General features: G+C 42.9%; 1 protein-coding gene and 2 long non-coding RNA genes across 6 annotated transcripts; 2 read left to right on the top strand and 1 right to left on the bottom strand.

Annotated features, from left to right (window-relative positions):
* Window positions 1-44,492: 44,492 nt before the first annotated feature.
* LOC143822760 (uncharacterized) lies at window positions 44,493-59,943 on the top strand. Of its 2 annotated transcripts, XR_013226254.1 has the most exons (5): window positions 44,493-44,591; window positions 51,906-52,029; window positions 58,356-58,402; window positions 58,907-58,971; window positions 59,655-59,943. It is a non-coding gene; the product is annotated as an uncharacterized LOC143822760 (long non-coding RNA). The 2 variants fall into 2 exon arrangements; XR_013226255.1 differs by lacking the exon at window positions 51,906-52,029.
* Window positions 59,944-105,245: 45,302 nt separating this feature from the next.
* AFF2 (ALF transcription elongation factor 2) lies at window positions 105,246-522,756 on the bottom strand. 3 transcript variants are annotated; one of them, XM_077308979.1, is made up of 21 exons: window positions 522,501-522,756; window positions 413,966-414,086; window positions 403,740-404,630; window positions 292,322-292,366; window positions 274,901-274,993; window positions 270,365-270,401; window positions 266,627-266,678; window positions 225,399-225,450; window positions 210,366-210,403; window positions 166,357-166,519; window positions 162,999-164,021; window positions 158,874-158,998; window positions 149,277-149,487; window positions 146,850-146,986; window positions 144,978-145,041; window positions 141,517-141,653; window positions 135,945-136,016; window positions 133,757-133,850; window positions 130,684-130,733; window positions 122,448-122,662; window positions 105,246-118,414 (listed from the first exon to the last, which is right to left on the bottom strand). In XM_077308979.1, the coding sequence occupies exons 1-21, from the start codon at window positions 522,545-522,547 to the stop codon at window positions 118,293-118,295; spliced, it is 3,789 nt and encodes a 1,262-aa protein (XP_077165094.1). In that variant the 5' UTR covers window positions 522,548-522,756; the 3' UTR covers window positions 105,246-118,292. The 3 variants fall into 3 exon arrangements, with proteins under 3 accessions (XP_077165094.1, XP_077165096.1, XP_077165095.1); XM_077308981.1 differs by lacking the exon at window positions 522,501-522,756 and adding an exon at window positions 420,168-420,292; XM_077308980.1 differs by lacking the exon at window positions 522,501-522,756 and adding an exon at window positions 420,155-420,285.
* On the top strand, window positions 349,123-423,780 carry LOC143823086 (uncharacterized). The gene is made up of 3 exons (XR_013226377.1): window positions 349,123-349,404; window positions 422,048-422,123; window positions 423,474-423,780. It is a non-coding gene; the product is annotated as an uncharacterized LOC143823086 (long non-coding RNA).
* Window positions 522,757-550,104: the final 27,348 nt, after the last annotated feature.

Here is a 550,104-nt window from a genome sequence, read left to right as displayed (position 1 = left end):
CCCTGGGAGTGGGGGGAGCTCCAAGATGCTAGGCAAGACAGGGGCTGGGTCAAGCACCCCACGCCTGGGCACAAGAGAAAGTGTGTGTGTGTGGGGGGGGTTGCATAAATTCAAATTTGTAGGGGTCTACAAATTAGCGACTGCTATAGAGGTAATACACATAGTGATGTTAATATTAGTAGACTCCTACAAATTTGAATTTATGCAACCAGTTTGGGATTGAATTATATACCCATGTATGTAATATATGTGCAATGTGTTATGTGCAATATTTTGCATTGTAGAAGTAAAGGTAAAGGTATCCCCTGTGCAAGCACCGAGTCATGTCTGACCCTTGGGGTGACACCCTCTAGCGTTTTCATGGCAGACTCAATACAGGGTGGTTTGCCAGTGCCGGCTCATGCATAACACTTTAAAAAAGGGATATGCAACGTCAGTGTTCAAGGCAAAATTTCTGAGTGGCCATGTGTTTATATTTCTCCACAGACTGCTCCCCCAGTTACCAAAAATTTGCTGTGTGTTTGTTTCTCTGAGGGCTGCCCCTCTTCTCTGGTCTGACTAATGTTCTGTGTATATCAGCCCATAAACAAATACAAACTGTGTAAGCGATGCCATTAATTGGAGTTTTATGCTTCCGGAAGGCTGAGCAGCCACGACTGGCCTTGTCAAAATCCAGGCCTAATGGTGGATTGTTTACTGAAGAGGAAGCAGGGGCTGTTATGACTCCATTAATAACTCCAGAGTGCTCTCACGTAATGCACATTCAGTTCAACCCTTCGTGGGTTCACTCGGAAAGAAGTCAGACTAAGTCCAGTGTGACCTACTCCTCAAAGATTGTTATTAATGAGGACTATTTGCATTAGGAATTAACCAGCTCTTCTGAGGACTTTACGTATCCTGAAATTGACTGGAAGCCGCAGCATGGGTACCAGCCTACCTTTTGAGGATGAGTCTGTCCGTTTTCACTAGTCTCAGAGGAGACTTGGGTGTTAGACAATGTGGTGTAGTGGTTATATCATGATGGGGAAGATCTGGATTTAAATCCCTGTTCATCCATAATACTCATCTTTAGCCTGTCACCGTCTCTCAGCCTATCTTACTTCACTGGGTGTTGTCAGTCTACTTGAACTCCTTAGAGCAGGGGTAGTCAACCCGTGGTCCTCCAGATGCCCATGGACTACAATCCCCATGAGCCCCTGCCAGCATTTGCTCATGGGAATTGTAGTCCATGGACATCTGGAGGATCACAGGTTGACTACCCCTGCCTTAGAAGAAGGGCAGGATATGAAGGTAATTTCACTGAAGCTTTACACCACTTATCTTCATAATCAGAATCTTATTTGGAAAAGAATATGAAGGAGAGTAATTGTCCACCAGAGGACAGCAGCAGTTCAGCTAACAATGCAGTTCAGAGGATCAGTTTCAGAATCACCAGTTCTGTTGGTAAACAACGTAGAACACTAACATTATTTAGAGCCATACATTCATGGGTTGGTAAACTGTAGTTTCTCTCAACAGCAGATGTCCCTTTCCCTGTTAAAGTGGGCTTGTAATTTACGATGTGCCTGGGCACCAGGGGTGAATCAATATTTCAGTCAGGTGACTAGAATAGGAAACGTCTTTAAATGTGTAAAGTAACGGCTTCTCTCTTTACTTGTCTTCCAAGCCATTGGTGCATCACTAATGTTGATAATATAGAAGACATAAATATGTGGGGAAAATGGATTAGCCAAAATTCTTATGGTCCAGAAAACTGCATGGGCTGATTGGAAGGCTAATTTTAAGGGGAGTACAAAAGCTCAATTTGTTACATGTGATGGTTTGCTTCATTTTTAAAGTCAGTGTCAGGAAAAGGTAATACAGGGGAAAGGAGTATATCCGGGGGTGGGGGGATGGAAGGGAGATGATGGTAGGGCGCAAATAGCATTCGGTTCTTCTTTGAAAAATGTAGATACTTTGACTCCATGTCTAATGGTTCTGCAGCAGATGCACGCAGCCATCTCACTTTTATCTGAAACTTCCATATTGCCTCTTGTTTCCTTCATAGTCAAAATAAATCTGTAGGCATCTTGGTTACATATTCTGAGAGCTTCGGTGCAGAGAGGCCATTCAGATAAACATGCTTTTAGTGAGAGAGAGAGAGAGAGAGAGAGAGAGAGAGAGAGAGAGAGATCTTTGTCTCAGCGCCATGGTTATTTTCAATGCAACCTTTGATAAGAGCATCTGGAACAGGTTCGCTGTATAATAAAAAGCTAAGGGCTAGGTGGGCAGAGAGTGGGCGTGGCCAGTCCAATCTTTGGACAAATCAGAAGGCACGAAGTGCCTTCCAACTAGTCCAAATTACAGGCTGGTCCTGACACCCTGGACTTGGGACCAATAGGGAGGCAACACAGCCCATGCCCCTACCCGGCCAGGGGCAATCTGGCAACATTGCTGCCAGTCTACCCCTGACCACCGCAGGGAGAGGAGGTCAGTAGGGCTGCCAAGGGGGGTGAGAACAGAGGCTTGGACAGGCTGCCCCAGGGCTGTCCTAACTGTCACATCCAGCAACTTCCCTCACTTTGCCTCAGATCACTGACAGAGCTGGCAGGTGACTGATGAGTACACTCCCCGCCCCCTCCCTTCAGGCCTGCTGTGGAGCCTCTGACAGCTCCTGACTAAGGGGAGGGAGGCGTTTCCGAGATCAATGCAGGGGAGTCTGTGGGCGTACCTGTGCTTTCCTTTTGAGGAGGAAATTTTCTCCGAGAGTATTCTTGCCTTGCCATTATTCTGCTGCTCTTCTCAGGCCTAACATTTGTCTAGTACTAATCCTCCACCCTCAATAATTCAAAAAGTGGAAGAAAATATGTGGAACACTGACTTTCCTAGAGTGTCATTCAGAAGGGATACCAAATTTATCAAGTCTTCGCCTTGTCCTCCATGCTGCTCTAGAAACGTCTCTAATGTCTATGGTAGATGCCATAGATGGCTGGCCCAGGGCTGGCAACTAGGTGGTGGGAGTGGTCCCTTTGCTTTCTATCCGTGTACACCAGCATCAGGTCCTTTCAAGAAGTGGCAACAAAACGGCTAATGACCCATTGTGCAGGGTTCCACAAGCCACTAGAGCTGGGATTCCCAACCAGGGGTGAGCAGGCCTCTGGGGGTCTGCAGGAGCTCCAGAGGGGTCTGTGGCCTTTCCCTTCCTGCCTTAATGGACTCAGCCACAAGCTACAAAACTCTGTTTCCATTGCGCTCCCTGTCTCTACCCAAGCATGAGGGGCAAAGCCTGCAAACCTACTCCTGCCTTAAACCACCTCTTGCCTCTCCCCTCTCCTCGGCATTCCTTGAGCCTACCTGTTAACATGGGTGGTAATGTCACTTCTGCAGAGGCATGGCAGGTAGCCATGGCCAGATGACATCACTTCTGGGATTCTTTGAAGCCGGAAAACTTATTTCAGGGGCTCCTCCATGTCAAAAGGTTGGAAAAGGCTGCACTAAAGGGTCCTGGCCTATAGGCAGAAGACCTGCTCTAGTCTGACTTGCAGTTTCCTACAGCCAGATGCTTCAGAAAACCTGCAAGCATGGGCATGATGCCCAAAGCCTGCCTTTGTAGTCTCCCAAAGTGATATTCAGTGGTACATTATTTCTGATCACAGAGGTTCCATTTGGCTCTTCTTGAATTTTTCTGACACTTTTCTGATGGAGATAAACTTAAAATAAGGTTGCATCCATCATGGTATCTCTGAAGCAACAGAGTTTAGAGCAGTGGTTCTCAACCTTCCTAATGCCACGACCCTTTAATACAGTTCCTCATGTTGTGGTGACTCCCAACCAAAAAATTATGAAAGTGTTCTTTCACAGAAATTAAACTGAAACTGTCCAATGGCGTGAAGATCCATTGCTCATGATTGCATATAAATTGGGGTTTTTCTGGGACTTCTCATTTCAGTTCTGCCTCTTGTCCCAACATGCATGGGCACCTGCAGTAGGAATAGCAACAGTGATGCCCCCCAGGCCAAGCTGCTCGCCCTGCTGTGACCCTTATGAAACCCCCAAAGGTTTCCCAACCCCCAGGTTGGGAACCATTGATCAATAGGTTACTTATGTATCTTATCTGTCCTGAATCTACTGTCCATTAATTACACTGAGGGCCACCGAGTTCTGTGGAAGATCACCAGCTCCTGAACTGGCTCTCTAAGGCTGCCTGGCCTCAGAAAACTTGGGAGGAAATGTGTCCTTAAGCATATCCAGCCTTTTTTCAGGAAGCTCCAAACTTTGCCATGTTGCCAGCACAACAACCCTGAGAAGCAGGAATAGGCATGGAGATCACAATTGCTGCAGGGAGATCACAATCCCTTGGTGGGGATTTGAACCAAATCAGTTAGAGCTCTTGTTTTATTTCAGGTCTCTCTGATTGCCACATGTATGCCAGTTCATGCAACAAACTTGCAGGGGGTGGCCAGGAAAACCAGAGGGTTAAATAAGCCTTCTGCTAGAAAAATGCACAAAGTCCTTCAGGAAAGGGCTTTATTTTGATGCTGCTTCCTGCATTTCAGGGCTTGTGCATAGCCAACTCCGATTGAAGTACCTTTGTTTTTATAACATGAACACTGTTTCATACCACTCTACATTTCCCCCAACAGAAACACCAAAAATGTGTCTACAAAGTCAAGAACTAGAGAATGGCAGTGTTTCAAGGCTGCCCCTTCCTGGAGGGATGGGATGTGTCAAAATGGTCTCCATTAACAAGCAGGAGAGCGCACCAAGCACAATAAAAACAGATGAATTGAGGAGAGCAGGAGGGAAGGAGAGACGCATAATGCAAAGCCAGCATTGTAAAATAAATGAGATGCCACTGCTGACCCTCTTTCGCTAGACGGCTCGGCAACAGCTGGAGCAAAAGGCATCTGTCTGCATCAGCAGAATTTGCTACCTGTCTGGAGCAGCCACCCAGGAGGAAGCAGGAAAAAGCAAAGTCAACAAACAGCCTTCAGTTAATAAACCAATGTGCGAACAATATTAATACCAATATTCATACCCAGATCTCTTCAAAGATCTCTTCACAGTATTTGAGATGTAGTGGCCAAAACCATATTTCCCCTTTCTTACTCTTTTTTAAAATTTAAATGTCTCCCAGGGATCTTGGAACAGGTAGAACAAGAAGGAAGGATGGGGGTTTAGAGTTCTAGCATGCTTGTGGTTTGCAAACCAAACATGGAGTTTGATGCTCCCCCTGCTGCTCTCACTGGCCTGACAAACTAAAGTGCAGCTTCTTTTCAACTCAGTGCTCGGCCTGCAAAGTTAGTCACTATGAATTGATAGTGCTCTGTGACTAGACAATCCAAATCCATGGTATTAATTCTGCAGCTCATGGGGAGCCTCAACCAAAAGAGCCTGATGGGTGGGCCCAGCAACAAATTACGAGAGCCCTAGTGTCACCATGGACAACACCAGGTCCAGACGAAGTCCTGAAGATGGCACATCTGCATGGACATTTAATTCCCCCAGGATTAAAAGCCTGGGAAACTGCAAAGCCCAGGTGGCCACCGCCTCCAGCAGGCCTGGCAGGGAATCTGGCAGAGCATTGGGTGGACGGTATACCAACCAGATGGCCAAGCTCTCGACTGAGTCCCATCCAATGCTGACACACTCAATTGATCTCAGGCGCTGGGAGAGCTCTGTAGGAGAAAGCCTCCCGAACCACAATTGCCACACACACACCCCTACTACAGGTCCAGAATTGGTGGGGGACGGAGAATCCTTGGGGGCCCAGTTCTTTCAAGGTGACGGTCTCGCCGTTTCTCACCCAGATCTCGGTTGAGTAAGCAAGGTCGGCCCCAGACACTACAAAAGAACTGTTGCAGAGTCGAGGCCTTGTTGTTGATCGACCTTGCATTGCACAGGACCAACCTTGGATCCACCGTAGGCTCCACCCTCGCATGCCTGGGGATGGGACGGAGGTTAGAAGGGCAGCAAGCATGACCAACTCCTGTGCTCTCTGACCTTCTCTTGTCCAACCTCCTCCCCCAACTATATCGCCCCTGGCCTACTATCGTCTGTATCCCGGCCCCCCTTATGCTCCCCCCGAGTGGCAGCTCCTCCTCACCCATATTCAACTCAGAGGGAGAAAAAAAACCCTCTAACTACACTCTCCACCTAGTGCCTAACTATTCCCTAGCCAGCTGCACTACTTACCCACCCAACCCTCTTCCTCCCTATCCTCTCCCACCCTATAACACTCCCACCCACTAACCAACCCCCTCCCTAACCAGATCCTATCAGCTAGTAGTAATATATCGCTGGTCGCTGAAGGGCAAGGCCAGATGCCGCCTCTCGGAGTACTCACAGCCTGCTCTCCCGCCAGCTCAAGCTGCAGGTACCCAAACTAACTACCCCTCTCCACTCTGTGTGACTCACTCACATTCCCTCCCTCCCTCCCTTTCTCCACACCAAGCCCAGACCAGAAGTTGAATGAAAGCATATCTGCTCTCCAGCAAAAAGTTTTCTGCTGCCACTAGGGGGCACAAGAGGCACAGTTCAGCTGTCTCTGCTGATCTTCTTTGCAAGAGCACAGTTCTGTCCTCACCCAATGCTCTTCCTCTGGGTAAGCCGCTAGCAGGTGGAGCAGGAGCCCTGGCCTCTTGCTGGGGTGGTTGCAACTTGACAGTACTTAGAGAAGGGGACAAGGAAGTTACCTTCCACTAGCACTCAGGTCAGCAACCTGTGGCTCCAGAGCCAAATGCGGTTCAGTCCAGCAGGGGTAGTCAACCTGTGGTCCTCCAGATGTTCATGGACTACAGTTCTCATGAGCCCCTGCCAGCAAACGCTGGCAGGGGCTCATGGGAATTGTAGTCCATGAACATCTGGAGGACCACAGGTTGACTACCCCTGCAGTACAGTATATTGGGGAGGCTCATGGGAAGATAGAATAACCACTGTGTAAAGGGAATGGCAGGCAAAGATTTTTATGGGACTAGACTCAAGGTATTCTTGTGGAAAGGGAAACAATAGAAAAGGACAATTGCCAGGAACTCAAGTGTGACCCACATATTGATTTATGCCACTGCCCCAAAACAGAGTATCTTCATTTCTTATGGTGAGATTTTGTGCATGCCACTTCCTAATAAAGAACTTAAAATAACTGGGGAGCTGAAACGTTAATGATAATTAATCATTATATTGGTTATCGGGCATGTTAAGTCTCACATTTTCAGTTATGTAGACAGGCTTTCTCATATGGCTCTGATCTCTTTGAATGTTGATGTCCTTTTGGCTTTTTAATTATAAAAGGCTGCTGACTTACTCTCTTAGGAAGGATCGAGGCCACAGATCGGGTCTTTCCCTCCTGTTCTCTCCTGTCTCACAAAGGGAAGGCTGCCTTTGGCAGAATGTGGCTTGTTCTATGAGGGGCCGGCTGGCCTTTCAGCATGGCCTTGTTAAAAGCCTGATGATTTCCCCTCCTGAAACCGAAGCTCAGTTTGTGAGAGAAACAAAGCTTTCTCAGATTCCTTTGAAAACAGGAAAGATCTCTCTGTCTCGCTCTTCCTCCTTCATCTCATTTCATATTTGGCTGCTCTTGCCCTGGGGCTTGCCTCTGATGCTGCCCTCATTACCACGGTTCTTTTCCTTCAGTCATTGTCAAGCTGGGCTACCTCCACGTCCTCCTATGGAGTCAAAAGCACATTTCCTCTTGATGGTCTCAGCCAGGGAAGCTGTGGCAAATTTGGATAGCTCAACAAATTGGCTAATTAAAATGAGGAGTATTAATCACATTTCCCATAAGGTTTGTCTTGATCTCTGTTGCTGTTCTTGCCTTGCAGGTGAGATCCTCAGTGCTGAAGCGATATAATCCTGGGGAAGACAATTGGGACCATTTCCACCACCAGGAATTTTCTTTTGTATAAAACAGCCATTGAAATGAATGGGAAACATGCAAGAGCACTGCTCCTTTTCATGGCAATAAGACATACGCAGGGTTAACATCTATCTCTTTGTCTTACATTTTTATTCTGTCCTGCCTTTGATTGGTAGAGAAGGGCCCTGCAATGAATTGCAGGAGATAAATAGCTAGAAATTCCATCATTGCCCACCCAAACCCACACATCCTTTTCAAGGATTCTATAAGCTCTCGTGGACTCAAACAGTCTAATTTTCCTTTTCCTTAGCTGAGTCTCAACTGATCTCAATCTGCTGTGCTCCTGAAGCCTATTCAGGCCTCCTCAGCCTATTATTGCAGGAAGCTAGGTTAATTTACAATGCAGAAAACCTGCTTTTCTATTGAGATGTTTTAAAGGTTTTAATGTTTCTAAATGTTTTAATGTTTAATCATTGCCGTTGTTATTATTGCACACCATTCTGAGCCATTTCTTTTGCTGCGAAAGTTGGACCATAAGGAAGGCCGAGCGTCAAAGAATCGAGGCTTTTGAACTCTGGTGCTGGAGAAGACTCTTGTGAGTCCCTTGGACCGCAAGGCGAACAAACCGGTCAGTCCTAAAGGAGATCAGCCCTGACTGCTCCTTAGAAGGCCAGATCCTGAAGATGAAACTCAAATACTTTGGCCACCTCATGAGAAGGAAGGACTCCCTCGAGAAGAGCCTAATGCTGGGAGCGATTGAGGGCAAAAGAAGAGGGGGACGACAGAGAATGAGATGGCTGGATGGAGTCACTGAAGCAGTTGGTGTGAGCTTAAATGGACTCCGGGGAATGGTAGTGGACAGGTAGGCTTGGAGGATCATTGTCCATGGAGTCGTGATGGGTTGGACATTACTTTGCACCTAACAACCACAACTGAGCCATTTTTGAAGGGCAGCATACGCATGCATGCATGCATGCATGCATGCATACGCGCGCGTGCGCGCACACACACACACACATACATACATGCAAGGTCCTAGCTATTCTATTACTGGATATGTGAAAACCAGCCCCCCAACATTCCATGCCATTCCCTCAACATTTCATTGCACTCTAGGGATGGAGGGGTGTTGCGGTTAGAGCAGCTAGGATTGGGGGTGCTCCCAGATTCCAGGTCTTACTGCTAGGGTACCAGCTACCCCGCTTCCACTGTGCCTGGACCCAGATCTTGCTGAGAACTCCTTGTCTGTGCTGAATGTTGTGACTGCTATTTGTATTGGATTGTTACTGCCCCAACATGTCAGTGAGGGACAGTATATAAATGCATGAATACAATACATTAAAAAACCTGCTTTTAGGCACCTGTGGAGTCATTGCTGGCTGAAAAGAGATGAAAGAAAATAAATGAGTGATTCTACTGGAGGTGAGGGGGAAAGCCTGATTCTTCCTCTTTTCCAAGAAAAGTAGGTTGACCACTAGTGGAGTTCAGCTCCCATCTACAATGATCTCAACACACCTTTGCTTTCATACGTATAAGTGCATGGCAACGATGCGGTAGAAAAATATAGAATGATGTTTATTATTTATTTATTAGTCATATTTATAGACTACCCCCCATCGGGCTAGCTGTCTCAAGGCGGCTCACATCACATCAATCCATTCAAAAAGGAGACACAATAGGAACCCCTGGCAAGCTGGTCTACTTGGGTTACCTCTCTGGCAGTGAGAGTCCCAGCAACAGTCATACCTTCTCTCTTGAGCCCTTTTCTGCCTTACCACTGTCACAATGGCCATTTCCCGGGCTTGTAACAAATTAGCAGCAAATTAAATTAAACCAGCATTGTGGCCAGGCGAGACTGGTGCCTCCCTTCATATTGATGAACCCTTGGTGCTGTTCACTGAATGCGAGGGATTAGTCCTCACCGTTTGAATACTTTCCGCGTATTTCATTCCCCACACTATAAATTAGTTTGATCTCCTGCCAAGGGAATCGTTTCCCTTTGCTCAAGCTCCTCTCAAATATTTCACAGTAAGACGGATGTGATCCTGCATGCAGAGGGATTCTTCATTACAAGGAGCTGTGGGAGACACAAGCCCCGCTGGAACCTTGTTTCAGAAACAAAATCAAGGGCAAGGATGAGAAAGACAAACAGATTAGCTGATTGAACTGGATGGTCTAATCATTTTCTCATGGCTGCCTTTCGTTTCTCTTGCCTGTAATAGGATTAGTGTACATTCGAGCTATTGATCATGGGGGAAGTTTGGAGAGAATGATGGCCATGCAATGGCTGTGCTTAAAATGCTTTTTGAAAATGTGATCACTTCATTCTTCTAAATGGGCTGCGGGAGTCCTTGTCCATCTCTTCTGACTTATGAGTAACCCCAATTTGCAAAGGAAGACCCTTTGTATTATATATTGCCGTCTTTCTCATTCCCTTCACTCTCCGTTTTTAACTCTTCCTTTTCATTCTGTCTCCTGTAGTCTTTCTCCTTCTCTCTGAACGTCCCAAATCCAGCTTTAGTCAGGGGCTAAACCTCACACTGAATGACGGGTGGCCCCAGACTGGGATTCACTTACAGTATTTGCTGGCGTATAAGACTACTTCCCCCCCCTGAAAAACATGCCTCCAAGTGGAGGGGGGGGGTCGTCCTATACGCCAGGTGCACTTCAGTTGGGATAGACAGAGCTGCCCATAGTGGCCCATAGAACTGTAATGAAATGAAATATAGACTCTATTTTGAGTGGAAATGTTGGGGGGTCGTCTTATACGCCGGCAAATACGGTAATTTTCATCAAATAACTCTTCCGGCCCATTTCATCGAGCTCATAGAAGCATAGAGGCTATTTACACGTAGACATCTCTTTTTCTAAACGTACCTTTCTGGAAACAGTGTAATAGCAAAACTGGAGGCCCACATTTTGAGACTTGGTTGAGGGCCACGACCTGTCACTGATTTTGGCAGGATAGTGTGAACAAATATATGGAAGTGTCATTGACATAAAATTGTGACCCACTGGGCCAAGTAAGCCATGCAAAATGAGTTTGGACAATGATTTGGATTAACAGTAGTCCTATTGTAATTTACGGTGCAATCCTATGCATAGTTACTTCAGTCTACGTCTATTGATTTCAATGTGCTTAGATTGGAGTAATTCAGAACTGGACTGCACTCTTAGGGGCTTTGTATCTACTCTTTCGGGAGAGTAAAACTTATCATAAAACTTATCAATGGATCCGTTACCCCCCACCCCCTTATCAATTTACCTGAGGGTCCGATTACTCTTTTACACTGTTAGTTTCTCTTTAAATCAGTACCAATTTGTGTTCCCCTTGGATTCAGGTGAGAGACTGTTACATGGGCCACTACCCATCCACCGCAGACTGGCATCCCTTATCACTATCCCCAGGCACAAGGTAGGATCAGCCCCCTATAACCTCAGGTCACAAATTTCCTTTAATTATTGGGCTCCCACAGCCACAAAGTGCAGTCAGTTTCCAGGCTACAGAAACGCTGTCCGATGCCATCTTGGTCCCTCGTCCGTCACCCTGAATCATTTACCTGGAGCTCCGGAACTCTGCTCCACCCAGAAGACAAGTAGATATAACCCTCAATCAACTCTTAGTATAGGACATTTTCCCATCCCCATAAGTCTTTTCCTTGCATGCCAGTGGCTAGGAATGTATATTTCTGTGCTAGAGTGCGCACGTGTGGTCTTTTGTCTAATTAGTGTGTGTTAATAAAATCCTTCCTTGTTTAGATCGTTGTCTGCCTCGGTTCTGTCTCAGTGATGTAATCACCTGGTAAACTGGGCAATGCAAGATCTCCCGTTATGCCACGTTGCCTCTTGGTGGCTCTACCAGCTAATTCCCCACAACTAAATTTAGACACATGTCCTTACAGACACACATTTGGCGTAAGAAGACCCCACCTAAAACAGATATAAACAACTCCAAAAAACATTGCTAAATTGCATAAAAGAATTTTTTTCAATATTAATAGGACACATTTGAAACTCCAGTGACATTTTGAGAACACAACTAGGATAAGTCATGCCTCCCAAACTTCAGCAAAGTTGCTTCGGAGGGGAACTGTGTGGGTCTGAAGGAGAAGAGTCTAGTCCAGTAGCACCACAGAGGCCAACAAGAGTTTGGGGATATAAACTTTCAAGAGTGACCTCTTGAAGTAATTTTGACTTTTAAAAGTTTATACTCCCCAAGGTTTGTTGCTTTGTGAAGCGCTGCTGGACTCAAATCTAGCAAAGTTGGTGTAACAGAACTATATCTTGTGACACAACAAGTTAATACATAATCCACAACATGCACCCCTCTTTCACCTGAGGTTCAGATATTCTGTGATTAACACCACGATTACAATTAGGGCTTTACAAGTAGAAAGAGGAACTTCTTGCATTTCTTGCCTAGTGGCAGAACCACCTATAATGGAAAGCAGGTTTACAACGGCAGTGGATAAAAAAGGTTTTCATAAATGAAAGTAAAGGGCTTGAAGATTTTTTTTCTCCTGCCACGTTCCTTCTATTTGAGACTCTGCTTGTGTTTCTATTCTCTATCTTCTGGAGCATTTCCGGTTCTTATCTAGTCAATTAAAGTTGTTTTTTTTTCTGTTGGTTAATTTAAAAAGTCATATTTTTTTCCTGCTTAGTGGGGGAATCCTTGACTGTATGTTGCTGTTGTGTGCCCTGGTTTGGTGTTTTTCTGTTTGGTATAGGGATCTGCTGCTTCAGTATTAGATACAGGTAAATGGAACCTCCAAGTACAGAGGTAGCCTGTGGAAGACTAGATGATGGAGAAAGACAACAGGTGATCCTCACCTCTTCATACCTAATTTATGATGGCAAAGAAGAAAGAGGGAAGAGATTGCAGGATTAGATGGGTCCTTGGCCTGATCCAGCAATGTCACTGTGTTTCTTTTCAGCAGGAAGGAGCAAGCATGGAGAATTGTTCCCTGGAATGGCACTACCTATCTTGGACCATAGAGGGGTCCTCAGGCACACAGAGAATGCACAGTAAGCCTGTGAAAAGGAAAATGTACATTATTTACTTATTTGTTTCATTTAATCTCCACCTTTTCACAGAGGAAGGCAACAGCAAACCACCTCAGCTCTTCCTATAATGCCCCATGGAGTGTGTTGCTATGATTTAGTTGTGCCTGGGCATTCTTCTTTCTTGTTAATGGGGACTCAAAGTTGCTTACATCAATTGCCTCCCCTTCATTTTATCATCACAACAACCCTGTGAGGTAACTTTGGTTTAAGATTAGCCCAAAATCAGACTTCCATGGCCGAGCAGAGATTTGAACCTGGGTCTTCTACATCCTAGCCCAACACTCTAACCCCTGTATTACTCTGGCTCTTTTACGAATTGTAACACTTAGGAATTGTGCCTTTCTTAGTTCTATGCTTGAAGACAGGCCAGGTGCAGTACTCAGATCTGTTCACTAGAGGACACTAAGATATCAAAGAACCTTTACTGTACCCTTCCCCAGATAAGAGAATACTAGCTTCATTTATGCCCTTCAGTTTATATGACAGTCAGTAAGAAGAATACGAGCATCATCTACTGTCACATTCATTCATGGAACATGCTGCCCCAAATGCCAGCAACATACTCTGAAGGAAGTCTGAATTTTTATTATTATGAGTGCCGCTACTGACAAGAAGGCCTAGAGGAAACTGCATTTTAGTGACTGTAAAACAATTGCTATTCATTATAGAAACACTGGGCGTGTTCAAGCTCAAATCAAAGAACTTCGACATCCCATGGATTTCAGTGGGGCTGTACAGCAAACACTTATATCTCTACCATAGATATCAGAGACATTTTTTAAAATGCCAAATGAGTGCTGTTTCAAAGCCATAGAAAGCAAAACAAATTGTAGTTGGTCATTATAATAAAAAGATTTAGGCTCATGAAGAATCCTGGGGTGCAGAAAAGAGGGAATTCTTCCCTTTCAGGAGCCTACAAGGTCCCAGAGACATGAGAAGGTCACTTTCCCCATTTTCTACCAACCCCTTAACTGTCTTTCAACATTCAGTTGTTGTTAAAACACAATCTGTTCTCATCAAGCTCTTGCTATTGAAGTTCATTTTCAGAGCCATATTTTCCTACCCAAATCCTCCAGATGCATAAAAACATCTCTGGGGTGGGGTGGTGTCTAATTTGGCATTCAAGAGAAAACAATGCAGATTACAGAGGAAGGCTTACGTTTTGCTGCTCTTCCCTGTACCATTTATTTGTTTACTAAACTTTATTTACATCCTGCCCTTTTCTGCCAGCAAGGACCCATTCTCCTCCCTTCCATTTTATCTTTACAACAACCTTGTGAGGCATATCAGGTCAAAGGTCATCCTGCAAGATTCGGTGGCAGACTGGAGATTAGAACCGGGGTCTCCCAGATTCTAGCCTCATGCTGTAAATACTAAGCTGTGCTGGCTCTCAGGGGAAAGAATCCCTATTTAAAAATGAGCACACAATGGAGAAAAGATCTAGTCAGTCCATTGGAATGCCATGGTAGTTTCCTATCAACAGGGCATTATAGGCGCAGTCACTTTAATCAGTGCAGCCCCCCCCTCTGCAGTCTGAACAGTCCAGTACTCTGTCACCTTATACATCTTGTTCTGTCTCAGACTTCTTGGGACTCTTGGCCATGGATCACAGTTGAAAAGGGGCAGAAGAAGCTACATGTTTAAAGCTTCCAGGTCACAACAGCAGCCTTTTCTTGGTAACTAGTGGCCAAACTCATGGAAGATGGGAGCAGGTCTAAGTCACCATTGCTATCACTTGAAAAGTAAGAACACCCTTGACCCCTTTGGAGCAACTTCTTAAAAGCCACCCAAAGGGAGATATATGACATGATAAGGAGATGACCTCAACAGGTGTGACACCTACACCCCATTCAAGGGATATAGTTGGAATATAACACCTATATGTTTCTCATCACATGCCTGTAAATCCAGAAGAGAAGACCACTTGTTTTTGTGTCCCATTTTTTTACTACCCAGAGAGTCTCAAAGCAGCTTACAGTTACCTGTCCTTCCTCTCCCCAAAGCCATGCACATGGCGGCGAGGGTTTGGGAATTAACCCCCCTGAAAAGATCAAAAGAAATAACACAAAAAGTTACTAATGGAATCAATGAAGACCTATTAACAATGGTACAAGATAGAAAAATAATAGAAAAAGTTAAAAAATTCAAGGATAGTGAGCAAGAACTAATTAAGAAATTTCACGAGGTTTCTGGAATGTATCATAGCTACTGCTTGTCAAAAATCCAGTTCACCAGCCTTGTCTGTACCCTAGCTCAGCCATAACACACTCCTCACTGAATCTACAGGTCTGGTGGATCCTGCTAAACGAAGTTTAACTGTGCAGCTATGTTGATTACATCGAAGAGAGCTTGCCTGTGAAGCTGAATCGCTGGAGAGTTGGCCTTGCTCCTATTATCACGAGATCTCTATAGAATTATTTTATTAATGTTTACGGCCTGTGAAAATTGGTGCTTTGCCAGAAAAAAAGGCAAAAGGGGAAAGTCTCCCTGTAATAATTTTCATGCATCTGGCATCATCATTATAAATATTTGATGGTGTAAACAATAAATAGCTCTTTGTGGAAATATCCTTCCTCCCCCTTGGCTGGAAGGCGACTGCATTCTTTTTTGCATTTTCTTCTTCTCCTTTTTTTTAATGCATAAGACAAATGCATATCCCTGTTGGTGACTTAGAGACCTGGAAAATAAAGTACCAGAATTAAGATACTGTTAAATAAATCATTTCAGAAAAAAGAGGTAGGGGTGGGGCCTCCTTATCTACTGGACCGAAACCATTCCCATGTATTCTCAACAATAAAAAAGACTGAAGTGTGAGTTATTTAAACTTTTGTCGTGCCCTCCTAGACACAAGGTGATCAAAATAATAAAATAAAACAAAATAAATGCAAAATTATAATCACTGAGTCCAACTTGATGACCATTTATTTCTAAAGTGGCAGCTCTTGAACATAATGACCAAGTGGTCATAGAGAGCTCATGTCACTCTTGCTCTGGCATTTCCAATGGCCAGGTGTTGTTAGGGCTAGGTGCATACCTATAAAGAGGTCAACTGCTGGACCAAGGTAGCCATCATTTTGTGCAAAGAAAGCTGATTTCTGCACTCTATTTTGCATAGATTTTCTGATATTCATAGGGAGGGGAAAGGTGGAAGTCATTTTTCATGCCAGTCCTGAAAGAGATGTGTCATGTCTTTTTCTTTCTTTGTTTTGTTTTGTTTCACTGGACAATGCTTGCATACTTTCAAGACTATCTTCAGAACCATGAGAGCTAGGAACTTCATTTTAAAGCCCTCCCTGTTCTACCGTTGCCTCCTTACTGCCTTTTCTTCAGATACTTTCTGTCACCCAGATTCACTTCTAATCAGAGCCCTGCTGCAGGAAAATTGATGACAGACTGAAGCAGAGTGTTTAACCCAACATATTGATGTGTTCCCTTTATGCTTTAAATTGGGCCCCCATCTCCCACTTTATAACTCTGTCTACAAGTTGCAGCATACAATCTGTGTACAGTGTACACTTGTCTTTTCTTTTTATGGGCATTAAGTAATGTTCATGTTACATTTATCACACCTACAGCTGAACATGTCACTTAATCCTCATATTTATCCAGGTGCTAATCCCTGGCTTCATTTGTAAAGTGATTGTGAATTGACTTACAAACAGAAGTACATGCAGGATCTGCATAATTCAGTGTAACGTGAGAGCAGGGCTTGTGTGAAGTGGGGCAAAGCTCTGCTGGCTAATTCAGCACTTATAAAATCTCAAGGAGTTTGAGTTCAAAGTAGCTGACAAAGTGCTTCCATTCCTATTCCTGTCATATTTTTTGAGCACATAGAGCTGCCTTTTACCAAAACATTGGGCCATCTAGCCCAGTATCATATACTCAGGTGGGCAGTGGTTTCCAGTGTCTCAGACAGGTCTTTATTTGGTACCTATTATGATTGTGGGCTCAGCAAGACACAGATGCAGTTTCTTCAGATCTAGCAGCTCTTTATTCAACACCAACACCAAGTAGAACATTGAATAGCCACACAGGAACACATGGAACTTATATACATTTGAGCTGGCCAGCCAAGGAACTTGATTGGCCCTTAACAGAGTGGTCTGATTGGTCTACAACAGAGTTCTAATACAAGCCTAATACAAGTCACTCATTGGTCATGTTAGGACCCTTCATTTTCATACTGCAACTCCTGAGCAGATTGTCTGCAAACACCAGAATAAAGGTCTTCTGGCCTTTCTCTAAGAATGTCCACTTTTCATTTCATACTGCAAGGGCAGATAGAGAGGTTCTCTCAGTGGATCTTCTTCTAGATATAAAGCAAAAATCTGCAATTCTTATAGAAGTATTGGTTCAGGTGGAATCGGTTGGTCAAGCATGGGATCAGATGATATCTGAGTGTCAATCTCTGCAAGACATTCTTTTAACATCATTGGTTTGTTTTAAATTTAAACATGATGCTTTTATTGACACGTGGCAACCACTTACTGGGCCCATCGCATGTGGAAAAAATCATCAGAATAAATAAATAAAAGGTAATTTCCAACTTTTCTTCCAACAGTCCAGTATCCTGGCTGTAAAGGAACAAGGGGTGGGAATTTGCAGAACAGAGCAGGTTTGCTGGAAGTAAATTTGTCCCTCTTGCTTTTTTGGCCTACTGGAATCCATTATTTTCTCCAGTTATGTGTGTGTAATAAACTATTGACATCTGGGCCTCTGAAAAAGGCATTTATAAAGAGAGGGCCCACATGCATCTACCCCCCAATAAAGAACATTTTGCTAGTTCAAAAGAAAATAGATGCAATGTGAGTTACTTGTCTCACCAGGATCACACCTCTGACAAGTGCCTTTCATTCAAAACACATTTTTCAGATGATTTTTCTAGTTTCCTCCAGTACATTAAAAGAAATCTAAAACAAAGGCAACATTTTCTATTTAAAGAAAAGACACTGCTTTTTGTAAACTGGATATTTTAGTTTCTACCTCAGTGCCTCATACATATTTTCATTCCAAAGATATTTATCATATTTTTCTTCGGTTTCAAAAATGGAAGTTGATTTTTCTTTTTCAGGTTGCCATCTGCTTGCGCTTGCTAACAGTCTCAGAGAGTAAGAGGCCATCTGTTAATACTTTCCCAGAAAGCTTTTTATAGAGCAGTGAAGTGGCACATTAAAAAAAAATGTTATAATGACTTTGAAGAGCTTCGGTAGGAATACAAGTACAGGCATATATTTTATAACCACTAGGGACACAATTTAGCATAGCGACTAAGAATGGACCATTGGGTTTTTGTCATGGTGATTTTATCATAACCCTTGGTGGTTGATGCTGCCTTCTAGTCGGTCAGGCCATAAGTCCATCACTATTAGCTCTGGCTGATGGTAGCTTTCCAAGGTCTCAGTAAAGACCTTGGCCTGTTCTGCCACCTCAGATTTTTTTAACAGGAAAGTTGAGAATTGAATCTGGGATTTTCAGCACACGAAGTATTCCGCTACTGAGCTATGGATTCATTCTCATGCAAAGTGATAACATATGCAATGGTGGTACCATTAGCTCCTGTGTATGTCCATTAGCATAGATAGCTATTGAAAGACTGCTACAGCCATGTATATAGTTGGGAGTGGGACTAGTCTTCTTGGTGGGATTATACTCACAATTGGAATTCTAGAATTGAGGGGTACAATCTATTCAGAAGGGACAGACAAGTAAAGAAGGGGGGAGGTGTAGCAATATATGTTAAGAATCTTTATGCTTGTGAAGAAATACAGGTATCTGAGCATGAAAGTTCAGTTGGGGGTATTTGGGTAAATATAAACAGAGTAGGAAAGGAGAATGGAATTATTGTGGGGGTCTGCTATAGACCACCAAGCCAGTCAGAGGATTCGGATGAAATACTCCAAGGCCAAATTACGCAATTCTCATAGAGGGGAGAAACAATGGTCATGGGCGACTTCAATTACCCAGATATCTGTTGGAAGACCAAATCTGCTAAAAATACAAACTCCATTAATTTCTTAACTTGTCTTGCTGACAGCTTCATTTCCCAGAAAGTAGAGAGGGGAACCAGGGGCTCTGCTATTTTAGACTTGATTCTCATCAACAGGGAAGAACTGGTAGATGAGGTGGAAGTAGTGGACACACTTGGTAGTAGTGACAATGTGATTTTGGAATTTTTAGTTGTGAGAAAGAGAAAACCTTTACGTAGTCAGACGTATAGACTGGACTTCAGGAAAGCTGATTTTAACACATTTAAAGGCATATTGGGTAGAGTCCTGTGGTCAGAAAGACTTAAAGATACAGGAGTCCAAGAGGAGTGGGAGTTTCTTAAAGGTGAAATACCAAAGGCTCAATCACAAACAATTCCCTTGAGAAGAAAACATGGAAGGACCCTAAGGAAGCCAAGGTGGCTCCAAGGGGGGAAAAGGAGTCCTTTAGGAAATGGAATTAAGGTCTTATTACCAAGAATTAGTATAAACAAATAACCAATAATTGTAGGGAGAGTGTTAGAAAAGCTAAAGCTCAGTAGGAGCTTTAGGCTGAATTCCCCCCCCCCCCCGCATCTCATTACAATGTCTTGGAATTGCACCCTTATTTTTAGTTGCTTAATTATACTAAGGTAGGGCTGTGGGGATCACAAAGTGGTTAAATTCACTTGGCAAGTCTTTGGATATCTCATTATGATCCTCATTTAGTGCTTTTAATGGCCTTACTTTTTAAAAAAAGGATTGCATCCTTGGGAAAAGCTTTATTATGCATGGCAGACAGTCCCCCAACTTTACAGAAGTTCCTTCCAGTCAAGACAGATATCAAAAGGATGAAATAACCTTATATCTGTGTTTTGAATCCGTACTTCTCAAGAGGACTTTCAAAGATCTTACATTTCCTTTGGCTAGTGAAGCTAGACTTTGATGTGACCCTGTCTGAGACAAGTCCTAAGCATGTTTAGCTGCATGTGTAGTTGTAGTTGCATTTGTTCATATGCATCTCATGGCATTCCCGCCTAACAGCCGCTATTAACAAGATTGCTCCTTGGCACCCTCTCTGCCTTCACCTCGAACAGGCTACTTGGTACTCCCTGGAGCTTTGGGAGAGAAAGAAGGAAGTGAGATGGCTAGAGCAGATGTGGAGGAAGACTCATGATGAGGTGGCTAGGACATCTAATTGCACGCTTATGAAGGCGTATGAGAATGTGGTTAAAACGGTGAAACAGTACCTGTACGCCATGGAAATTGCATCCACAAGCTCTCAAGCCAGGTTCGATTCTGCGCTCCCCCACATGCAGCCAGCTGGGTGACCTTGGGCTCACCATGGTGCTGATAAAACTGTTCTGACCAAGCAGTGGTATCAGGGCTCTCTCAGCCTCACCCACCCCACAGGGTGTCTGTTGTGGGGAGAGGAAAGGGAAGGGGATTGTAAGACACTTTGAGACTCCTTCGGGTAGAGAAAAGCAGCATATAAATACCAACTCTTCTTCTTCTTCTTCTTCTTCTTCTTCTTCTTCTTCTTCTTCTTCTTCTTCTTCTTCTTCTTCTTCTTCTTCTTCTTTCTTCTTCTTCTTCTTCTTCTATACAATGATTTATATACTGCCCCTCTCTGACTCACTATCTTGGGGCAGTGAACAACAAATTAAACCCACATCACAGTAAAACAGTAAAATTGTATTAACAATAAATAGTATCAATAGAACTTTTAAAGCAGTGAATTAAAAGAGCTATCAGCATCAGTACTTGCTAATTTCCTTACACCAATGGAAGTTCTAGCATGGATGTCAAGAGGAGGTAAGAGTTGGCGGGGTGAGGGAGCAGACAAGAGGGGAAGCCTGATTATTTGGTGGGGGATAACAAACTACGAGTCTAGGCTCAGCCTAAACTAGGAGCCAGTGGGGAAAGCAGTTAGAGAGTCAGACTCAGATTTTGTTCTGCAGGAGAGCAGGCATTGTACTTTCCTCAACAGTACCCCGGTTTCTACCCATGGCTCCAGCTAGCACATGCAAATCTCCCTCAATGGATCAAGGTGAAAGATAATCTTGACTATCTTTTGTTCAACCCACTAGAGTGTGCCGTGTGGTCCTCCATCTGCAAAACTAAAAAGTCAGAAAGACAGAATGAGAATAATTCTTCTATTTTAGATCTTTCAGAGTCTTAGCAAAAACAATCCAGAAGACAGAATTACACCTTCCTTCTAATAATGAGTATTGTACCTGAAACAGTCACTTGCAAAAGAGAAATTGCTGAAAAGATTTCCCTTCCCTTTGATAATTGAAGGCATTTAGTGTCCCTTTAAACATAAAAGTTTAAATAACAGGTGATCCTCAACCTGTCTCAACATTCTTAGTTCAACAGAGTCTTTCTGATGACAGCTAGTAATTAATTAACAATGAACGGTGTTCTTCAGGCTGTCATGGTGATTGGCAGTATCATCTACTGGAAAGTGAAAGATTTGTTAATGTGGCAGACAGCAGTCTGGGAAACATTAATGCTCCACAATTCCCACAGCCTTTCAGCTAAATCCTTGACGTGACAGTTTGCATTGCTTTAGATGGAGGAGAGGAGGGCAGCAACCTCTGTCGGCAGAAGCACTTCTTCACCACAGACTTAAGCATGATGCAAACAAATGAAAAGAAATGCTGGGTTCTTGAGCCAGTTTGGTGCAGTGGTTAGGAATGCGGACTTCTAATCTGGCATGCCGGGTTCAATTCTGCACTCCGCCACATGCAGCCAGCTGGGTGACCTTGGGCTTTCCACAGCACTGATAAAACTGTTTTGACTGAGCAGGCATATCAGGACTCTCTCAGCCTCACCCACCTCACAGGGTGTCTGTTGTGGGGAAAGGAAAGAGAAGGTGACTGTAAGCCGCTTTGAACCTCCTTCAGGTAGAGAAAAACGCCATATAAGAACCAACTCTTCTTCATCTTCTTCTTGAAAGGGGAAGATTCTGTAAGCCTATTGTACCAAATAGTTAGCAGTAGTGCTGGCTCTTCTATTTGTTTCTGGACTGTACTCAATACGCTGCTTTTTATTTTGTTGTTGTTAAAGTATGCTGTTTTTCTTCTGTTTGTCCATACAGGTTTAGATACCACCTTTCTGTCATTGCAGTCAAAGTAGTTTAAAATTCAAAATAATACCAACAATAAGATACACATTGTGCGAAAGGACAAGGAGAAAGGGAGAGGAAAATAATTGAATTCAGGCACCAATTCATTTGAACAAAGTCCTTAAACTGATTTGCAGTACAATCCTAACCAGAGTTACCCGAAAGTGTGCTCAGGATTGCATTGTTGGCCTTGCTTAGCTTGGGGTTATCTTTCTGCCATTTCACAGTGCTGGAGATCAAGGCAGTGCACCGTTTTAGTAACATAACCTTTGCACTTGTTTCAGATTGTTGTGTCACATAAAAGTTATTCCTGGTAGCTCACCCACCATTATGCACCTCTTCTGGCAATGGGAAGTGCTTTCAAGGGACAGCTTACTTAAGGTGACCTTGTGGGGTTTTCTAGGAAAGAGATGAACAGAGGTGGTTTGCCATTGATTGTTTCTGAGTAGAAACACTGAACTTCTTTGGAGGTCTGCCATCCAAAGACTACCCATCCGAGGACAGAATGGCCCTGCTTATGCAGACATTCATAGCAACTTATTGAATCACTCCTTAAAAAGTTGCCAGAACATCATGATGTAGATCGAGCAAAGAGGCTGCTAAGTGATGAGTCCCCCCAGGTGACAACTCAGCTATGTTTTGTGCCACCGTCACAAAAATCCGATGCTCTAAAGTAGCATAATTTTAAGTTCTATTTTATGATCTGTTTTAAATTGTATTATATTAAATGGCCATATTCTTTTGGTCTTTTAGGTATAACTTGGTCTGAACGACTGTAATAAAGTTTGAACAGGCCTAGAGTTCGCTTCCTTGGTGCAATGCGATCAAACCAGCCTGGGACATTCCAGTGAGAGCTGGACCTCTTCTACACTGAGAAGCTAAAAAAAATGTCAGTGGCATGGCTGACAACAAGAAGCAGATTCCTTTTAAAAAACAAATAAAACTGAGAAAGACCAAGAAGTCTGAGGATTATTATTTGTCCACTTCAATTGGCATTTGTAAGAGTTTCTGATATCCATGTTCATATACTGAGATAGTTGCATAAGCCACTGTAAGCCATCCATTACTTGGGAATTAACCATACAGAAGTACTCTGATCCCTGGGAAGAAGCCTTCTTGCCTTAGGTATTACTGGGGTTACAACTTCATTTCAAGCAGCACTATTGCTTTTACTCCAAAGGCTTAGACAAACAAAGCATAAAAATGTCATTGTCTACAGTGTTCCTCTATAGTTGGCTAGGGGGCAGATCCAGTAGGGAAAAGAAGCAACAAGGAACCACACTATGAATGACAGGCACACAAGGAGAGAGTCTGCATTAAGCACTCAGATGTTCATAACATTCAAGCTATTTTTTCTAATCTTGAGTTAGTTTTTAACGGGATGAGGAAGGTTCATAGAATCATAGAATAATAGAGTTGGAAGGCACCTCATGGGTCATCTAGTCCAACCCCCTGCATTATGCAGGACACTCACATCCCAATCGCTCATCTACTGTAACCTGCCACCCCTTTGCCTTCACAGAATCAGCCTCTCCGTCAGATGGCTATCTAGCCTCTGTTTAAAAATTTCCAAAGATGGAGAACGAACCAGCACCCGAGGAAGCCTGTTCCACTGAGAAACTGCTCTAACTGTCAGGAACTTCTTCCGGATGTTTAGATGGAATTTCTTTTGAATTAATTTCATCCCATTCGTTCTGGTCTGTCCCTCTGGGGCAAGAGAGAAGAATTCTGCTCCATCCTACATATGGCACCTTTTTAAATACTTGAAGATGGTTGTCAGATCCCCTCTCAGTCGTCTCCTCTCTAGGCTAAACAGATCAAGCTCCCCCAACCTTCCTTCACACAATAATATTGTGTTAACACAAACAATAGTTAACACAACCTTCCTTCACACAATAATATTGTGTTAACACAAACAATAGTTAACACAACAATATCAGTTACTAAAGGGCTGGTTTCAATCTGCTTCTGGTAGGATGTTAATTTCAGCACTCTGGTTAGCTCTCAGGCACTGGTTGCAGAATTAACTGCCTCAGCTCTTCAAAGGGCCAAACGATGTGCGATGTTGGATCTATAGCAGGGGTAGTCAAACTGCGGCCCTCCAGATGTCCATGGACTACAATTCCCAGAAGCCTGCTGGCAGGGGCTTCTGGGATTTGTAGTCCATGGACATCTGGAGGGCCGCAGTTTGACTACCCCTGATCTATAGTATTGTACTGAAGTGTAAATAGCAGACAGAGGGGAAGGGCAATTGAAATTAGGGCCCTAGCAGCCCCTGACTGAGGTGAGGGAGGTGTTTCCAAGAGTAACGCAGAGGAGTCTGTGGGCATGGGTGTGCTTTCCTTTGGGGGGGGGGAGCTTTCCAATTCTGCCAAACAGTTGGCTGACAGGGAGGCCACAGCCGAGCAGCTCTCTGTAGATTTGAGGCATACCACACAGAGTTGTTGTGCAGATGAAACTGAATGCGGAGGTTCTTTTGCCTTGTGTTTCATCTGCACAACAACCCTATGTAGTAGGCCTTAAATCTGCAGAGAATCGCACAGAAGAAATACACATGGCTTGGATGTTTCTTCCCTCCAGCAGTGAGGCCGACCAGAGCAGTATTTTAAGTGAGAAAGGGCTTTTCTGTCAGCCAGTGTTTTGGCAGAAGGGGAAAGCTTTCCCCACCCCTCTCAAAAGGAAAGCACTACCTGAACAGACTCCTCTGTGTTGCTCTCGGAAAAGCCTTCCTCACCTCAGTCAGGAACTGTTAGAGATGCCTTCACAGCAGGCCTGGAGGGAGGGGGGAGGGAGGGAGGGAGTGCACGCACCAGCCACCAGCCAGCTCTGTCAGTGGTCTGAGGAAAAGTGAAGGAAGTTGTTGGATGTGACAGTTAGGCCTGTGCAGCCCTTTTTGCCTGGGGAGCTGATCTTTATACTCTGGAGATTAGCTGTAATTCCAAGAGCTGTCCAGGCCCCACCTGGAGGTTGGATACCCCTGGTTTGGAAATATTTCTGGAGGTTTGGAGGTGTGACTTCAAAATAATCCAATACCACAAAGTAGCCATTTTTGCCTGTAGAGCTGATCATTCATTCATTCATTCATTCATTCATTCATTCATTCATTCATTCATTCATTCATTCATTCATTCATTCATTCATTTATGTTTTTATACCGCCCTTCCCTACGGCTCTGGGTGGTTTACATAAAACATTTTAGAACATTTACATAGACCATTATAATCTAGAGATGAGCAGCGATCTAGAGATGGTGGTAGAGGCTTGCAGACTGCGGTTGGGGTTGAGTGGTGTGGGTGTGTCCCTCCTGGGCTATGGGCTTTAGCCAGCCCTTACCAACAACTGTTTGTATTCTGCGGAAGAACTAAATAAAGAATATTTTCAGGCAGAAACTGAAAATAGTGAACAAGTAAATGGTTGGAGAGACATGGGCACTGAAGTGACCTTTTTCAAGATTGGCCTGGTAAATAAAAAACAGGACTTGCCAGGAAGGTCTTATGAACTCAAAGGCATAAGTGGCCCAAAATTTCGAGTGGAGTTAGCGTTACTGGAAAGTAGACAGTGAGACTTTCGGGGAAATTAGATCCACTTTTATTAGGCAACAACTTGGCCTTGTGGACAACAACAGGGACTGCAGTTGCCAGCAGTAGGCCTCAGGCTTCAGAAGGGCAGATATCACCAGCCAAGCAACCATGGGGAGAGGAAGGGAAGGCAATTGTAAAGTGCTTTGAGACACCTGTGGCCTGCTGGGTGACTGTGGGCCATTCCTAGTTCTCTCAGACCTCTCACAGCCCCACATCTCTCACAGGTGATCTATTGTGGGGAGACAAAGGGAAAAGATGTTTGTAAACTGTTTTGAGACTCCTTTGGGTAGTAAACAACAGGGGACAAAAATCCAGCTCTTCTTCTTCTAGGGAGCAACCTCAAACGAAGCATGTGGGCACATATTTTATCAACAGTAATAAATGGAGACAGAAGGAGCAGGGCAGACACCAGTGTACTGTGACTTCCCCATGTGAAATAGGGCAGTGGTACATTTTTGTATCTGTGGCCTAATTCACACAAGAAGGGAAATGATGTTGAATGCAGAATTGGGAGGAATTGGTTGCCATGTAATCTCCCCCTAAGAAGAGTCTCCAGTCTGATTTTCCCTTCACATATCTGAAGACATGGCTCTGGAAAGCTCATCTGTAACCACTATGTCGCAATTCCCAAAAGGCAGTCCTCTCCCACACTCAACTAACATTCCAAACCACAGGTTCTTGACACCCATGCCCTAATTTGTCACTATGCCACCACAACCTCCCACACAACACACACATTCAAGTCCATGCCCTTACAGACTGGACAACTCCTCTCCTTTCTCTTCCCACCACCAATCTCTAGTGTCCATTGTATTCCTGGATACAACAGGCTTTGCCCCTAGTAAATAAATATAAATGAATATTATTTTTTAAAAATGTAGAAGATGCATTCACATATATCAACTTTATTGTGCCCTTAAATCTAAAACCTCTGGTATTTTCTATGGATCCTGAGACTTCATTGTACTGATTTCCTGCTACCTTTCTCAGTGCAGAACTATGTAGTCATGGCCCGACAGTTCACCAACAGCCAATCTGGTCTTCAGGAGCTAATAGTTCTGATGGGAAGTGATTCAGATTTATACCTTCTTCATTTCTTAATGGGCTGTTATTTGGTAAGGAAGGAGCAATCCTTCTTGATTTTATAGGATGTGCAGGCTATTCTACCCTTTCCAAAAGGGAGAGTTTTGGATCCAGCCACATAGGTATGTTCCCTTGAAGTTGCCCACCTGTGGGGAATCTTTAATTAATATGCAAAAGACTCTGGAAGTCAGTGCAGTGGAGAGAGACCCAATTTGAAACTCTGAGGGTGTCTTACATTGATTACTGTAAATCTTTTTAAACCCAATGTACACTACTCTCTAAGATGTGTTTGTCCAACTGGGTTGTAAGAAGACGGATCAGAAGGGTAGTAGTAGTAGTAGTAGTAGTAGTGGTAGTAGAAGTAGTAGTAGTAGTAGTAGTAGTAGTAGTAGTAGTAGTTGTTGTTGTTGTTAAATGGGAGGTTTAGACTGACAGTGCTTTGATATTCATAGGGTGAACATGTGATGACAGTTTCACCTCTTGGTTTCTAACAATACAATACAATACCTTTATTGGCATAAAGCAGATAAGCAGGATAAACAAAGTTAGTCAGGATACGTCAGACAGTTTAAATTTAAACTGGTTTCTATGTTGTTCAGAGGATTTTAAAATACACAGTACTTAATATAATTCTTAATACCAGTAACCACTACAGCAACTTCGGCTTGCAAGTATAATCATCATAATTAGCTTCAACTTTAGCTGAATAATAGTTAGATAGTTGGATAGCAATTTTCATTGGTAAGGGCTAGGTTTCAGGGGAGGGCAGAGAGCTGAAGACACAGAAACACAGAAACATGTGGCTAGTGTATGGAGAAATTATTTGTCTGCGTTGACACTGGATGACAGGAATGTTTTCTCTCACCCATTATGCATGGCGGCAGCCCCACTGGGCTGCCGCCGTTCAATTGCAGTGGGGCAAAAAGCCCCACCACCCCCCTATTATGCATGGGGGAGGATCTCCCACGGCGCATGCCAGCTGCTCCGGCCCAATAGCCCCGCACATGCATCGCAGGGCCGGAAACGCCGGGAGCACTCAGAAGCTGCTGCAGCAGCGTTGGGGGGATTGGGGGCTCTCCCACCATGGTGGGGTGGGGGGGACACCCCTGTCAGCTCTGTGGGACCACAGAGCTGTCAGGGGCGAGAGGCCGCCCTGCAGGGACGCTGTATGCACAGGGCTAGCTCTCACCTGCACCCTCGGCAGACCCAGGAATGCAGAAGATTCCACGTTTCCTTAACAGGGGGCTTTTGAGGGCCTGGGCTTGGCAGCGCCAGGGATGACGGTGACATCGAGCATAATCGGGAATTTTCCCCGAAGCCCTGTCACTTCCAGTCCGGGCATTCTGCTGCGTGTATAATGGGTCTCTGGGGTGATGAACTGATTCAAAAGTGCAGGTAATCACTTGATCTCTCTTTCTTGGCTAATGTGCACTTTCTGTCAGTCCCCCTGAATGAACACATCTCATTGTGCTACGCAGCAATTATGCTGATTCCACCATGGAGTCCCTACCAGGTAAGGGTTGGAAGTGTTCCACATTGTAATTTGATTATTCATTGAAACACACCAATAGGCACATTCGTTTATTTTGAGCAATATCCTGAATCCACCACCTCTGGACTTAATTAATTGGCACATTTATCTTATATGTACCTGTAAGGGGGGGGGGCATCCTTTGTATACTTTCCTGCCTTTCCATCCCTGACTCGTGTAGCCTTGAGTGTGCAGTCTTTCAGTGTTATTCTTCGGCACAGGAAGTCATATATCAATTCACGCAATCAATGCAATTGCAGCAGAACATGGAAAAAGCAAAGCAAAGCAAAGCGAAACCAGAAACAGGACTCCAGGAGGGCGGCCTGATAGCTGTAAGCACATACTGATTGACGGTGGCAATATCCTTGAAGCTGTTGCATCCTGTCTCCAATCTACAAGAGCTCCTGGTATGCGTATACATTACAGATTTTATTACCGTATTAAGGGAAACTAGCATGTTGATGCCCATGACTTCAGATTGAAAGATAAATAAAGGTCCCTTGCTGTTGAAATTTAGAGAGGCTTTGGACATTTGGAGATGCGGGGTGGGGGAACAGGAAGCACATGTGACACTCACTTCCTGTTTCCATATTTCCCCATAATACCCAAACAGAACATTTTCCATCTACCTTCAGGATGAGATGGACCAACTGTTCAGACATAAGATTCTATTACTTCTCACTATAAATAAACATGGAAAATGTCATATTTGGATGTTACAGAAACAGAAAGTGTGGAGCACTTGGAATTCCTGCTCTTATTATATATCTAAAAAACTGGTAGCAGTTCTCTCAAAATACTAGAACCATAGATTCATAGAGTTGGAAAGGAACTCCTGGGTCAGCTAGTCCAACCCCCTGCACTATGCAGCACACTCACAACCCTATCACTCATCCATGCTAACCTGCCACTCCCTTGAACCTTCACAGAATCAGCTTCTCCCTCAGATGGCTAATCAGCCTCTATTTAAAACTTTCCACAGATGGAGAACCCACAACCTCCTGAGGAAGGTTCTCAAGCCTATCAAGATCATCCTGTATTCTGATTCTGTCTTCTGTTGTGTTTACTACCCCTTCCATTTTAATATCATCTGTGAATTTAATGTATCCCCTCTAATTCCTCATCAAAATCATTTATAAATATGTTGAACAACAAAGGCCCCAGGACAGATCCCTGGGGAACTCCACTTGTCACTCTTCTCTAAGAGGATGCTGAACCATTTACAAGTAGCCTTTGGGTACGATCTGTCAACCAGTTACCGATCCACATGGAAGAATTAGGATTCATACTGCATTTTACCAGCTTGTCAATAAGAATATCATGTGGAACCTTATCAAAGGCTTTACTGAAATCCAGATAAACTATGTCTACAACATTCCCCTGATCCCACAAGGTAGTCACTTTCTCAAAAAAAGAGATAAGGTTGGTCTGACATTACTTGTTCTTGTGAAAGCCGTGCTGAGTCTTAGAAATCAAAGCACTCTGTTCCAACTGCTCAAGGACCGAGTGTTTGATGATTTGTTCCAAAATTTTGCCAGCTATAGATGTCAAGCTGACGGGTCGATAGTTATCTGGATCCTCCTTTTTCCCTTTCTTGAAGATGGGAACAACATTTGCCTGCCTCCAATCATCTGGCATCTCACCTGTTCTCCAAGAAGTGTTAAAAAGAATTGACAGAGGCTCAGAGATTACATCTGCAAGTTTTTGGATGCAGTTCATCTGGCTCAGAAGACTTTGTTTCATTTAAAGAAACTAGGTGTTTATGGACTGCCCCCACAGTGATCCTGTGGCCACCATTCCTATCCCCCCTGTTTTATTATGTTTTTGCCACATGGAGCACTATTTCCCTCACAAGAGAAGACTGAGGAGAAATAGGAGTTAAGCAGTTCAGTCCTCTCTTCATCATTGGTTATAATTTCACTTTCTTGTCCTCGCAGTATTCCTACGGTGTCCATATTCTTTTTCATACTTGAAATATAATTAAAGAACCCTTTTTTGCTATGTTTAGCATTTCTTGCTAAAGCTCATACTGAGCTTTAGCTTTTCTAACACTCTCCCTACAATTATTGGTTATTTGTTTATACTAATTATTGGTTATTTGTTTATACTAATTCCCTCTGGGAATTCAGCCAGAGGGAAATATCTATTAAATATTTATTGTACGCGCAGCCTCCTTAGCAGCCAGGGAGACCAAGAAATGTTCCTCTGAAGTGAAACTGTTAAAAATGGAAGCCAGGCAAGGTCCTTGATTCTGGACCTACTATTATTTTTGGCCTGAGGGCCCTTTCACTGTTCAGCATCAACAAAAAGCATAGCAGAGACTGGAGGAGGAAAATAAATTGAGTGAAAGGAAGACAAAAATACATGAATACACTGGTGAAAGTTGAATGAGAAGACAACTTTGCAGCTAATAAACACAAAGTACAGAGACAAAAAGCATGCACCTCTGTGGGACACGGCAGGCTGGTTCTCACATCACCTGGGCACATAGGCAAGGTGGGATTCAGTCTTGAAGCTGTGCACACCGTTCCTAATTGTAATGAGAAATGAACCAATGAGTGGTGGATGCAAAAAGGGTAGGAATATTGCAGCTTAGAGGTATAATCCTGGGTTGTCAGTGAAAGTGAATCCATGCACCATCTCTGTTCTTTCTAGCAATTCCTCTGTTCTCTCCTACAAGGTGAGAGTGGAAGAGGCAGTTCTTGGGCATTTTCAGTAGTGGCCCCAGTCCAGTGGGAAAGATTGCCAGTTGAACTGAGATCTACATAGTCTGCTTCAGAAGAACTCATCAATTTTTTTTCTCACTTTTTTGTTTTAACTGAATTTTATTAATGGTTTTGAATCAGTAGGCTGGAGTTGTAAACTTAATTAATGCTCCAGTTGGTTTTTAGTAATGTCCAGCCTGCTCATATTTCAGGATGCTTCACACACACATTATGGGAGCAGAAATTAATCTTGGGTGTACACTCTCTTTCCCATGACATAGAGGGCCAGTATCAAGCACCAACATGTCGGGGCATCTTCTAAAGCCCACAGCCCTGCAGGAGGACTACCATTTACTAGAGACATTAATAGCAGTCTCATTTTTCATGTTGGCAGGCAACCCGATAGACTAGAGTGTGATTCCTTCAGGTTTGCCAGCATCAACAAGATTTCAATGATCATGCAAGGGTCACCTTCTGCTCTTTCTAACAACGTGTGGTTAGTGCAAGCTCAAAGCGACTAATATAAAAAGTGCAAGAAAAAAGCAACAAAACTCATTGGTACAGACATAGAAGAGATAATAATGCCCAAGGAAGAATAAAAAATTGTAGAAGTAATAGATCTAAACAATAGACAGCCATCTGATTTTAGGGAGAATCTTGCAAATTCAGATTAACAAAACATCTTTTTTATTATTATAATTTTTTTTTATTTTTATATAGATATATAGAAAAAGAAAAGACTCCAATGATGGGGGAAAAAACAATTTCAGCAGGTTAATTGCCAATTTCCTGGTTAATTAACCTGCTGAAATTGTTTTTTTCCCATCATCAGAGTCAATGCTGAATTTAGGCACCCTCTTTGGGAGCCCCTAGGATTGGACTCGTTGGTCCAATCTTCTTGAAAATTACAGGGGAGTCAGGGAAGTCCCTCCCTGAGCTCCTTTAGAGGTTTCAGGGGTGCAACTTACACCCCTCCCTCCAGCACCTGGGAAAGGCGAGGGAAGGATTTCCAATGCAAGTCAATGGCTCCAAATCAATTCAGATCAATCCGAATCAATTTGGACGAACCTGAATCGGTCCGAATTGGCTGAATCCGAAACCGAATTGAACCGAATCAGGCCCCCCTTGCACAACCCTAGTCTGAAGCAGCAGAATGAAGTTTGAGTATAGTATCACTTTTAAGACTAACAAAATCTTACCAGTGCTTGCTCACAAAACTTTATATCTTGAATAAAACTTTGTTGGTTTTAAAGGTGCTGCTGGACTCACACTTTGTTACACGAGCTAGACATTGATTCTAAGGGACTCTAGTTAAAAATACCAGTGTATGTTTGTAGTGCTGCTATGCCCCAGAAAAAGTGTATTCAATCTACCAGCCATCTTCTGTAGGAATCCTTTCTGATCCTAGATTAACAAATACTGAAATTAGATCTAACTAGAGAAGGGATTATTCATTGTTGGGTTTAAGTGGCAAAGAGGTCAGATTTATGCGTAAACTATTTTCACCTCCAGCCATAATTACTTAACTTAAGGGAGTAAAACATGGTTTGTTAGCAAGGTGGGTGACCATCTTGAGGTACTAAATTGCATCTTTAATTGTATAATGGGCTTGCTGCTAGACTCACACTGGTTCATTAGTACACAGCTTCAGCTAGGATTTTCCAGGTAAAGTTCAGATATTTCTGCATTAACCAAATGAGATTGTTCCCTTTCCCTCCCTTCATTTAAAACTACACAGTTTGAAACCGTGGTTTGAGTTTAACAGCAGCAGTTTCCATTTGCTTTGGAAGCTAGGAATCTCAGTTCATCTATAGTTCAAGCACTAATGACTCTTTATACTCAATTATGCACTATAACCCATTTGGGAATGTCTGGTTTCCTAATGACATTTCCTGTCCACCCAAACTATTCTGTGTTACAATGGCAGTCAAGACATACTTTACTTTTAAAACTCAGGGACAAAAAATGTCTAGACATCAAAGTACAGGCAGGATACTGGAGTTATATTTTGTTGTACACATCTCACAGCCTTATATTTATTTAGTATTGTACTTATATATTGCCACTCCCAGCCAGCCAGCTCAATGTGGTTCACATCAGAGTAAGAAATACAATTTAAAACCAGAAAACAAACCCTCCATCCCCACCCCACCATCAAGCCCCTGTCCTGAAATGCAATGGCTGTCCATGCCATCTCCTGCCTTGAGAAGGGGTGATTCAAAGGAAAGATACAATTGATGTTCCACCACTGAACCAAATGCCTGGTGGAAGAGCTCCGTTTTACAGGTCCTCCAGAACTTTGACAGGCCCATCAGGGCCCTTAGCTCTCCCAGGAGCCCATTCCACCAGGTTGGGGCCAGGACCAAAAAGGCCCTGGCCCTGACCCAGGCCAGGCACAGGTCTCTTTGGCCAGGGACCACCAGCCTAGGGAGACAGAAGGTTCCTCAGGTACGCTGGATCCAGACCCTGGATGTCTTAAAGGTCAGAACCAAAACCTTAAACTTGTTCCAGAATACAACTGGCAAACATTGCAGCTGCCGCTGCACACGCTGGATAGCATTCTATATGGTGTTCTTGTGAGAATACTCACAACCACATTTAGTACCAGCTGCAACTTACAGATCGAGGATAATGGCAGGCCAGTTTAGAGTGAGTTACAGAAGTCTAGTTTGAAGGTGACCATTGCATAGATCACTGTGGCCTGGCGTTCTGGGACCAGGTAGGGCACTAGTTGCCTCACTTGGCACAGGTGGAAAAACTCCATTTGGCTATCCTTGTGACCTGAGCCTCCATGGAATAAGAGGCATCAAAGGTCACCCCTAAATTCCTGGCTGAGGGTGCAAACTCCAACTATACCCCATCCAGGCTAGGGAGATGTGCTTCCTGCTCTGGACCTTTCCTCCCCAGCCACAGGACCTCCATCTTGGAAGGGTTGAGTTTCAGGTGGCTCTGTTTGAGCCAGACCTTCACTGCTTCTAAACAACTGGCAAATGTATAGGAGGGGGGGGGGGTCAGGCTTGCCATTCATTAGGAGATAGAGCTGGGTGTTATTGGCATATTGATGACAACCCAGCCCCAAACTCCAGAATAGCTGGGCCAGTGGGTGCATATAGAATAATGTGGTGAGAATAAAACGGTGAGAGCAGGATTTCAAATTCCCCAGAGCCTGTCATCTGGCCAGGTATTAGCAGGAAAAAGAAACAGAAAAGAGAAAGGCAGAAGAAATTTAGGCACATGATGGTAAAGTAGTCTGCCTAGTTCACAATCTTCTGAAGAGGTATTGCAGACTTAGACATACTTAGAGGAATTTAATGATGATTGGTGCAAACAAGATTTCAAGCTGCACCAAAGCTCTAGGGAAGAAGCAGCATTTAATTAATTAAGAACTCAGAGTCTTTCAGTTTGAAAATATACATGCTGGCGGTTCATCAAGGCTACTTACAATTTTACTTAGTCCTGGAGTGACACTTACATGGACTTGGTAGGAAAAGGGGCCAATCATTTCAGACACTGAAACATCACCTTGTTTATTAACGGTAATGTGGCCTTCTCCATGTGTGAGGACCAGGGCAATTTTTGGTCCTGGCCCCTACCTAGTGGAATGAGCTCCCTGAAGAGCTGCGGGTCCTGTCGGAGCTCTCCCAAGTTCCGCAGGGCCTGCAAAACGGAGCTCTTCCACCAAGCATTTGTCTGAGGCCAGGTAGCAGTCCCAGGGATTAAGATCAGGTTCCCCTCTCCCCTTAGGGTCTGGGCCAGTATTAGATTGGCCTGACTCAACAAGTCCCCAGTGACAACATCCCAAACTCCATTGGCCATCTTTGGTCCACCCACTGGGCTTGTGTGGGATATAAATTAAATTGTACTTTGCCATTTGCTTGGGCTGAGTTTTAGAATGTTTTTAATGGGTTTAATGGGAGTTTCATTTTATTATATGGATGGTATACTAAAAATTGTAAACTGCTGTGAGCCAGCTTTGGGAGCGGCAGTCATACAAATCCAATGATGAATAAATAAATATAAATAAATTACCCCCTTGAAAAAAGGGCAGGAGGAATGGTGATCAAAACCTAACACCCCCTCCTCCAAATGCTGCACACATCTTGCTCTCTAGAAGTACATTATTTCTCACCATCTCACCATTTTTACCAAGTTCAAAAATGCAGAGCAGCTCCTTGCTACAGCTGAGACGGTTCCACTGCTGTGCCTTTAATGGAGTGAAGAGACTGCAGTAAGAATGCAATGCTGCTCAGTAAATTTAATGACTTTATGAAGATAAATGTTTCCTTTCCGGAGCTCCTTCTTGTCAGAATACATTTAAGGCCACCATTCCTTTGAGAAAGACATTCCTGTAGCACTTTGCTGCGTATTAGCATGTTTTTTTCCCCTCCCTGCATGAAATTGCACTTCAAGCAAGAAATAGTAATGCTTTTGCATTCCCTTGTACATTTTTATTACTACCAATGAATAGGAGTAAATTAACTATTACAGCTAACATTATTCACAGGGATCAGATTCCTAATTCATTTTGCACGGAACAATAAATAACCAATATCAATAAGAATGCCCTTAATTTCCCAAAGATTCCTTAGTGTAGCAAGGATGGAACAAGTTGCCTTCATAAAGAGAATGTAAGTACGCAGCACTGGACAATTACTCCTCATTCTGCGGATCCATTGGTGGACAATGGCTGCAATCTTGTAAATCCGTCTTGTGAAACCAGGTCTTCTGTAGCTTACTGTTGACAGCATCGTCCAGAGCTCACAAAATGGACTAAGAAGAAAAGCTAGAGAGGTATTAAACCAGAAATATCTCCATCCTACAAATGCTCCTCATCTGGAGACATCATGTCACATATTAAAAGATTTATCTATATATTTATTATGTATCTATTTAGATTGTATACTGCCAACCTACAAGGGCTAGTTTACATCATGACAATAAAACATAGTGTTAAAAATTCAAAAGCTAAATCCTAGGTGGGCGGAGAGTGGGTGGGGCCAGTCTGATCTTTGGGCACAAAGTGCCTTCAGACTGGTCCAAATATCGGACTGGTCCCGCCCCCCTCCCTGGACTTGGGACCAATAGGGAGGTGACACAGCCCAGTCTCCCTGCCCAGGTAGGGGCAATCTGGTGACATTGCTGCCCATTGGCCCCTGACCACCGCAGGGAGAGGAGGCTGGTAGGGCTGCTGGGGGGGGGGGATGAGAATGGAGGCTTGGACAGGCTGCACCAGCTCTTTTTGTCCCATGGCTGTCCTGTCACATCTAGCAACTTCCCTTACTTTGCCTCAGACCACTGACAGAGCTGGCGGATGGCTGGTGAGTGCGCTCCTCCCACTCCCTGCTGTGAAGAAGCCTCTGACAGCCCCTGACTGAGGGGAAGGAGCATTTCCAAGATCAATGCAGAGGAGTCTGTGGATGGACTTGTGCTTTCCTTTGGGGGGAGGAAGCTTTCCCCTTTTGCCAAAGAGTTGGCTGATAGGGAGGCCACAGAAAAACCCCTCACTTAAAATAATGCTGTTGCTAGCCTGTCATAAACCCCTAGTTCTCACCCCCTTTTGAGATTTGCTTGATTGCCTTATGCTCCTGGCTCTCCTGCTGAGTTGTGGCACCTTCCCAGGCCCACTCGAGAGCGCCCCTCCCATCGCCTGCATATCAAAAGCTCATCCTGCTCTTACTCTCTTATCTCAAGGCTGTTCTCAATGGGAGCTCAGTCTAAATACCAAAGGACCGATTGGGCTGTTTTGGCACTTTGTAGATCAGAGGAAACTGTATTGCTCTTTCTGTGTGAATCAATGTGAATCAATACTGCCCCTATGCCCTCCCTTACCTAGCTAAGGTATATATGCTTTGCAACCACCTTGCCCAGAGTCTCTGTCAAGATTCCTGTCTAAGATTCCTGTGGTATATCCATTGCTGAAAAAAACATCTCTAGATCCTCCAGAGCCTAATAACTATTGACCCGTCTCGCACTTAGTGTTTCTGGGGAAGATGGTAGAAAGGGCTGTTGCCTGGAAGAAGCTTCAGTCCTAGACCCATCCCAGTCAGGTTTCCGGCCTGGCCGTGGGGTAGAGACAGCGCTAGTAGCCATGATGGATGACCTTCGTCGCCATTTGGACCAAGGCGGGTCGACACTGCTGATATTACTAGACCTCTCTGCAGCGTTCGACACAGTTGATCATGAGCTTCTAGCTCGCCGCCTCATCGATGCCGGCATACGACGGACAACCCTTCAGTGGCTGATCTCCTTCCTCCAGGATTGTAGACAGAGGGTTGCAATAGGAGAGAGAACATCAGACCGCTGATAACTTACCTGCGGAGTCCCATAAGGAGCGGTCCTCTCTCCTATCCTATTCAACATCTTCATGCGCCCTCTCACACAACTGGTGCGGAAATTTGGGCTGCATTGTCATCAGTATGCAGATGACACCCAGCTCTTCCTTCTGATGGATGGCCATCCTGACTCTCTCCCGGAAGCATTAGCCAGCTGCCTGGAAGCAGTGACAAGATGGTTCAAGCAGTCGTCTGAAGCTCAACCCTTCTTTAAAAAAGAAAACAAGCCCTGTCTCCAGGAGAAGGGAGAGGGAGTTGGATATGAGGGCAGGACATTGGAGGTGGAGATAGTGCTTCTTGACATCCATACCTTTCTTTGGCTGGTGAGCTGCTGGTTGCTTTCCAATAGATAGTGTTACATAGGTTACTGAAACTACTTTTTGGGGATTCACCAACTAGTGCTTTAAAATGGAGGATGTAGCTGGTCGTTTACTGCCCAGACATTGCATGTTGGCGACGTCATATAGAGGGGCTGGAATATAAGGACAACAAAAGGTATTTTAAACAGGTGTGGAAACCCCTTGTTTTTCTTTACAGTATGTCTTGTTTCCACTTTCTGCCTTTCTCCTCTTCCTAACCATTGCATATTAAACCATTTCCTTTGGTCTGACAAGCAGAAAAGGCAAAGAAAGAAAAGGCATAAGCCCATTATGTTTCACGATGGTGATAATTTCCTGGTAAAATCCCTGCTTCAGCATTGCAACATCCTGTCATCTTTTAGTACAAAGGAGATTATTTGTGAATTGAGAACAATTAAACTGCAATGTAGAGCACAAAAGGCAATATGGTGATGGATCAGATCCGTCCTTTCTTCCAGTCAGTGTTGTTTTTGACAAAATGAGGCATTTGTGAAGAAGCAAAGTGGTGCATTGCAGTTTAATATCCATCACTGAAATCTGAAAACATTTTAAAAGATGACCTTTTAAAAGGCTTAGAGAACATCAATTAAAATTGCAAATGTAGTCAACAAGGCCAGACATCCTCTCTGTCTTGAGTGTCCTCTTGCCTTTTCTGAAGGCACAGTGATTCTGCAGCTTTGACAGATGGATCTTTCCTTGCAAATTCCAGAGCCCTATCTCCTTTACAATTTAAACCGGTTTGCCAGACATGCCTCCTCAACCACAGGGAACCCTTGAGTACTGCTGTTTTGCAAAGGAGGTAACTGGGATCTTTGACAAGAGATTCTGAACACCCACAACAAACTACAATCTCCAGGATTCTTTGGGTGGCATAGCCATGATAAACCAGTGTGAAGCAGATAGTGTCCCAGCTTGCCATATTAGGAAGTGCTAGAATTCAGTCTCCTTTCAAAAGCAGATTCTTTTCCCAGTTTCAGTTGAGTTTGAGTACTGCTAGAAGTCAGTTCAGTTCAAGGTTTACTCCTGATGTTCTTTTTATGATTACAATAAACATACCAATTGGTTTTAGGGTTCCTAACACGAACTTAGCAAATACTGGGAGATTTTTTGGAGTTGACTGGAGAGGACAGAGTTTGGGAGAATTTAATGTCCCATCTGGGAGATGCTCTAGGCTGTATCTTTTAGTCTCTATAGCTTTCAGCATAGAGATTAGGGGAAGTTCCTAGAGTGTAACTATGTGGAGGGTATCTTTTCTCCCACTCTTCAGTTCCTTGAGAGTGTGAAATTGGGGCTTAGAGCTAGTAACCCCCTCCATAGGGCTAGTAAACAAGGGACTTCTTTGTGGATGCCTTTTCATGATATCTAACCACATCCTTGTAAAACTGACTTGGGGACTGAGCTGAAACCAGTTGCTTACTCAGTTTCAGTTTGGGTTTTACTTACCATAAACAAATGCTCTGCTGAAGACCGTGGATTAGAGACACAGGAGCAACCATCTGAATGGCAACTTGGTCCACATACAAGTTCTGAATTCATCTATTTATTTATTGAAAACATTTACATCCCACTTTTCTATCCTGAAAGATTCCTGTTGTGTGGATTGGGTTAAAAGAAGTTAAAAAGCAGCAACAATCCATACAATTCAATATTTAACTACAAACTAATTAGAATGTCATTAAGACTTAAAACCAACAGGCTCCAGTGCATTTAAAAATTAGCTAGCACCATAAACCAGAAACATCAGCTCCATAATTTAGCAGTAGAAAAACTAAGCCTGAAATGATGCCTTGTAAAGGACAGGAATGTTGAAATACAGTTGTACATTGACCTTCCTTGCATGGCCATCAATCGATACAAAAACCTGAGGCAAGCATTTCTAATGATGCCTGGTTCAAGACACTTTAACATCTTACTGTCACTTCCCACAAATTCACCAGTGCTCTGCTTTCTCTAGATTTTCTCAAAGCATTTCCATTGCTAGAGTACAGCCCCAAATCTAGGTTGCACTCAGTAGTTTTGCCCATGGCAAATTAGATCAAGCATTGCTCCATTCTCCTCTGCCTGAGTCAGTGTGGTATATAGAGGTCAGATTAAGATCCCTCCTCTGCCACAGAGGTTCAATGGGTGACCTTGGGCCAGTCACTATCTCACCCTTATCTACCTCACAGAGTTGTTTTTGGAAGATGTTGTAAGGTATTTTGGGTTCCCATTAGGAAGAAAAGGGATCTACATGTATCTAAATCAATAAATTTGGGTTTGCAATATCGGACAGGGATGTGTGAAAGACTCGTGTTAAAATGTATTCAAAATGCAACTGCAAAAAGCAAAAAGGGTCTGGTGATTTCGGTTTCAAGTGCCTGTTTATTGTAACACTTAGTATGGCCTCAAGAGTTCAGGGCTGATTATGGACCTCTGAAACTACATGAATGTAACAACCAGTTCTAATGAGGAATTACAGTAGAGGATGGAAATTATTAAACTATGCTGGCATTTAGTGACAGTGATAGTGTGAACTAGTGATAGTATAAACACCATTCTGTTGGCAAATGATATTGACATCCCTGTTGTATGTATTAGGAAGAACAAAGCTTTGCAAAATGTTAGCATCTGTCAGGGCAACATAAACAGTTACAAGCAAATTTAACAGAGTGATTATGAAATAATGAAAGGTGCCCCTGTACATTAATATAACATAGTACCTGGTTTATAGACTCAAAAATGTTTTACATAATTCAGCTATGAAAGCAAACAAAGATTTCACCCCCCCCCCAGAAAATTTTAAATATTGTATGAAATACAAATTCAGAGAAATGGAGATTGTTATTACAACTGACCTTGATCAGGTTTTTATTATGTCGGGTGTGGGGGGAAGGAGAAAGAAACAGTTCTGAAGATACGGAGTTGTCGTGGGATTAGACCACATCTACAGCAATATGTTGCCATGGCAACAAATCAAACACCATTTCCTGTGATTGCCGATGTCAGCTTCCAAACCCATGAACTTAGCATTGAATAATTATAAAGAAATATAGTCATATTGCACAAGGAGTGAAAGAGGGCAACAACAAATTGATCTGGATACAGTGACTGGATTTCAAATGCCAATTAACCCCATCAGCGAGATGGCTTAACACCTGTGTTGGTGGCGACAGGTAGATATGGGCTTTGGAGATTGAAGGCTAAACAAAAAAACAATGTTAGATCTAGCCTTTTTAAAAGGGAGGAAGAGTCGTTGGAGGCATCAGAAGTGTAAAAATTATACAGACAACCATCCCTAGGAATTCAGAGTTGTGTTGATTATACCTTGAAATGCTCACCCAAATTTTATAGCTGCCTATTGTGAACTCATTTCAATGATCATAGCCCCAATCTTGGGGTTTTCCATCCTACTAGGCATAGACTGGCTAGACACCCACAAACCGGGCATAGAAAATGTTGTCATTTGTCCATAAGAATCTTGCACCCCATTTTTGCTTCTCTGAACTGAGAGAAAAGATGCAGACAATGGTGGCGGGGGTGGCAGTGGAATAGGGGAACCACCCTGCCCAGCTGAATCTCTGTTTGTGGGCGATGGGACTACACACAGATGAAGTAGCAGAGATTTCCTTGCCCTACCGGGATTTGGCAGAAGTCTTTTCAGAGGAAGAGTGCAACCATCTCCCCCCCACACACACACCAGACCATGGAATGTGACATAGATCTAGTTCCAGGACCAACCCTCCCCAAGGCTAAGTTGTACAACATGAGCCCTTTGGAACTAGCAGAACTCCAGAAATTTCTTGACAAAAATCCGGAGCATGCCTTCATCTGCCCTGCCACCTCACCCATGGCAGTGCCAATTTTTGTTCGCTAAGAAAAAAGATGGCACCCTAAGACTGTGTACTGATTACTGGGCCATCAATGTCCAAGCTAATGCCTACCCCCTGCCTGTCATCAAAGACTTGTGGTGGAAGGGAAGATTTTTAGCAAATTTGACCTGTGCGATGCATACTACTGGGTTAGGCTTACTGAAGGAGATGAGTGGAAGACTGCACCTAATACCCCCCTGGGACAATTTGAGTATCTTGTGATACCATTTGGGTTAAGCGGCTCACCTGGAATATTCATGAACATGTTGTATTACCTGTTGTATCGGGTGGTGGTGGTGGTTTAACTTGATTACATGTTGATTTATAATGAAAATGAGGAGCACATCCCTCTGGTCTGCGAGTTCCTAAAGAGATTCAGGGACCACAAACTGTATGTGAAACTGTCAAAGTGTGAGTTCCATCAACCAAGTATTGATTATCTAAGGTAAAGAGTTTTGGCAAAAGGGATCCAAATGGATCTGGCCAAGGTGAAGGACATGGTGACTTGGCTAGCCCCCCACATGCATTGGCAACTACAATCATTCTTAGGATTCACAAATTTCTATAGTACCTATGTACTCCCAGGTAGCCGTTCCCTTGATCGACCTTCTAAAAACCAAGGGGAGGGGGGAGGCAGCAAAAAAGCCAGGTTCAGTCCTGGCCGGGACTGAGTGAGGCAGAGGATGTGAACGCTTCAGTTCTGGTAAAGAAATTTCACTCTTTGTATCCCAATAAACCCCATCCTGACTGTGGCAGGGAGGAATTGGGCAGGGCAGGGCAGGCCTTAGGGGTAGCTGGATGTCATATCTGCCCTCATGTTTTCCACAGGGGAGATGAATTAGAGGTTAACAGATAATAGTCCCCCCTCTCTGCTGCGAAGTTCCTGACATTCCTTCCAAACTTTCTCCCCTCACTTCCTGTCACAAGGTTTTATGGCCCAGAGAGGCCCTTTTCTCCCAATGTGAGAATTTGCTCTTACCTCCCCATGCCCTTGGTCTTCCTAGTAGGTGCTGGAAATTTACTGCCCAAAACAACAGGTAGGGCAGACTAAATATCTCCTAGGATTCAAGCCTTTTAGATCAAAAGACTTTCCTATGTGAACCCATCTTCCCACCTAAACTGCCTCCCTATATAAAAACCCAAGGGGGCTACCATTCTTTGTCTCTGTCCATACTCCCTGCACTTGCCATGCTTGTCCTGTTTCACCTTATGGGACCCTTCAATAAAGGCTGACATCTTAGCACCACATGTGTTTGGAGCAGCTTTGTAGAAGGGGGTCTCTTCTGGTCGAGTGGACCAGCCCACGGTTCGTGACATAGTGTTAAATACCTAAAACCAAAGACTAGGCAGAAAAGATATTACAACTGGATCTCAGTGGATGGTGTCAGGAGTTCCTCACTAGAAAAGAGACTCCATCTGAGTCCCATCACCATGAAGGTTCTGTCTTACATTTCAGACCTCCTGGAGGCAGTGACCCACAAAACAGGGCTCCACTTGATGATCTCATTATGATTGTATTTACCTCCTCGGCTACTTTTGCTCTGTTTTACCTGTTAGTACTGGGGCGATTCAAGTGCCATCTAAAGCTAGTGATATTCATTAAAGACAATTACCTTCTCCAGACAGATTTTTCAGTCAATTGTTGAAATGCTTTGGGAGAGCTCTCTTAGAAAAAGAATCTTCTAATGAGGAAGCAGCACAGACCGTTCTTTTACATCTGCTCACTGCATTTCCACAATACAATCAATGACTATGCCTAGTTTGAACTATGACACAATACTGCATCAACTCAAATAAAAAGCTGCATGTGAAGAAGAATGAAATGGTGTGATTTCTACTCCCCCCTCCGGTTGCTTGTACTAAACAAGAAGAAACAGTCCCCTTGTCACACTTAAAAGCCATGTTTATGTGATTCTCAGTAATGGCGCAATGACTGTTATATCGCACAGATAAATATCAGAAAGGAGGAGATGAACATCTGAACTGTCCATATGAGAGTAATAAAGTAATGCAAATCTCCTGAAAAGTAACGATTAAGAGCTTTATTATTTAATGGTCAGGGCTTAACATCCCCCAGGCACTGTGTCTGCCATTGGTCCCTTTGTGGTATCTTAAAGATCCTTTTATGAAATCATGTACAACAAAAAAGTGCCAGGGGAGGAGAAGCTTGTCTTTTTAAAAAACAAAATTGATAATATCCTCGCATGCTGCATTACATCACAATGTTCAAGATCCCTTGCAAACCACACACATATTTCTGAACATCAGCTATAAAATTCAGTGTCATATGACTCAGGAAATGAGCTTAGTCTAGTCACTTCATCTTTGCCTAAGCTGCCTCACAGGGTTGTTGTTGGAAACATGTGAGATATGAAGTGTGGGAGGGGAGCAGATTTGTACACTTGTACAAAGATCATGATAAACATGAGATTGAAAATAAATGTTTAAACTAAATATGGATGCACAGTAAAAAAAAAAATACCTCGGTATACTGCTCAATCTCATACCACTGTGAGATAGAGCAGGCCATAGTTTATTTTTTTTAATTATTAGTTTCAAATATTTTTATGACCTCATGTGCTGACTTCAGTTGAATTCCTCCTCCTCAGTAAAGTTAATGGTCATGCAAGACTATGTACCTGGCAACTGACAATGGAGACAAGAGGCCCTCTCATGCCCCCACTGCCACCTCCCATCTCCCAGGGGTTGCCAGAGCAACAAGAGCTGGCATCTGAGTTAGCTCTGGCTGAAGAAACAGGGGATTCTGACAGGGACACTGGGGAGGGCTGCTCAAGTCAGCCAGGCCCAGCATATGAGAGATTGTGGACACTGCCACAGCAGGAGTCTGAATCAGATTCAGATGAATCGCCCGAGCGACTCAGACGAAGCCATAGGGTGGGGTTGGCAGAACGTCGAAGATACCAGAGGCTGCAGGCACGCTGCCAGAATAGATGGGGTCCAGCTGGGTTAGCTCCGGGGAGGATGGGTGAGTCATCCCCCAGGTGCAGCTAATTAGCTGGGCTGCATTTAGGAAGACAGAAATGGCTCTTTGGCGTGGATGCAATCTATGCAAGTACCCTCCGGACTGGCTCTGCTCCTGTGAATGTCTGATTGATCTCGGGCTCAACTGACCTCTGGCTTCGCTCCTGACTACGGCATTGGTAAAGTGAACTGGCTTTGTTTGACTATTGGATTCTCTGGACTTTGACCTTGGGACTGCTCGACTATTCTTTGGCTTGCTCTGCACTGACTTGTTTAACTCTCGATGATTCGGACTGAACTCTGACTCTGCTCCAGCTGGGCTTGCTGCCCAGGCTTCTCCAATAAAGCTGCTACTGGGTGTGGCCAGCAAGGGCAGTATAGGCCCCTTCAAACCCCATAGAGGTGGTGGGGTGGTGTTTAAGGAAATGATTACAGTTTTCTAACTGATTGTTCAGTTATTGGAAATTGACTTTTGGTCTGTTCTCTCTTTCTGTATTTAGAAATGCCGTTATATATAACTTTTCACCCACAATGAAATGGTGTAAAGAGTGCCTTTCAGATATGTTAAGAAATTATGTTTTGACTAAGAATCTAGGTCACTGTGACTTCACATCCTTGATGGAACAATATCTGATACCAGCAGGTGCAAAAAAGTAGGGTTGTTTAGAAAATATTACTTGTTTTTCTAAGTTTGAAGTGGTAAGTGTTGATCCAGTGACCCCATGCCACGTCAGGGGCTCCAGGACTGGTCTGGAGACTTTGGAGTGGTCCTGGAGATGACTGAAGGGGTGGAATTATTGCATTTGTCCAGGCATCTGAGCCAACCCTATAAGTTAGACATGAGGTAGATATATAAAACCCTAGGTAACTCCCTATTTTTTGCACAAGAGCTTTGAACACTTAGTTCCCCTGTGACTGCTCTTTGCTTTGCTGCAGCTAAAGAAAAAGCATAAATGTTATTGGGTGATGTTACACTAGGCCAGCGTTTCTCAACCTTACTGGTGCCACGACCCTAATTTTGGTGGCAGCAACAGCGTGCCTGCACAGGTGGTTGTGCGCACAGGCGGGTGGCGCATGTGCACACACGTGCTCAGGTGCACAACAATTGAGGCAGCGTGGAGACGTCCAGTACCATGGCTCTGCCACCTCTGCCTGCCTCTGCTGGCCACCGGCTGCCGCCTCCACCCACTTATGCCACCACCCGCCTCCGCCCACCTACACACGCTGCCCACCTTATTTTAAATTAATCATATTTCACCATTTGCACTGGGCACTGGGTTGCAGCTATGGCAGAGCTGCTAATTGTGCTTAAGTGTGAAGAGAGTAGTTAGCAACAGGTATGAGCTATCTTCTGCAGCCTAACAGCTAAGCAGGGAGATGGGAAAGACAGGACTTGGGGCAGGTTACGTTGCCTCCAGACTACTTGGTAGACAGGTAAATGAGTATCTATGGAAGGCTGTTTACAAAGGTGGCTGGAGAGGTCTCCCATCAAAACTCTATCAGCTGCAAGAAAAAGAGAGGGAGCTACTGTGAGTTACCAGTGCACTCTTGTCTTTTTCAAAAGAAGTAGTGCAGGCTAATCTTCCCAGCATTTGCAGGCACTAGAGTGAATTGTGGGTCCCCTGAACTATAATGTAAAAGCTGTCAGTTATGCAATGCCATTTCCCTTTGCCACTATTTATTTTTAAAGTCTTGTGAAAAGGATCCTAAAGGCCATTTAAAGACTTATAACACAATCTCCATAAGAGCCTCTTGTGGCGCAGAGTGGTAAGGCAGCTGTCTGAAAGCTTTGCCCGTGAGGCTGGGAGTTTGATCCCAGCAGCTGGCTCAAGGTTGACTCAGCCTTCCATCCTTCCGGGGTCGGTAAAATGAGTACCCAGCTTGCTGGGGGGTAAACGGTAATGACTGGGGAAGGCACTGGCAAACCACCCCGTATTGAGTCTGCCATGAAAACGCTGGAGGGCATCACCCTGAGGGTCAGACATGACCCGGTGCTTGCACAGGGGATACCTTTACCTTTACCTTTTAACAAAATCTCCCTATAAATAGCTAATCAGGCCCTGCTTTTGCATAGAAATAAAGTTGCAGTAGTTGCTGGGAAAGGCAGATCCCTGGTGAGAGAGCTTTGGGAAGGAAATAACAGCCCTGGCTGCAGTATCACGCTTCCATCAACAGATGGGGCTACCCTCTCTTTTAAAGGGCTCCAAACAAAACTGAAGCATCTGTCTGGCTCTCTTGAGGTCCTCCAAGTTCCCTGCACACTTCAAGACTGGATGTCAAAAACATTGCAGTCCCTGCAGATTGTTCAAAACCCCTCCTTCTGTGCAAGGGGAAGATTTTGCAGGCGCACAAACAATGCTGAGCTATAGCTCTGATCACAGCACCATAAAATTGTGAAGTATAAATGAACTACAAGCCCTTTACTTTATAAGAGCCAGTTTGGTGTAGCGGTTAGGAGTGCGGACTTCTAATCTGGCATGCCAGGTTCGATTCTGCACTCCCCCACATGCAGCCAGCTGGGTGACCTTGGGTTTGCCACGGCACTGATAACACTTTTCTGACCAAGCAGTAATATCAGGGCTCTCTCAGCCTCACCCACCCCACAGGGTGTCTGTTGTGGGGAGAGGAATGGGAAGGCGGCTGTAAGCCACTTTGAGCCTCCTTCGGGTAGGGAAAAGTGGCATATAAGAACCAGCTCTTCTTCTTCTAAAAAAAAGATTCCCAGCAACTGGCCTTGACAAAGGGCATCCAGTTCTGGTGCTTCACTGAGGAATGCAAAAGCTTTAATGTATCAAAATAAAAAAGGCCCCCACCCCCCACCTCATGCAGGTTTGTTGTCTAATCAAGAGAGAATGGCAAAGGTTATAAGCCTACCACAGCTTTTGATGCTCTTGCAAAGACTAATAATCCTTTTGGAAAGATAATTATCCAACACCTCCTCATTTCTGTCAGAAAGACAGGAGAAACCAGTAGTGAGTTGCTATTGTAAAATTATGTTAACCACTCGAATGTGTTAAACAATGCATAAATCTATTATACATTTATTTATTCTGAGACATCTATGCCACTCCCTTGTGAATGGACATCTCAGGGCAGCGTTATTAATTATTTTTATAGTGTGCTGTCATGTTACAGGACAGAATGAAAACAGGTCTTTGCCCTGAGGAGCTTGCAACCTGAAAATCAGCACATATCATGAAGATATGAGACACATTTATCCCAGTCAGCTAAACAAAGCTTCAATCAAGTAAGGTTGCCAGGGAAATACCTGGAGATTTGTGGGGTGGGGTCTGAGGAGGTTGAGGTCTGGAAAGGGGAGGGACTTGAATGGGAGTATAATGCCATAGATTGTGGCCATTTTCTCCAGATGAACTGATCTCTGTTGCCTGGAGTTCAGTTAACATAGTGGGATATCTCCAGTCATTACCTGGAGGTTAGCAACCCTATGCCCAAGCCATAATAGCAAAGGTGGGTTCCAAAAAGATATTAGAAGGGAGTGAGGGAGACAGAATCATGCAGAAGGTTTAAGAGGTACTTTTGAGCATAAGAGAAAACAAGGGAGAAGAGGCAGAGTCATTTGGGAAAGGAGACCTTGGATGACCTCTCAGCTAGATAGAAAAACAATTTTGAGAAATAAAACACTCCACTAAAATGCAAGCTTTATTTCATTATTTATTTAGAAAATGTGTATGCTGCTTCTCCAGGGAGCTATACAACCCCCATCACTACTTCATAAGCATTAAGGTCAGAGGGGCTTATAAAAAATAGTTGACTTATTATCTGGCAACATGCAACGACTTGTTAAAACCTAGTAGCTGCTTTATCTTCTTTCACAGTCCCCTCCCCCAAATAAATTATCACATAGGGTTTGCAAAAGGTTTTCCCCTCCAGCCAGTCATTTTGGAAGGGAAAAGTGACAAAGCAGCCTTCTTCCCTCTCTTCTGTCAGTGGAGGTATACTGATGGAAGAAGCAGAAAGGTTAATTTCATCCCCTCCCCTTCCTTTCTGCATTCTCAGCACCCAGATGGCTCTTAGTCCACATGAGTCCTGTCATCCCAGAATAAACTTTCTCAGGGTTTGAAATAACTATGGGGAAGTTGTGACCATTAACACCGTCTGCTGATAGGCTACCAGCTCCAACCCACTATTCTCTAGGTGGGCTCAGTGCAGAAGATGGGAGATTCCATTCCAACCCTTTCTTACCAGTACTCTATACCAGGGGTAGTCAACCTGTGGTGCTCCAGATGTCCATGGACTACAATTCCCACGAGCCCCTGCCAGCATTTGCTGACTACCCCTGCTCTATACTAATCTGTACTGGGTTAATGATGGGAGTACTTTAACATGTTTAGACATTGTCTACAATAATTTGAAAGCTTTATGTGCTAGCATCTCTCGTCACTTCCTTGGAAATGGCAAGACATACTCACTAGATTCCCATCAATTGCAACAAAAATGTATCCTTTTTGTAATTTTTTTGCAGTGATAAGAAGAAGAAGAAGAAGAAGAGTTGGTTCTTATATGCCGCTTTTCCCTACCCAAAGGAGGCTCAAAGCGGCTTACAGTCGCCTTCCCATTCCTCTCCCCACAACAGACACCCTGTAGGGTGGGTGAGGCTGAGAGAGCCCTGATATCACTGCCCGGTCAGAACAGTTTTATCAGTGCTGTGGCGAGCCCAAGGTCACTCAGCTGGTTGCATGTGGGGGAGTGCAGAATCGAACCTGGCATGCCAGATTAGATGTCCGCACTCCTAACCACTACACCAAACTGGCTCTCCATAAGCATATACAGTGATAAGACTTCAGAGAAGCCTTGTTATACATGTAGACTGTAAGAATTCTCCTCACGTCCAACTTGGTAACAAGTCTGCAAGATGTACTAAATATGAGGAGACTTTTTGCTCTATGAGATATTTGGGGAGAGATACCTGGTCAGAGTTTGGGGAGGAAAGGGACCTCAGCGGGTTCCACTGTCCAAAGCAGCCATTTTCTCAAGAGGAACTGATCTCTGTAATCTGGAGATCAGTTTTAATTCCTGGAGATGTCTAGCCTTGATCCCAGCCTTGAGCTATGAGGTTCAAGCCTTGGACTCCCTGACAGGCAAATTATACAGTGTTCTCTGGAGTCTGTCTTTTTATCATCATCGTCAGCAACATGGGCAGCATGCCTTAAGCGAGCAACTTTCCCCATATAATTGTGCTTTAAGACAGCTCTTGCAGCATGTACCTTTTGACATCTCAACTGTAATATTCAAGCCCACAGGGGGAGCCCCTGCTGGAGACAGAAGACAGATGGATTGTTCTGAATAGACTCCTGAACCTCCCTGGGACAGGCAGTATGATGTTAACGACTGCACCACAGTAACATGTAAAACATACCTTTATGTGGCTCAGTGTAAACAGCACTCAACATTATGATGTAAATTAGAAATCAGCTAGATGCGAAGTGTGAATGGAAATAGAGCAGGACACATAAGGAAGCACAAACTTGGTGAAAGGAAATAAGAATTCGCTTACCTTTCAGTGGCACATGTCAAATTCGGCACAGCGGATCATGAAAAGATCCAAGCGGTGATGTTCAAACTGTTAGGTTCTGCCAGCTGGAGATGATGATGATGTTAGACTCAAGGGAGAGGGGGCTTCATATGCTTAGATTCGAAGAGAGTGGAAATAGCATCGCTGTGCTACCGATTCCTTGAAGTCACAGCTGGCCCAGTCACAGATGGAGAGGGAGCATGCAGAAATTCCACAGCTGCCTATTCCAAATGGGAAAATGTCTTGGAAATAGAATAATTGCTTATTCTGGCTGGAGGAAGACACCAGGACCTTTGAAAAACATATGATGGTTCCCCACAGCCTCCTTTGGGAGGCTGTGGGGAACCATTATATATTTTTCACCATGGAAAACTTAGTAACGATCCTGGTGTCTTCCTCCAGCCATCGCTGATAACTTTAGATGAGAAGGAAGGGTATTACTTCACCAAAGGTCGTCCTCTTCCTCTCCTTCATTGGTTGCCCATAACTATGGCATTGTCCTTGGTCTAGTCCAGAGGACTTTTAATGGCTTGCACTTGTGACATACCCACCTGCACAGCTCTCTCCTTCTTCCAGTCATACTTCAAGCCTTCATCAGGATGTCCCTGTCATGGCAGCTGATTTGCTCTTGTTCTCTTTGCCTAGCCATGTCCTAATGTGTTTACTGGACAGTGGAAAGACCAAGGCTCCTAGTTTTCCTGTCTCCATATTGCCAGTAATCCGAGATCCCTGACAGTACTTTGCTGCTTTACCGCACTGCCCACTGGCTCTCCTTGTATGTATGGAATCTTTCCCTTTGCCAAATCCCACTCTAGGCTCTGGAGTCTGGACAGGCAGTTTAGCAGCTTGTTCATATCGAGAAATGAACAAAGGGCTTCCTCACAGCCAGTCTTCTTGGAATTCTCACAGCCCCACTGATGTCACAAAATGCCTGTTGTGGGGAGAGGAAGGGGAGGTGATTGTAAGCTGCTATGAGACTCCTCCGTGTAGAGAACTGGCTCTTCTTCCTGATATCTATTGGCTTTTCAGCATTATAAACACAGTTGCAAAGGGGAGGAAGTGAAGAAACAGTCTACTTTTGACTATTTAATGTGCTATATAATGGTGGCTGAAGCCCATACTAGAGTATCTGACCTCTGTGCAGAAAGTTCCAGGTTCAATGCCTGTCATCACCAGTTAAAAGGGCCAGATGTGAAAGACATCTCCTTGATACTCTAGAGCAGGGGTAGTCAACCTGTGGTCATCCAGATGTTCATGGACTACAATTCCCAATGCTGGCAGGGGCTCATGGGAATTGTAGTCCATGAACATCTGAAGGACCACAGGTTGACTACCCCTGCTCTGGAGAGGTTCTGCCAGTTGAAGTGGGCAATATCAACTTATATAGAACAATTGATCAATGTGTCCAAAAGGCAACTTCATGTTTTCCAAAGAGATGAAAGGCAGGATTTTAATTTGCCCAGGGTAGTGTACTGATGACTAGTTGGTCAGAACTTAGAAGAGGGTTGGCTGTGGTTTGTAGTTGGATGGGAGACGACCAAGGAAAGTGGTGGTTTAATGCGGAGGAAGGCAATGGCAAACCCCTTTGGTCATCTCTTGCCTTGAAAACTTCATGAGGGGTTGCTGTAAGTTAGTTGTGACTTGATAGCACCGTTGTTATTATTATTAAAAAAGAAACAACTCTTGGGTCAATCTTGCATCCACCCAGGCTTCTCCTCATTTTCATTTTACTTGCTGTTAAATTCCAGTTTCTTTGTTGTTGTTTTTCCAGATCCTCATGTGTTTTCCATGTGCACCCTCTAGTAGGCAATTTGACATCAGACAGCTTTATTTCCATTTATCTCCATGTAGATGATTTTAAACCACTATCATCTTCATCTATATCAGCAGGCAACTGTAGGAAATGAGAGCTAAAGCAAAAGATATATCATGTCAGTTTCTCTATTCTCCTTTTTCCCAGGGATGGCTCTACTTGGTGACCATTTTTGACTTTTGATTGATACCATCAATGTCACTGACAGAATGGAATCCTCAATCAAATCTGAATTCTCCTCTCAGTCAAAGCTGTGTACTTTTTGACTGATGTAAGGAAGATCAACCATATGATCTTGGTTTATTATGTACATTTATATACATCTGTAACAGCTTGCACTGTTAAATATAAAAGACTAAGGAGTAGGTGGGTGGAGAGTGGGTGGAGACTGTCCAGACTTTGGGCCAATCAGGATGTGCGCAGTCCTCACCCCCTAACAGCCCCATCCAGGAGTGCTCTGGCGAACTTGCCACCATTGTGCTCCTGGCTACCCCAGCCCAGTGGTGAGTGTGACAGGGAGGGATAGCTACCCTTCCCCCTTGGGCCGGGAAGTGTGAGGGGGAGGGGGGTGGCTTTCCGGCCCAACAGGAGGCATGGGGGGTGAGGTGGATGGCTTATCTCTTTCCTTTCTACTTCTTCCTACATCTCTTCTATATCTCTGTCTTTCTGTCTCTCTCTTTCTTCCTCCCTTTCTATCCCTCTAACCCTTTCTGTCACTCTTCTACTTTTCCTAACTATCTCTCTGTGTATTTTTCTCCCTTTTTCTTCCCCCTTCTACCTCTACTTCTCTCCCTCGCTTAATTTCTGTCTCTTACATTCTCCCTCTTTCTATATAATTCTCTCTGTCTTCTTCTCACTCTCTTACTCTCTATATTTCTCTGCCCTTTCTGTCTCTCTTCCTTAATTTCTTCCCTTCTGCCTGTATTTCTGGCTCCCACTCCTTTCCCTTTCCCTTTCTCTTTTCTTTCCTTTCTCTTTCTTTCTTTTCCCCTATCCTCTTCCTCTCTATATATTTGTATCTCTCTATCTTCATCACTCCCTTCCTTTCTAATTACCCCCTCCCCATTCTAATGCCATTATATCAGCTCCAATGGGCTTTAATTCTAGTAATATTATATACCGTATATACTTGCATATAAGCCTACCCGGATATAAGGCAAGGTACCTAATTTTACCACAAAATCTGGGCAAACATTGACTCATATATAAGCCAAAGGTGGGAAATGCAGCAGTTACTGGTAAATTTAAATTAATTGATGCACCAGTAGGTTAAATGTTTTTGAATATTTATTTCAAAGAAAAATAGTAATCTAGCACTGTTTACAAGCAGGCAAGCGTTATTAGAGTCCAGGTCAACACCTAGATATTTGATTTTGGAATCACTTAATTGGGACCAAAAATGTAACCAGAATATTTGATGGTGAACCATCAGTTTTTGATTACAAAGACAAATTGGGTGGGGTAGCATTTTATTCATATGTAAAATTTATTTCATCCAGTTTTAAAACCTGAGTTCTCAAGGCTTCGAGAGATATTTGAAAACCATTGGCTTTTGGTCCTTGTCCAATGCTATTTGTAGAGTTTCATTCTTGGCCTCTGTTGTTCCAGTTTCTTCTTCCATTTCGTTCTTGAATATTAATCTCTGTGGTAAAGCTTCCTGAAATATCATTTTAAAAGAAATGCTAAGTACACTTGCCAAATTTCCCTTATCTCAGACAACACAAACTGAAATCAGTCACCCTTGTAGCAGTTACCCCTTTGGGATAACCCTCCTACCTAAAGCCATTCTCCTCATCAGCCTTATGAAAAATGCAGTCACCTTTGCTGTATTTCATTTTGCCCAATCTATCTCTTAACACCCGCATGACTTCACAGTTTCAAGCAAGGGAAAATGTGTGTATCTAATATCCTAGACCTCAAATCACCTCTCATTCATCTGCAGTGGCACAAGTTTTGATCTGTGTGTAAAATGTTAGATGTGAAAAATCCTCAGCTCACGACTCAACTTCCTTTTACAAGACACAAGCATATCTCTTTCCCATTTACTATTTGCAGTCTCTTTGGAATTCAGGCGAATACTATCAGAAATAATCCAACCAGGCAAGGGAATTGCAATTAATGGTCAAACACATACGGTGAATCAGTTTGCTGAGGATAAAAGCATTCGAGATGAACAGCCCAAAACCTGCAATCATACAACTTTATAAGGGTAAACAGTAATGTTTTAGACCTTCAAATTAATCAAGGTAAATCAGATCTGCTATGTTTTAGCGTGCAGTGATTGGGGAAATGGTAACTGAATACTGCACATCTATTATGCAAACTGTGGTGTTTTCTTCTGGGGCAAAAAAGCTTCTTCTGCTGCAGGAGGCTTCTCCTGTGTCTCTCAGGAAAAGTTTCCTTGCCCTGACAGAAATCAGCAGAATGGCTCCATGGGATTCAACTAGGGTTGACAATCCCAATGGGGGTGAGGGATCCCCTGCCCCCAGCTCCCATTCCCCCCCCCTCTGCGTGAAGAGAATAAATAAATAAATAAATAAATATATATATATATATATATATATATATATATATATATATATATATATATATATATATATATATATATATATATATATATATATATATATATATATATATATATATATATATATATATATATATATATACACACACACACATATACATACATACATACATACACACACACACACACACACACACACATATGGCTGTTGAGCTGACAACGTGATGTCACTTACAGAGAAAACCCAGAAGCAAAACCATAGAGTTTATTCCTGGAGCGGTATTATAAGATTTCCAGGTTTTCCTGAAAAGTGACACCATAGTGTTGCTTGAGCCTCAGTGTCCTGCCTCCCCAAGCAGAAAATCCATCTCATCTGTGGATGGCCTGAGCCACCCATTTAACTATTATACAACAATAATAACCTGAATAGAACGTGCTTGGCTATAGACATCTGTGGGTTCTTTGAGTAAGGATGTGTGATACAAACAAATACAAGAATTGGAGCTCATGACAAACCTAACGTGCCCATTAAAATTATCTGGAGGCCTGGTACAAGCAGACACTTCTAAAATAAAATGGTACATATTGATTGTGTCTGAAAATTAAGAACCTTGCATCATTCGACCTTGTTCATGCTATAGATTCTTTCAGTTCAATTGGGTACATATGTCCTGATTTCACTCTCATGTTTGTTAGTCATAATGTATGACTTTTTATTATATTTCATTTCATTTTGATATAATGCCATTGCACATCTATGTGTTTCCCCCATTCTTTTCACACTCGTGAACTGAAACAGATTCTTAAAAAAACGAACAGACTGTTAGCATTAAGCCCTGCCAATTAAAATTTTCTTTCACCAATTAAAATTGCGCATCTGCCGATTAATCAATTAAAGTTTTAAGCTGGTTAAATCAATTAAAGTTTATGGCCTTCATTCAAATACCCCCCTCTCATTTGTCAAGAATTGTCACAGACTTGCTACTTCTTCCCTCCCCCTTGAGGCATGACATACTTTGTGATAATAATCCCTATCCTGTGTGATGAGACCGTGTGGTAAAACTTTAAAATAACTTTTTAGCAGATGAGGCTGTCTGCATCTCTGCATGAGTTACTGTTCTGACATCTCTCTTCAGAAGGCAGGCTTAGAACTGCGATAAATTTAAAGACACAAGGGATAGGATCTTCAGGGGATGGGTTGTTCATTTGTCTTCCATACTTCAAAAGCAAAAAAACAAACAAACCTCCTTTGTATATAAAGATGAAGTATGCTTCCAATTTCAATTGAGAGAAAAGTGTCCCTGAAAGACAGGAGTGGAAACTCCAGGTGTGTGATCTCACCATAAAAGCAGTACAGGGGTGGATGGGCACGGATCTTGTTTAAGATTATGACACTAGGGAAGGGGCAGAGGTTAAACTGCTAGAGCAGCGGTCCCCAAACTTTTTGCGGTTGAGGACCGCCTCCGGGGATGGGGGAGAGACGGCGGCCCAGGCACCACGCATGTGCGGCAGCTACGTGGAAACGTGCATGTGCAGAGTTAGCTCTGCGCATGCGTGTTTGTGTCCACTGGTGTGCCGGCGGACGCGCCTGCCTCTTCCCCCCCTCTAGCAGCAAGAAGCTAGCCAGGCCACGAGCGAAGCGGCTGTTTTGGTGGCCAGTTCAGCAGCCGCTTCACTCGCAGCCTGCAAGATTCTCGCTGCGGTGGGGGAGAGAGGCAGGCGCGGTTCCTGGCGGCCCGGTACCGGGCCGCAGACTAGGGGTTGATGACCTCCGTGCTGGAGCATTCTCTTTGCAAGCAGAAAGTCCCAGATTCAATCCTTCAATGTGTTCTCCTGTCAAAGGGATAAAGGAGTTACAGATATGAAAGACTCTAAGAGCCTGACGAGCAGCAGCACCAGCCAGTTGGGATGAGTAATACTGATCTTGATGGACCAATGATCTGAATCAGTATAAGGCAACTTCACATGTGCTCATTTTTGACCAGGGAAATGATCTAGGGAGAGATATGCTCTTCCTTTCTCCCCACCATGGCCCTGATCCAAGTTGCTTCCCGTGCAGCTGCTTTTTAGGTATGCATTACACATCTGGAGTTTCAGTCACAGAACTCCAGCCTCATGTGTCGTTCGACCCTCAGTTATCAGGATATCTGGGAAACACTCCTTTGTGAAGACCCCAATTCCACTTGCCAAGTAAGGAACATTAACCAGGCAAACCATCAAGGCCTAATAGAACAATTGCCGTCCTCCTCAGAGGAGACTTCTCAGTGCTTCAATTCTCCCAGGAGTGACTCCATTGTTAATTCAGCCCTGAAGTGAACATACAGAAACTTTAAATTGCTAATATATTTCACAGTGCACAGCACGGAAAGGCTGACAGAACCTCAAGGTATTCTCCAACTGCTTCTGATGCACTGAAGCAAAGCCTTTTTCCACATTCCTCCTTTAAACATATTATGGATGCAAAGTATCAGCATTTCTTAAATGCAAGCGGCAGCCTTACGACACAAGGAAATTTCAAACTAGTCTTTTCAGGGCTGGGAACACATAAAATTGCTTCTTGAAGCCTGCCCAGGAACTCAGACTTAATTTATACAGTATTGAAAACATTAAAAGCATAAATCAGTTCAATTTTTTAAAGTCCCTGTACGATATTTTCAGAATGGCCAAGTTCCTTTATTTTCATATGGACTCCCTCCAAAATTCTGCCAGCACTCCTGGAAATCTTAATAACTTTGGAGAAAGAACAGGTTTTCTGCCAAGGCTCAGATTACTCTTTTCCCCCTTCCTTCCCAGCAGACAAGCCTCTGATAAACATGCAGGATAGAGGTCGGGAAATTACTTCATTTCTTGGTGTCCTTATCAATTACCAACATCTAGACGCCCAGTGTTTCTGCCAGCAACACCCCATTGCTCTCTCACTTACAACGTCTAGTGCTCTTAAAAGCATCCCCCCTCAACACTGTGTTTTTGGTCACTGAGACAAAAGCAAAGGAAAGGGTGAACATATAAGTGAAAATATTCAAGGGGTTGGCTTTCAACCCATTTGTTCCCCATTAGGAACTGTGCCGGCACTCCACAGCTGTGCTACCTTGGCCCTGATTCTGTGCATGTGAGTGGCCCCAAATGCCCCACCCTTGGATGACCTCCAGCACAGCTTAGGATAAGGGGGAAGATTTAGAGATTTGGATCTGTTCTTGAGTTGGCTTTAGAACTGAAGACTCTCCCAACTGGTTAAATTTCCACGTCATCTAATTGGTGTCTGATTTAAACACGATGCTGGCGGGACAAAAGACTTCACATGTACCCAACAGGTTTTTTTTTTTAAGAGGGTCTTCATCTGCTGCTCATGCAAAGCTCGTGAGCTCATGCTGCTCATCCCTAGCATCCCACAGCATGGCTAATAGTACACTTTGAAGGAGATTATGGGTGCTTGTCCTACAGTGCCCATATCTGGTGTCTGCATGTGCAAATATGGGAGAAGGGGCTAGTGTGAGTCATTGCTAAGAGCAACAAATGTTTCCAGAAGCAGTAATGGATATATTCAGAAGCTAAGGGTATATCCCTTTGCCCAATTTATCTCACTTTCATGATTTTCTTCCAAGGCTTGTCATGGATTTTGGCAAAACAGATTCAACTCTTCCCTTCCAAGGGAAGACTTTTCACTAAGGCTGAGCCAAATCCTTTCCACATTTGATTTCTGAGTCAAAAGTGAGGCGGCCATTACTTTGGAAACAAAATTTTTACAATAATGTTGCACTATGTTTCATATGTTGCACTAATGTTTCATATAAGCTTCTTCCTTATGAATGAGTCCTATTCAATCAGGACTCAGTGGTTAGGGTGTCAGAGTAGTGTTGGGCTAGGATCTGGATGATATCTGACTGGATCTCTGTTCTGCCATGGGGGGCAGGGGCTCCTGGGAATAGTAGTCCATGGATGTCTGGAGGGCCGCAGTTTGACTACCCCTGCTCTAGAGCTTTTTTAAAAATTGAAACCTACACGTGGCAATGCATACTGGTTGTTATGCATCCTTCAATAAAATTGACATATATTACTCTTATGTGTCACAGAATGCAATTCAGGAATCAAGAAAAGAAGATCTGTTGCCTGACCTGTGGTAAGTACTCCATACACCTTCTTACTTCTGTAAGATGATCCGTATGAATATGCATGGGTTTTTCACAGCCCATTGAAAGTGTTAACCTATATAGAAGAACTGGTTTTTGCACCCTTTTTTCACTACTCAAAAGAGTCTCAAAGTAGCTTACAATCACCCCCCCCCTTCCTCTTCCCATAATTGGCACCCTGTGAGGTAGGTGGAACTGAGGGAGCTCTGAGAGAACTGCTCTGCAATAACAGCTCTAAGAGAACTGACTGGCTCAGGGTCACCCAGCTGGCTGGATGTGGAGGAGTAGAGAATCAAACCCAGTTCTCGAGATTAGAGGCCACTGGTCTTAACCACTACACCAAGCTGGCTCTGTACTGGAACAGATGACAGAGACCACTGTTTGCAGTTTTAGAAAACATACAGCACATAATTTGTTCAACAGTGAAAAAAAAGAGCAGCTCTATGTTCCCCCTCTCTGTTACTGTTTTTGAAAGAGCACCTTTCACCTTTCAGAGTATCCAATTCAGCCATGAGGCCCACATGATCAGTTACCAGTGACTTCCTTTGGCGTCAAAAAGGTAGGATTTCCCCATAGGTGTTTAGGGCTCTTCACTGCTGAATGGCTTTTTACAAGGCTGTTATTAACATTACACATTTCATGGGTGACTGAAGTCACTCAATCCCCTCCATTGATGTTTTACAACGGGGGCCTATTATTAATAGCCTAGTAAAATAATACACAGCCTATAGTTATCTTAATTCAATAGCCAGTAATAGATCAGCCTCCAGAAAGACAGTTTAGAGTCCATGTGGGTTTCCAGAGGGCTTTGGAATGCACCATGCGGGGTACTGAATGTGGTTGCAATATAAGCAAGAATGCAGCCTTGTATATAACAAAATGGAAAACTATTTTCCCACTCTATATAAAGTCCAACTATATAAAGTATAAATCAAAGAATACCTGGGATCTTAGTTGGGTGCGGATCCAAAAGCAAAAGTCTGTTTTTGTTGCATGGAATAATACTCATTCAGATGACTCAAAAGTACTAAGAGGCAAATAAATACCCTTACAAATCATGATAAAACTTTTTTACAAGTAATATTCAAACTCTGTGGCAACCTTTTCCTTTTCTCCCTTCACCACTCTGAAAATCATTATTTAGCACAGTACGTTATAGCTGCAGAATGTCATGAGTGTATTCAATATCTTTTATGTGCTTTACAAGGTTATTAGAGAATTTATTTTCTCTTTCCCTTACAGATCGGAAGGGTGAGCAGTGATATATGAGCGTTCCTATTTTATTTATTCTCCAAACTGTTCCAGATGTGATCCCATCATTTATCCAATGACACATTGAACCTGCTGCATGACCTTTAGGGTGACCTCTTTACAACATTTGCCTTTATGCACTTAAAGTTATAGCAGCTTACCACGGGCTGGGTTTTGCTGAGAGACGAGAGAATTGATTTCTTCCCCCAACATCTTTTTGCCTACGTCTCTTAAAAATAATAAAATGGGAATTCCCCAGTTGCAGTACGAAAACCAAACCCAGGTGGAAATCTAACTCTTGGTGGTATCCTTTACTGCTTGAAATATCCTCCAAATATTAGCCCGCAGACCATTGCATTGACTTCATACTCCTGGAATGCGACATCTCCAATTGGATGCATTTAGCAAGCAATTAGCGGCCATGATGAAGCACGTCCGCCATTAATGCCGTGGAGGGTGTCCAATGAAGAGCAACGATGGGCAGCTCTGTGATGGGCAGAGGAGGAGGGGCCGTGGGCCTATTGAAGGCTCCACATGCTCCTGCATGGCCTCCCCATGCCATTTGCCACCTAAACAATGTGCTGTTTGGGCCGCAGGTAAGATCAGGCCGAGAGGTTGGGTGTAGCAAGAGTGGGGGAGGCTGATTTGAGCGGTCCGCTTCTTGCAGTGCTTGGTGTCTGGCCGGCTGTAGGGGGATACCCCCCCCCAAAGAAAACAGAAAAGAATGGAGAACGGTGCACAGCGATGACTACTTGGCATGGCACGGCAGCCAAGGAAGCAGGCAGGAGGGACGGGCTTCCCTGGCCTGCAGGACTCACCCAGGTGGCACTCCACCCACGGGGGCTAGGGATGGGATCATCAACAGGCCAGTGTGTTGCAGGCATGTGCAGCCTGGTCCGCTGCAGACCCTGGCGCCCAGGGACATGGGATGGGCAACGAGCCGCAAGAAAGCGATGCACCGCCTGGGGGCCATTCAGCGCAGCAGGCGGGGGAAGTGTTTTGAGGGGGAGGGGGAGAAAGCTAGCAAAATTTCAATCTCTTCTTTCCTCTCAACTCCCACAGTGAGGCCTGTACCCCCATACACATAGAAAAAAGTTCCAGAATAAACATGGTTTGGAAAATTTTAATATTGGCTGCAAAGTTTTGACCTCCCTTGAAAAAGTAGAACCTAGCTTTGACAGAACTGCTTGGTGAGAACAACTCTGTCAGGACTGTGAACAGTCCAAGGTTATCCAACAAGGTTGCATGTTCCTCTGAAAAAATAGCCTTCATCAGGGGAACAATCTACTACAGATTAGTGGTTACAGCAGGGGTTTTTAACCATTTTGACTCTGCAGTCACCTGTGGAATTTAGTCATAGTGTGAAAGGGTCGTTCTTCCCCCAAAGGGGTCCCGACCCGCAGGTTCTACATTAAGCATGCTTTGAGGGTTGTCATAAGCAGCCTTCGGCAGGGGCTGAAAAGATGAGCTTCAATAACTCTTGCTGTTAGGAGTGGCTGTTGGCTTTTCCTTTGAAGTCTTTCATTTCTTTCCCTCTCATTTAATCAGGCACTGAAACCCTGGACCGATTCTTCTCTGAGAATTCTAACAGGTGGCCATCCCAGCAAATAAACCCGCATAATAGAAAGTGTTAGGCAGCCATCATGCCAGGTGTCATGACCGATTCTGCCTTGGCTCCAGTCCCCTCCCTCCTCCCTATTGTGTTCAAGAAATCATCTTTCATTTTCCTCTTTCGTACAACAAGCTCCTTGCCAGGCATGACAACTTTTTGAAATTCAGTTCAGCCTCTGCCCTTGCAGGGAATGAACAGACTGACAGATGAAGCAGAAAGCTGAAAAGGAGGTGGGGGAGGAGAAAGAAACAAATGAACACCCAAGGAAAGAAATAACTCATGATAAACACTGCAGCAAATAAACTCTCAAAAGAAAACCTGCACGGTCTTTAGAGAAAGCCCGATCCTTTCAATAGTACCAATATAATAAGAAAGTCCCAAGGGAACATAAGAAGAACCCTGCTACATCAGACCAAGGTTCCATCTACACCAGCATCCTGGATGTAAAACCAGATGCTCCTGGAAAGACTACAAGTCAGAAAAATAACAGTCTTTCCCAATTGTTTCTCCAATAATGTTGGTAACCGAGACAGTGTTTTTCCATCTCTCCCAAGCATGGCTACTAACAGCCTACCTGTCTCTGGAGCACCTGGCCATTGTGATCCATGCAGCGGTCACGTCTAGGTTAGACTTTTGCAACTTGTTCTACATGGGCCTACCCTTGTTGTTGACCCGGAAATTACAGTTGGTACAGAATGCAGCTGTATGGGTGCTCACTACGGCATCTTGTAGGGCCCATGTCCAGCCTTTGCTGAGGCAGCTGCATTGGATACCAGTCTGTTTCTGGATTATGTTCAATGTTCTGGTTTTGACCTTCAGGGCTATACGCAGATTGGTCCCTACATACCTGAGAGACTACTTACCTCCTTATGCCCCCCACAGGGCACTTCGCTCTGTGGGTATGAATCTGCTGATGGTCTTGGGGCCCCAGGAAGCATGCCTAGCCTCAACCAGGGCCAGGGCTTTTTCTGTCCTGGAATGAGTTCACTGAAGAGCTGCAAGGCCTGCTAGATGGAGCTCTTCTGCCAGGTGTTTGGTTGAGGTTGTGTGGTGGTCCCAGGGTTTAAGATCGGGCCCACCTCCCAAGTTCCTGTGCACAGTATTAGACTGTACCCAAGCCATCGGGTGATCTACCCCCTGTTAATACCATCTTCAACATTGACAACTGGCCCGATATCTAGACTGACTCTGGTGGTTCACTGTGGAGAAAAGAATTCAATTTAGTTTAATTTAATTTAATTTTTACCACCGTCTATAGAGTTATGGAGTCATAGTTTTAGCTGTGGGAGTTGTTCTTAGGTTTTTCTGGTTATTGTTATGGTTTTATAGAATTGGATATTGTGTGTTATGTGACTGTGAACTACCGCAAGCCAGTTTGCTGGGAGTGGCATTATATAAATCCAATCAATCAATCAATACATTTGAAAATCTTTTGTGGGTTTGCATCTACAAAGTTGATAACACTCAGCATCATGTAAGTGGGTGCATACTCAACAACAACTGGATAGCTGGGCTCCATGGGAACTGTAGTCTTCTCAGTCTCAGTTTGGGGAGCTTCAAAAAGCCTGGCAAGAAGAACAGATGGAGGAAGCTGTGGCCTATTTATTTAAAGAGTTGTCTCATGTACAGATGGGCATGAACCAGGAAAACATGGTTAGGTTTGTGGTTTGTAGTGTGTGTGAAGTTCACAAACCAAATACTGTCATGAACTTTTTGATGCTAGATGAACTGGTTCCATTCATGAGGTTTGTAATGTGGTAGAACACTTCTCACCATGCTAGAGACACTAAACTCGCAGGGCATCTCCAGCTGACTCTCCTCTACTTGCTCTCCAAGTTTGGTGATGATTGGATTTATGGGGTCCACGTTATGTCCTTCCCAAAGATGATGTCTCCAGGGAAGAGTTTTCTGAGGAAATGAGACACAGGTTCAGGAGTGTATAGAATGCACCATGTACAAATCAGACACACCAAACATGCAGCGGATCTCTGGCTGACACTCCCCTACTTGCCTTACAAGCTAGGTGAGGATTAGATTTACATGGTCCAAGTTAAGGCCCTCCTAAAGAAAGTGCCCCCATCCTCCACTGTTTCCAGGGGGGAAATAGCAAAAAAAAAAAAAAAAAACGAGCAAGAGAAATAGAAATTTATCAGAACATAATCAAAGTCCCTGAGCATTATGGAATGTTCTTGCTGGGGGCCCTTCCATGAACATCACTTTGAAAACTACAAAGCAGTCAAAATTCATGACCAAGTTTACTTCGTGAGCTGTCTTAGGCTCATCCCTTTTCCCCTGCAGCAAATTACTCCCCCCCCCCCAATGGAAAGAGGATGTCTGTATTTTGGTAAGTGGGGACTTGCAGGAAGTGGGGACTTGCAAGAAATGGGTACCAGTGGGCGACAGACACACATGATTTTTATGCTGATTTTCTGCAGCTTTAAAGCATGTGATGGGTCATGTTTGCCATTTCCCTTCTCATGCCTTCTGAAAACATCACAAATCTTTGCAGGCCTTTAGTTCAGCTCCTGCATGACCTTCTTCTGGGAAATGACTTGCTGCTTGAGTGGTGGCATATCAAATCCTGGAGGCAGGCACTGAGAAGGTGAGGTTGGTTCCCTTTTGGAAGATAGGGGCAATTGCCTATTGTTACCGTTTTCTAGGTAGTCTGAACAATCTGATCTCCCCAGTGTTGTTGTTATTTATGTTGTGTTGTAAATTGTTACTTGATTGTTGTGATGTTGTCTTGAAACTTGTATAGTGTTATAGATTATTATAATGTTCCATGTAAAATTACATAATGTTCCATGTAAAGAACCCAGAGCTGTAAAGAATGGGTGGTATGAAAATTCAAATAAATAAACAAACAAACAAACAAACAAATTTATACAGAATACTTGTCCACCCACATCTGCTTGGGGAACCTGAGCTCAGAGAGAGCATACCACCTTTTCTTGGCTGACATGACATGCAAATCCTCCTGGATGCAATAAGTGTCTGGTTTTGCTTCATGAGGGTGGGTCCACGATGATACCTTCTCCTTATTATCTTTATCTTCTTGAAAGTGTCTGTATCATCCCTCATCTTCTGAAGAGTTGCACAGGCACAACCTATGAGAAGGAACAACTGTGCGAACAAGGCACCAAGGAGATTCTCCATTGCAGAGTAGATCAGAGATCAGCCACCACAACGAGGGAGACAAAGGAGGGAAGGTGTGCTTCCTGAAAGCTTTATTCAGGTGTTCTGTGGGTGTGTCCTGTGGGCATGAGAATTCAGCAAAAGTTGTGGGATGCAAGGAAAATTTATTAAAATTAATTGTTCCACCAACCTATGCATCTATGAATAATCAGGTATTCATTTCAATGAATAATTCATATATTTTTTTAAAAAATTATTTATGGCGAACCACAGGGGTTTTAAGCCCATGAGCCATGCTTTGAGTTAATTGGTTGTCAAGAGTGATTGACAGGAACTGGCAGGGATAAGCACTACAAGCTTGAAGCGTGTTGCTCACTCCTTGGGCTTAAATGGAAGCGAGTGAAGAACTCTAGTAGCGAAAGGCAAAAGAAGAAAACAGTGAGAGGCCTGTCAAGTGTGAAATGACAGTGACATGCTACAAAATATCGCGCTGAACCATGCAGTGCTAATCACATAACTTTTGCCATTGTGCAGAATGAACCTCAGAAATACCAGTAGAATATCAGTATGTGCTAATTGTTACTGACCAATTAATCACTCACAGATGTTTATTTGTTTTGTTTTTTGAGAAATTGGATTTGACTAAGCAGTCAAAGAGAAACATATTCTGAAATTAAAGTTTATTGTTAAAATGTTTTGAGAACCCATTGCTCAGCTTCAGGTGACTGTGGATTCCTGACAGCATGAGTCGTGTATTAGGTTCTGAAGAGGAAGAAGAGTTGGTTTTTATATACTACTTTTCTCTACCAAAAGGAGTCTCAAAGTGGCTTATAATTGCCTTCCCTTTCCTCTCCCCTCAACAGACACCCTGTGAGGTAGGTGAGGCTGAGAGAGCCTTGATATCACTGCTTGGTCTGAACAGCTTTATCAGTGCTATGGTGAGCCCAAGGTCACCCAGCTGGCTGCATGTGGAGGTGGAGTAGGGAATCAAACTCAGCTTGCCAGATTAGAAGTCTGCGCTCCCAGCCACTACACCAAGCTGTGATACAGACTTAACCATTGTAGCATATTAGCATGTTGTTAACTTGTTTATAATTTTTTCTTGCCTTCTCCCTAACGTGACCCTAACAAAATCAATGATGAAATAAGTACTCATAAATCAATACACAATCGAAATCAAAACAGGCCTTCAGTTTAACAAAAGGATTTCTCTTTTTTTAAAGCCCATAAATGGTAGCAAGGCAGCCAAGGTGCTGACCTCTGCCATAAATCAGTTCTGGAAGACTGGGAGGCATTCCTGAGAATGCCTGGGGGTATTCTGTGGCTGTTCTAACTAATCTGGGTTCTGGCATCACAGGGAGCTGCTGGACAGAAGTGTGTGAGAGATAGATAGAAGAAAGTACCATTATTTTGCAACCGAAATGTGTTGACTTTGTAGGTTCTCCAAAACAAGAGATGAATGGAGGAGGGGGGGGTCATTGCCCATCTTTGTGTAGTGACTCTGGAATTTTTGGTCTTCCACACATATCCTAACCAGGGCTGACTCCTCTTCACTTCTGAGATCTGATGAGATAGGGCTACACTGGGCTATTCAGTTCAGAGAAGTGTAGCTTTTGCAACTGATAGTCAACCAGGCCAGCCCTTCCTCTCACCCACCCCCCACCCAAAACCTAGTATTTATATTTTCATATGCCCTTCCTGTTCAGGAAAGCAATTCACAACAGTGAGTATTCACCTTTTGGACTGTTACAGATGGCTGTAGCATTCACGTCTCTGCCACATCACCATTGCAGTCCAGTGAGCATTCCTTGATCCTGCTGTCTTTTAACCCAGTGGCTTTTTTGGGAAGAACACCTTAGTAAGAAGATCAATGATGGTGAGCAAGCATGCCTGAAAAACCACTTGCTGGTTTTGTCTCAAGCCTTACAAAGCACAGTCATAAGCCTCTGTGGAAAGACCCAATGTGCTGCATCTGTTCAGTCCATTTATCTAGGAAATCTGAAGGGACATTGGGGGTAGCAGGATTGTAGCAGCAGACTCTATTCCAAAGTCCGCATTGGTCTTGCTTGAGGACAACTGTAGGCACACAGGGATTTCTCAAAAAATTCTGGGACCCAGATTTTTCCTCTGAATGTGCATAGACTGCCCCCTAACCTTGGCACATCGGCTCACCCTAGATCTAATAGGTTTACAGCCCAGTAGAAACCAAGTCTGTGATCTGCAAAATGCTCCAAATGTGCTGGTAAGTGTAAGGATTCTGCGAAAGACCCCTAGAGGTTCCTTGGCAGACAAATCAATAAGAAAAGGTTTCTTTCGGAGTAAAAAGTGTGAATGTTGGTGCTCTGACCTTGCAGAAGCTAGAAGCTTTGTAACACAGCCAGCATTTTGTCTCAAGTATTTCTCCATAAATAGTCCAATCTTCCTGCTACAATGTCACAGGATTGCTATCCTCTGTCTGGAGAACAACTGTGGTTCATTAGTCCCATAAATCCAGGAGGGAGGAAGCCTTTTGGGAAGTCATGGAACAGCCTATATACACACAGCAGTAGGAGCACCTGCAAATTAGCAAGCCTGTGCGTTCCTAAGCGATTTTTGCATCTGTTGAAGGGAATTACGATAAAGAGCAATGACTGCATTAAGCATAAACCAAGGCAAAAAAAAGAAATCACTTCCAGGTTTCCTTTTAGATTATACTTTAAGCAGCAAAACTGAAGTGAGAATTCCTGGCAGCCTCCAATTAGTTCCCCTTCAGCCAAGATTGTCCTCATCTTAAGAGTGTCTTCATGACAGTTTATTTATGTTTTAGAATATTTAAAAACCTACACTGGCCATTGACTGATTTCCCCAAGGAGGCTAACAAACACATATAAGAACAGCACAAACCATAAAGCAATAAAAAGCTAAAGCGTTAAAATAATTAAGACATGGCAATTAAAACAGGCAGCAGTAAAATTATGAAAAAAATACACATTATTTTAACAGCGAAGTACTGTTCAAAGATGTGGTGGGAATTCACCACAGTTTTAGATTATTAGAAAGCAACCCTTAAAGAAGTAAATAACATTTTGCGTGCCCAATGACTTGCTTTAGGATGCTTAGGGCTAGTCCTGCATTGAGCAGGGGGTTGGAGTAGATGGCCTGTATGGCCCCTTCCAACTCTATGATTCTATGATTCTTAAAAAACACATAAGAAACTACCACATGTCACCAGTGGAGAAAGATTTTACAACCTGGATATTACATCAAAGAGTACTAATATTGGGTTTGTACTTCAGGAACTTAGAGCTTAGGGAACACAGGTTTGCACCTAATTTAATTAGTCTTAACATTTTGCAATACACAGTATTTTGTATTGATTTTAAAGCTATATTAGTGGTAATGTTGTAATCCAGATTTTATTGTATTTTATTGCATGTCTGATTTTTAAAATATTGTGGCTGTTTGATCTGGTCAATGACCGTAATAACCTGATTGATTGATGACTGATTCATTGATTGATTGAAGAGCTCATTGATTGAAGGCTCATAGACTATAAGGCAGGGGTAGTCAACCTGTGGTCCTCCAGATGTCCATGGACTACAGTTCCCATGAGCCCCTGCCAACATTTGCTCATGGGAATTCTAGTTCATGGACATCTGGAGGACCACAGGTTGACTACCCCTGCTATAAGGGACAACTTATTGGCTAGCAAGGAAAAGACTCAGGTGGATGAGTCACATGGCTGTGGCCTAAGAACAACAAAGGACTACCAGCTCATATTTCAGCCAGAGCATCACGTCTGCAATATTGAGCACCAGAAGGCAGCCAGTAGCAAGAACTCCTTCATTCAGGACAAGAAGAGGCAAAGGTCTGCCAGAATGGGCAAATGGCCAGCAGTAACAGAAACCCATGGACATGAGAAAGAAGTATCCATTTTTAGTGAGGTATCCTGTGTGGCTCTTCCAAGTAACCAACATTCACCTTGGCACAGGAGAGCAGCCATGACCAAGTGTTGTCGAAACAACCAGGAGAATTCAAAACAAAGGAACAAAGTTAATGGATCAATTCTGAACACTCACAGCTCCAAAAATCAATATCCTATCCTATTTTAGCAGGGGCAGTGGACAGAAATTTGTAGTATGTGGCCAATTTCTTTTATCCTTGCTTAGTTTGTTGCTCTTATAAAAAATGTTTGTGTCTTTTCTTCTATTTTTTTTTTCATTTTGAACTAGCTCTGACTGGTCTCTGTGAAACACAAATTTCTGAATGATCACAATTTCCAACAGAGAAAAGGGGGGGGGGGAAAGCAGTTTGGATCCCTCTCTCATCTGAAGAAGAGTTGGTTCTTATATGCCACTTTTCTCTACTCAAAGGAGTCTCAAAGTGGCTTACATTCGCCTTCCCTTCCTCTCCCCACAACAGACACCCTGTGAGGGAGGTGTGGCTGAGAGAGCCCTGATATTACTGCTTGGTCAGAACAGCTTTATCAGTGCTGTGGTGACCCCAAGGTCACCCAGCTGGCTGCATGTGGGGAGCGCAGAATCAAACCCTGGAGCAAGTATGTGTTCCCACATACCTGCAAGAGTCCAACTGTTACTAGATTTTCTAAAAAAAATCTAGTAATACCCAAGTGAGGTTGAGGTGGTATTTGAACTCAGATCTTTCTAAGCCATAATCCAACACACTATCCCATACATAGATTATGATACAGATTTTACAAGGCCCTGGTAAAGATGGCTTGACAAATACATGCAACACCATTGTCTCCCAGTTCTACCAGGTCCTTTGGTGCTGTGTAGCAACCAGCCCATGAACGTGTTTACATGCAAGCATGCGGTCCTGCCACAGTGATTTATTGCCAGTGAGGCTGAGATCCAAGCCTGTACATTTTTATAAGCATTCTTGAATTATGTGCTGAGTCACTGTGCTGGATTAAAAAAAAAACTCTCAGAGAAGATTTAAGCACCTACAGTTTCCAAGCCTCAGAAATGTTGCTCTAATATGCCTGTTTGATGCTTTACAGATTGCAAGTTCAAATCCATTAATCAGGAGATGTCTAATGAATTTGACAGGGGCTTCCTACATTAAGGGAAAGGGGGGGGGACCAGGAAACAGCAAGCCTAGTTATGTAGTAGGAGGAGAATTTAATGAGCAAATAAGTGACCTTTGTATTGAAGACAGATAAAGATTTCATGCCAGATTTGGCATAATACACACTTCAAATTAATGGACTATTTATTAAGGGCTTCCTCTTTTTGATCCTTCCTGGAATGAGGGACCTGCTTATATTATAAGCATCAGATTAGCAAGGATGACGGTTGGAAGGCGGCCATCGTCCTGTTCATGGCAAAGCAGGGATGGCGCATCAGAAGGAACAATGAATCAGGTAATAATTAGTGTGTGAATCTATATGGGGGGGGGGGCACTGGAGAAAGCTGCTACTGTCCAACGGTTGTGATTCATGTTCCAGGATTCTTCACTCCCCTGAATGTTACTGAATGACAAACAGGGAAATGCTTGTAAGCCATCCTTTGTACCTGTCATTCAAACCTGCACATTCTTAATTTGAAAAGGAGGATCAACATGTCGTATTTGACATGGACCATAACAGCAGGGAGAGCAACCTCTCTGAGCATTCCTCCAGAAGTGTGCCTAATGAAACAGCAGTCAACCAGCTCCAGGCTTGAACATCCAGGGATAAGTGAATGGTTCCTGTTTCTTTCTTTTTTTTAAAATAATATCTCTTTCTGTTTTGATCTATGGTTTCCCTTCTTTGCTTATCTCTGTCGTTTCACAGATTTTACTTGCATTTTGTACCTGGGCATGTGATTTTTGCTGCCAACATATGCATGAGAAACATTGTTTGCACAGACAATGCATAACACTGATTTATTCATGTACAAGTAACACTGGAAAAATTCATACATTTCCCAGGAATGATTCAGTGTGAGAAAAGAGAAAGCAGCATGAAAATAAGGAATCCACAAAGTCAATTTGTACAAGGAGGAACAGAAAACAGAGTGAGGATTTTTAGGTCAAAACCGAAAGGATGAGAACTTCAAAATCCCCCCTTTCTGAGTTTACACAACGCAGCCACAATGATAAAGCCAAGCAGGTTAATTGGTTTGAATCAGAGACCTCCTGGGAATTTCATATAAGCCTTAAATGGCTGGAAGGAAGAATCTGAATATCAATGTTACCAAATAATGGAGCACATTTAAAAAATATTTATTTACTTAATTTATAGGACATTATTTCCCCCAATGGGGAACATTTTCTCCTAAGGTTAGGCCAGGGATTCCCATCCCAGGGCCTGTAGACCCCCAGGAGTCCACGGCCTTCCCCCCTGCCTTAATGGACTTGACCACAAGCTACAGACCCAGCTGCTTCCATTGCTCCCCTCTCCCCCCTCCTGAGCATGAATGAATTTTCTCATAGTTTCTACATCTGGGAGGAGGTGGATCCTGCATGCCTACTCCTGCTTTAAACCAGCTCCTATCTCACCCCTGAGTCTTCCTCAAGTCTGCCTGTTAATGGGGCAGTGACATGTTACTTTCAAGGGAGTGATGGGAGTTGAAGAGGGATGGGAGTTTCTTAAAAGTGAAATATTAAAGGCACAATCACAAACCATTCCCTTGAGAAGGAAAAAAAAATAAGTTGGGGGATGGGGAGGACGAAAGTTCCAGTCCACAAGAGAACTGCTGTGTTATGATTGGTGGCTTGCTGTGATTGACAAGCCAAGGAACGAGGGAGAAGTTTGGATTGTTTTCCCTTGCAGCCTTGGCAGGAGGCAAAAAGCCTTGATGGGGCTAGGGGAAAAATGTGGGAGGGGTCTCCCCATGAGGAGCCTGCAAACATGAGATTTACCATCCCACTTTTGCCAGCAGGAAGCCACTCGTATTATACCCTTCCATGTAGAAACGGCGATAAAGTCAGCATGGCTTTCTCAAGAACAAATCATGTCAGACTAACTTTATCTCTTTTTCTGAGAAAATTACTATCTTGCAGGATCAGGGGAATGCTGTGGGTGTAGTTTATCTCAATCTCAGTAAAGCTTTTGATAAGGTTTCACATTATGCTTGTTGACAAGTTGGTAAAATGTGGTATGGATCCTGTTACTGTTAGGTCATCAATAACTGGTTGACAGACTGCACCCAAAGGTTGCTTTGTAAATGGTTAATCATCCTCTTGGAGAGGAGTGACAAATGGAGTGCCCCAGGGACCTGTCATGTTGTTCACCATATTCATAAACAATTTGGATGAAGGAATACAGAGTGTAGCAAACCCAACAGAAGACAGAATCAGGATACAGGATGATCTTGGCAGCCTGGAAAACTGGGCTAAAATGAATTTCAATAATGAAAAGGGCTGTCATATAAAGGATGGAGCAGAATTGTTTTCTGTTGCCTGAGAGGATCATACCTGAACCAATCAGATGAAATTAATTCAAAAGAATTTGTAGCTAAACATCTGGAAGAAATTCCTGACAGAGCAGCTCCTCAGTGGAGAAGGCTTCCTTGGGAGGTAGTGGGTTCTCCTTCCTTGGAAGTTTTAAAACAAAGGCTAGATAGCCATCTGACAGAAAGGCAGATTAAGCAGATTGTAAATTGCTGAGCAGAAAGGATTGGGTCCATGCTTGGTTCTTGTGACCCTTTCTTCCATGCCCAGGGAAATGCTGATCACCAATCCAGGCCAGCATCCAGCTTCCTGGTGTTTTTGAAAACTTCTTAGGCAAGGGACAAAGACAAGAGGATCTAGGACATCATGCAACAGCCTCACCTTAACTCAGTTATACATTTTGTGCAAACAAATTCTCTTTTGACTGTCCTGAAATTATGGTGCTATCACTTTCATGTGGTGGTGGCCCAATTCTATTGTTATAAGAGGACAACATTCCCCTTTTGTCTGCTTTCTTTACACCATCTTTTAGCTCTATCACATCCTCCTGTATTTAATGTAATGCAATACACTAAGACAAATGCAAAGAATGCATTTCAAACAGAAACACCCTATGGCAACAACTGACAACAGGCAGAACAGGAAACAAATCCTGGCCACGCTTCTATGTCTGGGAGTTTTTTGTGCTCCTCCAGCAGCTCTGCTACTTATGAAACCATAAAAAGGTCCATGTTTACACAGCAGTTAAAGGGGAGAGGGAAATCTGTTTCAAAGGTTCCTCAAACTGCAATGCACAAAGCAGAATCATGCACTCTGTACTCTGTACTCTGATTTTACATAATTTATTCCATAGTTGTACATGTGTTTTATTCTGCAGCTGCTTGTCATTGGAATAAGGTGACCAGATTGTCCCACTTTTGGAGGGACATCTGGGGGCACTTGGCAAATTGTACTTATGTTGAAATGTAAATATATACATGCCCTCCCCCCAGTCAATGATGTCCTGCTTTACCAATGTTAAAATCTGGTCACCTTACATTGGAAGGACCTGGCACTGAAGTGCCAACCTCAGAATTCTGGGCATCTTTAGCAACTTCTCTGTGATTTCATCAAGTACTATTTCCCAGTACCCCCCTGCAAACCTGGGGGCTTAAATGCTGGCTTTGAAAAATAAACATGGAGGTTCTCAGGGAACAGAAATCTGCACCCTGCAATTTCCCTGCATGCCCATGGTACTAGGAGCATAAATGGCCTTTGATGTAAAACTGAGCTTACAACAAGGAAGAGCTTTTGGGGGGGGCACCTTATTTTGTCTTATTTTGAACTGGGAAGTATCAGGGGTTCAGGTGGACCCAGAACTCATTGCCTGGGCCCTGGATGTCCAGTAGTTTGGGAGTAGCTATGGTGAATACTAGTGGGTATGCTGCTGAAGCTTGATTTTTGCACCCATCAAATGTCCATGACTTGCTATCCATGATGTAATATCAAAAGCTCTGGATCAGCAACTAAGACTACAGTCATAAGGACACTTTCCTAGAAAACTCACCCACAGAATAACATGTCTTACTTCTGAATAGATTTGCCATGTTCCCTAACATTACCAGACAGATATTCTGCAGATGGTCTGGAATTTTGCCTTGATCCCAAAAGCAAGCAGCTTTCAAATTCCATACCCACAGACACTACTTTATCTATAATTTTATTTATAATTAACAATTTTTCTACCCTGCCATGAGGTTTCTTTAATTTCTCCGGTTGGCTTGCATCTAGAAAATAGATAATAAAACAAACACAAATAAAATATCCAGCAAAACCTATACCCTTCCAAAGTAAAACCATTTCTCCTCTTTTTTATAAGCCAGATAGGGCAGATGGTATCCTTCTGAGGGAGGATTTGGCCCATTGGCAGTGAGTTTCAGTATATCCCTGAAATAGTGATTTGTGAAGAATTCACATTTCAAGTCCTTTAGAATGGCAAGTTTGTCCTGAAAAGTGGGGCTCTCTATTAAGGACATGCTGGTGATTACTGACAAACTGAGGGGATACTGAGCTATTCTCACAAAAATCAGGGCAGCTGGCAACCTTTGCTGAGCCATAGATTGAAACCATCTCTTCACTAATTGCATTGTGTAGCAAGGAGTTCAGCTGTCCGTGCCCAATCCAGTAATGCCTCCTTCGAAAAATGATATTTCCATCTACCTTTATCGCTCCATTTACAAGCCACAGATCTGTGTACAAAAGCTTTCCTTCAGCAGAGTCCTGCACCTTATAAAAAAGGAGCAGAGCTGGTTTGCAAATGGGTTTATAGCACTCTGAATTTCCCTGGAGGAGCCATCTCCTTCCTCTTGGCCAGACACAGCACCTTGAAACGGCTGCCAACTTTTTAAAGAGTTCCTTTTTGGCTATATTCTTCTTTTCATAGCAGCACTTGTGGCTCCAGACCAGGTTCATAAGGAACAAAGTGTAAAATTAATCAATGGATTGATGCACTATTTAGAATAAAAACATTCTGGGCTCTGGCTCAGTTTTCTGCCCTTCCAGCCAAATGAATGCATGAGCCTGTATGAAATGGAATTTAGTTTGTTACTTTGCTGCCTGTTGATTTTTCTCTAATTCATTTTCCTCCTTGTCTCTTATTAAGTCTCCCTCTGTCTAGCTATTCTTAACCCTCTGGTTCCACGGCAGTGCAGAGATTGTCCAGGACTTTGACAAGCTGCTGTGGCCAAGGTTAGCAAAAATACTGATATATATATATATATCAATCCTAAGAGCATTATGTAAGAGATGGCCCACTATTAGCCTATGAGTGTGACAATAACCTACAAGTTTTTTCATTGTTCAGAGAAGCGGACACATAAGCCTACCTCAGAAGCTTTTCTAGGAGACAAGGAGCATCAGCTGATCTGCTTCAGTCTATCAGTGCAATTAGGATGCCTTGGCTAAAGCAACTGGGCTCCCAGCAGTTTCCCCTTTGACCAGTGGTAGCACAAAACCCAGAGAACAGCTGTAACAACTCTGCTCAGAACCCAATTCAGGCATACTCGATGGGACTTACTCCTTCATACGTTTTCTTTAAATTACACTGTTAAGTTCTGTAGCTGCCATTCTGCTGGCCACAGTTCAAGCCCACTTGCCAACTGCATTTCTAACCTGCCACCCCCCTTGAACCTTCACAGAATCAGGCTCTCTGTCAAATGGCTATTCAGCCTCTGTTTAAAAATTTCCAAAGAAGGAGAACCCACAACCTCCTGAGGAAGCCTGTTCCAGTGAGAAACTGCTCTGTCAGGAGCTTCTTCCGGATGTTTAGATGGAATTTCTTTTGAATTAATTTCATCCCATTGGTTCTGGTCCATCCCCCTGAGCAAGAGAGAACAACTCTGCTCCATCCTCTTTATAAGGCAGCCTTTTAAATACTTGAAGATGGTTATTAGATCCACTCTCAGTCGTCTCCTCCCCAAGCTAAACAGACCGAGCTCCCCCAACCTTTCCTTGTATGTCTTGGTCTCCAAACCCCTCACCATCTTGGTTGCCCTCCTCTGGACACGCTCCAGCTTGTCTACATCCCTCTTCAATTGTGGTACCCAAAACTGAACACAGTAGTCCAAGTGAGGCCTAACCAGAGCAGAGTAAAGCGGTACCATCACCTCCCGTGATCTGGACACGATACTCTGATACAGCCCAAAATCCCATTTGCCTTTTTAGCCACTGAGTCACACTGCTGACTCATGTTCAATCATAGAATCATAGAATCATAGAGTTGGAAGGGGCCATACAGGCCATCTAGTCCAACCCCCTGCTCAACGCAGGAGTACCAACCCCCTGCTCAACGCAATGTATGGTCTACTACGACTTCTAGATCCTTTTCGCACAAACTACTACCAAGACAAGTCTCCCCCATCCTATATTGGTGTATATGTAAATGCAGAACTTTACATTTATCCCTAATGAATTTCATTTTATTCAGTTTAGCCCACTTATCGAGCCTATCAAAATCATCCTTTATACTGATTCTGTCGTCTGTTGTTTGCTACCCCTCCTAGTTTAGTATTGTCTGTAAATTTAATAAGTACCTTTAATTCCTCATCCAAATAATTTATAAATATGTAGAACAACACAGGCCCCAGGACAGATCCTCGGGGAACTCCACTTGTCACTCTTCTCCAAGAGGATGATTACCATAAACAAGTACCCTTTGGGTACAATCTGTCAACCAATTATTGATTAACCTGACAGTTTCTCAACAAGAATATCACATGGAACCTTATCAAAAGCTTTACTGAAATCCAGATAAACAATGTCCACAGCATTTCCCTGATCCAGCAAGGCAGTCACTTTTTTGAAAAAACAGATGTTTATCTGGCATGATTTGTGCCTGCGAAAGCCTTGCTGAATCTTAGAAATCACATCTCTCTGTTCCAGCTGCTCAAGGACCAAGTGCTTGGTGTTTTTTTCAAAAATTATGCCAGCTACAGATATCAAGCTGACGGTTCAGTAGTTACCCAGATCCTCCTTTTTCTCTTTCTTGAAGATGGGGACAACATTTGCCTGCCTCCAATCATCTGGTACCTCACGTGTTCTCCAAGAAGTGTCAAAAATAATGGACAGAGGTTCAGAGTTGTGAAATACCCGTAGACAGAACTGGGAGCAGAACTGGGAGTGGGTGGGATTTGGAATGGGAAGGGACCTCCAATGGAGTATAATGCTATGGGGCCCACTCTTCAAAGCAGCCAGGGTTCTCTGTCACCTGGAGATGAACTGTAAACCCAGGGGATCCCAGGCCCTACCTGGGAACTGGCATCCCAAGTTGTTTCCATTATTTTAATGATGGGGCAATATGGGAAGGATCCGAATTGCAGGAGTTCATAGTAGGGTTGTGCAGTTCAGCCGTTGAAGCACCGTGCTGCGGAGGGGGGGGGAAGGCATGGGCACCGGCATGCCGGGCAATGCACACACACAAGTGCAGAGCTCTGTGCCTGCGTGTGTGCATCGCCTGGTGCGCCAATGCCCCCCCCCCCCCCGTGTTGCACTCTGGCTGTTACTGGCAGGAATGGCCACTTTGGTGGCCTGATCACACAACCCTAGTTCCTGGCTACTGAACATGGCAGTGGAAGGGCCCTCAAGACAGTTTATCCATAATGTTGAGCACTGTGCTATGTTTACTGACCACAAACTAATGTGCAGACTCTGACACTTTGCAGAATTGGACCCTACTCTCCTCAATAAAAATGCAAAATAATTCAGGGAGAATATGGCACCTGCCTACTCAAATGTGCAGAAACCAATGCATATGGTAGCATCTATGACTCCTCTTAGCTGTAGTTCATTAGGAAATCATATTTTAATTCTTGTTTAATTACAATTCAATTATTCCCATTTATTACACGTAATCCTAATTGAGGTAAAAAGAAGGGCTGTATTGGAAATTAATGAAAATGCTACCAAGGCTCATTTGGAAATCACACAATAATTCCAATTTAATTATATTGCAATTACCTCCACTTATTATAAAGGGAAGTATGAGAACAGTTTAGGTCCTTGCAGAAAATTCTTTCTTTGGAATGACTAAAGGCAGCTTGATTTTTTTTTTTATTAGCTACCCCGGTGCTTCAGTTTTAGTTTTCATACTAAAGCGCATTAGAATAACAACGAACCATTGCATGGATCGGCAGAGCCCAACTGCAAGAAACTAGAAACAAATGGAATCCCCAAATTTTGCAAAGATAACTCCTGGCAAATTCGATAATATTCCCTAAATAAATGACATTTTCAGGGGTTCTTCACTACATTTGGCATCTTCAGTTACTTCCTGATGACTGCCCCACCCCAACATTGTGATGTGTTTTTCAACCACTGGAATGGAAGGATTGGTTTGGAGTTCCCATTGGGTCTGTCAAAGATCCAGTTTTCTACCCACTACCCAAACCAAATGACACTCTAGACAGTTTTGTGCAACTCTTTCCCTGTCTCTGTCTGTATATATAAATGTGTGTGTGTCTAGACACGTCAAAAAGAGAAAATAGTTAGATAATTAATTCCCCATGTTTTATTCTCTATTTCTCAACATCAGATAACTGTTCATCACTGAACTGAATATTCAGGAGTTTTAAAAGATGCCTATTATTTAGAAGAAGGCAGGTGCACAGAATGGAAAAAAAATCATAATTGCTACCTTTCTGCAAGACTTCTGATGCTTAATCTGTGATGTTTGAAAGAATAAGCTTTTTATCTCCCATGCTATGATTATAGGGGACTTTACTCTCTGCCTCCTACAGAATCCATTGTTGATGGATACTCAACCTGGGATATCAATGAAAGTTTCTTTGGCTTCCTGGAAATTTGAATTAGGATTATGCCTGATTTCCTTCAGAAGGAATGTTTGTTGTGAGGGCTGCCATTAATATTAATCACTGCTATGCTACAAAGTCACAAATGACTGCAGAAACAGAAGAGAGTACAGCCTTACCATACCTGAGGGCTGCAATCATTAACTTTTGTTGTTTTAATGAGAAAAGTTAAGCAAGAAAACATTATGCAGTTTCTGAAGCAACAGGGCATTTTCTGTGGCTTACAAACAGTGCCATGGCATACGATTTCTGTACCCAACTCAGATGTACACATAAACACATGAAGTTTCCTTAGTCCATCAGTCTATTGGCCCATCAAGGTAAGTATTCTTCTCTGACTGGCAGTAGCTCTTCCGGCTCTTTCATGTCACCTACTACCTGATCCTTTCAACTGGAGATGCCAGAGATTGAACCTGACACTTTCAGTTTGCTAAACAGATCCCCTTCCACTGAGCTATAAAGGTATCCCCTTGTGCAAGCACCAAGTCATGTCTGACCCTTGGGGTGATGCCCTCTAGTGTTTTATAGCCACTGAGCTATAGTCTACCCCTATATATGTATAGGTACATTTAGGTAACAGGTGAATATGTTCAACTTCTCTCTAATCTGCATCTGTGGGTTATAATATTCAGTACAGAATCAAATTAAAACATACTGACTGTAATAAGGAAGGGAAAAGATATAACTGAATGCTAGCACCCATTTTAGGATAATTCTTTGCTCACAGAAGACTAGGGGTCAAGAGAAGGGCTACGAACTTCTCCTTGACATACTGGTGTGAGCTGAGCACATCCTTTTCACATTACTTTGGGCTTTCTTGGCACATGTGGATCAAAAAGGAGCAGGAGAAGGAATCACTTTGGGAGAGTAGAGTGCAGTTCTCTTGCTTTCTACTTCCTGCAGTTCTTCTGGGCTCTTTTCCTTTTGGCAAACTGGATATCCATCTAACACCCCCTCCCCAAATGATAGCTGGTCCCTTAGCCAGAGTAGGCACCATAACCCCTAAAGCAGGGGTAGTCAAACTGCGGCCCTCCAGATGTCCACAGACTACAATTCCCAGCATTCGCTGGCAGGGGCTCCTGGGAATTGTAGTCTGTGGACATCTGGAGGGCCGCAGTTTGATTACCCCTGCCCTAAAGGTTGCCCTGACCCCTAAAGTTTGACCAGGAGGAGCATTTGAATTTGCAACTCCCCCTTCCCATGCACACGTCAGAGTGGCACTTTGGCCCTGCGAGGAGCCCTTAGACTCAGCCCTGTGAAGATCAGCAGGATGGAAACCAGAGCCAAGTGCTTATTTGGGGAAGATACAAAAGCAAAGAAGTCTTCATTCCCTTTTGGAGAAAAGGACACAGAATGCCAGAACTGGGAAATATGACAAGAAACTGGGGCGTGAGGAAGAGAGAGAGTGGGAGGGTTTGTAAAGAGAAAAAATATGTTAGAACATAAAGTTAATTAATAATTACATGTGTAAAGAAACAGTTGTTATTTTACACTGAGTTTATAAGTAAGCTATAATTTGAGTTTAAGCTAATGGCAACACAGTAGTTATTATTACTATTATTGATTTGGTTAATTTAATATCAAATTATAGTCCTTGTTAGTTTTTTTCTCTCTCAGTCTTTTGAGAAAGATGTCATTTTACAGGTATGTTTAATAGGGTTCCTGGTGTGTGCATGTGTGTTTAATTACTGTACTCATTGTTTCACCTCATTGCTGCAAAAAGAAAAAAAAGAAACTTCCACTAACAAAATACTTCAGAACTAAAAAGACGCCAAATCCCCATGGATATGCAGCATGAGAGGGGGAGGTCAGAGATTGTACCCACTGACTCAAAAACCTGACTTGCTGATTGGCTCTTTGTATTTTGTGCTGAATTCAGGGGTGGCCAGCAGCCATGATCACGGTTTTACTTATGTACATTGAATATTCTCAGTTTTTAGTATCTTGTCAATGCTGTGTCAGCCACAGGTTTCCCATCACTACCTTGGCTAATAGAGATTTTGAGGGTGGTGGATGGAAATGCACTGGAGAGACCAATCCATGAAGTTGTCTTTGCTTCATATCTTCTTCCTCTATTTTCCTATCTTGCTTCTAAGAGCATCTAAAGAGCATTTTAGTGAATCAGTCCACTGAACGGGGAAAGGGGGACAGACGGGATTTTCACTGGGGGCAACAAATTTAGACAGGATAAAAAGTTGGCAGGGGAGGGGCTAGGGCTTTCTAAAAGTGGTTCAAATCCCATAATACACCAAGGGCCATTCCGCACAACTCTAAAGTAGCGTAATCGTTACCTTTTGAAGACGCTACATTTTTTACATTCTTCATGATGTCGTACACAAACCGCAAACTCCCTCCAGCACTCCCGCCACATGCCTTCCTTTGTAGTGCTACTTGGGGAATCACAAAAAGTGGATTCCTCCCTCCCCCAAAAAAGCTCTTTCCGGCTGAGAGCAACCTGCAACACAACCTCAAAAGACACGTACATTCTCAAAATAGCAGTAGAAGAATTCACTAATTGTCCTGCTTTTGCTCCCACTTTCCAGCTGCAAAAGCTGCTGGCATGAGAGATTAATTCAGAAGGCTAAATTCAGATTTTCAATGTGCTGCTAGATAAGATAAGGAAGCATATTGTACACAACGATGCAAGCAACTGGAAGAGGAGTGTACTAGAGGCCACACCAGAAGCTTCTTTGCTCAGGTGAAACAAGGCCAGAGCACCTTCACTGCTCATAAAGTGACCATCAAAGACAAGAATGGAAAAGACTTGACTAACCAAACCAACATCAAGGATTGATAGTGACAATATGCAGAAGAATTATATGCAAACATCATGGTGCCTCAGTCACCAGCCTAAAACACCCGACATGAATTGGAACTGTCTATAATGGAAGAAGAAGTGCTCTGGGCTCTGAAACAGCTCCCAAATAATAAGGCTCCTGGCATAGATAACATTCTGGAGGAACTACTCAGATCTGTTCCACCAGCAGCAATCACAGCATTATGACAAAAAGTCTGGGAAACAGGCACATGGCCGATAGGCTGGAAAAGGTCTGTTTTTATCCCATTGTTAAAGAAAGGTGATGCTCACATCTGCTCAAACTAACGATCTATAGCCCTGATCTCCCATGCAAGTAAAATCTTATTGAAGATCATCCAGAACCGTCGGAAATAAACCATTGATGCTCAGTCACCAGATGTCCAGGCTGGTTTTCGACATGGTTGTAGCACCTAAGACCATATTGAAAATTTGTGCTGGATTCTTGAATAAACACATGAATATCAAAAGGCCACCTATCTGTGCTTTATTGATTATTCTAAAGCATTTAACTGTGTTGATCACAAGAACCTATGGGATAGAATCATAGAATAATAGAGTTGGAAGGTACCTCATGTGACATCTAGTCCAACCCCCTGCACTATGCAGGACACTCACATCCCAATCGCTCATCTACTGTAACCTGCCACCCCTTTGCCTTCACAGAATCAGCCTCTCCGTCAGATGGCTACCCAGCCTCTGTTTAAAAATTTCCAAAGATGGAGAACCCACCACCTCCTGATACTCCATTTGATACAACTCAAAATCCCATTTGCCATTTTAGCCACTGAGTCACACTGCTTACTCATGTTCAATGTATGGTCTACCAAGACTTCTAGATCCTTTTCGCACATGCTATTGCCAAGACAAGTCTCCCCCATCTTATATTGGTGTATTTGGTTTTTCCTACCTAAATGCAGAACTTTACATTTGTCCCTATTGAACTTCATTTTATTCAGTTCAGCCCACTTAACCCACCTCATCAGTTCATTGTACACCAACCAGGAGGCCACAGTACGGACAATATATGGAGACACTGATTGGTTCAAGGTCAGCCATAGAGTGAGACAAGGGTGTATCTTATCACCCTTTCTTTTTAACCGTTATACAGAGGTAATTATGCGGAAGCTTAATCTGGAAGAATCTACGATTGGAGTCAAAATTGGAGGTTATAACATCAATAATCTCCACTGTGCAGATGATACAACACTCCTTGCTGAATTGGAGCATGATCTGAAGACCCTGATAAAGAGACTAAAAGAAAATGAAAAGATGGGACTATACCTAAATATCAAAAAGACCAAGATCATGACAACTACTGGCAGTAGTGAAGGTTTGTCGCTTTAAACTGTAGCACTAGAGGATGCCGCTGACATCTCCCTTTTTTAGCTTTCGAAAATGACACCTGGTGGGGGAAAGATTTTGATCAGTAAAATGACTCAGAGGAAGAAAAGAGTTATCCTCTGCTACCTCTGTTGTAGCCACCAGATTGACACTTCTTTTTCATATTGACCGTTTATGCACTGGAGATTTGATGCTGGGCTGCAGGCTGGAGTTTAAGTCATGGCAGGTTGCCCCACCTCTTCCTTCACCCACATGGGGGAGCATTTGGCCTGGTGCACCTCATCCAACCCCTGTGCTTCTGATAGGGGGGGGTGGGGCAGTGAAGTTCCCAGTGCGTAAATGGTCTTTGTCAGAAAAAAGAAAATGCTTGTGACCCAATCATGGATGTCCCATGAATTAGAATGTGGGCCCTTAGCAGTGCTGAACTTAAACATCCCCTCCTTGCCTGCCTCCCAACCACAGCTTTCTGTGTTCAGTGGGACTGCATACGACTGTAGTTTTATTTTTAAATAGGAAAGTCCTTTGGAATATAGAAGTCTTGAATATTAGAGGGAAGAATGTTGTCCACATATAAATAATGAGTACGAGTCATAATTGGTCTCTTGGAGGAAACTTGTCTTGTGAAGACTGATTCTGTGAACTTAAGAGACCTACTTCAATCAAGGCATATGCTGATGAAGGAAGAAAATCTTTTGGCAGGGATACAACAGGGTTACAGCCTCAACGTCAAAATAGATAAGGTGATTATTTTAAGGTAAAGATGCAAAGGAATTGTTTTGTGTTGTACAAAGAGATTGCGAGCTGTCAAATTGCTCAGTACTCAAGCTATAGAAATCCAATTCTGGTATTTAGTGAAATAATTTCTGAAAAGCCTGCAAAAAAACTTTATCTGACTTCTTGAAAAAGGTGAGTTTGTGTGTTATCAGCATAATTTAGCATCTTCAAGTCTCCAAGAAGCTGGTTGCTTGCTCAACGCTAGCAAAGAAAGGAAATATTCAAGCGCTTGACATCTGGCGTGGTGGTGGTGGCTATGGTGTTCTTAGTTTCTTCGGAGCTTTGACTTGCGTTCAGGAAGGCTGAGCAGCCAGCTTTCCGTCCTTCCTGTCCCATGCATGAAGGCTGGCCAGGGAGGTTTATCTTGCAGAGGTGGGAGAAAGTGCACCTGCCCACATTTTTTATTCTACACAAGGAGACCCTTCCGTGGAATCTGGCCACTTCATTGAAGCCTAGGGGAACAGAAGACTGTTTCACTGCAATTTAATTTAATTTGCTCACTTGCATGGCAACATCAGGGAGATAAAGAACGCAAACATTTCTCCCTGATGCTCATGAATCAGTCGCAATCTGTAATAAACCCTGGGGCTGCCTGCTCTTTAAACTGGTTGCTCTAGTTGTATCTCTAATAGCACTTTGTTCTGCAACAATTATCAGGTGATGTTATTTAGCTCCACATGGAATGCTTCAACTGCTCAGACTACACCTCTGTTAAAGGCACAGGACATTTCCCCTGGCCAGTCAATGTTAATCAAGCACTAAATGATCCCCAAAGCCACTTTTTTCTCTCCCTATAATTATTTGATTTTAATCCTACCTTTCCTCTAAGGATCTCTAGGTAGCATGAAGAGTTCCCCCCCCCCTCCATGCTATCCTCAGAATAAACCTATGAGGAAGGTTAGGCTAAGAGGACCTGACTTGCCCCAAAACATGGAGTGAACTTCCATTGGATTTCATGGCAAAACAGGGGTATGAATCCAGGCTCCCTGATTGTAGTCCAGTAAAAAGGTAAAGGTATCTTCTGTGCAATCACCGGGTCATGTCTGACCCTTGGGGTGACGCCCTCTAGCGTTTTCATGGCAGACTCAATATGGGGTGGTTTGTGAGTGCCTTCCCCAGTCATTACCGTTTACCCTCCAGCAAGCTGGGTACTCATTTTACTGACCTCGGAAGGATGGAAGGCTGAGTCAACCTTGAGCCGGCTGTTGAGATTGAACTCCCAGCCTAATGGACAGAGCTTTCAGACTGAATGTCTGCTGCCTTACCCCTCTGCGCCACAAGAGGCTCTTTGCCACAAGAGGCTCTTTGTATTCCAGTAGTATAACCATTAAGCCATACTGGCAACCTGGACATCAGACAGTGGCCTTTCAATCTCCTTAGTAAACAAGAAATGTATACCTTTTCCAGATCATTTATTCCATGGTCTTAATTCTCTCTTTCCCAGTATTTTGCTATCGTTACTGTGAAACTGTAATATAAAGATGCTCACGTATTTGTGTGGTGAACACTCTGTGTTAGATCCATTACTGTGTCTTCTTAACTGTGAATTTAAAAAGAATCTCATTCAATGATCCTGGATAGCCCTTGATGGTCTGACTTAAAGCATCTTCATAGGCTTTCTGTTCTGGCCTGAAGCATTCTGGGTGATCTTGGGTCTACCTCCCAATCTTACCTACCTTACAGGGAAACCTGAGAATTATTCAAGAGTCAAAATGGGTATTATACACCAAGAAATTCATCATGGAATGGATCCTAGGATTTGTTAAGTATGGCAGGACCCCCTGCCTCACAGACTGGCATACTGTCTTCTACAGCCAGTGTCACCCCTCAAAATTCTAGGCTTAAGCCAAAGCCAGGACAGTGTTAAAGTCTGCCAAGCCAAGTCAGACTCCATCTTGAAGAGCCACAGGTTCAGCCACAGGTTCAAAAAGGCAGCTTCTGCCCGACATAGGTATTGCCTGACTCAAATATTGCTCGCCTCCTAACCCCCCACCCCATTGTATTGCTGATCCAGTGGCCTGGCTAAAACCTGTTTGCTCAGGGGATCATAGGCAAGCCTCTTTGTCTTGCACATGACTCATGCTTGGCCCCTCTTCAAGGGGAAATCTCTTCCTCCAAACCCGCCAGCTAGACCTATTGAGACATGATGGCTCCCTTTTCATAGGCCCATTAATGCCTTTGTCTAAGCCCATCTCCGGACTGGCCAGGACATTGCAAAACATCCTGCTCCCTGGAAAATTCCATCACGTAGCCCTCTCCCTAAAAACATATATAAACTGTGGCTATACACAGCTACTCTGAGTGTTTTTCAACTCAAGATCCTTCAGAACCTCCCTTCATGCTGGCTTGTGTCGCTGATCTCTGACTCTCTACAGCAGGGGTAGTCAAACTGCGGCCCTCCAGATGTCCATGGACTACAATTCCCAGGAGCCCTTGCCAGCATTCGCCAGCGAATGCTGGCAAGGGCTCCTGGGAATTGTAGTCCATGGACATCTGGAGGGCCGCAGTTTGACTACCCCTGCTCTACAGCAACGGTAATTATACTGAACCCTCTTCTCACACTCTAATCTTCCCTAACCACCTGAGTGCTAGTGTGCTAAATATATTTTATTATTTTCTTTCTAATAAAGACTGTTACTATTTTTACAATATGCCTGTTGTCTGCCTTGAGTTCTTAAGGGTGCGATTGCCTCGTAAAACATTGGCAAATGATTCATTACGCTATGTTATAAACCTCTTGCTATGCTTATTCCCCATTGCTGAATATACATGTGTCATAGGATACATGGGTATGCATTTCTAGTAACAAAATGGTTAGTGGGGTTTTGTACACTGAGGAAGGCTTGGCAATGCCTCCCTGTTGTAGCCCCCCATCCTCTCCGGAAGACTGGGAAGGGTATCCTTTGACAGAGCACAGTACTGTGTACATGGGCAGCAACTGGAAAAGAGGGCCAGGAACGATCAGGGACTCTTCCCTAAGCTTGCAGAAATGCCTTTCTGCTTTTGTGCAGGATGCAAGCAAATGCTGTATAAACAATTTCTTCAGAATATCTGGAGACACGTGATAAAGTATATTGTGGAGAAATTTGACTCTCCTGGATAGATTTGGATAATTTGAAATTGAATAATTAAACATTTGTTTCCATGATGTGTACCACCAGATCTTAATATTATATGTGTTTATGTATTTAGAAAAGGAATTAAAAAACAAAACAAGGAAATATGCATTAGTTTCCCCTCTGAATGTAAGTCAGTTCTTATTAGCCAAACTGTTGATTCCTGATGGGTTCTATTTATGTTGTTTTCTCTTCTGGCAGTTCCGGTGATTTGTATGAAATAGAAGGTTTGGACAGGATTGCCAACAATATGTGGATGACACCCAGCTCTTCCTCCTGATGGATGACCACCATGACTCTTCCCCAGAATACTTAGCCAGATGCCTGGAAGCAGTGACAAAGTGGCTCAAAGCAGAGTCGTCTGAAGCTCAACCCTTCAAAAACTGAGGTCCCGTGGCTTGGTAGGAAGGGACCGAGTGAGGAAACCTGAATGGAGTATTACTAGCAGTGGCCTGCTCTGCCAGAAACAGATCCTCAATGACTCCCTCTCCATGGAGGCACAGGTCACGAAAGTAGCATGGCAGGCTATCTACCACCTATGCCAAGCCAAACTACTAGCGCACTACTTGGCACCAGAACACTTAGCCACAGTGATCCATGTGATGGTCACCTCTAGACTGGACTTCTGCGACTCGCTCTACACAGGCCGACCCTTATCCTTGACCCAGAAACTACAATTGGTGCAGAATGCTGTGGTCAGGATTCTCACTAATACACCATGGAGATCTCACAACCAGCCGGTACTGCAACAACTCAGCTGGCACTCAACGGAATTCTGGATTAGGCTTAAGGTTTTGGTACTTAGCTTCAAGACCATATGCAGTCAGGGCCCAGTGTACCTGAGAGACTGTCTCTCTGCCTATACCTCCAAAAGACCACTACACTTTGCCACTGCCAACTGGCTAATGATCCCTGACCCCAAAGAAGCATGTTGGACCTCAACAAGATCCAGAGCCTTTTCTGTCCTAGCCCCTACCTGGTGGATCAAGCTCCCTGAAGAGATCAGGGCCCTGGTCAAACTCCCACAATTCCGCAGGGCCTGCAAAAGAGAGGTCCTTCACCAGGCATTTGATTGAGGCTAATCTGACCCAACAATATCCATGGATCCCCCCTCCAGAAACACCCCCCCCCCCATGACATGAATGAATCTCACCTCCCTTGGGGTTCTGTTAAAATCGTTGTTGCAATCAAAAGCTTTGTTCTATTGCAAGGGGTAGTCAAACTGCGGCCCTCCAGATGTCCATGGACTACAATTCCCAGGAGCCCTTGCCAGCATTCGCTGGCATTCGCTGGCAGGGGCTCCTGGGAATTGTAGTCCATAGACATCTGGAGGGCCACAGTTTGACTACCCCTGTCCTATTGTTCCACTTGTAATATTCTATTAATTTTATAGCCAGTGTTGAAACTGTGGCTGATATGCTATGTTATGAGTGTTATATCTATGATGTTCTATGTAATACCCCTCAAGACATTCCATGTAAACTGCACTGAGCCATATGGGAGGGTAGTATAAAAATCTAAGGGATGAATGGTAGGTCTTTTCAGAAAACTCATAAATAATCAATATGGGCAAGACATCTTTATTTTAAGATGCTGTTTATGTATTGCAGCCACTGTGTTATATATACCGGGGTACAGAATACATTGGCTTGCTTAACTGTATTGGGGTTGCCAACTTCTCAACCAGCTTCTGCAGCTGTGCCTTTAAGAATGGCTTGTTGCGCCCACTTTGAGGCAATAATGCTTATGGTACTATGAAAAGGTTCCCCTGCTGGGGTCTGCAGATCAAGCTGTTGGTTAAAAGCAGTAAGAGCAAGCCAACCCATTAGCAACCTGAAAAGGTCAGTTTGACACACCCCAGCCCAGGGCCTATTCTGCACACAATAGATAATGCACTTTCAATGCACTTTAGAGGTAGATTTTCCTGGTCCGCACAGAAAAATCCAGCTGCCAAAGCACATTGAAAGTGCATTATCCTATGTGTGCAGAATGGGCCCGGGGAATTGTCCCAAAATATCAGAACGGTGCCTTAATGGCCTCTGCAATTTCCATATCCTCTTTATGACAACACAACAGTGAACCTTTTGCAGAGACGAGCTATTTCAGATGGTAATTTGGCTGCCTGTTCCCTATGCATACTGTGATGCTAATTTAATATGTAACAAGAACTTAAAAGCTTATCAATAATGAAACACAGTTCTCTATCAGTGTTGGCTCTGGCAAAGAAACTTTGCAACCCAGCTTGTCTCTGATGACAGACTTATATTTATTTTAAAATACAGAGCTGAAACATTATCTGCCTCTGGGTTGCCACTTTGGGGACCAAAACATGGGATGGTGGGGGAGGACAGAATGTATGATATTCATTTGGAAACCATATTCATCGTTGATAAAGAATGACAAAATTTGGGAGATTGTTTACTGAGATACAGGGCATACCATCCTTGTTTCCTAGACATTTATTTGTTTACTTGCTTTATACTTTGCCTTTCCCTTTAATGGGAATCTAAAGTGGCTTACATCATTCTCCTCCACAACAGACCTGTGAGGTTGGTTAAGCTTGAGAGTGGCCCAAAGTCATCTGTTGAGCTTTCATAGTACAGTAGGGGTTGAACCCAGGTATCCCAGATCCTAGACGGACACTCTTACCCCCATGCTACACTGGTTTAAATTTTGCTTAGAACTTTTAATTGGGATTTGCCTAGCTTCTTGCATCAAAGAAGACCATATTTTTTGGAAATAAAAATGAGAGGAGATATTTACATTATTGTAGGAATTATGCAGAATGTGCAATTTCTTCACCTAGAGAATTTTGGAAGTTTTAGGGGGGTTTGGTGTCGGCAAGGGATTAGTTAACAAAAGGGTTAGATAATATAAAAAAATCCTGTCCCAATACTGAGCTACATTTTCCAAGATTCTCTGGGGAAAAGGTAGGTAAACATATGCTATGGCCAATAAATCAAGAACCGCAAGTTGAAGCATTCAGAATCACAGTCTCCAGATATGAAAACTATGGCAATATTCTAAGACACCTTCATGTGTTCCCATTAGATGAATGCATTGTTCTCCAGAGCTCAGGATCCTTCACCAGATATGGTTGGCTGAGCCTGCTGGCAATGGATCAGTCTAATTCAGAGGCAAACAGCATAGCCCTAGTCTGGACTGCAGTCAGGCTCAACACAGCAACAATAGTTCCAAAGGCTAGAGGAAGAAGGCTTAGTCACAGGCAGGCAGCCAAGCCAGAGGACTCCTAATTGTAAACTGGCAAGGGTTCAAAGCACTAACAGGCCAAGAAGCTGACAGGGCAGCCCTAGAGTCTTCCTTAATAAACAAATTGTAAGAGCTGAGGAGTCACTTCAGAGTCAGAGTTTATATAGTCCCAGCCCTGTTCTCGCTGGTTCTTGCAATCTGCTGGTTCTTGCAATCTTGTCCCATTATGGCTGGTATATGTGTGTATTGTTATTTTTGTATTGGTTTTTATTGGGGCTTCATTATTTATTTATTTATTCATTCATTTATTCATTCATTCATTTATTTATTTGATTTCTATACTGCCGCTTGCTATAGCCTCTCAGTGATTAACACATAAAATTCTAAAACAATAAAACCCCAATAAAATCCCCACTAAAATAACAATCAGGATGGCGACCATAATCTCTCGTAATCCCTCCTTGTTCAGGGTGGGGCACTCAATCTAATCTAATGTAATGAGAGCCGGGGCCGAGATATTTTATATGTTGTGACTCACCTCAAGCCACCGGGGAGAGGTGAGTAATAAATCTAAATAATAATAATAATAATAATAATAATAATAATAATAATAATAATAATAATAATAATAATAATAATAATAATAATTCCACATTTGGCATTCCAGCCTGCAGAGGGCTATGCTGGCTGTTGCTGTTCATCTCTCTCCCCTGCCTTTTGTCTCAAGTCAGCCATCCATTTGCATTACAGTTGTTTGAGATCCTCCCCATTGCACTTGCAGCTGGCAGGAATTCCTGTCCTTTTCATCTCCCAGAGCTCAGCTCTGATGTCATTTCAAAAATGTTCAGCTCACTCTTGGGGATAAGTGGAGTGTCTTTTGGTTGATTCGTTCCTCTGGACAAGCTGCGGTACTGTCGGTCATACTCAAAGTGATGGTTCACTTTTATCATTCACTGACTGAGGTACTTCTGGCTCATCGCCTTTGTACTCAGCCATATCCCCCCCCCCCCATGTTAATTCATCTGGATTGTTCCTGTGGGAGTTTAAGTCTGGAGATTTATTCTTCTAAGTGTTAGTAAAGCACATGATGCCATCATAGGGAACTAGGTGTGTTTTCAAAGCTATTTCCTCTTGGTTCAGATGAAATATCTTCTCTTTGAGATTACTTCTGTGATCAATTCAGATCTGAGAGTCTTTGTTTTCTACACCATTTTCTGTTTTCTCATGTTCAAAATTGTCCCCTTCAATGTTACGTATTTCTCCAGCATTCTTTGGACATTGTTTTGGCAAGTTATATAACATATTACTGGTATAAAAAGTCATAAAAGAAACAAACAGGTTGGGAACATCGGCAGAACAAAAAACCTTCTGACAACACCAAAGCAAAAAGCAACAAAAGGGGGAATATTTCTACGTCTCTGCAGGGGAGCGAGGAGCCCAGTGGGGACCACAGAGATTCCAGTCTGGTCTCCAACAAGAACTTAATTTCAGTTCTGTTGTCCTGCTCTGAGATACAACTGAAAGCACTTTAGGTGGTTCTTCCCCAGCATCTTCAGCAACCCAGATACTACATGGGTCTTTCCACCATAGATCTCAGCTGCTCATTCTTGTGCGTGAGCAAAACTGAGGGCAAGGGAAATAAGATGACTTGTAATCACTTCACTGCTTGATTTCTAATTTGTTCACAGATGGAGAGCTTCATACTCAAGCTCCACAAAAGAAAAGCTTGCTTTGTTTTGTTTAAATGGGAACAAAATTATTTTATGCACACATATTTTTACAACATGCCTTGGCAGTTTGTACACTGGAGAAAGTCCAAGCCCAGAATGAAGCTCTGAGGTATCTTCCTACCTGCCCTCTCTACAGAAAAGAGCATCCAAATAGAGGCACTTCCTCCTGTAGCAATTGCTTTCTTGCCTGGCTGTGTTTTGATCTTGGCCGGAGTCAAGCAGCTTTGCTTTCTAGTTTTTCCTTTCAAGTTTGCCAGCTGAATCCTCATTCTGGTGGGGTGGGTATCTGAGTGTTCAAATGTTCTAAAGGCAAATATTTTGTGTTATTATGCTGTTGCTTGGAAATGGTGGTTTGTGGGTGGGAAAGCATATTACAGTGCTCAGGCAACACTGTACCACTCTGTATAGGTCTCTGTCACATGTCATGATATCTCGTCGCAAGAGTCAGGCACCACAGACTAGAACTGGAAGCTGAGGAGCTTGGCTTGACAATAGGCTTACCATTTATCCACTGATAATGGGCAAACCCTTGTTCCTGCCATTACCCTCAACGATTTGATGAATGAGAAAAATAATAGGAGGGTCGCATTGATAGTGATATTCTAAGAATTTCCACAAAGATCATAGAGCTTTGAGAGATGCCTCCCCCACCGCCCAGAAGTGATGTTGCACACCCCACTCCACCTGGATGTCACATCTTCCATGATGCTCTAGGAATTTCTCCAGTTACTATGGTTTTTACCACAGACTTTGGGGGAATGCCTAGAGTGTCATAGAGGATGTGACATCATGTCCCCTAGAACTTCACTCACCCTAGGCACAATGTATTGGGAGTTGGTGGTGCTGAGCTAATGAACAATGTGAACTAAATAAGTTGCAATTTTTGTGCATATTAGCAAGGACCATACCATTATGACAAATGAGATCCTGATCTGAGGAAGGCTTCACTTCCTATGATTTTCTTCCTTCTATGATCAAATAACTTTGGCAGTATTTTGAAATACAAAAACCTTCAGACCTTGATTAGCAGCTGTAAAAGCGGGACATTCTTTCAATCTGCCTTCCATCCTTTCATCTCTGAAAAATCATTCTGCCTTCAGTCTTACTGATGTCTTTTCTCTCCATTTGACTAGTAATCCATCACTCTATCTCCATTTCCCATCTTATCCAAGATGTTTTCTGTGCCCTAAAATGTACCAAGATTCATTTGTAGCTTCCCAAAATTGTGCAGCAGCTTTACTAACCGGAACAACATGCACTACGCAGATATACTTTAATAGCTCGTCAATTTCTCACAGCAAATCATTACTAATAAATATGCTCCTAATAGAACACCCTTGGCACCTTAAAAGGAACTTATCTGCATCCCGCAGAGCAACAACATGCATTGACTGCATCCTTTCTCATCACTACTTGTTATCGTGACTGAGTGCTTGCCTACTGGCAATTTTGTTTTCCATAATTCTGTAACTAATCAATGCCCACCCACAGAACGAAAAGCAAACACCTCTGCTGTTGTTTTGTACAAAACTATCATATCTTGTGGCACAGAGTGGTAAGGCAGCAGAAATGCTGTCTGAAGCTGTCTGCCCATGAGGCTGAGAACTCAATGTTAACTCAGCCTTCCATCCTTCCGAGGTGGGTAAAATGAGTACCCAGCTTGCTGCTGGGGGGTAAAATGGTAATGACTGAGGGAGGCACTGGCAAGGCTAGCCTGTATTGAGTCTGCCATGAAAACGCTGGAGGGCATCACCCCAAAGGTCAGACATGACTCGGTGCTTGCACAGGGCATACCTTTAACTTTATCATATAACTTCCTTGTAACAACCAGGGTCACACTTATATCTCCTAACATCAAGAAGGAATCCATAGGCCCTAGAACATTATTCCTCAATAAGCAGAGTTGCCAACCTTGTGAATCCTAAGAGTTCTTCAGGGACAGAGCCCGGAGACAGAGAGATATCACTGACTTTGGATTGTCACTATCAGTTGATCACTCAGAAGTGGCCTTGCAAACCCTGATACATTCTAGGCGTTCCCTGAATTTCTGTAGCTATATTAATAGAGATTTAGGAAAATTCCTGGAGTGCCATGGTGGGGCATTTTACAATTTTACTCTTGCTGCTCAATTACAATCATAGAATATAGAGTTGGAAGGGACCTCATGGGTTATCTAGTACAAACCCCTGCACTATGCAGGACACTCACAACCCTATTGCTCATCCACTGTAACCTGCCACCCCCTTAAACCTCCAAAGAGTCAGCCTCCCCGTCAGATGGCTATCCAACCTCTGTTTAAGTATTTCCAGAGATGGAGAACCCACCACCTCCCAAGGAAGCCTGTACAACTGAGAAACCTCTATAACTGTCAGGAACTTCTATTGAATTAGTTTCATCCCATTGGTTCTGGTCCATTCCTCTGGGGCAAGAGAGAACAACTCTGCTCCATCCTCTATATGGCAGCCTTTTAAATACATGAAGATGGTTATCAAATCCTCTCTCAGTCGTCTCCTCTCCCGGCTAAACAGACCAAGCTCCCCCAATCTTTCCTCATATGTCTTGGTCTCCAAACCCCTCACCATCTTTGTTGCCCTCCTCTGGACACGCTCCAGTTTGTCAGCATCCCTCTTCAACTGGGGTGCCCAAACTGAACACAGTACTCCAAGTGAGGCTGAACCAGAGGAGAGTAAAGTGATACCATCATCTCCCGTGATCTGGACATGATACTCTGTTTGATACAGCCCAAAATCCCATTTGCCTTTTTAGCCTATGAGTCATACTGTTGACTCATGTTCAATGTATGGTCTACTAAGACTCCTAGTACCTTTTTGCACATGCTACTGCCAAGACAAGTCTCCCCAATCCTGGACAACAGCTGTTAGATTCTATTCCTGCTGACCAGGCAAGATGAAATTATAGTTGGCATGGCCAGTCCAGAGGCTTCATATTGCCTGTCATTCACAGGGCCGGGTCTATAGTCCTCTCCTGCCTTGTTACTTAAACAAGGCTCTGAGCTCAACAGCAACTGATTAGTAAGGTTACCAGTGTTGAAGGAATGGGACAGACTTACAACTATGGTTGGGAACTACGGTGTCCAAAGCAGTCATTCCCACCCAAAGCAGCCAGCGCTGCGCCACAGGGCGGGGGAGGCACTGGCACACAGGCTGGCACACATGCACAGGTGTGTGCGCTGACCAGTGCGTCAGCACCAGTGCCCGCGCTCCCCCCCCCATGCCGCTAGCTGCTTTGGGTGGGAACGGCCACTTCAGATGCCAAAGTGCCCAAGCCTACTTACAACTTATTTGATGCTTCTCCTCATTCAATGGAGCAGTAGGAGGGAAGTGGTGGGAGGTCACAAACCCGACCAACCATGATTGGTTTTGTCACAGAGATTTTTGAAATTCCTAGAGTGTCAGGACTTCATTTCCTTTCCAAAACAGGAAGTCTCTGAAGTCCCCTCCCCCCCGTGCTCCCAGGGATCGCCAGCCAAAGACATGCAACCCTACTTTGGCATGATACCACAAAATATTCTATCACCTGACATGATATGACATCTCTGTTGAGCTTGTTCTCTTCCCCAAATCTAGGCATCCTTCCAGATCTCCAGGGATTTTCCATGCCATACTTGGCAACTTCATTGATTAAGTTAAGCTTTATCCTTAGGCTAGGCCTTGTCCATGCCCGAGAGTTCTTATTACTGGCATTTAGTAGATGGTCCTGATCCAACTGGACTGTAACTAAAGACAGGGCCTCCTAAGGGGTTGAGCTTCATCTCTGGAAAGCCCTCCCCTACTGGCATGGCTGTTCTTATCCTTAAAGTGCATATTAAAATGATTTTAATTGTCTGGGCAGTTTCTTTAATGCTGCTGATCATTTTGTGACCTTTGGTCCTGCTGGTTTCTTTGATATTGCTCTATATGGATTTTTTAAAAATGTTGTCCCGTTTCTTCATGACTTACTACTCTCCACATCCCTGAGTCAGATACACTGACCTTTGTTCCACATCACTAGGAAGGCTGGTGAACAGCCGTGGAAGGTAGACATTTTTCTTTACATGCTGTAAGGTATATGGGTGTGCATGGGTCAGGGGTTGGAGAGCCTGAACATAGCTGAGAGGCACATCACCAGAGCAGTAATAACCTCTTCAACACTGCTGTTGAAGATGGAGGCAAAGACAGAAGTCCTAAAAGATAAATCACTGAAGAGAAGGACATATTTTTCCCTTTTGTTACAACAAGACCTTTGTCTTGTTAAAACTTGGCATTATCGCAGATCTCTGAAATGCTTAACATCCACTTGGGAATTAATCTGAATTTTTCATGTAGTGGCTGTTGTGAACCATAATGAGCTCTTTAACAGTGTAAATAAAAAGATCTAAAGATTCAATAAACTATCGTGCTACAAAATGACAATCACTTTGGCCAAGAGGGGTTCGGTGTTCGAAAGCATCTCGCAGCTGGAGACAAATGATTCTGGATAACATTGTAAATAACCTCTAAGCCGCCCCCTAATTAAACGGATGCTTCCTTTTCTCCTGGGCATTGAATATATGAAGCAATTAAGAAAGAGATTATTTCTTCTCGTGGAGACCTCTGCCACCCCTTCTTAAAGAGGAGAAGGAATGGGGTGGGGGGGGAGGGGGAGTCTAGAGGGATTTCCACAACGGAGACCAAAGTGATGTGTTGGGTCTACAATAATGAAGCATTGCAGCTTTAAGCAAATTTTGCACCTGTAACCTGGAGAAATATAGCTGTAGCACTTGAAAAATTACTTCAATGCTGCAGAGTGCCATGAAAATTTATCTTGGAGATGATTTTATTGCATGGTTACCCCAGCCAATTAAATCAATAAATCTTGACTGTCAGGGAGGTTGGCCCAGTGCCAGGATGAAATGAAATGCATGGAATCGGTAAATAAAAGGTTTCTGACAACTCATTCCAGGAATTATTTTGCAGCAGTCTTTAACTTGCTGATTTTTATTCCCCCCCAGTTTGGTGTAGTGAGAGCCAGTTTGGTATAGTGTTTAGCAATGCGGACTTCTAATCTGGCATGCCAGGTTCGATTCTGCACTCCTGCACAGGCAGCCAGCTGGGTGACCTTGGGCTCACCACGGCACTGATAAAGCTGTTCTGACCGAACAGGAATATCAGGGCTCTCTCAGCCTCACCTACCCCACAGGGTGTCCTGTTGTGGGGAGAGAAAAGGAAAGGCAACTGTAAGCCGCTTTGAGACTCCTTCAGGTAGAGAAAATATAAGAACCAATCCTCCTCCTCCTCCTCCTCCTAAAATACAAGTTGCTTCTGTCTCTGGCATTTTTCGGTATTCTTTCAGAAGAATATTGTGTTAACAAACACAGAGGAACTCATTAAAAAGAAAGAACAGGAAACAGGAATCTTCAGGCTAATACATTACTCACCTACAAATTCAGGATAAATTCAGATGGGTAGACATGTTGATATCTGAAGAAGTGTTTGTGCACATGAAAAGTTATACCCAGAATAAAACATTGTTTTTAAAGGTACCACTGGATTCAAATGCAAGATCAGAGGTACTGGGGAGGGTGACAGGTTGCCTTCCTCACTGTGGGAAAGCCAAAGTTTGTGAGATGGTTTAGAAGCCAGGAAAACACAGTGCTGTTAGAATCTCCAGAGGTCCCAAATGTATTTATTTGGCATGGAGTTTTATAGCAACATATCAGGGCTTACTTTGAGTCCAGCAGTATTTTTAAGATCAATAAAATTGTTATTACTGCAGGAAGCCATGCCTGAGTTTCAATCACATGGCTCTTCAGAGCAGAATCTTCCCTGACATCTAATGGGGCAGAAACTAGAGCGGAGAAGGTACTTCTCTGTTGCAAGGACTATGTGTGTTAGATTTATACCTGGCCTGGACAATCCTGAAGCATCATACTGCCTGCCAATCACAGGGCCACTGTTAAAAATCCCTGCATAAAGAGAGCATTCAGACTGGACCAGATATAGTGAGATAATTCAATTTATTTGTCTCTGACAAAACATATACTCTCACAATCCTTTTTAGTAATGATGGCTCTTTCCTTCAGAACAAGAACCTACTACGCACTCAAGAGGCCTTGTGTTAGCATAAAGTACGGTTTACTGCAGAATGGGTCCAAGGGAGCCAACTGTCATGTTCTGAAGGCAATTCTCCCAACAATGGCAAACTCAGAGTCCTGGTTAGAAATTCAGTAGTTTATTTATGAGACTACAAATGGCTACATAGGATGCTTCAGTTCCAAAGCTAGGGATACACAGAAGTTAGAAAAAGATATAGGGCTGGATGCCTCCCTTCCTCTGTGCCCACATCCCAGGATCATACAGGAAGCATCCCTTATCATCTTGACACTTGGAGGCAGAAAAATATAGCCGTAGTTCACAGCAGGAAGTCAAATACACTGAGAGCCTTGGAAGCCTGGGAAACAGGGAGGGGGCAGGAGGCAGAAGTGACTGTCCCAAGAGGATCCTGGGAATCTGGTCAAGTGAGCCATGGCACGAATTAGAGGTGAGCATGACATCCTGCCACCTCAATCCCAACTTTCCCTCCTTCCACCAGTCAAAGCAGATGTGCTGCCCTAGCAGGCACAGGCAGGGTCAGTCCAGATCAATGCACTCTTGGCCGGTAAACCAAGTTCAAAGTGCATACCAGAAAGCAGAGTCAAGAGTCCAGTTCAGGTCTTATCAGGAGCTGTAGCAGACAAATCTCAAGGGAAAGCCAAAGGGAAGTCAATAAACAAGCCAAGGTCACAGCCAGAGGAGCAGAGTTAGAGTCAAAGCAATTCCACAATACCTAATCCTAGTCCAAGAAGCCATATCAAAGGTCACCAAGCCAGGAAGCAGTCAGGCAGAGCTTCGCTGAAGCACAGGCAGGTCAGTAACTGGGTCAAGGCAATGTGTAGGCTTGTGCACAGCTTGCATCCACACTGAGAGCAGTCTCTGCTTTGCTTAAGTGCAGCCTGAGCTAAAGAGTTAAGTGGCTGCACCTGGTAGCTCAGTTGCTGTCTGTTAAGTCAGCCCCAGCTGGGCTCCAGCTGGCTTCATATCTTGCTCTGAGCCTGGCATTTTGACGGTGTGCTGTTAAATCAGTTATTCTGCAATCCCCCCAGAGCTCTGGGGACCATAAGGAAGTGAAAGGAAGTGAAAGTTGGACCATAAGGAAAGCCAAGCGTCAAAGAATAGTTCAGCAGTGGAATAGGCTGCCTAAGGAGGTGGTGAGCTCCCCCTCACTGGCAGTCTTCAAGCAAAGATTGGATACACGCTTTTCTTGGATGCTTTAGGATGCTTTGGGCTGATCCTGCATTGAGCAGGGGGTTGGACTAGATGGCCTGTATGGGCCCTTCCAACTCTATGATTCTATGGTTCTATGAGGCTTTTGAACTCTGGTGCTGGAGAAGACTCTTGTGAGTCCCTTGGACTGCAAGGCGAACAAACCTGTTAGTCCTAGAGGAGATCAGCCCTGACTGCCCCTTAGAAGGCCAGATCCTGAAGATGAAACTCAAATACTTTGGCCACCTCATGAGAAGGAAGGACTCCCTGGAGAAGAGCCTAATGCTGGGAGTGACTGAGGGCAAAAGAAGAAGGGGATGACAGAGAATGAGGTGGCTGGATGGAGTCAACTGAAGCAATCAATGTGAGCTTAAATGGACTCTGGAGAATGGTAGAGGATAGGAAGGCCTGGAGGATCATTGTCCATGGGGTCACGATGGGTCCAACACGACTTTGCAACTAACAACAACGTAACATTTTATTTGTTCATTTACTTTTCAATGTATTGCCCTCCACTCCCTGGAGAATCACAGAGTGTTACAATCATCCAATAAAAGCCCCAATAAAATTCCCTTAAAAACTGATATAAACAGATTACTTACATAAAAATGACAAGACACGGAGGTAAACTCGTCCCAGTTCTAACAATACCCAATATTATCTTTGGGGGGGGGGAAGAGAACACAGATGGAATTCACTACCGCTGCTTCTATAGGAGGGGCCCCGATCTACCTGGCTGCCCAGCCTCCGCTGTAGACCTGGCGGAAGAGCTCTGTTGTGCAAGCCCTGCAGAACACAGGAAGCCCCTGCAGGGCCCTCAGCTCCTCTGGGACTTCATTCCACCAGGTGTGGGCCAGGACTGAAAAGACCCTGGCCCTGGTCAAGGCCAGGTGCACTTCCCCGGTGCCGGGAATGATGTAATATTGATACTAATTGTACTTTTTGAATTTAGGAGACAACCACTGAGGAAGGGCATTTGAAAACAGCTAAATATCTAGAAACCATTTTGGCTGGTCTCTTTTACAAAAATAAAATTTGTAACACCAATTTTACAATATAACATTGGATAGGTTTCTTTGTCTGTTAGTACTCAATATTGAATAATCCTCATTTCACGTTGTAATTGTACTTTTATGGGGGGCATTCAGCATGGATGAGAAGGCCATTCATCTTGTTGGTCGTTTAAAACAGCAAAGGTACCGTTAGAGAATCTGGTTGATTAGCTGTCTTTTGCTGTTGCTTTTGGTATGGTAGATGGAACGTAATCCCTGGAATCTTCAGAAACTCTATGGCAGGGGTAGTCAAACTGCGGCCCTCCAGATGTCCATGGACTACAATTCCCAGGAGCCCCTGCCAGCATTTGCTGGCAGGGGCTCGTGGGAATTGTAGTCCATGGACATCTGGAGGGCCGCAGTTTGACTACCCCTGCTCTATGGCTTTGCACAAGCGGACCCAGATGCTGTGAGCAGAATGCAGTGTCTACCACCTCTGCTCTGTTGTGCTGCAGGAGGTGGAACAAAGCATCAGTCAGGAAATTGATCTTCCCAGGCAAGTGATTGAGAATTAAATCGAAGCACAAGAATTCACATCTTGAATATCTGCTTATGTCCTCCCTCATAAATGTACAGTCAAGACTCCCCCACCCCCGAACACACCATCTTGCCTGGTCAACTTGGGAGCAAAGACTCTCCAACTCAGAAGCTCTCTGAAGTGAAATCACTCTGTATAGCAAGAGAGAGAGAGAGACCTAAATAACTGTATCCTGCAATCATTCTGTCTGTTCAACTGTATGGTGGGACTGGGAAAATACCTGTCTGGGCCCTGGAGTGCCACTACCTGATTCAGTAGATGGGAATGATCACAAAGAACTAGTAAATCAGTACAAGGCAATTTCCTGTGTTCAGAGTTGCTGGCCCTGAGGATTAGGAGCCACTGTGAAGCCTTGATTATGTTGCTATGCAAACAAGTCTTGATATTGAAAAAGGGACATGCCGAACAATGGTGTATGCCCCCTGCTTGCAGCTTAGAAATAACAGGTGCCATTGGCAAAGGCTGGCATCCAGCTCCTTTTGCAACAGACTCTCGGCTCATCCAGAGGACTTTAACTGTGATTTCCACCCTCATACCACTGATTTGCACTCCTGGCAAAACCCATTCAGCTTTCTAAAACATTTGTTGGCAAGCAACTTCCCTTTGCAGATAACTCCCTGTCAGCCCATCAAGAACACACGGGGTGATTACTGTAAAATTAATGGGTTGCAGCTCGGTAAGATCCTTTTTATTGAGTCCTTGCTTGACAGGCAGAGAATGCAGCATTGGCAGAGAGCTGGGGCAGCGTCTCCTCTTTCAAACAATGATGGGGAGGGTGGAAATTCACATAGGAACTTGGCTTATGCCTGGATCTGCATGTTACTCAGCCCAGTGAAGGTGCGATTTAGCCATTTAGGTGTATGTAGGATTAACAAATAATATTATAAGCAAAACAGTTGTCATTATAATGGAGAATTAGTAGGGTCAGAGGGATATGCTTAAGAGTCTCTGGAAAAGGTGAAGCATCTCTGCTAAGGATAACTGTGTATTTCTCATTCCTGTTATTTTTGTGCCAAATATTCCTGTTTAAATTGTGCTACTCCGTCTTACGTGTCTGTTAGTAAATGAAGCACAGCAGAATAATGCAGCACAGACACACATGTGCTTAACTTCTAAGAAAAAGTTTACTTCAAAACTAAGGAAAGGGTTACATGGAAAGTAAGCTACAATAGTCAAACTCATTTTTATGGTCCTGATCTGCTCCGTCTTACGTACTTGCAGAATAGCATGAACTATCTCCAAGATATTGATTAGTCAATAGTTAAAAGGTTATCCAAATAAGAATAAAACCTCCCCTCTTTTGTGGGAAGAATGCACTCTATACCTCATTGGTTCCTTATTATATACTAGACATTAAGCCTGCTGTACCCAAAATACAGTGGGCGCTAGTGGGGTGAGTGGATGGATGGGCGGAAGGAAGGAAGGACGGACGGACACGGAGGAAGACAGACAGACATGGAGGAAGACAGAAATGGAGGAAGACAGAAAGAGAGCAAGGAAGAGGGAGAGAAAGAGGCAGAGAGAGAGAGGCAGATAGGAGTGAGAGAGAAATTGAGGGAGGAAGGAAGGAAGGAAGGAAGGAAGGAAGGAAGGAAGGAAGGAAGGAAGGTAGGAAGGAAGGGACTGGTGGAGCTGGGGTGTGTGCGTGTGTGGAAGAGAGCATCAGACAGGATGGTGGTCTGCGGACCAAAGAGAACGGGAAAGCTGCATGGAGGTAGGAACATCTAATGAGAATTATGCTATTTGCATTGTAGGTGGGGTGCTGCCACCTTTGCTTGGCAGGGAATGGAGGGAAGAGCGTGCGAACGGGGGTGTTTGCAGGTGTGTTGTATGCTAGGGGGTTCCAGGTGGTGAATCCACTTTTTAGGAGTACCCCTTTCATGGCTTAAATTGCCGGATATAGTGAGCCAGCCAGTGGAGGTAGATGACATTGTTTGGAGGGGCTGGAATATGCTGTCTACCTTCGGCGGATAACATGCTACATTCCCCGTGTGCAGAAATGCCCTGTGATTTCCAATAGAGAAGCAGTGGGAAGGCCCAGTTGACTGAGGGGTTTTCCATGGTTGTCTCTATTTCTGAATTTCCTTTGTATTGGTCTCTGGAAGTTGACATAAAATTTGCACCTACCTCTCCAAGCATGTTGTCTCCGAACTTCATTACTAAGAATTGGTTTTACATCATGCCCTTCACATTTCCTTCAGAGGTGCTGGCGGCTGGTCCTGTATCCCACACTATTTTTGGAAGCATGGGCGGCTAACCTTGTTTTTTTGTTTGCTCATATCGCCAACCTCCCTCCTCCTTCCTTTCTTCCCTCTCCTTTGGGTAAAGTGCCCGAGCACTCCCCTTCTCCATATGCTGTGTGGCTCATTCTCCCCACTGTCATGACCCCCTAGTTCCTGACCCATAGTTCTCACCTCCTTATTAGATTTGCTTGATTGCCTTGTGCTCCCGGATCTCCTGCTGACTTGTGGCACCTTCCCAGGCTCGCTCAAGAGCGCTCCTCCCATCTCTGCCTGCATTTCAAAGGCTCCTCTGGTTTTTGCCTTCTTATCTCAAGGCTGTTCTTGCTCAATCTAAATACTAGCTGGCTGACTTGACTGTTTGGTACCATATAGATCAAAAGAAAACTGTATTGCTCTTTCTGTGTGAATCAATGTTCCTGCCTAATGCTGCCCCTGGGCCCCCCCTCTCCTAGCTAAGGTATATATGCTGTGCTCCCCCTTGCCCAATGTCTCTGCCAAGATTCCTGTCTGCGAGCATATGCAAGGTGTAGGTCCTGAATTCTGATTCTTCCAATACAGACTTTTACTTAAAGCTTCATCCTGAAGCCCGAGAGTGATGTCTGTGGTGTGAATCTGTTGGGCCCCAACTGCTTGGTTCCTGACACCCGCCACCAAAGCCTTATCCGGAACAATGTTAAATTAAAAGACAGCTTGGGAAGAATGGTGCCTGCTTGTACCTTTGTTTTAAGTGTGCTACTTCAGGCAAGCATCCTGTGTCATCAATTCCCCTCCCTTCCCCCCATAGAGTGCAAAGACTGTGGGATCCAGGCAGGGTTGGGGGGAAAGCGGAGGGAGTTGCAGGGGGTTTGGGCAGGGAATCAGTGGGTGTGAAAAGATTGGGCTTCTTCCTCTCTCTGAAGGTGTCTCTTTTAGAAACCACATTTCCCCAGCACCATTTTACAGCAGACAAATGACAGCAGGATTTAAAGAGGAAGAGGCTGACTCCGTAATTGTGCTTTAAGCGACAGTTTCCCCAGGAAAAAATAAACAACCTGACCAGGTCTCAGCCACAGTAACAGCACAGGATTATTTGTTTCTAAAGCATAATCATTCCTAGTTCTGTTGAGTGTGCAAGTGTACAACTCCCTCAAATTTACCTGCTAGAGGTGCATGACTTTTGAAAGCTACCTCCTTGTGAATTTGAACCATGGGAATTAATGGACTATTTTTGACTAATGTTATTTCAGTTATTGTGTTATTTGAGTGGACATTTTCCAGCCTGCTGTGACTATTGCTTGAGTTGTTTGGTGGCACTAACAAAGCAACAAAACACAAGGCTAATGCGAGCCATTCATCATTCATTCGCAAGTATCTCCGAAGACCTCACGGTCAATTACCCATCTGCATATTCAGAGAATGACAGAAACGGATGAATCTAAGCCACTTCTCTTCCTTTCTTCACATGTAGCTTTAAAAAACAATTGTGATCACATTTTGTAAATAGTTAATGGCCAGACATCTCTTAGCAGGCCTGGGTTCTAATCCTAGCACCTCCCGAACAGGTTTTAGTTTCTGGGAATAAACAACCTTCTGTGGCTGAACTTTGCATGCAGAGATTCCAGGGTTGAGCCTTGGCATCTCCTATTGAAATAAACCTACTTGGAACCAAGAGAAGTTAGAAGAGATTGGTTTGGTATAAGGCATAGATTCTTGTCCTGAACTGCTCTAAGTTCTAGGGACAAATGCACAAGATGGAAAAAGACCTTCAGCTATATCCAAAGGAGGTGGGGTTTTTTTGGTCCAATTGGGTTCTAGAACTACTATGGTTGTAGTGGTTAGTGATAGACCCAAGTTCAAATTCCTATTCTGTCATGGAAAGATTGCTGGGTGACCTTGGGCTAGTCACGCACTTGTACGCCTAACCTTCCTTACAGGGTGACTGCGAGAATAAAATGGAGGAGTGAGCCATATAAGCTACTTTGGTATGCTACTGAGGAGGAAGGAAGGAAAGAAGGAAGGAAGGAAGGAAGGAAGGAAGGAAGGAAGGAAGGAAGGAAGGAAGGAAGGAAGGAAGGAAGGAAGGAAGGAAGGAAGGATCAAGATGGTACAGTGCAAAGGCAAATCATTGTGATTCAGATCCTGCTCTGGTTTAAAATATTTTATGCCTTTAAAAAGTCCACTTTGGGTTCCTATAATGAAGAAAAGTGGGGTAATAAATTGCTCAAACACATACATACATTTTTTTTTCTGTTTGAAAGAGCAGCCATAGAAAGTGATGATGGTCTTAAACAAGCTATGTCTGCCCACACATGTCCCTGAATCATTCAGGCTTTGCTCTTGCAAGGGGAGTCCTAGCAAGAGTGTCCTAGGATGGAGGCTGCCAGCTCCCAGTTGGGAAGCTGCGGGAGATTAGAGTCCACCCTAAGAAGCTGCCGTTTCCTCCAAGGGAACAGATTTCTCTAGTCTGGAGATAGTTGTAATTCCAGATCTCCAGGCTACCTTGGACAGAAAGACAGCTAAATTTCTAAATTAACGAATGCCTAAAAGAACAAAGAATTTCTCCACCCTGAGCAAAATGAAATACAAACTGGCCAGTGAGTGACAGAATGGCCAATGATATGGGCTGGATCCGGACAACATGGGCAACATTTTCCACCAATTCCCTTTCCTGCTGCAATGACTATCCCAATGTCATTCCTCAGTGTTTCTCACCCCCTAGGACAGGGGTAGTCAAACTGGGGCCCTCCAGATGTCCATGTACTACAACTCCCAGAAGCCCCTGCCAGCGAATGCTGGCAGGGGCTTCTGGGAATTGTAGTCCATGGACATCTGGAGGGCCGCAGTTTGACTACCCCTGCCCTAGGAGAACAATTTTGTGGAGATCAATGGGCTACAGTGGGAGTAGAGAAGCAGGCAGGGAAATTCCACTGCCGACAACAATAGTCTGGAGCCAATCATGTACGACAAAGAAATCGAGACTTTAACTACAGAGGCTTGGAGATGCACACAAAGCAACATCAGAAATGTACAAAATAATGTACATTTTCATAAAAATTTTATTTTCCTTTTTTTTAAATAATTCAATGCACTGGCAGTATAATTAATCCCTCTATGAGAGACACAAATGTACCAGTTCAACAAATATTATTTTATACAGAGACAATTGTGTTTAAAAACAACAAACAACACTAAAAATGTTTGTACAGAGTATTACTTAAAAAACAGAACATGTAAACAAAAAATGCATAATTGTGCAACACATTGGAAATACAAAGAAAACAGGCAAGATACATACATTTTTTTTACATAGGAGAAAGAAAGTAACCAAACCGTTAGAACTATACAACATTGCAGTAATTGCTTGACATTTTAAGAGTTACTGTACCTTGATCTGTACAAAAAACATCTTAACTTATACTTAAAACTTTTACAAGGATAACATGCTTTGTTCCAAACAAAAGACACATGGAGTTGCAAAGATTATGGAGCTGATGTTTTTCACACACAAATAGTGGCTGTTTGGCTGGATCACAAGCTAAAAGGAATAGCCATTTCCCTCTCCATCTGGTCAATTATCTTCTAATTTCAGTGGAAAACAAATCTGAATTTGCTTGGCTAGAGGACCACGAGGCCATGGTGATGTTGCTTTTCTTTCCAATAACCAGAATACAGAATACACAATCAATCCAGATGGCTCTGAATGGACTTCTACATATATATGCACATAAAAACAAAACAATGCATCCAAACTCTTTGTTTTTGGCAATCATGGAAAACAAGTGCAAAATTCTCTCATGGAGCTACAGACATCCCAGTCACCCCAAAGGAAAAACAGGGCTGTTCAAAAGAACAAATGTTCTTTTAGGTCACCTTTATTGTTCCATTCCTCGACCCAATTTAAAACATAGTGGCATTCATATCACTGGCTGCTTCACAATGAACTGATCCTCCCACAAAACCAGCCATGTGAAATTATCCTTCAATCTCCACATAAGACCATGTAAAATAACCTTCAGCCAGCATTAACATGTAGTACAGTCCTCTTGTGTGCCTCCATCTTGCTTAGAGATTATGAGGAACCATTTCAGGGACACTATCAAACCAGCCCCTCCCTGACATCGGTGTTGAGATTATGTAGGTCCTGTTCTGGTGTTCATTCAAGATACAAATGAAAGTATTGGGGGAGGGACCCATCATGACCTCCATGCATTCAACTGTCCTATGTGCACAGAGCATCAATTGTTCAGTGCAAATATCCAAATGTATGTAGGCTCTCACAGATATGAACACTGGACCAATTGAAGGTATAGACTGGACACATGTCCATAAAATGAGTGTGACACTTGTAAATAAATCAATGGGTGGTGGTTGTGGGGAATAAACAGGCATAGCCTGTTCCATCCAAATATACCCTTATTCATTTACATTTCTGAGGACACCTAAACAGAGCTATAGAAGCATGAGAAGCTTATATCACACCAACATCCACACTTCTGCACTGGTCATAAGAAGTTCTGTAGAAAAAAGTTTGACATAGGGCAAAACAACTGGACACATGAAGCTGACTTATACTGTGTCAATTATTGTTTATTTGGAGTGGCAGCAGCTCTGTCATACAGTCTCCCCCCCCCCCCCGCCCCAAGTCTTAGGAGAACTGTCCCATTAAAAGAGTTTTATTGAGTTTTAACAAGTTGAACAGTTTGCTTAGACAGTGGAAATGCTGGACAGCTGATTCAGTGGTCATTGAAAACCCACCTTCCACTCTGACAGCTCTTAGGAACAAGAGCCATTACTTTCTCTGCTCGGGGAGACTATGACCAAGTGAGTGGAACTAGATTAGCTACTTTTACTGAGATTCAATTGGATGCTCAAAAACAAGGTGATCAAAGGGCAATGATCTTTTTTTTAGCTCTTCAAAACAAACCACTACAGAGATGTTTCATGGCAGTTCGCTTTAGCAGAGGTCACACAAGAATCTCTGGAGTTTCAAAAAAAAAAAGATGGGGCCATTTCACAGGGCACAAGTTTTATTTATGTATTAAATCAGGAATCAAGGGAATTAAAGCAAAGAAGAAACTAACAAGGCCTTCCCAGATTGAATTTAGGCTTTGCATTATTATCAGTGCTTCTGTAATTCTCTAGATTTGTAACTGGGACCACTGAATTCTTCCCCTAGTTATCTGTTTCATTTTGATAGAAAGAGACCTAAGCTCAAATCACCACATCTGGTGACTGTATTGTGCTACACCCAGGTCATTTGATTTGCCTAGGATACCTGACCTTATACCTTCCTAAGCCTGTGGGAGAACCAACTTCTGAGGCTTGCGTTTGAGCCTCCATACCTTCCTTCTGCTAGTTGCCTGCTGGTTGCTTTTCGGTTGCTAGCGCTTTTTAAGGTGGTGAATCCACTTTTTGGGATTCCCAGAGAAGCACTTTAAAATGGAGGATGAAGCGAGCAATCAGTGGGCTAGATGCTGGATGTGGGTGACATAATGTGAAGGGGCCAGAATAATCAGTTTGCATTTGACTGGCATGATGCTACATTTAAAGAGTATGGAAATCCCCCAAGTGTCTCTCCTTGTGAGAAATAGTCAATCACCATCTATTCCAAAAAATTAATATCATGTCAAAAACGCAATGGGTTGAAGTCCTGCTGCTCCCCCCAATAAGTAAGTAATCATTCTGTGATAAAACATGAAATGATTGGGAAATGTCTGAATATACCATCAGAGACATTTCTTAAATCATATCTTTTATATTTTCAGTTCAAAATTCAGCAATATGCAAGCATTGGAGTTCCATAGCTTTTGAGCTTCATAGTTATTCAGCAAATAAATAGTTTCCATGAACATTCTTCTGTAAATTCCAAAGCTTGCAAACATCAGACCAATAAAAGCAGGCCCTTGAAAATACTATGCAGGCAATTGATTTAGATGGTTTGATTGTGAATTGGAGTCCCAAATAAAAGCCATAATTTCCCAGTCTGGATATAACAAACTAGGGAGAAAGTGAATCAGAGAGGAAGAATCTGAGGGCCGTTCTGCACAGAAAAAAAAAGCCTCATGCCAGTGCAATGGCGTAAAGCTAAAAAAAACTCGCCCCTGGGAATTCCTCACCTGCTGGCTCCTCTGATGCCGTCTCGCGCTTCCTGCCCTTTTGCACGCCTGCTTGAAATGGCGGAAGTGGGGAATGAGCTATACACGCTCCTCTCATCTGCCTGTCAATCAAGACAGGCAACCAATCACCTTTCTCCCTCTCTTAAAGGGACCTCCATGCCAGCTAATTATTTTTAAAATGAGACTTGTTTATAGATGCATAGGGCTCCTTTTATTGAAAGCCCTCTTGCAATCTTGAGGCTTTTAAAAACCTTGAAGCTTAAAAAAAATTGGGGGGGCAATTTTTTGGGGGGTGGGGGTGGGGAAGAGGCATGCTTTATGGGCAAACTGGTGGGGAATTTTTTTTTTTGTGCTCTGCCTCGGTGATTGTGCACCTATTTGTTGCTCCAGGCAGTTTTTTTCAAAAAAAGAAAGCCTCGTTTTGGGTAAAGAGAGAGGGAGGCGGGCTCAAGGGAGGAAACTGGAGCTAGAAATCTTGCTACTTCGGACACTTTGGTAATGCACGTGTCTTTTGCCATGTGGCTTGCTGGCTGCTCTCCTCCTTATTGTGCTACATGGCATGGGGAATCCAGTTTATGCAATTCCCCTGCAGCTGCTTAAAATGGAGGATGTTGCTTGAGGTTTGCTACTGGAATGCAGGATGTTCACAACATCATGCAAAATACCAAAAATATGGCATTTACAAAAAGTAAGGATTTCACTATTTTTATCGGGTATAGAATTCCTCTGAGGTTCTTTTGTGCAGCACTAAATCATGATTTTTTGTTATGTCTGAAGCAAGTCTATGTGCTGTCTCCCTGTTTGTCTTGATTGAAATTAAATAGACTGCTGTATTTGTTTGCATTTGAGAAAGGGTGTTTTGACTCTCAAACCTTGCTGATCTTTAAGGTGCTACTGGACTCAAATCTTGTTCTTCCACTGCAGACAACACAGCTAATATTGTGTCATGACAAGTTGCTGGTCTCTGACCCATTTGAAGTACTTCCTTTGGAAATACATAATTATTTCCTTCCATGATATACCCAAATTCATTGACAAGGTCTTTAGAAAAAACATTTTGTACACTAATAAAGTTTGAGACATTTGCCTTCAAGCGGCAAAAAGGGGGACTGTGCTCTTCAGAACTCCGTCCCCTCCGAGGAATATATTGGTAAAGTTTTGGGGCCAGGGCCATATGTGGTGACTGATTTACTCTTTCACAATTGACAGAAAGTGCCATTTATCCACTAGAAAAAGGCATTGGGGTGAAATCTCCTTGGTTTAATGGAGCAATAATTCAAAAGAGTAACCTTGGTCAATATGCCCAATGAAGTTTGCAGGAAAGTGAAAAGAAACTTGTCCTAGGGTCAGAGTGGATGGCAGCCAGAGTTTTCCCCCCCAGCAATGTCCTTGACTCTTGTACATGACCTGCAGAAATGGAGAACAAACTTTTCTGCCGCAGCAAGGAGATAAAGGCTTAATTCAGATCCCATGCCAAACCGTGGTTCGTCCTCACTGTAGATGAAACCACAGCCAGTAAAAAGTTTGGCCACTGCAGTGAATTTGCACTGCCAAAAGTTCCCTTGGGGAGCCACAGTTTGAGAAGCTAAGCAACTAACTGCACAAAGTGGCATCTGCTCATAGAACTAGTAACCACCAATAGCTTCCTAATGGGCTTGCGGTAGTGCCTGCTCCAGAGATTAGGTCTGATGAAGATTAATTTCTCTGCCTCAGTGTTAAACTGACAGACTCCAAATATGAATTTGCACAGAACCGAGTGGCTAAGCTAGAAGAGAGCATCTTTATAGTTACATAGTATATATGGCCTGTTGTAATGCAGAAGTATTGCCTTGGTCACCACTCCTCCAGCACTAGACAGCATTTGCTATGTGCTGCATTTGCTATGTGCTGCATCAAAAGCCTGCAGTAACAACTCTCCCCATTCCAAAACATAGAAGCAGGGGTAAGAAACGTCACAGAGCTTACTCTGCTATGGCTTTACCTAGTTCCATGGCTCAACTCTGATTCGAATCTACTCCTACAGTCTCTCTCCACTTCCCTGAAAACACCAGTCATTTACTATACAAAGAAAGAGAACAGTCTTATAAGCATACTAGCAAGAAAGCCCATTGCAAGCAAGAATGCAATGGGCGCTAGGACCCAGGGGACACCGGGAGGTGAAGATCTCTGTCTCTGTCTCTGTCTCTCTTTCCCTCTCGCTGCGTGTTTCGGTGTGCCTCGCAGCACGGGGCAGAGCAGGTAATTAGAGCTGGTTTGTAGAGGGAAGGAAGGCTGGCGTGCAGTTTGGGGCAGCTGTCTCTCTCAGTCTCTTTCTCCCTCCGTTGCAGCAGGGGTGGCTCTCTCTGTGTCTTTGTCAGCAGCTTGGGGCAGCTCTCTCTGTCTCTCTCTCTGCCTCCCTCGCAGCAGGAGCAATAGGAGAGAATCAGGGCTCGTGTTCAGTCTGGCAGGGCTCTGTGTTCCTGTCTCTGGCGTGTCTGAGAGGAATGTGGCTAGCGTCCAGGGAGGGAGGGTGAGAGGTGTAGAGGCAGGGCTAATCAGGATGCAGCCAGCAACTGATTAGCCCTATTCCAACTTGGACAGCCAGACACGTTCCACCACCGAAGCTGTTTCACAAATATATAGAGGAACCATGGATAAGGATGGTCTGAATGAGTCATGTGTGCACCAACACACCAAGCCCTAGTGTAATCTGTTTTTTTTTTTAAGGGAAAGAGAACACAAAAAATAATAAGCCAGGTTTCCCTTCTTTTACCAACTCCTGATTATTTATCATTCAAAAGAATTTTGCATATGATGATCAGGGAAATAGGAAAACAACTAATTTCTGAAACCCTGACAGTGTTATATGGAGGACTAGTGGATTACCAAAGTGTTTCTTTGAATTATAGATGTATCTGGGATCGTCTAGAGTCATTTCCATATAATATATAAATAGCGTTACGCCAACGTAATGGTATAGCACTAAATATTATCGCGCTTCAGGCCATTCCTCACCTTCTTGGCATTTCGCTGTAGTCTGCCGCCTTTTTGTGCTTCTTACACTCCGCAAGCACTGCTGGAAATGGCCGAAGAGAGCAATGTGGTTTATATGTGACTCTCTTCCACCTGTCTATCAAGCCAGGTAGCCAATCCCCTTTTTCCTTCTTTTAAAGGTCCCGCAATGCCCTCCATTTTTAAAAAAATTAACAGTTCTCCATTGAAATGCCTAAGCATCTAATCATAGCTGCATAGTGCATTTTATAACACCACCCCTTATGGAATCACAATTCTTGAATTGTTTAAAAAATTAATCTCATTCCTGATTGGGGGAGGGACTGTAGAGATGCATGCATTGTGTGACAACTTTGGGGGGAAATTTCTTTTTGGCTTTGCCTGCACACTTGTACACTTATTTGTTGCTCCAGGCCGTTTGCTTTAAAAAAAATCCCGTCCCATGGAGAAGGGAGATGGAGGCGAGTGTGAGGGTAGGACATTGGATGCAGAGATAGCACTTCTTTGCCTCCATACATTTCTTTAGGGTGTAGTGTGCTGGTTGTCTGCTGGGGGAAAGCGCTTTTAGTTTGGGGAATCCACTTTATGCGATTCCCCAACTAGCGCTTGAAAATGGCGGATGTAGTAAGCAGTATGCTGGCCAGATGTGGGAGGTTGGCGATGTCATGAGGAGTGTCCGAAATATAGCCTCTTCACAAGGTAATTTCATTATATTTATCGCGTACAGAAAAGCCCTAGATTTTGAAGGACTCTGTAGGTTTGGGGGCAGGCTCCTAAACAGCAATCCAAGATTCTGAAAAGAGCCCAAACATGTCAGTACCATATTGAGGGCTTGATTCATGCTTGAATATTTATAGCACCTGATGACTGCAACGTCAAGCAATGACTGGGTTTTGTGAGTAGTCAATGCAAATGTAAATTCACAATTTAATGATCATATTGCTCCAGGCACAGTGTCTTTCCATGCAGTCAGTTTACATGCTCGGTAGTGATAGGCAAGCTCTGTCCCATGTCACATTGGAATCTGTTCAGAAATGCTCAGAAATTTATTTAGTTACTGCATTTATACCCTGCCCTTCCCCGAACACTCAAGGCAGCTTACAAAAGGATTAAAATACACGTGTTTAAAATTTTAAGATTTATAATATAAAATTAAAATGTCATCGGAGCGTGATCTGAAGACCCTGATAAAAAGACTAAAAGAAGAAAGTGAAAAGATGGGACTATACCAAAATATCAAAAAGACCAAGATCATGACAACTACTGGCAGTAGCACCAAAGTCATGATTGACAACGAAAACATTGAATGTACTGATGATTTCATCTTTCCTGGCTCTATGATCAATCAAAGTGGAAATCAAACAACAAATAACACTGGGCTGGAACGCAATGTTAGGCATGAACCGAATATGGAAGAATAAGGATATCAGCCTTAATACAAAGTGCCAGCTAGTCAACACCATTGTCTTCCCCATAACAATCTATGGATGAGAAAGCTGGACTCTGAAGAAGGAAGACAGGAGGAGAATAGATGCTTTCTAATTATGGTGTTGGAGACGAATGCTGCGAATACCATGGACAGCCAAAGTTACCAACAAGATAGATTTAGAGAGGAGAAAACCAACTACGTCATTAGAAGGGAAGATATTGCAGCAAAAGCTCACTTACTTTGGACACATTATGTGATCAAACTCGCTAGAAAATGGTCAGTGGCAAAAGGAAACGTGGTTGCCAAAGGATCCGCTGGCTCGACACGATCAAAGCCGATACAGGGACGGCCATGAACCAACTGAAAGAAGCAGTCAGAGACAGGGGCGCATGGCGAAGACTTTCCTATAGAATCATTGAGGGTTGGACACGACTGAACGGATGACTTCATCATCAATCAATATAAAATAACATTTAGTATCTTTCTGAGTTTTTCTCAAGAATATTTGTCAAAATGAATGAGAGAAATGCCCTTCCTTCCCATGGGGGAGTGGGGAGCCCTAAATAAAGCAGTAGGTGTAATTGGTTGTGGAGCTCATTAAAGACAGGAGATGCCTTCTTCCAGGTGTAATTTAGGACCCTAAGCATGCTGTAGCACTGCCAGTTTCTCCTTCCTTCTCTCAAGGAGTTCTTGTTCTTTGGGACGAAAGGAGTGTCAAAACTCATAAAGGTATTTTATACCCAGTTGAGCCACCATGGTATAGTGGTTAGAGCAAGGGAGACCCAGGTTCAGGCCATGACTCTGCCATTGAAGCTCACTGAGTAACCATGGGCAGGCACCTATGCTCAGACTTTCAGAGTAACTGTGAGGATAAAACAGAGAACTATATAAGCCTTTTCCTTTGGGTCCCCAACGGGGAGAAAAGCAGAGTATATATGAAGTAAATGAATAAACGCATTGGGCCACCTAGCTCAGAATCACAAGTGCCACGGATTCATGAAAAGTCTTTCTTAGCCCTTCTATCTGCTGATATTTTATGGGAGAGACTGGGAGTTGCAGCTGTGGAAACATGAGCTGGAGCACTAAGCTAAAGCCCCTTTCCCATAGAGCAGGTGTAGTCAACCTGTGGTCCTCCAGATGTCCATGGACTACAGTTCCCATGAGCCAGGCAGAGAAAGGTCTTCAGGCAGAGAAAGGTCTTCCCCAGAGATGTTCTACTTGCAAAACAGGTGTTCTGCTACTGAGCTTGAACACTGAATTTTCCTGGTCCCTAATATCCAGCTGATTGGCATCAGAAGAACTATCTATAGTGAAATCCAGTGATGAGCATGCACATGAGAGGCAGACCAAAGTCTTGAGCTGCGCACCTCCCACTCCCACCCCAAAAAGAAGGAAGGAAGGAAGGAAGGAAGGAAGGAAGGAAGGAAGGAAGGAAGAAAGGAAGAAAGGAAGAAAGGAAGAAAGGAAGAAAGGAAGAAAGGAAGAAAGGAAGAAAGACAGGCTCCATTAATCTGCCTAGGTACCCAATATGAGAAAGCATGCTAAATGTGGGAAAAGGCATCCATTTAGTGCATGTTACATGGAAGAAAACACCCTGCAATCCTGCTGAGTGGTTACTGATAATGCTTTGGAAAAAAAAAATGGTTGTCACTTAAGATAGTATTTCACTCTGCAAATATCGTTTGCCAAATACATAGTAGTTTAGGATTTCCACTTGCATTAGACTAACAAGGTAGAACAATGTACTTAACTAGATCCAACAGGCAACTGTACACTAACTGGCATGGCTGAAAAGGGGGTGGGAAAACTTTGGTTACTACAACCCCTATCTGTACTGCAATCATAATACTAAAAAAGGTCTTTTATGTTCAGGAAAAAAAAATCTCCTTTATACCTACAAATTGGTCTTGTGCTGAATCTGTGATTCCAAGTCAGATCAGAACAAGTAAGTTAGGGTGGCTAATAAATGCCAGATTACCTGGCTCTCATCAAGAGATCCACAAGTGTAGAAGTTCTCAAGAGCTCCACATAATCAGCAGCGGCAGAACAGGATTCCTTCTCTCTCCAGTATAAGGGGGTAGGGTCACAGAGAGGAGTGGGGAAGAACAGAGACAAATCTGTGGATCAGGGTCAAGAGCAGACAAGAAAGCTACCCCTGAAAGCTGACTTCTGCACATAGAATACTCCTCTCTAGCTCTGGGTGGTTCTGCTCTTGTAGCAGACTGGACTAATGTTATGATTACTGCGGTATGCATTTCCCATTTGGGAGATATTCCTACAATTTTCTTGTGCCAGGAATTCCTCTGGGATGCAAACTGCTCAACAAACATCAACAAACTATCTTTTTAAGTATGCAAGGGAAATTAAAAAAAAAATCACAATAAGTTTGAAATATTAAAAATGCTCTTGTTGCACAGATGCAAGACTTGAGTTCAAATCCTAGCAGTGTGAACCTTTGAAATGCTCGTTACCAAGCAGTAGAGGATACAGGATTATATAAGAGAACGTAACTACAATTAACCTTCCTCTGAATTGTTATCAACTACATATGGAACATTATTCCAGAGATGCAACACAGAATGGTATATACATTGTCATGAAATTAGCTTTTTCCAAGTAAAATATACAGTTAAATTGTTAAGTCACAAGGACAGTGCAGCAAAATGGTATAAAGTTTATTAATCAGGACAACAAATTAATGTGTTTTTAAACCCTGTGCTATTTGTTGTAAAATGGATGCAGCCTATATTCAGTGAATTAAAACAAACAAACAAACAAAAAAGAGGCAGGATGTTGATGTGTTTTGTTCTGGTCCAAAATGGTATAGGATATCTTGGTCCCCCAAAAATGAGAAATATGAATGGGGAATAGAGGCTGGCAGCCAAAGAGTGTCCTGAGGACATTGAGGCTTTCCTGCCCGCTCATTACTGCTACAGTAGTAAGCTTTAACCTGCCCCACGTAGCTGTAGTGGAAAGGAGTCAGTGGCAATCAGGTATATCTTCCCTTGCACAAAGGAACATACCTTCTATTCATGTTCAGCACACTCTGGTTCCAAGCTATCGAAAACAGGGCAGAAGTCTGTGAGGACACCAAGTCCCCCATCTGGAAGCCCTTCCCTTATTCTTGAAAGATGGGAACTTTTTTCTTTGGTGAAGGAAATGCACTCTGCTTAGGGATACTTTCCCTTGATATTGCTTCCATTGCTTTAGGCTGGTGCCCTTATGTTGGAAACTGATGATGGGACTGAGCATCGGGGAGATGGAGCATATAAACCTCTTTATATGAATTTCAACAGCGGTCAACTAGAGGGGCCATACAACTTTGCACAAGTAGGGTTTTTTCCCTCCCGGGTTGGGCTAGGAGTGCAGGAACAGAGCACCTGAGAAATGAGCATTGCAGTCTCACGGAGCTCCGTATCTGATATGCAGCTATGGAAGCTCTATGCAAGCATCTCTTACTGCTCAGAGTACTGGACTGCACTGCTCCACTGGTGTCCTAAAGCAGTGGTCCCCAACCTTTTTATCACCGGGTGCCGGTCAACGCTTGACAATTTTACTGAAGCCCGGGGGGGGGGGTAGTCTTTTGCCAAGAGACGTCACCACCACTGCCTGAGCCCCTGCTCCACTTGCTTTCCCACTGCCGCCCCTGAATTCCCACCACCTGCTGGGGGGTGCTGCCAGCAGCAGCTGTGCAGTGCCATGCCGAGGGGGAGTCCCAGCCATGGCGGCCTCTAGAGAGCACCAAAGGTGAGCCAGCGGCAGAGTGGCAGGGCAGACCCCGAGGCAGCAGCCGGGGAGGAGGACAAGGAGGAGCCGTGGCCCAGTACCGACTGATCTACGGACTGGTACTGGTCCCCGGCCCGGGGGTTGGGGACCACTGTAAAGCAGTGGTCCCCAACCTTTTTATCACCGGAGACCACTCAACACTGGGGACCACTCGCCGGGGACCACTCAACGCCTTTTACTGAGGCCCGGTGGGGGGGGGTAGTTTACTCCTCTACTCTCAACCACTGCCCTAACGCTCTCTGATCGCTATGGTAATGTTTAAACATCCCTTCAAAATAAGATACAGACACGCCACAACAATGAAGTGTGTTGTAAATGGCCGGGGGGGGGGGGGAGAAGGCATCCTTCGGGGCCCACCTCCAATTAGTCGAAGGACCACATGTGGTCCACGGCCCACAGGTTGGGGATCGCTACTGTAAAGGATTCCTTGGCAAAGGTGTGCACATGGTAGCACCCCAAACAGAGTAGCATTCAACCAGGACCTATCCCAAGAGCAACTGCATACCAAAGAAATATAGCCCTAGTGAGTGCAGGAAACTAGTCATGAAGGCTACACAGGGAATGGAGTAGAGTGCTCCCATATATACTTGTGGATATGCCTGAGAGGGAAAGAGGAGGGAGGCTGAGTGCTACTGATGCCATCCTGATGCACATGAGCTCTATTGTTATGTATTGCCTTTATATTCGGCTCACTGTAGGGACAGACCCAAGTTTGCTTAGCTACAGTAAAGTTGCTGCAACATATGCTTTCAGACCACAGCCTGGAGGCACACCGTGATGAAATTCCCAGAGGTTCCTTCAGGACATGTCCATATGGATCCATGATAGTCATGTGGTAGAGACCATCTAGGGCAGAAGTATCAGGCACATCTAGACCAGAAGCCACAGATCCAGCTCTTTCCAGAGTTATGGAAATAGGCCCTAAAGCTGGGGTGGCCAAACAGTGGCTTTCCAGAGGTCAATGCACTATAGTTCTCAAGAGCCACTCCATAGTTCATGGAAATCTGGAGAGCCACGGTTTGGCCACCCCTGCCCTAAAACAAGGCAAGCCAGGAGCTTTTGTGTTCAAAATACGATGGCACAGATTGACAGGGTGCTGCAGAAATATTATACCGGTGTGCTAAAGCTGTAAGTCAAATCAACAGAACAGAACCACAAAATTCCATTGCTTAGAAATTGATATATAATCTCCCATAGCTCTTGTGCTATATAGGTAGAGCTATAACTGCACAAGATGTTCAATGTGTTGGTTTTCAGGGACGGAGTTTCTAAAATCTTAGCAATGACTTGCATCAAACTGTGGTGCAGTGAATTACATGGCAATTTCCAACCAGACAGATTGAACTTCTAATTATTTGTTTTCCAAGGGCACTTGTCATAATTACCCTCCAAGATTTAAGACATTTTGCTCAATAATCCATATCTGCAATACTGCTGGGAATCTACTGTTCCATAAAACACATTATGGAAGGCAAGAATGGCAGGATCCAGGAGATACAAGGTAAAGAAGAGAGTCCAAAACTGATTAAACACATACCCCACTTCTGGAGCCATATTTTTTTTTCATTTATGATGAGTTCCACGTCTGACAGAGGTGAATAATTTCTTTCTTTTTTGTTTTGTTTTAAGGAGGTCAAGAAAGCAATAAAAATTAAGCTCTATGAGAACCATTTCAGAAAAGACTGGTGTTCCACCTGTGATCACCTGTGCACTGGCAGAAGTAACAGGATGGAGCTGCGATGAACAGGATGGTAGTCACTACAACAAGTGTGCTTCAAGGCGAAGCCAATGGAGTCCTTGCCGAACATAATGGACCAAGTTGGTCATACTGCTGTGTTGGGTTAAGGGACCCATCACGGAGTCCAGGTCTATGAAGAACTCTGCAAAATGAGAAGAGAGGTCATTTTCTGCCACTTTTGGAAAATTGTATATGAAAAAAACCCAATTTCCAAGCATAGCAACATGAACAATGCCCTGCTTTAATTTATTAGTTTTCCACTCTTAAAAATACAAAGAACAGTTGGCTTTTTATATCCTGCTTTTAATTACTGAAGGAGTCCTGAAGTGGCTTACAGTTACATTCCTTTCTTCTCTCTACCACAGACACCCTCTGAAGTAGGTGGGCCTGAGAGAGCTCTGAGAGAAACTGTGACTGGCCCAAGGTCACCCAGCTGGTTGCTGTTGAGGAGGACTGTGGAATCCAAACTGGTTCTCCAGACTGGAGCCTTTCACACTTAACCACTATACTACATTGGGTCTTGTGGTGGGTTTAAAAGTGTCTCCAAATATCATAATCTAAAGGTGTTGCTAAAATTTCTCATAAAACACAGCATATAGGATGATTTGGGCAGGGGGACACAGTACAATCCAGCATGCATTGACTTCGAAATAAATACCATTGATTTCAAAGGTTAGGATAATGTACTCAAAAACTTGTTTCCCACATGAAAAACATAAGAACATGTTGAGAGTGGATTACAAGATAAAAATAGGCATCTTTTAAATCAATAATGATGAACCAACAATCATCAATCATCAATCAATATTCAATAATTGTACAACTGAAGGAATGGATGCCATTCAAAATTTTGAAACATGAAGATTTAAACAAATATTCTGAGGTCTAAAATGGGTCTAACTGCCCCATCTTTCTTATCTACTAGGAACATCCAAGATAAGAAACACTCAGATGCCTGAGATGTCATGACCTCCTCTATGATGTCCTTGTCAATGAAGGAAGCCAAAGCCTGTGCAAGACCCGAAGGTGATTCATTGGATTCCCTTAAAGGAATAGAGCAATGGGGAACAGACTTAAATTCTAACCTGTAATCAAACCTAATTACGGACAAAACTCAAGTAATGGCCTCCCAGGCTGTTGAAACTGAGCCAGCCTGCACGAGATGGTTGCTGAAGGTGGATACAATGACACCTCGTGAGAGTAAGAATACAAACTTGCATCCCTGGGGCTTGCAAAGTTGTCAGTCCACTCCTTCAAATATCCCAGAGCCCACATCTAAGGGATGTCAAGGCTATCACATAGGGGGTTGGGGCTGAGACTATGGAACCCTGGCTGTTTGTTCAGGTCTGGACTCAATGCAAAGCCTGGCCATGTGGTAAGCCAGTATTTCCCTCCCTGTCAGAGATAGAAACAGGTGGAGATCTCAGACCCAGGGATCCTAATTCTGTCAGGTGAATCAATAATTGGTTGACAGATTGTACCCAAAGGGTACTTGTTTATGATAAGCATCCTCTTGGTGAAGAGTGACAAGTGGAGTTCCCCGGGGATCTGTCCTGGGGCTTGTGTTGTTCTACATATTTATAAATGATTTGGATGAGGGATTAGAGGGGATACTTATTAAATTTGCAGATGATACTAAACTGGGAGGGGTAGCAAACACAACTGAAGAAAGCAACAGAATACAGGATGATCTTGATAGGCTCGAGAAGTAGGCTAAACTGAATAAAATGAAGTTCAATAGGGACAAATGTAAAGTTCTGCATTTAGGTAGGAAAAACTAAATACACCAATATAAGATGGAGGAGACTTGTCTTGGCAGTAGCATGTGCGAAAAGGATCTAGGAGTCATACATTGAACATGAGTCAGCAGTGTGACTCAGTGGCTAAAAAGGCAAATGGGATTTTGGGCTGTATCAAATGGAGTATCATGTCCAGATCACGGGAGGTGATGGTACCGCTTTACTCTGCTCTGGTTCGGCCTCACTTGGAGTACTGGGTTCAGTTTTGGGCACCCCAGTTGAAGAGGGATGTTGACAAACTGGAACATGTCCAGAGGAGGGCAACAAAGATGGCGAGGGGTTTGGAGACCAAGACATAAGAAGAAAGGTTGGGGGAGCTTGGTCTGTTTAGCCTAGAGAGGAGACAACTGAGAGGGGATCTGATAACCATCTTCAAGTATTTAAAAGGGTGCCATAAGGAGGATGGAGCAGAATTGTTCTCTCTTGCTCCAGAGGGACAGACTAGAATGAATGGGATGAAATTAATTCAACAGAAATTCCATCTAAATATCTGGAAGAAGTTCCTGACAGAGCCTTTTCTCAGTGGAACAGACTTCCTCAGGAGGTGGTGGGTTCTCCATCTATGGAAATTTTTAAACAGAGGCTGGATAGCCATCTGACAGAGAGGCTGATTTTGTGAAGGCAAAGGGGTGGCAGGTTGCAGTAGATGAGTGATTGGAATGCGAGTGTCCTGCATAGTGCAGGGGGTTGGACTAGATGACCCATGAGGCCCCTTCCAACTCTATGATTCTATGATTCTACCCTCTCACTCCTCTTAGCAAATGGTGGGATGATCCTTCAGTGCAAGAAGCCCTTCTTCCTCTTCGATCAGCTGAGCAGCAAGGTAGGATAGAACCCTTTTTTATTCAATTAACAGTGGGTCCCACCTGAGTGGCTTAGGGTTCCAAGAGAATGGAGCCTGAAATGGTTTTCTAAAGGGACAAGCTGAACATCATTTCACCCTGTACAACTGATGAGCCTGTCTTTGGCATTTAGGTCTAAGTGTGGATGACTGCAAGAGAAGCTGCATGACTGACTCACGGAAACACAAACCAACGTTAGCACTTTTTATGGCCCCATCACAATCCTTGTTTCTTCCCTTCCTTGGCCAACGCTTTCAATAGACTAAAGGATGGGAAAGCTTGACTAACTATATTCTTATGGCGATGGCTACTGATCCATACTTTTCTCACCAAATCCAAACTTTAGTTACACAACTTCAACCCTGTTCAAATGACTGTCAGTCAGTGATGCTATTTTCTTTTTCAAGTCATCTTGCAGTAAAGAGTTGGTAATAGTTTGAATCCACGGGATGAATCATGGACTCATGGCAAACTGAAGGTCAGGATTTTCAGCAGCTTTGTCACTGCAAGCCTCTCAACATGAAAGCCAGAATATAATTTCAACAAGAATGTGATAGGCAGGTGGATAGAAATTGACTTACAAGGCAAGTAAAGACTGGAAAAAGCCCCCAATCCACTTGTCATGCAAAGTCTAAACTGTGAAATTCCCTTTCTCAATGATAGCTTCTTTGTGGCTGATTACCCACACTACATCCACCTTGTTTCCACTGCCTCATTTGCAGGATGATTTCATTTCTTTAAATAATTAAATTTTTCAATATTGAAAGAATTTTGTGGCACCTTGAAGACTAAGAAATTGTGACTTTCCTAGAAGGGGAGGGAGCTTGAATTTTGTTTGGCCATTCCTTGTATGAATTTTACATTTGTGCCCATCCATAAATAATACTGATTTTGTTATTTCATACTTCAAAAAAGGGCAAGGAGATAAAATGTATATAGGTAGGATTAGCAAACAGGGGTATTCTTCTAGATTTCCTTACAAACTATGAAGTCTAGCCGGACCCTTTTATTAAAACCAAAACCCCCCGAGACCTGGGTGACCTTACTTGGGACCACCCATTTCATCAAATAATATAGCAAGCAATAAGGTTGCAAATCAGGAAGAAAACATAAAGCAGTGGTGGATTAGTTCCTGCAAAATAAAAACACCTTCCTTCAATATGCCCCGATCCATCCCGCCCCACGGCAAAGTGCCGCAAAGCCAACCAGGGCATTTCTTGCCTCCTTTGAGATATCATAGGACAGGAAGGCCAGGCCCTGTTGGCCCCTGCAGTGGGCTAAGGGAACTCAGAAGAATCTGTGTTCCCTGTGTTCCCTTAGTGTCTGGAGCCTGATTCATGCCAGGCCCAGGAGAGTGGCAGCCTGGTGGAAATGTCATGTAGAAGCGGAGATTTGCTCCTATGTGACTGCCCTCTTGGCCTTTTCTGGCAGTGTGGAATCGGCCAAGACTGGAGGTCTCATTCCTAAACTGTAATCCGACAGTTAGCTATTCAATTTTTCAATCCTTGGAATACAGGAAGCGTGAAAGGCACACCTTTGTTCTCTTTCGTCAGCTTGTCGGCCATGTCCCAGTGCTCATAGCTCCTCAAGACATTGTTGGTGACGTTGACGTGGCTGGCAGCCATGTGGTGAATGCGCTGGGGAATGGTGATGCTCCCTGCAGAGGAGGACCCTGCAGTGCCTGTGGCAGTTCCGAGAGAACTGACGGGTGATGGGCTCAAGGACATAGGGGAGGGTGTTTCTGTGCTCCTGGCGAAAGGGAAAAAAAGGGTCAGATTCAATGTTAGGCCCTCAGTCATTTGGTCATGAATCCGGTGTGCCACCTCTCCAGATCTGTCCAAGGCAGCTCACAATAAAACAAGTCTCTAAAAGACATCATGCAATAAAACAAAAACGGCAATTAAAAAAGCCAAGGCATCAAATCACATAAAATAATTGCTCCTGGAATTAAAACTCAATTCCAGATTATAAAGATCAGCTCTGTAGGCAAATATGAATGCTTTGGAGGGTGAACTGTGAGGCATTGTACCATTTTGAAGTCCCACCTCCAAACCTCCAGGAATATTCCCCCCTCAAAACGAAAGCATAAGTGACCGCAGACTGTGTTGCTCTCAGAAACACCTTCCTCAGTTAGGAGCTGTTAGAGGTTTCCTTCTCAGTAGGCCTGAAGGGAGGGGGGAGTTAGCTGCCAGGGGAGGCTAACTCACTGGGCAATGGACTCCTACAAACCGAAAGAACTGTGAGGTGAAAGGCCTTTGAGGAGATGGCCAGGGGCAGGACATGGATGCTGACTGGGTGGCTGCTGGACGGACAGCCAATCAGGCTGGAGGAGGACATAGCTAGGAGCCACACAGGTTACCTGATTGGCCAGTAAACAATGAGGCCCAACTCTTCCTAGGACGCCTTTCCATCTTTATTATAATGCTATTGGTTACAGATTAAAACAGTTTTTCTCCTTCCGGTAAGAAGTGGTAGGGACCTCAAGCAGGTTTCCCAGTGCTCTTCCCAGAAATCTTTGGGGATAGTCATGACAGTTGAACTAAGGGTAAAGCCAATGTACGGTTGCAGAGCTTCCTATGCTTCAGTGCTTTCAGCGAAGCATAGAATTTGCTGTAATCTGCTTCCTCACATGATCGCTGCTTCATCAGACTGAATGCAGCTGAATACACAAAGCTGCTTCCACTTAGTACTCTCTGACTGGCAGCTGTTCTCCAGAGTTGCAGGCAGGGCTCTTTCCGGAGAGAGAACTTTGATAACTGAAAATGATAATTAAAAAGCCCTCTTCAGATTTTCTATTCTCCCTCTGAATGTCATCTGCAGACTGCTAAATTAAAAAGAATCCAGGAATGTGAACTTCTAAAGTCCCCAAGATCCCCAGTGGAGGCCCACAAAGAGCCCTGAGGCTGTAGCTAATTTGCATATTTTATTAACATCATTACAATGTTTGACAATTAATCTGCTAGATATTGTGACAAGTTCAGTTCTGTCAGCTGGACTCCCCCCCCCCACCCACAGTGCACCAAATATTTTTGGTCTAATATTAAAAATGATGATCCTTTTTTAGGCAGTTGTGAGACTAAGCAGTAAAAAAATGGAAGAAAAACGTACACGCCAAAGGACTGTTCAAATGATCTGAACACCGCCCGTGGCGCCACGGGCGCCACGGACTAAATAAAAGAGTAAGGCGTTCTGGGGCGGGATGTGTCCGGGATGAGGAAGGGTCCGGATTGGACCCTTCCTCATGACAGACAATCGGAGGGAACAATCGGCAGGCGCGAAGCGCCTGCCGATTGCTCCCTCTGATTCCCAGCCCCAGCAACTGCGAGCCGCGCACAGCGCGGCTCGCAGTTGCTCCTGGCCTGACGCCCGAGGGAACCCACGCAGGCCGCAGCCCCCGCGCACCACCCCCTCGCCCCCAACTTACAATGGTCTCCGCCGTCCTCGCAGCCGCTCCCGGTTCCAGGAAGAAACAGTCCACCAGCGGCCCTGCCAGCAAGCGGCCCGATGTGCGGGCGCGGCTCGCGGGCGCGGCTCGGGCGCGGCTCGCGGGCGCGGCCCGGGCGCGGCTCGCGGGCGCGGCTCGCGGGCGCGCCTCGCGGGCGCGCCTCGCGGGCGCGCCTCGCGGGCGCGGCCCGGGCGCGGCTCGCGGGCGCGGCCCGGGCGCGGCTCGCGGGCGCGGCCCGGGCGCGGCTCGCGGGCGCGGCCCGGGCGCGGCCCGTGCCGGTCCCCAGCCTCAGAAAGGTTGGGGACCACTACTTAGGCAGAGAGCCGCCGCCCGACAAGGTCAGTTTCTAGCGCCCGCTGTATTCGGCATACAGCGGGCTTAATTACTAGTTAACAATAATGTTGTAAGTAGAATCCACTGTATCTGTGATTGGTACAGAACAATATAATTCAGACAGCTAAGGGAACAGGTATGGGGAATACTGGGTCTCTCTCCTCCACCTCTTTTCTCTTGATGAGTCCAGTCAATCAGTTATTCCTGACTTTGCAGTCTACCTAGTTCTCCAGTATACCTGATCACATAAACTACACATTGTTTGTCTCACCCTAGCTAGTGCCAGAGAAGAATTGCTTCTGCTAACTGGGTCCAAATCAGGAGGCCTTTGTTGTCCTGGCTAGCAGTTACAGGTCCAATCCATGTCTGATTATTTTGATCCTGGATTAAGAATACTGGTTGTCAGTAGGATCGTCCATCTCTAGGACCGTTTACGCACTGGAGGTTTCATTCCAGGCTGCAGTCTGGAGTTTTCATCGTGGCAGGTTGCCCTACCTCCTCCTGCACCCACACGGGGGAGCATTTGGCCTGGTGCACCTCATCCGCCCCCGATTTGTGATGTTGCATGGGAGCTGGGGCAGTGAAGTTCCCAGTGCATAAACAGTCTAGGTGGGGCCTGTGGATCTCCCAGGATTATAGCTCATCTTCAGATTGCAGAGAGCAGTTTACCTGGGGAAAAGGCAACTTTGAACATTGTACTCCACTGAAGTCCTAGGCCCCCCTCCAAATCCCATCCTCAGACCACCCCTGAATCTCCAGGAATCTCCCAACCTGCATTTGGTAACTCCAGTTGCCAAGAAAGCACATACTAGAGTTGGATGTTTTCAATGTAAAAAGGATTAGGTCCAAGGTTGGAAATAAATAATTACCATGCCCTGAGTGAGGTGAGGAAGAAGAGGAGACATACAAGCCTTAATATTCCCCCCTCCCGCTTGTTTGTGTCATAAAAAGCCATGCTTTACCATACATGAACCATGCAAATGAGAAACAGGAATTGCTAAATGTTGTTTGTTTATTTGGAATGAATCATTTTACCTGGAATGGTATTTGTGTTCAAGTTACCAGCAGAAATCTGTCTGTCAAAATCACAACCCATTCATAAAGGGTTCTCATAGCTGTAACAGTTTTGCTAATGGCTGCTTGGGAAATATTCAGTCTATATTATTGGCCTATCCCCCAAGCATCTGATGTGAAGAGCTGTGACAGTCTGCTACACAGCACAATCCTCCCCCCCCCCCTTCCAGTATACACGGCATCCTATGGAAAACTCTATGTGAAAGAGTACAAGGAGAGATGTATGCAAACAATGGAATTAAAAAAAATATTTCTATAGAGCACTTGAAGAACTGCTGCTAAGATTTGCTTCTGTCTGGTGGCAGTTTATCTGGGCAGTCTTTTAGAAGAAGCTGTGCTTTAAGTTACCTGCTTGTTGCAAAGCTAATGCTCACATATAGATTTCCTTTCAATTCTAACGTCAGCAATTAGGAAGCACCTGCTGACTAGGACAGCTCTGTGGAACAGCCTGCTGCGGTCGTGCATATTTAAGGAAAAGTCAATGAAATCTTTTTCTTTGACAACAAGGGTCTTTTCTGCATGTGTAGGATAATGCACTTTCAGTGTACTTTTGCAGCTGGATATTTCTGTGCAGAACAGGAAAATCTATTTCTAAAGTGCATTGAAAGTACATTAACTAATGAGTGCCTAATGGGACAAAGGTTTCACAAACCCATATCAGCACTTGACCCATACCAGTCTGGCTTCCATCTTGGCCACGGGGTGGAGATGGTGTTGGTCGCCTTGACGAATGACCTCTGTTACCAGCTGGATTGAGGCGGCTTTGCTGTGTTGGTTCTATTAGATCTGTCAGCCGCATTTGATGTGGTTGACCTTGAACTGCTAGCAAGCCGCCTTGCCGGGATGGGGATAAGGGGTATGTAAGATGACTTATATCTGTACTGTAAATATATTGGTTTTAAACCCCTTGGCTTGCCACTGGGAATCCTGGAATTTGTACGTTGATGCAGGTAACTAGAAATCTGTAGCCCTCCTGATCATAATGACAATGCCTTCATCACAAGGTCTGCTGGTGGTGCCCATCCAGCCCAAAGGTGCCCTGACTGGGATAGCCCAAGCAAACAAGATCTTGTCAGTTCTTGGAAGCAGGACTGACTCTGATGAAAAATTGGATGGGAGATCAGCAATATACACATTGAGACAATGGCAAATCACTTGCAAACATTTCCTGCCTGGCTGCTAGACAATCCTAGGACCTCCTGGCTATACTACACTCATGCAATACGGTAAATAAATAAATAAGCCCACAGGTGGCTTGACTGTTCTCAAGGAGGGCAGCAGCTTGGACCTGTCTGGTGGAACTCTCTGCTCAATAACATCTAAGTCCCGTAGATCTTTTTAGACTGCACAGAGCCTGTAAGATAGAGCTTTTCTGCCAGGTTCTCTGTTAAGGATGGCTGAGCTCAGTTTTCTACCACCTATTAGCAGTGCCTGTTTTTGACAGCAGTCTGGGATGTTGGTTACAGGGGGCCAAACTATCATGTTTCTGATCCCTGTAGTCCAAACATGTTACGGTTCTATCATCCTATGAAAATCTACAGATTGATTGTGGGAGAAATATGAAATCAGGCTTGGCAATGCAGTGTTCCGGAAATTCTTCACAATAACCTTGTACTGTAGATAAGAAGAAAAAGAAGAAGAAGAGTTGGTTCTTATATGCCGCTTTTCCCTACCCGAAGGAGGCTCAAAGCGGCTTACAGTCGCCTTCCCATTCCTCTCCCCACAACAGACACCCTGTGGGGTGGGTGAGGCTGAGAGAGCCCTGATATCACTGCCCGGTCAGAACAGTTTTATCAGTGCCGTGGCAAGCCCAACGTCACCCAGCTGGCTGCATGTGGGGGAGCGCAGAATCGAACCTGGCATGCCAGATTAGAAGTCCGCACTCCTAACCACTACACCAAACTGGCTCTCTAAACATGGGAAAATGACTTGCACATGGTCATGCAGTAAGTTTCATGATTAAACAGGAATAGGAACACTCAAGCCCCAAACCCAAGACCTTAGTTGTTTGCCACAGTATCTTTTTACGTGCCCCACTATATCTAGCCAGCAACACAGAAATCTGCAATATTTGTTCCTCTTGCTCAAAATTAGCACTTGCCCAGAGAAAGCCTGTGCAACTCGTGTTGCACTAAGCCAAACACAGACATCCCCTAACCCAGACATGTGCCATGTATTTCAGGATTATTCTTCCTGTTTTCATAGTCCTAGGAGCAGCTAAAGAAAGTAAACCACTCCTGATCTCAATAACCCCATCATTTAGTAAGCAACCCCTGATCTTGATAGCTCCATCTATCTTGATAGCGCTGTCAGATCTCAGAAGCAAATCAGGTATTTGGATAGGAGGCCAGTCTAATATTTGGATGGGAGACCTCCAAGGAATGCTAGCAGTGGCAAACCACATCTGAAGTCTCTTGCATTAAGAACCCTAAGGAGCTGCCGTAAGTCAGTTGAGCCTTGATGTTACTTTCCACCATCAGTAAGCTACTACAGATGGCTGCTTGGCCATAGGGAGCATGGCTAGTCACGTGTTCCAAAGACCTGTTCCAAGGTAAATGAATGTGAAGCATGTGCGGAGAGTGTAGGGGAAAAGCACATGTGCATGCATGGCTGACTAACGCTCATTTTTTATTCCAGATTTGAGATGGGGATGTTTTAGCATTAACCGAAGGCCTTGCATAATTGGTTGACTAAGTGCCTTCATGTTATTCACTACGATTACGCCTCCAGTTTCATTAAACAGCACTTACCATATATCAATGAAATATTCATTGGTCTTTCATTACTGAACAAATCATTGAAAAAAATCATTGCCCTGGAGATTAACTGTACTTTGGCATCCTGGAATGACACTGTACTTTCTATCCAATTAACAGCTATTTTTATGGCCCTTGTATGGCTTCAATCAATCCACATGAACCTTTCATTCCATCCTGTATGGCAAAGTATCACTTGTAGATTACCGCACGGTAATGCAATAGTTTATTATATGTGTATGTGTGATATATTATATTATATCCAAAAACTTCCCTCACATCCAAAAACTTCCCTCACTTTGCCTCAGACCACTGACAGCTGGAAGGTGGCTGGTGAGTGCTCTCCCTACCCCCTCCCTTCAGGCCTTCTGTGAAGGAGCCTCTGACAGCCCCTGACTGAGGGGAGGGAGGCGTTTCTGAGGGCAACACAGAAGAGTCTGTGGGCATTTTTGTGCTTTCCTTTGGGGGGGGGAGGAAGCTTTCCACTTCTGCCAAACAGGGAAGCCACAGAAAAGCCCCTTCTCACTTAAAATACTGCTCTGGCTGGCCTCGCTGCTGGAGGGAAGACACAGCCAAGCCATGTAAATTTCTTCTTTGTGACTCTGCAGATTTGAGGCCTACTGCACAGGTTTGTTGTGCAGACGAAACTAGATGCTGTTGTGAAGGTTCTTTTGTCTCCTGTTTCATCTGGACAACAACGCTGTGCAATAGGCCTCAAGTCTTTCAACTCAACAACCTGTATGGGAGGCTTTAAATGTTTCTTCTCTGCAACAACCCTGTCCAAAGCAGCCCTTTCTGCCTGGAGAGCTGATCTTTATAGTCTGCAGATAAGCTGTAATTCCAGGAGCTCTCCAGGCCCCACCTGGAGGTTGGCTAACCCTGGGTTGAAAATATTCCTGGAGATTTGGAGGTGAGCAAAATCATACAATGTCTCAGAGTCCAGCCTTCGAAGGAACCATTTTTGCCTGCAGAGCTGATCATTATAATCTAGAGATGAGCAGCTATCTAGATACTATGGTAGAGGCAGACTGCAGTACAGAAGGAGTGGTGCGGGTGTGTCCCTCCTGGGCTATGAGCTATGGGCAGCCCTTACCAGCAACTGTTTGTATTCTGGAGCACAGACAGACAGACCAGCATCAGTCCTGTGAGTCTGGAAAATGCAAGAAGAACTAAATAAAGAATATTTACAGCCTGAAACTATAAACAGTGAACAAGTAAATGGCTGGAGAGACATGGGAACTCAAGTGACTTTTTTCAAGCTTTGCCTGGTAAATAAAAAACCAGCACAAAAAACCTGACTAAGGTCAACACTGCTGTGCACAGAGAGACCTCCTCTTAGTGTTGCCAGGTTCCATGTGAGGCTCTCTAATCCACCTCCCTCACGGGGATTCTGCTATGGGGAGAGGAAGGGAAGGTGATTGGAAACTGCTTTGAGACACCTGAGGCCTTCTGGGTCACTGCGGCCCATTCCCAGTTCTCTCAGACCTCTCACAGCCCCACATCCCTCACAGGTTGTCTATTGTGTGGAGATGAAGGGAAAAGGTGTTTGTAAACCGCTTTGAGACTCCTTTTGGTAGTAAACAGCAGGGTACAAAAATTCAGCTTTTCTTCTTCTAAGGAGCAACCATGAAAGAAGCATGTGGGCACATAGCACACAGAAGGAGCAGGGCAGTCACCTGTGTACTGTGACTACTCTATGTGGATTAGGGCAGGGGGACATTGCAGTGTCTGTGGCCTAATTCACACAAGAAGGGAAATGACACAGAACTGGGAGGGTTGCCATGTAATCTCCCCTAAGAAGAGTCTCCAGTCTGATTTTTCCATTCACATATCTGAAGACATGGCTCTGGAAAGCTCATCTGTAATCACTATGCCACGGTTCCCAAATGTCAGTCCTCTCCCACACTCAACGAACATTCCAAACCACAGGGTTTTGACACGCATCTCTCCATATCCATGCCCTCATTTGTCACAATGCCACCACAATCTCACATACAACACACACATTCAACCCCATGTCTTTACAGACTGGACAACTCCTCCCCTTTCTCTTCCCACCACCAAGCTCTAATGCCTATTGTATTCCTGGATACAACGGGCTTTGCCCCTAGTATATATATAATCACCACATAAGCCATTAACTCATTTCAATGAATACTCACTTTCCATTGCCTCCCCAAGGTGAAGGGGCCTGTGAAACCTTCGAAGAATTCTGTAAGAGGAACCAAGATTAGGAAAAAAGAGAGCAAGCAGTCTTTGTTCACTCAGCAGCAGACACAAAGGTAGATTTTAAATTGCATTAATATTGATTACCGCAAGACATGGAAGGCACTTGGTATTTCAATAGCAAAGCAGAACATTTTATTTATAGAACTATCTCAGCATAATAATCCCTTTTAAGCTAAAAAGGAGCAAAAAACCTGGCTGGATAATTACTGGGCTCTAACCATTGGTACAGAATTCAATGAAAGGCACAATATACCAGAACTCCAGCATAAATCAGACACCTTTCATGAAAAAGTGGTTTAATTATCCTTATCTGAAATTCCTTCTGCAATGTGTGCTTTCACCTTGTGTGGGGATTGGCAAACTTTTAATCAGAACACAAAAACTTGCATATAAGAACTGGAAACAAGGGGGAATGGTATTTCATAGCAGATGATTCCTGGGAAACTTGCACAATGGGTCATGGAAGAACTTGCTGAGGTGGCCAAGCTTGGACTTACAGGGATGTCCAGACTGCATTTAAAAGATTTATATCCCAGCTGTCAGCATAAAGGTCTCAGGCGCAGCTAACAACAACTTTATTTATTTATTCTTAATGATATGATGCTATAAGGTGTGACTGGTTGATTTTGCTACAGGAGATGAACATGGCTACCACTCCAGAATGATTATATCTGTAATGTCTAAGAACACGACGTTTTGATGCACCACCCACTTCTAAACATATTGGTTTGAATCCAGTCAGGTTTTCCACTTGTGTAAAGGGAATGATAGGTCCCTTTCCCAGGCTATAGTGAGGAACATGGGACCTGCATGGACAAAATCCATTAGGCATGTAAGGTGGGGAATGGAGTAAGGTTGCATGGAAAAGCTGCCTGGATCCCACCCACTTGCAAAAGAAGTCCATGAGACTTTCCCACAATATAAAATGCAATAATCCAGTACCAGTGAACACTGAACAACATTTAATATTTTAAAATCTATAATACTTGATCATATATAGCATTATTGAACAACAGACAGAGAGCCAGCATGGTGTAAGGCTCAACCAGGTTTTCAAGACGGCCCTGAAAGGGTTTCCTGAATGAGTAGGACTTAATTTTTAATATTTAAAAAAAATTGCTAAACATTTAGAAGAAGAAGAAGAAGAGTTGGTTCTTATATGCCGCTTTTCCCTACCCAAAGGAGGCTCAAAGCGGCTTACAGTCGCCTTCCCATTCCTCTCCCCACAACAGACACCCTGTGGGGTGGGTGAGGATGAGAGAGCCCTGATATCACTGCCCGGTCAGAACAGTTTTATCAGTGCCGTGGCGAGCCCAAGGTCACCCAGCTGGTTGCATGTGGGGGAGCGCAGAATCGAACCTGGCATGCCAGATTACAAGTCTGCACTCCTAACCACTACACCAAACTGGCCATATATGGTCATGTCAACCCATCCTCCCCTCCCAAAATGGCCAATAATGGGCCTGGAGGGGGTGAGAAAGGGAGGGGCCTTGGGTGGACATGTACACAGCTATGCTTCCCAACCATATTCTACTTGATCACACCTCTTCTGGGGTTTCTCAAAGCCTGAAGAATGTTTCGGGGGTTTCTCAATGGTAAAAAAGTTGAGAAAGGCTGATAGAAGGGTTAAGAGCAGCAGACTCTAAACTGGAGAACAAGCTTTGATTTCTCACTCCTCCAAATGTAGCCAGCTGGGTGACTTTGAGCCAGTCACAGTTCCCTTAGAAGCTCTCTCAGCCTACCTTCCTCACAAGGTATGGGGCAAGGTAGGGAAATGTGTTTGTTAGATGCTTTGGGATTCCTTCAGGTAGTGAAAAGCGACGCATAAGAAACCTAGGCCCATTCTGCACAACGGAAAAATTAACGTGATTGTCGCTGCATGGGCCAGTGTGACATTTTGTAGCATCCTACCTTCATTTTACACTAGGGAGCCCTCCTGCTTTTCTCTCCAAAATCGTAGCATTTGGAGTGTTCGTCACCTACTTCCTAGGAGTAAGGAAAATGCTACGAGCTTCCAGCATCTTCCCTAGCTTGCACCCGTCAATCACTCCTGACAACCAATCACCTTGCAGCATGGTTCTTTAAACCTCCACGGCTCACCACAAACTCTTTAAAAAAAAGAATTATGCGATGAAACGAGAATCCGTTTATTCACACATGCATTGGTTGGGACATGTTTTTAAACCATCTTGCAGCCACACAAATGCCTATTTGTTGCTTCAGCCATTTTTTTAAAAAGACAGCAAAACCCCACTCCCAGAAATTAAGGGGCGGAAGCAAGAGTGGGACATCTCCTCACGTGACGACTACTGTCCTTGCCTCCTGACTTCTTCCTTGGCTGGCTGCTTGTGGCAGCTGGCAGGATTTCCCCAGGGGAATCCACGTTTTGGGATTACCCTGGTCTTGCTGCAAATCAGAAGACATAGTGACAGCAGGGATGGGAGGAGGTGGGAGGTTGATGACACTGTTTAAAACCACACAAAAGAAGTGTCTGTGGAAGGTAAGAGACTCGCTGTTTTTTCATTGTGCGGAATGCCCCCTAGTTCTTCTTATATTGCTTGGCCACACTTTTTATATTATGTGTAGAGCGAAACACAAATTTGCCATCAGGACTCCTCTCCCAGCTCACCTTCCTCCTCCCTTCTGACTCTTGTAACCTGCCTGCAAGACAGTCCTGGCCCACAGTCTGAGATCCACTAGTGTAACATAAGATAAACTTCAACAGGCACACCTAACAGGTCTCCATACATAGGGCAGTGTGGCATGTTCATAGCAGTCATGGGGGTCAGTTGATTATGCCAACCTTACTGTGTGGCTGAATGTTACAAGTGGCCAGCTCCCTGTGATGACAATCATTCTGCCAAGGTTGGCAAAGGATCATCACTGTGAAAAGTCAATCTGGAGGCTTAGAAGGCTGCCTATAGTAGCTGGGTGATGTCTTGGGGGGGGAGTATATGGAGGGGAACAGACATCATTCTACATTAAAAGAAAAAAGATGACGGTCACCTTAAAGTATTCCATCAATGACCTTGAGTACTTCATAGCATGGTCTTTCTTTAGTTTAAACATTCTCAGGTAGAGAAGAGATAAGCATCGGTAGCTGTGGGAATTTGGAAAAACATAATTACATTTGTTCAGCTTATTAATGAAACTGCAAATTCTAGCCATGGTCCAACCAGAGTCAAGCAACTTTTGGGGTTGGTGCAACTGTCAGTCCATGCTGTCTCATGATGCCATCCAAGCAGTTACATTCTAAGTCCTTTAAAGTCAATGGCATGACTCTATTTAGGGTTGCACTAATAGCCAGTATTAATTTCCAGCAGCTAATTAGCAATTAATTCTCAGCTGCCAAAAGAGATGGGAAATGGGATGTAGAACCCCCACTTTTTGACTGTGGTCCCTCCTCTACTGACTTGGCTAAGCAGCACATTGACTTGAGTGTTGCTTTAGTTTTCATTTACCTTTGAATTCCAAACAGCTTCAAAGCCATTGTTAAGCCATCAAATGTCACCCCTACATCTACTGTAAGTTTTGGTGATTTCTGCAATGAAGTCTTCACAGTCTGCTTAATCTTTTCATGGAAATCAGGAGCATTACCATGCATAACCTAGGCTGAATCATATCATATTCTTGAGTCATTATAGCATCAATATACTGGAATCTAGAAATGCTGTTAAAATGTCAGTCTTAAGATTAGGACAGCTGAATCAGACCTAAAGCTCGTTAAATTTTCCTTATCTCCCCTTTCTGCCAGAAAGAAACTCAAGGCTGTAAACTACCAAAACTTTTAAAAAAAATTGAATAATTAGAATTAGAATAATAGACCTAGTTCAAAACTAATATGACATTCTAGGACCAAACCAAAAAAGCTATTAAAAAGAAATAGTTAACCATTATCTGTACATGAGATTAAAACCACAGGTTAAAAAAGTAGATTCCACTTGCTACTTGGAAGCTCCTCTTTGTCTATTTTTAAATAATGAACAAGCCATGACTTTTAGCCTATGGCTCCTGAGACAGCTAACAACAAAAATTATGCAATACAAAAATAATCAGTTAAAAAACCTTTAGTCAGAGCAACACTACAGCAACCTAAAAAAGATTAGAACTCCCTAACAACAAAACCAGCACAGAATATTCTATTCCCCCCCCCCAAAAATGGGAAAAAAACCCACCCATCAACAACCCAGTGTGAGTGTTCTGTTAATCTGGAGTGTGGTGGTCGTGGTGGGAACTCTATACCACCCAAATCTGTTAAAAATGAGATAAGAATTCTTAAGCCATTGGAAACTTTTTATTAGGGGCGGCACTAAATGTTTTGGCCACACTGTCTTAATTCAAAATTTTTGAATTCTGATATGGGTTCTCCCTACTCAGGATGACATCATGGTCATCTTTTCCTTTCAACTGTACTATCAACATTTGATAGAAACATGCAGCTACCTATAGATACTCTAACAATTTTGTCTCTCCCCCCCCCCAATGAACTTGGGCTGCCCACAATTAAAATATGTGAAAGAAAAGGCTCCTGACAACCAGGTACAAAACAAAAGGAAACCAAAATGGATGCAAGTGTGGAGTTAGTGCAGGCACCCAGTTAATTTGTTTATGGAGCGGGTTCCAGAGCTGGGGTAAGATAAAGGTAAAGGTATCCCCTGTGCAAGCACCGAGTCATGTCCGACCCTTGGGGTGACGCCCTCTAGCGTTTTCATGGCAGACTCAATACGGGGTGGTTTGCCAGTGCCTTCCCCAGTCATTACCGTTTACCCCCCAGCAAGCTGGATACTCATTTTACCGACCTCGGAAGGCTGGAAGGCTGAGTCAACCTTGAGCCGGCTGCTGGGATTGAACTCCCAGCCACATGGGCAGAGCTTTCAGACTGCATGTCTGCTGCCTTACCACTCTGCACCACAAGAGGCTCTTAGAGCACAGAAAACGTTAGCCACTTGCCTAACTGGTTCATACAGAAGCAAAAAATCCCGAAGACACCTTTATTCCTATATTCTTCACTTCCCCTTTTAAAGACTGCAAATTGTTAGCTAGTTTTTAAATTTTCTATATAAATGAAGGGGGCAATTAACATTGTGTTGGTCATGAAAGGTATCCATTGGTTATCTTTTACTATACTCATAGCAAAACAAACCATCTCAGGTAAAGGTGTTTTAAAGAATCAGACATTCGCAAGGTGCCTCACCATAAAACTGCTAGCTTCTTGTCTCCTTCTGTAGCAGAAGAGCCCGTGAAGTTCTTGAGCCTCATTGCATACCTTTAAAGAGAGATTGGGGAAAGGAACACTGAGCATTTTAAATGATGCTTTGAAGAAAATGAGTGGGAAATAATTCCTCTCACTTGTATCACCTTAGAGACCAACAAGGTTTTCAAAGAACAGGATTTTGAGAACCAAAGGTTGTCTTTGCAAAAATTGCCAGAGGTGGTTTGCCTTTGCCTGCTTCTGGGTAGCAACCCTGGACTTTCTTGGTGGTCTCCAAATACTGTGGCTTGGTGGCAGAGCACCTGCCAGGCATGCAGAAGGTCCCAGATTCAATCCATGCCAACTGATGTTAAAGGAGCTCCAGGGGCAAAAGTGGAGAAGGGCCTCTCTTTGCCCAAGACCCTAAAAAGATCCTGCCAGTTCTGAGCTAAAAGAATTAATGTTATGAGTTAGGAGGAGGAGGCAGGAACATATATTCACCATTTAAAGCCCATATATTTAAATTGCTTGTATATTTTAAGGACAATTTAGGCCAGGCGGTCTTCTACAACAGGGGTAGTCAACCTGTGGTCCTCCAGATGTTCATGGACTACAATTACCATGAACCCCTGCCAGCAAACACTTACAGGGGCTCATGGGAATTGTAGTCCATGAACATCTGGAGGACCACAGGTTGACTACCTCTGCTCTACAAAGGTGTCCACGAGTGCTATGGTGCCTGGAAATACCTTTTCTGGTGCCTGTCAAGTGTTTTAGGAATTGGGTGGGGACAGGTAGGGTTTTGGCCAAGCAAAGCTCTGATTGACTTTTGGAGATTTGTTAGGCTGTCCTTATTTTAAAAATGTTTATTTGACCGCACTGGAGCCACAGCACAAGAATCTACGCTGTGCTGCGTTACTGAAGTTAAGCTGCAGCAGCTATTTTGTGGCTGGCTCCATCTTCTAAAGAAGCCACTTTTTTTGGTGCACCCACTGTGCCGTGTCAACATTCTAAGTGTGACTTCAGGCTGAAAAAAGTTGGGGACCCCTGCCTTATGCGTTCTTACACCAAGTTGGATCACTGGCCCATTAACCTTTGTAGAGGAGCCTGTCAGCTCTCAGACTGATCTTTCCCAGCTTAGAAACCTGAGATCTGTTTTGATCAGAGATGCCAGGAACTGGACCTGACCTCTTCTGCATGCATAGCAAATACTCTTCCTGTGAGCTACCGAATCTGTTCTATGCAACTGCTCCTGAATGATTAAAGTTGAATCATTCCCCCTTCCCTCCAATGAAGGGGTGTGCCTCTTAACCCACATTCCATGCATTTAGCCTCCTGAAAATTAAACCAACACATAAAAGCCATTGTTCTGAGCCTTAATACAATTTCACAGGTACTTGTGTTAGAATAAGTAATAGAGTTCAGTGTTGCATAAGAAAGTTTTAAGGTGTTCGGGCAGTCTCATTTACATGGGGGTAATGGAGTGCAGGCGAAGGGCACTGTTTTTACCACGTCACAGTGCAGTTGGCCCTGTCCTTTTCATTATTATGCAGTTTATAGATAAGTCCCCTTTAGTTAAAAGCCTGCTTCTCTCTCATCTGCATTATGATTGCTCCCTTCATACCTAGTGGGTCAGACCAAATAACAAAGATTTGCATCCTTTGAGGATGTGCGATCTTAGACACGAGAGGATTTAAAGATACAATTAGTCTAAACCACTTTGGCAGTCATATTTCTGGTATCCTGAGTTGTGATGAGTTGCTTGTTTTCACGAATCAATTTTATTTGCATGCGTCCAACCCTTTGGGATAACACTAACCGAATGGATAAAAACAAAGATCTGCAGGAGATATTAACACTACTTCCTAATGTTGTTTATTCCAGTTTGGAAAACATGACATATAAAGTACGATCAGGACCAGGGCTGGAACAGATGTGTCAATTCTCATGCAATCCTAAATGGACTTGCGTCTTTTAAACCCTGCTGAAGTCAGTGGTCTGACAAGGGTGTAAGTCTGCTTAGGACTGCATTGATATTGACCACCATTGTGTAGGGCTCTTTGTACCTACATGGCACTCTATGTCTTTACACCAGTGCTTTCATCCTTCACTCTCCATTTTTTTTTGGCTTAACCTTGTTAGTCTTCATCCCCTTCTGAAACTAGGAGGCCTTTGGTGTTGCACATGATCATTGTACTGCGCTGCAAACCTCTTTGCAGTCTCTTCTTTCAGTTTAAACCAGAGCTGCATGCAAATACACAATCTAAAATATTTACAAGGCATATTATTTCCCTGAAGATAACAGCTTCTTTTCAAATCCGGTACATTTCTGCTATGTAAACAAATGCTCATTCATAATGCAAAGCATGTAGTATCTCCTGACTGATGTTTCTTGGTAGTCTCATGCATTGCAGCCTTTCACACTCAAAATCTATGTTGCTAAAAGAATATCCCAAAGAAACTGGGGTGTGCATATTTTCATCCATTGATTCTATATGCTTAGAGTAGAGGATACCTATGTGAGCACTTCCCAGCTGCCCTATCAAGTGATTATGTGCATGTGTGAATGAGCCATTGCTGATATAATGACAAAACATTTATCATCTAAAAGCCCAACAGATTTCAATAATGTCAAATCATACATTGCATGTCATTAAGTATTTGGCTGCAGAAAATTCCTGTAATATACTTGCATTTGTGGAGAAGGCCCCAATCACTGTATACCTGTGTTTGGATCTTATACACTGTTTCTGCACATACTTCAATTGTGGAAGTAGTCCTCTGCTATGAAGCCTATTCCTCTCGTTCTCTAGGCACTTTGCAGCTCATTAAAAGATCTTGATGCTGTGTGTTTAATAGTGCCTATTGCCTGAAGAATGCTCCCTTGGCAGTGGAGGTTTGACTCTGATATGGACAATGCAAGAACCAAAGAAATGAATACATAGGATCCAAGCCCTGGTGACTAACAGTTCAATGTGTAGATGGACTAACATCTGTGGAAGCCACTACATTTGGTGTGATGATGGAAGTTCCAGCTGTGGCATCATTTCTATGACAGCTTATTCATACATACAACTCATGAACTAATATTGAAATTGTTTAGTGACTAATCTGTTTCAGTATCTGTTTATCTACTGATAATTGTGTAAAGTGATTCTACTGAAACACAAAGAATTTGAGGTTATGAGAAAGGTCTAGCTGTGGTGGCCCATCCACATAGGGAAGCCATTACCTGATACTGTAGCTGACAAGTGGTGAACATGCAGGTGTAAATCAGGTCCCAGTATGATTTGATTTTACATACCTGTGTAGTAACATTACTGTCACTTTGTTGACCTTAAATTTTTACAGTTGCTAGTACTTGTTCCCTATTGATCATGGGAAATACTTTCGTATACATCACTACAAATATTCCTAAGTTATTTATAAAATAATACAAGCAATTTACCATAACATAACACAACAACAGCACATTAAAAAATAGCCACAGTCTTGTAAAACCTATAATTTAAAATATTACAAATAGAAATGGTTGGTAGACCAGAACTATTTTAGCTTGATGTAGTATCAAGTTGTATTATCAAGTATATACAGATTTCAGCAGATGAGCATCTCTTGGTAATTTCAGAGAGATGGCATTACTATCAACTTGAGGCCACCAGAGTAAACTGAGTTAGTATTTATGTAGATGTAGATAGATGTGGGCTGATCCTGGATTTGGGCTGATCCTGCGTTGAGCAGGGGGTTGGGGATGCTTTGGGCTGATCCTGCGTTGAGCAGGGGATTGGACTAGATGGCCTGTATGGCCCCTTCCAACTCTATGATTCTAGATTCTATGTTGATGTAGATCCTCTTAAACTGTTTTTATCTGCTCAATGAGGACTCAAAGTGGCTCAGAATGTAGAATGAAACCCTATAACAACACCCTTACCACATGTTACATTGATCTTAGAGCAGGAAACTTTACTTTTCTGTCTGTCCGTCAATCTACCTATTGAGGTAGGCACTGAGACTCCTATTTAATATTTCCTTTATTTGAGAAGTTACAACACTAACTATTGGACCAGAACCATCTCAGTGGTTACCATAATATTATGTATATTATGTATATTCTTGTCCTTCCCTCCACTGGTTTCGGTGCCTATGTAAGGCCTTTGCATAAGCAGAAGGAAATAATCTGAAGTCAACTGGAGTTACCTGTGCACAATTTATACCAGCAGCTTGTGCTATTCTACTATTTCGACTACTTCCACCTTATTTTTAAAATAGATTACATTGCACATATTTTAAATAATATTGTGTGAGTCACTTAGGGCATTTATGAAAACATGAGATTATATAAACACACGCATGTATGGATAAATGATGACACTCTTTAGCCATCATATTGCTACTTTTTATCCAGGGCTGCCCATATTAAGTGAGCACTGATCCAGGACAGATTTGATTAATAACTCATAGCTTCTTTATACCTCACTCTTATTTACCAATATTTAAAAATCAACTGAGTTTCACAGTCAATAGATCTATCTTTGCACCTGTCAAGTTGAATTTAGTTGAAGACTACTGTTTATATCCACTGCAAAAAAGGTTTTTATGTGTCATCTTAAAATCAGAAGGACAAAATATGAACATCTGATATCAAATACTCCTCCCAGTGCATATACTGACTATTCTCACAGGGTCTCAATGACCAATTCATGAGTCTGAGGATGTTGGAACTGTTAAGGTACTGCCATAATGATCTAACATCTATACATAGCCCATGTTGTTCCAATTACAGGAAAGATTTAAGGTTTGTGCCATCTAATGCAGGTTCTTGAAATGTGTTAGATAGTTAGGCTAGTTTCTTTGTTTAACTGCTGCTTGATATCAGAGGTGTTGCCTGTAGATTAAATAATTGATATTAAATAAAACCTCATATTTTTTTTAAAGGGATGGTTACTTGTGTATATCAACCCTGGAAACCCACATGGTTCAGCCTTGGACTCCTTGACAATGGCAGTCTGAATTTCTAAGTAACACTTAGAAAATTTCCCTCTTGTGTGTCCAAAACACAAGCTGAATTTACTTCAATGTGGACATACATGTGCAAAATGTGTGCTTGCAAGCTCCAGCCTCACCCGCCAAATTTCATTGTGGAATAATTTTTCTACTGCTAAATTATAAACCCCTGGAAAACAGCTTTCATAACCAAGATTCCAGTGGACTCCCTTTAATGTCTGAAATGATAAAACTAGCCCTTTCAAAAGACAAGTGTCGTGGCCAAATGGAGAACGACTATGCTTTCCTTCTACATACTACATTTCAATTTTAATTTTATGAATATTGCAAATTATATAACATACACATTATAACCTCCAACGGGACTCATTTATAAGAGCAGTGTCCATCAATTATAAATTTTCCATGACATTAATAAAATGGAAAGAAGAACTAATTATGATGACTTCTGAGACGAAAGATGCCTTGGACTAATCATTAATGAGGTCGAAATGATACTTTAAAAAAACGCAGCGAGTTCTAATTATGAGTGAAATGAGATTATGAAAATGATCACAGCAAAGACATTAACCTGATGAGTTCCACAGTCTCTGAGTACATGGTGTACGGAGATTTTGCCTCTAATGGATCGCGCTCCATAGCATTCCCGCACTCAATGAACGAAAGGGCAGCATCAGCATAATTCACAGCTTTGCCAAACTTTTCCAGCTGAAAAGAGAAAGAAGGATGTGCCAGATTTCATTTAATGGTCAACATAAAGGCAGATTGACTCAGGACCATGTCTTTATCAAACTCTCCTCTTGCAATTGTTGATGTGGATAGGCATCTATATGAGCATACTCCCTGTGACGCTTACTGTGGAAAGGTCTTAAAAGGAGGTATAAAGAGCTTTCTGCTGCATTCTTGAATCCAGAATAAAAATGTCTTTAAGCCTGGTTGACATGTCTGACTTTTTCTGTATTGTACTACCCCTCCTTTGGAACACTAGCTGTGCTAAGATCCCTTTTGCTAAAAGAGACTGCAGTGATCTTTAGTAGATGAATGATAACAAATTGCAGCCAAATCCAGAAAAGCAACAGTGAGGTTGAGGAAGGCCTTGTCTAATGGCAAGGATAGGGTTAAGAACTAGGTCAACTAAAGGGTACACCTTCTAATGAAGGGTAGATGGGAGGCTTGCTGTGGTTATTCAAGGCTGCCAACAAGCTGTTGTTAAGCAGTGCCTGTCTTGGCATTCCAGTCAGAATGCAGGGGATGTTAAACGACATGTGACAGGAAAGAAGTGTCTGCAGGCACCAACAGGATGTGAGATGCCCTTTTGCATTAGTGCTGCATGAGAAGCAGTCTGAATTCTGCCAGGCACAGACAGAGGCAACAAGATGGCTCATTGATATGCTGAGTGATTTAGGAAGGGTGGACACAGCAGTGTTGAATGGAGTGGACTGACACAGCATGAGGAGGCTGTCATAAGCCTGCACCTGTAACCATTTGCTAGCAGAGAGTAGGCTGGTTCCCATGCAGATGCCTTTAAAAGTCAGTCAGTCACTGGAGTTATTGTTGGCTTGCTTCTGTGAGCCTTCTCAACCAATGGAGTCAGCTTGGGCCCCTTTCTTGAAGCAGGCCCATCGACAGGAATGAATGTTCAGCAACAAGCAGTGGAAGCATTGCAAATCCAGAGCAGAAGCGTTAGGTGGATTAAATGGATCAAGGGAGAATAGAAAAAGCCAGACACACCCATGCCTGACCCATGGTGCCAGTCTGACTAAGAAGACACTACTGGAATTAGTCTGGCCTTATGGCTGCCCCAGTAGGTGCTTCCCACTGCTGCTCAGCTGGATGATGGGGAATAAAGTGGTGGAAATAAGGGGATGACCTGCATTGGTGGTATGCCCCCCCCTTGGTTGTTGGGTCTTGCTTTGCAACCTTAATTTCATTACAGCATACTAGTGTTTAAGTGGAATGAGAAACTGGTGGGCAGAATTTGGTAGACTCAGTATGATGGGTCTGACAAGTCCCCAGAAAGAGGGAAATGACACCAAAAGCCTGGAGGTCTTGCCCCTATGTATTCTGTCAGACTCTCTTATTCATGCATTTATTCATTTTATTAAGTGTGTTTATTTAGCTTTAGCGGGAATTAACAATATATTAAAGGCAATAAGACAAAACAATACATCAGTGAAGATCCAGCTAGCAATAAGACAGGTGCCTGTTTCAGAAACATGACTAAGTTTAAACGCTAAAAGGTTCAGTGAACAGAAGAAGCTTCACTTGGAGCCTGAATTATGATTATGATGGAGATACCTGGCTATGCTGGAGGAGGCAGTGCCATAACCAGGATGGCCCCACAGAAAAGGCCTTTGATAAACACCTGCCTAACCTGATGGTGAGGGACCCTGACCAATGGCCTTGACAAGTGATGTTAAAGATAGCAAATAGTTCTAGAGAGACCTGAGTAATTTGTGGGACAGTGTCAGTACTTTGAACTGTACTTAAAAATACACTGGAAACCTGTTCTGCTTCCCACCCTCAAGTACTTCACAATTTCCTCCCTTAATCCAGCAGTGGTTTCTTTTCCACTACCTCATCTTTACATCTCTCTACATTGTCTCTTGCTGTCTTTCCTCCTTGACCTGTACACTTTCTTGGAAGAGGTATCTCCCTTTTTACTATGCTGTCAAATAAATAAAAAATAATAAAAAATAAAAAATAATAAAAAATAATAAAAAATAAAAATAAAAAACTTAATTGCATTTAGAGTAAGTTGGCACTAAATATTAACATCAGTTTGGTTGGGGCTTAGGTCATATATGACTGTCAGTCAGCAACTACTGTGAAGTTTTGAGTCTATGCCTGGGTTTGATCTTTATGAAGCTCTGCTGGCATATCCTAATATGGCCCCAAATTAAAGTCCACAGTAGGGCTATGCACAAAAAGACTTGCAGATCCAAGTAAACAGCTTGCAAAGTAAATTAGAAGAGGAATAAACCTGTACCGCCCAGCTGGAATTTCTCTCTGCTTAGGCTTCCTGTTTACCCACCAGGGGCAGGGAATTACTAACTCTCGTCTCCAATTTCTTGGTTTCCAGGACACTGAGAAATTGAGGAGTGAAAGTAAAAAAATGGCCCCCACCTATGGTAAAGATCAGAGAGAGTAGGAGTAGATAATCACCTGGAACACTATCTTCCACATGCAACCCCCCTCCCCCACAGCTCCCAGAATTTGCTAAGCCAATTTTGGGAGCCCTATTTCCACCATGCCTATCAGAATGATAAACTGGTTTATAACATCTTCCAATTTAGAACCTTCTAACTGTTGCTACTTATACAAAAGACAAGCCTGAGCACAATTGAATTAGGCAAGCAGATTAGAAGTGGTCCTCTTTGGTTTATCATTATATTTTTGCAAGATGAACTTCACTGCTAACCTGGGCTGATTCCGCATTTATTTTGTTTATTCTGTTATAGATCCTTCTGAATTCAGATCAGTTTGAACTTGGGTCTTCCTCTACCCCCCCTCCATTCTGCACTCGATTGTAGAACCTCAGAATGGGGGGGGGGCAAGCGTTGCAGGAGCCTCTTTTCTTTCTTTTCTTGAACTAGGGGTGTGTGTGGAAAACACTGGAGACAGCAGAGGAGGGGGGAGAAAACCAAGAGGCCTCTGCTGAGAGAAGTTAGGGCTTCTTGAGCACAATCATTTTAAGGGAAGCCTTGTAATGGGAACTGGGAAGACTTTGAACTGATGCCCTGGCCAACTAGGGAAGATTTCTTTGTTACAGCTTTGGAAGTGGGAGGCACGAGGCAGAGTTAATTCAGTTTTTGAAATATTGAGGCTTATATCTACTCCAGGATATCGCGGGGGAAAGGTAGGGTCACGACGAATTAATCATGCTTTTTGCAGAGCGTAAATTTGAAGTACCCAAAATCAAAATGCAAATCAAATTCAGTATAGACAGCAGGGATTTATTCGAGCTGGCAGTAGGTAAAAATCCCTGCGCAGACTACACCTAGGTCATTAAGGAAAGCCACAAACACTTACCAGGGCATCTGCTTTGTGCTTTAGCTTCTTGGCCTCTTGCATGTAGTAATCTGCATTGTGGAGCCTAACCAAATGAGGACAGTAAGAAAAGCAATCAGCTGTATTGACCAAAACTTCACCAGTTTTCATTTCAAACCAAAGTTTTCCTTTCTGGTTTGTAGTTAACCCTTCAGCTCCTGTTTAGGTATTTTATTCCAGATGTAAATGCTGAGTCATGGCTAAGGAAAACAAACCATGGGTCAGCGCTATCCCTGCGGAGGCCCAGTGGTTGTCAAAAAAGCTGATAAAAAGCGCTGACTGGTTTCCAGGACAAACTGACCCCATTTATTTTTGTTTCCCTTCTGTCTTATCAGTGAAAAGCAGCAGGATGCAAAGTTGTGATTGATGAGCTGGCTGCAAAACGGCCAACAGTGGAAACCAGAAGCCCAAAGGGGCCTATTAAGCTTTGCTGAACAGAAGGAAAAGAGAAACCATTCAGAGTGATTAACCAGAACAAGCTTCCATTAGAAAAGCTAAAATCCAAAATAGAAAAAAATATGTATGTTTTCTGTGGGGGAGATGGAATTAGTCAGCATTATCCATCCACAAAAGAAGTTTACTTAATCATAAATAATGCAAAATGCTGCTTTCACTAGCAACGGAGCCCCAGTTTTCCGAGATGACAGTCAATCTGGAATCATACATACCTGAGTGGTCAGTTCTTTGTGGAAAAGGGAACAATGACAAGGTCATTGTTATAATCCTTAACACCACCAGCAGAAAGGTTGAGAAAAACATCTGTTGTGGAAAGAACTGCCTCCAGTCTGAGTAATGCTGGGCAAGACAGATTAATGGAACTGGGATCCATACTTTGAGTGGCAGACATAACTGCTGGTGGCACAAAGTGATATAAACTGCCACCGGATTACTGCAGTGTGCATACAGTTTTAAAGTACCTGCACACATGTGCCTCGGAACACAACCTCTACATGAGTGTCTAAAGATGTGTATCAGTCACATGGAATACGCAGGCATCCCATGTCTGACTCACTATAAAAGTGTCGGACTACCTCTTAAAGAACTAGAACTTGTCTGACATACCAGCAGTTTCATAAATACCGTTTGCTATTTGATCGGGAGAGAAAGTAACAGAGTTAACCTGCTTCATGCACATATGGGCATGGAGTTACCTCTCAGGAGCGTGCTCCAATTTTACCCAATCTCATCCATTATCAGACAGTTATTTCTCAATTTTATGAAACTTTTCCATCCGCCCACCCAAATACTATAAATTGTGAGCACCTAACAGAAGTTGACAGGCACTTCATTTGGGACAGACAAAAGGAAGTCCATTTTAACATAGCGTATTTTTATGGGATTCTCTGCTACAAGAGAATTCTCTGCTATATCTTTCATTCTTGGAGAATAGATCTATAGCCAGCTATTAGCCATGATGGCTAGACAGATCCTCCATGCTCAGAGCCTGTATACCATGGAACAGTGATTGCTAGAAAACAACAGGAGATGAAGGACTCCATGCCCATATATGGCCCTTCCAGAACATCTGAGCGGCCACTGGGGGAAACAGGATGCTGGAGTAGATGGACTTCTAGCCAGACCCCTAGGGCTACCCATACATTCTTATGTTCTTAATATTTTGCTCTTACCAATATTTTCTAATGATACCTTTACTTGCCCTCTGCAAAGGCAAACCTTTCTAAAATTTTGAAAAAAAATGACTTATGTAAGTATAAGCATACTCTTTAATATGCACAATGCGGCAAAAGATTCTTCCCCCCCCCCTTAGAGAATTTGCATGCCCCTGTAATCAAAGGTCTATGAATTTAAAGCCTGAGCCAGAGATGACTGCAAGGCTTTGCTCTCTCTACCTACATATCATCAAATGAGATTTTAGGTCTTCTTGGCTCAGCATCCCCATTGGCGAAGGCAGGTGCTGTAGACCAGATATCATTGTCTAGATGGCTGGAGTCAAGCAGAGGGTTTGTGGGCCTGCTGTGGGAGTCTTCCTCCTGTGGGAAAGCAATTTTAATTAGCAGCTTTGGCTTGCATGCTAATAATATCTTCGCATGTCACGTAATGCAAGTCGGTGTGCCTTGAAATTAAAATCCAAGCCCATATTTTGCATCTTGTGGACTTCATGTCACAAGTCAAGTTCAGCAGATTAATTAAGCACCACAGCTACAGATTGCTCACGCACACACAGCATCATTAACACCCACTTCCGAAAAGGTGTAATGTCAGCATGGGTGCCTTGTAGCATCGCTTGCTTATTAAAACATAAGAAGATGAACTGCAAACAAGAAGCCACAATATCCAATGGAGCTGGATTTAAACCATGGGACTGTCACTGAAAATAATTCAACATCCCTCCCCCCTTTAAATCACATAAGTTCAATCCCATATTAATTCTATTAGATTGTTACATGGTTGATTGGGTTGATCAAATAGAGGTGTAGTTATACAGACACGATGATCAGAGGAAAATGACTTGTTTTCATTCTGCAAATCACACGATGTGGATATACTCTAGAATGGCACAATTTGTGTGACCCACTAAATAGGGCTGCCAGCAATCCTGGAGAGAGAAAATGTCCAGTCTTTTTAATTGTGGCTAAATGTGTGGAAATGGGCAGCTGAAGCTTTTCATGGCACAGAGGGAAACAGAAATCCATTAAGTTTATATTAACGGGACAGGAGAGTTTCCCCCCCTCCAGGTCTGTTGGTAACTCTATTACAAAGCTTAACGCAGCCCATCAACGTTCTAGTTTTTACGGCTTGCTTGAGATTGTGGGAAGCGCATGAATCAATAGCAAAGCATCTGCTTTACAGGTAGATTATTCCTGGGAAAAACTGTAGCTCACCGGTAGAGCACTTTCTGGGCAATCAGAAAGATCCCTGTTCAATTCCTGTCAGCTTCAGCTAAAAGAATCAGGTGGTAGGAGTTGTTAAAGACCTCTCCCTGAGATACTGGAGAGTTGCTGGCAGCCTGACAATATTGACCTTGAGGGGCCAAGGGTCTGATTCAGTAGAAAACAGATTAGTAAACATATCACCACACAATCTCAGAATGGCATTAACATCTTTATAATTTGAAACAATACCATCAGCATGCTTTCTGGGCGCTATTCTCAAAAAAACCAGAATCCCCGGCCAGTCTGGCCTGGAGAAAATTCACCTCCTGACCCCAAGGTGGCAATCAGCATTTCCCTGGGCATGCAAGAAAGGGCCACAAAAGCCAAGCTCAAGCACAATCCTGTCTGCCCACTGATTTACAATCTGCCTAAGTTCACAGAATCAGCATTTCTGTCAGATGGCTATCTAGCCTCTTCTTTAAAACTTCCAAAGAAGAAGAACCCATCACCTCCCGAGGAAGCCTGTTCCACTGAGGAACCGCTCTGTTCCAGATGCTTAGCCAGATGCTGTTCCAGATGCTTAGCCAAAAATTCTTTTGAATTATTTCTGGTCTGACCCACTGGGGCAACAGAAAACAACTCTCCAGACTCCTCACCATTTTCTGGTGAGCCCTTCTCTGGACATGCTCCAGTTTGTCTACATCCTTTTTCAATTGTGGTGCCCAATACTGAACATGGTACTCTAAGTGAGGTATAACCAGAGCAGAGTAAAGCGGTGCCATCACCTTGTGTGATCTGGACACTATACTTCTTTTGATACAGTCCCAAATCCCATTTGCCTTTTTAGCCACCAAGTCACACTTCTTCTTCAATTGCAGTTCTGTTCTTAGTGTTCTATTAATATACCCAACTGCTTGTTAAAATGAACTCAAGTGTTTTGATCTTGGGAGGTGGAGATTCTTCCCAGGTCCATCTCACCTTATATTATTTTCCTTCTCCTCTGAGTAAAGTTACTGAAAAAGCACAGTCAAGCTCACTAGAGAAGCTGAAAATCAGTGTCTGGTAGAATGGTTCTTTGGTATCCTACCTGAATCTCCCCCCCCCCCCCCAATGGTCTTGTTATTCTATAAACCATAATTCTATAAACCAGGAGATGGAACGAGCTATCGATTCTTTGTGTATTGTGGAATGGATTTAAGCCTAGCGGTAAAGCCGAGATAACTCAACACCGGGGGTGGTGGTGGGGAGGTCTGGATAAGGAGAGGGGTGAAGACTCTCTGAAAGATTCCATGGGCATCACCAATGATTTGTTGAGCACTCAGCATAGTGCATGGCCTAAGTTCAGGTAGGCAGATCACTACAGCCTGATGCTTCACTCACCACCCAGAAGTGCCTTATGTCAGCACATGCTCTGAGTTTCTTTCTAATAACTTTCAGGGTTACTTACACAGGTTCCCTTTGGGTTGGAAGAGGATTTGTTCTCATATTTCCTGTGTTTGGAGCAGATGTTGGCCTGCAAGGGATTTACCAGGTTGTTCTCTTGGCTGAAGGAGCCACTGTCATTCCGTCTGGGTGCCGTGTCATCTAGCAAAGGTGATAATGGTGGGGGCAGCAGCTTCTCTTCTCTCTTCTTGGTGGCCTTCTTAACTGAGTTGTTGCTGACAAGGAGGAAAAAAGAAGGTGCATTCATTACCGCTCGAACTCATCTGTGCAAAGATGCGCTTCCAGGTAAGTCATACGTGACCTGGGTCTGCTGCATTAAGAAGACTGTGAAGTTTGTTTTTAAGGATGTGTAGCATGTGGCATCGCTACTCTGCCCGTGTGTGTGTTCTTCATAATTCATAAGGCATTCGCTTGAGGCCGACCGACTTGGAACACCCGCTGGTCCCCCCCCAGACGCCCGCCCATGACTCTCCCAATGTTACTGTTGTTATTTATATTATAAATGTGGTTTTGTAATCTTTTGATGCTTTATTGAAAGTTGTTTTGATGTTATAGTCTGTATAATGTTCCATGTAAGTTATATAATGTTCAATGTAAACCGCCCAGAGCTGCAAAGAAATGGGCGGTATAGAAATATAAATAAATACAGAAATACACAAATAAATAAATAAATAAATAAATAAATAAATAAATAAATAAATAAATAAATAAATAAATAAATAAATAAATAAATAAGTAAGTAAGTAAGTAAGTAAGTAAGTAAGTAAGTAAATAAATAAATAAATAAATAAATAAATAAATAAATAAATAAATAAAATTGAACCACTCCAGTGAAAGCTCTGAAACTGACTGCTAATGCTATAAACTGCCAAAAGGCCAAGATAGCGTTTCCTCTGAAAAGATAGGCAGACTTGATGCCAATCTTGGCACCCTTCAACAATGGCTGAACTCCCATTGGTGTCCTGTTGTAAGTGCCTGCAAGATTCCTTTAGGTATTTCCAATACTTGCAACAAAAGCTTTATATGGATCAACAACCTGTGCCAATCCCCTACCCTTTCTGAAGCACAAAGAGCCTTCTCTGTGTGAAGGGAATTGAAATACCAGTGGTGAGAAGCGCTGGGCAGTCACAGGAAATAACGTTTCCCTTTTGGAGAGCCCTGTGAAAGCTCCTTACCAAGCTTTTCCTGTTTTGCTGATCCTTCCTGCTTCGCACAGGTAAAAGGTTTTCTATTGCAAAGTGGTGAAGAGGTAGGGAGGTCTAGCATGTGGTCGATGCAGCAGTAAAACACATTGTGAGTTTGGTCTGAATTTTAAAGACACTAAGACTCAACTGCAATAGGCTGAAGATTTGTGAAGTTGAGGGACTGTCCTGAACTCCACCAGCTGGGACTTTATTAGTTATTAAGAAGATATTTACAGCTTATTTTTCTGTGTGGCTTAAGGTGGCTTACAGTTCCAAGATTAATTAACAAAACTCTATCGACTTCTTTGACATCTATGGATTCCCAAGGCAATTCTAGAACCTTAAAGCCAATTAAAAGCACTCACAAATAAAATAGGCTTACAATGACTGCTAAAGAGTTCTAAAGACAGTGCTCCTATCATGTTCTCAGGGCGCCTTTTCCACAAGGCAGGATCCACTATAGAGGAGGAATGGGCTGCAGCAGAGGCCAACCAACGGGAAGAGAATTAGAAAGTGGAAGAAGACAGCAATTAGCTCATGAAGAGTCCCAGTTGTTCACATGTGTGGGGCCTGGACGTTAAGGAGTTTAAAGTTGATAACCACTGCCTTGAATTAAACTTAGTCCCCATTGAAGAAGACTCTTCACAAGCTAATTGCTTCCTACTGTAGTGGAAGGATCAAACTTGGCTTGTTCTGCTGCTGCTAAAGGCTTCCCAGGTTGAGTTGGCTCCAGTTTACTGAGCTACAAACTCAATGAGTTCCCCACTAGAGTGACTTCCATGGATCCTCAGTCCTAATGTTCCTCCTTATCACCTAAGATCTTGAATTGCATCAGGAAGAGTATAGGTTGAAGATCACACTAGATCTAAAGTCTGGCCATTAAAGAAATCCATGAACCAAGCAGATGTCTGATGTGTGCAGGACATGAATATTCCTATCTTGACTACAGGCCAGACCTTTTGCTGCCTCTGTGTGGAATTGGCCTCAGGATCCCTCTGCTTTTTCTGGGCAGAAGACACACCCCCAAGGTGACCCTGGGAAGGAAAAAAGTCTCTTCTATCAGCTTCGACAAGCAACAGAGCTGCTCCCTTCGGAGCACCACTGTCATGTAACTTGGTGCTGGGTGTCCTTGGAAAACATATTTAAAAAAAATGTTTAAGCCTCTGCTGTCCCCCCCCCCCCCCCAAGCCAAATAGATCCACCTGGCTCCTTAACATCTTAATTGGCCATGGATTTTTAAAAAATACTTTAGTTACTGTCTTAGTCCAGTCAATGAAGATTACTTGAATTTTAATCTTTCCTCAGACAACTAATATTGCATTCTACAGCCATTTACTTTTCGTAATTATTGACTCAAATTTTCAATAGCAAATTAAGTCAACAAGAATTTATGTTACCCTCTTAGTCAATTTAAGTCAGTGTCAGGCATTTATAGATTTACAATACCTCAAGGCAGCAAATCAAAGAGGGACAAGCAAAGCAAAGCGGCTTGATTTCTCGATCGGGGAAAATTCAATTGCTTACCTGGTGGTCTGCTGCATCATCCCACCAGTTTTAATGGTAATGGCGTCCATTTCAGTTACAGTATAATAGCAGCCATTATCAAATAAAAAACATGGATGTCAAATGGGCGTTTTATTACCATTCTCCCTAATATGACACGTCTGTCTGTCTGTCTGCCTGTCGGTCACAAACCCAAAATCTTTCAATGAAGCTTTGTTACTTTTTATCATATTAGGCAATTTGGGAAATAATGAAAATTGCAGCACTTATAGATACAAAAGGACAAATACCATCCTGAGACGCGATTCTAGTACCACAAATGCTCTCTATCTCTCAATACGTTTATCGGGTGACACCAACTTTATTTCTAAGACGATATGCCAATTTTTACATAGACACTATATTCTAGATTGTGCCAATCGGGTATTTAAGCTATCTCACCTTTCTTCCAAAGAAAGAGCTGTTGTACGTACTTTGGCAACCACAGTTATATGCGTAATTTAAATTCTAAGTAGGCGCTATTAACTATTTCTTCAAGACAGTATGGAAGAAACACTTTAGGACTGCTTGTTAAATGATACTACTGTCATTCCATTAATTCATCCGGGAATCTTATCCCAGAACATCTGAATTCAGGAATAAATCACTCAGCATACTTCCATGGCAGAGTGGGGATAAAAAACCTGCATCTTTCAGATCCTACTTCAATCTTCCAAGCATGATATTGATGAGCAGAACCATACAGGAAGGGTTCAAATACTCCCCTTTTGGGATGTAAAGTCAACAACCCTCCCCTGATGCTTCCTTCCCTAAATAAGAGTATTTAATTAAAGGTAAAGGTAAAGGTATCCCCTGTGCAATCACTGGGTCATGTCTGACCCTTGGGGTGACGTCCTCCAGTGTTTTCATGGCAGACTCAATACGGGGTGGTTTGCCAGTGCCTTCCCCAGTCATTACCATTTACCCCCCAGCAAGCTGGGTACTCATTTTACCGACCTCGGAAGGATGGAAGGCTGAGTCAACCTTGAGCCGGCTGCTGGGATCGAACTCCCAACCTCATGGGCAGACAGCTTCAGACAGCATGTTGCTGCCTTACTACTCTGCGCCACAAGAGGCTCTGTAGTATTTAATTAGGACCAGGTAGAACTAGATTTGGACCAGATCCCATTCAGCCTTGAAGTTCACTGAGTGTCCTTGGGGTAGTCGCTCTGTCAGTCCCACCAACCTCCCATTCTGTGTCAATACAATGGAAGAAGGAACACCTAAGCACGCCACACTAAGTGCTTTGGAACAACAAGGAGAACAATATCAACACTAAAACCGTGGCAGCTAGGAGAATTGGCAGCTCTAAAGAAGATATAGTGAAATATTTTTATCCTTTTAGCAATTGCTATTTTTGGTTTGAAAAAAATTATGAGACAAGATTCAGCACAGTCCCAATTATATAACCTCAATGAAGTCACTAGCAATTACTTAAATTGTTTCTTTGCTCCGGGCTTTTATAGACTGGCTAGGCTTTTTGGTTTTACCTTTCCAGAAATTTGTATGATTTGCGTTTGATTGCACACTCCCCAGGTATCACTTAAATTCTTAAACAACTGGATTGGGTTAAGCATGAACTCATAGGGTATTAATAGCAATCCGTAATGTGATCATGGTCTCAATTAAACATAACAGATAAGAAAGTTGATTTTTTTTTTTTTTGCTTGGCAACTGGAAGCATCTGGGACCAGGGGAAAGGAAAACTAGCATAGGGGAAATAACTATTGATGAACACAATTATATTTTAACAGAGGATACCAATGGCTGCAGAGCCCTAAGGAATTAAATTAATGACCTAGAAAACAAGCTCAAATTAAGAAACATCAGGTTGGGGGTAGATCCCCAGTGCTTGATGAAAGAAAGAAAGAAAGATTTTTAGTAGATTTTGTTAAAGGATAAACTTATAGTATTTCAAGGGATGACACACTGGAAATTTCCATCATACTTTGTAAATTCATTTAACCCCACACAAACTAACTGTCCCATTTTCACACTTGAGAAACAGAGGATTTAACCAGGGTAAATCTGGATTGATTAATTAATTTGCATTACGAGGATTTAGTAATTATAGAATGATAAAAGAGATTAGTAACTGCACAGTTTTGGTTCACAATGAATTATAAAGCCATCTATTACATGTTAATTTCCAGATTACTTAAATGTAAATATTGCTGCTGGAATCAAGAGTCCAGAAGAATTGGTGATTTCTCAGTTCACAAGAGCATCAGTCCTTTCAAATCTAGAAAGGGATAGATCTGGGGGATCCCTTATGGATGATGTCTATAGAAATAAGTAGTAATAAGAATTAGCTACTTGAGGGGAAAAGGGGGGAAACCTGGAAAGGAGGCACACTGGGTTTTGAGCCATTTTATGTTATTTGTAATTCATCCTTATCCATGGTTCCTCTTAATATTTGTGAAATTGGCCGGGGGTTGGAAAGAGGCTCGGGTGTCCGCGTTGGAATAGGGCCAATCAGGGCACGGCCAAAGCTGGCCGCACCCTGATTGGCCCGCCCCTACAGCTCCTGCCCTCCCTCGCTGGCCGCTTGCTCCTTGACTCACACTCCACTAACAAAGGTCCACAGACTCCAGCGGCCACGACCACCAGCCTGCCCAGCGCTCTGCACCAGTCTAAAAGGTTACAAATGGGGGTGAGGAAGACTGTGGCCACTCCACCGCTGCGACGTCCTGGAGCAGCTGTGGTTGGTATGGCACCCACCTTTGGCTGCAACCAGGACCGTGGCTGCCTGGCTGGCCCTTATGTTGGTTTCCTGGCCTTATCCTCTGCAGAGAGCTCCCTGGCGCCCTCTGCTCCTCAAAGACGCGCTTCTGCAACCGTCGTCCTTGCCCTTGCCGTCTTGCTTGCGCTGCCTCACTCATGCAGCCACTTTGCCCCACACTCCGCTGTCAGACATGGCTGCAGACATCTGCAAGGGCCATGGGGCCTGCCCTGCCCTGCCTTGTCTTGTACGGAGGGTCCCTTAGGGGCTCTTGGTGCTGACAGCACCGCTACCTCCTCCTTGCTCCCATCTGTCTGCCTGCTGCGCTCGGTGGCTGGTGAGAGCACTCGCAAAAAATATGGCAACAGACGGAGAACATGAACAGCTCCCAAACCACCTTGCCTCCCTCTGCCACACTCCTCCGGGTTACCATACATAGCAGGGAAGGGGGGGGGACATAGCTGCACTGTCCACCCACTACCAAATGAGCCTCCCTCTGCCACATTCTGCTGGCCTACCGCGCATAACGGCATTGGGGGGGGAATGGCTGCCACCTCCCCTACTTCCAACGCCTCACGGCTCTCTCCTTGTTGCCACTCTGGTCTCTGTAGGGGGCCGGCCACAGCACGGGGAATACTTGCACCCTCCCCCCGTGGCCACCAGCGCACTGCTGGTGGGGCCTGCCACTAAAACTTGTATTTTTCATACAATGGGCTTATCTGTTAGTTTTAATATAAAATCAGAGAGGAGATTTATTTTCAGCAATGGCCAGGCAGATGCAGCTGAGAACATGATAATAGCAGGGAATGGAGGCAAGAACTCTTCCATTCACATTTCCAGCAGCAACTAGTCTTTCAAGCAAACTTCCTGTATACATTGTGGTTCCACTTAGCTTACCATGGTTAACAGTGCCATCTTAATTTTGGAATAAGAAAGTGTGCAGTGTGCAGAATACAGTGTGCAGAATGGAGCAGAATATAAAGGGTGTCCTGCAGGGGGCATCAGTGGAGAGGGATATTTAGCATAGATAGGATAGGAACTTCCCAATGATTTTCAAGTTATCTCCTCCAGTGTCATGATTGGATCAACAGGAGACTTCCTGCTTGTTTGAGTACACTTTTTCCTGCTTGCCTCCAGAACAGTTATTGATCAGAAGACTACCGACAACAGTTAGACTGTAGGTCTCTCTCTCTCTATATATATAGTTTATCTTCTTAATAAAAAGTACTTTATTCTTGAAGCAGCTTGGTGCCCTACTCTCTATGCATATTAAAACTCTGCCGACACTTAAGCAGTTCCCTCAGTCTAAGTCTACTGTCTTCAACGGAAGGAAAGGTACAACTCTGGCTATGACTGCACTTCATGTTTAAGATTCTGAGAAAAAAAATCTGTCTAGTATTCCATCATCTTATCCTGTGGCCAGTTTTGTATGTTATTCATTCAGTGGCAAAGCACATGCTTTGCATGTGACTTATTCTAGGTTTATTCCTTAGCATCTCCAAGGAAAAAGTAACAGATGTGGCGGGGGGGGGCTGTCACCACATCACAGTAGAGGACTGAGTTATATGGACCAAAGTTCTGACTCAGCATTAGGTAGCTGCTTAAGTTCGTACTATTCTACTACCAATTAATTTCACTGGATATCTCTACAACCTCCTAGTGGTCCCTGGTCCCAAAGAAACCTGCTTGACCTCAACCAGGGCCAGAGCTTTCTCCATTCTGGCCCCCACCTGGTGGAATGAGCTCTCAGAGATCAGGGCCCTGATGGAACCCAAACAGTTCCGCAGGGCCTGAAAAAGGGAGCTCCTCCACCAGGCATTTGGTTGAGGTTGACCTGGACCATCGCTTCCAATTGGCCCTCAGCCCCCCCCCTCGCCTCCTATTATGACTGCCACTAATCTGCCTAACGCTCTGGGTCCCAGTAAGAGTTGAGCTGAGGCTCCTTTGCAGTTCTATTGTATTATTATTGCTGTTATCATGTTGGGGTTATTGTTGCTGTACTGTTATTGCAAACTTAAATGGACTCCAGGGAATGGTAGAGGACAGGAAGGCCTGGAGGATCATTGTCCATGGGGTCGCGATTGGTCGGACACGACTTCGCACATAACAACAACAACAACTGTTATTGCTGTTGTCACATGTGTTACCTCATGTTATCTGTACCTGTTTCCTGTTCCCTGTAAACCGCCCTGAGCCTTCGAGGGAGGGTGGTATATAAATATAAATAAATAAACAAACAAATAAATAAAATGCTCTAGCCACATACATAGCGTTCCTTTTCTTTAGGAAAATTTACCAAGAAATTATTAGTCCCTTGCTGGAAAGGTTCCCAGGATATTCCAGTAAAGCCAGGCTCGAATACCTTTTTTTGGATAAGAATAATCTGATTTCACATCAGGTAGCTAGATTTTGTGTGAGGGTTCACAGTGTCTGGAAATCACATTTGGCAGCAGAGGCCTATTAAATTATAAATATTCATTGAAAGTCTAACTAAAAATACTGTAGACTTTGCATTTCTTTTACGTTTTTATTCAAATTTTAAGACCTAAATACTATGCCAGAAGTATATCTTCTTATATCTATATTTGTATTGCTGGTCAATGACTGTAGTAAACTGATTGACTGATTACCATCTGTTTCTTTAACTGACCCCAGTATCTCCAGCAGGCAGATAATTGATCACAGCCATGATACAAGCAAACAAAGTGAGTTTCCAGCTGGCAATGGCAAATAACAGTTTATTCCAATTGTGCAAAACTAAAATTTGCCACTGATTGCCAGATTGGCCATTTCAGATGATCTAGCTATTTCTTTCGGAATCTCACTGTCCAATAGGAAGGGGAAAAAGGATATTCATCAGAATGTACATTTCTGAATATGTGAAGAAGAGTTGGTTTTATACCCTGCTTTTCACTTCCCAAAGAAGTCTCAAAGCGGCTTGCAATCGCCTTTCCTTCCTCTCCTCACAACAGACACCCTGTGAGGTAGGTGGGGCTGAGAGAGCTCTATCAGAACTGCTTAGTCACAACAGCACTATCAGGGTAGTGATGAGCCCAGGGTGACCAGGCTGGCTCCATGTGGAGCAGACAATCAAACCCCGCTTGCCAGATTAGAAGCCACCACTTTTAATCACTACACCACACTGGCACTGCAGTGCAAGGTGCACTGGCACATCTGCAGGGTGCAACCACGTGGAGGACACAGTCCCACTGGGATTGCTGGTGCTGCGTTACAAATGCTGCTAACCATGGGAAGGGAGAGTTTGTGTAGCCATTTCCTTCATGCAGTTGTCCTGCCAGATGGCCAAGCAATGGCACCAGGTGGGGTCAGATGCGTGCGCCCACATGGGCCTGTCATCTGTAATGGAATACTAATCCATACCAAAGGCAGGAGCTAAAAGCCTAAAAGAGGGGTAGTCCACCTGTGGTCCTCCAGATGTCCATGGACATCAATTCCCATGAGCCCCTGCCAGCGTTTGCTGGCAGGGGCTCATGGGAATTGAAGTCCATGGACATCTGGAGGACCACAGGTGGACTACCCCTGGCCTAAAAAGAGCTCATCACAGAACAATGGCAGGTAGTACCTTCAGGATATCAAATTCTAACTGCATGCCTCTTGGGAACAACATCCATGTTAACTTACAGCTTCCATTAATCCACCAAGTACCTTTTCTCTATGAAACTCAGAACACTATATTCATTTAGAAAATAACTATGCTGTCCTTCTAGAGAACATTCAAGGCAGCATACATGGTCTTCTCTTCCTCATTTTATCCTTACAACAACCATGCAAGAGAATGGTTGGTCCAACAGAAAGACTGCATAAAACACTATGTGGGGTTATTTGCAGAACTCTTGTAGATTCCTATAGAGATGAGAACCCAACCAGCTATGAATGGATTCTGTGGGATTTAAATGGCCCTTCTCTTAATGTTCTGATTGGAATGACAAATGTTTACCTGTATGAAGTACCTGTTACTGATAAAGCACAGAAATCATATTTTATTTATTTAAAAAGTCCACCGTGGCTGCAAAAGGGCTGTGTGACTCATAAAGGGACTATAATGTCTCTTTGACTACAGGGAGCCTCTCTGCAGCATGTCATTTTGAAGAGTCCCATTATTGATCATTTTAATATCCAGGAGATAACTTACTCTTTTGAGTTGGCTAGTCTGTGATTGGGTATTGGAGAGATGCAGGGCGGAAGCAGACAAGACATAGACGATTCCTCCAGGCGTTGCTTCTTGTTTTCTCCAAATGCGTCCAAATTCTCAGACGGCTTCAACAACAACAGACACCAGAAAATTATGGCTTTAAAAACCCCGTGTCTCATCTCACTAGCTTTCCCTGCCATTGCAGATGATTAAAGAAAAAAACAATCACAGTGTATGTCCCTCCAAGTAATTGCAGCCTGGGTTGAGCCAAAATTAGCCAGGCAGATTCAGCTGCGTTTTTGTTTAGTTTGACGAGGATTTCTGTTTTTGAACATGGTTTCCCAGTACCTCTCCTGAGTAGTTCTATCATACCGGGCCTGCAGTTCAGCAGTAAATGTTCTATGTTGCTTTGGACCATGGCCTGGAGAGGCAATGAACTGATCACAGAATTGCTCGTTCCCACGCTAGCCTTGACTTAGTGTCTGCTCCCTGGTTTACTGTCACAGCCATTGTGATTGCAATGGCACCTACAGCAGCTATGCAGCCTCTTTGCTCCCCTGTTCCATCCCTTGACTCAGATGGGACTCAGATAGGCTTTTTTTTTTAAAGCAGCAGGCAAAAAGGACTCAGTGGTAGTGGTACATAATGGGGAGGAGATGCTGATGGATGTGGGCAGAGAGGTGTGGAAATCTGCAGCTTCTCATGCATGTTCTCCCCAAACCTGCTATGAGGGTGTTTCAGACTGTTATCAAAGCAGGTTTGGGAAACTGCGGAGCAGAGCTGGGGAAAACCTGGCAGACGTCTTGCAGAAGGCCCAACAAATGCCACAGCAGCATGTGCGTGTTGGGCAGTGGGCAATGCAGCATGAGTAGACGCCATCACTAGGGATTCTACTGACATTCTCATCAGCCCAGCCTGGTTCTCTGAAACAGGGTGGAAAGACATGTAATTTGTTTAACAAAACAAAATAGAATCCCAGGGGCTGTTTTTTAAATGGCTAGCACGTAATGTAGGAGGGAGGAAGCTACTGAACTCCCTTCCGTCATGCTTTTTCTTGATGAAAATCACCTCCTCTCCCCTGTCTTACCTATCACGGGGGAAAATAAGTGTGCCCATAATCCTGCACAAGTGGGAGGGGGAGGCCAAAAGGCTCTTTGGGGTGATGAATTCTGCTGGAGAATTAAAAAGAGGGAAAGGAGTAATCAGTCCCCTTCCCTGGCCTCAGTCCCCCCCCCCCCCTTCAACTTGCAGTTCCTGCAGCTGCATTCTCTTTAAAAACATCAGGAAAAATAATCAGAGAATTACACCTAACATGTAATTTTGCTCTAGGAAGGATGACTGGCAGATTCTTCCAGTTCCATTATTAGCACAGGGGCTACATCTGCATTCGGGCTGGATTCACTACCTTGTCTCTGGCATTAAAGTTAGCATTTGTAGCCCACAAGTGGCACCAATGGCATATGTTGCATTTGCTGAGATTGATAACATCCTCTTCTTCATTAAAAACATCTTGAAACCATTTTTACTCTGACCAGAAGTAGAAGCAAAGCCATTTCCCATTCAAGAAGTCCCAGTCTGACACAGCAAATATTCATTTTTATATAAATCCTATGTTCCCTTTTTTAAAAAACACATTTAATTTGAAGCATGCTGTCATATTCCATGATAGGATCCCCATGGGCATAAATAACATAAAGCACATAATAAAGCATTGTCTCTTTACAGGAAGCTGTTGCAAAAAGTGGATGCGAAGTTACTGAATAGCATTTTGATAAATCATATTTGTTTATGGAACAAAACCCACATTTCCCAATGTACATTAAAAGGCAGAAATCAGTAACTGCAACAAGCACAGTCTGTTGACTTTAATGGAGGCATGCCTGTTTAAGTCTGCAGTAAATCTGGACCATGCTCCAGGTAGTAAAAACAGGCCATCTAACAAAGATGTCGTAACAATCTCAACCCAAGAAGGGTACTACACAACCCCCTCTCTTTCATTATGCTCCCCTCCAACCTCCCAAATTTCACTCCAAACAAGTTCATAAACCTGGAAAAATGTCCAGTTATTCTAGACCGGGGGTCTCGGCACTGGTCCGTTGCCAGCCACGCCACCCTTCCCCCCCTCCTGCAGCGAGAAGCTTGCCGGGCCTTGAGCGAATCGGCTGCTTCGGCAGCTGATTCGCTTGCGGCCCGGCAAGCTTCTTGCTGTGGGGGGGGGGGAGAGGGAGACATGGCCACTGGCATGCCCGCAGCCCCGTGCATACGTGTTTGCGCAGAGCTGCCACACATGTGTGTTTGCGGCCCGCCGGCAGAAGCAAACGCGCATGCGAGGCAACTCCGTGCATGCAAGTTTGCACAGAACCGCCGCCCATGCATGGCTTCCGAGCCGCCGTCTCCCCCCACCCCTGCAGGCGATCCCCAGCGTTACAAAGGTTTGGGGCCACTGTTCTAGACTATAGATTCTGTGCATGAAAAGGGAGACCACTGCCTATACTTGTCATCACAGTCATTTTATAAGGCTGCTACTACTCATGCTAAATGTTCTTCACTGAGTGAACTATATAGTGTGAGGACTGTGAACCCCTGATTGTTGTGGCCTAGTTGTGATGCTGGATATCTTTGAACATGTATTGGGAAGCAGAAGTGGCAAAAAAGGGAAACTTGGACAATTATTGTATCTCAAATGTTCTTTCTGTTTCTGAAATGCATACTAATTATCTTTAGCAAACACAGAACAAAGAATCACAATCTAAAATCTTTCTGTATGCTTTTTTACTGGTATTAAAATTTCTGGCCTTACAATTTAGACAGCATAAGGTAAAGGTAAAGGTATCCCCTGTGCAAGCACCGAGTCATGTCTGACCCTTAGGATGACGCCCTCTAGCGTTTTCATGGCAGACTCAATAAGGGGTGGTTTGCCAGTGCCTTCCCCAGTCATTACCGTTTACCCCCCAGCAAGCTGGGTACTCATTTTACTGACCTTGGAAGGATGGAAGGCTGAGTCAACCTTGAGCCGGCTGCTGCTGGGATCGAACTCCCAGCCTCATGGGCAAAGCTTTCAGATGGCTGCCTTACCACTCTGCTCCATAAGAGGCTCTTTTGACAGCATAGCCTTACCCAAATAAACTGAATTAAAATGGGTAGCATTTACTCTTGCAGCTGAAAGAGTTTAGAGTATGTGGGAGTCATTAATCTGTTTTCAAAGGAGCTCACCACCAGAGTCTGAGTCACCTCCTAACTGGAAACAGTGATTCATGCACAGATGCAGTGGATAGTGGCCTATGAAAATGGTTAAGCTCTCATCAGGCTCAAAGCAGGATCTACAAATACACAATTTTTGCTTTGTTTTTTGGATGTAAGCTTTCCCTTTCTCATTCCTGGTGTTTTGATTCATTTGTTGCCTTTATGGCTTTTTTTTTTTGGGTATCATTTAGAACAGGGGTAGTCAAACTGCGGCCCTCCAGATGTCCATGGACTACAATTCCCAGGAGCCCCTGCCACCATTCGCTGGCAGGGGCTCCTGGGAATTGTAGTCCATGGACATCTGGAGGGCCACAGTTTGACTACCCCTGATTTAGAAGTTCTCTACCATTTATATCCATCCTGAGTTTTAAAAAGGTGTTAATTTCAATGGGGAAAACTAGTATGAAGGAGTAGAAAATGCCAACCAAAGGCTCACTGGTTCGATTCACACAAAGGAGAAGCGGAAATGAAACAAGGAGTTCCATGTCAAAATGCTTGAGTTAAAAAAAAATTCAGCAGCATCCCTCTCCTTGAGGCAGAGATGCAGCAGAATTAGCTGCTCCTAGTGATCTAATAGGGAAAAAGACAACAATCTTCAGAAAACAATAGGCAGCCTGCTCAGTTGGTGGCATCCCTGGATGGAAAGGATTCTTCCATTTTGTAAAGAATTTCTCTCACAGCATACAAGCCTTTCCCTTCCGCATAATAGCCCCAGCATGGTTTGGGAATTACTGATTCACTTCCATCCGTGTATATCTTTCCTCTATAGGAAGAGTTTTCCAGAAGCAGACTAAAAAGGCCAAGCAAGCAAACCTGACATCCTTGCTTTCCTGAGAGATAACAACCAAACAGTTCCCCATCCTCTACAAAAAGATGGATTACCTTGTGCTTCCTTTTTGATTTAGTGGACGTTTTTTCTGCAGCTGGTGTCGGGGATTCTCGGGACTGTCGCCTGTGCCTTGTATTAACCTCCCGGGACTCCACTTTCCCCGGTGTGCTCTCAAAGGGGTCTTGTCCAGGGATCCGAGAGAGTAAACTCAGGTCTATTTTCACCCAAAGGTATTTGACCTCTTCAAACTCTTTGAGTGGGGAAAGAGGTTCACTCTGCACAATTGGGATAGGTGAGAAAAGCTGCTCCTCTAAATCATTAATGTTTTGGTCAATGGAGATATTGCTACTGTTGCTCGTCAAGCTACTTACGCTGAGGATGTTACTGCTGGAGTCCTTGGCTTTAACACTATTATCAGGGCCACTGGAGGCCTGCAAGCTTTTGGCCTGTAGGCCCTCTTCCTGGTCAGTGTTTGAATCAGAGGTGGACGAATCTGTTTCCACAAATTCTCGTGATTTGGGAACAGTTTTGCTGGGGCCTCTGTACTTCTTCTTCTCAGGAACAGGCCCCACACTTGTCCTTGGTTCTTTCCTAGGAGCGGTCTTCCCAGTGGTTACCTTAGTGCGAACTTTTGGCTGTTCTTGGGACTCTTGTGTTTCCTTCTCTTTGGGTGTGCTGCTAGTATTATTTGGTTTGGACCAATTGTACTCTTCGGCGCTGGAAGTCCTTTCTACTTTTTTGGGTTGTTTTTTCCCGGTAGTCCTTTGGGAGAGGGGTTCATTGTGAGCTGGTGATTTCTGCTTTGAACTTTTTGTTTCTACTGGAGCTTTCTGGGCAACCCGGGGTTTGGCTTTCTCACGGATAGGACTACGCAGTGCCCTGTCTTTGGACTCAGCCAGGGCCAGGCTGCTGCTCAGCTTCCCTTTGTTCTGTCCTTCAAGCAGCGGGTTGCTCTGAGATTGTGAGCTGTTCTCACTGTGGCTCTCATGCTGGTTGCTGATGATGGTCTTGTTGTGGGGGTTGACTTTGTTCAACCATTTATCCAGCTGCCATTTGTTAGCGGAAGGGGGTTCAGGCTGCAGGAGGAGAAACGACAAACAAACAACCCTTTAAAAATTAAATGAATATTGTACTCCCAACACTTACTTCTGCTTCGCTCAAACAATGGCCACTGCTTACCACACTGCACTATGGATGGATGAGCGAACTTAAAAAAAATATTTTCTCCAAGGTCTTTATATACCAGTGAAAAAGAAGGAATGCTAAGAAATTACATATTGATTTTAGAACTCAAATAACAATGGAATGGGGTACATCATTCTGAAACCTGCATGGGCTTGATCCCATACACTTGAATGAATATCTCCTTCCACGTGTCCCCCTCTGCTAATCCTTATAAACATGATGGCCAAACCCCTGTTTTTTCCTACAAATTTTATACACTGGGGAAGAGCAGGGTTTTTGCAGTGATGGTCACCATACCATGGAACTGCCTACTGTTCAGCTAGCAATCCCTTTGTCTTCTTTTAGACATAAGGCACAAGCCCCTTTTTTTTGTATCAAAACACTTTACAAGAGGCACTTTTGATTGTTTAATATAATTTTATTGTAACTGTAGTTTTACTTTGGAGATTTCAAGAGATTTCTGCAATATATAACAATAAAGTGTTATTAACTCTGCAATTATATATTGTGACAATAAAGCCAATGCTCTGTTATTGTAGTGATGGGGGTAGTGGGAAAGACGGGATATAAATACATTTAATGTACATGTAATAAATACATTTATGCTTCAAGCTGCCTCAAATGCACTGCAGAGAATGCAAGACATAAACGTTATGAATAAATGGATAAATAAATAATCACACCAAAGCATGATCAATAATGATTGCCATTTCACTGCATGGTAATCCATAAAATCTTTCTTCACTAACTCTCATGTAATAGGCTGAGATTATTATCCAAGTAGCAATTTCCCAAATTCTATAAACCACGCTTGAGTTGAATAATATGAAGCAGTCCTAAACAAATGCTTTAAGAGGACAAGAGCATTGGTACCTAAATCTGTATGGATTCAAAAATATTGTCTTGAGAGATGGGATAATTGTTGGTGATACAACAAAATGTCTACAGCTGCTTGTACGTCCACTGCAAAACATTCCACAATGCAACTGTTGGTAGATTTTTGTTTCAAATAATGTGGAACAAATAACTGGCAGTATGATCCCTAAATATCTGTTCCAGATATTGAATAGATATTTATGAGATGCCCAGAATAATTAAATGCAGTGCTCCACTGGGCACTGACTGTGAATCAAGAAGGTCATCTTGTGGTAGAAGAAACAGTCAGGAAGTGATGCTCTGTATAAAAATAACCACGAGAAGTCCAGCAACCTTCTGTCTGGAATGGCGAACATAAATAATGTTTACATGAACGTAGGGTTGCCAACTGTTGAAATAAAAAATGGGCCAGGTTCTTAAAGTCCTAGGACGTAGTGAAGGGGATAGAGTCCAGTGGCCTTGGAAAAAGAACCCGTAATAAAAACATTTCTATTCACCCAAAGGGAGCAGCTAAAAGAAATACTGCCTAGGGAACAAAAACAGCCTTGCCCCTGTTTTTTCTGGCACCTGGAATGAATGACAACACTGGTCAGACTATATTTCCTCCCCAGCCACCACCCACCCCCTGCCTCTCTGATCAATTCGTAAGCAAGCGGACTGCATTACTTCTTCAAAAACTCTCAAGTTCTGCATTTCAAATAAGCAGGGAGATATTCCATTGCAAAACCAATGCTAACTGGTTGGCGTCAGAGAAGAGATAGTATTGAAAGTGTTTTTAGCAAGCCAGATGACTCTTCCATCTAACTCAGCACTGTGTGCTCTGACTAGCAGCTGCCTTCCAGGCACTAATGCACTGGGAAACCAATAAGGCAATACAAAATATCCAAATTGGACTTATACAGAGTCGTCTCTCTTCAGTTTCAGTTATTATTTAATTCTTATTTCATACAAGTCCTGACGCGTTTCGCCTTAGAGCTTTTTCAAGGGACGGTTTTTATATTTAAGGACCAACTTCAACTTATTAAGAAATCTCTTGACAGAGTATAAGGTCATACAGTAGCTAAACGTAGCTAGTGGCGTTGTGACGACTCTGTATAAGTCCAATTTGGATATTTTTTATTGCCTTATTGGTTTCCCAGTGCGTCTGTACTATTCTATATTTGTCTCTTCACTGGGACCCACCCCTCCCAATTCATTCATTTTTGCTTCCAGGCACTAAGGCAGAGAATGATTTTTCAATACCAGTTTGAGATCTTTCACATGGAGAAGGTGAGGACTGAACTTGGCAGCTTCTGCATTAAAAGCCAGAGTCCTCCCCCTAAGGAGAAGGCAAAATCCCTTTGGCTTTACCTCTGGAGTTCCACTGCGTGACTCTTCATTGCATTCACTGTCACTGGAGCTGGTTTCACTGTCTGAATCCGATTCTGAGCTGCTCTCAGATTCACTGGAGCTCCCTGAGCCTCCGCTGGAATGTACTAAGACAGTGTTATGTGTTGTCGTCAATGGGAGGCCACTGTACAGGAGAGAAACAAATCTCTGTTAAGTCTATGTGTTCACCTGACTTGGTCTTCAGTAACTTAACTACATTTTAATCCACAATTTTAGACAGATTCTCAATCAGTGGTGACAGCACAATGGTCTTCTCTTTGTGAATGGGCTACATTATGACGAGTACCCGGGGAAGGGACCAATTCACCTCTGCCATGCATACTCATTTGTCCTTTCAGCCTGTAACTTGTGGGCAAAATGTGGTCTCTACAACAACATTACCTAACCCACTGTGTCCCTTCCAAAATTTTAATCAGAGATTTGCTTGTAGCTTCGCTTATACAGAAAGGAAACCTATTTTCACATTGCCAAAGTGGGAGACAGGACTGGCTTTATAAACTGGTTTGGGTTTTGCATGAAATGTCTTGGGCCAGGCAATATGTGAGTGAATGCACTACATACCTGTAGAACCATTATTGCTAGGTGCAAGCAATTTATAGAGCTTGACCATCTACAAGAAAGGTCTATTTGGGTGACCAAATTCATTCAGGGAACAGAGTAGATCATGAGAATAGAGCAGTTGGCAATTGTGTTCTGTGGCCTACAAAATATATAAAAAGTGTGAAGGTGGCAATAAGTGGAAGTAAGAGAGGGAATGTGTTAATCCCAGATTTGTGCATAAGAGGCCCTGATGAAGGGCCTATTCTCACGTTGACAAGGTTGCTGTTTCCTCAAGGCTCTGTCTTATACTCCTCTTGAAAGGTCTGTATATGAACACTCTAGTGGGCTGAGTTTATGGTGTGGGAGCAGCTGTGGTTCACTGGCAAGAGCATCTGCTTGACACACGGAAAGTCCTAGGTTTATTTATTTATTTAGGTAACAAATAAGCCCCATAGTAGAACCCCAATAAAAACCCATTAAAACCCTTCCCATGCCACCAACTCACTCTACATACCACCCTCACCTCAGGAGAAAATGGGGGGGGTAGATCTTCCCCACTCAGGGAGGGGCCCAGATCTAACTGTCCTGGCCTCAACTGAAGACTTAGTGATTTACAGGTCCTGCATAACTGAGGAAGTTTTATCAGGGCCCACAGTTCTCCCAGGAGCTCATTCCACCAGTCTGGGGCCAAGATGGAAAAGGCCCTGGCCCTGGCTGAAGCCAGGCAAACCTCCCTTGGGCCAGGGAGCTCCAGGAGATTTGCACCTGCTGAGTAAAGTGCCCTGTGGGAGGCATAGGGAAGTGGTCCCTCAGATATGTGGGGCCTAGACCATAAATGGCCTATCCTCAGGTCTACCAAGTCCGAGTCTCAAAATAACTTTTACCCTATTTTAGAATGCTTGTCCTCAACCTTGGCTTGTTCTAAAAGTTTAGGCTACTATATGGAAATCCTTGATTATGTTTTCCTGAGAAATCCATTTCAAAGAAACAGAGAACGCATCAGTTCAGAAGGTCTGAGGACATGGAAGGTCTGGTTTCAGTCTTGTTGGTGCTTTTTTTGGGGGGGGGGGAGGGGAAAAACAGGGGTTATGAGAAAATGGACCAAGAAGATGTAAATTATTGTCACATCCAAACCAGTTAGTGTGTGGCTTGCAGAAACAAATAACTATCATTTAAATAATTTACCAATTGAAATGCACCATCTTCATTTTATTTTTGGCCGTCACATTTATAATTTATGTTCAAATGAAGGACATTAGGCAGCTGTAATATCTGAGTGTAAACACATTAAAATAAATTTTAACAAAGACTATGGGTTATTTCCCCCTCCTTCAGGTTGTACACACAAAAAGCTATGGACACATTACAATTTTCTTGAGATGCCCGGGGGATACTTTATTTGGAGCTATTTTTCACTCATGTTTTTGCTAACTCGACACCAAAATGAAGCTCCTTGGAATCTCCTTTTCAAACTGAAGCCCATCTTCTATTCAGCCCTCCCCTGCAAGCCACTGCTATTTATAGAATAAAAACATGGTTTAAATAACTGGGTTTCTAAAGCAATAGTTTTATCGCTTGCTGAAATAGCTCCCTATTGACTTCTAGGCTCCATTCAAGGTGCAGGTGATAATCTATCAAGTCCCAAATGGCCTAAACTCCGTATATCTAAAAAATGGCCCTGCGTAAACCATCTCTGCATCAAGTAAAAATTGCAAGGGCATGCCAGAGATGTACTATTTTTGGCCGAGAGGAAATATTTTCTCTTGGAGACTCCCCAAAACTAGTGTTCAAATCTTCTGAAAGGAGCATAACATTTTAATTCAAACTACCTTTTGGTGACTAGGGATTAGAAGGGATGGAGTTACACCATAAAATATTGTGACCTGAACTTTTGGTGTCCTGTTAAATAACAGGCAAACAAATGATGGTGATTCCATTAGCCTCTAGCCACTCATCAGTACACCAGTAAGTGGATGTATCAAGGGAAAGAGGGCGAAGGGACCCTGGGCGGGAAAGGAGCAGGGCCACCACGTCTTTGACGCGGAGTCCCTGCTCCTTTCCCCTGTGTGAAGGGAGCCTGGGCGGGAAACGAACAGAAAAGCCACGTCTTCAACGCAGCCTCCCTGCTCCTTTCCCAAGGGTGAGGGTAAGGCGACCAGAGGACTTACCCACGGGGAAGGCAGCTTCCTCGGTGTGGCAACTCCCCGGCCGGCCCAGCCGACCAGCCAATGGGGAGCCGCACAATTGGTTGCTTGGCCCTCGAGTGACGCTCGGATGCGGCTCCTGATTGGGCCCTCCAAGTTTTTATCATGGACTCGGCCCGCCCTCTCTCCTCCCCTTTACCTCTTAGCGCTTTATTAATACCGCTCCACAGGAGCAGTTTAAAGATCATGCAAGTGACAGTCATTTGTGGGATCCTGAGGCTGTGTGTGCGCTCCCTCTTGTGCTGTGAAAATGTGAATGTGCAAAGGAGGGAGGCATCCAAGAGCTCCTTGATGAGTGTTTAACCAGCTTGCCAGATTCCTGAAAACTGAACAATCAGCTCTTGGAAACTGGTATGAGCTGGCTCCAGCATACCATTGGATGAAGATGAGATCAAAACAATAGACCCAGCATAGTCTTAATTCTTTTCTGGTGACAACACCAGGGACCCTATGACAAAACATTCTGCTAGACTTGCTTCAGGTTGCCAGCTGGGCTGCAATAATTATTTCCTGTTCACATAAAATAAAATACAATCAAGTAATATTTGACTTTCTTCTTGGGTGGCAAAATTATGACTTTGGCTGCATCGTGACATTTCATGCTAAAGACCTTACGGCCACCCAACAAAATCCTTCAAATCAGAGGCTCCCTCTTTTTTTATGTCACTTAGCTCACAAGCTAGAGAACAGCTCTGTCACACACTATGCAAAGATGAGAAATAGCATTTTCCCCTCAACATCACGCAGAATGAAAGATAAAGAACTGCTTGCAAGCAGATAAATGGGTGACTGATGGAGAAGAAAGGAGGTATATACAGAGAATGTTCACAGAGAATAGGGTGGAGTGGTGGGAAATCTTCATTTTGAAGATAAATTGAAATGGAGAGATTACAGGCCTTTTAGGAGGGGAAAATCTATCATTCAAAGGAAAGTACAGGTTGAACTGAACTTTCCCCTGGAGGCAATTTTCAGCCATATGCTTGAAAATGATTTCCTATGAAGATCAAGGGTTCAAATATTATCTGACAGAAGTGCTACTTTATCTTTCTCATATATATGGGAGTCAGGAAGGGTCTATAAAGGGGAGAGACGACAGGTCAGTAACAGAACACACAGCATCCAAGAACATCCCAGGTATGCTACAAGGATGCTGGTGTTTTGTTTTGTTTTTTTAAGCCAATGGAAGATGTTAATGAACTGAGGTCTTTGGCACCTTGACTCTTAGTTGATTTGGCACACAGAAATATTCCTCTACCAGCCATACTCAGAAAGACCTACTATATTCAACTGCAATGGCTCTCTGTTGGAGCATTAGAATAAGTTATTCGAAAGCATGAAGTCACAGGAGTTCCTATGTAACAGAAATATCTCATACAACTTGTGATTTTCTATGGGTCTCTTTTTCAGGTATTACATGCACATACCATTTGCATTTAAAATCATTTCCAGAGGTTTAAACCTCTGTCCCGTTTCTGAAAGAAAGGCCCTGTCCAGACCTAATTCAAAATTCTGGTTGACTTAAACTAACTATAACAAGAGTGATGGTCTGAATATAGGTCACTGTGCTAAATATGACTAGCTGGGGGCCAAACTTCAGAGTAGAGTCTGCTTTGCCAGGCCCAACTTGCTGTCCCTGCAGTCACAAAGCAGTTGGGAGGGAAAGCCATTTTTAAAGTCCCCAGGCACCCAACTTGGCTAGGCATGATGGCACAGGAGGAAGAGGGGCTCCTGTCTTCTCCACTGCGCCATTTTCCTGAGACAAGACAACTAGAAAAGGGGAATAATTTGTGTGTCGTTGGAGCTGCACATGTACTTAAAATGTACAGAAGCACAATATATGGAACTGCAAACCATCTGTACTGCTTAAACAGTGTGCAAGCTAAGATGGCAGCCACTGGGCCCAGCTTTGATGCTGTTTGGTACATAAGTGAGGGTGTAGGTGACTCTTCTTAAAGAGCTTCTTAAAGAGATTGTTAGAATACTGGACTGGGAGACCCAGTTTCAAATCTCCATTCTGCCATGAAAGTCTGCCAGGTGACCATGAGCCAGTCATTTTTTAATCAGCCTAACCTACCTCACAGGGCTGTTGTTATAAAGATAAAACGGAAGATGGGGGAATGAAATTGTAAGCTGCTTTTAGTACTCTTTAGAGAGAAAAGCAGAGAATAACAAAATTTTCAGAATTCAAAGTTCAAATGCAGTTTCTTACTATGAAACTTGTAGAGTAGCCAAAGTAAAACAAACTCATGGCCAAAGTAGGCTCTTTGCTTCCACACAGGGCTGTTGGAATGGTAAATTAGATGGTAAATAGATACGCTTCTTGGAGGGCAGGTGGGATGGATGAAAAAAGAAACATCTTCAGTAATGTAATCTTATTCCCCACCACAGGTTGGGCAATTCAAAAGCTGGCAAGGGAAGGGTGGAATATAATAATAATAATAATAATTAAATAACAACAACAACAACAACTCTTACTTTTGAGTATTTACTCTCTTTCCTGCCTGCCTTTCTAGATAGCATATTTTATTAAACATTTTTTCACATTATATTTTATGGCTCTCAGAAAGCCTGCTACACTACAGAAAAAGGTAGCAGCACAGTCAGGAATCAGTCTCATTTATAATAGCACGAAACAGAATACACAGCAAGGCTGATTCCGCATGAGGGGAAAAGGCTGGACAACCACTCATATGGCTGCAAGGGTAATCCCCACTTCAACAGGAGACTGCTAACAGCCCGGAGAGCCATGGCCTGGCTCAGTTTAGGGCTCCAGGGACCCCACATTAAGGGAGCACAGATATTTTGTGAGTTCTCTTTGCTGCTATGGGCACCATCGGCAACCATGCCAGGCCAGGCCCCTGTGAACGTGGAAGGCCCAGTTCCTCCCTGCCTATGACGTGACAGTAGGGGCAAAAAAATACGCAGTGCTTTGTGGCTCCGCAAGGCCGAGTGGGGCATTTTTTTTAATTTGCAGAAAGGTGGAATTCCATTGTAATGCAATACTACCGTCCTGCAAATAACCGCCTGCCAGCCCCCCATGCAGTGAAAACTTGCCATCCCAGTTGTGTCATCGGGACTCAGAAAGCCAGGGCAAACAGGGTCTGCCGCCAAAATCTGTCTCCCGTGGAGGCACATGAAGCAGCCGAGTATGCTGCTAACTGCAATGCAGCAGTGGCCTGGAGCGGTGCCTCCAATACGGAATCGGCCCAGAGAGTTTTCTCCCAACAACTGTGTAATGAAGTCAACAAATACAAGTCACCACCCCCATCTCGCAATAAAGTAAATTCACAATGAATAAAACCATTTCCCAGCAGTTTCAAGTTTAACTCTTTTCTTCTTGTTCTTAATAGGTCCCAGAAGATCTGCAGGAACAAACTAGACAATGTCAACAGGTTGACCAGGTCCGGATCTTGGTGACACCTACAATATGGTGAGCTGAGGTATTCTTGTTTCCCCTCCACACCTGGTTGTGTCAGTGGGTCGGACTCAGGGAAGTTTTCACATCTAGTTTGGCCTTCAGTGGGCTAAAGCTTGAATAACTCTGCATAGGACTGAGCTGTAAATGCTGCAGTGTCAATAGTTATACTATCATTAAAGCAGCTGGGTAGAGATTTGTTAAAAATTAGCTGTAATAACAGATGAACTGTCTCCCAGCATCTATCTAGCATGGAATCCTGTTCCACATGATGAATCCACCATTAAGAAGTTCAGGTTCGTTTCAACTCATGGTGGAGAGAAATCCAAATTATCCACAATGCCATAGAATTCTTTCAAAATACTGTGTCATGTCTAAAATTTTATACAGTCTGAATAACATATCCAAACACATTATCTAATTAACCACTCTATACAAAGTTAGTTAAATATTTATCCAATGAACTCAAGGCCTATCTTTTTAGTCTTGTCCCATCTTCAAGCACTGGTCGTGTGTGTGTGTGTGTCCTCCCTGTCTGGACCAGCTTACAGGGATGCCCCTCCCAGCAAGCTGCCAAGGCACCTTATAGATATCTAAGTCTATACAAAGTTCACTCTCTATTTCTAATGGCAGAATGTTTTACAAGAGGGAAAGCCCCAATGGTCACTCCATCACACAAGGTAACCAAGTAGAAGCCTACACATGGTAATAATATAACAATAACTTTAATTTTGTAGCCCACCTTGCCCTGTAGGTTCAGAGCAGGTAATATCACAATTAGATAGAACATTCAAATCAAATAAATTATAACAATAAAATCAATTTAATACATTAGGTTTACAAATTAATTTAGGTTAAAAGGTTGTCTCTTCATTATAGTTAAAAGAAGACAACTCCCCCTTGTTGTTGACTTGCAGCCCTATATTTGTAGGTATACTGCCTCTAAACACGCCAATCCATTCAGTTGTCATGGGCAGCAGCCATGATGGATCTATCCTCTATCCATTCATAGCTCTTTTTAAAACCTTGCTAAGCTCACATAACTCTGTGTACTTAGAAGGGTAGAACTCAGTCTAGGACTGCATGGTCATCGTCAACGACAGTCACCATGTCCTGTAGCAGTGAGTTTCATGAGTCCACCACCCCATTATATTATACAAAAATTCACATACTGCACTGCTTTAAAAAAGCACGCAAGTAAATGCTGTTGTGATGGACAAATCTTGCGTATCTCACACTGACCACTAAAAGGCCAGGTGGCACTCCCCAAGGGATCTGGCTTCGGTTGCAGACCTTACATTATGCTCTTTTGTTTTCAGAGCTGAACACCATTGCTGATCTCAGCAAACATTTAACAAATACCAGCAGCAATCCCCACCCTCCCCATGTAATTTAAAGAAATAAATGATTGACTTCTATTATCAAGTCGCCACTTTTACTTCATGTATTTCCTTAAGTTAGAGATTCATTTTCCAAATGTCTCTTAAATGATTGCAGAGATTTTGTGTGCATGGCTTATTTTTCTGCACCATAAATGAAGAATGAATGTGCAATTTACGCATTGCTTGTTTCCCCAGCTCGCTGCTGAAACTGTTATTACATTATTTTCAACACATCATTTCCTTTTAATATTTTAATAAACCACTTTAAAGGTGAAACAGAATAGTTGCAACAAAGATAATGCACTCAACTAATCTCCAGGATAAACGTAGTCAAATCTGAGTATCGTAAATATACTCAGCAATCACAAACACCACTTAGACAAGAGTTATCAACTGATTAAGAAAATTTTACCTTTGGCTTACTTTGTATAAAACCAGCTCTGAAAGCCAGGTTAGATATCATATGGACTCTTTTGCAAGATCTGGCTATCAATAATGGGGTGGCCCTACCTGGGACAAGGACTGTGGAAATCATTATCACATAATGCCATAATGTTATGTGCAATTTCCCCAGAAAGATTGGAGGCCTGAAGCTGTAAGGAGAAGCCCTCTCCCCTCAAAAGCACTACTTTGTTTGAAAACTATCTATTAACATTTTAGGAATTCTGCTGCTATTTGTATCCTGATGCCTTCCATCTGAATGCAAAGACTTCTGTGAGGAACAGAGGATCTTCCAAGACAGCACAGGTGTAAGTTGGTGCTTCTTCATGGGACTGCCTGGACAGAAGTCAGTAAGACTGAGGCTCTGGTCTGCCCAAATACAACAGGCCTGAATTGTTATTGGTTGCTGTTAGATGTGTTGAATATTGTTCCAAAGATGATATATGTTGAAGTTGGTTTATAGTTATTTTCATAAATGCAAGTGTCACAAGGTGGGATCACACTGTCATAGATGTGAACTCTCTCCTTTTTGAAATAAAAAGCAATTATTTTTTATATTGTTGTTTAAACTGAATAGGTTACATAAGCAAGAATTTATCTGTTCCATTTTCATTTTATTCAAGCTGGATCTCTTAAAATATAAGGAAATAAAAAAACTATGTGTGGGATTTTAATGGTCCTGGCATCATTGAGAAACTTAAGTTTTTCAAACTTTTAAAATATGGACTAGGGGTTAACATTTGGTTCAAACTACATGTTACACCTCCCCTTAAGAAAGAGACAACCTTCACATCCTAAGCAACTTCATAGGTGCCTCATTAATCTTTTATGCAACTTTTTATGGACCCTTATGATTGTAGCACTTACTTTCTCTCCTTTCTTGCATCTTTATTCCTAACTAGGATAGGCCAAACCCTTTAGGATCCAATGCTTTCATAACCTTGGTTTCCTTTGCCTTTCACAAGGTTGTCCCTTCCCATTTGGTTTAATAGGACCTGGGGAGCTTCTGGAATTACAGTTGATCTACAGACAACAGGGCCTCACTGGAGTGTGAACTCTTTGGCTGTATAACCTGTTGAGGTCCCTTCCCTCCCCAGTCTCTACCTCAAAAATGTCCAGTGGTTTCTCACCCCCGTTTGGCCCACCCTGCCTCCCACACACTCAGACTTCAAACTGGAAGGTCATAGTGACATTTGCCTTTCTATCTTTATTTGCTTCTGTATAAAGTTGTAAGTTTATTGGTAGATGTGTGCCACATTTTGCCTTCCTAAACTATGTACAACACAGTTGCATTCTGGGAATTTCATCATGACACAGAGGGAAGAAGTAGGCATTTATGTGCATTCATGTTTTATGTACAAGAAGTGTTGGATTATGACCTCAAAGATCTAGGCTCAAAGTCTGAAAAGGTTGCCCTGATAATTTCTGGGGTCAGTCATTATTTTGCTTGGGGATTGTGACAATATGATGGGAAGGGTTCCAGAAGCTCCCTGGAAGAAGGGTAGGATAGAAGAAAAGGGTTAAGAAGTAATTGTTGCCTGGAGAGCAATCAGATATCATCTATGCCAAGAGCTTGCTGTGAGGCCTTAAGCAAACCACTCTTTCTTGGCCTCAGTCCCACCATCTGCAACATGGGGAATATAATTCTTTTGACAGGACTGTTGTAACGGTAATGATGAGAACTGTACTTTGAATAAATGCTAGCTATTATTATAATGCTCATCACTGATTGTTAACAATAACAAAAAATATGTGTGCAAACCTGAAGTTGTTTAATTTTTTGCCATGTGGTAATTAGCGGCTGCGAGTAACCGCGGCTGCCATTGACATCGTGGTTGGTGCCCCAAAAAAGTGTCCCTATTCCGGGGGGATGCTCTTCACCTCTCGGAATGGGAGTGGGATTTATGGTTGTTTGACATTAGGGCAGCTTGACGGCTAGCCTCCACTCTCTTCATGGTTGTTGAACATTAGGGCGGGGTTGTTGCAGTTATTCTTTTGAGGGTTGGCGGGAACGGGGTCTGCAGGTCCCCATTCAGTGGTGGGTTATGTCCGGTAAAAAGCCTGTTGGCAGGGAGTCCCATCTACACATCCAACTCCCTGAGGCTGGGGGCCTCCCTAACAAGACCAGCTGCTAAGTGGGCATGGCCTACCTGGCTGGGGGCTTGACGGCTGATAGGTCAGGCTCTTTATTACCAGGCATTGGGCCAATCCTCCTTTGTGGGTTGAAATAAAAGGCTGCAGCCATTTCTACGCCAAAACAATGAGTCACATTTTTATTGGGCTAGTCGCCACCGGCTAGTCAACTGCAGGCTGTCATCTGTATCAGCACAGCTTTGTCGCAGATCCAGCATTACTACCCTCTTGTAATTTTTTTGGTATATTGTTACCTGCTGTCAAGAACTCTTTGCAAAAATGCACATTGTGTGACTCATCTAAATCCTCTGTATGACTCATTTATTTGGGATAAAGCTCCTGAGGAGTTTTAACTTTAAAAAGAAAGGGGGAGAAGGAAATGAAACACTGGCACTACATTATAATAACTTGTTCCAATGGCATGAATAATTATCAAGGGCATATAAGGCAAAAGTGTAAATCAAAGAGATTTCAACAAGTTGCTGTGCCTTAACTATGCTTTCAAATGACGAATAACAACTTCGCTCTAACCTTCAACATGGAACAGGCATAGTTCTTACTATGGATTTCAGCACTCCGCTATTAAGTGCAGAAGCAGCAGGGGAAAGGCACTGATTTGTAGGACATATTTTAGGAAAATTACCCGTTTCCTTCCCTTTGTGCTGTTTTGTCCTACGGCTTTGCCCAGGTGGAAGTCACATAGGGATAAATCAAACCATCCTCCAAGGCAGAGATCCCCAAAGTAGTGACTGTGGGGTGTTCCTGCTGACATCATTCTCAGTGTTTGCCAAGTGTACTATTATGCATAACCTTGATTTCTGACATTTTGTGGTTGGCTTTGTCTCCTGCATAAGCCATTGTCTGATTGACTCCACAGTATCTGATAAAAGCAAGTACATTTTATCTATGTCTATCAGTCCATTGTACTCCACAAGAAAACTTTCCCAAACTTCCCGAAGTGTGCACTTATGCAATGCCTTGGGATTACGAAGCCCTCCCTACTACTGCATCCCCACAAGTTCTTGCTTGGATAGGCCACGGGAAGGCAGAACTAGGAGCAGAGAGGGGACTGCTGGGCCTGTGTCTTAGCCTAGTCACATTCCTAGGGACATCACTGGCAATAGAGGTTTAGACTGCAACTGAGTCGAACCAAGTCATTCTTGAAAACAATTTATTTCGCTCATCCCTGGAGTGACATAGGATTGGGGGAGGCGGGTTACATATGACTACAAAGAAATTTTTGCTTGGTGATCCGATTTGGGAAGGTACTTTATTTTTTGCCGTTTACTCATAGCAGTTTATTAATTTGTTGGTTCGATGGTTTTTATAAGCTCCAATTCAGCCCAGAACTCCCTGCAGTATTGTATTTTATGCCAGTATGGGAAATGAAATAGAAGGATGATACAATTATGAGTTGCAGGATAGGCAAGGAAATATGGTAAGTATGCCAACCCGCCTGAAAGCTGCTCGGCAAAATGGTTGTAATATAGTAGGCAGTGTGAAAACGTAAAACAGAATCTGTAATGACAACACAGATTAGCCATTTGCTCTCTAACCTTATTTACAGAAGCAATCAGAGGTATTCAGGTCGAGTTAATGACCCTGTCTCCAATTAATTCAATTGTCTACAAACAACAGTGAAGCAGTGGCTGTATCAGGGACAATTGCAGAGGGAATACGCAGGACTCCATTAAAAGTGACAATAATAATGCATTTATTACTCAGAGGGGGGGAAATGTACCCAGCATTACCGTGTCATAAATTCCCAATGTTAAATTATACTCCATGCTTAAACAGAAATTCAATTAGTGTCATAATAATAAATAGAACAATGATAAAAAAGAAAGGAAGAAAGCTAAGCAGAAAAAGAAAAAAAAGAGTGAGAGAGAGAGAGAGAGAGAGAGAGAGAGAGAGAGAGAGAGAGAGAGAGAGTGTCACTGTGCCAAAAAATCCTCGGACGAAAAATTTGGCTGCTTAGTTACAAGCAGTTGGCGGCTTTGGCGGTTTCTCCTGTGCAGTTCTGCTCTTTTGAATCTGCGCCAACTTCTCCCTCCCTCCCCACACATTTTATGAACAAGTTGCAAAATGAAATCTGAAGCTTTTGAATCCAATTATGAAAGGCACATCGGAATCTATCATTGGTTTAAAAGCCCCTTCTTTACTGCAGCGCTTGGATTTGTATAGCAATTGAGGTAAGCCCAGGTGCTGTTCATTATGGGCCATTGTGTACCATCCGAATACTGGGAACGACAGAATTAGGATGGTTTAAAACTCTGTGTGAATAACAAATAAGCATGATTTGGAGGTTGTTTATACAAGCCTGGACATAGCTCATCTGGGGCTCCTAAGACACCTGCTTACCCTTTTGGAAACCAAAACACTCTCATTGAGGATTGGCCTGGTTTTTTTTCTTCCAAAGATATTTTTTCCCCTGCAGAAGCAATACATTCCCACCCTCCCCTCAGGCTGTTATCAATAGCAAAACTACCAACAAAAGAAAAAAAACCAAGGATATAACAATTATCCAGTATAACAGGAAAATCTGAAAACTTTCAATCCATGTTTTTGCTTTGAGAGGATTTAGGTGCAAGCTGCCTTCAGAGCAAAAAAAGGAACTGCCTTTCATTCAAGTTGTTATTTCTGACTCAGAGGCAACTCTAGATGTAGAGAATCATATTGAAAAATGTATTCCTTTCTCCACCAACTTTCCTTTACTTTTGCAAATTTGAAGGGGGCCACAGACTGAAAAATGTGAGAAGGGGAACCCAAAGGGTTTCTGGCGAGAGGGGCTGAGTTCTGAACCAATGGAATACCCTTGTTGCCACATATGACATCATTAATTGCCTGAAAGTTCAACATTCATCAAGGGAAAGAAAAAGAAATAATGTAATCCATTCCTTTGTGTGTGCTCAAATTAATGCATTCACAGAGACTTGTCTTGGCAGTGGCATGTGCGAAAAGGATCTAGGAGTCTTAGTGGACCATACATGGAACATGAGTCACAGTGTGACTCAGTGGCTAAAAAGGCAAATGGGATTTTGGGTAGTATCAAATGGAGTATTGTGTCCAGATCATGGGAGGTGATGGTACCGCTTTACTCTGCTCTGGTTCAGCCTCAGGTGTTCAGTTTTGGGCACCCCAGTTGAAGAGGGATGTAGACAAACTGGAGCGTGTCCAGAAGAGGGCAGCAAAGATGGTGAGGGATTTACAGACCAAGGCGTATGAGGAAAGGTTTGGGGGAGCTTAGTCTGTTTAGCCTGGAGAGAAGATGACTGAGAGGGGAGCTGATAGCCATCTTCAAGCATTTAAAATGCTGACATATAAAGGATGGAGCAGAGTTGTTCTCTCTTGCCCCAGAGAGACGGACCAGAACCAATGGGATGAAATTCATGCAAAAGAAATTCTGTCTAAACATCCAGAAGAAGTTCCTGACAGAGCGATTTCTCAGTGGAACAGGCTTCCTTCGTTGGTGGTGGAAATTTTAAAACAAAGGCAAGTTAGCAATCTGATAGAGAGGCTGATTCTGTGAAGGCTCAAGGGGTGGCAGGCTACAGCAGATGAGAAATAGGGTTGTGAGTATTCTGTATTGTATAGAAGGTTGGACTAGATGACCCATGAGGTCCTTTCGAAATCTGTTATTCTATGATTCTAAGGGGGGGGGGGGGATGAATGCACATGTTTCTTGCAGTTGAATGTTCTAGAAATCTGTCTCATGTACATACAAAGACAAGGTATGTTGAGTATAGTTAGTTCACTCTTACAGTAGGCCTTTTTTAGCCTTGCTTATTTCATAAGTGGCCAGCCTACTGCAGGGTGACCTGGAAAGTAAGAACTGTTCCTTAAAGGGCTGTGTCCCAAAAAAGATTGATAATGGCTGATGTATGCAACTCTGAGCTTCTTAGGGGAACAGTAGGATAAAAATTAAATGGATAGCTTAAGCATTTGTAACTAGCGTGAGCTGCCTCCCAACCTCAGGGCAGGGACCTTTTAGCCTACACTGGGCTTTCTCAGCAGAGGTTTCATAAAACGAAGGATTTCCCTGATTGGATGAGAATTAAATATTTTAAAATATATTTTTAAAAATATATCACATGATATGACCATATATCAGGGGTAGTCAAACTGCGGCCCTCCAGATGTTTGGGGACTGCAATTTCCATGAGAATTGTAGTCCATATGGTTATATTGACCCACCCTCCTACCCCCCCAGTGGCAAATGATGGGCCTAGAGGAGGAGAAAGGGAAGGGGCCCCAGTCATAAAATGTCTTGCTGATTGAGGCTCATCACATGTGGTAGAGACTGGCATCCAGGGTAATCTCAATCTTAACGTTGTTGGGGGATGACAGGGGGCAATGGAGCAGCAGATGCCAGTCTCAGCCCAGCGGAGTAGACTGCTGGGCTATTTCTTGCATGGGGGGAGGGGGCTGATAGAGCATTCTGGTGACATGTGACTTCCAGGGGGGTGGCAGGGAGGTGTGGCCTGCTGACATCACTTCTGGGCTTTATCAAAGCCTGAAGAATGTTTCAGGGGTTTCTCAGTGATAAAAGGGTTGGCCTACACATTGATTACGTAATATTAAACTACAGCTCTAACAGCCATGTGTGCCCCTAAGGAAAATAGTTACAACTAGAATGGAGGTTTGTGCAACTGCACAAAATTCAAAATTCAAAATGGTAGAAAAATATTTTATGAAACCTTAAGTGATGTAATTGTTTTGGCGCCACACTGAAGAGCTTGTCCTCGGCCACAAATTCTCCTTCCAAAATTCCGCCTGACGTACCCCCTCTTCTAATAAGAACTGTAATAGCAACAATAATCTCAAACAACAGTACATCTTATTATTTAAAGCTATTTTCAACTAGATGGAATGTACAGTCTTACCCAACATGACAATCACAATTAAAGCCAATAAAAACGGAAATCAGCCCAAGTTTAAGCTTCTGCACGTTGTACGTTTAATAAAACTAATATTGCTTGACAGGACTGCATGGAAGGGAGAGTGGACTCTCCCTCCTTCCACATCATTATCACAGTCAGAGAAAGGTAAAACACTGCATGAATATAAATAAATTGAAAAGGCTCATAGACAATATTCTACTGTGGGCCTCATTTGCACTTTAAAAAAGATGCCCTACAGACCCTATGTACTTTTAAGATTCATCTGAAAGATACATGAAGAAGTCTTCCAGTCAAAAAATGTACATATTTAATGGAATTAGATCTCTAGGCTAGAAAAATGTCAGACGAAAAGGATTAATATTAAAGTCAATGCAGGGCGCACCTTTCTAGTGCTTTCTTGCTTTGATAAATATCTTTTGGGATGTCATTTGCTAGAAAGTCATGATTTAATGAAACACAAAAGCAAACCCCTGCAGTATATAACACAGTCAGTTTTCCACAGAAGTGACTTGATGTTTCCATATCTGGCACTTGTCTTGTTTTGCCAGTCAGAGACATTTGCCTTTTCTGCTGCACCCCACCTCAAATGCAAATGTAGAGATTTGGGTGAGGTGTGTGGGCAGAGAGTATAATGAGGGCCAACTGAACCTAGGTCAAACTCCCCGTTCAGCTACAAAGTATTCGGTCAACCACTCTCAGCCAAAACTACCTTGCAGGGCTGTTAGAATCATAGAATAATAGAGTTGGAAGGGACCTCATGGGTCATCTAGTCCAACCCCCTGCACTATGCAGGACACTCACATCCCAATCATTCATCTACTGTAACATGCCACCCCTTCACAGAATCAACCTCTCCGTCAGATGGCTATCTAGCCTCTGTTTAAAAATTTCCAAAGATGGAGAACTCACCACCTCCCGAGGAAGCCTGTTCCACTGAGAAACCGCTCTAACTGTCAGGAACTTCTTCCGGATATTTAGATGGAACTTCTTTTGAATTAATTTCATTCCATTCATTCTGGTCTGTCCCTCTGGGGCAAGAGAGAACAAATCTTCTCCATCCTCCATATGGCACCCTTTTAAATACTTGAAGATGGTTATCATATCTCCTCTCAGTTGTCTCCTTTCTAGGCTAAACAGACCAAGCTCCCCCAACAATTTTTCATACATCATGGTCTCCAAACCCCTCACCATCTTTGTTGCCCTCCTCTGGACATGTTCCAGTTTGTCAACATCCCTCTTCAACTGGGGTGCTCAAAACTGAACACAGTACTCCAAGTGAGGATGAACCAGAGCAGAGTAAAGCGGTACCATCACCCGTGATCTGGACAGCCCAAAATCCCATTTGCCTTTTTGGCCACTGAATCACACTGCTGACTCATGTTCAATGTATGGTCTACTAAGACTCCTAGATCCTTTTTGCACATGCTACTGCCAAGACAAGTCTCTCCCATCTTATATTGGTATATTTGGATTTTCGTACCTAAATGCAGAACTTTACATTTGTCCCTATTGAACCGTATTTTATTCAGTTTAGCCCACTTCTCGAGCCTATCAAGATCATCCTGCATTCTGTTGCTGTCTTCAGTTGTGTTTGCTACCCTTCCCAGTTTAGTATCACCTACAAATTTAATAAGTATCCCCTCTAATCCCTCATCCAAATCATTTATAAATATGGTGAACATATTTATAAATGATTCTTTCATCAGTGACAAGTCCTTATATATATTAATAGTATAATACTGGCCACAGGCTCACATAGCTATGGGGATACCGGTCTGTATTGACACATTCCCCTTAGTGAATCTCACTGAAAATGGACATTACCTGGATTCCGTTTTGACAGAAGTCCTAAAGAATAAAGTAACAAGGAAAACCACAAAAATAGGACATTTTTCTTTCTTTTATAAATATGTTTATCACATTGCCAGTGGATAGGTCTGTTGTTCTCTGTTTGGTTTAAGACTAAAACTCCAGCCTGCAGCTCAGCATGAAACCTCCAGTGCATAAAGACTCCTTCGGGTAGAGAAAGGCAGCATATAAGAAACAACTCCTCTGCTGTTGCTCTGCTGATCAGACCCAGATCCTTTGCCAAATCTACAGATATGGCCATTAAAAATAATCACATTTGGGGTTTGTGAGTTAGAAAGCATAGCAACAACATGCTCCTTGATTCCACTACCTTTTTTCTAGCATTACTGACACAAAAAAAAGAAAGGTGAAGCCATCTGGCAGTGTTCCCTAGTATATCAAAGCACATTAGCTTCCCTTATCCATAACACACTGTGGCAGTGTCCTTCCCATGGCACAACTACTTCGGTGTCGCAAAAGGGCAAAGCCACGTCAAGTATGCAGCCACTTGCTATGCTGTGACCTTAAAAGAATTCCACAATATCAATTCTCCTAATGGTATTAAAGCAGGCAGGATTACTTTTCATCTGTCCGTAGCAAACTGATTGAGTGTAACATAGCCAGAATTTCATTTCCTAGATATTTATTAAAGCAGTGCTGCTCTTTGAAGAGAAATAGTAGCAGAAGAGGAATCCGGAACTATTTTATTGATTACTTTTAAAAAAAAACTAGAAAACTCACTTCGTATTGGCCCCAAATCAACCATTAATCATAAATATTCTTTTTAAAAGATGTCCAGATGTAATCTAACTGGGGGCATCAATCATTGGCTAGATTAACCAGCCCAAAGAGTAGTTTGATATATTATTGAAAAATGGATATATAAGTGATGGATAATGATCATGCTAGATAAATGGAGCCTCCATGTGCTCAAGCAGTATGTCACAGAAGACTTTCAGGCCTTATTTTGTGAGTATACAAAGCAACCAACTGGCCTTTTTTTTTTGGGGGGGGGAGGTGGTGAGATAAATCTGGGTCTGATCCTGCAAGACATTTCTTCTGTTATTATTTCTACTTTTCCGTGTTCTTATGCACTGTCTGAAGCAGAATTCATACACCAATGCCACAGTGTGGAGCCTGAACACCATACAGTGCTATTGCTGAGGCATCTCCCTGTAGATACTACAATGCAGATAAAGTTTAGATGCTTCTTCATAACATCTGAACCTTGCAGATCTGTCTGTTCAGAAGAATGACTTCATTTGTCCATGCAGAACTTCAAAATGCAGCTAGAGGACTGTATGTTTCTCCCATGTAAAAAAATAATTGCATGTAGAAAATTAGCACATATATCTAGGGGCTGAGCCCGTTGCATTCAGGAATATAATAGGCCCTAGATTGGGGGTGGTGGTGGAAGAATTTTGCGGATGACCTCCCCCTCCCCCCAGGACCTGGAAAGGCTGCAGGCTGGAGGTCCCCAGGCAGGGAACTCAACAGCAGGGGCTGCTCTCACACAGCAGGGATCTGCAGCCTCTGAGACTCGGAGGGAAGTGGGAGGAGGAGGGGGTGGTCAGGGGTGGGGGACAGAAGGCGATTGGCTGGCTGCTGGACAGACAAGCAAGCCGGTTGGAGGAGGAGGCACTCAGGGGTGGAACAGCCGCCCTGAGTGGGTGATAAGTGCTGAGTGGCACTTAAGCCATGAGACATGCTCCTCCTCCAAGGCCTTACCAAAAATATAATAACAAGTGAGAAACTGACAGACCTTGTTAGAAGTATGTACAAAACGGATCTAGGATCTTAGTAGACCATGCACTGAACATGAATCAGCAGTGTGACTTGGTGGCTAAAAAGGCAAATGGGTTTGGGGGCTGTATCAAAGGAAGTATAGTGTCCAATGACAGAGTTGTTTGGGGGGTTTTGTGTATGTGGTAAGTTTACATAGGGCACAATGTATTTAGAATTAAGATTTGAGTGAAAATCTCTGATCGGAATGAAGCTCAGATGGCATTTTAGGCACCATTAACAGCCTAACCAGCCTCCTAGGGTCCTTGTTGATATTAAATGGGACTGCATGCATGCTGTCCAACAGAAATATGATGAATGAACAAAGCATCAAATCTTCATTCATAAAGACAGGTTGGTAAATATTGCTAAATATTCCAAATGCCATTTTAAGATTCTTGCTAACTAATACCGTTGGCCCAACACCTTATTGTTTGATAACAAATGACCTGGTGAAGTGCTAATTGTCCCGGAGGTACTTTATTGACTTTCAATAACTGGAGTTTCTTCAGCTGCTCTGATTATAGTTATCACATGCTAGTTGAGGAATGCAAGATGGCATGAGTTCCTACCTTTAACAAGTTTTAAATCCTGGCAGAATTGTCAGCAACAGCCATAACCACAAATTGGTTTGCAATTTCCCCCTCTCTCTCCCTTCCTGGCTAGTCCTGCATAGTTACATGATGAACCTTGCTTCAAACAAACTGCTTCTGACTTTTATGATTCTTTTGTGATCTAAATGGCTATCTCGTAAGTTATTCCATTGAAGTAGCTTCTGTTTTCCTCTTCCCTCAATTGCTTTTCAGTGTGAAATAGAATTCTGAAGATTTCTGGGGACCGTTTCACACACTTACTGTATTGATTTGCTAAACCCTGATGAAAGGTTTCTGCTTAATATACAGTCTGCTAGAGGAACAGAGGAGAAAGCTTTTTAAAACACACACACAGATCCAGTACTTTCTATAAGCCAATCTCACTGCCAGTGGCTGTTGCCTTTGGAGTGGGTTACTTTTAATGCAGTACTAGTGTGGGGACTTGCAATATCATCACTATGAACTAGAATCATAAAATCACAGAATCATAGAGTTGGAAGGGGCCACACAGGCCATCTAGTCCAACCCCCTGCTCAACGCAGGATCAGCCCATAGCATCCTAAAGCATCCAAGAAAAGTGTGTATCCAACCTTTGTTTGAAGACTGCCAGTGAGGGGGAGCTCACCACCTCCTTAGGCAGCCTAAAAGGTAAAGGTAAAGGTATCCCCTCGGTGCAAGCACCGGGTTATGTCTGACCCTTGGGGTGACGCCCTCTAGCGTTTTCATGGCAGACTCAATACGGGGTGATTTGCCAATGCCTTCCCCAGTCATTACCGTTTACCCCCCAACAAGCTGGATACTCATTTTACCGACCTCGGAAGGGTGGAAGGCTGAGTCAACCTTGAGCCGGCTGCTGGGATCGAACTCCCAACCTCATGGGTAGAGATTTCAGACAGCATGTCGCTGCCTTACCACTCTGCACCACAAGAGGCTGATTTTCCTGTGGCTATGTAGCTCCAAAAAGGAGTAAGTAGCTGGTATTACTGTATATCTAGATTTTGCAGGAGAGAGGGTACTCGCTCTGTATCTTGATGCTTTTCAATATTTTATTTATTTATTAGATTTTTATACCACCCTCCCGTACGGCTCAAGGCGGTTCACATAAAACAATGCAGGGGTAATACATAGAACAGTCTAAACAAATAACAGTCATAAATAACGTATCAACAATAATTTAACAGTGGCTTTAAATAAACAATAACTTAGACAAGCCCCCAGAAAGGTCAGGCTGCTTCAGGTCATGGGGGGGGGGGGAGTCTGAGGGGGAAACAGCAGATGTTGTTCGGTAGGTTGGCCTCAAAGCAAATGGACTGAATCAGAATACAGGATAGGCTCAAGAACTGGTCTAAACTAAATAAACTGAAGTTCAATAGGGACAAATGTAAAGTTCTGCATTTTAGTAGGGAAAACCATTTACACCGATATAGGATGGGGAGACATGAGTCAGCAGTGTGCCTCAGTAGCTAAAAAGGCAAATGGTATTTTGGGCTGTATCAAATGGAGTATCCTGTCCAGATCATGCAGGGTGATGGTACCACTTTACTCTTTAAGGAAAGATTAGCCCCCAAGTCTCCTTTTTTTTATTGTGTGACCACAATAAGGGCTGAAATATATCTGGAATTTATTTTGAGAGAATTAAAACCCTGAGAGTTGTAATCTATAGATGAATCTGTAACTTACAAAGTGTTAAATATTCAAAAACTACTGTCTGAATTCTGAAAACCAAGTGCTCATATTTCTTATCAGTGTATCAGTATAATACTTTTATATGGCTTGCTTTATTTAGCTCTGTGTGGGAGGAATTTGGAACATTTGCCAGGATGCTGATGTGATCATCTATGACAGCGAGTGAAGTCTAGACAAATTGTTTGTTGATACTAAATGAATGAAGAAATTTCCTGAGCAATATCTGGTCCCTGTTGGCCATAGGATGCTGGAGTAAATGGACCTTTGCACTGATCCATGCTTATTTTTGTGTGTGGATAAAACAACTATTAATAGCTGTTAATCTTGGTTACATAATGGGATCTCCAATTACCTCTCAATTGTAGATTCTGGGGACAAAGAACTGAGGAGAGCAGCTGCCTTCATAGCTCTCTCTGTTTCTGTGCCTCCCAAGCAGGGATGCCAGCCTGGGGATCCCCTGGAATTACATCTTATCTCTAGACTACAGAGATCAGTTCCCCTGGAGAAATGGATGCTTTGAAGGATTGACATTGCACCCTACTGAAGCCTCTGTCCTTCCCAGGTGCACCACTCCCAAATCGCCAGGACTTTCCCAACCTGAATCTGGTAACCCATTTCCCCATTTTCTGCTGGTGGTCAGGGGAAACCTGGCAACCTTCTTTCCAAGTCTGTCTGGTATAGTCACTGCTGGAAACAGGAGATATAGATATGGATTAGCTATAATGGCATACAATTCAAATAAACATGATGATGATGATGTTATCCGTTCAGTCGTGACTGACCCTCAGCGATTCTATAGGAAAGTCTTCACCATGCACCCCTGTCTCTGACTGCTTCTTTTAGTTGGTTCATGGTCATCCCTGTATTGACTTTGAGCGTGTCAAGCCAGTGGATCCTTTGGCGGGCGTGCTCCAAAGGGGCGGGGAAGCGTTCCCCGGCAGCCTCCCTCCCCCCACCCCCTGAAGGCTGGCAGGGCAGTCTTCGTGGGGCAGCTCTGGGGGGATTCAGCTGTGGACAGCAGGGCTGAGGCAGCTTGGTGCGGCAGAAGGAGGCAAACTCTAGGCGGGGTGTGCGGGGTGTGCGTGCCTCCCGCCTGTTCTGAATGGCAGAGGTGCCATTTGGAAGGCAAAACTGGCACCTCCGCTTGTCAGTCCGGGGGCAAGGGCCCAATCCGGGTTGATTATATTCTTTCTGTGCTGTTATAGTAGTGATTTAACCCAAGGTATTTAAAGTTGCTGACTTGTTCAATGGATTTGCCTCCAACAGTCCAAAGTTGGGATTTTTCTTTATATCTTGGTGATTAAATTTATATCTAGCTGATTATTACTACAGTAATCAAGAAAAACCCATACATAATGTAGCAGATGGATATGGGACCTAGAAATTAATACTGTGTCATCTGCATACAGGAACACTGGAGTAGGCCTTTTCCCAAGGATTGGAGAGTGCCTATTGATTTTTGGAATAAAGTCTGGAAGAGAGAGATTAAACAAGTGGGTGGCAGAGTTGGAAACAGGATGCTATATCACATGGAACCCTTGTTGATCCAGCTGTGCTCTTATCATTTTTTTTAATGTGGCCATATAAGAGCATTTGGGATTCCTCTGTCTTCAAACAGTAAAACTCTGATCATAAGCCATGGCAAAGAGCAAATGCTTTCAACTCCTTCTTAAAAAAAAAACTCTCATGATAATAGTTCTGTAGACACCTTCTACTGCTCTGTCAACACCTACGATTCTGAATCTGCCTTACACAGCCAACCTTACACAGTCTGCCTTACACAGTCTGTCTGGCCCAGTCCGGTCAACTCTGATTTGCAACAGCTCCTCAGAATCTCTGGCAGAGGCCCTTTTTCTGCACCAGCTATCTTTTTCAGTGGAGATGCTACGGACTGAGCCAGGTGGGACCTTCATGTTCGGTACCAAACAGCTACAGTGTGTCCAATATTCCAGCTTGTTAGACAAGGAAAACCACATAATGGAACAAATAAAATCTGAATAAATAATCTCTTAATTTTGAGTTTAACTGAAATTTTAATATTTTAATATATTGCCACAAGGCATTTATGTTAAAGTTCATAGCATGAAAGATAACCCAAAAATACACAGTTCAGGTAAAGCAAAACAAGACAAACAAAACAAATCAAACAGACCAACTTAGAAAACCCTTCCTCAGTTTTGTAAATGACCTAGATTGTTTTTTTTGACCACTCACCATTAATGATATGAATGTCAATGCATACGCATTGTGGCAATATACAAGACAATAAAAATTTACGTAGAGAGTATTTATATAGACTTTATTTGTGCCATTATGACCTATTATGCACAGTGGCTGCTATGCCGAGAAACCGCACTGTTCTTGCGGTAGGGCAGAATGCCCCACTATTCCCCGTGTATGCATGGGGACAGGGCTCCCCAGTGTACACTGACAACCTGGCCTGGAAGCTGACCTCAGGGGCAGTGGCGAGGGGGGGAGGTGCCAGGCCCCCACTGCACGCAATGGCAGGGGCATTTGGTGTCCCTACAGGGACACCATTGGTTGGGGCTGGGCGGACAAAAAGGCATGGCGCTGGTGATAATGCACAGCACTGGCCCGCCCCGCCCCGCCCCTGGTGGTACCCACAATATCCCGGGAATGTGGACGTTTCCGCATTCCGATACCGCAGGCCTTCCGTGGCTCTGGAAAATGACAAAAATGAAAAACAAAAAAGAAAAAAAATGAAAAACAACTGGGCTGTAATCCTGAATGAAGGACCAGAGTGTCGAGAAGATAGTGCTTCAACCTTTTCCAGGCTATTTTTCTGCTTAAAATCACCACTCAAACATTTTTTTCTCCTTTGGGGCGAAAAAGATTGAAGAACAAGTGCTCCTTGCTTCACACAGGCAACAATCCTGTACTACATGGGGAAGATGAGAAGAGGGAGGGGTTGTGGCTCAGTGGCAGAGCATCTGTTTGGCATGCAGAAGACCCCAGGTTCATGCCATGGCATTTAGAGTTAAAAGTGTTGGTAGAGTTTGAGTATGCAAAGGAGAAAACATCAGGCTGCCTAAAGAATACAATAGTTTTATTTATGAAGAGAAACAACTATGTATAGCAAGAGGAGAGAAGAGACCTAACTAAATGTTCCAACTGTCTGCAATCATTCCTCTTTTCAATTGCTGTTCTGAAGGCAAGCGGAGAGGGAGCATGCCGATAGGTGAATGGAGACTTCCATTGAGCCAGTCAGGACACAGGAGGAGTATATCTGAAAATCAGCAGTAAGTTTCTACTCTAATCATGCTAAACATGCATATCCTCCAATGTCCCCTGCAGGATACTCGCTGTCTTCTGCTCAGTGATGTACACTGCAAAACTTGCATTTTCCAACAAAAAGGACCAGGTAGGAGGTAAACTGAAAACCTCAGTCTGATTGCTTCTGCCAGTCTGGGTAGATAATACTGACCTTGATGGATTCATTATAAGGCACATATGTGGGCATGTGGCTCCAGGATATGGCCTGGGCCAAAGGATTCAATTTGGATAAATGGAGTCATCCCTCTTGGCTCTTCACTGCATTCATGCAGGGTCCTCGCCAGTTTAAAATTGGCAGCGTAGCCTTCAGGCTGAGAAAAGTTCTCAACCCCCTGGTTCGGGCAAGGACACGAGAGGAAGCCTGGGCAATCTGAAGCGCTGAAAGGCTTGTTTTTCTATGGGTATTCTGGACAAACTTGAAGCATACAATAAAGCCACTTTTAAACTCTGGCATCCAGATCAAAAGCTTGGAAAATCTTTAAAAGCAACATGACCATCTGTGTGTTCCTGCAGCTGCCAAATGCTTAACTGTGGTCCCTTCCCTTCTAATTTCAGTTTCAGGATGGATTAATGGTCACCTTTCCTCCAGAATAAATAAATGTGAGAAGTCAGTTTTCCTTCCCTCTGAATCTATTCCCTAGATTTTCACCTCTTGAATGAGCACATTAATTCAGGAATGAGTTCAGTGGTGATCCCATTTGATGGAGAGGGACTGCCTGGATATGCCAATTTTCTTCCTCATATTGAAAGCCCTTGAAATTGTTTTTTTCCCCTTAAGTGAGAGAATTCTAAAGTGCAAACAGCCTATATAAATCTTAAAAGCTAAAGAGCTTTGCTACACCTTCCTTGATTTATACGCACCCTGCATGAGGAAATGCATGTTGATATTTTATCCACCCTTGTCATTCGTCACAGCGTGTATTCATCTGCTTATTTCCTGAGAGAGTAGCTTTAGGTGCATATTTAGACTTTTCACCTTGCTAATTTATGCCAGCTGATGTTTAAATTACCAACTAGAAGAGAGCTGAAAAAGCAGATGTTTATATAGTTATTGGCAGCAAAACGTGGATCTTACCTACAAGGTATTAATGCCCACAAAGAGCAGCTCTCCCAGATTTGTACCTACTATAGCTTCAAGCTTTGGCAGAGTTCTCTTCAGGAATCCAATGGTAGGTGTAAAATTTGCTAGTTTTATCATTATCCTTATCCATGGTTCCTCTATATATTTGTAAAACAGCCTGGGGGGTGGAATGTGTCTGGGTGTCTGAGCTGGAATAGGGCCAATCATGGTGCAGCCAGAAACGCTGGCTGCACCCTGATTGGCCCTGCCCCTACAGCTCCCGCCCTCCTTCCCTTGACACTAGCCACATTCCTCTCAGACACGCCAGAGACAGAGAGAGACACACAGAGCCCTGCCAGACTGAACACGAGCCCTCATTCCCTCCTATTGCTCCTCCTGCAAGGGAGGCAGAGAGAGACACAGCGAGAGCTGTCCCAAGCTGCTGACCAGCCCTGCTTCCCTCCTAAGAATGAGCCCTAATTACCTGCTATGGCTCCTGCTGCCATGGAGAGAGAGACACAGAGAGAGCCGCCCCTGCTGTGACGGAGGGAGATAGAAACAGAGACAGAAAGCTGCCCCAAGCTACACACCAGCCCTCTTTCCCTCCTACAAACCAGCCCTGATTACCTGCTATGCCTCCTGCTACGAGGCACACTGAGAGATACACAGCTAGAGGGAGAGAAAGAGACACAGAGAAAGATCTGCACCTGGGTCCTAGCAGTCACTGCATTCCTGGTTGCAATGTGTGTATATTGGTTGCAATGTGTGTATAGTGTGTGTGTGTGTGTGTGTGTGTGTGTGTGTGTATGCAGGCCAGCCTAATGATGCCCTCTGTTGGTATATGGCATGTGGTTTATTAGAGCCCCACAAGCCTTAACTGTGGCTTATCAGGGAAAACAGTGGCCTGCTAGAGAGGGGGCAAGTTCTACTTTAATGTAGACTATAACTATGTGCAAGTCATTTCAATGAGAAAATATCACTAGATATGACAACCATCACACACAGAATCAGATCCTATGTATATTTACTGAGAAGTATATTTTCCTGAATTTGATGGGGCTTATCCCAGGTAAATTGAGTCTTATTCAGACTCAAGGCCAAAAGTAGAGGACAGGATTATTAAAAGGATGAAAAGAAATCCCAGAGAAGCTATTCTGTTCGTTTTAAACGGGTAAAAACAAAGTTGAAATTTGCCTATGACAGTTAACCCAAGATTTTATACAGGAAAAGTATTTTGACTTCTTTGAGCCAACACATTTGTAGTTTGCTGCAATGAAATTTTAATTTTGTGCTCTAATGAACACAAATCGATCCGTACTCTGTGTTGGCAAACCTTATGATGGCTGCATAATTGAGAGAACTCAGTTGTGCTAAAAGAAATACCCACAAAATTGTAGCCAAGTGCCAAGAGATTAAAATATAGCATGGAAGGCCGTTGCAGAAAGCCATACCAACCGCCACGGTTGGTTATCAGGAGGCGTTCTGAGCTCTCATGTAGAAGTTTGCTGTCATTCTTTTTTCCATTTTCAGTAATTGCATACAGTTGATGGTTAGGAAGAGAGCTCATCATTTTTTTCCTTCCAAAAAGCAATATTTAAGATATTATTGTAGCTGCTGTGGTGTGCTTAGAGGGGAAGATATTTACACCTTTCTGGTCTACTCTCTCATAAATGTAATTGCATTTGCTTCATTGTGAAACCTCCATTTTAGCAGAGAAGTGATAAACACCTGCACATGTCTGGAGTCAGGAAATACCTTCCTTTTCTCTGGATGAAGCCTATGACACAAGTGGTATTGCTGGTAAACTGTAGATTCCACAAAGCATTATGGGCATGGCACTTGCTTAGTGTGGGATCAGCTCACACAGCCAGTGGTCTCTGGATAAAACCCACTCTGGGAGCATTTAGGACTGCTGCAGGCAGAAGCTTATGAAAGTGACAATCACATTCATCAGACTTCAAATTTAGGCAAATTGTGAGTGGGTGGGCAGGAAGGGATGTGCCAATGTTTGTCTCTTGTGGCCCTCCCTTGCATACCCAGGGAATTGCTGATCGCCACTGTGGAATGATAGGTGAATTTCCTTCAGGCTAGGTTGGTTTCTGGAAATTTTTGGTGGTTGGTCAGGATCACTTGGGCATGAAATTGGGGTCATTGTGGGTTGGCAAGTCGTTGTGAGTTCCTACAATGTGCAGTGGGTTGGACTAGATGATCCTGGAGGTACCTTCCAACTCTATGATTCTAACCCTTAGAAGTGGTGCGATCGTGTAGAATACGGTAGGGAAGCATAGCTGTGTACACACCCACCTGGGGCTTCTTCCCTTCCCACTCCTTCTAGGCCCATCACTGGACGCTCTGGGAGGGTGTATGTGGGTCAACATGACCATAAACGGTCATACCACCTGACAAATATTTAACAATTTTTTTTTAAATCATTATCTCCTACCCTTTTGGGAAACCCTTCCAGGGCTGTCAAGCAAGCTTTCTCATTTCGTCTTTGCAATTATAATTAAAATATCTCTGATATCCCCCACCATGGTCCAGGTTCTAGATGTGCCTCTTCAATGGTCCTCTGCAGCTACTAACCAAAGAGCTGGAGTGGCACTACTGGGAGTTGTATTATCACCTTGGCTTAGGGTCTTATCTGACTGGTTGGCTTAGGGTCTTGCCTGAATGAATGGCTACTCTGGATTCTAACAAATGGGTTTAATGGGATACAGAAAGCCAGCTCTGTATCAGTGATGGGCATTTGCCACTAGTGAGGGATCTGTGTTTCTTGCTTCTATCAATTGTGCCTCATCTTGTCTTATGCTGTTATATAAATATCCTTATTTTTTTTTAGGAAGGATGTCTATCCTGTTTTGAGTTTGCAGTGCAGCTCCTTGGGCATAGTTGAGCTACGTGTCCCCCAGAGCTATCAAATACACCTGTTCAGTACAACAGGAACAACAGAGCCACTAAGAAGCAAATACTGTCAATCATTCAGTTCATTGATTAACTGACAGCTTCTGTCACATTAATAGACGGATCAACTGGCTGAAAGAAATATTGAGATTTCTCATTACAGAAACTAGTTTGAGCTTAATCAATGCATGTACATACATTTGACAACCTGTACTGATGCCTATAAGGCTTCTTGTGGCGTAGGGTGGTAAGGCAGCTGACATGCTGACCATGAGACTGAGAGTTCGATTCCAGCAGCCGGCTCAAGGTTGATTCAACCTTCCAAGGTCGGTAAATTGAGTACCCAGCTTGCTGGGGGGTAAACGGTAATGACTGGGGAAGGGAATGGCAAACCATCCTGTATTTGGTGTGCCAAGAAAACACTAGAGGGCATCACCCCAAGGGGCAGACATGACTTGGTGCTTGCACAGGGGACACCTTTACCTTTACTGATGCCTATAAAGGCTTATTCCAAGAGAAAACACCAATGCCATGGTCCAGCATTAGATGTCAGCATCTATAGTTCATACTAAGACATCCAGATGCACATCAAAATGCTTGCTTGGTATTCTTGAAATTTGTCTAATTCATTTAATTAAAACACATTACTCTACTTTCCTCAATGTTTTAGCTCAGATTGCAAATTGAATTAAAAAGATTCATCATACAAAAAATAAAGTAACTCAATAAAACTAACTAGCAGCAGTAAAAGTACCAGCAGTGTAATTAAAATACCAGCAGTTTTAGTTTTCAAAAGCAGCTTGAAAAAAAAAACATATCCAGAAGGCAATCCAAACCAAAGTCAACATATTACAACAGAAATGTAGCCCAAAACAGGAATAGAATGTAATTCAAGACAAATCTAGTTCCTCAAAAGTTGGACAAACACCTGACGTTTGTATGTATGTATTGATAGTTTTGTGATATGTGAATAGACAAGATGTTTATATAAGATCATCTCATGAAGCAATTCTTGGAAAAGAAATTTCACAAATGTTTGTGCTGAACACTTAATAATAAATAATTCAAAGTAATCTTTTTTTTTTTTTTTTTTTTTTTTTTTTTACTGCTTCCCCTTTTTCATAAAAATAGCAATGTAGGATACAGTATATGTTGTTAATACAGAGAATAATAAGATTTCCAGGTTTAGATTAAATGCTTAACATTAAACATAGAACAATATAAGCTTTCAGTCTTCTATAGCTTCTCCTTATCCTTGGTTCTGATACATCTACAAAACAATTTATGCTTGACCCATTCTAAGAACCATCCTGACAGATATATTTTCGGATTTAAGTTGAAAGCTTAACATTAAACATTTTCTACAAGTCAGTGTAGGCTTTAGTCCTAGGACAATACCCTAATAGAAGAAAGAAAAAATAAGGGGGGGGAACCCCATTTTACATTTTCAGCACTAATGATTATATTACCTATATGCCTACAAAAGAAAAGAGACAAAAAAAAAAACAAGAGAGAAAGAGACACTGCTTCCCCTTTTTCATAAAAATGGAAATATAGAATACAGTATAACATTAAACATAAAACAATATGAGCTTTCGGTCTTCTTAAGGGGGTCTCATCTCGAGGCTTGCTACATCTTGTCGTTCCCGTAAAATTATATTCTGTCCCATTGGCCTTTGGCGTAGAAAGTGCAGTTGTACTCTTTCCCGCAGAATATGCATCGATAAATCTTGAGGCCGTTGCACCTCCTGGACTCCAGTATCAATACAATTTTCCCCCCAGAGAGATCCTTTAAATCGGTTACTTTCACTGCAGATCCATATTTCTTTTGATTGATTTTTGTACACTGTTGCTTTGAGATGGCTGTATGTCTTTTTAAAAAGGGTGTCCTTATCTGGGCTGCAGAACTCCGGCATCCCATTTTCCGTCTCCAGAATTTCAGATTTCTCTTCTACTGTTGGTTTTCCACCTTGTTTAGAGCTGTCATCAGCCACTGTTATTGATCCATTATTCCTGTTAAAGACGTCTTCCTTGGCATCTTGGATCTCCTTGAAGATATGAATTTCAGATTTCTCTTCTGCTGTTGGTTTTCCACCTTGTTTAAAGCTGTCATCAGTCACTGTTATTGATCCATCATTCCTATTGAAGACTTCTTCCTTGCCATCTTGGATCTCCTTGGAGATATTTTTGATCAATCCATCTAAAAATACTTTGTAATCTTGGGTTTGTATCTCTATTAGATGAGCCAATCTTTTTAACATAGACATGATTTTGACTTTAAAAAAAACCGGCCCCAAACAATTTTACAAGTGGCCAGTAGAGGTCCTCTGTTTTATCCTCTAATGTTCCGGCACAGGCATGTGACGTATTGAAGGCAGAGATTCTCGTGCTGGCACAGAGTTCTCGTGAGATTTTCCCATTCACAGCTTATCTTATCTTCGAAAACCAAAACAATTACAATAAGAGCTTTTGCCAATTAATTCGAGTTGATTTGAGTCCTCCTTCTGCTTAGTTAGGAGAATTAGCCTGCCTCTTAACGAGGTGGCTTCAGGCAGAGCAGAGTAAGAGGAGGGGGGAAACAAAGGGCTTTGATGCAGGAAGAGAGACGGAGAAAAAAAAAAGCGAGAGATACTTGCAGTAAATGATGTTTTGGAACTCAGCCGATGTCCTCCCCTCAGTTCAAAGCGTTCATTTGTGGTAAATCATCATGTAGGGTTGAAGCAGATACTTTAAGATTAAAGAAAGAAAAGAAAGTCCGAGGTAGAAAATGGCAGTCGTCCTCTGGACCTGGAACGCTGACAGCCTATAATCCAGGGAGATATACTCCCTAAAGGATTGGAGACGGCCCCAAGAACTTCCTGGGTAGAAAGGTGAGGTGGGGTTTGCGTACCCCTCCTCTTTTCTGCCAATTGCTTGCACAATTGACCCCTGTCAGGCTTCAGAGATAGCAGAGCAGATGCCCTGCCACCCTCTCAGGACGACATCTTTAGCCACACCCGTAAATAATTCAAAGTAATCTTAATAATAATAATAACAACAAACCTTCATTGTCATATAGTGGAACCAAGGTCTACATCCGCAACCACGTGGGGGGTCCCCACTGGATTCCGGCTATGATTCTACAGAAAACCAGACCGGTGTCATATGAAGTACAGACCGAGGATGGAAACCTGCTACATCGCCACACTGACCAGTTGTGGGACCACCTTCCTGCCCTCAACACGGCCCCCCCTCAACTCACCAACGCAGCAGCCAAACCTGATGACAGCGAGCCAGATGACAGCCCCATTGTCAGGTGCCCCTGTCCCCCCCCTCCTTTCTGTTTTTTTCCTTTTCAGGGCAGGCTCTGCTTGCCCCTTGTAGAGGTGTCAAAAACATTGTTGCACTGATCACTGCCTTCCCCCCTCCCCCCGGGTCACTCTGATCTCCACCTTCCTTTTCCCTCTCCGGGCAGTGGGATCCGGTGCTCCCCTTGAAATGTAAAAGCAGGAGCTTTGCTGGCTCCAACAGTCTCACAACCCGCTGACTTCAAAAACTTTCTGGAAATGGTCACTTCTGGCACTCCTGTTGAACGGGGGGGGGGGAGAAGGGTCTTGTCACGCCCCCGCTGCCTCCTCCTGTCTCACAGGAGTTGCCAGGGCAACTGGAGCCAGCAGCTGAGTCAGCTCTGACAGAAGAGACAGGGATCTCTGAGAGTGCAGTCGGGGAAGGCAGCATGAGTCGGCCAGGCACTGCACAAGAGGCATCTTGGGTGATGAGGGATTCTAGCTCTGAATCAGACGATTTCCCGAGTGATACAGACAGAGCAGAAGGGTGGGGCTAGCAGGACGCTGAAGAAGCCAGAGGCTGCAGGCAAGCTGTCAACATAGATGGGGCCCAGCTGGAATCACTCCTGGGGAGTGAGTGAGTCATTCCCCAGGTGCAGCTAATTAGCTGGGCTGCATTTAGGAGAAGCAGCAGCAGCCTTCAGTGTGGATGCAATTTATGCAGCTACCCTCTGGACTGGTTTGAACTCCTGCAATCTTCTGGCTCCTTTTGGCCCCTGGCATCAGTTTGACTACGCTTCTGGTACATTGAACTGGCTATCTGTGGCTTCCCTTGGCTCCTCTGACTCCCAGCATCGGTTTTGATGACACATTTGGTAAAGTGGACTGGCTTTGTTTGAATACCTGCTATCTGGACTTTGACCTTGGCTCTGTTTTGACTTTTCTTTGTCTTGCCTTGCCCTGCACTGTGCTTGTTTAATTCCTAACAACGCGGACTGGACTCTGACTTTGCTCGGGCTAGGCTTTGCAGGCAATCGGATTGCTCTGCTTAGGGCCAATCGGATTGCTTTGCTTAGGGCCAATCAGAGGCAGCAGTGGACTGTCTGAAAGGTATAAAAGTGCATGAATTTGCCTGTTTTCTCTGTTCAGTATTTGGAGTTTGTTTCTGGAGTTGCTAAATAAAAAGACCTGCTCTGAAAAATTGGAGTCTGTGTTCACTGAACCCACAGATTTAATAGTAGATTTAGCTTCTAATCATTTAATTTTACCCCCAAGCCCCCCAATGTCACTGATGCCTATTACGGATGACATTGCATTAATTTGTGGTGTTCTTACAGTTTGTAAGGGTTTTTTGGGGGGAGAGAGGTACATCCTAAAATCAGGTCACACAGTCAGAAAAGACAAAAAAATGGGGAAAGCAACATCTAGATGTAGTCCCTGCTCTGCCAGAGACCAAAGGCACCCTGTTCGACAATAAGCATTCTTTCCTCTTGACATGCAACAGTACTCCCTGTGCAGTACTCCCTGGTCTGAATATAGGTCCCTTAGATAATACATGACACTGTCAAGATAGCCCACTCCCATAATTAAAAAGCTTGCCAACCAGCAAGACCTGATGGGTGAGCCAATACTTGAATAAACATTACATCAGTAAGTTGAAAATTAAATGACTCAACAGGACCTTGACATGCGACAGGGAGGGGAAAACCCACAGCTACAATAAGGTGACCAGATTGTTGTCCCACTTTTGGAGGGACATCTGGGGGTACCTGACAAATTGTACTTATGTTGAAATTAATATATATATATTACCAAGCACCCCCCACTTTCCGGGATTTTCCCAATGGAGCCGGCAACACTACTCCCGCATCCCTGTCTGGTGTCTGGAGAACCTGGCAACCCTTGATTACGCATGTACAGTTGGGGTTCTTCCATCCGGACTTTGATGGTGACTGTCAGACGACCGGAGTGAAAGAACTAACAGAGCTTCAATCCAGATTGGAAGCGTGGCATGGTGCAAGACAAGGCTTACCTTGCCCCCCAGCCTGAAGTGGCCTTGGGGGCTACGTAGATCCCTAGGACTCATGTCTCTTGTTTGCTCTGTTAGCTGCCTTACATCACACCATTTAATGTAAAACAATCTGGTATGACCCACCTGCCCATATGTTTGTGACTTTCCTGATATTATAAATAGTATTAATAGGAGAAAAAATGAAAATGCTGTCATCAGGAAGCTGAGTTAGATTACTGAACTCTTATCTGACAAGTTCTGAGAGGGGGAAAATAAAAACAACTCAGAAGTAAATGTTCCAAATATGGCTGTTCTTCTATCCTGCCAGAAGGGTTGCTAATGAATTTGTTGCATGAATGCTCAGACAGATTGGGAAGTATAGCTATGCTGGCCAGACCAACATGGCTCTGGCACCAAAAAGCCTATTTGTACCCATACAATGTTTTCTCTAGAGTATGTTTCTCATCCAGAGGTGATTTTCCAATAAAATCAGCCTCAATTATTGCAAGCACAGGACTAGCCCTAGAGGGAGGATAAGAGGCAATTCAATTGTTGGAAATGCTGCATGAAGCAAAATTAACCTTGCAGCGCTATTATCCTCTGAAACATTTAGCTACTTTCTCCTCTTTCTTCCATATTAATTGACCCTAAACGGAAAGAAAAATTACATGCATTTTTATCTTCATTTATGTAAAAAAATCACAAGTTGCTTAACATTTTCATGCATCTTTTTTTTAAAGACATAATTTGAAATTGCCTTTCCATTATATATATATATATATATACTAGAATTAAGGTCTGTTGTAGCTGATACATTGGGCACTAGCGGGGGGGAGGGGGGAAATAGCAAAGAGAGAGGGAGGTAGAAAGAAAGTGATTAAGATAGTGAGAGCTTGGCATTGGGAAAAGAAAGGGGAGGGGTGGTCCAGTTTGTAAGGGCATGGGGTTGAATATGTGTGTTTTGTGGGGGGTTGTGGTGGCATGGTGACAAATGAGGGCATGGGTGTGTACAGATGGGTGTCAAGAAGCTGTGGTTTGGAATGTTCATTGAGTGTGGGAAAGGATTGACCTTTGGGAATTGTGACATAGTGGTTACAGGTGAGGTTTCTAGAGCCATATCTTTGGATATGTGAAGGGAAAATCAGACTGGAGACTCTTCTTAGAGGGAGATTACATGGCAACCAATTCCTCCCAGTTCTGCATCCAACGTCATTTCCTTTCTTGTGTGAATTAGGCCACAGACACCAAAATGTCCCCCAGCCCTAATCCACATGGGATAGTCACAGTACACAGGTGTCCGCCCTGCCCCTTCTGTCTCTATTTTTTTTACTGTTGATAAAATGTTATGGAGGGGTTACTGTATAGGATTGTATCCCACTGAGGCTTAGGGATGCCAGCCTCCAGGTAGGGTCTGCTCATCTCCAGGCAGTTAGGCTGAAGGGAAAGCTCTCTCCCCTCACATGCATCCCTTCAAAAGGAATGCACGTGGCCTCAGACTCTTCTTGGTTGCTTGGGTGGGTGATCTTTGCCCTTTTGAAGCTTGAGGACTACTGCTGGCAATTGCAGTTCCTGTTGTTGTCTGAAAGGCCAAGTCATTGCCTAATAAGAGTGGATCACTTAGTTTCCTCCAAAGTCTTATTGTCTACTTCCCTGTAAAGCTAACTCCACTTGAAATTGTGGGCCACTTATACAAGGGCTGGAGGCAGCGTGGCAGAGAAGAGAAGGCGGAGTAAGCCAGATGTCCTTCCTCCTTCTTTCCATGCATGTGGGCGAGAGGGAGCTAAGGCCGACATGCATCCCAAGAAAGCAGCCATATTCCCCAGGCAAAACCAGACAAAAGGATTACAAAGATAAAAATAATTTTATGGTTGGGGGTCACCAAACATGAGGAACTTTATTAAAATGTTGCAGCATTAGGAAGGTAGAGAACCACTGCTCTGGATTATAATTATAATGATCAGCTCTGCAGGCAGAAATGGCTACTTTGAAGGCCAGACTCTGAGGCACTGTACCATTTTGAAGTCCCATCCCCAAACTTCCAGGAATATTTCTAACCCAGGGGTAGCCAACATACAGGTAGAGCCTAGAGTGAAAGTCACTCAAAGTGAAATTTAAGGTGACCATCTGTCCGGCCTTGGGCAGGACTGTCCTGCTTTGGGGGCACTTGCCCCATGTCCCGTGGCAATTCCCGTCTGTCTTGCAGTGTTCTCATATTTAAATAATTAAAAATAATTAATTAAGTTTTTTTTTGCCGCGCGGCAGGCAGCTGAATAGGCAGCCCAGGCTCAGGTGGCCTCTGCGCAGGTTCCCTGGCTCCGGGGCGAGGCTTCCTGGCCAGGTTTGTTTCCGCCTGCTTGGGCAGCCTTCCTGCCTCCAGACCTTGCCACCTCCCGGGCCGCCGCCACCCTAACGCCAGTCACAGAGGGAAGGGGGAGGGGGAGGCCCGTCTGCCACTGCCGCTGCCCTTCTAAGAGTCGGGGAGGGAGGGAGGGAGGGCCTGCCTGCCGCCACAGTGGCGCGTCCTGCCTTGTGACCACAGATTTCTGGTCACCTTATTTAAATTAGAACTTGCCTGCCACAGGCTGCACATATATTAATACCCAGTGGGGTAAGCATAGGGCTAATTTTCCTGTTTAGATTCTGCTAACAATGACTGCTTTCCTAAAAAATGAAATTTGCTTTATGGAGGTTATGTCTAAGGCTGATAAAAATGCACCTCCTAAAATATGCTGAGATGATAAATCCCCAAAATAAAGGCAAAGGAGAAAGTTATCATTTTATGCCTAAAGTAGTACATCTGTAAGCAGCCGTGTTGAGTCCGGACTAAATAAGAAAGAATAGAGAGATTTAAAGAGACAATCAAGCACAAATAAAGCCACATGGGGATAAGCTGAATTGTAGGAGCTTTGCTAAAGTCAAAATTTACATTTAAAAAAAAACAGTACTGGGGGATTAGAATGATAAAATCAAAAAGGTTTCGTTCATATGTTTCTTGGCAAGCAGTTTACAAAACCCCAAGTCTTATAATTCCTTCCCACCTTTAACAGGTCAGAGTAATAGAATCATTTTTGGATTTTGCAAGTGACCTCAAAGAAACAAAGGCATGTTGAAAGTGGTAATTCATTCTCGTGAATCATGTGGCTTGCTGAGTATGTGTGGCTGTGGATATGTGCACATAGGGAGAAGTAACTATTTTCAGGACAGAACTACTGAATATCCAACATGCAGACCTGCTCCCCAGATTGTAGCCCTGTCTCTAGTTCCTTTCTAACCTCCTGTAATAGGTAGTCCAGAACCCTCAACATGGTGTCCATGGGCACCATGGCACCTATCAACTATTCTCCTGATGCCCACCAAATGTTTTTGGGAAAGTTGGTGGGTCCAGGCTTTTGATTGGTCACTGACGATTTGATTGGCTGAGTAGACTTTTAAAGATGCTGCTTTGGCAGCAACCGCCACCACAGCAGAAGGATCTTCACCATGTGATTAATGGTCAGCTGTGTCAGCCATTTTCTGGCTGGCTTCATCTCTTGTAGCAGCTGTTTTGAGGCAGCCATTTTGCTGGCCACACTTTAGCAGAATTTCAAAAGTACCTGCAGGCTCGAAAAGGTTGGGGACCCCTGATGTAGCCAGTTTACCACCATGTTTCCCCATCAACATGATAAATGGCTTGGGACCAGGGAACCTCTTTCTCCCGCAATGCCTACCTGACTACTCACATTGTGAGTTCAGGTAGTGATCAGCAGAGAAACTAAGGCCTTACTTCACATATTCACCATATGCCTAGTTTTCTCAGTTTAAGGCACCAAGTAAAATAATATTTTCATGTTTTTTTTTAATTTGGGTTTTTTCCTTGTGCAAGGAGAGTAGTCTGTTTTAGTGGTTTCATTATGGTTTGTTTCATCATGCTCTTGTGGTTATCAATGATTATACTGATTTTTTAGTTTTTAACTACTGTTGATGTTATTCCATTGTTGGGTTTGTATTTACTGTTCTCTGATGATTGGGAGGAGAGGGCAGATTATAAAATCCCTTAAATGCCAGTGAAATTCTCTGTAGAGTTACTCCAGTCTGACTCTACTTTTAAGAGGATTGCACTGCAAAACACACCAGCATGAGCCAATTAATTGGAATAGATACAAGGAAATATCCAGCGTAATGACGTAAGAACACAATGTCAATTGTACTACACATTACAGAAATGAAGGAGTAACTTAGAATCATAGAATCATAGAGTTGGAAAGGACCTCATGGGTCATCTAGTCCAACCCCTTGCACTATGCAGGACACTCACATCCCAATCACTCATCTACTGTAACCTGCTACCCCTTTGCCTTCAAAGAATCAGCCTCTCTGTCAGATGGCTATCGAGCCTCTGTTTAAAATTATATAGGAATATAAAGTGACACGTGTAATTAAAAAGATTAAAAAAATCCCTGGTGACCACATGGATTTGAAAGTGATGTCACTTTTAAGGGGAGGCTACAATACTTGCATCCACCCTTAATCAGATGAATCCACAACATCACACAGGAAATCTGTTCACTGCTGAAAGCTTCTGATATACATAAAGACTGATACTTTGACTTTCTGTGCAGGCCTGAATCATAGAATCATAGAGTTGGGACCTCCTGGGTCATCTAGTCCCAACACGTACTAGGCAGGACACTCACAACCCTATCACTCATCCACTCTAACCCACCACCCCCTTGAATCTTCACAGAATAAGCCTCTCCGTCAGATGGCTATCCAGCCTCTGTTTAAAAACTTCCAAAGATGGAGAACCCACCACCTCCTGAGGAAGCCTGTTCCACTAAGAAAACCGCTCTGATTGTCAGGAACTTCTTCCGGATATTTAGATGGAAATTCTTTTGAATTAATTTCATCCCATTGGTTCTGGACTGTCCCTGTGGGGCAAGAGGGAACAAGTCCATTCCATCCTCCACACGGCACTCTTTTAAATACTTGATGGTTATCAGGTTCCCTCTCATGATATGGAACTTGATATGGAACTACGATTTTCAGAAGCATCCCCATGTTTTCTATAATTACTTTCATCCTCACCATCTGAAAGCCTTATCCTTGTTTTTTTCTTTTCTTCTGTTGCTCAATTCTGGTTTGTTTGTTTATATTTATATACTGCCCTCCCCAAAGGCTCAGGGCGGTTTACAGGAAACAGGAAAAGGATACAGATAACATGTGGTAACAACATGTGATAACAGCAATAACATAATAACAACACTAAACTTAACATGAAAACAATAATAACATTAGAGAACGATGGAACTGCAAAAGAGCCTCAGCTCCACTCTTACTGGGACCCAGTGGGTTAGGCGGATTAGTAGCAGTAATAGTAGCACTAATAGTAGGAGTGGGGGGGGGGGGGTTAGAGGCCCACTGGAAGCAATGGTTTGGGTTGACCTCAACCAAATGCCTGGCGGAGGAGCTCCCTTTTGCAGGCCCTGCAGAACTGTTTAGGTTCTGTCAGGGCCCTGATCTCTTCTGGGAGCTCGTTCCACCAGCTGAGGGCCAGAATGGAGAAAGCTCTGGCCCTGATTGAGGTCAAGCGATCTTAAACCAGCAAGCTGCTCCTGCTGCCCACTACATGATAAAATGATTTGAAAAACTTTAACGAAGTTATGTTGGCCGCCAAGAACAAGGGGAAGCAGTATTGTACTGATTATTGACAATTTGTGTTCTTCCGCTGGGAATCTTATAGTATAAAGATGGTTTTGCCCAGTCATGAGCATTCAGTGATCTAATGCAGTGGTCCCCAACCTTTTTCAGGCTGGGGACCTGGGGGAGGGGGAGACGGAGGTGCGGGTGCGGCGCACTGGTGCCCACAAACCAGCAAGCACGCCTCCCTCCCCTCCCGCAGTGTGGCGCAGCACTTGCTGCGCCGGAAGCTCACTGTAAGGGGGGAGGTACAGGCACCTCTTGCCTTGCTGTGGTGAGAGATGGCCGATCGCTCCTGGCGCAGTGAGCACATGCCATGGGGGGGGGATAGGGCCGCAGCGCCTCCCTACCCCCCCCCCTGCCGCGGGCCAGTACCAAGGCCTCCATGGCCCAGTACCGGGCCACAGCCCAGTGGTTGGGGAGCACCGATCTACTGTATTTATTTACTGGCCAGAATAAGGAAAAGGCAACATGATTGTTGTGTTTGGCAACAGCCTTGTGTCTGTCACAGCATCCAGTGCTGTCCTTAAAAGAAAAGTTATTTTCACTCTGAACTTTTTTTTTACCATTGCATGTGCACACACCCACAAAGGAAGGCAGGCCTGTCATTTTAGAGCACTAAGTGCTCTTTGGCTGGCTGAAGCAGATAACAGAAGCTGCTTATTCATCTCGACTGGTTCCATAGGGATATGAAGACCTATTTATATTTAACAAGAGATTTTAAATAGAAATGTCTATTAACTGAATCATTCTGGTTCCCTGCCCTTTGAGATACTGAATCATTCAGAAAAGTTGCCACCTTTTCATAGCCTCCTAAGGTACTGACTTTTGCAAGCAAGGATCTTACAAGGGTGAGGCATGCTTGAAGTGGACTACATTATTGGATCCCAAACTGGATCAATCCTTTTCATATGTACAGCATTCAGAAACAGCAGTCCTCTAAATGGCAACTTAAGGGGTTATCTGAAGGTAACAGAAATTACAAGTCAATCCCCGTGGTCTATGTCGCCCAGTATGTTGACATAACAATGTTAACCTGATGAAGGTCAGAAACATTGATAATTGTGGTGTCATTTATGATACTTCAGCTTTAAAGAACTTCCATTTCATAAATGCAAAACATCCTGCTTTTGATCTGAGACTCAACCCTCCCATGCTAAACGATCTCTTTAACACTGAATGAAATTTGATTCTAGTCGACAGCCACAATGTCAGCAAAGTGTAAAGACAAAGAAAATTTTTACACTAATGACAACTGAGAACCTTTCTTTCATCCCCCCCCCCTTTCATACTGTAGCAGATGTCAACTGCAGTTACATTCAATTCAACTTATTAGTGCGTGGCTTTTAGCCAAAAGCCATTCACATTTGCAGAAGTGTGCTATCACATATGTCTTAATAACAGAATCATGTTTTTAAAAATGTATGTGATAAGTCGCATATGCTCAGGAGAATCTGCCCGTCTTTCACTTGTGGTGACAAACAGGAGATCCTAAACTTTGTTGAAGAACATTAACAGGGCAGATCTTCCATGTCATTTGAAACCACAACAAAAGTGACAGCATTCAACTCCCCCTTCTTCTAAAAAAGCCTTCCTTGACTACCAAGGACAGTTGCCTCTTTTTCAACCTCTATTTACTGCCAGTACTCTAACAGCATTTAACTCCATACCCAACATCAATGATAATCCTTCTGAGGTTATAAAAAAATACATATTTTTTAAAATGTTTTATGTGATTTTAATGTTTTATTGTGAACTGCTTTAGATGTCCTGGCGAACGGCGGTATACAAGTTTAAATAATAAACAAACAAACATCTACTCTCTTGCCACCCTTGTATTCAGGTTTTTTGTGCCCACAGAGATCACCAAGGAACTCCTGAGGAGGATTCTGGAAAACATGGTCTAGGTTTTACACTTGGTTCTGGTGAGATATTGCCGGTTAAGCCTCGTGGCGTGAACTGAGGCTATGGCATAAAACACACACTGTCCTTTCTTTACGTGGAACCACCCATGTGGATTATGACGCCTTAGTCCAGGGGTAGTCAAACTGCGGCCCTCCAGATGTCCATGGACTACAATTCCCATGAGCCCCTGCCCGCATTTGCGTGTACCTGGAGTATTGCACACAGTACTCCAGGTACACACAGTACTCAATCAAAGAGAAGGCAAGAACAGGATGATCGACAGATGGCACTCTCTTAATTTTGGAGGACACACAAACATATGATCCCACAGTGCTTTCTTACTATCTGGTTTGGAGCAATTGAGGAAGTAAAAATATCACGTTGATACCACGCACCAGGAATATCTACACAAATTGCATAAAACTAAGGGGAACAGCACAAAAGTCCACGTAAACTTCCTGGAGGGTTGAATCCCACTCAAAGTAGCAGGTTGCCTCAACTCTAACTCCAATAAAAGACCGTGAAGAAGGTTACACACAAAGTGGATCGGGACAGGGAGAGATGCTTATGGCTCCTGCTAGAAACAACTTCATTAAGGAGGCTTACCTTGCACTCTGCAGACCAACTTTAAAGGCAAACTTCAAGTTTGTCCAGGTGGGTAAACTAATACAATGTATAAAAATCCTGAACAGAATGTAATTAATATGCCTAATTTAAACCCATGGGAGGGAACTGAAGCAAAATCCATGAGCATATTCCAAAAGAACTCTAACTGAAAAGCAACAGGGTATATAAATTATACATGAACTTGGGGAGATCTGGTTGACCAGCTGCCTAATTCTTTTTTTCTTAAAGCAGCTTCATCTGTGTAACCATTTTCTGACTCTAGATGCAAAGATAGCATCCACAATCAAACACCAATCCTTATCATTGTTCTCTTAATATTTGTGAAAAGCCAATGTGAGCGGAATGCTGTCTGGGACCACATCTGGAGTCTGCGCAGCACGGGCCAAACCGGACCGGATTGGGCTGGCCCTTGGAGCACCCGCCTCCAGAGGCTGACCGTGACATGCTCTGGCTCCTTCGGCCCCGGGCCCTGCCTGGAAGCCGGGGACGCTGCTCCTGCCCCGCCTCACCTTCGAACAAGGCCACCTCACGCCACCATCGAAGACCCCCTACCTCTGTGGCTTTCGCCCACCTGCCAGGACTCCTCCCGCCTCACCCCAGACCGAATGGCTGTGCACCTGTTAGCCCACCAGCTTGTGGGGAGAGCAGATTCCACGGTGGTGTCCGGGGCCACGAGCGCAACACCCGCCCACCATGCCACCCACTGTGCCCCAGCCCATGCCGCCACAGGGCCGGCAGCCCAGCAACCACAGGAAGGAGGATGCCCGCCCTTGTCACAGGTGTTTTTTATTCCTGGATCGCTTTTACATATGTGTAAACAAGCAATCTGATCTAAACATGCCACTGAGTGTAATCCTCCTCAAGCGCATTTCTGTTACATGCCCATAGTGCTTATTTTGTTAAAAAGATAAGGTGCCGGTATTCATATATAAGGCTGCAGTTTTCCACTAATTCCCCCCTTGGGAGGCCGCCCAAGCGTACCAGGATCCCCATACTGGATCTTACGATGCTGGTGGCATTAAAACAAAATCACATGGACATGATACTCCTATGATGTTGAGTACTGACAGTGCAAGCAGAGTTTCTTCAGGAGGAATCAGGCAGGAAACTCCAGGAGGTGAACAATTATGGTCATGCAATATCCAACAATGTGTGGATCCAGCTATGGCAGTAGTCTTGTTCTTCTTTCTCTGAATGAATTCCTCCAGAAGTATGCCTAAAGGAATTCTAGTCATGCATTTATATTTCATGCTGGCACCTCCCATTCCTCCACATTCTTATTCAAAACCTACCTTTATTGCATGAAGATTTTAGTTTAAATGCTCAGTGTCTGCCTCCCAAAACTGAAACATGACCCGAACACTCATGTTCTCATGCTTCCTCAGTATCTTGCATTGCCTTCCCCTCTTGATCCGTCTTTCCCTCTATTGACCGTTTATGCACTGGGAACTTCATTGCCCCAGCTTCCATGCAAGAACACAAATCAGGGGCGGATGAGGTGCACCGGGCCAAATGCTCCCTCATGTGGGTACAGGAAGAGGTGGGGCAACCTGCCATGACTAAAACTCCAGCCTGCAGCCTGGCATGAAACCTCCAGGACGTAAACGGTCATTGATATGCAATTGTAAGCTCCTTAAGGAAAGGACCCGCCTTTTTGACTTACTCTGCCCAGCAGAAATGCCAACTACATTTATGGTGCCACATTTATAGCAACAACACACCAGGCCACAACAAGCTGGAAAGAAGTAACCAAAAGCCACATGAGATGTGTTCGAAGCAGGGGTCTTGCAGATTGCTTTAATCTCATGGCAGAGATCTCTGAAGGTGCATGGATGCTTTCTTCAATATGCATACGTATTCTGCACTAACAGGCTAGTAAGACCTTGGCACTCTGGCGCAAAATATTCCTGTGTGTCTCACATCCTATCTGTTATTTCCCCTCTGTCAGACCTTCACAGGGATTGCAATTAGAAAACATAATCTTTTTAGCATGGGCACTCTCCCCCTGAAGGCTAGAAGAACTCTGCTCTGAATATGATTATAATACCATTTAGCAGCTATTCATAGATGCCACATATTAATTTATGTAAACCAGGGACAACTTGGGGCATTCAGTCTTCAGGGAGTCATGAAAAATCGAAAGCCTGTCCTTGCTGATCAGGGACTTTTGAAAATGGCTGCAAATACAGAGCAGCCTGAGTCCTGAATTCTGTTTTTATTGCTCCGGCACAGGCCTCTTTTTTAATTGCCCAATTTGCTGGAAGTTCATTCATTTTTTTTTCCAGTGGATATTCAAATAACTTACTTTACAGGAATGTTTCGAGGCTTTGTCTTCTCCGCAGCCTGTAAAGGAAGAAAGGGAAGCAAAAGAGTTGTTAGCTGACCTTAGCAAATGTGACCTTTCACAGAAAATGCCAGATTGGGGGGAAGGGGAGAGCCAGAATGCTGTATTTCTGAGAACTGAAAATGAGCACAACAATACGGGCTTCCGTAATTAAGTAGAACATACAGCAGGAGAAGCAACAGTTTATCCATTTTAATGGGTATGTGCTGATGTTTAAAAAAATATTTGTAATACCACTGAATGTCAGAGAGAAAAACAATGGCCGTCTTCAAGCAAAGGTTGGATATACACTTTTCTTGGATGCTTTAGGATGCTTTGGGCTGATCCTGCGTTGACTAGATGGCCTGTATGGCCCCTTCCAACTCTATGATTCTATGATTCAATAAAGATATGAAATAAACAGTTGGATGATAATCACAAAACTTGTCTATGGCCTCTATTTCATGTGCATCTACCCACATGAAGTTGCTATTGTGGAGTGTGGTCCAATATATGAACACCATGATCACATTAAGAGGACCTATTGTGTAAATCAGCCTTTTTCAACTTTTTTACCATTGAGAAAAAAGTAACTGTTTAACCATTTTTCAAGCTTCAAGAAATCTCAGAAGTGGCGCAATCATGCAGAGTATGGTTGGGAAGCGTAGGTGTGTACATGCCTACCCAGGGCCCCTCCCCTCCCCACCCCTCCTGGCCCATCATTGGCTATTTTGGGAGGAGGGGCAGATCAACATGACCATATATAGTCATATCACCTGGCTGAGTTATTTGTATTGTTCTTCTTTGATGTAAACTGCCCTGAGCCTTCAGGGAGGGTGGTATATAAATATAATAAATAAATAAATGTTTAACTATATATACACACACACACACACATATACATATATACAAAAATTAATTCCTACCCATTCAGGAAACCCTTCCAGGGCCATCAAGAAACCACAGGGTTTCATAGAAAGTGGGTAACAAGTGGGATTTAGTGTAAATGTTTGTTATTTTGTCTCTTTTTAATTGTGTATGCACAAGCCAGAGAGCTTGAGTGATTCTATTTTGCCTTAGAATTCCCAGCAATTTCTATAGTGTCATGAGGTCATATCCAGGTTTCCTCAGAAGTGACATCATGACATCATTGGTTTAATTTTTTAAAAGACATCAATGGTTTGGAAATTCAGAGAAACAAGACTTTAACGTTTTTTTCTCGACGTTTTAATCGTTATTGTAAAGTTTATTTTCATGGTTTTACTTTCCATAATGGTATAAGCTCAAGATAAAGTTTCACGATTCAACCAGACAACTTCATTCCCAATTACTGCTGTGTCTGAGATATTAATTTTAACTTGGCTGTTGTCAGTCCTTGACAGCAGCATCAGGAAAACTACATCTATAATGGCAGAACAGACTCTGCCTCTGAAGTCATTTTTATTAGCCAGCAACAGAAAAGGGCAAGGGATGACCAAATGTTCAGATCAATTTCCTCTTGTGAAACCTTTGAGAAAACACACTCTTCTAAATGAGCAACTATCCAGGCCTCTCGGCCTGCACCATCTCAGATACAGAACCTGGTTCCAGTTTATTGCTGTACCCATTGATCTGTATACAGTCCATTTATCATTCATGAAAAGAGCCGGTGATCTTCACAGTATATTAGAAGAAACAACTCAGATCATCTGTCAGTGGCCCTCTTATTTCTGTTTCCCTCTCCGCAGGGATTTTATCTCCTTCCATTCTTCTTGAATTAAAATGTTGCTAAGCAACACAGCTGGGGGCACGGATGGCAGAATGTCTAGAGTCTATAAAGCTGTTTAAGCTGCTGGATATTTCAATGGTGAGGGCTTCCGTATATATCGTTTATATACATACTTCGCTGGCATAAGCTGAAGCAAGCACATGCGGCTTCTGAATTCTCTGCCCCATGTCAATTGATCTTGATGCCTTTCCGTATGTTTGCATGTTTCTGGATTCTTTCTTCGCCTGAAATGCTCTGTCAGCAGGGATGGCAAAAACACCATCAGAAAGAAAAAGGAAGATAATAGGACACGTGCCGGTGGAATCCTGCACCATTCGTTGAAGACTGTCCTTTTGCTCTCTAGTAGGGTTGCCAGCTCTGCGTTGGGAAATAAACTCTGGGGGTGGGATTTGAGGTGAGAAGGGGCCTCAATAGAGAAAAATGCCATAGGGTCCACTGTCCAAAGCAGCCGTTTTCGCCAGGACAACTGACCTCTGTTGCCTGGAGATGAGCTGTAAACCCAGGGGATACCTACCCCTAGTCAGTGCAGAAAAAGAAGAGCCAGGATGGCAGAATTAGCAGGCCTAATAACATCTGTGCCATCAGCAGATGTTCACCAAATCTATTCCCTCCACCCAAACCTATCTACATGATTATATAGCCCTTTGTGTTGAATGTAGCAACACAGAAGTCAAGGCAGGCTACCCAAAAGGCTAAGTAACAGGACCAAGAGATGACTGGTTGAAGAATGGGGAAAAGGTAGGATTTGGGGAGGTAAGGGACCTCAGCAGGATGCATTTTCCCCAAGGGAATTGATCTTGGTTATCTGGAGATCAGCTATGATAGCTAACCAGGTGCCACCTAGAGCTCAGAAAACCTACTGGTATAAAAAGATAAAAGGTTTCACCCAGAAAAGTCATCATGACATCAGTGACACTGTGGTTTATCTCCTGCTATTGTACTGCAAGAGGTTGGCAAATCCTACCTGTCAAAATTAAGGCTCACATTCCATAATTTGGTAGGCATTTTGCTAATAAGTGGTTTATTTCCTGTTGTTCCTTCTGTTTTCTTTGTTGTAATTTATGTATGGATAACAATGGCTTCCTGCAATCTTTGCTTTCTCCTCTTCCAATCACAAATTGATTTCTTATGATGGCTTTCTCATTCTTTGGCAGAGATCTTTGCATATTTACTTACTTACTTACATTTATATACTGTCCACCCTGAAGGCACAGGGCAGTTTACATGGAACTGAGAACTATACAAGAAACCATACATATAAATAACTATAACATTAATATTACTAACTGATAATAACAGGGTAACGGTACAACATTAAACAGTAATAATACAAACAGGTCCAGGAGCAGAATGCCTTGATGATTTTCTGGGGGGGGGGCAGGGGCCCTTTAGATGTTGGTTGTGCCTGGTCTCAACCAAATGCCTGGTGGGAGAGCTCCCTTTTGCAGGCCCTGTGGAACTGTTTTAGCTCCATCAAGGCCCTGAACTCTTATGGGAGCTTGTTCCACCAGGTGGGGGCCAGGACAGAGAAGGCTTTGGCCCTGGTCGAGGCCAGGCGGGCTTCTTTAGGGCCAGGGATCATTAGCCGCTTGGTGGCAATAGAGTGTAGAGCTCTTTGAGGGGGCAAAGGCAAGGAGGTAGTCCCTCAGGTACACTGGGCCCTGACCACGTATGGCCTTGAAGGTAATTACTAGAACCTTTAGATTTTGTATTATACTGTGCAATGAAGTAGGATTTGTTTGGATCCTTTGGGTTCTGAAGTTGAGCTATGAGGATGGTAGGAGGTAAGGAAGAAGAGTTGGTTCTTATATGCTGCTTTTTTCTACCCGAAGGAGTCTCAAAGCAGCTTATATTCACCTTCCCTTTACTCTCCCCACAACAGACCCCGTGAGCTAGGTGCAGCTGAGAGAGCCCTGATATTAGTGCTTGGTCTGAACAGCTTTGAAGAAGAAGAGTTGGTTCTTATATGCCGCTTTTCTCTACCCAAAGTAGTGTCAAAGTGGCTTACAATTGCCTTCTCTTTCCTCTCCCCACAACAGACACCCTGCGAGGGAGGTAAGGCCCTTTTTATCATTGGCATCCTTTCTACTTCAGGAACCTTGCTGCGTTCAATTTTCAAAGTCAGTGAAAACCTTGTTGTTCCAGAAGATCTTTGTCTTACTGGTTAGCACTGCTGCCAGGAAAATAAAATGTTTTAAAAATGAAGAGCTTTATTGTGATGGAAGGTTCTGTGGCATAGATACTACTTTGTGCAGCCCATGATGTGGGTTCTAGTCTAGTCGCTAAAGATTACCTAATGAAAGTCAGTACATTTAGATTCCAGGGTGCATATGCTCTTTTATGCACCCTGTGGACAGCATGAACCGCAATAAAATTTAGTCTTTTGAGCTGCCATAGGAATCTCCCCCCATTTTGCAACTAAAAATTATGTACCCATCCCTTTGACATTTATTAGCAAGGATGGTTTATTTTAAGAAGGTTCCTCCACCCCATTTTCATGTTTTGAGTTAATTTTACATGTTTTCACTATTGGTTGTTAGTGGACTTAAGAGCCCTAGAAGATGCTTAGTGACATGACCATTATTCAGTTAATAAATAACTAGTTGTGTGGCCTTCCACCTACAATGAGGAACACAGAAATCAAAGCAAGATTGGGAAAAGATTCACTTTATACTTTAATGCAGAAATCTGTTGCAAGAAAACATAGCATGTGCAGAAGGTCTATCAATTAGGACTAGTTATTTTTTTCTGATTAGGAAGAACACATTATTTTTCTCCCTCTCTCTTTTGTAGCTAGGATTCTTTGAAATATGTATCTTCTCTATAATGTCATTATAAGAAAATACTATCTCCAAATTACTTTTCTTTTCCTCCCTGGGATGGTTAGCTATTGACTCAAATTGTCTGTGTTGAGTAGTTCGCTCTGCTTTGATAATTAACTTTTGATCATTACTGACTTTAATGGCTCTAGTCTAATATTGTCATAGGCATCCTGCTCAATTACTTTAGTACTCATCACCTTTAATCTTTGAACAAAATGATCTCACTGAACCTCCATCAGCCTGACAACAGAGTTAATAATTTCTGTTTCTCATCTTCATGGACTAAGTTTGATTTCTTTAAGACGTGATGTGAACTTCTGATTATTAATTTAAAGGATTTCAGAAACCTTCCTCCTTTTTTCCTCCTTAATGAGATATTTGTGCAATCTATGACAGTGTAGGCTCTACAAATATATTTTTAAAAATCTTAACAATTGTGCTGTGTTAGGGATTTTAGATAGGAACGTATGGCAGAACAGTTAGAGTGTCATCCTAACCAGAGCTACCCCCTTCTAAGTTGGGGTTGCCTTTCTGAGGGTGGTAACCAGGAGGATACGCACCTGTGGGTAAGGACCTCTCTATTGATGGCATGACAGCACTTCTTCTAATATATTTGCATTGCTGATAAAGCTGTAGCATTCAGTCAAATTGATTAGAGACTGGGGCATATGCAACAGCATGGTAGCACCTGAAATGCATCTAAATGATAGCAGGTAGAACTGGGGTGGGTGTAGGTGTCAAACCCAAGTAGGAGACCTGACCTCATACGTCATTCAAGTACTGGATTTAGGAGTGTATAACTTTGTTCAGGATTGCACAGTCAGTGGCCTAGTTCTCATGGCTGCAAGGCATATGAAGTTGAGAAATTTGCAACCAGACCTTTGTTGTGCTATTTAGCCTCAATAATCAGAATCATGGTTCTGATATGAGCCCCTCCCACAAACAACCTTTTGAGATTAAATTACCCACCAGAGGATTTGATCATGGATCCCCAGCATCACTTGTAGTAGAGATTAGTTCTCACTGAGGTAGAGGGATTGAAGGATTAAACAAGCACAAAATCTCCCTCTTTATAAAGAACTGCCGTGTACTAGAAAACTGTTCAAGCCTAGACTTCTCCTTGACTTGTTAGTTTTCTATGTACTGAAATCTTTTTGTATTTCCTATCTGTGCATAGGAAGGTGGGAGAATATGAGCTGCAGCTAGAAGCCATAGAGTCCAGACACAAATTTACCATCCCAGTGGAAACTAGACCTAAGTGGGAGCTCCCACTGTGGAGGACAGGAGCATAATGGAAACAGCCTAAAGTGTACCCTTGGGACATTAAGAGGGTTACATCATGCATCTACCATAAATTTTTGAGTTGGAAAATGTACATTAAGATAATTAAAGGTAATTGGAAAACGTAAAGCAGATTGATGCAGACAGTTTGGCCACTTTATTTTATAATATCCCTATGATTTTATTTGCACAGTTATGTCCCAGTAACATAGAGATGATTGAAATATCACAGGTATCCACATCTTAACTAGATGACATTTTGTTGCTGTGGTCAAAAGCTTCAGTGTAGCACCCTAGAGACTCAAGTTCTAACCCCCGTCCAGCTATTAAACGTACAGGGTAACCTCAGGCCAATAATTCTTTCAGACTTGCCTATCTCATAGGATAATTGTAAGGAGATGTAGTAGGGCTATGAGCCGCTCTGAGATCCATGGAGAAAGGGTAGAATAAAAATGGGACATATTTGCCACTGTTAAGACATTTTTACACATCAGAAGGTATGTGGGTTTGTATGTGCATCACTGCGAGTTGTTCAACACAAAAGTCTTTTTTGATTTTCCTTCCCACCTTTGGATAAGTCACATAACGTGCACTTTAGAGAGAACAAAAGAGATGTCCAACTGGATTAGACCAATGTGCCATCCAGATCAGCATCCAGCTTCACCAAGTAGCCAACAATTGGATATTAAAGGGCCAACAAACAAGGCTCACAGCTGCCTTTGATGCCACCTCCTAAGCACTGCTATTCAAAGTTTTATTACCTTTGGATTTTTCCTTCCTTCCTTTGCTGAGGTAGGGGTCTTGAAGGATAAAACAAGCACAACATTTCCCTCTTTATAAAAAAACTGTGATGTACTCGGAAACAGTTCAAGTCTTGACTTGTTAGTTTCCTTCCTTCCTTCCTTCCTTCCTTCCTTCCTTCCTTCCATCACTATAGCTAGTAACTATTGGTGGACCCATCATTCATAAATCTGCTATTCTAGCAGTCATCGCTACATCCACTATCAGAACAGGTTACTGGGGGGAGGGGGGTGATATCCTTGGCTACCATCCCAGCTGGTTTCTGAAGACCACTGTGTTGGTGAACCACATAGGTGTACTTCCTGCTCAGGTACAAACAGAGGCCTTATACGTGGTCCCATATTCAATTGCTGGCATTTCCAGTTCCAAGGATCAGAAATAGCAGATGTTAGAAGACATCTCTACTGAGACTCTGGACAGCCACTGCCAGTCAGATTAGATAACACCAGCTAGATTGCTACGAGACAGCGGATGGCAGTACCAGCCACTGGTCTGTAACTGAGCTTCATTCCCCTTCACTAGTATGATCTTATTATCTTTGTCTTCATTGTTCTTCTAAATTCCCCCCCTCCCGCCAGTGGGGAGAGGACTTCCTGAGTTAGGAATTAAAGTGACCAATCATTGTTAATTATTTATTCATAATTAATGACATTTATATTAATATTAAGAAACCATTGCTGGATCCATGGGACTTCGCCCAGTCTCGAATCTTGAGTTGCTGGGTAAGGTTGTTGCAAGATGCAGCTGCTACTGGCTGTGGGGGTGGTTTTTGCCACTAGGATTTAATGGGAATATTTTAATGGGGATATTGTGTGTTTTATGTGGGGGTTTTATCATTAAGTCGCCATGAGGTGGCTTTCTGTGAATGGTGGGAAATAAATACAACAATAATATTAATTAATGTAATTAATTAAATATATATACTGCCCTCCCCTGAGGCTCAGGCGGTTCACATGAAACATAAGGAAGAAGAACAATACATGAAATTCAGTAGTTATGCCAAATGGCATAACAATAATAATAGTAGCAATAAACTGAAAAAATAATATTCTGACACAATCTAAGAGACCCATGGTTGGTCAGTTCAGGCATATGGAATTATGGGAGGGAAGTTCAGGAGCCGATTGGATATTGTTAGTTTCAGTTGACCTCAACCAAATGCCTGGCAGAGGAGCTCCCTTTTGCAGGCCCTGCAAAACTGTTTTAGTTCTGATCTCCTTTGGGAGCTTGTTCCACCAAGTGGGGGCCAGGACAGAGAAGGCTCTGGCCCTGGTTGAAGTTAAGCAGGCTTTCCTGGGGTCAGGGATCACTAGCCAGTTGGAGGTGGATTCTGACCCTGTGCACAGAGGTCTTTGAGGGGTTTAGGCAGAGAGGCAGTCCCTCAGGTACACTGGGCCCAGACCGTGTACGGTCAGTACCAAAACACTCTTCAGATACTCACTTAGAAAAAACGCGATACTCACATTACAGTCACAGTTAACCCCATGGAAATTATTTCACTTTGTCCTTACAACTATCTTTTGAGATAAACATATCTGAGTATATGTGTGTGCATATGTCTGTGTGTGACTAGTCAAGCCCAGCCCAAACAATGGCTTCCATAGCTGATCAGAATTTGAACCCAGATCTCCTCAGTACAAGTCCAAAGCCCCATGGCAACTAATGTAGTATACCAACTTTCACAATGCTAATATTAGGTTCTTCATAGCTAAAGCAACAAGAAACTGACCTCTGCAACTTTGAGGTCCAGGGAAACTGGTACATTTTTGCAATGATTCTAAGTTGCTATGGCTAACTTGATGTGTTGTCTCCTGAGGGGCTGTGCCGGGACAATATTCTGCCTTTTGCTAATTTCTTGTGACATGAAGCTGGCAATTTTACATTTGGAAGTCTGAGTGTCATAGTTTAGGTCAGCCTTACCCTGAGGATGGTACAAAGGCTGGTTACTGAAAGGCTGCATTTGCAGTGATGGGTCTCATTTCCCGAATGCATAGCAGCACACCAGCGATATTTCTGGGTTCACGTTCTTCTTCCAGAAGGCAAATAGCACAGTTAGTCTAATTGGGATGACTTTTCTAGCTTATTTTGCAACCGGCACATGGCGAGCTTCAATCCATGGCTAAGCAATTACCAACACCTATGTTATAGTTAATCAGAGGAATTACTGGATCAAACAAAGGCCCATTAATACAAAGGTTTTATCTAGTTGGATGCCCCTATGTTGGAGCATGTCAAGTCACAGTCAAATTATGGTGACCTCACAGGGTTTCCAAGACAAGAGATGAACAGAAGTAGCTTGTCATTGCCTGCCTCTGCATAGCAACCTGGGATTTCCTTGTTGATCTCCCATCTAAGTACTGAGCAGGGCTGGTTTTGCTTAGTGTCCAAGTTCCTATGAGATAGGGCTGGCCTGGGCTATCCAGGGTCAGGGCCAGATATCTCTAGAAGCTCATAAACAGGCACAAAACTGATGGCTTTCCTCGGCTGTTTCTCCAGAGCATCCCAAGTTGAGAGGTAGGCTGCCTCTGTTCATGGAGATGTTAATGGCCATGCTCCTGTATAGAGCCAGCTTGCTGTAGTAATTGAAGTGCCAAGGTTTGAACTCTCACTTTGCCATGAAAAGTGCAATCTAGCCACAGTGTTCCATTCCAGTGTTGTTGCAAGGTAGGAGCAGTGTGATAAGACAGGGCAAGCAGGACTAACAGGAGCCATGAATCGAGGAGGCCAAGCCAAGCGTCCATCACTGGCAGAAAGTGGAGAGCGGCTGGTGGCAGGAGAGATGCTCCTCTTCTACCTCACTCCAGCTCCCATTACAAGCCCTGGCCAACTATCAGTCAGGAGGGGGCATTACTGGACAGCCCCACGGGAACCTGCATTCCATTTCCACTGGAGGCATAGCAGGAGGAGGGGCAGAGGTGGGTGGGGTGCCAGGGGCCCAGACACCAACTAGATTGCTACGTGCTTGTCAGCTGCCATAGCATTTTGGCCAGGGGTGTGCTGCCACCTGGTTAAGTGTGCAGCCTGTTCCATGGCTATCATGGTGGCCCCCCTCCCCCAGAACATGCTTCAGGTGGGTCCCAATATATCTAAACAGATGGTGCATGGCGTCTATGTGTATCTGGGAGCCTGCTGCTCGCACCCATGGCTGCTGGGTTCAGAAGGGAAAGACACTCTGTCCAGTATACCTCGGTTCTGTCATAGTAGTCCCAGGGGAGGTATGACGGTTGGGGACTGGGAGCTTTGTTTACCTGTTCACATATGACTGCCCTTTGGGATCCTGGAGGAGGGCCTGATGTACCTGTGTGGGCTGAAATTTGGGAGAAGTCAGCCACAAAATGTGGACTGTTCGCATAGTGTATTCCCTCCAAGTGCTCACCCAGTGGTGGTAGGTGTCATGTCTTTGTTGTGTCCTCCACCTGGGTGCATGTGCATTTGCTATAAGTCTACCCATCAGGGAGCTGTCAGACAGCATACCATACTGTGCACCCACCTATGGAATTCTGGGGTGACTTCCTGAAACCATTTGTAGTGCAGAAGTTGTATGTGTGTGTAATTGGGTCCCAAGGAAGGGCACAGCTGGAATGGGAGAGTGTGCTGTTTGGGTGTGCAGTTCAATGGTATCCTGAGCTGCTTGTGGTTCTATGGGCCTGGCCACAGCTGAGGTAGAAAGAGTGGATTTGAAGTCAGTGTCCTGTCAATGGACAACACATTTTTCCCAACACAAATTTGCTCCTGCTCAGTGTGGAGAGCAGGATGTCATGCCTCCTGGAATGGCCCTATCTATGCCAGGGTTGGGGTCAACTGGACCTCTATTCTGTTTCAGCTCCTCTCTTAGGATTGCTCTGTTAGATGCTATACCTGGAGACGCCAGAGACTGAACAAGGGAGGAGATATGGTTCAGCAGTTAAGGCATGCATCAAGTCCCAGGTTCAATCCCTGGCATCTCGACGTAAAAGGAACAGGTGAAAGACCTCCTCTTGAGACCCTGAAGAATCCCTCCCAGTCTGCATGGACCAATGACCTTGATGGACCAATGATCTTATTTGGTGTAAGGCAGCTTCATGTTTCCCTGTGTACACAGCACCCAAAGTTTAACACAGTTATTAAGTGATAGCATATCCTTTGCATCACTTCTATGAGACAGCATGTTCATATTTAAGATGTTAATATGTGTTTGAATATAACTTTGGATGCTTTTGCTTCACAAACCATCTTTCATTTTCAGATACGGAAGGCATCCAAAACCATGTAGGATCATTAGTAAATTGAATAAATTGAACAATAATAGTAGTACTTTAAGCTTCTCATGTCCTCATTTCCTCTATGATTCAAAGTTTCAAAGGCCAACATTCAGAGATCTTTTCTTTCCAAGGATTCTTTATCCCCAAGCAAAGCGGCATCCATGTTAGAAATCATCTGTGGGTTTAAGCATGAGCCTTTCTTGATAAGCAACAGGTAAGTCATTCTGACTTCCAGGAGGAGCCTTGATGCAAGGCGACATCCCAGAGGTGGGAGGGAGAGAATCTTCACATTTGCGCTCTCCACAACTGGAGAGTATATTTGTGTTCCCATTATTATTGTGTTGAGGAGAGCCCACATGGGTTAAAATCCCTTTTGCCTTGCTGAGAGACATATCAGAAAGGCCTGCTTCTGCCCTCTCTTTGCTTGCAACTGCTGCCCTTAGATTCTCCTTTATGATGAAGGTCTTCTTTATCTTGGTCCTCAGGGAATCTGTAGCAGCCCCTCATCTCTCTCTTTCTCTCAATCAATGAATAACTCTCCAGTGAAGAAAGGGCAAAAGCAAAAGATAACAGCAGCAACAGTGCTGAGAGAGAGAGAAAGGGGGTGGGGGGAAGAGAGATGCAAGGCATTGCTGCCCTTATTAAGCAAGGCTCAAGTGTAGACTTCGCATGCAGGACTGAGTAGTTTAAAAGCAATTAATTGTATTACAATCCATTATAAAGAGACACAAGGGCAGTAAATGCAGCTCTGCTGACTGTCTGTGTTTCTCCTGATTTCTTGTCTCTTTCACCTACAGTTTTTTCTTCGAAGTAAAGAGATGATTGTCAAAGGTGCACAATCTCTGGTGCACAATTACTTCAGAATTCAACTATGATTGTAAGACTGTCAGTTTTATCAGTGGATCAGATACGCTGATCAACTTAATTCTATTTAATTCATTGTTGGTGGAAGGGGCAATATGAAACAGTGAGGGCAAATCTTAACCAATAAAGGTTCAAGGGAGAGGGCAGATGTATTCATTTGTGAGGTTGTTTTCTTTTTGCCGTTTCAATGGCCTATTATGCACGGCCGCTGAAACGGTGGCATGGAGAATGAGGAGGAGGAAGAAGCGAAGCAAACCGATTATGCACGGGATGAAACACAACGGCGGCAAAACCCAGAGTATCCAATTATGCACGCAGATACTCCGGAGCCGCTTCTGGTTGCGCCCTGGTCCCAGGAAGCTCCACTTTCTTCCGCATCTCGCTAATGAGGCTTTTTCGGCGGCATAAGTTGACTCTGCACCCGGTTGCCGCCTGCAGCGTGCATAATTGGTGATTTTAGCCGCTGCCATTCCACCCCGAATGCAGACTTTCCACTCCGTGCATAATGGGCCAATGTGATAGGGAACAAAACAAGAAAATATTTTAAAATGCCCATTTCTTACATTTCTTATAAGTTTCCTTTTTCTGTGTTGGTTATCTCCTATTCAAACTGCTAAATCTTAGTCTATCCTTTTTGTGGTAATTACTAGAGCTGTTCCCCAACTGTTGCCTAAAAAGATATTTCAAGGTAAATTTAGAGGCTGGACTAAACATCTGATGAATTTGAAACAGAGATTTGAAAAGACAGGCAAAAAAATTATCGGGAGAATCTTATGCATCACATCTCTATTAGTGGCCAAAAGTAATTATTCACTTCAGACGATTAAAGGGGGAAAAAAGACTCAAAACCTAATTCACCTATATTTTTCTTTGAAAAATATTTTAACCAGCAGCTCTTTATTTTTTTATGGGGACATCATTCTGGCAAGACTACAGTGAAACTCAAAGGTGGATAAACAGTTTACATTCAAATACTTTATCTAAGTTATTGGTAGCTGGGCTCTTCCTAATCCATCTGATTTTTCTATAACTTTGACAAGATGACCTTGGTCTCCATATTTGTGTGTGTGTGTGTGTGTGTGTGTTTGCAGTATTGATGTCATTACTGAGAAATGGCTCCTCAGCTTTTCGGCTGATAACAAAATAAATAGAAACAGTGGGGTTTTCTCAGACAGGTAAAGGAGTTGTTCAGAATCCAGCTTTAAAACAGAGAAGTCAGAGGGAGAAAGAGATGGATGGGAAAAGTAGGACTGTTGTTAAAGCAGGTTTGGGAACCATATCTGTTTACAACAGCCCCGTCTTAGCTTCTGAATTAGCACATTTTTAAATGGAGGTATCTACAAAAGAGACAGGCTATTCTAGCTTGAAGTTGGATATAAGTGCTTTACACTTTCTGCTGTAATGTAAGGAGGCAAAATCCAGCCTAAGGCTTTAGTGCCTCTGAGCAATTAAGCAATTCGTTTTGCCTACAATTATCAAATACAAACATGGCGCAGGAAGAAATACTCAATGAAGAATTATAGCTAGCTTAAGAAGAAGGATTAAGCTAGAGGTGGCTATGTAGCACAAGGTTATCTGAGATCCACACATGTAAACATGAAATCATTTAAGCAAAAGCAGGAAGGGAGAGAGGGAGAGAGAGATCCATTTCAACAATTTGTTCTGCCAAAAAGGGGTTTAAATACATAAAGTAAGAAAATGAGTCAAGTGTCTGGTATCACAGTTGCTGTGGTCCAAAATACACAACATTCCAGCAATGTGCTTTAAATTAAGGACACACATTTTAAAGGGTAAGAGGGATATTCCTCTGGCAAAATGCAGAACACAGACAAAGGGGCTGGACAAAATTAATAAACAACAAGGACTTAAAAATACACGATCCTGCTATAGTTCATTGGTATACTGAGCACAAAGCAAATTGGGAATGATCATAATTGCTTGAAAGAACCAGAGTGCCAGTTTATTTTCATCTCAGGTCTGTACATTGCAAGGGGAAATGGTGAATTTGGCCTCTACAAGGCTTTGGGTTAAATATGAAGTTGGAATTAAATTGCCCAAAATCAAAACGGAAATCACATTCTGTGTAGACGGCAGGGATTGAATCATCCTAGGATTGGAATAAAAGCTCCGTGCAGTTTACACCTAGGACTGAGGTATGGGTGAGGGTGTTCCTGTTATACTGCAGCTCAGTACCCAATTTTCCATCTCTTTAGAGACTTCTGAAACTAATTCAGTGAATTGTGGACAAAAAGGAGGCAATAAGAGAACTACACTCAAGTCATGTCTCAGTAAAGCAGCCTACTCCATTTGGTAGGAATTACAGAAAAACTCAACAAAATAAGAAAAATGGGAGTTAGGAAGGGCAGAATGAAATTAGCCACTTGGACTGTTTACGCATTGAGAACTTTGCTGCCCCAGCTCCCGTGCAGGAGCACAGATCAGGGGCGGATGAGGTACACCGGGCCAAATGCTCCCCTATGTGGGTGCAGGAAGAGGCGGGACAACCTGCCACGACTAAAACTCCAGCCTGCAGCCCGGCATGAAACATCCATTACACAAATGGTCTTGGAGTACTTTCATTGGGATAAAACTAGAGCACCTGTAATGAAGGATGAATCATAACCTCATGAGAAGGTTGAATTATTAGTCCCACACCTGAAATGTCATCATAAGTACTGGAAGGGCAAGAATGGATTGCTGTAGATATTAGAAAAGCTATGGGATACGTGGAACTGACCTTGCAGATTATTTTGAATGTTTAATTGGTGCATTGTACATCTGGAAACAATCTTGAGCAGTTCTTCTTAGAAGTAAGCCCAGCTTTATTCAACAAAGACTAGATTCAGGAAAATGTTCCTGTGATTGCTGCTGTCCATTTCCTGGTGTGCAGCAGCTGCACATATTGTACTAAACATCTCATTAATTTTCTAGTTTCTTTCAAGCCCTTTATGACCTGGTTCCCATATACATAAAGGGTCACATTTTCTTATATGAACCCATGTGCCAGCACACATCCTTTCAGTGGTGATCCGATCTGTCATGATTGCCTCACCTTGGCAAAGTCCGATGCCTTCTCGATCATATCGAAAGAGATGCCGAAGAACTGAAGGATCTCTTTCAGAAGCCCCTTTTAGACTGATTATATTTTAAGATTCCATCTGTGGGTACTGGCAATTTTTATTGGACATTTTAAAAGGCTTCTTAATCTATGAGGAGCAAAGATGTCAAAAAACATTACCTGCTCATTATCATCTTCATCACTGCTGAGTTTCAGATCATCTTCAAGCATTCTTTGAAAAGAAAAAAAAGAGAGAAAGAATAGTTACGTGAAATGAATCCGTTTTAAGGTTAATTTGGCTCCCCGTATTTGAAAGCAGATCTGGGACCTGTAAAGAGGATAATTTCAATAGGCAAACTTTACCGATTCACAAAATTAATTTATATACAACTACGCTGAATATGAAGGATGAGGTGGAAAAAGATGAACGGATGAGAATCTACTTATGATATTTGTCTATCATCAACTCAAATGTAGGATATTGATATATGAGATAATGCTACAATTCTCACATGATAACAACAACAGTCCAACAATGAAAGCCTTAAATCACCTACCAAAGGCTCTTACTACCTGAACACAGAGTCTTATCACCTAATAGCTGTCAGAGATCATTCTTAACTTTTATATTGGGGGCACGGCAGAAACGTGCAGTAATAATGCCTTAGTTCCAGATAATACCTCTAGGCTTTTTTCATTGCCTCATACAATATCAGATGATTCCATTAGTTCACATTCATTTAGCTCAGAATCTGATTCATTTACCTCAGAATTTTCTGTCCTGTTTGGCATTGACCCTCAGACAGAGAAGGGTTTATCCCAATACCTGCTACCTTTACCTGGAGATTTCAGGGATTGAATGAGGGTCCTTCTGTGTGCCAAGCACAAGCTCTGTCACTTACTATGGGTCTTCCCTTTGATACAGTTTGCTAGGAGTAATGCCCCAAGAAGACTGATGAGCCACATTCTCATTAAAAAGTTGTTGTGATCAATAAATAATGTGAAAGTGTAGCCAAGAAGTAACATACACATTAGGATACCGAAAGAAGATGTATCAGTTTCAAAATACTATGGCAAACTGGAAGCCATACCAATTAATTCTGGCACAATCTTTAATGTAAAGGTAAAGGTATCCCCTGTGCAAGCACTGAGTCATGTCTGACCCTTGGGGTGACGCCCTCCAGCGTTTTCATGGCAGACTCAATACAGGGTGGTTTGCCAGTGCCTTCCCCAGTCATTACTGTTTACCCCCCAGCAAGCTGGGTACTCATTTGACTGACCTTGGAAGGATGGAAGGCTGAGTCAACCTTGATCCGGCTGCTGGGATTGAACTCCCAGCCTCATGGGCAAAGCTTTCAGACTGCATGTCCGCTGCCTTACCACTCTGTGCCACAAGAGGCTATTCTTTAATGGGGTATAGCTTATTGAATGAAATACATGAAATGGCTTGGAAATTCAAAGTTAAATATCTGTAGATACAATGGTGACAAATAATAACCAGTTTCAGTAAGTAAGTCTGAGAAACATCAAGAGTTGCCATTTCACGATCCCCTTGTAGTCAAGAAGCGAAGAGGTTAGAATCCAGGGACGGAGGACGGGAGCTGTAGGGGCAGGGCCAATCAGGGACAGACGGACACGTTCCACCCCCCAGGCTGTTTCACAAATATATAGAGGAACCATGGATAAGGATATACTGCCATCCCCAGATAAATCGTCAGACTGGGTCAGCTGATGCTTCCTGACTCCTATAAAAGAGTCCACGTCATGTTTCTAGGTTTCAGCAAGACTTGCTCTCCACAGCTTGTACCATTTTTGAAATATTCTACCTTTCACTGTCAGGCGTATGGCCAACATTGGCTTGGTCTTAAACCCTCCCATCAATGCTAGGTCAGCATTGTATTAAGAAAACCATTAATAATGTTTAAAGAGAGATCAAAATTTGTTAATGAGTTCTAACTTAGCAACCTCACGATTTAGTCTCCATTCCGTTTTTTTTTCTTTCCTATTTAAGGATTTGACACTTAAGGATTTGACAGTTAAGGCCAAGCATAAAATGAAAAGTGCCACTGTTTCTGAATGCTGTCGGTTTGATATTCCTTTTAAATTATAATCATTTCAAAATATGCACAGTGGACATCCATAAGCTATGGCTGTTCTAATCCCTCCCCCCCCCACACACACTTTATATCTCCCATCTTACTTTTAAGAAATGCAAGAAAGACGGTTCACTGGTTTGTAAGTCATCTGTCTTTTACTGACCTCTGTTGTTGGGTAGCTCAGCTGTTACAAAATATCTAGACCTGAAACTACTGATCATTAACCTTTTAATCAGTGACAGATGCCTCTGTCAAGCATGAACCCGTAAATGTGCAACTGAGATCAGAGATCTTTTTCTTCTAAAACTAGAAACCTTCAGCAAATATTAATCTTTAACAGTTTGGATTCCGGTGACGAATGGGAGCTGGGCTGCGTGTTTATCTAACTGCCATCTATATTTCTACTGTGGCATTAGTTGCCTCTGATCTTCCGGACAACAGATTGCCTGAACCTCTATTTACCCTTTCTTGCTATCGGTGTGGTACACTGCATTATTCTCAAGGGGCAAACACCTTTAAGATTTAGTTACAAAAATAGCACCCGAACAATCAGGCTTATGGCCAACATTGGCTTAAACCCTCTTAAACCCTCCCATCTTAAACCCTCCCATCAAAACTTCATCTCTTTTAAATCAGTAAAACCTAGAAAGGAAAGTTTTAAACAATATATTTCTGGGTTGATTTTTTAAAAGAATATAAAGATCTATGGGGGAAAATTATTCGTTTTGTTTTTAATCGAGACTGAAGGGTTTCCTTTCCCTCTGTTCAACACATGCTATTTTGTTCTCTTCTGTGTTAAACAACCATGTTTGACCCATTCTGGTAGAAATAAACAGAGAGGATAAAGGAAAGTGGAGATCAGACAAATGGAAAAAAACAAAACAAAGAGGGATGGCTAAACCAAACACAGAAACTTACATTAAGCATAGTCCTCTCAAGGAACTAATTAGGGACTGGAGGGAAATGCTCTGCAGTAAGCAAAGGACAAGTTTATTAAGTACTAAAACTATCATAGGAAAATAAAAGGAAGCAAAAGGAAGAATTGCTGGAGCTGTTTTCTGCGGGTGATTCCACACTAGCGGAGCCACTCCAGGCCACCCCCAGTTGCGTTGCAGCATTTCGGCAGTGGACCCAGTCTGCCCCGGATGTATACGTCCTGAAAGACGCAGCTGAGATGGAATGGTTTGCCACACAAGGGGGCAGCGGAAGGAGGGGTCTGTTTGCAGGAAGGTGGGATTGCAGGAGAACGCAATTCCACTTTAATGCAAAAAAAAAAAAATGCCCCATTTGGCCCCGCAATGGTGGAGCTGGCTCTTCCATATCCACATGGGCCTCTGCCAGGCTAGGTCCTGTTGGTCCCTGGAATTCCTAAGGGAAAATGGAAAATATCCATGTCACCTTAAAGTGGGGCAATGGGCGATTAATGTGCGCTGGGCCCAGGAGAGGCCCACCCTGGCGGCAACATCATGTGCAAGCGGGGATTATCCTTTTTGCCATATGACTGCCCTCCTGGCCTTTTCTGACCTTGCGGAATCAATCTAAGTGTGCAGGGTTTATAGCACCCTTTCATTAGAGATGTTTTTAAGACAGAGAGAGTAAATAGATACAGAACTTCCTTATGCCTTTTTTCCATCCAAGGATATCATTCTGTCTTTTTTCTCTAGCCACTGCTGTTAAATGATGGGTACACTGTGTCCTTTGGCCCCTCAATACATTGGTTAAACAACCACACAACCATAGGACTGTGGAGGCAGGTGGAATAAGATGTCGTCAGCTATGCCTTTATAGAAGTCTGAACCATTTGCCAATGACCCAAGAGGCAGAAGTGGTGGAGTGATCCTCTGTCAACCTTTCACACCTGACAGAGTTTGTAGAATTCTGGGCTTGGACTATGTCAAATCCTCCTGAAGAGAGTAAAAGGGACAGAATGTTTGAAGCCACAATGCCATATACAACTACCAGAGTGGGTGAAGTGCTTAGACTGGGGACACCTGAACTGAAATCTTTACACAATCCATAAAGTTAACTGGGTAACAGACCTTGGGCCTTTTACTGTCTCAAATACTATCAGCCCTCTCTAGATTGCTAGGAGGATAAAATAAGCTCCCACTCTAAGCTCCTTGGAGAAAGATGAAAATATTATTATTAGAGAACCTATTTCAAATGTATTGTTCTGAATTATGTAACATTGGCTGGCTAGAGAGGCAATTTGAGTTACCATGCAAAGGGCTAATGGGATACAGATGTATTTCACAAAAATATCCGACACGCTGAAACTGTATTTTTAAACCATTTATCAGACAGAATTATATGTATGCATATGTTTTATGTATGAAACCTTCTAACCATTAATTTCCTTAAGGAATATTATAATGGAAGGGGGTGGAGAGTCAAGGGAACTTGAAACAAATGGTAAAGCAATCCTATGGAGGAAGAAGAGACTTTGTTTTAAAACATTCCCCCTATAAATCTTGAAATCTGATAGTCACTCATTGGACAAAATGTGTAAGTCATTTTCAGAATGTTTCCCCTTGAGATTTTTCCAAGAGATTTTTCCATTCTCTCTCTCTCTCTCTCTCTCTCTCTCTCTCTCTCTCTCTCTCTCTCTCTCAGGCTTTCTCAACCAAGGTTTCATGAAACCCTGGGGTTTCTTGAGGGTCCTGGAAGGGTTTCCTGAATGGGTGGGAATTAATTTTTATATATTTAAAAAATTACTAAACATTATTGATATGACCATATATGGTCATGTCAACTTGCTCTCCCCCCCTTTCAAAATGGCCAAAGATTGACCTGGAGAGAGTGGAAAGGAGAGGTGACCCAGGTGGGCATATACACAGTTGTGCTTCCCAACCATATTCTGCACCAACATGCCATTTCTGGGGTTTCTTGAAGCCTGAGGAATGTTTCAGGGGTTTCTCAATGGGAAAAAAGTTGAAAGGCTGCTCTCCAACTTTTTATATGCATCAAGCGTCATTTTGTCTGTTATTCACAATCACTTCTTCAACAATTATGTTACTGCATTTGATTAATCTTGCCTTTTTTATTTTTCGTTTGCTCTTCCTGACTATCCATGTATTAGTTATATGGTGGATTAAACACTCCAATCTTGCAAAATCTAGGTCTACCAACCTCCAGGTGAGGCCTGGAGACCTCTCAGAATTCCAACTGGCCACCAAATTACAGAGTGGTTAAGAGTGCTAGCTTCTAATCTGGCAAGCTGTGTTTGATTCCTCATTCCTTCATATGCAGCCAGCTGGGTGACCTTTGGCTTGTCACAGCCCTAATACCGCTGTTTGATGGAGCAGTCCTGTCAGAGCTCTCTCAAGCTCACCTACCTCATGGAGTGTCTGTTGTGAGGAGAGGAAGAGAAGGCGATTCTAAGCCACCGTGAGACTCCTTTGGGCAAGGAAAAGTAGGGTACATAAACCAACTCTTCTTTGATTTCACTGTCTGAAGAAGTGTGCATGCACACAAAAGCTCACATGGGCTTGAATAAAACTTTGTTGGACTTAAAGATGCAATTAGACTCAAACTGTGAGTCCTTTCTTGCCACCAATATGACAGAGTCAGAAATCTTTATATGCAAGTACCATATAAAAGATGAGGACTGGAATTACTACTTCGTACATTTAATTGAGCCTCTTGTGGCGCAAGAGCCTCTTGTGGCGCAGAGTGGTAAGGCAGCTGTCTGAAAGCTTTGCCCATGAGGCTGGGAGTTCAATCCCAGCAGCCGGCTCAAGGTTGACTCAGCCTTCCATCCTTCCGAGGTCGGTAAAATGAGCACCCAGCTTGGTGGGGGTAAACGGTAATGACTGGGGAAGGCACTGGCAAACCACCCCGTATTGAGTCTGCCATGAAAACGCTAGAGGGCATCACCCCAAGGGTCAGACATGACCCAGTGCTTGCACAGGGGATACCTTTACCTTTACCTTTACATTTAATTGAAAACATATATTTGTACAGAGGTTTCTTTATACAATTCAGTGAAAACTGAGTTCAAAAAAAGAATGGTCAACTGAAGGAACCAAGACTGTAAAGCGTTTTCTGGCAGGAGCTCATGGGAATTGTAGTCCATGGACATCTGGGGGGCCACAGTTTGACTACCCCTGCTGTAAAGGATGAACAGAGCCTGGCAGTAGTAACCCAAGGAATGGTGCAAGGGAGACTCAGATTTGGATCCCCAAGAAGCTATGAAACTGTACCTAACTAAGAGCCAGTCATTGTCTCAACTCAACCTGTCTCATGGGGTGGTTGAAAGATAAAATCGAAGAGTGGAGAAGTACATATGATGCACTAAGCACCTTAGAGTAAGGGCAGGATCTAGACTGTGAGAAAGATTTGTGAGACAATAAATTAAACACGTTTCCCATGCTCATCTAGCTGTATGCTGGTTTTAGGAGTGAACTGTTCACATTTAAGTAGCTGTGCTCATGGAAGAAAGGATGTTCACTCAAGTCAAAAGCTGTAGGATCAGATGGAATTTAAGCAAAACTATTCCAACAAATTTTCCAGAAGAGACCTCTCTCCAAACCTATACTCAGGTGGGCTGGCACCCATGCTTCAGAAAGCACAATCTCCTCTTGTTTGAGCTTCTTTTTCCCAAATGATGCAGGGGAGGGGAATCTAGTGTTACTAAGAAACACTCCATTTTGTATTGTCACACTCAATCTGCCTTAAGCACCATATCAATAATTAGTGTAATTACAGCTGGTAAGAGGAAACTAACCCCTGTGGTTATCTTTTAGGTAACTCACAATCAGAAAGTGCACTTCATTACTCATCTCTCCCTCTCATCTCCTAATTTCAAAAAGATAAGGCTAAATAAATTATTTTAGCAAGAGAATGTCTTTATCTAGAAAGCCATTAATTTTCACGTGTAAAGAAAATCTTTTAAGCAATTCAGATATTAAGTCTTTACTAAGCAAGTGGGAGCTACTGTCCTTTGAGATGGTATTCTTTGATTTTGATTACAGTAAAGAAAAGAAAGAAAGAAAAGGAAGACCAGTATTATTCAAAAGAACATTTTTAGAATGACACAACAGCATTTCTGTCTTACAGTAAATCCCTGCTGTTCACTGGCTCTCAGTGGGATCCACAAGTTCCATACTGACCATCTAGTGAGAGATATATCAGTAAATGTTAATTATCATTTGAAAACAATTAACTGCATTCTGCAGTGTGGGTAGGGAAAAGGTACAACCACTTTCAGGCTCTCATGAAAATCACACAGCATTATTAGCATCCAGACATGAAAGCTAAAATTCGCCAAATTCAGTACATCCTCTGCAACTTGCATATTCAGGAAAATTGGCATCTGAGATACATCTCAGAAGATGGCCTGTGATCTATCCGTGCAGATGATGCATACTGGAAGTTCACCAGACTACATATATAAGGAGAAAGTAAATTTAACAATGGGGCATTTTATTGATGCAAACTGTTTAATAAACTCGGGTAGAGGGACCTATCAAGATTTGCCTGAAGGGGTATATTAAACTTGTTCTACAATGAGAGAACAGCAGCCATCTATAAAAGGTGACAGTATGTTGCTTTTCATTTTGTTTTATAACATTATTTAGCATGAGGAATTAATAACTGCCTGCTCCACTGCTGGGCGTGGAGGAGTCTGAGACTAAAATAATACATCCTAGAATAAATTGCAATATTAACTCCCCTGCCCACCAATGCTCAGGAGACAAAGACCTGTTTGGGATCTGGCAGGTTCTAAGTCCAGAAAAAATGACCTTAAACAGTCCAGCTTGTCTGGTGTGCCAGTGTCTTGTCAGTGGCTGAAACATATCCAGGAATCAAAGGTAAAATGCAGAGCTTTCTTCTATAGCCTTTTTTCCTAGCAACTATTTATATGGCCAAGGCAAGGGTAGGGCATGCTAATAAGAGACATCCCCTCTAATACTGTCAAAAATTGATAATTTAGTAATTTTAATTTAATAATTTAAATTTATTTTATTTATTTGATTTATATGCTGCCCTCCTGGGGACCAGCTCTAAAATTTGTATTTAGAGGTTTCTCATAATCTGAGGTTCTAACTTGTAGTTTGAGCATAAATCCAGCTCTATGCATGATCTAAGAAGAGACAAGGCTGGCTTCAAGAAAAAGGACTGATGTAATCAGATTGCACGTCAAAGCTGTTTATTATGCCTTGATGTGCCAGAGAGAGACATCTTTTCTTCACCAGGCATCAAACTCACCAAGAATTAATTTAATCTCAAAATAAAATCTTCCAGCTAAACAGCACTTCAGGATAGTGTCACAGATCATCCCATCCTTAGGCTGTCAGGACTGCTACTGTAGTTGATAAAGTGGAATGGCATTCACAATTTGTTTGTGTCCCGGTGTCACTGATTGGCTCTGCAAAGTAACCAGAGTCTTCTGAATTTTGGATATGGTCTAAGAAAGAAACATGACAAAAGTCTTCAGCATTTGCTGAAATGGGAAAATGAAAAAAAAGCAGTTATTCTAATGAAAGTTCCTACAACTGGGTTTCTCAACCAGGGTTTTGTGAAACTCTAATGTTTCCTGGCGACCCTTGAAGGGTTTCTTGAATGCTTTGGAGTTAATTAATTAATATATATATATATATACTAAACATTGTTAAACATTTATATATGGTCATGTCAACCTGCCTCCCCCAAATGACCAATGATAGACCTGGAGGGGGGAGGGGGAGGGGCTCTAGGTTAGTGTGCACACAACTATGCTTCCCAACCATATTCTACACAGTCGCACCACTTCTGGGTTTTTTAAAAGCCTTAAGAATGTTCCAGGAGTTTCTCAACAATAAAATAATCGAGAAAAGCTGTCCTACAATCATATGTTCATCTTTTAGAAAGTCTGGATGAGAAAAGTATTCCAACTCGAAAAAAAAAAATCTATGTATCTAACTCTGAACATGGATTTAAAATGTTGATCATAAAATCCTTACAAGGATGCCAGCAACAAACAGAGGGGACATTTACAGGAAAATCCAAAAAGTGTGTGATTATGTGGGGGGAGTTTATAAATTGGAGACATAATGTATGCTTTATACACACACTGTTAAAAAAAAAAAACGAGAACTTGCAAGATCACAGTTGGAACTAGGTTTGTGAGATTCGGCCGCTTCGGCAGCCGTTCCCTCCGGGCACAGCCAGCGCCACGCCGCAGGTTGGGGGGAGGGCGGTGCTGGCAGCGGCGTGCCAGTGGGTGCAACCACGCAGGTGCGGAATTCCACGCGGTAAATAAATCATGTCCTGCTGACTAGGTCAAAGGTGGTAGCTCTTTCTTCAAAGTTCCTCAAACAACATTGGTTTTGAAGAGAGTATCTGGTCCCACCCTCTTGTGGTTATCAGGGGGTTCCCCCCTTTGATTTCTCTTCCTTTTTGTTGTTTTTAATCGACCACTCATCAGGGCTGAATTGCCTTGTAAGTGTCAGCAGAGCGCTCATTTGACAGAGATAGCTGCTATTGTTAACAGGAGCCTTCACTTCAATCCATTTAACTTCCCTCAGTTTGACAGCTTCACAATAGCTACCTTCCATCCATAGAAAACTATGATTTAGTGGAAAGGAAATGTGGGACAACAGTCTGATCTGTCACTCAGTCTCTTGTGAGTTCTCTTGGCATAACATTCATCCACAAAGCTGCAAGGATAAAATAATGAATAGAAACAAGATGGCCGTTAAGACAGGCATGCTCTGGACGAATCTAAGAAAGTGAGGAATGCAGTTCACATTATTAGCAAATAGCTTATAATGTGGAAATGAAATAGCTACTTTTATCTCTCCCCCACATTTTCATTTTTAAAAAATCTTATCTTCAAGACAAAAATTCTTTTATTTATTCACCTCATAATTGTTCCACAATTGATCTACGACAACTCCTAGTGGAAGCTGTAAGTCACAAGTAAATTAAACCTTTCGTTGTGATACTCATATCTCTTTTTCTATACACGATGACATGAAAAGGTATTGATAAATTAAAAAGCTGTATTTCTTCCCTTGTGGACAATTAAAACCCTCCAAATTACACTTGACTAGGCATAAAATCTCACTACAAATCTCAATGAGTTTTGTAGACAAGGCAGTATGGATTTAAATACTAATTTAGGAATCTGTTCCTTAGAAGGAAGACGAGGGATTCAGTGTGGATTTTTTTACTTTATTGATACATGGGAAGAAATCTAAGTAAATTAACTCTACTGAGCATTTAGCTGCCAAATTATTTTGATTTAAGCTGAGTTCTGACCTCATCACAATTTTTTTTTAAACCTAGAAGTAAACCTCATCAAAACTTTTATGCATGTAGAATGCAGAGGAATACTTCAGGATCTGGCACAGTTTCATTTAGTCTACCAACCAGATTCCCGTATTGTTTTATCAACTTCCTTCAGGCAGAAAACAAGGCATGAAACCAGTAACCATTCCTTGGTGTTGTACCTTAGACTGACTTAAACATAGAGAGATTCAAATATCCAGATAATCATGATCTGAGAGCCAGTGTGCTGCAGTAGTTACAGTGTCAAGATTTGGGAGACCCTCCTCTGTCATGGGAACTTGCTGGGTGACCTTAGATAGGTCACTCTCTTTGTCTGAGCCTAATCTATCTCATAAGGTTGTTGGAAAGATAAAACAAAGGAGGAGAGAACAATGTTACTGTATTTTTTGTCCCTTTCATGGCTGCAGAGGCTTCTCCTACCATAGAAGCCAGTTGGACTCTGCCCCACGGGAAACCACTGACAAAGGTATAGTACACCATCCAACACGGCATGAACGGCCGCAGCTGGAAGCCACAAGAAGCAAAGCAAATTCAGCAAAATATTAGGCCTGATTAAACCTGTTAATTTCACCATCTTGACCATGTCTAAATCTGTGTTGGATTAGGATCAATAACTTTGAATCCTGAACTGCAGATCATTGTGTACATATGATTGCACTTACGGAAAGGCACTGGGCAGAGGATTCCCAGATGGTATCTATAACTCTGTTTTCTCAAGCAGGTAAAAATTTCATGTTGCTTTGTAAGGCAAATTTTGGGATTATGGCTTCTAACAGTTCATTAATGGATGCCATTGTAGGTGAGGGCACAGTAGCATTTTTTTGCAGCAGCTTTCTTGTTATATGTCCCTCAGTCCCTCAGTGGGATTTACAGTAAACTATCTTGAGCAAGGTGGATAGGTGGGGTAGTATATAAAGAAATAAAAATGGACAGTTGCCACTATACGGATGCGGGCAGGCCTACAAGGGAGAAGTCATGAAACCAGAAGGACAAGAAGGATTAGCTTCTGGGCATGGTTCCAGCTTCTGGCCTTAAAAGAAGTAGTGTACAGAAAACTGGGGGGATCTGGTGGAGGATAACCTGGCAAGGTGGGATGAGGTGATAGCAAGGGAGCCAGTTCACAAAGACAGAAAAATCAGGCTGAATTTTCCCTGCAAAGAAAATTCAGCCTCTGCAAAGGTGGTATGGATACATTGTTTTGGCTCATGGCAATAAAGAGGGTTTTGTTGTCACAATCTTCTCTGGAATATTTTTGTAGCCACCATGGAAACTCATCCTTCCCTAAGCTTGATTTGGGCTACACATTCCCTACATGTCTCCACAGTACAACTGGCACCACACGCAATCTTTCCATGGTTGCTGGTGTCCAGTAGTCTTTGGAGAACATTACATGCACACATAAGCTCAATGCAGTGCATTAGTACAGAAATCAAGGGCAGTTGTTAGATTTTGAGATGTCCAATTCAGAAACCATCTATGTAAGGTTGGCAACCTCCATGTCACAAAGACCAGGGCTGATTCTGCACTTACTTTGTTTATTCCATTGTGGATCCTGCTGAATTCAGATCGATTTGAACTCGGGTCTTCCTCTATCCTCCCCACCCCCTATTGAAATAGATAAGTGTTCTGCACGTGACTAGGGAAGCTCAGAAGGGGGGGGGGAGCGAAGCACAGCAGGAGCATCTTTCTTTTCTTGAAGGGGGGTGGGGTGGGAAAGAGAGGACTGGAGATAGCAGAGGAGGGGGAATGAATTCAAGAGGCAAATCTCTGCTGAGAGAAGTTAGGGCTTCTGGAGCCTCTGCTGAGAGAAGTTAGGGCTTCCCCTTTAAGAAAAACCTTGCAGCCTGGGAACGAGGAACCCTTTGAACTGATGCCCTGGCCAATCAGGGCTTTTCTACAGCATTGGAGGCTCGAGACAACTAGTTCGTTCGGGAAAAGCAGAAAGCTGCACCTTTACTCATGCAGATTTTTCAAATATTGAGGGTTATAGCCACTCCAGGATATCACGGGGGAAAGGTAGGGTCACTCTGGATCAATCCTGCTTGTTGCAGAGGGAAAATTTAAATTACCCCAAATCAAAATGGAAATTGCATTTAGTGCAGGGACTGAATCGACCTGGGATTGGAATAAAAGCTCTGTGCAGATTCAGCCCAGTTCTCATTACGAAAATGGCCACTTTGGAGGGTGGACTCTGAGACATTATATTCCACTGAGGTACCTCTCCTTTCTCCAAATCACCCCCTTCACAGGTTCCACCCTCATGCCTCCAGGAATTTCTCCACCCACAGTTGGTAACCTTACATCCCTGTATTCCAAATTCTTAGAGTCTACTTCAGACTTCCAGAGGCTATTGGCAACACACCCATCATTAAATAAGAAGCAGCTTGTCAAGCAATATTATAGTTAATGGTGTCTAAACCTAATAGAATCCTCACTTTGTTTAGAGTCCCCCCCCACCTTCCTTCTTCTTAAAATGTTTTACATTAGAAACGACGGAATTACATGAAAAGCTTCTATAGTTTATAGGGAAGGAAAAAGCCTCAGTTTTCAGGGGCAGCTAACACAAAGCTTTATCTGATTTATTCAGCAATCTATATAAATCTGCTTTTATGTTTTATTTGATTCCAGCCATTAGCCTGTGCTAGGAAGTAATTCTAAAATATACATCATATCAGCAATTCAGCATACTACACCACATTAATCTACATAAATCTATACCTGTTTGCAGGGCCTCGTTGCCAGCTAGCCTCACTGCATAGCAAAGAGGGAAAAAGATTACAGTAATTCTGCTTGTGGGTTTTCTAGGAAAGTCAAGCCCCCCTGCCCCCCCCCCCAATCACTGGCAGGAATACAAATGGTCTAAGCTTAAAAAATGTTATGTTTAAATTAACTGTATCATCATTAACATGGTTTTATGTTTTCAATTTCAGAACGAGAAATTGCATATTACGACGAGTATTTCCTCTGTGTGATTGATTTCAGGTTAGAGACTTGGAACGGGAAATCATTTGGAACAGAACGCACAGTTTAGAAACTTTGCGCCTGACAAAAGCAAAGTCTATCATGTTAACAAAAAAAGCAAGAATGGGGGAGGAGAGGAGTGAGTTCATTCCCCTTTGAAAAGCTGGAGTTCAGCTGTTTGGGTAGAAAAAAATATTTCTTTGAATGCTAGAAACTCCCTGGGATGGCCTCTAACCAAGTGACCGGGATAGAACTTCTCAATTTATTCAAATCCTATATCCACTTATTGAAATCTGGTGTTGGCGGGAGCTGTTGCATGGCATGCAGAAGGAATCCCAGGTTCAGCCCCAAGCATTTCTATTTAAAAGGAAGTGGTGGTGGAGAGTGCTGTCAAGTCACAGATGATTTATGGTGACCCCATAGGGTTTTCAAGGCAAAACAGAGGTGGTTTGTCATTGCCTCTCTGCATGGCAACCCTGGGCTTCCTTGGTGGTCTCATGCACAAGCACTTATCAGGGCAGAACCCTTAATTTCCAAGTGCTGATGAGATTGGACTACTCTGGATAATCTAGATCAGGAAGTATCTTATGGAAGTATCTTATGTGATATACTTTGACTTGCCACGAACAGCTGCTGCCAGACACAGTAGACAATTCTGAAGGTTGAAGGAGCAATGGTCTGATTCAGGCTATGCCCATTTCAATTACATTCAACAATTCAACAATAAGCCTATATTTCTGCTTGCAGACTATAGACCTGTGCTTAGTTTTAAGGAATTAAGATTAGGGATCATCAATTGGGACTCTTGTGATAAATCTGGCCTACTGAAGCAAGGCACCACTTGGCCTTCCAGTTGCCAACTCAGGGACAAAAGAAAAGTAAAAGGTACATTGTGGAGTTGTGAGCAGGGCAGAAGAAGTTGGGACCGTGGCATTCTCCAATTAACCTTCTATGAAATGTCATTGTTAATAACTAATTTCCATTTACTTTGATGAAGATCAGGGTCAGTGTCCAGAGAACTGCGCTGCTAGGTCAGCCCAAGGAGACTGTTAGTCCCACAAGATCTGGATTGTTGAGTTGAGCAACAGACTTCCTATTTGTTCCCCTGCCTTAACTTGCAGGCACGTTTGGTAGTCTTGGTGCTTCCTTATGAGGGAACTAGATGAATTCAGTGAGGATAGCTTTCCTGTCTCTGGACTGCTGTTTTTGTCTCCTAATGTTTATATACTTGGGTGTGTTGAGAATGGAATCTTTCATTGATACTATTACATATTTAGTGGACAGCACAGGTTTTGAGGATAAGAAGTACTGCTCTAACTACTAAGAAAGCACTGCCTTTGATACCACCTTGGCAACCCATCTGTATAGTTTTCATTTGCTTATACAACATGATTGGTTCCCATTGCTCTCCTTCTGTCTGGTGGACTGATGTGCTGTTTTGTTTTGTTTTGCCACCAAGTTGCAGAAAACGTATGGCTATTCTGTAGGGTTTTCAAGACTGGGGACGTTCAGATGTAGGGTTGCCCCTCTGGATTGGGAAATACCCAAGGATCGGGTTTTTTGGGGTGGTGAGCCTGAGGAGGGTGGGGTTTGGGGAGGGACCTCAGCAAGATATAATGCCATAGAGACCCATTATGCACGGGGGTTTTAGCGCACATTCGGGGTGGAATGGCGGCGAATAAAATCACCGATAATGCAGGTGCCGGCCGCAACCGGCTGCAGCTTCGGTGCATGCCGCTGAAAAAGCCGCGTCAGTGAAACGCGGAAGAAAGTGCAGCTTCCGGGTGACCGGGGCGCAACCAGAAGCGGCGCCCGGATCGCCGCGTGCATAATCGGTTACTCTGGGGTTTGCCGCCGTTGCGCCCCGCCCCGTGCATAACCGGTGTGCGTCGCGTCTTCCCCCTCTGCGTTTTCCATGTGACCCGAAATCGCCGTTTCGGCGGCCGTGCATAATGGGCCAGAGTCAGATCGCCCTCAAAAGCAGCCATTTTCTCCAGTGTAACTGATCTCTGTTGTCTGGAGATAAACTGTAACCGTGGGACATCTCCAGGACTGTTTACGCACTGGAGGTTTCATGCTGAGCTGCAGGCTAGAGTTTTTGTCGTGGCAGGTTGCCCCACCTCTTCCTGTACCCACACGGGGGAGCTTTTGGCCTGGTGTGCCTCATCCTTCCCCACTTTGCATGGGAGCTGGGGTAGTGAAGTTCCCAGTGCATAAACGGTCCAGGTGCCACCTTGAGGCTGGCAGCCCTAGTTCACAGGTAGTTCTCTACTCTTTGTCTCTGAGCAGTAACTCTGGACTTCCTTAGAGGTCTCCCATACAAGTACTAAACAGATAGAGCGGTTTCTCAGTGGAACAGGCTTCCTTGGGAGGTGGTGGATTATCCATCTTTGGAAATTTTAAAACAGAGGCTGGATAGCCATCTGACAGAGAGGCTGATTCTGTGAAGGCTCAAGGGGGTGGCAGGTTACAGTGTATGAGCGATAGGGTTGTGAGTGTCCTGCATAGTGCAGGGGATTGGACTAGATGACCCATGAAGTACCTTCCAACTCTATTATTCTATGATTCTAGGGCTGACCCTGCTTAGCTTCTGAAAGCATATGAGATCAGACTAGCCTCAGCTATCCAGGTCAGGGCAGGTGTCTAATAGTGTAGAGAAATTTGGAAGCATGGACCAGTCCTCTATTTCTGCTTCAGCTAAATTCATATAAGGGGGAAGAGCTTTAAATCATCCTTATAGGAACGGATGTTCACACTGTTCCTTCCCCTGCCTTTGGTGCTCTGGGATGACAACAGTTTTTTCCTCTTTTGCCTTTAACGCCTTCTTCCAACAAATGCATATACAGCAGGGGCAGCCTGAGCCTGCAGAGAGAAATGTCCCTATGTATCTTTACCAGTGATGACAGGCAATAAGCTAGAAAGCTTTCTTTACTTGTGTGCTGGACTGGGGGTGGGGGAGCTGAACTTGGACTTGTACTTTCCTCTGATGGTTTACAGGCATTTTTATAGCTGCCATTTCATTGGGGGGGAAAAGGCTTCTATCATTATTTTCTGGGCAGTATTTCAACCTCAGGTGACAAAGGTTCATAGAACAGTCAGTTAATCAACCAGTTACTGGGAGAATAAAGGAACCTGGCAGCCATTTCCCATTTTCGGTATAACCAGAAAAACCAAAGGGAGGCTAATTGATGGAAAGTTCCAGTAGATGTTCAACCATTGCTAAGGACACCTTTAAATGTAACCCTTGGGGAAGTTTAGATCCAAGGAAGTTTTTCTTTAGGAGGCCCTGAAAAACTTCATTGATCTCTTTGGTGGTAAGAAAGTGTCATGCCCACCCTGGCTGTGCCTCCAGCTCAGCCACCAGAGAGCGCTCAGGAGGCTGCAGCTGACCTTGATGTGCTACCTAGACCAAGTACTCTCCCAGAGCTGCCTGGAGATCCGGTCATTAATCCCCCGGATGACAGCCTGAGACCAGGCTGAGACCCAGCCCTACATACCAAGTTATATAATCCCTGTGTATTGGGACAAGACCAGAAGGCCAGGCAAAGACTCCCGTGAGTCCTGGACACTCACCAGAGTGGCAGCAACAATGACACTTGACAGCTGTCAGAAGATTGACATGCTTGTAAGCTCGCTGTCAAGGTAGATGGGGCACAGCTGCAGCTCTTTCCTCTAATGAGGATGAGGTTTAGCTACAAGCCCTGTGGCTGAGGGCTGTGGGCTGCTCCAGACTGCTCTGTGTATTTCAGGAGGACTTTGAGGCAAGGTCCTTTGTGGGTTCAATACATGCATTTCCCTGCCCGTCTTCCCAGGCAACTCCTTTTCCAATATAATGAAGCTCTGCTCCTCTATCTCCTGATACCTGACTTCGGCTTATTGCTATGCTCCTGGTTCCAGATCCTTAGCTTGACTTCTGACTGCATTACCAGTTCCAGACCCTTGGCTAGGCTCCCAACCATGCCCCAGCTCCTGACTCTTGGCTTGACTCCTAGCTCCGTTCCTGGCTTCTGATTCCAGTTTGTCCTTTGACTGTTTCCCTGACACTTGACCCCAGCTCAGCTTGACTCTGCTCTCCACCTTGCCTGCTGTGTAATCTGTCTCCCTTGGCTCCCAACCTCCTGGACTGGACTCTGGTCTCTGTCTTGCCCTCAGTCTTGGCACAACTACTCAGCCAAGTTGATAGAGATTAAAAGATTTCTAGGCAATAGAGCCACATCTGTAGAACTTGCAGCCCATGTTATTACTATTGTTATTATTTAATTACTTTTGAGTGGTTTTATGTCTTACCCAGAGCCTCGTGTGGTAAGGCAGCAGACATGCAGACTGAAGCTCTGCCCATGAGGCTGGGAGTTCGATCCCAGCAGCCGGATCAAGGTTGACTCAGCCTTCCATCCTTCCGAGGTCGATAAAATAAGTACCAAGCTTGCTGGGGGTAAACGGTAATGACTGGGGAAGGCACTGGCAAACCACCCCCGTATTGAGTCTGCCATGAAAACGCTAGAGGGCGTCACCCCAAGGGTCAGACATGACCCGGTGCTTGCACAGGGATACCTTTACCTTTATGTCTTACCTAGCTGAGGGTTTGCCAAGACAGCAAACAATCAAAAAAATATTAAAATAAGCTTGAAAATGCATATCTTAAAATGGTTAACAACAGCAATTAACCAAAATACATAGCCAGGAAGGAAGGTCAATGTGGACATCTCCCCCTCCCATTTCAGACAATAAATCAAATGATCTACCTTAGGATGGTCTCCTGCCTTTAGTGAAAGTCCTTTTAATACGAAAACGTACTTTGTATTTTGGGGTTGGCTTTGGTATTTTTATGATGCTCTGTTTTGGACTTAATTTATCTGTACTGAGTAACAGCCATGACAGACTAGCTTGATCTTGTCATGAGCTTGGAAGCTAAGCAGGGTTGAACCTTGCCAGTACTTGGATGGGAGACCACCAAAGGAAGACGGGGGTTGTTAGAGGAAGGCAATGGCAAATTACCACTGCTAATCTCTTGCCTTGAAAACCCCAATATGGGGTTGCCATTAAGGTGGATGTGACTTGATGGCTTTCTTTACATTAACATTATGCATCACTTTTTAATTTTGGCATGTTGCTTTACAACTATTGCCAGGAAGTTGAGCAAGAAATGAGGAGGAGGACAAGGACAATGTGCTGCCGACCTCATCTGTACTCACTACAGATTTCATAGTACCCAGTCAAATCTCCTCCTCACATCAAGCCACTGGGAGACTGGTTCATCAGTTTATCTTAAGAGTTCCTATCTAAGGAGAGATATAGTTCGGTGGCAGGGCACATAATTTGCAATTAGAAGGTTGCAGGTTCAATCCTTGGCTTCTCTAGTTGAAAGCTGTTAGGTGGTAGGAAATATCTGGACAGTAGCTCCCAGTAAAGTAAAAGGTAAAGGTAAAGGTATCCCCTGTGCAAGCACTGAGTCATGTCTGACCCTTGGGGTGACGCCCTCTAGCTTTTTCATGGCAGACTCAATATGGGGTGGTTTACCCCATATTGGTTTACCCCGTATTCCCCAGTCATTACCGTTTACCCCCCAGCAAGCTGGGTATTCATTTTACCGACCTCAGAAGGATGGAAGGCTGAGTCAACCTTGAGCTGGCTGCTGGAATCAAACTCCCAGCCTCATGGGCAGAGCTTTCAGACTGCATGTCTGCTGCCTTACCACTTTGCGCCACAAGAGGCTCTTCCCAGTAAAGTAGCTAAGCCCAATGCTCTGACTTGATATGAGATAGCTTTATGTAGCCAATGGTACTCAATTTCATGTTTAGGTCTCAACTAGATGCTCACAGTTAATGAAAAAATCTAGTCATCAAACCATGGCAACTGCAAGCCCCTTTTTTCAAAATACAGAAACTGTCATTTCATTGAGCCCTGACCTAAACGACCCAGGTTAGCCCAATCTTGGAAGCTAAGCAGAGTGAGGCCACCAAGAAAGTCTGCTATGCAGAGACAGGCCACGGCAAACCCTCTCTGAATACCACTCTCACTTGAATATTCTATGGGGTTGTGATGTCATCTGCAACTTGATGGCCAATATATTTTAAAAATCGTCGCACATCAGGAGTCACTAAGAAACGCCGGGTTCACAAGATAATCTTGATTTAAACCCCAATTGTGTTGTTAGGAAAGGGGCATCTCTGAAATCAGTGGGCCTCACCTTTATGCAAAAATGGAAACTACACTAATATTCTTCAAAGTGAAATGAATGCAAACTCTAGATAATCACCCCTGGAGAGATGTGAGACCCCGCACTTAAAGATTAACAAAATGGTTTGTGATTTTCAGACTGAGTAATTATCTACGGGAAGAGGCTGTACTGCCTGACTTTCTGCACCATCAGACATGGCAATTCTACTCCCCTTCCAACATCTCAAATAATGGGATTGCGATTTTCTATTAACAATTACAGCAGGATCTAATAAAAGAAACATTTCAAGTAACCATCTGCATTCTACAAACTAAGTACAGTGTGTTCCAATCTACCCAGAAGACAGTATTGCCAGTATTAGAATTCAGTATTGTCTTTTAGCCTCACTGCAGGGACACAAAGAATGACTATAATGAACTGTGCAATTAAGCACAGCTTAAACTAGGAGGGACTGTAGAGAACAGAAGTCCTTTAGGAAGTCAAAAGTTACAAAGTTTGTGGGAACCGTCAGTCAATCAACGCAGAATGATAAATACAATCCTGTGATTCTGTGTGTGGCAAGCAGAGATGGGTCCATTGCCTGAATTCCCCCACATCTGCAATGGTTTGGACTCTTCAAACTCCAAATTATTTATATTCTGGAAGATTGCATGGAGAAGTGGGGGACAATGGTTTCACAAATGCAAATCCCCCCTTCCCGTACCTTGAGGGGTCCTAGGTTGTGTCTCCCAATATCAGATCCCAAGGACAAACAAAAACAGTGAAAAGATATCCTCTGTGGGGAGGGTTGCCAATCTCCAGTTGGGACCAGGGGATATCCCCAGTTTAAAGCCTCTCCTCTATTTTAGGCTTAAAAAACCCGGAGGACTTACCAGGTATGTGGAGGAAGCAACAAAGAAGTAAACATGACATTCCTGCATCACTGGGAAGCAATGTAGGGAGGTCGGTGATATTGGCGGTGATGCTCTGTTTTCTTGGGCAAAACTCAATGGTAAGAAGCTAATTCTACCTTGGAGGTTTGGCCAACAAGTTATCCCCAATGTGCCATGTAACTTCTGGGTAATGGAAGGTGTCAAGAACTTAAGAGAAATCACCCCAGCAGAAAGTTACTTGAATAACAACATGTGGAGTTGGGTGTGACCTTCAGACCAGTCCGAAATTCCGGATCAGCTGGGCCAGAGGGTTCGTGAAGATGTTGAAAAGAGTGGGGGAGAACACCGATGACTGAGGAACTCCAAAACGGAGCTGATAGGGGTGTGACACCTCATTCCCACTGCAATTCTCTGGGTCTAGTTTTGGAGGAAGGAGCGTAACCAGCAAAAAGCTGTACCTGTACCCCCATACCAGCAAGACGGTGGGCCAATAACTCATAGTCAACCACATCAAAGGTGGCCGACATTATGAGAATGGCCAATCTGCCCCTATCCAGCTGACACCAGAGATCATCCATCAGGGTAACCAATGCCGTCTCCACCCTGTGGCCAGGACAGAAGCCAGACTGATATGTATCAAGGACTGAAGTTTCATTCAAGAATGCCAGGAGATGGTCCCCAGCAGCCCTCTTAACTCCCTTATCCAGAAACACCAAATACAAGAATAGGCAGTAGCTGGTGGGGTTTCAGGGATCCAGTGAAGATTTTTTAAGGAGAGGGCAAACCACTGCACCCTTCAGCAGTGCAGGGAACTCCTCAGATGACAGGAAGAGATTAACGATATCCCTGAGCAGACCTCCTATCCGCTGGCCACCCCAAGATAGGCAGGGATCAAGGGAGCATGTGGATTCCCGCCATCTCCATGGCCTGGGGGGGGGGGGTTGAGTTAGAGGCTCCAAACTTTCAGGGGAGCTCCGGGAGCCTCTTCTCTGACTTCCCCCCAAGTGTCAAGAAGATTGGACCAGGGGGTCCAATTCTAGGGGCTCTCCATCCTCTCCCCATTATATCCAATGGTGAGAAAAACACCATTGGAATTAATGGACCCATTATGTCCTATTGTTTTCTCACCATAGGATATAATGGAGCAGATGGGGGCACCCACTTTGGGAGCCCCTAGAATTGTACACCCTGGTCCAATCTTTTTGAAACTTGGGGGTCACTCAGAAAAGAGTCTCCTGAAGATACCCTGAAATATTTGAGCCTTTAACTTTAACACTTCCCCCACCAGGACACCAGAAAGGGAGAAACCTGAAAATCCCCATTATACTCAAAGACGCCATTGACTATAATGGGCTCTGAAGCTCCACCTCGGTTTCTCCCAAGCCCGAGCCAGACCAAGTCAAGTTCTCTGAGCACGAGACAGATTGAGGCAGCTCCCTCTGAGCCCGAGGCAGGCTGGATATAAAGGTAAGTGCACAAGCCTAGTCATGGCGGAGTGACAAGGCCGTATCCACAAAACAGCTTGCTAATGCCTCAAAGCCAAAATCAAATCTACTAACATTTTGGTACTCCTCCTCGAGGGTGGTAAGAGTCCAAACTACCCTAAATAATTGTGCCAGGCAAGAACTAGTGGCAAAGAAGTCCCGTTTTGCTGCTTTAACTGCCGTCTCATATGCCCTCATAAGCGCACAATAAGATGTTCTTGCCTCCTTGTCAAGATTTCTGCCAAACTTTTTCAGTTGTCTCTATGGCTGCCATCAGGAGGGACTGCCAATTCTCTACCAGCACGCCAACAAGTTGCCAGGAGGCATCAGTTCCCATGGTGCTTTCTAGAAACCAATTGGGTCCATGAGTCTCTGCAGGCGGGCCAAAATACGCCCCTTACCCAAACAGGGAAGAGGTGGTATCCTGAGCTGGGCCCACAGGGCATAGTAGTCTGACAATGATATAGCTGATGCCACTTCCACAACCACCTCTATTAATAAACTGCTACCTAGACTCTATGGAGAATGTCCATCCTCTGAAACTGCCATTTTCTTTAGAGGAACTAGTTTCTGTAGTCCGGAGACCAGTTGCAATTCTGAGAGAACTCCAGGCTCCAAAAGGAGATTGGTAACTGTAACTGCGGGTTAGTTATTGACTAGTATTAACGTCTGGTACCAGCAATGGAAAGACTTGTCGTGTAAGCAATATAAACAGTCAACAACTTCTATTTACACTTACTATTTTTTAAATAGCCCTCACTTCCTTTTATCTCTTTGAATTAAATATGTCTCATCAGACAGTAGCTCCTTAGCAGAGTTACAAAGAAAAAGGGGGCAGAATTATTGATCCAATAGATTAAAATGGCTCCTTTCGAGCCATCTTCATCAATCTTAAATGCATGTTCAATGAGCTTTAATCTGCAAATTTGTCACAATTGGAAGTCATTATGCTGTAATAGATTTATTGTGTTTGTTTTGTGGTTTTTTAAATATGATGCATGAACTCTATTTTCTTTATTGCATGCTCAGTCTTTTTTTATTTGAAGCAAAAAATCTTAATGAAAGGCAAAAATTATTGCTCATAATCAAACAACAGTATATCACAATTATTAGTTAACAAAGAGCAAGAATACAATTCTATATTGTTAAGCTGCTGACTATGCAAATAATTGAAACTTATTTGGGAACAGAGTGGAATCTGAATAACTTGTGATGTAGACAGAGCATTTGCCTAACCAGAGATCTGGTTTTAAAAAAAGAAAACGAAACAAAGCATCAGGAATGCCAGTAAAACAGTTAAATGGGGAGCACATAATGAATGCCTTGGGGGGGGGGGCAACTTCAAGTGCTCGCCACAGCACTGATAAAACTGTTCTGACCGAGCAGTGATATCAGGGCTCTCTCAGCTTCACCCACCTCACAGGGTGTCTGTTGTGGGGGGAAGGCGACTGTAAGCCGCTTTGAGTCTCCTTCGGGTAGGGAAAAACGGCATGTAAGAACCAACTCTTCTCCAACTCTTCTTCTATAAACTGAGAGATATTTGCGAGCTATTTCACAGATAGGTCTCGCATCTCTGCCCTTCCCCCAACCACTGATACAGTAAAGCGGGGGTCATCAACCCCCGGGCCGTGGCCCGGCCAGGTACATAGCTGTACACAGCTATGCTTCCCAGCCATATTCTGCAAAGTCATGTCATTTCTGGTGTTTCTCAAGGCCTGAAGAATGTTACAGGGGTTTCTCAGTGGTAAAGAAGTTGAGAAAGGCTGGGCTAAGAGATAGTGTCTATTATCAGGTCATCTTCAGGGCTTAGTGTGGGTTTGAGCACAGGTCCTTCCCACAGTTGCCCAACAATAACCACCACATAAAGGCTGGATTTCCAATCTGGATCCCCCACACATTAAATATTACTGTGGGCAAGCTTGCAAGATGATGACAGAGACCTTAGGCTACCTGGCATGACCCTCAAAGGGCTACCTTTGCATAGAGTGCTATGCTACATGAAGCAACTGTATCAGATTATTCATTCTGTTCTACAGGTGGGGAATGGATACAAGTTTTAGCCAGACCAATCTGTTTTTATAGACCTTTTTTTAGTGAGCTGTGAATTCTTCGTTAAATGCCTCCATTTCCAAGGATAAAAAGGGATTAGTCCACTGGGCATAAAGCACAATAAGCTCAGACAAAAACAAATATTTTTTAACAGTTCAGATCGCCTTTATGATGCTAGTCTCTTAACTTGGTGCTTATGGAGTTAGGAAATGGTACCTTGGTGGTTTATCTTTCATAGTTTGCTCTATAATGTGTTTACAAAGTCACTGTTACAGCTATACGCTTATATATTTTGATAAACAGCCCATGCCACAGTAGTGTGTCTTCAGAGAGTCTGTTCTTGGTTTTTTATAAAGAAACCTTATTTGAATGTTTATTTAGCTTCATCCTTGACACAGAACTGCTCAAAGGCATCAACTCCCACAGCTTGTAGGCAAACATTACAGAATTAAATGGGAAGGGAGGGGAATTGTGACTTTCATAGAAACATAATTAACCAATTTTATTTCTTATTAAAACAGGAAGTTGGTTTTCAGTCAGTCCATCGGTTTCATTTCCATTTATATTTCTGGCAACTGTTTTAAGTTTTGCTTTTTGTTGTTGGTTTTGAAGATCTAGACCCTTAATTAATTTGCACCTGAAGTGAACGATAAATAATCTCCTCTCCATGGCTTTTTTGAAGAAGCCATAATATGGAAAGGCAACTGTAAGCCGCTTCGAGCCTCCTTCAGGTAGGGAAAAGTGGCATATAAGAACCAACTCTTCTTCTTCTTCAACATATTATACACATGCTTCTGCCATTCCTGTTTCCTGGCAAGGGTGTTTCCTCTTGCAACAGGTCAGGAGATGATCCATCCATGGTGGTGACTCCACTTTGCCTCTCCCTAAGCCACCCTAAGGTGCTGCCAATTAACTATCAGCCCTAAGGAAGGGTCAGTGGTTAGCATGTCTGCTTGGTATACAGAAGGTGCCAGATACCACAGACATTACTGACCTTGATAATCAAGAGTCTATCAATAAGGCAGCTTCTGGTGTGTCATGAGTGAGTGACAGCAGAGTGTTAAAGAGAAGTTCCTCCCTAGAGTCTGCCTGCTTTCCATGGTTGCCTCTAGTTAGGGAGAGGGAAATCTATTTATATGGACAGCAAAAGAACAATTTATTTATTTAGATTTTTATACCACCCTTCCATACGGCTCACGGCGGTATACATAAAACGTCATGGGATAATTACATGGAACATCATAACAATCATAACATAACACATAACGTATCAACTAGGATATTTCAACAGAACATTGTTCAACTAAGATAGAGATAGATATAGAAGCCTTTATTGGCACAATGAGCACTACAAAGTAATAAAATTAAAAATCAAGCAGTTACTCAGTTTTGTTAAAAACAAGGAATTAATTCTAAAAACCTTGCCAAACAATGCTGCAATACGAGCGATTTGAACAGGATCCTTGCTATCAAGTAATTTATTAACTATTACAGTTTCATCACAATGGAATTGAAAGAAGGACAGAATGTCAGATATCACATAGCGGTACAAAGAGAACTTGGGGCAATACAAAATAATATGAGGAAGAAGATCAGGGACCGTACAACCATGAAAACATAATCTCTCAGCTAAATTAATATGGTTAAACCTCCCTAAGAGAACGTTAGAAGGGAAAGAGTTCAGCCGAGGAAGCATGAAAGCTTTCCTGTTGGAGTAAGCTTAAATAATGGTATGGTAGGGGGAGATAACTTTCTATAACGGGATAATATTCCATACACGGGGAGAGCAAGATGGAGATGTAAATGACAGCAAGGATTGATATTCAATGTCCTCGAGTCTCCTTACTATGAACTTGTATATACTTTTCTCCTCAAGATCCATCAAAGAGTGTAAGTCTCAGCCCAATGAGAGGAGCTTATCATAAAGTCTATGAGAGCAATTGGAATTGTGGGGATTGCTTAACAGGGCAGCCAAAAGGTTAATTGACTGAGCCCTAAAATGAAAACTGATGCAGTACCTAAGGGTAAAAGACCAGGCTCTGGTTTCAAGACACTGTTGGCCTAGTTCAGCAATTAGCCACATTCCTAGGGACTTGAAATAATGATCTGAGAAAGGACACATGAAGCGCTTCTAGGTCGTGATTAAATGCTTCGATCCAGATTGGTATCCTGTAAAGCAGCTGTGGGACCATTTTGGCCATCTTCAGCACTGCATTGATGTCATGATTGCCCTTTTGAAAATAAAATTTTGTTAACAGAGCCAACAGACCTTTCGTACCACTCCTAACTTTCCACTTGTGCATTAGCCATTTGTTGTTAAAATTTATACCTAGGTATTTGAAGTGATAGACCTGTTCAGTGTTGTTTCCACCAATTCCCCAAGAATATTAATAATGCCTTTTTTGGGGGGGGGGGGGAAACATTATTTTGGTCTTTTCAAAGTTAATTTTTTAGATTATTTTCCAGACAGTACTCAGTAAATTTGTTGAGATAACGCTTAAGACCAATTCTTGGTCTGGATAATAACACTGTCATCGGCACACAGAAGTAGGGGGTAGGTCTTGACCCTAACATAGGCAGATGACCTTTCACCTCCTCAAGGTATGCAGGGAGATTGTGTAGGTTAAATAACTGAGGTGCCAAAATACAGCCCTGCTGATCTTTATAGGTATTTTGTTTGTTAGATTACCCTGATGGGAAAATTTTATTTGACAAGAGTTATTGGAGTGCAAACTCTTTAGCAAAAATAGGAGGTGAGGGTCAATATTGAGATTGGCAAGTTAGCTCCATAGAGATGATCTAAGGATAGCATCAAACGCCATCTTCAAATCTATGAATGCTACAAATAATTTGCCTCTTGGTGGCTCTATATACTGATCACATAGGAAAGACAGAAAAGTGCAATGGTCTGGTGTTGAACAACCTTTTTTAAAGCCAATTTGCTCAGGCAAATGTTCTTGCTATAATGTTCTTACTAAATACCCAATTAGATAATTTCATGGACAGATGTTTACTATAGAGTTTACCAATTATAGAAAGTAAACTAATGGGGCAGTAATTCCCAGGCTGGTCAACTTCCCCTTTTTTCTAAATTGGCAGAATGATGGAATTTAACCACAATTCCGGGATTTGGCCAGTAAGGTCAGTTGAAGAAAATACCTTTGCCAGAATAGGGGTCCACCAGTTCAACAAAGGTTGATTGAACCAACAACCATCTGCTGGGCCCCACAGACCCCCCCCCCTTTCCTCAACTGAATCATGAACTGACCACCCTTTCAGGTTATAGTTAATACATTAACATTGCTATGTGTCCTCACCCAAACCTCTTAGAGGGCCCACATTACCATGATCCTTTAGCAGCTGTACTGGCTACCAAATTGAATATAAATCGAATATTGGATCATGTTTAAGGTGCTGGTATTCACCTTCGTGGCCATACATGGTCAGGGTTCGGCATACTTCAAGGACTATCTGTTTGCCTATACTCCCAAAAGAGCAACATGCTCTACCCATTCCAACAATCTGATGATTCCTGGCCCCAAGGAAGTAAACCTAGCATCGACTAGAGCCAGAGCTGTTTCATCCATGGCCCTAAGCTGGTGGGAAAGCTCCTTAATGAAATCAAGGCTTTGCCAGAACTTGAACAATTCCATGGGGCCAGCAAAATGGAGCTCTTCCGCTGGACTTTCAAGTGAAGGCCAACAATGATCACCTGCCTACATCCTGATCATCCAATAATGTCCCTGACACAAATTGCATATAGTGCCTGCCAGCCCTATACTTTGCTGTTACTACCCTTCCCAAGGTTCTCATCTGTCCGCGAATTAGAATGCCAGGCTGGCACTATATGCAATGGAAATAGGCATGCTGAAAGGTAGAGAGAGCTGGTGTGATGCTCCCAGATAATTTAAGAGAGTCTAACCAGCCATATCAGCAGTTAAGGAACTAGGTAGCAGATGCTGGCAAAGCTTTTCTGTATGTTTCCAATCTGAACATATGTATGGATAGAATACTCACAAAGGCACTTTTGCTCATGTTGCACCATGACTGAGGCTAATACAGGTCCTGAGAAATGTTAAGGCTATAATGGCAAGTGTGAACATCTTTCATACATGTAAGGAAAATCAATGTGTTTATACATAGTAGAGATATTTTCCTTTATCATTACTTACTTTTCTGGTGCTTTCTCTCTTGTTCATTTTACAAACTGCCTCTGTCTCTTTAAATGACACAAACAACACCTCCTCCAGCTAATGACATCATAATAATTTCAACAGATGACACCTGACAGCGACCTGTCTCCTCTTAAAACAGGCTGGTGATTTGTCCAAGCTTAAGTGTATATCATGACTTTCATTTATTTATTTGTCTAACAGTATAGGTGGAACCAAGTTATAAAGGCCACAGTGTATATATGAAGTCCTTAAGAGCTGGCAGGGGAGGGGCCATGGCTCAATGGCGGAGCACATACTTGGCATGCAGAAGATCCCAGGTTCTACTTCTGGCATCTCGTTATGAACCTCCCAGTGGTTTGGAGAATCTTGGTATCTCTCAACATTTTAACTATATTTAAAAGCAACCACCAGGATACTTGCACTGGATCAGTAATATGGAATGGATAAACTTTCCTTTTTTTTCTTCCTACAAGACCCATAGCCCTTGACCCAAATCACCTCCTCCTGTATATGCCTTTAAATGAAATAAACTATATTGAGAGAGGGAGTCACAGATGTCACAGATCTCGCTGTGCTCTTAGGGCTAGTATTAGCCATGCCGTATCTCCCTCCCATATCCTAAGATCAATTTTGAATGCCTTCCTGCTAATTTTCAGAGCAGCTTTTCATGCAGCGTGGGGGAGAGAGGCTGCTGTTTCATAAAAAAAATAAGTCTAAATTGCATTTTGGTTCCATGTCTGGTTTCACTGCTCTTTGGGGCTTGCCTATCTGTCTGCTGGATTTACTGAAATCTGTCCTCCTTGCTTTCTTCTTCCTCTCTCCCACCCAAGTATATTTTGTGGCACTGGATGGGTGACCCACTTAAGATTTGGAGCAGTGGCAGTCTTAGTGATTCTGAAGCCCTGGAAAAAGTCCTGAATCTCTGTCATCCTACCACTGCCTCTGCCCTGGTTGGAGCAGGGAAGGGGTGGCCCTCACTGATACTGCCAGACTGAGCAGATATGAGGGGCAGTAGGAGTCTGTTTTTCTTTTCCTTCCTCCTTTGAGAGGATGGTAGAACTATGGGTCTCCTCCTAGCAAGGAGCCTGGGGTGGCAGCCCCTCTTGCCCACTGGCTAAGAAAGCCCCAGATCTGGAGACAACCTGGTTCTAGGCAATGATCCATCTGCTGAAGACCCACCAATCAGACTACTACAAATGTTAAGCTGGAATCCATCTTCACTGCCTCAGCTTGGCTCATTGCCACCTCATCTCATCCTCATTGAATACATAAATTGGATGGAGGATAATTTGATTTTCATGCTGCAGAGAGCTCTTTCTCTTGAACCACAGCAGGTTTATTCACTTTAAAACAAACCTTTCTAAGATACAATCTTTTGTTCTTCTACTTCTTGCTCTCTTTAAGTAAAAAAAAGGGGAAAGCAGATTATTTCAATTAAGGACCTGTCTTTGACAATTGTAAGCAATCTTTTTTTCAGAGTAGCCGTTGCAGTTTTAAGTTTCTTTTTGGCATTTCTGTCAGGATCTAATTTTCAAGGCATAGTTGCCATGGTAGCCACTTGGAATTTTAATCTAGTACTAAAGGTCAAAACAGGTCATCAATTTTGGTTGCTCTTCAGTATTAGAATAAAGACACACACATACACATACAAAATAACCTCCAAAGAATCCACAGGGGAGCTGCCAAGATTCTAAACTATATGATATATATAAACCTTACATTTGGTCTGGTACTATTAAAATCAACACTAAATCAAACGTAGGAAACCCTAGCTCATATTTTCTCTCTGCCTATCTCCCTCCTTGGAGAGATATTTCTCTTAAACAGAATGAAGTTGGTAGACTAGTCTTCTGGAAATACTACAGAAGTCAGACATGGCATCAGTTTACAAAGAGAGTTCAGGTGTAGCCAAATGAAGACCTTCAGCATCTGCAGCACAACTTGGGAGTCCAGTGGATATCTCAGCTTTTCATGCTATACACTTAATAATGGAAAAAAACAATGACTCCATTGTTATCTTTCATCAATGACTTGAGTGACTTTCTGTTCCTGGTTTGTAGGCCGAGAAAAAAAAAAAGCCTTATCAGATAGCTTGCAGACGCTAGGCGACACTATTTGAACATGAATATATTTGTCAAAATCTTAATAAATTGCCTCTCCCAAAATAGATTAAGTCCAATGGGCTATGCAGTATATAGAATCAAAATCAAAATAATAATCCCAATATGCAGAATAGACAAAACAACCTGTCAAAGCAACAAAAACTTTACCATTCACCTAAAAGCTCTCTTTATTTATTTATTTATTTATTTATTTATTTATTTATTTATTTATTTATTTATTTATTTATTTGTGAGCAGTGTTGGAAGGGCCACAATTGATGCTGGCTGAAGCTCTCAGGGCAGATGCCATTCTCCTGGGCAAGGTCAGGTTTTACATCTTGTCAAAAGAATAGTGGATACAAAATCATCATGAACTGAAATGGGTCAAGATGCACTCATTGGCTTCCTAATTCACTTGTCTGAGAAGACTAGCACACCATGCTTGCCTCAGTTCAGGATTCCATCAATGCTCAGTGAACTGGTTGATGTACTGACATAACATGTGGACTTTTATGCAGAAGTGATGTTGATGTGGCACGTGACTTCGTGTCTTTCCCTTGCTCTGCCTCCGATAACAGCCTGGCCATCCTAGCATTCACAATGGCAAGCAAATGATCACAGGAATTTACGGATTTGGTCTTTGTCAGTCCTATAAGATCCGTTTCTATATCTTTGTTTTCCCAGCAGGGCCATCTGTTCTTTAAAGCATCAATTAGGCCTGAGATGCTCGTGTAAATTATTCAGCACTTGATTATGAAAATATAACAAAATTAAATTCTTCTTGTCATGGAATCTTTTAAAGTAATTTATAAATACATCTCAAACAGCCCATTTGTCAGACTGGGCTAGCAGATATTTTATTGTGTCATAAAGGTTAAAATGCATGTGAGCTATTTGAATAATGAAAACAAATTAAAAGGCTCATTTGGAAATTATTTTGAAGAATGGCAGGGATACACCAATCTTAATTATTTGACTGTATTAAATATAATATAAATTGTTTATTGTGATGCTTGCACTGAATGTTTGCTATGAACATTTTCTTTGCCAACAGAATGCTTGCCAAGGAACTGAGATGTTCTTTGTAGTTCCTGCTGCCTTTCTGAATGCTCATCTTTTTTGAAACCTAGAGTCATAGAATAATAGAGTTGGAAGGGACCTCATGGGAAAGTTTATATGCATTTTGCATCACATACAAATGTAAAGCATTTGCAAAAAAGCATGATGCTTGGGTAGTTGAAAAGGGAACTCACATGCCAGCTAAATCTCAGCGTTTAATATTCCTTGTAAGCTTCCAGATTACACAACCACATTTTGACTTGAATGTTCTAAACAGCAATATTGATTGTTGTCACATTACCGAATATGAAAAGCTCGCAGCAAAAACCCTCTTGACTCCTGATTGCTCTTCATAAAGCGCTCCTGCTGATTCATTTCAAAGAATGAATTACCTTTAATTCATAGCACAGCGAAGTTGCCAAATTTTGTTTTGTCTGCTCCCAGGTGGCTTCCTTTTGACATGGCAGAGAAGTTCCAAACAGATAAGATGAAACACTCTTTGAGAGTACAGAGATATCAAAACCTGCATTTCTATTTTCAAAGACCTCCATCAAGTAGAATCCTTGGGCTTAGGAGTCTAGTGGCAATTATCATTGAAAACTCCCGCTTTCTAATGAGAGACCCTGTGCCATAAAAACAAGCTCAATAATGGTCCTTTGCTCATTTTGTAGCTCTTTAAAGACACCCTTCTGATTTGGGCTTTGTTAGTGTTGACGTAGCTGTCAGGTAGTGATGCTGGAGGAAGGAAACTACTGACACAAGTGGAGGGAAATGTTTTTACTCTGCCGTGGCAGCTTGCCAGGGCAACCCTGGAACAATCACACTCTCTCAACCCAACTTACTTTACAGGCTATATGTAAGATTCAGGTGGGTAGCCGTGTTGGTCTGAAGTAGCAGAACAAAAATGTGATTATTCAAGGTTTATTTATTCAAGGTTTGAGCTTTCGTGTGCATGCACACTTCCTCATACAATGGAACAGAGATCATAAGAGTACAGATATAAGGAGAGAGTAATATGTGAGGAAAATATAGGATATAAGAGAACAGTAGGCTACCCCAAACTCCCAGGAAGGGAGGGCAAGATAAAACTGTCCTATAGAGATAGGTAGGTAGGTAGACAGACAACACAAACAGATGCATAGTAGTCAAAATCTCTGCCCTAGTCTCTGAGTGCTTTAGGCTAGCCCAGGGGTTCACAACCAGGAATCCCTGGAGCCTTTAAGAGCTCCTTAGCCTTTCCCTTATATCCTGCCTTAACAAAAACCAAAGGACCCTTGGGTTCTGGATCAAGCTAGAAGATTCTGTAAGGAGCCAAAGGGCAAGAGCTGGAGGATCAAGCTGAAGGATTCAGTGAAGTACAGGACTATTTGACAAGTATTTTGGATGGATCAAAGTGGCATGATGACTGAAGGAGCTGAGGTAGTGAAATGTTCTGTCTGCAACATGATTGTCTTCTTACCACAGGGGGATGGCTTTTACATATTCAGAAAGTGTAAATTAGTGGCTCTGCTGGAGGAGGTGGTATGGGGATTAGAGGAAAAGCACTCTTGAGAGAGCAAGTGCAGGAGGAGGGAAAGTTATCAAAACAAACACAGGAGCACCAAACACAGGAGGGTAGTAAATGGAAGACTGTTATACATAGGAGTAGAAGAATAAGGAGAAGCTCCGTCCCATTGATGCTAAGCAATCGTTTTGAGGATCTGCCTGAAGATGTTGATTCACGAACACAGGAGCATTAGCAATTCCCCACGAAGAGCAAGCCCCTCCGAAGACCAAGAAACAAGTCACAGGCCCCCACAGGTAAGAGTTCCAGGACTTCTCCCCCACAGACCCCACAAAGCCCAAGAAACACTTCACAGGCCCCCACAGGTGAGAGTTCTAGGATTTCTCCCAAGGGTAGAAAGAAATGGGGACTGGTAATTGGGGATTCCCTGCTGAGAGGCATAGAGGCTGAAGCGTATAGACCAGAGGTTGTCTCGAGAGGTCTGCTGCCTACCTGGTGCACACATCAAGGATGTCACGGAATGGCTGGACAGGCTTATCAAGCCAACAGATCATCACCCCTTCCTTCTCATCCATGCAGGAACAAATAATACTCCTCAGCACAGCATGGAACGTATTAAGAAAGACTTTGTGGATCCGCGGGAAAAGGTAAAAGACCTGGGAGCATAAGTTGTGTTTTCATCAGTCCTTCTTGTAAGTGGTCGTGGCTTAGGAAGGCAGAGAGAAATCACGCAAGTAAGTGACTGGCTATGTCACTGGTGTCATCGGGAAAGGTTTGGATTTCTGGATCATGGTCAACAATGTCAATATGAGGGGCTACTATCAGAAGATGGTGTGCATCTCACAAGGGATGGAAAAAGTATTTTGGGGAGAACCCTTGCAAACCTGGTGAAGAGGGCTTTAAACTAAATCCAAAGGGGGAGCGAGATGTAAATTCAGAACCTGGTGTGATGGCAAGAACTGAAGATGGGAAGATTGCAAAGCTTCAGGGAATGGCCTAGAAGCAGGGAACTACTAATTTGCAAGGAAGTTCAAAAGCCAAAACCATGGGGCACACAAAGGATGGATTACGATGTCTCCACACTAATGCACAGAGTATGGGAAACAAGCGGGAGGAACTCGTAGTCCTAGTAGAGGAAGGGAACTATGACCTAATAGGAATCACAGAAACATGGTGGGATAAGACAATTGGAATGCTAGAATTGAGGGGTACAATCTATTCAAAAGGGACAGAAAAGTAAAGAAGAGGGGAGGTATAGCAATATATGATAAGAATCTTTATACTTGTGAAGAAATACAGATGCCTGAACATGAAAGTTCAGTTGAGTGTATTTTGGTAAATATAAAAGGAGAAGAAAAGAAGAATGGTATTATTGTGGGGGTCTGCTATAGACCACCAAGCCAATCAGAGGCCTTGGATGAGATACCCCTGGCCAAATTACACAATTCTCAAAGAGGAGGGAAACAGTGGTCATGGGTGACTTCAATTATCCGGATATCTGTGGGAAGACCAACTCTGCTAAAAATACAAACTCCAGCTTCATTTCCCAGAAAGTAGAGAAGGGAACCATGGGTTCTGCTACTTTAGACTTGATTTTTGTCAATAAGGAAGAACTGGTGGATGAGGTGGAAGTGGTGGGCACACTTGGTAGTAGTGACCATGTGATTTTGGAATTTTCAATTGTGGGAAAGAGAAAACCTTTATGTAGACGGACGTATAAACTGGACGTCAGGATAGCAGATTTTAACAGATTTAAAGGTATGTTGGGTAGAGTCCAGTGGTCAGAAAGACATGGGAGTAAGAGAGCTGGGAGTTTCTTAAAAGTGAAATACTGAAGTCTCAATCACAAACTATTCCCTTGAGAAGATGGAAGGAGCCTAAAGAAGCCAAGGTGGCTCCATAAGCAGTTGTCAAACAATTTGAGGAATAAATTTAGGAAATGAAAGGAAGGTCTTATTACCAAGGATGAGTATAAACAAATAACAATAATTGTAGGGAGAATGTTAGAAAAGCTAAAGCTCAGTATGAGCTTAGGCTACTAAGAAGTGCTAAATATAGCAAAAAAGGCTTCTTTAGTTATATTTCAAGCAAGAAAAAGAGTAGGGACGTGGTAGGACCACTGTGAGGATAAGAAAGTGAAATTTTAACAGATGATGAAGAGAGGATGAACTCCTTCACTCCTATTTATCCTCAGTCTTCTCTTGTGAGCGATGCAGTGCTTAATGTGGTGGAAACTTAACACAACAGGGGGGATGGAAATAGAGGCCAAGTATCACTGTGGGGGAAGTCCACAAACACCCAGTTTATTTAAATGAAACAAAGTCTTCTGGGCCAGATGAATTGCATCCAGGAGTACTAAATGAACTTGCAGATGTCATCTCTGAAGCTCTGTCCATTCTTGAAAAATGCTGGGCTAGCCTAACCGTATCAGATGAGAGAAGCTAAGCAGGATTGGTCCTGGTTAATACTTGGATGGAAAACCACTTAGGTAGTCTAGAGTTGCTATGCAGAGGCAAACTAGGGCAATCCACCTTTGTCCCTGGCTTTGAATTTGATTGGCCATGATTTGATTCCACTTTCTACCATCAGTCAAAATCACTGCATACTTGGCTCCTCAAGAATCTGTATCTATCAACCGCTCAAAAATGCCTCCTTTTTGGGTGAAGGATGTCCATTCTTTTGACATTGATTATGCTGATTTACACAACCGGTAGATGTGGTTTAGCTTTTACTGCCTTACATGGCAGGCAGGAAATTGTATTTAAAATGCATCCTGCCCACTGAAAAATAGCAGACGTGCCTGGAAGACAGATGCCAACTTTCTTTCCTGACATGATAGCTTTAGGCATAGAGTGGCTTTGAAACCCCCCCCCCCATGATACCTATTTAAGGAAGGGCTGTACCACATTATACCAATGACTCTGTAACTCAGATAAATGTTAGGCTGACAAGGCTTGAAGAATAATATTGTGCGTTACCTAGAACTGTTTGTGCAGGCCCTGTTTGAGCTACCCAGCACTGTGTGTGCTTCTGCCTGCTTTGGGTAGAAAAGAAAGTCTGTGTATGAAAATGATCCTTGCCATTGTAGGTAATATAAAGGGACTGGATTGGGTGGATGTAGAATATAGCCTAAAAACTTGGACCTTTTCTTTGCTCAGTCAATTTAACAGCCTTTTGCCTGGGGTGCAGTTCCATCCCTCACCTCCAGCAATTCGGCTCCTGGGTTGGTGAAAACATACTTCAGGCTTGGATTTGGGTACAGCTGCTCACAGACCTGACCTTGTCCTGACAGCTCCCCAAAGCATCATAGAAACCAAGGCATCATTTTTATGTTTCTCTGTTTCAACATATTGTTGTTTGCAGCAGTAGATGTTGTTTAGTAGCATCCTTAAGCTTATGAGCGGAACCTTTTAATAATGCGTTAAGAGGCTATTTGATGGCAAGGAAAGGATGACATTATGACTTCTAACATCCATTCTTTCATCCCAGCCGGGCTTTTAAGGGAAATCCTTAAGAGTGCTCAGCAGTACAACAGGCAGTGCAAGATGTATTTAGTTTAAAAGGTCTTGGAGAGCTTCCAAGGGGCCCTGGGCCAAGCCTTTACAACCAAACTGAAGAAAAAGCAAACTGTTTTGAGGGTTAATGTGCTCTCCATAACAACTGCAAAATGCCAGAGTGCAAAGCTGTTGGCTATCCCTGGTTATCCTCTTGGTTATCCTTGAGCTCACCTCTTCTAATTCAAGGCAGAGTCACATAGAATGACCAGGAGAATATCCCATGAGTGAATCATGTTTGAAAAGAGTGGTATAAATATACTGCAAGACAGGCAGCTCATGTACATAGGCAAGAGCATGACAGATAATACTGTAACCTGGGAGGACCAAATTTTATAAATGAGAAGCACAACCAAGCAGAGTTGGAGACAGGATTGTTTAAAATGACAAATCACAGCAGTCCTACACTCAAGAGACTGGATGTTGTCACGTGGGCTTGTGTGTCAGTATTAACAATGACACTTAGATATTAGGGATGGTCCAGGTAAAGTTCTGATTAATTAAATGGGAAAAAGATGAGCATGTGCTTAATTCCTGATGTTTCAAATAAAAGGTGCTTCACTTTGGCTGGAACATACTGCTTTTTTATTATTTGGTAGTGGTAGTAGTAATGTCAGTGGTCATAGTAGAGTGCTAAAAGCAGTAGAAGCGTGGTAGTAGCAGCATAACAACAATTGTAGTGTGGCTATAGAAGTTCAACTAGGAGAGTAGTAGTGAACAGAAGTAGTGTCATAAACAGCAGAGTGGCATTAGTAGTGGAATGGTAACTTAAATAGTAGCATTTGTAGTATTTGGAATGCTTAAGGCAAAGTACTTTCAAGTTCCATTGTTTTGAATGGGCTTAGAGAATGATATGAGAGCATCTAATGTTACAGCATCTTTGAAACTAAAAGGATGTGAACTAAGTCAATGTCTTGATGGGAGAGTACTAGCATCCTCACAATAGTACTCTGAGCTTTCTTTCTTTTAAAAAAGGAAGGTCACAGCATTATTATAATGAATAATGGGAAAGACATAAGCTTCTGACAAGACATTATTATACAAAGGGGATATGCCTTCTAAAGCTCAGGTATGATGTCAAATTCCATTGACTACAAGTGGAAAACCCCACATGCAGATTGGATTTCAGCAGCCTTCCCAAGCAAGCCATTCAATCTGAGTGGATGGAAGCACACAATATGATCAGATGACTCATGCTGACCGAAGTGGACAAGTTGCTAAAGACAGCGAAAGCAACCACTTGCCCTCTAGACCCATGGCCATCATGGCTACTAAAAACATCTGATATAAGAGTAGTGGCCCCCCTTAGGGAGATAATCAACCTCTCCCTTTCAACAGGAGAATTCCCAGGGGGACTAAAAGAGGCAGTGATTGGCCCGCTACTCAAAAAAACATCTCTAGACCCACAACAACCGTCCAACTTCTGCCCTGTCTCGCACTTAGCGTTTCTGGGAAAGATGCTTGAAAAGGCTGTTGCGGACCAACTAACAGCATACTCGGTCCTAGACCCTTCTCAGTCAGGTTTCTGGCCTGGCCATGGGGTAGAGACAGTGTTAGTCGTCGTGATGGACGACCTCTGTCACCAGTTGGATTGGGGCGGGTCAGCGCTTCTTATACTACTAGACCTCCCAGCAGCGTTCAACACAATTGACCATGAACTTCTTGCTCACCGCGTTGCCGATGCCAGGATCAGAGGGACTGCCCTTCAGTGGCTGATCCCCTTCCTCCAGGATCGCAGACAGAGGGTAGTGCTAGGAGAGAACACATCAAGCCGCAATCTGGGCCCAGTGTACCTAAGGGATTGCCTCTCTGCCTACAACCCTCAAAGAACCTTACGCTCCACCAGCTCCAACTTCTGGGTGATCCCTGGCCCCAGGGAAGCCCGCTTGAGTTACTGTTCTCCCCAATGTTCTATTGTTCATAATGTTATAGTTACTATTGTGTTATTATATACTGAGTTATTTGTACAATTATCTCTGTTTGATGTAAACTGCCCTGAGCCTTCGGGGAGGGCGGTATACAAATGTAATAAATAAATAAATATACAGAAACACACACACATTCAGAGCCTCTTCACAGATGGTGCCTCAACTGTGTATTTGTTGAGAAAATAGAAAAGCAACGACTATGGCTTAGCTGATCTTCATTTGGAAACTAAAAATAAAAGTAACTTTATATTGCAGCTTTGATCCGTCATGTGTAAAATCCATCACCTTTAATAAAATGGCTGCTCATTCCTCACAGGATTTTGATTGATAGCGCTGGAACCTTAGATCAAGCAGCAGAACGGAGAGAGGCTGGCTTATAAAATGTATTCTCCATGTCTTTGGGTTTTATATTAGACTTCCTACAGAGAGCTTAGGTCCCATTAAATGCACTGTATACCACTGAGCTCAGAAACACCACCACTCCTCACCCAAGGCAGCATATAACTATGCACCAGGACTGATGTGCCTTGGTTACAAGCTGCCAATCAGTACATCCAAAAAACGGTATTAAAAAAAAACACATTTAAGGATGAGCCAATGGTCCCAGATGCCTTTCCTTTGCAGCATGATGTGTTTTTGTCGGTTTTCCTCTCTACATTTTGCTCATGCTTTTATTTGTAGCATTTGTATTGTGTACACACATTCTGCAGATCTCTTGTATTGTGTACATACATTCTGCAGATTGTGTTCACAATGTATACATACAGTAGTTTTGTTCACAAATTGCAGCAGACACTTGCACAATTAATGTACCGTGTCCATGATTTTTCTTGACAATTGCTTTGCGTAATCTTCATGTTACATTTGACACTTATAAATGAATGTATGATCGAAAGCACACATTTATCCAGGTACGGTCCACATTTTTCATTTGTAATTGGAGGCATGTTGGCTCTATCTCTCAAACAGATATATACATACATTCACTGTAACATGTGAACAATGGTGATATATTGATGCTCAAATAAATATTGAAAAATGTGTACATTGTATTGGGAGAATTCAAACTCTCTTGGTTTGATTTCCACCTGGGAGGTATGGCATCTAAAGAGGATTTTCTGGCCAATACAACAAGGATGAGAAACTGGAAATCAGCACTAATGCACTTAAAGGGGAAAAAACATCTTCAGAATTATACTGTCAGGATAATTCTGCAATTTACTCTATTGCAGGAATATACATTGATATGTTGGCATAACTTTGGTACGCCTACACGGCAACTTTCTGTGCCCCCTTGACAGGTTGACATCATCTCCATAAAGGCAGACAATGAGAAGTGTCACATGATTCCCTGCTGGCTGAACAATCCTCAGATTCCCTCCACGCCAACCTCCCCCCCCCCCCCCACAAAAACCGCAGCCAATGCCAGAAAATCAGTGCTGTTATAGAAAAATAAAACAACGGGAGCTGTTTTATTGCACTCCTATCAAAAGGCATTAATGAAGATAGCCTGTGCCTACCTGCCTGTACCCAGAGTCACTAAACATTCTATTGCCAGAAGCAAGAGATGATTGACATGGTAAGTCTGGGCTTCTGTTTTCCCCTGCTGACACACTGAAGCATTCTCAAATACAATGTGGTTTAAGTTTCTCTTGCTAAATAGAACCTAATAGACAACTGTGAGAGAGGAAAGAAGAATGTTGCCCTGCAGGCAGTCCCAGCAGGGGAAAATGCCTCTACAGCTTCTGTAGCAGGAAGGAGGAGGTGGAAGAATTGCTCCATTATGATAGAATCATAGAATAATAGAGTTGGAAGGGACCTCATGGGTCATCTAGTCCAACCCCCTGCACTATGCAGGACACTCACATCCCAATCGCTCATCTACTGTAACCTGCCACCCCTTTGCTTTCACAGAATCAGCCTCTCTGTCAGATGGCTACCTAGCCTCTGTTTAAAAATTTCCAAAGATGGAGAACCCACCACCTCCCGAGGAAGCCTATTCCACTAAGTAACCGCTCTGTCAAGAACTTCTTCCGGATGTTTAGATGGAATTTCTTTTGAATTAATTTCATCCCATTCATTCTGGTCTGTCCCTCTGGGGCAAGAGAGAACAATTCTGCTCCATCATCCATATGGTACCCTTTTAAATACTTGAAGATGGTTATCAGATCCCCCTAGTAGTCTCCTTTCTAGGCTAAACAGACCAAGCTCCCCCAATCTTTCTTCATACGTCTTGGTCTCCAAACCCTTCACCATCTTTGTTGCCTTCCTCTGGACACGCTCCAGTTTGTCAACATCCCTCTTCAACTGGGGTGCCCAAAACTGAACACGGCATTCCAAGTGAGGCTAAACCAGAGCAGAGTAAAGCGGTACCATCACCTCCCATGATCTGGACACAATACTCTATTTGATACTGCCCAAAATTCCATTTGCCTTTTTAGCCACCGAGTCACACTGTGACTCATGTTCCATGTATGGTCTACTAAGACTCCTAGATCCTTTTCGCATATACTACTGCCAAGACAAGTCTAACAGCATACTCAGTCCTAGACTCTTCTCAGTCAGGTTTCTGGCCTGGCCATGGGGTAGAGACAGTGCTAGTCGTCCTGATGGACGACCTCTGTCACCAGTTGGATCGGGGCGGGTCAGCGCTGCTTATATTACTAGACCTCCCAGCACCGAACCAGAACAGAGTACAGCAGTAGAATCACCTCCCGTGATCTAGACACAATACTCTTAGCCTTTGTAATGGAATTCTCCAGCTCTAGTTAACTTCTCCCAAAAGGAGTGTAACTTCACTTTCTCAACCATTAAGAGCTTGAATCTGCCTATTCTCCAGAGCTGAGGGAAATGGTAGCCCAATAAAACTCTTCTCCTATCTGCCAACTGACTGGGAGGAGGGAAGTCCAGAGAAGTGACTCATACAGAGAAACAACAAGCAGCCTACTCTGTTTTACAACCATACACAATGTAGACGGAGTGAAATTACTTGCATCCAAGAGATGTCAATTGGACATAGCCAACAAAGAATGAAGACATGGTGGGCAACCTCTTTTGAAATATATATTTTGGACCATAAGAATATTTATCTCTCCGAGTACATATTTTTGGAACTATAACCCAAGATCTTAACATAATCAGAAAGTTGCACACTGGAAGAAAGATGACTTACGATTTCTGTGGCACTGATTTGGTTGCAATTTTGCCAGCTGGTTCACTCCATTCTGCAAAGAAAAGCATCACTTTGAAATAACTGCCACTGGATTTTGCTGTTAAGTGCTACTCCATCTAATTGTAAACAGGGTTTCACTTACCTGTAACCATTGTTCATTGAGTTCTTGTGCGCAGACACATATTGAGGCTGCATAAGCGCAAGGCCGGCCATGCAAATCTTTTCTAGCTTTAGCCCTATAGGAGGTGCTACCATTCCGTCATGGTCCGCATGGGTGCGGTTTCCCGCCGGAACGCACATGTGACCTAGACGGAGTGCCCCCTCTTTCCTCAGTTCCAAGCCGCCACCGCAAGCCTAGGCTGGAACTTCACAGCCAAGACCCCAAGACAAAGGCTCATAACGGGGACAGAGGGAGAGACTGTGTGTCTGCACACAAGACCTCAATGAACAACGGTTACAGGTAAGTGAAACCCTCTTTTCATTGTCTGTCTTGTTGTGCAGCCCCACACTGGGACCTTCATGAGCTAATACCTGAGGATGGCGGGATGAGCCCTTAGGAGAATAAGGACCATAACACTACTCTGCCAAATTCCAAATCCCTCCTGTCTTGGAGGTGGATGGCATAATGCTTTGCAAATGTATCTTCCCTTGCCCAGGTAGCTACATGGCAGATGTCCACCATCAGAACCTTTCTGTGGAATGCAGCCGATGAACCCATGGCCCGGAGGGAGGGAGCTCATACACTAAGGGGCAAGGAACCTTTGCAGCCAAATAGGCCAACCTGATGGCCAAAACCATCCACCTAGCCCGCGTATTAGGAGAGACCTTATTACCCTTATTGGGACCCCAGTAACATACAAATAAAGAATTTGACTTTCTAAATTCCATTGTCCTACTCAAATATATATGATGGTGACGTTGGGTATCCTTCTGAGGGTACTGTTGTTGCCCCTTGGAACAGGGAGGTTGATGTCTCAAGGGGTACTGCTTAAAAGGACATGAAGGATATGGTTGATTGTACTGGTGAGAGAGGAGGAGGACAGAATTGGGGTGCCTGGAAACGTTGGCGGTAGAAGGTCGGTTTGTATTGGATGGATGGAGGAGGAGGGAAGGAGCTGAGGGATCGACTCTTTTTCATTGAGTTAAGGAAATCATCTGTAGCAGCAGCAAAAGGGTGTCCTTTTCAAATGGCAGGTCTTGCTCCTTGCATCAAGGGGTAAAGAAGTTCCCCGCAGCGGCAGAGGGTAATCATTGTGGCCATGGCCTGGGCAGCCACCTCTGCTGAATGTTGACCTACACTAATTGCCTGCTTGGATGTCCTCAGGGCTTCAGTCTGCAGTATCTTGGCTAGGCCTTTGTCCTCAGTAGGAAGAATATCCAGGTATCTGGAGATACCTTCCTATAGCAACATCTGATATCCTGCACTGATGGCCTAATAATTAGCTATGCGGAAAGACAAGGCTTCAGATGAATAGGCCTTGCAGCCTAGTCCATCCAGTTTGTGGCTTTCCCTATCCAGGGGCGTGGCATGCCGATCAGAACACTTCTTGATTTGGATATCCCGCAGGACAGAGGAGGTAGATGTAGGGTGGGTGGAGAAGAAGGATGCAGAATCCGTCTTTACCTTATAAAAGGAATCAAGCTTCCTGGGGATGGGGGAGGCCGAAGCTGGCTTCTTCCATATTGGGATGGTGAGATCCTCAAAACCCTCTTGGATTGGAAGGGAGATAGAGCTGGGGGGTTGAAGAATATAAGTGGCTGAGGACCTTGTCCTTAGAGCATCTCCTTTGTATGGCCAAGGTTCTGACATCTCTTCGACAGATTCTCACCCTAAGGTGAGTGAAAGTGATAATCCCTGACGTTGGCATCTGGGGAGGGATCTGAAGCGGTAATAGAACGTGGAGGTTGGAAGAGTGTGCCTTCTTCCATTTCAATCTCGTGGCCTTGGAGGTGGTATTCCTCAAAACCAAAGGACACAGGTGGACTACCCTCGTAGGGCCAGTACCATTGACCCATGCAGATGGGGGACAGATCGTACAAAGCTTGTGAGGCTGAGTACCAAACCATTGGAGCCAAACATAGTTGCAGTGGGCCCAACGGAACTGGAGATGGAGTTTTCTGCATCAACAGAACCGTAGACAGACCAATGGAGGTTGAGTAATTGTAGCTGAACAGGAAGCCTGAATGGGAGGATGCTCATGGAATAGAACGGTAGAAGTAGACGGAGCCATAGATTGAGCAGCTGTTCCATTCTGCTATCACAATCAACCCCATGGTATAAAATAATTTTTTAAATCCCACTCTGGAGCATCATATTTAGTAAACATAACAACACATAATCTTAGAATAGCCTTAACATCTTTGCAGTTTGAAATGATGCCATCAGCCATGCTCTCTGGGCGTTATCTCCAAATACCAAACAGTCCAATGCCTGTGTATATGTGGAAATTCATCTGTTGAGGACCTGCCCCACTATGTTTTGGCTTGTTCCCTGTACTCCAAACCCAGGAGCAAATTCCTTGTCAAGTTATTACCGAACTCATACCCCATTATTGATTCTGAGAAAATCACCTATCTGTTATCAGATGTTGACCCCTATAATTCATATAGAGTGGCACTTTTTGCTCTGGCCGCCAGGAAGTTCCAAGCCAAAGCATTTTTACAGGAATCTCCACCTTGATACACCATTTTTTTCTTATTCCAACTCAGTAGCCCATGTTTACAATTTTATGTACACAATATTGGAGAAATATTATTTTATTTGTATGTCTACCATATTGTTTTGATTATGCTTTGTATAGCATTTGGCTATATACAATAAATGTTTTCGTTTCATATCGTATCGTATCGCAGCTGTTCCATAATCCAAATGAGACGAATTGTAGCTGTGTTTAGTCTTTCTCATCTTCTTGATATGAGGCTTTGAAGATGGAGCCAGAGTGGCTGGAACTGTAATGGCCTCCGATGTTGCGGGAGCCAGGGACAGTACAGACGGAACCAACAGAACCATCTTATGTTTCTCCACCCAACTTATAACCATGGTAGGAATGGATCTAGTGGAACGAACCAACCAGGGGTAAGGGTGGGAGCAGAGGAAGGCTTGGGTGCCGGCTTGGATCCTTCAGGGCTTTCCCCCAAAGCGCTGCCTTCAGTCTGGCAGAGTGATCTGACCTGGCCTTCAGGGTGAAGTGTTGGCAGATCTTACATGTGCCAATATTATGATTCTCGCTGAGGCAAAGGAGACTGAAGTCATGATCATCCGTTTGCGGGATCTTCACTCTGCAATTAGAACACTTCTTAAAAATTGCCTTTGAAGCCATGTCAAAGAAACAGGAGCTAACCAGAGAGCGACTGTTCTTCGCGGTGGCAAAAAAGGAACTGAGGGAAGAGGGGGTGCTCCGTCTAGGTCACATGTCCATTCTGGTGGGAAATTGCATGCATACGCACCGTGATGGAATGGTAGCACCCCCTATAGGGCTAAAGCTAGAAAAGACTTCTGTGGTCGCCCTGCACTTGCAACAGTTCCAATGTGGGGCTCCAGAAGAAGACAATGAAAGTGATATTATGATGTCCCTCTAAACAGAATATTATATGGTATGCAGAATAATATTAAAAACCCTAACAAATCATAGCTGTTATCTACTTCAGCAGCAAGGAAATGAATTTTTCAACCCTTATTGAATTATCCTTAATGGAGGGGGTATCTGATGGTTTAGGCTACAGACAATGAAGACTTACTTTGTACATTATATCCTGAGGTCAGATTCTGTGTATCCTGCAAAGAAAACAAACAAAATGTCAACATTATTTAAGGAGAAAGATCCATATTTATTTATTTGATTAATAGTACAAGGGCTACATCAACAAAGACAGATAATTCATAGAAGCCTGTACTTTCCCACCAACATTAGCATCATAACATACACTCATTTGGACAAAAAAGAAACCTGTTCATATCTAGGTCCAGATCACATGAATGTCATGGAAAAAGGCAATTTGCTATGCAAATACTCAACACCGATCTCATCTTATTTATTATATTTATATACCGCCCTCCCTGGAGGCTCAGGGCAGTTTACATAAAATGTAGAAAAAATACAAGAAACCATCCATAACATATAGATAACCATAGCATAAATGCTATTAACTGATCATTGTAACAATGGTAACAGTGCAACAGATCCAGGAGCAGAACACATTGATAGATTTCTGAGAGGGGGGGAGCAAGGGCCCTGCAGATCTTGTTGGTCACTCAGTCTCAACCGAATGCTTGGTGGAAGAGCTCCCTTTTACAGGCCCTGCGGAACTGTTTTAGCTCCGTCAGGGCCCTGATCTCCTCCGGGGGCCAGGACAAAGAAAGCTCTGGCATCTTGTTTGAATGTGCTTTCCACGAGCATCAGTTCCTGCTCTACCATGATTTGCACATGTCAAATCAGATTGCTTACGTGCCAATGTGGTGCAACAGTTAGACTGGCGGTTGGATGTAAAGTCAAGTTGCAACTGACACATGGCAATTCCATGCGGTTTTTAAGGGAAGAGCGGAAAAGGAGATTTGCAATTGCTTGTCTCTGCACAGCAAACCTGGGATTTTTTGGCAGTCTCTCATCCAAGCACTAGCCAGGGCCAACTCTGCTTAGCTTCCAAGATGATCTGGTGAGATCAGACTAGCCAGGGCTATCCAGATCAGAGCAGAGAGTTGGACTAAAGCCCGGGGATTCCAAGTTTAAATCCCAACTCTCCTATGGGAGCTCACTGGGAAACCTTGGGCAAGGTCTTCTCTCTCAGCCTCACTTAGTTCACAGGGTAATGATAGCAGTAAAATGGAGGAGTTGGGAGAATCATGTTTGCTCCCTGGAGGAAAGATGGCATTAAAATGTACTAAAGAAATAACAATTTTGATTCCATGCTTCCTCCAAAATGCACATGGTAGCATTCATGTATGTCTTTGCTTTTGTTTTAACCTCATAAATCCTCTAGCTCTGTGCGCATGATAGGAAACACAGTCTGTGCATTGCACATGCTTGATGTTTCTGATGTCACAGTCAATGCACATGCAGCTGAACATGCGATTTAAACCCCAGAAAAATCCAAGTACTGGTCCCCAGTTACATTTGTAGGTTGAAAGCATGTTGGCTCTTTCGTACAAACAGATGTATACATGTACAGGCAGGATATTTGTGTGAGCATTGTAATCTGTAAACAGGGCTCTTGTGGGGGTAGGTTAGGCAGAGAGAGAGAGGGAGGGAGAGGGAGGCTTGAACTGAATAGGGATTTGCATCCAGGTTTGCCAGGTTCGCCAACCTAAACAGTTCCACAGGGCCTGCAAAAGGGAGCTCCTCCGCCAGGCATTTGGTTGAGGTCGACCAAACCACCGCTTCCAGTTGGCCCCCAAGATCCCCCTTACGACCAACACTAATCGGTTTTACCCACTGGGTCCAGTAAGAGTTGAGCTGAGGCTCTTGCAATCTCTATTTTATGGTATTATTGTTATGATGATCTTGTTAAATTATGATTGTTATAATATTACTGCTGTTACTGTTACCTTGTTACCATGCGTTAACTGTATTCTTCCCTGTTTTCTGTAAACCGCCCTGAGCCCTCGGGGAGGGCGGTATATAAATATAATAATAAATAATAATTAATTAATTAAATAAATAAATAACCACTGCAGCACATTGATTCTCATGGGCCAGCAGATGTGCTAAGCACACTTAAATGAGATGGGAATCAGACGGAATGCTTAGGTAAAAGGTAAAGGTAAAGGTATCCCCTGTGCAAGCACCGAGTCATGTCTGACCCTTGGGGTGACGCCCTCTAGCGTTTTCATGGCAGACTCAATACGGGGTGGTTTGCCAGTGCCTTCCCCAGTCATGACCGTTTACCCCCCAACAGCAAGCTGGGTACTCATTTTACCGACCTCGGAAGGATGGAAGGCTGAGTCAACCTTGAGCCGGCTGCTGGGATCGAACTCCCAACCTCATGAGCAAAGCTTTCAGGCGGCTGCCTTACCACTCTGCGCCACAAGAGGCTCATCGCCACAAGAGGCTCATGAGATGGGAATCAGACGGAATGCTTAGGTATGTATAGGCTTTACTGGGGGTGAACGTGTGAAAGAACACAAGCTTTAGGCTTGTGAATAACTCACCCACCACACAGAGAATGGTGATCTGTGCTAACATGCACCAGTGCCTACATATTTGATTATGAGGGAGTCAAATGATTCTTTTTAAAAACAAAAGCAAACGACCCAGTTCTATGGCTCAATTCTGTTCTATAAAGTGTCAGAACTATAGGATGCTGAAATGATTAAGACCTCTGCGGTTCCTCCTTCTGGAGCATGATTAGTTCCTAATGTTCTGTCATGCTGCTAGTCAATCCCTTGCTAAGCAAATCATGCTGTAACAGTAAACATGGCACTTTAATTCTGAGTGTCAAAGGGAAAAATAAATTGCAGAATGACCGTTCTCCTTTTCGACTGCATTATTACACTTCTGGTGGGAACGTTTAATTTAAAGAGATCTATAACAATGTCTGTCTTGTGCCCACATTTCCAAAAGCCATGCTCCAAAGCAATCATTACTGCTTCTAAAAACTGTTTTGTAAAGAAAAATGAGTAACACAATCCAGTCCAAGAAAAGCTATTGGGAATCCTATTCCTTCCTAAAGAAGAGAAGTACACATTTAATATTTTTCCTTTTAATATATTAATCTGAAGTGATTCTTGGTCTCCCTCAGAAAGAAAGACACAGAGGGATTATGCATAGGATGCTTTGGGCTGATCCTGCATTGAGCAGGGGGTTGGACTAGATGGCCTGTATTGCCCCTTCCAACTCTATGATTCTATGATTCTATGATTCTATGGGCCGTGAAAGTTGGGCCAGTGCCTGCATGGCAGCAGGGCTGATTCCCATTTACACATGATGCTGGCACTGTCCATGCCCCCAGCTGTCCGTCCGGGGTGGAGTGTGAGTGCCAGGGGATTTTTCCCCTTGTTTGTACGTGGGATGCAGCGTGGCATGTTGCCCTGCCGCTAGGAATCCAGGGCAACCCAGGGTAGCTGCCGCCATGCATAATTTGCACATGTCAAATCAGATTGCTTACGCGCCAATGTGGTGCAGCAGTTAGACTGGCGGTTGGGTGTAGTGGTTAGGAGTGGGGCGAGCCGGGTTCGATTCTGTGCTCCCCCAACATGCAGCCAGCTGGGTGACCTTGGGCTCGCCACGGCACTGATAAAACTGTTCTGACCGAGCAGTGATATCAGGGCTCTCTCAGCCTTACCCACCCCACAGGGTGTCTGTTGTGGGGAGAGGAAAGGGAAGGCGACTGTCAGCCGCTTTGAGCCTCCTTTGGGTAGGGAAAAGTGGCATATAAGAACCAGCTCTTCTTCTTCTTCTTCTTCTTCTTCTTCTTCTTCTTCTTCTTCTTCTTCTTCTTCTTCTTCTTCTTCTTCTTCTTCTTCTTCTTCTTCTTCTTCTTCTTCTTCTTCTTCTTCTTCTTCTTCTTCTTCTTCTTCTTCTTCTTCTTCTTCTTCTTCTTCTTCTTCTTCTTCTTAATTGGTCGCAGAGAGCAATCCTAAAAAGGTCTACTCAGGTATATATGGGGTAAACTGCAGGGGGGGGTAAAGATGCTTCAGTGTCACCTGGTCAATCCTACCCTGGCTCCAAGCAGTTACATAGGCACTCTTCACTTGTCTTCTCCTGTACACCAAAGTGTTCTGAGAAATGCTGCCCATCACACTTGTTGACATGAGGGCTTAAGGTATTATGTCTAACATCAAGAATGTTCACTCCCCTGGTACTTAGGTTGATCAGCCCATAACCTCTGTTCATGTGACCTTTCTCCAGCCTATGATCTAGCTGCTTTCAGATCCAATTAAATTAGTAACAAACGTGTACCAATGCTGTGTTAGTTAGGGCCTTACCTGACTACCCCGACCAGCTTTATTTAATTATCCCCCCCCCTTATGCTATGAAGGAGAATCTCTGACGATCAGTTAGAGACAGCCCTAGGGAGGGTGGGTGGATGAGCAGCTCAAATGGGGGACATGGTTTTAAATCACTCTCTTATTTACCCACTGGCAGGGAAACACGAGACTGTACGCACTGCCCTAAAAAACAGGATGTGATCAAATAATGGCTGCCAATAGGTATGAACATGAACCGCACAGACACAGCTGGCTCAGGGCTAGTGAATTCAATCCCAGTATTTCATTTACCAAGAGCAATGGGTGGGTTTGGTGGCATACAACTAATATCAAGGATGCCCATAGCATACCTGCACTTTGTTCGGAATGGAAAATTTATTCTGTTCTGCCTTCCCAGGTGTGTGTATGGCAGTGAGAGGTGGAGGCCAGGAATGGGTCATCTCCTAGCAAGAAAAAAAAAACACCAGGAATGTAGTTTGCATTACATACACCAATCCATGTTTTCATTAACTTTGTTAACAATTTAATGAGTATTCAGAAAGACATTCGTTTATGTCTCTAGTGATACACTGCAATATTTTCCAGTTGCTGCTTTAAAAAACTAGTTTTTTAATAAAAGATTATTTTGTGATACAGAGAACACAAAGATTTAAAAAGACACAGCTATTTTGCATGAGAGGAAAGCATGGCAGTGTCAGCTTACTTAAAAGTAACACGGATTTCATGTCTAGTCTGATGAAAAGCCAACTCTTATCAAAATGTATCTTCTGAACTGGAGATGAGTGCTTCTATTAAAACCTTATTTGAAAAATTACAAAGCAACTCACAAATTGAATGAGACAAATAGAATAAATGTACAGATTTTATAGTATTTTTGGGAAGAGCAATGAGTCAGTGGTAGAATATCTGTCTGGCATGCAGAAGATCCCAGATTGAATCCCAGGCATCTCCATTTAAATTTTCTGGTAATGGAACAGGCTTCCTTGGAAGGTGGTAGAAGTTTTAATGAGTTTTTAAGACGTTTTTAGAAGTTTTTTTAGAAGTTTTAAGGAGAGGCTAGATAGCCACCTTACAGAAATGCTGATACTATGAATTTAGACAGATTGTAAATGGCTGGGCAGAAGAGTTTGTGTCCATGTTTGGCTTCCTGTGGCCCGGGGAGACGCCAATTACCACCTCAGGGTTGGGAGGCAAATTTCCTCCAGGCCAGACAGGCCAGGGATTCTGGTTTATTTGGGGGGTTGGGGGGGTCATCATCTGGACATGGAACTGGGGTCACTGTGGGTGGGCAGCTTGTTGTGAATTTCCTGCATTCTGCAGGGGGTTGGACTAGATGACCCAGTAGGTATCATCCATCTCTATGATTCTATGATTTGTGATCACAAAGACCTCTGCCTGAGACCCCAGAGAGCTGCTGCTGGAATGAGTAGACCAGGGGTAGTCAAACTGCGGCCCTCCAGACGTCCAGATGCAAATGCTGGCAGGGGCTCATGGGAATTGTAGTCCATGGACATCTGGAGGACCACAGGTTAACTACCCTTGGAGTAGACAATACTGATTTTGATGGACCAGGGGTCTGATTCAGTATAAGGCAGCTTCATGTGTTTATTCTCTGTCCCGAATTAAGACAAGATTCAAATAATTTCAAACAAAGAGATGTTTCCTCATAAGAATACAGAAAACGTTTTTCTATTTTCAATGATTTTAACAGATGTCAGGAGAACGGTTTAACAGACAAGTGGAGTTTCTCAAAGGCATGTTGAAAAACACCCATTCTTTATATTCAGCCTACAAGGACTTGTCCCAACAGGGAAGCTATGAATACAGCAGTAAACAATACACACAATTTATTTCAACTTATTTTTTATCAAAGCAACATCATCCAAAGGTGATTTTACAAGAATGGAAAACTACAATATTATGAATCATCTACTACCTTGCCCCATCACAGGCAATCAGTGGCATGTACTGCTGTCACAATGGTCTTCAGTTTTCAATAGCACAAGAAGTTGCCTTGCAGTAGCAAAGCACCGTATAACACCTTGCGCAATAGCTCACCTTGGCTGTGGCTCACCTTGGCCCATCCTCAAGCTGTAACAAATTGTCACCTTGACTAGCAGTTATTGTGCTCACAGGAAGTGTAAAGATCTTTCCATTGCCCTCTTATGGTTGAATGTGCAGGTGTGTGCCGGGCATAGCCTTGGAATAACAGGTGGGTTTACATGCTTACAGCTCCTAATCACTCTTGGCATGGCATAACCAACACAGGTCACTTTGCACACAGAATCTCCATGACTTGCCACCCTTCACCAAAGGCAGAATCATGTATTAAATCCATATGTATCTCTGAAGGACCCCAAGGGGAAGAACCCACCCAACAAATCCCAGACAATTTCTCTGCCCCACTCCAATTGTTTTTTTTGACATCTGAATTTATTGGATGTTTTGACACTCATTCTAGTTTAAACAATTGGTGGATACAGCCCATTAATCTTCATGTATCCCTGAAGTTCTTTTGAAGGGCTCTGTAGAGCCTGTAGATTCTCAGACACCACAAGTTTTCAAAAACAAAGCCTCCCAGTCCTCATAGTTGTTGAAATTAGTTTGATATACACTGTTGAAAGTTGTTAATTAATTGTGAACAAACAAAAAGATGACAACTCAAATGATTTGAAATGATAAATTAACCCCCTCCCTAAATGACCCAAGACTTTAATATGTAAGCATAACTACTTCAGAATAATGTATATTAGGAGCAAGTAGAGTATGACATTTAATACCAAGTGGCCAAGTAATGTCCTTCAGTGACATATGAAAATGTTACCATACGTCTCTTAGTCGTAATGCAGTGCTGAGCAGAATGCTCACCTTTGTTCTCAGCCTACGACACTGTATCTCATGTACATTTTGGGGAAGTCAGCAGAAAACAATAGAAGTTTTAAATTTGATTTTAATTGGGGTGGTGTGGGGAAGAAGAATAATTCAATTTCCAAATGTGAAAGCTTTTAGAAATTCTTTGGGTGTAATAAGAGCGTACAAACAACATGTATTAGGGCGGGATTATCAGAAGCAGGTCCACAAATCATCAGGATTTAATGTCAATTGGCTTGGACTTTAAAACAATTCCAAAATTGCCTTCACTGATGGATGCGACGTAGACTTGCTTTGTTCCTTACTTTTCATGTTTTAAATGGGCAGTTCTCTACATAAGAGATCTTGGGGTGGTGAGCATTCAATACTTTTGTATTTCTTACGTACAAGCAGCACTTTAAAGAATGTTGTATTAAAACAATGATGGCCAAGCTCTTTGGTATATGTATGAAAACAAAACAATATAGCCTACACTTATTTAGGAAGGACGTAGATAAAATTGAAATCAAGAAGGACGTAGATAAAATTGAAAGGGTACAGAGGAGAGTGACGAGGATGATCTGGGGCCAAGGGACCAAGCCCTATGAAGATAGGTTGAGGGACTTGGGAATGTTCAGCCTGGAGTAAAGAAGGTTGAGAGGGGACATGATAGCCCTCTTTAAGTGTTTGAAAGGTTGTCACTTGGAGGAGGGCAGGCCCGCCTTCCTCAATCCCAGCGTTCCCCCCACATCTACGGATGACCACAGTGGGGACATCGATATATTAAAACACTACACTCCTAATTGATGATTCAGCAGCACAACTCATGCCAAAGTCTAATATAGAATGAAAAAAGAAAAGTTAATTCTTTTAAGAAGTTACTAATAGTAACATATAATTTCATCTCTGCAAATCCAAAACCTTGGCAAGGTTCCTTGGAGTAAACAAAACAACTGTTCTTTGGAAGCTGTTTAGCACTGGCGATTGTTTGAGGGATGTGTGATAATTTGTTCCATCTGTCTAAGGAAGAATAAACAAGGAAACAAATAAACAAACAACTCCCCGACTTTATACTGATGGTTTTCTGTTTTATAAAAGAACGAACCATCCCCCAAACTTGGAATTTGCCCCGAGAAAAGAGCATAATTATAATTTACAGTTTTAAGACAGGACTGTAAATAGCCAAAGGTTTCAGCAAGGTCCATTTCCATTTCCAGATGCAATCAATTCCAGTTTCAATGGCCAAAATACAACTGTCCCCCTTAACACAAACAGGAGACGCAATGTTTCAAATGTGTGTGGGGAATCAGTATACTGACATATACTTCTGGATTGCATTGTACCCAGAGATCCTTACTTGTGTTGTACATATTTCATTGTTTTGTTTGTTTGTTCAGAAAATTGATATCCGAAAACAGCATAAAAATCTTCCACATGAAGTCTGACTTAAATAAAATAAAAATGTATTTAAATTAAATTGAATGCAGGCCGGATGGAAAAAAAATGTACCTGTGTGACTTTGCACACAAACAGCATCTTACCTACACTGGAGCTTCAGCCTCCATGCATGAAACATGAAAAAGGGAAGGTTGGGCTATAAGAATAAAGGTAGATTTAATTTGCCTTTTGGTACTGTCCATAGAGTTTTGCAATGTATGGCTGTGAACGTTGGACCATAAGGAAGGCCAAGTGTCAAAGGATTGAGGCTTTTGAACTCTGGTGCTGGAGAAGACTCTTGCGAGTCCCTTGGACTGCAAGGCGAACAAACAGTCAGTCCTAGAGGAGATCAACCCTGACTGCTTCTTAGAAGGCCAGATCCTGAAGATGAAATTCAAATACTTTGGCCACCTCATGAGAAGGAAGGACTCCCTGGAGAAGAGCCTAATGCTGGGAGCGATCGAGGGCAAAAGAAGAAGGGGACAACAGAGAATGAGGTGGCTGGATGGGGTCACTGAAGCAGTAGGTGCAAACTTAAATGGACTCTGGGGAATGGTAGAGGACAGGAAGGCCTGGAGGATCATTGTCCATGGGGTTGCCATGGGTCGGACACGACATTGCACCTAACAACAACAGATTTAATTTAATAAATTTGATGTACACTGTGCCTTGAGGTTGCATGCTACCATTACAAATTCATTATGACTGTTTCCACACCAGAGGTTTTGTGCTGGGCTGCAGGTTGGAGTTTGAGTCAGGGCAGGTTGCCCCGCCTCTTCCTGCTCCCAAATGGGGGCTGGGGTAGTGAAGTTCCCAATGCAAAAACAATATCTGTGAGACCATAGCAGAGATTGTGGGCTCATGTGATACCCCACATCTACTCCCTGCCATCTTATCTTTAATATCCAGCCTGATATCCTTGAAGTCATACTTAGCAGATTTTCTCCCTCCAGCTCTGGCAGCATTGCTAGCCACTAAAAAATAGGAGATAGAAAATTCATGGATCCTTCCTCAAGTTAACTGAGCACAATAAAGTATGAAACTCAGGTCCAGTTTACACATGCAACCTTTACATGCTGTATCTCAGTTACTGTGCTTGAACATAAAAACCTATACTTTGAATAAACTTCTTTTTATTTTTTTGGATTTATATACCGCTGCTAGCCAACAGGTCTCACGGTGGTTCACAGTAAAATATTAAAATTACAATAAAAACCCATAATCCCCATTTTACAAAAATACAAACAACGATGGCATTCTAGCTATTAACTTCTGTTTGTGCCACCAAACTCAAACTTTGTTCAGCCTTTACACATATAATCTGAGATGGAAAAAAAGTTGAGGCATGAGAATGAAGTTCACTCCGCATTGCATGACTCTTCCAGATGCAGAGAGCTCATTGTTCCAAAATGTCTTTGTCTACTGCTTCAGAAGGTGCATTAGGACATTTACTTCTCATGGGCTAGTTTGTTTTCTTACATGCAGGGAGCAATTGGAGGAAGTACATTCTACAATTTCAGGATCCTACAATGAGTTTCTGCTGCAGGGATAAACCATTCAACACATGGTAGGTAGAAAGTATCCCTTCAGATTGCCCATGGAGGACACTCCATTTTTAATGCTTCCCCGCATTCCAAAAAACATATAATTTCACTGTAAGGGATAACTAAAAAAAAGATAAAGAAAAGATGTATAGGAGGTTATAAATTAATGTATGGGACAAAGAAAGCAGGTTTCCCATAATATCAGAGCTGAAGGGCACCAGTGAAGTTGATGGGCAGTCGATTCAGAACAGACCACAGAAAAGTGTACTTCCCTCAAAGAGTCATTCACTTGAGGAGTTCACTGCTATAGGATGAAATGATACCTTTAAAAGACGATTAGTCAAATTCCCAGTGGCTATTAGTAGCAAACCCTGAGCTCGATAGCGCGGGCTAGCCTGATCTCCTCCAATCTTGGAAGTTAAGCACGATCAGTCCTGGCTAGTATATCGATGGGAGACCTTCAAGGAATGCTAGGGTTGTGATGCAGAGGTAGGCAAGGGCAAACCACCACTGAATGTTGCCTTGAAAACCCTGCAGAGTCACCATAAGTCAGTTGTGGCCAGACAGCACTTTCCCACACCATTAGTAACAAAGGCCAAATGGAAAGTCCCATGTTCAGAGGGAGTAACCCTCTGGATATCAGTGCTGGGGGAGGTTTGGGGCCCTGCTCACAGTTCTTTCTAAAATATATATATTACAATACTATTTTTGCGTTCTATGCGTTCTATGAAACTTTTTGTTGCTCCATATAGGCCAAATTTTTTAATCAAGAGCCAACCCGGTAAATGGTGTCCTGCTTTACCAAAGTTAAAATCTGGTCACCTTATTCTAGAGGCATGTGGTTAGAAACAGGATTCCGGACTAGATAAACCATTTCTGTTCAGCCAGAGTTTCTCTTTTGTTCTTATTAATTTCTGTCAGTTTTACCAAGGGGACAAAGACTAGACTGCATTAACAGAGCCTGTCTGTGGAATTAGTCCCAAAACCACTTAGTTCTACTTGATGCACTAAGCTGCCAAACCACTGCAGCCAGCGTCTAATCTGCATCTTTGCAAAATGCTCAAAATGAGCCAACCAAATCCTAAAGGATTTAAATGCATCAGCCCCAGCCAGTAGCACATTAGCACTCAATTTAGAATATAGGAGGATTCAAAATCTGAATTCTCCATTTACTCTTGGTTTACTTCTGAGTTATTTTGTATAAGCCATGATTGTCTTTCATTAAATTGGGATACTAAATTATAGCTTCAGGCCATTAAAGTGACATGCAGGACTGTACTGTAACAAAGAAAGCTTTTGCAACAACTTCTATTTATTTATCAGTATTGAAAATCCTGCCAAGTGTCTCTGTTTTGCAAGCCATATAAATTGCAAACAGAAAATAAACAGCTGTCCCCTACTTTTTCGAATGTTGCTTCATGGTATTCCTTTGAACAAACTGTGAATTGGATATGTGAAATAACTGTCGACCTCCAGTTACCATGGACAGAGGATTTTTATGATGTATCCATCAGGGCAATGGTCCCCAACCCCCAGGCTGGGGACCGGTACCGGTCCGTAGATCAGTCGGTACTGGGCCGCGGCTCCTCCTCATCCTCCTCAGGGGCTGCCCTGCCACTCTGCCGCTGGCTCACCTTTGGTGCTCTCCAGCGGCCGCCATACCTGGGGCTCCCCCTGGGTGTGGCACTGTGCAGCTGCTGCTGGCAGCGCCTTCCAGCGGGTGGCGGGAAGTCAGGGGCACTGGTGGGAAAGCAAGTGGAACCAGCGGGAAAGCAAGGGGCTCAGGTGGCAGCGATGTCCCTCAGCAAAAGACTACTTCCCTGGGCCTCAGTAAAATTGTCATGCGTTGACCGGTCCCCGGTGATAAAAAGGTTGGAGACCACTGCATCAGGGGATGCAACCTCTTATCAACCGCTCCTGCAAAAGGACTCAGTGTGCTTTGAATCCAGGGCTAACACAGTATTTTTGCTGCTATTTGCATAACGGTTCAAAATGGGCGGGACCCTTGGAATAGATCAATGGTTTTCAAATTGAATTCTGGGCGTTCTTAGAAGCATTTCTGCAAGATACCTTGCCCAATACTACAATTGACACTGTGAAGTCCCAAAGCAGCCAATTGAGTGTTTTCCACATTACTAAAGTGATTCTGTGGCACAAAAAGCCTTGGTCAGCATTCTAAGTGAAGTAAAAGTGCACTCCAGAACATTCCTGGAACCCTCTGCATTGTGCAAGTTCTTTGGCAAAAGTTTAAGGGTTCCTAAAGCCAACACATTGCTATGGAAAGGGTCTTAAAAGAAAGAAATTTGAAAAACTGCTGCATCATATCCACATTCCATATACCCGTTGGGAAATGTCAAAAGTGAAGTGCAGAGTGGAACCTTACAGGTTCTTTAAATGCAACCCTGCCACTTTCTCAGCAGTGTTTCAAAACTCCAGAGTAAATAAGAGGATGTTTTAGCGAGGGTACTGCTTATAATGAATCATGATTAAAGACAGAAATTAAGAAAACACCTTGGTGATCATCTCTCTATTTTCTTAAATGCTATGTCTTATACAGAGAGAATGAAGCACAGAGAGAATGAAGCACAAAATATTACGGTGCAGGAACCCAGGATTTTATGAGTGGTTGTGACTTCAAAAAATGGAGCGTAATTATTACTTGGGCACGGATTGTCTTTGTTGCCTCCGGCTGGTCATCAAACAATGGCAAGCAGTTCATTAGCAACAGTTTATCAGGGGGTCACACAGAAGAGCTGGACTGACGCCCATGTAAAGACCACCCAGGAGAACAATGATTATCACGCTAGTTAGCCATAAACAGCCAATGTTATGCATAACTCCAGCAAGTGTCAAGCAGTGACAATTACCAGTTATCAAAGAAAGAAGAACTGGAGTAAACCAGCCAAAGAATAGTTTCTTCCCCCTCCCCTCCCCTCGTACAACATGCAATTTATTATCATGTTCCAGCAATTACCAAAGGGAGTTGTTGATCTCGCTTTACTGGAGAGATACAAAGGCTAGCCTTGCTAACATGGCATTCTCCTTTTTACAAGGATCACTCGTATTCTAAGCAAGACACTCAAAATGACAACTCTGCTTGCAAAAGGAGACAAAATGATGCATTTAGCAAAATCCCTCCTCCCCAGCCACGGTCTTTTCAAAGAGGCATGCTAGTCAGTCTAATGGCTTCTGAGGACTGCTCTTGCTTTTCAAACATGATGGCTTCCTTGTAGTTTCCAGTTATCACATTAAGAAAAATGGTAATGAGGGGATCGTGACAACTTTTTTCTTTGGGAAAACAACAAAGGTGGAATTGCTCAGGCACAGAAATAGGAAAGAATGATCACTGTTTCTGTGGAGAAAGGCCTCCAGTGAGCAACTCGACTGCCTCTCTACTGTCTTGTTACTTGAAAGCCGGAGAAAAGAGAAAGAGCAGACAGCTCCGTGACTACATCTGAGCCCCACACCTGAGATTCCAGTGCTCTACATGGATCTCCCCTCTGGGCTGCTTGCAATATCACATTCCCCAACTCTTAGGGCCTCTTTGCAAATTGCCTTTTTAGGAGTGCGCTGAAGATGCTTTCAGCATACACCTTAAAGCATAAACCAAAAGTACAAAAAAAATCAGGGGTGGAAAAAAATGAGAAAGAAAGACGTAAACAAATCTCCCCATCATTGTTTCTTTGGTTATCTGAACATGGAAGTTTCAGTCCTCTGGCCTTCCCCATCTGGCCTGAAATGTTTTCCTAAGTATTCTGCCCCTGAACAGAATCTGAATATATTTTTTTACTTAATTGTTCCAAGTGACATTTCACTGTGGTGAAGCAGAATCTTTCACATTTACGGAAGAAGGAATTTTGGGCTGTATTAAAAGTATAGTACCCAGATCATAGAATCATAGAATCATAGAGTTGGAAGGGGCCATACAGGCCATCTAGTCCAACCCCCTGCTCATGAGGGGTGATGTGACCACTTTACCTTGCTCTCCTTAGACTTCACGGAGTATTGTGTTCAGTTTTGCGTATCACAACAGAAGAAAGATGTAGAGAAACGAGCGTGTCCAGAGGAGGGCAACAAAGTTGGTGGGGGGTTTGGAGACCAAGTTGCATGAGGAAAGGTTGAGGGAGTATGGCTTGTTTAGCCTGGAGAGAAGACAACTAAGAGGCGATATGATAACCATCTTCAAATACTTGAAGGGCTGTCATATGGAGAGGAGTTGTTCTCTCTTGCCCCAGAGAGTCAGACTAGAACCAATGGATTGAAATTAAAGCAAAAGAATTTTTGGCTAAACATCCAGAAGATTACATTCAAGTGGGTAGCCACCCGGAGTATTGGCCACCATGCATAATGGGTCAGAGAGAGACAGTGGAAGGAAGGAAGGAAGGAAGGAAGGAAGGAAGGAAGGAAGGAAGGAAGGAAGGAAGGAAGGACTGTAATAAAGTTTGAACTGAACTGAATTCCACAGGGCCTGTAAAAGGAAGCTCTTTCACCAGGCATTCAACTGAGGTTAATCTGACCTAAAAAATCTAATGGTTCTCAAGTCAGACCCTTCATAATCTCAATGATTCTAACCTTACTAGGAATTTTGTTAAAGTTGTTCTATTGAAAAGTGTTCAATTAATTAATTATGGTAATCTATTAAACTTATATTTACAGTTAGAATTGTTACTGATAAGTTGTGTGGCGACTGTTATATACTGTATGTTCCATGTAAGCCGTCCTGGGCCTTATGGGAGGGTGGTATAAAAATCTAAGAAAATAAAAAAAATAAATATAAAGACCTGGAAGCAGAGGCTTCTAGATCTTGTATATTTCTTAGAATCATAGAATCATAGAGTTTGAAAGGACCTCATTGGTCATCTAGGCCAACCCCCTCCACTATGCAGGCCACTCACAACCCTATCGCTCATCCACTCTAACCCGCCACCCCCTAAAGCCTTCACAAAATCAGCCTCTCTGTCAGATGGCTATCTAGCCTCTGTTTTAAAATTTCTAAAGATGGAGAACTCACCACCTCCCAAGGAAGCCTGTTCCACTGAGAAACCGCTCTAACTGTCAGGAACTTCTTCCGGATGTTGACATGGAATTTCTTTTGAATTAATTTCATCCCATTTGTTCTGGTCCGTCCCTCCGGGGCAAGAGAGAACAACTCCTTTCCATCCTCTATATCAGTGTTCCCCAACTAGTGGCAGAGTGGCAGGGCAGCCCCCAAGGCAGCAGCTGGGGAGGAGAACGAGGAGGAGCTGCGGCCCAGTACCAACTGATCCACGGACCGGTACCATTCCCGGACCGGGGGCTGGGGACCACTGCTCTATATGGCAGCCTTTTAAATACTTGAAGATGGTTATCAAATCCCTTCTCAGTGTTCTCACAAAACTTAAAGACTGAACACTCTGAATGGGTAGAAAATCTTGCTAGAAAATCCATGGTTTAGGTTGAGTCTGCAGATTAAACAGAGTGGTTAGCTGCTGTCGAAACAGTAACCTGGGGCCACATCTCTCTCCAGTAATTTTATAAGGAGCACAAGATCATGACATGTTTCCAGACCTACCTAGAGCTGCAAGCAAGTGGAGCAGGAAAAAACTGGAAACCTCACATCACGTGTTATATAATACTTTATCATTTTGGTTGGCAGTGGCTATGTGATCTTAGTGTATGATCTATATGCCAGGATAAAACTACATGTGATGCTAGAGTTCTGCAATTAAAACCCCAGACGCATAACTTGCCCCTTGAAAGCAAGATTTTTGACTGGGGATGGAGGAGTTGATATGGATCACAGCCATAGCACTAAAGATTTTTTTTGAAAACCTATCCCCCAGCATTCTTGCAAGATCAGAAATTAATCCCTGGGATGCTTTGAGCCTAGAAGAAGGTGATGCTCAAAGAAAAACTTGTCTTCCATTGGAGCTTAAAGGAGGGCAGGAAGGGGCATTGCATTGCAAGGGGACATTTACCGGACCGGAATGAGGACTTAAACAACAGAGATATTATTTGGTAAAAATCTGGCTACAGCTTTTATTGTCTTGCAAAGGAGCTTGGGTGCCGCATGGACACATCCAGCCATCTTGGCGCCAGCAGGCTGCAAGGAAGCCTTTCAAAGTGGCATGTCCGTGGCACAAGGCAATGCACATGTCTGGACCCCATGAGCCTACAGGCCTGCTTGTCACCCGCGAGGTGGCAGGTGAGTTGGGAATCATGTGAGCATCAGCCTCTCCTAGGTTCCCCTGCCACCCAGAGATGCGAGCCAGGTGCCTCTCCTCCAAACAGGGGATGGTCCAGTGACTCCACACGGATAATGTAACAACACATACAAAAAGGGGAATATGCAACCATGGTACAAATACTGAGAACATAACAATAACAATAACAATAACAATAAACGGTGGGTGGATGAGGAGCAATGCAGAGATCAGATATGAAAGAGGCTGAGAATGAGCTTGCACCCCAATTTAAAGGGCCATGTGTCCCAGCCCTTCAGCCTGCCTCCCATCCCATCAGCCAATCACAGCCAGTTAGGTGCATGGGGCCAGCGGTGCACAATTCGTTCTGTGGCAACAGGCTGCACACCATCCTTTTCCAGTCTCATGTCCCCTGATGCTGCAATCTGCTGCAATCTGGCTTTCTGTTGAGGAGATGGTGTGGGAGAAGAGAATCTTCCAATCCTTCTACAAGCAAGGTGTAGTGGTTAGTAACAGCAGCTTCTAATCTGGAGAACTGAGATTGATTCCCCATTCCTCCTCCATATGCAGCCAGCTGGGTGACCTTGGACTAGTCACAGTTTTCAGAGCTCTCCCAGCCCAACCTACTACACAGGTTGTCTGTTTTGGGAGAAGAAAAGTTCACAATTGTAAGCCACTGAAACTCCTTTGAGTAGTGGAAATCGGGGTTTTAAAAGCAGTTCTTATTCTGCCGAGTCCATAGATCTGCTCTTATAGCCTTTCTTTAGGGCCTCAAAAAAAAAAAAAAAAACACACACACACACACACATAGAATTTTGGCACCATAGAAAGCTTGGTCCCAAGCATGGTGCAAACTACATAAATATAAAGAAAATATGTTCACAGCAGTAATAAAATAAAGTGGGAATCTATATCCATGCAGACACACATTCACCCTACTTTCCTTCCCTAGCAAACAGAGGAGCTGAAACATTCTTGCTGTGCAATTTACTAGCCCTTTACATCTCAATTTCCACTGCTGATTTGTCTAACATATTGGAGATATCAAAAATATTGCCAGGCAAATGAAGTCAGGCCAGATTTATGATGGCTCACCAAGAACTCCTAACACAATCCTGATGCTGCACTATCTTTACGCTTGGCATCATCATCATCTATGCACCTGTAAAAATGATTAGTCTTTCCCGCAGAATATAAATTTACTGGGACAGATTCCATCGTATTCCGTGCCTAATTTGTGCACAGCTGGCAACACACGGCATATGTAAAGTAGGGCAATGTGGCCAAAAGGTAATTTCCTTGTGTCAAGCGATCCTCTTCCAGCACAGCAATTGCCAAGCGAGAGAAGGCTGAGGTTATCTACAGTTTGCTGCCCAGGAAGGAGGGAAGTTTAAAGTGACAGAGAATGCTTTCTTGTAGAGAAGGAGAGGGTTAAAAACGTTTCTTATGGTTTGGATTCTCCTTCTCAGACCCAATGTGATATAGTGGTTAGGATTAGGATCTACCATGGAAATTTGCTGGTGACCTTGGGCAACACACAAAGAGTTGTTGTGAAAATCAAGGAGATGAGGACAATGTAAGCTGCTTTGGGTTCCCACCGGAGTGAAAGGCAGGCTGTAAAAGAATTAAAACAATCACAAATCCTTGCCACAGTTTTCCCTAATATTTGGGAAATGGCCCTGTGGGTGGTGCGCTGCCCGGGACACGTCCAGTGTCTGGCCACTGCTTCCACGGACACACCCAGCACAGCCAGGCACAACTGCACTAGGCTGGCCCTTGTGGCGCCCGCTTCCTGAAACCACCTGTACGCTGCACAGCCCACGTCACCACCAGACACTGCCTGGCCACCGCCACTCCTCCACTGGCCTGCCTCCCCCCCCCTTCAAGAAAAGAAAGAAAGAGGCTCCAGCTGTGCTTGGCTCCCCCGCCTTCTGAGCTTCCCTAACCATTTGCAGAACACTTTTCTATTTCAGTTGGGGGGGGGGAGATAGCTGAAGACCAGAGTTCAAATCAATCTGAATTCCGCAGGATCCACAATGGAATAAACAAAGTAAGTGCAGATTCAGCCTAGGTGTCCAGAAAGGCTGCTGTCCACCTCAGACTCTGGAGAACAGCAGCTAGTCAGTGCAGAAAATGTTTAGCTGGATGGAGCTGAAGATTCATAATGTCATAAGGCAGTTTCCCGGAGCACAATGGAGGTGTGGTTATTAATGACCATGGCTGCCAGCTTTGGATGATTTCCAGTCCAGAGAGGATAACCAGTTTCTCTTGGTCTCTCTAATTTCCTGTTTCCATTACACTCTGGAGTGCCAAAGAGAGAATGTGGGATTAGAGTTTGTTCAAGGACTATCATCCAAAGAAGATCCACCCTTGGATTACTCCCACACAGCTGTGGGCTCTAGGCTGAGCTAAGCAAATTGAAGTAGTGTGGGACAAGTAGGAGATGCCCCTTGTTGCTGTGTTGCCTACAATTGGGAGCTGAATCCTCAGCTGTACTGATGTCCTTCTTATTGTATCACTCCGTGGAGTTGCTTGGGTGGCTTGGCCAGAGACCTGGATCTCCACAAGATGGGACTGTGCAGATGGAAGCAAGTTTGGTTTTGCAAAAGCTGACAGATCCCCTGAGGCAAGACACAGGTTTAGTCCTAACCTGAATGGTGTCCCTCAATGGTGCCTCCTGAGTTTCTTCTACTTAATCAAAGGGCAAAAGGAAAGTACCACACCTGGGAACCCTATTCCACAGAAAAGTGCCTCCATGTGCAGAGTACATGGAGATATGCTGCATCACCCTGGAAAGGTCCTTGTTTTATGAATATGCTCTCTCCGCAGAACTTCATACATCATGACAATCATAGAATCATAGAGTTGGAAGGGATCTCCTGGGTCACCTGGTCCAACCCTCTGCACTATATAGGCCACTCACAACCCTATTGCTCATCCACTGTAACCTGCCATAGAATCAGCCTCTCCATCAGACGGCTATCCAGCCTCTGTTTAAAAATTTCCGAAGATGGAGAACCCACCACCTCCCGAGGAAGCCTGTTCTACTGGAGAAACCACTAACTGTCAGGAACTTCTTCCAGATGTTTAGATGGAATTTCTTTTGAATTAATTTCATCTCATTGGCTCTGGTCCATCCCTTCGGGGCAAGAGAGAACAACTCTGCTCCATCATCCATATGGCAGCCTTTTAAATACCTGAAGATGGTTATCAGATCCCCTCTCAGTCATCTCCTCTCCAGGCCCCAGAGCACACCCACGCCCTCCCTGGGCCTCTGGGTGTGCTCGCCGCCGGGGGGGGGGGGCTTTCAAAGCCCATTCTTATGAACGGGCTTTGAGTCTAGTAAATAAATGCAAAAAGCAAATAAATAAAGGCATCCATCAAAACATACATCCACTGCATCTTGCTCTCATGCATGATAGCACCAGGGTCAAACAGAACATCCATACATTGTAAAGCAGGTAAATGAGGGCAAGGAAGAGTTTGAAACGGCATGGCGATGAGCTGTGAAGAAACATTTGCCAGGAGGCTTGTAGAAGATCTCAGAAGGCTTTGGCCTCAAGGGTTGCTATAGGCCAGTACAAACCATGTGCTAAAACATGACCCCCTATGAAAGCTTCCCAAGTTAGACTTTCAACCAGAAAGCAATCCTGTTCCTATCATTCCTGTCCCTTGCCACAATCCTGCCCTGGTTCTCCTTCACTTCAGCCCTGCCTGATTTGGTCTTGTTTTGCTCCCAAGACTTTGCCTCCTAACTGAGCAGGAACTTGGTCTTATGACATCTGCTGAAAAGTGGATTTTGACTGCAGAGTGCTGGGACAGAGACAACTGCAGGCTATCGCTCAACCTAACCTGGAGCCCTCACATGCAGGATACAGCAGTAGCTCCTCCATATGATGTGTGCTGACCTGCAAACTTTGTTTAACCCTTTGGAGTCCTGCTGGTACAGGGGAGCTCATGGGCTCTCTGGGTGAGCAAGGATGCCCTGGAGTTGAAAGGCAACTCCCACACAAGCTGGGCAAACTTCTGAAAGGACAGCAACTCCAAAGTCATGTCAGAGCCAACTGCACATAAGGGACGCACAGGGCTTAATGTTAATGTTTACTTACTCAGCTATTGAAAAGTGGCTATTCTTATTCATTCTTGAGTAAGCAAACTGCTTGGTTGCTAAATGACTGATATTTGACATCACATCCTTCCCAAGATGTTGTCACATTTGACAGATTCCCATGATTTACTCAACCGGGTAGAGCTTTGCTCTTCACTCAGCCTATGACATAAATCAAAGCATTTGAAATTCAGATCATACCCTCATCCTCTCACCACAAAAATATGCTTGTGGGCTTCTGAACACTCTAGACACTGTGCCAATAATCCAAATGCAGCCTTTTGGTCTGACACTGTTTATCTGCATCTGTCTGTCTGTCCCAAAATTTGCAGGGTGGCATAGAGGGTGGAAACAGTGGGATAAACCTGTTAGGAAGCTAATTTTTTGCTTGGTGCACTAGACTCCTCAGTTGCGGCTGGCACTTATTAAATCTATTAGTAGGGATTTTTGCCCTCCTAAACACCAGAAAAGTAACCCTGCACATAACTTACTCAGTCAAGGGTATATCCACCTGTTAATTAATTTACATATTCTCCAAGGTCGTGAGATTGAATCTAGCCATCAGAAGCAGAGAGGAGAGAATAAATTACAGATTTCTTGTTCATTTAACTCCAATCATTTAATTCTAATTATGCACAGGTTTGGTTTTGCTTTTAATTAATATCATACCTGCCCAACTATTTGTTCAAAAGTACAGAATGCAGGTTCCTAAGGCATGAACATCTATGGAGTTTCTCAGGGCTGAGGAGGACAACAAAGATGGTGAGGGGTTTGGAGACCAAGGCGTATGAGGAAAGACTGGGGGACCATGGTCTGTTTAGCCTGGAGAGGAGATGACTGAGAGGGGATCTGATAGCCATCTTCAAGTATTTAAAAGGGTGCCATATAGAGGATGGAGCAGAGATGTTCTCTCTTGCCCTGGAGGGACACACCAGATCCAATGGTATGAAATTAATTCAGAAGAAATTTCATCTAAACACTGATAGAGTGGTTTCTCAGTGGAACAGGCTTCCTCAGGAGGTGGTGGGTTCTCCACCTTTGGAAATTTTTAAACAGAGGCTGGATAGTCATCTGACGGAGAGGCTTATTCTGTGAAGATTCAAGGGGGTGGTGGGTTAGAGTGCATGAGCGATAGGGTTGTGAGTGTCCTGCCTAGTACTAGTGACTAGATGACCCAGGTGGTCCCTTCCAACTCTATGATTCTAATGTCCTCAGGACTGCACAGGAAGTCAAAGTATCAGTCTTTATGTATATTAAAAGCTTTCAGCAGTGAACAGATTTCCTGTGTGATGTTGTCGATGCATCTGATTAAGGACGGATGCAAGTATTGTCGCTTCCACCTGGAAGTGACATCACTTTCAAATCCATGTGATCACCAGGGATTTTTAAATCTTTTAAATTACGTGAGTCACTTTATATTCCTACATTGTTGCATAGTTCTGAATCCAATGACCATGTTCCACTAAGTAATACCATTCATAAGTTGTAATGCCCATATTGTATGTTAATGTCACCCTTTGTCTATAGAATTTAGGACAAGGCACATATTATTCCCCGGCCAATTTTGTTTTTGGGCCTGAGAGTTTCTGTTCCAGGATTTGAAGTTTAATACAGTGTACCAGGTTCTGAAAAGGAAACATTTCAACTTACCCGCAATATTTCCTCCACACAGTTGGAATCATTAGGAAGGTTAACCTATAGGGGAAAAACATAATTCAGTCATAAATTAAACAAACTTTGAATTACTTACAAAGGAGGTCACACTACTAGGTCATATTTAGGCACTGGACACATCCAATGACCATGATATGTCATTCTCACGCTTTTCAAGATATTTTCAAAATTAATCTCATAAGCCACCAATATATTAATGCAATAAGGCTTCCTTCACTATGAAATATAAGTTTCATATTTGTAATTTCAAACCTTCCTTTGTAACAAAGGAACATTCTATCCCCCCAAGAGGTGGTGCCACTATAGTAAAAAGATTAGACTAAAAACAATTGCACAGAGACCTGTTCCTTGGCCTAGAAATGGAAATTAAGGATCTATATATAGAATCATAGAATCATAGAGTTGGAAGGGACCTCATGGGTCGTCTAGTCCAACCCCCTGCACTATGCAGGACACCCACATTCCCAATCGCTCATCTACTGGAACGTGCCACCACTTTGCCTTCACGGAATCAGCCTCTCTGTCAGATGGCTATGTAGCCTCCATTAAAAAATTCCAAAGATGGAGTACCCACCACCTCCCGAAGAAGCCTATTCCATTGAGAAACAGCTCTAACTGTCGGGAACTACTTCCGGATGTTTAGATGGAATTTCTTTTGAATTAATTTAATCCCATTGGTTCTGGTCCCCCCCTGGGGCAAGAGAGAACAATTCCACTCCATCATCCACATGGCACCCTTTTAAATACTTGAAGATGGTTATCAGATCCCCTCTCAGCCATCTCCTCTCTAGGCTAAACAGACCAAGCTCCCCCTACATTTCTTCATATGTCTCGGTCTTCAAACCCCTCACCATCTTTGTTGCCCTCCTCTGGACACGTTCCAGTTTGTCAGCATCCCTCTTCAACTGGGGTGCCCAAAACTGAACACAGTACTCCAAGTGAGGCCGAACAAGACCAGAGTAAAGCGGTACCATCACCTCCCATGATCTGGACACGATACTCCGTTTGATACAGCCCAAATTCCCATTTGCCTTTTTAGCCACTGAGTCACACTCCTGATTCATGTTCAATGGGTGGTCTACGAAGACTCCTAGATCCTTTTCACACATGCTACTATATATACGATCTAGATATATGATCTATATATCTTCTGGATGGGTCACTGTTAGAGTATGTCTAAGCTGCAGTAAGGCACAGAGGTTTAAATTATAGATTCTGGTAAGAGAAGAAGAGCTGGTTTTTTTATAGCCCACTTATCACAACATGAAGATGTCCCAAACAGCTCACAAACACATTTTCTTTCTCCTTACAACAGACATCCTGTGAGATAGGTTGGGCTCAGAAAGCTATGAGAGAAATCTCTTAGAGCTAAGAGAACTGTGGCAAGGTCACCCAGCTAGCTCCATCTGGAAGAGTGGAAAATCCAACCCAACTGGATTAGAGTCAGCCACTCTTTAACCACTATACCATTCTGCAACTTGACTACTGTGGCAGCCTGCTAGTACTCATACAAGCAGTGCTACTGTGACAGCCAGCCAAAGGGGTGATTCTACAGTTTCCAAGACAGCAAAGATTAGATGACCAATAAGGTCTCATCTGGCTCCAAAGATGCTGATTTGAGCCTAGCTACTAATTTTGAACCTTGTTGTTTAGAAACAGACAATAGTGCTTCTCCACATGTATCTCCATCCAATGTGCTCAGTTGCTGGTAGAACCATCCTGAATCCCTTTACCGGAGCTGCTTTCTTCCCACTGAAGGGAATGGGCTTAGAAGGGGGTAACTCTGCTTAAAGGTAAAGGTAAAGGTATCCCCTGTGCAAGCACCGGGTAATGTCTGACCCTTGGGGTGACGCCCTCTAGCGTTTTCATGACAGACTCAATACGGGGTGGTTTGCCATTCCCTTCCCCAGTCATTGCCGTTTACCCCCCAGCAAGCTGGGTACTCATTTTACCGATCTCAGAAGGATGGAAGGCTGAGTCAACCTTGAGCTGCCTGCTGGGATCGAACTCCCAACTTCATGAGCAGAGCTTCAGACTGCATGTCTGCTGCCTTACCACTCTGCACCACAAGAGGCTCTAACTCTGCTTAGGAGTATGCTATTAATAGATCACTGCCAAATTTAGACTTTTATTTTGGAGAGAAGGAAGAAACCATATTATAATGGACAGTTGTGTGTATGGAAGAGGGCTGCGAGTCTACAGGTTGGACCTGAGGATTCCCCAGAATAGCTTATCTCCAGACTACAGAGATCATTTCCCTTGGAGAAAGTGGATGCCTTGGAGGGTAGACTCTAAAGCATTGTACTGCATTGAGGTCACTGCCTTCCCAATGGTTCCACCAATATTCCGAAGTTTCTCTGCTTGGATCTGGCAACCTTCCCTGCCCTTCCCCCCCCCCATCACCCACTGCAGGGAGGACCTGGTAACACCAGCAAGGAGAATGTATTAATTGCCATTAATTGAGGCTGAAAAATAAGGTGAAAAAGTACTTTGGCAACAATCTAGAACTCAAATGCCAAAGAAGACTAGATTTCAACTGTCTTTTTAATTGCCTCCCCCTTGGTAACAATTCTAATTAAGCTACTTTTATCTATCGATGTCAAGAGACATGGCTAAAAGTATTCACCATTGTAGTCTGTGGCCTTCCCTGATTCGGAAACCTGTCATATCTGCATGTGCTTAAACATCAAGCTTCTTAAACTGCTCACTAAAATGCAAAGAAATAAAGGGACCCTAAAATAACTCACTGCTATTTGATTTATAAATTACATTAATTAAATCCTGCATTTCCAGCAGTGTACAACTCAAGAACTACCGAAAGATCTAATTAAGGAAAAGTGGAAAGGGTTTTAAAAACGACAACAACCTAGTAGACACACTTGCAGACGCACACACACTAGCGGAGTGGTACCACAGAAGTAACTGTTTAGCCTCAAATTAATGAGGCGCTCTGCAAAGCAAGAATGTCCATAAATCCCTAATGAGGATTTTAAACACATTAAAACTTCCTAATACAAAGTGTTTGCCTTTGTTTTTATCCAATAACAAATAAGCCAATAATTTTATGCCTCTAAATGACACTATTAACTGTCATGGCATGTTTTATTTGACAATCACTTCATTCAAATACAGTAAAAACCAATTAATCTGCCTGCTGTGAAGTGTTTCTTGATGGCTTTTACATGGAGCCCCCCCCCCTCAAAAAAGAAATGTAAATAGGAGGTCAATGGGGGTGCCTGGTTCTACTTTAAAAGACATGGCAATAAGATATAGATTTTCTATTCAGTTTGCATTTCAAATAGACAGAAAGATAACCTCTAATTTCTGGGAGGTCATCATCAATCACATTGTGTCATCCAATTTAGCAAAGAGTTTCAGAATAATCATTTTACAATGAGGGGAATGGTCAAATATTTAAGATGTGATCATTGGACAAGGACATCTTGGTTCCCTCATTAAACTGTGGCTGGGAGATGGGCTTGCCAACCTCCAGGTAGGGTGTGGAGACATTATCAGACTTCAGAGATCAATTCCCCTAGAGCAGTGGTCCCCAACCTTTTTATCACCAGGGACCGGTAAACGCTTGACAATTTTACTGAGGCACGGGGGAGGGTAGTCTTTTGCTGAGGCATTTCGATTCTGCCTGAGCCCCTGCTCCACTTGATTTCCCGCCGGTGCCCCTGAGTTCCCGCCGCCCACTAGGGGGCACTGCCAGCAGCAGTTGTGCAGTGCCACGCCGAGGGGGAACCCCAGCAATGGCGGCCGCTGGAGAGCATCAAAGGTGAGCCGGTGACAGAGTCGCAAGGCAGACTCCGAGGCAGCAGCTGGAGAGGAGGATGAGGAGGAGCCGCGGCCCGGTACCGACTGATCCACGGACCGGTACCGGTCACCGGACCGGGGGTTGGGGACCACTGCCCTAGAGAACATAGCATTTTTGGCAGGCAGATTCTATGGAATTCTCCTGATGAAATCCTTCTCCTCCCCACCCCTGCTCACACTCCCCAGGCTGCACTCCCAAATCTGCAGAAACTTTCCAACCAAGAGTCAGCAGCCCTACTGGAAGTTCAGTTCTCTGCCTTGAGCTGGAACAATCTTTGTTTGTTTGGATTCTTATTTCTCCCCACTCCTGGAACCAGTATGTGGCAGATTACAAATAGCCCATAAGTTACAAATACCCCCCCCAAATAAAACCCCATTAAAATCAAAACAAGCACATAAAATTTCAAGCATTGCAATAAAATTTCCCCCTCCCCCTGCTAGCGCCCATTTTATCAGCTACAATGGGTTCTAATTAGAGTAAATAAATAATAAATAAATGTGGCATAACTGCTTCTCAAAACGGGTGGGTATTTGATATTTCTCTCTCTGCCCCAGCCTCAACCATAAATCTGGTGGAAGAGCTCCATCTTGCAGGCCCTGCGGAAGACAGAAAGATCCCTCAGGGCCCACAGCTCTTCCAGGAGCTCACTCCACCAAGTGGGGGCCAGGACTGAGAAGGCCCTGATGCTGGTTGAGGTCAGTTGAGCTTCTTTGAGGTCAGGAATGACCAGCAAGTTGGTACCCAAAGAGTGCAAATCTCTACTGGGGGCATAGGGTGACAGGCAGCCTGTCATGAACCCCAATCCCTGACCCGAGTTTCACCCATGTTACATGGGAGTCTCCAATGCTGATGCCATAAAACCATAAATCGCCTTTTGGTCCCTATCCTCCCTTTGCATATGAAAGCATCTGCCGTTAGAACGTGTTATCTCATCCTTCTCTCACTGACCTTGCTATAGTTTGTGAAGTCTCAACACTTGTAGCTTTTCTAGATCAAAGCAGGCACCTGATGGCCATGCTGAGAACCAGTGTACTTTCCTGCCTTTGCACCCCTCATCCCCCCTTCCCTATTTGGTCTCCTGTATTAATACCCATTGGGGGGCTATTGATCCTTTGTCTCTGTCAAGAAGTTTGTTCACTGAACTCTGCCTGTAGATGCCTTTGTATTAGTCTTTTGAATAAAGCTTCCTTTTGGATTTCACTAACCCTATGGTCTCGAGGACTGGCTTTGCATGGCCTTGACTAAGGTGTCTTCTGCCTGGTTCCTGATACAGTCTCTCAGACTGTGAAAGGCCTTAAAGTTCTAAACCGAAACCTTGAACTGGATCAGGGCAGAAACTGGAAACCAATGCAGCTGCCTCAGCACAGGCTGGATATGGGCTCTCCCAGGTGATCCAGCTGCAATTTCCAGATCAAGGACAAGGGAGGCCCATGTAGAGTGAGTTACAGAAATCTATTCTGGAGGTGACTATCACATAGATCACTGTGGGCAGGTGTTCGGAGGACAGGTAGGGCACTAGTAGCTATCACTGGCTAAGGTGGAAAAACACTGGTGGGCTACACTCTTGACCTGTGCCTCCAAAGTAAGCAAGGCATCTAAGGTCACTCCCAAGTTCCTAGCCTGGGGCACGATAGTAAGTTGCTTTCCGGACAAGCTGAGTAAAAGAAGTTCTGCCCTTCTATTCCCTGGCTACAGAACCTCCATCTTGGAGGGTTTGAGTTTCAGATGACTCTACTCAAGACACTCAACCATGGCTTCCAAACATCTGGCAGATGGTTCTGGGGGAAGTCCAGGCAACCATGAGGAGATAGAGCTGGGTATCATTGGCATATTGATGACAACCCATCCCGAAGCTCCATTCCAGCTTGGCCAGAAGGCACATGAAGATTTTAAAGTGTGTGGGGGAGAGCAGAGTGCCCTGTGGAATTTCACAAGGGAGTTGAACAAAAGAACTCATTCCCCACAGCCACCATCTGGGTCCGGTTATGGAGAAAGGAGCAAACCCAGTGGAGAGCTGTGCTTCTTATCCACATCCTGGTGAGGCAGAGGGCCAGTAGCTCATGGTCGACCACACCAAACCTGGCCAACAGATCTAACAGGCTGACCTACCCCAATCCAGCTGGCGATGGAGATCATCCATCAGGGTGACCAGTAGCGTCTCCACCACAAGGCCAGGATGAAAGACAGACTGATATGGATGGAGAGCCAAAGTTTCCTCCAAGCCAGGAGCTGGTCTGCCACAGCCCTTTCAACTACCTTGCCCAGGAATGCCAGATGCAAAACTGAGCAGTAGCTTGCTGGGTCCTGCAGACCAACAATGGTTTCTTCAAGATCCATAAGTCTCCATGGGCGGGCAAAAATACACCCTGCAGAGAGAAACAGACCTATCCAATGGCAGTACAATAAATATATTCATAAAAGAAAGAAAAGTGTCCTTTTTTTGTAGTTTTCCTTATCTCTTTATTCTGTAGGACTTCTGTCAAAATGGAATCCAGGTAATATCCGTTTTCAGTGAGATTCTTTCATCAGTGACAAGTCCTCTGAGTCTTCAGTATTTTTATCAATTTTATAAGTATTGAGAATTTAAACATATAATAATAATAATAATAATAATAATAATAATAATAATAATAATAATAATAATATAATACTGGCCACAGGCTCACATGGGCCAGGAAAGCATTCTACCCAAGGTTCTAATAAGTTTTCCCTTTCCCCATAGGCAGGTTGTAGGGTGGGTTCACTCTCAGCAGCCAGGCTGTCTGCTGTGCACATTTCTCCGAGCCTGTGCTGCAGCAGGACCTGAGAGTACTACAGTCAATAAAGCTGTGGCCTAATTCTCTCCATTACAGTGTGTCTGTTTTGATACCATGGATTTGTCCACATTCCAGCCACAACGGAATGCTTATCCTGTCCTTCTTGGTTATGAGCTTTGATAACTTCCTACTTTCTGAAAACACAGGAGTATAAGGTTGGTGCCATAAATATTTTTTAAAGGTGCCCCATCCACCACCTTCTACTACACCTCCCACGTACTACAATGCTCTTCTCCCAGAGTAGAAATGAAACAGTGATGTTATCATGGCTGATGATTTTGTCACTTTGAATGAGGAACAGGGACAGCATCTAACATGCCTTTATTTATTTGAAATATTCATATCCCACCTTATTTCCTTACAACATCTCACAGCAAAACCAGTTACAAGGATGCAAAAGACATAAATAAATACCGGAGCCCATTAACAGAATGAAAACAACGAAGCAATTAAAAACCCACAGCTAAATCTGCTGAAACCCTTTGTCCACTCCCAGATGCCATCTGAAATAGCATAGGTCTTAGACAACTGCTTAAAAGAACCCTGTGAAGTTGCCTTCTGTTGCCCCCTGGTTGGACATTGAAGGGAACTGGACTTCCCCTAGGGGAACTCCATGACCTAGTTGTTGCTGTACTACAAGGACAAGGCTTTCTGAGGGATGGAGCTGACAGGTAGAAGTGTTTACTTGACAGGAGGTCCCTGGCATTTCAGTTAAAGAGATCTCAAAAGGAGACCTTAGCAAGCTGCTCTTGCCTGTCAAGTTCTGGTCTACAATTGCCTGATGATGCATGACATCTTCAAATGTTCCTAAGACACTGTTATTCAAGGAGAAAGTTTCTGTTGAGTAGGTTTGCCAGTTTCCAGATGGGGTCTGGAGATCCTCTAGAATTACAGTGAATCTCTAGATGACAGAGGTCATCATGCCTGAAAAAAAAAGGCTGTTTTGGAGGGTGGACTTTTATAGCATTATAACCTTACTAAAGTCCCTCTCTTCTTCAAATGCCATCCATCAATGGCTCTACACCCCAAATATTCAGTAAATTCCAAACCTGTAATTGGCAACCCTATGTAAGGTGCTGCAGTGTCACGTTGTATCCGTGGTTCATCTATATATTTGTGAAATGGCGCTGTGGGAGGAGCGTGGCCGCTATGCCCACCTACCTCACACTGTGCCTATTATGGGGAGAGGAAGGAAAGACAATTTTAAACTGCTTAGAGACAACTGAGGCCTGCTGGGTGCCTGTGGGCCATTCCCAGGTCTAACAAAGCTCTCAGCCCCACTTCCCGGACAGGATGACTGTTATGAGAGGAAGGGAAAGTGATTTTAAACTGCTTAGAGACAACTGAGGCCCGCTGGGTGACTGTGGGCTCTGTGGGCCCAGTTCTATCTGAGCTCTCATCCCCACTTCCCTGACAGGGTGACTGTTATGGGGAGAGGAAGCACATGCTACTACCAAGATAAGTCTCCCCCTTCTTATATTGGTGTATTTGGTTTTTCCTACCTAAATGCAGAACTTTACATTTGTCCCTATTGAACTTCATTTTATTCAGTTTAGCCCACTTCCTGAGCTTATCAAGATCATCCTGTATTCTGTTGCTGTCTTCAGTTGTGTTTGTTACCCCTCCCAGTTTAGCACTGTCTGCAAATTTAATAAGTATCCCCTCTAATCCCTCATACAAATCATTTATAAATTTGTTGAACAACACAGGCCCCACTTTGAGACTGTGAACAGATTACAGGGCCATCAATGCAGTGTCCCACACCAAGTCATAATCCCTTCCACTCATCAAAGACAAAGTTGGGAGGTGTGAAAATCTTCACAAAATTAGAACTGCACAGTGCCTACTATTGGATCAGGATCACAGAGGGGGAAGAGTGGAAAACAGTGTTTAACACCTGCATGGGAGAGTTTGAGTATCTCGTGATGCTGTTCGGGTTAAGGGGCTTGCTGGAAATATTCATGAATGTTATTAATTAGATATTGCATGACCTGTTGTACTGGGAGGTATCTTGATGACATGTTGATTTACAATGCAAATGAGGAGGAACATATCCCCCTGGTCTATGAGGTCCTAAAGAGGCTCAACAACCACAAAGTGTATGCTAAGCTGCCCAAATGTAAATTCCATCAGACTAGTATTGATTATCTGGGATATAGGGTCTTGGCCAAAGGGATCCAGATGGACCTGGCCACAGTATATGATGTGCTCACTTGGCCCAGCCCCGCATGTGGCTCCAATTACAATCATTCCTTGGATTCCTCAATTTCTACAAGGACTTCTTACCAACATTCTCCCCCTGACAGATTTATTAAAAACAAAAGGGAAAGGGGGGAAGGAGAAAAAGCCAGGCTCTGGCCTGGCCTGGAAAGATTGTTGCACTCAGGCTTTAGAGAAACTCAAGAGGCTGTTTACTACTGAGCCAGTGCTCGCCCACCCCAGCATGAACTGCCACTTAATTGTGCAAGTAGATGCCTTGAACTCAGCTGTGGGTGGAGTTTTACTCCAAAAGGGGTAGGGGGGGGAGGTTGCACCCATGTACATACCTGTCCCACAAACTCACTCCAACCGAAAAGAACTGGGTGATTTGAGGAAAAGTGGCAGCCGTTGTGAAAATAGCCCTTAAGATGTGGCGGCACTTCTTGGAGGGTTCTAAGGAGCCCTTCCAAGTGTGGGCCAACCTGAAAAATCTGAAGGTGCTACAGTGATCCCGTAAACTAAACGCGAAACAAATGAGATGGGCCGAATTATTTCCTGATTCAATTCTGCTCAGCAGCAGACCAGGGGGGCCAATCAAGCGGCACGAGTCTTGTGTCACTTGGGAGGGTTTACTTAGGAGGAAGCACCCTTGGGCTTGTATGGCTCCATTTTCTGGTCTCTGAAGCCTGAAAGGTTGTGCAGTACAGTTCCTGGTGGCTGTACCAACTTATATATTTTCGCATAAACTGTAGAGTGCCAGTGAGTCATGATGATTTCTCATGCTTTGCAATACAGCAGGCATCACACCACAATGCCCAACATGCAGAAAAGCCCTACAATAATATAACAATAGTAATGATGCTTGCTTGATAATGGGAATTTTACATTTGGCGTTTATTGTGGGGGTTTTTTTAAAGGATATGAATGTGTTGTTACCTGACTTTGTGCATTGCCTCATGTGAGTTTATATGGAAAGGCTAAGTCCAAATTCACTACACATATGCCATTGTAAAAATCGGAGTTCCAATCCTGAGGATAGGGAAGGTGGGTCAGAAAGTCCTTTGATACATATATTTCAAGTACAAAACTGTCAAGGGCCATCATGGCATCATCTCTCTCTCTTATTTTTAATGGCTTGATATGAGTTTGTACCCCTTTGCCGATGTGTGATTATTCCTGGTCTAACCAAAGATGACAAGCGACTATTTCCGAAATCTACTGAAGAGTGCCAAGTTTTTTTTTTTTTTGGCACAGACAAGGCATGTTCACCAGACCTGCGACTGTGACAAATCTAAGATCGTAAAAGCTTTTTGCAACTCCATTAGAAAGCTTTCCAACTGTTGGACTAACCAGAGACAGATTGGTTTTTAAGTGGAAATCCCCATTTATATCAAAAAAGGCTTCAGCTGGCAGCAGCTTTCCTTTTGCTGGAAAACTTTGAAAAATAGCCTGCAAAATGCAAACCAGTTGTTCAAGAGAAGTCCCGGCGCTGCTGAAGATTATTAAAAAGACAAGGATATGGTTTCTGTTCTCTCACTGCAGCTTAAATTAACAGTTGAACCAGCTGCTTGAAACTCTTCTGATGGGGAAATCAATTAGATAATTAATCTTATACAAAGGCCCATCATCCTTTTGATGGAGATATCAACCAATTATGATATCCAGCATGAGCAACTCTGGCGGGGGTGGGGGGCAGTTTGGCATCTTTGTCAGAGACATTAGGATTTCAACCGGGAATTTCAAGGGCTAAGGCTAGGAGGCAGCCCAAGGAGCTACTATGAACTGTGTATAATCAGGCCTCTGTACCATGCCCAGGAATGGAACAGAATGTTATTTATTAATATATGTATTGATTTTTTATTGATTTTACATTTATATTTACAGTAAATAAACGCCTGTGCGTTTGCACCCGCGCATCCCCCCCCTTTGCATTTGCACTCGCACCTCCCACCAGCGCCCACTCCTGCCTCTCCCCCCCCCCCGGTCCCTTGGCCTCCCTCTCCCCCCCGGTCCCCAGCCCGAAAAAGGCTGGGGACCACTGCCATAGAGCATCACTTTTCTCCAGGGGGACTGATGTCTGTAGTCTGGAGTTGAGCTGTAATTCCAGGGGATCCCCAGATCTAATCTGGAGGTTGGCATCCCTACCACACAGGATTCTCGTGAAAAAGAATATATTTCTCTTGTATTCCATCTTTCTGACAGCAGGACCTGACTTGAAGCAGAACCTAACAAAGATCAGACAAGATTAGGCTAGCCTGGGCTATCCAAGCAGGGGGAAATTGCTCTAGGTTTTCCAACATGCCTTTGGAAAGACCATGGGAAAACATGGGAGAACCTGGAGCTCTCCGGGGGCTGAGTTTGTGACTTTCCATTGACATTTTTTGCAGAGGCTGGCTTTCCCCACCTTTTGGACTTCTTGATAGAACATTCTTCATTTCCCATTAAGCCACAAGGTGGCATCTGGGCTACCATGAAGACAAGCACAATGGCACAAAATTATATTGCTAACCCATTATAATGAATTTGCAGTTGTAGGATAGATTGGGCCCAAAAGGCTTAACCTGATTGTTATGGGAGATATACCATGATAAACTATGTTCGGACAATCCAGACCTTTGAGAGCCAGCTTGTAGTGGTTAAGAGCAGCGGATTCCCCACTCCTCCACATATAGCCAGTTGGGTGACCTTGGGCGAGTCACAATTCTCTTAGGGCTATTTGTACAGAAAAGATCTGCTAGAATTCTCTCAGCCTCACCTACTTGACAGGGTGTCTGTTGTGAGTACAGGAAGGGAGGGTGATTATAAGCTGCTTTGAGACTCTCGGTAGTAAAAAGTGGGGCATAAAACAAACTCTTATTCAGAAATTCAGAAGATGCTGAGGAAGATGGTACAGCATGTATAACATTCCAGGATCTTAGCATGTCGATTAGTGCTGTGTTTGTGTCACACATCCTTGGAATGCATTCCTGATTCTGGAACTCACATAAAACCAGAAGCTTCAACCAAAAGTTTGTGCATGGGAGAACCAGAAAGGGATATTCCTGAATAGAATCCCCTTGGGTGTATATTAACCCAGTAGGAGAGCCAGTTCAATGTGCAGTATCCTTGATCTTCACTGAGGTTGGTCTTGTACGAATCTACTGAATCAGGGTCATCACTGCAGGACCCCTATTCTTTCTCTATTGCTCTGGCCAAGCCCTATTCTTGGAAATACCTTAGAATCAGGATTGCAGCATGATGAAAACATCTGTCTCTTGGGAGAATTAATAGCCAAGTGGAATTTATATTTCCATTCATATCATCAGCAATCCAAATGTGTAAATCTGTATCACCACCATAAATCTAACCCCCATATTTTGATTATGGGGACCTAACTAAGCATATCTAGCATTCCATTCTATGTTTGACTTCTTCTCTAATCTCTTTAATTAATGTCCACATGTAGTCAAGGAAAAAATTAACTGGGCATCTAAATTAAAACAAAATGCACTTTAAAAGATGATACCAAAAGATATCAGAATATTTTGAATGCGTTTTTCATTTCTACATGAATAATCTAATCCTGATTTAGATATAGATATATAGATATATGCCTAACATTACCTGTCACTGCTTCATTTGTGACCTTTTTCATCTGTCAAAACAGACAGATTTTTATCCAGCAAGATTCAACCCAAATCCTCAAAAGGTGCTGTGCCAGAACGTTAATCCATTCTGCTAGACAGTCATTCAAATTATAATTCAAAGTTCAACTTCCTTTAGCATTTCCTGCTGAAATATCTTTGGCATCCCAGGGCAGAAAGTCGAAATCTGGTTTCAAACAGAGACGATATCTAGCACTTTCTATAAATGTTGGCTGTGAAGATTCCTTATAGTCAAAGAGATCGCCAGATGCCGGCTCCCATTAATTTCCTTTCCTTGACTGCTGCTCACTTTGAGAAGCCTTTCTTTTACCTTAGGATGTTGACCTGCTGCTGGACCCCATCAAGAACAGACAAGAAGAGACACTGATATATTAGGCAGCTGGAGATACTTCAGGGAAATTCCCTATAGCAGTCTTGGCAGACTCTTCTATTTCCATTTATTTTGACTGATGCCATAAACAGAAAAATCAAAATTTGTTGGGAAACCACAGACCTGGAATCTGTTCAGCCTCTAACCACGACAGATGTAAACTGCCCAATGTACACTAACCGGGTCAATAGGTTTGCAAAGGTGTCTAGCCAACAGTTACCTATGTTTGTTTACAGACCGAAATCCTCTACACATGTCCCCTCCATGTGCTTGCTGAATGTGTGGAAAGGGAGCATGGGAACAAGTGTGATGGCCCCACTGCTGCCTTGCTGTCTGGATGGTGTAGTGTTCACATGTAAGCTTCATCCCCTTGATTGGGGATCCTGCTTTTCAAATGCTGCTGATACTTCCTCCATGCATTCATATCACTCTGACAAACCAGTGATCATATAGATGTGGGGCCAACAATCTCATGTCTACTCTCCCTCCCCCTCATGGAAGGGCCATGCATAGAAGGTTTCAGCCAATTTCTTAAGAGCTTCCCTACCATGGTAGCTGTAGGAGGAGCCAACTTACTGTAAAGCAGGGTAGTCAACCTGTGGTCCTCCAGATGTCCATGGACTACAATTCCCGTGAGCCCCTGCCAGCAAATGCTGGAAGGGGCTCATGGGAACTGTAGTCCATGGACATCTGGAGGACCACAGGCTGACTACCACTGCTGTAAAGGACTAGGTGAGAAAAAATTTCAATCTTGTTCCATGCTAACAGAAGTTTTACAGAAATTTATAGGGGTGTGTGGGAGGGGGGTGGAATCTTTCTTTTTTGTTTTAACGATTTGATTATTCTAAAGAGAAACTAGATATTATTTTTTATAAATGAAGCAGAAAAGAATGGGGAATCTTCAGTTCATGACTCAATGTCTGACAGTCAGGCTGATTCCAAAATACCAGAAAAGATATCATACAAAAGATACAGGAATCAGGAGATCTTAGGTTTAGATGAAAGAAGGGCAAGTACCAATGGGTGCATCCTATCCCCTGATAGATTTATTTTGGAGTGTATATACACTTAGAAGCACCCATCACTTCCTGAACCTAGGAAGCCAGCTGCAAATTAAATCCAGCCAAATACTAGAGAGAGAAACACTGACAACAAGTGGAACATTATATCTGTTGACATCGATCTACCAGATCTTGCTTTCCTTTCTCCCTGGAGCTAAACTACAGGGGAATTTACATGGAGCTATTTACTAATCTTAATACAAAAGGTAGAATCCCCTTCTACATTGCAACGGGGTCTTGTCTTTCTGTTTCAATATTGTCTTTGCACGGTTTTCTTCTCCCTTATCTGAAGAGTATAAAAATGATTTAATGGCTGTTTTTCACTTCAGAATGAAACAAAACCCACCCTGAGCTCGTTGGTGTTACAGATAGAGAAAATGATTGTCATTCTATATTCTGGCCTTACTATGGCAGAAAGATTTAATTTCTCCTTCTTTGTACATTATTTGTACATTATTGGGAAGGAAGGAAGGAAGGAAGGAAGGAAGGAAGGAAGGAAGGAAGAAGGAAGGAAGGAAGGAAGGAAGGAAGGAAGGAAGGAAGGAAGGAAGGAAGGAAGGAAGGAAGGAAGGAAGGAAGAAGGAAGGGCAAGTTAGTTTTTAAAAAGCAAAAAAGAGTAGAGAATAAGATGGGATAGAGGAACATGAGTTAATCTTTAATAGGCTGAAAGGAAGGAAATATGCCAAGTTCCGAAAGCCAGACAAGCAAAAATTCTGGCTTTGTGCTTCCTTCTCAGCTGATGAGGCTCCAAGACTTCATTCCATGTGCCATAGAACAGTGACATATGCATATGATCCCATCCACACATTAGAATACAAGCCATTTTTTTAACATCCCTTGGAATTCTTCTTTTTTTTAAGGTTGTAAACAGACAGCACAAAAGTACTCCGAAACCAACATATCCACATTGTTCGTTGGAAGATAAAGGAAAATCTACAAATTACAACTATTTTGAATGGTGCTGGGATCTAAAAGTAAACATGAATAAATCCCACTAGGTGAAATGTTTATGTGTTTTCTGCCAAGTAAATTTTTTCTTGCCTAGAAGTAAAAGCCCCCTGCTGGGGAGGAGACCAGAATTTCCTGGCATATGGCTGCTGTAAACAGATGGTGCTATAAACAGACTGGTGCTAAGCAGCTGATTAGCAGCTTGTAGGATAGTGTACATCTGGGGAAGGATAGGCCTAGAGGTGTTTGGAACACTTTTTTGATAGAGTGGAACTAAGTCATGAGGAGGTCATTCTCACTGCCATGAAGTTTTCTGGATGACCTTGGGCCAGTCATGCATGCTCAGCCTAGCCTACATTGCAGGGTTGCTGAGAGAATAAAATGAGGAAGGATGTATGCCTACAAGTTCCTTGAAGGATATACAGGAAAGTAGGCAGATCATTCACTGGAACCCTTCACAAAGTTTCTCAAAAAGCTATGTATTGACAAGATAATGGAAAGAATACACTGAAACATCTCAGTAGGAGCTTCCGCGGAGTTGGGAAAAATCACTTCAAATGCTTTGCACTGTCATTCTAAAGTATACTGAAGGACAAAATACAGAACAGGACTCCCTTCTTGACCTCATCAGACAAACAGGGCTCTATAAGAAAAGGCTATCAAGGTATCATGGCAGCATGGAGAATTTTGAATAAATACAGGATGATCTTGATAGGCTCAAGAAGTGGGCTAAGCTGAATTAAATTAAATTCAAAAGAGACAAATGTAAAGTTCTGCATTTAGGTAGGAAAATCCATAAACACCAATATAGGATGAGGGAGATATGTCTTGGCAGAAGTATGTGCAAAAAGGACCTAGGAGTCATAGTAGACCGTACATTGAACATGAGTCAGCAGTGTGACTCAGTGGCTAAAAAGGCAAATGGGATTTGGGGCTGTATTAAACAGAGTATCATGTCCAGATCACGGGAGGTGATGGTACCGCTTTACTCTGCTCTGGTTTGGCCTCACTTGGAGTACTGTATTCAGTTTTGACCACCCCAGTTGAAAATGGAGGTAGACAAACTGGAGCATATCCAGAGGAGGGTAACAAAGATGGTGAGGGGTTTGGAGACCAAGATGTATAAGGAAAGATTAAGGGAGCTTGGTCTGTTTAGCCTGGAGAGAAGAGGACTGAGAGGGGATCTGATAGCCATTTTCAAGTATTTAAAAGACTGCCACACAGAGGATGGAGTAGAGTTGTTCTTTCTTGTCCCAGAGGGATGGACCAGATCCAATGGGATGAAAATAATTCAAAAGAAATTTCATCTAAACATCTGGAAGAAGTTCCTGACAGAGCGGTTTCTCAGTGGAACAGGTTTCCTCGGGAGGTAGTGGGTTCTCCACCTTGGGCATTTTTACTATCTGAAGGTTCAAGGGGGTGGCAGGTTACAGTGGATGAGCGATAGGGTTGTGAGTGTCCTGCTTAATGCAGGGGGTTGGACTAGATGACCCAGGAGATCCCTTCCAACTCTATTATTCTATGATTCTATAAATCCAATATTAAAAAGGGGCTAATGAAATTATACTCAAAGATTTCAATTTCTATTAAAATGAGTAAGTCTAAGTGAAATTTACAAACACAGAGACCTTTTTTGGGACAGAACATGGTGTTCAGACAGGGGGAGTTTCATGGGTGTCCAGCTCTGGGTTGCGAAATACTTGGAAATTTTGAGGATGGAGATGGGAGTGGGTGGGAATTGGGGCAGGGAAGGACCTCATAGTTGTATAATCTATGGAGTCCACCCTCCAAAGCAGCCACTTTCTCTAGGGTAACTGATCTCTTTAGTCTGGAGAGGACCTGTAATTCTAGGGGAGTAATATCCCCAGGAGTATCACAAATACCTCCTTGCTTATTCCTTCCATACTCTGTTCAGTGACTTTTTGTGCAGCAGTATCCAACCCCAACAATAGTATTAGCACTGCTAAACTGCAATAATGTGCACTTTTCTCTGACATAATCCAAGCCAATCAGAGGTCATATAGGCAATACAGAACATCACCATACATCCAATCAGATTTGGTCTATATCAGGGGTAGTCAACCTGTGGTCCTCCAGATGTTCATGGACTACAATTCCTATGAGTCCCTGCCAGCAAATATTGGCAGGGGCTCATGGGAATTGTAGTCCATGGATATCTGGAGGACCACAGGTCAATTACCCCTGGTCTATATGATACTATTGCAAAGTCAAATCTGAGTTATAGAGATGAAGCATTCCATTTGGAGTTTGCTGAACTAGAGTAAGGATGTGGCCCTTGCACTGAATGGTTGGACACTTTGACCCAATTCACAGCTCTTCTTCCCCCCAACAATCACTGAAACAATGTGCATGCACATGTTTTCAGGGTATAAAGTTTTTCATGAAACACAGCCCCTGGCTTCATCAGAGCCCTACTAGAAACCCCAATTCCACACAGCACTTATGGCCTTCTCTTTGTTTTCATCAGGGACTTTCCCTGATAAACCCATGTGGGAAACCCAGGGACACGTCTGCTGCGCTTAGAACACATAAGAGACGTGGCAATATATGAGCTGGCCACGCCTTTCAATAGGGGGTAAGAAATTATGCCGTTAAACAACGCTATCCCCAAGAAAGAGTGAGGATAAACACAATACTGCAGCGACATGTAAACTAGCCACTTTCTCCCTTATGTTTTTCTAAGTAAGAGTGGAGTTGTTTAGTCCTGGAGGAGCCCCCGCTCTACTCGCATTGCAGCAATAGCCTCCAGTGCTGAGCATACTGCAGGAAGCCACAGCGAACAGCTCAGGAGATGAAACAAAGAAAAACCCTAATTACCATGCAAAGCACAGCGTCTCTCAGATGTGATGGGAAACGTGGCCAGTCCTGGGGAAATTTCAAAATATGACCACCCAAGCGTAACAGAGAAGAATGGCAAAAACAAGGCAAAAGGCGACAAAGAAGGCGAGCAATCTGATCTTAGGAGAGGGTGCATTTAAACAAATATCTCACCGTGCTATTTTGCTTCCCCCCTTCCCTGTTCAGAAATACATAGATCTGTGCTAATAAGGCTGGACGGGATGCATGTCTCAGTGCATAAGAGAAAGTTGAGGAGAGAATAAAACATAACACATCATTCTGGAAACAAAATACATGGTTTTTGTTTTCATCCAACTAAGTCATTCAACATTATTTTTGTGCCAAACTATTCAATATCACTGCATATCAAAGGCACACAATATGCTTTTTCTCCCTAGAAAAGGAGACAATGAACTGGGATTCCAAGATGCTCTCTGTGTTGAGAATGTGTCTGATTTATTAACAATAGTCCAGCTTTTCCTACAGTCATTTCTGGAGGATTGCAGGAGCAAACTGGATTCAAATTAACAGAGGTCTGACAATTAGAGGACTGTAGTCCACTGGCTGCAGTCCAGGGAGGAGAGAAGGGGGAGAAAGTCTTTCTGGTTGCAGATTTCTATGCTGGATGGGGACACATATGGACAGAAAGAATGCTGGAGCTGGTCACTTTTCTACCCATACCACAAAACAAAACAAGATCTGTTGGAATGGCAGCGTCATAAAGATGGGAGCTCAGTTTGTTCTCGGTTACTGTTTGCATTGGAATTGATGGCAGGTGTCTCCTGCTGTTGAGTCTCTGAGGTGCTACTGGGTTGACAAAACCCCATGAGCTAGCCTTGATGCTGGAGGCACATCCAGACACAAAACATGTGGACAGTTCAAGTCTCTGTGCAGGCTTGGATAAGGATTCCCATTTCCCATCTGATTTGCAAGGTGGATGCCAACTAGCTAACCATAGCCCCTGAAGAGTGCTGCCCTCTGCCAATGCCAACCAGATGGTGTTCCTGGTCCTCAAGATATATGTTTGGTCTCAACCAGTCCTGGACCTTGCCTGATGGAACGAGCTCCTGGAAGAGCTGCAGGCCCTTCAGGAGCTCATTCAGTTCTGAAAGTCCTGCAAGATGGAGTGTTTCTGCTAGAAATTTGGTTGGGGTCAATGAACCACAGAGTAACATTGAACTTGGCCCCCTCCTATAAGAGTCCCCCCCCCGAATGGAAGAAGTATGCACCTTCCTGCTCAATGTGCAGGCAACACTCAACTCTACATTCAGGTGAGCTGCTGATTAGACTCACCACGGGAGATTTGCCAGATGCCTGGAAGCAGTGACAGTCTGGCTCAAGCAGAGTTGCCTGACACTCAATCGTCAAAGATTTGTGGCTGGGTAGGAAGGGACCAGGAAAGGAAGTGTGCCTGCCTACCCTAGATGGGGTGCAGCTTATGGCCATTAGGAATTTGAGTGTCATGCCCATACCCCCTTTTTAGCAAATGTATTTATTCTTCCCAGCAGGTGGGGTTTGTTAAGCATTCCTTCTGATCCAAATTCAGTAAAGTCTCTGAGGTTTCCATCACAGATTTTTAAATCTGCTTTCAACCTTGAGACTAACTGCGTACGACTAAGCCAATCTACAGTCTTGCCTTCTTGCTTTACTTCTTACCAGTCTTATATTGATCCTGACACGTCCACCAGATATTGATATTTTTTAAAATCTATTTCTTTTGTGATGACCCGTCAATATAAGCTTCTGATGGAAATCTTAGGGGAGAAGTATTAGGGCTGATCCTTGCTCCATATTTTTTAATATATCTTTAAAGGACTGCTTCTTAACATATGGTGGTCTTGCCGTGCTTGCAACTTCTCACGTGACCAAAGTAGGTTATGCAACCCAGACCCAATTTCTACTTTTTCTATATTTAAGAATCTTCTTCCATCCAACTGGAAATCCACACAAGTCCTGCTACTTGGTAATACAATGTAATATTAGGAACATTTAAGCCCCCCTCCCTTCTTCAGTCATCCTGCAGGATCTTACATCCCATTCTAGATCTTTTATAATTCCAAATAAACTTATTCAACTGTCTTAGCCATTTTTGCAATTCCTTATCCCTTAATTCAATGGAGAAAAAAAACAGTGATTATTTATGTCCATCTCCAGAATGGATGCTGTACAATAACACCTGCTCAGCATTTCATTTCAGAGGACCTGGCAAATTTTGTTCATGTGGCTCTGTAGAATGGGCTTTGCTTTTCTCGTTGCTCTTGCTTCCACACTGCAGAAATTTTATTTATAATCTTCCAAACACAAGCTTCCATCTTGCCTGTGGAGTCATCCCTCCTTCCTCTTTGTCATCTGCATTCTCTGTTGCCAAGAGGCAATCATGCCTCCAGGCAAAGATTTAGGAAATATGTAGCTCTCTACAGCCTTCTCTATGCAGAGAATATGCCTCTTTGTGCAGCCACCTCTACCAAATATTTAGTCAAAGGAACATGTCATCACTGCAGGATACTGTTGATTTTAATTACAGTATTATTGGTGCATTTCCCTAGCAGGGTTTCTTTTGTCACTACTTTTCTGATACTACGCAAAATCTTGTATGGTAGCTTGGAGGGCAAGGCCACAAATCTTTGGAGTACATTGCAAACTTTGAGGTAACCTACCATTATTTTCCACCAGTGAAAGGATCAAAGAGAAGAGGCGTGTGATTTTGGATGGTTCAACCAACTGCTTCAGACCTTGACTTTGCCCTTGCTCCATGTTCATGATAGTCCCATAGCTATGGAAATGTCAGAGGGCTCAATTAGATGCAAAGGAATGGAGAGGCAGGAAAGTCCATGAGGGTCATGCTGTTTGTGGGTCACTGGCTGCAAAACACTTACTTCTCCATTTCTCAGGTAGTACGTACAAGTTGCATAAGTACTTGCTACTCTCCAACTTCTGTCTCAAGTAGTTTGAGAGAAAGGCCAGTTAATAAAGCATGGTGCAGTGGTTAAGAGTAGGGTTGTGCGCAGCGGTGTCTGAATCGGCCATTCCAGGCTGACACAGCAAGTGCCACATCCCGGGGGAACAGGGGTGGCATGGGCGCCGGTGCACAACTCGTGAGGTACAGGAAAACAAAAAAATGGGATATCTACAAACCACTCAGGTAATAGTGTAACCATATTCCCAGGTGCACATACGAGAGAATGCAGCTGAACTTTTGCAAGCTATCAAGCTAATTGCTACACGGCTGGTTGTATTTTTTAAACATCACTTGCAGGTCTTTAGTTCTAGATTCAAGCCATGTGAAGATAAAGGAGCAAGATGTATTACTCTTGTATGCTCGGTGATCTCATCCTTTAAGTCGTGCTGAAAATATGCACTCCGCATTACCAGGCTTATCGCTCTCGTTCAATGAGATTAAACTTGTAAATCTCTGATATCTTTCTGCTTTGATTCTGGAGCACTCCAACATGGAGTTTATAGGAAAATAAAAAATAGAATCTTTTGAAACAAGAGAACTGGTGTACAGTAAAACCTGTAAAACATGTAAAAGCAGGCTCCCATATGATAACCCATTCTTCAGAACCAAGGCAGCAGATACAATATGCAAACCCTAACAATGTAGGAAGACCTGCACAGTGTGCATTCAATTCCCTTTGTATCCAGACTAGGGTTGCCAGTTCCAGATTTGGAAATATCTTGGGGTGGAGGCTGAAGAGGGCTGGGTTTAGGGAGTAGAGGGACTTCAATGGCATATAATGCCATAGAGTCCACATCTCAAAGTGACCATTTTCTGCAGATGAACGGATTTCTGTCACCTAGAGATCAACTGTAATGCCAGGAGCTCTCCAGCCATCTTATGGAGGTTGGCAATTCTAATCAGACTGGTATCAATGCAGTGTTAGATTTTAGGAGTCACAGGAAGCAAACAACAAAGGTTTTGTTTGGGTGAAAGAAAAAAAATCTGTCGAAATCTCAAGGGGAACAAAAAGAATTTTGATCTAGATACTGAAATATGGGACCGTGTACTAGATGGCCCAGGGAAGTCCTACCTGATCAGATTGTAGAAGCTAAGCAGGGTAGGCCTTGCTTATACACAGATGAGAAACTGCCAAGGAAGTCCATGGTTGTTATATGGAAACCACCTCTGTTCATCTCTTGCATTGAAAACTGTGCAGAGTTGCCTTAAATTGGCTGAAACCTGACAGCATTTTCCAGCACCACTAACATGTGGGGAGAAGGCAGTACATCTTTTTAGTAGTGCATGGTTTCTCTGGAATTGCTTTGTTTCTAAATACTGTTTGCTAGCCACTACAGCTGGCCAGCTTGATGTAGTAGTGGCCAACTTGGTATAGTGGTTAGGAGTGCAAGCAAGGTTTGATTCCTGGCAAGCCAGGTTTGATCTGGCAAGCCAGGTTTGATTCCTCACTCCCCTACAGCTGGGTGACCTTGAGCTTGACAGAGCACTGATAAAGCTGTTCTGACCAAGCAGTGATATCAGGGTTCTCTCAGCCTCACCTACCTCACAGGGTGTCTGTTGTGGGGAGAGGAAAGGGAAGGCAATTGTAAGCTGCTTTGAGACTCCTTTGGGGAGAGAAAAGCGGCATATAAGAACCAACTCTTCTTTTTCTTCTAGGAGAGGCCAAGCAGATTTCTTTGGGTAGGGAATTCCGGTTTGAGCACTGCAATTAAAAAGGCACTGTCTCATATGTTCACTAAATGTAACTTAGATAATGAAGGCACATGCAATAGAGTTTTTGATTAAAAGTCTATGTAGGTCAAAGCTAGCATTTGGACTTGGGTCCAGGAACTAGTGTAGATATTGTAACACTGGCATATCATCCTTCAATAAGTATGCTAGTAGCACAATAAAAAGTCCAGTAGCATCTTTAAGACCAACAAAGATTTATTCAAGGCGTGAGCTTTCGATTGCAAGCACTCTTCGTCAGGATTTCTAATTAATTGTGCTTTCTCAACCTCTTCCAAAGGGGAACAGTATGTGGAACATTACACAGTCGTCTAGATTAGAATCAGCAGAGCATGACTTTCCATGGTTGGGACTTTCATCTTCCCAGAAATGTTAATTGCTAAGATGAACTTTTGGCCACAGCAACCAGCTGAACTTCTAAGAGCAATGGTAGGTCCAATAGACCTCGCAGTCAGTGAAACTTGGGCTTAAAGGAGACTGCAAACCCATCAAGCACATATAAAGGACACATTCTGGGATCAAACAGATTCTTGACAACATTTCAAAAGATTCACCAAATCTCAGCTTTTCCCCCCTGAAAATATTTCTACCGTAGCTATTTTTGCTCTGAAAACACAAAGCAGGAAGAATTTGGCACAGCTATCAATAAAAGAGAGACCTGCAACTAAAAAAAAGTGGAAGTGGATTGTCCTAAATCAGCGGTTCTCGACCTTCCTATTGCTGGGACCCTATAGCGGTTCTCGACCTTCCTATTGCTGGGACCCTACAGTTCCTCATGTTGTGGTGACCCCCAACCATAAAATTATCCAAGTGCCCCTTCACAGAAATTAAACCGAAACTGACCAATGGCGTGAAGATCCATTGCTCATGATTGTATATAAATTGGTTTTTCCCCAGGGTTTCTCAGTTCAGTTCGGCCTCTTGTCCTACCATGCTGATCTCGCTCTTTTCCACTGCTCCAGACAGACAAATGTTCTATTCCCCCTCCCCCGCCAAGCTGCTCGCCCTACTGTGACCCCTCTGAAAGTGTTGATCAACCTCCAAAGGGGTCCCAACCCCCAGGTTGAGAACCACTGTCCTAAATAGTTCGGGCCATGAGTGTAGCAGCACATAACCAAATTTCAGCTGTGTCTTGCACGCCTCTGTCCTTAGAGGTCAGTTATTATCATTTTATCAGTATCATGCTGTTGTTTCTTTGTTCACCAGGAAGACCAAGTCAATTATTTTCCAGAGCAACCATTTGAACCAAGCTAATTCTAGCAAATGAGAAGCTAAGAGAGAGAGGGGGGGGGGGCTTGTTTCACATGACAAACAGGCAGAGAAGGCTGAAGCCGGGATCGCTCTTAATGATTTCCCTTTATTTAGAGCTAAAAACATTAATTCCTCACCTTTGTCTTTGTTTCCAAGATAGATGAGATGCATGATGAACCCTGAGAGCCTTTGAAATGAGAGCACTCAAAAGAGATCTTTTTTCTCTCCAAGAGTAATATCTGAGAAAACTATTATTTTGGAGTAAGACTGCATTCTCCCCCCACACCCTTTCAATACCATCCTTTACTGTTCAATTGCACGAAAAATTACCTAACCTGTTGGAATGGATTTCTTGACCCACGTACTGTTACATTAAAGGGTATAATTTAATGCAATCTAACTAAATTAGCATCAATTAGAAGGATAAATTAAAGAGCATGTCACTAATACATTTTATGCTAAACATATTTCCTGATCATAAACTCACTCATAATGAAATAAGAGTGTTTTAAAACATTGTTGGAAGTTCTAAATATGAATGTATAAAATTAAGGAGCGAGCTCTATCCGTAGACGCCTTTCAGGATTGCATTGTGGCAGAAAAGGATGAATAATGCAGTGTTCAAGCAACAAGTCTATACTGCATTTAAACAGGCTTTTGGGGGTGTAACTAAAGAGCCCACAAGTGAAGCTGACGATCACATCTCAAGATACAGGATTGGCAGAGATGATAGAATAGAAGAATTCAATGCAACGCTTCCTTAGAAATTTATCAGCAATTCCTCAATAAAATTTGTTTGCTCGTACATTCAGATGCAGAAACATGTGGCTTCCTGCAGCATGTGTGAGATGACACTGAAGTCTAAGAAGCTTTATGTGCTCTACAACAAGGGTAGTCAACCTGTGGCCTTCCAGATGTTCATGGACTACAATTGTACCCCTGCTCTACAACACTTTCTAGATCCCTTCCTAGAACGCTCTGCAGCTCACAATGTCTCCTAGGCAGACAATCTAGTGGGGAAAGGGTCTCCTGAAGATCCTTGAAAGCCACAGGATTAGAAGGACGGAAGGCTGTTATAAGGTTTTCAGACATAACTTGTGAGTTCTTTAACCGAAGATACAAAATAGTGATGCAGTAGCCATGTATCCACTACATTAGCACTAACTGTTAAAGCAGGCTCTCATCTTAACAAGACTTTTAGATGGGTTTGCAAACCTTGGTTAACATGGAACGTGATTAACATTGGCCATGCCAGTCTCCAGGTGCTACCTGGAGATCCCACAAAATTACAGCTCATCACTAGCCAACAGAGATCAGTTCTGTTGGAGAAAATGGAAACTTTGAAGGGTGGAATCTATGGCATTGTACCCCACTGAGGTGCCTGTCCTCCCCAGGCTCTACCCCCAAACTTCTAGGAGTTTCTCAATTTGGAACTGGTGACCATACTAATCCTATTTAAAGTAAACAAAGAAAAAGGAAATAGAATTTGCACTGGAAGAATTAATTCCTAACATTGGTTCCTAGTTTGCAAAGAATGATTTGCATGGGAACCAGTCTGTTCCAGACCATGAATTACTTACTGTGTATAAATTAGAACTCTCGAATTACTGAATATTAGTCTTTATTCATTTGGGGGCTGGGCTCACATTATAAAAGAAAGATCAGATGCCATGCCTTTCTGTTTCAAATTGTTTACCGGTTTGAAGCTTAAAGTTTGAGAATGTTATTAATTAGATGACTGCTTTAGAGACAAGAAGAATTTGGTTGAAAGCCCACTTCTCCAACTCTAATTGGGGGGGGGACCTAAACACATTAGAGATACCTTATTTTGGCTGACTGAAAAAGCCAAAAAAACCTCCATCAGTTTGGTTCATTAACCTATAACTGTACAAAGGCAGGAGTCAATTACATTGCCACATCAGGTGTGTGTAAAGATAATTACGCTGCAAAGAAGATGTAAGGATGTCCATAAAGGCAGTGAAATGTGACCTATTAAATCAAGCTGAAGCCTATTATGGGTCAAAAAACACATTTGTGGGGCCAATAACCTCATGGCTCTGGGCAATCTACCGTGAATGCAGCATGCGTCTTTTTCAGATAAACTTGAAATCTCTCCTTTCTATCCCTGTTTCAAAGCTCTTGCTAGATAATGGGTATTCACACTATAACTTGCACGTTCCTCTTTCTACCAGCCTGTATCTCCACTAGTTGCCTACAGTTTTCCACAGCATAATTTGAGACACTTGCCTGGGCTTTAAATATCACTGCAGGTCTGGTTTCTGGTTTACCACATTTAGCATCATATTCTTTAAGAGTGATAAAAAAAAACATACAATTTTTTTAAATTAAAATATTTAGAAGTCTACTTTTCTTCCAGACAACCAAAAACAAGGTCACATAATGAAAGTAAAAATGTGTTCAAAAAACAATAGATTTTTAAAAAGCAATACATATTAAAACAACTAACAAAAGACAATCAACAGAAACTCAATAACACATTTAATAGTACAGTTCTTTCAGTCTTAGCCTATGAGCTTCAGTGGACTCAGGTGCAGGATCTTCATAGGAATGCACTGCTAGAAAGCCGTCATATCAAGGAGCTCCAAAGCCCCTTGTGGCAGGCCCCCTATGCTTTTCCCCATACTAAGGTAAAAAATTTACCACTATGGATTGCATGAGGCACACTACATATGTGAATGCTATTTGGGGAAAGGGAGAAAAAATATATCTGGGAGAAAGTGGGAACCTTCCATCTGAATGCTAAGATTTATTTATTTAATTAATTAATTATTTATTCATATGCCGCCTTCCCCGAAGGCTCAGGGTGGTTTACAAGAAACAGGAAAAAGATACAGATAACATATGGTAACAACATGTGATAACAGCAACCTTAACAAGATAACAATCATAACATTAGAGAATGATGGAACTGCAAAAGAGGCTCAGCTCAACTCTTGTTGGGACCCAGTGGGTTAGGTGGATTAGTAGCAGTCATAGTAGGAGGGGGGCCTTGGGGGCCATTTGGAAGCAATGGTTTGGGTCGACCGTGTGGAGGAGCTCCCTTTTGCAGGCACTATGGAACTGTTTAGGAACTGTTTTCCACAAACAAGTGTCTTTCACAGTCCTAAGCAGAGGTTTGGTGAGAGCCAGTTTGGTGTAGTAGTTAGGAGTGAGGACTTCTAATCTGGCATGCCAGGTTCGATTCTGCACTCCCCCACATGCAGCCAGCTTGGTGACCTTGGGCTCGCCACTGCACTGATAAAACTGTTCTGACCGGGCAGTGATATCAGCGCTCTCTCAGCCTCACCCACCCCACAGGGTGTCTGTTGTGGGGAGAGGAATGGGAAGGCGACTGTAAGCCACTTTGAGCCTCCTTCGGGTAGGGAAAAGCGGCATATAAGAACCAACTCCTCTTCTTCTTCTATATCATTTAAAAACCATTGTTTTAAATAAACTAAAGAGTTTGTAACTGTTTAGGATGGCATTATCAATCACCTAGCCTCCTCCCCTGCATTCTGCAAAGGTCAAAATCTCGGGCCCAAGGTATATTTATTAAGTTACAGTTCTTAACCTTTTCAATGTTTCATGTCTCCCACAAAACCCTTTCTATTAATGTGATGGATTGCAAGATGAACACTACTAGATGAAACAGAAACATCTACAGCTGATATGATCTCACTGATTTCCTATGCTCATTTATCCGAGGGAAAATTTTGAAGAAATCTCCCTTTTTGGAGGGCAGATGGAATTCTACATCTGCCCCTTATAAAGCCATGCCCTAGCCCACAGGGACTCTTATGATAAGTAAGAGATGTGTCAGCTCATTCTAAAATCTATTAACATAGGAGTCTTTAATTTGATAGGCAAAACACTGTAGCAGAGTTTGATCTAATGTTGCCTTAAGAGAGACAATCAGAGTTTCCGGAAATTAAATTAACCTAACTGATATTGTTTCTGTGCTGCAGGTTACAAAAGAGGAAACCTGAACTCCAGTGTTCTTTCCAGTGCAGTGCACCCAGGATCCACACAGGAATGCTGTCTTTTAAAGGTGACTATTATTGAGCTAGCCATATGATGCACTGCATATATATAGCTCCTAAGAAATTACTGGATGCAAAATTTCTATTGGACTTACCAAAGAGAGTCCTTCTCCCCTGGAGTACGGAGAACATCTGGAGGGATGGGTTTATCTACCTTTTCTATTTTCTATTCTTATCTTTTAAGATGTTTTAATTCCTGGTTTTAATGGATGTTTCTGTATCATGCTGGTCTATGACCGTAATAAAACTAACTGAACGGATGGGTTTTCCCTTCAGCTTCTCAGGGAGGCAGGGGTTAATTAAAACATCCTCCCTCACTTCCTGTCCTATGTGCATTGTCTCATTCCCCAATCTGGATACTCAAAAAGCCATAGAGTAGAATAACTTAAACTAGAATTTATTAACCTTACAGTTTAATTATCTTAATTTGCAAACTTTTTTGTTCTAGAATGAACAGGAAGGAAACAGGAAATCTGCTGCATTTTGCTAGGCTCACCTCTGTCTCGATACCTGAATAGTGTTTCATGTTCCAGAATCAAATTGGGAGGGCCAGATGCCCTCTGTACTCCAGGAGAAAAGGACCCTCTTTGGTAAGTCCAATGGTCGTTCTCTCCCTGGATCAGAGGACATCTACAAGGAGGGGCCCTTCTAGAGCCTGACATACCTGAGTGGGTTCTTTAGACTGGTTCCAAGACATGTTACCAGACTCGGCTGTCAAAGGCAGTGTTAGCTAAACTGTATTGATCAATAATAGCCATGTTGCCACTTTACAGACTTCTAGAACTGATGCTCTGTTTATGAAAGCTGCATTAGTAGATTCACTACAAATGGAATGTGCAGTGATCCCAGTAGGTATTGACAAAGTAAACAATTTGTATGTCTCAGTCAGGTAGATTCTCAGATTTCTAGTAATCATTGCCTTGGACATCTTCTGTCTCATGTTTGGAGGAGTTACGGAAAAGAAAAAAAGTTCAGATCTTCTTATGCTTTCTGTGAAAATTAAGCTTTAAGAGTTCTGAGAACCTCTAATTGTCCCATTCTCGTTCTGTAGGATGTTTTGGATCCAGGCAGACTGATGGAAGAATGATTTCTAGTGATCTGTGGAGTATGGTGTCTATCTTAGGTCTGATAGTTGGTAGCACCAACTTGTCCTTGTGAAACACACATAAGTCTGATCTTTTGGATAAGACTTCCAATTCGGACATGCATTTTTTTTAATGTAGTGGCTAAGAGAAATATCACTTTTATACCCAAGTATAAAAGTATTTTATACCTTGGGAAATACTCCTGTTCTTGGAGAACTTTTCTTCTTTTGAACTCTCAGAACAGAAAATCCAACCATTAACATGTCCACAAACTCAGGACCCTTACCTAGACTTTGATGCAAGCCTGGCTGCAAATCCTCCACTGACTCATTGTCTTTTACATGGAATTGCATAAATGCATTCCTAAACAGGGTACATTTTGTTTTCTTATTAAAATAGGATGTTCCCACGAGAGATGCTCTTTAAATCATAGTTTGTGTGGTCCTCTGTGATGCAATTTGTCTTGACTAAATTTGTTTTTCTTTAAACAGGTAATAAACACAGAACAGATATACCCCCATCGGTATATCTTTTAATCGACTGCAGTCATTTAACCTAGACCCTTTAACCAGATTAATAATAGAAAACATGTCATAACAATTTCTTACCCCTGAATGAATTATCATTATTGTTTTGGCATTGAAAATCCTCTTGGTTACCTCAAATTACCCTTCTTTTCAACAGTGCACAATACATGAATCATTTCCATAATGGTACTTGGTAGTAAAAATCACATCCCAGTGCAATAGAACCATTTGACAAGCTCTATTCTGACAGCAATCTAAGCTATCGTATTGGTATATTCCCAATGACCCTCAGCATCAGTTTTCTTTCTTCTTCTTCTTTTGTTGTTGTTATAAAAGTGGCAAGAGCATATCTATATGTGCATGAATATTTTCATATCTCAGTTCTTTTCTTAACCATTAGCATTATGCAAAATTTGCCTTAAGACATGTTAGGGATGATCTTGGACAGGGGTAGTCAACCTGCAGCCCTCCAGATGTCCATGGACTACAATTCCCAGAAGCCCCTGCCAGCATTCGCTGGCAGGGGCTTCTGGGAATTGTAGTCCATGGACATCTGGAGGGCCGCAGTTTGACTACCCCTGATCTTGGATTTCTCATCCTGTTTTGACTTAAACATAACATTCCATTTTTTTTTGCTTTTACGCATCAAACCCACAACTGATTTTGTGCAATGTTCTGCTTTCCTTACACCAATAATTTTTTTCTGTAGGATGTACACGTTTTTATGTTTAGTGTACTCATAAATCAGAATTTTATATGATGCATTATATGTAAATGATATGATATATTAATAAGTACTGTACAAATTGCATGTACAACATGGATACACAACACAAAACCACCAGAGAAAGCAGAGAACTGAAACTGATGATAAAATATAAAGGAAAATAGCAACAAAATGAAGAACACCAACTCCTAAAAGAGATGCTACATGGAACAACTTCTATTCATTCTGCTCTAAATATACAGTAATCCAATAACACAGTTTGGACTGAAATAGAAGCTTTATAATTGCATTTAAAGAGGATACATAATGAAATGCTTTGTTTTTCCCCTCAAGCTTGTCCATCAACATTTTGCTACCTCTTGTACAATGTTGCAAACCTCCGTCCATAGTTCTTCAGGCACTCTGTCTATCAGATCTAATTCCTTAAATCTATTTGTCACCTCTACTGTATATTTGTTAGGGATATGATTTAGTTCATACCTGAGTGGCCTAGTACTTTTCCCTACTTTCTTCAATTTAAGCCTAAATTTTGCAACAAGAAGCTGATGATCTGAACCACAATCGGCTCCTGGTCTTGTTTTTACTGACTGTATAGAACTTCTCCATCTTTGGCTGCAGAGCACATAGTCAATCTGATTTCTGTGTTGACCATCTGGTGTTGTCCATGTGTAGAGTCGTCTCTTGGGTTGTTGGGAAAGAGTGTTTGCTATGACCATTGTATTCTCTTGACAAAATTCTACCAGCCTGCGCCCTGCTTCATTTTGTACTCCAAGGCCAAACTTGCCTGTTATTGCCCTTAGAGAACCTTAATAAACATGCAGGTATACTTTTTGGAGGGTCCTTACTGTAGTTAAGAAGCAGCAATAACCCCTCATTCCCCAATCTCAACTGTTTCTGCAGATACTAGGAAAGTTCTGAACTTGTATGCACCATTCATCAGAAATTTTATGGATTTTGTTTTGATCCATTGGGCAGTTCAAGCGGGACCTGGATTTGATTATGAAATCCAATGCCATACTTAGTGAAAATCATCCTTAGTGAAAATAAAATAACTTCTCTCTCCAACTATTTAGCTACTGTGTTTTGATAGCAAAGTAGCATTCATCAAAGGTGGTATGTTGTAATGCTAATTCTGGTTATAACAAACGTCACAATTCACATGATTTCCAATTTATGTAAGGAATTATCATTATCTATATTTCTCATTTCAGTTTTGGCTAAGACTTTGCACTCACGGATGCATATGCAAATGCTCCTGTCAGATAAAGACTAATTTGATTTACTTCCTCTTTGTTCTTATGACATATTCTATTTCCGCTGTCTAAGCAAGTTTCACTTTTAAACCACATCTGTGCTGTGTCATAACAACAACAAAAAGACTTAGGATGCTGAAAAATGGAAAGCACAGGGCTTTTGCTAGGCCTGTCAAATGACAGCAAGCACTTGGCTGGCTCCAAATGAATTAACATTTTAGCCTACAGATTACACAACTGCCCCAAGCATATTAAAGTAGTGAACTTTTGGAAAATGAAGTGAGCAGGCAAAACCAGTTGCGTTAATTGATCCCTTTGCTCCATGGGCGGAATGACCTTTCTGTGCCTTGAATCTGGGCAAAATGCAAATTTTGGATGATATTACTGTCATAGGCTGATTAACTGTTTCATTGGGTAAGTGAAAGCAAATTATTCACAAGGCAAACAGAGTAACTCTCAACCTTCCCAGACACCCAGTTATTTAGATTGAGATGATGGGATGGATCTAGACAGCTTCTTCTTCAGTGTCTCCTAATTTCCCTCTTTACTATAACTCCCATTCTACTTGCCTTCTGTCTATGTAGGTCCACTGATCACCTGTCCAGCATAGTCTTTTTGATGGCCATTTGTTCCATTTTTCGCTCATCACTGAAGAAACTAGTTGACTCCATTGATTTGTCAATAGGACTAAAGAATTAGTTAGCATCCGTCATTTAAAACAGAGTAACTTATATAGCTATACAACCCAAACACAGCCTCAACTGCAACCTTTGGTTCTCCCTCTCATCAGAAGATCCTGTTAGGATCTAACCAGCACTTTACCCTACTGTATTTCTATTTGTTTCCTATTTGTTTCCAGGTTCAATTCAAAGTGCTGTTTTTTAACCAGTAAAGGTCTTCATTGATTTGGGTCCAAAGTATGCAAAGGATTCTTTCCACCCATATGAACCTCTTCCAAGTTCCAAGGAGTTTGTGGTACAGCTTTTTCAGCTACTGTACCTAAATTATAAGGCTCCTGTCCCAAGAGGTATTATTAAAACCATCTTTCCAAGCCATATGAGATAACAATCTAAAACCTCAACTGATAAAAAGTGCCTTTGAAGGTAACTGTTTGCTGCCTAAAGGTGTTAATGCTGTTAGATCATTTTAGTGCTGCATGATTTGATTGTTATGGTTGACTAATTAGCCCTGCCGCTCCCCAGGTCTGCCCCGGATGTTTGTCTCCACATGGAGGCAGCTGCGGCTGGAAGGTTCCACCATGCTTTGTATTGGGTGGCTGGCTGGGTGTTTTATTTTCATGAAAGTGGGATTGCATGACAACCTTCATGAACATTTTAAAAAATGCCCTGGTTGGCCCCACAGAGTGCCACAGAGCCAAGTGGAGCATTGTCACTTCCGGGACATGATAGGAGAGGGAGGAGCTTCTGAAGGAAATTCACCTCCTGACCCCAAAGTGATGATTGGCATTTCCTTGGATATGCAAGAAAGGACCACAAGAGCCAAGCTCAGGCACATCCCTTCCTGTCCACCTGCCTAAGTTCTCACAACCAGCATGTCTGTCAGATGGCTATGTAGCCTCTGCATAAAAACTTGCAAAGAATCTGGACATGGCTAGAGGAACAAGCTAAGGGGCAAGAGCCAAAGGGCTCTTGGACTTTTTGGCCTAGCCTTTGGCTCATAGCTAGTGCCTTTGGAGTAACCTCCTAAAATCTTGGATCAGCCCATGACATAGCTTGTTGTTCTGTTTGCTGATTATTTATACTGGTGTTGTGCATTGCTTTGGGTCCCTCTGAAAGTGTGATACATATATTCTAAGCAGGTAAATATGAGCTGACCAGACTATATAATAAACTAATTCTTTCACTTCATCAAGTTTTAAACATTTCCTGATTCTATAAACATTCTGGTCTTCTGAGCATTCACTCTATACAACTGACAGACCTGCTTGCCAAAAAGGAAGAGAGAGAGAGAAACGAGTAAGATTTCTACAATATTCTTGTGATCTCAGTTCATTGGTTCTGGAAACACATAATGACCTCCAGTAGCCTTTCTGGGGAAGAATCTGGCCCAGGGAGGCAGAAATCAAACTATGTTGCAGAACCTGTCACCTCTCATCAACTTGTGATTTAGAATAACCTGCGCAGGGACAGCCCTGTTGTGCTTTGTATGAAGCAGGGTGACAGTAGCCAGAGTTTGGAGGTCACTGGCTTAAATCTGATCTAATCCACCATGTCAGTCCAAAGGCCGCTATCGGGGCACGTTCAGCAAATGGAAACATCCCTTTGAAGTTTCAAATCATCATTAACCATAGGCAAAGAATACAGCTGCATCCCTCCCCCTCTTTTTAAAAACAACTTGAGATAATTGGCTAAGTACACTGAGGTTGGAATTGACTGGAACTCTGTCTAATGTGCATACAGATCAGAATTCTTTTGACAACAACAAATTAGATGGCAATTAATAAACGTTAGTCATCATGATGATCAGATTAACCGGTCAGTCGGGGAAGTGATCCTTTCAATTAATTTGTGTGCATGTAACAATAAGCAGGGCACTTTGCTCACCAGCAGCCAAGGACGTGCATCAAAGCAGGAAAAGCCAAGCTCGGTATTTAGCCCAGGGCACAAGGACAGATGGGCAGCAATGCTAGATCAGACCAAAAGATCTAACTAGTCCACTAATACATTTCCAGTGATCTAGCTAGCTTGATGTTTCCTGGAAGCCCAGGCTTGTCTGCATCCATCACCTGGGATTTAGAGGGACTGCCTCTGAACATGGATGTTCCATTTAGATGTCACAGCTAATCACGTATGATACAACAGGGATCTCCGCCCCCTTTAAAAATAGTGAAAAACTTAACTTTTGTTTTTGTTATATTCCGGCCCCTCCATATGACGTCGCCAACATGCAGCATTTGGACAGTAAACAGCTGGCTACATCCTCCATTTTAAAGCACTAGGTGAATCCCAAAAAGTGGATTCACCAACATATGTAGCTCTAGCTACAAGAGAGTAACCAGCCAGCCACCAGCAAAAAAAGTGTAGCGAAGAAGCGCTATCTCCACCTCCGATGTCCCACCCTCACACCCGCCTCCCTCTCCCTTCTCCCGGGGATGGGAGTTTTTTTTTTTTTTTTAAGTGAAATGCCTGGAACAACAAATAGGCATTCAATCATGCAGGCAAAGGCAAAAAAAAAAATTCCCTCAAAGTTGTAGTACAAAGCATGCCTCCCCCCCAAATAAGGAACAAGATTCATTTTTAAAAGAAGCAAGACTTGTGATTCCATAAGGGGTGGTAATAAAGAAGAACTGTGCACCTATGTTTAGATGCATAGTTGTTTCGACTGAGAAGTATTGAATTTTTAATTAAAAAAATTAGCAGTTCAGTGTGAGGGTCACAAGGATCTCTGCTATACAGTCATGAGGCCACGATGTGGCTGAGATAGTCAAAGTTAAAGCATCATCCCTCCAAAGCCGCGAACAATAGTCTGGCTGAGTAGATTGTCATGGAAATCCTCACAGCATCCCGATGCAGGTGAGTCAGACCTCTTCCCTGGCCCAGCAGCAGAATGGCCTGAGTGGCAGGGTGGGGAAGGCAGCCAGGGAAGCTCTCAGCCATGCTACCCACCACTGCACTCCTGGCAGGCACACCTCACTCAGTTTCCGGGACCCTCAGCACTGCAGAGCAGCACTTAGCTTTTTAAAAACGTTGTAAAGGAGCTTTTGTGCTGCATGGGAGGGGATGCTCAGCTGCAAAAAGATGGTGATGGAAGATAATTGGGAGTTTATGCCATGTGACATTGATTGACAAGCCAAGACAAAAAAAAAACTAGTGGGAATTCTGGACTTCCAGTCCATTGGCTACCTTGTGCGGAAGCACAAATCCGGGGCAAGACGGGGTGAAGCGGGCCAAAGGATCCCTGTGTGATTGTGGGAAGAATCAGGCCAATGAGTCCTACGCCAAAAAAACAAGCAACAGCACAAGAGAACAGTTTGTTTCTATCCACTTCCCCTTAGTAATCAGAATTTTTCTAGGTGATAGTAGAGTTATACCCTTGTAAACCCACTGAGTTCAGTAGATTTAGAAGTTGTAACTTGGCTTAGCTCTTTTCCCTTTCTTCTCCTAGTCAGCCAGATCAAAAAGTGCATACAAGGGAGAAAAGGTTCACCCCCAACCACAACAGCAGCTGTGAACCACAGGACAATGGCGGCTGGATAGTGCTCATGTTTAGTCATGAATAAGCATAACAGCATCAATTCTGCTACCAACAGCACCAAATTATGTTATTGGCAAAGCATAAATAGACCTATTTCTCTAACGCATGCAATTTGTTCCAGGTTGTTGTAATTGTTACTGATAGATTGTGATGTTCGGTTGAAAATTGTATAATTTTATAGATTATTATAATGTTCCATGTAAATTTATGCAGTGTCCCATGTAAACCACCCAGAGCCATAAAGAATGGGTGGTATAAAAATCCAAATAAATAAATAAATAAATAAATAAATAAATAAATAAATAAACAAATAAATAAATAAATAAATAAATAAATACATACATACATACATACATACATACATACATACATACATACATACATACATACATACTTTTTAAGGAACCTAAAAGGTTGAACAGCAGAATATCTTATATATCAAAATGCAAATATTTATTATAATCCATATGCACATATAAACTATTAAAACATCTATACGATCCAATGTGCATGTGGTAAAACTGTACATTGGATGTACAACCCAGGCCATCAGAACAAGAATATGTGAGCACTGCAGCAACATCAAGCAGATGACAGTGCCCCTGGTGAGGCACTTCACAGTATCTGGCCACACAGACACGGATTTTAAATTCTGGGCGATAGAACATGTTCAGGTTCCAGCTGGCAATGTTTCAAGACTACACAGAAAAAGAGAATTACCCTGGATTCATAAACTGAACAGCATTTCTCCACATGGTTTAATTGAGGAGATTGACTGGATGGCTGTTTTTTTGTTTTCTTTTAAACACTGAACTGTTTGTTGTCTCTTCTGTGGTCATTTTCCAATCCTGCAAGGGAGAAGCCGTGTTGGTCTGAAGCAGCAGAACAAATGTAGAGTCCCGTGGCACCTTTAAGATCAATAAATTTTTATTCAAGGTATGAGCTTTTGTGTCCATGCATACTTCCTCAGATACAATATGTATCTTTTCCTTGAGGAAAAGATTGTTGATTTTAAAGGTGCAATTGGACTCTAAATTTGTTCTGTTAGTTGATGTGATAGAAAGGTGGCGTTCTGGGGAAAGCTTTTTCTTTTTTTATATAAGAATTTTTATTTTTATGAAAATACACAGAAAAGAAGAAAAAAAGATTTTGGTTACATTGTATATCCATCCCTCGACCTCTCACAGTCCCCTTCCCCTGTTTTTTAAATTGCTCCAAGCTTCATTTGGCAAGATAATCCAAGTAGAAGCTCCAATGCTCCTGGAATACTTCCCTTTGGTTTTTTGATGACTATGGTGGGGTCTCAAGCCCTGGCCTGCTGCTCCTTGTTGATTTCATTGTGGTACTTCTTGCTGCAATTGAACCAGGACAGATCCTTTAGACTAAGAGTGTGCCTTTTCTTGAGTTTGTTGGAGAGTTTTGATGATTTTCCTTCCTGATGGCAAGATTACTTACAAAGCAAATGGAATCTTCCAAAAATATCTTATATTTTGACCAATAAGAATTTGATGTAAGAAGTGGGATTGTGCTGTCTTACATAGGATATCAACAGGTAGACCTTGAAATACCAGAATTTCTTGGCTGTTGAGCTGCAATGGGTCAGAACAATTTTTCTCCAGCAAAGTTTTCTTAAGAGTTTACTGTCAAAGCAAACAAATATGTCTCTTGGTTAATTCCTGCATGCTGCTGCTTTAGAGTAAACTCTGTAGAGCTTATCAATGCATATATCCTTGTCCAGGAGATATTTTTCAAGAGATGTAATGAGTTCTTGCCACAAATCTTGTTTTCCGTAACTTTCAGGGGCCCCTTTTATACTCACATTTCTGACCCTGACTTCAGTTTCCAGGGCCTCAAACTTCTCTTCTGTTGTCATTTTCCTATCCTGCAAATCTAGCTCTACTCGGTCAATTTTATTTTTTTGTTCTCCCAACTATTTAGTATTATCCTCTATCATAGCTTTCTGCCCATCAATCCTGTCTGAGAGCTCTTTCTTACAATCTTGAATTTCCTTCCAGATTTTGTTGACCTGCTGCTTTTGTAGCACCTCAGCAAATGCTCTTTACTTTGCTTTTCTAAAAGCTGGGCTATCTGTGTCATATCCAGAGTTTCGTCTTCAGATTCCTCTTTTTCCAACTCTACTTCTTTATCCTTATTTTTATATTTTTTGTCCTCATCAAAAAGGCCATATCCTTCTTTCATTTCCAAAAAGCAATTAAATCTTCAGTTAGTTTCTTCTTTGGTGACCTGGTCAATTTGGGAAGAGTTCTGGATTTTCCTGACATCAACCTAAAATTGTTTTATCATCAAAGCTCTGAGGCCAGTTACAATAAGCAGTTAAAGTAATAAAGTAATGAAGTAATACTGAACAAAGCATTTCAAACCCTGAACTACCCATAAATACTAGTGCAATTAATCTGTATCTTAGTTTTAACAGATTTCTTAATAACCAATTGATTAATAAGAAAAAAGATTACTCATTCAATAGCTATTGCACTATATTAACTGTACAAAGGCAGGTCCAGATAAAAAATAAAAATAAAGAAATAGAAAGCAAGAGAAAAAAGGGAAAGAATAAAGAATAAAGGAGAATTAAAAATTTAAAAAGGAGGAGGAAAAAACAAAAAATATAAACCAATCAGGCAAAAATTAAATTAAAATAAAAAGAAACCAATAGAGTTCAGTCCAATAGTTTTAAAAAAAAACCTTCTGAGATAGAGGGCTTGTAGCCAAAAATTTGAAGGAAAAAAAATGATTTTTTAAATAATCCACTTGTATTCAGGCACAGGTAAAGACAGCTAAATGAAAGCCTTTCAGCCAGTCCGTAGGACCCCTCTGAAGCAGGACAAATGGCAGGACGAGAGAGACAGAGAGAGAGAGAGAGAGAGAGAGAGAGACAGAGACAGAGACAGAGACAGAGGGAGATCAATAACAAAAAGTCACTTTGATTGTAATCAACACCCAGAATACAGGCAAACCAAAATGGGGGGGGGGGTAATAAAAAATCACTCCAATTACAGAGAGAAGAAGAAGAATTCCTGAAAGTAACAGGCCAGATTGTAGACAGCTGAGAGAGGGCCTCCCATCAGTAAATCACATATTGCCAGAAACAAGGAAATGCCAGCAGATTTTACCAGATTTTATTTGTTTATCAGATTTTATTTGTAACAAAATTTACACATTTTTACCTTGGTAAGAGGAGAAAATATAGGGAATGGGAGTGATGCATTGTGCCCAAAGGTGAGTCAGAAATGCAACTGATATGGGGGTGATAAAGACCTGAAACATCCTTATCCATTGTTGTTCCTCTATATATTTATGAAACAGCCTAGGGGGTGGGACGTGTCTGGCTGTCCAAGTTGGAATAGGGCCAATCAGGGTGCAGCCAGCTTTGCCCTGATTGGCCTTGCCCCTGGAGCTCCCGCCTTCCATCTCTGGACTCTAGCCTCTTTGCTCGCAGACACCTCAGTGCCTGGAGCCAGCAGCAGGTAAGGGGAGAGGGCCCTGGGCAAAGGGTTGTGGTGGAGGACTTGCTAACAAGGGCTTCTTGGCCTGCTAGGCTGGGCTTGCTAATGAGGGCCTCCCAGCCCCCACCCGCCCCACTTGATCTGTCTGCGAGCTGCTGCCCAAAGCCACCTTAAGCTGCCTGGTCAGGGGCCAGGGGAAGGGACCCTTTCAAGGCCCGTTCTTAGGAACGGGCTTTGAAGCTAGTTAAGAGGAATAAATAAGAGAAGGAGACCACTGGCCATCATATTGCCATCATTTACATCATACAGAAAAAATAGGCTTCAAACGTTTGTGTGTGTGTTTTTTTTTTTAATGGAAAGCAAATGTTCTTTGGATAGGAGGTGCAACTGTTTCCAGGTCCATTTCTTTGAATTTTCATTGATACCTTCTGCCCTCCCCTTTTTGCTTCTGACAATTTGTTTTGCATTGTATATGCATGTTGCAGTTTTACATACAATTTATCCTTTGTTAATAAGTAAATATACATTTCATAAATGTATCATACACAATGTGGATGTATTGATGCACAAACCATTCTAAATGACTTGTCCACTGAGAATGTTCAGTGCGAGGAAACAGAAAATGGAACAAGGTGAAGACTCACAGGATTGTTTTTGTATAAGAAAGGAGAGAAACTGAAATGGTGATTTTCCAATCGAAAGAAAGGAGGTAGGATATTAAAATTGTCTCTTTCTCTGGATTTCGGGGCGGGGCAGCCATGGTCAATTTTGCACAAAGAAGGGTTCGTTTCTATCAGAAACAGATGCATTCTGTTCATCTACAGTCTAGCCCTGCATCAGTCAGTGATAGAACAACCAGCAACCAGGAGTTATCATCACTTGTTCATGGCTGAACCCCAGCCGGGCTGCTTTGTCAGGCTGATGAGAAGGAGAAAGAACTGTGCTGTGGAAACAATTGCAGCACAATGGAAGGAAGGAAGAGCAGATTGCAAGGCTCTTGAAAATTACAGTCTTGTCCAAGGCAGTGAATATGACTAAAAGTCCTTTATTCAATTAAAAAAAACCCACTGACACATTCTTGGCAGGAAGTCAAAAGTGCATTTAGGAATACAATTAAAACAGCAAAATGCAGTCACTATAATTAGAACTATATCTGGTCAAGCACTGAACCATTTACCTGCCAAATGGATGGCCCCTGTGAATTTTTATTCATAAATATATCTCATCTCATCTCATCTATAATACAGATTTAACAAGATGATTATTTTCTACAGGGTAGGTTGGCAAAAAGCAACAAATGTTTCCTGAAATTATATTATCTGGTCTTCCCCATTGTCTTTTAACACTTCACTGGCACGCAGTCATCATTTAAATATGATACTGGGCTAACCACTTTATCAAACTGGGATGCTGTATACATACTTATATGTGCTATCAGGTTGCAACCAACTTATATCATCTCTAACAAGGGGCCTTCAAGGCAAGTGAAGTGGCTTGCCATTGCCTTCCTTTGCAGTCCTCTTTTGTGCTCCCAGTTCCAAGTACGGATCCTACTTGGCTTCTGCGTTGAGTTTCTTATACCCTATCATTTCACATTTCCTGCTAAATATATACAATTGCTATATATTAGTACTCTGTTATATATTACTACTCTGGTGCAATTCTGACCCAGATTATGAATGTCTGTCATGCTGAAATTGTATCCCTAGCAGTCCAGGGCTCAGATTGAGAGCAACTCCATAAAGCGCCCTTTTAAATACTTGAAGATGGTTATCAGATCCCCTCTCAGTCGTTTCCTCTCTAGGATAAACAGACCAAGCTCCCACAATCTTTCCTCATACGTCTTGGTCTCCAAACCCTTCACCATCTTTGTTGCCCTCCTCTGGACACATTCCAGTTTGTCAACATCCCTCTTCAACTGGAGTGCCCAAAACTAAACACAGTATTCCAAGTGAGGCTGAACCAGAGCAGAGTAAAGTGGTACCCATCACCTCCCGTGATCTGGACATGATACTCCATTTGGTACAGCCCAAAATCCCATTTGCCTTTTTAGCCACTGAGTCACACTGCTGACTCATGTTCAATGTATGGTCCACTAAGACTCCTATATCCTTTTCGCACATGCTACTGCCAAGCCAAGTCCCCCCCCATCTTATATTGGTGTATTTGGTTTTCCCTTCCTAAATGCAGAACTTTACATTTGTCCCGATTGAACTTCATTTTATTCAGTTTAGCCCACTTCTCGAGCCTATCAAGACCATCCTGTATTCTGCTGCTGTCTTCAGTTGTGTTTGCTACCCCTCCCAGTTTAATATCATCTGCAAATTTAATAAGTATCCCCTCTAATCCCTTATCCAAATCATTTACAAATATGTTGAACAACACAGGCCCCAGGACAGATCCTTGGGGTACTCCACTTGTCACTCTTTTCCAAGAAGATGCTGAACCATTAACAAGTGCCCTCTGCCAATCCTTGAAATGATCCCCCAAATCATAACTGTATTCCAACATCCATACTATGTGGAGTTTTGCAGACATAACTGAAGCATGAGAACTAAAAAAAATACCACTAATGTACCAATAATCATAATACTCAACACAGTGATTATAAAATACTTGAGTCAGACTCCAACAGAGAAAGCTTCTACATTCAGAATTCATCTGCTAAAGAAAAAAGGGAAGAAAGACAGAGTGAGGGAAAAAATTTCCACTTGAACCATGCTGGGATTTCATTTTTTTTCTCTCCATCCCACGCCTCTGTGTGAAATTAATGAACAGCCTCCTAAATTACATCTACATAATAAACATGACAATCCTCCAGCACTATGGAAGAAGTTAAAATTGGACAGCACACAAGTCATAATAGTTGCAGTGTAGAAATGTTGGAATTAATTGGCAATGTGGTAGTTAAACAGACATGAAAGATAATGACATGAAAATACAAATTAATTCTGAGGGAGCAGGGGGAATGGAAGAATAAGTAAAATGTTAGAGAAAGAGGCCTGGAGGATGAAGACGAACCATCAGGGTACTGATAGCACTACCTAGGTTGGGCACAATTATCCCAATTCAGTACTTCTCAAAGTCTTTTGTGGTTTCTTAAAAATGGAGGATATGGTTCCCTGAAAGATGGCTAGCCCTACAGTGTTTATTTCTCCCCTTCATTCACAGGAAATGTTAGCTATGTTGCATATTCTACACATCTGCCTTAATTTGTGCAGAATGATATTTACAATTTACAAATAGTGATCAATTTAACATTTGTACTCTGCTTCTTCCAAAGATCTAGAGCCGTATAAACCGGTGGTTCCCAACCACCGGGCCGCGGGTCCCTCTCCCCGCCCCCCGCCCCCCCTGCAGAAAGAAACTTCCCAGGCCGCAAGCAAATCAGGCGCAAAAGCGGCCAATTAGCTTGCGGCCCTGCAAGCTTCTTTTTGTGGGGGGGAGAGGGAAACAGGGCTGCACATATGCAATGTGCATGTGCGGCCGCAAACACGCATGTGCGGCAGTTTTGCGCATACATGGAAGTGTCACGCATGCACATTTGCGACCGTGCATGGCGCAAATGTGCATGCGAGGCCTTGCTGCACATGCACATCATGCACAGCCGCGCAATTACCCTCCCCGCTGCCGCCGGTCCGCAGTCTTAAAAAGGTTGTGGACCACTGCTATAAACTATGTCAGAGGCACTGTGCAAGCTCTGCATAATCCATACATACAACTACTATTTTCTCTTATCATTATTTGTGTTGATACTCAGGATGATCCTGAAAAGAAAAAGGGAAATAAGGAAGAATCTGAAGAAAAAGTTGTATAACAATTAGTGACTTGGCTATCCCCAGACTGCCTGGGTACATGCATGTATGGTCAGGTTATGGGAGAAAGATAAAATTATCATATCACAGGGTTTGTAACCTGTAGGTGTCAATAACTAGATGTGAAGTATCCTGGACCTGCACCTGAGTGATATAATGTGAGCTGAGATGCAAAAGTTGCTAAGCCAGCTAGAAACAGTGATCTCAGTCCAACATTTGTGAGCAGAGAAGAAGGCCCGCGAAGTCCAACACAGTCATAGAGAACAGGAATCTTGGATCTTAGAAATAAGTCCAACAAAAGCAGCTTCTATGATATTAGACTGAAATTCTTGCCACAATTCCTCAGGTAGCTTCTCAGTAGTATCAAGCAGTTCGAATTTGTTCTTTACTTCTATGGCATATGTTGGCGGAATCTTGGTGACATCAAACTTCTTTGGGGGTACATTTTTCCTGATTTTACGTAATCTGACTTTCAACTTGGCCACCAATGGTTCATGATCAGAGCCAGAATCTGCTCCAGGAAATGTTTGTATTGCTAGAATGGAGCTCTGCCATCTCTGACTGCACAGGACCAAATTGATCTGATTAAGGTGTATGCCATCTGGATATGTCCAGGTGTATAAACGGCTGCTCCCTTGCCTGCTGTAATTTTTAGTTTTATAGATCTGTACCACAGAACTAATTTGTATGCTGTTTTATATTTTGGATGCCATTAAAGTTTTTGCATTTTATTATATTGTATTGTATAAACAATACTAGAAACAATCCATAACATATAAATAACTAGAACATGAATACTACTAAGTCATAATTGTAACAATGGAAACAGTGCAAACAGGTCCAAGAGCAGAATGCATTGATGGATTTCTGGGAGGGGGGGGGGGATCAATTTTGAAAAGAAGGGTCTCCTTTGATGTCTTCCACTGGATGACTTTGCATTATAGGACTGAGAGAGAGAGAGAGAGAGAGAGAGAGAGAGAGAGAGAGAGAGAGAGAGAGAGAGAACGCAAATAAATTATTTTTCCGAATGTAAGAATTTGGAGGTTACCCAGGAGCTCAGATGGCCAGCTCTCTCACTCTCCTTGCTCTTTCCCCACAACATGAGTACTTTTAAAAAACTGTTGCACTTCACTTTTAAAAAAAGGTCAAAAGGGAAAAAAATGTTTTATTTGAACAGCTTGATGATTATAACAGGACAAAAACAATTAGAGTTTTGTAGGGCAAGGTAGGCCCAAATTTGCAACTAATTATTATCCTTGAGAGATAGGAGGAAGGAAATCCATTGTATCTTTTCAAAAGTATCCGGATCTTCCTTGTAAATTGTATGCATATCCCCCTTCGACTTAAGCACTAATTTACATAGTTAATTTTTGACAGGTTGACAATCCAGCATTCTTCTCTTCTCTCAATGTGAAGTGAAAAGTCAATTGTTATTCTGTGTATCAGTTACAGTGCTAAAGCCCCTAACTGAATTTTATATAATGTGCTATCTGCAGAAAGGCAGATAAGAATTTGATTTAACATCCAATTAAAAGCTGTCATTGAAAAATTACTTCAAATAAACCTTTTATTTTCTTTAATCAGTCTTCAATGCAAGCCTTCCTCAGACCTAGTGAACCAAATACTAGGACTCATGAATTTTGATTAAAAAATGTTGAGCCTATTTCTAACTTAAGCATACTTTTTTTGCTACACAGTTTGATATAAATTTAATAAATCTATGAATCCTCACCAGCATCATTTATCATCTTTCTCCCCTCCCCTCCAGGCTGGGCCATTATGCCTAGGCAGTAAATTACGAGGGAGCCAGCAAACCAAAACTTTTCAGTCTGATACTGAAGAGATATAATCACTTGCATTGAACCATATAATTATAGTAGAATATGAAACTCCGAAACATTAGGTCCCTGTTTTGAATATATAATGGCCAGCCTTTGAGAGCTCGCAAAGATTTCTAGCTGATCTAATATAGTTCAGTTTAGCATCACACCGAACAATTTGCTGTTAATGAAAACGATAGCTGAGTGACATAAACAAGCAGGGCGCCTCTGTCAGAATTATTAGAGAAATTTCCCCTGAGTGAGGAAAGACAAATCATAAAGCCGAGTAATCACCTCAAGGATTTAAATTTGGTGACTGGTTTTTTTAAGAAAACAAACCTGGGTAATTCAACTTTTACTAGTCTAGGTCTTTGCTTCTTTTAATGTGTTAAAGGTTAAAACTGCACCCTGCAAGTGAACAAAGGGAACACTTGATAGGAAATTGAGATACAGCCCTCTGGGAAGCTTGTAAGGCAGGTAGGTAGGGTTGGACTGGGCCGCTAACGTTCTGGGAAAGTTCCTGGAAGACTGTGCTCCTGGAGGGCTACAGACAGAGAGGGACAAGCTTAGCCAAGTTCCAGTGATGCTGGTAGGGATTGCTCAGTTGAAATCTGACCAGTGAAAACAATGGCTGCCAGTTTACCCATCACCTTCTTTTGCACCACTGCAACAGATGAGATGATACCTGTCATGGTTGCTATTGTTTAGATCCAAGAAAAAAAATCTCCTGCATTGGGCCGTTTGAACTTCCAATCAGTCCCAGCAGTCTAGGTTCAGTTGATTATGGACTGTCCAAAATGTAATCTCATATGGCTTGCTGATCCACAGACAATTGACTGTTGATGGTTGTAACTTGATTTTTCCTCTATCAACACTATCTTGGGCTTGTTTGGATTTCCAGCCTGACATTTCAGCTTAGCCTATGAGAAAGACATGTATGTTCCTAAGATATTTTGAGTTGATTTTTAATTTCTCATTCAGTTCCCCTGCCAATTTTGATCTCAAAATCTCCACTTTGATTTTTCTTTTCCCTAGTGTGACTCAAATCCATAGTTCTTGATTTTCATGCCATTTTATGTTTCCCTGTACAAAGTTTCCCCCCCCTAAAATGTGTGTGTCTTTAATGCTATTTGTGTATCAATACAGCAGCATTACAATGACAAATTATAAATATGTTTAGAACACCAGTAGAATACAGTGAGAACTAAGTTTACAGTCACTTCTTATGCAGCCTGCTTCCAGGGCTGTCAAGAAACCTCAGGGTTTCACAAAATCCTGGTTGAGAAAGCCTGGTTTAGATGATACAAGCTACATAATTGGGCTTCCCCCAGGCAAGGTACTATCACAGAAAAACAGTGCATTAAATGAAATCCTATACAGCCACACACTACTAAGCTATGAAAGGTGTATCTCTGTTTAGGAGTGTGCTATTTTTCATTGAATCTGGTGAGACCTTTAGAAGAGGCAAAATGTTGAGAGCAGGTCAGTGTTGGATAAAGGAGGAAAGAGGGTAAGAGAAATCAGGTTGCGCAAGTTGCTGGAAGAATCAGGGAGGGTAAGATATTTGGTGAGGTGAGTCCTCAGTGAACCACCTAAAACTACATCAAATACTACAGTTGATGGCTGCCATTGCAATAAGATATACAACAAACAGATCCAGAGAAAAGGAAGGGATTACCCTGGTATACTGGAAAATATGACTTAACAAAACTAACATAAAATTGGCCAGATTACTAGAAATAACTCCAGAATAGCCAGAATCTTGACAGCAGTGGAGAGTTGGTTGAGGGTAACAAAGGGTAGAGTGAATAAAATCAGAGTCCAGTAGCAACTTTAAGACCAACAAAGATTTATTCAGGGTGTGAGCTTTCGAGTGCAAGCACTCTTTGTCAGACTATGATCTTCTTACATGACAGGGAATATTTAGCAAAAATCAATTCTGTTACATCAGTAGACTGAGTCACAACCAAATACAGCCAATGATAATCCTTTTAGAGGGGGTAGAGTGGACATTCCAACCTCCTCAAACTCCTGAAAAAAATGGGATTTCACTTACACGTAACCATTGTTCATTGAGGTTTGTGTGCAGACACACATTGGGGACTGCACAAGCACAGGCCAGCTGTGGAAGTGTTTTCCAGCTATAGCTCTATAGGGGATGCTACCATTCTGACATGGTGCGCATGCTGCTTTGCTGCCAGAACACACGTGATATGGGCAGAGCTGTAGACGGACCCAATGGAAACCAGGTTAGCGGAATCGAACACGAAGCCTGAATGGGAAGCTGATCTTGGGACGGAACCGTGGAGGTCAACAGAGTCGTAGATTGAGTAGCTGTCCCATAATCAGAATGGAACGGGTTTTAGGTTTGTTCTTTCTTCCCTTCATAGAAGGAGGCTCTGAAGACGGACCCAAAGTGGCAGGGGCTCATGGGAATTGTAGTCCATGGACACCTGGAGGACCACAGGTTGACTACCCCTGGTCTATACCTTAAAACAGTGTGTGTGTATATGCATGTGTAAGTGATCTTGCAAGATGAATATCCATAGTTTCCTACAGTTAATTATATCTGTTGACAGGGTGTGTGTGTACACCAGTATAGTGTCATGCCAATAATCCCCCCCCCCAAAAGAAAGAAAGCTCCCCCTCCCCCCAGTAATCTCCATCTATAATTACTTGATGAGGCGGGGGCTCATTCTCATTTAGGAACAATTGGTGCTTTAGGTCAGGAGTAGTCAACCTGTGGTCCTCCAGATGTTCTTGGACTACAATACCCATGAGCCCCTGCCAGCAAACGCTGGCAGGGGCTCATGGGTATTGTAGTCCAAGAACATCTGGAGGACCACAGGTTGACTATCCCTGCTTTAGGTTTTCCAAAATGTATTGCAGTAAGAGTTGTTTCGACTGAGATTTAGATCTTATTATGCCTTCCAGAAGAAAAAATACCCCTTCTGTAAGAAAACCTCCAAGAGGTAAATAGCTCAGAAGACAAATATGAGCAAAGTTCTTTAAAAAATGTTTTTGCTTTCTCAAGCTGGTCAGATATAGGAGGGTTTTGTTGTTGTTTTGTTTTAAGGTAACAAATGGCAGATGTACTTCAACTACCCAGAGTCTGTCGCTTTGGCAAGCCCAAGAAACGGTTTAACACAAGACCGCATCAGTTCACTGGAATTAAATAGGTGTTGAAAATCACTGTGAGCCAAATACGAGGGTGGGGTAGGGATGTCTCTGAATTTATTTTCTCTCCAATTACCTTTGTGGTCAAATCTACATTATTTTACTGCAGTAGGAAGCAAGGCAAGGGATATGTAGGGAATGAATTACCAGCAACTGTATGGAATGTTTTATTGCTGATGAGTGATTCATGAGTTAAGCATATTATGGGATTTTTAGAGGTGGAATCTGATGCACCAATACATGCATGTTCATATGAGGAAAAGGAGAAATATTCCACCTCACCATGGGTTATTCTCATACATGTTGAAAAGGTTACCACAAGGTACAGAAAACTTAAAAATTAACATGACATAACCAATGTCCATTGCATACAACAGTTTCCAATGCAGAAATGCTTCTTTTTTAAAAATTCACACTACTTCTTCCTCGACAGTCCACAGTCCACGTTCAAGTGGAAGAAAGAAAGGTCAGAATTTCTGGTGTTTTTTTCTACAGTCCCTGTACTAACCACATCTGCCCATCCACAACAGCTTTTAAAACTCAAGGAAATCTTAAAAAGTAGATTAGAGTGTGGAGTGAGGTTTTGCAGTAAATAGTCTAGTTTAGTGGAGTTAGTTACATTTCCAGATGGTCTACAAAGGAATTAATGGAGTTTCCTTGCAACAGAAATTGCTGTAACACAGTGGTCAAGCACATGTGTCCAAGTCTGCATGCATTAACTCCCTTCTTGGTATGCTGTAACATCCTCTTCGACCTTTTTGGTCAAGTCCAGCAACTGCATTCTGGCCATATCCATGACATAAGTGCCCATGAAATAGCACTGAATAAGACAACATTCATTCATTCATTCATTCATTCATTCATTCATTCATTCATTCATTCATTCATTCAGCTTATATACCACCACTCTTGGCCTGGCTGGCTTGTGGCAGTTCACATTAAAAACACCCACATTAAAACTGACCCATAACATTTCCCAAAATACATTTTAATGTTCTAAATCATTTATCGGCTTGTAATTTCAAAATTAAGTAGTTTCCAAGATCAGTTTGTAATCACAAGATCAAGCATAATACTTCCCTCCCTGAGCAGACCTTCTCAAGATGAAGAATGAGAGCAAAGTCTGAAATCTGGCTTCATAATAGTATATTTTGAACCAACACTGCTTCAGGACAAACTCTGAAAAGAGACGTCTGCATCATGTTCCTTGACAAACTGCTGCTATAATGTGGATCTCTCTGTGCAGAACAATTTGTAAATGTCTCATTAAAATGTACTTTTTGTTCCTTTCTTCTTTTTCACCTCAAACCAGGCTCATCTGCTTCCTGGCTATTTTCGTTTTCCAGGGAGAAAATGTCACATTCCCCTGTCAGACAATATAAATAACCTTTAAATTTCTCTCTTTCTCCCTCTGCCCAGCTTTCTTCCTGATTTATCTTGCAGTCAGAAGAAAATTTCTATCTAGAGAACAGGTATGTTTTTTTAAAAATTCAGATAATTGGTATCTTTTCATTTTTAGAAAATACCCTTTAAAGACAAGAACTTTATACATTTAACCAGTAAAACTTTGTACTAATTTTATGTCAGGGTAATCAGTGCAGAAAGCAGACCTGCCAAAGACTGTCACTTCTATCAATATTATGTACTGCCTGCCCACTGTAAATGCACCCCCTGTTTCCCCAGTAAATACAAGAAAATGACTAGTGTGGGGGATACCATGCATGGCTGCTGTGTCTGAATTTGACTTAGTGGGTGTCATATTGTGCTGGAATGCTGTAAATTATACTGTGCACAGATAGTCTGTGTCGTGGTTTCGCTGTATAATCTTCAAAAAGGATACGGTGGCTTGGGTTGGGAAAAGAGGGAGAAAACCTGCACCCTCACAGCCCAACAGCCTGCTGAACTCACCCATCCCTTGCACATAATTACTGACAATACAGACGTTCGTTCTTATTTAAATTGTTTGCAAGCCCTACACAACTACATGAGAATCACAAGCCTATCATGAGGCAGGAAGGCATCTGTGCAAAGCTGACAATGAATTGGTTACAAAACCCAGCATGCATTATATGTGATCAAAATTACTCAGTCAATGTTACAAAAAATGTAAACAGCTGGCTTTGTATATTGGATCACTTCCACAAATGATATCACAGCTCTCTATCCTGTTTACTCACTAATAGCATCTTGTAATATGTTTGTGCCACCACCGGTACTAATAACGCATGTAGTAGCGCAAACACCAAATAAAAGATACTATCAGAAACTATCGGTCAAGGCACATAGGGCCTGTTCTGACTACAAGAGAGAACAGCCATCCCCAAGTGATTCCAGAGCTCCAGGCCCATGGATATTTCTCTGAAGCTCTTGCTCCCAGAGGTGGTGCAAGAACTTCTTTTATGTCTCTGTACTAGTAAATCCTAATATTACCAAAAAATCTCAGCTGGATTTAGACTGGATTTCTCTTAAAACTTAATACAATGTCTATTAGCTTTTTAAAAAAAATCTCCTTAAAATGGGGGGAAAGTCAGTCAATTTATCTCAGCTTGCTATGAGGAGGAGAAAATACCCATCAAGGATGTGTATTGTGTTTAAGACATTCACATTTTTATTGAACCCTAAATGCTTTGCAAGTGACATTTTTTTTAATGGGGATAATCTCCATGCAAGAAAATAAGATGTACATATATATGAAGTACAGCATGTGTGTATTGCTTTGTACATTCTTTGGGAGGGCCTCGTTTACCTCTACGGTATCACAGCAGTCCTAACAAGGGCCACTACTATCTTTAACAGCGCTTTGCTCTTAAAACAGCAGCCTAAGGGCTGGGTGGGCGGAAAATGGGCATGGCCTGTCCAAGGCAGGGCCCAATTAAGATGCGCAAAGCGCAACCCGATTGGACCCTGCCTTGGACATGCCACGCCCACTTTCTGCTCACTCAGCCCGGGGCAATATGGCGGCCTTCCCTGTCACTTTAAAAGGGCACTGCAGCCCAGAAGCAGCTCTGGGCCACGGCACCATTGTAAACTGACATGGTAGGACGGGGGGAGGAAGGTGCAGGTAGTGGTGGGAGAGTGAAACGAATACTCCGTTTTCTTTTCTCAAGCTTCCTTCATGAGGGCAGTGGGGCAAGCTCTGGAGATGTTTGGGGGAAGGACATACTGAGCTGGAGTTGCTTGGTCAAACAGCGGCTCGTCAATTTCATAACTTCCCGTTGGTCAGTCCCAGGTATTGTGATGCGGGACTTCCATGTTAATTTCAAGAAAGAAAGAATGGAAGAAAAAATCCTCTGTTTTTGCTGAGCGGGGGGGAGGGGGGGAGGGCAGCGAATGAGAAAGGGGGAACCCCCCCACAAAAACCCATCCCCAAAGTACTGATATGCATTCGGCTATGCAAAACTTGAAATTCAATTGATGCAGGCAGGTTTCTTCTTCCCCCGCCCAGACAGCTCCAGCGGCAAAGCAGGCCACAGCAGTATTTTAAGTGAGAAGAGGCTTTTCTGTGACCCCCCTGTCAGCCAACGATTAGGCAGAAGGGAGAGGAATGGAAAGGCGACTGTAAGCCACTTTGAGCCTCCTTTGGGGCTCAAAGCAGCATATAAGAACCAACTCTTCTTCTTCTTCTATTTCTGCAGCATTTATAAAAATTTAGCCAGTAATTTCATTGTCAGTAAATGCTCAATATGAAATACAAGTAATAATGGCCAGATCCAGATCAGTATGTAAAGACAATCCCCATGATTACTGGATGATACAGAAGCATGACATTTTCACAGGATCACCTAAAAACATTTTCAAATCTACACCATTCCCATCCTGGATCAGCTTTAACCAGTTAATTAAAACTGGTTTATTTTGGATGTTTGCTGGACATCCTTATATTAACTGATAAATTTAAGCTCTTTCTGAGTGGCTCTAAAAAGTGTGTTAGGCTACATTCTATCACTAAATATGAATACGGTAATGGACAATATCACAGGACTCTTCCTCATTATTTTCTTTCTTTCTTTCTTTCTTTCTTTCTTTCTTTCTTTCTTTCTTTCTTTCTTTCTTTCTTTCTTTCTTTCTTTCTTTCTTTCTTTCTTTCTTTCTTTCTTTCCACTCTGAATGTCTAACAGCCCCAATCCAACAGTCTGTCAGAGTTTTATACTGGCATTTGAACTTTGTATAACATTTTGAAAAACCTAATTATTTCTGAAAACTCGGCCACAATATTTATACACATTGACAAGTCATGCACACGGGGGGTGTGTGTGTCAACAACAGTGACTTAGTCATTAGCCATTACGAGGTGGTTAGCACTGTGTCACAACCAAGATTGCATTTTTCTGAACCAGAATCTTTAAAACATGCACTAACATGGCCACAACATTTTTACATTGCTGGCATTCAATACTGAAAAAAATAATTAGTTTTCAATAAAACTTTCTTTTCTTTTTTGTTTACTATCCAGGCAAAGTTCTCCATTTATTTTAAGGAGCTGCCAAGTGAAATTTAAAAATGAAAACAGAGCCTCTCGCGCTGGCAGCTAGCCAAGGCGAATGAAACACGAACTCACCGGTCAGTGCCAAGCATTAAGCATGCTGGGCAGACGCAAAGTGATTAAGTTGATCCACAGGTTTAACATTACATAAACCAGGGTAGCTGCCTCCCCCCCCCCCCCCACCTCCTCAAAGCACTCCATTCCAAAGGACAGGCTTGGAGCTTCCCACCTGCTTTCCCCCCTCTTGTTTCCTAGTGGGCAGGAAATTAAAAACAATTCAGAAGAGAACAAAATGATTTACATTCTAGGAAGTCAGTCCCCATTGGTAATGTTTAATTACAGTCCATTATAAGTCAGTGGTTTAAAAAACTATGTTCCAAGGAACCTCTGTGGGGTTTAACAGAGAGTCCACAATGAAAAGACCAATCATGATAGACACAGTTCACTGAAACCGAGCTGGCTCTCTGTTGATCTTGCAGCAAAAAGAGCTCACTTGGCCTCACTTAAGGCAATGATAGAAGTAGAAACATGATAACCGTCCCCACTGGCAGAAGAAGCATGATTTTGACACCTTGGCCCAAGGCTATACCAGGGAACAGGGCAAGGCGCATTGTTGCTCTTGCTTGTGCCAGCAGAGAAGCTGGTAGGACCCAACACAAAGCCCAGCACAGGCTAGAGTGGCATCACCCTTCAAAACACATTCTGGCTCGAATTTCATTAAAAGAGGATACACCACAGCTTAGTGGCAGAGCACATGTTATGCACACAGTATTCTATGTTCAACTGCTGGCATCTCTAGAAAGCAGGATCAGGAAAGACCTTTCTTTGTCTGAGAATTTGGACAGCCACTACCAAATCATATTGACCCAGACAGATCAATGGCTTAAGGCAGCTTCAGATGCTTATTTTTTCAGATGCCCAGGTCACAGGAATAGCCTGTACAGTATTACGCCACATGTGGCTGCTAGCACCATATCGGTTTTCAGACCACTTGGCCCCAGCGATCTACGCAACAATCACCTCCAGACTGGATTTGTGTAACTCGCTCTATGCGGGGCTACCCTTGTCCCTGATCCGGAAATTGTAGCTGGTACAGAATGCAGTGGCTAGGATCCTCACAGGAATACCATATCCAACTGGGCTGAAGTGACTGCATTGGTTACTGGTTGCAGCCCAGATAAGGTTCAAGGTTTTAGTATTAACCTTTAAAGCTATCCACAGTCAGGGCCCCACATATCTGTGGCACCCCCTGCCTCCTTATGCCTCCCACAGGGCACTTGACTCTGCAGGTGTGATTTTACTGGAGATCCCAAGGGAGGCTCGCATAGCCTTGACCAGGGCCAGAGCCTTTTCGGTCCTGGCCCCGACAAGGTGGAATGAGCTCATGGGAGAGCTGAGGGCTCTGAAGTAGCTGTCGCAGTTCCACACAGCCTATAAGACAGAACTCTTCCGCCAGGTTTTGGTGGAGACCAGGGCAAGACAGTTATGATCTGGGCCCCTCCACAAGCCAATGAGGTAATCTGCTGCTCCCTATTAGCTCCCTAAAATGATTATACACCTTCTGTTGAACGGGATTGGGGGAGCATATTTTATTCTGCTATCTTCATGTAAAGCTTATTACGAATTTTAAGGTTTTAATGGGGGTTTTATTGTGGAATCGGAAATTTTGTTATATGTCAGATAGACAGGCAGGCAGGCAGGCAGGCAGGCAGACTGACTGACTGACTGACTGATTTTGGGATTACCAGGTCTCTGCAAACCACCAGCAAGGGATTGAAGGGTATGGTTGCCAGCTCCATGTTGTGGAATTCCTGGAGATATGCTGGTGGAGGCTGGGGAGGACAGGGTCCTCAATGGGGTAGTATGTCCTAGAGTCAACCTCCAAAGCACCCAAAGCATCCATATCATCCATTTACTCTAGGGGAATTGATCTCTGTGGTATGGAGATGAGCTGTAATCCAGGAGCTCCCCAGTTCCCACTTGGAGGTTGGCATCCCTATCTCATTCACAATGCAGAATTATTTGTTTGTTTGTTTGTTTCTATACTGCCCTTCAGTAAGGCTTGGGGCAGTTTATATAAAACATAGGGGATTATAACTATAATAATAATAATCTTAACAACAGCAGTAAGAACCAGTATTGATCAACAATAACATAACAATTAGTAAAGCAATTTGACTGATCATGGATAGAAAACCAAGCAAGGGTCAGTTCTTTAAGGGTGGCTATTTCACCCTTCCTAGTCCAGGTTTCTATCACACAGTCTAGGTCAACCATCTTGAAGAAGGGTGCCAAAACAGAAATATATTGGATATCAGTTGTGAGGCATGTGTGAGCCACTTTGTGGATAAAGGCTCAACACTCCACCATGACCATGTATCAATGCATCACATAGATAGATATAGACACATGCATACATTCACAGTTTCTCAAGAGCTTTCTCAAAATGAATATGGATCTTTTTTTAGATCAAAACAAAACACAATAAGTAAACTCAAGATTTCAAGTCTTAGATTCCTTTTCTTTAAAAAAAAAAAAGTGCTCTAGACTTTCCTTTAGCTAAAAAATGCTTTTGATGTAATAGTCATAAATGGATGACATGATTAAGGTCACTGTGGTTGGGCAGGTAGTTGTACATTTCCTGCATTCAGGGGATTGGATTAGAATATCCTAGAGGTACCTTCCAAATCTATGATTCCGTGAAAAGAACAAATATCTGAACACTCAGAAACTTGGTGTTCAATGGATCTAGCAAAAGTGTCCACAATTTTAAACTCCATCCTGTCTCTCCCCCCCCCCCCCCCCGATGAAATAAGTAGGCAAGATCACTTAACTTCCTAGAACGGATCTCCTCTCCTGGGAAAAAGCCAATTACATATCACAGATGCCCAGACTATTCCTATTAAATATCAGAGAGGCAGGATATAATGGAGAAAAGTGCAAACAAAAACAGAAAACCAAAAAAACCCAAAGTGTCTCTACAGAATCAACCAAGGAATGATAAAAAACCCCAAAATTAGGCAAAGCAAAACAAACAGGAAATATACAAAAAAAGGAAGAAACAGGTCATTTTAGCATAAGGCTGGATGATTGTCAAAGACAATCCTCAGATTTACTACTGATATAATTCATCTATACTTTATACAGTAACTGTCAGGGTTCTAGACTTGAAGGCAAGCAAACTTCTGTTTCAAAAAGTTTCTTTATTCTCAAGCAAAGACATCTATCAGGAAACATAGGCAGAACATAGGCGAACGCTCAGGGGAATTGTAGTCCATGGACATCTGGAGGGCCGCAGTTTGACTACCCCTGCCCTATGGGGTCTTCATAAGTGGGCTCTGACTTGATGGCCCTTCCCTCCACCACCAAGAACTTAAGCAGTTTCCATAGGAGGAAATAACAGTGTTGGGATTGTATGTGTGTGCAGTGGTGCTGGGAGACGGCCTGCAGAATGAAACTCCCCGGCTAACCTCGAACCACTTTCTTTTTAGCTTGCTCGAAAACCAACCCTTTCCGCATTTTTTCCTTTCCAAAACAGCAACATGTGACACCCGAAAGAAAACCTTCTTCCCCTGCATCTTTGCGATGTGTCGGCCACCCATCCATTGGCTCTGTGAGACAATGAGCATAGATGTGCATGGAAACTTGATTAAATAGACTCTGGTCCCCCACCCCAGCCTTCCTCCCTTCTGCTATGGAGCAATATAGGGCAGGTGACAGGCCCAGCTGGAGCGCCTCTCTTTCATTTCTCCGCGGCCACAAATCAGACATCTTGGGCTCACAGCAGGACAAGCTCTACTGGCAGTAATTGGTACCATCTGTAGCTGTCAGAGCCCTGCCTGGCATCCCAGCATTTCATCTTCCCAGCCCGAGCATTCATCACCAGCCCAAAAACCCAGCCAGCTGACACTGAAAGATTAACTTGAATTGATTTGCTTGGATAAACTCGCCTGTCTGTGTGCATGCACCCCCCCCTCTCCTCCATTGGAACCCTGCATTCCTGTTTAATAGCCATTCCGATCCCCCAGATGTTTACAAGACAATTGTCTGCTTTCGCTCTTTTCCATCCGGACTCATTCCTAATGTGTTCTCAATTATTATAATTTAGAAGAGGGTGAATGGAAAGGGGGGGGGGGAACGGCACGTGCAAGTGATTGCTATGCCTAGGCTGCGGCTGGAAGATAAGATTTGTTATGGACAGGACGGGGTGTGTGTGTGTGTATGTGTGCGCATGTGGGAGGTGGGGAGAGTCTTCTTTCCAGGGGAAGCAGACCACATTGCCATGTTTAAACTAGTCAGTGAGAAGGCCAAATGGAAGAAGGGCCAAAAGGAACAGATGGAAAGAGGGGAGGAGAGGGAGTCTCCCCAACTCCTCAATAAACCACTCAAATCAGAATGGGTACACATTACACAGAGGCAAACTTGGGTTTGCCTCTGACTGCACACCCTTCAAATCTTTTACAGAAGAATTTAAAGTGAAGTTACGCCCTTTTCGGCCTACGGACTACAGTGGACTTTAAAGGATGTAATTTGGTTCATGGTGGTACTGTTAAATGACCAACAAAAAATACCATATATTTTTTCAAGGGATGGTTTACACACGTGCCCACAACTTATGTCCATGGATCACAATCCACAGAGGCAGTGCCCGTGAAGGCTGGGGCAGCCCTAGCAGTGCCACCCATGGAGACCGGCTCAGCTGTGGGAGCCCCAAAGGAGCCCTGCAGCAGAGATCTGTGGGTCACCCAGCTGAGGCAGCAGAGGACCTCCAAACACAGCAGCCCTCCTGCTGCTAAAGGTAAGGAGGGTAAAGAGTGGGGGAGATGGGAAGAGACTCTTGGTATGTGTGTGTCTGAGAGGGGGAAGTGATAGGTAAGGGGGGAGAGAGCAGGGGGCAAGGATTCTCACCGCTTATGTGAATGTGTTCCACATAAGGAGTGAGAATCCTTGTCAAAAGATTTATTTCACATTCCAGTAGGATACTCAAATTGGTATCAGACTTTTGGGGGTAAATAACCAAATATGCTATACTCGGGTTTCTCTTCACAAGAGCAGGCACAAGAGCAGATCACAAAAAGGTGATGCCCCTCTTGTATCTAAGGTAGCATTGTTCCCAGTGCTTTCAACTACTTATAGCCATTTGAAGGAAAGCCCGTGAGCTCTCAGGCAACTATGACTGCGCCAGTTTCCGCATATTTCTGTGGGAGTGCAGTAGACCAGGGGTAGTCAAGCTGTGGTCCTCCAGATGCCCATGGACTACTTCTCAAAGAGGTGGTGAGCTCCCCCTCACTAGCAGTCTTCAAGCAAAGGTTGGATACACACTTTTCTTGGATGCTTTAGGATGCTTTGGGCTGATCCTGCGTTGAGCAGGGGGTTGGACTAGATGGCCTGTATAGCCCCTTCCAACTCTATGATTCTATGATTCTACAATTCCCATGAGCCCCTGCCAGCATTTGCTGGCAGGGGCTCATGGGAATTGTAGTCCATGAACATCTGGAGGATCACAGGTTGACTACTCCTGCAGTAGAGGAAAGGGGGAATCATAAATATTTTTAAAACTGCAAATACATCAATACATTTAATGTTCTACACCAGGCTTCCATGAGAACCTGCCTTATCCCCACACAAAGTCTGGTACAGAAAATACGTATATATTCCTATGCTACAGTGGTTAGTTCCTATTCCTATTATCTTGTCCCTTTTGCAAAAGGCAAACATTTACAGCTCACTGGTAAACAGAAGTGAGCTAAATTTTCCGTTCTTGAAGGATCATGCCTATGAAGTTGATTGGAGCAAACCATCTGAAACAAATACAGTATCTCTGCAGTTTGCCTCCTTTATAAACAATCCCCTAAATCCTTCTGGGCAATGAACTGACAAACCTGAATGCCTAAGCACACATTCTGCTGCCCTCGCTAATACTGTTGTTTTTTGGCCGCTCCCATGTTTTTAACAGCAGCTCAAGGACGTTTGCAGACATAGCAGGGGAAGTTCATCCCCATGTCATAAAAGAAAAGAGCTTGCTCACTCTTCCAGGAAAGTGATGTGTTTTTGGATATTAGAGTAGGTAGCTCTGAGTTGGGAAATAGCGGGAGACTTTGGGGTGGAACGAGGAGTAGGCAGGATTTGGAGCAGGGAAGGACATCAGTAGTTTATACTGCTATGGAGTCCACCCTCCAAAGCAGCCATTTTCTCCAGGGGAACTGATCTCTTTAGTCCGGAGATGAGGTGTCATTCGGGGGGATGCCCAGGTCTCACCTGAGAGCATCCAAAATGCTCTGTTCAGGTAATTATAACTAATATAAATGGGAAAATTAACAGCAGCCAGAGTCATGAAGGTAAAGGTAAAGGTATCACATGGTAGCTACTGAAGTTCCATCTAAGACCTAATTGTCATCAATGTAAGCAGAAGACAGCTTGGTTAAAAGGTAAAGGTATTCCCTGTGCAAGCACCGGGTCATGTCTGACCCTTGGGGTGACGCCCTTTCATGGCAGATTCAATACAGGGTGGTTTGCCAGTGCTTTCCCCAGTCATTACCATTTACCACCCAGCAGCAAGCTGGGTGCTCATTTTACCGACCTCGGAAGGATGGATGGAGTCAACCTTGAGCCGGCTGCTGGGATCGAACTCCCAACCTCATGGACAGAGAGCTTCAGACAGCATGTTGCTGCCTTACCACTCTGCGCCACAAGAGGCTTCTAACCAGAGTCATACATCATCATATTTTGGGCATTCTTCTTATAGTTCAAAATGGTTGGGATGGGAAGAGAGTGAGGGTCACAACTTCCTCTGCTCTGCTGATGCTAGTGTGCAGATGGCTATAAGGAAGTCATCTTAATCTGAATGATGATGTAATGGCACTGAGATTCTTTATGTGCAGTGCTGCATTGCAACACACATACTCTCCTATGCTCTGGAAAAACACCCCTTCCAAAGGCTCCTTGATGCTCACACACACATACAGTGGCATGAAGACTGCTTGTTTATGCTGTGTTATCAATCAGCACATGAGTAGCATAAAGGAAGTGTAAGGAGGTGTAAATTAGCTGAAGAAATTGAAAGCCCAGCCGAACCACACATAGCCTGTGCTAAATTTAGAAATGGAAAATGGAACAATGGTTTGCTATTGTATTCATTTCCATTGTGAAACTGTACCAGGTATTTCAGAACTCCAGAACTGGGGGTTAAATTCAGGGGAGGAGAAATATAGAAGCATCCTTTCTGTAAAGCAGGGGTAGTCAACCTGTGGTCCTCCAGATGTCCATGGACTACAATTCCCATGAGCCCCTGCCAGTGTTTCATGAAAAACTTTATCCCCTGAAAACATGTGCATGCACATTGTTTCAGTGATTGTTGGGGGGAAGAAGAGCTGTAAATTGGGTCAAAATGTCCAACCATTCAGGGCAAGGGCCACATCCTTACTCTAGTTCAGCAAACTCCAAATGGAATGCTTCATCTCTATAACTCAGATTTGACTTTGTGACAGTATCATATAGACCAGGGGTAGTCAACCTGTGGTCCTCCAGTTGTTCATGGACTATAATTCCCATGAGCCCCTGCCAGTATTTGCTGGCAGGGTATCATGGGAATTGTAGTCCATGGACATCTGGAGGACCACAGGTTGACAACCCCTGCTGTAAAGGCTGCAGGAACGGATCAAATCATTTCCCTTGGGACTTCACAGGACCAGGGGGCTTCCTTTGGAATGCTCTAAACACAGAAGGACCATATTGCCTTAAAAAAAAAAAAACTACCCAAACCCCCTTAATGGCACACCTGTGTCTATAGTTTTGCTCCCTCTTTTCCGCCGTTGCACTTCATCAGAGGTTTACATATTTCTTCAAAGCAGATCGCAGTCATCTGCAGAGTGCCATTAAATGCATCACAGATACAGAATACTCTTGCAGGAGGTTTCATTAAGTCTAACATGATTTACGGGACATAAGACACATTGCTTCAAGATTTTTATATCACTGCAGTAAGTACTCCTGGGATATTTCGACCCACTTGAAATTGTTTCAGCTATGCTATTACCAGGGTCAAAACGGATGGCAGCATATATCAATTAGATTGGAGCAATTTAAAAAAAGAAAAAAACTGCTTCTGGACACATGAAAATTCTCATCCCAAGTCTCCCCTCCAGTCCCGGAAAGCAATCTCAGAACCATCAAGGCAGCAAGATTATGCATATTTGCTTGGATGTAAACTCTGCTGAACTCAGACATCACTAATAGGCTTTAGGCTGCATGAGTCAGCCAAGTGGACACTTAGTTCTAAGGAAACATATACAGAATTAGAGTTGCTCAGCTGCATGCACAATTGAATTGAGTGATACTTGTGTAACATGTACAGGATCAAGCTACTTGGCTGCATGCACACTGGGAAATGTGGTGGACCGTTCATTCACACATCTGTCTAATCTCTTTTAAAAAGTCACCTGAACTAGTGGCCATCTCTACATCCTCTGGCAGTGAAATCTATAAATTACCCTCCAACTTAAGATTTGTTTAACTTCCCATTAATCTTCCTTGTCTGTGGGGGCACACCTGACCAATGGGAATTAGCTCCTCCTTGTAGGCGGGGTTGTAAAATCTTGTGACTCCACAATGGGGAAATGCTTCCCTCGGCTACCCAAGTCCAGTCCAGAACAGTACCAGTGAAGAAAACTAAACCAACCATAACACTTCTCCCCGGGCACTAAATAAAGAACAGTAATATCACCACACTAGGGCTTACTTCCAATGATGGAGAAAACCAGAAAACCATCATGTTGAAAACCTTTACAAAGACTATAAAGCCTCCTTTATAGGCTGGAAAATCAAGAAAAATCTCCTTCAAAATAAAGGGATAATTGTGCTAGAGACCAATCTAGCCCCAGAAGCCAGTGATCCCAAGCAGCAAACTGGTAACTACATCCTTCAATTTTAAAATGCTAGCTGGGGAACTGCATAAAGTGGATTCCCTATCCTAATAGTACAAACCACAGGAGAGCAACCAGCAAGCCACATGCTAAGGAAATGTATGCAGCCAAAGTAGCGCTATCTCTGCCTCCAATTCACACCCTTGTACTCACCTCCCTCTCCCTTCTCCTGGGGAGGTTTTTTTTTAAGCAAACTGCATTGAGCAAGAAATAGGCGTTCAATAGTGCAGGCAAAGCAAAACAAACTCCCCCCCCCCCAGTTAAAACACAAAGCCTGCTTCTCTAAAGCCCCCCCCCCAAAAAAAAATAGGGAATGGAATAATTTTTTAAAGATTAAACGCTCATGATTCCTTAAGGGGTGGCATTATAAAAAGCACTATGCATCTAAGATTAGATGCATAGGTGTTTCAATGGAGAAGTTTTTGTTTTTTTAATTAGCTGGCATCATGGGCCCTTTAAAACTTTGTGAAAGGTGATTGGCTGCCTGGCTTGATTGATGGACAGAAGACAGCGTAATGTGTGTAAAGCGCATTGCTCTCTTCCGCCATTTCAAGTAGGCCTGCAGAGTGCAAGACGTGGAAGAATGCGGCAGACGAAAGCGAGAGAGCCAGAAGGTGAGGAAGGTGAGGAATGGCCAGAGGCACAATAATTTTCAGCATTACACCATTTCACTATTTTTTTCAATGTGCAGAAATGCCCCCAAAAGAAAAAGTTTGGTGTGAGGACTTCTAATATGGCAAGCTGGGTTTGATTCCACACTCCCCAACATGCAACCAGCTGGGTAAACTTGGGCTTACCACAGCACTGATAAAGCTGTTCTGACTGAATAATATCAGGTCTCTCTCAGCTTCACCTGTCTCACAAGGTGTCTGTTGTGGGGAGAGGAAAGGGAAGATGAATGTAAGATACTTTGCGATTCCTTCAGGTAGAGAAAAGCAACATATAAGAACCAACTCTCCTTCTCCTTCTCCTCCTCCTCCTCCTCCTTCTCCTTCTTTCCAGGCTAAACAGACCAAGCTCCCATAGCCTTTCATCATATGTCTCGGTTTCCAAACCCCTCACCATCTTTGTTGCCCTGCTCTGGACATGCTCCGGTTTGTCTACATCCCTCATCAACTGTGGTGTCCAAACCTGAACATAGTACTCCAAGTGAGGCCAAACCAAAACAGAGTTCAGTGGCACCATCACCACCCGTGATCTGGAAACGATACTCCGTTTGATACAGCCAAAATCCCTTTTGCCTTTTTAGCCACCGAGTCGCACTGCTGACTCATGTCCAATGTATGGTCTAAATCCTTTCCTGACTGGTGGGCTCCTGTATTAGCCAAGACATTTACTCAAATAAATGATTCAGGCATTGTTCCACTCGATCGGAAAATGAGCATGGTTCCTATTCACAAGAAAGGAGACAAAACAGACCCAAAGAACTATTGCCCTATAAGCTTGCTGAATGGTAACTGCTAAACTCTATAGTAAACATCTGTTGCATAAATTAGAGGATTAGGAATCATCTGTGTTATTTACCCCAATCAAGGCAGGGTTTAGAAAAGGACAACGTGTTATTGAACACTGTCAGACTCTTTTTCAACTTGCCAATTTTTGCCACTTCAACTTGGCACTATTAATGGTCCCACCAAAGCCCTTTTTGTAGCTTTTGTGGATTTAGCCACAGCATTTGATACTATCAATAGCCTTTGGGAAAAGCTAGCCAAAGCAAACATTAATAAACGCCTGCTATTCCTCCTACAATAAGGTGACCAGATTTTAACATTGGTAAAGTGGGACACCATTGACCGGGGGGGGGGGTCTAGATTTAAAAATTGGTCTATATAGAGCAACAACATTTTTCATGGAATGCATAGAACACAAAAATAGTACTGTAATTTTTTACTTGCAACATAATTTTTTACTTGCAACAAAAAATGTTTTTACTTGCAACTTAAGTACCATTTGCCAGGTGACCCCAGATGTCCCTCGAAAAGTGGGACAATCTGGTCACCTTATCCTAGAAGCACTACACACAGACATACATTAGAGTTGGTATTTCTGGCTCAGTGACTGACCCAATTCCAATTCCGAAAGGAGTTAAAGAGAGCTGTGTCCTGGCCACCATGCTATTTAATCTTTATCTAGATTTTATAGTTTTGAAGTTAACTGGACCAGAGCTTACTCCTCCCTCCTTTGGGCAGCAAAAGGTATCAATCCTATTATATGCAGATGATATGGTTTTAATTTCACATAAACCTGCATTGGTTTAAAGAGATTGTTGGTCAAACTAGGGGATTATTGTAATGAGGAGGCTCTTAATATAAATTACAACAAAGACCAAAATCATGGTCTTTAGGAGAAGGCCAAAAAGATTTAAATGGAATATCCATAATATTCCCATTGAACAAAGCAGCTCATTCAAATACCTGGGATTGACTTTCACTGAGATACTGAGTTGGAACAACCATTTTACCCTAATTAAGGCCTCCACTCTTAAAAATCGGGAGCCATATTAAGATTCTATGCATCTAAGGGTGGATTTCTTATTGATCCAGCGATAAAACTATTCGCAGCCAAGGCCTTACCCCATCTCCTTTATGATATCGAAGTCTGGGGATGGAGAGATCACCTGATTTCTAGTTTGGAAGCAATTCAGAATCACTTCCATAGACGTATTTTGGCCTTACCTGAAGGAACTCCTGCCGCACATATGCGTGCAGAGTTAGAGCTTCCATTTATCATGGCTCAAGTCCACTTAGCTTTGTTAAAATTTTGGACAAAACATAGGAAAAACACTACCAATTTAATATTCAAGAAGTGTTTTGAGCTAACCTTGAATATTGATCCTTTTCAACTTGCCTGCTATGAGAAAATACGATCACGGTATTCTATCCCAGATGATTTATTAAAACCACAAGTTGATGGGTCTAATCTGAGAGACTGGATCTTTAATAGTGATGCCATATTGGATAGACAAACAATAATAAAATCTAATTTTTCTCCTTTCAAAAAATTTAATCTCAGATCTGACTATTTAGTAACCATTTCTGTACCAAAAATTCGAATGGCTTTTGCCCATTTACGCTTTCAAGCTATGCCATCAGCCCTACTCTCAGGCCGTTTTTCTGGTGTACCTTTTGTCCTTTGCCTATGTATTTGTCGAGAACCTGCTGCTGAAGACCTCTATCATTATGTTTTGGATTGTCCACTATACCTGGAGCCGAGAACCAAATATATTGAGAGATTTTTGAATGGCCAGAACTTCCCTGTGAATTTAGACAAAATGGTATTTTTATTATTGGATACCAACCCCCTAATCAGTTATAATGTCTCATTATTTGCACTAGCAACAAGGAAACTTTGAGCCAAATTTACAACACCAGAGAGCTGGAGACCCAAATTTTTATCGACTTTCATTATCTATGGACCACTGTTTTAATAGTTTTATTGCTTTTTTGATATCAACCACTATGATATTGCTAACATTGTAATGGCCTATGGCTGGAAACAAGTTGTATGTGAATGTGAATACGTATGGTCTACTACTGGATCCTTTTCACACATACGACTGCCAAGACAAATCTCCCCCATTCTATATTGCTGTATATGGTTTTTCCTACATAAATACAGAAATTTACATTTGACCCTTTTGGATTTCATTTTATTTAGTTTAGCCCAATTCTAGAGCCTATCAAGATCATCCTGTATTCTGATTCGGTCTTCTGTTGTGTTTGTTACCCCTCCCAGTTTAGTATCATCTGCAAATTTAATAAGTACCCCCTTTAATCCCTCATCCAAGTAATTTGGATGATTGATGATTTGTTCCAAAATTTTGCCAGCTACCGATTTCAAGCTGACAGTACTTACTCGGATTCTCCCTTTTCCCATTCTTGAAGATGGGGACAACATTTGCCCGCCTCCAATCACCTGTTCTCCAAAAAGTTTCAAAAATAATGTACAGAGGTTCAGAGATGACATCTGCAAGTTCTTTTAGTACCCTTGGATGCAATTCATCTGTCCCAAAAGACTTTGTTTCATCTAAAGACACCAGGTGTTTATGGACTGCCCCCACAGTGATTCCAGGCCACCATTCCCATCCCTGTAATGCAGTGATCCTAAATAGGTTTACTCAGAAGTAAGTCGCATATTATTCATTTGTTTTTTTTGCAAAGGAATGTATTCTTACAACTGCAGCATGGGAGACATAGCCTAAGAATTCTGCCCAGGGAGTAATCCCCATTGAATAAAATGGGACTTGTGTACAAATATATCTGTTTAGGATTACTCATTCAGTCTTTAAGGTAGCGATCCCCAACCTGTGGGCCGTGGACCACATGTGGTCCTTCAACTAATTGGAGGTGGGCCCCGAAGGGCGCCTTCTCCCCCCCCCCCCGGCCCTTTACTTCATCCCCCCTAGCCCTTTACAACACACTTCATTGTTGTGGTGTGTCTGTATCTTATTTTGAAGGGATGTTTAAACATTACCATAGCAATCAGAGAGCATTAGGGCAGTGGTTGAGAGTAGAGGAGTAAACTACCCCCCCACCGGGCCTCAGTAAAAGGCGTTGAGTGGTCCCCAGTGAGTGGTCCCCGGCGTTGAGTGGTCCCCAATGATAAAAAGGTTGGGGACCACTGCTTTAAGGTATTGCAAGACTCCCATATATTTCATTTTTATGATAATATGGTTTCATACTGCAAATGGAGCATAGGGAGGCTATGGCTGAAAATAATTTGCCTACTCTTTAAGTGATTATGGGCCATAGCTAAGAGCCAAACTGGGAACTTCCTGTGTAGTCCCTTGACCACAATGCAATCCTAAACTGACCTGATGGTGGTGGAAAGTACTGGCAAGTTGCAGCCAACTTAAGGTGATCCTGTATGGTGAGCCTGTCAGGGCAAGAGACATTCGGAGATGGTTTGCCATTGCCTGTGTCTCTATGCATGACTGTGGACTTCCTTGGTGGTCTCTCATCCAAGTATTCAACATGACCAACCGTGCTTAGTTTCTGAGATCCAATAAAATTAGGATATCTTGGGTCATTATACCCTTCTAAACAAATAGGATGTTTGTTTAGGTTGGCACTGAACATGCAATAAGGGTCACAAATGGGACAGCAAAAAAAACCCTCTATTCTCCTGGCAGGCCAGCACTACCAAACACCAAAGTGTTTTGAAGGGAAGATCTATGCGGAAAGCAAACACTCTGCAGAAGAGATCTGTATAGGAAAGAGATGAAATGGAGGAAGGGTTTCAGAGGGAGGGAGTCTGGAACTAAATTCAGTGCTTAATAAATCTGAAGAGTCTGGGAAAGGTTAAGAATTGAATTATTATGCGCTGTAGAGACTTACACATGGAGTTCTGAGAGTACTTTCACATGCCAGCATCCCAAGAGGGCTGTAGATCGTCCGTAAACCATCCTTCATGCTCTACCTTTTACTCCTGCAACATCTCCATATTATGTAACACCCAGCCTCTTCCTCACATTGGGACTTTAATTTCCCCCCAGGCTAATATTTTTGTCACTGTTCTTGTACACTATCTTTTCCTGTTCCACCGTCTTCTCCCCCAAATGCCACCTCCTTGGGAAAAAATGCAAGACATGGAGAATGCACCCTGTTGCCCCCAAATTAGAGGGTTCCAGGAGAAAAACAGCAAGGCCAGAAGATATTGTAGATAAAGGGGAATCTCTTGAGAAAGGAATGTCAGTCGCTTGCCAACAGGTGCTCAAAGCAGGCACCAGCAGGGTGCAACATAAAGCAGTAACAGTGGTGTTCATTTGCTAGATGCCTACTACCTTTCATAAACTCATTGTAAAAAAAAAAATACAGTAATTTGTGTAATGGGTAATTAAAATAGTTAGAGAAGTTAGGAAATATATGTGCTTTCAGTTTATTGTAATTAGCTGTTAAGTAGTGTGGGTATTTAGAAACGTTTACTGCAATTTTAAAAATCTCCCTGCTTTGCATATAAATTGGTTATCGCCTGATCTGGGTCCTCCCCACTTCCCCAAGGCCCTTCACGATACTCATGGCCTTCAGATCCAGTGATTCTATACAGCACAGTGCAAAGCAGAAAAATATCCTCCATTTTGAAGAGTTATTCTTCTGCTGTGTGAGTCAATAAAGCTGCAAAGCTGAACCAGGACCGATGTCAAGAGTTTGGACAGTTAAACACTGTAGCAACCCCACCCCCACAACGACCCACAAGACATCTTCACCAACAAGATCCAAGCAATTGCAGACATCATATTTGCTCACACTTAGACTGAAATGAACCACAGTACTTCCATCCTATTTCACATTGTAGCAAACCAGATGTCCCTGAGCGGCCTACACAAAGAGAACTTCACCTGGTACTGACCTCCAACATGGGGATTCAGAGTCTAATGCCTCTAAATAATGCCTCTAAACAGCTAATAGCCACTGATTAACCTACCTTCTATCTAATGACTGATGGGGAACAAAAAGAGATATATAGCAGCTGACTTCCATCAAATTTAAGTGGAAATTACTTTCTTATGGATTCAGCCACTGGCCACCTCCTGGATATGAATTTGGACCTTTGATTCATATGAATTCTATGGCAATATTACAATAGGCATCTTGCATGCATGTGAAGTGAGGAAACACGATGCCAGATTGTATAGCCCTGACTTGGGCACTGGTGTAGAAAGGGTGTTACTACATCCAAGCATTTCCTCCTTCATGCTAACATACTGCTGTTCACTCCTCAGCAAAGAGTGTGAAAGAAGACTGTTTATATAACAAAAAGAAAGTGGTAGCTGCTTAGGTGTTGTTGTATTTTTAATCTGAGGCATAATTGGTTTTGGTTGGTGTGTATTATTCATTATATCATCACAGTACTGTTTTACAGCTTGAAGGACCTGCAGGTAACCCTGTTGAATTCGAGAATCCCTCCGCGCCAACTGCTACTTCATCATCTTCATCTTCATATTTATATTATATGGGAAATAAATATAAATATCATCCTGACCAATACATATTTACCCCCACTTACAACTGAGAGTAAATTGAATGATTACAGGTCCAAACTTTCGGAATTACTCTAACAACCCAAGGACAATTTTCCACGGCCCTCTTAGTTGTCATGGGAGACTTCAATGCTCACATAGGCACTTCTAACTTAGACTTAGCCTCCTCCCTGGGGATTGTCACTGGAGATCATACACTTTTTCAAGTTTCTTTCAACCGGTCATCCATGGATGTTACAATGAACAGGGCAGGTCTCAAATTGATCGAATACTGTTTGGCGTACAATCTGCTTGTTTTAAACAGCCTCAATCAATTTCCTGGTTCAAAGGATTTTACTTATTGTATAACCCGTGGTAGGAGTGTACTTGACTATAGCCTATGTTCTTTCAATTTCTTCACATCAGTTTACTCTAAGTCAATGGATTCATGCACCAAAAGCGACCATCTACCTCTACAACTCTTGTTCCAAGGCCTTCATACCATTATTTCAGGCCAAGTTCAACTTTCTCCCCTTGAAAATGCTATAATCTTTAATACAATTAGATGGTAACCTAAAGTCAGCACTGACTTGCTCTTTTTCTCAATTCTGCTCAGATGATTAACCTAAAACAGGCCATTACCAGAGCTGGCTCCCCTTCTGAGATTCTAAATACATAACCAAATTGCTTTGGCCTGAAGATCTAAGGCCCTACCTCTAAGATCTACTCCAACTCGACCATTTTCCTGGTTTGATAATGATTGCCTCAGAAAAAAGGTTGTTCTGAGGAAATCATTTCATGAAGCTCGTCTGTCCAAAGACCTCACTCTGTTAGAAAACTACACACTCTAAAAAAAGACACTACAAATCTTTAATAAACACTAAGAAGTGCTTTTATTATCAGGCAAAATGGGACCATCTTTTAGGGGCATTTAAATTCAATAACGGCAGCTGTTTTTGGAAAACAACTGCAAACTACTTAGGCAAAAGCAACGGGTCATTTAAATCTTCCATCTCTTCCCAAACATGGCACAATTATTTTTCTTCACTCCTTGCTGCCTCCCCAATCAAAAATAATCACCTCAGCCTACCCTATGCCAATTCCCTCCCTAGTTGGCCACCTGTTAGACTGAATGAAATTGAAAATCTTATCCAAGAACTTATCCAAGAACAACAATCCAAGAACTAAAACTAGGCAAATCTCCAGGCCCCAATGGATTACAGCAGAGGTATTTAAACTAAACTCTAACTGGTGGAAATGACTCCTGGCTGTTAGACAGACGGACAGATAGATTTATTTCGGTCCACGTCCAGTACAAAATACAAAATATTAAAACACTATATAAAATTGATTAAAAGTTCCAAAATACTTCCTGTGTTCAATAGTCCGTCCTAACCCTTATACATATTTAGCCAGGCACTTCTACATTTAAATGCTAATCTTGCATATTTAGCAATAATATAGGATAAATTCTTATTTTTATCCAAAAGGAGTTCCTTTAATTTGGCTTGTCTTGAAGTAGCCCTTAAGTCAGTAAAGATGGAATACAGTAATTCCTGAGGCAATTGGTTATAAATACAGCAATCAAAAATCACATTTCAGTGTTCTCAATGTTACCGTCCTGGCATAAACAAGTTCGTTCCTGGGGTGGAAGCTTATTATATTTCCCCTCTACCCATGGTGAAGGGAGAGCATTATAGCTGGCTGTCCTTTTTAGAGCAATCGACCAATCGGGAATATTCCCTGAATCCTGGCTTAACTCATTGTGTCTATTTATAAAAAAGATGGTTCCAGCTGTCCAGAAAATTACCATCTTATTAGCCTTCTATTGCCAGCAAAATGTATGCCAAACATCTAGAACTTAAGCCAATAGATTGGGTGACTACGAACGACACAATAGGCCCTGAAAGAATCAGCTTTACTAAAGATTGTTCTACTTTAGAACACTGTTTAACTCTGTACTCTCTTACAGACAAATATATTCATACAGGAAGGAGATAACTCTATGCATCTTTTGTTGACCTCAAGGGCGCATTTGACTCTATCTCCAGGTGTTTACTATGGAGAAAATTGCAAGACCTTAATATTGATTCAAGCCTACTACTATTTCTAATGAACCTCCATTCCAACAATACCTGTCAGGTTAAATTTACTGCAGAGGGTAATTTAACTAATCAGATCCACAGTCTCTGAGGAGTTAAACAGGGCTGCGTCCTTGGTCCTCATTTATTTAACCTTTTTTTTTACATGATCTTCCAAAAATCTTAAGCCATATAAATGGTCATCCCAACAAACAAGACAAACTGCCAAACTCACTTCTTCTATATGCTGATGAAACAGTTTTGCTTTCCTACACCAGAATTGGTCTGAATAGATAACTGAATGCTTTTTATGAATATTGCCAACTCAATGACCTATTGATTAACTTTAAAAAAATTAAAGTGATGGTCTTTGCACAGAAGAGGTCTTCCTCAAATTAGAATATAGGTGATCATCAAAATCAGCAGGTCAAATGGTTCCAGTATTTAGGAATTACCTGCCAACATAATCTGTACTATACCAAACATAGAAATAGGATTATTTCTCAGGCTAACTGTTCCATTACCCATCTAAAGTGTTTATTCTTCGTTAAAGGCAATCGGTTTGTCCCAGCTGCCTGTCATATTTTTGATTCAAAAATTCTTCCCCAAATTTTATATGGTATCCCTCTGTGGATCACAGCTCTTAACAAATACTTGGAAAGGTTATAGTCTGCCTTTTTGCAGCAAATTTTCGAAACTCCAAACTGCGTTCCTTATTCCTTTCTGTCTCGAAATCGGCCATAATCATCTCAAAACTGAGACCTCAATTTCCTCCTTCAAATATTGGCTAAAACTGCATTTTACGATTCGATCAGATAGTATATTGGCCTGTTTACTGAGTGACTCTTTTAAATTTAAATGGCTCATTGACACCCCCCTTGAAGTCCTACTGTATTCCTCATAGTGGTGAGGGGGTGAATTGTGGAACTCGCCCTCAGACCAATTACAGAGACACACAGAAGGAACCGGAAAACCACCCAATTTTTCTTGCCAAGAAAATTCTATGGAAAGTATGCCAAATATGGTATGGAATTGGATAAAATTGGATAATGAAGTGTACTAGGCAAGGATGTCCTCTTTCCCCTTTAGTATTCAATTTGGTTTTAGAGACTCTGGCAGTTAAACTGTGGGCTGTAACAGATCTTGCTGGATTACAAATTGATAGAGATGAATTTAAGATAAGAAGTCATGCAGATGATGTTGCTCTGATGTTAGCCAATCCTGAAAGTTCTTTCCTTCATTTATTTGACATATTGAGAGACTTTGGTCATTATGAAAGTTATTGTAAACTGTTCTAAGACCAAAATATTGTTGTAAGGGGTTTCTGAAATATCAACTTTGGAGATAAAACAAAAACTGGATGTGAATTGGATCCTGAAAAAATAAAATATTTGGGTGTAATGTTGGATAAGAAATTAAGAAAACTATATAAAAATAATTATGTTTCATTGTGGAAAAAGATTCAAATAGATTTGTTGAGGTGGTCTAAATTAAATCTTTCATGGTCAGCCCAAATGCCAACTATTAAAATAAGTGTTTTGCCTAAAATGAATTTTCTTTTTCAGTTGATTCCGATTTTAATAAGTGACAAGATTTTTGCTAAATGGCAAAGTACCTTGAACAAATTTATCTGGAATAATAAGAGAGCTATAATGGCTTTCAAAACTCTGCAAGATGATAAGAGGTGGACAGAATGTCCCAAACTTAAAACTGTATTTACATGCAGCAGCACTCTCTTGGATTGCCAATTGGGTTATGCTCCCTCAGTCGAGGGACATGAGCTATGAAAAAAATGGGTCTAGATAATGGATTGCATGATCTTTTATGGCCTATTGATAAAAATAAAAAATAAAAAGGACCGTGCTGAATTTTTGGGTCAAGAATTTATGAGTTCCAATTGCAATCTGGGTTAGTTTTAACTGACTTTTAAAAGATATTATTCCAGGAGAAGCCACATTTACAGGGTCAATTGTACAAACAATTGTACATTAATGTTTGACACTGAGTCTGAGCAAGTTAAACATTGTATGGTGAAATGGATGATGAATCTGAATCATACTATTCCTTTAGAGGAGTAGGAACTATTAAGGAACGAAACTGTGCAACGAACAAAATATCAGCTGTTAAAAGAAAATTGATATAAGAAGTTTTATAGATGGTATGTGAATCCTAAGCTGTTAGGTAAAATTTCTGTAAACTTAGATATAAAATGTTAGAAATGTAGGGAAAAGGTTGGTTTCTTTTACCATATGTGGTGGACATGTAAAAAAATGCAAAAATTCTGGAAAAAATACACAATATTTTAGAAGGAATGTTGAAAGTTAGATTTTCATTTTGTTCCGAATTTATGTTACTGACTGGGCTACTAGTTAGTGTTCCTTGAAAAGCTGGTGATTTCTTATTTCATGCAAAAATGGTAGTATGACTGGTGGTAGCTAAGATGTGGGAGCACTAGGACATACCCAAAGTTGCAGATCGGCTTGAGAAATTGGGAGAGTTGACCAGAATGGTGAAGCTTACAAGCCTAATGAAAAATTGCTCTGCCGATGAATTCCAGGAACTCTGGAGCAATTATATCAACTATATTGTTAGTCAGTTAAGGAATGTATTATTTATTTTTATTTATTTATTTTTATATTCATTCCCCGCCACTCCCGAAACTTGCTCGTGGCGGGTTACACAACTCCATAAAACAAATTAAAAACTCCCATTAAAAGGACATAAGAATTCCATTACAATCATAGCAAAATAACAATATAAAAACATGGCAGAAGATGTAAACCCACCCCATCCTACCACTCGAGGGGGGAGGAAGAAAGAGGGCTGGGTAATTAAAGATCTTAAGTAGTAACTAAAATGTTAAATAGCGCTGAACAATGGAGGGGGGGGGGCATTTTGATCTTTTTCATTGACCCTGGCCTCAACCATAGACCTGGTGGAAAAGCTCCGTTTTGCATTTGAAGATGGCAAGGCATAACAGAGTGTAAACTATGTTTTATGTATCTTTTCTTATTTTCCCTTTTCTCTGTTCTATGCAAACTTCATTAAAAGCTGGTTTACCAGCACCTTTAAAAAATTGGCAAAGGTTTTTGTACTAATTAAATTTGTTAAGTGTTTTCAGTAGGAAAGCCAGACATTGCAGTGATACTCCTAGGTCCCCACCACAGACCTGGTGGAACAGTTCTGTTTTGCAGGCCATGTGGAATTGTCTAATGTCCCGTCAGGGCCCTGAACTCGCTCAGAACAGCATCCCACCAACCTGGAGCCAGCAAGTTACAACATCTCTTATAGGTTTGTTGTAATAATTGCTGGGACACTCAAAAGTACCGTACAATTCGTGTGTCTGTATAATTTATATCCCAATGGAGACCCAAAGTGGCTTACAACATCATTCTTCCATCTATCTGCATCCTTCACATCATACATAGTTTTATAAACCTTTATCATGTCCCTCCTACAGTTATCATTTCTCTAAACTAAAGGCTTGAAACTCTTTCACCTTTGCTTATTCAATTAGAGGGCATCTGTTCCTGAACAATTGATGATTTTTTTTTACTAAAACATTTATGCATGACACTTTCAACCATATTGTTCCTGAGAATAACCATGCAGTCTGAATCATGGTGTTTGGATGTAGGTACATATAATAGCTTACTGCCCACCCACCCCTACAAATGAAGAAAGAAGTCCGCCTGGTCTCGACCAGGGCCAGAGCATTCTCTGTTCTAGCCCCCACCTGGTGGAATGAGCTCCCAGAGGAGATCAGGGCCCTGACGGAGCTTAAACAGTTCCGCAGGGCCTGCAAAAAGGAGCTCCTCCACAAGGCATTTGGCCGAGACCAGACGTAATCAATCAGCGACCAAGGGCCCCTGCTCCCCCCCCCTCAGAATCCCATCAATAAGCCCTGGACCTGTTTGTATTACTATATTGTTTACTGTTATACTGTGTTGTTATTTGGTTACAATTATTAGTTATCAGTTATACATGTTCTACAGAATGTTTTATGTATTGTTTTCTGTTATAATGTAAACTGCAATGAGCCTCCGGGGAGGCCGGTATAGAAGTATGATAAATAAAATAAATAAATAAAATGTTAACTTCAGTATACATAGCTTATCCTTAAGGTTGCTCCACACAGGAAGAATCCTTTTTTCATATTTTTTGCAGCCCATCTCTACTCAGCTCTGAGTACTGACGGAGCCTTCTCATTACAAAGTCTTTTTATATCCTTGGGGAGTCAGAAAAACAGTGCTTTGGCTTCAGAGCCTAGCACTTCACCTCATGAAATAAAATATGTACAGCAAATGATTTAATGTTGAATCCTAAAAAGTTTTACTTGGCTTGAAATTTGCCTTTTTTTTTTTTTTAACTGACCCTTAACTTTAAAAAGAAAATCATCTTGCAGTTCTGACTGGTATGAAATTAGTTTCATTTTGTCCATGTATTAGTAGTCTCCTTCAGCAGTAATGAGATATTATAGTTTCCATGTGTGGGGAAAAGCATGAAAGCTACATTAGTCTAATGGTGCAAGGGAGGGGGGGGTCAGAAAAACGGTTATAAAAATAACCATTGAGCTGGCCAAGTTTCCCTTTCAACAATCTCTTGGGCCTCAACATCTGAAAAGCCATTTTGTTAGAATGAAGGCAAATAAGGAGAAACTAGGTATAGCTATTTTGGTGAATGGACAAACAGACCTCCCCCTCCCCAAATAAAAATCACATCACTTGTTCATGGTCAGTGGGAACCCCATGCTGTTTCTTGGCTTCCATAATGCTCAGGCTAATTAGGAATGCTATGCCAGAGGGGGAAAAGAATAACAGAATGCAGCCCTCCTAATCCTCCATGAGAATGTGACACCTTTAAGCCTGCTATAAACTACATTGATGTCCCCCCCAGGGACTCACTTCCAGATGTGTACAGGCAGAATGCTGTAATGCGCTGGACAAGTCTCATCCCACCTGCCTCATGCCCAGGGTGAGCAGGAACACAACAGGACAGCAGAGAGCTGTTTCACTACATTTCATTTTTAGCTGCTCAAATTAGGGTAAATTCACAGCCTTGCGGCAAAGCACAAGCTATTGCCATGATCGCCATCAACAAAATGGCGCCTGCCAAAGTGAGCAAGGATGAGGTCCCTGCTCCAAGTTACTTAGAAATGAGGCCAGAACAAGTATTAAGGGACAGACCAATTAAGCAGCTGCCAAGACCCAGCAACGGGCCCACTGCCAGCAGGAGATGCCTATCTGTCCCCATCTGGGACAAACTCCTGTCTCATACTGGAAGAGGCAACCAACAGGAGCAGGAAGCAGGTCTTTAGTCTTCCTTTTAGCCATGCTTAAAGGAGCATGGAAGGTGTTCTGGTCACTCCTCCAGGATGTGTTTCCAAGTTGGAAAATTCCTGGAGAGTTTGGGGGTGGAGCTTGGGGGAGGCTGGTTTTAGGGAGGGGAAGGAGCTCAGCAGAGTATAACGCCATAGACTTCACCTTGCAGATCAGCCCTTTCCTCCAGGGGAAATGTTCCATGTCATCTGGAGATCAGCTGTAATTGGGAGATCTCCAGGCTCCTCCTGGAGTTTGGCAACCCTAGTGTTGCATGCAACACTAAAGGAAGCTACATGCTCAGGGCTCAAAACTCTGAAGATGGATCTGGTCCTGAGAGAGAATTGAGGAATGGACAGGAGAAGCATGGGTAACAAGAAAGACCTGTGAGGAAATGTTGCCAGGCTTTCTTGTGAATGGGGATGACGATTTCCAAAGTGATGTAAAACATAAGCAATTTTCCTAAGCCATACTGTAAGAAAGCCAGGATATCTCCTGTTTTAGGTGAAGACAGAGAAACCTTCTTCCTCTTACACCATCTCCTAAAGACCCTCCAGGTGTATTCATAAATCTGATTTGTGGAAAGCCTCCTGGCTGCCAGCATTGTGGACGCGACCTTAAAACTGTATCCTTTTGTCCTGAGGTCCTCCCTTCCAGCCTCCAGGTGGCTAGGTGGAACCACCCTGGGTCTGGATGCCAAACTGGTCCTTGTTGGAGTAAGTGGGAAGGCATGTAGTAACCCTTTAGGCCAAGGGGTCAGGAGTGCATCCATCACCTCCGTCTGATTTTCTAGATATCTGGAGAATAACCTTGGAACCTGATTATTCAGGTGTAACGCAAAGAGGTCTACTACCGGAATTCCAAATTAGTTTGTGATTTCCTGAAAGGTGGACCTCTTGAGAGACCACTCTGCTTAGCCAGTCCACATGGCAATTTTCCATCCCAACTGCTTGGGAGGAAAGACCCTATGGCATTATACCCAGCTGTCTCTGTCCTACAAGATTGTGCCCACACCATGCTCTATCCCCAATCTCCAGGAATTTCCTGAACAGAGTTGGGAACCCTACATAAAACATTTAAAACCAGTCTTCCAGGTCAACATTGAACATTCTTTGCTGGACAACACTCCCTCCCTCCAGCCTCCAATGTGTCAACCACGCTTAAATAAAAGCACTTTTTAAGAATGTCAAATCATGGGGCAGGGAAACCAACCGTGTGTATCAGTTGTAAAAGTGGTTCAGAAGTTGTGTTAAAGCACTATGGCTGTTTCCATTTAATTACTTGGAGGTGCAAGGTCGCCGGTCTTTCTGTCTTTCCCTTTGGCTTGGTCTGTCCCTCCCCCATCCCCTACAAACACACTTGCACACTTCTTGAGTGCATCAAACGCAGTATATAAATATTGGCTGTTCTAATGCTTGCTTTTTATCCCAACTCTAATGGGCAAAGAGCGTCAACTCTTCCAAGCGAGCCTAGAGGGCCCCGTTTAGAGATTGCATCTCTGGCAAACAGCTCACTGCAGCTCTTCAAACAAAGCTGAAATTACGACCTTATGTTATTATTTCTCAACAACTTTGGACTTTCTGATGTAAACTCCTCTTGCCCTTTTCCAGCACAGATTTGACATCCTGCCACTTTTGTTTAAAACGCCCTATGAAAATTCATCGCCAGGCTTATTGGAAAAGGCTGCTTGTGGGATTATAGACACTGCATAGTAAATAAGGCATGTGTTGATTTATACTCTGCCACCTCCGGATTTAGAAAGGCAATGTGATTTCAGAGCGGCAATGTCATAGAAGATCACAGGAGCTCCTGGCTTCCTTGAAAGACTTCTGGAGGGTGCAGAATTCTACAGGAAAGACATCTTTGTACAGAGGAAAGTTGCCTGACAATTGGAATCCAAGGCTCAAGCCACATGAAAATGAAAGCATACGGACTTAAAAATGCCATTCAAAAGAGCTGAAGAAGAGCTGAGTTTTGGCACCCTGCTTTTTACTACCTGAAGGAGTCTCAAAGTAGCTTACAGTCACTTTCCCTTCCTCTCCCCACAACAGATACTCTATGAGTAGGAGAGGCTGACAGACTTCCAAGAGAACTGTGATTGGCCCAAGACCGCCCAGCTGGCTGCATGTGGAGAGGTAGGGCTGTATCAAATGGAGTTTCATGTCCAGATCATGGGAGGTGATGGTACCGCTTTGCTCTGCTCTGGTTCGGCCTCATTTGGAGTACTGTGTTCGGTTTTGGGCACCACAGCTGAAGAGGGATGTAGACAAGCTGGGGCGTGTCCAGAGGAAGGCTACAAAGATGGTGAGGGGTTTGGAGACCAAGACATATGAAGAAAGGTGGGGGGAGCTTGGTCTGCTTAGCCTGGAGAGAAGGTGACTGAGAGGGGATCTGATAGCCATCTTCAAGTATGGGTGTCATATAGAAGATGGATCATCCCAATGGGATGAAATTAATTCAAAAGAAATTCTGTCTAAACATTAGGAAGAAGTTCCTGGTAGTTAGAGCGGTTTCTCAGTGGAACAGGCTTCTTCGGGTGGTGGTGGGTTCTCCATCTTTGGAAATTTTTAAACAGAGGATAGATAGCCATCTGATGGAGGGGATATTGGGAAGGGGGGGCAGTGCATGGATGGGTGTTTTTCTGCAGAGGCCCTGTCCCCAGCTACCACATCACCGAGCTACGCTACCCACTAGCCCTGGATGGCGCATACCCCCATGGCTCAAAATATATCTTTAATGTGAATGGACTAAGAATTATTCCCTTAATTTCCCTAAAGCAAGGTTTAGTATTATTTAGTATCCTATCCGCAACATGGCAGTTTAAATAAGAAATATATCAGCTCCAAAAATTCAAGATTCTTCTTTTTGAAAATAACCTTTATGCTTAGTCCATTAACTGGTGCTAAATTAAATTGGAATTGAAAGACATTATAGAGGGACATGTATTAAAAGGGAACACATGACAACCACATGGATGTCACATTAATCCATTATAAGTACTTTTCCAGTAAAAGCAAATCAATTCATAGTGACCCCAACACTTAAAAGAAAGTGAAACCTATGAATACAAATGGCAGAGTAGCAGAAGACCATTTATACTAATCATACCACCTTTCACTTGTTCAAAGAGAATCGGTAGAGCCTGTGATAAAGGAGAGATTACACAAAGGCACACTTTTTCCATCATCAAATGGAGGTCTTATGAAAACTGTGAGGACTGGAATATCAAATTTAATGGGTCAGTCATGGCAAAAATGGGAGATTTCACAGTGAGACACATTATATAATGGGCGGAATCTCACATGCACAAACTGCAAACACTGGCATGCATCCTACTCCAATCACTTCACTGAGTGAAGTTTTTATGTTTATTACAATATTTATATTTCACTTCCATTTTTGGCTCAAGTTAAATGGCTCTTCCCCGATGGAAGAAGACTTCAAACTTAAGTTGGAAGGATGCTCCTTATGCTGGTTGGATCTATCCCACAGATTTCTGAACTTCTGACAAAAAAGCTACATGTGTTGATATTTGCTATACTTGTGCAGTCAGTGGATGTAGCTACGCATTTAAAAGTTATATTGGGAAGCAAATTTGGTTTCCAAATTATTTCCTCTCCCCCCATGGACTGCTTAACTAGTCTACTTCAAATGATGCTTGGGTTTTTTAAGTTATGCTCTTTTATGCCCACTGTGTTTCACTGCTGCTTTCATGTCATTTTAATTATTGCAATGTAAACTTGAAATTAGTTTAGACTTCCTTGGATTTTAGACAAATTCTAATTCTAATTGTTAAGATTTTACTAGTGGTATTGTTATAATCACTTTGCTCATTTTTACTGGCTCAGAAATTTATTGACAGGTGGCGCAGAAGAACATTAAATAAGCAAACAAACCTAGGTAGGAAGCAATGTAATTAAAAAGGAGTTTACTAATTTAACAGAATTAACTTTTGCTTTATATTTCCACTGTTATGATGGTAATCCATAGTCTGAGGAAGAGTGCATGCACTCAAAAGCTCACGCCTTGAATAAATCTCTGTTGGTCTGATTTTGTTGTGCTACTTAAGACAAATATGGCTACCTACTTGAATCTAATTAAAAAGGGGGTAAGATTAATGTTCATCAAGTCAAGTACTTTGCATCTAGACCAGTGGTTCTCAACCTGGGGGTCAGGACCCTTTAGGGCAGTGGTCCCCAACCTGCGGGCCGCGGCCCGGCACCGGGCCGCAAAGGCCATGGCGCCGGGCCGCAGCTCCCTCTCCCCGCCCCCCCCCCCGCAGTAAAAAACTTCCCAGGCCGCAAGCTTGCGGCCCGGGAAGCTACTTACTGCGGGAGGGCGGGGAGAAGGAATCGGGGCCGGGCTGCGCCCGTGCAGGCCGTGCCCACGCGGCCCGATCCGCAGGCGCGGCCCGCGGGTGCGGCCCGATCCGCGGGCGTGGCTAGAAGCGTGGGCGTGGCCCGTGCGGGCGCGGTCCCCGCGGGCGCAGCCCGATGCCCTGCCGGTCCGCAGCCTAATAAAGGTTGGGGACCACTGCTTTAGGGGGTCAAAGGACCCTTTCAGAGGGGTCACGGCAGGTTGAGCAGCTTGGCTGGGGGGTGAAATAGAGTGTTCGTCTGCCTGGAGCAGTGGAAAAGAGCAAGATTGGCATGATGGGGGCACGAGGCAGAACTGAACAGAGAAACCCCAGAGGAAAAGACAATTTATATACAATCATGAACAATGGATCTTCACACTACTGGCCATTTTCGGTTTAATTTCTGTGAAAGAACACTTGCATAATTTTATGGTTGGGGATCACCATAAAATGAGGAACTGTAGTAAAGGGTTGCGGCATTAGGAAGGTTGAGAACCACTGATCTAGACCTAATTACACAACAAAGCTAAACTGTATATCAGAGACAGAGTATTTTCTTTCAATTCAGGAGGCCCCAGGTTTAATCTCTGAAATCTCCAGTTAAAGCTAGCCAGTGATGTGAAAGATTTCTGCTCAAATTTCAAAGGGTAACTATGCTGGTCTTCAATAGAAGAGTCCAGTGGTACCCTAGAGACAAAGCTCTTATGACCAAACTTGTTGATCTCTAAGGTGCTGCTGGACTTGAATTTCACTGTACGTCTATTCAAGACACTGGAGAGCCACAGCCAGCCAGTGGAAGCAATATCAAGCTATATGGACCAATGGTCTGACTGAGTATAAAGTAATGTGTTCAATGCATATTAGGGATCATCTGTGTCCCTATGCTCCCATGTACCAGTTACAGTCTTCTAGTGGCTTACTCCAGGTTGCAAAGCCTGTTAAGACTTACTGTTTGGCATCTGCCAGAGCTTGTGGTTTGTTTGTTTGTTTTTTTCAGCAGTAGCTCCCACCTTGTGGAATGGGTTCCCTGAGATGAAGGAGGCACTAATCTTGAAAGTTTCAAGTAGGCATAGCATTGGATTTGCTATTTTTTAAATAGGGGTTTAAGCTGCAGGCTTATGAGGGGGACAAGATGTGGTTGTATTGCATCATCAATGGCCTCCATTTGGAACTGTAAACCACCTTGAGCCCCAAGGGAAAAGCAAGTTATAAATATTTTAATTAATAGACACTTTGAACCCTGCAAGTGCTATAGAAATGTCAAGCAAATACGGCAGCGGTACAGCATATGCCCAACTTTAATTTAAAAATTCTACTCGCATTGTTCTTTTAGTGGTTTGGACAGACTCAGAAAGGAGTAAGGAAGAAATATACAACTTATTTACAAATAGGAAAGTAGAATGTTGAATTGCAGGTCTTAGGCCTCTATACAAAAGAGTTAATGCACACAGGAGAGTAATGAGATGGTGCCCTTTCACTGGTGGTACCAAAGCTGCAGAAAAGCCTCCCAAAGTAAGTCTATATGTTTTCATGACAAGCAAAGACTGTTGAACTTCAGTACGTTTGTATTAAGTTGGATTTTCCTTAACTGAATGTTCTTAGTTCACAAGTTTTGTATCGTCACTTGGACTTTAGAGTGTGCAAGTCACCTTAAGGACTTATTAGGTGGAAATCAGTAGGGTTCAAATATTTCAGATAAACAACCAATTTTTAAAATGCTGTTGTGATCACCCATTTCCCCAAAGTCTCTTCCATATCTTTGGGGAAAAGGTTGCTAGATGCCATTGCATTCCAGTTTTGAAACCTCAACAGGGTTCAAGATATCAGGGTCAACAGCCTGTTGGCCAGCCCCATTGTTCACAATATGCCAGAACTGATTCAAGACTGCCCTTTGGCTCAAATGGAATTTGTCTGCAAATGCCTTTGATTTTTTAAAAAGTGTTTCTTAACTTTCTCAGCAAGTGCAAAGGTCAATCAGGATGTAATTATTTTTCCTTTCACTCCAATGATCAAGCTTCTGTTGTGATGGATCTGAGTCTGTAAGCTAAGTGCCACTTACATTTTCAAAGGACATCAGTACACACACAGCCGGCATTACTGACTATTTAAAAATCCTACAGCTCCTTTTTCCCTGTTATCCTTACTAATGACCATTCGCTGATCAAGTAATTATTTACAAATCACAGATTTCTAGGCAAAGTATATATTATCAAACAAGAATACTTCCAACTTTTAACTATCTAAAGTAATATACAATTTAAGAAAAAGTCCATGTTTATGACAAAGTCCATGTTTCTATCATTCCAGCACATAAGAAATTAGTGCATTTATGCGTGACTAACATCTATAATTTCAGAGGCAGTTCAAGCCCTGAATTCTCCATATGCAGAATCGGTGCACAAAATTAACTGTCATTTCCAAAGTGATTAACAAAAAGTGTTACCAAAGCAACCAACATGATGGCCAAAGGATAGGAAATAATCTCACAAGTATCTAGGAAGTGCTAAAGGGCAGGTATACCTTGCTGCATTCCTTTAAAAAAATCCTCAACCTTGATTTGGAATTGGCTTTACTTAAACAATTTTTAATCAATTTATTTATTTTCTAATTTATATCACACTCCCTCTGCAGTAGGTACATACACTAGAGCAAGAATTGATTCCTAAGGATCTCCACAGGATAGGGCTGTGGTGACAACCAATATCGTCCCATAATTATCCTCTGGAATTGACCCTGGTGGAATAAGAAGAATCAGATCAAGGTCATGCCCCTCACACCCAGAGAGACTAAGGACCAAATGGTCTGACCAGGACCAAATGGTCTGCTGTATCGAGGGCAACTGACAGGCCAGCAGGATCAGAATCACCAACTCGCCTGCATCAATATATAACCAGAGCTGTCACAATTCCTAACCCTGGACAAAAACCAGATTGGAAGTTATCTATTTTGAACATGATACAAGAACTATTGGACAAAGAGTAGCTGTGCTTAGAGGAGCTGGGAGAAGGAGGAAGGATTATTTCAGGAGCTGACCGCTAGCTCCACCCTCTGCTGTGTAGGCGCCAGATGATCGGAGGCAGGAAAATGTTGTCCCCATCTTCAAGAAAGGGAAAAAGGAGTATCTAGGTAACTATCATCCTGTCAGCTTGACATCTGTAGCTGGCAAAATTTTGGAACAAATCATCAAACACTTGGTCCTTGAGCAGCTAGAACTGAGAGCTGTGATTTCTGAGACTCAGCATGGATTTCGCAAGAACAAGTCATGTTAGACCAACCTTATATCTTTTTTTCAAGAAAGTGACTACCTTGCTGCATCAGGGGAATGCCGTGGGGATAGTTTATCTGGATTTCAGTAAAGCCTTTGATAAGGTTCCACATGATATTCTTGTTGACAATTTGGTAAAATGCAGTAGGAATCCTATTCCTTCAGGTGGATCAATAACCATGATGTTATTTACAGTCAGTTTGAGGACCATTACAAGTTTACTAGAAGTAGAGACTATATGGTCAACTGTTCCATCCTTTGTCTCGCAAAGTTAAGATTTGCTGTTATCACTGGTTTTCTCAATCTTGGTTTTCATACTATTTATATTGTTTGTTCCTGTGCAGCTAGAATGAGTCCTTCCATTTCTTCAGGTGCCCATTTTAGAGCCAATTCCAAATACCTTCCCTATTCATTTTATTCTCTGTGTTTTTCAAATATCGCCCATGAAAGTGCTTTTCCTTCCAGTTGTCTAAGTGAATTGCAAACTTTTTATAAGAGAGGTGCTATCAAAAGCTTCAACAGCCCTTTTTCACATATTACATTTCTAAAGGGACAGGATTTTTTCCCCTCCAGGACTCTTTTCAACTCCACTGAGACTCCTTCCATTTGTCCCTTATTGACTCTGCAGCCAGGTATCACATTTTGATCCTGTCCAACTTCCAAGGAGCACAGGATAATTTCCCCACTTCTCCATTTTATTCTCACAACTCATTGATGGAGGTCAGGATGAAAGAAAGCCCAAAGACATCTATAAAGCTATGAAGCCGGAGGTGGGAGATTTAAATCCAGGGCTCATTCCGCATGTGTAGGATAATGCACTTTCAGTGTACTTTTGCAGCTGGATTTTCCTCTGCAGAACAGGAAAATCTACTTCTAAAGTGCATTGAAAGTGCATTATCCAACGAGTGTGGGATGGGCCCAGGTCTCTACAGTCCTAGCTTGTCACTCTACCTCAGGAATATACAACCAGGGATCCAAGGACCCCCCAGGAGTCCGTGGGAGCTCTGAAGTTGGTCCGCAGCCTTTCTCCTCCTGCCTTAATGGACTCAACCACAAGCTAGGGAAAGAGTCCCTTCCATTACTCCCCTGCCCTGCCCAAGCATAAATGAGTTCTCTTGTGGTTTCTATGGCTGGGAGAGAGTAGGGCCTGCATACATATTCCCACCTTAGACCACCTCCTGTCTATTCCCCCTCCGGTCCTCCTTGACCCTGCCTGTTAATGAGGGTGGTGATGTCATTTCTGGTGACATGGCACTTCTGGGGGTGTTGCAGGGAGGGACAGCCAGCTGTCATCACTTCTATGGCTCCTCAAAACCTGAAAAATTATTTCAGGGGCTCCTTCATGGTCAAAAGGTTGGAAAAGGCTGCTCTACCCACTACTGTGCACCAGCTCTCCATTCTACACTGCTGTCTTCCTCCCATTTTGGACAGTAACCACATATAGGACAAGGCCATGCCTGTTTAACAGGGCAAAGTGCGTGAACAGTGACAGCGCTAAACACTGAACACATTATTTGGTGCATCAGCACTCTGTAGTAGTAGAAGGACAGGACTTTTGGAGGTATATTTCCTCCCTATTGCTGCTGCCATGAGGATGAGTGACAGAGCAGCTGCAGCAGAAACACTAGGAGAAATATCCAATTAACTGAGTCACTCAAAAATTTCAGAAACCCAAGTCTCCCCCCCCTCTTTTTTTTAAGAATTAAATTTTTATGTTATGGTAAACAGATGGAATGCATCTGAATGACTGTTATTTATTTGTTGCTGTCAGATGAATTTATGCCTCTCATGAGCCACAAGACTTCATAAAAGTGTATCTTATTTCACTGATCTTTAATAACCTGGAAACCTGTAACACAAACCTGTAATGAAGCACCCCATATACTCCAAATTAAAAATAAATAAGTGACCTCAAAGAGGTTTCCCTTCAAAGACTCTTTCCTTTTAGTGGTTTAGTTTATATACATATAAACAAGGCGATACACTGGTAAATATCCCTAGCATCTTCTTAGACTATATAAAGCAGAGGAATGAGCTGTACAGCTATTTATTCGGAGCACACGATTTAGCATTTGTTTATGCAAACCATATAATTGGAAAGCCTGTCCATTTTTCTACATATGCTAAATATTCTGTGTATAAATACTTTTTCATAGTAGATAAATAGGGTTTTTATTTAGGTCTTATCACCTTCATATTACATATTCATTGATTTCTAAACTGCTTTAAACAGCTCAGTAGATGTGAAACATTATGAATTCCGTTTTGGCACCTTGGTATTAAATTTGCATATCAGGTCATGCACCGCTTGACATACATGCAAAATTGCACTGCGGCTACTTTATTACAACTCACAAAACAGATTCAGGAACTGCATGCGGCATCAAAAATAAATTAAAAGGGATAAAAGACCCAATGGTGGGCCTCTTTTCATTGTTTAGGGGTGTCTCAACCAGTTTATTTGTTCCCATCCAGAAGTGAGAGTTAATGTAAAAACATGTTTTAATGTGTTTCCCCCTCCTTATGAGATCTTAATTGTTTGAGCTTTTTTAAAGTGAATTTGTTGTGCTGTTTCAATTCTAATATGATTATTCCTTTGATTGTTATGAATAACAATATGAATAAGTGTTCATACTAAAATATTCTGTGCAAAGTAACGAATTCTGAAATGCTAATGCTAATGCTAATAATAATAATAATAATAATAATAATAATAATAAGTAGTAGTAGTAGTAGTAGTAGTAGTAGTAGTAGTAGTAGCAGCAGTAGTAGTAGTACTGGGGTGAATTCTAAAATGTATATGTGAAGCAGGTTTTCTTTACCTTCTTCCTGAAGCACCCCACTCTCACATGACCCCTGAAAAGATACAGTTGGGAATCTAGGAACCCCCCAACACAGGCAAAACCCCCCCACATTTCACAAGAGTGGGGTTCTGGGAGAACAGCCTTTTCTCCAGTCCCCCCCCCCACTTTGGATCTTATTTTGTCTATGGGAGACTCTTAGGAATACTTTTATATGGATCGCAAGTAGCTTCTATCGGAAATGGGAGAAATTTCTCTTCAGACATGGGGCAGTACACCTGAGAAATTATCCCCTGATTTCTACTCCCTGTTTCCACAGACTGTGTGTGCACTACTGAAACTAACACTGGCTAACCAGAACTCAAGGATTGTGGGAAATATGCTCAATGCTCACTTGGAGTGGATTTTCATTGGGATGGGGTCATCATGCTATTGAATCAAATTGAATTTGATAATTTAACCATTTTTACATATGATCAGAGGCAGACCCTAGTTCATTGATGACAGACTCTAGGCCCTCCAGATCACTAATCCAGAAATTTAATTAGAGACATTTCATGCAGTTAGGATGAGAAATCATAATCATGATGTGGTACCTTACAAGTCATGGAAGAATATAACACTGACCTTTCTTTTTTTTACCAATTCTTTAAAATACAACTAATATATTTGAGTTTATCTGAGAAATCAGAAGATCTATGGAGTCTGCACTGTAAGAGTCCTATCTGGAACCGCTCGGTGAGCAGTATCATAATTGGTTAAGGGGCGGAGAGTGGACAGGGCCGGTCCAGGTGAGAAGCCAATCGGAAGCTGTGAAGCACCTTCCGATTGACCCCTCACCAGGACAGACATGAGCTCCAGCCCGTCGGATGAGGGGCCAATTGAAAGACGCAAAGCACCTTCCGATTGGGCCCTCACCAGGACAGACCAGAGTTCATCCAGTTGGGAGGTACAGTGGGACACCATTGGTAAAGCGGGACACCATTGACTGGGGGGGGGGGTTCTTGATTTAAAATTTGGTCTATATGGAGCAACAAAAATGTTTATAGAATGCATAAAATTCAAAAATAGTAATATATATTTTTTAATTTCAACATAAGAACAATTTGCCAGGTGCCCCCAGATGTCACTCCAAAAGTGGGACAATCTGGTCACCTTACCCAAAGCCTCTGAAAAGACCATGGTAAAAGATAGCAAGTCTGGTCCCCAGAAATGCTTAGGAGACACTTGATCCAGCAACCTTTCCTGAAGCTTGGAAGGATGGGTTTCAATCAGGGTGTGAATGGGAATCTCCGGGAAATTCTAGGTGTATCATCTAACATATAAATGTTTTTGACATGATAGGCTCCTCTTCCAGTAGGTATCACCTCTTGAAGTTGGATGGGGGGAGGGGCTGGCGGTCCCGCCATGTTGTTGCTGCTATGCTGTATTGTGTTGCGCTTGTCCATTTTAATGGGTTTTAATGGGATTTTAGCTGGACTTTTGTGATCTGCCACAAGCCTCTCGGAGTGGCAGGTAAATAATAATAATAATAATAATAATAATAATAATAATAATAATAATAATAATATAATCATCATCATCATCTATGAGGATGGCACTCCTGATTAGGCATATAGGCCACTTTGGAAAGATTAATTATATTTCTTTTTAAGCCCACCTATCACATAAAAAATATCTTGGACCATTTACTTCAGGATGCCACGTTAAATCCCCATATTCTTAGCACTTCATAAAAATGTTTAATTTATGTTTATGTATTCTTATTCAAAATGTTAGTTAACAGCCTGTAGGGACCTAGTAATAGGATCATTTCCCCCTTCTTTTTTATGTTTATTAGCTACATTAATGACTGTTTCTGCAACCCTGCCACAAAGACTCATGCTAATGAACACCAATTAATTCCAAAATGATTTTAAACAAAGGGTGATGAGAATAACCAATCAACCATGGCAGTGTAAAGAGCAAGTGAGATGCTCTGGCCTATTTTTCTTTCCTTCTTTCCTGTTGTCAGCTAGCTTTGCTATACTTCCACCTCACCTATAAATTCCATGTGACTGATACAGGGCTACCATATTTTGAAAAGTTAGAAAAGAAGACATATTTCCCAACTGATTACTTCAAGCAAGCTCCCCCTCACTGGCAGTCTTCAAGCAAAGGTTGGATACACACTTTTCTTGGATGCTTTAGTATGCTTAGGGCTGATCCTGCGTTGAGCAGGGGGTTGGACTAGATGGCCTCTATGGCCCCTTCCAACTCTATGATTCTATGATTCTATTACAAATCTAATTTTAAATACCCATACTGCTTAAGCTGTGATCATCATTGCTACTAAGAATATTCCTAACGTTCTAACCCTAAAACAGGACAATTTCATCAGTTTTTTGGAAACAGTCTTAAAGAAGACAGACCCCCCCCACCAAAAAAGGACACATCCTTAAAAAAAAAAAAGAACCTCTGGTAACCCAACATTGATTTGTATTGTTAAAATAACCAGCCCCAATTTGGTGACTACAGGTTTTAATAATGTTCACTTGTATATGCAACCATTCTTCTTGCATGAAGCTGAATTACCTTAGAAATTATCTGCACTTGATGGGATGGATCCTAGTTTATGCTGGAATATGTTACAGCTAAACCATAGGATTGGATCCAAGTGGAACCCTTCCACCCACACAAAGGAGTTTTCTGCTACTTCCACGAGAGAAAAGATTTCTTCAGATCCAGCTCACCGTTTGGAGGCAACTTCCAATCTTTAACGTGCCTCTGGATTACGATGATGATGGTTTTGTTATTTTTGTGGCAACAGACTAGCAATAATGCCTCTCAGATGGGAAGGGATAAAAAGGAATGAAGAAAAACTAGGTATATTGATGGAGATAGTTTGGTATATCAAATCTTATGCCAATAATGGCATCTGAATCTGAGGGAATAAGAGGACATCCTCTGGATTACCACCAATCCTTCAGGGAGGCAAGACTTTATCAAAAGTTTTTCTTCCAGTGGTCACCAGGTGGGAGTCGCCCTTAGGATCAGTTCCGGAACTCCACGAGCCCTTTCGCTCTAATATAATATTAATAGACCCAACCAGAAGAAGAACTAGAACAATAAACATATAACTGTTTCCCTCTTGGGTGGGATCATCATAGTTACATCTTCGTAATCTGGTTTAACACCCTTCGTCCGAATGTCAGCCTTTCTCCCACCGGGGCCTCCCGCCAGTCACACTTTGTGCTACTTGGGCTCCTTGTCCTGTTTGTCTCTCCTGTTGTTGCCGGAGAAGTATCTATGCCCCCTGATGGCGAATCTGCCACAGAAGGGCTGTTGTTGTTGATACCAGCGTCTCCAATTCTCAGACTGAAATCTTGGTAAGGTCTGCTGCGTGCTAAAAGAAGCATTAGTTCCGTATGTGTAATGCCTTTCTCCCCTCCGAAGAGTTCTGGGCATCACCTTCTTCTTATCCTTGGTTTCCACCAGGATCCTATCTACAGTCTCACCAAATAGCTTACCTCCGAGAAATGGGTACGCGGTTACAATGGCCTTAGCCCTCGTATCTGCTTGCCAGGCCCTGACCCATAATGTGTGCCTAGCAGTTGTGCTAGTAGCCAGGGCTCCAGGATCAAAAATAGCTGCATCTAGGGATGCATCAGCCAAAAAACCCAGAGCTTTTGACACTCTGGAAATACCTTCAGCCATTCTTTTATCCTGCTCTGGAGCTAGCTGGGCTATCTTTTTCATCCACACTATCGCTGCTCTAGACACCACTGCAGAGATGGATGATGCTCTAGCAGCCATGGCCACCATTTCAAAAGTCTTTTTGAGTGCAAACTCAGCTTTTTTTATCTATGTTGACCTTTACCATTCCCTCCCCCTTTTCAGATATCAGACCATATATTAGTAAACCAATAACTAGACTGTCTAGTACTGGAACTTTAAATAGCTCATCAGCATGATCCATCACGGCATATATTTATTTAAATATTTATTTATTTGTTATTAAACTTATACCCCACTCCTCTCAACAAAATATACAGGTGTGAAAGCGATTTGTATATGGCATTCCATCTCCCTGTAATGGTTTAGGTTGGCAAATAAATCGCTGCTGCATATTTTATCTTGCTGATCTTCATGAGGGCTTGATTTGTTATCACGATGCCGCCGTTTACAGGACAAATTGCCAAAAGAAGTCCATTTTACATCTTTTCTTTTACCGCCCCATCCTACCGCTCTTCTACACCCACTGATTTCTACAGCCTTTAGAGCAGGGGTAGTCAAACTGCGGCCCTCCAGATGTCCATGGACTACAATTCCCAGGAGCCCCTTGCCAGCGAATGCTGGCAGGGGGCTCCTGGGAATTGTAGTCCATGGACATCTGGAGGGCCGCAGTTTGACTACCCCTGCTTTAAAGTGTAATTTTGCTTAAGACGGCACTGAACTTTGCAGTGAGCTTGAAAAAAAACATTGTAGGCCTTTTAGCTGAGGATAAAGAAGTTGTTTTCTCCAGGAGGCGACTTTTTTGATTGCTATTTTCTTGATTGTTTTTACTTGTGACTAATCTTACTGTTTTGTAATGCCTGTTTCCTCGATTTGCCTTCAGGGCAAATTGCTGTTTGGTTGTATGCTGCTGTTTCTTATTGTTAGCTGCTTTGATCAGATGTGGAAAAGCAGAATATAAATTTGTAAACAAATTAACAAAAATGACAAATTACTCCAGCATCTTAGATGTGGCATAACTTTGTACACTACCCCATGTGCTCAAGCTGCATAACAGAAGGACCAAAGGACCTCCTCTATCAGTGGAAATGAACTTGCCACACTTTGGCCATGGCCAGAATTCAACCATGTGGCTCCAGCCTATTTAAATGCTACCGTTAGATCAGCTATCAATGATTGCTCCTTCCACAATTTTGCAATGATTTCTAGCAGTGGCCAGGCATTGTACACCTGGTAAAAGTGTGTGTGTGTGTGTGTGTGGGGGGGGGGAGATGTTTCTTTTTAAACAATGCAACAGCTAACCAATGCAAAAAGCTAATAATTAAATTACATTTAGTTTCCAGCTATTATTATTCTGCTCTGCTCTCCCACCGAGGCAGCAATGGTTATACAATTTAAACAGCAATCTAGCAGAACACTTTTCACTGCCCATGATTGTTGTGCTCAGCAAATTGGTTCGCATCCTCTTTGACTCTAATTTGGGTTTTCTGAACAGTTAATTTGAACTTAAGCACCTTTGGAAATGTCATTATTGGGAGGCGGCTATGCTGGAATCCTCTTTTGAGTTGTGCTGTTCAAAATGGACTGAGCAATGATAGCTTTCTCAGATGGCTTTTGTGCTTTCAAATGCGCCATTTATCAGGGGTTTATCAGACAACATCAACGGAGAAGGGCCTTGTAACACACACCAGTTTTCTCCTGCTGAAATGCTATGGAAAGCTGCAATACACAACAAATGCTAACTGGGCTGGTGATAGATCTATGTGGAAAGGGGTTGTGTGTGAGGGCCACACCAAACAATTATTTTCTCTGATCAGACATTTAATTAGCCATGAATGAATAACATGAACTGAAGCTGGAGAGTCCCCCTGGGAAAGGTTGTTTAGAGCGGATGACGTTGCTATAACCTCTTTGGAGGATAGGGCTGGGGAAATTATGGCAATGAATAGGGTGGTTTTTTCTACCCTTTCTAACAGTGGAGTATTATGCACGACAGGAAACGTAGCAAAACGTCTGCCCCAAAACACGTTTTTAATTATTTCTGCATATCATTTTCACTGTGAAAAACCCAGTGTAGTACTTTTGATTCTGCATGGCACTCCCTCCTTATAGCACAACTGCATCTTTTCCATGCAGTATTTAAAACTAGCTTTACATCTTTTCTTTTACAATGGTACAGAGGATGCCTGTTTTGGTATGCCTGAATGTTAGCGTGCTTTTGGTCTTCTCCCCTGTGCCACAGCATTCCAATGGGTGAAGAGACAGCCCCTAATCCTTCATCCACCAATGGGAGCTTGAGGCGCCCCTGGTTTAGTGCAGAACCTCCTACCTCTACTATGACAATATTACACCAACAGAAATTAATTTATTTATTCCCTCAGTCATTTCAATCCACGCTCTACGAGGAACTGCTAACCTCTGAGTGGGAAAGGTTGGAGTGTTTTCAATAGGCTGCATGCCACAGAGATTTTTTATTGAGGTTTCCATGTCCATGAACTACAGTTCCCATGAAGCCCTACTGGCAGCATGTGACAGAATGGTAATCAGATGACATTACAGCTGACCATGGCCTGCCGATAAGCATATAGCACAACAGAGGAATTGCCCTACACTTAAAGATTTGCCATCATAAGTCTTGCAAATGTATAATCATATTCAGAAAAACCAACACAGTATCAGAGCACATGTATAAACATGCCCATTTTTTTAAAATTACGATTTAAAAGGGTAAGTGTAATGATTTTGGTGAAAACCTGTACATGCTATAACTGCCCACTAACAACAATTGCTCCACTGTTTATGGTCCCCTTCTGGTTGCCAAGCCCACCTGCGACCTCCAAAGTTGCCTGGTCTATGCAAGGTTTTGCTACTAAAGTAGCATCAACAGAGAAAAGCAGAACCTTTCCAAGGCAATTGGTACAATAAATTTTATATATAGATAATTTTTTAAGGACCAACCAAAATGGTTTCTAGATATACTCCGTTTTCACAATTTTTCTTCAGTGGTTGATTCCTTATACTCTTATCAAACAATTTATATATATAGATAGATAGACCACCGGCTCTGTAAAGTATTGTGGGGAATGTTTACTTTACAGAGCCGGTGGTAGGTTATAGTAGATGAGCGATTGGGATGTGAGTGTCCTGCATACTGCAGAGGGTTGGACTAGATGACTCATGAGGCCCCTTCCAACTCTATGATTCTATTATTCTGTGATTCTATGAACTTTCAACCTATTTAGTCTCCCATTTAAGGAAACCCCTACTTGTAAAGGAAAAACAATGTGTGATGGAATCAGATTCTTGACAGCCAGAATTGTGCTTCTATTTCTGAGGGCCCAGTGAATTGACAGAGCCAGCCACTTGTAATGATGTGCTGAATTAATAATGAGCATATCCCTTAACAGACATGTGGTTGAGTGTCACTTTTCCTTGTTGAGGGGAAACCTATGGATTTAGCTCTATCTGATGTCAGGAAAATTAACGATAGTGAGTTGTGACACAGACTACCCACATCAAAGAAGGCACACAGAAGAAACAATTGCTTAGGGGATTGGATTGTGGGACTTGTTAAAAAAAAACATGTTGACAGAAGTAAGCTTTTTTCTACTTAAAATCAATTATCTAGACTGACAAGCTAACTTACAATGAACTTGTTTCTCAAGGACCAATGTATGTTTGAATAAAATACAGTATTTAAGATTATGAAGAAAGGAAAGCACGTAGTTGAATACGTCTGGAAAATAAACAGTTTAAAAAGTTGAGATACTTGACTATAATCAATTTTCCCAAGGAATGAATTTTCCATATAACTTGAGAATATGTAAAATCTGCTGCCTAACAGGCTGGTTGTACCAAAAGGTTTGCTTCTTCTGTACAATGTCTTGTAATTATTCAAGATGCATATATTAAGAAAAAGCCTAAAATAAATGCCTGCGATATACATATTGTTGTTGTTGTAGTTGTTAGGTGCGAGGTCGTGCCCGACCCATCACGACCCCATGGACAATGATCCTCCAGGCCTTCCTGTCCTCTACCATTCCCCGGAGTCCATTAAAATTTGCACCTAATGCTTCAGTGACTCCATCCAGCCGCCTCATTCTCTGTCGTCCCCTTCTTCTTTTGCCCTCAATTGTTCTCTAGGGAGTCTTTCCTTCTCATGAGGTGGCCAAAGTATTTGCGTTTCATCCTCATGATCTGGCCTTCTAAGGAGCAGGCAGGGCTGATCTCCTCGACGACTGACCGGTTTGTTCGCCTTGCAGTCCAAGGGACTCACAAGAGACTTCTCCAGCACCAGAGTTCAAAAGCCTCAATTCTTTGACGCTCAGCCTTCCTTATGGTCCAACTTTCACAGCCATACATTGCAACTGGGAAGACCATAGCCTTAACTCGATGCAATTTTGTTGGCAGGGTGATGTCTCTGCTTTTTATGATGCTGTCTAGATTTGCCATAGCTTTCCTCCCCAGGAGCAAGTGTCTTTTAATTTCTTTGCTGCAGTCCCCATCTGCAGTGATCTTGGAGCCCAGGAAAATAAAATCTGTCACTACCTCCATTTCTTCCCCATCTATTTGCCAGGAATTGAGAGGGCTGGATGCCATGATCTTCGTTTTCTTGATGTTGAGTTTCAAGCCAACTTTTGCACTCTCCTCCTTTACCCGCATCAACAGGCTCTTTAGTTCCTCTTTACTTTCTGCCATTAGAGTGGTATCATCTGCATATCTGAGTTTGTTGATATTTCTCCCTGCAATCTTGATCCCAATTTGTGACTCCTCTAACCCTTCATTTCTCATGATGTGTTCTGCATACAAGTTAAATAGGCAAGGCGACAGTATACAGCCTTGCCGAATTCCTTTCTCAATTTTGAACCAATCAGTGATTCCATGATCGGTTCTCACTGTTGCTTCTTGACCTGCATATAGGTTTCTCAAGAGACAGATAAGATGCTCTGGTATTCCCATCTCTTTAAGAACTTGCCACAATTTGTTGTGCTCCACACAATCAAAGGCTTTAGCATAGTCCGTGAAGCAGAAGTAGATGTTCTTCTGGAACTCCCTAGCTTTCTCCATGATCCAGCGTATGTTGGCAATTTGATCTCTAGTTCCTCTGCCTCTTCGAAATCCTGCCTGAACTTCTGGAAGTTCTCGGTCCACATATTGCTGGAGCTTAGCTTGTAGGATTTTGAGCATAACTTTGCTAGCATTAGAAATCAGTGCAATGGTGCGGTAGTTTGAACATTCTTTGGCATTGCCCTTCTTTGGGACTGGAATGTAAACTGACCTTTTCCAATCCTGTGGCCATTGTTGCGTTTTCCAAATTTGCTGGCATATTGAGTGTAGCACTTTTACTGCATCATCTTTTAAGATTTTGAATAGTTCTTCTAGATGGTGTTGTAGGGCTTCATAGAACTGGTCAACTTCATCCTCTTAATGAAGGCTACTCCATTTCTTCTGATAGATTCTTGCCCACAGTAGTATACCTGATGGTCATCTGAATTAAATTCACCCATTCCTGTCCATTTTAGTTCACTAATTCCTAAAATGTAGATGTTCAGTCTTGTCATCTCGTTTGACCACATCCAATTTGCCTTGATTCATGGATCTGACATTCCAGGTTCCTATGGAATAAAGGTCTTTACAGCATCGGACTGTCTTTTCGCCACCAGTTCCCTCCACAACTGAGAGTCTTTACGTCTTTGGCCCTATTCATTCTGGTGCTACTCGTACTAGCCGTCTGCTCATCCCCAGTACCATATTGGACACCTTTTGACCTGAGGGGCTCATCTTCCGGCATCAAATCGTTTTGCCTTTTGAACCTGTCCATAGAGTTTTCATGGCAAAGATACTGGAGTGGTTTGCCATTTCCTTCTCCAGTGGATCATCTTTTGTAAGAGCTACCAGCTATGACCTGTCCATCGTGGGTGGCCCTGCATGGCATAGCTCATAACTTCACTGAGCTACACAAGCCCCTTTGCCATGACAAGGCAGCAATTCTTGAAGGGGATCTACCTAATAGATACATAAAATGTTCAGGGGCAAAACACCATTTTGACTTTTCAGATAAATTCATCTCTTCTATAACCTCCACATCCAAAAGAAATTCAGTTTTAGCTCTAGAGGAATCATCTGAATGAACAGAAGATCTGTCGGGAATACAATAAAGTCTTTTCTGTGCAGCCTTTGTCCTCCTGGAAGTTCTAGGCTCCTCCTCCTCTGCCTCAAAATAATTCCTTAAATCCTTCTACTGTTTTTTCTCATCCAATAGCTGCCAAAAGATGTCCTTCATGCATTTAATTAATTCAGAGGAAATAGCAGGTTGGCTGGAGGCTCTTACAATACTTTCTACTTCTCGCCGGGTCTCCTTGTGTGCAAGCGGCTCCTGTATAACAATTTCTTCAGTGCCATTCCGATCTCTTCTAAAATGGCCATTGCAGGCCTCCGCGCTTGAACATGTGGCTTCCCCCTTTCGTCTGCTACGCTTCTTGGGAGGAGCTGTTTCGGCGGTTGGACTAGGGACGGTTCCAGTAGATGCGCCCACCAACTTTGATGGTGCCTGGTCCTCTGGCACGATTGGAGCTTCAAGTTCTCCCTCGTATAGGAGAATGTTGTCTTCTTTCTCTATTTCTAAGCCTCTTCGGGAAGCTGAAGAGCAACCCACAAAATGGCCACCAATTCAGATCACTCACACAGTTTCCTTTAACAGCTGTGCTGATCCAGTTGAGCTGTGCTCTGCCCAAAAGGCACAGAAAAGACAGACACCAGGCACACACTCAAACAGACATAGACAACACTAATTCTCTCTCACACACACACACACAGACACACACAGGTCCACAGTGCTGCCTGACTCCGTGCTCTCACTACAGAGGCAGGAAACAAACAGATCCTAAAGGCAACTCCCACCTGGTGACCACAGAAAGAAGAACTTTTGATAAAGTCCTGCCTCCCTGGCGGATTGGTTGTAATCACCCAGAGGATGTCCTTACCCCCTAGAGGGAGAATGACCAGTCCAAGATCACCCAGGGAACTTTATTTCAGACTTAACCATAGATCCAAACTTACACTCCACCCACTTCATCATTCAAACTTTATCATTATAACCATGTAACGAAGAATTCAATTGGCACATAGTAAAAAACAGTAGTACACCACCATTGGAGAAAAGAGCTGTTCTCTGCCATTTTCTGCCCTCCCCTTTGTAAAAAACAAAATTAAAAAATCATTCTAACATAGTGAGTCTAAGCTTTCTCTTTACTATCGAAACTGGTTTGCTACCATTTTCTCCTGCACAGATGTTTTAAAACCAAACACAAGCAATGTGCAGGCAGATTGTTTATTTATGACCCCCGTGACAATCAGTGTGGCATATGTGCCTACAATGTTTGACAGATTAAAGGAGTTATTTACAGAAGCTGTTTTTATTATATATGAAGATGAAAGCAGCAATAGTATTTATTAAGCCCTCCATTCATTCTCCCCAGAGCTGGCTTCTGGGACAGTTGTAGCATTGCGCAAGGGAATGTTACAAATGCTCTCTTCTATCTCGCTTACATATCGTTTTCCTCTCCAAGTGTTAATGTCAGAAATGAGTCCTGACATTGTTCAGGAAACACTGAAAACGGTTTCTTTAAAGAGACTTTTAGCTGTGTGCAAGCATGTCTGTTTGTGTGTGTACACACATATATGCATGTGTTTTGCTAGCTTTCTGCCACACTCTTCTGTGCATGATACACCTGTGTGACCAAAGAACAGAACAAAACAGGTGAGACTACATAGTTTAAGATTGAACTTATTTCTCTGTGCCATGGATCATCAGGATCAGGGAGCAAGCTTAGCTAGGATATGAATACCCTGCCTTTAAGCTTATAAAATCCTTTCACACTCTTCCATTTTATCCTTACGACAACCACCCTGTGAGACTACTTAGGCTAAGACACTTTGACTGCCCAAGGTCACACTGCTAACTTCCATGGCAGAGTGGGGAGTCCAGCCTGGGTCTCCCAGGTCCTCACCTGACACTCTAACTACAATAACAACTTGGCATTTATTTATTTACTTCAAGTATAGCCTGCCTTTCTTCCAAATGGGGACCCATACAGACTTCTCTATTTTAGCCTGTGAGGCAGGTTAGGCTGTGGACGTGTATGACTGGCCCCAGGTCACAGTGCGAGCTTCCATGGCTGCATAGCAATTCAACACTGAGTGACTCAGAACTTAGTCCAAGAACTACAGCATCCTGCCTCTCTTACTTTCTTCCACGTCAGTGAATTGCTGCCATTCTGAACAGGGGAGGAGAGAAACAATCAGACTGCAGGAATGGGGCACAGGTAGGGAAAGAAGACAGGTAGGACCACTGGCAGGGGCTTATGGGAATGGTAGTCCATGGACATCTGGAGGACCACAGGTTGACTACCCCTGCACTAAGTGGTAGCTGATAGGCTGGCTTCAAAAAGTCCTGCAAAATCAATACCCAGGTGCCAGGGAAACCACATCTGACAAGAGGAATAGAAAGGGCATGGAAAGTGGGAATCTGCAGAGATTATTTACGGTCATTTAGACCAAAATTTCAGATGCACCACTATACAATAGCGGTTTATAAAAAAGGGAAGGTAATACATTAAAAGGTTAAAAATGCATCAGCAGAAAAACTTCTCAACCATAGAAGTCAACATTTAAAAAGCATTAAATCCCACTGACCGTTTTACAAAAACAAAATGAGACACGAAAGCAATAAAACTATTAAGAACTGTTAAAATATAAAACAAAAAACAAGAATAAGAGACGTACCATAAAAGCTACTAACCAAAAAACGTAAGAAATTCTGTGGACCTATTGGCAATGTTATAATGGCTACACATCAGTGACTCTATCTTTCCTAGTTCTTAAAGCTAGCCACACAAATTTTGCTATTTTGCTAGTTAAAAAATTATTTGAAACTGATAGCAATAGCTGCAGGCGATGTTTTTTCAGGCCGCAAGGGGATTGGATAAACACTGGTAAAGTGGTAATCGTTTGTGAACCTTTTCTCTCATATGCCAGTTCTGCAGCAACTTCACCGGTTCTCCTTCTTACAATATAACTTACAGTTGAAGAGGAGGAGTCAGGCCGCTGCTGACAGCTCATAAAACACAACAGAACAGCTATACAGCAACCACGTCCAGTAATCAGACCCAAGAAAATATTGAGCACAGACTAGATATTTCAAAAATATGCCAACCCTCTTTCCCCAAGGAAACCCTGTCAAAATGGCATGTGTGCACTGAAGTACCTGAGAACACAGGTACTGTTTCCACTCTGGTTTACAACTCCTCCATCACAGAGTGCTGCTGGATCTTGCAGGGGAAGAGAACAGGCAATCATGGAGCTTCCCCCATCTCGTTAATTGTGCCCCACACTGATTTTATTAAGAAAACACTAATTTGCATGCTAAAGAAAATAATGATCTCAGTGTTTACATTTTAAAACGCAGGCACATACAACTGGGAACATGGAAAGTCACCAACAGCTGACTTATCCATTGGATTTAAGTGTCACCAGTTGTGCGTCTATGAAATATAACCTGACGGGTTTACACATCTGGGGAACATAATCGCATGGAGTTATTTAGAGGAACTGGAGAAGGCAAAAGCAGCAGGCAGCACTGGAACTGAAATACATTTGGAATGACATTATTTATGAGCATCTGCAGGAGTGCCCTAGGAACTGTGGCCCCAACGTAGGAAAGAGCAGAAAGCAACTCAGGTATCTCTACATCTGTCACAAAAAGAGGAGGGTAATGGCATGGGAAGGAACAGCATGTAGAAGTGAGCATGCAGTGAAGTTCTGATTTTCCCATTCCCCAAGGTGAAAGCCAGTTGTGCATATCTGAAGCCAAAGTCCATGGCACTAGTTGGCTGGCCTCATGATGTCATTGAAACCAAATTAACTATGATCCCATACATTGGTCAGTTTGTGGGGTCCCAGTGGATGTTATTGGTCTGGTCGACCACACCAAATGCCTGGTGAAACAGCTCCTTTTTGCAGGCCCTGCCAAACTATGCTAGTTCTGGCTGGGCCCTGATCTCTCATGGGAGCTCATTCCACCAGGTGAGGCCAGGACAGAGAAAGAAAGCAAAATAAGCTTAGCTTTGCAACCATGCAGTACCTAAACCAATGATAAAACAAGCATAATTTCAGTCTTTCAAAGAGGCACTTCCACTAAATCTTTCAGATTGATTCGAGTTGGAAGGGCCCTCATGGGTCATCTAGTCCAACCATCTGCACTATGCAGGACACTCACAACTCTACCGCTAATCTACTATAACCTGCCACCCCCTTGAGTCTTCACAGAATCAGCCTCTCCATCAGATGCCTGTCCAGCCTCGGTTTAAAAATGTCCAAAGATGGGGAACCCAACCACCTCCCAAGGAAGCCTGTCCCACTGAGAAACCGCCCTGTCAGGAACTTCTTCCAGATGTTTAGACGGAATTTCTTTTGAATTAATTTCATCCCATTGGTTCTGGTCCGTCCCTCCGGAGCAAGAGAGAACAACTCTGCTTCATCCTCTACATGTCACCCTTTTAACTATGATTCTATGATTCTATGAAGCCAGAATACAGAAAGTATCACTAATGTTGTGCCTTGCCCGCTAAATATCTTTTTGTATCTACTATTTGTGGATAACTGCCAAGTTGCCAACTGTTGTGTTCAACTTTCTTTCTTGTATACATGTTTGTGTTTTTGTTCTTATGGTATTTTTACCTGCAGTTTCTAAATGTTTTTCCCTCATATTTGGACCACACACACACACAGAGAGAGTGCCTCAATCATCTCGTAAAAGCCAGAAATACTGTTACAAGATCTTTGGTCCAATTTTTGCACATTGAATCAATATTAGCACATAAAGCAGGGTGCAAAGGAATTAAACTATCCTTACAAGCACATCTGGCTCCCCATGGCAACCTTCACTCTAAAACAACTTTAAACAGATCTTCAAGCAATTGTGATAGCAGAGCCAAGCTTGAAAAGGCCATGACAGTGCATGTTAAGGGCGTAGAAATGTGAAAGTAATAAGAAGCCATCAACACATTATGTGGACAGAAGTGACAGAATTCTGGACTCCAGACCATAGAAAAATGTAAAACGTATTCTGTTGGATAGATCTAGTCTAGGTCTATATAATCCAATATCTTATTTTCTGCAGTATAGCCTAACATATTCTCTCAGGGGGACCATACATGGGATAGAAAGTCCGCAGCCCACTTTTGGTACAAGCTATTGAGTTTCCCCTCCCTGAATTTAGAAAAATCTAAGGCTAAAATATGTAACCTGTTGGTGACCACTATGCCTTATTGACAGTGAGTGTCTAGTATTAAAACATACTGTATTGAATATACCACCTGTCCATTGCAATAAATCGCCACAAAGTTCCCTTGTAATATTAAGACACAAGCTTCCTCCTGATCTGATCAAACTGATCCATCTGATCCTCCTCTCTGATCAATTTGTGTGTTTGTTCGCATGAATGCTCTGAATTTTTTTTCAACCCCTGCCCCCCAACATGTAGTAACCTAGCACATTGGAAAAGAGCTATGCCAAATTGAACCTGGCAGCACATTAAGGCAGCCACAGTGTGCCTGGAACTCCCACCCACAATATCTAGCCATCTCTCTCTGTGTTCCTTGGACCCCAATTTAAATATTTTGGAAGGGTGTGCTAGGCCCATGGCTGTGTAGCAGAGCATCTGCTTGGTACATAAAATGTCCTATGTTGAATTCCCAAGTAAAAGAATCAGGTAGGTAATGTAAAAGATCTTCATATGAGACTGGAAAAATGTCGCTACTTAGAGTGGGCAGTACTGAACTTCTCACCAGTGATCTGACTCAGGAGAAGGCCACGTCATTTGAGTTAAACTACACTGGTTTACAGTCAGTCCTTATTATCCTTCCTTTCCCCTCACCTCTGCCTATGTTTACCTTGTAAATTTGTTTGGGGCAGGAACCTAGCTTTTTCTTACGCTACTCACAAATCTGCCAAGTATCTTGATACTGCTGCGGCTGGGTATCGTCTGACTGATTGGGCAGCATGAACTGTGGGCTTGGGCAAATGGACACCAGGCCTGGGGGGCTGATGGTGCCGGTTGGAGACCTGGGCCTCCAAATTGGAGCCTTGCCAAAAGAGCCATGTCTGCAGTATGAGGTTTCTTGATGTCCACCATCATCTGGCCTTCATTACAAGTATTGCAAAAGCAAAACTTCTCACAGTATTTACAAATCAAAACCACATGGCCAGGACTTGTAATATTGCCTGAACAATTCAGTTCTGGGTTCGCTTTTGAGCTGGAGTTTTTTTTTATTTTATTCTCATTCTCTCTCTCTTTTTGAAATATGAACCAGGCCAAGGGATTTCAGCCTAATGCTTGTTCCACTCCATTATTCTTCATCCTCTAAAGTTTTTTTTTAAAAAAATGAAAGGAGACCTTTAAATATGGAAAGAAAATCCTCCTTGCAAGAAGAGGACATCATGTAATGTTGTTTGGCAAATCAACATGAAATGAGGAGTTAGTTAACTTGGGGCTCCCCCCCCCATCCCTTTGGCCTTGATTTCAATTAAATAAAGCCACTCTTACATGGACTGCACCCATCAAGTTTTATAAATTGCATATAAAGCTTCTTGCGTTTACTGCTTGGCTTAAATCAATATATACATGTCAATTTTCTGTGGTCTTTAATCTTGGAACAGAGAAAGTGTATCTGTGAGTGTGTTTGTGTGTATACACACACACACACACACACACATACTAGGGAAGATTTGTCCAGTTTGTAAGGGCATGGGGTTGAATGTGTGTGTTGTGCAGGAGGTTGTGATGGGGTGGTGACAAATGAAGGTGTGGGTGTGGACAGATGGATGTCAAGAACCTGTGGTTTGGAATGTTCATTGAGTGTGGGAGAAGACTGACCTTTGGGAATTCTGGCATAGTGGTTACAGGTGAGGTTTCCAGAGCCATGTCTTCAGATATGTGAAGGGAAAATCAGACTGGAGACTCTTCTTAGGGGTAGGTTACATGGAAACCAATTCCTCCCAGTTCTGCATTCAACATCATTTCCCTTCTTGTGTGAATTAGGCCACAGACACCAAAATGTCCCTGTGCCCTAATCCACATGGGGTAATCTCAATACACAGGTGTCTGCCCTGCTCCTTCCGTCTCCATTATCTTACTGTTGATAAAATGTTATGTGCCCACATGCTTCTTTCACGGTTGCTCCTTAGAAGAAGAACAGCTGGAGTTTTGTACCCTGCTGATTACTACCCAAAGGAGTCTCAAAGTGCTTTACAAACACCTTTTCCCTTCATCTTCCCACAACAGACAACCTGTGAGGGATATGGTTCTGTGAAAGAACTGGGAGTGGCCCAGTCACCCAGCAGGATTCAAGTTTCTCAAAGCACTTACAATCACTTTTCTTTCCTCTTCCCATAGTGGACTCCCCCGTGAGCCTCCCTTGGAAGATGGCAAGCCTAAGAGGAGGTCTCTTTGTGCGCAGCAGTCTTGACCTTAGTCAGGTTTATGCACATCTAGGTAGCGTGGAACTGCAGAACATGAACCCACACCAATCTGGCAAATTTACCTCCTCTGTGCAATGTTTTCTTTACCTGAAATACGTGGCTGGTTAGGTGGCTGCAGAGGCATTATACACTTTTGAGGCCCCACTTCCAAATCTCAAGGAATATGTTCAGTCTAGGGATAGCCAGCCTTGGAGGTGGGGCTTGGAGATCTCCTGGAATTGCTGCTCATCTCCAGACTATAAAGATCAGCTCCCCAGGCAAAAATGGCTGCATTGGAGGGGTGACTGTAGCATTGTATCCCATGGGATGCCAGCCTCCAGGTGGGGTCTGAGAATCCCCTGAAAGTACAGCTCATCTCCAGGCAGTTAGGTCATGTCTGCCCTTCTGAAGCATGAGGCCTACTGCTGGCAACTGCATGCCTGTTGTTCGCAAGGCCAAGTCATTGCCTAATAAAAATGGATCACCTAGGGCCATTTTGCACTTCTAAAAATTTAGCATTAAGCAACCGCCATTGCTTAACACCATAAAAAATGTGCCCCTGCCATTTCTCACCTCCTCACTCTCTCACATTCTTCTCTGGCTTTCTGACACTTCCTGGAACTCCGCACGGTCTCCCCCTGCCTGTCAGTCATGGCAGCCAGCCAATCAGCTACATTATAACACATAATGATCCTAACTCAATGCCACAAGTCTAAGGAAGCATGAGATAGGCCCAATTTTCAGCCTCATCTGGGCATCTTTCAATTTTACATATGAAGGGTGTTTGCAAAAATGATTTCCTAAGTAGGATTTTAAAAACTGCACTTGAAATTGTCACACTCTTATGTTTATCCATTTCCTGAATGGGATTTGTGGAAGGGATGGGAACCACACAGTGTTAATACAGTGTATTCATCAGGGTTTCTGTTGAACTGTAGGAAGACAACTTCCTCCTATTCTGTGCTTTTAAAGTGGAATAGATTGACTGAAATCGGAGCAGGGTAAAAAAAAAGAGAGCCTGTCAATCAATGAAAGGTTTAAAAACTTAAATGAAAGTGAAAAAGGGGAAAGACCGTGGCTGACAGGAGAAGGAAACAGAAAAATATAACCCATGGCAAAAAGGAGAGAGCACTCAAGATCTGTAATAGCGGGCTCACTGTTTATAATAGTTCACTAAGGGTTAAGTGGGCGGAGAGTGTGCGTGGCCTGTCAGAGGCGTGTCATGATTGGGCCCTGCCTCAGACAGGTCATGCCTACTCAGGACTTTGGCCCAATCATTGGGCCAAACTTCTGATAGGACCTGCCCAGCCAGGGGCAATATGGAGACTCTTGTGGTCCAAAACACATGTCAAAAACTCATGCACCAATTCAAACAGTGCATATTTCTGAGTAAGGGTATTTGTTTTTGAAGTGCCAAATCACTTTAGAGTTTCTACAGACCTGATTAATCTTTTCTTTATTGAGTGCACTTAATAATTTGTGTTCAAAAATCGTGGCATGTGCAAGAGACATTCCACAAGGGCTAAAAAATTTAAAATAATTTTTAGGCATCTGATTCCAAAAAGGCTTAAATGTACCATGTCAAAATTCTGGATTTAAGTGCTATGAGCAATGAATCAGCACACAGAGGTCTCTAAATTCTGCACATGTTCAAAGAGACATACATAATTCAGAAGTGTCAGTCCAATTAAAAGATGAGTTATCAAAATACAACATTTTAGCACTTCAATAACTGAATTTCGGCATAGGAAATTGATATTTCTTTTCTCCCTTTCGTATGCCTGGAGTGATCACTGCCTACAACTGCTTAAAACTAACATTTAGGAGTTTTGGAAGAAGTCATTTCTGTGAACTATGACCTATGAACCAGCATGGCCTGCAAGAGGCTTTCAAACTGCTAACATCTAAGTTCTCACTGCTCAAAGGATGCCGTGCACATAAACCTATCGCTTCTTTCCTCCTTGGTGGTCAGGGCGGCTTATAAAGTTCACTAGTCTTCCATTTTATTGTCATAACTATCCATAAGTTAGGCTGAGGTGAGAGCCAGTTTGGTGTAGTGCAGTGGTCCCCAACCTTTTTATCACCGGGGACTGGTCTACGCTTGACAATTTTACTGAGGCCAAGAGGGGGGGGGTAGTCTTTTGCCAAGGGACGTCACCGCTGCCTGAGCCCCTGCTCCACTTGCTTTCCTGCCAGTGCCCCTGACTTCCCGCCGCCCGCTGGGGGGGGCGCTGCCAGCAGCAGCTGCCACGCCGAGGGGGAGCCCCAGCCATGGCAGCCACTGGACAGCACCAAAGGTGAGCCAGCAGCAGATGGCAGGGCAGCCTCCGAGGCAACAGCCAGGGAGGAGGACGAGGAAGAGCTGCAGCCCGGTACCGACTGATCCACGGATCAGTACTGGTCCCTGGCCCCGGGGTTGGGGACCACTGGTGTAGTGGATGGGAGTGCAGACTTCTAATCTGGCATGTTGAGTTCAATTTTGGACTCCCACACATGCAGCCAGCTGGGTGACCTTAGGCTCGCCACGGCACTGATAAAACTGTTCTGACCAGGCAGTAATATCGAGGCTCTCTCAGCCTCACCCACCCCACAGGATGTCTGTTATGGGGAGAGGAAAGGGAAGGCGACTGAACCAACTCTTCTTCTTCTTGACTGGACCAAAACCACCAAAAAAACCTCACAACAGGAGGTGGGGGGGGGGTTGAACCTGGGTTCCCCTGATAAAATGCATGGTCTACTTATTGATACTCCATGTGAATTATTCTTACTCGTTTGTATCCAGTGTGAATGTGCTTTACTGTGTTACACTATGGAGTGCAAGGTCAATAAGAAATTGCAGTGGTCCTACTTTTCCTGGCTTGCTGCCTTTAACTGGTTCGTGGTTTGCCTCTTTAAACTGTGTCTAATTATTCCATACTGGAAAGAACACATTAAATTAACATACTATTATTTGAACCACTGTTACTGTATAACATGATAATTACTACTTAGCGGTATCACCTCACCCTAGGTGGGTGTAGTGAGAGAGTAGCACCTGCCCCCCCCCCTTGGGGAAAAGTCAAAATGACAAACCATGTATTTCCTTGTTGCTTTATAAGTACTGGAAGTCTTTCACTGGAACGACAGGAGGCAGACATAGATGAACACTGAATTCCAGCTGTAGGGCTCATTATACTTAGGGATCACTTAGTTCGAGAACTTTTGTGCACCAGCGGTGCCACGCCCGGCTGCCACTGAGTGTTTATGACGGGGCACTTAGCCCTGCCACTTCCTGAGTCCTCACAGGGGACAGCCTGCTATGGATTTCTACCTCTGGATAAGACAAAAAGGTTCCACCGAGTGGGTAGCAATTACACGTTCCTAAACAAACAAAGAGCCTCTTGTGGCACAGAGTGGTAAGGCAGCAGACATGCAGTCTGAAGCTCTGCCCATGAGGCTGGGAGTTCGATCCCAGCAGCCGGCTCAAGGTTGACTCAGCCTTCCATCCTTCCGAGGTCGGTAAAATGAGTACCCAGCTTGCTGGGGGGTAAACGGTAATGACTGAGGGAGGCACTGGCAAACCACCCCGTATTGAGTCTGCAATGAAAACACTAGAGGGCGTCACCCCAAGGGTCAGACATGACTCGGTGCTTGCACAGGGGATACCTTTACCTTTACCTTTTAAACAAACAAAAATGCCCTAGGCAGCTCAGCAGTGCATAGCACCACAGATCCACCTAGGGCAGTGGTTCTCAACCATCCTAATGTCGCGACCTTTTAATACAGTTTTTCATGTTGTGGCATATTTTCCTGCTAGGTTGTACCTTCTCATGGTTAACTTAAATGGAATGAGGATTACATACACAATGGGGTGGCTACGAAGTATTCAGCTATATCTAACCTGCATTATGTGGCTTTGTAAACAAACCCTAAAGTTCCACAGTATTCTGACTTAGATCTTCCCTTCGAAATTTGTTAATTGATTCAGTTTTGTATTTAATAGGCATCAAGAACGAACACATTTATTTGCTTTTGCAACCTCATTATTTTCTTTGCATGCAATTATTTCCTCGCCAAACAATGCTGGTGACAAATTGCAATAGACTACTCCAGCAGATTTTTAACCCAAGGTAAAAATAAACAGAAACATCTGTAAAGCAATCTTGTACAAAGCTACATTTATTAACAAATACATTTTTTCTAATAAAACACCATCTGCAAGTAACCCTCAGCTTCCACTTGATATAAATAGGCCTTTTTATGGTTTTCAGATGCTGTTCCCAGAAAATTATTCCAAGCCTTCCTGCAAAACACATCAGTCTTTGTTGCCCTCTGGAATGTTAATAAATAATGGCAAGGGAATCCCCGCCCCCCCCCCCCTTTTAAAGCAGTCAAACAAATTATTGGCTCAGAACAGTTATTTCAACAGGGGGAAAGAAAAGCTGACCTTTGGCAATAAAGAACCCTAAGAACACATTGGCACGTATAAAAACCATGACTAGCCATGAAATAGATATTTAGGAAAGAACTATAGAAAAAAAACATGTTATTTCTATCTTCTTTTGAGATATGCATCAGATATATACCACCATGCTGAGAAGCTCTTAAAAGAAAAAACAACTGCAAAATACACAGTGCTTATCCCCTACCTATTAATTTTCAATAGCTGCTAATCTTCAGACCATGTATCCACAATTATGGCAAAGTAAAATTCTTCACCTAAGGAGTCCACCTTTTAAAGGAAAACCTAATTATGTGGCCTGAATAAATAGCATTGTGATTCAATGTAATAACTCTCAGGTTGTTCTGTAAGAGTGGTAATCAATTAACTGGCTCAATCTGCGTAAACTAGCACATGTTGAGAGCAAAATAAATCAACTGTTTTGAAGATGGGGACATTTCCTATTTAATTTTTAGAAGATTCATGTGTCAGAGCAGGTGGTATTTCAGAAGAGGCATCCTCGCTAAAGTGAAAGATTCTAATATGCTGCTTCCCAGATAAATATTTAAGAGTTTTCATGTAAAATGCAGGTGATTTTCTGAAAAATCCTCCAATGAATCCGGAATGCCCATTTAATAGATGCAGTCCTACAAAATGGCATAGATCAACTGAGGATCCCTGGCCTTCAAGAAATATGCTTGTCCTCAACCAGAGCTAGGGCTTTCTTAGCCTTGGCTCCTGCCGGGTGGAATGAGCTCCTGGAGAGCTTCCTAAATTCCGCAGGGACTGTCAAACGGAGTTCTTCCACTGGGCCTAGGGTTGAAGCCAACTAAATTCAGAACCACACTTACAAGGCCCCCCCCCTCTTCTAATCTCCCCTTGCCTCCTGACTCGTCCAGCCTGGGTCCCTGCTAATTAGGTGAGTTATTAATATAATATAACCAGCAGCAGGCAAAAACTATTTTTAATATAATTTAATCTTGTACGTGTTTTTATATTTGTGTATTTTATATATTCCGTAAATGTTATACACTTTGCCGTTCATCACACCAAGACGCCAGTCCGAGAGGGGCAGTATATAAATCAAATCATTAATAAATAAATAATGTGCAGATATCCCTTTGGGGAGGAAAAGGCTGAACTCTGCTTGCTAATTAGCAGGATTCTGCCTGCCCCAGACAGCCAACAGACTTACATACCCATTCCCAGTTCAATCTCTATGTGAATTCTTTCTCAAGCTTCTTTTTTAAAGATAGTGTCTAAACCCATGAGAAACTAGAAACAGGCTTTTGAAAACTCAGAAAATGGGATCTTTAAGTGTCTCCCAAACTTCTTATAGTTAAGGCATATTTTTATCTGAATTAATATTGGAACCATTCACCATTCCCTTTACAGGGTTTATTTTAGAGTTGTGTAGAAGGACGAACTATTTGCATTCAAACTCCATTCTGTATGAGCTAATATCTTAAACATGCAAATAGTTTTGTCACTATTATACTGTTATGCCACAACATACTAAATAAATTGAGTGATCCTGTCGGAACCCATACAAAGACATGCCAGAAACTCCCAGCAAAGAGTAGTTCAAATCAGGCAGGGACCAGACCAGAGAATCTTGCAGAATTGCAGTAAGTACCCTCCTCTATTGGTGAGAACGTTGGGTTCAATCAGTCAGTTCCTTGTGACCCACCAGCATTTCCCTAGGGCCCTCTGTCACAATCAACAAGATACGCTCATTTCAGGCAGCCTATATTCCCGCCAAGGTTATTTCAGTGATAAGTGCTGCTGAATTCCAAGGAAATTGTTCCAAGTCATATACTCAGCGCCACACCCTTAATTCTATGCTCTTAAGAAAGGAATCTGGATGTATAAAATCCATACAACCAGGCTGGTGATGGTTAAAATCCACTACAGATGAGCATAACTTCACATTGTGGGTGGTGCCATATAGTTTTTCAGAACAAAACAAGCATCATATCTGCCATTCTGTCAATATTCCCAGTTGCATAGCACTATTCCTGTAAATAATTTGACAACCAAAACTCAAGCAACATCCACATTTCTTCAATCACAATAAGAAACATATTGATCCTAGGTCTGTTCTTAAAGTCGGGAACCAGGATAGTCACAGCGAGGTTCAGCAGAATCTGAGTCAAATTCTTTTTAAAGCGACATAAAATAAATCATTTAGAACTAAGCAAGCTAAAAGGATATACCTTTTTAGTCATTTGCAACAAGCCATAAGCAGGTTTCAAGCTATTGCCAATTTTAGCATAGATCAGTCCTGCAGAACCCATTTTCAAACTTTGGTTGAGGTTCCATTCCTATGCATTGCAGCATTTCCATAATCTCCGCTAGTTTCTATAGTCCAAAGAAGCAACAGAGGGAGAGTTGGATCCAGCCAAGTTTTCATTCAGTCTTGCCCAATTCTCTCCTCTACTACAGACCCCATCCCATGGGGCTTTAGTATAAGTAGGTCCCCTTTTTTGGTCAAAGAAGGGACTTGCCCTTTCTTTTTCATGAACACAAAAGACTGGTTGGATCCAACCCAGATTCTCAAAACACCCTATGGGTTGCCACGTGCAAACAGCCTTCATTTGGGGTGCTAGATCACGCTGTATACCACAGGTGTCGATTCCTGCTTCCCCTCTTGAGAAGTTTACATAATCTTTTGTGAGTTTTTTAATCATAAAAATCATGCAGATGTACCAAATCTCTGGCAGTTCAAATTAGCAGTCGAATCGTAAATATCTTTCCACAGAACTAATGTCTGTAGTTTTAGTAAATTTTACTTCCAAGTTGTTAAGATCACAGTTGCCAAAAATGACTAAACAGCTTTATAGTGAGCTAGCACCTAATTTATTTTAAATATATTTTATCTACTGGTTCAGTTTATTTAAATACATTTCCAAATTCCTGTAACTGAATATAAGATGTGTGGGTGGGTAGGGACATGAAGTCCCGGCAACAAAATTAGAATTTAACCACTATTGTGTTACAAACAGTAATAAGTAATTAATTGATAGCCTCTCCAATTAATGATTGCAGCCTGGCAAAACTGATCTGCACAGATGGATCAGATTACTCGATGCCAACTGTGGACAGTAAAAACACAGTGTTGCCTGTTCTTTTCTGGAAAAAGAGAAATATTCATGTGCACATACTATCTAGAAACCAATGGGGAGTTTCTCATAATAAAACCCATTGATATTAATGTTACTGAGCAATGGTGCTGCCCCCAACTCCACCCCAAACTGAAGAGCCAGTGATTTTTTTTTAAAGAAGCTAGACGGAAATGTGAAATTTGCATTGAAAGATTCTGTATTTTTGCTGTGCTCAGGTCTGTTCTCCTCCCTGCTAACTACAGCTTCATTGAGAGGGAATGATGATGAGGCCTGGGAGGAAATCTGACCTGGAAAAATTTGCTCCAATGAATGGATGTCAATTATGATTATTCCATTGGGTAAAAGAGTGAGAGGAGGTGGCAGCCAGATTCTGCCAGTAACTATATAAATGGCAGGAGGATAAACTTGTTTCCTGACATCTTCCTCAACTCTGGGTCCAATCCTCATGCCCATTTTAAAGCTGTAAATAGTTTTGGCATATCTGGTTTTTTTGTACCCATGATCTAAGGCGATAAATCTTAAATTGTGGCCATTTGCAGGTGACCCGCAGTCTGAATAAAAAGCAACAATAATGATTAGACTAAGAAAGTGGAAGTATAATTAGAAATCAAAGAACACCTACAAACTGAAACATGGTAGGGGGAACCAGACTTACTTCACTAGCTTGAGGGATGGTAAGCTTTGGTAGTTTATACTTTGAGCCCGGTCCAGTAGACTTTCCTTCCAGCAGCGATCCAAGAGGCTGGTTTCCATACACACCTTCAATTTCCACAGGTGGCTTTAGTTCTGGGGAGTCATTGGGAACTTGATCCTGGCCATCCATTGGCCTAACGTAAGCAGTAGGCTTTTGCTGTGTCATGCTACTCTTACAATGAAGGCCTGGAGGGAAGTTCTGAGTTGAAAGGCTGCTGTTTGCAGACAACAAAGAGGTGGAAGGGAGGGGGGATCCAGGGCCATGGCCCAGAAAATCGAGATCGACTGGAGACTTGGAATGGCTGCTTTCTTTATATGAATGGTCCACCACTGTCAATTTGGAATGGTTATGCCTTCTCGAGTGTGACGATGATGGCGTTGTATTGGCTTCCTCAGCTCCTCCGGTTTTATGCTGCTCACTTGGGCAGGCGTAGAGGTCATCATACCTGCCTTGCAACTGCTCATGAGAAGTGCTATGTTTTGTTCTAATCTGCTGGCTGCCAGATTGACTTGCCTGGCCACTGGTAGAATTGTGGCTGCCACGGGACCAGTCAGTCCTGGATTTCCTGCTGCTCTGGTGGCCATGCAGCAAACCAGAATTTGATGATATGGAAGGCGGAGGGGGCATTGTTGCTGATGAGTGCCCACTAATCTGATGGGATGGGACCATCCGGTTTCTTTGTTCTGGGAAGAAGCTCTGTTCATTTTTGTCTACCAGGGCTTGTGGCACAGTGTTCTTTGGGATTCCAACAAGGTGACTCTGGTTCGAATGGTTCGTCAGAAAGTCCTTCATCTCGTCATAATTCCCCAGTGTGTTCTGGACACGGTTGGCAAGAGCATCACCTTTGTTAGTCTAAATTAGAAAAAGAAAAATCAAAGTACCTCAGAATGACATCATTGCTAAGTTTCACTACCTAAAACATTTTTATTTGTTTACATTCACGATTTCTCATGGCAAGATGTAAAAACTTTGCTACTGGTTCAATTATATCAGGGTTCTGGGGATGTCAAAAGAAACTGAGTCGTTCATCCGAATGCAGTTCTCTTTTACACAGCATTGAGTTAAGAAATTTTGCTCGGATCGAAGAATAAAATGGACAATGGAAGAAAATGTGTGCAATTGATTCTATACAGCATTGACCACATGGGCACAGCCTAGCTGAATACGGGATCTGTTGAAATCTCCCATATAGAACAGCAGAAGGTAGAGCATTAGTTCTAGCTAACATGAATGCTCTACGCTGTTGTGGGATGATTAGATGGTAGATTGTAAGCCGTGACTTCTTCGGGTAGTACCTAAAACAACATGACAGTAGGCAATTGCTTAAGAGTGGCATTTCAACTGATTTATAACGTGATATACTTCATTTGTTTAAAAAAGAACATTGGTTTTAAATATAATTTGGTGTCATAACTGGGGAGATGCTGGAAGATCTGAGGATCACATTGTGTTAGGGACATCTGGAGAGGGGAGACCAGGTTTAAGCCTTCCAGTCCTGCAAGCTTTCACTAACTGAAACCATCCCATCTTGTTCTTAGCATTGTAGCAAAATATGGGCAAGTGATGAATGTGTGTCTATTTTTCTTTAAAGCCTGATAACAGATGACAGCTGATTTTGATTAATGAAATCATTTGGCATCATCTGGGCATGGAATTGGGATCACTGTGGGTGGGCAGGTAGTTGTGATTTTCCTGCATTCTGCTGGGGGTTGGAATAGATGACCCTGGAGATACCTTCCTACTTTATTATTCTAACTCAAGGCACTACACAGCTATATTTTTGCTTCAAAGAACATTGGAGAATCTATGATCTACATCTTATCTATTTGGATCCTTTTTTAAGAGAGAAAGAGGCAAGAGGTGATATGACTCCTTTTACAATTCGCCACCCGAAGCCCCAAGGTCAAATGCAAGGTTGCCCTTGGCAAACAGAGGCCGCAAAATCAAATGCAGAGTTGTTCTTGATTTGTTGACCAGAGATATGCATGGAAGGGATGTTGATTCCGGCAAGAGCACACTTTGCACAAGGGGGGAAAGGAAGTTACATTCTGGAAGAAGAAACATCTGTGGTTACTAACCATAATCACTAGAAGGAACCTTCACATGCAAGCAGTACCAGTGCTAGGAGGCAGCATCAGGATGCAGGACTAGATGAATCACTGGTTTGGTCCAGCAGGCCCTTGTTCTGTTCTTATCTTTCACACACACATACACACACTCCTCTTCTTAAACTACTGGAGGACCAAGAGCAGTATTGTGCAGTATAGGGCAGAATCAAACACAAATGTAATTTGTTTTTACTGTTATGGACTATTATAATGTGGTTGCCTTGCTAGGTCTTCAGCCTCAGGCCAGACTGGGTATTAGACAAAGTTAACTTGAACATTTAGAACAGGGGTAGTCAAACTGCGGCCCTCCAGTTGTCCATGGACTACAATTCCCAGGAGCCCCTGCCAGCATTCGCTGGCAGGGGCTCCTGGGAATTGTAGTCCATGGACATCTGGAGGGCCGCAGTTTGACTACCCCTGATTTAGAAGATCACTTTTTAAATCAAAGGAACACATAAATACTATTGTCAGCAGTGTTTGGAAGGGCTGCTCTGCTATGTTTCCTGGAACTGCACAGCATGTGTTTTGCAAATCAATGCTTCACAGTTATTTTCTGTAAAGTGTAGAGATTAAGCAAATTCTGGCTCATTATTTGGCATTATTATGTTTTCATTTTCAGTGTTTTTCTACTTTATTGCCCAGACAAGATCTGCTTTCCTTTAAATGTGCATTTAAAACATACACACACACAAGAGCTTATATGAAAAGTATATTTTAAATCTCTGGTTGCACTGCCATGAAGCTGAATGGACTTGGAAGCCTACATGTGGGCACTGGCGGGAAGTGATCCCCTAAAGGTAGATAGGTAAGAATTTATCAGGGTAACTTCAGCCTACCTCTAAGATAGACAGGGAAGCATCTGGGGGAAAGTAACACTGAAAAACACACAATAAATGCATTATTCAAGCTAGGTTTAAAAACCATGAAACTCTGTTCCAACCACTTTCTACATCCTGAGCAACACTGATATGAAATAATCCTAATAATCCTATCTATAACCGCTCTGCGGGAGCGGTATAAATAAAACAGTAAGGGCCCTCGAGGAGGGCCCTGTACAGGATGGGGAAGGCCGCCCACTGGCCCCTTCCCCCCCGGAGTGACAAGCGGGGTGCCCAGTTGGCAAGCACAAACTGTCTGCCGTGTGTCAGTCCGGCAACAAGGGACAAGGGACCAATCGCCAGCCGTGCATAGCGCAGCTGGTGATTGGCCACTGGGCGAGTCTACTCCCCGCCGTGCACCGCCTTCGCCACACTGCCGCCATTGGCTGCCGGCCTGCCAACAAGCCAGGTCGGCGGCAGCCCTTGACTGGGAGACATTGGTTGCCAGTTGTGGGGAGAGGAAAGGGAAGGCAACTGGAAGCTGCTTGGAGACTCCTTCGGTTAGAGAAAAGTGCCATATAAGAACCAACTCTTCTTCTAAACGGAAGGAAGAGGGCAGAGAAAGACAAACTCCCATTTTCCTCTTGGTTTCTTTTGAGAGATTGTAACAAAGGAACAGAAGTAAATATTTATTAAGTTAGTCAACTGTGCATTGCTAAAACTCACGCTGTACACAAGAAACATCTCCCCACCCCCGTAAAAAAGAGAAACTTAAGTTGGTCATTTTTAGTAGCAAAAGTAAATAAATAAATAACTACATTCTATCAGGGCAAAGAATAAACTCTTTGTGCTTGACCCGTCTCCTTCAACCTGAGCTGCACAATAAACTGTTTTGGGCAGCAGCCAAAGCAAGTCTCCGCACAGCCCCCCAAATTTAAAACAAGGAGATTCCATTGTGCTTAAAGGACTAGGAGGAATTACGACACAAATACCAAACACTCATTCACTTGTTCTCTCCATCCCTTCCCGCAATATTGCTGAGACAGCACATGTGCATAGGGAGGCTCTGAGGTTACTGCCATATCAACAATTCTGGTCTAAAGGGTCTAGTTACACTGTGTACAGTTCACTCTGCTGAACTGTCTGCAAAGGAGGAGAAATGGAACATCTCATTTCCCAGCAACACTTTTAGTTCCAGGTTGTAGGGGAAAGGGGCTTTTCTCCTAACCATTTATAGAAGGCAGTCAGTACTGGTGTTTTTATTCATTTATTGTATTGTTTTTATTATGCCCTTCCTCTAAGGAGCTCAGAGCAACATAAGTGGTCCAGAAACCACAACAATGTATTAGTAGGGAAGGCTGAAAGATGACCATGATCTGATGAGTGAATTGCTGAACGGGGATATGAACCCAGATCCCAGAAGTAACTCTGTATAGAATTGCACTGTAAACATCCTTAGAATTGGGTTGGAGGTGGTGGTGGTTTTTAAAACAATACTTATTCTTAGAATTTTGGATTTTAAGGTGCTGTCACCAGTCTTGGTTGGCCAAGGTAACAAATCCAAACTAATATGTCACAATAATTCAAACAGATATGCTCCGATAAGAATACCCCCACTAAGCCGTGAAACCTCTTCTCCATGAAGGCAAGTATACATTTCCAAATAACACTTGCCTGGTCATCTGTGGAGAGAGATATTCACATGCAGATGATTAGGCAGTGTTAATTTTATAAACTCAAAGTTGGTTGTATTTCCCCCCCTTCCTGGCCATTGAAGTACCACAAAAATGGTTGACAAAGATGCTTGTGCTTAGGTACCAACTGGACTAATGTAGATTATTGTTTGCTAGTAACTTTGAAGGGCCTGTTGGCAAGGCCAGTCTGTGTGAGCCAGTGTGGTGTAGTGGTTAAGAGTGGCAGCTTCTAATCTGGAGAGCCAGGTTTGATTCCTTGCTCCTCCACATACAGCCAGCTGGATGACCTTGGGCTAACGGTTCTCTTATGCTGTTCTCACAGAGTAGTTCTCTTAGAAGTCTCTCAGCCCCACCTACCTCACAGGGTGTCTGTTGCGGGGAGAGGAAGGGAATGTCATTGCAAGCCACTTTGAGACTCCTTTTGGTAGTGAAAAGCGGGGTATAAAAAAGCCAACTCTTCTTTCTCTCCACATCTACATAATTATAAATCTTAAGCTGGTTCTGTATGACTCCATTGTCTGAAACGCCATTAAACTGGTGGTCAATTTCCTTTTCGTGTGGTTCTAAATTCCTAGGATTGCATTCAGACATTGTAATAAGCCATGGCATATGCAAGGAATGCTGGATATAGTTTATCAGATGTAAATAACCAATTCCAGTTTGTGCAGAAACTCTCATGTCTCCAACATTAAGAATGTTCTCCTCTAATTGCTGTCCCTGTGGCTAGGCTGCTGGAAGGGGGTTATGCTACTCAAGGAATTAAGTAAATTCAGGCATCACAAACTGTGCAAACAAACCAGTTACAAGATTCTAATTTTCATGTGCTACCTGCAATCAGACATTAGCTAAACAGGATTTGATGAAGCCACTGATTATAACCCACATTTTCTTGTAATTTCTGAATGCAGGTTTCCCCTGCACCACCTCTCTTTTACTGAGAAAGAAAACTTCTGTTTTTAGCCTTATTTTCCAAACACTAGTTGAATCTCAGCATTGCCTCCCTCAGGAAATGTGCTTTCTGAAGAATTCCAAGACATAAATTACACGTCTGGTTTGTGACTCACTACTTTTACCCCCTCAAAGTCATTCAGAAATCTTGTTAATTTGGAAAATGTGCGCCTCCCTAGTTTCTGTTGCTCTGTTACTTTTTTAAAAAATCAATCAAATAACAGATCCCCCACACCAAGGGAGTTACTAGTTGGCTACAGTTAGACTTGTCTCTAATGTCTTGAGATGGTTTAGCCAAAGTTTGCATTCCTTCGTTTACTTCCTCATACCCAGGGACTTCAGCAGGCAAGATGATAAGGCCTTATTTCAGATTGAGCTAACAGGTAATGGAAAGCAGTTTGTCTTTTAAAAGTTGGGTCTGCATTAAGCCAGCCCTTTTATATACCATCCAGACAGTTTTTAAATCAGCTAGTTTTTTTAAAAAAGTAGACTGGCCAATTGGTTAATTAATGGGAGAGATACAGGTGATTCTTATGAATCCTCTGCAGAACTGATTCTCTGCAGAAATACCTTAAGTGCACGTAAAAGGCTGTAAAATCATACACTTTTCCGCAAGTCCAAAATATAGCTGGCCAGCCTCCACACGTTGGCAGCATATTCAGCTGCTAGGGGGTAGGCAACCCTAATGGATGAAATGGGGGTATGTCTAGTGCAGGAGTAGTCAAACTGCGGCCCTCCAGATGTCCATGGACTACAATTCCCAGGAGCCCCTGCCACCATTCACTGGCAGGGTCTCCTGGGAATTGTAGTCCATGGACATCTGGAGGGCCGCAGTTTGACTACCCCTGGTCTAGTGGGTTGGATAGGTGGCCTTAATGGACTCTTCTAACTCTATGATTCTATGATCACTCAGCAAGGTTCCATTCAGAATAGAGAATCAAACCTTGGTCTGCTCATATCCAATCTGACACTCTTGACTATACCACTTTCTTACTTGGGAAGGGAATTAAGTAAGTATTAGATGAGAATGATGGCCCAAACTGGATCTGAAATAATTCCTGGCAAATTCTTGAAAATGCTCAGTAAACGTTGTGAGTGTTCAGTGAAGCACTGCATTTAGGTGTGCATATAAACATCACCACTTGGGCTGTTTTCTGTGGGGGAAGGAAATGTGAGATATATAAACAACATTAATAAATTAAATGCTACACGCAGGGGCCCATCTCCTTCTCCAAGCCACAAATGTTAACTTGCAGAGGTGAGGAAATAACATGCATGTGGGAATGACTATTGAAACAGGATAGATGCCTGCTGGAGCCTAACTTCCCAGTAAATGGCTCTTCTCGGACTTCTGTGAGATATCCTGTTGGAACTTACGGAAATGGTAGCTTCCGCTATATGCCGAACTGTACAGGCTGAGTTTTCAGCTACAATTCCCATCAACTCGAACAATCAAGGAACTTCTGTGTTGCTTATGCCAGGGGTAGTCAACCTGTGGTCCTCCAGATGTTCATGGACTACAATTCCCATGAGCCCCAGCCAGCAAATGCTGGCAGGGGCTCATGGGAATTGAAGTCCATGAACATCTGGAGGACCACAGGTTGACTACCCCTGGCTTATGCAATGCATACTTGCCAATTACAAAAAAACCTGGGGTATCTTAAACAGGATGCATTTCATTTTTACATAGTCATTTGTGACAATTACAGCATCACTAAGAAATAGTGACAGTAAAAATTAAAGCAGAATCATATATCACTGTTACTGCCACTCTTATTACCTGGTGTAGTTATTGAACCTATATTGTATCTGCCTTCTGGCTTCCATGTTCTCTGTAAAGAACCCTGAGCCACAAGGGGAGGGCCATATATAAATGAAATAAATAAATACATACATATGTACGTATGTACATACAAGTGTTGTTCAACACAAACGTTTGGCCTATGTTGAATGTACATTGAATTTAACTTTGAGATCCTCTAATAATTTTTGAAAGTTGAAATTCCCCAGCTGTCACTTTGATTGCTTCACCTTCAATTATCTAGAGCCTCAATTGCTTTCCCTTCTGTGCTGTTTTATTAACCTTCCAGCCACAACCTGCTTCCTTGGAAGTATTCCTAAATATGGGGAGATTAAGGAGATGACCAAAGTTGTTAAAAACTGACAGCTATAATATATTCTCAAGAATGGAAGAAAAAATATACAAGGGTGTAGTCTGCATGGGGCTTTTTACTCATTCCCCAATCAACTAAATCCCTGTAGTCTACACTGAATTTGATTTGCATTTTGATTTTGGGCACTTGAAATTTTCCCTCTGCAACATGCATGATTGATTCGTGGTGCTCCTACCTTTCCCCTGTGATATCCTGGAGTGGATATAAGCCTCGCTATTTCAAAAACCACCATGAGTAAATGTGCAGATGTCTCCTTTTTGCGAATTAACTCACTGCTCCGTGCCTCGGGAGCAAAGCAGTCTTCCCTGATTGGCCAGGGCATCAGTTCAAAGACTTCCTGGTTACCGGTTGCAAGGTTTCCCTTAAAGTGACTATGCTCCAGAAGCCCTAACTTCTCTCAGCAGAGACTTGAGATTTGCCTCTTGGATTTATTTCCACCCCCCCTGCTGTCTCTAATCCTCCCCCCCCCCCAACCTGGTCAAAAAAAGAGACTCCTGCTGTGCTTGGCTCCCCTTCCCGCTCTGAGTTTTCCCAATCAAATGCAGAACGCTTTCTGTTTCAGTTTGGGGGGGGGGGGGAGATAGAGGAAGACCCAAGTTCAAATAGATCTGGATTCAGTAAGATCCACAACAGAATAAACAAAGTGCAGAATAAGTCCAGGTTACAAGAAGCCACTGATAATTTCTTACACTACTGTGATGAATAAAGCAGGAATACAAATATCTTCTTAGCTTGAATAACAGGATACAGAGAGTGCATTGTGATTGACAATATTTTAATTGGTGTATACTTGTATTTTGTATGTATTCATGGGATTTCAATAGGGTTTGTAAGAATACTATGGTTGAATTTTGTTGTTGCTGTTGTTAAGGATTACTAATTTACATCCTGACTTTGGGTTCTAGGGCATAACTTAGAAGATTTTTAAAGAGGGTTGGATCCTCCCAGGTTTTCTGCTGGTGCAAGAGGGAAGACTGCCTCAAAACATTATGGTGTGGTTAAGGTTTATAAAACCGCATGGGCAAAAAAATGGAACATGATTGTGAAAAAGTTGGTAGGATCTAAACCTCTAATGCCAGCATGTTCATATTCATTGTATGTAGCCTGTTGGTTTATGTGTGATATTACAGAAGGAAGGAAAGAAGGAAGGAAGGAAGGAAGGAAGGAAGGAAGGAAGGAAGGAAGGAAGGAAGGAAGGAAGGAAGGAAGGAAGGAAGGAAGGAAGGAAGGAAGGAAGGAAGGAAGGAAGGAAGGAAATATTATTTTTTTAGAACATGAGTTTGCATGAGGGAAGTTCTCAAAGACCCAGGGTTTTCCAGAAAGGAATATTACCATACATTTTTTTAAAGAAAAAAAAAATCTGTGCACATGAAAAACTAGAATGTCCAGAGTTTTCCTAGCTTTCTCCCAGGTGCAGTGTATTTTCTACATGCAAGATTTCTGCAATAAGGAAGAAGATTCAGTCACAAAAGGTCCCACCTGCCATCTGAAGCAGCATACCCTCAGGCGTGCACATCAACAAGAAGTAGACCACAGTTGTTGATGTATAAAGCACTCTTATCAAAGTGATTTCACGCTCAAGAAATGAACACAAACTCTGGTTAGAAAACACAGTTCTGGGAATTGTCCCTAAAATGTTTCAATACTGCTACTATTATAAATTAGAACTTAACATTCATTTGGAGTCATGGGGCATGCCAAGGGATGGCTGGCTCAAACTCAGAAGAACATAAATGTCAGCCCAAAGGGCTCATGACTTGGAGGGTTCACAGTTGCCACAGATTGATTGATTATTAATAATTTAATGTATACCATTCACCATTCCCATAACCGGCTTGCAGCGGCTAACAATAGATAAAAACCCACAATAAAATCCCCCTAAAGGAGCAAAAATCCAAACAATAAAAACCAGAAAAATTGGCAGACCAGCCCCGCTCACACAGAATGCAAGACGCCTCAGGGGGTAAATAGCGGGTAGCCAGAGTTTGGTCAAGATCTTACCTGGTCAGTGCCTTAATGTGGTCTATAAAGTATTTCCCATGCAATTCAAACTCAAGTGAATACAAACAAATCTAAATTCTTGTTTTTTTCCTATTGGTCTCTGGAATCTGTTAACCGTTTTCATTATGCTGTGTGTTGATTTATAATTTAGTCTCACACTCTACCTGTAAGTTTGAACTGATTACTTCCATTCCATTGTATTTGAGGAAGCATGCACACAAAAGCTCGTACCTTGAATAAAACTTTGTTTGTCTTAAAAGTGCCTCTGGACTCTAAATTTGTTCTGTGGCTTCAGACCAACACAGCTACTAACTTGAATCTGTCTTAATGTGGAAGCTTATTCGGTAAAGCAAGAAGCCCTCTCACAGGGGCTAATGTTTAATTAATTTGGGAAGGAAAGAGCAGTTCCAGATGACAGATGCTAAGACATGGGTACTTATTTACCTTGTAGGGTTCCCCAAAGAGATTAAAGCCAGAGGCAAAGAGATCTTCATCCTGCTGGACTTCTTGATTTCTGCGCTCCCATTCTTTTCTCTTAAGCGCATTCCGATCTTGTTCATAATGACTGAAATTAAAACAAAGAGACAATAAGGAAACAGACCATTAGTATTTTTCATTGAACAAGGTTTTTAAAAAAAGTTTTAGGCGCAGGAACTTAAACCTGTGCCTCTACAATGACAGCTTTAAGAGTGCATCGACACTGTATGAATCCCAGGCTCTTGCTTCACATTTTGGTGTAGCTGCATTGGTGTTTATTAAATGAGGGACATGCAAGAAATCCTTTCCAAATTGTCATCTCCACTAAAGGACTCCAGACCCAACACAATCTTCCAAGTTCTTAGATCCCAGCTGCTGTCCTAGGTGCTGTCCTAGGTGCTTCCCAGCTGCTGTCCAAACTCCCCAGGACCTGCCTGCCTTGGCAATACCCCCTGAAGGATGTTGCCTTCTTTAGGACTGCAAGTAAGTTGATCAGTCCTACCTCTTATCTGGCTCATTTGGGATCTGTATTCAAGCAGGGAGATAGCAATGAATGAATGCATTTCAGTTAGCATCTATGCTCGCAGAATAGCATATGACTGGTATTGGCATTCCCTGAGGTGGGGTAGCTGCCAAGGCCCAGAACTTCCAGTGGGGCCCACTGACACCTCCAGTCCATTCCCAACCTAATCACTATTCAGGTTTTTATACTAACAGTGCTGTATATTTCGCTAACACTGTAATCTAAATCAGGGGTAGTCAACCTGTGGTCCTCCAGATGTCCATGGGCTATAATTCCCATGAGTGTTTGCTGGCAGGGGCTCATGGGAGTTGTAGTCCATGGACATCTGGAGGACCACAGGTTGACTACCCCTGATCTAAATCTTCGACTTTTGAACCTTATGACTTGCTGGTCTCTGACCATATAATAAATATCTGTCTATCCAAACTAAGCACTTGTAGGTGCTCTGCCATCAACACTTCTGCTCCACATGCTGCCTAGCAGTGCTGGGGAAGAATATATAGGTGAAGGTCATCAGCAGTGCTTGTGGCAGTGGCTATAGTGCCCATAAGAATGCCAGCCTCCAAGTGGGACCTGGGGATCACCTGGAATTATAGCTCATCTTCAGACTAAAGAGATCTGTTCCCCTGGAGAAAATGGCTGTTTTAGAGGGTGGACTCCATAGCATTATACTCCACTGAGGTCCCTTCCTGCCCCAAATGCCACACGCTTCCAGCTCCACCCAAAAGTCTACAGGTATTTCCCAACCCAGAGCATACCTAGTGCAGTTGGGGAAAAGACAAGTGGGCAGGGGGAGAGCTTGCAAAAGGGTGGGGAAAGATGCAAAGGTGGGTAAGACACATGAGCAGATGGGTGGGAAAGGAGGTGTGAATGAGGAACCTAGCAGTGGGAAAAACACAGGAGGGGACCCCTGAACACTCTCTGCCCAGGGCCCACCAAAGTATCCTTGAGCCTTCCGTAACACAAGTGCATTAAATTGTATACTACATAAATCCACCAAATACTAAGCCAAACTATAGGATATCTAGCTCTGGATTCTTCCCCTAGGATCAGCAGTGGCTCTCTAAGTCCTAAAGACACAGTGTTCTCCTATGTGTCAGCAATCCTTTACCTAGTTTGGCCCTTAGTACTATCTCATCTGTTAGCAGCTTTCCAGGTTTGCTACCTTGACTGGAGATTGAACCTGTGCATTTTTGCATGTCAAGCAGATACTCTAACCACTGATAGCTGCTATCTCCATGTTTTTAGAGTATTTTAAATTGTTCTAATAGTTTAAACTATTCTGTGTGTATCTCCAAAAGTATGGATTTCTATTGCATGAGCGTGAGGCATTTTAATAAAAGAAATTTATGCATCTAGAATATTTTAACTGGAGTTCTGTTTTAATTTTTAAAAATCACTTTTATTGCTGTTTTGTATGTTTAATTAAATCCCACTATCCTAATTCTGTCTGACATAAATTATTAGTAAAACATAATTATATAGTAAAATAAGCATTACAGCATTTACTATTTTCTATTAGGTTAAAAAAGGATTAATAAAAAATCAAGCTCTATAATTGCTCAAATCAATGTATATAATTATAGTCTGTCCTTCTAAGTGCCAAAAAGATACAATAAATGGAAGTTGTAAATCTGATTCTTCCCTGCTTTGTTTATAAGATAAAACAGAACATTTGCCTTTTAGTTCTATTTTCTCCCAGGTTGACAAATTAATCATGATCTACTTAAACTGATTTACACCCCAGTTTAGCACTTTTTTGGAACCACTACCACAATCTAACTTCAGCACCAGCATCAACATCTTTCTTTACAGGAAGCAAAACAAGCCTTGAACAAGCCTAATCATAGTATGAATATGTCAAACTATAATCCTTAACAAGTGTTCAGGGGACAGGTAGGGTGCTAGTAGCCGAGCCTGGCGAAGATGGAAAAATGCCTGGCCAATGCCTCCATGGTCAATGAGGCATCAATGGTCACACCCAAATTCCTGGCTTGGGGCACGATCATAAGTTGTATCCCTTCCAGGGTGGGTAAGCATATTTCCTGGTCCTGCCCTCTACCTCCCAACCACAGGACCTCTGTCTTGGAGGTGTTGAGTTTCAGGAGACTCTGCTCAAACCATTCAGTCACCGCTTCCAAATATCTCTCAAATGGTTCCGGGGGAGAATCTGGGCTGCCGTCTATGAGGAGATAGAGCTGGGTGTCATCAGCATACCCAACCCAAAACTCCGTACCAGCTGGGCCAGAGGCCACATGAAGATGTTAAAAGTGTGGGGGAGAGAACCGCGTCCTGAGGGACCCCACAAGGGAGTCTATAGGAGTGCAAGAATTCATCCCCCACCGCAACCCACTGGGTCCGGTTCTGGAGAAAGGAGCGTGTCCAGCGAAAAGCTGTTCATGTATCCCCGTGCCAGCAAGGCGATGGACCAACAGTTTGTGCTCGACAATGTCGAAAGCGGCCAACAGATCTTAAAGAACCAGCATGGCTGGCCCACCCCTATCCAGCTGGCGATGAAGATCATCCAACAGGACAACCAACACCGTTTCTACCCCGTGGCCAGGACGGAAGCCAGACTGATATGGATTGAGTGCTGAAGTTTCCTCCAAGAATGCCAGGAGCAGGCCTGCCATGGCACTTTCAACTACCTTACCCAAGAACACCAAATGCGACACCGGGCAGTAGTTGGCCAGATCCCGCAGGTCCAGCAATGTTTTTTTTTTAGGAGAGGTCAAACCACTGCCCCCTTCAGCTGCTCGGGGAATTCCCCAGAACCCAGGGAGAGGTTGATAATATCCCTGAGCTGGCCTCCTATCCACTGCCACCTCCTTTGAGGAGCCAAGATGGACAGGGATCAAGGGGGCAAGTGGTTGCCCTAACTGACCCCAGCAGCTTGTCCACTTTGGGTAAAGAGAGCCATCTGAAGTCATCAAACATCACCTCCAAAGGCAGCCAACAGGCCTCCAGTTCATTTACTGTATTAACCATGGCGGGAAGGTCACAGCAGAGCAACGAGCCTTTATCTGCAAAATAGCTCGCTAATGCCTCACAGCCGATTTCCAATTGACTACAATTACACCCTTGAGGGCAGAGAGAGACCTAACTACCCTGAATAATAGGGCTGGGCGAGCACTTGTGGGTGTGATTTCCATCACAAAAAAACTCAAGTTTTGCCACTTTCATGCCACTTTCATCACCATCTCATCCGCCCTCATAAGCTTGCGATAAGATGTTCTTGCAGCTTTGTCGTGAGTCTTCTGCCACACTTGCTCTAGTCGTCTCACTTCCCTTTTCTTCACCCGGAGCACCCCGGTATACCAAGGGGCCCATTTGAGTCGAGGGCAAAGAGGACGTTTAGGGGACATTTCATCTATGGAAGCCGTCAGTCCTCCACCAAGGCCACCAGTGAGTCACCAGGAGGCATCGGGTCCCGCAGAGTATTACGGAAACCAAGTGGATCCAGGAGCTTCCCAAACTGGATCTGACAACTCTACTTACCATCCCCAATAGTGGTTCGGAGGTGGGGTGGGGCTGGCAATCAATTTTAGGATCATTATATATACACTCAGGCAAGACATTTTTACAGCGTAGAATGCTTTCTAATATTTCTTTGTTCCACTAAACAACTAACCCAGGAATCATATCATTTATACCCTTTAAGCCAGGGGTAGTCAACCTGTGGTCCTCCAGATGTCCATGGACTACAATTCCCATGAGCCCGTGCCAGCATTGGCTGGCAGGGGCTCATGGGAATTGTAGTCCATGGACATCTGGAGGACCACAGGTTGACTACCCCTGCTTTAAGCTATGTGGGAAGTGGGACTTCTGTTTCTTCAAAGTATTCGTGTGAGTGCAGGATTTGAACCCTGTCCTACACTGCTTTTCTATCTTTTGCACACCACCCAGAAATGAAAAGCCTGAAGCTGAATTAATTTAGTGATAACCTCCAACTAAAAGGGAGGGAAATAGCTCGGGAGCAGGGAATCTCTCCCCCCACCCCATGACCAAAGATGTCAGTTATCTGTAACCCTGTCTTTGTACATCTGCCAGATTTGGATGACAAGCTGAGATCTCACACTGTCTTTGCTCATGAAGAGGACAGAAGCACAGGGGCTTCTTGGCTTTGCAAAATACCTTCTACTTCTCCAGGGGGAAAGAGATGTAATTAAAAGACTGAAGGAAAAAAAGAGGGAGAGAGGAGAAAGGTGGGGAAGGGAAAATGTCCAGTTTGACTACAATGACAACCTTTCACAAGCAAAGCATTGGGGAACATGTCAGTGTTTACAGCAGGCATTTGATTATTTCAAACCTTTAGGGTCTCTGTTTCAATTAACAAGCTGCCAAACTGCAGATAACTACCAGAAGTCTAAGTAATATTACCAGCATCAAACTGTTATCTATTAAGAGCCAGCTTGGTGTAGTGGTTAGGTGTGCAGACTTCTGATCTGGCTAGTTGGGTTTGATTCTATGCTCCCCCACATGCAACCAGCTGGGTGACCTTGGGCTCCCCACGGCACTGATAAAGCTGTTCTGAACGAGCAGTAATATCAGGGCTCTCTCAGCCTCACCTACCCCACAGGGGGTCTGTTGTGGGGGGAGGAAAGGGAAGGTGAATGGAGACCACTTTGAGACTCCTTCGGGCAGGAAACCAACTCTTCTTCTTCCCCTTCATTTATGCCTAAGTTTTTTTATATATATACTCAGATGGATGGATACAGCTCCTTGCTACATTCCATTTTACACAGACAATCACATTTATACACTGCAGTGAAATGGACACAGAACTTCATGGATGAGATCTATCAGTAAATCTTGTGTGTGTTTTTTTAAACTAACTAGGTTGATCATTTTCTATACTAGTAAATTTGGGGTTGAGAATGCAAACAGGGTAGTTGCAAAATATTAAAGCCCTATGGAGAGGGGAGAAATGGAATGTGGCATGGTCTGGAAGAAAATCCTAGCCTTTTCAGAAGATTCCCTACCTACCTACCCCACCCCACAACAGCGTGAGCGTTGCACATGCACATGACTCCTGCCCTAATCCAAAACTTGGTAGCAAAGAACTGAGTGTGAATATGAGCTCCTAGCCAGGCAAGGCTAGCAAGCAGAAAAGAAGGAAAGAATCACATTGCAGTTTTAAACCCTAACCCTAACCCTCAGACATTTCCTATCCATCCCTATCTTTTACCTCCAAAGCTAACCAATGAGAGAAGGCAAAAATAAGGTGACCAGATTGTCCCACTTTTGGAGGGACATCTGGGGGCACCTGGAAAATTGTACTTATATTGAAATTTTAAATATATATATTACAATACTATTTTTGCATTCTATGTGTCCTATGAAACTTTTTGTTGCTCTATATAGACCAAATTTTTAATCAAGAACCCCCCTCCCCCCGGTCAATGGTGTCCCACTTTACCAATGTTAAAATCGAGTCACCTTTGGCAAGATAGTACTGCTCGAGGTCAGATTCTGCTCAAGGGCTGCTAGTTGCCGACCCCTGGTTTAAAGATTACAACTGTACTCATTCTGTTTGGATCACATGAATTTACTGAATGATCCTCTTCCCACATAGCGGCATCTTTCACCCAGTTTGTCCTATTTCATTTTAAACTAAACTGCAAAAAGCTTACAAGCAGGTCTCACTTCCTGTTGTGACTTCTCAGGAACTGTGTCGTTCAAGTCACATTGGGTTTGTAGAACCGGTTTCTGGATATGGATTCTCTGCCATTTTTGCCAGGCTCCTGAGATCTCTGTTCACTGACTAAGCACCACATTCCATGTTCCATTGTGATGTCAAAAACCATATTATAAATGTGACATCAAGTGGCATTAGCTTATAGGCCACTCCTCTGAGCACTATGATATCCTATGATGAGAAACTCAACAGGAGCTTTCCCACCCATGATTTGCTTTCCAAATCCAGAACCCCGTAGAGGAAGCAGCTCACATCCAAATTTATGGAGGATTACTATGTGTTCTATGAAACTTTTTGTTGCTCCATATAGACCAAATTTTAAATTAAGAACACCCTCGGTCGATGGTGTTCCGCTTTACCAATGTTAAAATCTGGTCACCTTACTCATGACCCAAACTCCTTCTGAACCCTAACTGACGGTTTGAGAATCATTGTGCAAGGGAATGATACCAAATACACAGAGATACTTCGATATGTAGCAAACTCACCTTCTAAAACATCAGGCTATAGCACAGAACAATGCATTCCCACATCTCTACTAGGAATGCATTTAATCTGTATCCAGCCTTTCTGCATCAGGAAGATAACCAAACACCAACAATGCTTGCCTTTCCAGCTCAGCAGGCCAATATAGTGATAGATTCACACCGTGAGATATAATGAGCTACACACAGCTTTGGCCATGTATAAAGTCACCGATTTCTAATCGAAGCCACAATTACAAATTTAAGCGCTGTCTAATTAAAATCACAGTTATGTATTTAGCCTCATGTTATAACTACTGCAGTTTTATAATTACAAGCATCTCTTTATCTACTCAATTAAAGTACTTAGGATGGAGGCAGATTGTGTTTGAACCCATGAACTTCTTCCAGACTGGTGATTAACCCCATATCTGCCTACTTTATTGTTTCTAAGGCATGTATTCTCATTTTCATATGGAATCAGGACTGTGCAAAACCACAAGAAATGCTGAAGCTGAAATAGACATATACGGCAAACATATTTGAATAATTTAATTATGAACATTTGCTAGTTCGGATTTTTGAGGCGTTTGATGCAGCAGGAAAAATCTTCCCCCATAGCCCAGCTTTTGCAAACATTCATCTTTCCTGCTGCATTAGGCAAAAACTTTTACCCAGGCTGCTGTTGTTTAGGCTTCCTGAATCAATCAGAAAGGTGATCCCACCCAATCACGGATCACAGCATGAATGTGACAATGTCCTGATGTTATTTCTCCTGTGATTACGTCACCAGACATCAGCAAAGAAAAACAATTATCAACCAGATTTGATGGCACAGTACTGCCACTGAAGAGGCGGCGCTAAATTAAAATAAAAAGTAAACCTGGGCAAAAGTACATACTGTTCTAGAAGACATGTTTAATATGAAATGTTTCCTATGAAAGCTGAATTTATGTTGTTAAGCATGTGTCCAGAACTACTTCCATCTCACGCCAGGAACTTCATCTTCCATGCTACGACAGCGACAAGATTAATCTTGGCCAAGAACTGGAAATTCCATGAGATACTAACCATCGACTCATGGCTGGACAAGCTTGCTGAACTTGCAAAAATGGCAGAGCTCACATCCATAGTTAATAAAAAACCAAACAAAGTCTTCCAGGAGCAGTGGAGCTTTTATCTGGACCCTCTTGTTAAATGAAGCTTGAACACACACGCAAAAAAAATGAAACTATGGGAGGTATAGGGATGGGGATATAGTGTACTGAATGTATATCTATTTTCTTCCTTTTTGTATAGCCTTATAGAAAAAAATAAAGTTATTAAAAATTAAAATTAAAAGCAAACTATTTTATAAATCCCAGGTGGAGGAGATTGCCAAAGATGAGGATACTGGTTGTGAAAAATGAGGTGACATTACAGCTCAGTCCTCCATAGGAGGTAGGATGGTCCTTGCCTTGGTAGTAAAAGTTTTGATTGTATTGTTTTTAGAATGGGGTTTTATGGCATTGACTCCAAGGAGGATGGCGGGCTAGAAATTTAATAAATAAATAAATAGACATGTTGACATATTAACTTTTTGAGTTAGCTTTATCCCATTTATCCAATTTGTTAACTTAATAATCAGATTTGTTTTACATATTCAGGGGCAGAATGTGAAGATGGTTCTAACATCTTAAATAACCCTTGCTCCACTGAGTAAAGGCAAGAGACAAGGAACTTTGTTGGGTGGTCTCCCACCATAACCTGGCCAGTATACACTTGTCCCATTTGTACTTAAGTTATTTGAAGCTCCGTTATTTCTATTAACTGGCCCCATTATTTTCAGTTGAACTTGAGCTTCATTCCAGTACATATCAAACAAAAATGGCTGAATAACTGGACAGACTATATGGATGGATTTTGTTTGTTCTCAACTAAGGAAAATGTGAATTTGTAGAGACCTATGTCACAAAAACTTGAGTGAAAACTTGTTAGCAACTTCTAAAATGTAAGGATAGGAACAATTTCTTGCATCTTCAAAAATACATTACTGCACAAATTCTGCTGCTTAATAGCAAGTAGCTCACATACTTCTAGTTTTCATGATGGTTCAAAGGTATTCATTGTGATAAAAACAATGGCTCTGATTTCTTCTAGCACCAATTAGATTGCTGAATAACACTGCCTCTTAATAGACAAATGAATCAAAGTCAGCCTATTAATTAAATTGTATGTATACACATTCACCTGTGTTTTTCCAAAATGAATGCCTCTGTTAAGTAAATATCTATTACTAAACTTCAAAATCAATTGTTTGTCCATGAAATACAGCTTGTTCCATATTTGATGTTCAACAGTTGTGCACAAAAACCCTCAAGATGACCATTTTTTATCTGCACCGAAGTGCTAAATCTTTCATAGATTTGCATAATGCCACAAATGACAGCATGCTTGATACAAAGAGATTAAAGTCTCTGCACAAAAACAGCACCCAGTGGGTTTACTGGCTCTTTACTGAAATGTAAGTCGCAGGCTTAAATTCAAAACATAGCTCTCTGTCTTTCACAATTTGTCTAAAGCCTATCAAATCAGTTTTTTTTCTGCCGTGTCAGAATTTTGCAAGGTCAGTCTTGGTTATTAAGATCAGCTATGTTTCCTGCCTGGCTGTGTTTGTCTTTCTGTTATATGGAGGCAACAGACTGGCTCAAGGGCCTATGATTATGCTATGTTTTTAAGCTAAGGGTTGGGGTTAGACACCATGAGGGCGTATTCGTAAAAACGTAAATCTATTCCTTTTTTATCCTCCAGGAACTACAGGCAGCATACATTATTCTACCAACTTCCATTTCATCCTCAAAATCAGTCTGTGCGGTAAATTAGGATGAAAGAACATGATTGCTCCCAAATCACCTCGGAAGCTTCATGGCTGAGGATCAAACCCAGGTCTTTTCAATTCTAGTTCAACACTCCAGTCATTATGCCACACTGATTTCTCAATGTAATACCAAATTATGACTTGTTAATGATAATGATTGCCACAAATACAACACCGACTGAACATTAGGATCATTTCAATGTAAGTGTTGGACTGTATATTTCCTCATATTTGGCTACATACCATTGGAAATCAGAATCACAGCACTCATTGGCAATTCTTCAGGTGAATACAATTCTTCAGGTGAATACAATTCTTCAAGAGAAGACAAGGAGAACCCAGGCCTTTTCAATGGCAACCCCCTATATTGTAATGTAATTTATTTGAGAAAGAGAATGAGGTAACCAACGTCCTGTTTTTTGTCATGCGCCTCAGTTGCTCGTGCCATAACTTCAGAAACTGAAGATGGCTTTTGGCACACCCAGCTGTCATGTACCACCCCTCGAGGGTATCTGAGCTGTCATTAGCCAGCATCCCCTCGAAAATGGGGAGGACTCCTAACCCTTCTGGAAATACTGCATCCATGGGTCCTCGTTGAGGCCCCTCACTCTGCCGATCAACATGTGAAGGTCGCTAATGTACTGGGACAGGGGGTGCCCCTCTGCTTGATCTGCTGCAACACAGCCCTGGCCTTGTGTTCTCAGAAGGGGTCCCTGAAGCGCTCCTCTAGGGCAGCCCTGAAAGTCCAAAAGTCTGTGAGCTCAGGATTCTCTGGATCGTGGAGGCTGGCCTACCACTGCACAGAAATGCAAAGATATTAGGCAAGAGAGATGGTGTTGTCTTTTTAAAAATGCTTCAATTCCAAATAGTACATACCTCAACACATGAAACATACTAATACTAATAGATCCCCAATTCTTAACAAGACCCACAATTTTTTCACAAAAATCTATACCTTCCATCGTAATACCGTTTTGCTTGTTTTAATTTTGGGGTGATGCATTTTCATCTATTCATGGTTTACCTCCACTGAAAGGACTTCAGTGTCTCATAACAAGAAAATGGGAGTTGAGAATGATAACGGGGGGGGGGGGTGCCATTATTAATGATGTGTGGAGAAGAATCCCATTTTCTTCATCTTTCAAAAAGCAAAGTAATTCAAAACTGAAGCTGAAATTTCATCTTCCTTCCATCCCCACACAACAGCATTCAGAGTCTCCTTAGAATCACAGCAGGGTACCTATCTAACACAGTCCCCTAATCCGTATCCTTTATCCCGGATGTAATTTATCTGGTGCCAAGACTCTCTAATGAATTTCACACATGTGTACTTAAAATTTGTTACAGCTTACCAGTTCAGTATGATAAGAAATAAGTAGAATACTGGATTTCAGGGCTCTCCAACAAAGATATATGAAGGAGTATACTAATGTCAAAATCTGTTTGAGGAGGTGGGATAAGGGGAAGAAAGGGGTTGATACAATTCCATAGAATCATAGAGTTGGAAGGGACTTTATGGGTCATTTAGCCCAAACCCCTGCACTATGCAGGACACTCACATCCCAATCGCTCATCTACTGTAACCAGCCACACCCTTGAGCTTTCACAGAATCAGCCCCTCCGTCAAATGGCTATCTAGCCTCTGTTTAAAAATTTCCAAAGATGGAGAACCCACACCTCCCGAGGAAGCCTGTTCCAATGAGAAATCACTCAAACTGTCAGGAATTTCTTCCGGATGTTTAGATGGAATTACTTTTGAATTAATTTCATCCCATTTGTTCTGGTCTGCCCCTCTGGGGCAAGAGAGAACAACTCTGCTCCATCCTCTAAATGGCACCCTTTTAAATACTTGAAGATGGTTATCAGATTCCCTCTCAGTCGTCTCCTCTCTAGGCTAAACAGACCAAGCTCCCCCAACCTTTCTTCATATGTCTTGGTCTCCAAGCCCCTCACCATCTTTGTTGCCCTCCTCTGGACACATTCCAGTTTGTCAACATCCCTCTTCAACTAGAGTGCCCAAAACTGAACACAGTACTCCAAGTGAGGCCGAACCAGAGCAGAGTAAAGCGGTACCATCACCTCCCGTGATCTGGACACGATACTCCGTTTGATTCAGCCCAAAATCCCATTTCCCTTTTTAGCCACTGAGACACACTGCTGACTCATGTTCAATGTATGGTCTACTAAGACTCCTAGATCTTTTTCGCACATGCTACTGCCAAGACAAGTCTCCCCCATCTTATGTTGGTGTATTTGGTTTTTCCTACCTAAATGCAGAACTTTAATATGATAATTTAATTTTCATATCCAGGTAGAGATGGAATCTTTCAAAATTGATTTATAATGTGCTAAATTCCATGCACAAACAATTTTTTAAACTTGAGCCCCTACCTGTTTGTATTCTTCCATTTTCCAAATGTCTATAACTTGCCAAGAGGATATTTGAATAGCTCCACTTACCCTGAATACACACTATTTTTAAAAGTTCAGTCTATGATACTGCTATATGGTCCTATTTCAACAGAAAAGCGAGTCTTCTCAATTAACCTCCCCCCAACATTTAGAATGGTGTTTCCTAAGCATCTTCAGTGAAAAAGAAATAAGAGTAGAAAGGATATGAATATATTATCTTTGATCACAACTGTACCTTGTAAGATGTTTGGAAATATTCCTAGCAACATTACTGTAGAAGAGAAAATTATGTTATTAATACAAGTCATTATCCGGGTTAATAAATAAGTTGTAATTGCAACACCATTCATTTATAATTCATGCCCTTACACAATAGTGTTCAACAATCATATTTTCAGTGGGACCATTCTGATTACAAAGTGATTGGACTCTGATTTACACAACAATTACTCACCTTTGTAGAAGTTTTTCCAAATGTCAGAGCTGACGTTTAGGAACTATAATCACATAAACACTTTGTTTTATACTGTGCTGTTTTTTTTCTGAACAAACAAATTGAGACCTAATAATTCTATGAAAGAGCCTCTATGAAAGAGCAACTGGGAAATTACACATTGCCTATGCAACTTTACAATAAGCTTCAAATGCAACAGTTTGATAAGAGCCTCTTGTGGCACAGGGTGGTAAGGCAGTGACATGCTGTCTGAAGCTGTCTGCCCATGAGGTTGGGAGTTTGATCCCAGCAGCCGGCTCAAGGTTGACTGAGCCTTCCATCCTTCTGAGGTCGGTAAAATGAGTATCCAGCTTGCTGCTGGGGGGTAAACGGTAATGACTGGGGAAGGCACTGGCAAACCACCCTAATATTAATATTTAAATTTTAAAAATTAAAAAATTAAATATTAACATTTAAATTTAAAAAAATTAAAAATATGTGAATGCCGCAGGGCATTTTGAAAATGCCACAGGACACGGGGCAAATGCCACAAATGCGGGACTGCTCAGCCAAAGGTGGGACAGATGGTCAGCTTAAGTTGGCAAGATGCATTCACGCAGGGCAATGGCAGCTTGCCTGACTTTGGTTAGCATGTACCTCCTTGTGGGAAATAATGCAAGTAGAAGTTAACATTTTAATAGGATTAATCCTCAATTCACTAATCAATTATAGATTGAAAGAAAACCATATGTAGGCCTTTGTAAGCTGCAGATGGATTCACATTGATCTATGGGCTCCAACAGCAACACAAACAGCACTGGAAATTTCAGTATAAATGAATCTACTGGTTATACAGGACACCACTCTAGACTAGATTAATTACATTCCAATAAATTATTTCTCTCTGTGTTGAAGCCTTCCTTAATTGATTCTACTTAGTACAGAGGCATCCCTTAGAAAAATTTTAAAAGTGGATGGGAGTGCCAGGTGCCTTGCATTTCAAATTGCAAGCTATGCATCACTCCTTTTCCGTTAACCTCTTACATGCAGGCAGCTGCAGTGGTATGGCACAGGGTTTTCCAACATGTGGGCTAGAATCTAAAAGGTGACACTTCTTGTCCTTTGCACCCTTCTCTTTCTTTTCTCCTTGACAACTTTTCACATTCTCATCTCTTTTTATGACAATAAAAGGGGTGGGGGTGGGGGTGGGGAAACCTGTCTAGAAACATCTGGGGAAAAGGTTGGAAAGTAGGCAAGAGTTGTTTCTCATGTCATGGAAAACCCAGTGTAGAAGTCAGGAGGAGGATGTGCCAGCCATGCTGTGGAAAGATACTGGTTTTAGTAATCTCAATTTACTATCTCCAGTGTCTCAGTATAACAATTTATAAATGACACTCACATATATCCAGACATTTAATTATTTAAACCAATTTTTGGCTGTCCTCCAGGCCTTTTGGATGAATGAAAGAGGAATGCAATGTAATTATACATTTTCAAAATTCAACTCCCCTTTGAACTAGAGGAAAAGTTATATATAATTATGGATTCCCTTGTTAACCAAATGCTTGCTTGGCCTGTTTTTCTTTGCTATTCTAACTAACGCACATATCACACGTGAAAGGCATGTTTTGCCAAGCACACTGTAATATCAAAGAGAAACTTCCACCCGTGTTCCTTTTTTCCTTCTAAATACATAAGACCAAAAGATTAAGAGAATCTTCTTAAAATAATCCACAAAGTACCATATGGAAATTAATTTTGAAAAAGAGTTTATCAAATTAATTCCACTGATAGGAATGGACAGATTTGAGGCAATTAACTAAATATTTGGTTCCCTTCCCCTCAAGTTTCAATTCATTTTAGGAAATTAAACATTTTGTCCCACTTGAAGCCTGAAGATGTGTGTATTATTGAATTACTGTTCTAAAGGGATCATTCTCCTACAGTGGGGCCAAACTCATCCAGAGTGGTTAGGTCACGCCTCTGCTTGCCTAAGTAGGGCAATTGTAATACAAATTTCTTGCAGCCACTTAGCTGGTGACCAGAGCCTGACCTTCCAGTTTTAAATTGCCCTACTGCCTAGGTAAGAGATCTGAGCTCTGCTCCTGATCAATAGAATACATTGGATTTACAAAATAAAACAGCTGCTAATAAAGGATAATTTCCTGCTACAAACAACTTCCTTGCAACTGCAATTCTGAGAAAACTGCTAGAGATCTTTCTCCATGGCTCCCACTACCCACAAGTGGCTGGAGCCAGGACCGACCACGCTGCAGGAGAAAAACAGCAGGAAGGGTCAGAGGTGGCGGCCCAAGACCCTGAGGAGTGGCCCAGAACTCAGGGCCTCCACTCCTCCAGTGGACCCACATTGGGGCATGGCTGGCAGCAGCAGATTTCCCACCCACGGCAGGTTGGAAGGCTGGAGTACAGAAGGGCCCTCATGAAGGAGAAAGATTGAGCTTTGCCAAAAGACACTGGCTCCCATAAAGTGGCCCCAAAACCTGCAATGAAGCAGAAGCAAGACTCTAGCCACAGCTATAAGCACTCCAGAACTCCGGAATACAAGGGCATGCTAAGCAGCGACAGGTGTCCTCAGCTGAGGCAGTCTTTGATTGTTCTCCTGCACAATGTACAGAAGAACCTGCAAAGGAAAGCCCCCCCCACCCACCCCCCCACAAACTGCCAAGTCCCTATATACACATATGGGCTCATGCAGTCGTGGGGGCTGGGGCTTCATGAACCTGCAAATATCGTAGGAATTTGGAGATAGTGGTTCGTAAAGGGCCCATCTCTTGTTAGAACTGGCAGGCTGGAGGCAAGAAAAGAGAGAACAGAGAATTGAAAATACGCAGCCACTCCCTGAGAAGCTTCAGCTGCATTTGTGTGACTCGTTGTTCAGTCTTAGGTCAGCCAAGCTAAATGCATCAGTTTTCTGAAGCAAGATTGGGCACTATTCGCTCCTTGTCACATCCCGTCCTTGCTAAATTGGAAGCTGCAGTTGCACTCTCTGGCCAGATACAATGGTGGTGCTGTGGTGCAATAAAAATCAGGCCAGCAGCTACCTCTACTTGCTAGGCCCCATGGCTACAATATAAGTAGCAGTGTTAGGGCTCTGCTAGCATGAAGAAGAAGAAGAAGAAGAAGAAGAAGAAGAAGAAGAAGAAGAAGAAGAAGAAGAAGAAGAAGAAGAAGAAGAAGAAGAAGAAGAAGAGTTGGTTCTTATATGCCGCTTTTCCCTACCTGAAGGAGGCTCAAAGTGGCTTACAGTCGCCTTCCCATTCCTCTCCCCACAACAGACACCCTGTGTGGTGGGTGAGGCTGAGAGAGCCCTGATATCACTGCTCGGTCAGAACAGTTTTATCAGTGCCGTGGCGAGCCCAAGGTCACCCAGCTGGTTGCATGTGGGAGAGTGCAGAATCGAACCTGGCATGCCAGATTAGAAGTCCGCACTCCTAACCACTACACCAAACTGGCTCTCTCAGAGGTTTAGAACACTTGGAGCCTTACAAGGACTCTGACAAAATACTTCTCAGTTTCTAAGCAGAATACGGTGAAGTTGCATCTCCAGAGTATCTACCAGGACTGCTATTAGTTATTCGGTAAAATGTAGCTCTTGTCTCATCCAAAGTGAGAATCACTGGCTGGGAATAACTATCGTGTTTCCTCAAAAATAAGACAGTGTCTTATCTCAATTTTAGGTAAGAAAATGCACTAGGGCTTATTTTCGGGTAGGTCTTATATTTCTTCAATTGTTCTTTTTCTTCTTTCCTCCCCACTCTCCCTCTCCTTCCTTCCTTCCTTCCTTCCTTCCTTCCCACTCCCAATCCTTGTGTTCTTGTTTTTTAGTGGGTTTTTTTCCTTGCCTGCCCCCTCCCCGCTTTTCTTCCCCATCAGGACTCCCCCCTATTCGCCCCTGTCCCATTCAATCTTGGGCTTAGTCTCGCCCACCTAAGTCCCGGCTTGACCGTTTTGAATGTTGATGGTCAGTCTTTACTGATTTCTTTCTCCTGGGCTGACTGAGCTGGTTCCTGTGTGGCCGACTGTGGAGGGTCTTTCATAGTTCACCTGGCCCTGCACGCTCCAGGCAGTGGGCGGTCTATTGGCCATTCGGGTGGCTCCACGCGCTCCAGGGCAGTGACAAAGGCGATCCGGGCAATCTGGGGCGGCGTCATGCGCTTCCGGCAATGGCTGATCCAGGTGGTGGGCAGTTCGGGAGGTTCTGTGCGCTCCGGCTGGTGGGCGATCTGGGGAGTGGGTGTTTTACTTAGCGTGGTCCGCCTTGGTCCCATTTTGCTGCCTGAAGCTGTAATGACAGAGTTGGCTCAGTGCTGTGTCTGGGGTGTGGGGGTGGCTCAGCTCGTCTCTGTTGTGGCAGAAGAAAGTTGGTTTCCTTGCGGGCTGGGGTGAAGGTTTCTTTGGAGGGTTTTTTCCCCCCGGAGTTCAGCTGGGTTTGAATTTAATTATCGTTCTCTGTTTTTTTTTGCCAAATGTTAATGTTTTGGGTGGCTTTTTTTAGTCTGGGCCTGTTTAATTTCGGGAGCAGTCTGCTTGTTGGACTGCTCCAGCCACCATCTGCCAGCATTGGGTAGGTCTTATTTTGGGGGGAGGGCTTATACTAGCGGTGCATGAAAAAGTACCTGCTAGGTCTTACTTTTGGAGTAGGTCTTATTTTCGGGGGAACACGGTAACTGCTGCTATAGCAATTTGCATTTCATTATCTACCACTCTTGCAAAGTCACGTTTCACATCCACCATTTCCCTATTTTAATGGCTTTGGCAGTTTAATTCATGATGTCTGTTCATGTCAAATTGTGAGGTCACAATTGTGCAAAACTCTCCAGTGGGGAAAAAAACAGATGTTGAACATATTGTGTTGAAACCAAAAGATGGAAATAGGCCTGTGTCCAATTAATCTAGAAAGGAGGGAGAAATATTACAAAATGGTGTGACACAGAATGTCGGACTAAGATCCAGGAGACTTGGGTTCAAATCATCACTACGCCATGGAAGTTTGCTAAATGACCCTGGGCCAGTCAGTGTCAGCTTAATTTATTTTACAAATTTGGGCCTTGGGGAAAAGAAGCTGTGTAATCCCTGAGCTTTGATCAAGCTGCTGGAAACAACTCAACCTAGGTAGTTTATAGCACTGCAAAGGCTTTCACTATAGGTTTCCCTCTCTCTTCAGTTATTTCACCTTATATTTGAAGCTTGGAAGGCAAAAGAAAAATCATCCCAAAACTACAGTGCTAAATGCAGATTAATAAATTACTGATTATCCTTTTCAAGACACAATAAAAGACTAGATAACTTGATGTTATTTTTTCTTGATCCTATATATTCTTATTTTCTCGCTCAGTCTTCAATTTGGCTAGAATAAAGATCTGTCTTTGCATTTTTTTTTAAATTAAAATCCAGAAAACCAAAATATCTGGAAAGAATTCCAAAGGAGCAAAGGTTCCTAGTGCAAAGTGAAAAAGACATTCCTATTCAGATTTATGATAATATTCCAGAGTGTTAGCAAAACAGTGGAAACTCAAAATATATCAATGCTATCATTGTATTGTTTCTATAGATCAGTTTGGTGTAGTGGTTAGGAGTGTGGACTTCTAATCTGGCATGCCAGGTTCGATTTTGCTCTCCCCCACATGCAGCCAGCTGGGTGACCTTGGGCTCGCCACGGCACTGATAAAACTGTTCTGACCGAGCAGTGATATCAGGGCTCTCTCAGCCTCACCCACCCCACAGGGTGTCTGTTGTGGGGAGAGGAAAGGGAAGGCGACTGTAAGCCGCTTTGAGCCTCCTTCGGGTAGGGAAAAGCGGCATCTAAGAACCAACTCTTCTTCTTCTTCAAACATTTTTGGCACAGATCATGTTCTCTGAAGTTTTCCTTTGATCTTGATATTTATTTTATAGGGGTAAAAGATTACCCCTCCCAGCCCACATCTGTCACAAATGGCTAAAATCGCTACAACTTGGTCTTGTGGGGAAAGCATATAAAATGAACCGTAAGGAGCTGTCTATAACTATGACTAGACTAGTATAATGCAATGTAGATAGATAGATAGATAGATAGATAGATAGATAGATAGATAGATAGATAGATAGATAGATAGATAGATAGATAGATAGATAGACAGATAGACAGACAGACAGACAGACAGACAGACAGACAGACAGACAGACAGACAGACAGACTTCTCTAGTCTGTAAGCAGGCACAGCCAAATTACTTCAAAGAAGATGATGCCCCATGATGCTTCCATTCTTGAGAGGACAGGCAGGGGGCAAAAGAGCAAGGTCTTCAGCTAATTGCTGTCAGCAATTGATTATCTATTTGCCCATTATTTACTTAATGTGACACATTTATTGTACACCAAATGTTTCCCATGCAGTTCAGTCTCAAGTGAACACAAACAAATCCAAATTGCTATTTTTTCCTATTTATCTCTGGAATCTGTTAACCCTTTTCATTATGTTGCATGTTAATTTACTCTCACACTCTACCTGTAAGTTTGAACTGATTACTTCCATTCCATTCCATTGTATTTGAGGAAGCGTGCATGCACACAAAAGTTCATACCCTGAATAAAACTTTGTTGGTCTCAAACGTGCCACTGGACTCTAAATTTGTAACTAATGTGTGGTTTGTTCAATACCTGGGGAAAATAATGTTTCTTTCTTTTCTTTTTTCTTTTCTTTTCTTTTCTTTTCTAAAGACTAGGCTGCAAGCCTCCAATGGAAGCTAGAAGACTATGGGAAGGATTCTTGGAAGGGAAAAAGAACTATATTTAGGTTTGCTTGTCATCAAGAGCAGTGGTGGAACCGTGTGTGCCAATCCAGATAACAGTGAGGAAGAGATGAAAGTGCAGAAGTAAGTAGGAAGAGACTTTGCAGGGTTTACAAGCCCGTTCTTGAGTACCTGAAGCTGTCTTAGTAAGTTTTCATGCCCCGCTTTTCTCTATCTTAAGGAGTCTCAAAGCAACTTACAATCACCTTCCCTTCTTCTTGACACAGCAAGCAAGGAAGAGAGTTTTAAGAGAATCTGTGACTGGTCACCCAGAAGGTTTCATGCAGTGAAGCAGGGAATCAAACCCCATTCTCCAGATGAGAGTCTGGTGCTCATATCAGCAGACATTAAGGCCCACACTCACTGTCAGCTCTGAGCACCTGAATTCTTCCTTGCTGCCTAAGATAATTCTTGAAGAAGCCAGACTCAGCTTGAGATCATCCAGTGTTCTTAGGGCTGCACTATAAAATGTATTTAAGGAGCACATATTTGGAAAGCATTTGTTGTGCAAAATAAAGAGTCATGGTAGGGATATGCAGATGGTAGCTGGCTTGGTCCTAGATGACCCAGGAGGTCCCTTCCAACTCCATTATTCTATGATTCTATAGTCCTATGAAATTCCACCACTGAAAGGAAATAAGTACCATCTGGAATATAGTTATTGGTGGGGATGAAAGCTGCCCCTCAATCTAGACCCTTGGGGCCAAAACAACACATGGCATTAAATATTTTCACATTACCATTTTAAACAAGTTATTTGTTGTTGGCCTGATTTCAAGTCAAACAGTGCAGGGATGGCAGTTTCATGCGGCAAATTTCCTTCAGTTAATGGGCTGCCTCTGAAGCACTATTGTCATTTCAAACAGTGCCCCTTTTTTTTTTCTTGCCCTTTTTGCCTTATTATCTTCCTTGGAGGATTTTTTAAAAATATGCTAAACGTTATATAGGACTAAACCAATATAGCACTCCAGTACTATATGTTATTTTGAAACTGTGGGCTGTTGTGAGCAAAAATTCTACTTGGGGAGCCAAAAGAGCTTCTGGATTTAAGTTCCGAGCAAGACTTCATTTGACTATTGCGTAAATTAGTTTTTTTTAGAAGATTACTATTGTAGCCATGTAAAATTCTCAGAATGAATTCTTAAAAAATTGTATTTTAAGAATGATTTCATAGATTGTTCACTAACCCATAATATTAATCTAGAACAGTGGTTTTCAACCTCTTGATCATGGAGGATGGCCTGAAATGTTCTCCAGATTTCAAGGACCCCCATAAGTGAGGTCAACTGGTTACACCCCTGGAAGTCGTATGTTACAGGAAGTTACATCACCCAGACACTCCCACCAGATGTGACTTCAAAAGACCACTCCTATATAACAGGAAGTGATGTTGCTAGCCTTCTTCCTATGTTACCAGAATTGATGTATCTATTAGGCCTACCCACGCCACCCCCACCTAAATTTGACTTTCACACATTGCTAGAGAAGCCAACCTTCAGGGGAGGTCTGGCAACCTCAGTGAAGTACAAACTTATCTCCTTTGCTTCGTCAACAGAATACCTGCACTTTGGGCTTACTGGCTGTTTGCTCTTTTTCAAGGGAACCTTGGTGCTCATGGCTTCTCTCTCTCATGTTCTTATGGTTATCTGGTGAATATACCCAGCCAGGAGCAGGGATGGCTTCTGCAAGGCTACACTGCGGGGAGGTGAAGAGGAAGAAGCTGAAGCCAGACTCGAGGGTTCAGGAGGAGGAGGGATGCCTTACTCTACCCAGAGAGGTCTGGACTCTTGCTCAAGATTCAGCCACAGCCTCTCAAATCCACCTCAGGCACCTTTCCCCTGAAGAAAAGCAAACAGCCAGCAAGCCCAGAATGCAGGTATTTTTCTGCTCATGAAGTTTTATTTTTGTGAGTGCAGTATGCTAAATACCAAATTCCCTGAGCAAAACAAAGAAGCATCTGTCTCAGCTTTCAAAAAGCCCACCATGTACAGCAGCAATTCTCCTCAGGGGGAATGATCTGTGTGATTTGGAGGTGTCTTTGAGATATCGCCAGGAACTACCAGAAAGTTGTCAATCTTTGTAAGAGCTATGAATATTGTTTCCTATGGTCAAATATGGCTGTCAGGGCAAGGGGAAACCTGCCATGCAAGGAATCCTTGTGCAGGCTATGCAAAGTCCTTGCATTGGATACAGATGTAATAGCTCTTGGCTAGGGACGCCAGCCTCCAGGTGGGATCTGGAGATGCTCTGGAATTACAGCTCATCTCCAGATGACAGAGATCAATTCCTCTTGAGAAAATGGAGAGGGGACTCTGTGGCATTGTGCCCCACGCAGGGTCAGAGAAGCCAGCCTCAAGGTGGGAACTGGGGATCCCCTGGCACTACAAAGAATTTCACAACTTGCATCTGGTAAGTATTCCCTCTACTCCCTCCACAGTCCTGCCAGAAGCCAGGTGAAAATTAGCAACCCGGGGGGGGGGGGTGTAGCACTGCCAGATCCAGGCTGGAAAATTCCTGAGATTTGGGAATGGAACTTGAGGAGAAGGGGCATCTCAATGGGTGACAATGCCATCTCAAAGCCATCCTTCAAAATAGCCACCTACAACCAGCCCAACATGCCCAATAGCCGTTCCCCTATCCTGTTTAGCTAGTATCGTTGTCTTTTTCATATACAGTACAACTGCCTTGTGTAGTTGTACAATACTTATACAATAACTCTGCTAATTTTTATTTCATTAACTCCTCTATTTTTTACCAACATAGATTATGTTGTCCCAGATGTTTTTTTTCCTGTGCATGTTTGATTTTTATGAGACTTCACCTGGCAGTGAAGTTTAAAGGCTAGAACACAATAGGAAGGCAATATATTGCATTTTTCTTATTGGAGTTTTTTTTTTTTACAAGAAGAAGATGGATTAATTTTTAGCTGTGCAGCAAGAAACAATCCCATGCTGACCTTCTGCAAAAGGAAACAAGAGCTGTGTGTATGTGTGGAGACCTGGAACCTAGCCAGCAACCAGCCAGCCAAGATGCCCCCAAATGAAGAGGAGGAAACAGAGAAGTGAAACGTACCCCTCCTCCTAAATTAAATTCCTCCTCAACCCAATCTTTGCCATTTCTGACCAATTAAAACTACATCTCGTGGCGTTTCAAAGTACATAATGTTTTAGGAATGAATGGATTAATATACACTACAAAGAAAGATTTTCCAGAGGAAAACGGATAATTATGCTGCAATGCATATAATTTCTGGAGCAATTCAAGATTCTGAGACAAGGCTTTTCCTAACTGCTAAATCAGTCAAGGAAATGTGGGGAAAATTAGAGGAGAGATATCAAAGTAACTCTGCACTGTCCCAAAAATCTCTCTATGTAAAATTTCTGACTTCAACACTAGAAGATGGATGGGACTTATGTAAACATTTAAACATGCTTTTGGAATATGCAGACAGACCGAAGAAAATTGGACATGATATTAAAGATGAGTTAATAATTAATGTTATAACTTGGATATCTACCTAAAAGCAATGAAGAGTACATCATCTGATGTGCAGAGAGAATCTCACAGTTGATTACACCACTGACTATTTCTGAAGAGTGATTTAAATGCTACTGAGAATGAAACTCAAGGGTCAAAAGACACATCTGTGCTACAATTAAATAAGAAAGAAATTGTGTGTTACCACTGTGGCAAATCTGGTCATAAAAAAAGTGTTTGTAGGAAATTACTGAAAAATACAAATAAGGACCAAACAGATTCTAATGTACAGAACAGATCTCAGCAAAAGGAATTTAAAGTGATAAGAACACAGACAAGACAAAAGGCCATGTCTTGACTTTCATACAAGAGTATAAGAAGGACGGTCTAATAATTAAACCAAACAGAGAGAAACAGACCTATCCAATGGCAATACAGTAAATATATTCATAAAAGAAAGAAAAGTGTCCATTTTTTGTAGTTTTCCTTATCTCTTTATTATCATAGAATCATAGAATCATAGAGTTGGAAGGGGCCATACAGGCCATCTAGTCCAACTCCCTGCTCAACGCAGGATTAGCCCTAAGCATCCTAAAGCATCCAAGAAAAGTGTGTATCCAACCTTTGCTTGAAGACTGCCAGTGAGGGGGAGTTCACCACCTCCTTAGGCAGCCTATTCCACTGCTGAACTACTCTGACTGTGAAAAATTTTTTCCTGATATTTAGCCTATATCGTTGTACTTGAAGTTTAAACCCATTACTGCGTGTCCTCTCCTCTGCAGCCAACAGAAACAGCATCCTGCCCTCCTCCAAGTGACAACCTTTCAAATACTTAAAGAGGGCTATCATGTCCCCTCTCGACCTCCTTTTCTCCAGGCTGAACATTCCCAAGTCCCTCAACCTATCTTCATCGGGCTTGGTCCCTTGGCCCCAGATCATTCTTGTCACTCTCCTCTGTACCCTTACAATTTTATCTACGTCCTTCTTGAAGTGAGGCCTCCAGAACTGCACACAGTACTTCAAACAGCAGCTGGACAGATCCTTCTCCTGGATCTGGCATTGAGCAGGGGGTGGGACTGGGTGGCCTGCATGGCTGCCAACTGCATGTTGTAGTAGGTTGCCAACTTCAGGTACTGTTGCTCTATTCTGGCTTGCTGGTCCAGGTGGGCACTGTTTGCTTCTCCTGCCAGAGCTGTTCTCACAGAGCAGTTCTTTCAGAGCTTGCTCAGGGTGTCAGCCATCAAGAGAGGAACTGAAGGCAATTGTAAGCCACTTTGACACTTCTTCGGTTAGTGAAAAGCAGGACACAAAAACCAGCAGCTATTCATCCTCTTGACTTTTCTGTATTTGTTGGGTGGGAGAGAGGCTGGATGGACACTCTGTGATGATGGAGCATGATTTTGCACTTAGGCCACCCTCAGCTCCTCCACTGGAGGTCAGTAGTTTAGGTTCACGTGATAATCCTGCTGAGGAGGAAGGAGGTGTCCACGTGACACTCCACCCCCCTTGCTTTCTGATGCTATGGATGGCAGTGAAGACAGTGCTTTGTATGAGAACGACAGCAGTGATGGCGATGACTGCAAACTCAGTCTGTGCTGATAGCCTCACACCAGCTCCAGCCGAAGCTCTGTTTGGACACTCAGATGATGAGGAGGAATTCAGTTTTGTTTTTTTTTTGCACCTGTACATTACACCCAATTTTATTTATACAAAATGCCTTGAGTGAAAAACAAACAGTAAGAGGAAAAACTGCTGCTCAGACTCCAAGCAACTCAGTCCCTTTCCACATCCAAAGGCAAACTGGTTACTTGGCATTGTTTGCCCACATTTTTTTCATCCCTTTCTTGTAGTGTTTCTTAGCAAACAGCATGTTCCTCAGGAACATGGAATCAACCCCCTTCAGAGATTCATATCTATGTGACCTGGGCTTCTTAATGCCATTTGTGTGCCACCTGCGAGACTGGTTGTAGGTGGTGTGATTCTTGGACTTGGCCATAGCTTAAACCTCTACCTCCATGGCCGCTCGGACTACTTACTTAAAAAAAAAAAATTGTATCCTTCCTCCAGAAGTTCAGGGTAGCATGAATGACTATCTACTACTCTCTTTTATCCTCACAATTGCTCTGTGAGACAGGTTAGGTTGACAGAGTGATTGACTCAAGGCCTCCCAGCATTCTTCATTTAAAAGTATGAATTTGAACACAGGTCTTCCCATACTTACTCTAACTCACACAGCATAACACATTCATGTGTAGTGAAGAACACCCCTGCAGTCTTACTCTTCAAGAGGTCTCTGCAACACTGGTTCCCCCCCCCCTTGCATATATCCAGCCTATCATAACTGCAGGCATTTTATTAGCAATTTTAATATTAGTGATCAAATACTACAACACAGCTGAGGAAATATCACTAAACATGTGGCATGTGTCAAACTGTGTGCCATTCTTATTTCAGAGACAGAATTGTGCAGCATGTGGTTTCATCACTTCAGAATGTCACTTAATACCTTTTAATATGGAACAAGGCTTTAAAGCCCCGTATCATAATTCAGTGGAACATCCCTTATCTTTCTCGATAGTGAATCTCTAGTACCAACTACATGTTATTATATTTTAGGGATTGACATTTCACGTGAGCATGTTGATTTTCTCTTCAAGGCCTCGTCAATTCGTGCTTTATACCAAGGGACACTTATGCCAACAACGCCTTCTCGCACTCTGAGATATTCCTGAAATTGCCAATCTCAATTTCTTCTCCCTCCGCCCCACTCCCCGCAATCCAAAAACATCAGCAGCAAGCCAGCTTCTTGTAAATAAAACTAAAATATCAAATGAGATGCCCTCACTCTCCTCCCTTGAATTGCTATGAAGGCAAAGCACAACCAATGTATACTAGGGATCAGGAAAAAAAATGGTTTCGGAGACACAGAACTGTGAAGTTGTCATAACCCATGGGATGCAGTCCAGACGATCACCCTCAGAACCAACAGAGCAGAGTCCCAGGCAGTAAGAATATTGCTAAAGTTAGTCTTTATTGAAGGGACTTAACCAGAACAAGCATCATCAATAAGCATTCACAGAACCAGGAATTGTCGAAGACAGAGGGGCCAGGGAGAATAGGACTCAGGCTCCCATCTCCTTATACTGCACAGGAAAACCTGTTCCCAGGATGGAACCAGTTGATCAACAAATGTGCAAAAGTTGGAGATGAGCAGTCTGACCAATCGTGGCCAGCTGCATCTAGTAGCTAGCCCAGATGTTTATACCTCAAAACAAGGACAGAGGGATAACGATTTGCATTTCACAGGACTCTCCAGAACAGCACCTGTGCAAAAGTACAAAGGAAACGAGAGGGGAGGGATGGATTGGAGGAACTCATCTCCAAAAAACATGACAACTAACCCAGGGGCCTATAAAAGGCACACTCCTAGGTTCATCATGGGCAGATGGTTTCAGCAGAGAATCTGAGAATAGCTCCAGAGCTTTGGTGGCAAAAAAAAAAAATCTGGGGTATCCTAGGTCAGGGGTAGTCAACCTGTGGTCCACCAGATGTTCATGGACTACAATTCCCAGGAGCCCCTCCCAGCAAATGCTGGGAATTGTACTCCACAGACATCTGGAGGACCACAAGTTGACTACCCCTGTCCTAGGTAGTGGAAACTACCTATCCTCAGAAACAGTTTGGAAGCACAGGCCACAGGGATAAGGTAAAACTCAAGATTGCCCTCTAAAGAAACTAGATGGGTGGGAGGGAGTTACAGGCACTCCTGTATGAGTTAACACAGGGTACTATATTCCCATATGCTTGGGAATATTTATTTCCCTTCATGAGGTAAACTTCTAGCATCCTTGAGAGTGTCCGCATTGGGCCTGTGCCAAAAGCTGGGAAGGGAAAGTGCCCCCTGAGGCCACAAGGAAGAATATGTTCATAAGTCACATTCTTATTCTTAAGTAATAAATAAAAATGTTGGATGGGTTCCTTTGCATAAAGATGCAGTGACCAAAGCACCAGTTAGGCTATCAAGGTCAAGAAACTAGAATTCATGTGGAACCAACTGCCTTCTACTTCCCACACATCAAGGCTGTTCTTCAGTGTGAGATCCTCAGGGAAGCTTCTCCTTCTGCCTTCCTCAATGGTGCTGCAATATCTCAACCTTTTCCTCTCCGCTGCTAATTTCGCCATGACTTAGCACTCCTTGGTCCTTTTCCTGTGGACTGCTACCAATCCAGTCTTCAGATCTGGCTTCACTACCCTCCTCTGTATGGTTACTAGATCTCAGGCTTTGTCCCTGTAACTCAGGTTTTGGGGCTCACAGAGTTATTACTTATCCCACACATTTCATGCCTTCTGTCCATCTATTCCTGCTTGTAGTAATTATGTTACTGAGGCCATGTGGCTCACAGTGTGTTTGTGATAATTCATATCATTAAAGCCACATGATTATGATAACATTTGCACACAGATGTATACACTGCAATTCCTGATAGTGTGTGGAAGTACTACCTTTAGTATTGCTATTTAATATCATGTCATCAAGCCCTGTCCTATGATATCACCATCAGTGTCTAGGTTTGAAATACTTCTAGCCACTCTCAGATCCTGGTCTTACCCATGAGTGCAGACAGAACATACCACACCCAGTATGTGGAAAGGATCAGGCCTATGCATGGTATTAGGGACATAGCAAGAAATGCACCTGCTTACCCCTGGGTCCCCTTCCTGGATATTTTAATGTTTTGGTACTTCCAGGTATCCTGTAATTCAGTAGTGCAAACAACAACCACAACCCCCCTATTTGTGTATTGCAATGCTTTCTACGCTTGGAAGGAGGAAAGGAAGTAAATATAGCATTATTTAGTATTCATGGAACATTCCCAACATGATTTCGGCAATAGATATTTTTAACTCTCTATACGTAAAATGTACAAATACGCAAAAGGAGGTCTTAATTGGCCCATTTTATGCACCAAGGAATAATGGCCTTAAATGGGTTGAACAGAATGCTACATTTATCTCTCCAGTGAGGGAAAGACTTGATGATTCAGAAACTGAGAAGCCAGGAGACTGCAGTCACGAGTGGAATATATAGTACTCCTTTACAATATATTATGTATTCCATTCCTGATGCAGCCCCCGAAAGGCACAAGTAGGAAAAAAAATAGGCAAAATCTAAACATTTCATTTCTGTACAACGTAAGTCATCTCCCCCCCACATACACAAACCCCTTCCCCTTGCTTTCTTTTTAAACCTTTCTCCCCTCCACCAGGAATTGTGACTCACAGGCCTTCCAGATGGTTGTTTTAACATGTGTAGTAAACTTTCAACTATCACAATCAACATAAGTAGTCTTTTCTCCCCCCCAAACAAGTCAGCACAAGGGTCGCTCCCATTTGAAAATAAACTGTAAGGCGAGTTTTACCATTTGTTCAGGGTTCTGTTATTGAATCTAGTATCGCTGGACAGAGGAAAAGTTCTTTTAAAAAATGTTCTCTATGTTGAAATGTGCATGGATAGATCTATCACATAGTTTCCAAAGGAGCTCAGGGGTCCAAACAGTGTTTCCTCCTCCCTCCCTTATTTCCTCATCGCAATCTGGCAAGGCAGGTTAAGCTGTGAGAGAATGGCTGGGCCCATGGTCATCAAAGTGGCCTCCAAGGGACACCAGAGATTTGAACCCAATCTCCTAGAGCCCAGTCCAATGTCTTAACTACTATGCCACACTGGTAAGTAGTTAAAAACATATTCCCTTAGCTTTAAACAAGAACATACATTTTCATTTTTAACAAGTAAGGCATAACAGAATCAAATTGCAGGAAGTGGGAAGTATGTACCTGCTCTTCAAAATGGCAGCTGTGAACAAACTCAAACCAGTGGGTCCATCTAGATTAGTCATGTCTCCTCTGACTAAAAGCAGCAGTTCTTCAGGACCTCAGGCAGAGGGAGGCCTTCCAGTGTCATATACCAGAGATCTTTTAACTGTGGGCACTTGAGATGCAACCTGGGGGAATCTACTTGAGACCTTCCACTGTGCCCCCAGCCACTCCCAAGCATGCCCAAATCTTAATATTACATCGTTATGTTTCTCCTCATTCAATATCCTTGGCCACTATTACTTTGGGGGACGGGGAGGGAGAGGAGTGGGGAGAAAATGTAGAGCATCATGCTCAAAGATAAATCTTACTAGAGTTTATGGTAAGGGGAAGCCAGCCATGTGGCAACTCTTCCTGGCTCACATTCCATCAACATTCTTCCCCATCCATTTAAGACTGGGAAAAGTAGACTTCAAACCCCAGTGCATCATCCCCAACTGGCCTCTGTTCTAAACTCAGAACACATGCCACCCCCAGAATGAAATATCATACTTATGTTTCACAAATATCATGGTTGGCCATAGTAAAGCACAGTGACATAGGAGGTTATAGATACCCTCCCCCCGCCCCAGTATTTTGGTTCTGTTATAATATACTCCTATGTTTATTTTACTGTCTTCTGTGTTTATATGAATTCTTCCCCACCCAGCTTGTGTGAGTAGGCTTATAAGTCAAAACAAATGTAATAAAATACATCAACGATGCACAAAGCCAAGGGACTATAATGAGGACAGCATGCACTGAACTGACTGCTGAGTTCCCAAGAGGGTGTGGGAAGAAGGTGGTAATTTAAGAGAGCATCTCCTCTCACCACTGGCTTTGCAATGTCCAGAGGAAAGCATCTGCCCATTAGCATATTGATTATGGGAAAATCCCAATGCCTTTCACCTAGCTTACAACCACAAGCTACTGCATCTGTTTTCAGCTAATATTTCCACTATAACTAACTACCTTCGCTGCATGAATAGACTGTGGGGCTGGAAGGGCCCAGTGGTGTCAAAACCAAAGACTCTGGAGGGGTAATCCATGGCTTGCTGCATCATGAAGACAAGCTGCCAAAGAAGGCTGCGGTTAAGAAACTTTTCTCAAAGCCTATTCTTTTTGTCTGCTCCTAGAGGTAACACAGGAAGTGATCAGAGAGAGGGAATTTTTCTGGGTAGTCAGTTTGACTCTGGAATGCCCTCCCCCTTAATGCTCGCCTGGCACCTGCCTTACTTTCTTTTATGTGCCAGCCAAAACGTTGCTCTTTAGTTGTCGTTTTTAATGAGTTTCTTTTTAGTTATTTTATGGCCTATACTAAAAAAAAAAAGCCTGTTTTATTAATATCATTTTAGACTGCTCTGTTGGTTTTATGTGATTTTATGCCCTAGAGTCATTCCAGATTCCTTGGCTCAGCTCTTATTTGCACATCTTTGCTGATTTGTTTTTACTTGTTTGTTCTATGGCTTTGACTGTTTTGTTGATTTGTTTTATGGTGTGATTTGTTCAACTGACATGCTTTTTTTTGTCTTGATATTATATTACTTATGAGCTTCCTTGATCGGGTCCAGATACAGATTTACATACAAATTTACCAAACAAATACTTTCCTCTCTGCTGCATTCTAGCAGCAGCACCAGCACAGATGGCCACAGAGTGGTATTGCAGGCTACAAGCTCAACAGGAGGCAGCTGACAAAAGGGCCCCAAAAGAGATGCATTTGGCTATATAAAGCAGCTGACTCGGCAGCTGCTGACTCAGGCTTGGCTCGAGCATCAGCCAAGCACTCAGGCTGCATGTCTCTCCTAGGACTGTCCACTCGAGGCTGAAAAGTTCCTGGAGACTTGTGGGGTGAAGCCTGGTAAAGACAGAGTTTGGTGATGAGAAAGAACTCGGCAGAGCTGCTGTGCCATAGAGTCCACCCTCTGAAGCATCTCCTTTCTCCTATGGAACTGATCTCTGTAGTCTAGAGCAGGGAAAGTCAACCTGTGATCCTCCAGATGCCCATGGACTACAATTCCCATGAGCCCCTGCCAGCAAATGCTGGCAGGGGCTCATGGGAACTGTAGTCCATGGACATCTGGAGGACCACAGGTTGACTACCCCTGCTCTAGAGTTCAGTTGTGGTAATAATAATAATCTTATAGCCCACACTTTTCAGGTAACATCAAAATTCAATAATACCTGAGCCTACGGGGAGGGCGGTATATAAGTATGATAAATAAATAAATAAATCATAAAATAAATAAATAAATAAATCATAGCAATTAGAATTTAAACTAAATTACATTTTAAAATGAAATTAAGTTAGGTTTTAAAAACCATCACTTCATCTGTTTCAGATAGGGAGGCCAGTATTTTTTTTTGTTGTTGTTCTTAATTCCCTGACCTCAACTATAGGCCTGGAAGAGTAGCTCTGTCTTACAGGCCCTCTGGAATTGCTTAAAATCCCAGAGGGCTCTGAGCTCATTTGGCAGAACATTCCACCAGGCCAGGGCCAAACTTGAAAAAGCCCTGGCTCTGATCAAGACCAATTTTACTTTCTTTTTAGATAGGGACTCTGAGCAGACTTTGTATGATCTTGGTGCTCACCTGGGGATGTAACAGACCAGTCTATCCCATAGGTACCCGGAGGAAGGACTCACTCCAACATTAGTCCTCCTACTGGCCCAGCTGCTTCCTGGCTTACCTCCATACTACTAGACTTAACAGTGAGAGGGAATCAATAACAATACCATTCCACTCATCCTTCTGACTTTTCTTGAGCATCCCAGTCCAATGGTCCTGTGAAGCAGCTCTTATGCCTACAAGGCATAATGTCAAAAGCATCTCCAAGAAGACAGCAATACACTGTACCAATGCCCTATTTTTTTAAAGGCAGACACACTGGACAGCCTCTCCCACTGCATCTATTCAGCCTTATTGCTTTGAGAGAAAGAAATCAGCCTTTTCAGTTCTGCTCTCCATGAAGACAGAAAATCTCCAACCCAAATATAAGGAAGGAGACGCCAGTATGGTTGGAAATGTTGATTCGGTCAATTCCAGAAGGCGTTTGTTTTGTTTCCTCCTGAGGGCAATTCAGGCTACTCAAATTTGTGGATTTACACTAGAAGAAACTCAACTTTGAGGCCCATGCCCTGCCAAGCGGCTCAGGGCTGTGTGAGGAAGAAATGGAGCATCTCATTCCCATTCAGTTGGCACATCTTTTTAGATACAACAATAGCTGAGCATCTTGGACTCCCCCGCCCCTTTCCCCAAGTGGAAGTTAGTCCTTACATTAAATTGTGCTTGGTGGAGTTAAAAAAGAAAGAGAGGGAGGGAGGCAGAGAAAGGAAGCTAGAAGAGAGGGAGAAAAATCAACGGGTAATATTTCCTTTCCTTCCAGCAGACAGCAAAGCTTCATGAAGTGTACAGGGTTCAGTTATTCCCAAAGCAATCTTTTGTTACTGACAGTTCTGTGTGCAATGCTATGGTTTGTGACTCTGCTTTGCCCATGGCAAGTCAGGTAGCAGCCTTGAGCATCTGTAATTTAAAATTCAGTTATGCTCCATCAGGTAGCCTTACTCACAACGGCAACCATTTCTGTTTTTCTTATTTTGCAGAAACACATTTTTTTTAAATGCCATTTCCTTCTCTCTTGGCCCTTGAGAGTTCACTCTGAAGCTATAAGATGCACATATCCCAAATGTTCCTTTGTCTTCGAGGTCCCTCCTTTCTTTGGGGCTGGCAGTGCTTGGGGCTGTGTTTGCTTCACATCTGCATGTCAAGATTTTGTAATCTAGCCTCTTACCAGAATACAAACATTCCTCATTTGAAGCATCTCTCTGTCTCAATGGGATTTAAGAGGCTCCTAAGAGAGAGGCAAGGAGCCTCTAAGCCAGGGGTAGTCAAACTGCGGCCCTCCAGATGTCCATGGACCACAATTCCCAGAAGCCCCTGCCAGCAAATGCTGGCAGGGGCTTCTGTGAATTGTAGTCCATGGACATCTGGAGGACCGCAGTTTGACTACCCCTGCTCTAAGCAATTCAACAGCAAAGTAAAATGGTTAAAAAAGAGCAACTTGAGCATGTGCAGACTACATTTCACTCTGTACTCAGCAGCCTCAATCTGCCCATATATTGACAGGGATTACAAGAAAGGACAGATAACCAGCTTTCATGTTCATTTTCAATTTAATCACCTCTCAGTTTCCACACTGATTTATTCCAGAGGTTGGCAACTAGACCTGCAGATTTTAATTGACCTGTCAAAAAAGTTTGATCCAAGTAAAATGTCTAAACATACCAATAGTAAATGTTGGAAATGTTATGAAGCAATTGGTTCCTTTTTTCATATGTGGTGGAACTGTAAATTAAGTAGCTAAGAAATTTTGGATAAATGTTCATGATAAATTGCAAATTTTATTTAAATGTAAATTCGCACTTTAACCCAAAAATATGTTGTTAATTATCCTTCCAGAAGGCCTTCCAAAAGAGGGAGTAGAGTTTTTCCTCCACGCAACTACAATAGCAAGAAATTTAATTGCTTCTGGATGTAAACAATAATAGATCTTTGGTGTGAGAAGATCAGAGAACTAGCTGTGGTGGCCAAATTAATAAATATGGTAAATCATAGACCTATTGAAGAATTTCAAAATCAATGGGGGCAAATATCTAAAAACTCTGTAAAGCTGATCTCTTTCTGTTTCTGTAACTTTCTGAAATTTTATCGTATTATTGAAATAATTTTTAAAAATTGTTTGACCCAAGTTTTAAATCTGTGGAATTGAAAAGGAAACATTAAATATATATTATTTTCTTCCAACAGTCTTCTTTTTCATTTCGCAAACATCACATCCCTAAAATTCCCTCAATGTTCTCACACTAAGCATTTATACTAAAGTGATGGCAGTATGCATGCTCAACCAATGAACATAATCTTTTCTTATATATATTTTGAATGATTACTTTATAAACTCCTGGCTTAGGAATAACTGCTTTTGCCATGATATTCAGGGCTACCTCATGCAAGACATTTATGCATTTGTGGCCCTTGGCTGTATCAACTGCATACAAGACTGAGTCCACTCCTTTCCTGACGGCTATTCAGGTATCTTCTAAATGGGCAAAGAAGCAAAATGCAGGGGTAAGTGCATTTCCAGACCCCTCTATATCTTTATTGTATTGCTTTATGCCAAACTGAACTCCACCTTAATTCTGTTTTAACTAGAATGATTTCTGAAATCAACTCTGCAAAGGCAGCTTTTATTCTTGACATCTATTTGCATCTCTTTTCCCTTCCCCATGAGCAATGAACACATTGTTGTTGTTGTTGTTGTTGTTGTTAGGTGCAAAGTCGTGTCCGACCCATCATGACCCCATGGACAATGATCCTCCAGGCCTTCCTGTCCTTTACCATTCCTCGAAGTCCATTTAAGTTTGCACCGACTGCTTCAGTGACTCCATCCAACCATCTCATTCTCTGTATGTGTTGATAAAACACGGGGAAAAAGCAACAATCCAACCCAGATGTGACTTTATACATGACTGCATTAAGATTCTTTTTTTTAATGCAGTTTTTAATGACACTTTACTGATGCACATTCCCATTCATACCAAGTCATTTTTTTAAAAACTCAAAGAATCTGGATACAACTGTACATATAATCACGTTTAAGCTTGTCTTTTGCAAACATCTGTGCATACATGCACATCAATAACAGAGGAGAGAAATTATGCACCACAGCTGAAGGTATGGAAAGTTGCACATGCACACCATTCTGTAAAAATTCAGAAATAACAAAAAAACTTGAATGATAGAGAACGGTCAGAGATCATTCAAAGTAGGAAGGAGTTAATTTGAAGCTGAAATATCCAGAGAGAAATCTGGAGAATGAAGATTTATAAAAGCATTCCTAAACACACAAAATTTGTGGCCCTTGGCTGTATCAACTGCATACAAGACTGAGTCCACTCCTTTCCTGACGGCTATTCAGGTATCTTCAAAATGGGCAAAGAATTAAAAAATACACAGGAGCCCAGATCACACTTGAAATGGTGCATGTATGTAGTTTGTACCAAAATACCAGAATGAAAAGACTAATTTTAAGCAAAACGTCATCCCAATAGGGTTTAAGAGATTCATCATCATATATCATAGAAGTATGATAAATAAATATATTAAAAAGATCCCCTAATGGCTGAGCAACAAAGAACAGGTGATGATTCATATGCCACTGCTGCTACTGCAGAAAGCCAAGATGAGACATTGCACAAGTGTGTAGAACAAACAAGCGATTGACAGAGATTTTAATTTTGGTGTCTTGCCAGCAGGCTTCTTTACAAAGTAAATATTTAGCATCAAGAGGAACTGCCTGACAACAATTTACAAGAGTTTCCAAGTACTGCAGATTACATTTATCTTTAGATTGTTTGACAGAATTGAGTTGACATTTCTGAGTGTTAAACTTCTCTGGGGACCTCTGCACCACACTCCTACTATTGCCACAGTCCAATTTCAGCCTTCACTTATACAGACTCAGGTTCCATCAAGGCTATGGAAGGTGTTCTCCCACAACAGGACCCAGTTTGGCACTGTGTGTAATTTATTTCCTATCGAGCTAGAAATTGCCTATCCCCATTACTCCCCAAGCAATTGAAGAAACAGACATTCTTGCTTCAAAGCAACTTTCCTCGGCTCCTCTTGATTCAACTTTGGGCTGTTAATTGAAATTCACTTCCACTGTTCTATGGGCCAGTTAGAGGCAACACTGGGATTAAATACTGATAATCTCAAAACTGATAAACAACAGTAGGATTGCCAGTTCTGGGTTGGGAAATGCCTGGAGACTTTGGGGGGATTTAAAGGTAGGTGGGATTGAGGGCAGGGAGGGACCTTAATGGTGTATAATGCTATGGAGTCTTGGACCGTTTATGCACTGGGAACTTCACTGCCCCAGCTCCTGTGCAGGAGCACAAATCGGAAGCAGATGAGGCACACCAAGCAAAATGCTCCTCCATGTGGGTGCAGGAATAGGTGAGGCAACCTGCCAAGGCTAAAACTCCAGCCTACAGCCCAGCATGAAACCTCCAGTGCATAAACGGTCCAAAGCAGCCATTTTCTCCAGGGGAACTAATCTCTGCTGACTGGAGATGAGCTGTAATTCTGGGGGATCCTCAAGTCCCCCCTGGGGACTGACATCCCTACTACACTGGATAATATGCACCTGAATGTGGTTCAACTGATCTGAGGAGCATGAAACAACACAGCTATTTCCTGTATTTTATCACTGAAAGATAATTCTCATAGAAGTCCTCACTTAATGCTACTTGATTGATTTTCTAAAGATTTATCCCCCACTTTTCAGTCAATATATCTCCAAGGCACTATACAAGATAAAGAGTCTTGGCCAAGATAAAGTCTTAGCTTAGAACACAGACCCTGTAAAATGTTTATGTCATTTTGTATGAATGTACCTATATAAACCAGCTCTTTGGCTATGCTGAAATGATATCCATGCTGGAGAAATGTGTGTGAAGCCACTCTCTAACTTGCCCTGGACTTCCACAAGAATCTGTAATACAACAAACCATAAACATGTTTAGAAACTTATGTTCCTCTTACTGATGGAAACAGAATCATAAGTGTTTAATTATGTTACTGGATTGTATCCTACATTTGTTGTGTGGATCCTGAATACTTGTAACACTAACAGTGCCTGACTTGGTGGAAGTAAACCCACTGTGTTCACAGGGGTTCAGCCCTATAAGGACATCCTAAACTGGTCTACTCAAAATTCTACTATTCAGTGGGGCTCTCCCAAGAATGGGTTCTTAGGATTGCATTGTAAATCACTCCTGAAGAGCAGACATGGTGACATTTCCATGAATATCTCTGGCTGCATAGAATGCTCTTATTTCCAAGTCTCCTTCTTTTATAACAATATTTTTATTGCATGAATCACAAGGGTTTTCTTTTCTTAAACCTAAATTTCCTAGCCCTTTGACATTATGAAAGAGACTAGTTTCACTACACATGCTGGGTTATAAGAGGGCAACTTGACACACTGGTCTGCCTTCTCTCTTGGAACATGGCATGGAAATTGATATTTTTAAAATGTGGGAGGAGTAACTCAGATCAAATGGGAAAGTCAAAAGACTTAAGTAGCGGGCTGGAGGAAACTAGTGAAGACCAACAGCAGGGAGGAAGGAAAATGGAGTTAGGTTACTAGTATTGCAATTCTTTGCAGAATTACTTCAGTCTAAATTCACTGTGGGCTTCAACTGGAGTAACTGTAGATTATGATTGCACTGCAGATTGTGGTTTCATCATTTCAGCACTGCCAAGAGAGTAATTGTTATTACAGATCAAGGAGGAACCATGTTAAGCTTAAGTACTTTAACATTTGTTTCTTTGCACAGTATCATTTTCTAGCAGCATTCTTTCTCCACCAGGACCAGTTAGAGGCCTCTGAGAAGCTCCCAAGTTCAGCTGATGATGCTGATGATGGCCAGCTCTTCTTAATCCCAAGAATCTGGTAATCAAATATTTATGGCCTCTGAATGTAGATGTCCTTCTTAGCTATAATGGCTAAGGGCCACTGCTGCATCCTCCTTGACTTTGTGAAATTATTTTGAAATGAGGTATTGGATCTCAAAATCTTCTGGTTGTCAATTCCACAAGTTAATTATGTATTTTGTATTTTATTTAGACGTCTGTGAACTCACTTCCAGTCACTAGTCCTTTCATTTGATGGGCCCAGAAGTGGAATTTATTTGGTGTACAATTTGTGCTGTTGGATGGGGAATGGGTTCAATTTGTGTCATCTTCATTTAAAAGCATCTTGACAGGAGGATCTCTACCAGAAAGCCACTGCTACTTAAGAGAAATGTTCTGTAGACAAGCTGGGAAGAAGTGTGCTCAAAGGAGCAGGAAGTCTCACAATGAACCAATCAGGACCCTGGAGATTATTTGAAAAACATCAGTAAATTCCTAATCTAATTATACTAAATACATATCTCCTCCAATGCCCCCTGCAGGATTATATCCTCTTAAATCATGCATGTTACAAATCTTGCATATCCCACCATATACTTCTCAAATATTCATCTAGCCCTAGGTTATGGGTGAAGGGCATACGATACAGCAACCTTGATGAAGCTAAGCAGATCTGGTTCTGGTTAGTGTTTTGATGAGATTCCAGGGAGTATCATGAATCCCTACTTGAATTCCATGATTGAAGACAAGGATATAAGCATAACAAGTAAATAAAATTTGCTCAAATCTTATTTTTCAGACTAAGAAGAAAACCAAAAACATCATTTTAAACCCCCTAAAGTGATGTTCTACTGAACTCAAGTGTTGATCCCAGATCACCTAGACACGGTGATCCATACAACAGTCACCTCTAGGTTTGATTTCTGTAACTCACTCTACATGGGCCTACCCTTGTCCTTGTCCTGCAGCTGGTCCAGAAAGCAGCAACAAGGGTCCTCACAGTAAGGGCTCATAACAACCCTATGCTGAGGCAGCTGCATTAGCTGCCAGTTGTGTTCTGGATCAACTTCAAGATTCTGGTACTGACCTTCAAGGCCATCCACAGTCTGGGACCCACATATCTCAGGGACTATCTATCACCTTTTTCCCCTGGCAGGGCTCTTCCTGGCCCACAAGAAGAATGGCTAGTCTCGACCAGGACCAGGGCCTTTTTGGTCCTGGCCCCAACCCTAGTGGAACAAACTCCCAGAACAGCTGGATGCCCTGTCAGAGCTTGTACAGTTCTGGAGGGCCTGTAAGACAGAGCTCTTTCACCAGGCATTTGGTTGAGGCTGGTACAGAGAAAATCTTTGGGCCCCCTTTTGGCATAGCCAGACCATCAGACTAACCCCTATTAACATCCCTCCAAGGCAAATCAGGGTCTACTGATGAGAGCGGAAGCTGTTGGCAGTTTTAAGGGGACTGTATGGGTGGGTTTTAATTGGGTGTTATTGTAGGGGGAGGGTTACTCTGTAACCTGCCACAAGCCAGGTAGTCTGAGAAAGCAGGAAGCAAATAAAATAAATAAATACATTGATAATTAATTAAAATAAACTACTGCTTGATATGTTTTCAAACTGATGGCTTCCATTTTTTGTTCCCTCCATGTCAAAGGTGCAACCTGATACCATCCTGTGGCTACTGAGAACGGCACAGCATTCTGCACTAACAAAGATACCTTAAATTCTGATGAGAAGTCCTGAAGAACTCAGAAACTCGTGCAATGTATTGTCTTATTTTGCATGGTCTTAATCCAAAAACTGTACATGTTTTTTTCCCCCTCACAGATTGTTACCTATGTGAAATGCAGCTCATTAATCACAAGTGTAGCAAGAAAACCTCTTGACAAATCCTATTTTGGTAGGCATCACTAGGTGGCCTGTGTACAGCTTGATGGGTAACACCAATAGCCCAACATTTGTGCAAGTACATACCAGTATGTTAGTAATGAATTCCAGACCATGAATTTAGGACTGTTTCACCGACTGTGTTCTTTACCATCTTGTAAGAAAAAGGTGAATTGTTGACAAACACTTCCTCCATCAGATACCTCCTGTATGGAGGATTGTCCTTTTAATAAAGAAACAGCTGCCACTGCTGAATGATTAATCAATAGCAGTAAGCTAACATCTTAAGAACTTGCTGAACTAAAGCAGTTCTTTTCTTTTTGCCCTCCTGCGCTTACCAATAAAGTGCTCAACTATTTGACTAAAGCCTGTCAACTTGACTGGGGGAAAAATATCAGAGCCCTATTTAAATGACATTTGCAGAGAATTAGATTTTATCCTGGTCACAGCTCCTTATCGCTAATAATAACATCAGATTAGTGGATTTAGGCCAAAGGAGTAGAAGCAGTGCCGTTTTTTTCACCCTTTCCCTGAGCCTGTCTTAAAATGGCTCTTTCCATCTGTCTAACCAAGCTTTTTAATGAGCCTCTTGTGGCGCAGAGTGGTAAGGCAGCAGACATGCAGTCTGAAAACTCTGCCCATGAGGCTGGGAGTTCGATCCCAGCAGCCGGCTCAAGGTTGACTCAGCCTTCCATCCTTCCGAGGTCGGTAAAATGAGTACCCAGCATGCTGGGGGGTAAACGGTAATGACTGGGGAAGGCACTGGCAAACCACCCTGTATTGAGTCCGCCATGAAAACGCTAGAGGGTGTCACCCCAAGGGTCAGACATGACCCGGTGCTTGCACAGGGGATACCTTTACCTTTTAACCAAGCTTTCGTCTGCTTACATTTATGACAATTAGGTCTTAGATGGAACTTCAGTAGCTACCATGTAGGGCAGTAACTCAGTGTTACCCAGTCAGCATTCATCAAGTCCAAACACTTCTCCCCAAAGATCAAAATACCTAGGCACTTACTGTCCTCATCAAAAAGGCATCAAGCTAGCATTATGCTAATATGTTTTGGTCCACATAAGCTGTTTGGAGACTCTGAACTTGCCTGCAGGAGTTAGTTGTTGTTGTTTTTTTAATCATGGTTCAGCACTAAAGAAAGTTTCATATCCATTTAGCTATGTTTTTAGAAGTAAATAATACCGGTATTTGTTCAAATGCAGTAAGAGTTGTTCAGACAGGCAAATTTGATTAGCTGTTTCCAATAATCAGTATGAAAAATAAGTCCACAAACTGATAGTTATGATCCCCATTGTAATCTGCAGCTGGAACAGATCAGATGAACCTTAACTCTTCTCCTCTTACAACAACTGTGCACCAGCCTTGTATTGTTATGAGCCAGGTATGATAGCTCCACCCTGCCCCAGGTTTGGCAGACCAAAAGTATCAACAAAGTATCAAGCCCTAATAGTCCAGGCTAATTGGTTATATTTGGCTTAAAGGGGATAAAATATTTCATTCCTACCCTTTTTCCAAAGAATTAATGACACAAAACCTGCATTCTGTCCTCACAACAAGCCTGTGAGGATTAAAGTGCATGAGAGGCCCAAATTCACTCACACTCTGTGGCAAAGTGGGAATTTGGAAACGGATCTCTTTAGACTTAGTCTATGACTCTAGCCACAGTAACTGTTTGTCTAGAGCAGGGGTAGTCAAACTGCGGCCCTCCAGATGTCCATGGACTACAATTCCCAGGAGCCCCTGCCAGCGAATGTTGGCAGGGGCTCATGGGAATTGTAGTCCATGGACATCTGGAGGGCCGCAGTTTGACTACCCCTGGTCTAGAGCAGGGGTAGTCAACCTGTGGTCCTCCAGATGTCCATGGACTACAATTCCCATGAGCCCCTGCCAGCAAATGTTGGCAGGGGCTCATGGGAATTGTAGTCCATGGACATCTGGAAGACCACAGGTTGACTACCCCTGGTCTAGAGCTCTCTCTTCTCCCCAGTCAGTTCTACAGTCAGCTTTTTTAGCATATACTCCCCACATTAGTAAAAATAGCATCACACCTGCAGAATAGCAAAGCGCGACATTATATCATGCCCCCCTCACCTGCTGCTGGAAGTGGCGGAAAAGAGCAATGCATCTTATACGCATTGCGCTCCTGCCACTCAATCAGTTCAGGCAACCAACCACTTCATCCATCTTCTGATGCTGTTCAAAGGTCCCGCGATGCCCGCTAATTTTTAAAAAAAATCATACTTCTCCATTGCAATGCTTATGCATAGAATCATAGATGCCCAGTGCTTTTGAACACTACCCCTTATGGGATCACATTCTGAAATGTGGCGGGGAGTCAGGGAAGAGCCTCCCGGAACTAACCTGAAAGTTCGGAGACTGTACGCCAAACCCCCATCCACCCAGGCCCCAGGAAAGGCAGGAACACCAACATTTCCATTACAGTCTATGGTGCCATTGACTTCCATGGGCACCAAAGCCAAAGCAGCCAAGTGCTTTGATAGATGAGTAATTTAATATTGTTCCTGATTTTGGGGAGGGGGGGACTTTCAAGAGGCACACTTTGTTGCATGAAATATTCTTTTATTTCTGGCATTGCCTACATGCGTGTCGCCCTTTTTAAAAACATAATTCTCATCCTCCAGGAACAAGGGAGAGGGAGGCGAGAGGGAGGGCAGGATGCTGCAGACAACTTTAGCACATTTGAGCCTCCCTACCTTCCTTCTGCTGGTTGCTTGCTGGTTGCTCTCCGGTCACTAACACTTTTTAGGGTGGTGAATCCAGTTTTTGGGATTCTGAGCGAAGCACTTTAAAACGGTGGATGTAGAAGAAGAAGAGTTGGTTCTTATATGCTGCTTTTCCCTACCCGAAGGAGGCTCAAAGTGGCTTACAGTCGCCTTCCCATTCCTCTCCCCACAACAGACACCCTGTGGGGTGGGTGAGGCTGAGAGAGCCCTGATATCACTGCTCGGTCAGAACAGTTTTATCAGTGCCGTGGGGAGCCCAAGGTCACCCAGCTGGCTGCATGCGGGGGAGTGCAGAATCAAACCTGGCATGCCAGATTAGAAGTCTGCACTCCTAACCACTACACCAAACTGTAGCGAGCAGGAAGAGTCTATTTTTTCCCTAAAAAAATGTTCACTGCGTCCCAAAGAAGTCCATGTCACTTTGCTTGAAGCTTCAACTTAAAACCAAACTCATTCTCAGATATGAGCCTGCGGGTACTTACAAGACAGCAAACAGAAGCATACACAAATACCACTGCATTAAGATGATAGCAAAGGATTATTATAATTAAGACTCTGGCTGTTTTAATTAATGGCTCAACTTTAAAAGCAGGGGGTGGGCGGGATGACAGTATAAATGCCAAATCCCCTTAAGCAGGGGTTCTGTAGTGCATTTTGGAATTTATCAGTTTCAATGCCTGCCTTCTGCTTTTCCTTTTAAAAGTCCTTTTGCCTTCTTCATTCTTCCACTTAATGGTAATATAGCTAACAACTGACACTTCTCCCTGTTTAGCAAATATCTATGCTACAATTTTAAAATCAGCTTATCTGTTGTGGCTTCATATAAACAGCTGCAGGGACTGTAATCTGTAGAATTATCTGAGAAGTATTCCTGGTCCAGCATTTCCACATCAATGACTACCAGGGCCAGGCTGAGGTGGTTGGTGGCTACCCTACACCTCCTATTTGCCTGCTCTGGGTAGGGAATTACCTGCCCTCAGGTCATATTTCCCACCCTTGAGGACCCGAGGGACAGGAGAAAAAATTGTCCCCACATAGCAACACACTGGGAATTCTGTGTGGGAAGGTCCTTCTTTGTGGGAAGGACCATAAAGACTAGGAGAGGTTACCTGGAACATCACCTCTCAAACTCTGCCCTCCCCAGACACCATCCCCCAAATCTCCCAGTATTCACTGAGGTACTTCTGGGAACCCTAGTCCAACTATGAATACAGAAACCTAAGCGTCTTCTCCCATCCCTTGAAGTTAAGAGCCAAATCCTGCTAATGACAGCCTCCCGGCCTGCTGACTCCCTGCTAAGGAGCTCTGTCCTGGACCTGCTAACAAGCTGGCCAGCCCCCACCCACCCCACTTGATATCTGACTGTGAGCTGCAGCCCAAAGCCACCTTAAGCTGCCTGGCCAGGGGCCAGAGGAGGGAACCCTTTCAAGGCCTGTTCCTTGGAATGGGCTTTGAAGCTAGTATGTTAATAAAACACCCGCAAGATTAAAAAGTATGCAACTGTACCTTTTTTTAGCTTGCTCAGAGTATGATTACTTCATGATAGCAATGAATTCCTCCTTCCCACACACAAGCACACGCACTCACATCATACACACTATCCTTGTGTTTTATCATTGCTTAATTAGCTGCCAGATGAAACACAGTTTTGTTTTCGCATCATCTCCATGTAATGGCCCATTCTTGCATTTTTATGGAAAGGAAGTGCCTAAGTGTACACACAGACACACACACACATATATAAATAAATGGAGGAAAAATAATGACTACATACATATATTTAGTTTGATTAATCGTGAAAATAAAATCTGTCATTAAGGGATTACAGCAAAGCCATTTTACTCCTGCTGATCGTGTTCAGCAATTTGAAAATTGTTTTATGATCCTGATCAATGTAATTAATAAGAATGACTGTTAATTAGTTACACTAGCAGGCGGGCCATGAAAATACTGAATAACACATGAAGTAGGATTTCTAGTTTTACAGAACTGAAAGAAGGTGCATCTAACGGCTAGTTTGCAGCTGTGTTATTTCCCCTTATGCCACATAGCCTGCTAGCTGTTTATAAGTTTAATATAATCAGATATACCATTATATGGTATATCAGATATACCATTAAATCAGATATACCATTATTCCCCTCCTCTCTTTTTAAAGACAAATCCCATTGGTGGCTGTCATATAAAACTATCAAGAAACAAGATCTGTTATTCCTGAGTAATGGGAGCTTCACAAACAACATCTTGTTAATTTATCCAATCTCAGCTGGTCCATTCTAGCATCCTGAATCCCTCAGGAGAAAGTATCTTGAAGAGGACACACCCTTAGGGATCTAACTTGAGAGAGAGAGAGACTAAAAGCATTAGCAGCTTTGCGGTGTTGTGTACCTAATTAGAAATACTGAGAACTTAATAGTGGTTATCAATGTCATGGCAGGGTACCTTGAGAGATGAGGGTGGTGGACAAAGAGTGAAGGAGTTATTTTTGTGTGTGCATCCATAAAATACAAACAGGGAAGCCTAAGAAGTATCTATGAAGAAAGTAGAAGCTTAATTATACAGCCATCTCAGGTTTCTAGCCCACTTTTTAAATCCCCTCTATCACACTGCCACATTTCCCTTGTTCACCTATATACCTATAGAATCATAGAGTTGGAAGGGACCTCCAGGGTCTAGTCCAACCCAGACAATACAGGAAATCATACCTACATGCTTGCCTGCACTAGACTGCACAGTTTGTTCTTTGTAACTTCAGCCAGGTTGCTCTTTATGCCTGGGCAGCACTTCCGGGGTTTCCTGGGTACCAAGCATCAGCCCATACATCAGTTTTCACTGCCAGGACTTATTTATTTAGATTTTTATACCGCCCTTCCCTACGGCTCTGGGCAGTTTACAGAAAACATTTCAGAACATTTACATGGAACAGTATCAATATAACAGCTGAAATATATGAAATACGATTAAGTGATAATTAATGCAGAATGCCCTGGGGAATTGGGAGTGCCCACCCCCAAGAAAGATGTGGTACCACCATACACACAAAAAAAAAAAACCTGGGTTGCCTTCACTGAATCCCCCTCCTAAAGTGTTCACATATTTGAGTGTTATTGGTGTACCATTATATCAGCATTACATATACAAATATTTATTTTTATTTGCTTCTTCAATGTTTAGCCCACCTCGAGGCAGGTTATATAAGACATAAGAAAGGAAAGGTAAAGGTATCCCCTATGCAAGCACTGAGTCATGTTTGACCCTTGGGGTGACGCCCTCTAGCGTTTTCATGGAAGACTCAATATAGAGTGGCCTTGCCAGTGCCTTCCCCAGTCATTACCGTTTTACCCCCCAGAAAGCTGAGTACTCATTTTACTGACCTCAGAAGGATGGAAGGCTGAGTCAACCTTGAGCCGGCTGCTGGGATCGAACTCCCAACCTCATGGGCAGACAACTTCAGACAGCATTTCTGCCGCTTACCACTCTGCGCCACAAGAGGCTCTTTATATAAGACATAAAACCTATTAGAAACCTTTCCCCATAAAAGCCACATAACCCCAACAAAGCAAGACAGTGACCACAGGAAGTCAAATGATAGTGCACTGAAGCCTGAGGGGGGGGGGGGCTAAATCTTAATCCTGGCCTCAACCAAAGACATGGCAGAAGAGCTCTGTTTCACAGGCCCTAAAGGACAGCTCTGTCAGGGTCCTCATCTCTCCTGGGAACTCATTCAACCAGGGCTGAGCTTGGACCAAAAAGTCCCTGGCCTGGATCGAGGCCAGGAGTATTTCTCTAGGGCCAGGGACCTCTAACAGAGCCCTGTGGGATGCATAAGGAAACAAGTGGCCCCTCAGATAGGCAGGCCCCAAGCTGCAGATGGCCTTAAAGGTCAAAATCAAAACCTTGAACCAGATCCAGGCCACAACCAGCAACCAATGCAGTTGCCTCAGCACTGGCTAGATATGGGTCCTCCACAGTGAACCAGTGAGGACCCTAGTAGCAGCATTCTTCATCAGCTGGAGTTTCTGGGGCAAGGGCAAGGGTAGGCCAGCGTAGAGCAAGTTACAAAGTCCAGTCTAGAGGTGACTGTTGCATGGATCACTATGGCCAGACAGAGGCAGGTAGGGTACTAGTAGCCTTGCCTGGCAAAGATGGTAAAATTCCATGCGAGCTAGTGTCATGACTTGGGCCTCCATAGAAAGGGAGGCATCCAGAATCACACCCAAGTTCCTTGCCATGGGTGAGATGTTAAGTCATTCCCTGGAGAAGGAGGGGAAATGCACTTGCTGTCCCTTTCCTGCTCAGCCACAGGACCACCATCATAGAGGGATTGAGTTTTAAGCGACATCCAGCAATAGCTTCCAAACATCTGGCAAATGTATACAAGGGGGAATTCAGGTGGCTATCCATGAGGCAATACAGCTGGGTATCATCTGCATGTTGATGACACCCCAGCCCATAACTCCACACCAGCTGTCCTAGAGGGCACATAAAGATGTTAAATAATGTGGGGGAGAGTACTGCCCCCTGTAGGACCCCTCAAGGGATTCAATAGGGGGATGATAAAGCCTCCTTCACAGCCATCCTCTGTGTCTGGTTTCGGGAAAAGCCATTAGAGGGATGTCCCCTGAATCTCGGTCCCAGAGAGGTGGTGGGTCAATAACTCATGGTTGATCATGTCAAACGCGGCCGACAGATTGAGCATCAGAACTGCCTCCATCCAAGCTGGTGCCACAGATCATCCACCAAGATGACCAACACTGTCTCCACCCCATGGCCAGGACAGAAGCCCAACTGGTATGGGTCAAGTGCCAAAGCTTCCTCCAAGTATGCCAGGTCATGTATCATACACAATGTACAAAAAGGCTACAGTGTACAGATTAACTGAACAGTGAAAGAAAAGTGTTAAAACTGACTGAGGGAATATTTGCTTGTCCTTGATATGGAATTGTGTACTGCTGAGGAACATTCGTAAAAGAGCTCTTGTGAAAACCAAAATAAGAATTCCACCCTACTTTGTACCAAAGCAAACAATCATATTCATGCTGCCCTATCATATCTTAAGAAAGCATCCAGCCTCTGGTTAACAAGGAGAAAAAATCTTCCCACATAGTTCTGCAAAGTGTACCTCAAGCAACGTGGAAAAATCACTCCTGTTTGTTGTCAGTAAAGAACCTCCCGCTGAGCCCGAGCTACCAATCAATTCTGAGACATGGCAGGTCAACCTTGAGGTTCTGAACTACATTGTTTGCAGAAGATTTCTTGTTATTAGAGCCAGGAGGGAGGTTAAGAAGCTCTTTCCCCTTTGAAACAGGCCAAGATATTATTGAGCACAGAGGTAGGAAAAGAAAGTGGACTTGGCAGCATCAAGTCAAACCGTCTATTTCAGCAGGGATCAGTTTTATTGAAATGCTCAGGGCCACCTGGCCAGGAAGCCCACAACAGTTTACCTACTCACAATGACATTCTAGTCCTCATATCCACACTCATCAAAACTGGTGTCTAAAGGGGAGAGGGGAGTCTCTAGGAACAATGCCATACTTTTGCATTTGTGTGGTGAACAGAGTGAAAATTTCATGTCAACTTTTTCAGCAACACCAGAACATTCTCCAAAACAATGCGCAAACTTAAATTTGCTGTTTTGCTCTTCACTGCTGCCCCTTTCAGCATCTGCTTTAATGATGTTTTTAAGGTTCTTCTTGCTGCCTTCTTTTCATGAGATCTGGGACCAGGTAACCAGAATGATATTACCATGGCATCCAATAGCCCATTAGTGCTAATACTATGGAGTCAGATCTGAGTGACAGGCTGAGGACCTGCAATGAATTGTAGAGGGGAAGAGACATAACTGTGTGGGAATTTACTCCATTAACATTGGGAGATCCTCCAGAAAAAACCTCTTCAATGCCAGATTCCCTATATCTTGCTCTGATCATTCTGACGATGCTCAATTTTCTGTCACATGATGCTTGCTGTGTCTCTGCTCCATAACCTGCTTACTTCCTTTTCCTCCGATGCAGCTGCGATTGCCTTTTCACATCTTGTGTACCCCCTTCTCCCCCCTTTTCCTACTGAGCCATGACAAGGACATGGGGGGAACCCTTTCAAGGGCTAAAATCAGGAGATAGCATATGGCAGAAAGTAGCTCTATTCCATTTTGAAAACAAAACTTAGTTCCACCCTCTTCCTTGTTGTGGGCTATATATAGAACACACAGATGGATGCTCCACCTACATTTTTTTTCAAACAGAAGAAAAACAGATTATTTTTTCCCTTTCATATTAAATGGGAAAACCCTGGAACGCCACAAGCCATACTCTGAGACATTTTCCATACCAGGAATCCAGCACAGCACTCTGGTCGCAGGGTTAATTTCTGCTTCCGAATGTCAGGGGCACTGGCACAAAGCAGTCCCAGACCTAGCACTATTTAGGCCCTCATTCTCCACGTGCCAAAGGAATACACTGGGACAGATTCCTGGTGCAGAAAACGTCTAAATGAGCATCATTAGGGATGGGCACAAACAAAAAATCCTGTTATTCATATTGGTTAATGATCGAGCCATGAACTAAACCAAACCAGGAAGTTCATTTGTGAACTGAACTGGTTCATGCCCCCACAAACTGGACTGAAACAGACTGCAGTCACTTTACATGGAGTTTGCAGGAAGCTAAAACAAAATGAGCAGGCTGCTCAGCTGTTTTGGGTGATCTCTTTAAACAAGCAACAGACGGGGAAATGCAGCTGTCAGATGCAAAACTTGGATTATTAGCTGTCATGGATAAGAATCCCAAAATATCAAAAGGCTGTAGAACATTATCATCAGGTTTCTCTTCAGATCGCATAAATCTTTCTCCTTTGGTATCATGAGCTTACTATTAGGGGGGGGGGGGGGGAGAACCGGCAACTGAATTTACAGGCTCTTATACAATTAAGTCACTTGATATGAATTATGGTCCAGATCTTCATGACATGGTCTCTCTGATTTTAAATGAGGAAGAGGTTGTGCAGTTAGGCAATAAATTCACATGCAATGGTCACAAAAATTATTTGATTCCAGTGTGCAAACAAATGAACTCTTGGTTTTGTTGGTAAATATCCTGAATATGTGAGACTGGCTTGCAGAAAGGCAGAAATATCTGCAGGAACAAAAGGGAAGGGGTTTTGTTATCTCTCTTTAAAAGAAGCAGGGGGGGGGGGGATTCCAACAGAAGATTGAGAGGCTTTTAAAATCATTTTTCTCTGTGCTTTTCTGTAGCAGCTTACAGCTAATCCAAGTGGCTGCTTTCCAGATCCCACTAAAACCAGCCTTAGTCATCTCACCTGCTGATTCTGGCACTAAATATCCTCTGCACACAAGCATTGATTTGAGCCAAGGGGACGTCGGCCCTCTCTGGATGAAAGGAAATTGGTGTTGGCAGCCTCCTGGGCGCATTTTAATAATCAAGCCGATCATGGGTGCACGACAGCTGCTCTACTGATGGTGTTAGACAGCAAATAAAGAAAGATGCCAGCACTGCCCTCAGATCTGACATAACAAGGGAAACATCAGTCATTTGGCTAAAAGGCTCATAAAGGTTCCATCAGCTGTGACATGGAGGATTCTATCCTGTGTGAAGCTAATGAGGAAATGTAGCAGCGTTAGCATTCTCTTTAGACAGTAACAAGTTACACAGGAGCCATGTTTCTTGACAGTGGCGGGCAGGGGTCAAAACTGGAAAATGGGAGCATGCTTTGACAAAGGTTTTCAAGCTGCGGAAGAGTCATTAGTTGATTATCTTTTGTCTTTTAACTCAGGGGTAGTCAAACCTGTGGTCCTCCTGATGTTCATGGACTACAATTCCCATGGGCCCCTGCCAGCATTTGCTGGCAGGAGCTCATGGGAATTGTAGTCCATGAACATCTGGAGGACCACAGGTTGACTACCCCTGTTTTAACTGATTCCAGTTTGTGTTTTTTTCAAACTATGTTGTGAGAAATCCTGGAGGCTCCTGAAAAGCTAATCGGGAATTCTTTGTTGGGACAATTTGTAATGATAGACATGTTTCCTTGGGATGCAACTGGAAGGTCCCTGCCCATAAGAGAAAGTTGGATGCACCCAATGAAGCATACTACCTCAAGGGTCCATGAGAGCCAAAAGGCTCAATGGGCACCAAGTAAGAAATGACTTCACACCTGATAACATAATCCAAATTCCATGCAGTATGTAATGGATCTTTGGCAGATTATTACTTTGGGAAAAATTTAGTTCATGATAGCAAGCTAGAAAACCACTAGATTAATCAATTAGACACATCTGCCTGTCACGCAAATGCAGTGCAAGAGCTTAAGACACTGAAAGAAGATAAATAACAATGCAACATGCAAATGCTAATATTTTATATCCTCCAATCTAGGCAGAAAAAAATGTGTCACAGAGTGATATTACAGCTGCTGATCCCATTCCTACTAACAATTAATTATGAACTCACATTTATACCCTATCTTCTGCTCGCTGCGGAACTCAAATGGGCATATGTGGGGCATTGCACATTAAATCTTTAACTCTTAACTGAACTGGTGAAAAATCCATCTTCAAGTATAAAAGTTGGCCTGCACCAATTAATCAACTCAGTCTTCAGTTGATTAATCTACCAATTAATCTACCAATGAGAACTTGCAACCCTATTTTTTTCTTGAGCAGTCATTTAAAATGATATATTTGAAACGTTAATCAATTCCAGTGGTAACACCCAGGGACACCTCCAAGAAGGAAGCCAGGTGTGCTGAGGGAGTAGTGACATAAGGCAGGGGTAGTCAACCTGTGGTCCTCCAGATGTTCATGGACTACAATTCCCATGAGCCCTGGCCAGCAAACGCTCATGGGAATTGTAGTCCATGTAGTCCACATCTGGAGGACCACAGGTTGACTACCCCTGACAATTTGAGGACTTCTGGTCATGATCGGGGAAGAGGCATAGAGCAAGTCTAGCCAGCTGCTTTCATGTAATTTTAGGACTGTCTGGTTGATGTGACACATCCTAGATATACACACCCTTCTTTTGGAGCCTCTGCTGTGTCTTGGTGGTAATGGTTGTCACAACAGTTTTCCAGGACCACAGCTCACCAGTGCCCATATTATCAGTACAATCTGGAAAAAGACAGACTGTTAAGGCCTCCTTGTGCTGCTGCCTCTGTAGCAGCAATTCAGTATTGTTCTGGTTATTTCTGATTGCAAGGGAAGAAGGGGACCTTTTATCAAATTGATATGACAAAAACGACAGCACACAAGAAACCACAGAACCTGCAGCATCACAAATAGACTCTTGCCTAAGACACGTTAAAATTAAAAAAAAAACAGTTCAGAAACTTGTCTTTGAGGGGGGGGGCTTTGGTTTGCCAACCATCTTGGCAACAGCTAACAAATAAGGTTTTAAAAATGTTCTTTTCTCTAGTAACAACATACTTACAAAAGCATTCCTGAACAAATATAAGCAATGGAGCTTATACTAACGTTTAAAGTTAATACTGTCACATTTCTCCACTGTTTTGCCTGGCTCCTTTTGCACTTTGATTTACTTGGCAATGGACCTGTGCCAGTTTACACTAATATAAGTAAAGGTTCATTGTGCTAGGAAGAATTCTACACACACACACACCACACATACTTTATATGTCACAGCTGCACTCCATTAACCTAGTACTTTTTTCTCAGTTTACTTTCAACCTTGTCTGTAGTGTTAACAAGTCTGATTGACTGGCATCACAGGGTGTGTCCCCAGTAAAATTTATCTGTGGGAAATGTCTTTGGAAAAAAATAATGCATGCTAGAGCCTTTTATTTTATTTCATTTTAGCTTGGGGGGGGGGGGCAAAGCACTAAAATGCTAAACAGTTCCTATGCTGATATTGAGCCACGTGTTAACAGCTGCATATATTGCCAGAATGACCCACAAAACATTTGCACACAGTGCCACCTGCATTTAGCACCATATCTCAAAGCCTTGTAACAGGCCAACATGCAAATTAAATTATTATTATTATTATTATTATTATTATTATTATTATTATTATTATTATTATTATTATTATTATTATTTTCAATTTATTTCCCGCCACTCCCTTGCAGCTTGTGGCAGGGTACAGTGTCATCAAACCCCATTAAAACCCCATTAAAAGACATAAAACCCCATTAAAACATAAAACGACAAAAAAGCAATGTGATTTCCTGCCATCCTGAGTATCGTTTTCCTGAAGCAGTAAAGTTACACAGTCAATCTTATCTCTCTCCTTTTCAAACACACACAAATACAATTACTATTTGCAACAAACGCGAACATGCCAGATCACACTTACATCATTTCCCCACAGGATCTCAAAGAGTTTATAAATCATATATTCCAAAAGCAAATACATGCTGCAGACTTTGGAATGGAAAGGACAGAGGTAGGAAAGTGCATGGGAATAGAGATTTTTTTTTTTCCTGCTGGAGCTGCCAATTTAGCTGGAGAGGAAACTGTCCAGTTTTTGTGGAGAACAGCTTTGAAACAGCTCATGATTAATTCCGCCAGAATTAACATTAGTTCTCCAGTCAAAGTTTATTGCATTAGGCCATAGGCCATCGCAAGATCAGGTAACAATAAAATTGTTCAAAATAAACACAGATCTGTCACAGTTATCACTTAACCAGAATAAAAAATTACACGTAACCCTATCATTCTGCTCATTAGCCCTCAGCATTTGCTACATGGCCAGCTTGAATCTTTCTTGCAGCCAGAACAAAAGTGACAACCCTTTGTGTCACAAATGGGTCCGTATCAGAAAGCAAATACCTTAATTTATCGTGAGCTGAAGAAAATGCCCCTGGAATAATTTTATTTAGAAATTTCCTCCTTGGATCTGTGTAAAGTGGACATTCCAATAGATAGTGTGGCAGATCTTCAACTACTGGGTTCCCACAGATACAGAGACGTTGTAAAAGAGGAATTTGAGCATATCTCTCAGTCAGAACACAGAAGAGGGCATGGACTGAAATCTCAGGGCTGAAAATGCTACCCTTACCTTGCTCACATTGATATTACCCAGATACAAGACTCTGCTGTGATATTTTTTGAGCGTCTTAAACCACGGAGCTCACCTAGACTGCACAATTAAAGATCTGTCAATTTTTGCATCCTGGAGGAAAACCAACTCTCTTAGGTCTTTATTATTTCCTGATTCTGCTAAAAAATCATCTTGGACAGTGTAATGTGAAATAATACCATTTAAAGTGGCCCTTTAAATTCTATGGCAGAATTAAAGCACTGATGGTCTGTAGTAGACAGTATATTTTTCTTCCACCATTTTAGCAGGGCTAGATGAGTGCGAGCTCTAAAAGAGGGAAGTCCCCGCGCAAACCTGCCGCTCATGCGTGTTTGCACTCCCAGTGGGCGCAAACGCACATGCGCGGCAGATCCGTGCATACACATTTGTGCCACCGACGTGCCGGTGGCCGTGCTTCCCTCTCCCCCCCCCCACCACATCAAGAAGCTAGCCAGGCCGCAAGCTAATTGGCCGATTTGGCAGGCGATTTGTTCGTGGCCTGGTGAGCTTCTTGTTGTGGGGGTGGGGGAGGAGATGAAGCCGTGGCCCGCTGCCAAAGCTCTCGTAGCCCGGCACCGGGCCGTAGACCGGGGGTTTTGGGGACCATTGGGCTACAGCATGCCTTTCTCACTGAGATTCAAGGTGGATTGCCAAACATTAAGAAAAATTGAGACAGACAACATAAAATAATCCAATTAAGTACTGCAGTAGGCATAGGATAATAGATCTGGGAAACAATGCAGGAGAAAGAATATTTGTCTAACACTTATCTCACCATAGTGCAGAAAGTAGATTACAAAGGTAAAAGACAGTGCAGTAAAAACAATGTGAAACAATAAACATTTCAATAAACTATAGTCTTTATTTTTTTAAAACCTCTTGAACTGTTCAATTATACCACAGTTCTAAATCTTATGAAAATGCTTTCCTGAATATTGTACACATTCTGAAACTAATCAGCATTTTACAGGGCTTCTTCTGAGGTGGCACTTTGCTTATAAAATTCCTTTCATAAGGAAATTCACATTGTAAATGATCTACAACAAACCTTTTTGGAACTAAAATACCCAGCCAATGAGGTCAAGGAACAGATTAACAAAGCCAGAAGGATACCAAGAGAAAACCTGTTAGAAGACAGACCCAAAAGAAAAAAAAACAACAGAACAACACAAGCGGTTACATATAGCTCTCAGCTCAAGACAGCGTCATCAGTGACTTACAATCTCTACTGGATAATGACAGTTCTCTTTCCCAAGCAGTGGGGGGTAAACCTTTTCTTTCACACAGACAGCCCCCATCTCAAAAAACTCCTCACTCACAACAATGCAGCATCGAACATGAACTTGGACACTGGTACTAGAGCTTGCAACAAACCCAGATGCCAACTTTGCTGCCATATACACTCCAATGCCACAATTACTGGCCCTAACAACATCACCTACACTATCAAAGGCTTATACACCTGCTCATCTTCCAGCACTGTATATGCCATCAAATGCCAACAATGCCCATCTGTTCTCTACATAGGGCAAACTGGTTACACCCTCCACCAAAGGATTAATGGACACAGGTCTGACATCAAAAAATCACAGAACTGAAAAACCTGTAGGGGAACACTTCAACTTCCAGGACATTCCAAAAGGGACCTCAAAGTAGCTGTTTTATTTCAAAGGAACTTGAAGAACAGGCTAGAAAGGGAGATTGCAGAAATGCAAGTTATTACAACACTCAAAATTATGACATACTCTGGACTCAACAAGGACATACCATATTTACTCACATATAAGCCGACCCGCATATAAACCGATGCGCTTAATCTTACCACAAAATATAGGCAAACTTATTGACTTGCATATAAGCCGAGGGTGGGAAATGCAGCAGGCTATTGGTAAATTTACAGGGTGGCCTAAGTGCTTAATCCATGATCAATCATCACAGGCTTTCCCATCCAGCCTCCCTCCCAACAAATACAGAAAAGTCAAGAGGATGAATAGCTGCTGGTTTTTGTATCCCACTTTTCACTATCCAAAGGAGTCTCAAAGCGGCTTACCATTGTCTTCCCTTCCTCTCTTGATGCCAGACACCCTGAGAGAGCACTGACAGAACAACTCTGTGAGAGCATCTCTGACAGAAGAACCAAATAGTGACCCCCAGGCCAGCCAACCAGAGCAGAACAATAGTACCCAAAGTTGGCAACCTACTACAACAAGTACAACAACTACCAAACTGGAGGCTACAGTGCCCGCCAGAACAAAATACTGAAAGAAAGAACTGTAAAAATCAACTTTTAAAAGAAACAACCCCAAGAAGAAAAGGCAAACAATGCTGCCCCTCAGATAAAAGAAGAAATGCTGAAAAAACAGTAAATCCCAAAGCACCCCCAAACCCACCCCATCCCACCCCCAGAAACCAAAAGAATAGTTTGGAAGAAGTGATTAGGAAAAGAAGGGGGGGGGAAATATCAGAATCCCTCAGTCAAACTACTGATGTCCTACAAGCTGCCAGAGTAAGCTTTCAATATATTTGCAGAAGGCAATGGTTAGCTGGAAGCAATTAGCTCACTTGCAAAGAGCTCAGGTTACAGGTGCAAAGCTGCGATTGGCTGCCTGGGGGCAGGCTGATTAGCTAATTAATCAATTACCCACATATAAACCAAGGAGGTCTTTTAAGTGCTAAAAACAGTGCTGGGAAACTTGGCTTATATGCGAGTATATACGGTAGGTTTTTTAAATCTCACTATGCATGCTACCCTTATGTAACTCGTGTATCCACATTCCTCACAATTTATTTCATTTGGGACAATGTGACTGTAAGGGGATGGTAGTGATATGTAGTGGAATTTTGAGTTTAACTCCCTGGTTTTGGGATGAGAGAGTTGCCAGCGCAGCCACTGATCACTTACATAGACAGTTTTATTTCTCCTATGTTTTTTGTGAACTACAACTGAATTTGAGGGGATTGATTGGCTGTTTTGGCAAAGAATTATCATATGGCTCTATTTGGATGTTGTGACATGGTTTACTGATTTAACAGAAATATTTTTTGCTATATATTCCCACTGTCAGATGCTAGTTCACAGTCTGACGAAGGGTGCTTGCACTCGAAAGCTCATGCCTTGAATAAATCTTTGTTGGTCTTAAAGGTGCTAATGGACTCTGATTTTATTGTGCTACTTCAGACCAACACGGCTACCTACTTGACCTACTTGAATCTAGCAAACAGGAGATGAGAGTTAGGGCCAAAACAGATTGTCAGAGTTCGTGATAATATCCTAAGATGTATATTTTAGCAGCAAAAAACAACCAAAGGGCAGCTGGAAAAAGGGGCTTTTACTTGTTCTCCTCTTTGTTTCTTCCCCAGCCAAAAATCTACCTCCCCCTAGGCTGTTTTAAACAAGGTTTGCTATCTGTGGCTTGCGAAATACCTAAAGACTTAGGGGTGGATCCAGGAGTAGGCAGGGTTTGGGTAAGGGAGGGACCTCAGTGGAACTGATGGTTTTAGTTGGGAGATAAACTATAATTCCAAAGGATCCCCAGAGCCTATTTGGGTCTGGCATCCCTAAAACACAAGCATGATCCTGGTTTGTGGCTTAGTTTCTCCAAAGCTTAGAAGGCCAATTTCCAATCTGAGAAATTATCCCATGCTGCTGCTCAAAGCCACACAGGCTTCCTCCATGGCTGAACTTCTGTTACCACAGGTTATTCTCCCTACCTTATGGCTTGACTGTGACCACTTAGTGCAGGGGTAGTCAACCTGTGGTCCTCCAGATGTCCATGGACTACAATTCCCATGAGCCCCTGCCAGCAAACGCTGGCAGGGGCTCATGGGAACTGTAGTCCATGGACATCTGGAGGACCACAGGTTGACTACCACTGGCTTAGTGGATATATGGCCATGGGGGGGGGAGAAATTAACCAGCCCCTTCCTAGCATATGCTTTCAGGCATGATACCATAGCAGCTATATGACAAAGCCCCCCAATATGATTAATCCCTCCTCAAAAATTCACATTGCATTTGCACTGCTAAATGGCAAGTGGACTTGTTCAAATAAGCATATATGAAAATGAATGCCGTTATGTGCAAACCTACTAATGATTAAATGGCTTGAATTTTTTTTTCCTGAGATAAGCCAAAATGGAAGGAAGGATATAATAGCTGAAGTGAATAAGAAAATACCTTAAAAAAAAAAAGGAAAGGAAGAAAGAGAAGCTGGTTCACTGAGCCAAGTGCTTCTTTTTATGCTAATAAATTGCTACTTTGCTTCCTGATTAATTTCCCCATTCAAACAGCCAGGAAATAAAAAGAAGAGATTTTTTTTTTAAGAACACTCAATGAACTCTGTGGAGATAGTGGAGACTTGGACAAACAATAGCATAAAATGTTTTATGAAACCGGAGGGTTTATAGGCTATAAATAACTTCCATGTGTTTTGATAGCTTTTCACTGCAGCCTGAATTAGTTCCTCTACATCCACACCCAAAGTAATGGCAATATTGATTCTGAACGTGGAAATACCGAAAGATACCGAAAGATCTCTTCTCCTCAGTGGGACAAAGTCCTCCAAGACTGGTTAGGTCACATCTCCACTTGCTCCGGGCAGAGCTAATGCAAATTTATATGCCTCTGTGATCTACTGGAGGATGTCCCGTTCAGGCATAGAATAGCCAAGCTCCCAATGAATCACAACACCTGCCAAATAAATGTTCTTTTATCAACACAACTTTTTTGCAACCCAAAGTATTAGAACGTTATCAATGAAAGTGTATATATTGGAACTTCTTACTAATCTCTGCAAGAGTAATAAAGGTAAAGGTAAAAGTATCCCCTGTGCATGTCTGACCCTTGGGGTGACGGCCTCTAGCGTTTTCATGGCAGACTCAATATGGGGTGGTTTGCCAGTGCCTAACCCAGTCATTACCGTTGACCCCCCAGCAAGCTGGGTACTCATTTTACCGACCTCGGAAGGATGGAAGGCTGAGTCAACCTTGAGCCGGCTGCTGGGATTGAACTCCCAGCCTCATGGGCAGAGCTTTCAGACTGCATGTCTGCTGCCTTGCCACCCTGCGCCACAAGAGGCTCATGCACAAGAGTAATACCAAGGAAGAAAACAAATACAGGTGATGGACCAAAAACCTGGAGGGCTTTGCCCCACTGAAGAGATCTTCAGGTAAGACTAATTTCTCATACTCCTTCAGTGGGGGAAGTCCTCCAAAACTGCTTATATACTCTGAGTGTGTACAGATGTTTAACCATGCTACTTTACTCAAACACTTGTTGTAATACAGATCTCCCAGATTCTGCCTCATCAGAAGGCTGACTGTCAATCATATAATGACGAGGACAGGTTGAAAAGATTCATAATGAGTAGCCGTGTGGGTCTGAAGCAGCACAATGAAATCAGAGTCCAGTAGCACCTTTAGGACCAACAAAGATTTATTCAAGGCGTGAGCCTTCCTCAGATTAAGAACTACCATCATGATAGTCTGAGGAAGAGTGCTTGCACTTGAAAGCTCACACCTTGAATAAATCTTTGTTGGTCTTAAAAGATGCTACTGGACTCTGATTTTAAAGGTTGAAAAGGATGACCATGTTGCTGCCCTACAAATATCTTCTATGCTGGTCTTAAAGGCAGCCAAAGCCGCTGCAGTGATTTTCATAGCCTTCTAAGACCCTGAGACTCATAAGCCTGCCTTATACACCGCCTAATCCAATTTGCTACAGTAGCTTTGGAAACCTTCCTTCCCAAATTTGCAGTACCATGCGAAACAAACAAGGCTTCTGTCACTCTGATAGTTTGCGTTCTTCATATGTATATCTGAAGAACCCTTCTAACTTCCAATTTGTGGCAACATTTTTCTTTTTTCTTTGAGGGTCTTGGATAAAAGGTACGAAGTATCAAAGGCTGATCCCTATGGAAAGCTGTTTTCACTTTAGGAACGGAGGGATCTGTCCAAAGAATAACTGTGTCGTTGTTGAAAACACACAGCTCTTTGCTGACCGAGAAGGCTGCCAACTCAGATACCCTTTTGGCAGAAGTTACTGCTATTTAAAAAACCACCTTCCAGTATAAGAACCTTAGTTCAGTGGCTTTCAAGGGTTCAAAGGGAGGTTTAACTAAAGCTTTCAGAACCTTAAACACCACATAGGACAGGGATAGTCAAACTGCAGCCCTCCAGATGTCCATGGACTACAATTCCCATGAGCCCCTGCCAGCAAATGCTGGCAGGGACTCATGGGAATTGTAGTCCATGGACATCTGGAGGGCTGCAGTTTGACTACCCCTGACGTAGGAAACCTCGGTTGTGCTGGTGATGCTAATTGCACCGCTCCCTTTAGTTATTTCTTGATCAATTTGTTATTAGACAAACATTTCATCCCTTTAACCTTAGGACTGCCTCCAAGGCTGCCGTTTGTCTTTTTAACGTGTTTGGTCTCAAACTTCGTAATTTCCCTTCATGGAGCCAGCCCCCTATCTTGGCTTCACACTGTGGACTTCTTTGGTACGGTTCCTCTGATTCTCTGCTTTGCGGAAGAGAATTGCCTTCCCTGAAAACTTCCTTGGTAGGAATAAGGTCTTCCCCCTCTGAAGTCTCTTGGAATGCTGAGATCTGAAAGATTGAAAGGAATGAAACAACTTGCCTTTGTATTCCTTCTCCCATTGTTTACAAGTAGATGGCTTGGCCTTCTTTTTATGATTTTCCACCAGTACCTTTTCTAAGGCTCCCGCTCCAAAAAGCATTCTGCCCAAAATATTTACCATGGCTAAATTGGATTTTGACAGAGTATCCACTTCTCAATGTTTCAGCCATAGATTACGCCTAGCTACAATATTGGCTGCTTGGGCTCTAGCTGAAAACTGCATGGCATCCTGAGAAGCGTCTGCAGCGAATTGGCAAGCTCTTTTAATCTTTAGCAAGGTTCTTCTTAGCACCAAGTGATCTGTTTACGTATCCTTTAGCAGGTCATCCACCCAAAACCGTCGCAGCCCTGGTGAAATTGGACAAAACTGCATCTGCCATTATAGCAAGGGAGTTCGCCCATGCACTTTCTTTAGCACTGTTTCATTCTTTTTGTCTACTGAGTCCTTTAAAACAGTAGTACCCAAGCTTTTTATCACTGGGGACCGGTCAACGCTTGACAATTTTACTGAGGCCTGGGGGGGTAGTCTTTTGCCGAGGGATGTCGCTGCCACCGCCTGAGTCCCTGCTCCACTTGCTTTCCCGCCAGTGCCCCTGAATTCCTGCCGCCCATCGGGGGGCGCTGCCAGCAGCAGTTGTGCAGTGCCATGCCAAGGGGGGAGCCCCAGCCATGGCAGCCGCCGGAGAGCACCAAAGGTGAGCTGGTGGCAGAGTGGTAGGGCAGCCCCCAAGTCAGCAGCTGGGGAAGAGGACGAGGAGGTACCGCGACCCAGTACCGACCGATCCATGGATCGGTACTGGTCCCCAGAAAGGGGGTTGGGAACAGCTGCTTTAAAACATTGTCCCCATCTTTGCCTCAGAATGCACTGCTGCTATGGGAGCATTGACTTGGGGTTTTAAAATCTTCCATTGCTTCATCAGATAGCATGTAGAATCTCTTTGCCACTGCATGTAAGGAATACCACTAGCCGGCATTGACCATACTTTCCTCGCTACTTTGTCAAAATCTTCTGGAAAACGACAGAACACTCGACAAATCCTAAAATGGGCCTAGCAACTGGGAAATAAGGCTTAACAGATTGCCTATGCAACTTTACAATAAGCTTAAAATACAACAGTTTGAGTTTACACACTTCACAGAAAGACAAAGCAAAAATGCTTTGTGCAATATTTATCTTCACTTCTAGGATGTGAGCTGTCCCAATTCTTGGAACAACTTGCTTTTCCTTTGGCCTGTGTGACAGCTCACAAGCGTCTTGGTAAAAATAAGGGGAAATTGAGTGTGAAAATATTTAGGCTTTAAAACCTTCTCTTTGGTGGTGAGTTTGGAGATATCCAGTGGGCCGAAAGCCAGATATGTGGCACGGCTTGGGTTTCCATGGCTACTGCTCTGAGAAACCAGATTAATTATTCAAGAGGCTCATGCCATTCTCCCAGCATTCCAGAAGGAATGCCAAAAGATGCACCTGTCTTTTATGGCGGAAGCATTTATTTTTAAAGGACTTCAGTGCTTGCTCTAAAACCCACCAATAATCCCTCACAGCACTGTGACATCTTCAAGACAAGGCTGGTAAATATTATTTAAATATCACACTACATCAATGAAGCAACATTTTCCCTTCTTCCTCTCTATCCCTGACCAATATTTACTGATCATCACTCATCTGTAATCCTATCAGAAACAAAATCAACTTCACATGCAGTAGAGAGCTCCCCCCCACACCAAACTTTTCAAAGGATATAATTTCCTTTTTTTTAAAGCCTCTTACATATAAGCCAAATTTCTCACCCAAGTTGTGACTAAGTACATCTGTTGCTATCTGGATATTTTAACAATCACAATCAATATATCACTATATATACAGACTTCTTTGGAGATATTATCAAATACAATTTGGCAGCAAAATCAAGATTCCTGGTCTAGCAAAATTGTATTGAAATCATGAGACTCAAAGCAGCCTAACTTCATGCAGGGTCAGAGCCCATGTTACTTGCACATGCAGCTGATGTACCTTGGGGCAGCAAAACATACATCAAGCAAGAGAGCAAACCAATGTGCCAGTCCTAGCCCCCTCCTCTGTACATTGTTTTGTCTTCAGATATTCAATCTCTATGGAGTTTCTCTAACCCAGCTGCTACACCATCCATCTTCATATCTAATGGGGAAACAACAGATGTCAAAGGGAGGCAAGGAGAGGAAGCAGGAATGAGCACAATGGCCTCACCCAACAACATGCATGCACTAGAACATGCATATAAAATTAACCCATCTCTGTGATTAAGACAGAACATTCCCTATTATGGGGACAGACCCTATGAGTATACACTGTAAGAAATAGCAATAGTGTCTTGGACAGCGTACCTATGAGGAGATGCATGGACATTTCTTTTGACAGCTCATGGTTTGGCCTCCACTGGCAGGAACCTATGGTAGAGGTGCAACATGTCTCCTTGCTCTGAGTATACTCAGAGGCATGCTACGTGTACCCTGGGGGTCCCTGCAATATTAGAAGCAGAACAACACCCATCATAATGATGGACATTTTGCTAATATAAGATAAACAGCATATGTCGTGGAAAAGTGACAACAGTGAATTTACCCCTTTAGCCTGTCAACATTTTGTCATCTTTTGACATTTCTCTATGGTTCAGAACACTGTTTCTTTCTCTCCTTCCCCCCTATCCTGATGGGTACAAACTGCAGAAATAACGGAGGGAAGTGGAAAGGTTGTGATTCATTACGTATTGAATTCAATTAATGGTCTTTGATTCACTGCCTGCTTAACAAATTCCCCATTTAAGTGAAACAGCACAACTCACTATCCATAAGTCTGGTCAAAGGCACAATAGGAAATAAAGTGAAAACCAATATTCTCTGGTTATCTTTCCCTTTAAAAAAAACATTGGAATAACAGCATGTCAGAGATTTTCAGAGTTTTCAGTGAATGCTTTCTCTTTAAGGGCTCGATTATCAGTGTGATGTTTTATTTATGCAATAAAACGATGGATCTAAAGTATATTTGAGCATGCCATGTTAAACAGAAGCTGCAATCCCACTCCCTGGCCCTGAAGAATAAGGAACGTAAAAGGGCTTGAGTACAAGCTCCCTCCCCAACCATGCCACCTACATGCTACTGATGCCCCACAGAAACTGCAGACCTGAGAAGATGCATTATGCTTTGAAGAGTTCAAATTACATTCAGATTAGATGGAATTAAAAATTGAAGAATATCCTAAATGATCAACAATGGAACTTTATTCTTCAAAGGGATTAAACTTTGCAATAAATAACATTCAGAGAAAGCCTGCTAAAAATTATATATATGTGGCATCTTTCACCTTATAGATTATAAAAAACTAGGTTTAAGGCCCGCTGTAGCCCAAATGCAGCAGGTGCTAAAAGGCAGGCGGCTGGGTGCGTGAGGGCCCCCCTGGCCCCCTCCCCCGAGGTCCCGTCTTTGTCCCAGGAAGCCTCTCTCCACCCAACAACAAAATATGTCAATGAAGTGGGCTTTCTCTCATTAACACTTACGTCACAATAAATTGGTTGGTCTTTCTAGATACTACCATGTCATCCATACAAACATAGCCTAGCAGCCACACATGGGGATGGACAAGTGGGTCTGAAAATGTATAGTAACTGTGTTTTCTACCCATATAGAATGTTCCACTGATTGAGACCAAAGATAAAATAAAATTTCCTTGACAGCAAAGCATAAGCCAAGCATATTTAACTCTGCGCCATTTCATAAACTGTGTGATGTTGCAATAAAATCTGCAAAAATGTGATTAAAGATTATATTGCATGAGGAAAGCTAGGTGATACAGGAAGTTAAAATGCAGTTTCTCCGATCTCAATTATATGCTAAGCAAATAAAATAAACATGCTATTTGCTAATTAAAGTGTACTCTAATGTATCTTAGATCCACCATAAATTATACCAGCATTTAATTTTTTGACTGTTTAACAACAGTTTATGACTCTGCCTTACGAAATTAAAGGCAGGAGAAAGAGAGCAGTTGTTTACACGGATATATTTCTTCTTCCTACTTCATTTTTGCAGGATTAATTGTTGTTCTTTTTTTTTAACAAATGAACTGCACCCCATTATAAATAACCATTACAATATTTTGCTGCTATAAAATATTCCTTTCACTTGCACATTGCAAAGCTGCGATGCTTTCCCACTTCAATGTCAGCATGGTCTAGTGGTTAGAACTGAGCCAAGCAAACCCACTTTCAAATCACTCCTCACCCATGAAGCTCACAAAAGGATCTCTGGGCAACCATTCCCTCCCAGCCTTACTCCTGAATATAAGGTTTTACCTTATACTCACTTAGACCATTGGTCCTTTTAGTTCAGCAGCTAGGGTTGCCAACCTACCGAGAGATCCCCTGGTATTACAGCTGATTTTCAGGTGACAGAGATGCATTTCCTTGGAGAAAATGGCTGCCTTTGAGCATGGACTCTATGGCATCACAAGTTTGCTGAGTTTTATCCTAAGGCCCACAAATCTCCAAGGATTTCCAAACCTGAACTTGGCAGCCCTACTAGAAATATTTCTCAGCCCTGCCTCCTGAGCTCCATTCCTAGCATTGCTGGAGGAAACTTTGGCCCTTGATCCATACCAGTATGGCTTCCGTCCTGGCCACAGGGTAGAAACCGCACTGGTCACCCTGACAGTTGATATCCAGTGCCAGCTGGATCGAGTCGGCTTGGCCATACTCATGTTTTAGATTGGTCAGCTGCTATTGCTGTGGTCGACCATGAGATATTGGCCCTCCACCTCACCGGAACCAGGATTAGGGGGATCGTGCTCCTTTCTCCAGAACTGGGCGCAAAAGGTTGCAGTTATCTGACCCTTGGGGGCTCCCTTGTGGGGTCCCAGAGGGGGCGATACTCCCCCCATGCTTTTCAACATCTATATACACCCTCTAGCCCAGCTGGTCCGGGGCTTTGGGCTGGGATGTCACCAATATGTGGATGACAACCAGCTCTACTTCCTAATGGATGGGCAGCCAGATCCCTCCCCCCCCCCCAGGATACATTTGCCAGATATTTGGAAGCAGTGGCTGGATGACTCAGGCAGTCACCTGAAACTCAACCCCTCCAAGACGCACCGGTTGTCAGGAATTTGTTAGTGACCTTTGATGCACCTCTCTTTCGATGGAGGCTCAGGTAACAAAAGTAGACCGGACAGCATTTTTCCATCTTCACCAAGCCAGGCTATTAGCACTCTACCTGTCCTCAGACCACTTGGCCACAGTGATCCATGAGTTAGATGAGTCAAAAATTGGGATTAAGATTGCAGGGAGAAATATCAACAGCCTCAGATATGCAGATGATACCACTCTAATGGCAGAAAGCAAAGAGGAACTAAAGAGCCTGTTGATGTGGTTGAAGGAGGAGAGTGCAAAAGTTGGCTTGCAACTCAACATCAAGAAAACTAAGATCATGGCATCCGGCCCTCTCAAATACTGGCAAAAAGATGGGGAAGAAATTGAGGTAGTGACAGATTTTATTTTCCTGGGCTCCAAGATTACTGCAGGTGGGAACTGCAGCAAAGAAATTAAAAGACACCTACTCCTGGGGAGGAAAGCTGTGGCAAATCTAGACAGCATCCTAAAAAGCAGAGACATCACCCTGCCAACGATAGTGCATCTAAAGGCTATGGTCTTCCTAGTTGCAATGTATGGCTGTGAAAGCTGGACCATAAGGAAGGCTGAGTGTCAAAGAATTGAGGCTTTTGAACTCTGGTGCTGGAGAAGACTCTTGCGAGTCCCTCGGACTACAAGGCAAACAAACTGGTCAGTCCTAGAGGAGATCAGCCCTGACTGCTCTTTAGAAGGCCAGATCCTGAAGATAAAACTCAAATACTTTGGCCACCTCATGAGAAGGAAGGACTCCCTGGAGAAAAGCCTAATGCTGGGAACGACTGAGGGCAAAAGAAGAAGGGCACAACAGAGAATGAGGTGGCTGCATGGAGTCATGGAAGCAGTCGGTGCGAGCTTAAATGGACTCTGGGGAATGGTAAATGACAGGAAGGCCTGGAGGATCATTGTCCATGGGGTCGCGATGGGTCGGACACGACTTCGCAACTAACAATAACAACAACAATTCTTATATTACTGTAGACCGCCATGAGTTCACCAGGAACGGTGGCATATAAATTCAAATAAATAAATAAATAAATAAATAAATAAATAAATAAATAAATAAATAAATAAATAAATGGGGTTGCCAATAATTCAGTTTGGGATTATATGCCCATAAACCAAATGTTCGACCACTGAATCGCAGCCCCCTGCCTGTCTAGATACTGCCATGTCATCCATGCAAACATAGCTTAGCAACCACACATGGGGGTGGGACAAGGGATCTGAAAAATGTATAATACTCACTGCTTGTCTAAGGCTGCAAAAACCAAGTTACGTCAGTGTACCTAGAAGTCCACAATGCATGGCTTTCTTAAGGAGCCCCAAATTATACAGGCTGCTCTAGCAACCATTCGATAATGAGAAACTTGGGTCAAATTTTCTCTATCACTTCATTTCCATTAAAAAGGGGGAGGGGATTACCTGCTTAATTTATGTCCAATCATATTGGCATTAAACACAGCTTCCATGTATGTCTGTATCCACTTACACTTATGCATTTTACACCAATCTCCCAGTCTTTTCAATTCTACTCAGAAGACAGTCCCTGCTAGTCCTGCCCAAACCCTCTGAGAAGTTATAGGCAAAAGCATTCCAAAGCATGGAAAAGGAGCCCAGCTCCATTAACGAGGCTCATGGCTCAATCTACAAACTACTTAAATTAGCTTAGCCCCCACTGAAGTGGTTCCATGCCAGCTTTTTCTCAGGCAGTAGAAAAATCAATTGGACTAAGCAGGCTTAGGAGGAGATACATTGGCTTGAACAGTTTACAGATGCCTATAGGCAGTAAATCATAGAACTAGAGAGCTTGAAGTGACTCCAAAGCCCTTCTCCTCCAACTCTTTGTGACTACACAAGAGTCACTGGAGCCAGTGACTCCCACCCAGAGGTTCTCTGTGCAAAAGAGAAAGGCAGAAATGGGGGGAGGTATTTTCATTAATCTTTTAACAGTTTTTTAATAATCACCAAACAAGAAATACAGAATGAAGAATGCTCCTGTTTTATTTGTATTATAACTGTGGAATTTCTAAAAGGAAGCTTAAACTCAGCCCTGGGTTGAATCACTACGGTATATGGCACGTTTACCTTAAGGTGACCAGATTGTCCAACTTTTGGAGGGACATTTGGGGGCACCTGGCAAATTGCAAGTAAAAATATATATATTACAATACTATTTTTGTGTTCTATGCGTTCTATGAAAAATTTTGTTGCTCCACATTATCCAAATTTTTAATCCAGTACCCCCCCCCCCGGTCAATGGTGTCCCGCTTTACCAATGTTAAAATCTGGTCACCTTAGTTTACCTAGCACCTCCATGACCTGCTTTTGCCATTGTCATTTTCACTTAAAGAACACTAGAACACAATAGCCTTGCAAAGCTGCTAAATATTGTTAAAGCAAAAATAATAATTAAAAAAACAATGGCATACTTAGCATTTACACAACACTTTCAGGGGCTCAGGACTCTTTACAGTGATTGCCTTATTAGAGGCTTTCACCATTTTCACGCAATTACAGTTCCTAAGATTCAGGTGGGAGTCAATAATTTTAAGCCAATTCCAAGTCTGTATTACCCTCCTAGCAAGCCTTCTGATTCCCATGCTTACCCAGCCTTTACTGGAGAAACAGCTGACATGCTATTTTCTACCACACCATAAATGTGTCAACTCAGAGTGGCAGCAAGAGAAAAATAAAATGTAAAAGGCCCATAGTGTATAGAAATGACATCATGCCTCTCAAGGTATCACCAGAAACTATGGTAAAACCACAAAAGATTTTGGCAATTTGAGAATAGTGGTGTGACTTCCAGTTCCCCTCAGAAGAGACATCATGCTGTTGCCCACAGCCCCCATATCTCTGCACCCCATTTCTCATTCATTATCAAGCCAGGTCTGGCAGTCTGAACAACATATATAGGGCATGCCCCATACAAAGGACCATAAATGCAGCGGCCTTGTCTATGAGCTTCATATCTTCCTTTTTTTTAAAAGGTACTCCAAGAATCAGGTCTTCATGTGTACAAATATCTGTGTGCCACATGTTACATTAAGAAGGAGGTAGCACTAATCCTGTGGTACATTAAAATGATCTTTGGGTTGTCACTTGCTAATTTTCCAACTCTTCCTTCTAGGCAAGTAAGTAAGCAATTTATTTGTACATAGCCATAGGCCTTTACAAAGTATAAAATATAAATTTACAAACAGTAAAATAGAATAAAAGGAACTGTATAAAAATATAAAATTTGAGACAAAAAAAAAAAAAACGACCCATCCTTCTAGGCAATATGCACCACTCCTCTCACCTTTACAATAACCCTAAAAGGCAGGTAAAGTAACAGAGAAAGCTGACCAGGAAGCTGCAAGACTAAGCAGTGATCTGAACGTGGGTCTCCTTGGTCCACGCAACAGCCCAACCATTTTACCACCCTGACTCCCAAATCTGGTTGCCGGCTCCAGGATTTGGGGAGAAGAGGAACTTCAATGGGGTATAATGTCTTAGAGTCCACTTTCCAAAATGGCCATTTTCTCCAAGCGACCTGATGTCTGTCACTTGGGAGATCAGTTATAATAATGATAGATCTTCAGTCACCGCCTGGACGTTGGCAGAAGGGATCTCCATGTACTGTCGTGAACCATCCAATACTACAATACAGAACATGCCACAATATTATTTTGTTTGCAGAAGTGCCCTTGGAGATAGGTTCCCACAATGTTTACAAGCCTGTAGGTTGCTAAATACAGTAGGAACATTCCAAAAACATGCATTGTCTAATCCTCTAATCCTTTTCTTTTATGTTTTCCTTGATGATGGCAGCAGGATCTGACAAGGATTTTATGTCTTCAGGTCCAATTCCTTCTGCTCGAACAACTGTGGAGCAAGATTGCGGCAAATGTTACCCTGTCATTGAGAGGAAGTACTTTTTTTAAAAAAAGAAGAAACAGAGCAAAAGACGGTCTAATATTCAAAAACATGGATTGGCTCGCTACCAGCTCATCCATTTTGATGCCAATAGACAGGAGGCTAATCCTACTTCCATTGAAAATAAATGTCAACCAAGGTGGCACTTTTCCAAATGTCTAGATATTCTTACGGAATATTTGAGCCGTGCTCCAGACATTGGCAAACATTGAAACTGGACGTTGAGCCTGAGCTATAATTACAGGGACATCACAATGCTTTTGAAGCTGCAGAACTGTTTTTAGCTTAACAGCATTATATTGTCTTTGATTTCAAAGGCTGACTCACACAGGCCCTGTGCAGACACAGCACTTAAATCATGGTTTGGTTGCAATATATAAGAATCCTTGGCTTCTCTTAGCCCTTCTTCACATTTACAAAAGACACAAACTAGTCTTAAATGTATTTTGAGCATTACACTTGCATACCTAAATTTGTGTTGAAAGACGGGGTGCAAAACCAGAATATGAAACCTTATTTCGAGTGAAATTGTTACCCTGGTTCGGCATTACATCTGGGACAAGCAGCTCAAGGTTATGGCTGTTCCTCCACCTGTCCCATTTTTACTGGGGAAAAGACAACCAGATGTCATCTTATATGTGGCTCAGAAAACGAGTTCCATGGTGAGTTTGTGGTTCTAGACCAGGGTCAAGGCCACAAACTGTGGACAGGTGTTTAAGCTTGCTTCCAGTCACTGTGACACTAGATGCACTAGATACTGCAGAAACAGCAATAGGGAGAAAGGTGAGCTCTAAAGTAAGTAAGCAAATAAAACCGAAAACAGCTTCTCAGATCGCTGGTGTCTCGTTGCACTGCTTCTCCTTAACTGAGTTAGCCTTCCTAAATGGTACACTTGAAAGAAATCTTCCTTCCTCATCACTACCGTGTTTCTATAGAAACAAGAAGGCATCTCTGCTCTTCTCTTAACCCTCCCCCCATAATGCATGGGGGGAAGAGCTCACCGTTCCATACTGAACACTTCCTTTATGCTTACAGAAGATGACTCCGTTCTAAGCATCATTTATCCAATCGAGGGGGGGGGGGGAAACAGCAGACAAAAACAGTGAGGCAAATTTAATATTTAGCCCACATCATCTTTCGCATTAAGGTGCCTGTGGTCAGCTTGTTTCCTACTCCACCTACCCCCATGGGTCTTTTTAATGAATAACACATTTTGGGAGGTAAAAGGTTTTAAGCAATGCTGCCTCACTAAAAGGGGTCAAGAGGATAAATATTTAGCCATCAGCTGACTCTTAAAAGTTAAAAATCTCTCGGCTACGGCATAAAATCTTTCTCCTCACTGCCACCCACCCATTGCTCTTGAAAATGAGAGTTGCTAACCACAGAGGGAGCCACGCGGCCATACAGCTGCCTGGGTTGCACTCCTCTGCTGGCTGTGACGTTTGCTTGTTTTCTCATTGTGGTTCTTGAGACACAAGACTTGCACAGGAATTACTAGGGCTTCTAAATATTGTATCTGCCCTCTTGTAATCAAACAAACTGTCAGAGGCAGGAAAGACTTTCACAAGAAAGGCTCTCTGTGTGGGTGCACACTCTTTAAGGCTCTTAAGGGGAAATGAATCCTCAATAACCTGTACTACTTTGTCTGACAAAAACATTGATAACAGAACCACCGTTGTCAATGGCTGTTGGCCTACCTACCTCTGGTGAATAAAATGAATCCAGATGAACAGGTAGATGCTGATAGGCAAAAGACTCAGGATAAACTGAAGAGTCCTAGGTATATAGAAACTGCTATCATAGTGATGGCTACTAATTTACCTGCAAGGACAGGGAACAAGCACAGTGTGGTGGTTAGTGGCGTCAAGTTTGGTTAAGGTGCCCATTTTGCCAAGGAAGCCAGCTGGGTTATCTTGGGCCACTCACAGTCTTTGATTAACTTGCCTCACAGGATTGTGGTTAAGGATAAAATGGAGGTAAGGAGAATGATGAAGGTTGCTCTGTGTCCTCAATGGAGAGAAAGGTAAATTATCTGGAACAGCTTCGCTGTATTAAAAAAAAAACCCTAAGGCCTAGGTAGGTGGAGAGTAGAGTGGGGCGAGTCCGATCTTTGGACCAATCAGAAGGCACTAAGCCCCCCCCCAGAACTTGGGACCAATAGGGAGGCAACACAGCCCACCCCCCAGCCCAGCCAAGCCAAGCACAATCTGGAAACATCGCTGCCAATCTGCCCCTGACCATCGCAGGGAGAGGAGGTCATTAGGGCTGCTGAACGGGTAAGAACGGAGGCTTGGACAGGCTGCGCCAGCCCTTTTCGAGTTGTCATTACCATTGCTTTTTGACCTGCTGGGGGCATCTGGTTGGTAGCTGTGTGGAACTGGAAGCTGGGCCAGGTGGACCCTTTACCTAATCCAGCAGGGATGCTTTTATGTTTTTGTATAAAGACATATTTGCAACAAAGATGTGTTTTTTCATCCAAGCTGTCAATATGAAACATTGACCTATGGTGGTGTTCATGGACACATGAGATCTGTGACACCTTTTTGTGAGCTGGAAATTTTTAAGAGCTCATTTGAGAGCCTCAAAAATGATGAAATGTTGACTGCCTCATAACAGAGGACTGCGATTCAATAACCACAGACACTAACCAGTATGGCAACCAATATGTCAGAACTCTCTCAGCCCCATCTACCTCATGGCATATCTATTGTAGGAAGAAGGGAAGACTGCTTTGAGACTCCTTTGGACAGTGAAAAGCAGGATTAAAAAAACTAACCCTACTACTTCTGCTGCTACTAGGGGCATCTAGCTATCCACTGCTGGAATCTAGATGGGCCTTTGAATCTTAACTGCTTATATTCTGCTTTGTTGCAAAGAATGCATGTAATGCTAAATGCTATGGTTGAGGAATCTGACCTATATACACACTGTTTCCCAGCTGTAGATCCACACTAAATAATGGTAATATTCAGTGTTTATCTGCCACACTAAATCATAAAATAATGAACTCAGTGGAGCATCGCATGCTACACAATTTCAACATGGAAGACTTCGTCTGTTTACAAATTACTGTGCAGCAGCAGGCGCAGATGTGCTGGCTCTTTATTGTGTATGGTATCCTTATACATATCTTTATAGGTTTCAAATTAGTTTTTCCACTAAGTGCCTTGGGTATAGGAATTATATAATAATAGGGGCAAAGCCTATTGTATCCTGGAATACAACGGGCGCTAGAGTGTGAGGGTGGAGAAAAGTAAGTCAGAAGTTGTTGTTTCTGGAAGGACACGTGGATGCATGGGTATGTTGTTTGGGTTCTGGTTGCATAGCTGGGCATGAGGGTGTGTAATTGCATAGGGTTGTGGCACAGAGGGACACTCAGAAAATTTAGTAGGTTTTAGAAGAGGACTGACCAGTGGGAAGCATGGCATGACTGTTGCATGTGTTGTTCAGAGGAGAACGCCCATTGGACTTACCAAAGAAGGTCCTTCTCTCCTGGATTAAGGAGGACATCTGTAAAGCTGGGCTAAGCTGAGTTTTCCCATCAGCTGCTCAGGGAGGCAGGGTCAAATTTCAACCTCTCTCCTTGTTCCTGACCTGCGCATTGTGTTTCCTCCCCAGTTGGATATGCCAAAATCCATACTGAAAGTCTCAACTCTAACTAGAAACTAATTAACTATACATAAGAACAGGCTTAGCATATCATAATTTTATATTTTATAGGAGGAAGAGAACAGAAGAGAAGGAGGAGGAACAGAATCAAAACCAATTAGTAAGTAACAGAATAAAAGTGCTGGAACCAGGCTGATGGGAGGGACAGATGTCCTCCTTAATCCAGAAGAGAAGGGCCTTCTTGGGTAAATCCAATGGTAATTTTCCTCCTGGATCGGAGGACATCTGTAAAGCTGGACCTTTCCAAAGGGTGGGAACTAGACTGGTTCCAGTACTTGTTGGAGGACCCGCCTTCCATAGGCAGTCTCCGTGGAGTAGTACTGATCAATTTTGTAATGTTTCGTAAATGTTGCTAGGGAAGACTACATTGCAGGCCTGCAGACTGCCAGGATTGAAGCATTGTTGATAAACGCTGCATTGGAGGAAGCACTGGAATTACAAATGTGAACAGAATCAGGGAAAAGGCCTTTTGGCTGCTTTTTATTAGGAATGGACTGCTGGCCCTTGGAGTGGTCCAGTATAGTTGCTTTCCAGTTCTTTTATTCCTAATTGTGTTTAACTACAAGTATATTCTAGCCAACTAGATTGGAGGATGCAATTCGTAGAATGGAAAACAATTCAGTCTTCAGAAATACCAATTTGCTTTGCTTTTTGTCTTCCCCCAATCTCTGGGCACCTGCTGGAACACAGCTCTGGTTTTGCCATCCCAATGAAACTTGAATGGTTGAGTATTTGTTTTGACCACTTCTTGCAAGATTTTATAGCAAAGCCAAGACTACTCCATTGTTGGCCATTGATTTATCTGTAAAACAGTAACAGTAAAAATGATGAAGGGGACTCTATGTTAGCTAGTCTTGTGCAGGAGTTTATTATTTAAGCATTATGGATCCGCTTAGAGGTCCTTCACTGACCAGTAAAGGAAGTTAAGGGGCTGCAGCAAGACACCATCATAAAGCCATGCATACTGGATAGGCCTGGCTTCTTGGGTTTCTGTTAGGATGCTGAGTGCAAGAGTGCAATGAAATACACTTTTATGAGGTTTCTGGCCTCATCCTTTGTGCTTGACACAATGTATATGGGCTGATTCTAACCACACAAAACATCCCTTGTTTACACGAACATCTATAGCAGTGTAGGATAGATATTATGACTGTGGAAAAAAATAGTCTGCCCCAGTTCTGAAAACTAAAGCTTTGTACCAGCAAGAATATTTATTTATTGTTTAAAACATTTATATGACACTTTTCCACCCAAGCAGAGTCCCTCCTCTTCCGACGGCAGCCAAGGTAAACTAGAAGTCATTCGTCCAGATTGCCCCTGGCTGGGCTGTTGAGGATGAGTACCAGTGGGGCCAGACCAATCGAGACACACCTGCTGTCCAGAAATCAAGTCCAGACAGTCCTCACCCACCTGCCCCTTCCCCAAATATTAACAGCGCAAGCTGTTACAAATATTCCACAGAGGTCCTGCCTCTCCACAAATCTTTCCTTCTCCAGGTTTTACCTCCAAATCTCCAGAAATTTCCCAACCCACAGTTAGCAATCCTACTACTGACTATTTATGCCATTAAAGGTAATCTATATTTAGAAATCCTGCTGCTGACCTATGTCTCATTCATGTGCCCCTCTGGTAATACATAGGGAAAGAAATGAACCTCTGGATACTGGCAGATGATAAAAACCACCTGAATGGGATAGCATTTATTTTATCAGACATTGCCAGGGACATGTGGATTGGCAAAAAAAAAAAAAAATGCACCCATCCCTCCAATGACATTTTTAAAAACCTCTTTTAAGTTTCCCTCAGGTGTTTTATAATTTAGCTGGAAAATGTATAAGCCACTTCTCTAGAGCCTGAGTCAGGTGGCATACAAATAAAACAATTCCATGTGAAAAAAAGTTATTAAAAACAAGCTAAAGCAATTAAACCCCTCCAAGCTCTGACCAACTTCAGAAAGTTTTAAATTATTAAGAGGAGGGAAATTTGTATTAACATTTTAATGTAAGTTTGCGTGATAGTTTTAAAATCAGTTATCACTCACCCTGAGCCAACCAGGGAAGGGAGGAATATAAATAAAAAGTATTGATATTGTTTTTAAAAAGTCAAGGCATTTAAAAGCACAAAACAAACATCGAGCAGCTTAAACAGATATTGATCAAACAGTTCCTATATATTATTAGAACTGCCACTGCTACCTCCCACCTTTTCGGGAGTCTGCATGATCTGTCAGTTACTGTAAAGAGTATGGCTAGGGCTGGTATCCACCAATCGATGTTTCTCTTTATTAAATCAGGGGGTACTGGGTCATAGCTGGAGCTTAACCTGATTTCCAGCTTCCTATCAGCTTCCTTATCAAGATACATAAAAATATCTGGGATTAACAAGATAAAAGAATCATTGATAACTAAAATATTATAAAAGATAAAAACATTCCAGCTATAAGAATCATTCTGGTTTTAAAACTCACAAGCATTATCTCAAGCAATTGAGACTATCTCTACCTAAGTTGCTCCGAATCCACCCAGGTCTTCCTTGTTTTGATAGCTCTCCAAGCAAATCTGGCCACAACAGAAGTTATTTCTGTGCTTTTGTCTGACAACATTGCCAGTTCCTATATATGATATGAAGGAGATCATAAAACAGCCAAGAGATAACCCACCCCACCCCATCCCCATTAAAAGCGTAGGTTAAAAGGAATATTTTCATCTAAAAAAAAATAAGGACAGCTCCAGGCAAGCCTATTTTTTCCCAAACAGAAGCCTCAAAATCCACCTTAAGGTTTCTCTTCCAAAAACACTGTTGGTTTCAAATATTCAGTACCCAGAGCTGGCTGAGCAGGGATTTGAGTTACATGTTCGATTCCAAGTATTTCTAGTAATATGGAATCCCATAAACTGGAACAAATCTAGCAGTGGGAGATTTTTTTTATACACATCCCTGGTTACTGTTCCATTTTTATCTGTTGTATGTACTCGGGAATGACAACTTGGATGGGGAAAATATGCTTACTTTCTACTGTTTCAGCTACTTAATGGTATATGGGGAAATGAAATTAAAACAGAAGCTCAGTGACAATAATTCACGTCCAAAGTAGGGCTGCAGTATATTGCCCCATAAAAGAACAGACAAAGCTTGGAACGGGGCCCCAGGCAGTCCCTGCTTTTTGCTGTCAAAGGCACTTGGGCCCTCATAACTGCTGTTCAGCCTTACAATCCCATAACACCATTGATTTGGGTCCTGATTTATAGCACCATGTTCCTGGTAAGAGCTACTCACTAAGACCCCTTAAGGGGGAAAAGGTAAAATAGTGCCCAGCAGTGGAAACGTTAAAAAGAGTGGGAAAGTAAGGATTAAAACGGCTAGAAACATCAAGAAGGTTGTATGACATCTTCAAAAATTAGCTTTCTATAATAATTTTGTGTGCTTGCATTATCAGTATATCTATGGCTCCATCTGCGGATACTTACAGTATTTGCTGGCGTATAAGACTACTTTTCCCCCCTGAAAAACATGCCTCCAAGTGGGGGGGTCGTCTTATACACCGGGTGCACTTCAGTTGGGATAGACATAGCTGCCCATAGTGGCCTATAGTACTGTATTTTGACTGGAAATGTTGGGGGGTCGTCTTATACGCCCAGTCGTCTTATACGCCGGCAAGTACATCTGGAGGAGCCATTAACAGATAAGACAAATCTTTCTATAGCTAGAGATATGTACAAACCTGAGAAATGTTCTAGGTTTGCATGGGGGAAATGAAATAATAAAAATGATAAAAAATAAGCCAAAACAAAGATACAGAATGCAAGAAGTTGCAATTGTAACTTTAAGAAACATATGCCTTTAATAGTTGTTGCGAGGCAAGCACAACATTATTATCAGCCTTCAAGCCTTGGTTTGAAGTAAAAGAAAGGAAGAGGGGCAGGGCTGTTCTGGCCTTTGAGGAAGGCCAGGCCCAGCAGCAACCACCAGACAACTTGATATGACAAAAGTTACATGACTCATCCAGATCTGGCTGCTTGCCACGGTCCAACAGCAGCCACCCCACCAAATTCAGTATAGTCAGTCAGTAAGCTGTCTGAAAGCTTTGCCCACGAGGCTGGGAGTTCAATCCCAGCAGCTGGCTCAAGGTTGACTCAGCCTTCCATCCTTCCGAGGTCGGTAAAATGAGTACCCAGCTTGCTGGGGGGTAAACGGTAATGACTGGGGAAGGCACTGGCAAACCACCCCATATTGAGTCTGCCATGAAAACACTAAAGGGCGTCACCCCAAGGGTCAGACATGACTTGGTGCTTGCACAGGGGATACCTTTACCTTTAACCTTTAATTGGCATAAAACAAGTGTAAAACATATAGAAATAGGGCTTAAAAATGCAACGAGATCATAAAATAGGCCATGGGGTTACATAACCAAACAAAGTCAGTATGGTGTAATGGTTAGAGTTTCTGTGTAAGGTCTGGGAGATGCAGATATGAATCCCCACTCTTCCATGGAAGCTCACTGGGTAACCTTAGGGCAGTTACACATTCTCAACTTAAATCACCTCAGGAGTTGCTTTGAGACTTCACTGAAGGAAAAGGTGGGGAATTAATTAAATGATTAAATAATAAATAGAGCTGAAGATGTGGAGGCAGACAAAGGTAGGCTGGCTGGTGGGCAGGAAAGGAGAGAGGGAAGAAGAGAAAGAAGAGGGTATGGAGACCGCCAGGAATAGGGAAAGAAGAAATAGTGTGAGGGATGGTTTACAGGGGGGAATGATAAAATATGAGTCCAATAGCACCTTTAAGACCAACAAATATTCCCCCCTGCAAGTTCTTATGAGTTGCCTACAATGAAAGTGGGTACCAGTCTAGTGGCTCAGCCATAGTTTCCCCAAGTAAAGGCTGCCAGGAAAGAGAAAGAAAGCTGAAGATAAGGGGACAGATAAAGGTACCCTGATTGGCCCTACCCCTGCAGTTCCCGCCCTCTCTCCCTGAACTCTAGCCTTTTTGCTTTCAGATGCACCACAGTGCCTGGAGCTATCAGCTGATAAGGAGAGAGGGCCCTAGGCAAAGGGTTGTGGTGGAGGGCCTTCTAACAAGGGCTTCCTGGCCTGCTAAGCAGGGCCTGCTAACGAGGGCCTCCTGACTGCCTGCTAAGAAGCTCTGTTCTGGGCCTGCTAACGAGCTGGCCAGCCCCCACCCACCCCACTTGAACCGGCTGCGGCCCACAGCCACCTTAAGCTGCCTTAGCAACGGGCTTTGAAACTAGTATACAATAAGAGTAAAAATCCCAGGAAACAAATGCAGAAACCCAAGATTTTATTCATATGAACAGGTCAACATCTTTATTCTTGGGATGGGCAGTGGGGAATTTCATTCTCCATCCACCATGCATTTTGTTAGAAAAGTTATGCTCTGCATGGTTTTTCTATGGCTCATTTTAAAGACTGTATATTTTAAAGATTTTTATTATTTTATATCATGTTTAACTTTGTGAGCTGCCTCAAGCAGGTCTCTAGAGAAGCAACATATATATTTTCTAAACAGAGAACATCAAGATAAGGAGCATATGCCCTCAGCAATATGAGTGCATGGAGGTGTAGGGGGGGGGGAGCTAACAATAATGTGCTTCTTTTATACTTAATCATACTGGTTTCCCCAATCCAGAAGAATCTGCTCAAGCTAGTACCAGCTTTCTAGTACCTCAGACTGAAGACTTCCCCAAGCCTTCATTCATTGTTTTAAAGAAGAAACTGCGGGATTGAACTTGAAACATTCTAGATCATTATTGCCCCCTGGTTGCTTATACTGACTCAGGTGTTCCACCTAGCCCAGTATGATTTACTTCAACCAGCTGGAGGTGATGGGGAGTGAACCTAGGACTTTCTCTGTGAAGAACAGGTGCTTCTGCACAGCCTCTCCTTTAAGTACCCCTTTTTGATAGATCTGTTGAAGAACAGTAATAGCTTTTTGCCTTTCCAAAAAGTGCATGAGATAGTACAGATGAAATAAGGTGACAAAAATAATATTTAAATAAATCTTGATAAAAATGTGTTAAGTCAATCATGGTCACAGTTGTTTCTGGGGCAAATTCTGGCCCACAGGCTACTTATCTGACATTGCTGCAGAAGATAACAGCTAAATAATAACCTCATTGTCAGTGGGTTAATAGCAAAATAATGCTAAACTTAAACTACGAAATGGCTCTTGCTAGTATACCTATAATTAATTTAAGCACCAGGCCATTATCAAGATCGTTGCTTTTGAAGAATAATTCCCAAATGAAGAAGGCTTTTTTGTTTTCAAAAGTAGCTTCAATAAAATGCATTTTATTGCTAGTCGTGCATGCAAAAAAAGCATGATTTGCTTAAAAGGGGGATTAAGTTCAGAAGCAATATCTTAATCAAATCTGAATTTCTTCTGTAAAAACAAATCTTTGGGCTTTTGCAGAATTAGTAACATCTAATGCCTTAGGATAGAGACGTACAACTGTGAGCTAAAATAACGCACTGCTGGAGACACACTCAGCCAACATGCTTTCAGCCATTTACAAGTGCATCTCTTTCACCTCCCACCTACACACCTACACATTATATGGCCATAAACTACCAAGGCGATGTCTAAATTATACTCTGGAAACTTCAGGTTAGAAACAGGCTTGCAACAGCATCACCACCTCATACAGCTTATTCATTTCTGCAGGAACAGAAGGTTCCAATTGCATCTTGGATGCAATTCACTTTAAACAAAGCTCCAGAAGATGCAAGCATAAATTAAGGCATTAATGGGGGTTTGTGCAATGAGAAGCAAAAGAAACCAGGTGTGTGTGTGGGGGGGGAGAGAGAGCAAGAAAATAAACCCAGCTTCTTAAGAAAAATGCAGAAAGAAAAGCTTATAAAGAAAAGTGAGAGAATGAACATGTCCAGGGGCACAGGACTATCAAGAATGGGGTGATGGGGAACAGCAAGTAGACAGTGTCTTATGATGTCATAGGAAAATGCCATCTACTGCCTACATATCACATCAGAGATGAGGTTACTTGTCCATGAGATGCAACCCAACACAGAAACCCTGCTGACACGATCCCAACGCACAAACAAGAACATCCCATCATACAGACTGTTCTACCTTGCAACAGCGGTGGAACCGACCACACCAACATCACAGAAATATGGTGTGGACTTTGATGAAACCTTTGTTCCAGTTGTTAAACACACCACGGTAAGGACACGCTTAAGTGTAGCAGCCAGCAAGAACAGGCCCATTGATCACCTAGATGTCAAAACTGCTTTCTTGCATGGCAATCTGAAAGAAATATTCTACATGCAGCAACCACCAGGTTTTGTGGATAGAGACAAAGCAGATCTTGTTTGCAAACTACAAAAGAGTATTTATGGGCTCAAACAATCAGCCATGAAGATCAATGACATGTTGCTACAAGCAGACTTTAAAAGAAGTGAATCTAATGCATGCCTGTACACCAAGTACAAAGATGGAAAATGGACTTGTATGTTAATTTACGTAGATGATTTAATTTTGGCTTATGAAGATCCAGAAGACAGCAAGCAGATTGTGCATCATCTAAGCAAAGAAGTGGAGATAAAGAATCTTGGACCAATAAGCCACTACTTAGGAATTCAAATACAAAGAGATGAAACAGGAAGTTTCCATATCCACCAAAAGCAGAAAATTAAAGACTTAGTGACACTGTTGAATCTTTGAGATTCTTCTCATGCACCAACACCTATTAATGTAAACTACACAAGTCAAAGAGATGAGAGCGAACTGCTGACAGACAACATTCAATATTGCCAAGCTTTAGATAAGTTCCTGTACATATCCACACTGACTAGACCAGACATTTCAACTGCAGTAGGTTGTTTGTGTAGGAAGGGCCTATTATACATGGCCGCTGAAACGGCAGCATGGAGAACGCGGAAGAGGAAGAAGCGAAGCAAACCGCTTATGCACAGGACAGAACACAATGGCGGCAAAACCCAGAGTATCCGATTATGCACGCAGCTACTCCGGAGTCGCTTCTGGTTGCGCCCTGGTCCCAGGAAGCTCCACTTTCTTCCGCAACTCGCTAACGCGGCTTTTTCAGCAGCATATGTTGACTCTGCGCCCGGTTGCTGCCTGCAGCGTGCATAATTGGTGATTTTAGCCGCCGCCATTCCACCCCGAATGCGGACCTTCCACTCCGTGTATAATGGGCCAAGGTAGAGCAACCCACTGTTAAAGATTGGAATGCTCTTAAGAAAGTTGTCAAATAATTGAAGGGCACTGCAGATCTTAAGCTTAAACTGCCAGCTAGTAGCTAACCCAAACTTGGGATTTTCACTGACGCCCATTGGACAAGTGATTTCACAGACAGGAAATCAACTAGTGGTTACCTGATCTTTTATGGCAATGGCATCATAAGCTGGGCCAGCGCCAAACAAGAGACTATAGCAACATACACATCAGGTGCAGAATATGTGTCTGCTGCCCAGAGCTTTCGAGAGCTACAATGGATCTGTCAACTTCTAGAGGATTTGGGCACAGACGTGCCACTGCCTATACCACTGTATGAAGACAACAAAAGCTGTATTCACATGTCTAAGCGAGAAGACGCACAGAAATGCACCAAACACATTGATGTGAAGCACTATCTACTACGTCACATGCAGAAAGCTGGAACCATCGATGTGGTTCACTGCACATCAAAAGAAATGCTAGCACACCTCATGAGGAAGCAACTTCCTGAACTCAGCTTCAGATGACTTAGAAGTCAAATGAACCTTGTATATTAAGTCAAGGAGTCATCGAGAGGAGGTGTTGGAAAACAGCTGTCTGTGGGATGTCTCCTGACTTATTGAGGCTGTGAACAGGAACTCTCTTTACCACAGAGTTAGTGAGATAGACAGGGACACTAATCGCACACCTTTGATCTCACTGACCTGTTCCCAGAGGGTAATTTCCTGTTTTCCCCAGTCTCTTCCTCTTTCTCCTCCATCTCTCAAGCCTGCAACATGATGAAAGGGTGATGCCTCAAGCATCTCTCTCCATCCAGCTATTTAGATTAGAATAGGAACCTTATCCTTACCTCTAAGTATATAGATTCAGATTCAGTTTATTAGTCAGACATTGGCCATTTCAAACAAATTGACTGTTCAATACAAAAATCAGTTAAAATTAAGACAGCAAACTGATAAGATCACGAGTTTAAAAGTTCTCTAAGTATGTAGCATTAAGTTCTTTATTAAATAGTTCTTATATTAGTTAAGTACCACGTTTGTGAACGTGTCTTTCTTTGTTGTTTTCTCTGACCCACACGCACTCTGCTCGCACGCTGTGTTACTTGCCATACTTTACTACTTTCTAGATATTAACACTTTACCAATGCGTAATGTCCTTCAGTCATGAAGTGCAGAACCTAGACCAGGGGTAGTCAAACTGCGGCCCTCCAGATGTCCATGGACTACAATTCCCAGGAGCCACTGCCAGTGAATGCTGGCAGGGGCTCCTGGGAATTGTAGTCCATGGACATCTGGAGGGCCGCAGTTTGACTACCCCTGACCTAGACAAAGGCTTATAAGGACAGAGAATTCTGCAAGATTTACACGCCCAGTTTTAAATCAAAGGTTATACTATATGCCACCATTAAAGACTGCTAATGGCACTTGATAATACCGATGCCACCCATTATGTAAAGCAACATAATCAGCAATGCTATTACTCCTATGCTTCCTTTGTTGCCCTAATGGCATCACCATAAACAAAATTTATTCCCAGGTACAGAAAAAGAACATGGCTGTTTTTTCCCCCTCAGAAAACCCCACTGAAAGATACCAAGCCAAGCTGCACCAGTGATACCAACAAGTTTCCAAACCCAAGTGACAAACACAGAAGGCAATATATCAAACTGACAGTATCTCTAAGGAAGGACTGAGGGAACCGAAGGAAGGGGGGGAAAGAAATAAGAAAGGCCAAATGTTTGAGTGTTGCAGTCACCCACTGTGCTCGTCTCGAGCAGGTGATTGATTACCCACCCAGAACTGGCAGAGAAATCCACTGGGCTGAATGCAGAGGTTGGAATTCAGTCTCTGATACCAAGTGTGGTGGGTGAGACGTAATTTCACAACACCTTAGATCAGGGGTAGTCAAACTGCGGCCCTCCAGATGTCCATGGACTACAATTCCCAGGAGCCCTTGCCAGCATTCGCTGGCGAATGCTTGCAAGGGCTCCTGGGAATTGTAGTCCACGGACATCTGGAGGGCCGCAGTTTGACTACCCCTGCCTTAGATCTTATTAAGCATATGTTTTGCAATCTTTTGGTCAACGCATATTAACTGGAGCCCACTTCATCAAATGTGAGTAGGGTTAAGTTTATTTTTCGAATGGCTGTACACACACACACACACACACACACACACACTACAAATAGTGGAGGAGGATATTGCAAAGAAAATTCAAAACAAAAAACACCCTGAGTGTCACAGAATATAACAAATCAACCTCCTCCAGGAAGAAATGAACCTTATGGGTTATCTTTTTAATAACTAAGGATTTACAAAGAAACAAATGCTGTATAGTTTTTAACCTAGACTATGGGGAAAGCATATTTATTAGCATTCCAAATTCAAGTCACCTTGCCAGTTCAGTATTTAGATTCTATTCTATCCCCTCAGAATTCTGACATTCTTTGGGTCTGTTGTTCCCTATAATCTTTCCTAGGCTTCTTTTTGAGGAAATGATACCAAAATTGCAGCACAATTAGAACTGCCTGTCCAATAATGATCCACCTAGCTTCAAGTGAATTAGACAAACACTTAAGAGCAAATAACTACGGGCCAAAAGCCTCTCATTTCAAAGAGAACAAACAGGCCCAGCAAAACCAACATCACATGATCCCAGCAGAACCACAGGCAATGGGGCAAACCCAACGTATTCAGTGTCAAACCAGAGAATCCAAGCAAGATCAATTGAAAGCAAGGGAAGGGAATCCAGCCCATCAGAAATTAAATCATAGAAGACAAGCAGAACCCGGAGCCCATGTGGCGGTGAAAGGAAGTTAGGAAGAAGATTTGGAACCCTGGATATTCCTGAACACTTGGAATCATGATATCAACATTTCCAAGATTCCCCCAACATCGATCTGGATTCCCAATATATCCCAAAAATATCAATAAGGTATTTTTCAGTTATATATTTGGGCAGGGTATATCCAAATACATATCAGAACTCCACACTGACATACTTCTGATGTTTGTAGCTTTGAGCACATATTGATCTGGTGACTGCATGGAACACTTCATGCATCTGATGAACAAGGTAAAATAAAGGTAAAGGTATCCCCTGTGCAAGCACCGGCTTATGTCTGACCCTTGGGGTGACGCCCTCTAGCGTTTTCATGGCAGACTCAATACGGGGTGGCCTTGCAAGTGCCTTCCCCAGTCGTTACCGTTTACCCCACAGCAAGCTGGGTACTCATTTTACTCACCTCGGAAGGATGGAAGGCTGAGTCAACCTTGAGCCGGCTGCTGGGATCGAACTCCCAGCCTCATGGGCAGAGCATTCAGACTGCATGTCTGCTGCCTTACCACTCTGCATCACAAGAGGCTCGATGAACAAGGTACACACTCACAAAAGCTTCCACCCACCACCAAAAAAAAATGGGTCTTTGAGATTTCCAAGCAATTCTTTAATGTGTTGGCTGCAGCAGACTATACTGGTCCCATGATCTCCAGTCTGTCTTTTTTGGTGGGGACCCTTTCTCCTTTTTCACCCCGGAGAAGCTGGAGGGATCCATCCCCACATTCAGTCTATTTCATTGATGGGGGGTTATCCATTTGATCAGCACATCTTCAGGGAGGGACTAAATCTTCTAAAATGCAAGTGATTTTATAAATTTAAAACATTTTCTTCCTTTATTACTCCCCTAATTTAGCTAACCCTCAGCACTGAATTGGTGAGGGAGGGGGAAATTTGTTACATGCCAGCCCCAGAGCCATGACCCTGAGTAAATTTAAAGTGACCTCCATGTGCCATTTATACTAACCCTGATGTAGGCATGGAAGAAAAATATTAACATTTATGCATTACTTTGGTATTCCTATTTGCTGGGAAGAATGTAAATTTGAACAACAGAGTTCAGAACACTAGCACCGCACCATAATTCAATTTATCCATGAAACCAATTTCTGTCCTCAGCGTTTTATGTTTTATGGTACGAAACAGAATATTATTTGCTGTAATGTAGTTTATTTAACCTTAACCTAACGCTGTCCAACAGAAGAAGCAGATACGTTCAAAATGTTAATAATATGACATGCCACGCTGATTAAAATTTCAATTGTGTTTCCCCTCATCTCCTTTGGAAAGTTAATGAATTAATGAATCTTTAAGGACAGTCGGGGAGGCTTTTCAAAAGAAGATGCCTTTTTGAGTAAGGAGAGAAAGTGGCAGATTACAACTTAATGGCTTCAGAATAATGGTAATTTCCCTATTTTTCTCCACTCGCCTTAGCTCAGCTAATGGCTTCATTAGCCACACTCCCCATCGAATAATGGAAGTCCATGTCACATCCATCTTAGTCACATCACAATAAAACCAGTTAAATACAATTCAGCTACCTGCCTGCTGCCAGGAGATCTTGGAAGGGGAGAATTAGCCATGTAATCAATATAAATTCAAGTGTATTCTGCTCCCCCCCCCACGAAAAAAGAGAATATTGAGTACTGAACTCTTAACACTGCATTTATGTTGATTAACAGGGGGACCAGAATGTTTCAAAACGTGTGGAAGGATTCCTGAGGGTGATGTGGCCAAGTGAGAAGAGCCTTGGGAAGCTTTCTGCTACTGAAACACAAAGTTTCTCCCTATTCCTGCTGCTTTCTCCTCTACCAATGTCTGAATATGTTTTATGTATGGCAGGATGCTAGCCACTAACAAGCAGCCAAGGATCCCATTCTCCCCTGGCCAGCTGCCCTTACTAAGCCTCTGCACAAGCTGCTATCTAACAGCTTCAAATCAAGCATAATTACTCAACCTTGAATGATTCTTCATTATCCCTGCAGCATGGTTTTAGGGTGTCTGATGGTCAGGATTTATTCACTGCCTGCATGGGAAACTTCCAGAGAACTATTTGCAAACTGGGCCTGAGGATACACATTTAATACATTAATTGTGGTTGTTAGTTGCGAAGTCGTTTCTGACTCCATTGACATTGCGACCCCATCAACAATGATCCTCCAGGCCTTCCTGTCCTCTACCATTCCCCGGAGTCCATTTAAGCTCACACCGACTACTTCAATGACTCCATCCAGCCACCTCATTCTCTGTCGTCCCCTTCTTTTTTTGCCCTTGATCGCTTCCAGCATTAGGCTCTTCTCCAGGGAGTTCTTCCTTCTCATGAGGTGGCCAAAGTATTTGAGTTTCATCTTCAAGATCTGGCCTTCTAAGGAGCAGGCAGGGCTGATCTCCTGTAGGACTGACTGGTTTGTTCGCCTTGCAGTCCAAGGGACTCGCAAGAGTCTTCTCCAGCACCAGAGTTCAAAAGCCTCAATTCTTTGACGCTCAGTCTTCCTTATGGTCCAACTTTCACAGCCATACATTGCAACTAGGAAGACCATAGCCTTGACTAGACGCGCTTTTGTTGGCAGGGCGATGTCTCTGCTTTTTACGATGCTGTCTACATTTTCCATAGCTTTCCTCCCCAGGAGCAAGAGTCTTTTAATTTCTTTGCTGCAATCCCCATCTGCAGTGATCTTGGAGCCTAGGAAAATAAAATCTGTCACTACCTCCATTTCTTCCCCATCTACTTGCCAGGAATTGAGAGGGCCGGATGCCATGATCTTTGTTTTCTTGATGTTCGGTTCCAAGCCAACTTTTGCACTCTCCTCCTTCACCCGCATCAACAGGCTCTTTAGTTCCTCTTCGCTTTCTGCTATTAGAGTGGTATCATCTGCATATCTGAGGCTGTTGATATTTCTCTCTGCAATCTTAATCCCAATTTGTGACTCATCTAACCCCGACTTTCTCGTGATGTGCTCTGCATACAAGTTAAATAGGCAAGGCGACAGTATACAGCCTTGTCGAACTCCTTTTTCAATTTTGAACCAATCAGTCATTCCATGCTTGGTTCTCACTGTTGCTTCTTGACCTGCATATAGGTTTCTCAAGAGACAGATAAGATGCTCTGGTATTCCCATCTCTTTAAGAACTTGCCACAATTTGTTGTGCTCCACACAACACATTAATCAGCAACAATAAACCCTAATTTACAATGCTACTATGATGTCATTACATGAAATAAAACCAATGAGGTTTTATGGCGTTGCCATGTCTGACAGCAGCTATAGAATTATTGGCTCATGATACTCACCTCTGAGCATCATAGTCAGCATTGACTACTCTGACTGGCAGCAGCTCTCCAGGCTCTGAGGAAGAGGTCAACATCACCCGCTACTTAATCTTTTAAAAAGTATATTATGGTGTTTGAACCCAGGACCTTCTGCATGCAAAGCAGATATGCTACCACTAAGCCATGCCCCCTTCCCTATCATGCCCTGTCAAGTCTGACCTTGAGGGCCCCACCAGATACTTTATCACCAGATTAGAAGAGTTCCCCCTTGCACCAGCCCTCAAACACATTTGGGAATGTCTTCCCTGTCAAGAGGCATTACGATCAAGGGCCTGCATGGAACATTGAGCTTCTTGTGTTTTATTCCAAGCCATACAAATCTTAATGAGGGCTGAATGTCTTACACAGTATTCATTAATAAGGAGTCAGCCTCTGACTCCTCTACAGTAACTTGTAGGTTGCACAGTATAGGAGGGAGAGGGGGGTTGGGAAAATAATAGCCGGAAGGTAATCTCTTCTTTCAGATAGACCTAGTGTTGCTGCCACTTCCGATGCCTTTTAAGCCACTGCCTGCACCTTCTCTGTTCTGACTCTTTCAGGGTAATCTTGTTGCCTTGGTATGCCAAAAAGAAGAAAGAGCCAGAAAGAAGAAAGAGCCCCAAGGAGAACCAGCAAAGCAGAAGGTAAGGTAAGCTTCCTGCTGCTTGGCTGAAAATGCCTGCTGGAGAGAGGGAAAGGGAATGTAATACAATCCCCTTCCAGTATGCAAGACAGCCTGAGCCAGCTTTTCTGAACTTTTTCTCCTTGAGAAACCCCTGAAATATTCTTCAGGATTCAAGAAACCCTAGAAGTAACATGATCATGCAGAAATATGGTTGGGAAACTTAGCTGTGTACTTGCCCAACCAGGGTCCCTCCTCTTCCAAGCCCATCATTGGCCATAAGGGACAATAAACTTTTACCATGGCACCATGGCAGAGCTCCAAGGCCCAGCTCTGAGCCTCGCAGCTCTGTATCCGTCATCTGCGCTCCCTTAGGCAGGACAATGGCTATCACATCCGTTATCATTTCCCTTTTAGAGAATGCAACAGTAGATTTGTTCCACATTTAAAAACTTTTGAACAATTTTTTCATGCCAGCGGGAGATGGGGGAGAGTAGGAAGATTGTCCTCCAAGTCCCATGTCCTCCAAAAATATGCAGCTGTATCTGGCAGTATTCAAATGTTGAAAACTTGCTGTAGTCAAGAAAGGAAATTCATTAGGATGTTGCACTCCTTCCTACCCATGTATTGTAAGGCAACAGGTGGGGGAGGAATCTCTACAGTGCTCCTGGAACTATGTTCTAAAAGCCCAATGACTCTTCTTCAGAGAAGGCAAGTCAACCAATTCCATCATGGGACAAGAGACAGTCTCTGTTCCATTATACTAGAATATATCCTCTCCCTACTTTCTACATTGCCTTGACCTGGATGGTCCAAACCAACTCTATCTTGTCAGATCACAGAAGCTAAGCTAGCTCACCTCTGGTTAGTACTTGCATGGGAGATCACCAATTATAAGAAAATTTGGTTTTAACCTAAGGAACTGCAGAGTTTCGACACAGAGGCGGGCAATGGCAAATCACATCTGTTCTTGTCTTGAAGATACTATGAGGTCATCAACTTGAGTCATTTCACACACACACACAATTCCAGAGATCTGTGGAAATGCATACATTTTAAAATTTTCTTTAAAAGGTTGTTTGTCTTTATTTTAAAAAACAGAGTGATTATGTTACTGAAGGACATTTCCTTCCCCTTTAAAGTCTTGCTCCAATGTCCTGCTTTCAAGATAGGAAATTAGTTATGTTGGAGAGTGACTATTACTTTCAGGAAGTGGTGTGTTATCCTTTCCTTTTTTGGCTTCAGTACACCCCAGTTAGATTTACGTACCATATTGGGTCCCCACAGAATTGGCCTCCTCGGTATGTGTGTGCGACAGCAGGCTTAAATTCCACTTTTCATATTACGTTTTTGGTGTTTAATTAAAATTGTCTTTAATTAAAATGCAAATGTTCCAGGGCTTCAACAATAAATTGTTTACACTACACTGAGAAACAGCTCTCAGAGGGTTTGGAGGAAGTGTTTTTGTTGCAGTCTGTACACTGAGACTTCACTTTCAGTGAAAACGTGTACGGATTCTTTTCTTTCCCCAGATTGGCTAAATCAGCTCCGAACAAATGAAAGCTACCCAACTCTGCATCTAGGATGCACTTACATAAGATGACACAATCCCCAGTGTTATCTGACACTAAGTAAACTGTTAGAACACTCTGTTACCCTAACATAGGGGTAGTCAAACTGCGGCCCTCCAGATGTCCATGGACTACAATTCCCAGAAGCCCCTGCCAGCATTCGCTGGCAGGGGCTCCTGGGAATTGTAGTCCATGGACATCTGGAGGGCCGCAGTTTGACTACCCCCCCTGCCCTAACATAATTATTTTGGCCTGTTTTGCTGGAAGACAGCATCAAATCTTAAAATCAAGAACATTTTATAGGTTTCGCATAAACAAAGGTTAAAAGACAACAATTCTCACTGCAAAGCGGCCCATATATGCTTGCCTGTGAGTTCCTGCGGGACCTCCTTGTAAGTAGAACTGATAATTAACTGGACCGCATGTTGGTATGCACTTGATCCAAAATAAAGTAAGAGGGGTAGGACCCAGTGAAGGACCAGGTACAGAGCAAGCACCAGGAGTTGAGACCATGGCTCAGTAGGAAAATATCTACTTTGTATTCAAAAGGTTCCAGGTCCAGTCACTGGTCTCAGGCAGTAGAAGAATAAGAGCTGGCTTTTTATACCCCACTTACTGCTAACTGAAGGAGTCTCAAAGCGCCTTCCAATCACCTTCCTTTCCTCTCCCCACAACGCCCTGTGAGGTAGGAGGAGCTGAGGAAGCTCTGAGACAATGGTGACTGACCCAAGGTCACCCAACTGGCTGCATTTTGAGAAGGAGTGGAGAATCAAAGCCAGCACTCCAGATTACAGCCTACTGCTATTAACCACTACACCAGGCTGACTCTCTCGGAGACCTCTCTCCCCAAATCCCTGGAAAGCCTTGGTCACTCAGAGTAGATAATAGATAGACCAAGATTCATCAAACAGCTTATAAGAAGTTACAAGAACTAAATCTTTCCTGGCCCAGTGTTAATCTTTTTAAAAACAGTGTACAATTCAGCTCAAATTTAGCACTTTAATTGTAACTCACTTAGCTTAATTTAATCAAATTAATGTTGACTTAATAATTAGCATATTCAAGTGGTCTATTAAAATCCAAATAGACACAACAGTATGAAGCTGGATGAGATTAAACAATGTTTTCATAAACTAAATTGACTTTTCAGCATGACATCTAAACATGCTAAACAATGTGATTTGACATGAACAGCACTCGTAATTCAGTTTTTAATTTCTGCAGAACCTCCAGTACATGGAATTTGAAGCCCAGAATTTTTTACTGTATCAGTCCTCTTGTAAATCAACTTGAAATCCCCACATAAAAAATGCAGTATCAACCACCAGGCCTTTTCCTATAGGAGGAATTGAGGATCAATGCCCCCTTAGAAATATACTATGCTTCCTTTCTGAAATTCCAGCTTTCATTTTTTAAAAATTCTCTAGCATTTTCCAGTGTAGGTATATAATGGGAAATGTGCAAGCAGTTTTCCACAGGCTTACCTGGAAGTAATGGGATGGGGAATGAAGCTCAGTCACTTAACCCCTTATTGTACAGAATGATTTTCATCACTAGCGACTAACCACTTCCAAATTCTTGTTCTCATCTCCACCAAAATGTGGGATTAAGGTGGCACAATTGAAACAGCCATTACAGGCAAGTTTAAAGCCCAGAACCTCTCACTATGACCAAGAAAAACTTTGCTATGGAAGATCAGACGGCGGACAAACATAATATCCCCACCATCTCTTACTACATAAAAACAAGGTCTTTAGGGAGATCTAGATAAAAATCAGTCTGTAAGAAATCTTTGTCAGAATGCTGAGACTTAGTTTATCTCCCTTTACACATTGACCACAAACATCGACTTTGGTATTGGGAGATAATTTTAATGTTAAAATGAATTATTTGCAAGCAGGTGTGTAGCTTGGCAGTTTCCCTTTCTTATAATTAAAGCACCATCCTCACTGCCCCATCCTTCAGCTTTCCCAACAGACTTTTGCCCTGTAACATCTCTTGAGAGAGGAATAAAGATACTTGGATACAATAAAAACATCCTTCCCTGTATAGCTGATAGTATCACAGATAGTTTCTTCCAAGATTTGTACATATGCCTGTTTGTGGAACACAGGTGGCAATAACTGACACTAACAGCTCAACTACATGTTATATTTAGCATATAGTTTATTTGCATACTGTTTCGTTTAGTCTACTAAATGACTCATCACTTCAAAGCCACGTGACAGTTAACTACACAAAGATACCCTGTGGTACATATTTTAATGGTGTGCAAAAGTATTACTCTTAACACCATATGACATCACTGGGCCCCAACCAAGACATCATCAGGCTATGCCCAATGAGAGCTTTCAGACGATAGGGAGCTGGAAACCCACATTTCTCAGTGCGCTCTTATGCCCTTCACCATAACATTTCTGGCAACAGGTCTGTTTGCTTTACTAGACATTACAATTCCAGCTTTCAACCAGCAGGCATGGCAATTGTCCAGGTCTTTCACTGCTATTGCTAGGGTGGTCAGATTGCCCACTGTGTACACTCTTGGCCTCATCACCATTCAAAGGGGAGGCAGGTGGGGGAAATGTGAAGGATGAAACAACAGTCTATAGTGCCACAATGTCACTTCCTGCTGCACCCTGCCTCAGCACCCTGGGGCACTCCAGCATACATTAGAAACAATATGGTTTTTAGACTTTAGGTGAATCCAGGAGTATCATGTGATGCCATGACATCATGTCTGTTTATGCAGCCAGAAGTGCTGTTGCAGCAGCAAGGGACAACCCTTGGTTGTTGTCTCCTTCCAAGTCTCCCGGAGGTTGCCAGCTGAAGGCTAGCAGCACCACTTATTGCAAACTTTTATTGAAAATAAAATTATTGCAAAAGACTTATTACAAACATTTCTACAGCCTGCTGGAGGCAGAAACCCCAAAGCATTCTGCAACCAAGCAAATATGGATTGGATCAGCAGACCACCACTTCCCTGACATTAGTTGACTCTAGGGCAGAGGTAGTCAACCTGTGGTCCTCCAGATGTTCATGGACTACAATTCCCATGAGCCCCTGCCAGAAAATGCTGGCAGGGGCTCATGGGAATTGTAGTCCATGGACATCTGGAGGACCACAGGTTGACTACCCATGCTCTAGGGCCTGTCAGGCAAACATGGAGGAACCACCATTCTTAAGGGTGCAATGCCACCTACAGATCATTTCCCTTTGATAGCTGTGCAAGGTCCTGGCCAGCCAACAGTTGGGGGGAAGGACCTGCACCCTCACCCCATCCAACTAGATCCAGATCCTTTAAAAAGCAGCACTATGGGATGAAGACATGGAAAAAACAGCTCACACTGGGCAACTTAATATATCAAAGATATTTCAGTCTCTTTATCCAACTATATTATGCAAATAGGTATCATAGCCACTTTGTAAAACACATACAAAACATTGCATTATCTGTGTATCTGTCTCCATAAGCTACAATTAGTGCTTTTTAGAAAAGAAATGGGATGCAGGCCTCCAAGAAACAGTGGATACCCATTTTTCTAAGCCCAGTAAAACCTAGAAAACTCAACAATTACAAGAAAGAAAACAGCAGTAATTGTATGCTAAATGCCTTTTTAAAGAGCCAAACAGTGCATTTAAGCTTTAACTCCCACTTGCTGTGACTTTAGAACAAACAATACATTAGCAAACACAGAAATGAGGGGGAAGAAACACAAAAACCCTATAGCTTCTTTCCCAAGCAAGGAGTTCTAACTATATATACAGGTACTTAGACACACACACAAAGACACACACATATGTTGACAAGTTAATGCATGATTATGTCTGCAAAAAAAAAAAAGCAGAAAAACACAGTAACTGATCTTGAGATACCCTGTAAAGAGTGATGTCTTCTAATTTCCACACTCCAATATGGAGAGGATGCAAACAAGAATTCTTGTAGTTCAATATACAGATTTATTATATAGATTTGACATATACAGGGATGTAGCTCATATTACTTTAGAAGCAAAAAAGATAAAGGCCAGGGGGTAAATATTTAAATAAGTAAATACACTTTCAAATCAGCCCAATTGTTTAATCTCAAAAACCAGGATTTGTGTATTCTGGATGTGTGTATTCTGCATGACTCAAGCAAGCCAGTTGTGTGTGGTCTATGCTGGCTGCCCTCCCATCCCCTCTCTCCAAGAAACTCAGGTCATTTCTTACACTTTAAAAAGTCTCTTCATTTTTTTGTTGAAATGAATTAGGTGATGAATGATGGGATAAATGCATGAGCATTTCTGCAGCCATCTATTTCAAAAATAAAAAGGCGGGCAGGTCAACTGATACATGAGTGGGAGGGGCAAGACTGAGCCAGCATTCAAAAAGCTGCAGCACCGTTTTTTGATTTTTCGGTTCCTCAGGCAGAAAGGAGTTGGGTTCACTCCAAAGCCAAGGGACACCCTGCAGAATCACTATTCTTGCTACAACTGTCTTCACTGGGGCACTTTGCACCTGCAGTTCACATTCTAGTCATAAGAGAACCACCAAAGGTTTCACATCTCTTGTAAACCACTCTGGTTTCCTCTTTCTGCTGGGGTGGCTAGAACACGTGCCTTTAAAGGCATGGCTATTTTTGTCCTGTGAGCATTTCTGCAAGCTTCAAACAAGACTCAGGATGTGCTCTGCCCATGTCCCAACAATCAAAGGGACTCAAGTCATAGCATGGAGCTCCTCCAAAGTCAGCAAAACAAACAAGAGAGATTTGCAAAAAGACAAGTAGCATGCAGATAAGAATTATAGATAAGGATACTGCGAAATCTGCTGTCCAATCCAAACACATGCTAGCACCATAGAATCATAAAGTTGGAAGGGGTCATACAAGGCCATCTAGTCCAACCCCCTGCTCAATGCAGGATCAGCCCTAAGCATCCTAAAGCATCCAAGAAAAGTGTGTATCCAACCTTTGCTTGAAGACTGCCAGTGAGGGGGAGCTCACCACCTCCTTAGGCAGCCTATTCCACTGCTGAACTACTCTGACTGTGAAAATGTTTTTCCTGATATCTAGCCTATATCGTTGTATTTGTAGTTTAAACCCATTACTGCGTGTCCTTTCCTCTGCAGCCAATGGTAACAGCATCCTGCCCTCCTCCAAATGACAACCTTTCAAATACTTAAATACCATGCTTATATGTGGTTATAGTTAAGAAAAGCACACAAAGTCTCACTCTCTCTCTCTCTCTCAAACACACACAAACACAGTCAAACTCAGTCATGAGCTTGGTTCATAGCCTTAAGCAAGAGCCCAAGATGATCCCTGCCTTTACTCCAAAAGACAGAGGGTAAGAATACTGGCCTGTCAGACTGGGCTGTTGCAAGAACTGCAAGACTGCTTTAAATCTCCTTAACTTACTTCCATGTAAATGAAAAGGTGAAGAGATGCTTTTAAAAAATCCCACAAAGATAAAACACATGTTCATTTGTGTGTTACACTTTATCTACTATCTTTCTTCCAGTAATCCCAAGGCTGCTTCCAACTGAGAGTAATGACTTGTAATCTGGTGACAAAAAGGGAAACAGGCAGAGGACAAGGGAAAAGGAGGGGAGGGGGAACACAGATCCCTACAGAACAAAGTCTGAGTTCTGGGGCACCTTTAAGACCAACACAGTCTATAAGACCAACACAAGCTTGCGTGTGCACGCCCACTTCTTCAGATACAAAGACACACCATTTCCTCGACCATTACCCAGATATCTACACAATGCTATATAATGGCCACGTGGAATAGCTGACGCTGGAGGCTGGTCTGAACAGAGGAAAGGTTAAATATCAAGGGGTCCTGTGGAGGCAAGGATGCCAGTTCCCAGGTGGGACTTGAATTATACCTCATCTCCAGGCAACAAAGATTAGTTCTCTTAGACAAAATAGCAGCTTTGGAGGGTGGAATCCACAACATTATACACCACTGAGGTCCCTCCCTGCCCCAAATCCTGAGCACTATGCCCCCCCCAAAAGAAAATCTTCAGGAATTTCCCGGCCCTGACCTGGTGACCCTATGTGGAGGGTGTCACATTCTCACCAATTCCCTGATGAAGGTAGGTAGCATGGCTTCTTATCATATCAGCTCTTGAAGTAGAGCTGGGGTAGTAAACCTGTGATACTACAGATGTTCATGGACTACAATTCCCATGAGCCCCTGCCAGCAAACAATTGCAGGGTCTCATGGGAATTGTAGTCCATGGACATCTGGAGGACCACAGGTTGACTACCCCTGAAGTAGAGGGACTAAATTGCAGATAATTTCTAGCAGATATTCTTACCTAGACTGTGATAGAAGTTGCCCATCCATCTAAGGAAGTCTGCTGTGTGTTATGAGATGTACCACTATTCTCCTACTTTGGATAGTGGTTTTCCTGATGTCGCCATTAGTTGTGCTCAGGAAACACAGAATACTTTGTTTAACACAAAAGAGACACTAGGGCCAGGTAGCTCACCTCTTTCCTGGGAATGAAGCACTAAACTTTTCCATTTTCCAGAGGAAAGGAGATGGGTTTCCTCTCTATGGAGACAAACGGGCTGGATGAAGATGCTTGTTTACCCACATGCCAGAAAGAAGCAAGCTAAATCACTTTAGGGATATCCTGATTTAGGGTCACAGACCTCAAAGATGCATACCTGTTATAGAGCTCCAATTATGCTAATTTCCTGGAAAGGAAACACCATTGAAATTGGGGTGGGAGAGCCTGGTTCAGAAATAGCGATGCCAGCCTCCAGGTAGAACCTGGGGATTCCCTGGAATTACAGCTCTTCTCCAGACTACTCCTCTCCATCCCCTACTGATAACCTTGTCCTCCCCAGGGCCGATCGCCAGGAACTAGCAACTCTATCCCCCCCCCCCCATCTTCCATCGGCAGCCGTGTGTGCACACGCACACACGTGTGTTAACAACCCTGTTCAGAAAGCACATTCTTCTTCAGAACTAAGACACATGTACATTTATGCAAATTTAATCACCCGGGAAGTTATAAAAGGTGACGGCCTCACTCATAGCCAAATAACATCAAAGATTATTCAAACTTGCAATCTGATAAAGATGGATTTAGTGGCTCAAATTGACTCTCTTAAGGAGGCCCAGCCGATCTCTGCAAAGGCTATTAAACTGAACTCTCCCTTGTTTAACTGGAAATTACATTTTGCCCAGACAAATAGCATAAGCCTTATCAGGCTCAGAGTAATTAGCACCCTTATTAAGAGAGATGGCAGGGATGGCGTCACTCAGCTGCTGGGAAGACAGGCCAGCCTTCTCATGAGGGACACCTACTGGATCTTTTCTTGTGGTCTACTAACCCTTGGACTGCTGAGCCCAGGCACTTCAGGGGTACAAATGACTCAGACCAGAAGCTAGCTGGCATGAGGCGCAGACTATTTTCAAGGACTTCATGGCCATGCAAGGACAAATTTCTTGTGATTGATTTTACTTCAAGGCAAGAACAGGGATTTGGGTGTATTTAATTACATTTAAAATATAAATTCACTGTGCTCCTTGAGCCAAAATAATTAAAAGAATGATGTGGAAGACTTCCTCTTCATTTTCCCTCTATATATGCAGCAGTCCAAGTATCTGCCTTTGTAAAACAATGACAGAACGGAAAAGGGGGCATTCAGAAATTGCTGTGTATACCTACAGGGGGATCCGGGGGAATCGTGTTTAGTTTAGTTTAGTTTAGTTTAGTTTAGTTTAGTTTAGTTTAGTTTAGTTTAGTTTAGTTTAGTTTAGTTTAGTTTAGTTATTGGGTTTCCACCACTTTTGTATATCTTGTGTATGGATTGTTGTGCATTTTACTGAGTAGATTTTTGGTTTTTTTGCGGGGGGGTTATGGGGGGGTTATGCATGTTTGTAACCTGCCACGAGCCTTATTGGGAGTGGTGGGCTAGAAATCAAATTGATGAAGACGACGACGACTGCCCAAGGCTTTTATAAACTGGCCAGATTATGCCTCTATTAAAAAGACAAGCAGTAAGGAGAAATAGAAGAGTACCTTCTCTTTTCTCCTTTTGTTAGTTGCCCAGTGGAATCAAGTAGTAGCCATTCTACAGAAACACTTTAAGCATAACTAACTTAAGCCACAAGCTTAAAATAAAGATTCAAATCATTTTTGTTCATTTCCTACCCATCTTTCATAAATGGAACTTTAGGCAGATTTCATGCATTTCTTTGTCCTGAGCTGGATGGCCAGGCTAGCCTAATTTCATCAGATCTAAGAAACTAAGAAGGGGCAGTATTTGGTTGGGAGAACACTAAGACCAGGCAGGCAATGGTAAGCCACCTCAGAACATCCCTGGCCTTCAAAACCCTATGGGTTCACCATAAGCCAAATAGCTGACGCAACATCAAGGAGATGTTGCGTCAGCACAGAAAAGTCCCACGGGCAGCACTTTTGTCTCCTCGGTGTCATGTTTAAATCAAGCCACAGTCACTGGCATTCTTCTGCCAAGGAAAGGGGAATTTTACCATTCCCTTGCTTCTCTGGATTTCTGAGCAGGTATGAGTGCAAGATAAAATTCTCCTCCCTACTTGGGAAAACAGCAAAGGGGGCTGCTCTACCAAAATATTATCCTGGTTATGTTACCATTTGGCAAATGTTCATCTGTAGCATCTTAACATGGATGAGCAATTATTAGCAGATTGATGTTTTAAACAAATAAAAAATGGATGGGGGGAACAGAATGTTTTCTAATGTTTTCACCATGAAGTTTCACACTTTAAAAACCAAGCACAACCAGTAACATCTGATAACTGAAGCTTCAGTGGCAGATACTAGAGGAAATGCAAAGAAAATGAGGCATTCTCCACATCAATAAAATATATATGAATGAATGAGGTTTACTCAATCAAGTGTCTCCCTAGCTGAACATCTCATTTTCAACAGCATCCAACCAAGTGTCTCAGGGAAGCCTACAAACAGACCACAAAGCCCGATTCCACTTTTGTCCCCCCTAGTATTATAGCAGAGACTGCCTCTGGGCATGGAGGTTCCATTAAACTATAGTAATTAATAGCAGTTAACATACCAAGGAGCCTCTTGAGACGCAGAGTGGTAAGGCAGCAGACATTCAGTCTGAAAGCTCTGCCCATGAGGCTGGGAGTTCAATCCCAGCAGCCGGCTCAAGGTTGACTCAGCCTTCCATCCTTCCCAGGTTGGTAAAATGAGTACCCAGCTTGCTGGGGGGGTAAACGGTAATGACTGGGGAAGGCACTGGCAAACCACCCCATATTGAGTCTGCCATGAAAATGCTAGAGGGCGTCACCCCCAAAGGTCAGACATGACCCGGTGCTTGCACAGGGGATACCTTTACCTTTGACATACCAAGTCACCAATAGCAACTGCTTGAGGCAGCACAACACAGGGAAGGATCTCAGTTTGCCCTCAGACCTCACTGGTGCAGGAGGTGACAAGCATCCAGTCTCAGGCCCATACCTCCTCAAAGCCAGCTTAGTGTAGTTAGCAGTGCAGACTTCTAATCTGGCAAGTCGGGTTTGATTCCCTGCTCCTCCTCCACATGCAGCTCCTCCACTTCAGCTCGTCACAGCACTGATAAGAGTTGTTCTGACTGAGCAGTAATATCAGGGCTCTCTCAGCCTCACCCACCTCACAGGGTGTCTGTTGTGGGGAGAGGAAGGGAAGGCAAATGTAAGCCGCTTTGAGACTCCTTCCGATAGTGAAAAGTGGCATATAAGAACCTTCTTCTCCCTATGTTGTCTGAAGTACTCTGTGTACTTCTGGAGGGCATAGGAGGAGGCTATGGGGGGGGGGGGGCTTTGCCCAGAAATGCCCTTCAACTGGCCATTCATAGGTTATCCACCAGAAGAATCCAAGCCTGCCTGGCAGAGTCAGAGCGAAGATCCATCTAGTCCACTATCCTGCTTCCCCCAACCCTGGCTATTCAGATGTCTCTGGAAAGCCCACAATACAGGGAATGCTGGCAATCAAAGCAGCCTGGGGTCCTGTACTTAGCAGCTCCCCCTGCCCAGGTGTGGTTGACACAGTTAATCCTGCCCCTACTCTACCACTCAGATATGGAGAGAGAGAAAGAGAAAGAGAGCGTGGAAGGAGAGCTTTGCATTACTGTCTTTCCTAATGAGATAGAAAGTGGCAGATGTAAAAGATTTCATTCAGCCAACAATCTCTTTTATAATATGAATAAACCACTCAAACAGATTTAATCCTTTGCTAAATCAGATTATGAGCGGCAGACAAAATCACAACTTTATTCAATCTGCCATTTTATCCAGTGTGACTAATGCATTATTTGTATGAAGTTAAAGTGAAGCTTTGGAACGGGGGGGGGGGGGGGGACTACCTCATGAAATAAATCAAACACTCTCCTTTATATATATAACAGACAGATCCTATTAAGATTCTGCTTTGCATAGCTGCTGGTTAAAATCATTGACCACTATCCTTATAAATTAATCAACTGAGGTAATGCTGCCTCGGCTGTCAACACTGACGCCTAATCTACATTCAGAATTAACATTGGTTTCTTGAGCCCCCTGGAATAAATGTATCAAGTTTCCCTTCTTTGGCTGAAGATACATGACAAACAGTAGAAAAGTCTACACAGATGTCAACACAACAGACATGTATTGATCATGGCATCCGGCCCTCTCAATTCCTGGCAAATAGATGGGGAAGAAATGGAGGTAGTGACAGATTTTATTTTCCTGGGCTCCAAGATCACTGCAGATGGGGACTGCAGCAAAGCAATTAAAAGATGCTTGCTCCTGGGGAGGAAAGCTATGGCAAATCTAGACAGCATCCTAAAAAGCAGAGACATCACCCTGCCAACAAAAGAGCGTTTAGTCAAGGCTATGGTCTTCCCAGTTGCAATGTATGGCTGTGAAAGTTGGACCATAAGGAAGGCCGAGCGTCAAAGAATTAAGGCTTTTGAACTCTGGTGCTGGAGAAGACTCTTGTGAGTCCCTTGGACTGCAAGGCGAACAAACCAATCAGTCCTAGTGGAGATCAGCCCAGACTGCTCCTTAGAAGGCCAGATCCTGAAGATGAAACTCAAATACTTTGGCCACCTCATGAGAAGGGAGGACTCCCTGGAGAAGAGCCTAATGCTGGGAGCGATTGAGGGCAAAAGAAGAAGGGGAAGACAGAGGATGAGGTGGCTGGATGGAGTCACTAAAGCAGTCAGTGCAAACTTAAATGGACTCCGGGGAATGATAGCGGACAGGAAGGCCTGGAGGATCATTGTCCATGGAGTCGCGATGGGTCGGACACAACTTCACACCTAACAACAACTTATACTCGACATATTTTACAACTGACATTTGTCAAAAGAAACCAACAATCACAAAATAAAACACTGCTTTCAAATAAATGATAAAGAAACCCTTATCATACAAACTCAGTTAATATCTAGAAAACTGGGAAGCAGCAGTGTAAACAAACAAGTATTAATTGAATAAGATACACATTGGCACCAGTAGGGAAGCCAAAAGGATTGGGTGCTAGGGGATCTAGGGTTGCTAGGTCCTCCCTGGCAGCCAGCAGGGAATAGTGGGGGGAGGGGGTTGGGTAGCAAGATCCAGGTTGGGACACTCATTGAAGTTTGGGGATGCAGCCTGGGGAGGGCAGGGACCTTAGTGGGGTACACAGCCATAGAGTGCTCCCTCCAAAGCATCCACTTTCTCCAGGGAAACTGGTATCTGTAGTCTGGAGCTGTCATTCTGAGAGATCTTCAGGTCCTACCTGGTGGCTAACATCCCCAGACCTCTCTAAAGTGGGCACCATAACTGGAAATGCCGTGCTGATCTGCTTTATTCCACCAGGATCCTGAAATAATCATTGCTGCTGTGAAATTCTCAAAACCATAAAGTCATGGTTATGGAGTCCTAAACAGAACTACATCCTTCTATGCTGGTTAACTTCCATGGACACAGAAGGCTGTAATCAGTTTAGGATTGCACTGTTAGTTCCTCACTTTTACTATATGGAACATTTTGAATGCATCTCTCAACCAAGGCCATCACATCATTCAAAGTTGTCTGAAGTGGACTTCAACATCACTGCTGACGGGGAATTTGTTTTCCTCCCTCCCACCCTCTTCCTTTAATGTCATCTTTTTATCTCTCAATATCTCCATTAGTCTACATATAATTAAGGTCAGGGAGTTCATGGCCAAGAGACACTGGAACAATTTAAACAACCCTTTTGATTACTAAGCACCATTAATGAGCCATCTTTGAACAGAAAAAGCTTTCAATGAGATCTCACCACCCTCACCCCAGCCTTCTAGGCACTGTAATGAACTTGAAAACAGTAGCTATTTTAAGAAAAGTTTGCTTGTTACAGGCTAATCTTACAGAAACACCTCCTTTCCTCCCTGTGTTTAAGGACAAACATAGACAACACATACCCCTCTAGTCATGAAACGTAGCCTAACTCACAGGGTTGTTGTGAAGATAAAATTGAAGAAGAGGGTCATATCCACTGCCTCAAGCTCCCTGAGGAATTGATGGAATCAAACAAATAAATTCAGAGAGAATGGGCTTCTTTTGATATATGCTGTGGATGTATTTATCTCGACTACTTTTTAAAATCAAGCCCCTCCCCCAAGGCAGGTGGCATACACTCTTCTCCATTTCTTCCTCTTCCCCCCTGTGAAGTTGGTGAGATGGACAGAAGCAATTAGCCCAAAGGCACCAAACTAGTTTCAAGGCAGAGGGAAGATCTGAACCTCCCCAATCCCAGGCCGACCACTATACTAGGGGTAGTCAACCTGTGGTCCTCCAGATGTCCATGGACTACAATTCCCAAGAGCCCCTGCCAGTGTTTGCTGGCAGGGGCTCATGGGAATTGTAGTCCATGGACATCTGGAGGACCACAGGTTGACTACCCCTGCACTATACTACACTAGACTGCCTAGCTTCCCTTCAGCTAGTGCAGGCTTTCTTGACAGTCCTGGAAGGGAGTCCTGGAAGGGTTTTCCAAATCGGTAAGAGTTAATTTATTTTAATATATTTTTAAAAATTGATAAACATTTATCAGTTGATATGATCATATATGGTTATGTCGACCCTCCCTCCCAAAATGGCTGATGATTGGCGTGGAAGGGGTGGGAAGTGGGGAGACCCCAGGTGGACATGTACACAGCTATGCTTCCCAACTATATTCCGCACAATCACCCCACTTCTGGGGTTCCTCAAAGTCTGAAGAATCTTTCATTAGTTTATCAGTGGTAAAAAAAAAAATTGAGGAAGGCTGGTCTAGGGGCTCAAGAGCTCAGCTCCAAATCAGTTTGTCTGCCTGTCCCAGCTTCCGTAGTAGAGTATAATCCTGGCATGGTAAGAGAAGCTTTCCACACTTTCCGATTACATCTGGTTCTAGGATTTAGAAGTCATGCCCAGGTGCTGCTTGAACACACAGGCTCCGTTATTGTTCCAGTGGCATCTTGGCCCTGGCTTTGCAGCAGAAGCCCAGCACTCAAGAAAAGGCTTAGGTTGCAGACCAAAATACACTTCCAGCCTCGAAGAAGTAAGAGTAATCACTGCAAAGGCAGAAACAGGCAATCCATGACCCTACATCACATCAAAGTTTGTTTTTTTTTAAATATGAAATTGCCCTACCACAGCTGTGCAGTGCCCAGCAAACACTACCATTTAAACCTGGTTCAGGTTTTGCAGATGCATTCTAGTGCTAGTTTGCTGAACGAAAGGGAACAGAAAAGAATGTATACAGAGGGGGTAAACCCAGTGTTGAAATTCATAAGAATTTTTATGAAACATACAAGAAGCCATGAAGTCCCATTTTGCAGAGCACTAGGGGATTCTCCGCTGTGTTGTCAGCCACCGTGAAAAATGGGAAACAGCTAGAAGATCTCGTATTAAGGGGGACGTGTTGAGTATAGAGAATGCACAGTAGATCCCAGTGACACTGGCACTGCAAGTTATGGACATTGGCAAGGTTTGTGTATATGTGTGCCTCTACAACTCCGCCAGGCTTTGCATGGGATTGAAATTTGTATGGGGAAGGAGTCCTCTTGCAGAAGCCCTGGAGAGCTTTTTCAGTTCAGTGCTATTAAATGGTGGTGGGGGGGGACATTCTTGCCAATGGAAGGTGGATTGTTGGAGGAACAAACTCAATGCGGGAGGGGAGCGACTTTCAAAGGGCAACAAAAGTGCAGTTTTGAACTACCTTCAGTTTGGAAGTAAAACAAGGAGAAAATCAGAAAGCATTCTCAGAAAACCTGACTAAACAATGACCAGAGAGAAAACTGAGCACTGAAGGGAAGGAAATCAATACGGAACAAAGAAAACCCAATAGACATACACAGTAAAAGACCTTGATGATACTTTCCATTGCCATTAAATGAAGATATTATAATCCAAACCATGTGCTTTACCACTGAGTAACAGGGTCTTCCTCTGTAAGTGCTTAATTCCCACTGAGCTCCACAGAAATTCTATGCATGAAATAAAACCCGAGTTGTCCAAAGGTCATCCAAAGGTTTTGATATCCTTCCCCTCCAATTGGGTCTACTCCTTAATGACCCAAACCTTTGTTTTCTCCTATTTTTAAACATTGTGCAATTTTTGGGTGACCTGTTAACAAAACAACTTGGCTTCCATGATGCTGGTTATGGTTTTTGATTCTGCTGTGTGCACATGACTGTGTATTTACAAAGTACTAGATTCCTCTCGAGTTGAACTTTCTTTGCAACTCAGTGTCAGAAGGGTAATAATTTAGTATGTGAAGGTGTCGTTTATGGTGAGCAAACTCCTTTGCTGCCCTTAACCATATTTTTGGCATAGACCTAGACAGCTTGTTTTGACGGACCTTAATCCCTCGGTCCTATATCAAAAACTCATGCAAGTCATGATACCTTGCAAAACAACAACAAACAAACCAAATGAAACTAACCATAAAAGTTATTTTAAATAGGTACACTGGAGATGTCCACAATACAAATCCCCAAAATAAACATTCTGAGAGACATCGAGAGAAAAAAAGGATAACGTTTTAAAATAACATTTCCTTTCAATATTTTAATTTTCTCCAACTCCTGCCATAGACCAAAGACAAGTCATCCACTTCAATTCACTCAGGCCTATCAGAGATGTCAACCTGCTCCTGAGAAATCACAGGGGCTGAAAAAGGTGATCCATAACAGTGCATGGTGGCACACAAGACTTATAGATGTTGCAGCCCAATAGCTCAGATGCAAGCATGGCTTTCCCCTCCAAGTTGAGGAAATGTGTTTATCTGAACACACTGGTGGAGACCAGTGGAATTTGAGGGAAAGGGGGAGAGAGCACCCCATTCTGCACACATTAGATCAGGGGTAGTCAAACTGCGGCCCTCCAGATGTCCATGGACTACAATTCCCAGAAGCCCCTGCCAGCATTCGCTGGCAGGGGCTTCTGGGAATTGTGGTCCATGGACATCTGGGGGGCCGCAGTTTGACTACCCCTGCATTAGATAATGCACTTCCAACGAACTTTAGAAGCTACAAAAATACAATATTCAACATGAATGGAATTGTGTGTGTGGGAGAGAGACCGAGCACAAAAGTGAAAGAGACCTGGCTTGCAAATGGCCTCCTTATTGGTTTTGTTGGCCACAGGGTGACCTTTCCACTTTCTATTTGTGTAACAGTTTAGTGAGTTTAAGCTGTTGTAGAAAGATTTCGTGTAGAAAGATGTTTTCTTGAGTTGTGATCATTGGGCTGCTGTTGACAGCATGTCAATCAACTGTTAAAAAAATGTAAAAGTTATTGGACCTTTATAATTTTCAGTAAACAGTCTGGGTCATTCTGCACAATGGGAAAAGTAACATGATCGGCGCTGCATGGGGTAGTGCAACATTTTGTAGTGTCCTACCTTCATTTTACACTAGAGAGCCCTCCCTGCTTTTCTCTCCGTGACTGTAGTGTTTGCAGCGTTCCTCACCTCCTTCCAAGGAGTGAGGAACATGCTACAAGCTTCCAGCGCCTCCCCCAGGTTGCACCCATCAATCACTCCCGACAACCAATCACCTCACAGCATGGCACTTTAAACCCCTGCAGCTAGCTGCAAACTCTTTTTTTTTTTAATATGAATTATTCGATGAAATACAGATTGGTATCTCCTTGGGACCATACAAGTGTTCTGGATGCATATAGCATTTGTGATTCAGCCAGGAAACCTGGCTTGCTGATGTTTGGTTTTTCTCACCTTAACATGCAACCAAAGCCATTTCTCTGACCCAACATCCAAAGTGTCTGTAGGGATGGCCAACAGACCATAGGGATTCTGTTCGCTTCAAGCCATCAGCAGTGTGGGAGGTGATGGGTGGCCCAGAGCAGCATTGGGCACCATAACGGATGCACCTTGCTTGTGGTGACAAAATACCCCCAAATGGCCACACCTACAATCCATCCAGGAGCCTCTTGTGGCGCAGAGTGGTAAGGCAGCAGACATGCAGTCTGAAGCTCTGCCCATGAGGCTGGGAGTTCAATCCCAGCAGCCGGCTTAAGGTTGACTCAGCCTTCCATCCTTCCGAGGTCGGTAAAATGAGTACCCAGCTTGCTGGGGGGTAAACGGTAATGACTGGGGAAGGCACTGGCAAACCACCCCATATTGAGTCTGCCATGAAAACACTCGAGAGTGTCACCCAAGGGTCAGACCTGACTCAGTGCTTGCACAGGGGATGCCTTTACCTTTACCTTTTACAATCCATCCTGTGAAGGTGGATGTATTAGCCCTTTTCCACATTACAGAGACTAACTTGGCTTTGCTACAAAGTAGAGATGAGAGAAGCTATTTTTATACCTTGATTTTCACTACCAAAAGGAGTCCCAAAGCATACAAACACCTGTGCCTTCCTCTCCCCACAACAGGCAGCCTATGTGGTAGGTGGGGCCGAAAGAACTGAAAGAGAACAGCTGTAAGAGAACTGTGATTAGCCCAAGGTCACCCAGCTGGCAGCAAATGAAAGAGTAGGACATCAAACCCAGCTCTTCAGATTAGAGGTCACCACTCTTTAACCACTAGATTATACAGGCTACTCCAGTAAATAAACTGACTCCCAAACAAAATGTGTGCCATGCTTGTATTGTTTTTGTCACATTCACACATGAGATTTTAAAGTGTAGCTCTAAAACAGGGGTAGTCAAACTGCGGCCCTCCAGATGTCCATGGACAACAATTCCCAGGAGCCCTTGCCAGCATTCGCCAGCGAATGGGTTGGGTTCAGACCCCAACATAGCCCAAACAAAAACAGAAAAAAATCTTTAGTTGACCTTAGGCCAGCCACCATTTTGCAGGGGTTACATGACTGTTGTAAGTCATCAGAAAACCCACAAATACACTATTATAAGATTCCTGGAAGAACAGTGGAGTGCAAATGGTGAACCTCCACTGCCTTGGATGACACACACAAGTGAGTTGGAATCTGCACCTTGAGCATCATTTCACAACATCTGACAGGCCTTGAGAATTCACATTCAAGCCCGTGCCCTTACAAACTGGACAACCCCTTCCCCAAGTACATGTGTGTACATACATGTTTATGTATATGTATGTATGTTTATGTATATGTATGTATGTATATGTATAGTTTTTGAAAACCCATAAACAGGCAGAGACAGGTGTCTTGTACACAAACACAGAGTATACAAAAACGACTCACTAAAAGTTTTAATGGTATACATAAAATTATATGAGACTTGAGGTATGAAGTCCAGATGTGCAGGACACTGGGAGTTTCCACATGGATGTCTAGGTGTTTAATTTTTTTTTAACTTAGGCCAAAAGGAGGAGTAAATATTCCTGTAAATACAAACAAGTCATCAGAAACCTCACTGACTATGTGTACATAACTGAAACCCAGCCTTGATGAATCTAAATGTTCTTTTACTGTAACACGCAAAACAAGGAAATTATGTCAGCATCTATCCCTCCCTGGGAAGCAGCTATGATCAGAAAGTATACCCCATGTCATCAAAAACATTTCATTTATCCCCCACCCCCAAGAAGCTGTACTTTGAAGAAAGTGAGCTATCAGAGGACAATAGGAAATATTTTACAGACTACCCCCAGAAAATACAGCTTCCCCATAAAAAAATTACATCACCCATTTCTGCTTCTTTGAAATACATCATTTAAACATTCATCAAATTCCAAATACAGCAACTCAGCCAGTGTTGGACTCTATAAACATTACAAAATGCTTGCTTTTCAAACAACACCTCCATGCTCAGTTGTAACTGCTTCTATTAAATTAATGATGTTACCCACACCATAAATTAGGCAAATTGTATGCAAATACTGTTTGAGCAGCAATACAGCAGTTATCAGCTGTCTGCAAATATAAATTAGTTTGGCAGAGTAAAGATACTGTGGAGCAGCATATTTAATTGGGCACTAATTTTATTGTGATTATTACTTTTAAGTAACAACAGCATGATTATTAAGCAACATAATGTGTTGGTTCACCCAGAGCTGATAAAACACTTCACAAGATCCACAATGCCTGACTGCAGATTAATACTCATACAAGGTAATTTACGGTCCCAAGGACCAATTCACAACTGCTGTTTTGTGTTTGTTTTGTTTTTTAAGGAGAGCTATTTGATTTTCTTGGATTTTCAATCAACACAGCAGCAGTATGTTCAGGGAAAAATGACAGCAATTACCTTAATACACAATCATTTTAATTCTTTTCTCCCCAAAGCGCCATGGCTTAACATTCCCAACAAATTAGACTCTTGCACAACATTTTACCCTACATTTCTAAGGCACTGACAGGACTGCAAAATACAATTGTTTTCATTTCGGTTCCCTTCTTGCCAAACTACAGCTCACCTTAAGGGTACTAAATCCTCCTCACCATCCATTCTAGGAGGGGGGCAGGAAACTACCCCAAACTACAACGCTCTTGTTAGCTTGGTAAAGTCAAGCATGAAACTGGCAAAGAAATATACAAATGTTGACAAGCGACACATTGCTCTTCTCCAAGTTAAAAAAAACAACCAGAAATGAAATAGAAACTTCAAGACTGTCTCCCAACCCGCCCCATTGACTGTTCTCCCCCCAAGAAAACCCCACTTGATTTTGTTCAGCAACTCTGGCGCTCTTCAATCCATTACCCACTCATTTGCAAATCACAAAACCATTAGAAATTAACACACTGGAACCCCTGGGGTTTTTACCAAGCCCGACTGTGCAGCTAGGGCCAGAGGAAAGGAAGGGGGAAGACCATGCTTCAGTCGTGGAACCGAGAAAGAAATAAAAGAATCGAGGCCGGTTTGAAAACGACGGGAGATGAAAAATCTTGTAAGTGACGCGACTTAAACGGAACGCGAGAAAACCACAGTGTTCGGGGATGGTTTTTCTGGGGAAATTCCCCCTTAAATCACCTTTGGGCGCTGCTCCTGCTGTATCTCACCCAGCCACCTAACTTAGCCCAGGGTGCAAAGAAGTAGCTAGGTATCACGGGGCGGTGGTGGAAGGGGAAAGCCGCTGGCAGGAAAATTTTAAAAGATTAACAACACCGGGAAATGAAGGGAGAGAAGGAGGCAAAGCGGACCTCTCGCCCATCCCTCTGCTCTGCTTTGCAAAATGGACCACTTCCAAGTTGGAGCATCCTCAGCAAAGGGCATGCACTGGGCATCATACGCTCGCGGGCAGCGCAAACACCGGCTCGCCGCCCGCCCTGGAGTCCCGATCGCCGGAGGCTTCTCGGGTTCCGAAAAAGAGCCAGAGCCGCGCGGCGTGCGGTCAGACCGAAAAGCCTCTCCAAACGCGCGCACGCCCATCGCCAGCCACACGCCCGGAGACGCGCGGGGTGCCTGGCCCGAGCCGAGCCCTTGCGAGCGGGCGACGGAACCCGCGGCAAAGAAGCGACGGCCACCTACCACTGCTGCTCCAAGTCCCAATCCCTGAAAAAGTCGAATAGATCCATAGCGTTTGCCAGGCGACGAAGCCTCCCAAGCGCAGGGCTCCCCCCGGCCCGGCTAGGAGAAGTCGGCGGGCAGGGCGGGCAGCAACGGCATCTAGAGGGCGGAAGGCTCTCCTCTCTCTCTCGAGGACGGCCGCCTCGCCGCTCCCTGCGAGCCGGAGGACGCTGCAGCTGCAGGCGGCGGCCGCTCGCCCGCTCGCTCGGGCTGCAGCTGCAGCCAGTCGCCCGTCCGCCTGGCTGGCTGGCTAGCTGGGAGAGGCAGGAGCGGCGGCGGCTTCGACACCCACCACAAGGGGAGGAGCTTTGGACAGGCAGGAGCCGCGGCGCGGAGCAGCTCCCCAGCTAGGGAAACGCTCGCACGTCGCAGCCGCCGCCGCGTGTCCTGGCTCTCCCTCTCCGGGCACCCGGCAAGGGGAGGGGACGTCGGCACGAGCCGAATCCAGCCCCCCCCCCCCCCCAGCAATGCAATAGAGCTCCGGCAGCTCCCCCACCCGGTATCTGCCTCTGGACCTGGAGGTTCATTGTCTGGTGGTCGCGACGCATACCCGTCTCTTGAACTCGCCCCGGCCGCAGCTGGTGGCCGCGAATCCCGTAGGCATTTTAAAAGCCGCGCGGAATGCTTCTCTCTCCCCTCCCCCCCCCCCACACCAGATGCGCCCCTCCTCGAAGTTTAGAGCGCAGCGCACGGTTCTCTCTTATCTATGTTATAGGGGCAGCGAGTAGCGATCTTGCTTTCCCCCGTTTTTAACTTTACAACAACCCTGTAAGGTAGGTTCGGACTAGGAACGGAAAGTGACTGGCCCATTGTCGCTCTTCGTTCGATGTCGGAGTGGGCTGAGAATTATTTATTATTATTATTATTATTATTATTATTATTATTATTATTATTATTAAACTTTTATACCGCTGTTCCCTTAGGCTCACGGCGGTTTACAAGATAAAAATTACAATAAAACCCATTTGAGCCCAGGTTCTCATTGGATGGTCAAAGGGGGGATTCGCTTTGGCCTGTCTTGGTATTTATTTTCTTGATATGACCCCGAAGACTAACGTTTATGGAAATGAATTGTGATGCTTCTTTCTGCAGCAGGTGCATGCCTCCCCAGCACCTACTCCCCTTGTTTAAGTCCTCAGAAGCTACAATGCCCACAGAAATTTACCCCCTCCCCTCAATTCCACATTGTTTCTTTCCCGTTTCCACCGCCTTGTCTTTTGCAATTGCAGCTTCTGGGATTGTTTGATTAAGGAGGAGAGGGGGCGACTGGAACCTTTTCATCCCAAGCCCCCCCTAAGCAGCGTTCCCCCCTGCTGTTTGTTTTACTTACCTCATTTATAGCCTGTCTTCCTGGTGGAGACACAAGGCAGATGACACAGGGGAAGACGGTGCAATCAAATAGCATGAGACATCCAACAAACAATGCAATAAGGCTAGAATGCATAGGATGATGCAATGATGCAGGGCCAATAAGTACTACAATCTGGAAAATTGGGAGGGGGTCAAATTCCCCACCCCCAAGGAGTTCCCCCCCCAATTTTCTGAAAGGAAAAATTAGAAATTTGTGGCAGTGCTGTGAATTTTTTTTAATGCATAAATCATTCAGTCTTTGTTACCGTTGTTGATTAGCTAAGATTGACAGAAGAAATCCTTTTAAAGGCAATATTTGACTCCAATTATGAACAATGAAAGTTTTTACGTACAATGATCTGTGGCATTATTCATTGGGTTTATTTGCAGACATACACCAAGAAAAGAAACAACATAAGACATCTGAAGGACCAGCAAGAGCCATTACAGAAATTTAAAAATAGAAAATTTCAGAATGTAATATAATAAGATATAACAACATATTAATCTGTGGCATTAGAAAACTGTACTTCCTGAGCACAGAGCAAATGTACACATTATTTAAAGGCATATCGATGGGTAAACATGGCTAATTTTAGCCATAATTAATACGTTGTGTACACTATACCAATACACTGGCACCTTATATGTTATACATTTTAACTTGATCCTGTGATTGTATGTCCAAATCATGAAACTTTCCAGTGGACTCAAGCTATCATTTCCCCCCAGAATTTCTGGAAATATTACATCTCTAACCCCTCCTTGGGAAAAATACTAGTTTTTAAAAATATTTTATGTATTAATATCATTTACACCCCAACTTTCCTATAGGGATTCAGGGCAGATTAAAGAGCCAGTACAATCAAAAATGGGGCATTCAGGAACCAATGCATTCAGGTGTTAGAAGTCTGGAGCTACCAGGAAGAACTGAAGCAAAACAGAAATATTAACACACTTAAGTCAGGCTTTATCAACAGGGGTTTTGTGAAACTCTGGGCTTTCTTGACAGCCTTAGGAGGGTTTCCCCAATTGGGTAGGAGTTAATTTTTAATATCATTCTATTCAGTTCTGTTCAATATCTTTATGTGCCCTCTTGCTTAACTGGTAAAGAGGTTCAGACTGGGGTGTCATCAATACACCAATGACACCCAGCTCTTCCTGCTGATGGATGGCCACCTGGACTCACCCCCAGACCCAGCCAGATTTCTGGAAACAGTGATGGGATGGCTTAAGCAGAGTCATCTGACACTGAATCCTTCCAAGACAGAGGTCCTATGGTTCAGTAGGAGGAGTCCTGGTGAGGAAGCACTATTGCCCGGCCTGGACGGGGTGCAACTATCAGTGGCATATTCATCCAGAAACCTCGGCATGACCTTTGAGACTTCCCTCTCTATTGAGGAACAGGTCACAAAGTAATACAGCAGCATTCTTCCACTTGTGCAAGCTAAGCTACTAACACCCTACTTGGCCCCAGAACATCTAGCCACAGGGATCCAGGCGACGGTCATCTCTAGATTGGATTTCTGCAACTCATTTTATACGGGCCTGCCCTCATCCCTGATCTGAAAATGACAAATAGTCCAGAATGCAGCAGCCAGGGTTCTCACATGAATACCTTGGAGGGCACACATCTGGCCCACACTCCAGCAGCTGCACTGGTTAATGGTTGAAATCCGAAACAGACTTAAGGTTCTGGTAATTACCTTAAAGGTAATATGTGGACTGGGCCCTGTGTACCTTAGGGGACCGCCTTACGGTCTACGCCCCTCAAAGAGCTCTGAGCTCTACCACCTCCCACAAACTGATGATCCCTGGCCCCAGGGAGGCTCACCTGACCTTGGCCAGAGCCAGGGCTTTCTCAGTCCTGGCCTCCACCTGGTGGAATGAGCTTCCAGAGGATATCAGGGATATCTGAGCTAAAACAGTTCTGCGGGGCTTGCAAAATGGAGCTCTTCCACCAGGCCTTTGGTTGACTTCTAACCCGGCACCATACTCTCTGAAAAAATCATGCTACAGTTATACAGTTGATGGTTATACAATTAGAAGAAGTAGAAGAAGAGTTGGTTCGTATATGCCACTTTTCTCTACCCAAAGGAGGCTCAAATCAGCTTACAGCCGCCTTCCCATTCCTCTCCCCACAACAGACACCCTGTGGGGTGGGCGAGGCTGAGAGAACCCTGATATCACTGACCGGTCAGAACAGCTTTATCCGTGTCGTGGCAAGCCCAAGGTCACCCAACTGGCTGCATGTAGGGGAGAGCAAAATCAAACCTGGCTTGCCAGATTAGAAGTCTGCACTCCTAACCACTACACCAAACTGGTGAAAGGATGAAATATTAGAAATGTTATGCAGTTTTATTCATCTCTGTAAACACAGCATTTCTCTACCTGGAGAGATGTCATATAGATCTTCTAAATCAATCAATAAAATGGCTCCCTACACAGGTTCAAGGGTGGGGCAGTGGTTAGCTTGTTTGTCTTCTTTACCATTGAGAAACCCCTGAAACATTCATGAGGCTTACAGAACCCCTAGAAGTGGTGCAATCGTGCAAAATATGGTTGGGAAGCATAGTTGTGTACATGCTCACTTGGGGCCCTGCCCCTTCCCACCACCACCCAGGCCCATCATTGGCCATTGTGGGGGGGGGGCAGGTTGAATCCCTGGTTAAGAAAACCTGGTCCAGGATCTGGGAAACCCAGGTTCTAATTCCCACTCTGGTACGGAAGCTTGCTGGGAGAATCTGGAATAGTCACACACTCTTGATCTAACCTCCCTCACAAGATTGTTGTGAAGATAAACTGGAGGAAAGGAGACTGATCTAACCTGCTTTGGGTCCTCAGTGGGGAGACAGGTGGGGTATAAATGAAGTTTTTAAAAAAACAAAGTGCCTTTTCCCTATCTGTCCTTTAAGCAGACTTGAAGGGCCATTCCTGATTGGGGACACACTACAAGGGAAAAAGAGTATTAAAAAAAAAAAACATGTAACTTTTTCAATGTCCCCAGTTCATATCAAACCTATGTGGCTGCTTATTGGAGTTAAATAACACACTTGGCAATCTGATCACAAACCCCCAGAATCAGATGTAATCCAGTTTAGGGACATCAGCACGTTTAGGAGAGCTTCTGCTTCCGGTGGCCAAGGGACTTTTGGCATACGACAGCTTCTCAAGTGGGAATGAGGCAAAGAGGTTTTGACGGGTAATACTGGCGCGCTCATCGGAGATATGGATTTGGCTTTGGGTCAGGAGCGTAATCAGCAGAAAGCTCCAACTTCCATCTCTGGAATCTGCAAAATCAGTGTGTTCAAGAAAGTTCCTAAGTTGTGTTAACCAGTGTGATAACCAGTGCAATAAATCTAATAATGATGATTAGATTTTGATAGTGTTCTGTGTAAATGTTCCAAAATGTTTTATGTAAACCGCCCGGAGCCATAGGGAAGGGCGGTATAAAAATAATAAATAAATAAATAATAACAATGTGATGCAGCTGTAATATTGTGATCAAGGAGACCCAGTTTAATATCTTTACTCTGCCATGAAGTTCACTTTCTTTCATCCAGACATATCTCACAGCATTGGTGTAAAACCAATTTTGCCACCATTGGTAAATGGGGGAGATATTTAAAAACCTACCCCTGGGTCAAAGGTGCCCTTACCCAAGCATGGTCTTTTTTATTTCAGGCCTCAGGGTTTTACTGAAGAAAAAAAAGGGCTAAAGTCAAAATTCCATTCTCTCTACATTTACCACAAAATTATATTAAAATATTTTCAGTGATGTTTGTAGGATGTAAAAATAACTTGAGTCTTGTTCCTTTTAAAACCCCTTGACTTGTATTCTATTACCACTGGAGCCAGATTCCCACATTCATTCATATCCAGTTAAATTAACCACAAGGCAATTTTTAGCAGCATTTTTCAATGGATGAGTATTTCTTCAGAATATGCCCTCATGTGGCAAGACCTGAGATTTATTGTGAGAACATTAAACTTCTGATGGATCTTCAAGACTCACAGCAAAGTTTGCTTCCCTGGATGTACTTCAAAACAGTTCCTGAAAAGCGGGTATTTGTATGGAAATTGTGATGCTACACTCACAAATCTGTATGGAGTTGGAGAATATTGACAGTTTCAATAAGCAAAGGGGAGCACAGCATCAGGCCTCTTAGAAGAACAAAATACCCTAGATACTCACATATAAGCCGGCCCGCGCATAAGCCAAGGCACCTAATTTTAATACAAAATCTGGGCAAATTTATTGATTCGCATATAAGCCGAGGGTGGGACATACTCCATCATCACAGGCTCTCCCATCCAGCCTCCCCCGCCCCAACAAATATAGAAAAGTCAAGAGGATGAATAGCTGCTGGTTTTTGTACCCCGCTTTTCACTAACCAAAGGAGTCTCAAAGCAGCTTACAATTGCCTTCCCTTCCTTGATGCCAGACACCCTGAGAGAACTCTGACAGAACTGCTCTGTGAGAACAGCTCTGGCAGGAGAACCAAACAGTGCCCCACAGGCCAGCAAACCAGAACAGAACAACAGTACCTGAAGTTGGCAGACTACTACAACAAGTGCAACAGATGCCAAACTGGGAGAATGGACAACTCTAATGACAACTGCAGTGCCCCCCAGAACAGAACACTGAAAGAAAGAACTGTAAAACTGAACACTGAAAGAAAGAACTGTAAAACTGAACACTGAAAGAAAGAACTGTAAAAATCAACTTTTAAAAGAAACACAACCCCAAGAAGAAAAGGCAAACAATGCTGCCCCTCCGATAAAAGAAGAAACACTAGGAGAAAGAAATTGTGAATCCCAAAGCAGGAAATATCTGGAGACCCTCCAGAATTTATTCAATTCTATAGCCTCTGCTCAAGTAAAAGTATTAAAACAAAAATTAGCATGGGGAAACTATTAGCTGCCAGTCAGGAATGCTCTGTTAAGAATTCCCCTGATGGGCAGACGGTATCCCCCTCAATCTGTTGAGAATACATGCGGCTCTAGCAGTACTCAATGCAAATGGTGATTTGTCATATTTTGAAGTATTTCATTTTTACAAATGCATTACTAATTCTTTCATTCTCTAAAAAAAGGATGCATGCTGCAGTTCATACTTCTCTCTAAGCCAGGGACTGAGCCCCCTCCTCCCATTTCATGTCTAATTTATTTTTTTACTCACCACTATGTCAACATAAGTAAGGCAAGAAAGTAAATCTTCTTATGTAATGTGCCACATATGATTTAATCTGCCGTTTATTCATGTAAACGTTAAGATAAGCCTGATGTTAAACATAAGTTTGCAGGCTGCTGACTGAGAAAAAGAATTCAGTGTAAAGGCATATGTAAAATTAAACTGTGGTTTAGGAAAGAACGCGCACAACTGGGCCATTGATACCACCCAGCCCTCCATGGGTGGAATTGCCTCCTGGAAACCAAGAGGCATTTCAATTGTAGATGGCATGTTAAAGACACACATATGCAGAGTATTTTTGCCATTTATGCTACTTGGCAAGCCACAGAGAGAGAGATAAATTTCCTCTTACAGCAATTCTATTTTTCACAAAGTGGAAAACTCTCAAATATTAGCATCTCTGTCTGGATTCCCTGGTTATTTTATCAAAACAAAGTGGGGAAAGGCCTTTCAGAAAGCAGTCTTACTGCTATTGACTTGGTGGAACCATGCCACTTTAGGAAAGTCTATCAACAAAATGGCCAGTCACTCTTGTTAAGATCATTTGTTTGATCAATCAATCAGTATTGTGCAGAAATCTCTTTTTAACTGAGATGTGGGGTTTTTTGGGGAGGTGGGAGTGCTATTATTTTGTCAAAAGGCAGAAACCTGTGTACTGTGACTACCCCGTTTTATTTAGGGCAGGGGACCATTTTGGTGTCTGTGGCCTAATCCAGGGGTAGTCAACCTGTGGTCCTCCAGATGTTCATGGACTACAATTCCCACGAGCCCCTGCCAGCAAACCACAGATTGACTACCCCTGACCTAAAACACATCTCAGGTGCCTACACTCTCTTTGTCCTCAAGCCAGCGCATTTGCCTGTCTGAAATTGTGGTATTTAATTTTAATTTTTTGTATTTCACGCAATGTTATTGTATTATGTGATACTTGGAAACTGTTGTGAGCCACTCTGAGCTCCTCTGAGGACAGCAGACAAATGCAAAAACAGATAAACTGACATTTTTTTGCTATGGTAGATGGAAGGCCAAGAAAGATGGTGCTTCTCTCCGATTGCCCTTCTCCTGTTCCTGACCCATCATGTAACACTTGCCTAATCCAGATGAAGGAAATATCAGAGGACCAAGGGGTCAACTTTGAAGCTGCTATTTTCTCCAGAGGAACTGATCTCTGGAGATGAGTTGTAATTCCAGGAGAACACTGGGCCACACCTAGAGGTTGTTAACATTAGTTCCAGTTCAGGGCACCATGAATATGTATGAACCTTGCACTGCAAAGAGAAGTTTCCCAAGGATTTGGTCATCTTTCTTTTATTATAACTATCCGAAGGCTCACTATGTGCAGGCATGAGCTCTGGTGAACATGGAAATGGTGAGAAATTATAGTACAAAAAAAGGACAAAGATGAAATAACTGAGGGTTACCGACTAGTTTGTTTTGTCTACCGTTTGTGTATCTTTTGACATAGTATGATATAGCTCCACGTTCATTGTCATGCAGGGGCTGTGTACCTAACTCCTGAGTATTGAGAAGGGAATATATTTTGTGGAGACAGGCAGCACATGAATGGGGAGAGGGCTGAACTAGTCAGAGTGGGTTTGTTTTGGTTTCTTTTCTCTGGTGTCAAAGATGCTAATATTTCAGGGTGGATGTGGGCCAAAATCCAACAGGTCATATCACAAGCAAATTAACTACTAAGACACAATCAGTTGCATAGATGGGCCCCTACTGAGTGATTAATTATGTTCATTGTAACCTGATTCCGAGGTCACCTTTCAGATGGCCCATGAACCTTTGAAAATCTAGCTGGGAACACACAAACACACACTCTTTCTATTGACTCCTTGTCTGTAAAGAGAGGTACATTCTGGCATGTTTTATTTCATAGAAGGAAAACTAGGTTCCTAAACAAACAGCTGGAATGAGCATTATCCAGCCCTCCTTCCTGGCAACTGGTTTCAGTGACCCCTGCCTTGCTTTTCTGGGAAGTCTGCCAGAGACCTTTGAAAGGCTCAAGAGTGCTGATGGCCGTATATAGAGAAATTGTTGCACACATTAACTAGAGGCCTGTTAATAGATTCAGGTGGGGAAGGCACACATGGGACAGCCCTCCAGCCAAAAGAGGGTACCAAAGTGCGGGCATGCAGAAGTAAGGAATCTGGGCAGCAATGGCAAAGGAGGAAGGGAGGACAATTAATCTTCCATCTTGGTACCTTCCATCTTGGTACCTTCCAAGCTTCCATCCAGGTACAAGATTAGATGAAGTCTGCAACCTAGTAGGAACATATGGAAAGCCCAGGGAAATATATAGGTCTCTTTTTTTTTTCCTGCGGTCACCCAAAGAGGACAAGGGAAGAATTGTTAAGTATCAAGAGGGCCATCACACAAGACTAGCTAGCTGAGATTTGGCTTGTTTAGAACAAACGAAACCAAAGCAAACAAAACCAATAGGCAAAAGGTTGTGTCTTATTGAGATTTATTAAATCCTAAATAATTTTGCAACCAGAATGGGGTCCCAGGTATTCAATCCTGCTTTCTTTTGCTTCTTCAGTGGTTGCATGGCAGAGGGGTAGGAATGTGAAGGAATTATTAAGAGCTAAACAACCACTACGTTCCTCCCTGCCAAGAGGTAATCACAAATGTGGAAGATGTTGTGTATGCAGGTACTTGCAGGAAATGGATGGTTATACCCACACAAATATAGAGCCTCTTGTGGCACAGAGTGGTAAGGCAGCCGTCTGAAAGCTTTGCCCATGAGGCTGGGAGTTCGATCCCAGCAGCCAGCTCAAGGTTGACTCAGCCTTCCATCCTTCCAAGGTCGGTAAAATGAGTACCCAGCTTGCTGGGGGGTAAAAGGTATTGAGTCTGCCATGAAAACGCTGAAGGGCGTCACCCCAAGGGTCAGACATGACTCGGTGCTTGCACAGGGGATACCTTTACCTTTTTACCCATACAAATGGTTTTAAAGTACACATTAATGATTTCATAAACTGTGACACCAGATATGTGGTGTATTTAATTTTGTGCAAATGCAATTTGGGATATGTGGGGATGTCAACGTGAGCACTTAAAACCAGAATTCAGGAGCAGAGGTGTTGGCTCAGAAATAGGGTGCTTCATGCCCCCCTGGCTCAACACTGTGTGGATCAGAAACATGGATTGGAGGACTTTACTTTTTCTTGGACTGCAAACCTTAAAACTGTCCAGCAGGTATGGAGTCTCAAACCACCCTCCAGCAGAGAGAGAGCTTTTTGATGTTTCATTTGGATACGATTGCTACTCCTCCTCCCTACCCTGAAGTCCATGACTGATGGTGGGTGGAAAACCCAGCAGGGGCCAGTTCTTTAAGGGCGACTGTTTCGCCCTCCCTGGTCCAGATTTCCACTACGCAAGCCAGGTCAACCCTGATACATTCTTTAAAGGACTGCACTGCACGTTCTGCTAGGTCATTCGATGCTTGGTGATTCAGAGGTAGCATGCTGAATACCATTTTGTTCCATAAACTGTTTTAATTGCTGCTTTATTAAGGAACTTGTGTTATCTGTCATAAGCATTTCAGGCAGCCAATGCACACTGAGACAGATTTTTAATTTCTCAATGGTAGCTTCACCTTTTGATGTAGACATAGAATAAATTTCCACCCATTTGAGCATCTACAAGGAACATCTTACTCAGAAAAGGAGCTGTATAGTCTACATGTAATCACCTCCAGGGTCGATTTGGCCACTCTCAAGGCTGAAGGGCCAAAGCAGGCAATTTACAGCTTTCTTGGCACATATCACAAGTCTATACCATGTGCCCAATTAGCTGGTCCATTCCTGGCCACCGCATTTAGCTTCTAGCTAAGCCTTTCATCTTTGTGATCCCAGGATGGGCTTGATATAGATCTTGTAAAATGATCTCCCATCCTTGTTTTGGACTCACCACATGGGTACCCCACAATACACATCCATTGTAGATCCTCAGTTCCCATCGACACTGGTAAAATACTATAAATTCTTTATCTTCCAAAAGAAATGGCCATCCTCTCAATATAAATTCCCTGATTTTGGCCAACACAGAATCTGTATCAATCCACGACTTCATCTGTCTGGCTGTCATTGATGGGCTAGCAAGGCAATCTATAAATAAGGCATGATCATCAATGTGTACTGTTGTAGGCACTTCAGGAAATGGTAGGTCAAGATATCTGCATGGCCCAGTTCTTTTCCAGCTCTATAAACAATGTTATACTCATAGGCTCTGAAAGTGACAGCCCATCTCTGGATCCTTGGCAAAGCCATTTGTGATACTGCTTTCATTTCATTAAATAATGAAATAAGAGGTTTGTGGTCTGTACAAATTGTAAAATTCTGCCAATAAATATATTCATGGAATTTTTGAACTCCAAACATAACCCCTAATCATTCTCAATTCAGTTATAAATAATTACATTCAACAGGGGACCGGGTTCGTGACACAAATTCTATGGTTTTCTCAGATGCATCCTCCATCCAACAAGCCAAAATTGCCCTAATCCCCTAAAAGGAAGCTTTACAAGTCAAAAACAAATCTTTATCTGGTTGATAATGAACCTGCACATCTAAAGTCTGCAGCAAATGCTTTGAGTTCAAAGGCCTGTTCTTGAGGATCACTCCAATGCCACTTGTCTCTTCTTAAGCAAGGAGTAAAGAAGTCAGAGACATGTCAACAAATTACACAAATAGTATAATAATCCAATCCTAAATATGTTTTCTACTCAGAAACACTCTTTGGTCTGGGAGCTTTCCAAATGGCTTGGATTTTATCCAAAGAAACAGCATACATGACTACTGAGTACAAGAGTATTAAGAGGCTGCCTTAGCGGTTGTAATGTTGGCCCTTATTTTCCTTGCGGCCAAGGTAAATAGTGCGATTTTATACGTTACATTATCAACCTGGTCAGATAAAAGATAGATTGTCTTTTCAGCAACAGAGGGAAGGTTAGAACACCATAAGATCTCATTGAGGAATTTGGCCCTGGGTTGAGTGTAGAGTAAGCAGTCAAAGATGTAGTGGGGTAGATCCTCCAGACCTTGTTCACCACAAATACAAAAACGCTGTTTTTTTGGCGTACAGCTAAAACGGCCCGCCGATACCTCTGTGGGCATCATTTCAAATCGAAGTGATGTAAAAGCTGCTCTGAGATTATGTTTAGTGATCTTAATTAGATAAGAGGATATACAGTGGTCATATTTAAACTGCTTGAACCATGTTGCTGACTTAATTTTCAAAATTTGCATTCTGTCTAACTGGGCATCACTTTTGAAGATCCAGTCTCTAAGGTGAGAGTTATTAGCTGAAGGATTTAGGAGGTCATCGGGGATGGAGTAGCATTCAAGAAGGCTATTAATAAGGCTATGCCATGCTGGATCCTTAGATAACATTATATTAAAGTTGTTTAAATTTGTTTAAGTTGGCTAACCTAAGGTTTTTCCACAGTTTTAGATTTGCAAAATGTACTCGGGCACTAACAGAAGGTAGACCTGTTTCTGCCTTCATCAAAACAGTCAGAGTTCCCCTAGGTAGGGCTAGAATTCGCCTTAAGAATGTATTTTGAACAGATTCTAGCCTAGGCATGATGTTTTCTTTCCATCCCCAGACCTCTACTCCATACAATAGATGGGGGATAACTTTGCACTTGTATAATTTGAGGGCTGGATCAATCACAGGATGCAAACCATTTTATATCCATGATAGATCACCTCTGGTTGCAAAAAGAACACTTGTTTTTCTTAAGGTGGAACTCTGCCCCTTCAGTCTGTTTAAAACTTTTTTTGGTTTTGAGATAAGAACCAGCTCTTCTTCGTCTTCTTCTTCTATTCATAGTACCTTTCCTTTATTAGAAATTCTAGTTCTTCCTGCTTGGTTCTCTTTAAATCTGCAATATTCCCATCTACAGTTCTTGTCATCGAACTAGGTTTTGAATGTACATCTTATTTTGTTAGATTTTGTTACATTGCAATGATTTCAAAGTTATGCCTTAGCAGAAATGGGGAGGGGGGAGATGATGCAGCTGCTCAATGAACCCTGTCACCACTCATTTGTCTTGTGCAGTTTGCGATTATTCATAACGCAGCAATGATATAAACCTAACATCTTGTTAATAATACTGGTCTTACTAAAATATTGATCTTAATAAGTAGGGGCCTATCACTCATTGAATTTTTAGCCACCCAAAATGATGAATGTTTATTTCATTACCCCAGTTATTTTTACTGAAGTTTCCATCATTAGTTAATGACTCAGAAAGGCTTCCACTAGAAGGATATAGAATTGGCATTATAGGATATCTGCAGAATATCCTCTTGTAGGACAAATGGATATACTTGGAATGGGAATGTGCAGTGACAGATAGGGAAGCCTTGATCAGAATAGACCCTTGTAAGACATAGCAACAGTGGCAGAAGGGCAGTGGCTGGGACAAGGACTAATGAGTAGGGAGGCAATAGTCAGGGTGTACTTGGGCAGTGTCCTCCCCTCAACAGTGAGAGAGACTTCAATAGGGATGCCAATGAAATTCACAGCCCCACTCCTCCAGATCAAAAACTCTGACTATGTATCCTGAAGAGTCTTTGTGAAAAATTTGCTTTCTCCTGCCAAGTTTTACCAATTTTTCCAATGTTACCCATTTATACTATGTTTTTCATTGACTGCACAGAAAACACAAACTGCCAGATATGTGGTGCATCCCCCCCAAAGAAAACACCCCATATTGTCAGAGAAAACATATATAAGAAACAAATATAAAAAGCAAACAAAAAATGTATACTCCTTACTTTTCAGGATCAGGATAAAGCTAAAGGAACTACCGTATATACTCGCATATAAGCCGACCCGCATATAAGCCGAGGCACCTAATTTTTACGTAGTCTAGAGACCTGCAAATATCAAGCAGGCAGGTTTCCAGTACTCTCACAGCATAACCCAATAAGACACTCTTGTACCTGGACTTCTGAGAACCCTACCTTGATTATTTATTTATTTGTTATATTTCTATACCGCCCTCCTTTACAGCTCAGGGTGGTTTACAATAAACGTTTGTAGCTTGCAAAGTTATTATTATTATTTATTGAGCTTATATCCTGCTGCTTTTCAAAGACTCATGGCAGCTTACAGACATAAAACCCCCATTAAAACACCTATATAAAAACCCCATTTATCCCTGAGGCCATAAATCCCCCTACAAGCCACAAGATTGGTGACCAAAATTCCCTAGTTCACCGAGCAGACATCTCTAGAGGTGGGGGTATAGATGTAATGCCAAACCAAGTCTAAGGAGAGGCCATGTTGTTCTTTGTACTAGTCTCAACCAAAGACCTAATTGAAGAGCTCCATTTTGCAGGCCCTTAGTTGTCCCAGGAGCTCATTCCACCAGGTCAGAACCAGGACCCAAAAGGCCCTGGCCCTGGCTGAGGTCAGGCATACTTCCTTAGCGCTAGGGACCTCCAACAGGTTAGCATCCACAGAGCAAAGTGCTCTACAGGGGGGCATAAGGAGACAAACAGTCCCTCACATAGGCAGGGCACAATCCGCGAACAGCCTTAATGGTCAAAACCAAAACCTTGAACTTGATCCTGGCCATGACTGACAACCAATGCAGCTGCCTCAGCACAGGCTGGATATGTGTCCTCCAAGGTGAACCAGTGAGGACCCTAGCTGCTGCATTCTGTACCAGTTGGAGTTTCCGGGACAGGGACAGGGACAGGGACAAGGACAAGGGTAGAACCAAAACCAAAAAAGGAACACAACCCAACCTTAACAGATAGGAACTCAGAAGTTTAGCTGTACAATAAAATAATGTAAAACTTGTTGATTATTTATTATAGTGCACAATTTAAAACAGAATAAAAACTTCATCTAAACCATACAGAACTAACAACACATAAGACCAAATGCGTTTTGACCCTACTCAGTGGTCAGAACTGTGATGATACACTCTTATATTAAATATTTATATTAAATTCTTTACAGATTTTATTTTCCTGGGCTCCAAGATCACTGCAGATGGGGACTGCAGCAAAGAAATTAAAAGACGCTTGCTCCTGGGGAGGAAAGCTATGGCAAATCTAGACAGCATCCTAAAAAGCAGAGACATCACCCTGCCAACAAAAGTGTGTCTAGTTAAGGCTATGGTCTTCCCAGTTGCAATGTATGGCTGTGAAAGTTGGACCATAAGGAAGCCCAAGCGTCAAAGTATTGAGGCTTTTGAACTCTGGTGCTGGAGAAGACTCTTGCGAGTCCCTTGGACTGCAAGGTGAACAAATCGGTCAGCCCTAGAGGAGATCAGCCCTGACTGCTCTTTAGAAGGCCAGATCCTGAAGATGAAACTCAAATACTTTGGCCACCTCATGAGAAGGAAGGACTCCCTGGAGAAGAGCCTAATGCTGGGAGCGATCGAGGGCAAAAGAAGAAGGGGACGACAGAGAATGAGGTGGCTGGATGGAGTCACTGAAGCAATCGGTGCGAATTTAGATGGACTCTGGGGAATGGTGGAGGACAGGAAGGCCTGGAGGATCATTGTCCATGGGGTCGCAATGGGTCGGACATGACTTCGCACCTAACAACAACAACAAAAGTGTAGCTGAGTGGTTGAATGTGATCCTGGAAGATAAATAAATATTGAAATATATCAGAATGAGCATGATTAAAAAGGAGAGTCTAATATGTAAATCATTCAAACATAGGTGGTGACTTACTGTAAATTATGGCTTACCAGATGATTAACATGCCTTGGTGCTTTCTTGCAGACATTTAATTGTGTCTCTCCCCATCATTATTCATATGATACCCGCATTTGCCTTTATTATAAATTTTATTAATGCTTATTAGGGTTGTATCATTTTATAGCGTCATCCCAAGCAGTTAAACTATTCAATGTCCATTGAAGTCAATGCACCTATAAAGGTATGATTCTGCCCAGGATGGAACAGTCAATAAAATTAATCTGGAGAAATGATGGATTAAAATACTTTTATGGAATGAAAGATGTCCTCCCCCTAATAAACTAAGCAGAGTTAATAGTTAATCATTAACTTTAATACAAACACTGACAAACTCTTTGAGTAGCAAATACCAATGTTCTATCTTAGAAGAGACATTCACATCTGTTTACATTGTAGGGTGTGTGTGTGTGTGTGTGTGTGTGTGTGTGTGTGTGTGTGTGTAATGCTCGTACAGTTACTGGCTGTGTACAGTTACTGTACTTGATCTAAAAAACAATGGATGTTTTTTAAACTAAATGCCCAGAACTCATTAGGTTAATCCAGTGAACTCTGAGTGACAGTTCTTACACATGGATCTGAAAAAAAGAACCAATTCTGGATATGGATAAATTCTAAAGCATATGGTCTATTTTCTATCCATAGTCTAGAACAGGGATTCCCAGCATGGTGCCCATGGACTCCATGGTACCTGTTGATACGTTTCCTGGCACCCAAGAAGCATTTTTGGAAATCTTGCCCAGCGGGAATTCGGATTAGCCATTGCAGATATAACTGACTTGGCAACACTTTGGCAGTCATTGTCACTATAGCATTATGTGAATAAAGGTCAGCTTTATTATTTATTATTTATTATTATTTATAAAGGTAAATAAGGAAATAACAATATTTTCACTTAAAGAAGCATCCTCTCAAGAAGAGTTTCTGCCTGAATTATGCATAACTTTACTCTCTGGCATTTGGTCGTAGACTTCAGCTCCTGATGCAGACATTTTCTGGTTTTACCCACCAGCCTTCATCAGAATTCCAAAGGAGTCCACAAGGTTGGGGACTCTTGGTCTAGAACCGCCTTTCTCCATTTTTATTTTTTTTTTTGGTGTTGAGAAATCCTTGGGCTTCAAGAAACCCCAAAAGTGGCATAATAGTATAGAATATGGTTGAGAAGCATAGCTATATAGGTGCCCACTCAGGGCCCCTCCCCTCTCCCTCCAAGCCCATCATTTGCCATTTTGGGAGAGGTTGGTGGGTCAACGTGACCATATATAGTCATATCACACACACACACACACACACAAATTAAGTCCCACCCATTCAGCAAACCCTTCCAGGGCCGTCATCAAAAAACCCCCAGGGTTTCACAGAACCTTGGCTGAGAAAGCCTAGTCTAGAGAGAATGCACATTTGAATTGCTTTAGTTGGTGCTGTTACTGGATTGGTTCACCCACATATATACATTGCTCTGTTTCTCTAACCTTAATAGCTATATACCTGGGTTCAGGTCACATATGACTTATTTCTCTTAAGTGATTACAGACAACTGTCTGCAGAAATAGAGCATCAAAAATTATTGTACTTATGGTGATATGAATGCCCTAACATCATCTCTGCTAGGGACATTCTGTTCACACATGCAAGATCAAGTGAAAATAGGCTTACCAAGTCTAGCCTGGGGAATTCCTGGAGATTTGGGACAGTGCCTGTGAAAAGGAAAATTGGGGGAGCGATTTCACAAAAAATCCATACTATACAATAAAGTCTGCACTCTGAAGCTATTTTCTATCCAGTGTAATCTGGTATTGTATTCTCTTCAAGAGAAACCCAAGCCACATCTGTCAATTGGCTCCCTTAAGTGACAAAGATATGTACCGTATTTGCCGGCGTATAAGACGACTGGGCGTATAAGACGACCCCCCAACATTTCCACTCAAAATATAGAGTTTGTCGCCATTGTACGGCCGCAGCATGACCGCAGTGCCTCCGGCCCGCCCCTGCATCTCCCTGTGACCGGCAGTAGTGCTCAAGTGCACATGTGCGAGCTCTGCATAGACAAGGGGTGGGCTGGAGCGCTGCTGCTTCCCACCGAGCAGAACGGGCTGGTCATGCCAAAAAGGCTGGCACCACTGTCTCGCTGTTGATGCTCGCCACAGCCACGCTGATGACCCGCCATGGCCGTGCTGGATACCGCGTGATACTGGATGGTATGTAGAATGAGGTGGGCGGACATCGGGAGCCTACTATGGGCAGCTATGTCTATCCCAACTGAAGTGCACACGGCATATAGGACGCCCCCCCCCCCACTTGGAGGCATGTTTTTCAGGGGGGAAAAGTAGTCTTATACGCCAGCAAATACTGTATATAAACCCTGCCCTGGGAAATTTCAAATATACAAGAGCAAAGTATTCTAGGGAGAGAAGGGAAATATCCCACAGCATGGCCAGTATAGCTTATCCTCTAAATTTATTTGCATTTAATAGAAGTATAATGTTCTCATTTTGCATTTTTTATAGTGGCATCAAAATATTATAAAGCAGGAACTGCAATTAAACTCATCCAATTCTCTTAGCATAATATTCCTTTGCAATAATTTTTAGCAACCCAAGTTATAGTTGTAATAATCCTCTTGGTACTGATTTTTCATAAAGGGAACGATGCCTTTGAATAGCAATAAAAATATTCCTAGTGAACCTGCCTCCTTGCCTATGCCCCCAAAAGAGCTCTGCGATCCACCAACAACAACCGGCTAATGATCCCTGGCCCTGAAGAAGCCCGCCTGGCCTCGACCAGGGCCACAGCATTCTCTGTCCTGGCCCCCATCTGGTGGAATGAGCTCTTGGAGGAGATCAGGGCCATGACGGAGCTAAAACAGTTCCACAGGGCCTGCAAAAAGGGAGCTCTTTCACCAGGCATTCGGTTGAGACCCGGCATAATCAACAACATCTGCAGGGCCCCTGCTCCCTCCCTCCCAGAAATCCATCCATGCGTTCTGCTCCTGGACCTGTTGAACTGTTACCATTGTTACAATTATCAGTTAATATTATTATGGTTATCTATATGTTATGGATTGTTTCTTGTATTGTTTTCTACCTTTTATGTAAACTACCCTGAGCCTCTGGGGAGGGTGGTTTACAAATATAATAAATAAAATAAATAATAAAATAAGTTGTTGGAGGCTTTAATTTCAGTGGGGAAGGAAAGAGAACAAGGTGTTTGTCCCTTTATAATTTGCCTGTTACCAAGCCTCTTCATTTATTCTCTCTAAATAGGGAATTTACTACCTTTCGGGAAAGCACCCATGTGCAGGGAAATGTTAGCGCACTCCTGGGATAGATTCAAGACTGATTGAAGTCTCACTCTGTGCATTGTGTTAAGCTCTGTTTTACATAAACCTAAATCTACAATAATTTCAAGGCAAATGGAAGGATGACATTCTCTTTGCATCACCTTAGTCATGGGCCATCACAGGAAAAAAATTCAGGCATCCCAAATGAGAATGATTGCAGATTTGGGAGAGTGTCAGTTTGGTGTAGTGGTTAGGAGTGTGGACTTTTAATCTGGCATGCCGGGTTCAATTCTGCACTCCCCCACATGCTGCCAGTTGGGTGACCTTGGGCTCACCACGGCACTGATAAAACTGTTCTGACCGGGCAGTGATATCAGGGCTTTCTCAGCCTCACCCACCTCACAGGGGGTTTGTTGTGGGAAGAGGAAAGGGAAGGCGACTGAAAGCCGCTTTGAGAAAAGCGGCATATAAGAACCAACTCTTCTTCTTCTTCTTCTTCTTCTTCTTCTTCTTCTTCTTCTTCTTCTTCTTCTTCTTCTTCTTCTTCTTCTTCTTCTTCTTCATCATCATCATTTTGGATTTTTTGTGGGGAGGGGATCCTGCTGCAGAGAGAATGTTATGTGAGAACTTAAAAGTTATTTGCTTGCATGTGCTATGTTTCTACTTGCAGGGAGCTTTTTATGGGAAGCAATTTTTTTAAATGGCAAATTCCTTACACATAATAATGAGCGTAGCATGTTTTAGCACTACCTAGATTGATAAGGCTTCCATTTTACTTTGTCTCCTTTGCATTGACTTTGGGGCTTTCTTCTTCTAGGTTGAGTTTTATGAAGCTGAATTAGCTCTCAGAGACAGGCGCTAGGTGGAAAAAGAAAGGCAGAATACCCACAGTGAAGCACTGACTGAATGATGGGAGAATTCTACATTTGGCCTACACAAACAGCAGGGCATGTGTAAAGAAATTCATGGATGGTACTACTGCAACTGGGGAACTGCCAATGGAACATTTCTCCTAAAAAATCCTTACATATGGATAAGCAGATGTCAGGGAGAAGGATTATAATCTAAGCCTTTTCTGTGATTTTTGGAATGTTATTTGCAAGCCTCCTCCAGAAGCATTCAAATATGCAGTCCCTACCGGCTCTGTTTCTTTAAAATATTTATATACACATCCTCCTCCTTAGCATATCGGGAGCGAAGGTGTGTAACAATATATTTGCTTTCTCCACTATCTGCACTGATACTTGTATTTCCATGAAGTAGCTGGGCCTATTGTTATTTACCTCTATGTCTATTATTGACACTCTGCTCCCAGGACTGTTAAACATGGCAGTCTTTGCCCTAAATAGGTCTAAGATGAGGATAGTGATGCCCAAGACAAGACACTGATGCAAAAGTGCTAATGATATCGCAAAGGGAACACAGCCCTCATCCCCACATTTTTTCCAAGGAGACGTCCCCTATCCAACTTGGCAAAGCTATTTGGGAAGAGATGCATAAAGCAACCCACAAACACATAGAGTGAGACAATTAGGAATGGAGAACTTGCAAGATCATATCTGAGAAGAAAAAAAATTATTAGTTCACAGACCAAGCAAGAATGATCATGAAACTCAGACCAATAGGCAAAGCAAACTAGGTTCATGACCAGAAAGTGCCAGATGGGAGAGAGCAAACAAGGATGTTTCTTATTGAAGTAGTAAAAACCAAGCTTTTAAGTCTACTGGCCGTCTTCAACAAAGATTATGGCTCAGCTCAGACACCACCAAAAAAAACACAAAACTCTGGAGTCAATTTGTGGTCACCCACCAGTTTCATGTGCTCTCTAATTCTTACTGTCATACTGTGGCCCATTCCGCACATGTTGGATAATGCACTTTCAACGCCCTCCAGATGGTAGGTGGAGATCTCCCGCTATTACAACTGGTCTCCTGGCAATATTGATAAAATGACCATTTTGGAAGGTGGTTCTATGTCACTGAAGTCCCTCCCCCACCCCCCCATGCTCAGGCTCCATCCTCAAAATCTCCAGATATTTCTCCACCTAGAGCTGGCAGTCTTAGAGATTAACCATGGAACCCACAGTAATTGATGATAGACAGAGCCCATCAAGAATGAGCTCATTTGTACATTCTATCTGAATGGTAACTGACAGATAAAGGATGTGAAGGGCCAGCCATACATGAAGTACTTTCTGGTGCCATTAATTTTAAAAGAAGTAAATTTTGCACTAGCTTACTAAAGTCTCTTTGAAATAATGAGATCTGAGCAAGCTTAACTCAGGCTTCCTCTGTCCAAAGAGTAGCAAAATTTTAATCTAGAAATAAGGTTCCAAGTTCTATTTGATTCAGTCCCATTACCCATTTCTCCAGAAACCCAGCCTCAGCTTTAATTTTCTATTGTGGGTGGTTGTTTTGTTTTAAATCAGTCTATGTACAAGTGTAATTGTAATGAAATAATAATAAATCAAGACATCACACGCACCATTGTGGTGGGGGATTAGAATCTGGAAGCTCATCTAAAGTTCAGCACCTTAGAGACTTAATTAAAGCTTAAATTAATTGGCAAAGATCTTATCATTGGGTGGTAAACACAACTGATGATCTTGTTTATGCTTAAACAGAGTAACCGAGGGCATTACAAGACTACTTGGTACATTATTGATCTATTCATAATTTCTTTAATTAATTTTGATTGACTTTCAATGTCTCTTGCTGTTCAACTTTTCCATCTCTGACTCTTATCACATGGGGAAGAAGGAAATATTGAAATGTATTGACACTATAAAGCTGTATTTATGGCTTCCATTGTGTTAATAATTTTATGCCTAGCAACTCTATGACATCCCTGTATCTTCTTGTTCTTAAGTGCATGTTGTTTTGAACACACTCTCTGTGTAAACCTAGTAGCAGGAGTGCATACCTCAAGTATGATTTGCAAGCAAAAGGGAACATTATACAGTATCTCACATGGCCCTGTTAATTCTTTGGATCTTTAGCCCTGTATAAGAAAATTACACAGTATACCCTTTGAGAGCCTGCATGAAATCCTTTGAAATCCTTCTCCCCTTTTCCCAGCCATCCTGGGTCCCAGAAGGCTGGTACAGCGTGTTTTGGGCCTCCCACAGCCCCCACTCCAGAAGGAGTGTGGAGACTGCCCCAGAAGGCAGCTTGTTCCTCCCTATGCCCTCTGTTAAAGGAGGCCAGGAGACCAGAGCAACTTACTGGCAGTGGGGCATGCACTGAGGCTGGCTCCTCTTCCATCTGGAAAACTTTTGAAACTGTCAGGAAGTTGTAGGCGGAGAGCTGGTCTAGGGCTCCTTCCTGATTGGAGCTAAATTATCAGGGAGGGCCATTCCTGGCCAAGGGCCATCTCCTATTGGGAGAATACCAATAAAAATATAAATATAAATAATAAATAAATAAATACTACAGGGGATGTCAATCAGTTAGTAGGTGAGTCACCCTTTTACGACTTGGGAAATATAATGTTTAGTGATTAGTGATTCTCATTTATGTAACATATTATTTGATACGTTTCATGATGGTAACACTCTTGTCCTTACGACCAGCACAGGATAAGTCTTGCCAGTGCTTCTGACTTACAGTTGAATAGTTTCACAATAGATAATATAAGGGAAGTATTGTAGAGGGTGACATAAAACTGCATTTAGTTGGCTGTTAAATCAACACTGAGAACAAGGAAAATGTCGAGTGTCTTTTTGGTTTCTTTTTTTGTTGCCATTACTTTCAATTCATTGAGCTGGCAGTCAGAGAATCCAATGCCAGCAGCTAATATGTAAAAAACACAAAAGAAATACATTTATTGGATACCTAATGGAGCTGGTGCTTTTTGAGTAGCCTTGGGGCCATCAGCCTTGGGGAGATTCAAACCACGAGGGTCACTGCAGTGGAAACATATACTCTGAAGACACCCTCTTCCAAAAGAAACAGTTAATGGAACTAATAATATGGTGGTTAGGAACACATGAGATGTTCAAGAGAAGGGGAATCTTTTCCACTTGATTCAGAATCAACTCAGCATTTGGATCCTTCCTTGGCAAACATTTGGAAAGAACTTGTCTGTTTTCCTACTGCTGACTGAAGGCTTGTAATGTTAGTAGTGTCATGTCTGTGTGCATTATCAGCATGCCCCCGGCAGCCGTAGCTTGTTTCCTACAACCATCCCATAGCACTAGTCATGGTGGAAGGCCACTTGGAATTCAACCCTCTCCCTAAAACACATATCATGGATGGGCCTGAGACCTTGATGGGACTGTGGGTCAGTGGCAAAACACTTGGCCTGCATATGAAAGGGCCCAGGCTGAATCCTCCTCATCGGCAGTTAAAAGGATGGGGTAGGAAGAGAAATGAAAGAGCTGTATGAGATTCTAAAGAGGATCAGGATCAGCAGCTCTGATCTTGACAGACCTAGGGCTTGATTCAATGTAAGGCAGCTCTTCTGCTTTTTTTGATGGGGGGGGGCAACAACCTGAGTCTTCAGGGAGGGCGGTATATAAATATAATAAATAAATAAATAATAAACCACACATGACAGATAAACTAAAAGGAAGAGATCAAATTTCAAAACATACCTGGTTCAATACCAATATCCACATTTCAGTTTTCAACTTTATACCACCTTTATACCAGTTTCTCTTTTCTCATGCCATTTCTCCCCTTAAAACTAATTAATTTCAACTTTTTTTTGCCTTAGTTGTATAAAAGTAGCATAAAAAAAGAGAAAATAATCAGTGCATGCAACTAAAATGAGGCAAGCTGAAACAGATGTCAGTATACAAAATCAAAATATTGGTTCATTCCTGTCGTCCGCAGAATCTGCTTCACTGGACGGCTTGGTCGCACAGAATCATGTGACACCAGAGAATTTCTGAGTGCTCTCCTGTAAAGCAGCTGTAAAGACAGAAGACGCTTAAAATCCACATTGTCCACCCCTTCTTGCTCAGTGCAAAGATGAGTGTACTCTCAGGAGATAGCTGTCCAATCTCTCTTACATTGCCTGTAATATTCCTGGATCCATCGATAAAGATGACCAGAATGAGGAATGGCTTAGAACAGCTTTAATGTGATGAGGAACTAAAACACAGCAGTTTCTAAACCTTGCTCTAGAACTATGGTCATGTGACCTTAAGAAACATCTGCAAAATGCAGTTACCTTAGCACCGTTGAATATAATGCAGCATCTTAAGTAATAAATGCTAGCACTACGGTATCTGATCTGTAGAACATTGACTGCAAATGCAGGTTCTTGTTCAATATTACAAGCCAAAGAAGTTCTGGAAGAAAGAGTGCTTGATGTGCAATATACCCTTGTCTGTCTCCTCAGCATTAGGAACTAAAGAAATCTGCATTCTAAGCACACCAGCTTATCAGAAGAGGATAACCAAGAGCAATCGACAGCTCTATCCTTCTGTCTGTTCTTATGCTGGCCATTCAATTCCATTAAATTTTTATAACTTCTGAAATCAACTAATGAGACATCTGCTGAAATCAGCAAGAATGATGTACAACAGTAGTCTACATGCCTGAAGGATCTTTTCAACCCTTGATTACTGCCTATAAAAACCATCTACTTCCCACACATATACCTTTAAATAAACCCAAAAGAACTAGAGTACTACAAGATACTTTCACTTGTACCATAGCAACAACAGATAACATCTTTGGCCTTTGAAAGGGAAGAAACCAGCTTTTGGAATTGCATAGTATGTCTTCTAAACTTCTGAACACGTACAAGGGATTGCCCAGTCAACTGAGGCTCCACATACTTAAGCAAAACATCAAGATGATAGTTAACTGGTTCCTTTTAAGAGATCAGCTCACTTTATTGCAATCTTCCTTTACAGGGAGAAGAAAAATCCCCCTTACTAAAGGACAAACACACCAACACGTATAACACAAACATGGCCATAAAAGAAGAAGAAGAAGAAGAAGAAGAAGAAGAAGAAGAAGAAGAAGAAGAAGAAGAAGAAGAAGAGTTAGTTCTTATATGCCGCTTTTCTCTACCCAAAGGAGGCTCAAAGCAGCTTACAGTCGCCTTCCTTTTCCTCTCCCCACAAGACTGACGTCCAGCAAAAGACTGACATCAAGCAAAACATCATATTATAGCCTGAGGCAGGTTGGATGCAAAGGAAGTTCCCCATCCACATACAGAAGTGGGGGAGCAGGAGAAGTTAAAGCCTTGGCCCAGTTCTAAATTGGAGTCTGGAGCATCTTGACCAAATCTAAAGTGGAAGCAATAAAGGCTAGTATTCTATTCCATTTGGTTACAGTTTGTTCTATGTTTTCACTTCCTAATTGTTATTTCACTATAAATATTATCAAATTCCTTCTTTGATGGCTTCTTCAAAACTCCACTGAATTTCTGGCTCACTAAAGAAACAACCTGCTACTTGGAATCCATGTCATTCCAATAACAACTGTTTGGTGTGCTGCCATTGGCTCACAGTTGAACAAAGCAAAGGAACCTATGTAGGCACTTTTCACACCACAATCTTCCAGAACTGTTTAAATTATACATTGAACAATCAAAACTGCTTTATTTTGTGCTTAGAAACCAGTTGACTAGATACCAGAAGTATAAGGGGAAGAGGAATGGACTTGGAATCATAGAATCATAGAGTTGGAAGGGGCCATACAGGCCATCTAGTCCAACCCCCTGCTCAACGCAGGATCAGCCCAAAGCATCCAAGAAAAGTGTGTATCCAACCTTTGCTTGAAGACTGCCAGTGAGGGGGAGCTCACCACCTCCTTAGGCAGCCTATTCCTTCAGTTTATATATACAAGAATAACATATTGAAAGTAATTCTCGCACACAAAAATTCTGTACTTGTGAGCAAAATAAAATAATTTTATTAAGAGCAACAACTATTTATAGAAAGATGAGAGGAGAGAGTCCTAATTAATTGTATGTTCTGCAGGTAGAGAGGAAGTGTGCTCAAAGGAGTCTCCAAAAGAGTCAATCAGGACACAGGAGAAGACTATTTTGAGAAATATCCCAAAGTTCCTTATGTAACTATGCTAACTACATATCTCCTCTGATGCCCCTGTAGGATATTCCTATGCTGCTGAATCATGCACACTACAAAGCTTACATATTCCAAAACAGACTACTCTGATCCCCCCAATATGGAGAACATTACAAATATAGTCTTTTTTATTAGCTTTGTTTTGGCACTCAAACTGGTCCTATCTTGTGACATTCTTCTACTTTTCTCTTCAAGTGTTTGAAATAAAATTCAAATGAGATTGAGCACTTGTAATTAGGTTTTAATTCATGCTATTGTGAAGTATTTTTATCTCTATTTAGTTTTACATTTATTTCATCATAAGCTGTCTCGAGCACCGTAGGAAGAGGGGGAAAACACTAATTTGGTGTTTATAGAGTGGAAATTAGTATAATGAGTTTGATTCGGATACTGAGGCTTGGTTACCCATTTGTCTGTAAAGTTGCCACAGTGGAGCTTAGTTGGCTTACAATTCTTGGGCCCATTTCGATCAGAAAGAAAGAAAACATTCCCTAATGTAAGGTGACCAGATTGTCCCGCTTTTGGAGGGACATCTGGGGGTACCTGGCAAATTGTCCCCCAATTTCCACTATCCTGTAGGTCCTACAGTGTAGGAAACAGTTTCAATATTTTTCCAATTTATTTTTTGAGGACTCTCCACTGAATATGGAGCTTCTCAATTAACCTTGGATTGATCTCCCTGAGTGGTCCCCTATTACTGCTGAGGATATAATCATTCTCATAGACCAACTAAAAACAGTACTGGAGGCAGGATGGTGGGCTCCTCTGCTCGCTACCCTTTACAATGGCAAATAAAGCTGGCCAGATGCCAATGGCCTGGAGAAATGATATTATTGTCCCTATCTATAAAAAGGGCTGTCATCTTAACCCCACTAACTACAGATAATTTGATGCTAAGTATCTCCAAAATTTGTTAACTGCCTAGATGCTATCTTGTAAAATTCTAGGCCCAGAACAGGTAGGGGAAATTAGCCATGGCTAATTGTCAGGGGAAATTAGCCATGGATGACTGTTTAGTTCTCTCCCATCTGATCTGCAAGTATATGAGAAGGAAGAGATCTAAATTATAAACTACGTTTTTGGATGTGAAAGGGGCATTTGTTTCAAGGAGTCTTCTTTGGGAGAAACTTGATAGTATGTATTTAGATAAAAGGTTACAATTCCAGATTAAAAGACTTTATACTTCTATGTCTTGTCAGGTTAGATGTTCTTCATCGCATAAATCAGCGGTGCATTTTTGCACCTTTTTTGTTTAATCTTCTTAAAAATGATCTTTTTTGTCATCTGTTAATGGTTAGAGTCCTAGTCTTGGCTCAGTATATACTTCTTTATTAATATACACTGATGATGTAGTTCTTTTGTCTGTTTCTTGTGTGGATTTGAAACATTTATTGAACTGCTGCTATGAATATTGCGTGATTAGCTCTCCTGAAAAAAACTTAAAATATGCTGAAGGCCGAATGTTGATACATCTTCTGGATCATAGGCGCAAGCAAATCACACACATGGTTGTAACGTTTTGTCTAACTGCAATTGATAAATGCAAAGCTTTTTTAATAACACAATTTTATTAACTCTCATATGTGCTATTATCATATCTATTATTGGATCCTTTTTATTATTTATCATCATTGGTATACATTACTGGTTGTAATGCATCTATACCACACTAATTTAACTTTTATTTATTTTGATTCACCACAGTTAGGCTCTTTGTTTAAATGTGGATGATGTAATTTTATCTGATCTGTTGGAATTTGCTGGTCAATGGACCATAAATAAACTGAACTGAAATCTAAGGGTTTTTTCCCCCCAAATTCCTGGAAACTGTATGATTAGAATATTAATGGAAATAACCTTGAACAGGTTAAGCACTTTAAATATCTCCATGTTTATTTCCAATTTAATGCTTCATGGACTTGTCACCATAAGATGGCAATTAATGCAGCTAAAGT

The sequence above is a fragment of the Paroedura picta genome, chromosome 13, assembly GCF_049243985.1.
Source record: "Paroedura picta isolate Pp20150507F chromosome 13, Ppicta_v3.0, whole genome shotgun sequence".
Taxonomy (NCBI): domain Eukaryota; kingdom Metazoa; phylum Chordata; class Lepidosauria; order Squamata; family Gekkonidae; genus Paroedura; species Paroedura picta.
This window is presented reverse-complemented; position numbering and strand designations above follow the sequence as displayed.

Bases quoted from the DNA above. Each gene is read 5' to 3' on its own strand.
- AFF2 (XM_077308979.1), bottom strand. From the start codon at position 522,547: ATGGATCTATTCGACTTTTTCAGGGATTGGGACTTGGAGCAGCAGTG. The intron at 266,679-270,364 runs GTAAGTCTTCAT...TTTTCTTTGCAG, and splicing joins CTCAGGATATAATGTACAAA to AATGGAGTGAACCAGCTGGC. The intron at 122,663-130,683 runs GTGAGTATTCAT...CCCTTTCGCCAG, and splicing joins CCTTGGGGAGGCAATGGAAA to GAGCACAGAAACACCCTCCC.